General features: G+C 41.8%; 2 protein-coding genes across 6 annotated transcripts; both read left to right on the forward strand.

The window, feature by feature from the left end:
* The first annotated feature begins 69,560 nt into the window (after positions 1–69,560).
* On the forward strand, positions 69,561–111,771 carry uhrf1 (ubiquitin-like with PHD and ring finger domains 1). Of its 2 annotated transcripts, none has more exons than XM_039767101.1 (17): positions 69,561–69,693; positions 76,304–76,465; positions 79,862–80,125; positions 84,673–84,833; positions 86,272–86,487; positions 91,833–91,942; positions 93,400–93,586; positions 93,989–94,112; positions 97,593–97,700; positions 97,785–97,889; positions 98,221–98,327; positions 101,392–101,554; positions 101,696–101,833; positions 104,092–104,212; positions 104,338–104,492; positions 109,924–110,022; positions 111,468–111,771. In XM_039767101.1, exons 2-17 carry the CDS (start codon positions 76,313–76,315, stop codon positions 111,615–111,617), a joined length of 2,361 nt encoding a protein of 786 aa, XP_039623035.1. In that variant the 5' UTR covers positions 69,561–69,693; positions 76,304–76,312; the 3' UTR covers positions 111,618–111,771. The 2 variants fall into 2 exon arrangements, with proteins under 2 accessions (XP_039623035.1, XP_039623036.1); XM_039767102.1 differs by having other exon boundaries at positions 104,341–104,492.
* Positions 111,772–141,215: 29,444 nt separating this feature from the next.
* Positions 141,216–467,056, forward strand: kdm4b (lysine (K)-specific demethylase 4B). Of its 4 annotated transcripts, none has more exons than XM_039767103.1 (23): positions 141,216–141,383; positions 209,082–209,239; positions 209,462–209,637; positions 226,706–226,820; positions 236,938–237,131; positions 275,749–275,798; positions 308,593–308,696; positions 341,788–341,925; positions 389,361–389,557; positions 400,185–400,315; positions 400,909–401,357; positions 404,537–404,651; positions 414,362–414,543; positions 417,578–417,634; positions 418,351–418,558; positions 418,652–418,728; positions 424,505–424,560; positions 427,059–427,167; positions 443,034–443,219; positions 447,705–447,872; positions 457,001–457,120; positions 460,948–461,040; positions 466,694–467,056. In XM_039767103.1, the coding sequence occupies exons 2-23, from the start codon at positions 209,099–209,101 to the stop codon at positions 466,898–466,900; spliced, it is 3,273 nt and encodes a 1,090-aa protein (XP_039623037.1). In that variant the 5' UTR covers positions 141,216–141,383; positions 209,082–209,098; the 3' UTR covers positions 466,901–467,056. The 4 variants fall into 4 exon arrangements, with proteins under 4 accessions (XP_039623037.1, XP_039623038.1, XP_039623039.1 ...); XM_039767104.1 differs by having other exon boundaries at positions 418,354–418,558; XM_039767105.1 differs by lacking the exon at positions 417,578–417,634.
* The last annotated feature ends 69,502 nt before the right edge of the window (positions 467,057–536,558 follow it).

A 536,558-nucleotide genomic window follows, 5' to 3' on the forward strand; every position in this document is an offset into this window, starting at 1 on the left:
ATTTATGCACCTGCCTGATTTTGTTTGAACAATTATTGCACACTTTCTGTAAATCCAATAAACTTCATTTCACTTCTCAAATATCACTGTGTGTGTCTCCTATATGATATATTTAACTGACATTTTTTATCGTAACAACCAACGATTTATACAGGAAAATAATGACTATGAACAAGGTTGCATATAATTTTTAATGTAGGTAGATCATTTTGACCAGGTCATTTTAAAAGTAGCTCGCAAGCAGTAAGGGGTCCCCAGGTGTACATTCAGTGTTGAGAACGTTATGGCAGGTGTGACTAGGCTCCAAAAAGCTGGATGTATGAATGGGCATTGCTCTGGTTTAACAGAAATATTGTGTAAATGGGTTTGTGAACTGGTGGTGGTCGGATACAGGAACACAGAATTCAATGGATGTTCTTCTGAGTGGGCTTTCTTTATGGCAGGAGTGCTGTCTCTGTCAAAAGTACCAAACCTCCAATTTCTATCCTTCCTTTTTCTTTCTCCATATTAGAACATTAGAACACTCTAGATGAGAACAGGCCATTCAGCCCAACAAAGCTCGCCAGTCCTATTCACTTATTTCTTCCAAAAAAACATCAAGTTGAGTTTTGAAAGTCCCTAACGTCTTACTGTCTACCACACTACTTGGTCGCTTATTCCAAGTGTCTATTGTGTCTTCTGCTGATACCAGCATAGGTGAGACATCCCCACCCACAATTACAGCAGCCCAGGTGAGCAGAGAGCTGAAAAGACTTTGTGCCAGCAAAGCAGTGGGTCCAGATGGTGTATCGCCACGATTGCTGAAGGCCTGTGCGTTGGAACTGGGGAGTCCTCTACAGCGCATCTTCAACCTGAGCCTGGAACAGGGGAGAGTCCCGAGGCTTTGGAAAACATCTTGTATCACTCCTGTCCCAAAGGTATCACGTCCTAGTGAGCTGAATGACTTCCGGCCTGTTGCTCTGACGTCACATCTGATGAAGACCATGGAGCGGCTGCTGCTTCACCACCTGAGGCCACAGGTCCGTCACGCCCTCGACCCTCTGCAGTTCGCATACCAGGAGAAGGTGGGAGCGGAGGATGCCATCATCTATATGCTTCATCGATCCCTCTCCCACCTGGACAGAGGCAGTGGTGCTGTAAGAATTATGTTTTGGACTTCTCTAGCGCCTTCAACACCATCCAACCTCTGCTCCTTAGGGATAAGCTGACTGAGATGGGAGTAGATTCACACCTTGTGGCATGGATTGTGGACTATCTTACAGACAGACCTCAATATGTGCGTCTTGGGAACTGCAGGTCTGACATTGTGTGCAGCAATACAGGGCACCGAGGGACTGGACTTTCTCCGGTCCTGTTCAATCTATATACATCAGACTTCCAATATGACTCGGAGTCCTGCCACGTGCAAAAGTTCGCTGATGACACTGCTATTGTGGGCTGCATCAGAAGTGGGCAGGAGGAGGAGTATAGAAAGTTAATCAAAGACTTTGTTAAATGGTGCAACTCAAACCACTTACACCTTAACACCAGCAAGACCAAGGAGCTGGTGGTGGATTTTAGGAGGCCCAGGCCCCTCATGGACCCGTGATCATCAGAGGTGACTGTGCAGAGGGTGCAGACCTTTAAATATCTGGGAGTGCAGCTGGATGACAAATTGGACTGGACTGCCAATACTGATGCTCTATGTAAGAAAGCTCAGAGCAGACTATACTTTCTGAGAAGGTTGGCATCCTTCAACATCTGCAGTAAGATGCTGCAGATGTTCTACCAGACGGTTGTGGCGAGTGCCCTCTTCTACGCGGTGGTGTGCTGGGGTGGCAGCATAAAGATGAAAGACGCCTCACGCCTGGACAAACTTGTTAAGAAGGCAGGCTCCATTGTAGGATTAAAGTTGGACAGTTTAACATCTGTGGCAGAGCGACGGGCATTAAACAAACTCCTGTCAATCATGAAGAATCCACTGCATCCACTGAACAGGATCATCTCCAGGCAGAGGAGCAGCTTCAGTGACAGACTTTTGTCACCGTCCTGCTCCACTGACAGACTGAGGAGATCGTTCCTACCCCACACTATGCGACTCTTCAATTCCACCCGGGGGAGTAAATGCTAACATTAATTTTATTTTTATTTTTTTCATTTTTATTACTATTTAATTTAATATTGTTTCTTTGTATCAGTATACTGCTGCTGGATTATGTGAATTTCCCCTTGGGATTAATAAAGTATCTATCTATCTATCTATCTATCTATCTATCTATCTATCTATCTATCTATCTATCTATCTATGTATCTATCTATCTATCTATCTATCTATCTATCTATCTATCTATCTATCTATCTATCTATCTATCTATCTATCTATCTATCTATTGTTCTTTGTGTAAAGAAAAACTTCCTAATGTTTGTGCGAAATTTACCCTTAACAAGTTTCCAACTGATGCATCTCGATCCACTGGACTAATTCCCTTCGAAATTTCAAACACTTTCAGGTCTCCTCTTAATCTTCTTTAAAGGCTCAGCTCTTTTAATCTTTCCTCTTAACTCAACCCCTGTAGTTCCTGAATCAGCCTAGTCGCTCTTCTCTGGACCTCCTCCTATGCTGTTATGTCCTTTTTGTAGCCTGGAGACCCAAACTGCACCCAGGACTCCAGATGAGGCCTCATCAGTGTGTTATAAAGCCTGTGCAGAACCTCCTGTGACTTGTACTCCACACATCAAGGCGCTATATAACCTGACATTCTGTTAGCCTTCTTATTGGCTTCTGAACACTGTCTGGCAGCCGATAGCTTAGAGTCCACTATGACTCCTAAATTCTTCTCATAAGGAGTACTCTTGATTTTCCGACCTCCCATTGTGTATTCAAAAACCAATATAACCAATCACTATACACGATAAACGACTTTGTGGAATTAAAAGTAGCTATAAACTTAGGACACAGAGTGTTTGGAACTTTTAAGGAACTTTGAAAAATCTTCGTTCTTCTTCTTCTTTCGGCTGCTCCTGTTAGGGGTCACCACAGCGGATCATCTTTTTTCATATCTTTCTGTCCTCGTCATCTTGTTCTGTTACACCCATCACCTGCATGTCCTCTCTCACCACATCCATAAACCTTCTCTTAAGCCTTCCTCTTCTCCTCTTGATTCACAGCTCTTTCCCTAGCATCCTTCTCCCAATATACCCCTCATCTCTCCTCCTCACATGTCCAAACCAATGCAATCTCTCCTCTCTGACTTTGCCTCCCAACCGTTAAACCTGAGCTGACCCTCTAATGTTATCATTTCTAATCCTGTCCATCCTCATCACACCCAATGCAAATCTTAGCATCTTTAACTCTGCCACCTCCAGCTCTGTCTCCTGTGCCACCGTCTCCAGCCGACATAACACAGCTGGTCTCACTACCGTCCTGTAGACCTTCCCTTTCACTCTTGCTGATACCCATCTGTCACAAATCACTCCTGACGCTCTTCTCCACCCACTCCACCCTGCCTGCACTTTCTTCTTCACGTCTCTTCCAATCTCCCCATTACTCTGTACTGTTGATCCCAAGTATTTAAGCTCATCCACCTTCACCAACTCTACTCCTGTCATCCTCACCATTCCACTGACCTCCATCTCATTCACACACATGTATTCTGTCTTGGTGGTCCTACTGACCTTCATTCCTCTCCTCTCTAGAGCAGATCTCCACCTCTCCAGGGTCTCCTCAACCTGCTCCCTACTCTCGTTACAGATCACAATGTCATCAGCAAACATCACAGTCCATGTGGACTCCTGTCTAATCACGTCTGTCCATCACCATTATAAATAAGAAAGGGCTCAGAGCCGATCCCTGATGTAATCCCACCTCCGTCACTCCTACCGCAGACCTCACCACAGTCACACTTCCCTCATACATATCCTGTACCACTTGTACGTACTTCTCTGCCACTCCCGACTTCCTCATACAATACCACAACTCCTTTCGAGGCACCCTGTCATTTGCTTTTTCCAGGTCCACAAAGACTCAATGCAACTCCTTCTGGCCTTCTTGAAAAATCTTCGTTATACATGTTTAATTATGCTATCCATCCAGGTTTGCACCAATCCCAGCAAGCATCGTAAGCAAGACAGGAACAGTTCCTGTACGGGGTACCAGTCATCGCAGTTCATACACGAGGGTCAATTTAGTATAAAAAGACCTCACATCCTACATGACTTTGAAAGGAAACTGAAGCACGCCAAGTAAACCCACCAGAAAAACATGCAAACTCAAGGCATTGAACACCCGGGACCTCCTTGCTGTGACGCAGCAGCGCAAAGCCCACGCCACTGTGCCCCCACATGTTTAATACCTCCTTTAATGCTTTTCATCATGAAAATGATATCAAGTATTTATCTTAGCATTCTAAATGTTCAGAGAGCAGGAATATCATGAAGTGAATGGATTCTGTGTGGCGATTGCTGGAAGTCAGTTTAAGAAGCACATACCGATTAACAACTGGGTCGGGGAACACTTAATAAGAATCATTTAATGTGCTACATTATTTATGTCGGGTTTGAGAAAATCTAGCAAATTAAACATTGATTTTAAGATTAAGTTTACAATGTTCTGCTTTAATTACTGCTTTTTTTCTCCCTGCTCGCTTCGCTCGCCAATCCCATCCCCCCCACCGGCCAAAGTCTCTGCCGCTCACGTTGTGAAGAGAGGAGCTGAACGCACCCCAAGGAGATGTGGTCGCTCCTCTGACACCCCCTCTTAAATGGTGATGCAATGGGAAACAAGTAGTTTTTTTTTACCTCCTCTTAGCTCGATCAGCTGCTGGATTGCTGCTGGATTGCTGCTGCTGCCGTGCCGCGTGATCTGCATTTCATGGGCTGTCATATCATCCATGTCCATATACTCAATCTCTTTTCGCTTTTCCCTTTTTTCAATATCAAACTGAATTTTGATTGTGACAACGCAACGTACAGTGGAACCTCGGTTCACGACCATAATTCGTTCCAAAACTCTGGTCGTAAACCGATTTGGTGGTGAACCGAAGTAATTTCCCACCATAGGATTGTATGTAAATACAATTACTCCGCTCCAGACTGTATGAACTGTATGTAAATATATATTTTGTGAAGATTTTTAAGCACAAATATAGTTAACTATACCATAGAATGCACAACGTAATAGTAAACTAAATGTAAAAACATTGAATAACACTGAGAAAACCTTGAACAACAGAGAAAACTAACACTGCAAGAGTTTGCGCTATAGCCTTATGACCTGCTCACTAAAAACACTTTTTTTAATGAGTTTTAAGCACAGGGAAAAAAATGAACATTTGACAAATCCATAATTTAATAAACCACCAAGAAAAGTAACATTGCAATATTGCACGCTACGAACAAATCGCTGTAAACAGAAGTGAAGTGGAGGTTAAAATCCAATAGAATAAAAGCCTTCATTAAATACAACGAGGTTAAAACAATGCAAGGATCTGTCTCTTTAAAAACGAGCCTGGTGCATTCTTTAACTGCCTTATGCGTCCAGCCGTCTCTCTCTCTCTCGCGTGTGTGTCTCTCTCGCGTGTGCATGTGTCTATCTGTGTGTGTGTGTGTGTCTGCCTGTGTCTGTCTGTGTGTGTGTGTCTCTCTCTCTCTCGCTCCCTGCACAGGGAATGCACAGGGAGAGACTGAACACATGCAGAAATCATTGAAGCGCACAAACCGAAAGGGAAACTGGCTTCTCTGTATCCAGATTCTGTGGTCGTGAAGAACTTTTTGGTTGTAAACCGATTTGTACGTGTTCCGAGACGTTCGTGAACCGAGGTTCCACTGTATAACTACACGTAAGTGAATATCATTTGTTTCTCTCTACAAGAAATGTGTCTGACAATAGCATTCACACAAATGAGAAATGATTTCTCTTGCTGGATTTCACTTTCACCAAACAACAAATCTTTTAATTCTCACGGATACGCCTCTTCATTGGGAAGAAACGCTACTTTTCCCTGATGGCAACACGAATTATACGATCTACAAGTCTCCAACTTGTGGTATAAATCCAAACAATATATTCAATCTCTTTCCATTGTTCTGTCATTTCACCGTGTGATATTTTCTGTTTGTTTGTGCTCATGCGATCTTTACTATCATTTTTTTGAGACTTTCAAATTTTCGTACTTTCATTATCTCTAACCTGCTCTGCATGTGTATCGCACAAACGTTTTTGAATTCTTTATGACGTTCTACTTTGTCATCTACTCCTTGTCTTTTATTTCTGGTTAAATCTCTTTGCACAAAGACTCCCCTTGCGGAACGTGAAAGTGTCTCTTTGAGAAAATCACGTCTCGTCTCCTTCCAAACTTCCCAGATTTTTTTTTTTAATGATAGAGAGAAATAAACTACTGTGGTGGGCTGGCGCCCTGCCCGGGGTTTGTTTCCTGCCTTGCGCCCTGTGTTGGCTCCAGTAGACCCCTGTGACCCTGTAGTTAGGATGTAGCGGGTTGGATAATGGATGGATGGAGAAATAAACTACGAGAATAAAGGTAACATGTCGATTTTATTTTCAACATACACTTTTTTCTCTGTGTCCGCATTTTTTTTTTCTTCTCTGTGGTCCTAATACGCTCCCGTAGCCTGGATATCTGCGTTGATTGCTAATTAAATGGAATGGTGATCTTCATCTAAATCAAAACTGTAGGCACAATGTGTATGAGCAAATAACACAAACTGGTGGACTTGTCGTGTTTTTACTGACATTCACTGCAGTGGATGGGAAAAGTACGGGGGCCCTCTGTGTTCATGACGAGCCCCAAAGCTAACTGGGGAAAGCTGAGAGGGTACCGAGCCTCCCAGGAGGAGTGAGTCTTGTTTCCTACAAAAAAAAAAGCTGATCTTTTATTTCTAATTAGCTTATCATTTTTTTTTTAGTTTCAAAATATATTTCTCTGGCCTAGGAATTTCTTGTGAAAGGGTTCAAATAAAGAGAGACACAAGATGGAGGTGTTAAGACAATGGCATTTATTATTCAGAGCACAGCTTTGTCTTTCATTCTCATTCTTAAAACAGTAACAGATTAGCAAAATGCAGCCAATGTTTTTGTTTATCAATGAACTGCATACTGTAAATAAATACATCTTGTAAAATAACTGTAAAATATTTTATAATTCAAAACATTAATACTAGTTATCATGAAATGCTACATCAGCATTTTATTCAGTTTCAATAATGTCATTTTTCATTTACTTCTGCAGGTTTTATTTAAAAACTGCCTTCTTTTTAGGACTTTCTATTGCTAACGGCGGACTGTACGATAACGTGCAGTGAATAAACTTGACTTGAGCATTCCAAGTTTTCCTCCTCTTTCTCTGTACGTTTATCATTCGTTTGTTCAGAGGTTGACGCGCTTGCTTCTTCCTGAGCAGCTCTTCTTTACTCACCCTTAGCTGCCCGCTTCTTCTCTTCTTTCGTTGGCATCTTTTTCACGTTAAAACTGATTATGTAAGTTTATGTGTTGCCATTACTGAGTATGTTTTCTTTAATTTTTCACTTAAGCTGGCACTTAAGTCTTCAATCTGCCTCAAGAATGATTTAAGATATGAAGAGGTAGGGGAAGTGATGGCGAAGGTGGTAGGGATGAGAACGGCACCCGTACCCTGCTGGCCACTGCCGAGAGTTAATTCTACAATAAAATAAAATAAAAAGATGAATAACCTTGGAAGTTAATCATTACTCGGGAAGTGGATAGTAGACATCACGTAGTATATGTGTACTAAATTTCAAGTCAATAGGTCTGTAGTACTAGGTTGTTGTACCGTGTTAGCCATTATGAATGTAGAGAAAAGCCAAGCAAAATGACACCTTTTATTGGCTAACTAAAAAGATTACAGTATGCAAGCTTTCGAGGCAACTCAGGCCCCTTCTTCAGGCAAGATCTTGCCTGAAGAAGGGGCCTGAGTTGCCTCTAAAGCTTGCATACTGTAATCTTTTTAGTAAGTCAATAGGTGAAACGGTTTGTGAGCTACAGGTGATTTCAAATCCTGGACAGACAAACGAACAGTCATGGTAGCTTATTTTATAAGAAGAACAGTAACGGCGCACTGCACGATAAAGTGCATTGAATATACTTGACTTGAGCATTCAGAATTTTCCTCCTCTTTTCTCTGTATGTTTACCATTCGTTTGCTCAGAGGTTGATGTGCTTGCTCCTTCCTGAGCAGCTCATCTTTTCTCCACCCTAGCAGTCCGCTTCTTCTCTTCTTTCGTCAGCATCTTTCTGCGTTAAAACTGATTATATGTCAGTGTTTGTGTTGCAATTGCTTAGTTTGTTTTATTTCATTTTTCATTTAAGCTGGCACTTAAGTCTTCAATCTGCCTCAAGAATTATTTAAGATATGAAGAGGGAGGGGAAGTGACGGCGAAAGTGGTAGGGATGACAACAGCACCCGTACACGTGGGTCGCATGGCCGCCCTGCTGGCTACTGCCGAGAGTTGTTTCTACAATAAAATAAAAATAAAAAGAGGAATAACCTTGGAGGTCAATCATCACCCCAAAAGCGGATAGTAGACGTCACGTAGTATATGTGTACCAAATTTCAGGGCAATCGGTCAAACAGTTTGCGAGCTACAGGTGATTTAAAATCCTGGACAGACAAAGGAACAGCCACGGTAGCGTATCATATATAAAGACTAGCAAAATACCCGCACTTCGCAGCAGAGAAGTAGTGTGTTAAAGAAGTTATGAAAAGAAAAGGAAACATTTTAAAAATAACGTAACATGATTGTCAATGTAATTGTTTTGTGACTGTTATGAGTGTTGCTGTCATCAAGGATTTGATTATCATTATTTCTTTCAATCAGGTTCGTATATAGAGGATGTGTTGTGTTCAAGTTACAGTGGTGTGAAAAACTATTTGCCCCCTTCCTGATTTCTTATTCTTTTGCATGTTTGTCACACGGGTGGCACGGTGGTGCAGTGGTAGCGCTGCTGCCTCGCAGTTAGGAGACCTGGGTTCGCTTCCCAGGTCCTCCCGGCGTGGAGTTTGCATGCGTGGGTTTCCTCCCACAGTCCAAAGACATGCAGGTTAGGTGGATTGGCAATTCTAAATTGGCCCTAGTGTGTGCTTGGTGTGTGGGTGTGTTTGTGTGTGTCCTGAGGTGGGTTGGCACCCTGCCCAGGATTGGTTCCTGTGTTGGCTGGGATTGGCTCCAGCAGACCCCCGTGACCCTGTATTCGGATTCAGCGGGTTAGAAAATGGATGGATGTTTGTCACACAAAATGTTTCTGATCATCAAACACATTTAACCATTAGTCAAATATAACACAAGTAAACACAAAATGCAGTTTTTAAATGATGGTTTTATTATTTAGGGAGAAAAAAAATCCAAACCTACATGGCCCTATGTGAAAAAGTAATTGCCCCCTTGTTAAAAAATCACATACCTGTGGTGTATCACACCTGAGTTCAATTTCCGTAGCCACCCCCAGGCCTGATTACTGCCACACCTGTTTCAATCAAGAAATCACTTAAATAGGAGCTGCCTGACACAGAAAAGTAGACCAAAAGCACCTCAAAAGCTAGACATCATGCCAAGATCCAAAGAAATTCAAGAACAAATGAGAACAGAAGTAACTGAGATCTATCAGTCTGGTAAAGGTTATAAAGCCATTTCTAAAGCTTTGGGACTCCAGTGAACCACAGTGAGAGCCATTATCCACAAATGGCAAAAACATGGAACAGTGGTGAACCTTCCCAGGAGTGGCCGGCCTACCACAATTACCCCAAGAGCGCAGAGACGACTCATCCGAGAGGTCACAAAAGACCCCAGGACAACGTCTAAAGAACTGCAGGCCTCACTTGCCTCAATTAAGGTCAGTGTTCACGACTCCACCATAAGAAAGAGACTGGGCAAAACGGCCTGCATGGCAGATTTCCAAGATGCAAACCACTGTTAAGCAAAAAGAACATTAGGGCTCGTCTCAATTATGCTAAGAAACATCTCAATGATTGCCAAGACTTTTGGGAAAATACCTTGTGGACTGATGAGACAAAAGTTGAACTTTTTGGAAGGCAAATGTCTCGTTACATCTGGCATAAAAGGAACACAGCATTTCAGAAGAAGAACATCATACCAAGAGTAAAATATGGTGGTGGTAGTGTGATGGTCTGGGGTTGTTTTGCTGCTTCAGGACCTGGAAGGCTTGCTGTGATAGATGGAACCATGAATTCTACTGTCTACCAAAAAATCCTGAAGGAGAATGTCCGGCCATCTGTTCGTCAACTCAAGCGATCTTGGGTGCTGCAACAGGACAATGACCCAAAACACACCAGCAAATCCACCTCTGAATGGCTGAAGAAAAACAAAATGAAGACTTTGGAGTGGCCTAGTCAAAGTCCTGACCTGAATCCAATTGAGATGCTATGACCTGCATGACCTTAAAAAGGCAGTTCATGCTAGAAAACCCTCAAATAAAGCTGAATTACAACAATTCTGCAAAGATGAGTGGGCCAAAATTCCTCCAGAGCGCTGCAAAAGACTCATTGCAAGTTATCGCAAACGCTTGATTGCAGTTATTGCTGCTAAGGGTGGCCCAACCAGTTATTAGGTTCGGGGGTCAATTACTTTTTCACACAGGGCCATGTAGGTTTGGATTTTTTCTCCTAAATAATAAAACCATCATTTAAAAACTGCATTTTGTGTTTACTTGTGTTATATTTGACTAATGGTTAAATGTGTTTGATGATCAGAAACATTTTGTGTGACAAACATGCAAAAGAATAAGAAATCAGGAAGGGGGCAAATAGTTTTTCACACCACTGTATATTCCGTGTTTGTCAACCGTTGTAAAGACAACAGGATTCATTCATCGAAGTGTTCACTACCCAAATCGGTACTCGTGAATCTAAGATGTTTAACAGGTATTCCTGGTATTAAGTTGTGGATTTGCCTGTGAAGATTTAGCGGCAGCGTGTCTAGGAACTTAATTTAAACTTAAGCTTTACACCTTGCTTTCCTATTGATATGTCTACAAAGGCTTGTTCATATTCAGAGGGTGGCTCCTGTCTTGGTACATCAATAAGCAGCTCGTCTTCCTCTTTATCTGAGACATCACACACTGCATGCACGGGTTTACCTTTCCCAGTCCTGCAAAGTCAGTTCACGTGAGCCGCTCGGAGTACATGCATCGAAAGTTCTCAGCTGTGCTTGTGCTATCTTGTGCGATCTTGTCCCTGACTATCTCATCTTCGTTTGCATAAGCACAGTCCTTCACCCGCGAATATTTACCTTATATGGGCAGGCTCTCAATTACGTGGGAGGCGTGATGATGCGAGACGCAACTCCGCCTCACACGGCAACTGAGCTGCAGGCTATGGCCGTATATATAGACTTAAGTAGGTTCAAGTTATGACCGTTACGCGTAGAATTTCGAAAATGAAACCTGCCCAACTTTTGTAAGTAAGCTGTAAGGAATGAGCCTGCCAAATTTCAGCCTTCTACCTACACGGGAAGTTGGAGAATTAGTGATGAGTGAGTCAGTCAGTCAGTCAGTCAGTCAGTCAGTCAGTCAGTCAGTCAGTCAGTAAGTCAGTCAGTGAGGGCTTTGCCTTTTATTAGTATAGATAGTTGAGCTTCTCTAGATAACACATTTCAAAATAGATTACTATTTATTTGAAAATGTCTCTTTTAGGCTGGTTTGGTTGCCAATCAATCAACCCATCAAACAATCAGTACTTTATATGCATTGTTGCAGCTTTTCAAAATGTAATGATTTATTGTATATATACAGTGTGGCGTGTGGCTGGGGGTGGTACCCAGCCGGGACGCCTAGGAAGACCAGAGGAGGGCTTACGCCTCCTCCAGACCCCGAGGGGGTGACTGCCCTGGTGGCTTTGGGGACCACGGGAACTGAGCTTGGAAGCTCAGCCCTATAAGGGCCCGTGGTCACCACCAGGGGGCACCCCAATGCCTGAGGAGACCTGGCCCTAAGCACTTTCGTCACACTCGGAGGTGCTGAAGGGAAGAAGACCTGGGACACCCGGGGTGCTTCAGGGTGCGCGGTCGGTACTTCCGCCACACTAGGGGGTGCTGGCAGAAACTAATCGGGAGGCACCTGGAACACATCTGGGTAATGATAAAAGGGGCCGCTTCCCTCCATTCGATGGCTGGAGTCGGGAGAGGAGAAGGACAGAGCTCAGGAGGAGAGGAAAGGAAGCGGCCTGAAGAAAGTGAGGCATTGAATTGAGGCCTGGACTTTGAGGGAGTTGTTTGGGGTTGTGGTGCACTTTTGTAAATAGTAGTATGTACTGTATAATAAACGTGTGTTGGGTGAACCATCGCTGTCTGCCTGTCTGTGTCTGGGCCATCTTCCACAACAATCATGGTCCCCTTATCGCTCTTTAAAAAATTGCTGTCTGCCTCCTGAAAACTGATGACAGGAAAATCAATTGTCCACTGTGTACCTGCATGGCTTTGACATGTCATCGAGTAAAGTTGTGACAAGCGTTTCTTATTCTATTAATCTAAAATGGCCTGGACTGCACTTGTTAAAGTAGTAAATGATTTGCGGGTTAATGTGGACACAGGCCGTCTATCTGTTCTTGTTCTCCTAGACTTGAGTGCTGCGTTTGACATCATAAACCAGCAGTCATCAGTCAGTCATTTTCCAACCCGCTAAATCCTAACTACAGGGTCACGGGGGTCTGCTGGAGCCAAACCCAGCCAGCACAGGGCACAAGGCAGGAACAAAACCCGGGCAGGGCGCCAGCCCACCGCAGGGCACACACACACACCAAGCACACACTAGGGACAATTTAGGATCGCCAATGCACCTAACCTGCATGTCTTTGGACTGTGAGAGGAAACCCACGCAGACACGGGGAGAACATGCAAACTCCACACAGGGAGGAAACAAACCCAAGTTTTCTTACTGCGAGGCAGCAGCGCTATCACTGCGCCACCGTGCCGCCCATAAAATACCATATTCTTATAACTTGCATTTGACAATGGGTGGGCCGGTCAGGCAGCATCGATAACAGGTAAAAAAATTCTTTGTGAGTTGTGGTGATTGTACCTCAGACACCCCTGATATCATATATGGTGGACCACAAGGATCTCTTCTGGGTCTGCTGCTCTTTTCAATCTCCATGATTCCATTAAGCCAGTTTATCTCAAAGCATAGATAAGTTGCCACAGCTACGCAGATGACACACATCTTTACTTATCTATGGCGCCTGATGACCCTGACACTCTTGCCTCTCTTATCCAATCTCTTAGCAGTTTTTCAAATCAGATGAGTACTAACTTTCTCAAGCTGAAGGAGAAAATTGAAATCGTAGTGATTGGCGAACATGGAAAAAGCAAAGGTACTAGAAATAAACTTAGGCTTAAAAGTCAAGATGGAGGTAAAGGATTTAGTGGTAATTATTGATTCTGACCTAAAATTTAAATCACATATAAACCATATCACTTTTTTTTCACTTAAGGAATATACCTTAAGTATAAGTTTAGACCTCTTACAACTTTACAAGACATGAAAAAATGATTTCACGATTTTGTTTTTAGTCAACTTGATTGCCGTAGGGCGGCACGGTGGCGCAGTGGATTGCACTGCTTCCTCGCAGTTAGGAGACCCGGGTTCGCTTCCCAAGTCCTCCCTGCGTGGAGTTTGCATGTTCTTCCCGTGTCTGCGTGGGTTTCCTCCCACAGTCCAAAGACATGCAGGTTAGGTGCATTGACGATTCTAAATTGTGCTTGGTGTGTGTGTGTGTGCGTGTGCCCTGTGGTGGGCTGGCTCCCTGCCCAGGGTTTGTTTCCTGCTTTACGCCCTGTGTTGGCTGGGATTGGCCTCCAGCAGACCCCCGTGACCCTGTAGTTAGGATATAGCGGGTTGGATAATGGATGGATGGATTGATTGCCATAATGCTCTTCTAACAGTACTACCTAAGAAAGACATCAATCAGTTGCAATTAGTGTTGAATGCAGCAGCCAGAATCTTAACTAGAAAAAGAAAATCGGAGCACCTGATGTCAGTCTTAGCGTCATTACATTGGTTACCTGTGGCATTCAGAATTGACTTTAAAACACTATTATTGGTTATAAAGCCTTATATAATCTTTGCCCCATCCTATATTTTGGAATGCCTGTCCCCCAACTCTTTAAGCCGTAACCTTAGGTCTTCGAATGGGGGTCTGTGTATAATTCCAAGAACCAAGTTTAAAAGAAGTGGTGAGGCGGCCTTTTGCTGTTATGCATCTAAAATCTGAAATACTTTACCAACCGAAATTCACCAGGATAAAAAATGCTAGAAACCTTTTATTTTAATTTGTTTTTGTGTTTTTTTTTGTAGCTACATTTTAGTTGTATACCTAATAGACTGTATGGCCATTGTGATGGACAGCCAAAGAATGGAAGAATGGAGAAAGAAAGCTACTTTGGGACACTGCTAACAACAAGATGCTAGATGGCGGCTTCCCAGAAGCATAATGGGTCCACATATTCCTGCAGGGTACCATGGGATCTGGAGTTCGGCTTCACAGCCCTGCTGTGTACCATGGGTGCCACCATGACAAGCTGCAGGGAGACCTGGCAGTTTCTACTTTCTGCATAACAACAACAACATTTATTTCTATAGCACATTTTCATACAAATAATGGAGCTCAAAGTGCTTTACATAATGAAGAAAGAGAAAAAAAAAGACAAAGTAAGAATTAAAATAAGAGAACACATGGAATAAGAGTAAGGTCCGATGGCCAGGGAGGACAGAAAAAAACAAAAAAAAAAACAACAGACGGCTGGAGAAAAAATAAAATCTGCAGGGGTTCCGAGGCCACGAGACCACCCAGCCCCCTCTAGGCATTCTACCTAACATCAATGATCTCAATCAGTCCTCATATTATTCAGGGTTCTCATGGAAGGACTTGATGATGACGGTCATGTGGACTTCTGGCCTTTAATCTATCAATGTAGGGACATCACGGTGCTTTGATTAGGTGGTGGTGGCGCAGGTTGCCACCCCAGAAAACCGAAAAGAGAACAGAAGAGAGAGTAGAGGTTAGTACGGATTTTGGAGCCACCATGAATAATAATGATAATTAACTGAATATGCAGAGTATCGGGATTAAATTAAAATGAGAAAGCCATTTTACAGTAATGTGTTTTAGCAGTTTTTTAAAGTGTTCCACCGTATCAGCCTGGTGAATTGCTATTGGCAGGCTATTCCAGATTTTAGGTGCGTAGCAGCAGAAGGCCGCCAGCCCGCCTCACCACTTCTTTTAAGTTTAGCTCTTGGAATTCTAAGCAGACACTCATTTGAAGATCTGAGGTTACGATTTGGAATATAAGGTGTCAGACATTCCGATATATAAGATGGAGCAGATTATTTAAGGCTTTGTAAACCATAAGCAGGATTTTAAAGTCAATTCTGAATGACACAGGTAACCAGTGTGGTGACATCAAAACTGGAGAGATATGCTCGGATGTTCTTTTCCTAGTTAGGAATATAGCAGCTGCATTCTGCACTCGTTGCAGTCAATTTATAACCCGGTTAGTACTCCAAAGTCTGAAGAAAATACAAGTTCTCATTCTGATCCTGAAGTGCTGGCAAGTCATGGGGAAGGAAGGACAGAAGCACTTCTGGGTCAAGGACTATATAAAGGACTGCTGTAAACCCAGCAAGTGAGCTGGAGATGGGAGGTAGAAGACAGAGCTTCCTGGGAGGTGTGGAGGAGAGAATTAATTGAGTGTGACTATTGTGCTTATTTACTTGCCTGTGTATGGTGGTTATGGTGCTAAGAGGCACTATTTATAGAAAGAAAGGAATTAAAATACTTTTTAATATTTTTTACCTGGTGTCCTGGATGTCTGTCTGTCGGGTTAGAGGAGTGACAGTGCCATCTAGTGTCACACTATAGAATTACCATATTTTTCAGGGAACTATCATTCTCTGCTGTCTTTTTCGGTTCTTCTGTGGTTTGCAATCTGCGCCACCACCACCTGATCAAGGCACTATGCAGCCCCCTGAATGGATGGAATGAAGGTGGGGGTCTCATCTGTCTACAAGACAAACTTCATGGCATCCTCTCATCCTGTAAACAAAGAGGACTGATTTAGGAACATTTACTGTGCATACTCGTGGATAAGTTCTCCCGCGGATAAGTCGGACTTGATTTTACCATATAATGTCTGGTATTTTATAATGTCGGTCGTATAAGTGGAATGTGGAAAACTAACGCTATTGGTACAAGGCATTACGATATGCTAACGCCCACCTGAGAGAGTAACTACGGAGCACACGGCTTTTTTTTCTATGTGGGTGTGGCAATGCGCTGTATCAGCGGGTGCTCCTAACCTCTCTCTCTCTCTCTCTCTCTCTCTCTATTGTGCCTACGTGACCACACAGTGATACCCAAACTATTCCAAAGTGACGTTCGCATTGTTTTGTGTTTTTTGTTTCTCACACACTCATACACCTTTATTGTAAGAGCATCCCTTATCTACGATGGAGCATTTGGTCAGAAGAAAATATGAAGCTGGTTTTAAATTAAATGTCATTGAAGTAGAGAAAGAAATTGGTAACTGCACTGCTGCAGCAAAATTCGATGCGTCTGAGAAACTGAAACGGAGGTAAGAAGATGTAACAAAAAAGTCTAAGTGTCGCATTTTTGAACGACCATACAAGTCGAGGTCTGATTTAATGATCGATTTTTCAGGTTTCAAAACCTGACTTATATGTGAGCATATGCGTTATGATGGGTAGAATGCCTAGTGGGAGCAGGGTGGTCTTTTGGCCTTGGAACCCCTGCAGATTTTGTTTTTTCTCCAGCCATCCTGACCATCTGATGTTATCGGCAGACTCCTGCTGAGAGACTTGCATCATGACACTGTATGTAAGGACGCTACTTTTCTTATTGGTATTTATCCATTTTTAAGACTGTTTGGATTCATTTGTTATTTTTCTTTCTTTGTTTCTTAATCTTGTAAAATAATCAGTCTCGACACACACAAAAAGGATTGGGGCAGCCACCCATATATTATCCCTGGCTACAAAAGGGCATGAAAAGTCACACTGAAATGTATTGTTTGGAGTCCAAGATTGAACTGAGGTGTATTGATGTTGTCCGGTCTTTTAAAGCAGGGAATGGGAAGTGATGTCACCGAGGTCCAGAAACTGGAAGTGAGGCTACTCTTGGGGTCACAAACAGGAGTGACGTTATCTTTGGACCTGCAACCGGAAGTGATGTCATTCTTGAACCCAGAAGTGACACCATTCTTGGGGTCAGAACCAAAAGTGACGTCATCTTTGGACCGGCAACCGGAAGTGACATCATTCTTGAGCCCGGAACTGACATCATTCTTGGGGCCAGAACCAGAAGTAGTCTCGTCAGGGTTGCCTCAGGCAGAATTTCCCATATTTGGTCTGCAGAAAGAATAGAGGAAGGTTTAGTGCACCCCGCCACCTCCTGGCCTGGTGTGGAATTACCTTAATTTGATAAATTCAGCTTCCTCTTATGCACACGTGTGTGACAATCTTTAATATTATTGCCTAATCTGATTTGTTACACTTTTCTTGAGATTCTCTCTTTGACATCTTGTAAAGCACTTTGAGTTACATTATTTGTATGAAAATGTGCTACAGAAATACAGGTGCCGGTCATAAAATTAGAATATCATGACAAAGTTGATTTATTTCAGTAATTCCATTCAAAAAGTGAAACTTGTATATTAGATTCATTCATTACACACAGACTGATGTATTTCAAATGTTTATTTCTTTTAATTTTGATGATTATAACTGACAACTAATGAAAGTCCCAAATTCAGTATCTCAGAAAATTAGAATATTGTGAAAAGGTTCAATATTGAAGACACCTGGTGCCACACTCTAATCAGCTAATTAACTCAAAACACCTGCAAAAGCCTTTAAATGGTCTCTCAGTCGAGTTCTGTAGGCTACACAATCATGGGGAAGACTGCTGACTTGACAGTTGTCCAAAAGACGACCATTGACACCTTGCACAAGGAGGACAAGACACAAAAGGTCATTGCTAAAGAGGCTGGCTGTTCACAGAGCTCTGTGTCCAAGCACATTAATAGAGAGGCGAAGGGAAGGACAAGATGTGGTAGAAAAAAGTGTACAAGCAATAGGGATAACCGCTTGTACCCTGGAGAGGATTGTGAAACAAAACCCATTCAAAACTGTGGGGGAGATTCACAAAGAGTGGACTGCAGCTGGAGTCAGTGCTTCAAGAACCACCAGGCACAGACGTATGCAAGACATGGGTTTCAGCTGTCGCATTCCTTGTGTCAAGCCACTGTTGAGCAAGAGACAGCATCAGCAGCGTCTCGCCTGGGCTAAAGACAAAAAGGACTGGACTGCTGCTGAGTGGTCCAAAGTTATGTTCTCTGATGAAAGTAAATTTTGCATTTCCTTTGGAAATCAAGGTCCCAGAGTCTGGAGGAAGAGAGGAGAGGCACAGAATCCACATTGCTTGAGGTCCAGTGTAAAGTTTCCACAGTCAGTGATGGTTTGGGGTGCCATGTCATCTGCTGGTGTTGGTCCATTGTGTTTTCTGAGGTCCAAGGTCAATGCAGCCGTCTACCAGGAAGTTTTAGAGCACTTCATGCTTCCTGCTGCTGACAAACTTTATGGAGATGCAGATTTCATTTTCCAACAGGACCTGGCACCTGCACAAAGTGCCAAAACTACCAGTACCTGGTTTAAGGACCATGGTATCCCTGTTCTTGATTGGCCAGCAAACTCGCCTGACCTTAACCCCATAGAAAATCTATGGGGTATTGTGAAGAGGAAGATGCAATACGCCAGACCCAACAATTCAGAAGAGCTGAAGGCCACTATCAGAGCAACCTGGGCTCTCATAACACCTGAGCAGTGCCACAGACTGATGGACTCCACGCCACGCCGCATTGCTGCAGTAATCCAGGCCAACTAAATATTGAGTGCTGTACATGCTCATACTTTTCATGTTCATACCTTTCAGTTGACCAACATTTCTAAAAATCCTTTTTTTGCATTGGTCTTAATTGATATTTTAATTCTCTGAGATACTGAATTTGGGACTTTCATTAGTTGTCAGTTATAATCATCAAAATTAAAAGAAATAAACATTTGAAATACATCAGTCTGTGTGCAATGAATGAATCTAATATACAAGTTTCACTTTTTGAATGGAATTACTGAAATAAATCAACTTTGTCATGATATTCTAATTTTACGACCGGCACCTGTAAATATTGTTATTGTTGGACACATTTTTTGGGGGCCCTAGAAAATGGCTGGATTCAAGTGATTTTTCAAACTCACTGCTTTCTTGAATTCGTATCACGTGCGTCTGCAATCATGCAATCAGTCATTCAGCCATTTTGAATGGAGAAGTGTCATCACTCCTTTGTTTGGTGTCATCGTGTGTCCCTCACTGAATGTGGACCACAGAAAGCAAAGGAGAGAGTTGTCTGAGGAGAACAGAGAGAAAATGATAGACAAGCATGTTAAAGGCAAAGGCTAGAAGACCATTACCTCCAAGCAGCTTGATGTTTCTGTGACAACACTTGCAAACTTTATGAATACGTTTGACGATGGCACTGCAGCCAACCTCTGAGGCTGCAAGTGGAAAATCGACCCCAGAATGGGCAGACAGATTGTGAGAATCATGGACAAAAAGCCAAGGACGACTTCCAAAGAGATACATGCAAAACTATGAGGTCGAGGTCCATCAGTGTCTGATCACACCATCTGTCTCATGTTGAGTGACAGTGGCCTCAATGGAAGAAGACCCAGGAGGACTCTACAGTTGAAAGAAAAACATAAAAAACCCAGACTGGTTTTTGCCTTTTTAAAGTCACAATGCTTCTGAGAGAATGTCCTTTGGGCAAGAGAGATAAAACTGGAGCTTTTTGATAAGTCACATCAGCTCGATGTCCACAGACATCAAAATGAAGCCTTCAAAGAAAACAACACCATACTGACTGTGAAACATGTAGGAGACTTGGAGATGTTTGGCCGCTGCTTTACTGCATCTTACATGGGGGGCCTTGAGTATGTGCAGAGAACAATGAAATCTCAAGACTATCAAGACATTCTGGAGTGAAACATACTACCCGATGTCAGAAAGCTCGCTCTCAGTCACAGGTCATGGATCCTCCAACAAGATGATGAGCCAAAACACACACCTAAAATAACCAAGAATGGCTGAGAGCAAAACATTGGAGTATTCTGAAGTGGCCTTCTAGGAGCCCTGATTTGAATACAATTTATTTTTTTATAGCCCAAAATCACACAAGGAGTGCCGCAATGGGCTTTAACAGGCCCTGCCGCTTGACAGCCCCCCAGCTTTGACTCTCTAAGAAGACAAGGAAAAACTCCCAAAAAAAAACCTTGTAGGGAAAAAATGGAAGAAACCTTGGGAGAGGCAGTTCAAAGAGAGACCCCCTTTCCAGGTAGGTTGGACGTGGAGTGGGTGTCAAAAAGAAGGGGGTCAATACAATACAATACAATACACAGGACAGAACACAAGTCATCCTCAATACAATACAGTAGTGCAACAGAAATAGTACAAGTACAGAGTAACAACAGTAGATGATATCCCATAATATTATTTGGATTTGTTCAGAGTCCTGGAGACCTCGGCCATCCAGTTACCTCCCCATATTGGCTATTCCAGAGCTGAGTCACAGATGGGCCTGCCAATCTGATGAAAGGACCCCTCTACCTGATGATTCCTGCGATCCTCCATCAGAGATGACTTTACCTTAGGCAGGCAAAACAACTTGGCAGGTGGGCCGAGACACCAAGTGCCACATTTGAGTACCGAGAAGAGAAACAGAATAGGTGAGGGTTAGAAACAAATTCTAACTGTCATGTTACTTATGTTTTAGTGCTAATGACTAACAACAGGGATGCAGTCTGTACAGTTAATCCGCAGCTCTAGTCAGGGTGTGCTAAACTGAAGTCGTGAGTCTTCAGTCGGGATTTGAAAGCTGAGACCCAAGGGTCATCTCTTATAGAAGCAGGCAGACCAGCCCACAATTTAGGGGGGTCCTGTAACTAAAAGTTCGACCTCCCACTGTTATTTTTTTAATTTTTGGAATTCTAAGCAGACCGACATCTTGAGATCTTATTGTGCGCTCAGGTTTGTAAGTCATGATAAGTTCAGACAAGTAAGCCTGACCTCGGCCATTTAATGCTTTATATGTTAAAAGGAGGATTTTGAAATTTAAACTTAACCGGGAGTCAGTGTAAGGATTTAAGACCTGGAGTGATGTGTTCGTATTTTCTTGTTCTTATAATAATTCTTGCAGCAGCAGCTGAATCCTACCAAACATCTATGGAAAGATCTGAAACATGTTGTCTGGAGAAGACCCCCTTGAAACCTGACACAGCTGGAGCAGTTTGCTCAGGACGAGTGGGCCAAACAACCTGTGGGCAGGTGTAGAAGTCTCATGGAGAGCTCCAGGCATCACTTGTTTGCAGTGATTGCACCTAAGGGTTGTGCCAAAAAAATATTAGGTTAAGGGTCCCATCATTTTTGTCCATGCTATTTAAATTTGTTTTATTATCTGAAATATTCTGTTGATTTAAAACTCTAAAGTCAAGTCTGCTTTTTTGTTAAAAACAGAATAACCAATGATGGGTGCAAATGAAGTTTTGTCAGTTTCAAGTCGTTTCAGAGACAATTAATGTACCAAAAAATTTCTCCACGTCTGCTCACACTCAAGCTACATGAGATCAGTCAGCATCCCATGACTTCCTACCCCTGAATGCAGTCTGCTGGTGTTTCACTAACTTGTACTGGGGGTCTGTTTGCTGTCAGTAGCGGCTATTGGAGGTGAAAAACATTAAAATATACAAAATACACAAGTTGGTGTAACAGTTCTCAAGGTCAAATCAAAACAGTAAACTAATTCATAGTTGAGATTGCACAGAATGCTACTTTGTTTCAAGGTAGATGAGCTTTGCCAATACTTTTCAAAGGGAGAACTTTAAAACTATGTACAGCAAATACAGATAAGTTCAACATTTCTCAACGAAAAATGTACTGTCTTGACAAATTTCTTTGAAGAGTAAGAATCCTACATTTTAACAAAATTGGTCCACAGGGTGGCAGAGTTGTTTTATGCGGACAGACTTGGGCTATTGCAATAGGTGCTTTGCACATTATATGGAAGCACAGCTAAAAATATCATTTTTTTTTGGAGTATTATTTTATAGAGATTTCTTTCATGTAACCCTTTTGGCAGGTCATTCCCAAGTCCATCTGGCTCAATTTCTTTGTATCAGCATACTGCTGCTGGATTATGTGAATTTCCCCTTGGGATTAATAAAGTATCTATCTATCTATCTATCTATCTATCTATCTATCTATCTATCTATCTATCTATAAACTTACCTCAATATTTCGGGCCGAGCCATTTTTATAGCTTGGATCACAATTCTTATGTGGTTGTTGTTGTCAATGCAGATGGGAAACGCATGTACATTTACACTTCTGTTAAATGCGGTGTCACACTCGTGTGCATAGGGGACAACTTAAAGGCTCTAGTGATGGTAATTCCCCTTGACTCCTGGGTTGGTGCTCCATAAGGAGTCAAACCTGCCTCTCAGAAGGTGGGTTTTTAGAGCTTCAGCCATATTGGTTCAAAGTCCCCCATCGTCATGGTTCTCTCCATGCCAATGCGGATGCTCTTTCTCCTTACGGTTAATGCCACGAAACCTAACCGATCTGGGCTGAGGGTGGGATGGTCCCGTCACACACGTGTGCATAGTTGACAGTTTAAAGACTCTAGTAATAAAGAATCTCTGCTGCACCAGAGGTTGGCTCTGTGTTTTAATGCCTTTTCCCTTCCTCCCTTTGCAGAGTGGAAGATTGACGGCTCTGCCTCTGCTGACATCGCTTCCACTGTCCATTTATGTGGACCCACCTCTTCCTGCCAGAAGGATTTAAAACCGGAAGATCCGCCATCTTGAGTCAGTTCTGTTATGAGTTTGACGTTTTCAAAATTGTTGCGTGTTTTATTTTGCTTTCAACCATTCAGTTATACAGGATTACCAGGGTGATACCCCAAATCGTTATCATTGTTGTGGTCTTCTCTCCCTTTGGCAGTGGTCACTCTCCATTTCTGATCATCTTTATTTGTGGTCAAAGTGATCTGATCCCAAATCAAACCCAAGTGCATTTTACACCTACTGTATTTATTAATGAGGTCAAGTGCTATCTGATTGAGATTGGATCACTGAAAACAAAACGTTAATGCCGGGTGTCAATGATGCCTTAAACATCCAAAAATGCACTTTCATATCCTTTGCCCACATAAACATTGCTTGCATATTAAATATTTTAAAAAAAACACCCAGTGGAGGTGAGTCCTTTATTCTGTCTAGCTTGGATGACTCTCTTCTTGCTCATTTCTCTCTTATACTTATAAAACAATACAATTTATTTTTGTATTGCCCAAAATCACACAAGAAGTGCCGCAATGGGCTTTAACAGGCCCTGCCTCTTGACAGCCCCCCCCCCAGCCTTGACCCTCTAAGAAGACAAGAAAAAACTGCCAAAAAACCCTGAAGGGGAAAAGAAAATGGAAGAAACCTCGGGAAATGCAATTCAAAGAGAGACCCCTTTCCAGATAGGTTGGGCGTGCAGTGGGTGTCAAAAAGAGGCGGAGTCAATACAATACAATACAATACACAGAACAGAACACAAGTAATACAATATAATAGTGCAATAGAAATATTACAAGTACAGAGCAGAATTCTACAGTAGATGATATCACATAATAGGATTTGGATTTGTTCAGAGTCCTGGAGACCTCGGCCATCAAGCTGCCTCCCCCTATTGGCTATTCTGCAGTTGAAATAGCGCTGGGCCAGCCAATCCGATGAAAGGACCCCTCTACCCAACAAATCCTGCGATCCTCCATCAGAGATTACTTTACCGCAGGCAGGCAAAACAACTTGGCAGGTGGGCCGTGGCACCAAGTGGCACATTTGAGTACCGAGAAGAGAAACAGAATCCCAATTTTGACAAAAATAGTCAAGCTAGTCAAACAGAGTTCTGCTCCATTGAGTAGGTTGTTGCTTTGCATTATACTCATATTTGCATTGGACACCCAGTTACACTATGGTTAAGATTAGGGCTGTGGGAGGGTTGGATGTATAAACCAAGTGACATAAACATTCAATCCACAACTGGCTGTTCAGTGGAGCTCCTGTGTCACAGAGCTCTGAAGCTGGACCCTTCTCAGGAGACCATCTAACAAGAACAGTTGCTCCCTTAGTATGATACATGGCAGTACTCTCCTGGCATTGCTTCAGTTTGGACACCCACAGGGCTGCATGGGAAATGTAGTTCTGCAAGGCAGTCCTATTGGGTTGCTATGGTGCCACCAGAGGGCGCTCATGAGAGAGGACTCTTTTTATTTTTTGGTGATTTTACCAGACCCACAGTGCTCATTTGATGTGATAATCTCCTAGTCAGTAAGTGACAGTGTTTGGTCAGGGTCACATAGCTAGCAATGTCACAGCAGAGATGTGAGGATCTGTTGATGGAAGCAGAGTTGTGTCTGCTATTACTGACTTTATGGGAAGAAAATGCAAAGATGGAGTGTCAGACCTATTGACCAAAAGCAGCGAAGGATGGACGAGTGTAACATTCTTCTGAGAGGGGGGACCTACATGATGAGCAGTTGCATTTCAATTGTTTTTTCAGGTTTCCTTTGCATTTTGAGGAGCTGCTGCCTAATATCCAGCCCTCTGTGTTACGTTTCATCCTGCATTTCCCCCCCTGGCTGGTGTCCACAGTTGTGTTTCTTACCTGTCTTGTTTAATTTTGTATCATTTATTTTTATTAATGTTTCTTTTGTACATTATACTGTATGCGTGTTGAGAAAGGGGTGTGGCCTAGGTTACAACCCTTGCATTTTGTGGGTGGCAGCCCAAGGGGCGGGGCCAACTGTGAATCACCACCCAAAATGGCCTTTCACCCTATTAAGGTAAGGCCTCCCAGAGTTCTCTGCAGCTTATTTAATGCAGTCACACACACGCGCATGGGAGGCAGCTAAAGGGCTCAAATGAAGGTAATTCCATGCCAGACCAGGGGATGGCAGAGTGCACTGATCCTTTCTCTTTTTCATCGGCAGTCTGACCACAGGAAATTTCACCTGGGTTTAATGACATCAATTCTGATTCCGACTATAGAGGTATATAGGTAGAAGCTGCATTCACTGTGTTGCCCAGTCGACACGATACATCAGCGCGTCTGCCATATTGTGAGTGGCAAAAGTGCCATTTAAACTAATACAGGTAGACATGGAAACCGGGTTTTCTGATGAAAAAACAATAACGTTTAAAACAGCATCGTTTACATACAACATATTTTGGCGAATCATTTAAATGCAATTATTTATATACATTTATACAGTAATAATGATAATTATTGAGATGAAAACTAGACCAATGTCTGAAAGTCAAAATAGTAAGACTGCAACTGGCAGTCTGGTCTTTCTTTTAACAGTGAAATGATACACTCACTGCGGTGCGTTGGCGCCCTGCCTGGAGTTTGTTTCCTGCCTTGTGCCCTGTGTTGGCTGGGATTGGCTCCAGCAGACCCCCGTGACCCTGTAGTTAGGATATAGTGGGTTGGATAATGGATGGATGGATGGATGATACACTCAATGACAAAAATAAACAATTTTATTGTATACAAATTGGCTTAATAATTTCTGAAAACATTTCCCTCATTGGGTAGCGCTGCTGCCTCACAGTTAGACCTGTGGGTTCGCTTCCCGGGTCCTCCCTGCATGGAGTTTGCATGCTCTCCCTGTGTCTATGAGGGTTTCCTCTCACAGTCCAAAGACATGTAGGTTAGGTGCATTGGCGATTCTAAATTGTCCCTAGTGTGTGCTTGGTGTGTGGGTGTGCGCCATGAGGTAGGCCGGCGTCCTGCCCAGGGTTTGTTTCCTGCCTTGTGCCCTGTGTTGGCTGGGATTGGCTCCAGCAGACCCCAGTGACCCTGTAGTTAGAATATAGTGGGTGGGATAATGGATGGACTTCACTCATTCCTCTCTCAGTCTCTCTCTCTCACACACACACACACAATGTGGTTACATACTGTAACAGAATAAGATGCTTGCTCGCACCCTTGTACCCTCAGACACCACGTCAGACACCAGATAAAAGTCCAATAATTATTTATTATAATAATAATTGTGCACAAAGCACGCTCCTCTCCACAATTCTCCAATAACAATGAACAATCCTCCACTCCCAGACGCTTAGCCACCCTGCCTCCCAACTCAGCTCCTCGTCTGGGAGCTCCCACAGTCCTTTTATATTCCCTGACCCGGAGGTGTTCCTTCCCAACAGTCCACAAGTCCTTATTCCTTCCGGGTCAGGGTAAATAATGTTTTTTCTCACCCCGGAAGCCCGTCGCTCTTCCTATGACGAACTTCCGGGTCATAGGGCATGAAGAACTCTTCGGTCCTCCCTGCAGCTCCCTCTCGTGGCCCCCATGGCATCCAGCAGGGCGGTGCATAAAAACTACATGGTCCATAATTCCCTGCTGGTCTTCTGGGGACCTCCATGCTGCAAGGAGGGCTCCACCTGGCGGCTTGGGGTATTGGCGGGTACATGGCCGCCATATCTTACAGTATTCCCCCCCCAGCGATGAATTATAAAGATTCGGAGCGGCCTGCCCCGAGAGGGAAGTCTTCCTCCAAGAGGACATTCCGGTTGAGCCTTGATTAATCTGAATATCTTGGTCCCTGGAGAACCTAGGGGGAATATTATTCCAGTTTGATATCTTGTCCCCCTCTCTCCAAGGACAGTATCGCCAAATGTGGCCCAACCTTCGGCACCCGTAGCACTGCCTCCGTCCTCCCGGTATTCTCCCCCTGCGGGACTGAAAACAATTAGGAAATGTTAGGTCCGCCCCTTGTTTTGCTGGGAGTGAAACCCCTGCCGCCTCTAATGGTGCTTTCTCTCTTTCTTTGTCAGGAGACCCCCGTTTTATTTTCGGGATCTCCTGCTTGATCTGGGGCTTGTCCACAGTCTGAGTCTCTCTACTAGATGAAGAGAGACCCTTTACTGTCTGCACCCCTTTTACTTTATAAATTACCGGTGGCGGCGTCTTTAGGGCTGTCTCGCTCCGGGAGTCAGCACTGTGTAGCTGCCCCGGATCGATTAGCCCTTCCGCTGGCCACTCGGTTATCGTACCGGCCTCTCTTGTAGGGCACGCATCCACTTGGCACCCGCTATGGATTAAACGCGGGCCCGTGTCACTTTGCGTCCCTATTTCATTATATACGGTACCGGCTTTACCTACCTGTACCGCTAAATCAATTAAGACAGGTGGCTCCCGAGACAATCGCCGCAGGTACTCATTTAATTTGTTCATAGGCTTTTCAGCCGCTCCTCTCAAGTCTGCAACGATCGTCTGGATTGTTTGCACCACCTGTAAAAAACTGTGCACGGGCTGAAGCAACTTCTCCAGCTCGTGCACGTCCAAAAATTTATTCAATGCAACCGGAGGCACGCTCAAGCCATCATTAGCCTTACCCTCCGGCTGGGAGCCAATAAACACGGCCGCTCCTGGCACGTGCTTCGACAGGTCCCGCAAGGGAGCCTGGGATTTGGAGTTCTTTTTGGAGGACCGCGGTGCCGCTTTTGGCTGACTGCAATCAGTCTGCATCAATTTGTCGACAGACCGATCAGTCATTTCCCGGACCTCCTTACTTTTTTGTAGGGAGAGCGGTGCTTCGCTCATCTCCCTTTTCCCCTTCGGAAAAACCAAGTCCGTCTTTTCTTGGGTGAAGCCACAAACAGCTGAACATGGAACGTCACCTTCCTGGAATCCTTCGTGGTAGGTCACGTGTCCCTTGCCGGCACCCGTAATGCGGAAGTCCTTCGGGTTGCTCGTTTGCCTGAACGAGCGCGCCATCGCTTTCGGGTTTGTCTTCTGCCTCCCGCAGAGCCTTCGGATGGACATCTGGGAGGTATGTACATGGGACATCATGTGTTAAATTAAAAAGATTATAAAGTACATTCCCAGCACATACCTCGTCGGAGACGTCTTCCTCCGGAAATCTCTCCCGAAACTCGTAGCTGCTCCATGGCTCGTCTTGAGCGTAAGCAATGTCGAACGCTAGACCTCCGCTGTTGCTGGCGCTCTGCTTTGTCTTCTTCTTCCCCATGACGGACTTGATAAAGGTGAGGTTTCTGGCGATTTTTCCTATGTGTGTCGTGACGCTGTCTTCCCGGGGTATTCTGTCCACAATAAAATTTTTTAAATACAGGTCCTCTGCCAAACTGACGGCCAGAGAATCCTGCCGAGCTACGCCAATTGTGATAGAATAAGATGCTTGCTCGCACCCTTGTACCCTCAGACACCACGTCAGACACCAGATAAAAGTCCAATAATTATTTATTATAATAATAATTGTGCACAAAGCACGCTCCTCTCCACAATTCTCCAATAACAATGAACAATCCTCCACTCCCAGACGCTTAGCCACCCTGCCTCCCAACTCAGCTCCTCGTCTGGGAGCTCCCACAGTCCTTTTATATTCCCTGACCCGGAGGTGTTCCTTCCCAACAGTCCACAAGTCCTTATTCCTTCCGGGTCAGGGTAAATAATGTTTTTCTCACCCGAAGCCGTCGCTCTTCCTATGACGAACTTCCGGGTCATAGGGCATGAAGAACTCTTCGGTCCTCCCTGCAGCTCCCTCTCGTGGCCCCCATGGCATCCAGCAGGGCGGTGCATAAAAACTACATGGTCCATAATTCCCTGCTGGTCTTCTGGGGACCTCCATGCTGCAAGGAGGGCTCCACCTGGCGGCTTGGGGGTATTGGCCGGGGTACATGGCCGGCCATATCTTACAATACATATATACAGGATGGGATCTAAAATCCTTGAAACAGAACTATTTCTGTGTGTTGCCACTCTGTAATTTGAGAGTATTCAGTCTGGCAATATGGTGCAGCCTTAGTTTGTGGAAGACAGACACAACTAAAGACATGACCATAAAATGATGGTTGACAATTTCAAACTGTGTTTCCTCAATGTGCTCATTAAGAAAAAACGCATCATCTGAACCAATCTCAGCCCGAACAAACTGATTAATCAAAGATACACTGACAGCTTGCCCTAATGTCGACTGTCGGATAACACGCTCAGCTACTTTGACCACCTTGACTGGACCTTCAGAAGGAATCATCAAACCTCCTTTGTTTTTTAATGTGAGTGAGTGGTAGCTTTGATCATATGATGCCGGTACTGTTGGTCTGTTACCAAACTAGCATGGCACACATCACAGGACAGCTTTCTCAAAATCTGTCGAACAACAAACCCTGAGGCATTTTCCACCAGGCCACCAAAGAGGGTTGGTAAGTAGCTATGGTCACACACATTTGCAGGGATATTTGCAAAAGGGGATGGAAGCTCTTCGTCTTCTGCTGCTGCTGGTATAGAGGACATCTCAACAGCAAGACGGGGAGACAGTCTCATCCTGTGCTGCCACGTTTCCAGATGTGCTTGGAGAGGCACCACACTGAATCATGAGATGACGGAAAATGGCCTGGAACTGACCTGCTGAAGGGTTGCTGTTATTCCAGTCCCCTAAAACACACAGGCAACACTTTTACAGATCTTTACTCTTTTTCAGTTACGTTTCTTGAGAAAAAAAAAAAACTGCACTGCTAGTAACAGTTTGGCTTCATAAATCGTACAAAGTGACAGTTTTACATGTTTGTCTGTCTGTCCCCACAAAGTCGATCAATCACAGCTGTCAGTCTGAGGATATTATAAAGACAATGCAGTTACCATGGTAACACAGCACATGAATGCATGGCTTTGCTAGCTTAGCCTGGCGTAGCTAAAGTTAAGATTATAAAATGGGATTTTCTAATGGCCAGATATAACCAAAACAATTGTTCAGCCTTACCTATGAAATGTAATCCCCCGGGATCTGGTTTGGAGCGTACAGCAGTTTGTAGAATCCCAAGCAGAACATGTGTGAGGCATCTTTATCCATTACTTCACTCCACAGCAATGCCCTTCACAATATGGCGGCGACGTTGACGTACGATGCTGCTGGTCATGCGGCGTCCACCTATATATGTCTATGGTTCCGACCCATATGATGTCACTTCCGGTTCTGGCCCCGATGACATCACTTCCCCTACCTGACTATAAAGCTGCCATGTTTCCCTGTCTTGTTTGTTCTTGTTCTGGACTGAAATCTGTAAACATTGACCCACAACCTTCGCTTTTGGCAGCCAATTTGAAGCATCAACGCCCTAGGGAGTGGAGCGTTTTGGTGAGTTTCCGTGCTATTGCTGTTTCTTCTGTTTTCTGGATTTTTGACCCCATGCTTTGTGTTTCAACTTACGTCTTTGGATTTTGTGTTGGGACTCTGATTATTGATTTTTTGAACCCTTACTCTGTTTTTGGCTGCGCCTCTGGATTTCGGAATAGAATTGTGTTTATTGCCCGTCTCCTGAGGGCAGGTTCCCAACAAAGTGGGTCCTACTGCTAGTCCGGGATCCGGTCCTGCAAGAGACAGAAAGAAAGGGGCAGAACCACTGCCTGGACACCCTTCCCTGGCGTCCCTTCGTGCCACACACTGGCAGCGTTCTCCCCTCCATCCGACACCCTGGCACTTGCCTGTTCGGCACCCTCTCCGCAGGTCCCATGTCCCTCCTCTTGCTGGACTAGATGGAAGCGCCTGCTCTCCGTTCCTCCCCGCAGGCCTCAGGGTTTCCCTCTGCCCCTGCAGAGGGCAGCCAGCACCCGGACGCGTGCACCCAGCACCGCGTCCCAACATATCGGAGGAACCGGCACTCAGTCTGCAATTCCTCCTGTCACTCTGGGACGCCCTGACGGTTTGAGACTCCTTATTACAAAGAAAGAGCCTCTTTCCCGTCTGCGTCCCTACAGAGCGGCGCGAGACCGCGGCCGACTCGGGGCGGAGGGCGCTAGGACCCGGGGCACTCAGCAGCCTGTGTCCAGGCAGCGTCCTCACGGACTCCCCCCTCGCCGGGCACGCAGCCCGTCTCGCCGCACCTGCTGTCAGAGGGCTGCTTACTTGAAACTGATTTTTGGAGTCACAGCCATGTTCAGCAGACCCTCCTTCATGCTGTACGGGGACGATAAAACCTACCTTCCCCGCCGCGCTGCTCTGGCTGGAGAATCCAGCGCCACGCCGTCGGATCGCTAATCGTAGCTCCTCTATGGACGCGACTGCCTTCCTCTCCAGTACCTGCATCTCTGCCCGGAGGGCACGTAGCACCTGAAATAAATGCTGCTCCGTGGGCTGAAGGCACGCCTCCAACTCCGACAGAGCAGCCGGCAACGACAGGAAGTTAACCGACGCGGAGCCTACCTGTCTGTCAGCCTCCAACGCCTGCAACTTCCTGTGGGCCTCCTCCTCTGGCCCAATCGGGTCTCCCCCCTGCCCGTGATGGACATTCCTTGGTCCCGCCCCTCTGCAGTCATCGGCGGGCACACAAGACACACCATCCAATCGCGCGCTTGTCAAGGGGAGGGACTTCTGGTCCACGGCCATCTTGCCTCCCCTTCCGCGGCGGCGACGTGCTTGCCGTCAGCTTTGTTGTTGCCAGCACCTCTCGAGCTGCAGCGTCTCCTCCTCCGCAGCCCTTGCGGCTGCCGCCGTGCTGCCAGAGCCCGCAGACCGGCATGCGCCCGCCACTGACATGGATCCGGGAAGTCCCTGCCTGAAAAAGAAAACACACGCCTGGCCCGAGCCAGCTGCCGATAGGCAGGGAACTCACCTTCCCGGACTTGTCCAACCGAGGAAACCTCCTCGCCGTGGCCTCTCTGGACGCCATGCCGTCCCAGGCACCTCCAGCAACAGCGCACTCGTGGGAGCCCGCTGCATGCCGCCCGCCCGCAGCAGGGGAAAATGGCCCTCCTGTGGACCCCTGGGGTTTCTTTACGTGGGTGGGGTCCCCTGCTGCGCTGGGCCGTCCACAACAAAATTTCTTGATTCAGGTCCCCGCCTTGGAACAGGCGGAGCATCCTGTCGGCTACGCCAGATGTGGACGCGGCCTGGACACAGACAGGCGGACATGTTGTTTGTCACCACCACACGTTTATTATCTACAATACTATTTACAAATATGGTCACTCACACCCAGTCCAATAGTGCACAAACCCCAACACACAGTCCTGGCCACAAACACCTCCCTTTTATAACAGCCCCGGATGAGCTCCAGGTGTTCCGAACACTCCCCCGTTGGCCACGCCCCTGCGTGGCGGAAGTGCCGGCTGTTCTCCTGGCAGCTCACCGGGTGTCCTCCTAAATCTTCCCCCCAAGGCATTGGGGCACCTCTTGGCGGTGACCACGGGCCCCTGCAGGGTGGGGCTTCCATGCCCTCAACCCGTGACCCCCAAAGCAACCAGGAAGGCGGCCCCCATGTGATCCAGGGTGGGCGCAGACCTACATCCGGTCCCTCATGGCGTCCCGGCCGGGTCGTGGCCCCTGGCATCCCTGACACCGTGTTCTTATTTGTGCTCGTGTTCATGCTTGCGCACGTGACCGTGCCTGGGTACCTGTCTATGTGCCAACAGCCTACGGGCCTTTTGAGTGTGAAGTAACTCATAAAGTAAAAGATTTAAGTGTTGAACCGTATGTTTAAGGCATGCAGAAGAAATAATTAAGAACCTTTAAGTGTAGAAAGAAATAAAGAGCGTGTAAGTATAGAAATAACCAAAGCTTCTCAAGAAAAGCTAAGTTTATAAAAGATTTTTTTTGCCTTTATTCTACGTGTGTAACTATTTTTCTTTTCATTCTTGTGTGGATTATTTGCTTTTAACTTTCACTAAATATTTTAAAACAAACTTGTGAGATTTCTTTGACACGCGTCTTACCTGTTACTGACTTCACCTTATACATCGGCAGCTACAGCAACACAGTACTGAAGTATCGGTTAATGCCCGAGTCACCTCACGTATAGATCACTGTAATGCTATTCTATTTGGCATCCCACAAAAACGTATCCATAAACACAACTTCTTCAAAATTCTGCTGCCAGGATAATAACCTGCTGTTGTAAATCCACTGAACATATCACACCGATTCTCTCTCAACTTCACTGGCTCCCTGTTCACTACCGAATACAATACTAAATACCGCTCTTAATATTTAAAGCTCTCCACAACCTCACTGATCTCCTCCAGACTGACACTCCTCTCGCTCACCACACGTCAGACTCAGTGCTATGGGAGCTCGAACGTCTCTCATTGTGCTCCTCAACTTGGGAATTCTCTTCCCTCTCATATCCATTAGCTCGATTCAAAAACACATTTAAAAACTGCCCTCAAAACTTATCTTTTCAAACTAGCATACCAATTGTGAATTTTGTACTGTTACTGCCAGTTATATTTGTTTGTTTGCTAATTATTGCTTTTTGATTTATCATTCTCTTGTTTTAATTTTACTAATGTTGTTTAATTTTATTGTAAGGTGACCTTGAGTGCTAAGATTATAAAACGGGATTTTCTAATGGCCAAATATAACCAAAACAATTGTTCAGTCTTACCTATGAAATGTAATCCCCCAGGTTCTGGTTTGGAGCGTACAGCAGTTTGTACAATACCAAGCAGCACATTATTCATTACTTCACTCCACAGCAGTGCCACTCGCAATATGGCGGCGACGTTGACATACGATACTGCTGGTCATGCAGTGTCTAGTAATTCTGTCTATGCTATGAACTACCAGGCTTAAGTGTGTTGTGCTACAGTAATAATTATCCGTGTGAAACATGGTGAGATCTCAGAGTTGTAGTTATATGGATTAAGCGAAGGTTCTTTGCATCAATTATTTTTAGTACATGAGTAACTTGAGGAATCGTTAAAAGAATTTTCTTGGATTATTTCCGAATTGTGCATCCAGAGCCTCAAGTAGTCCTGAGTAGGCCAAAGCCTCCCAGTTGCCTAGGGTCAGGCCGGCCTGGAGTGAGACCTATACTGGGACAGGCCAGTGAGTGATTCTGGCTTGTTGATGTCATCAAACTCAATTGTGATGAAGACCATATTCCACCATTGAAAAACAGTAAGTAATAAGATGTGTTGCCATTCAGCAATGCCATCACTTCAAGATCAGCAGTAGACCCCTGCTTGTAAATGCACCACTTGCTCGATTTCTCTCTTACACTTACAAGTCTCCACTTTCTAGATTGTTCTTAAACTCCACCACCCAACATTGTGCTCCTGTCTCTTCTTTTGATTTTAGCTGTGAAATTTGTGTCTCACTCTAGGACAGAGGTGTCCAACTCTGGTCCTGGAGGGCCGCAGTGGGTGCAGGTTTTCTTTCTAACTCTTTTCCTAATCAGTGACCAGTTTTCACTGCTAATTAACTTCTTTTCCCTTCATTTTAATCGCCCTGATTTTAAGGATGCAGTCCTCTGAATATATTCCTTTCTTCATTAAATGACAGCCAAACAGAAATGAGATGTGAAACGAGCCAACAGATGACCAGCTAAACTGGGATTTCAAACTCCAGCCAATTTCACTCCAACCAATCTCTTAATGAGAAGCCGATTCTTGCTGTTAATTAAACCCGTTATTTAATTCCATGGTTTGTTGCTGCTCTTATTCTTCCACAACAGACATTTCCATAACTGTTGATTTTTCTGTTTTTTTCTAAGAACGCCATCAAAATGTTTTGGTGACCTGAGAGATCAACCTTACCGAGACCTTCACCTTTATTTTCAGACTAGCAAAATACCCGCGCTTCGCAGCAGAGAAGTAGTGTGTTAAAGAAGCAATGAAAAAGAAAAGGAAACATTTATATATATATTATATATATATATATTTACACACACACACAAACATATATATATATACATATCTATACATATACACATATATACATACACACACATATATACACACAAATACACATATATATATACATACACACACACATATATAAACATATATATACATATACATACATATCTACATATATACACACACAGCTATTTCAGATCAGTGCAACGCTGTTTGTTAAAACGTTGACTCCGCTCTTACATGCAATAACAAATAAAATCATTCAGTTGTCTTTGCTCTTATGTCATTTTAGAGCTGGACGCCTGGCATCTTTTTTTGGCCACAAGTTCATTTCTGTTTGGTGTGAGGTTCTGTGTTGTGGAGATTCTCAGGATGGATTGCAGGTGCTCATCAGTGAGGCGACTCCTGTGTGCTGTTTTGTTAGTCTTTATCACTGAGAAGAGCTTCTCACACAGATATGTGCTACCAAACATGCACAAGGTTCGAGCCGCATGTAGACGGACTTTTTTTGTTCTTCAAAGTCACCAAAGCGCCGTGCAAACTCAGTGCGCTCAGTTTATCAGCAAAGTGCGTATTTGGGAACACCGTAGTGACGACTTGGTTTAACATTACTTGGCAACAGGGAAAGTGGGGCAAGGTGCACTGGTGCATTTGTGTCTCCCATAAAAGCAGCTTCACTTGAAATCACTTTGTGATTGTGCACGGGTTAAAACGTCCGCTGAAGTGTCAGATTCTTATTTAATTATTCTGCTTTCTGTATCTTCTGCATTGCATTCAGGTTACCCTGATGTTTTGTCTCATAGTGCCGTCTTAGATTAAATTCTGTAATTACAGCCACATTAGCTCCACAAATGAGACACACGGGTTCAGTAAACATATACTCAGCCTCCCATCGGTTTTAAAGGCTCTATTTTCAGAATCAACTTTTCTCTTCAGCATCGTGTGAGCTAGCTTCGCAATAACTTGCAGCATCATAAGCTAGACTTGATTAACGCGTAAGTGTTGAAAGGCAGCTGAAGCGCTGCATTATGGGATCTGTAGTTTATTGTGTTACCAGCGCTTCATATACCGGGCCATTAATAACAATAATACAGTATATAAAATGATCTCGCGGGCGGATATAATTACGCCGGGCCGGATGTGGCCGCGGCCCTTGAGTTTGACACATATGGACTAAATAGAACTTGAAAAGATATATTTTTTAAATGTGATCGCGCAATTCAGATAGAGTTGACGCGCTACAGCCTGCATGCCTCAATAAGTCATCCTCTCCTCGCTCTTACTTTTTTACCGTTCATCTAATGAATACACTGAGTATGGCTTTACCAAAACAATCATTGATGGCGAATAAAGTATCCATTATTCGAGTATGTAGATCGGTATATATATATACATATATATATATACCCGTGTATTGCAGCGGAGAAGTAGTGTGTTAAAAAAGCTAGAAAAAGAAAAGGGAACATTTTAAAAATAACGTAACATGACTGTCAATATACAGTATTTGTTTTGTGAGTGTTACTGAGTGTTGCTGTCATCAAGGATTTGATTATCATTATTTCTTTCAATCAGGTTCGTATTTGTAGGATGTGTTGTGTTCAAGTTACATTCCGTGTTTGTCAATCGTTGTAAAGATGACAGGTTTCATTCATCGATTCATTTCTTACTGCATCAATAAACAGCTCGTCTTCTTCTTTATCTGAGACCTGACACACTGCATGCACGGGTTTTTACACTGTCTTCCTTTAGCGGGACATTGACTTTTTCCACCGTGTGCTTTGTTTCCGCAGTAGCTGGATTTATGAATATGCTTATCAGGCGCTTCATATTTTTGCTGCCTTTTCAATTGTGTAATTCGGTTTTGTTCAGCTCTTTGGAACTGTTGCTTTTATCTGTGCACTGCGTCAGTTCACGTGAGCCACTCTTTGTACTTGCATCGAAGGTTCCCAGCTGTGCTGGTGCCATCTCGTGCTATGTCCATGGCTGTATTTAATGTTACCTTAGTCCTGGCACTTAAAACTTTCTCTCGCAGTTTCGCTGAGTTTGTGTCAAACACCACCCTGACCATCTCATCTTCCTCTCCATAAACACAGTCCTTCACCCGTGAATATTTAGTGGGAGTTTGCTATTGGATTGCCGCTGACGGACGGCCTTATATGGGCAGGCACTAAATTACAAACGCCAGCGGCAGCCTGTCTATGAACTTAATTTAAAGTGTAGGTTTACATCGTGCTTTGTTTCTGAAGTAGCAGAACTCATGAATATGGTTGTATATGTCACTCGCCGCTTCTTATTGTTTAGCTGCCTTCTCAATTATATAATGCATGTTTTCTTGCGCTTTTTGAGGTCTTCCTGGTTTTCTATGTACTACGTGATTACGTGGGAGGCGTGATGATGTCACACGAAACTCCGCCCCCACGGCGTTGAAGCTCATCTCCAATACAGTAAATGGAGAAAACTGCTTCAAGTTATGACCATTACGCATAGAATTTCGATATAAAACCTGCCCAACTTTTGTAAGGAAGCTGTAAGGAATGAACCTGCCAAATTTCAGCCTTCCACCCACACGGGAAGTTGGAGAATTAGTGATGAGTGAGTGAGTGAGTGAGTGAGTGAGTCAGTGAGTGAGTGAGTCAGTGAGTGAGTGAGTGAGTGAGGGCTTTGCCTTTTATTAGTATAGATATTGTGTGATGGGCACAGGTGAGCTGGTCAAGTGGCAGATTGTTTTGTGTCTCATTAGTGTTTGGCTGCTAATTAAAGAAAAGGAGACAACTAAGGGGCCTGAGTCAGTTGGCAGAAGAAGATAATTAGCAGCAAAAACTTCTCACTAATGAAAAGATGGGTGGAATGAAAACCTGCAGCCACTGCGGCCCTCCAGGACCGGAGTTCGTCACCCCTGCTCTAGAAGGTTCATCTGGTTTTAAAGATAAAAGTAATTCTGGGATCGAAAGTGGTCTTAAAAATCCAAATGCCAACACTGCCACCTTATGACTGCCTGGAGACATTGCAAGTCTAAGATGGTTGAGTCTGTCACAGTGGGTACTCAACTCTGGTCCTGGAGGTCCGCAGTGGCTGCAACCAGTCTCATAATTTGAATCCTGGCCTAGCAGGTAATGAAACTTGTTTGTGCTAGTTAGTGCTTTTATTCTGGCAAGAAAAATCTTTACTACATTGCAGATTTTTGTTTTCTGAGAACATTTCCATATGTGTTGTGGTCCGTAACAAATTTATACCTCTTGGTCCTTCCCTTCTCTTTCTTGTTGTATTAACATGGACTCTTCATGACGCAGGTACTCAGGTGTAAATGGAGCTGCTGGTTCCTTTGTCATTTGCACATCCTTATTAACTCCTGGTTGGTTAAGTCCATCCATCCATCTATCCATTTTCCAACCCACTATATCCTACAACAGGGACACGGGGGTCAGCTGGAGCCAATCCCAGCCAGCACAGGGTGCAAGGCAGGAACAAACCCCGGGCAAGGTGCCAGCCCACCGCAGCCCCCTAGTAATTAATTATTATAATTATTATAAATGGGCTCTAATTAAAAATGTAGTTAAAGGTTGGTTTTTTTCATGTCAAAGTTATTTCTTCACAAACATGGTACATATGTGTTTGCCATGCAAAATTGTGTTCTAAAATTAAGCGTTTTCTTTTTTTTTTATATATATTTTTATTTTTTATTAATTTTATTACAATCCATACAAAGCAATCAAGTTTTTACAAAAAGAAGAATTGAGTTAAGAACAGATTGATCCCCACCCCTGAGAGAGAGAGCAAGCCAAACGGCGTAAAATTTAAGGCTTGTAAACATACCTAAATTAATAAATTCTCTGTGCTTTATAAACTTATTTTAAAATATTACTGATTAGATCCTGCTAAGTTTTGAGAAAAGTCTGTACGGATCCTCTAACTGAGTATTTGATTTTTTCCAATTTCAAATAATATAAAATTAAGCGTTTTCTATTCATTTAAAACAATATTTTGCCCGCACTGGCGCTTTGCAATGGAGGTCATGGTGGAAATATGTAAAAAAAATGACCAGAAATGTCCACTTTCCAATTCAAAACAGTTGTTGAGTATTGATCTGTGTGTTGTGATTACAAGAAGATTCTAAAATAGTTTAAACACCTCATTGTATAACAAAAAAGCGCCAGAATGATGAGCATCAGCCATTTTAGAAGAAGACCAGCTATGACACATCAACCTTCCCCCACCACACCCTGGGGGCGGATTTTAAATGTAAGCATATCTAAATATATATCACGGATTTCTGCGGACAATGGGTCTTTTAATTTAAAGTACATGCTTCTTCAGTTTGTTTGCCCAGTTGATTTCATACAAGGGACGCTATTGGCAGATGGCTGAGAAGCTACCCAATCAGAGCACGTATTACATATTAAGTAAAACTCCTCAATGATATACGATGTGCTTCCCCGAGCGGATTGTTTGCTTTTCTCGGTCTTTCTCTGACATTCTCTGCGCCTGACGGAGGGGGTGTGAGCAGAGGGGCTGTTTGTTTAGAAGATACGGAGGCTCCTCTAAAAAATGCTGAAAGACTTACCTTCACATTGCTTCCTTCTTTGCGGCTGCTTTATCGCGGTGCTCATACTTAAAAGCCCAACAGCACGTTTTGATTTTTTGATTGTTTGCTTTTCTTAGCGAGCGCTCTCTCTGACATTCTCTGCTCCTGACGGCGCTCCTTTGAAGAGGAAGATATGTTTGCATTCTTTTAATTGTGAGAAAGAACTGTCATCTCTGTCTTGTCATGGAGCACAGTTTAAACTTTTGACTAAAGGGTGCTATTTCATGTCTAGAGGGCTCTAATAATGTTAACAGTGTTGGTGAGTTTATAAGGGCTTAAAATATATAAAAATAACCATACAAACATGTGGTTTCTACTTCGCGGATTTTCATCTATCGCGGGGGGTTCTGGAACGCAACCCCCGCGATCGAGGAGGGATTACTGTACTGTTGAATATTTTCTCCTCCAATACGCTAGATGGGTTAGGATTCCCACATAGATGGCCCCAGGGCATCATGCTGGGACCTGTAGTTCTGTGGGGCAGCCCTGTGGGTTTCTGTGGGGACCACCAGGAAGACCTGCCGGGAATCACAATCCCTACTTCACGGGAATTCTCATTGACCTAGAAATACGTCCACCGGGCTATGCCTCAGCACCGGAAGTACTCCCAGGCCCATGATAACAGAGACCGAGAGAGTTTTTAGGAATCAGGAGAAAAGGACAGACAGAGCTCACCTGAGAGGAGAAGACAAAAGAGAAAGAGAAAGATAGAGAGAGCTTTATGCTACTTTTGATGCCTGTTTGTAAGGTATTAATAATAATAACAGGGCAGAGTGGTGGCTCTCTGGCTAAAGGATCTGGACTGGTAACTTGAAGGCTGCCAGTTTGAATCCTGGCAGTAATGGAAAGAATGCTACTCTGTTTGGCCCTTAACCTGAAATTGCTCCAGGGGCAGTGTACAAATAGCTGACCCTGTGCTCTGACCCCAAATAACTTTCTGGAGAGTAAGTTAGGGTATACGAAAAATGACAAATTCCTAATACAAGAAATTATATTTGGCAAACAAAGGATTTAAAATCATAATAAACCTCATAATAAACACCGAACATGGGGGGTCATGAGGTCGCTGGAATGGGGTGTGTGGCGCTCCTAATATCTCTGCAAAAGGACAAAGGTCCAAGTCTTTAGAGTCCTGGTGCTTCTTGTCTTGCTATATGGTTGCGAGACATGGACGCTATCCAGTGACCTGAGATGAAGACTAGACTCCTTCATGTGTGTCTCTTCAGAAAATCCTTGAGGCACATGACCTGCATTGTGAGGGAGCGTCTGTTACGGCACTATGGCCATGTGGCGCGATTACCCAAGAGTGATCCTCATTGTTGAAGAACCAAGTGGCAGGACCAGACCAAGAGGTAACCCACATAACACCTAACTGGACTCCTTCATGTGTGTCTCTTCGGAGAAACCTTGGGTCCCGCTGGTTTGACTTTGTGTTGAGCCACATTACCTGCATTGTGAGGGAGTGTCAGTTATGGCCACAACAGTCTGATAGAACATCTGCAGTATCTTATTGCAGATGTCGAAGGACGCCAACCTTCTAAGGAAGTATAGTTGGCTCTGTCCTCTCTTGCACAGAGCATCAGTATTGGCAGCCCAGTCCAATTTATCATCTAACTGCACTCCCAGGTATTTATAGGTCCTCATTGATCCTCGTTGTTGGGGATCCAAGTGGCTGGACCAGGCCAAGGGGTCGCCAACGTAGCACCTGGCTGCGGCAGAAAGAGGGTCATTTCTGGAGGGTGAGACTGTACCGCTTGTCTGCCTTGTTGATGCCAATTGGAATCCCAAGTTGTTACGTTGTGTAGTGGGTGCAGCAACGCACTGTGCCATTTGCAGGCTTCCCAACTTGACTTGACTTGACTTGATTTACACTGGGACTTGTGTCTGGGGTTTGGGGTGCTCAAATGGCCCCTAGTGGTCACAACATATTACCAGGTTTGTGAAGAAATAACCTCAACATTAAAAATACCTTAAATAAAATATTTAAGGCAAAAAACTGCAGCCGTTGTGGACCTCCAGTACCGTAGTTGAGTACCCCATATACTTTATGTGAATAAAAGGGCTTCCTCAGAACAAGGCAGTCTCGGAGCCCAGATGGCAGTGCAGAAAGATCTTTATTACACATCAGTGTAACAAAGAGACTTGATCATAGTGCAAGTGTAGCAAAGTGTAATATCCATCCATCCATTTTCCAACCCGCTGAATCCAAACACAGGGTCACAGGGGTTTGCTGGAGCCAATCCCAGCCAACATAGGGCAGGGTGCCAACCCACTGCAGGACACACACAAACACCAAGCACACACAAGGGGCAATTTGGAATCGCCAATCCACCTAACCTGCATGTCTTTGGACTGTGGGAGGAAACCGGAGCGCCCGGAAGAAACCCACGCAGACATGGGGAGAACATGCAAACTCCACGCAGGGAGGACCAGGGAAGCAAACCCAGGTCTCCTAACTGCGAGGCAGCAGCGCTACCACTGCGCCACCGTGCCGCCCAAAGTGTAATACGTTACTTATAATTTTGTTTTGTGTTAGTTACGAAATTTCCCAAAATTAATACATTTTTGTAAATAGTTAATAATATACCGATTGTATTATATGTTGTAGTACGGGCGTTAATTAGCGTTACACCTCACACCCTGCATGCACCAAATCTCTTGGCTCTGCCGCCAGATAGCATAGTGGATGCTGTTGGGGTGTTTGGTGTTTTCAGCTCTCCCCAAGCTTTTTCTGATCTTTATTTATTTTGTATCAGTAGTTTTGTTTAAAATAATTTGTAATTGATTTATTATTTAATAGGCACAGGGGAGAAGCTGCTTATGTGATGCCCTGTTCTTTTTTCTTGTTCTGTTTTTGGAAAGGTATGCTAGTCTATTTTTTTTTTTTTGTTAAGAATATATGATTATAAAGTTAGGATGTATTTTATTGTATAAAGCTATGTATATTGTAAATAGTTCTCTCTGGAAAATCTACGTAGTTTTTTGTAAACAGTTTTATATGCAGTGTGTTTATTGTGTCATTAAAGAAAAAGAAGCATGGTGGATGCTGTTGGGGGCACAGGGGAGCCCTGTTCTTTTTTCCCTTTTTGTTTTTGGAAAGGAAAGTAAATATTTCTGTTTCGCCCCTACGTGCCTCTGACTTGACTGTTGTTTATACAACAAAGAGAAAGACAGACTGTAGTCGGCTACACAAACGCCCAAACCAGGAGGTGCAGCGGTTTACATTACCATCTCTTGTCCTCCTTCTAGTTCTTCCCACCGTTACCTAATGTCCATCACTTGACTGAAACAGGCCATCATCACTTCACAGCCTGTGCAGGTGTTCCCATCATTTTACCAATCACTCAATTACACAATTTAGGTCAGGATGACCCATATATTAGAACATTAGAACAACCGAGACGGGAACAGGCCATTCAGCCCAACAAAGCTCGCCAGTCCTCTCCACTTATTTCTTCCAATAAAACATCAAGTTGAGTTTTGAAAGTCCCTAAAGTCTTACTGTCCACCACACTACTTGGTCTCTCATTCCAAGTGTCTATCGTTCTTTGTGTAAAGAAAAACTTCCTAATGTTTGTGCGAAATTTACCCTTAACAAGTTTCCAACTGTGTCCCTGTGTTCTTGATGAACTCATTTTAAAGTCACCGTCTTGATCCACTGGATCCAATTCTCTTTATAATTTTAAACATTTCACTCAGGTCTCCTCTTAATCTTCTTTTCCTTAAACTGTAAAGGCTCAACTCTTTTAATCTTTCCTCACAACTAATCCCCTGTAGCCCTGAATCAGCCTAGACGCTCTTCTCTGGACTTTTTCTTGTGCTGTTATGTCCTTTTTGTAGCCTGGAGACCCAAACTGCACCCAGGACTCCAGATGAGGCCTCACCAGTGTGTTATAAAGCCTGAGCAGAACCTCCTGTGACTTGTACTCCACACATCAAGGCGCTATATAACCTGACATTCTGTTAGCCTTCTTAATGGCTTCTGAACACTGTTGGGAAGTTGATAGCTTAGAGTCCACTAAGACTCCTAAATCTATACTAATAAAAGGCAAAGCCCTCACTGACTGACTGACTGACTCACTGACTCACTAACTCATCACTAATTCTCCAACTTCCCGTGTAGGTAGAAGGCTGAAATTTGGCAGGCTCATTCCTTACAGCTTACTTACAAAAGTTGGGCAGGTTTCATTTTGAAATTCTACGCGTAATGGTCATAACTGGAACCTATTTTTCTCCATATACTGTAATGGACGTTAGCTCGATGGACGTGGGGGGGCGGAGCTGCGTGTGACATCATTCACGTAACCACGTGAACTGACTGTGACCGCAGTACGTGGAAAAGAAGGAAGAGCTCCCAAAGCGCTGAAGAAAAATGCTGAATACTTTATTCACCAGATATAAGTTTAATGAGAAGACACAAGGTATAAACGAGACTTTGGATCACTTTGTTACGGAGTTCTAATTGCTGTAGCGAGAAACGTTTAAGTGCCGGGTCTTAGCTAACATTAAATAAAGCCGTGGACATCGCAACATCACACAAGAGAGCAGCTCACGTAAACTGACTGAACGCAGTACGAGTGATCACTTCCATGCACCAAACCTGTTCAAAAAACGCATTACACAATTGACAAGGTGGGAAAAGAATGTGCTCCGAGCTGAGCTCCACAGCTGATGCGGTCTTGCGGAAGCAACTTCGTCACGCTGCCACCAAATACTCACAGAAAAATCCACAAGTTAATACACACGCTGTCTCTAGAGTTTCTCCACACTCAATGTATTCCTTGCATCCCCGTTACACCCTCTGATCTCCCATTTCAATTCAGATGCCTCCAATTTCCAGTAAGGCTCTGCTTCGCGATGAGAAGTAAGAAGTCTCAGGGACAGACCCTACAAAAGGTTGCCATTGATTTCAGGCAAGATTGCTTTTCTCCTGGACAAAACTATACGTTGCATTCTCAAGAGTGAGCTCGCACAGCTTCGTTATATTACAACTGGAGTGCTGAACTGACAACGTGATATATGAAGAGAACTATAATAATCGTAATAAATGAACAATAAAACAGCGGAGAACCCGTGGATTAAATAAAAAGGCAGCTTCCTTGGCAAAGCAAGGAAAGAGGATTGCCTTATATGTCGTTCGTTTATAAAACAGCGGAGAAGCTGTGTAAAGGCTGCTTCACAAAAAACCAGTGGAGCGCCTTATATGAGCAGGCAGTCAGCTAAAGAAAGGAATCAATAAATATCTAGAATCGTAATAAACAAACAAAAAATAGCGTACAAGCCGCGGATTAAATAAAGGAAATGGGTACCTGAACAGTACAGTAAGTCTCGAATAGCTACACAATAACTATAAGAATCGTAATAAACGAACAATAAAACAGTACCGAACTGCGAAGCAAGGAGAAACAATGGCCTTATATGGCGTTCGTTTATAAAGCAGCGGAGAGGCTGTGTGAAGGCAGCTACACAAAAAAACAGCAGAGCGCCACACTCTGAATGTATTCCTCTCATCACCGTTATACCCTCTGATCTCCCATTTCAATTGAAATGCCTCAAATTTCCAGTAAGGCTCTGCTTCGCACTGACAATTAATAGTCTCAGGGACACACCCTACAAAAGGTTGCCATTGATTTGAGGCAACATTGCTTTCCTCCTGGACAAAACTAGACGTTGCATTCTCAAAAGTACTCTCAGCGTACAGCTTGTTCATATTACAACCGGACTGCTGAACTGACAACGTGGTATACGCGGGGATTTTGCTATATACAGTATATAAATATATATATATAGATATATATGCATGTATGTATGTAAGTGTGTATATATATATATATATGTAGATATGTATATATATATGTGGATATGTATATATATATGTGTGTATATATGTAGATATGTATATTGTAGCATCTGGCTGGGGCTGGAGCCCGGCCGGGACGCCCAGGAGGACCGGAGGAGGGCTTGTACCTCCTCCAGACCGCGAGGGGGCGACCGCCCTGGTTATGTTGGGGGCCACGGGTAAAGGACTTGGAAGCCCAGCCTCGGTGCCTGAACAACCCTGGAGCCCAGCACTTCCGGCACACCAGGAAGTGCTGGGGGGAAGAAGACAGGAAACACCCGGAGGGCTTCCGGGTGCGCAGCCGGCACTTCCAGCACACTGGGGCGTGTCTGCGGAGGAGTGCCGCTAAGCAGCTGGTGCCCATCCGTGTTCCTATTTAAGGGGCCATCTCCCTTCAGTCAGCAGCAGAAGTCGGGTGGAAGAGAGACGGAGCTGGAGAGAGGACTGGAGGCGGCCAGGAGAGGGAAGGCAGTTGGACTGTGTGGACTGTGGACATTGGGGGATCGGTGCTAGAGGCACTGGGGGTGCACGTAGAGAACTTTTTAAATATTGTAGATAAGGGGTGTGTTGGGTGAACATAAGATGTCCGTCTGTCTGTGTCCGGGTTCAAGTTCACAATATACAGTATATATGTAGATCTGTATATATATGTATATATGTGTCTGTGTGTGTATATATATATATATATGTGTGTGTGTGTGTGTATGTATGTACAGTATGTGTATATATATATATGTATGTGTATGTGTAGATATGTTTATATGTATATATGTATATGTATATATGTTTATATGTGTGTCTGTCTGTGTGTGTGTATATATATATATATATATATATATATATGACAGCAACACTCATAACAGTGACAAAACAATTACATTGACAATCATGTTACGTTATTTTTAAAATGTTTCCTTTTCTTTTTCATAACTTCTTTAACACACTACTTCTCCGCTGCGAAGCGCGGATATTTTGCTAGTCCGTTTCATAAAGTGGACTCTCGATCTCTGACCCCCCATTGTGTATTCAAATCTCACATTTTGACTTCCTATGTGTAATACTTTACATTTACTGACATTAAATTTCATCTGCCATAAATCTGCCTAAGCCTGTCTGCTGTCCAAGTCCTTCTGTAATGATATAACGGATACCAAATTATCTGCTAATCCACCTATCTTGGTATCATCTGCAAACTTAACCAGCTTGTTCTTTATATTTCTATCTTAATCATTTATAGACATTAAAAATAGCAGCACTGCCCCCTGCTGTTCACCACTCTTAACATCGGCCAGTTCTGATGAGGTTCCTCACACCATCACTCTCTGCTTCCTGTGTCTGAGCCAATTCTTCACCCATCTAAAAACATCACCCTGAACTGCCACTTCTTTTAGTTTGATGCCCGACCTCTCATGTGGCACCTTATCTAATGTTTTCTGAAAGTCCAGATCGATAATCTCATCTGCTCCACTTTGATCTTATCGTTTGTTTCTTCCTCATAGAATTCCAGCATGTTAGTAAAACACGACCTCCCTCTTCTGAACCCACACTGACTGCTCCTAATAACTCCTGTCCTTGCTATGTGTTGCTCAATCTTATTCTTAATAATTTCTTCCATTAACTTTCCTGTGATTCACATTAAGCTTACTGGCTTATAGTTTCTTGGATCTGCCCGGTCACCCTTTTTATATAATGGGATGATATTTGCTATTTTCCAGTCCTTCAGAATCTCTCCAGTGCGCAGTGACTTCCTAAAAAATATGTGTCAACGGTATATATCTGTACTCACTAGCCTCCTTTAAACTCGAGAGTAAATGTGAGGGGAACACCAGGCTGCTCAAAATGTTACATGATGTACTTGATCAAGCATCTCTCAGATTTTAAACAGTTGCATTTCTGAAACAATGGCCTACTTGTTTTTTATTTTATTTTTTTCACAAAACACACTGTCCTGACTTTTTAATTACGTCATATAGGTGATTGAGCAAGCAAGTGAAAAAGCAAGGCCAGGCTGCTGTATGCAACAGAACGTTTAGCTTTAAAGCCATCTTTACATTATGCCTATCAACAAGAGCTATATTTTTACTTATTACTATGTAAAAGTAATTTTATATGGAATAAAAATACAAAAGTCAAGGAATATTCAGACCCTTAATTCAATACTTTGTTGAAGTTCTTTGGAAAAGAATTTTAGTTTTAAGAGTACTGTATTTGGGGTAAATGTCTACAAGCTTTGCACACCTGGATTTGGGCAGTTTATCCCTTTCTTACTGGCAGATCCTCTCAAGTTGTGTTAGATTGAATAGGAAGTGTGTGTAAACTGTTATCTTCGGGTCCCACCACATGTGTTCTTTTTGGGGTTAGGGTCTGGCCATTGGCTGGACCACTCAAGGATACTCAGAGACTTGTCCCAAAGATAGATAGATAGATAGATAGATAGATAGATAGATAGATAGATAGATAGATAGATAGATAGATAGATAGATAGATAGATAGATAGATAGATAGATAGATAGATAGATAGATAGATAGATAGATAGATAGATAGATAGATAGATAGATAGATAGATACTTTATTAATCCCAAGGGGAAATTCACATAATCCAGCAGCAGTATACTGATACAAAGAAACAATATTAAATTAAATAGTAATAAAAATGAAAAGAATTAAAATAAAATTAATGTTCGCATTTACTCCCCCGGGTGGAATTGAAGAGTCGCATAGTGTGGGGGAGGAACGATCTCCTCAGTCTGTCAGTGGAGCAGGACGGTGACAAAAGTCTGTCACTGAAGCTACTCCTCTGTCTGGAGATGACACTGTTCAGTGGATGCAGTGGATTCTTCATGATTGACAGGAGTTTGCTTAGTGCCCGTCGCTCTGCCACAGATGTCCAACTTTACTCCTACAATACAGCCTGCCTTCTTAACAAGTTTGTCCAGGCGTGAGGCGTCTTTCATCTTTATGTTGCCACCCCAGCACACCACCGCGTAGAAGAGGGCACTCGCCACAACCGTCTGGTAGAACATCTGCAGCATCTTACTGCAGATGTTGAAGGATGCCAACCTTCTCAGAAAGTATAGTCTGCTCTGACCTTTCTTACACAGAGCATCAGTATTGGCAGTTCAGTCCAATTTGTCATCCAGCTGCACTCCCAGATATTTAAAGGTCTGCAACCTCTGCACACAGTCACCTCTGATGATCACGGGGTCCATGAGGGGCCTGGGCCTCCTGAAATCCACCACCAGCTCCTTGGTCTTGCTGGTGTTAAGGTGTAAGTGGTTTGAGTCGCACCATTTAACAAAGTCTTTGATTAACTTTCTGTACTCCTCCTCCTGTCCACTCCTGATGCAGCCCACAATAGCAGTGTCATCAGCGAACTTTTGCACATGGCAGGACTCTGAGTCATATTGGAAGTCTGATGTATATAGATTGAACAGGACCGGAGAAAGTACAGTCCCCTGCGGCGCCCCTGTATTGCTGCACATGATGTCAGACCTGCAGTTCCCAAGACGCACAGTGTTGTCTTGGCTGTATACTTTGGATCATTGTCATGCTGAAAGGTGAACCGTCATCTCAGTCTGAAGTGGTGTGCATCTCCAATGTGCTAATTTATCGTGTACTCATCAAAAGATACGGGGTTCTTCGCTGAATGTCTTAAGAATGCAGTTGTTAATCTCCTGATCAAGACAAATAATCTCAGCTCCTCTGTTCTTAATAACATTTGACCTATTTCTAATCTGTCTTTTTTAAGTAAAAAAAAAAGTAGAAAAGGAAATTATTAAGCAGCTTAATGATTACTTGATTCAACATTCTGTTCTTGACACATTTCAGTCAGGTTTTAGAACAAATCACACCACAGGAACTGTGTTGGTTAAAGTAGTAAATGACTTCCGGATTAATGTGGACAGAGGCCGTCTATATCTGTTCTTGTTCTCTTCACTGAAAAAAGTATAACCTCCATTCAACTTAAAATAATTAAGGTAATTATTCACACTTAAGGGTGGCACAGTGGCGCAGTGGGTAGAGCTGCTGCCTCGCAGTTAGGAGACTACGGGTTCGCTTCCTGAGTCCTCCCTGCGTGGAGCTTGCATGTTCTCCCCGTGTCTGTGTGGGTTACCTCCGGGTGCTCCGGTTTCCTCCCACAGTCCAAAAACTCTATGCGCTAGGACTTGCTCTGTCCATATGCAACTGGTTACTGGATTTCCTCCCCAACCGCCCCCAGTCTGTCAGGATGGGCAAACACACACCCTCCACCCTTACCCTGAGCACTGGTGTGCCGCAAGGGTGTGTACTAAGTCCTCTTCTCTATGCACTCTTCACCCATGACTGTCAACCCATCCACCAATCAAACATTATTGTTAAATCTGCGGATGATACGACTGTCATTGGGCTTGTAGCAGACAACAATGAAGCTGCATATAGGGAAGAGGTTCAGAATCTGACAGCATGGTGCCACACCAACAACCTACTCTTAAATACCAAAAAGACCAAAGAAGTCATTCTGGACTTTAGGACCTCTAAAATGGACAATCATAGTCCGATAACAATCAATGCAGATGCCGTGGAGAGAGTATCCAGCTTTAAGTTTCTAGGAGTCACCATATCTCAGAGGGCCTGTCCTGGGCTGACAACAACTTGGCTAGGATAGGCAAAGCACAACAACGCCTCGATTTTCTCAGGAAGCTAAGGAGAGCTGGCCTCCCCCAGAAGCTGCTGGCTAATTTCTATAGAGGCACTATAGAGAGCATCTTAACTAACTACATGATGGCCTGCAGGTACAACAGCTGCACCCTTGCTGCTAAAGAAGCCCTGCAGCGGGTCGTAAAAACAGCAGAGGCCATTATTGGGACTGAACTCCCATCACTCGATCTCACTGTGTGAGAAGGGCCAAAACAATTCTCGAGGACAAAACTCTTTGTTTGAGCTCCTCCTGTCAGGAAGACACTTTAGGTCAATCCGTGTACGCGCAAACAGACTAAAAAAGAGCTTTTTCCCATCTGCCACAAACTTTCTGAACTCTGAATCTCCTCAGTCTGAGATCATTTTTAATTGAATGTGTTGTCACACACGTGCGCTTAGGAGGCAGTCAACAAGCCCAGAGGTGAGTGATACTGTAACAGATGGGGGGGTTGAATTGTGGTAATGATGCCTCTCTCTCTGCCATTATAGAAATAAAGAAAAAAATTAAACAGACCCATGCAATATCAAACAAGATCACCTGTGAAAATGGCTCCTCTTCAATAACCCTGCCGTCCAGCTCTGATGACGTCATTTCCGGCTCGCATCGACACAGTCATGATGACGTCACTTCCGGCCCATCTCTGATGACATCACTTCCGGTCCAGCTCTGATGACGTCACTTCCATTATACGCGACTTCCTGCCAGATCATTTCCTTCAGCCATTTTCTACAGTTTTCAACTCTCTCTTCTGTTTCTTTCTTTCTTTTCCTGCGCCACCACTACCTACTCAAAGCTTCATGATGCACCAACATTGATGGACTGAAAGCCAGAAGTCTACGTGACCATCATCATCAGGTCCTTCCATGAAAACCCTAAATACAAAGAGGACTGTTTGATTTATGTTAGGTAGATTGCCCAGAGGGGACTGGGCGGTCTCGTGGTCTGGAACCCCTACAGATTTTATTTTTTTTCTGTCCACCCTGGCCATCGGACCTTACTTATTCTATGTTAATTAATGTTGACTTATGTTTATTTTTTATTGTGTCTTCTATTTTTCTATTCATTTTGTAAAGCACTTTGAGTTACATTTTTTTGTATGAATATGTGCTATATAAATAAATGTTGATTGATTGATTGAGTATAAAAACCACTCTGAACAAACCACTATTGTCGATTGTCTTGATTCATAATCAACTTTTTGACCAATTTTGCTACCACGCAATATACGGGGCAATTCCCCAACACTTTATTGTTTTTGTGTGGAAATTATTTCATCACAGTGTGCAATAAGCTATATTGGTAATGTGCAGTATACTAATGTAATACAATATAGAATATGGAATCTGCTATTCATTAACAGGTGCAATAGCAATTCATGCTGCTGTACTTTGAGCAATAATAATTTGCTCTGGTTACTTGATCACTTGACACTGTATACGACATATTTGGAATTACAGTATTTGACTTTTCTTTAAATGCACCTTGGGGATTCACAAAAAGTAATTTCATTGTGTTACACAATGACAATAAAGTGCTTGAACTTGAACTTGACTAATTCTGTGGAACATTTAAAAAAACTGTTAAAAACTAATTTGTTTAATTTGGCTTTTTCATAGCTACTTTCAGTTGTATTTCCTGATAGATTATATGGACATAGAATTATATCCTGCAATGATCTGCAATCTTTACTTCTTCTTCTTTCAACTTCTCCCGCTAGGGGTTGCCACAGTGGACCATCTTTTTCCATATCCACAATCTTTACTAATCTCTACAATTCTCTGCTGTTTTTTTCTGGTTCTTCTGCACCAGTGCCACTTGATCAAGGCACAATGAAGCCTCCTGCATTGATGGTCTCATCTGGCTCCAAAATCCGTACTGACGCCTACTCTCTCTTCTGTTCTTTTTCGGGTTTTCTGTGGTGGCGATCTGCACCATCGCCACCTAATCAAAGCACCGTGATGTCCCTACATTGATGGATTAAATGCAAAAAGTCCATGTGACCGTCATCATCAAGTTCTTCCATGAGGACCCTGAATACCATGAGGACTGATCATTGATGTTAGGTAGAATGCCTAGAGGGGGCTGGGTGGTCTCATGGCCTGGACCCCTGAAGATTTTATTTTTTCTCTCCAGCCGTCTGGAGTCCTCCCTGGCCATCGGACCTTACTTTGATTCTATGCTAATCAGTGTTCTCTTATTTTAATTCCTACTTTGTCCTTTTTTCCTCTTTCTTCATCATGTAAGGAAGGCACTTTGAGCTCCATTATTTGTATGAGAATGTGCTATAGAAATAAATGTTGTTGTTGCTGTCCACAAGACCAGCTTCATCAAATTCTATCATGTGAAGCATGAAAATTAAGAGGATTGATTTATGACCATTTATGTTAGGTAGAATGCCTAGTGGGGTCTGGGTGGTCTTTATAGCCTTGGTACCCCTGCAGATTTTGTTTTTTCTTCAGACTAACTAGAGTTTTTTTTTTCCTGTCCTTCTAGCCATCTGTCCTTACCTCTTGCCTTTTTTTACTTATTCTTGTTATTGCCTAAGCTTATTTGTTTTTCATTTCATATAACTTTCTTTTTGTCGTCTTGTAAAGCACTTTGAGCTACATGGTTGTATGAAAATGTCGTTTATAGAAATAAATGTCTTTGTTGCCTTGCAGACCCTCTGTGTTTTTGCCAATTTATTCTGGGATTCGTCAGCGGTGTGTTCTGCTCCTACTCTGTTCAATGCTTGTATGGACTGGGTGTTGGGGGGTCCAGCGGCTGTGGGGCATCTGTTGGTGAAGAGAGATTCACAGATCTTGACTTTGCTGATGATGCTGTGATCTTCGCAGAGTCAATGGAGGCTCTGATTGGGGAGCTCGAGAGACTGAGTAAGGAGTCTGAGCATCTGGGCTTGCGAGTGTCCTGATAAAAACCAAAGATCCAGGCCTTTAATGACCTCTTGGACACGGCCATCAGCAGTGTGTCTGTCTGCGGAGAGTGTGTTGATCTTGTTGAGAGGTTTACTTACCCCAGCTGTGACATTCATGTCTCTGGTGACTATTCCTATGAAGTCAGTAGACGGATTGGGAGAGCATGGAGTCGCAGGAAAGGAGTATGTGTCACTCCCGATATCTCTGCAAAAAGACGAAGGTCCAAGTCTTTAGAGTCCTGGTGTTTCCTGTCTTACTATATGGTTGTGAGACATGGACGCTACCCAGTGACTTGAGACGAAGACAGGACTCCTTTAGGACTGTGTCTCTCCGGTTTGACTTTATGTTGCTCATGAAGTCCCGAATGAGTCACATTGTCATTGTCACACGGAGTGGTGGCTCTGAGGCTAGGGATCTGCGCTGGCCATCGGAGGGTTGCTGGTTCAAATCCCTTAAATGCCAAAAGGGACTCTGCTCTGTTGGGCCCTTGAGCAAGACCCTTAACCTGCAATTGCTGAGCCCTTTGAGTAGTGGGAAAAGCGCTATATAAATGCAAAGAATTATTATTATTACATTACCTGCATTGTGTGGTAGTGTCAGTTATGGCACTACAGCCATGTGGCGCGATTACCTGAGGGTGATCCAGCTCGTAGGATCCTTATTGTTGGGGACCAGAGTGGCTGGACCAGGCCAAGAGGTCACCCACGTAACACCTGGCTGCGGCAGATAGTGGGTCATTTCCGGAGGATGGGACTGGACCGCGTGTCTGCCTAGGGGGTTGCTAGTCGAGATCCTTAGTTGTTTCGTTGTGTAGTGGGTGCGGCAATGCATTGTACCAGTGCATGATCCCTGACTTGCTTGGTCTTTACCAGACATAGTGCTTGGAGTTCTGCCCAAAAAGTTCAATTTTTGTTTCACTAATCCAGGGTCCTTTAAATGTTGTTTGGCAAACTTCAAGCGGGATGTCATATGCCTTTTACTCAGGTGGACCTTCCATCTTGCCACTCTACCATAAACGGCTCATTGATGGTGTGCTGCTGAGATGGCTGCCCTTCTGACAGTTTCACCCACTTTGACAAAGGGCCTTATGAAGCTCTGTCAGAGTGACCATTGAGTGCATAGTAATCTCCATGATCAAGGCCCTTTTATTCTTCCCAAAGGCTGGAAGAGGACTAGGAGATGAAACATTGTCAAAACCAGAAACAAGTCAAAGATTAAACCTACTGCACAAAAGTCTGTTCACTAATAAGAACAGAAAGTCAGTGAGAAGCCAGAAAATCCGAAAGAGTGAGACATTCATACTACGTTCATTTGAGACTTTTATCACCCATACAAACAAATGGTCACCCTGGGATTTAAGGGGTTGTGCTGATGATGTCAGAGATAATGTCGTCTGAAACCATGTTTCATGGCAACCGGGAGCAATGTGCTGGTAACTGGAATCATAACATGGTGGTGTCAACTAGCAAAAGAAAACAACATGGTGGTACAGTGAAATAAATAATCACTACAATCAGAAAACATTCTAAAAATTGCAAAAGTAACTGAGCAGAATTGTTCCAAAATTAAAGCAACCCATATTCCCATGTATACTTTTGCTTGGAAATTTTTATTCTAAGAGAAATGAACTATTAAAGTGAATATCTCTTAAACATTTTCTTGCCCAGGCGGCCAACTCTAGAAGGAGTCCTAGTGGTTCCAAACTTCTTCCGTTCCACAATTTCTGTGACCCCTGTGACCCTAAGAATACTCAGCACTTTACAAATGGTTTGATCCCCTTGCCCTGGTCTATGTCGCATCACATTTTCACTATGGAGGTCTACAGAAAGTTCCTTGGACTTCATGCTTTGTTTTTATCCTGACATGCTGTGTGAATTAAGGGACCTTCTATACGCAAGTAAATGTGTTTCCTTCTAAATGATGGTCAATCAATTCAGTTTAAGAACATAAAAAAATAAGACATTTAACAAACAAGAGGAGGCCATTTAGTTCATCAAGCCCAATTGTTTAGCTGATAGCTTGGCTTGTTTCAACATCTCATCCAGATTCTTCTTAAAGGCTGTTGAGATGTCTTCTTCTGTAGTTTGTTTCAGAGTCCCACTACTCTTTATGTAAATAAGTGCCTCCTGGCTTCAGTCCTTTAATTTCCACTACTGTTCTCAAGTGTTTTTGCTCCTACTCAGTTCAATGCATACCTGGACAGGGTGTTGGGCAAGGTCGTGGAGTTCAGTAGCTATGGGGCATCTGTTGGTGAAGAGAGATTCACTGATCTTGACTTTGCTGACGATGTTGTGATCTTCGCAGAGTCAATGGAGGCTCAGATCGGAGCGCACGAGAGACTGAGAGAGGAGTCTGAGGGTCTGGGCTTGTGAGTGCCCTGATGAAAACCAACAGCCAGGCCTTTAATGAGCTCTTGGGCATGGCCATCAGCAGTGTGTCTGTCTGCAGAGGGAGTGTCGACCTTATCGAGAGGTTTACTTACCTCAGCAGTGACATTCACATCTCTGGTGACGCTTTCTATGAAGTCAGTAGGCGGATTGGAAGAGCATGGGGGGTCATAAGGTTGCTGTAAAGGGGTGTGTGGCGCTCCTGATATCTCAGCAAAAGGACGAAGGTCCAAGTCTTTAGAGTCCTGGTGCTTCCTGTTTGTGGGACATGGACACTATCCAGTGACCTGAGATAAGGACTGGACTCCTTTGGTACTGTGTCTCTCCGGAAAATCCTTGGGTTCCGTTGGTTTGACTTTGTGTTGCTCACTGAGTCCCAAATGAGGCACATTACCTGCATTGTGAGGAAGTATCAGTGGGGTGACCTAGCTTGCAGGATCCTCATTGTTGAGGACCCGAGTGGCTGGACCAGGCCAAGGAGATGCCCCCGTAACACCTGGCTGCGACAGATAGAGGGTCATTTCTGAAGGGTGGGACTGGGCCACGTGTCTGCCTAGGGGTTGCCAATCAGGATCCCAAGCTATTTCATCGTGTGATGGGTGCAGCAACACGCTGTACCAGTGCAGCCTCCCCAATCTGACCTAACCTGACCTGACTTGACTGTTCACAAGTACGTGATTCACCTTTAATTTGAAAGAATGTTGCTGGATATTCTTTATCAACACCTTTGAGGATTTTGAAGACCTAATCTTAGGTCCTCATGCAGTCTCCTCTGCTTGAGACTAAACAGGTTTAATTCTCACAGTCTGTCACAGCAGGACATGTCCTCAAGGACTGAGATGCACTTGGTTGCTCTCCTCTGCACAGCTTCAAGTGCTGCTATGTCTTTCTTGCAACTTGGTTACCAGAACTTTTCACAATAATCCAGATGTGGTCTTACTAATGCATTATATAATCTGACATCCCTTGACTTAAATTCGGCAGTCTTTATGAAATAACCTAACATTTTATTTGCCATTTTAGTCACTTCTACACGTTGCTCAGAAGATGAAAATGTTGTGTCAACATAAACCCCTAAATCCTTTTCAGAGGTTGCTTCCATTATGACAGTGTCCCCAAATCTTGTATTTATAATTGATGTTCCTTTTGCCCACGTGGCACACTGTACTTTTCTGGTTTGCCACAGGTGGACTCCAATCAAGTTCTAGAAACATCTTAAGGAGCAGGAAAACAAACAGGATGACAATGAGCACATGAACACAATCTTGAGGGTCACAGCAATGGGTCTGGATACTTTTTATAAATGAGAGATTTCAGCTTTTGACTTTTAACCCTTAAACCGCTGCAACCAGCTATAGTTGTTTCCCAGTGCCATTTGCCAGCACGCAGGAGATGAGTATATTCAGAGACGTACATTCATTGAACGCCGCAACACGGCTATTGTTGGTTCCCAGTGCAATTTTCCAACACCTCAGAGCTGATCAGTCCGTGCCATATATTTGTTGAGCAGCCAGCTCATGACCACTGGCGCCTCCCTAGCTAATTAGCATCCCTGTCCCTGGGATTCAGCCGCTGCACTAAACAAGCCTGCAAGTGTCAACGGTGGCCTCTGCGTGCAGCCATTTCAAGAGCAGTTGGCTTGGTGTTTTACTGAATTTCATCAATGGTGTCAGTTACACCTTGTACATATTGTTCCAGTAGTTTATTTAATAGTTTTTACAATTCATTGGCAGTGTGTACAATGATCAGTGTTGCAGTAATTGTGATGCTCTTTGCATGAAAAAAAATGTGTTCCATTAAAATTTGCACTTTTTCTTGGTGAATTGAGACGTTTACTTAAAAAGTGCAGCAATTAAAAGTATTTGGCGTCCAGGGATGCATTAACCCCCAAGTATGTGGCAGTTTAAGGGTTAATACATATGCAAACTCTTCTGTAAAGGATTGATTGACCGAAATGTCAAATTTATCACTTTAAAATGAAATCTACAACACGAATGTGAAAGGGGAGTGAATACTTTCTGAATAATCCACTGCTCAGAGCTAACCCATAGGAAAAGGTTGATCTTTGATGGCTCACACGACTTAAAAGAGATTCGCATTTATGTTTCATTTCAGAATCAACGTTGTCACAGATGTTTCTCTTACAACTCCTTAAGACAATAATAAAAAAAAAAAACGAGACATGAGATGTAACTGAGGTTAAAGGAGTCAAAATCGAGAATTGGGTTTGAAAAGCATATTAAATGTTGTGAGATATCTTTGAAGACTTCACATGTTTTCTTACTTTTGAACTGACACCTTTATCTAAGGTGGGGATCCCCAACTCCAGTCCTGGAGGGCCCGGGTGGCTGTAGGTTTTCATTCTAAACCTTTTCTTAATTAGTAACCTGTTTTTGCTCCTAATTAGCTTCTTTTAAATTCACTTTAATTGACTTGCTCTTGAAGACTCAGACCCCTTAATTGTTTCTTTTTCCTTAAATAGCAGCCAAACAATAATCTATACTAATAAAAGGCAAAGCCCTGACTGACTGACTGACTCACTCGCTCATCACTAATTCTCCAACTTCCCGTGTAGGTAGAAGGCTGAAATTTGGCAGGCTCATTCCTTACAGCTTACTTACAAAAGTTAAGAAGGTTTCATTTCGAAATTCTACTCGTAATTGAATCCTACTTATGTACATATATACGTCCATAGCCTGCAGCTCGGTCGCCGTGTGAGGCGGCGTTGCGTCCCCCATCCCCACGCCTCCCATGTAATTGACTGCCTGTCCATATAAGGCCGTCTGTCGCTCCGGTCTCTTAAACCATGAAATTCAAACCGATTACGACAGCAGCAATCCAAGCTGTGAGAAAACAGTAAAAAGGAGTCGTGTCAGACGTCATGGTACATTTTCTGATGCAGCTAGACGGAAACAACTTTGTGACGCTGCCGCTAAATACTCGCAGGCAAATCCACAAGTTCATAGAGACGCTGTCGCTAAATACTCGCAGGCAAATCCACAACTTAATAGAGACGCATGCCGCTAAATACTCGCAGGCAATTCCACAAGTTCATAGACATGCTGCAGCTAAATATTCGCAGGCAAATCCACATGTTAATACTGGGAATGCCTGTTAAACATCTTAGATTCACGAGTAGCGATTTGGGTAGTGAACACTTCAATGAATGAAACCTGTTATCTTTACAACAGTTGACAAACACAGAGTGTAACTTGAACGCAACACGTCCTCCAAATACAAACCTGATTGAAAGAAATAATGATAATCAAATCCTTGATGACAGCAACACTCATAACAGTGACAAAACAATTACATTGACAATCATGTTACGTTATTTTTAAAATGTTTCCTTTTCTTTTTCATAACTTTTTTAACACACTACTTCTCTGCTGCGAAGTGCGGGTATCTTGCTAGTGAGATATAAATAAATCAAAATGTGAACAGCAAACTGTGTCCATCATACCATATCTAATATATAAAGCAGAGTCGATGCTCTATGTATGTATGTGTCCGCCATACAAAGCTGCCCAGGGCGCCCGATCACCACCAAGCTGGGAATAGGGCTCCTTTGTGACCAGGAGCAGGTCATGGGGTATGTTTGGTTGGGAAAAAAGTCTGTGGTGAAGCGCAGGGCACCTTTTCACCGACACAACATTCGCCACACATCCCCGTCCTCATCATCGACAAGATGGCCACACATTGCAACAGACGTTGTGTGCGTCACTCTTTACCCATGTTTCTTTAAATTGCCAAGAGATGCCGGAAGTGTCCAAGTATGAGAAGGCCAACTGCTTTCTTCAGGTGACGGGGAACTGCCGTATGGATATAAAACGTGAACGACCCAGTGCGCCTGACCGGCTTTCCGTATTTATGGTGCTCTTTGCTCGCTTTCCGACTCACAGTATGATTTCAGTGTTGCTCTTTCAGACTGACTGGTGCTATTTGTTCACTTTCTGATGTATTGTAAATAAGGTAAATTCATCTAACTGTGGTGCTTATTCTGTACGTAATACCATGTAATACATTATAATTGTCCTGCTTTTCGCTAATATACCCATGCTACCGAAAAAAAGATGTAGAATTGGAAGGTCCACCTTACATACCAGAAAAAAAGTCTATTTCAAGGGTGTCTAAAACGCCACCGCAAATAGAATCCAGAGCGGACGAACTTCAAATAAAATGTGAGTGCGTAATTAAACCAATGTGAATGACGAATACACATAGGTGAAAATGGAGAAAAGCTAGATGGAGAACTGCTCTTTCCTTTGTCATCTGCATCTTGTTGCTAATAAGAAGCAGTTAAAACAATGAATACAGATGTTTAATACTAAAATAAGCAATTAAAGATTCAAAATCTTAACAAGTGAGACCACTAAAATGTAGCAGAAAAATGTCATTAAAGCATGGGTGTCGAACTCCAGTCCTGTAGGGCCGCAGTGGCTGCAGGTTTTCCTTCTAACTTTCTTCTTCATTAGTGACTTGTTTTTGCTGCTAATTAACTTCTTTTGCTTTAGTTCTAATTAACTTGACTCAGGCCCCTTAGTCTTCTCTTTTTCCTTAATTAGCAGCCAAACACTAATGAGACACAAAATGAGCCACCACTTGACCAGCTCACCTGTGCCCATAACACAATACCTGAAAATAAAGAAAGGTGAAATTCTCAGTAAGGTTGATCTCTCAGGTCACCAAAACATTGTGACGGTTTTCTTAGAAAAAAACAGAAAAATCAACTGTTTTTAGAAATGTCTGCTGTGGAAGAATGAGAGCAGAAACAGGCCACGGAATTAAATAACGGGTTTAATTAACAGCAAGAATCGTCTTCTCATTAAGAGATTGGTTAGAGTGAAATTGGTTGGAGTTTGAAATCCCAGTTTAGCTGATCATCTGTTGGCTCGTTTGGCTGTCATTTAATGAAGAAAGGAATACATTCAGAGGACAGAATCCTTAAAAACAAGGCTATTAAAATGAAGGGAAAAGAAGTTAATTACCAGTGAAAACTGGTCACTGGTTAGGAAAAGGGTTAGAATGAAAGCCTGCAGCCACTGTGGCCCACCAGGCATGGAATTTGACACCCCTGCAACTAGAGCAATAAGTGTTTCATCAGCAATGAATGATTTCTCATGAAGCAATTGGGTTGGAACAAAAAACCGAAGCCACTGCGGCCCTCCAGGATCACCGACGTTTCTCAGCTCTGATTTAAAGGTTCTGAGTCTTAACTAGCAAATAAATTAAATGAAGTTAATAAGTGGCAAAACTACTCACTACCTGAGAAAATAGTTGGAATGAAAACCTGTAGCCACTGTGGCTCTCCAGGATCAGAGCTGGCCACCCCAGGACTATAGTTTTGGAATCAAAGTAAAGTGTTTTATTGCCAAAACAGCTTTAAATACATTTCACCATATAATACGAAGCACACCATGCAGATACATTCCAAAAAATGTCAAGACACTACTTGGAAAATCTGTGCCCCTTGTGTGACTTCGCTGAGGTCTCTACTGAAACTCAAGAGGAGACCCTTGTGTGAATATCGGGGTATTGTTTTCAGTCAGTCAGTCAATCATTTCCCAACCTTCTAGTCACAGGGGTCAGCCAACACAGGGTGCAAGGCAGGAACAAATCCCAGGCAGGGTGCCAGCCCACCACAGGGCACACACACACACCAAGCACACACTAGGGACAATTTAGGATCACCAATACACCTAACCAGCATGTCTTTGGACTGTGGGAGGAAACCCACGCAGACACGAGGAGAACATGAAAACTCTACACAGGGGGGACCCGGGAAGCGAACCCTGGTCTCCTAACTGCATGGCAGCACCGCTACCACTGTGCCACCATACCGCCCAGGCACTGTTTTCTCAGGAGAAAAATCTGAAAAGCAGGAGACAAAAGAACATGTCTCCATTTTTATTTCTTTCTGTTCTAATTGTTGTCTAAGAGAAACCAAAAAGATATTAAGAAGATCTCCTTTTGTATTTTTTTAAATTTCTATAGGAACCCAATGCAAACTTTCCGGTGTGCGCTCAGGGATTTTGAGGTAACCCACTTTATAGCTGTGCTAGGAGTGCCAGCATAGGGTAAAATAATAGAAATAGTAGTAATATTTTGGTATTATATTATACTGTACGTGTGCCTTTCTAAATGATGTCCTGTCAATTCAATTTGCTGCAGTTTGACTCCAGTCAAGTTCTAGACACGTCTCAAGAAAACCGAAAGCAAACAGGATGCACCTGAGCACAATTTGGAAGGCCACAGCTAACGGTTTGAATACTGAAACATGAAGGAGAGATTTCAGTTTTTGAATTTAAATAAATTTGCCAACCTTTCGGAAAACAGGTTTTCACTTTGTCACTATGGGGTACTGCGTGTAAATCGACAGGCAAAAATGTCAGATTTATTCATTTAAAATTCAATTTACAACACAATATGGAGTGGAGAAAGTGAGGGGGTCTCGATACTTTCTAAAGCAATTGCTTTTGTGGAGCTTTTATCTCTCCTATTACTCTATTCCCTATGAGATCTACATTTGTATTCTATTCTATTCACTTAGAAGCTGCATCTTATCTAAATAATCGTCTGTTTCTATAGTAACTCATCACACAAATGAAATATTAAAAGTTTCAATTATGAAACTTTTTAAAAGAACAATTTTTCGCCACAAGTCAGTGTTTCGTGATAAAATTTGACACCAACAAGAAATGTGCAGCAAAAACTGAAAAATACTTTTTTTCAGAATGCTTATGGTTGGCACTTAGGCAAAAGTTATGTTTTCTTCTTAATATTATTATTCTTTAATTACCATTTAATACAACCCCAATTCCAATGAAGTTGAGATGTTGTGTAAAACGTAAATAAAAACAGAATACAATGATTTGCAAATCCTTTTCAACCTATATTCAATTGAATACACTACGAAGACAAGATATCGAATGTTCAAACTGATAAACTTTATTGTTGTTTTCCAAATCTTCACTCATTTTGAATTTGATGCCTGCAACACGTTCCAAAAAAGCTGGGACAGGGGCAGCAAAAGACTGGGAAAGTTGAGGAATGCTCAAAAAATACCTGTTTTGAACATTTCACAGGTGAACAGGTTAATTGGAAACAGGTGTTTGTCAAGATTGGGTATAAAAGGAGCATCTCCAAAAGGTTCAGTCGTTCACAAACAAGGATGGGGTGAGGTTCACCATTTTGTGAACAACTGCGTGGTCAAATAGTCCAGCAGTTTAAGAACGTTTCTCAACATACAATTGCAAGGAATCTAGGGATTTCATCATCTACTGTCCATAATATCATCGAAAGATTCAGAGAATCTGGAGAAATCTCTGCACGTAAGCGGCAAGGCCGAATACCAACACTGGATGCCCGTGACCTTCGATCCCTCAGGCAGCACTGCATTAAAAACCGACATCATTCTGTAAAGGATATTACCACGTGGGCTCAGGAATACTTCTGAAAACCATTGTCAGTTGACACAGTTCGTCGCTACATCTACAAGTGCAAGTTAAAACTCTACCATGCAAAGCGAAAGCCATATATCAACAACACCCAGAAATGCCGCCGGCTTCTCCGGGCCCAAACTCATCTGAGATGGACAGAAGCAAAGTGGAAAAGTGTGCTGTGGTCTGACGAGTCCACATTTCAAATTGTTTTTGGAAATCATGGACGGCGTGTCCTCTGTGCCAAAGAGGAAAAGGACCATACGGATTGTTATTAGCGCAAAGTTCAAAAGCCAGCATCTGTGATGGTATGGGGGTGTGTTAGTGCCCTTGGCATGGGTAACTTGCACATCTGTCAAGGCACCATTAATGTTGAAAGGTACATAGAGGTTTTGGAGCAACATATGCTGCCATCCAAGCGATATCTTTTTCAGGGACATCTCTGCTTATTTCAGCAGGACAATGCGAAGCCACATTCTGTATGTGTTACAACAGCGTGGCTTCGTAGTAAAAGAGTGTGGGTACTAGACTGGCCTGCCTGCAGTCCTGACCTGTCTCCCATTGAAAATGTGTGGCACATTATAACAACAACAACAACAACATTTATTTCTATAGCACATTTTCATACAAACAGTAGCTCAAAGTGCTTTACATATTAAAGAATAGAAAAATGAAAGACACAATTATAAAACAAAATAAATCAACATTAACATCGAATAAGAGTAAGGTTCAATGGCCAGGGGGGACAGAAAAACAAAAACTCCAGACGGCTGGAGAAAAAATAAAAAATAAAAAATAAAATAAAATTATGAAGCACAAAATACGACAACGGAGACCCCGGACTGTTGAGCAACTGAAGTTGTACATCAAGCAAGAATGGGAAAAAATTCCACATACACAGCTTCAAAAATTAGTGTCCTCAGTTCCCAAACGCTTATTGAGTGTTGTTAAAAGGAAAGGTGATAGAACAGAATTTTAGGTATGTTTACAAGCCTTAAATTTTATGCCGTTTGGCTTGCTCTCTCTCTCAGGGGTGTGGATCGATCTGTTCTTTAACTCAATTTTTCTTTTTGTAAAAACTGGATTGCTTTGCATGGATTGCAATAAAATTAATAAAATAAAAAAAGGAAAGGTAATATAACACAGTGGTAAACATGCCCCTGTCCCAGCTTTTTTGGAACGTGTTGCAGGCATCAAATTCAAAATGAGTGAAGATTTGCAAAACAACAATAAAGTTTATCAGTTTGAACATTCGATATCATGTCTTTGTAGTGTATTCAATTGAATATAGGTTGAAAAGGATTTGCAAATCATTGTATTCTGTTTTTATTTACGTTTTACACAAGATCTCAACTTCATTGGAATTGGGGTTGTGCAGAAAAGAATTAAAAAAAGCAAAGGCAAGATTCCTAAGAAAAATGGCCTTGGCCTTTGTTTGCAGTACCTACTGTACACATCAGCCTGTGTATTTTAATAGGAATTCTCTTTCATCTTAAATATCAATGAGATTTATATAACGGTGACAGTAATTCTCTGGGAAACTAAAGAGTGCTACATCCTCAAGGACATATGTGCATCAACATGTCAGAGCATTACTTTATTGATTTATGTTTCATTAATTTTCAAGCAGCAGGTCACATTGCAGAGCTACATTTCGATTAATGGCTGAGGTGAGTTCTCCACGGCTTCCACAGGTTTATTTCTCCTCCAGTCCAATGGCCCATTAATGTACTATTTAGACAGTCATTTACTAACCCATTTTGTCCTGAACAGGGTCACGGAGTTCAGCTGGAGCCTATCCTAGCATAGAGTGCAAGGCAGGCGCAAACCCTGGACAGGGTGTCAGTCCATCACAGGGCAAAAATACACACACACCCGAACCACACTTCTTCTTCTACTGGCTGCTCCCATCAGGGGTCGCCAAAGCAGATCATCTGTTTCCATATCTTCCTGTCATCTCTATCATGCTCTGTTACACCCACCATCTGCATGTCCTCTCTCACCATATCCATAAACCTTCTCTTAGGCCTTCTTCTTTTCCTCTTCCCTGGCAGCTCTGTCCTTAGCATCCTTCTCCCAATAAACCCCTCATCTCTCCTCTGCACATGTCCAAACCAACACAATCTTGCCTCTCTGACTTTGTCTCCAAATCGTCAAACCTGAGCTGACCCTCTAATGTCCTCATTTTTAATCCTGTCCATCCTTGTCACACCCAATGCAAATCTTAGCATCTTTAATTCTGCCACCTCCAGCTCTGTCTCCTGTGCCACCGTCTCCAGCCGACATAACATAGCTGGTCTCACTATCGTCCTGTAGACCTTCCCTTTCACTCTTGCTGATACCCGTCTGTCACAAATCACTCCTGACACTCTTCTCCACCCACTCCACCCTGCCTGCACTCTCTTTTTCACTTCTCTTCCACAATCCCCATTACTCTGTACTGCTGATCCCAAGTATTTAAACTCATCCACCTTCGACAACTCTACTCCCTGCATCCTCACCATTCCACTGACCTCCCTCTCATTCACACACATGTATTCTGTCGTGGTGGTCCAACTGACCTTCATTCCTCTCCTCTTTACAGCATATCTCCACCTCTCCAGGGTTTCCTCAACCTGCTTCCTACTATCGCTACAGATCACAATGTCATCAGCAAACATCACAGTCCATGGGGGACTCCTGTCTAATCTCATCTGTCAACCTGTCCATCACCATTGCAAATAAGAAAGGGCTCAGAGCCGATCCCTGATGTAATCCAACCTCTGTCACTCCTACCACAGACCTCACCACTGTCACACTTCCCTCGTACATATCCTGTACAACTCTTACATACTTCTCTGCCACTCCCGACTTCCTCATATAATACCACAATTTCTCTCGAGGCACCCTGTCATATGCTTTCTCCAGGTCCACAAAGACACAATGCAACTCTTTCTGGCCTTCTCTAAACTTCTCCATCAACACCTTCAGAGCAAACCTCACATCTGTGGTGCTCTTTTCTGGCATGAAACCACACTGCTGCTCACTAACCATCACCTCCTTTCTTAACTGAGCTTCCACTACTCTTTCCCATAACTTCATGCGGTGGCTCATCAATTTTATCCTCCCTATAGTAACTGCAGTCCTGCACATCCCCCTCATTCTTAAATATCAGCACCAGTACACTTCTTCTCCACTCCTCAGGCATCCTCTCTCTTTCCAAGATTCCATTAAACAATCTGGTTAAAAACTCCACTGCCATCTCTCCTAAACACCTCCATGCTTCCACAGGTATGTCATCTGGACCAACGGCCTTTCCATTCTTCATTCTCTTCATAGCTATGCTTACTTTCTCCTTGCTAATCCGTTGAACTCCCTGATTCACTCTCTCCACATCAGACAACCTACTCTTTCTCTCTCATTCTCTTCATTCATCAGCCTAAAGTAAAAATGAAAACTAAAACTAAAAAATGATTGGCTGAATTTCATAAGGTATCATTGCTGACAAATTGCTGTCAAATAGAATTTACATATTTTTTTATCATTTCTTGATGTATCATTTGGTTTTACTATATAATTTTTACTATTATTGATTTACCACGTATCTATTACCTTTGTCTAATATTTGCTTTATAAATCACATTATTGTAAATCTTGCCGCAAAAAGTGATTTAAAATATATAATTTATTGAATGATTGCTGATATTTTTAAATATTTTCAAGTTAACTCTGTTTCCTTTGTTTGTGTGAGTTTTTCCAGTTACCCCGAGTTTCCCCCTGCATCTCAAATACTTGTGTGTTTGGTTATGTGGTGGTTCTGAAACTGGCACTGTGTAGGTGTGGTGTGTGTGTGCGCAACTATATGTGTGTGACTGTGCCAGCATATGTGGGCTCCATCATGGACTGGCACTCCATCCAGGGTTGGTTCTAGCCTGGCAGCATTTTGGAGACGCTGGAGCCTACCTTGGCAAGCAATGGGTGCAGGGCATGGCACAATCCTTGGATTTTGCTAGGTGGCGATACTGAAACTGCCACTGTGCGGGTGTAGTGTGTGTGTGCGTAACTATATGTGTGTGACTTTACCTGCATACGTGGGTTCCATCATGGACTGGCATTCCATCCAAGGTTGGTTTCCAGCCTGGCAAGGTTTTGGAGACGCCAACGCAAGGCAGGAACAATTCTTGGACACATCATTGCGGGGTGAACACACACACACACAGTCCCACAGTCTTGTGTGTCTATCAATCTATCTATCTTTTGTTAGGTGGCGATACTGAAACTGCCACTGTGTGGGTGTAGTGTGTGTGTGCGCAACTGGATATGTATGACTTGGCCTGCATACGTGGGCTCCATAATGGACTGGCACTCCATCCAGGGTTGGTTCCATCCTTACAGTGTTGTGGAGAGGCTGGAGCCCTTCCCAGCAAGCAATGGGCACAAGGCAGGAACAAAACTCTGGACAGGATTCCAGTTCATTGCGGGGTGAACACACACACACTGTCCCAAAGACATGTTTGTTTTGTTTACATGGTGGTACTGAAACTGGCATTGAGTGGTTGTGGTGTGTGCATACGTGACTGTGCCAGCATATGTGGGATTCACCATGGAATGCCACTCCTTCCAGTGTTGGTTTCAGTCTTGCACTGGATGCTCCACCGTCCAGCCAATGATTGCTGGGATAGGCTCCAGCTACCCCAACCTTGGACAAGCTGACTCAGAAGATAGATGGATGGGTTGAGAGTTTATGTATTTTATAGGCATGGTAACAATGCTTCTGTATTTCTTCAGTGTAATTTAAAGGCCAGGTTACTCAAAATGTATTGCACTGTAAGTCTATGGTTGTATATAAATCTGCAACCTTTTGCTTTTATGTTTGCTTTCCCATAAAAAAACACCATGCCGACTCAGGGCCATCTTACCAACATCATAGGCCCCCAGGTAAAGTAGTGTGCTGATAGCAAAACAGAAACATACATAGGCATCAGAAACATTGTGGGCCCCCATGTTCCTGGAGCCCCTGGCCACTGCCCATTGTGCCCATTCATTAAAATGGACATGTGCCAGCTGGAATTTCAGATATGTTATAGTTTACAACAATATTAGCAGGTTTAGAAGATGGAATCATGGTGGAGTGGTGGCTCTGAGGCTAGGGATCTGCACTGGCAATCGGAAGGTTGCCGGTTTGAGTCCCGTAAATGCCAAAAAGGGACTCCGCTCTGTTGGGCCCTTGAGCAAGACCCTTAACCTGCAATTGCTGAGTGCTTTGAGTAGTGAGAAAAGCACCACCTAAATGCAAAGAATTATTATTATAATATATTTAACATGTTCAAACACTGGCAACTGTCCTAGATAAAGCGAGTCACCCAGAATCATATGATACATGTTTTAATCTATTAATATACCTCCTAATGCTAAAATGCATACAATTGATTTTTTTAAACTGATCCATGATGTGGTTCAAAGTAAAAGTATAAATCTAAAGCAGATTGTTTTCTTGAACTTTTGACTGTTAAATTTTTAGTTCTGCACATATCTTCATGTGCTCATTCCTCACCTTTCATGGCAGAATTCCACCCTAAGATTTTTCATGCATTCTTTTAAACCTGATGCATGATGTGATTTCCAATAAAATAATACATTGAAAAGCTGGCTGCTGATCTTTTTCATTTAAAATTTATAAAAAAAAAAATACACACATATTGAAATATCCAGCCATCCATTTGTAATTTGATTTTCCAGAGAAGTGTCGTGGAGACACTGGAGCCTATCCCAGCAAGCAATGGGTGCAGGGCAAGAACAGTCCCTGGACAGGATGCCACTTCATTGCAGGGTGAACACATGCACACAAACATTTTGGCCAATTTAGCATTGCCAGTCCACCTAACTTGCATGTCTTTGGACTGGTGGAGGAAACCGGAGTAAAATCACATGAATAGGAAGAGAACATGAAAAGCGCTGCTCTCCTTACTGCAAGGCACCCTTGCTTTCTAAATTGAGGAACCAATCCTGGATGGGGCCCACACAATCACATACATACACTGGTCCAGTCTGCAGTCATCACTCATCCTGACCCTTGACACTTTAGAGACATGGTGTGCACTGTTAAAGGTAATTATTATTCACTATATGTGAACATATAATAACAATAGTCAGTTTTTGTGTTTTGGCTTATTTTCTTGTATCTGTGCAACAATGCCTTATGTTTTCTACATTCCTGTTGCAAACAATAATAAAGTCTAACCAAAAAACATAACCAACCCCACATAAATAGGCGGGGCCTTGAAAACTCTAAAGAAACAATTTGATCTGTTGCAAAACGTGAACCAAGTATGCGGTGGAATGAGCGCCACTACCCACTGCGCCACCGCGCTTCCCTGTGTTGTTTACCTTTTTGTTATTATAGCGCATTTCGTGTCAAAACAGATTCCTGTATCTTTTACAAACGGCATTCAAGCGATCGGGTACTTTTCTCAACATTTTGTGTCTTCATTCCAAGAACCTGCACTGTGCTAACGCACTTTGCTAGTTTACCATTTCCAATCCTTTACAGTAAGCTAGGGTAACATGGGATGTTACATGTTTTGCAATAGGGGTGAATAAGTTCTAATAAGGAGATACACTAGTTTTGGTAGCAATTGTGAATACTTTTAGCTTTTCCGGAATTTGAATTGTATATTCGTACTACTGTATGAATTTTTACACTCATGGTAACAGCGTATTTTTAACAAAAAGTCCTTCCTCACCTCCCCTGTCTCCCTCTTCTTTTTACAAGATTCCGCGAGACCGCCCGGCCTGAGCGCGAACCCAAAGTTTCGCGCGCTGGACAACCACCGCCCTCTCGACAATAATGACAGGCATTTCAGCCTATCATCTAACGACATTCCACGATGCCCGACCAATTGTATTTGGAGGATCTGGCGGGAGGGCTAAAACATCTTATTGAAGTGAGCAACGCCTTTTTTTATTTTCCAGTGAAGCGGCCGTGCAGTTTAAAGGAGTGGATTAAAGGCGGCTGAAATTGGCCTTTTTCTTTTGATTTTTGCATCACAGCTTGAACGTATCTCGAATTAACTCAAGGTAAGAAGAGGTATTGGTGTAGTGTATCTTTGTGCTTGTGTGTGAGAGCCAACAAGTTGTTTGGCGTGCGGTTTTCGCGCGCACGGGAACTTTTAAAGGCGTCTGAGAGTTCACAGTAAATGGATATGTTTGCAAATCGGCCAGTGTGAACATTTTACTCTCCTGTTTCCTTTATTATCTCGCTCAGTGCCACACGCTATATAGTTTAATTTCTTTGTCAGCCAGAACTCGCAACAATGGATTAGGCAAAGTGTCAGTAGTAATTCCGCATGAGCAAGAGCCGCATGCTGAGCAATAGAAAACATGGGCTGTTTTGGCGCTTTCATTGTTATGGTTAAATCTCGTCTTTTTATGGTGTGTAGCACCGTTTGTAGAACCGTAACAAACCGTTTTTAAAGACACTGTTTTCGCTTATCATTTTATAATGTATGTTTAATTGTTGCTTTTGTTGCAAATTGTCGAAGCAACTCGGGGCACCTTCAGGCAGTTTGTAATCAAAGTGAGGGGCCTGAGTTGCCTCGAAAGTTTGCATATTGTAATCTTTTTAGTTAGCCAATGAAAGGGGTTATTTTTGCTTGATTACTCCTTGCATCCATAATGTGCAACACGGTACAGCACCCTACTATTGTAAATTGTCTAAATTTTAAATTGGCCTGCTCCATACAAATCACCTATCTACACCGCCATCCGCTTTGCACGCGCAGGCATTGATTTATTTTTTCCAGATATTAAAAATTAAAATTCAACAAAAATATACAGCGCTGCCAGCAAACTGTACTCACTGGTTACAGTGTATTGAAGTCCTAAAATGGTAGCGCGTGAGTCATTCTTGGTAATCTGCTTGTTTTAGATGGGCCAACACAAAGGTGCAACTTCCAGTTCTAGCCAGCGATTCAGAAAAAGGGGAGAACCCCTAATAAGATCCTTACAATTTTTTTTTTTCGTTTACTAGTTTGTTTTGCGAGCCCTGAAGATGAAGTCTAAAGAAACACCTGGTGTGCCGTGGTAGGAAGCGTGGGTGTGAAATATAATGCTTTTGTATCTCTCCAAGTTTGGAGGGCTGAGTAATTTATAGACTTGCTTGGAAGTACTTTTAAAACTTTCGATTCAAGAATTGTTGATTTAGAGAAATGATAGGGGGCCTCAAGTACTTAATCAGATACCAAATCCATTGATATTTTTCTGCATGGCACATTGTTAAAATGTTTGGAGGGAACTAGTCAGAAATGTATTAATGAATCCTAAGGAAATTGCAGGGTTACGGCAAATTGATAAAAAAAAAAAAAAAATGCACATACATACAAGAATATTAATCTTAAATATTCTAACAAACAAAAAATAAACACAACACAAATTATCTGAGTAAATTAACAAAGTTTAGTTATTTATGATTAGAATTGCACATGTTTGTAATTTTACAGTACAGGATGTCAGTCATTGGCACACAGCTTCATTGTCTGTGAAAATGTCTGCTAGACCAGCTCGGTACCATTCAGCAAATGAGAAACAATGCAACCTCAACCGAGGGGAGACTCATTATAGAGCCTGATGGCCGAGGGTAAAAACGACATCATATGGAGTTCCTTGTGTCAATGCAGTCTTCTCGGTCAGTTACTAAATGTGCTCTTCAGTTTAGCCAAAATGTCCTACAGAGGGTGAGAGTCATTGTCCAGGAGAGTAAGCAGCTTCCTAAGTGATTGTCTTTTCTTCCGTTTCCTTTGGTAAGTGCAGCCTGATTCCCAAGATTGAGCTGTCCTTTTTGATTGGTTTGTTTAGCTTGTTGCCATCATCTGTGCTAATACAATTTTCCAACCACACTATTACATAGAAAATTGCACATGCAGCTACAGACTTGTAGAATACATGTAAGACAGGCCTGCACGCACCAAACGACCTCAATCTACACAGGAAATTTAAGCGAGTTCAACCCTTTTATACAGTCTTTTGCTGGTACTTCACTCAAGCCTGCCATTCAGAATCACCCCCCGAGTTATTTATTTCCTCACCATCTTCACCATCAGTGGGAACCTTTAGCCTCCTGAAGGTCTACAATTGCCTCCTTTGTGCTAATGATTTTGAGCTGCAAGTGGCTGAGTTTGCACATTCAAAAACGTTTTTCACTAGTGCCCTGTGTTCATTCTGTGATCTGTATCTGTAAATTACATACAATACTGAAATATGCCATCTGTAGAAGAGTCTTAAGTGTGCATAGTAAGCAGGAAGGGAGCCAGTACAGTTGTTTTTGAAACTTCTGTGCCTACTCATGACCATGTCTGATGCACAGCTTAGAACTTTTTGCCCCTAAGGGGGAATTTGGCTTTTTACAGAAGCTCTTTAAAAAATTAAGAAGATAATAAACACACTATACAGTCTGAATACATATCAGAATGACTAATAAGGCAGAAAAGGAAAGAAAAATGTCTGACTTTGCAGTCACAGTCCAACATTGTACAGACGTATTATTGTAGGTATCGAGGAGCCCCAGTAGCATTTCTTGACACACTCTTTTAGAATATTTTGTTTGTTCAAAGTCCTCAATGCTAGTGTGTCAAAGAGAGGGTGTGAAGCATTTTTCATATATGACAATGTTTTGTTTTAATTTTCTCCTTTGCTACTGCCTCCAGCAGGTCCAGAATGCGTCCCATAACTGAGACTCCTTTTTTTAAATAGCTTATTGATTCAGTATACCTCTCTTGAACTGATGTAACTAGCTCAGCACATGGTAGAAAATCAGTTCTTACACTGCACAATCTGTGGTCTACCAGTGAAGTGTCCATCATTCAGGACCTGGTGGTGGTATCAGCCCTTATTAACAAGAGCTTCTTCCCCAGCAATTTGGGATGTTTGGTGTTAAATGCACTAGAAAAGTCAAAACAAGATCCTTGCCCTGTTTTGCTTGGTGGCAGTAGGTTCTTTGCAGATTAGACCGTGTTGTCCTTCCTTTGTGATAGGCAAACTGCAGAGGGTCAAGTGCTGTTTTGACAAGGCTACAATGTGCTACAAATGCTGCATATTTTACTTTTGCTTGGTAGATCAAACTTGTCAGTTGTATTATACATTTTGAAGACTAGAACATAGATTATTCTCATTTTTCGTGTGGGCACAGATGGCATTCCTTTTATATCAGTGTTTCTCAACCTCAGTCCTGGGGGCACACTGTGGCTAAAGGTTTTTGTTCCATCCAGCTTCTGTGTGTATATATATATATACATACATACACACTGTATTAAAATGTACCAATCAGTTACAGTGGAATAATGTGTTTTTTTTTCTTTTTAACAATATTTTCATCTTGATTTTCATTCTTTTTTGAAGGTGCTCTAATTGTTTAATTAATCCATTATTTACTAATTAGTGGGTCTGATGCTAAAGTAGTTGCCGCCTTTCATGATTCCGTGTTTGCCAGTGTCTCTCGTCTGCTCACTTTTAATTGTCATTAATAAGATGATGCAATGAATGGGAGAAAGGGCAAAATATAATGAAATCAACAAAAGAGAGTTAAACATTTAAATCTATAGCAAAAGCAGAAATATTTCTAAATGTCTTACAAATTTAAAAATCATGCTGCTGTGCTTTTCTGAATGTAGAATTAAAGGAAAATACCATCTAATTAAATGAGATCAGTGTTATCAGGTGTTGTCACTGATTAGAAATCTGGTTGGAACAAAAACCTGCAGCCACAGTGTGCCCCCAGGACTGAGGTTGAGAGACACTGCTTTATAGTTATGCTGAAGTCTGTCTTCTTACAAGGCCTTTGTGTTTATCAATAGATTAGATAAACTTTATTAATCCCATGGGGAAATACAGCTGCATCATAATACTGTAATACCTTAAACTTCATTGATGAATGCTGCATTCTGTTATTACACCTTGGAAAACTGTTGAATTGAGTGTATCTGCAGTGTATATGCGAGTGTAAAGAATGTTTTAAGAGCCGGCCCTATCTTTTCATAAGGACTTTGCTGTTATGTTCTTGCAGTCTTCTTGCAGATATTTAAATCGAAATCAACAAATACAGGGGGTCCTCGGGTTACGACACAGTTCTGTTCCTACAACAGTGATGTAACCCGAATTTTGGTGTAAGTCGAAACACAGTCTAGCCTAAGTCGCTTACCTATCTTAAAACATTTGTAAAATCATAAACTAGAACATAAAACCACAAAATCTAAGCCTGAGAAAAAAGGACATAAATATACTGTACTGTACACTGTACTGTAGTAACAGAAAAAATGAGTAAAAAAAATCCTTACCTTTTATTCCTTCTCGTGTCTCAATTTTTTAAAGGTTTTTATGGGAGTGAGTGTTGTAACCTGAGGACCCATGGTTACAGGTGCATCATTTACAGGATTTTCAAAATAAATCCTAATAAAAATTAAATTACAGGAAGTAAGCAGCAAAATCTATTTAAGCAAACTTCCAGACTCTCTCCTATACAAGTAAAATTTATTTACTTTGTATAACTATTGACCTGGAGGGCTGCTATGGTTGCATGTTTTTCTTCCAGCCCAGTTGCTTAATCGGAGATTAATTTTTGTCAATAACAGATCGTGTTTTTTTTTAATAATAAATGTCATGGTTTGTTTCAGCTCTACAATATCAGTACGTTCTTGTATCGCAGAATTCTTTCATTCCCAAGGATATCACCACAAAGATTTGAAGTCTAAAATGGATTATTAATTCTCAGGCCTTCACTTTTTTTCACTTTAGTTTCCTTCCAAACATTTTATTAAACCAGCTACTTCATGATCAGTACTACACACAGGTAATAATAGAAACGAGCTGGATGGAAAAGTGATGGATCCTTTGTCATTTGCATCATATTACTAGTAAGGAGTAATTAAAAATGGTAAATGCAGCTGTTTGACTAAAAAAGGGCAGTTATGGGTGGGGCACCTTAACAAGCGAGACAGCTAAAATGAAGCAGAAAAAGTTGCTTGCGCAGTAAGTGCTTCATCAGCTATAATTGACTTCTCATTAAGAAACTGAGTTGAAACTAAAAGCTTCAGCTACTGCGGCTATCCTGGATTATCATTGCACACCCCTACATATGGAAAAAGGGTTTAAAAAAGGGAAAAACAACTTGCAGCTAACAGCAATGTCTGTCAGTTAAAATACATATACATTTATAAAATAAAACTGAGTTAAAACTACATAGTTAAACTAAACTGTCAATGCAAACAAAGTAAATGCAAGTTTTAACAGTGAAATGTGGGAGGTGATCTTAGAAAGAACTTGTCCCCAGGGGATTTTTTTTTTAATAAAGTAATTTCAATGAATACATAATGTCAAACAACAAAGTGTTCTCAAATATACACCAGAATGAGTAAAAAAGAGAGAATTTCTGACTTGGCAGTTGCAATGAGACATTATTCAAGGGTATTGCCGTTGGTGTAAAGGAGCTCTAGTAGCATTTCTTTTTACACTTCTGCAGAATATTTGGGTAGCTGAAAGTACTCTGTGTTAGATATAGCCGTAGACTAACTACAGCAAAACCGCGATCACCCTACTGTTGTAACTATGTGTGTGGAACAGAATAATAACTGATGAGAGGGTATAGATCAGCAAGATAGGCTGGAGCACGCCCTTGGATGGCTTTGAACACAAATAATAAGCTTAAAATCCCTGCGTATGTCACAAAAAGCAAAAAACGAGGAGAGGACAGGAGTGAAATGTGGCTCTGGTAGCAGCAGTTTGAATTAGTTGTAGTCTGGACAGAGGTGAGTACAGGTACATTGAGGAAATTGCAGCAGTTTAAATGGGATGAAACAAAAGCATGAATAAGCTTTTGCAGATCATTAAAACAGAGAAAGGGTTTAACTTTAGTAATGACCCAAAGTTTAAAAATGGTACTTTTGACCACGTTTGAATTCTGAGTCAGAGATAATACCAAAGTTTCTAAAGTAAGACCGGATGAGTAGAGTTAGTGGACCAAGATTACTGTTGATGCAGTTAATGGTGCATGAAAGGTCTCAGAATGTTCACTCTTTTTGATTTGTTTGGTTGAAGAAAATTTAATGCCTCCCAGCATTTGATATCCTAGATCTTTTTTTTTCTTCCTGTTTTCATTTACATGTTTAGTTCTAGGCCACAAACTAATCTTTATTTTTGTTTTTTACCATAAAGAACTTAGTACAAGATAGGTTCGAGATCAAGTCGTCCTGTCCAGCTGTGGGTACCAAGTAGGATGCAACATTGAATGGAAAGTGAATCCCAATGCTGGAACATGCAGTTTTTACCTGGGTACTTCAGCACTCCAGGGCTGGTTCAGTTTGAGGAGAAATTAGCCTAGAAACTGTTGTTGAGATGTGCGAGTGAAGCATGTGAACATTTTACGGTTAAGTACTGGATGACTCTTTTCCTTAATCCCTTATATTCCACCAGCAGGTTACTTCATGTAAGAATTCTGTTTTTAACTATACTTCTGATAGGTTTTATGATGATACATTTTATTTATATAGCACCTTTCTCCTGGTCATAGTATGCACATTACATGTTGAATGCCACACAAGCACAGATGATTCAGCCATATATAGATAGGAATGGATAGTAGGAGTTTAAAAATTTTTAAATATTAAAGTAAAATACTCATTTTTAATTTTCTTTTGTGAAGGCTGTAAAAATGTGGATCCAGGTGCGCACCATGGATGGAAAAGAGACCCACCGAATTGATTCCTTGTCCAAGCTGACCAAGGTGGATGACTTAAGAGTTAAGATAATGGAAGCCTTTAATGTGGAGCCAGAAAGGCAGAGACTATTCTACAGGGGAAAGCAGGTGAGAAATAGGTTTTATTACAACTATTACCTGACTTGTATTCAGGTGGAGAGTGACAATTCTTTTGTTAGGGGCTGGTTTGTTGAGGGATAAAGGACTTTGGTCTGGGAACAATACTTCATGTTTTATGAGGTACTGTACTTGGAAGCTTTTGACGCTGGTGGGGATTCCCAGAGGTCTGTTGGCACCTAGCCAGTTAACACCTCTGTAATTTCAGTATTATTGTATTAGCATTGTCAAAGTAAAATTCAATTAATTTGCAAGAGGAGAGACATTCATTGATCAATACAGATGCAATCAAAATGGGCATTTTTTTCCTTTAATCAAAATTATAGTTTACAAGTACTGTTTTTTGCTTATTATTTTACTAACCAGGTAAATGTTCTACTTCATGCCACTAACAATGAAAAAAAATAATTTTTTGTTAATTTTAATTTGTATTTTAAATATGCTAGATTTTAGTGTCAAGTAAAGATTTAGGAAACCTGTTTAAAATGAAATTTGTCCCTCTGTCCCAATTGTCTGTAATACGTATGCCAATTTTTCCTGGGTTGTAAAATTTTCACTATCGTATTACTTTGGCTAAGAACTGGCACTATGGGTAAGTGGGTGCCTCTTTCTAAAATCCTTTTTCAAAGGTAAAGACCCGTTTAAAATTCTGACAGTTTCAGTCACTTGTCTTGTCAACTTTGTAAGGAAATCTTAGTTCTATTTCTGGCTGCTTTGAAGTCTAAAGTATCTGGTTGCTTAATTTACATTTTTGAGGATGACACTTTCAATAGATTTTTTTTTTTTAAACCGGTAAAATACTATTGTTCTCATGCTTCTCTAATCCTAATAGTTCAGTTTACTGATTTCTTTTGCCTCGTACAGCAAGGCTGCATACTAGAATGAATGTCTTACAATATAAAAGGCTTTAATAGTTTTTTCCCCCTCACATTTTGAAGTAGTGTCTTTAAAAAATGTCAACCTAATACTTTTTTTTTTTTTTAAATATATAAATAGCAGCAATTTCTTTTAATAATGGATTAAATTGGTATATAGACAATACTTTTCTAATCTGATTAAATTATGCATCTTCAATATGTTTGGGCTTGTGTAATTAAAAACTATGTCCTGGTTCTTCCTACCACATTGTTTCAAGATAATAGTATGAAAGCTTTTGCCAAATACTAATGGAATGCCATTTCATTGTGGTGCTGTATTCTGGCTTTTTGTTTTACATACAATGGCTTGCAAAAGTATTCGGCCCCCTTGAACTTTTCCACATTTTGTCACATTACAGCCACAAACATGAATCAATTTTATTGGAATTCCACGTGAAAGACCAATACACAGTGGTGTACACGTGAGAAGTGGAACGAAAATCATACATGATTCTAAACATTTTTTACAAATAAATAACTGAAAAGTGGGGTGTGTGTAATTATTCAGCCCCCTGAGCCAATATTTTGTAGAACCACCTTTTGCTGCAATTACAGCTGCCAGTCTTTTAGGGTATGTCTCTACCAGCTTTGCACATCTAGAGACTGAAATCCTTGCCCATTCTTCTTTGCAAAACAACTCCAGCTCCGTCAGGTTAAGATGGACAGCGTTTGTGAACAGCATTTTTCAGATCTTGCTTCAGATTCTCGATTGGATTTAGATCTGGACTTTGACTGGGCCATTCTAACACATGGATATGTTTTGTTTTAAACCATTCCATTGTTGCCCTTGCTTTATGTTTAGGGTCGTTGTCCTGCTGGAAGGCAAACCTCCGCCCCAGTCTCAAGTCTTTTGCAGACTCCAAGAGGTTTTCTTCCAAGATTGCCCTGTATTTAGCTCCATCCATCAACTCAGACCAGCTTCCCTGTCCCTGCTGAAGAGAAGCACCCCCAGAGCATGATGCTGCCACCACCATGTTTGACAGTGGGGATGTTGTGTTCAGAGTGATGTGCAGTGTGTGTTTTCCGCCACACATAGCGTTTTGCATTTTGGCCCAAAAGTTCCATTTTGGTCTCATATGACCAGAGCACCTTCTTCCACGTTTACTGTGTCCCCCACATGGCTTGTGGCAAACTGCAAATGGGACTTCTTATGGTTTTCTGTTAACAATGGCTTTCTTCTTGCCACTGTTCCATAAAGGCCAACTTTGTGCAGTGCACAACTAATAGTTGTCCTATGGACAGATTCCCCCACCTGAGCTGTAGATCTCTGCAGCTCGTCCAGAGTCACCATGGGCCTCTTGGCTGCATTTCTGATCAGCGCTCTCCTTGTTCGGCCTGTGAGTTTAGGTGGACGGCCTTGTCTTGGTAGGTTTACAGTTTTGCCATACTCCTTACATTTCTGAATGATCGCTTGAACAGTGCTCCGTGGGATGTTCAAGGCTTTGGAAATCTTTTTGTAGCCTAAGCCTGCTTTAAATTTCTCAATAACTTTATCCTTGACCTGTCTGGTGTGTCCTTTGGACTTCATGGTGTTGTTGCTCCCAATATTCTCTTAGACAACCTCTTAGGCCATCACAGAGCAGCTGTATTTGTACTGACATTAGATTACACACAGGTGCACTCTATTTGGTCATTAGCACTCATCAGGCAATGTCTATGGGCAACTGACTGCCCTCGGACCAAAGTGGGCTGAATAATTACGCACACCCCACTTTGCAGTTATTTATTTGTAAAAAATGTTTGGAATCATGTATGATTTTCGTTCCACTTCTCAAGTGTACACCACTTTGTATTGGTCTTTCACGTGGAATTGCAATGAAATTATTCATGTTTGTGGCTGTAATGTGGCAAAATGTGGAAAAGTTCAAGGGGGCCGAATACTTTTGCCAGCCACTGTATTTGCTACTGTTCTGATTAAGGAACCCTTTGTCAGAGTTTTGTTTTCTATATAATGTGTTTGCAGATAAAGGCTTCTATGTTGTATGCCTGGAACTGGTCATATAACTACAAAGTTGCAATCTTTGTCCGGGGTCCTAGTAACTTGATAAAAGATAACAAAGTTATGATCACTTTGTTATAGCATAGCTAACAAAGAGGCAAAGCAGAGGAGAATAAAAAATGGATCTTGTCAGTAGCACCTCATTATGGATTATGAAATGTTTCTGTCAGCCACCATGTTTTTGCACACTAGATAAGTCCTTTAATTGTATTATGTTCTATATTCACTCTGACAAATTGAACAGTAGGAACTCTTCATGTTTGGTGTGGTGTTTTTTTTTTTTTTTTTTTTTTCCCTTTCTCATCCCTGTAACTGTTGTTCATTCTAAATTGCCATGAGCGTTAGGTTAACTGGCCATTCTGAATTAGTTTCTATTACCATGATTGACTCTGGTCATCTGTATTACTGGGTGAAACAGGTTTGAGAATATTTATAAAACTAAAAAGTGACCTGTTCTCTGCTCTTTATTAGATGGAAGATGGACATACCATTTTTGATTACAATGTGGGACTGAATGACATTGTGCAGCTTCTGGTGCGACAGAATGCACCTGTTTGCCCATCTACACAGAAAGAAAAGGAAGGAGAGCTGTCTGATTCAGACTCTGGCTGTGGATCAGCCCAGAGTGAGTCTGATAAGAACTCCAACAATGGCGAGGCTGGCATGGAAGCAGAGGGACAGGCTGGTTCCTCTGTGCAAGCTGACCTTTTTGATCCAGGATTTGGCTTCTACAAAGTAATCAATTTTATTTTCATTTTTTCCCCATTTCAGTTATTTGTCACTCTTTTTCTGGAAATGTACATGCTTGTATAGAGTTTAGTATCAAGTGCTTTGGTCTGAGTCATATTTGCACAATTTCATTTTGTCTAAAAACTTGCATGCTAGGTTTTTACTTGGTTTGTTTGAACTGTAGCAACATTTTAACTGAGTGGAAGTGAAGCCATGTAATTTTTAATACAACACGTTTATTTTTAATATACTGTATGTGAGTGAGCAAATAAATGAATGGTTCAGTATTACTTGCTACATATACAAGGAGTCTGTTCGGTAAAGAGTTTCATTTGCCATCTGTACTGTTACCAGAATGATAACTAACATTTAGCCAGACGCATTTGAAGTTGTGCTTCCGATACACGGTAGAGCAGACAATTTTTCCCAAGTTTTATTCATCTAGGCTTACAAATTGCAAAAACGTCTTCTCTAGATTTTTCTTACTCTGCTGTGCTTGATTAATTAGATCAGTATTAATTGCCAAAGCTGCTTTTGGCTTCAACTTAATTTAGACACATCTTGTCTTATACCAACTACAGTATGGAGGCAGCAAGTTCACAGATTAGACATTTTGAACTGATTATTGAGCAAACAATAGACACTGTATGGCAACAAAACTCATTTTAAAGTAAAATATGTTGGTACAGAGTGTTTACTATTCTGGTGAAATATTTAAAAACTTTTAGGAGACTATTTTTTTCTATCATTTTCTACTTGTTGCCATCAAGTTATTTTCCCCCACATAGTAGCAAATGGAGGATAATTTAGTTTTCTTAAGTCTGGCAGTGGCACACTACAAGATGGCGTGGAATGCATTTCGAAATAAACAACTGTTGCAGTTATCCTTGTTTTGAGATTATCTTATAACGTGATCAGGAATTGCAGGGGCTGTCAATCTTCCTCACAACTGCTCAGTAGTTTTAGACTTTGAAAGTACTACAAACTTGTCACCGTTTGAAGGACAATTGACATGTTGCCTTATTGCACTGGTGGTTATACGAATGTTTTAATGGTATGGAGAGTTTAGCTGCAGTCTTCTTTTTCCATTCTGTTGCTCATATGCAGGCAATTTCTAGAATCTTTGGGCCTACTCTAGAAGGTACTGTAATTATGAGGTCACGGTAGGTTTTTTCCTGCCCTTATGCCCCAGATCCATAACATTCCTATAAATAAACAGGCACTTGGCATAGCCATTTGCTGCTTACATTTTTTTTCAGTTCACAGTAAAATCCATTCATTATGTACGATGCAGTTGAGACAACAGACCAGACATACCTTTTCTTCTATTTGTATGGCCTAAAAACCTCTGCTTTCCTTGTGGCTGCATTATGTGTGGTACTTCCTGTTGAGTGCTCGTTAGGTGTCAACTTTCATATACATAGGAGCCCACTTCTACAATCTTAAGATTGTTGTTTTAGTGAATCACAAACCACTATGATTGAGTCACTTGATGTGACACTACACAACTATGTGATTATGTGAATGAAGTCTATGACTGAAATTTGGTGGAAAAGTCTGTGGGCTGATGATTGTGCAAGATTTTCTGACTGAAACATTAGCTTCTCAGTTAGTCCTTTTGTGGATATAAAAATGTTAGTTTAGTATTTTACATGAATTTTAATGATTGCATGTCACAATGGCCTGATGTACTCTTTTATGGAACACTGCTGCACCCCCTTACACTCAACTCCATTCATTTAATGCTTGTCATTTACCCTAAGATTCATTTATCATGAGATGAAAATGAGTGTATGTTGCCATTTAAAAATGAATCCCATTTAAGCCTGCTAAATTTAAATGTTTTATTTGTGAACTAACATGAATGTTTTTGTGTTTTTAAATGTTCAAATTTGTTTTATTAAATAGTACATTTGTCTATGACCATATATTACTTGTTTGGCACTATAGACCATTAAGAGGCTGTGTAAATACTCAAAAGTACTAAGGAGACAGTTTAGACAATAACTGCAACACTGTTACTGGTCTCTGATTGCCAAATGTTCTCACAATGATATACTTTTGAGCCAGAATTTTGGTCATGTGAGAATTTTTCTATTTTCTTTTGGGGTAACCAGATTTGACAGTACATATATGAATGTGCAGTAGCATCTATAAGGCAAGTGTGATCAAACTGCTCACAGGTAATCTGAATACCAAAAAACAGTGCTATCTACCCCTGCCTTTAACTTTTGCAACACATTACCAATGATTTGGATGTGCTGATGATTATTCTCAGTAAATAGCTGATTTTGGGTGGACTTTAAGTGAGGCAAAAGAACCTGCTTACGTTTTATACACAAGTTGAATAAGTTTCTGGTTTACCACCATTTCCAGCATATCTTCATAGCATGCTAAGGGCTACTGTTTCTGAGGTAGAGAGATTCAAAGTGTTGTAGAAAGCAGCAGTCATTTTATATGGTCTTTTATAAATGAGTCATGCTTTTGGATTAGTGTATGTTATGGTGGTCTCTGTCTCAGACAAGAAATAGTGGGGGTCCTGCGCTATGTTTTAAAATCATTGTTGCTTTTTTTTTTTTTACTTTTACAAACTAATGTAAAGCTATTAAGATTTTTTTCAAACTTGTCACATCCAGGTTATTTTTATTTATTTTTCTGTAAATGCTACTGTTTGGGTCAATTAAGACTTGAACTATCAGTTTTCATATTGTTACATAGTCGCAAACCAATGTGTAACATTAATATCAAATATTTACCTGATCAAAAATTTTATATATTTATTTATTTTTGGGTGTGTATACTGAAGTGGGCACAGGACTGGCTCCCTGTCCAGGACGGCTTTGTATACTCGGTATGTCCGTAGCTTGGACTGAGCAGATTTCACAATGTTGTGAACAATAGCTTAGTTTGTTGAGTTTGATACTCGCAGAATATGAAGTCTTCCTTGTGTTCTGACTTTTAACTGAGTGGTTATCTAGAGTGGTTTAATATGAATATACACAGGAGCCCACCCTTAAAGTCTTAAGATTGTTGTTCTGGTGAATCACAAATCCCTATCAGCGAGTCACTGGAGATGTAACACTACATGACTGTGTAATTATGTCAATGAAGGCTATGGCTGAAAGTTGATGCAGAAGTCTTGTGATTTGAATATGTAAACTGTTCTGACAAACATTAGCTTGTCAATTAGAATATTTTTAAATCCACACAAGCCTAGGTTGTGATGTTTAATTGTCAAAATAAATGGCCTAACTTACTTATTTACACTGCACATCCACCCCTACACCCTCAACCCCACCAATTTAGAGCTTATTTTATGCTTGTGGGTGGCACTGTGGTGCAGTGGTAGCGCTGCTGCCTCGCAGTAAGGAGACCTGGGTTCGCTTCCCGGGTACTCCCTGCGTGGAGTTTGCATGTTCTCCCCGTGTCGTCTTGGGTTTCCTCACACAGTCCAAGGACATGCAGGTTATGTGCATTGGCAATCCTAAATTGTCCCTAGTGTGTGGCCTGCCCGAGATTTGTTCCTGCTTTAGGTCCTGTGTTGGCTGGGATTGGCTCCAGCGGACCCCCGTGACCCTGTAGTTAGGATATAGCGGGTTGGATAATGACTGACTGACTTTATGCTTGTAATTTAACCTGAATTTAACTGCGAGATGGAAATTAGAGTACCTGTTGCCATTTAAAAATGGATCACATTTAACCTGCTATATTACATTTTTGAGGTACAAATTTCAGAATTAGATTTCTGATGCTCTCATTCTTACCATGGTTGAATATCCGTAGTGTTGGCAACATGAGACAGACTATTCATTATTTGGAGAAATACTACAAAATCAGTCTATCATACACAGTTCAGGTTGGAAATAAATTGCATGTATTGGAACCTCTTTGCATTTTCAATACCTAGTCCTTCCTTATCAGATGTTGAAAGTCTGTAGACTAACTAGCCATGGCTTATGTGGCAGTCCATTGTAAATACTTATAATGACTAAATTATTGGTGCCATAATTTTATTCCAAACTGTGCCTTGGTAAGCAATGATAAATAGAACTATTAACATTCAGGTTGGTTATCAGTGCCAGTCTCAGTCATACCCAAAAATCTAAGTGAAAATTTTACCTTAATCCTTTTGCTTATTATTTGACTGAAGTTCATTTGTCAGTAGCAAATCTGCAAATACTGTTTTCAAAATCATGTGTGTGTTGCTGTCTGTTTTTAGAATCTTTTTATATTCCACATTTAAAAATGGTCTCTGAGTATTAAGTTTAAGGAGTTCTTTTGTGTATCTGTCAAATTGAAACAGAAGGGCCAAAAACGTGCTGGTTCCCTCAAGTTTTTGTTAACCTGAAAATGTTTCAGAAAACATGCAACTGACAGCAAGTGTGTGATTTTGTTTGAGTCACTATATAAATATTGTTTCTGAATTGCATGTAGGATTTAGGTAACTTTTTAGATATGCAATAGCTATTTAATTGAATGTTTTATTCAATGATGTCTGTCTATTGGAAAAAAAAAAATAATGACTAAAGGTGTTTTTTGCTGTGATTTGCTAGATTAACGAGTTTGTGGATGCACGAGACTTGAACATGGGAGCCTGGTTTGAAGCTCAGATTGTTAATGTGACTAAAGAAACAAAAGGCACTTTGCATCAGGATGGCGGACTGTCTGGCCAGAAAGACGAAAGCTCTATAGTGTACCATGTCAAATATGAAGAGTAAGTTCCTGCTCTTGGCATGTGGATATTTAGATTTTTATATGTGTAATACAGAGATGTAGATATTAAAAATTGACATCTCTGTAATCCCCCATAGTATGCTAAACTCTGCATGAGTTAAATTTCTAATTGTTTTTATCTGATAAGCCAACCAAAGGATACATTTAAGAGTTAAACTTTAAAGGAATACTCAATCCAATATTTTTTTTATTATTTAATACATGCACCATGCACTTTGTAGTGGTGACTGAGAAATTTTTAATCTCATGTTTTTGGTGCAGAATGGATAGAAAGTTGTTTGATGTAACAGAAGTCAATAGTGAGCAGTGCTGTACAACAGTAAGCAATGTGAATAAGGAGAAACCCCTGTTACTCATGTCGCATAATCCACTTGTCTGTTATCCAATTGCTTGTTCAACATGTGAAAAATTAATGCTTTTTGCTAAAATATTGTGAAACACGAAACTAAAGTCTAACGAGTAACTTTCTTTCATATATTGGTCAAGAGTTCTGTGTTCAATTCAAAAAGTCACTTCATTGAATCTTTAGGTTTCCTGCTTATGTGCATGCTGATAATTTTGAAATGGCTATTTAACAATATTTAAAACCTACAGATTATGCAACTTGAGTAATGTGAGGTTTATTTCCCTTGCGTACAAAGACCGTTTCATAGTGTTTGTCCACCATTGACTTCCATTATGTCAAAGTATTTTTTTTTCTTTCCATTCTGAATGAAAGTAGAAGATTAAACAGGTTTTTTTTTTTGTTTTTTTTTTCCCTCCAGCCCCCACTTCAAAGTACATTGGTTATGTAGCATAAAAATATTTTTGGGTGGAGTTCTTTAGTGCCTTTTAAGCAGTGTATAGCTTTTTGAATTTGCTGAAATTACTATTATAGTGTGATTGGCAAAGACTATTTAGCTTTATGCATGAATTAAATGACCACATAATTTACATATTTTGAACACTGAAAAATCTTTGCTGGTAAGACATACATTTTATAGCTCAGGGGACTGCTTTCTTTACTGATAACAGTTAAAATTCATCAGCAGTTGCTGGTTTTGTTAAATTCAACTGATCATTGCGAATCTGTAGATTGACTGTTTGCCAAGTCTTGTCTTGATAGTCAAGATTTGCCTTGGCAAATGAATACCTTGTTCTCATGGGAACTATGCAGCTGGTATAAATAATTATGCATATAAATGTGCTAATTGTTTAAAATTAAGGATTTGTATGTCTGAATTGGCATAGAGAAAGCAGTGTTCTCAGACAACTACTTTTGCACAGCCCTAGTGTCTAACAAGTAGCTGGTTGTGCTCAAAACTTGGATAAAGTCTTTTAAGGTGCCTGAAGTTAAAAATCCTACCTTTTTCAAATTGTAGGCTACAACTGCTTCTTTGCTATTCTATTTAATTTAAAATTTTGTTTCATGTATGCAGCTATCCTGAAAATGGAGTGGTCCAAATGAAGGGCAAAGATGTCCGTCCACGTGCTAGAACTGTATTACAGTGGCATCAGTTAGAGGTGGGAATGGTGGTGATGGTTAACTATAACCCTGATGAACCAAAAGAGAGGGGCTATTGGTATGATGCAGAAATCCAGAAAAAGCGAGAGACTCGTACTATCCGGGAAATATATGCCAAGATATTACTGGGGTAAGTTTTCTTATTCTGCAAAAATGTTTTTGAAACCATTTAAGTATATTAAATTCCCAAAGATGACAGATTTATTTTTCTTAAGAGTAAAGGGTATAGTATTCAACATTTCATACGGTTTTAAATGTTAAATGACAATGTTACTCAAAATAATTGCGCTCCTTAAGTGCAATACTTCTCTTAAAGCACACGTTTTTGCTAAATAATTGTTGAACAGCCCATCTCCACTAGCTGTTAATGCCTACAATATTATACCATTCCTGAAAAAAGTGTCTAGGGTTCATCAGTTTAGAGGCTATTGTTAAAGTTTATCAGAGTAGAACATTTCTATTTAATTCCATGGGGAAATTCAAATGCGTACAGCAGAAGAAACAAACAAAAAAAAAACAGATACAAACTCACAGGACAGATAATAGAGCCAATCAATTGATAAATAAGTTCAAATAAACTTAACGGGTCCTTCAGGTGGAAGCATTGCATTTCCTGATAGCAGTGGGCAGAGAGACCCCCAGAGGTTAGTGGTGCGTTATATTGGGGGGGGAGGGTGGAGGGGTTGGAGTATCTTGATATTTTCTAGGACTTTGACGATAACGACAATTCCAAGATAATGTAATGTATTATTTGAAATTATATTGAATTATATTTTTGTCATCTATAGCTTTACTTATCAGGTCTTTTTGTAATTTTAAACGTCATAATAAATAAGATCAATAAGAGCAATTTAACCTAAACTGCATTTTATAGTTACCCCAACTTACTCACCAATTGCAATATGAAGCCTATGCCCAAAACAAGGTAGCCTCTTCCAGTTATTAATCCGTAGTGCACTGACAACGTTAGCCCTGCTGTCTGTCATGCAAACTATGTGGTCTTTTCGCAGTGACCATGATGCCAGCGCATCTTTCAGACCTTGTGCAATGATGTCGCCTTTGTGATCTTGTGGGAAGTAGGATGTTTGCACACGGAAGCTTTGTAGTTGCCAGTTTTCGTCAATGAAATGCACCATCAGGGAAAGATATGGCTCGGATGTTCGACTTGACCATAAATCCGTTGTTGTGGCAAAATGTGTAACCTTTTGCAGATTATGCGTCAGAGTTTGGCAACACGAATCGTATAACTTGGGCAGAGCTGTGTGACTGAAATATTTTCGGCCAGGCAGTGTGTACCTTGGGTCTAAAGTATTCAAAAGTTTAAAACCATCTCACTCAACCACTTGAATTGGCACCATATCTTTTGCAATGTAATTGGTGACGGCGTTTATGTCATGCCATCTGTTGCTTTTCTTGTCATAAGGCACTTTTTTGCAGATTGAGTCTGCTAAAGTTGGCCGAGTGTGTTTTTGTGCTTGTACCTTGGTTACTTTAGACTTATGCTGGCTAGTTGACTCCTTAAGCTTTTCGTATTCTGTGCGGTGGTTAGTTTGCAAATGGTGAAACAAGTTAGTTGTCGAGCTGTCTTTAACGGCAACCGATTTACCACATAGTTGGCAGATTGCCGTCTTTTGAGCAACATCCGTCTTTTCAAAACCAAATCACTGCCATGCAAGTGAGAATGAACCACGTCTGGCAATTAACTCTGACGACGTAGATGGCGAGGCTGTTTTATCATCTGGCGCTGTTTGCTCACTCATTTTGAGGCAGGGAGCAATGCTGACTTGCGGCTTGCTGGACGTGCACGGCTACGCAACTCGCTTTGTGCACGCGCAGTGGTCTATACTGTTGCATTAGTGAATGAACTCTGTTTCTTTTTTTTGCAAAGCGCGTGTTATACTCTAATCTCGCACATCATTAAAACAGCAATTAAGATATAATCGTAGACAATGTATATCACACACACCTACCCAGTGGCACATCTTAACACACTGTGGAGGAATTAGGCTGTGGCTACAAGTGCTCTAGGGGATGGAGGATTTTTTTAATAATGGCATCCCCATTTTGCCACTATCCTGTTTTTTCCACAACAGCTTTGTGTGTCCATGGTTCACCTTATGATGGAGCAGGCTTTCCTGATAAGTTTGTTTGGCTTTGTGCTCCACTTGCTTCCCCAGAGGACTGCAGCATAGGACACCACACTTGAACATTTCCAGCAGCTTGATACACACATACGACTGTAGTCCCTCAGCAAGTTTAGTTTGTTGTGGTCCTCCCATGTCGAGTGCGACCTTGTCAGACCAGTTCTGTTGGTGGTTCATGTGAACCACCGGGTACTTCTAGTTCTGTACCACTTCTGAATCTTCCCCCTGAATGGTTTCTGGTCTCAGAGGCTTCTTGGCACACCTGATGTTAACCACTAGTTCTTTTGTCTTGCTAATGTTGAGTTGCACTTTATTGCCCCTGTACCACAAGCAAACGTCCTCCAACTTTCCTATACTCATCCTGCACTCTACTCCTCCATTATTAATGCTGTCTGTGAAGTCACAAGTGCTTGTATTATTTTGGAAGTCTGTTGTGTAGAGGGGTGAACAGGATAGGAGACATGACAGTACCCTGAGGTGCTCCAGTATTACACACAACTATTTCTGACACGCAGTCCCACAGCCTCACAAACTGCTGCCTATTAATCAGGTAGTCCATGATCCAGGAGTTTGTGGAAGCATCAAGATACTAAGCCTTTTTGCTCCAATTTATACAGATGGAGAAATGAACATTCCAGAATTATTGTTTGTGGTTCTTCCACGTGTTATTGATTGCATGTTTTGAGTACTTGTCCTGCTGGACTGGATGCATTCTGCGCTCTCTACTATGATTTTCTGTAAAATTTACTTTGTTCTCTTCACCAGGCCTTGAAGCAGAAATATGGTTTGCAAAATGCCATCTTACAGTAGTTGTAATAAACTGTGGTGATTATGGTTCTAGTGCAAGTTTCACTTCAAAAGCAGAAAGATCAGAATTGGTAAAATCATGGCAACATGGTCTCAGTATCTACCTTTACAGGATTCTTAAGTCTTCCTGTTTGGCACTGTTCTCAGCTTCAGTGCTTAAACACTTTTTTCTCTTCTCCCCCACCCCCCATTACTTTTGTTCTATTTCTATATGTATATTTGTACATGTGCATGTACAGTGCATCCGGAAAGTATTCACAGCGCCTCACTTTTTCCACATTTTATGTTACAGCCTTATTCCAAAATAGATTAAATTCATTTTTTTCCTCAGAATTCTACACACAACACATAATGACAACGTGAAAAAAGTTTACTTGAGGTTTTTGCAAATTTATTAAAAATAAAAAAACTGAGAAATCCCATGTCCATAAGTATTCACAGCCTTTGCTCAATACTTTGTCGATGCACCTTTGGCAGCAATTCCAGCCTCAAGTCTTTTTGAATATGATGCCACAAGCTTGGCACACCTATCCTTGGCCAGTTTCGCCCATTCCTCTTTACAGCACCCCTCGAGCTCCATCAGGTTGGATGGGAAGCGTCGGTGCACAGCCATTTTAAGATCTCTCCAGAGATGTTCAATCGGATTCAAGTCTGGGCTGTGGCTTTGCCACTTAAGGACATTCACAGAGTTGTCCTGAAGCCATTCCTTTGATATCTTGGCTGTGTGCTTAGGGTCGTTGTCCTGCTGAAAGATGAACCGTCGCCCTAGTCTGAGGTCAAGAGCGCTCTGGAGCAGGTTTTTATCCAGGATGTCTCTGTACATTGCTGCAGTCATCTTTCCCTTTATCCTGACTAGTCTCCCAGTTCCTGCCACTGAAAAACATCCCCACAGCATGATGCTGCCACCACCATGCTTCACTGTAGGGATGGTATTGACCTGGTGATGAGCGTTGTCCGGTTTCCTCCAAACGTGACACGTGGCATTCACACCAAAGACTTCAATCTTTGTCACATCAGACCAGAGAAATTTGTTTCTCATGCTCTGAGAGCCCTTCATGTGCCTTTTGGCAAACTCCAGGCGGGCTCCCATGTGCCTTTTTACTAAGGAGTGGCTTCTGTCTGGCCACTCTACCATAGAGGCCTGATTTGGTGGATTGCTGCAGAGATGGTTGTCCTTCTGGAAGGTTCTCCTCTCTCTGCAGAGGACCTCTGGAACTCTGACAGAGTGACCATCTGGTTCTTGGTCACCTCCCTGACTAAGACCCTGCTCCCCCGATCGCTCAGTTTAGATCTCCAGCCAGCTCTAGGAAGAGTCCTGGTGGTTTTGAACTTCTTCCACTTATGGATGATGGAGGTCACTGTGCTCATTGGGACCTTCAAAGCAGCAGAACTTTTTCTGTAACCTCCCCCAGATTTGTGCCTCGAGACAATCCTGTCTCGGAGGTCTACAAACAATTTATTTGACTTCATGCTTGGTTTGGGCTCTGACATGAACTGTCAACTGTGGGACCTTCTATAGACAGGTGTGTGCCTTTCCAAATCATGTCCAATCACCTGAATTTAACACAGGTGGACTCCAATGAAGCTGCAGAAACATCTCAAGGATGATCAGGGGAAATGGGATGCACCTGAGCTCAATTTTGAGCTTCATGGCAAAGGCTGTGAATACTTATTTACATATGCTTTCTCAATTTTTTTATTTTTAATAAATTAGCAAAAATCTCACTCTTTTCACATTGTCATTATGGGGTGTTTTGTGTGTAGAATTCTGAGGAAAAAAATGAGTTTAATCCATTTTGGAATAAGGCTGTAACATAACAATGTGGAAAAAGTGATGTGCTGTGAATACTTTCCGGATGCACTGTATGTATATTATGTATGCATACATATAAATAACCTTCTTCTTTCGGCTGCTCCAGTTAAGAGTTGCCACAGTGGAACATCTTTTTCCATATCTTTCTGTCCTCTGCATCTTGTTCAGTTACACCCATCACTTGCATGTCCTCTCTCACCACATCCATAAACCACCTCTTAGGCCTTCCTGTTTTCCTCTTACCTGGCAGCTCTATCCTTAACATCATTGTCCTTCTGCTAATTTTCTCCTTCCTGTTCTTCAGCCAACAGTAGCCCAATTTCCACTAGCATCCTGGTGGCGGTCGTTGTTAGCCTGGAGCTTGACCGATCCAGTATGGAAATTTGTATTATTGTCTGCATATTGATTTGGCAAAATTTTACACTGAATACCCTTCCTCATGTAACCCTAACTATTCGTCCGGGCTTGGGACTGGCACTAAAACACTGGTTTGTGCATCCCCTGTGGCCTGGGTTATACATGGATAAATGTATTAAAACTAATTCTTACAAAAGTCTTGAGTTCGTATTGCAAAATTGCTTAGCAAACTGATTCTAGAATTTGGGCAAAATCTGGTTGTATGATGAGATTGAAGAGTTGTACGAAGCTCAACTTAGTCATAGTCTTAATGAATGCTAACAATGCTTTTAAAAACATGCTGTTTATTTTCAGGGATGCTGGTGACTCATTAAATGATTGTAAAATAATTTTTGTCAATGAGATCTATAAGATTGAAGAACCAGGAAGTGGCACTCCCCCCTGTTCAGAGAGTCCCATGAAAAGTATGTGAGACATTATACTTTTTTTGTAATTTTAACAGAAGTTTTCTTTTTGTCTTAAACTTTAAAAGACAGAAGCTCATAGATTAAATTGATTTGAGCTATACTGTATATTAGTGTGTATTCTAACTACTGTTGTAAATCAAGAATCACTGTTTTAATATGACACTAGGCCTGTAATTCAGTATTCTTACAGTTGACTGTACAAGATATGGGTGGTGCACACAGTATGTGGTGGGATAAACCCAGTGCATTTATACAATGGATTAGAACAGCGTTTCTCAACCTTTTACGTGTTTGCGACCCGAGTTTTCATAACAGTTTTAATCCGCCCTCCCCCGACGTTTTTTTGAAAGGAGCCCACTAATACCAATTTGTTATTTTTTAATTAATGATATATCAGATGCTTATTTTTATTATACCTACTTAACTTTTATCGACATTTATCTAACTATATTTTTTTCTAGTATCAGAATGTAGTTGAAGTTCATTTGTTTTGGTTTCAATAAATGTATTTTTCATTTTTGAATCTTGGTTTTCTTATCTCATTCTTCTTCTTTTCATCTTCGTGCCCCCCTTTTTGTTACTTTGCGCCCCACAGTTTGAGAACCACTGGATTAGAAGTTGTGCTCACTTACATCGCCTAAAAATATGCTGGTTTTCCTTAAACATAAGTTATATTTTGACTTGTACAACTCAAAGAGAAGTATTGAAATCTAGTTTTTTCCCCACTGAAATTGTTTTCATGGGTCATCATGATGATAGTATAATTACATTCAGAGGGACTTGCAGGGGAAAAATAAAGATGCAATCGAACAAAAATCCATTGAAACACACATTGAAGGAACCTAGTGAGCACATGATTAAATAGCTTTGTCCCATAAGCATTGACTTAAATTTAATTTATTACCAATGTTTGGACTTTTGGTTCTGTTGCATAGTGCATGTTGCTTGTAGACGAAGCCCTCTATATATTGGTATTCTGTATTTTGGCAATCTTAAATGTTGCTTAAGGCCAAGGATCTCTAATATTATGTGATTAAGGGGTAGCTAACGTGGCTCATTGCTTTCTGCACTGTTGCTAATAGACTGAAACAATCTCAAGGTGATCCTTGTTTCAAAGGATGTGCAGGAAACTTAAAAATAAGAAGCTACTAGTTAATAATTGGGTCTTGGAAAGTTTTTTGTTGATTTTGTACTTTGCTGCATTAATCAATTTAGTGAATTATACTGTATTAAACTGAACTAGTATTTATAATTTACTAACAAAAATGGCATTATTTTTTCAGCAACAAATCACTTTAGTAGTTCTAAGCGACAATGTTCACAATCATAATTTAAAAGATTTTGGCTACCAAAGCTTGCTAGTTGGTATCCTTGTGCACCACTTTAGAGTGTTTATATAAAAAGGTGCCAGGAAAAATTATTTAATACAATTTTTAATTTTTTCTGTTTCATAGGGACAAATGGCCCAGAGTGTAAACTCTGCAAGGACGATCCTCAGAAAAATTGCCGTATGTGTAATTGCCATGTGTGTGGAATAAAGCAAGACCCTGATAAGCAGTTGCTATGCGATGAGTGTGATATGGCCTTTCACATGTATTGTCTCAATCCTCCACTACTTAGCATCCCGGAAGATGAGGACTGGTGAGAAATTTGGACCCAGGGTGTGTTTTGGGGTGGGGACAAAGCAAGGTGGCCATATACCCCACAAGATACCCAGTAGTTAGAATGTTTGTCTTTAAAACAAAACAATTATCAGAATTTTTAGTATTAACGTTACTTATTTCTTTAAATTGGCTTTCTCAGAAAGCTTTGTTTTTAGAACTTTCATTTTAGCACAATATTTTTAATCATTAATATTACATTTTTATTAAATGTAATGAGGGGATGTTTGAAGAAAGCAGCCTGTATGTAAATGCCTAATTTTAAAATAAAAAATAGGCTTCCTTAATTAACAATTTCCCAATCAAATTAAGTCACTTTTCAAATACATCATCCATTTGCTGTTCTAATGTGTTCACTATGTTTTTGTTCTATGTAATGTAGGTATTGTCCAGGCTGTCGCAATGATACAAGTGAAGTGGTGCTTGCAGGAGAGAAGCTAAAAGAAAGCAAGAAGAAAGCTAAGATGGCATCTGCAACCTCTTCAAGCCAAAGAGACTGGGGCAAGGTATGAATCTGTTTTTGCAGGTGGGTCTTGGGCTTTGGAAAGTTCAACTTCACATCAATTCTTCCAATGCAGACAACCACTTAAAACCCCCACATTTTTCTTTTGAATGGAGTTTCAACTAAGTTTTAATGACATCAGTTTTATTGTCAATGAAGCCAACTATATTTGACATAGATATGTAGCATTGCTTTATATACAATTTTACCATTTTTAAACATTTTGTGCTTTCATGTGCATGTATTTGTGAATTTTAGCTAGCTGAGAGCAGTACTTTGCAAATAATCCTTTACGGTTAAAAAGCTAGATTGGTTGCTCACGTTTAGTGAATTGGTAGAAACTGATGCTTGCAATACCTTACATTTTTAGTATGCGTTCCAGGAATGCCATCCTAGGGAGCCTTGCTGCTGTTAGAGGGAAGCAATAATTGGAATGCTTCTTCAGTAGAGATTGTGTCTCACATTGTCCTTTTAGTTCCAGACTAGATTTAACAATGTGGATTTTGTTAACTTCCCTTTAACAGATGTTTTTCGGTTTACAACCAACAAAATCGGGCTTATGAAGTTCAGCTGGAATTCGGTTGTAACTTGCTTTGGCTGTGTTTTAAACTTATTGGAATGCTTGATGGAGGTTAGGTAGATCTCTCCTTTCCACTGCTTTAATCTTTTTAACTGTGCCACAACCTTAAAATCACTAGTTGATAGGTCTTTAACCATTTTCTCAGTGGTGAAGTGCTATTGTCACAAACTTGAACTGACAATGCCCAAAGCTCCTTTGTGACAGAGGGGTGTGATTTATTTCATCCCCATGCCCCACATAAATAGAGGAGTAGGTTTTTACTGAGTTATGGGGGTCTTTCAGTGTATTTATGGAGACTATGATCATCATAGACTAACTTAGCACCAGTAACGGCACACTGAACGATAGCGTGCAGTGAATACACTCGACTTGAGCATTCCTAGTTTTCATCCTCTTTCTCTGTACGTTTAGCATTTGTTTGCTCAGAGGTTGATGTGCTTGCTGCTTCCTGAGCAGCTCTTCTTTTCTCCATCTTCACTTGTCATCTTTGTCGGCATCTTTTCACATTAAAACCGATTGTCAAGGTTTGTGTTGTAAATACTTAGTATGTTTTCCTTAATTTTTCACTTAAGCTGGCACTTAAGTCTTCAATCTTCCTCAAGAATGATTTAAGATATGAAGAGGTGTAGGGGAAGTGGCAGTGAAGGTGGCAGGAATGACAACGGCGGCCATACACATGGGCCGCACGGCCACCCTACTGCCAAGAGTTGTTTCTACAATAAAATTTAAAATATAAAAAGAGGAATAACCTTGTAGGTCAATCATAACCCTGAAAGCGGATAGTAGATGTCACATAGTACATGTGTACCAAATTTCAGGTCAATCGTTCAAACGGTTTGCGAGCTACAGGTGATTTCAAATCCTGGACAGACAAATGAACAGCCATGGTAGCGTATTATGTAAGAAGATGTGGAAGTATTACATTTTATTCAGGCATTTCCTTTCTAATAACTAAAAAATACTACTTAAAATATTTCCCAAAATAAATTTGAATGTTCGTCTCAAAAGTTAATGAATAGGACAGCATTTCAGGTTTACATTTAGGATTATTATAAAACAAATCTCAACTGTCAAAAGCCTAATAGTGTTATGTCCACATCCGTATATGGAGTAGGCGTACAGTAAGTTTTAAGCAACTATTAAAGAAATATTAGACTAATAGTCAAATTGGTTTAAATTTAAAATGTCACAAATTCCAGATGCTTTAATTTTTCAAATCTTTCGTTCCTTTTCTATATTTGTCCTACATTTCAAGGCTACCTTTGTGAAATCAAACTTGTCGGTTTAAGTTTTATTATTTCAGATCTTCTTTAAAAACCGTCTTTATTTTCAAGCTACCTCACATAAGTGAATTAATGAAGAAGTAGTCATTGTATTGGACTGACTCTTTTAGTTATCCTAATAAACATTATTTTATTTTCAAAAAATCCACTAAACAAATTTTGTGTTCACTTGGGCTTTATTCCTGAAAACACATTAATCCTGTCTCTTGGCGATTTGATTCTGTTAACACACTGCATTATTGTATGAAGGAGAAGATTTGCTTTGTAGTTCAGAATGTCAACCTTGTCTGTCCATTATGGAAGTTTTGGAACACTAACAAAATACATTTTATTTTGGAAGCATGTGTAAGCACTTTGAGCTACATTTTTTTGTATGAAAATGTGCTATATAAATAAATGTTGTTGTTGTAGTCAGTTGTACACAAGGTTGGATCATGTTTTGGGCCTGGGGTACACCCAGACCTCTAGTGACACTGAGCTGGATATGCCATGTTCATCACAATCCAAAGATAAAGGGATGGAAGGTTCACATTTATTGTGGCTGTGCATGATCATGTGTTTAAAAGGCTACTCATCTTGTTCATCTGACAATTGATAGGCCATAACATCTTGCTATTGAAGCATGAGTGAATTGTGTATTTCATGACCAAGTTTATAAAGGCTTAAAAGAGGTACATGAAACTTTTTTTTTTAAATGAAAGTGCAGTGGGATTTTTCTGCATCAAGTTCAAACATTGGATTTTTAACTAATAGGCATGATATCCGCTGTCCTACACAAAAACCCCCATAACTTATTAAAAACTACTTTTCTCCCTCTCTGCCCACTGTATGTCTAAATTCAAAAACAATTTAAATGCTTTGGCTATCCATTAACTATACAACATACTGCTAGAAACGATCTTGTGCTAAGGCCATCAATTTGAATGGTACACACACATCAGACCGCTATGATACATGCAGACAGAGGACAATGATGAGTGTGCCTGTAGCAGAACTGCAATCTTTTCACAGGTTTCTTATGTTGCAGAAATAGTTATTTGTGTTGAAATTCCAAGGTGTCATGTTTGAGTTTATGCTCCCATTAGGTGATTGAGAGCAGGACATAATTAGAGGTTAACAAGTCATTACCTGGAATTGTATTATAAAGAAATTGTAGTGAATTATGTTGCTTATTGTGAATTTTTATAATATTGAATTCTGCATTATGAGGGTGTCGCCCTAGTACTCAATTATGGTACTGGAGGTCTGCATTGGCTGCAGTATTTCACTTTACAGAGTTTCTTAATTGGAGCCCATTTGTTTGTTAAATAAAAGGAAATAAACATTTGAAATACATCAGTCTGTGTGTAATAAATGAATCTAATATACAAGTTTCACTTTTTGAATGGAATTACTGAAATAAATCCATTTCGTCATGATATTCTAATTTTATGACCGGCACCTGTATTTATGAAGCTGGCTGAAATGAAAACCTGCAGCAGCTGCAACCCTCGAGGACCATAATTGAGTTACCCTAGCCTTTAGAATAATGAGAATACATATTGTGATATTTGCTATTTACTGTAATCCATTAAGCCAATTTTATGTGTAAATTCCTTTTTTTTTTTTTTTCCCCCCCTAGGGAATGGCATGTGTTGGTCGCACAAAGCAGTGCACAATTGTTCCTTCAAACCACTATGGTCGTATTCCAGGAATACCTGTGGGTACATTATGGAAATTTAGGGTGCAGGTGAAACGTTTTCCTTTTAAGATTGTACTGTTTTTTTTAATATGCTGATTGCTTGAATAACCTTGTATTTTTCAAACTGAAAAGGTCAGCGAATCTGGGGTGCACAGGCCTCATGTGGCTGGAATTCATGGTCGAAGCAACGATGGAGCTTATTCCTTAGTGCTGGCTGGTGGTTATGAAGATGATGTGGTGAGAAGTCGATTTTGTTTTTCTCAAAGTTTAAGGGATCCATAAAAATCAAGCATTTTAATCCATTTACATTCTAAAAGGAGTTAATGTTGAATGATATTTGTTGCATTAGTATTGTAATTTTATTGGCTGTTGGTTAAGACATTCTATGGAAAATTACATAGGAAGAAGTAATAAAATGTGAAACAGAGTGTAATAGCAGTTAGGAGATGTAAACCCAACAGAAGAGGAACCTTTCCCATTATGGGATATCTTCTGAAACTAAAGGTGTGCGAGTATTGAACTCAACGTTCAGGTGAATGTTTCACATGGGTGCTTGCTTGTTTTATAGGACAATGGCAATGAATTCACCTACACTGGATCTGGTGGTCGAGATCTGTCTGGGAACAAGCGTACAGCTGAACAATCCTGCGATCAGAAACTCTCTAACATGAACAGGTTAGGAATGTGCTTAAAATATCCTCTCTTCTGGTTATTGGGGCATGGACACTATGCTTCCCTAGGCAACAGATCATGAGCATAAAATATATGCCCATAGTAAGCATGTTTTCTGGTTTAAATGCACTGCAGTGCTGTAATGATTTTTGCAATACCGAGATATTCTGGTGTATAATGACACTAAGCAGAGCTGGATTTTTTTTTTTTTCCCCTTTTGTTTTCACTGGTGAGCTTGATTTTTCTTAATGTGTTGTAGATTGGTTATAATTCACTTCCATAACAGGATTAATATATTTTTTAGAATTGATCAAATGTCAAAACCAAAGAATTGATTAAGGTTTTTTTTTTTAAAATTAGGGTTAGGGGGTTGTATGTAAGAGTTTGCCACTTTTGACCACAAACAGAACGGGTTATTTCTCATATCTTCTTCCAAATGTATTTGTCAGTTTGCCTATGGAATACTTTTTAGACTGCAGCTGACCAAGCACAGTTAGAATTTAGACTTCAATCTAAATGCTGTCCGTCTGTCTGTCTACCATAGCTTTTCTTTGTTTCACCATTGTTTTGAGTTTGTTGTATTTAGTTTTTTACTGATATGTTATTGTGTAGTGTATGTGTCAAGCTTAAGTAGAAGTGCACTTAAGTAGTAATTGAACTGCTGCTAATGGAGTGGTCATGCATCCTCTCAGGGTGATGCATAGGGACAGTATTTTACACCCCCAACCCCCCTTCACACACACACACGTCTGACATGAGTGGTTGAGTCTACTCTAGGTCAATTTGGTGTCCTACCGGATAGCTTAAGTTGGTAAAATTCTCATTACTGCTCTTTGTCATCAGGTCAGTTTTTTCCTCCATTAACTGGGACAGTGGTTTGATATCAAGCTTTTTTTGATGGCGGTATTTGTATCGTTTTAGGCTTCATTTTGGACTTTTTTTTTTTTTTAATGCATTGGTAAGGTAATTGCTAGCTGTTCCTGGAAATGTGTTGATTTTAAAAATCATTCAGACTACATTTTTTCACCAGCAGTATGCTGTTTTGTATTTTGCCCAGAGGCCAACTTTATTCCTCCCTCAAGTGTAAATATTTTGACTGCAGACATTGCAAAAATGAGTATATTTCAGAAGGAAGATAAATGCTTTAGGATTTCTTTTTTAATTTTTCCCTCCCTTTATTCAAACCGCTTAGTTTTATGCTTTTTTTTTTTTTTTTATAGCACTAAGTTCTTATGGGCAGTGTCCTCCTTCCCACTCTGTGCTTCAATCTTTTTACTGTGGCTTTCTTTACATTTTCAAAGGTCCCTGATGTGTAGCCTCCCCTCAGCTTCAATTCACTTGAAAACCTGTATTTTTTTTTTTAAATATCTAAGGTGAATGAAAGCTGTTCGGTAATGACACTTGTTACCAAGTCAGTTATACTGAACAAGGTGCCAAAGTGCATTTATCAATATGTAGTGAATAGAATTTGAGTGGTCAGCCTTTGTCAATGCAAAGTACCCTTGGAGGTGCTAGCTTATACTTAAAAGTCCAAAGACCTTATCTGTTGACTAATGCCTGTAAATGGTGTTTGATGCGAGTTTAGAGTGCTACTGCAGCAGGCTGTTTTCAGAGAGAGGCTTGTGTCTCTTCTTGGGATAATACTTTCTATTCATCCATTTGTCCCTGCTGTTCAAAGCTAGATAAAGCTGTAACTGCAATTTACTTTGTATAGGTGGCTGTCATGTATAGTAACAAAACGATTAAAAATTTTGTCTAGTATTTTTACCCACACATGGATATCAGAAATAACTAGACTGCCATGACGATCAAGAATTTAAATGAATAAAAAATATGTAAATAGCAATACTTACATGCCCAACCAGACTAAACATATCTTAAACACTAAAATGCCACAGAGTTGATATATTCTTCTACAAATGTTTACATGAGCCTTCAATGTTATGTACTTTTACTTACTTTTAGTACATGTGGTGAATGATGTAGTGCCGACTGCCTGAATGGATGAATGCAAAGAATGTTTGATATAAGACAATTCAAGAATAAGCGTTTTTTTCCCCAACCCCCCGAGATTTATTCAATTATTGGATACCTGGTTTTTCTGTTCTGATTGTATATCTATTTTTGCAGAGGAGGATGTTCATTCCCATGAGCTTAGGTTTCCTTGTTAGTGGTTATCTTATGAATGGTGATGTGTTGACCAATTAAAACCTTTTTCTCCAGTTTAATGTGGTTATTATGCTTTTCTATCTATCGATCGTCAGGTGGGCACAGACTGTTACAACTCACAAAAGCACAACAGAGGGCACAATGACACTAACAAAAAACAATAAAAAACAAAAAGTGAGAATATGGCTAGTAAGTGTGTGTTTGCTGATGTCCACATTTCAGGGGCTGCAGGTCTTTACTTTAGCCAAATGTTTAATTAAAACCCATTTATTTACCACTAAAGCAGTGTGTAATTTTTGAACTTCATTATAATTAACATTTGTTACAATTTAGAACCCATCATTGTCCCTTTTATTTTTTTTTTTTATTATTATAAGCTTTAAACGATTGCATTGAGGTTTTCATTGTTTAATAACTGATGGCTGCTTAAAAACCTTTAGCTGGCGTGCTTCCATTTAAACCTGAGTAGATGCATCATGAAGTGTCTGTGCTAATAAACTGTTTTGAAATGAGAGGAGGGAAGAACCAAGATGTATAAATCTGTACCTGACCACAAAACAAAAATGGATGATGTTCTCAGAAAATGAAAAAATCTACAATGTGTTAAAGATTTGTCTTGGAAGAATAAAAACACTAAAGCCATATAATTAAAATACCAAGTTTCACATTCTGCTAGGCCTGTCTTCTAATTATGGACCTGGTTGGAATGAAAACTTGTAGCCACTGCAGACCTCCATGAATGGAGTTGAATACCTCTACTCTGTTGTGAATGAATATTCAGGATTAATCCAATTGTTCATTTCTCAAATACATAGTCAAGTTTAGTTTATATACTTGACAAGAGGATAGGAGAAGTATTGTATTTATGTCTCTGTTTTTTATCTCTTTTGCTGGACAGAGCTTTGGCCTTGAATTGTAATGCTCCATTGAATGACAAGGATGGGGCTGAAGCGAAGGACTGGAAAGCAGGAAAACCAGTCAGAGTGATTAGAAGCTCCAAAGGGCGCAAGCATAGCAAGTATTGCCCAGAAGATGGAAATAGATATGATGGCATCTACAAGGTGATCTATGCATTCACCCTTTTAGGCTGTCAGCCTGATTGTATGCTAACCTATCCTGTAAAAATCACAATAATGAGGCAGATTGGTAAGAAGAAATTATAAATGCCTTTTCACACTACAATGTGCATGTTTCTTTGGCAGGTGGTCAAATATTGGCCTGAGAAAGGAAAGTCTGGTTTTCTAGTGTGGAGATATTTATTAAAGAGGAATGATGAAGAAGCTGCACCTTGGACAAAGGACGGGAAGGAGAGGATCAAGAAACTGGGTCTGACTATGCAGGTAATTAGTTTGTTTCTGTAATACTTTTTAAAGTATGTCCTTGTTAGTACTTACATTTTATATGCTACTTCTAAATTGAGTTGTCTATTTCTACAATGTGACTGCTTATAAGTGATATGATGTATAGATGACAACTGAAATCAGTGGTGGAATCTGAAGCTTTGTCTTTATAATTGAACTGTAACTGAAAGGGAGGAGGAGTACACTAAGTAGCACGCTTGGTGCTATAGTGGCAGATTGGGTCAAAAGCCTTTTTTATTTTGGACGTTCTTCACCTGTGGGCACTCACATTTTATTTGGTTACAGTTTGATGTTTAGTAGATCAATAAGAGTTAAAAAAAAAAAAAAAAAATGTTTCCATAAGCATCTAGTGCTTCTACTTTGCTTTACCTGAATAAGGTGGTGGTGCACACAATTATTTTTATTTGAAAAATTAGACATCACCTGTTAGCAGATATTTTCAAGACAATGTAAGCATGCCATGAAGACAATGGCAAAGTAAGAAAATGAAGGGCATGGTTATTGAAAACCACCTATCTGACAATTCTAAATTTACAAAGCAAAAAAAAATTTAAATTATTTTTGCTTCTGTACTGTTTTGGCTAAATTTACTACAAGTCACATTTTCAGTTCTGGCTTCAGTTTCCACAAACAGATGCATTAATTTGTGTTGGCATACTTGCACATGACAGACAAATTCTATCTTGCTTTAATGTTTGTCTAATTATTGTCAAATTTTATCATGTACTGTAACATTACTTTGTCAGCACTACGCCTCAAGAATGTTTGCTTGCATGACACTAATTAGTCTCCACAGTTTTGATCTGTGTGTTATGCTAATGTAGGTGGTCAGTGCTTAAACATTAGGAGCTTGGGTTTAAATGTTGGGAACATGTATTTTTCTGCTTGGTACTGCAATCTCCATCATCCCTCCTACCCTCTGGTCTTGGCTATTTGCTGTGCACTTTCTCTTGCTCTCTCAATTGCTTCCTTTGCAGTATGGTAGACCTGAAGTCATAGATAAGTAGCTTGACTCTGCTTGCTTCTGTTTAATATTAGCCATTTCTTTTCAACAAGTGTGTGTATAATGTATATTATGTATGTTATGTACTTCAATATATATGAACTTCAATCCAGTAGAGAAGACCTGTTTAACAACACAGAGTGAAACAGTTCATGGTTCATATGGCTGTGCTTACTTCCAACATAGCAACTGGCAAGAAATAGCTGGGCATCTTACATATTGATAGCTTCTTTGCTGAGGGATTGTACATTCTCTAAGATGGAAGTGCTAAAACAACATTAAAAGCAGTGCTACCACTTCAGTAAGTAAGGGAAAAATCTATTTGAGAACGAGTCCTTCAGTTTTAAATACATTTTAAAAATTCACATTTTCTTTTTGGGAAAACTAAAACAGTGAACAATATACTGCGAAGAACACGAACGGCCTAATAACATGCCTTTTAAAATGAATAACACCTTTAAAGCCTAAAATGGTTAAAGCCGATATAGACGACTGTTATAAATGATAAGCATTGCAGAATGCACTCAACATAGTGTAGCCTGGGCTTTTTTTTTTTTTTTTTTAAATCTTAATTGAATGTCCTGTCTGCACAGACCAGTATCTCTGTCTCACTAAAGTGTGCTTTTGTTTTTTTTTTTTTTCCTTTCTCTCCCTGCCTTTGTTGTTATAATTGGTGCCACTCCCAGTGGGGGAAACACCTACTGGATTAATTCTGTCTGTGTATGTCATCAGAGCATGCAAAATGGAGGAAGACTAGAAAGTAAGGGTACAAAAACCCATTTTACCGGGGTCTGTATGTGCGAGTTACAAACACACTATGATTAGGGGTATGGGTAGAAGACGGTGGGATTAGAGGAAATTTTTCTATATTTTTTATATTTTATATGTATCTATACATAATTATATATGTATTTTATTGATTAATTTAATTATCCAGTTTTGAACGTGAAATTGGTTAAATATTTAAACGTGTTTTTTTTTTTTTTACACTCGCATCCTTAGAAGCAATATCCAGTTATGTAGCTTCTACACCACATCAAGTATCATGAATGCCCCTGTTAACTAGTATTTTGCTTTAATTTTACGTACCCTAAAAGTAACACTTGACATGGTTTAACCTAGTTAAACAATTATCTGGCCATATTGCAACCTATGGAAGGTCAAGTGACTGTAGTGTGTACTTATAGCAGGTTGGTTATTTAGTGTTGTGTTTTTTTTTTTTTATATCATTTAGTATCCAGAGGGTTACTTGGAAGCTGTTGCTGCAAAAGAGAAGGAAAAATTAAAGGACGAAGAGGATGAAGATGTGGAATCCACACCAAGCAAGGGCAAGAGAAAGAGGAAATCGGAGACCAGTAATTTTTTTTTTCTGTATCTAACAATTGAAAAATTATTTTAAAAATATCAAGTAACTGAATTGTCATTGGAGAGTAATAATCTGAATAATCTATTTTTTTTCCCCCTCGCCCAATACTATTAGCAGACAGGGTATCTCCATCTCCAAGCAAGAAAACTCCAAAGAAGGTAAAAGTTGAAGCTTATAAGCTGACAAAGGAACAAAAAGAGATGATTAAAGAGGATGAGTTGAACAAAAAGCTCTGGAACGAAGCATTGGAGGCCCTTAAAGAAGGACCGGTAGGTTGAAGTGTTGGATTTGTTTTTTTTAGTATTGGATTATGTCCATGCCCTTAAATACAACCAGGAATTTAAAGTGAATGCAGATGAAAAAGTTGGCACCTCAAAACTAGTTGGCAGCTTTTGAAAAGTCAGCTCTCATTCTAGTGTTTGCTGTTTTATAATCGGACTATTCATTGTGAAAGATCCTCAATTGCCAGGAAATCTGTCCTATTACATTTTTCTTCTATTCTAGCTGTTGTTTTAATTTGCTGGCACTATCCCTATGAAGACCACTGGCTGCCCTGTTTTAAAACCTAACAAAAGCTGCATTTCACTGTATTTGTAAGAGACTTCAAATCTATTTTAGTGGCCCTTGCATTTTAAACACTGACCAACTTGTAAATGTTACTGGATAGTGAGTAGCTCATTAATGGGGGAAAAAAAGAGTGCAATTAATTTATGTTGGTCTGTACTCTGTTTCTTTGCAAACTGGTCTTAGTGAAAAGAAAAGATGTCTAGTGGTGAATTTCAGATGTGCACAACCATAGTGTCATTTGAAAATATTTTTTTTTCCATCACCAGTGTATATTTACCAGTTAAACTACACTTTTGCAAAGAAATCATGTACTCAAACATAAGTAAATTAAATATTGGCGGCTGTTCTAATGATGCAGGTCTGCACTAATGCAGCATAGAAAGGCAGCACTCAGAAATTAGACTATTTTTCAGAAATGCAAGAACAGGTAGACGGCACAGTTTGACAAAGTTCAATCACAGGTTTAATTGTCAGAGTTTAGAGCATATATTTAAAACCAATGAGCATAGGAAATGTATTGCATAGGAAAAGATTGGTTTGTTCATCCAGTTAGTATCTACTTGGCTGCAAAGGAATTTGGAAACCTTAAATTTTAAAGTATGCGTTATCATCTTGGAGTAGTTATATTAGAGTTTAATGATTGCAAAGCAGTACAAATATGTGATTATCTGTTCGCAAAAAGAGTTTTCTCAATGTTATGCACAGCAATATTGGTGATCAAGATAATACAGAATTCTCCCCACTTATGTGATTTGATTGATGTGCATTCTGGGACTAAGTTTACTGATACAAAGGTTTGAGCATGTCACGTTTGTTTTATATTCATCCAATAATCAGTTTTTCTGTAACACTGAATCTTACTCAAATTGTCAATACGTTTACATGTGCTTTAATAACTGTTATTCCCAGAAGTCCAGTTTCTAAAATGCCATGTAAACAGTTATTCCTGTTAGAGAAAGTGTTATTGGTCTCTGAGGACCCTAGTTAACATGAGTAACCCAGTTATTTGGCCACATAAAACCTTAACCAGATTATAGTTCAGGATTTTGTAATGTGTGCGTGTCCATTGCATTGCGGTTAGTCCAAGCATGTCTTTGCTTTGTAAATGCTTCAGGCAGCTGCGGGTGGAAGAGGGTGGAAACTTCCACAAAATTTCCTGAGGCAACTGCATTATTTCTTCTCCTGGTTGAACTGTTTCAGTATTTCTGAAACTGCTACATTTATGTTGATGGGTTGAACATAGCACATTATGATAATGCTTTAAAAGTAACATGCGACTGATTATTAAAACAAGTAACCTGACTAAACACAATACTTGCCGAGGTAAAAATATGTGGCGGTGATAATTTTTGTCAGTTTTCATCCTGCATTTTGCTATACATATGTTGAAAAAGTGTGATTGGGTGATGTAGTGGCAGGCATTCATACTGTGAATATTGGTGGCTCCAAGTAGCAAATGTTTAAAGAGGGATGAATGTAATTAATTAATTTAGCAATTAATTTAATTTAGTAATTAAATACAATTACATTAAATTAAAATTAAGAAACCTGGTTTCTGCCTTAACCTGGGTTATTCACCTTATGCTTGTTTTGTGTGTGCATGTAAATGAACTCATAGATAATAGAATATAATTGTTGGTAGACTACGATTTTAAATATGTACTTTTTGAAAATACTTTACAATGTTCTAAATGTAGGCTAAATAGGCTTGATCAGTAGCTTCTGGGTGAGAGTCAATATCAATAAAATAACTGAAATAAGTTCTTCATCTAGCTATTAGTCCAAGCCTAGTAATTCATTACAATTACATACTGTGAATAATTAAGAACTTGGGGAACAAAACTGATTGTATAATGGGAATACCAAAGGTGACAATTGGTCTAAAGTTTTTGGGCTAGGATAAACTAATCCTAGTTTAGTCTGTACGCTATACTGCTACGTGACTCTTAATTCCATCCTGTCCTTGGTATTTGAAGCACTGTCAGTCTGATGTAAGTGTGCCAATACACTGTGGAAACTGCCTAACATTTGAAGTCCTTGTTGCATGCCCAATCTTTTGCACACACCAACTGCAGTTCCCTTTCTAAACCATCCTTTGCTTGTATCACCAAGGGGAAGTGCACCTTTCCAATGTGATTAATTAGTTCAGCACCATTTAGCTGAAGGTTGATGATGTCTGTTCTTTACAATAATCTGCAGATAATTGTTCAGTTAGTCAATTTGTTTTTTTTAAATGCTTATGTATTTGCTTTCCTCTTCCATTAATTTTCAAAGTAACCCTTTTTTTTTGGGTCACTTTCATGATTAACTTCCCTCAAGCAGAGGGAGGAGGTGTTGCTGTATGAGCTGCTTGCTCAATCACCCTTTCCATGGTATTAAATTGGGTATCCAAGCGGCTGTCAGACGAGTAAAAGATGAAAATATTCAAACTGTACTAGTTGGTGTAACCAGTGTCAAGGCGAAATTTAAACCCCAAACTAATTCGTTGCTTGTTGAACAGAATACTTTAATATTGAGTTTGAAGTTCACCAATACTTTTTCAATTGGAAATTTTAAAAGTTTAAAACTTTCTCAAACATATCATGTATAAAAATCTTAACGAAAATTGAGCTGCCTCAACAAACATCTTTTGGGGAAAAAAAAAAAAATTATGCCAAGTGTCAAGCAAGTAGGTTCATGGGGGTCCAGAGTAGTTTAATGCTGACATACAGACATGGCTGACATGACAATAAGTGTGTCTTGCATTATATGTGAACACATCTAAAAAGAGTGTGCTGTAAGATGTTTGTTATTGAACAGTGTTTACTGGATTTCTTTCTCCAAAATTATTTTAGTCTCTAAATGCTCCTCTTGTAATATTTGGGAGTGTCTTCGTTGAATGTGAATAATTAAAAAAATATATATTTATTTTAATACTTGGTAATTCCCATAATAGGCTAGATAAATAAAATGGAAGCAATGTAAATAAAGTGAAACTGTTGTAACTTAAATACAAGATGGGAGCAGGGAGCCCACAACAGGTTACTAGGCCTTCTGTAGACACTCGAGGCAGTGCAGACCTTCACACTGGGGTAATTTGCAGTCCTACACTCACTTGCGTGCCTTTCACATTGTGTTTTTTTTTTTTTGTTTAAATAACTGCTAATGGAATAGTAAGGCTGCCATTCTAGAAAATTATACAAATATGACTGTATAATCGGAGATTCTTTTTAAAAAGTATAAATTACACAGCTGCACTCATGTCAATGGTTTTAAAAAAAAAAAAATTCCACTATATAAAGTAACCAAATCCAATACAAGCCACACCATTGTCACAAGTAACATAATGTGCTTGAAATAGTAGAGTTTATTAATAATGCTCGATTGTGATCATAAACCAGTTGGAAGTGGCTCACCCCTTCCCCTCATGATCTTATTTTCATTTTTCCTTTGCTTTATAAAACTTACATGCTATTGCTAACAAACTTAACAAATTGATCTGCCTCTTGCCAGGGCACTTGGTGTAGTGACTGATTTGGTGGCTTAATAGGGGAGGCCTCTTTTGGGTTTCCTCTCATCTTTAGCCATAATTTTACCTTTTTGAAGAGTGCTCTCGAGATTGGCACCAACTCCTTGCATCTCTAACTTGGGTTAAGTGGATTAGAAAAAAACAATTGATGACGACAAACACTTAATTTTGTATTTTTTTAAATCACAGTGGTCATGTTTGCATTTGAAATCATCTTTAGTGCTTTATGGGTTTTCTTTGGTTCGGCGTTTTTTTGGAGTTTGTTAGCTATTAAATTCTTTAAACCTAAATCCAAATCATATGTGATGTCATCTGTTAAATTCTGCTCTATGCTTGTAAATTTTTTATTTTTATACTGTATTTAGGATTTGTTCTGTTTTGTGTATTGTATGCACTCCCCTCCTTCTTTGACGCCCACTGCACGCCCAACCTACCTGGAAAGGGGTCTCTCTTTGAACTGCCTTTCCCAAGGCTTCCATTTTTTCCCTACAACTGGTTTTTTGGAAGTTTTTCCTTGTCTTCTTAGAGTCAAGGCTGGAGGGCTGTCAAGAGGCAGGACATGTTAAAGCCTATTGTGGCACTACTTGTCATTTTGGGCTATACAAAAATAAATTGTATTGTATTTAAACCTGGAGTGACACTATAAATGGCTCATGTACAGCATTGTTTTGAAAACGTAAGTGCCACCTTCTTTTTTTTTTTTCAACTTGGTTACTAGTTCTTAAAGTGTTTGTGGTAAAATTTCTAAGCCACGGGAGATTGGAAATTTTAGTTTTGGTTTTGTATAAATGTGAATTTCCCCTTGGGATTAATAAAGTATCTATCTCTATCTAGGGCTGTTTGTTTTAAGGTGGTTGAAGTTTATTGTGGTGAAAGGTTGCTGTGATCATTTCCTACAAGTCTTTAATTCTGAGGACTTTGGCCTTGTCAGTTTAAAATTTGTTATAGTAGAATCTCTGCCTAGGGCATGCCATGCTGTCTTTCACCCACAAACTGGAGTCTTGTGAAATTAATATTTTAACTTTGAATTATTATTTTTTGTATTTTTGGTAAATTGTATTTGTGGGCTGTTAGGGAATGATTGCTGTTTTGCTTGTATTGTTCTGAATTTATGTATCTGCTTCACTTCAATAAATTTTGTGCTAGTGGAGCTGTCAGTGTCAAGAAACTGGTGACGGCACAACTAATTGTTGTGATGGTGGTTTTCTGCTTTGTAGGATTGTTTTTACTGTCATTACTGAGACTGAATTTTATAGTTAAGCTTATTAATAGGATCATTAAAGATTTAAGTTCCTTTTCTTGAGTCAAACCAGATGTATGTTTTTCTCTCTGTGAAGAATCTTGTATATAGTGGTGTTCTGAGGGTGTCTTATGTTGCTTGATGTTCTTTCTATCTTTGAGCTATTATAATGCTTACATTCCATGTAGGGGATCAATAAAGATTAATGTAGTGTAACATACATAACAAATAGCATTGAATAAATTTGGTTAATGATTGTGGCACAGTTGGGATTTCTCTGGTGTACAATAACTTTTTTTTTTTTTTTAAACCATGAAGAGAATACTAAATTTAAATTTGGTGGTTTATTTTTATAATGTTTTCCCTTTTTTGTTTTAATTTTCAGAAATTTCTTAATAAAGTTGAAGAGATATTCCTGTGCATTTGCTGTCAAGAGGTTGTCTTCCAGCCAGTTACAACAGAATGTCAGCATAACGTCTGCAAGGTGAGAACAATACTTTGGGTTTTTGTAATAGTTAAGTTTTGCATCAGCCATATTGGTGGGCAGTGCATATTCTGTGCAAATTGTGTAGTTTCCCCTCCCCCACCCTCTTATATAATGGGGGCATCGGTTCAAAGGTAATGTCTTGACTGATGGATTTAAAAAAAAAAAAAAAAAGCCTGTGGGGAAAGTTGCTGAGTGAGAGTAATAAATGGGATTATTAGGTGGTTCTGTTTTCTCACAACATGAAACAGTTGGTACTTTAAAAGAGGAACTCTCATAACATACGTTTGTGGTGTAGATTTATTATTGATCAAGTGGGATTGCCCTGGAAAGTTTTTTTTTGAGGCGAGTGATTTTAGTTGTCCTGATGTGCAAAACTGCCTTCACCACAATGCGTCAGGTACAATGAAGGTTTTCTAGAGGAATTTGATTGGTAGTAAGGTGGCCATTAAAGTTTGATGTGGACAAGTGTGTTGTTTCTTTAATTATAACAAATTGAGGAATCGCATACAATGGGCAGGGTAGACAAACTGATTAAAGTTCTGCTTTGCAATATTTTTTTTTTTTTAAATTGTATTACCCAGATATATTGTTTTATATGATGGTTGTAGTGGCTAACAAAAATCCATGGGGAAACTGCCATGACAGCTTTTGTTTGTAGGTTGTTAACTAATGTGCTAAAAACAGAGGACCTGAAGCAACCTCCATGTATACAGTAATCTGATAAGGAAGCAAAAAAAAAAAAAAACCTGATGTTTTGCAAAGAGCAAACTGAATGTTGAAAGATGGACGAGTACGTTCATGAGGTAGCATTTGTTGCAGCAAAGGGTTTGGGCCAAAGTCTCCAACTAGAAATGGATTTATTAAAGGTATACTAGTGTGATAGGATAGTTCATGTAGTGACTAAGCCCAACCTTTGTAATTTGAGAGGAGATCCCAATGCGTATGAACTACATACATTTACATCTTGTCAGTGGAGTTTTCTTAAAGTATAAATGGTTTTTACTGCTTGAGTATCCAGATTACTTTTAAGAAAGCAATTTTGGACTTTTTTTTTTTATATAAATCTCAGAAACACAGAAGTTTGGTTACAAATCAAGTCATTGTTAACTTGAATTCCCAGTGCTTAATTCTGTTAGAATATCTTCTTAATTAAGCAAGATGTTAAGGGGTAAATCAAGCTTGGTTTGTCCAATGTTAAATTAGCTCAGACACCATAGCACTTTTTTAAATGATGGACTGCTCAAAACTGTAACTTGTTCAAGCTTCAATCTGGACTTTCTGCAGCAGTCTTGAATCTGTGTGAGCAGATGGACTATAGGCTGCTGTCAGACATACTGTAAAAAGTATTAAGTAATGTTAAACTGCTTTTTTTAATGTTGCATTGTTTTGAATATGAATTTTCATATAAGTCTTATGGATTCTTACCTACTCTTCTTTAACAGGAATGCCTACAGCGCTCCTTCAGGGCTGACGTGTTCACTTGTCCAGCTTGCCGATACGATTTGGGAAAAGCTTACACTATGGTGGTCAACAAGAAGCTTCAAAGTATACTCACCCTATTTTTTCCAGGGTATAGCAGTGGTCGATGTTAACTATCAGTCTATAAGGAGTTTGGAATAAGTGGAATAAAAAAAATGGTTTTAATGAACTATGCGCTTATCAAAAACAGTCCCTCTCATGAATATATAGCCAGATATTTTGTCACTTGAAACTGATCAAGTCTTCACTTTTTTTCTATCTCTCCCTCCCCTTGGAATATTCAGCAATTCAACTCATGTAAATATTTAGTTTTTTTTTTTTTTCATGTGTTCCATGTAGTCCCTTACAGTTTATACATTTAGAAAGTAAACCGCCATTATACTTAGTGTCACATAGAAGCATTGATTTGTGTTTGTAATTTGAAATGTTTAATCATATTGTTAGTTATTCATTCCTGCAATTTAATATTACATTTCTTTAAGTTGACATGGTGTGGTACATCATCCCATTTCGTTTTTCAGTTTGAAATGCCTTGTGTGTTATGCAAAGTTCTTATGGATGACTACCTCACCCATCTTTGAAACCCATCTCCCCCAGGGACAATTTTCAGTTTGTGTCATAGTTAGAAAAAGTAGTTTTAAAAAGTAAACTAAGTTAAATGCATTCCTTTTTTTTCAGATTAATCTGTTTCTAACTGTTTAACTATAAAATTTTTGATCTGTTTGCTTAGCTTTTTCTCTTTGGCAGCATTTATTCATCTGAGAACATCTACCAAAGGTAGTAGCAAAAGATATCTCAGTACAACTTCATTAAGCCCAGTGGCGTCAAACTGGAATTTGTATATTTTATATTTGCCTTTTGTATATTCCCATAGGTTTTATGCAGATTTTATTCAAAGTTTAGTTTTATTTTAATGTAAACATTTCAGGGATATGCATCTTTCTATTAGTGACTGGTAAAATCAGAAAGGTGCATCTTTCTGTTAGTGATTGATGGAAATGGTATACTTGTTTCCCCTTTCTGATTATACTTCAGATTGGCTATTTTCACTTGTTAGTTATTAATTGTGTTTATTTATCACTAAATGGATTCAGGTTAGTATTTTTAAATCTTTGAATAAAGATTTCTTTTTGATAAACCTGCAGTTTGATCCCTATCCCTTCATCTTTTTAGATGATAAGTTAAAGTTTGTGTTTAGTTTTATTTTTTTTTCCGGGATTGTATTGATTTTATTAAAATCAAACACTTATATTCAAAAATCAATTTTTAAAAATACAAGATTCAAAACAAATCAACCCCCTCCCCTGAGAGAGAGCTAAACCAGCAGAGAAACTTAAAGCTAGTAATAGTAAGTAAATGGATGAATTAATAAGTGAATAAAGATAAATGGAGAAATCCTCAGTGCTTTAAAAGCTTATTCTAAAATCGCATTGATCAGATTCTGCCAGGTTCTGAAAGTTCTGCACAGATCCTCTAAGTGAGAATTTGACTTTTTTCAGTTTCAAATAATATAAAACATCAGTTACCCATTGACTTGGAATAGGAGAGTTGGGATTCTTCCACTTGAGCAAGATAAGTCTACGTGTCATTAGTGTAGTAAAGGCTATTACAGTTTGTTTGTCCTTCTCCACTTTAAGCCAATCTGGGAGTCCATCACACACAGCTGTTAGTGGGTTAGGAGGGACTGTGGCACCCAGGCTGTCTGAAAGACATTTTAAAGATTTTAGTCCAGCATGATGTTAATTTGGTACAGGTCCAGAACATGTGGCCCAGTGACGTTGGAGCTTGATTGCAACGTTCGTAGGTTGGATCTTGCCCTGGAAACGTTTTGGACAATTTTAAGCAAGACACATGTACTTGATATATAACTTTGAGTTGAAGAATTATATGCTTTGTGCATATGGAGCTCGACTGAATTATTTGCATTGCTACTTTCCACTTTTCTGAAATATTGAGTGAGAGATCCTTTTCCCATTGTCCTCTTGGATCTTTGAAAGGGAGGGACTGTAAAATAGTTTGATATATTACAGAAATGCTGTCTGGGTCTTCAAGACTGATCAATATTTTTTCTGGCATAGAGGGATGTGGAAGGTTAGGAAAATTAGGCAGGTTCTGTTTAACAAAGTTTCTAATTTGAAGGTAGTGAAAGAAATGTGTTGCTGGAAAGTTTGAATGTGGAATGTAATTTATCGTAGGATGCAGAGACGCCTGTACAGATCCAAGTGATTTAATCCCAAGTGTATTTGTGTGTGTGTGTGTTTCTATACATGTACAATGTTTTTATATACACACTTTATTTTACAGTATTTGTTGTTGTGATTGGTTATTCAGTAACCTTACAATGTGTGGAATTCTCATTCTACTGATGCGAGTGCCAATGAACCTCCTTTAACGTTTGCCTGAAGGAAGGAGTGACGAAAGCAGCTTTCCAGATGGCAGAGGTCTTTAATGAGCCGGCTTGCCTTTCTGAAGCAGTGAGTGCTGGATTTGTCCTGAACAGAAGGCGGCTGGGTGCCAGTCATATTCTGTGCTGCTTTCACCACCCTCTCGAAGGCTATTTTATGTTCTTGAGTCAAGCTGGTGCTGTATTAGGATGCATTGTAACTAGTGATGATAGACCCTGCTGTGCCACCCATAGACCTTAATGAGAGCAGATGGAGAAACTGGATGTCTTTTGGACATGTGAGGAAGCAGAGGGATTGGTGAGCGAAAATGTGTAGTAACAGTGTTAGTAACTCCAAAAAATGTTAAGCTGCTCAACTGCTTTCTCAACTGCATCCCCTATAATGTAAACAGCAGTTTAATCTGCCATTGGCTACTTGAGGTTTACGACGAACGCCTTTGTTTTGCTGACATTAAAGGTCAGATAAGTGTCCTTCAGAGCATTAGGTTTGGGCTTTAGACCTGGTTGCTGTTGGTGTGGAGCTTCACAATTCTGAATGTTTCCCTATACGGACCTCGCGGTTCAGAAACCGTTTCGTCCCAAGAACTCTAAACGCACTGTGTCAGTCCAAGTGCTCCTTGTAGAACTGTTAGTACTTATAAGTACAATCACCTCACTGTAAACTTGCACTACAGTTATAATATTGCACAGCCTTAGCCACTTTATAAAGAGCGTATTTAAATATGATGACAATATTTTTAAGATGAAATGCAGCAAAATGTTTATTATACAGATAAAACTAACTTCATTTAAATCTGTGTTGTAAATAATTAAAGGACACGGTGTCACTACGCTAGTAAGGATCTGGCGCTCTGTTCACGGATTGTTCCTGCCTTGCGCTGTATTCTTGCTTGTGCTGCCGCGACCCTGGATGGACAGATGGATAGAATAATTAAAGTACTATGAATATATTTCAATGTTCCTTAAAAGTTTTGAAGAATCGGCGTTCTAAGCTTACAGATGGCTTAATGTCTATTACAGAACTGATTGTGTGCCAAATGGTTACTTGGAGAAAGAAAAGGAAGTACAGGAATTTTTGAGGTTAATACGTTTGAAAGAGACAGTACTGCTGCAATAAATTATTTCATCGAAGGTCACGCAAAATCATTGCGCCACTGTGTTCCCATGTTTAATAACATGCTTTAACTCCTGTTGTCATGAAAATTTATATAAAGTATACATCTCAGTATTTTAATAATTCAGAGAGCTGCAATATCACGAATGTAATGGATTCTGTGTCCTGTCAGAAAAAGAGAAAGCCGGTTTAAGAAGCACGTAGTGATTCACACACACAGCACATAGAACATCAAATACAAAACAAAGCGTTTTAACATGCTGCTTTAGTTACGATGCGATTTGAGAAACTAGTACATTAAACAATTTTAAAATGAAGTTTATTATGTTCTACTTTAATGACAAAATAAACTGTGATTAAAGTGGAAATTTCGAGATTAAAGTTGACATTTTGTGCCTTTCCCACCCCCCCTTCCTCTGTAACCTAATAAGCTTTCATATGACACTCAGACGGTGGGCAATGACTCACCTTTTTCACAGCGACTTTGATATCTGACAACTTTTTTTTTTTTATTTCGGGCACTGTGCAACTTTGTGAACTTGGTTTTCGATTTTCTGACACTGTTACTCGATCAACTTCCTTTTGTTTATATCACTGTTTAAACCAACAAATAGTACGTTTTCTTTGCCTCCACTTGGCATTCGCTGAACTTCTATTCCCCCATGCTTTTGCCAATGTCTTTTCACAAAACGCTGAGCTTAAGGGCTATTTATATTGATTTGCATATTCAAAGACGTGTAATTCTGGGAGGAGATTGGGCAGGACAGCAGGCGCGTTTACATGTGTTACTTTTCAAGCTGACCGGCATTTATGTAGTGGAAGAACATGGAAGTTGGCGTACGCACAAATTTATGCATCTGATTTTTTTTGTGCGTAAGCACATTTCTGCTTTTGACCATACACCATGTTATAGTGTGAGTTCTACACACAGTGTTATACATAAATCCCCATGGAGAGAAATTTGTGCACAAAGGACAAGGCCAAAAATCAGTATTGGATGGCTATGACTGCATGGGCTCAGGAAGTCGTCTGTGAACACAGTTGGCCGTGCCATCCACAAATGCAGGTTAAAGCCCTGTCATGCAAAGAAGCAGCTGTACGTGAACATGATCCAGAAATGCTGGTGTCTCCCCTGGGCCTTAGCTCATTCAAAATGGATTGAGGCAAAGTGGAAAATTGTTCTGTGGTCAGACTGATCGAAATTTAAAATTCTTTTTGGAGAACATGGACACCATGTAAAGAGGAGAGGGATCATCAGGCTTATCAGTGTATCTCTGCTAGTATTGGGGTACATTTAGTGCTGATGGAATTGGCAGCTTGCACATCAGGAAAGGCACCCTCAGTGCTGAAAAGTGTAGGCAAGTTTCAGAGCAACATCTGCTCACAGCCAGATGCCTTTCAGGGAAGGCCTTGCATATTTCAGCAAGACAATGTTAAACTGCTGTTCTGTCCTTACAATGGCTTCCTACGCTGGGCATACATGTCACGTGACCATGGAGCGGCTGCTGCTTCCCCACCTCAGGCCACAGGTCCGTCATGCCCTTGACCCTCTGCAGTTCACATACCAGGAGAAGGTGGGAGTGGAGGATGCCATCATCTACATGCTACACCGATCCCTCTCCCACTTGGACAGAGGCAGTGGTGCTGTAAGAATTATGTTTCTGGACTTCTCTAGTGCCCTCAACACCATCCAACCTCTGCTCCATAGGGACAAGCTGACAGAGATGGGAGTAAATTCATACCTGGTGGCATCAGTGGATCGTGGACTATCTTGGACAAACCTCAGTATGTGCGTCTTGGAAACTGCAGGTCTGACATTGTGGTCAGCAACACCTGAGCGCCGCAGGGGACTGGACTTTCTCCGGTCCTGTTCAGCCAACATACATCAGACTTACAGTACAACTCGGAGTCCTGCCACATGCAAAAGTTCGCTGATGACACTGCTATCGTGGGCTGCATCAGGAGTGGGCAGGAGGAGAAGTATAGGAACCTAGTCAAGGACTTTGTTAAATGGTGTGACTCAAACCACTTACACCTGAACACCAGCAAAACCAAGGAACTGGTGGTGGACTTTAGGAGGCCCAGGCCCCTCATGGACCCTGTGATCATCAGAGGTGACTCTGCAGTTGGTGCAGACCTATAAATACCTGGGAGTGCAGCTGGATGATAAATTGGACTGGACTGCCAATACTGATGCTCTGTGTAAGAGAGGACAGAGCTGACTATACTTCATTAGAAGGCTGGTGTCCTTCAACATCTGCAATGAGATGCAGATGTTCTATATAAGATGGTTGTGGCGAGTGCCCTCTATGCAGTGGTGTGCAGGGGATGCAGCATGAAGATGGACGCCTCACTCCTGGACAAACTGGTGAGGAAGGCAGACTCTATTGTAGGCACGGAGCTGGACAGTTTGACACCCGTGGCAGAGCGATGGGCGCTGAAAAGGCTCGTCAATCATGGAGAATCCACTGCATCCAATAAACAGGATCATCTCCAGACAGAGGAACAGCTTCAGCGACAGACTGCTGTCACTGACAAACTGAGGAGACCCCACACTATGACTCTTCAATTCCACACAAGGGGGGTAAACGTTAACATTATTCAAAGTTATTTTCTGTTATCCCTGCATTGTTATCACTCTAATTTTTTTTTTTTTTAAATCAGTATGCTGCTTCGGGAGTATGTGAATTTCCTGTATGGGAATAATAAAGTATCGATCTAGCTCTAGAGTAGTCAAGTCTGAGCCTAAGCCATGGCGAGTGAGTGAGACACTGACAAGCTGTTAAACCAAATATAGACAAGTCTTTATTTAAAAAAAAAAAAAAAAGTGCTATGAAAATATCATCGGTTGAACAAATAAAGTGCAAGCTGTGCAAAGTTCATTAAACAAAGTATATTTATGCAGCTGAACGCAAACAAACAAAAACGCTGCCACTCTGGGCCCATTCTCCTTTCTCTCCTTAGCCAGGGAGACGCACAGAGTCCACTCCTATACCCTGATGCTTTGCCAATTCACCATAGTTTCAGACCTCATCAGGGTCGAGAGAGAGGCGGGAGCCTGCGCCGATGCAGCCCGTGGCCGCACACGATGAACCACATCAGGATCCCAGATTAGGACCCAAGCGCAACCATGCAACGGGCGACACCTCAGCCCCACACTAGTTTAAATTTTTTTTTTTTTTCTTTCTCCAGTCGCTCGAATAGATAGGATAGGAATTGCACAAAACACAGCAAGACCAAATCAAATAAAAAAATGTGGCTCACCACGTTTTATTCCCCCAACTCTTGCAACAATTTTGGGGTATAAACTACGAGAATTGCGTCTCTCCTAACGCTCCTCCCAGCCAATCCGGATAGTTGCGACGGACTCTCGCCAATACAACATGCGCATTCTCTCTCCAGTTTACTACCTGCTGCTCCACCCCCCTACTGACGTCAGTCTTACTCCACCACCAATCCTGACAGACGCCTCGCCTGATTTCCACCAATCGCCACGCACGCCTCTTAATGTAAGTTACGTGTAGCGACCCGGAAGCAAGTTTACAAAGCCAAGACGGCCATTGCAGCTGTCGATTACCCACCGTTATGTAGTACCTATGCGTTCACTCTGTCAGGACCCCTTTCGTCCTTCTACCGTAAACGACACACTTTTTTTTTTTTTACTTTTAAGTGCAGCCAGTTACAGTAGTGTCTGGACGCATTGCACGCTTACGTCGAATCGAGTCGTGTTGCGCGCCACGAACCTCCCGTCTCGCTGACAACGCGTAGCTCCATCCCGCAGCCCCTTACCGTTTCACCTGCCGCTACCAGATCTTCGACACCTAACATACTCGAGGTAAGTGCCACCGTGTAACTCTTTAACCTGCTATTCAGTTTGTTCTATAAATGGCTACACCCACGTAGCCATTCTCACTCGCACGAATACTCGAGCAAATGCCTTCACTTCTGCATCTCTTACAACAGCAGGGCTTCGTAATACAGCCGTGGCCTACACTTTTGAGAATGACACAAATATTAATTTTCGCTAAGTTTGCTGCTTCAGTGTTTTTAGATATTTTTCTCAGTTATTTCTATGGTGTAAATGAAGTAGAATTACAAGCATTTCAGAAGTTTCAAAGGCTTTGATTGACAGTGACATGAAGTTTGGGCACAGAGTCCATATTTACAGTGTTGGCCCTTATTTCTTTTTCAAGACCTCAGCAATTTGCCCTGGCAGGCTGTCTGGCAATCAACTTCTGGGCCAAATCCTGACTGATGGCAGCCCATTCTTGCATCATCAATGCTTGGAGTTTGTCAGAATTGGTGGGTTTTTGTTTGTCCACTCGCCTCTTGAGGACTGACCACAAATTCTCAATAGGAGTTTCCTGAGCTATGGACCCCAAATTTCAGTGTTTTGTTCCCCCAGCCACTTAGTTGTCACTTTTGCCTTATGGCCCAGTGCTCCATCATGCAGGATTGTTCATTGTTGGTCACCAAGCTGCTCTTGGATGGCTGGGAGGAGTTGCTCTCGTTGGATGTTTTGGTCCCATTCTTTATTCATGGCCCGGGATCAGGGCAGCACCAGGGCAGAGCTTTCTCAGGAATGGCAGCAGGCAGGTGTGAGTGAGGCGAAGGCTTTTGGAAAATGGCCTGGTGAGTGTCAAGAAGGGCAACAAAGAAGCCAAGAAAAACATCAGGAACAGACTGATATTCTGCAAAAAAGTACTGGGATTGGACTACTGGGGGAAAAGTCATTTTCTTGGATGAATCCCCTTGGTGAAAGAAAAGGAGAGCACAGCCATCAGTCCGGTGTCATGCCAACAGTAGAGCATTCTGAGACCACTCATGTGTGGGCTTACTCCCAATTTGGCCTTAGAACACAGCCACGAATAAAGAATGGGAAATTTGGGGTCCATGGCCAGGAAACTCCCCAGACCTTAAATCCCATTGAGAACTTGTGGTCAATTATCAAGAGGCAAAACCCTACCAATTCTGACAAACTCCAAGCATTGATTCTGCAAGAATGGGCAGCTGCCATCAGTCAGGATTTGGCCCAGAAGTTGATTGCCAGCCTGCCAGGGCGAATTGCAAAGGTCTTGAAAAAGAAAGAAGGGCCAACACTGTAAACATTCACTCTGTGCATAAACTTCATGTCATTGTCCATAAAAGCCTTAGACACTTCTGAACTGCTTGTAATTCTACTTCAGTACACCACAGAAATGTCTGACAAAAAGATCTAAAAACACTGAAGTGGCAAACTTTGTGAAAACCAACACTTGGGTCATTCTCAGAACTTTTGCCCACGACTGTAGAAGAGTCCGGGTGCTGAACTGGCTTGCCTGCAGTCCTGAACTCTCACCAATTGAAAACATTTTGGCGCATCATGAAACGAAAAACATGACAAATGACTGTCAAGCAGCTAAAATGCATATGTCTCAGTAAATCCCATTCATTAGATATGAGTGTGCCAACTTTGCCAAGCCTTTTGGCCCAGGTACCCACATTGGGATGGTCAAAACTTACCTGAAATTTAACAAAGGGTTCTATCATTTTACCAAAGTGTGACAGTTGGGGTGACCCAATGGTTTTTAACCCTTTACAGTGCCTTTTAAACATCCCAGTAAATCCCAGTTGTTAGATATAGGAGTGTGCCAACTTTGCCAAGCCTTTTGACCCAGGTACCCACATTAGCCTGGTCAAAACTTTCTTGAAATTTAACAAAGGCTTCTATCATTTTACAAAAGTGTGACAATTGGGGTGACCCAACGCTATTTAACCCTTTACAGTGCATTTTAAACATCCCAGTAAATCCCATTCATTCGATATAGGAGTGTGCGAACTTTGCCAGTCCTTTTGACCCAGGTACCCATATTGGGATGGTCAAAGCTGATCTGAAATTTAACAAAGGCTTCTATCATTTTACAAAAGTTTGACAATTGGGGTGACCCAACGCGTTTTACCCCTTTACAGTGCCTTTTAAACATCCCAGTAAATTCCATTCATTAGATATGAGTGTGCCAACTTTGCCAGTCCTTTTGACCCAGGTACCCATATTGGGATGGTCAAAGCTGATCTGAAATTTAACAAAGGCTTCTATCATTTTACCAAAGTGTGACAATTGGGGTGACCCAACGCTTTTTAACCCTTTACAGTGCACTTTAAACATCCCAGTAAGTCCCACTCATTAGATGTAGGAATATGCCAACTTTGCCAGTCCTTTTGACCCAGGTACCCAACTACAGCTTGACCAAGGTTTGCACAAAGTGTCTGAATTAGCTGGCTGGAACTGAACATGGAGCAGCGAATACTCTTAAGCAGCCAACTTCAGAATGAATCCTATATCGGACAACAAGAGCCCAGCGACTGCTCTCCTCGGGTCTCAGAAGTTTAGGCTCCGCTCTTAAAAGAAGAGGGGATGCTGCACAGTTCTGAACACGGCCCTGGTCCTAATTTTGTGAGACGTGTTGCTGCCATTAAATTCAAAATGACCTCCTCCTTTTTGTAAAATGGTACATTATCTCACTTTTAACATTTGGTATGTTTTCTATGTTCTATTGGGAATAAAATATTGGTTGATAAGATCTGCAAATCATTTCTTTCCATTGTTATTTACGTCTTGCGCGGTGTCCCAACTTTTTTGGAATTGGGGTTGCACATCGAGTTGCCAGTTTCTTCGGTCCAACCATCTTGTAGCACATTGTGCCTCGTTAGGCCTGCAGAATCATCTGATTTCACCCGGGCAGTTGTGGGTCGCATGGTCCCATTCCAAACTTGTTTGTGTCAAAGCTGCTCGATCGGGTGGAGCTCTGGGGGGCTCTGCAGGCTGCTGAAGCAATTCTAGCACGACGATGTAGTGGTGACATGTGCATCGACATGAAGGCAGGGTCCATCTGAGTGGCGTTTGTAGGCAGAGTGGGATGAACTGGGGTTAGTTAACGATGTTCAGATGTGCCTGGGCTTTCACATGTTCTTCATTGCAAATTATGGACCCTAATGTGTGGCTTGGAAACATTCCCCCTGCCACCACAGGAGGGGGCTGTAGTGTCACCGCCAAACAGGATGGCTCCACGTGCTTGTGTGAAAAGAATTATAACAATAATAATACATTTTATTTATTTGTAGACGCCTTTCTAAACACTCAAGGACACCGAACAATCGACAAAACACAGATTATAAACAAAAGTGAAATACAGAAGTTAAAATCAAACAGAGCAATTGTAATCAAAGAGAAAAAGCTGTCTTAAACAAAAGAGTTTTAAGTTTAGATTTGAAAAGTGAGAATGAATCGGTACTTCTAAGCTCAGATGGTAGTGAGTTTGAGAGCTGAGGAGCAGAGCAACTGAATGGTGGTAAGACGGGCGAAGGGGACAGTCAAGTGGATGGAGGAAGAGGATCTAAGGGATCTACGGGAGGGAATGGTGACATGGAGGAGGTCAGACAAATATGGGGGGGCGAGGCTGTGGAGAGCCTTAAAAGTCAGTAGGAGAATTTTGAATTGAATTCGGAACTGAACTGGAAGCCAGTGAAGCTGCTGCAGGACGGGAGTGATATGGTGAGTAGAGGGGGTTCTGGTGATGATGTGGGCAGTTGAAGCTTATAAAGAGATTTGCGAGAAAGACCAAAGAAAAGGGAATTGCAATAATCCAGACGAGAAGTGACAAGGCTATGAACGAGGATAGCAGTGGTGTGGGTCAAATACAATTAACGTGACACAAGCCGGGAGATGTTATTGATGTGGGACTGAAAGGATGGAGTACTGTCAAGGATGACACCTGTGGGGAAGGGAAGACAGAGGAATTATCAATAACAAAGGAGAAATGATCAGTTTTGTATAATGCTGATTTTGTACCAATGAGGAGAACCTTAGTTTTATCACTAGTTATTTAATTTAAGAAAATTTGAAGAAAACCAGGATTTCATTTCTGCTATGCAGTCAGTAAGTGAGGAGGGTGGAAAGGAAGAAGTTGGTTTGTTAGTGAGGAAGAGTTGGGAGTCATCAGCATAACAGTGGAAGCTAATGTTATATTTATGAAAGATATTACCGAGGGAAGGAGGTAAATAATGAAGAGGAGGGGTCCCAGGACAGAGCCCACCTGAAGTGACAGCGGTGAGTTGGGATGTGAAAGTTTTAAGATGAGCAAACTGAGTGCGGCCTGAGAGGTAAGATCTGAACCAGTCTAGTGGAGTGTGGGTAACGGCAATCGAAGATAATCTACTGAGAAGAGTCATGTGACAAAGGCTGCACTCTGATCATGGAGGATGAGCATAGGAATTCAACTGGAGTCGGCTGCCATAAGGAGGTCATTAGTCACTTTTATAAGTGCCGTTTCTGTACTGTGGAGGGGACGAAAACCAGACTGGAACTGTACATACAGATTATTTTGAGATAAATGAGAGTGAAGCTGAATAGCCACTGTTTTATCAAGAATTTTGGAAATGAAGGGTAGATCAGAAATAGGACTGAAAATGACTGAAATTAGTCGGATCGGCAGCAGGTGTTTTCAGTATTGGGGTTATTGGAGCAGTTTTAAAAGATGAAGGAACAGCACCAGTAGTGAGAGAAGAGTGGATTATAGCAGAGATAAGGGGGACCAGAGAGGGGAGACAGGCTTTGAGCAGAACTGTAGGGAGGGGGCCCAGTTGACAGGTGGATGGCTTAGACTTACAGACAAGATCTGAGATTTCTGAGAAGGTAGGAGGTTGAAAAGAGGAAAATGAGTGAGTTGGTGGGTGAAAGTCAAACGAAGTACTGGAGGAATCCATAGAGAGAGACTGGTGAATCTTCTGGATTTTTTCATTAAAAAAAGGACATAAGGGAATTGCAAAAATCAGTTGAGTAAAAAAGAGAAGGTAAAGAATCCGGGAGTTGTGTGATGTCATTAAGCAGTGAAAACAATGACTTGGTGTTGCCTTCATTGGAAAAAATAATAAGAGTATAATAGTTAGATTTAGTTTGGGCAATACAGTCCTTGTAATAAAGTACATCTCTTTGTGAACAAAGAGTCCAGTTTTTTTTATATAACCGCTCAAGTTGCCGGACTTTGGCTTTCAAAAGCCGTAGTTCAGGCGTGAACCAGGGAGCAGAAAAGGAGAAATAACCAGATCTAGTTTTTAATGGAGTGTGTGAACTTGAACCCGGACACAGACAGACGGACATCGTTAGTTAACCCAACACACGTGTTTATTTACAATATTTACAGTTTGTGCACTCCCCAGTGCCTCTTGCACCGTTTCCCCAATGTCCAGGCCTCTTAGTCCTTTGTGCCTTTCTCTCTCCTGGCCGCCTCCAGTCCTCTCTCCAGCTCCGTCTCTCTTCCACCCGACTTCCGCTACTGCCTGAAGGGAGGCGGCCCCTTAAATAGGAACCCGGATTAGGCTCCACCTGCTTCCCGGCACTCCTCCGCAGACACGCCCCTGTGTGGCGGAAGTGCCGGCTGCGCACCCGGAAGCCCTCCGGGTGTCCGTCTTCCCCAGCACTTCCGCCACACCAGGAAGTGCTGGGGGGAAGACGACAGGGTTGTTCAGGCACCGGGGCGCCACCTGGTGGTGGCCACGTGTCCCTACAGGGCTGGGCTTCCAAAGCCCCCAACGTAACCAGGGCGGTTGCCCTCTCGCGGTTTGGAGGAGGTATAAGCCCTCCTCCGGTCCTCCTGGGCGTCCCGGCCGTGCCACAAGTGACAGAGTTAACAATACCATTAAGTCCAATGTTACAGTGTGAGACCAGTTCTTCAGGAGTGGATAAATTATCAGTGTCCAAAAGGGACTCAATACTAGAGGAAAGAGAGTCTAAGTTAATATCTCTCTTATTATAAAAAAATATCCTGGAGAGACAAGTAGGGTGACGAGACGTTAGGATCATGGAAGACACTTAAAAGACCCCTGAGACTAGAGAGATTGGCCACAGAGCGTATGGCGGGGACCTTAAACATGAGACTTTGTGCCAAGAGACCCAGGACTATCTCACGATGACGTACAACATGAGATTCTTAAAGACACACCCTAACCCTAACCCTAACCCTAACTTCTTACAACCAAATAAGAGCAAAGGGCAGCCAGCAAGCACACTCAGTCATTGTTTGGCTTTGAGCACACACAGATCCAGGGCTCTCGGTGCATATAAAAGGTATAAGGACAATATGTTATAAATGAAACGTAGACAACGTAGCGAAGAAGAAAGCAGCGCAGAGAAAACAGACTCAAAAGTGTTGGAGAGAAAAAAAGAAAAAGGTGTAAATTATGAAAGTAATGATAAGTAATTATCAGCCCAGAAGAAGTGGAATTGAAAACAAAAGCAGGTCCAATCCTGCCATTACCGCTATACACATGCAGAGCAGGTTAGAGATTATGAGAGCAGTGGAATTCGAAAGGCTCAAAAAAAAAAAACGGCGCGATACACATGAGAATATAAGAAGTAGGAAAATTAGAAAGTAAAAAAACAAGAAAGTAAAAATCGCAGGAGTGTAAACAAACTGAAATTATTACTCGAAAAAGGGAAAGTAATCACCACGGACCAGGTGTCATTGAAACAAAAGCAGGATAAAGCGAGGCCAGAAATAAAAGACAAACAGTAGAAAACAAAGTAAAACGTCATAAAGAGGTTAAAAAACAAGGGGGGCCAAACACATGCAGAGCAGGTTAGAGAAAATGAAAACTGGAATTCAAAAGACTCAAAAAAAAAACGTAGACGTGAAACACATGCAGAGCAAGATACAGAATATGAAAGCAGCAAACAACGACAGTGTCGAAACGAAGAAAGTAAAGATCGCATTAGCGCAAAGAAAGGGAAATTATTACTCGGAGAAATAATGAAAAGGCGAAGAGAGATTGAATATATGGACACAGGCGAGATGTCAGAAGTATGTCAATATTGTAAGGCTTTGAAGTTTTAAGTCAAGATAATTTCAAAAACGGAGTTTACCTCGCATGCATTTATTGGTTACTTTGCAAATAAAAAAAAAGATTAACTTGTAGCTGTCCTGCTAAGATTCACACGGTCAAGATGGCGGTGATTTATTTATTTTTATAGAGGATCCCAGGGATGTTCCCAGCCTTGGCTCGACCCGCACACACTCACAAACAGAGACAGAACAAAGCACACTGGGAACTAACAACAATTAAAGAATATAAGGAAATGAAATAATATAAATGAAAACAGTAATACCACCCCAGTACCCCTACGGCGATATTACATTAAACACAACTCCACACCGCAAAGTCCATGGAAAGCCACACTGGACGTAATGAGAGATGGCGAGAGTAAGTCCAGAGATGTCTATGTTGAAAGGGAATGAAACACAATCTTACCAGTAGACACTGTAAGGGTGAAGACGGACGGATGGATGGTTCAGGAACGCTCCTTTACTTACGGGAAAGCCAAGGATCCACAATCAGACCTCAACACACAGGTAGACAGAAGACGATCCGAACCCCAACAACGAATACAATCCAGGACACGGCGACTAAATATGACTTAATTAACAGAAGGCAGTCCGACAGGTAAATGAAATACAAAATACAACAACAAAAAACACTTGTCCTTTCCCTTGGCCACCTGCCCTCCTTTTAAACTCCTTTGACCCCAACAGCCCCTGCAGGGACTGCTGGGAGTTGCAGTTCTAACGAACAGTAGCAACTGCTGATGCTGAAGATCATGTTGTCTGTGCTGAAATTCCAAACAGAGAAACCCATCCTGAATTATGGCACAAAGTCATTAAACACACGTCTCACAGACCTCATTAAAAAGATTCCAACGATTGTTTTTACAGAAGTTCTGAAATACAGTGGAACCTCGGTTTGTGAGCATAATTCGTTCCGGAAACGCGCTCGCAGTCCAAAGCGCCCGTATGTCAAAGTGAATCTCCCCATAAGAAATAATGGAAACTTGGATGATTCGTTCCACAACCCAAAACTATTCATGATTAATGATTAATACAAAATATAAAGTAAAAATACATAAAACAAATGAACCAGCACTTTACATTTGAAAAGAATCATGGCTGGTGTGAGTGAGTTTCTAAAGTCTTGTGGGATTCTTCCACCCAACGGGACACCATGCAGAAGAACGTCCCAAAGCAATCGCAGTCTCCCAGCGCTGTAGCAGTTCACTGTAAAAAGCGAATCCAGAAAGATCGCGGACATGCTGTGAGCGCCTGCCTGCCGTCAGTGGGTGATGCAAGGAACACGAAACATTCTAAATGCGCAGGGCACAGTACTACTTGGCCACGACCCTGTCTGGCTGCTGTGTCTGTGTATAGGACAGGGGTGGGCAAAGTCATTCCTGGGGGGCCGCAGTGGCTGCAGGTTTTTGTTCCAATCCAATTGCTTAATAAGAAGCACGTATTGCTCTAGAAACACTTCTGCTTCATTTTAGTTCTCTCCCTCATTAAGGCACTCAAGGCAGGATGTAAAGTCTCTAGTAATAGGGACATTGATATTATCCATATGTATATTGAAATCCCCAGAAGTATTATGTTTGATGAAACAGTAGATAAGTGTGTAAGGAAAACAGCAAAGTCGTTCAGAAAGTCATTATTTGGTTTAGGGGGCCGGTAAACAGTTGCAATAATAGGAGGACTAGATCCACTTAATTGACACACAAGAGATTCCAAAGAACTGAAGGCAGGAACAGACAACGGCAGGACTTTCCACTTCTCACGATACATTAACGCGAGACCTCCACCACAGCCAGAGCCCACGGGGGAGTGGATTCGTTAAGTTGCGAAAAGTCGTGAGGTTGTTGCCATGTCTCGGTCAGACAGAAAAAGTCAAACTTGCGATCAGTGAGGAGATTGTGGATGAGAGGCCCCTTGATCATAAGTGAGTGAGACCGAAGTTGACAACGGCGTTAGCGCATTTAGCAGCGGTTTTAGCTGACCGGGCTAGGCTGGCTAACACACTGTGGTCAGCGACTCTGCCTAAATTACGTGGAGGACATCGAGAACTGGACCAGATGGAGTTTTATTATTTTCGAACTGTCAGCTTGGATACTCCGGTGGGACCCACGGTGGATGTATCTCTGACAGGGGAGGAATTTGATGTCTAGGTGGAGATATAGGCCAGTCAGCGGAGGCTCGGACAGGTGGAAGCGGAGTCGGAGGAGCTCGGCAGCCGAGTACTGAGACAGGCCTGTCGCAGGTAGGATAGCGAGGGACAGGAGGGAACAAACAAACACAAACCAAATAAATATCCTACCGGTCCACAGGTTAAGCGAAGACACAGACAACTCGGAATATCCGGAGAACAAAGCCAGGTAAGTCTCAAGGCAGGGACAGGCCGAGAAATAGTCCATACACAGCCAAATCAGCAGTCGAGCTCTAAAGAAATCAGTCTAGCTTTAAATGATTGAAAAATAAAACTCAACGGATAAATCTGCCCAAAATGAAAACAGCCGTTTAGTCCATTAGATTGTAAGTTAATCGTAAAAAAGTTATAAAATAACTGGAGAGCAGCTGCGATCAGTTACGCCCGCGTTCGCTCAACTGGAACTTGGAATTTCAATGACCAGTCAACTTTATTCTACTCCTTGTTGGCACCTGACAAGCACAAAGTCCGGTAAGTGGCGCATTTTGAGATGAAGTTCTGCACACACGCCCGTGTGATTTGGCCAAGTTGTCCGTCCGCTTATGTGCTGTGACTCTTCTCTTTTTGTCACCAGGATTGCCGTATCACTGAAAATGTATTCATTCTTTTTTTTAGGTGCTTTTCATGCCACTCGGGGCAAATCCTTAAAACAATTGGATGTGAAAAGCCCCCGACATCGGCCGTTTGTGAGACACCAGAACCAACTCGCTCAGCACGGAGTGTCTTGCCATATTCAAAGTCAACAGCGTTGCTTGTTTAGCCCAACTGAGTGGACTGGGGGGTCTTCATGTGTAAAACATAAGCAAGTTCTGACGCAAATGTCTGGATTTAAAACACTGGAAACTGGCTTAACGTTATGCTGTTTCTAATAATCCGTAAGCTCTAAGCAGCCATTTGCGGCGTTTGGCATTTAAATCACAGCTGGTGGCAGGACATTGAAATGCACAGAAAATAATAATAATTATTATTATTAATAGGGCGGCACGGTGGCGCAGTGGGTAACGCTGCTGCCTCGCAGTAAGGACACCCGTCTGGGTTCACTTCCTGGGTCCTCCCTGCGTGGAGTTTGCATGTTCTGCCCGTGTCTGCTTGGGTTTCCTCCCACAAGCCAAAGACATGCAGGTTAGGTGGACTTTCGGTTCTAAATTGTCCCTGGTGTGTGTGTGTGTGTGTGCCCTGTGGTGGGCTGGCGCCCTGCCCAGGGGTTTGTTTCCTGCTTGCGTCCTGTGTTGGCTGGGATTGGTTCCAGCAGACCCCCTTGACCCTGTAGTTAGGATATAGCGGATTGTATAATGGATGGATTATTATTAATAACTAGCCGTTCCCCGCATCTCCGCCTGTGTATTAGTGAAACAGGACAGTGAGGAGGGCCCTGCTTTTGACGTCACGGTTCCCCCTCCCCTCGGCCCGCAGCCTCGGTCTTGGATTAGCGCGAATAAATCGGTGCTGCCAGCGAACTATGATTCTTAGAACCATGAGAAAAGTCGCAAAATCAACCAGAATGTTCGAGCAAATTCTAGAAATTCTAAAAAGAACGATCTCAATCCATGAAGTAGTTCTCTCGTTCGCTAGCTAAGGAAATGTAAGATACGCCCCGAGGCTGGCGCGTGAGTGAGGAGGGCTCCGCCCCTTCTCCCCGAGGCCCGCCCCTTGTCTCTCAGATTCGTGCAAATAAATCGATACCACAAGCGAACTGTGATACTTAACATGATGAGAGAAGTTGCAAAACCAACCGGAATGTTCAAGCAATTTATAGAAAAAAAAAGCTTAAATCCGTTAAGTAGTTCTCTCGTGAAAAGCAGACAGACATTGGGTTGTATATATTGTGGAAGCTGGCCTGGACACAGACAGGTGGATGCGTTCATGTCACCCACAACACGTTTAATCACCATACTATTATATTATATACAAAGTGCCACACAAACCCCAAAATAACGCCCCCAAAGTCCAGGCCTCACAACTAAATGCCTTCTTCAGGCCGCCTCTTTGTTTCTCCCCGAGCTCCGTCCTTCTCCACTCCCGACTCAAGCCACTGAATGAAGGAAGGCGGCCCCTTTTATAATCAGCCGGATGTGCTCCAGGTGCTTCCCAGTGCTCCCCAGTGCTGCGGAAGTGCCGGCTGCATCCCGGAAGCACTCAGGGTGTCCCTGCTCCTCTTTCCCCCCAGCACTTCCGGGTGTGGCGGAAGTGCCGAGGTCCAGGGCTCCAAAGGATTGGGGTGTCCCCTGGCGGTGACCACAGGGCCCTACAGGGTTGAGTTTCAAAGCTCTGTACCCGTGACTCCCAAAGGCACCAGGGCGGTCGCCCTCACATGGTCTGGGGGAGGCATAAGCCCTCCTCCGGTCCTCCTGGGCGTCCTGGCCGAGTCGCCCCCATGCTGTCTACGACAATATATACACACTAGCCGTTCTCCGTGGCTCCTCCGGTGAAGTAGTGAAACAGGATAAACTTTAAAACTCATTAAAAGGGACCGCTAGCTAAGTGGTGGCACAAAGTAGACCGGCTCCCCACTCCTGACGTCACGCTTCCCCCTAATCTCGGATTAGTGCGAATATATCAGTCTTGCAAGCGAATTATGATTCTTAGCCAAATGAGAGAAGTCGCAAAATCAACCGGAACGTTCGAGGAAATTCTAGAAAAAAAACCCGATCTAAATCCGTTAAGTCGTTCGGCCCTGCTTTTGACGTCACGCTTCCCCCTAATCTCGGATTAGTGCGAATATATCAGTCTTGCAAGCGAATTATGATTTTTAGCCAAATGAGAAAAGTCGCAAAATCAACCAGAATGTTCGAGCAAATTCTAGAAATTCTAAAAAGAACGATCTCAATCCATGAAGTCGTTCTCTCGTTCGCTAGCTAAGCAGATGTAAGAAACACCCCGAGGCTGGCGTGTGAGTGAGGATGGCTTCAGTAAATCCAGCTTTATTCAACTCAAGTGTATTCATTGAAGCGGGGGGCTACCACCCCACTATACACCCAGTGACATCAGTTCTCCTGCCTCGGCTCCCTTCTTCAGTTCAGGCACAGGTAGTCCTCCTCGTCAGGTCGGTCCCATGGCTGGGATTGGGTCATCCTGGAGGAAAGGGGACAGGAAAGAAAAAGCCGGCCCAATTAAAGTTACTCCCTGGGTCGACCCTAGCGTATTGGGTGGGTGGGGCGTTCCTAGTACCCACATGCTGGTGTCTCTCTTGGTCCTCCTAACATGCTGGCCTACTTGCTGGGTAAGAATTCTTGTTCCCATCCGGTCTGAGGGTCTGTCCTTCCACTTTCTTTTATCATGGCTTCCCATCTGTGCTGGGAAAACCCATGCATCTTCTGCGGCACTCGCACCGGATGAAAATGAATTTCCTTATGATCAAGGTGAGTGAGTCAAGATTAAAAGGTAATTTGCAGTGAGCGCAGATGTTCCTAATGTAATTGGCACAAACGGCTGCACGTGTGAATCTGCCTCCATAATACGGCCATCAGCCACAGCCTTAAAAGCACTGAGAGATAACGTGAATGATCGCGTGACAATGGCACCTGTCCATGAGTGGGATACATCAGGCAGCAAGTGAACAGTCCATTTCTTAAAGGAGAGGTGCTGGAAGCAGGAAAAACAGACAAGCAAAAGGATCTGAGCGACTTTGACTTGTGATGGCGAGACAACCTCCAAATTCCACTGATCTGTTTGAGCATCTGTGGGATCTCCTGGAAAAAGCAAGTCCAATCCATGGAAGGCTCATCTCACAGCTTACAGAATTTAAAGCACGGCCTGCTAACGTCTTGTTGCCGACACCACAGGACACCTTCAGAGGCCTTGTGGAGTCCGTGTCTTGAGGGGCCAGCGCACTTTTGGTGGCATGAGGGGGGACCTACATGGTATTAGACAGGGGGTTCTAATTGTGTGGCTGATCAGTATACATACAGTATGTACAGTGGGTATAGAAGAGAACCCCCTTCGTAATATTCACTTTTTTTTTGCTTTACTGCCTTAAATGTAAACACACAAACCTAATTTTTTCCAGCTTTACTTACTCAATGCCACCTCTAACATCCGAGTGAATAGGGTTAGGGTTAGAGCTATAGTTCAGAAGAATTTTAAAAAATCAAAAACAAGAAATCCTGAGATTAATAAAGGATCCCTCACCCCCTAAACTCAATCAGGTGTCAGTGCCCACCATTCCCATTGTGGTTACTGGTTTCCTCCCACCTGTGCTCAGTTGTAATGAGTGTGATTAGTGAAGCTGTTCCTGGTCCATTCATTCCCTTGCTTGGCAGTGCAACTGACAGCAAACAACTGACTAGGGGTGGCTGGCCACTTTCAAAAGATCTCAGGGATAGAGCTGTGGACGGACATAAGGCAGGAGATGGAGACAAAAACATCTCAAAGGCTTTATCAATCCCAAGGAGCTCAGTAAAGAAGTGTCTGGTACGACTGGGACCCTCCCTGGATCCTCCAAACTGGATGGAGGAAACTGGTAAGAGAGGCTACCAAGAGGCCAATGGCCACTTTGAAGGAGTTCCTGGATTTGGTGGCAAAGACTGGTCATTGTGTGCATGTGGATGTGACAATTTGACAAGCGCTCCACAATGGTGGCTTGTTCGGGAAGGGTCACAAGGAAAAAGCCACTTTTCAAGAAAGGCCACATTAAGGTTTGTTTGAGCTTTGCCAGAACGCACCTTGAAGAGTATGATGCCAAGTAGAAAAAGGTCTTCTGGTCAGATGAGACCAAAATCAAACTACATGGCCTCAATACCAAACGGTAAACCATCCACAACACACCATAACTACAGTAAAATAAAATCAAATTCTGGAGGAAAACCTGCTACCCTCTGCCAGAAAGTTGAAGATGGGCAGAATTTTCACCTTTCAACACGACAACAACCCGAAGCACACAGCAAAACTGACCACCCAGTGGCTGAAGGAGAAAAAAGTGAATGTCCTGGTGTGGCCAGTCAGAGCCCAGACCTAAATCCCATTAAAAATCTGTGGAAAGATCTAAAGATAGCAGACCACCGACACTTACCATCCAATTTGACTGAACTTGAACAGTTAAACTGTAAAGAAGAGTCGGGGGCAAATATCTAGATGTGCAAAGCTGATAGAGAAGAATCACAACAGACTCAAGGCTGTCATTAAAGCAAAAGGTGGCTCAACAAAATGACATTGAGATTGGGGGGGTGATCCTTTATTAATCTCATACCGGATTGGTCGAGCCCCGGGTTAACAACAACCGCTACCTGTACTGTTAGCCAACAGGGTGCTGGCGGAAATTGGGCTACTGTGGCCGAAGGAGAAGAAGAGGGTGGGGGGAGAGGAGGAAGGTAAAGAGAGTGGAACTGACGGTAGGAACTTAAAATGTTGGCAGTATGACTGGTAAGGGAAGAGAGTTAGCAGATACGATGGAGAGAAGGAAGGTTGATATATTGAGCGTGCAAAAGACTAAATGGAAGGGGAGTAAGGCCAGGTGGATTGAAAGTGGATTCAAATTGTTCTATCATGGTGTGGATGGGAGGAGAAATGGAGTAGGAGTTATTCTGAAGGAACAGCATGCAGGGCCGGATTTAGACTTGATAAGGCCCTAAGCTATTTTGAGACTTTGGGCCCTTTATAAGTCCAGATATTCTATGTAAGTGCCAAATATGATTTGTTTTGGGGGCCCCAAGCTATAGCTTGTGTAGCTTATACGTAAATCCTGCACTGACAGCATGTCAAGAGTGTTCTGGAGGTGAAAAGAGTGTCAGACAGAGTGAGATTACTGTATGAAGGTGGAAACTGGAGGTGTGATGATGAATGTTGTTAGTGCATATGCCTCGCAAGTTGGGTGTGCGATGGATGAGAAAGAAGATTTTTGGAGTGAGTTGGATGAAGTGATGAACAGCATAACCAAGGGACAGAAAGTGGCGAATGGAGCGGATTTCAATGGACATGTAGGTGAAGAGAACAGAGAAGACGAGGAGGTGATGGGTAGGTATGGTGTCAAGGAGAGGAATGAAGAAGGTCAGAGGATAGTGGATTTTGCGAAAAGGACGGACATGGCTGTGGTGAATACACTGTGTGCACAATTATTAGGCAAGTGAGTATTTTGACCATATCATCATTTTTAATGCGTATATTCCAACTCCAAGCTGTATTAACTTGAATGCTTATTGGATTTAAGCACGTCAGGTGATGTGTATTTGTGTAATGAGGGAGGGTGTGGCCTAAGGAGATCAACACCCTATATCAAGGTGTGCAGAATTATTAGGCAGCTAGTTTTCCTCGGACAAAATGGGCCAAAAAAGAGATTTAACTGACTCTGAAAAGTCAAAATTGTAAAACGTCTTTCAGAGGGATGCAGCACTTTTGGAATTGCTAAGATATTGGTGTGTGATCACAGAACCATCAAACATTTTGTTGCAAATAGTCAACAGGGTCGCAAGAAACGTGTTGAGAACAAAAGACGCAAATTAGCTGCCAAAGATTTGAGAAGAATCAAACGTGAAGCTACCAGGAACCCATTATCCTCCAGTACTTTCATATTCCAGAGCTGCAACCTACCTGGAGTGCCCAGAAGTACAAGGTGTTCAGTGCTCAAAGACATGGCCAAGGTAAGGAGGGCTGAAACCCAACCACCACTGAACAAGAAACATAAGTTGAAACGTCAAAACTGGGCCAAGAAATATCTGAAGACAGATTTTTTCAAAGGTTTTATGGACCGATGAGATGAGAGTGACTCTTGATGGACCAGATGGATGGACCTGTGGATCAGTAATGGGCACAGAGCTCCACTCCAACGTGGAGGTGGGGTACTGGTATGAGCTGGTATTTTTAAAGATGAGCTAGTTGGACCTTTTGCATTGAAGATGAACTCAAAATCAACTCCCAAACCTACTGCCAGTTTTTCGAAGACACTTTCTTCAAACAGTGATACAGGAAAAGACCATGATTTTTATGCAGGCCAATGCTCCATCACTTGCATCGAAGTTCTCCACTGCGTGGCCAGCCAGTAAAGGCCTTAAAGATGAAGGAATAATGACATGGCCCCCTCCTCATCTGACCTAAACCCTATCGAGAACTTGTGGGCACTTCTTAAACGCTAGATTTACGGGGGAGAAAAACAATCCACCTCTCTGAAGAGTGTCTGGGAGGCTGTAGTCACTGCTCCACAAAAGCTGATCGTCAACAGATCAAGAAACTGACAGACTCCATGAATGGAAAGGCTTATGACTGTTATTGGAAAGAAGGGTGGCTATATTGGTCATTGATTGATTGATTGATTTTTTTGAAATGTCAGAGATGTTTATTTGTAAATTTTGAGGTGTTTGTTTATTATTCTCACTATAACAGATGAAAATAAACAAGTGAGATGGGAAAATTTTCATTTTTCCTTTAGTTGCATAATAAATCTGCACACTAATAGTTGCCTAATAATTGTGCACATATGTATTCCCTGATGATGTTCACACTCACATTTCCGTTGTGAAACATTCAGGTTTCAGGTTTATTAACATTTTGGATTGACTGATAGCACTGTGTTTGTTCCATATTAAAATTAATCCTCAAAAATACAACTTGCCTAATAATTCTGCACTCCCTGTACGTATTTTAAGAAGAGGGTGGAACATAGGGTGACGTACAAGAGTGGAGGAAGATGCACACAGGTAGATTACATCCTATGTAGAAAAGTTGATCTGAAGGAGATTGAAGACTGCAAAGTGATGGCAGGGGAAGTGTAGTTAAGTAGCATAGGATGGTGGTCTGTAGGATGACGTTGGAGATCAACAAGAGGAAGAGAGGGAGGGCAGAGCCAAGGATCAAATGGTGGAAGTTGAAAAAGGAAGACTGCAAGGTTGAGTTTAGGGAGGAGGTGAGACAGGCACTGGGTGGCAGTGAAGAGTCACCAGACAGCTGGGAAACTACAGCAGATGTAGTAAGGGTGACAGCAAGAAGGGTGCTTGGCGTGACATCTGGACAGAGGAAGGAGGAAAAGGAAACCTGGTGGTGGAATGAGGAAATACAGGAGAGTATACAGAGGAAGAGGATGTCAAAGAAGAAGTGGGATAGTCAGAGAGATAAAGAAAGTAGACAAGAGTACAAGGAGATAAAGCGCAAGGTGAAGAGAGAGGTGGCGAAGGCTAAAGAAAAGACGTATGATGAGTTGTATGAGAGGACGGACACTAAAGAGGGAGAAAAGGACCGGTGGGCTACAGAGAGGGACCGAGCTGGGAAAGATGTGCAGCAGGTTAGGGTGATAAAGGATAAAGATGGAAATGTACTCACAAGTGGGGAGAGTGTGTTGAGCAGATGGAAAGAGTACTTTGAGAGGCTGATGAATGAAGAGAAAGAGAGAGAAGAGGTTGGACGATGTGGAGATAGTGAATCAGAAAGTGCAACGGATTAGCAAGGAGGAAGTAAGGACAGTTATGAAGAGGATGAAAAATGAAAAGGCCGTTGGTCCAGATGACATACCTGTGGAAGCATGGAGGTGTTTAGGAGAGATGGCAGTGGAGATTTTAACCAGATTGTTTAATGGAATCATGGAAAGTGAGAGGATGTCTGAGGAGTGGAGAAGAAGTGTACTGGTGCTGATATTTTAGAATAAGGGAGATGTGCAGGACTGTGGTAACTACAGGGGAATAAAACTGATGAGCCACAGCATGAAGTTATGGGAAAGAGTAGTGGAAGCTCTGTTGAGAAGTGAGGTGATGATTAGTGAGCAGCTGTGTGGTTTCATGCTAAGAAAGAGCACCACAGATGTAATGTTTGCTCTGAGGATGTTGATGGAAGTTTAGAGAAGGCCAGAAGGAGCTGCATTGCATCTTTGTGGACCTGGAGAAAGTAAATGACAGGGTGACTGAGAGGAGCTGTGGTATTGTATGAGGAAGTCGGGAGTGGCAGAGAAGTACATAAGAGTTGTACAGGATATGTACGAGGGAAGTGTGACAGTGGTGAGGTCTGCGGTGGGAGTGACGGAGGTGGGATTACATCAGGGATCGGCTCTGAGCCCTTTCTTATTTGCAATGGTGATGGACAGGTTGACATTAGACAGGAGTCCCCATAGACTGTGATGTTTGATGATGACATTGTGATCTGTAGCGATAGTAGTGAGGCGGTTGAGGAGACACTTGAGAGGTGGAGATATGCTCTAGAGAGAAGAGGAATTAAGGTCAGTAGGACCACCAAGACAGAATACATGTGTGTGAATGAGAGGGAGGTCAGTGGAATGGGGAGGATGAGGGGAGTAGAGTTGGTGAAGATAGATGAGTTTAAATACTTGGGATCAACAGTACAGAGTAATGTGGATTGTGTAAGAGAAGTGAAGAAGAGAGTACAGGCAGGATGGAGTCGGTGGAGAAGAGTGTCAGGAGTGATTGGTGACAGACGAATATCAGCAAGAGTGACAGGGAAGGTCTACAGGACGGTAGTGAGACCAGCTATGCTATATGGGCTGGAGACGGTGGCACAGGAAACAGAGCTGAAGGTGGCAGAGTTTAAGATGCTAAGATTTGCATTGGGGGTGACGAGGATGGACAGGATTAGAAATGAGGACATTAGAGGGTCAGCTCAGGTGGGACGGTTGGGAGACAAAGTCAGAGAGGTGAGATTGCGTTGGTTTGGACATGTGCAGAGGAGAGATGCTGAGTATATTGGGAGAAGGGTGCTAAGGATAGAGCTGCCAAGGAAGAGAAGAAGAGGAAGGCCTAAGAGAAGGTTTATGGATGTGGTGAGAGAGGACATGCAGGTGATGGATGTGACAGAACAAGATGACGAGAACAGAAAGATATGGAAGAAGATGGTCCGCTGTGGTAACCCCTAACGGGAGCAGCCAGAAGAGGAAGAAGAAGTAGGTCTTGTTTTTGATGTTTTATAATTTTTCTGAATGGTAGCTGTGATATCTTTCACTTGGGTGTTAGAGGTTGCATTGAGTAAGTAAAGCTGGGAAGAAATATTTGAGTGTGTTTTCAGTTAAGGATGTAAAGCAAAAATATTTCGAAGGGGGGGATTCTTTTCTATACCCACTGTATATCCATCAATCTGTTATCCAACCTGTTACATCCTAAGTACATCTTAACCTGTGATCCTAACTACAGGGTCACGGGGGTCTGCTGGAGCCAGTCCCAGCCAACACAGGGCGCAAGGCAGGAAATAAACCCTGGGCAGGGCGCCAGCCCACCACAGGGCACACACACACACACCAAGCACACACTAGGGACAATTTAGGATCGGCAATGCACCTAACCTGCATGTCTTTGGACTGTGGGAGGAAACCCATGCGGACACAGTGAGAACATGGACTTGGGAAGCGATCCTGGGTCTCCCACTGTATATTCAGTATCAAAATCCACACCATTGGAACAATCTCTGTCAAAACATGCACACCTCCCTCACTAGATCAGCAGAAGAGTGCAGACTATGTCCCAACCCAAAGTTTGGACTCTGGGGGTATATTTGCTGCTTTTTCTTCTTTAACTACAGTTTAAACAAAGCGCCACCTGGTGGCTCAGAGCAAAACCAGGCCAGAGCATCTCCAAAATGGCAGGTGTTGTGGGGTGTCTTTAGTATACCGTGGTTAATATCTATCAGAAGTAGTCCAAGGAAGGACAACTGATGAACTGGGGACAGGGTCATGAGTGCCCGAGGCTCATTGATGTGCATGGGTTGTGAAGGCTGGTCCATCTGGTCTGAGCTCACAGAAGATCCAGGGCAGAATAAACTGCTGAAACACTTCATTCTGACCATGAGAGAAATTAGTCAGAACACACAGGGGATTACAGCTTGCTGTGTCACCGCAGGGCGGTCACGGTGGCCATGCTGACCCCAGTCCGCCTATAATGGATATGTGAGCATCTGAACTGGACCACAGAGCAATTGAAGAAAGTGGCCAGGTCTGATGATTTTACGTCTTCTTTTAGCATGGAAAGCCAGGTGCGCATGTGTCATTTACCTGAGGAGGAGATGGCAGCAGGATGCACTATGGGAAGACAGCAAGACAGCCGAGGCAGTGTGATGCTCTGGGGATTGTTCGGCTGAGAAAACGTAGGTCCTGGCGTTCATGTGGATGTTACTTTGACACGGACCACCTGCTTAGTAAAGATGGTTGCAGACCACATTTACCCCTTCATTAAAAGGCCATTTCCTAACGGCAGTGGCCCCTTTCAGAAGGATACTGTGCCCTGCCACACTCAACAAATAGTTCAGGAATGGTTTGAGGAACATGGCAAAGAGTTCAAGGTGTCAACTTGGCCTCCAAATTCCACAGATCTCTTATCTGTTTGAGCATCAGTGGGATCTCCTGGAAAGACAAGTCCACTCCATGGTAGCTCCACCTTTACAGCTTACAGAATTTAAAGCATGGGCTGCTAATGCCTTGTGGCCGACACCACGGGACACCTTCAGAGGTCTTGTGGAGTCCATGTCTTGAGGGTTCAGAGCTGTTTAGGTGGCATGAGGGGGTCCTACATGGTATTAGGCAGGGGTTTCTAATGTTGTGGCTGATCAGTATAAATATGTATATTCAGTATCAAAAGCCACACCTTAAGAACAATCTCTGCCAAAATGTGCACACCTCCCTCACTAGATCAGCGGAGGAGCCCAGACTATGTCCCGACCCAAAGTTTTGACCCTGGGGGTGTTTGCGTCTTCTTTTATTATTATTATTTTTTAAGTACAGTTTTAAACAACAGTGCCATCTGGTGGCTCAGAGCAGAAAAACACCTGCACAAACTAAAACCAGACAAATGGACCAGAGCTATAAAATGACTTACCTGTACAACGGCAGCTGATGCTCCTAGTGCATGATGAGGGGAAAAAAAAATTGAATTAAATAAATTAGTGAGAAAATGACAGAATGATACTGATTGTGACACTAATTGGAACAAAAACCTGCAGCCCTATGGAGGTCCCCAAAACTAAGTTTGAAGACCACTAAAACGCGTCAAGGAAACGCCCCCTGGAGGGGATGGGAAGGATTATTCATGATGGCATCCATTCTTTGGTCTGTTCTAGCTCCTGCTTCCACCTTATTGTCAAAGTGGTCCTCATTTATCATTCCGTGGATGTGCATTAAGTGTGTCATATAGTCTGTCAAGCTCATTTTGGGGTCACAGTGGACCAAAGCTTGCCTTGGCATCACTAGGCTGCAAGGCAGAAAGCAATTCCGAATGCCATTACAGGGCAAACTCTCTCACACACCTCCTCGAGGATGAGGGAGGCTAAAACAAAGTACTTAGAGATGATACGATCATAAAGACTTGAACCCTTGATAGTGGATTTGGAGATACTAACCACCGTTCACGGTGTGGTGCATCCTTGTCTTTAACGTGTAGCGTATGCAACGGCTTCACAAAAATAAAGGAAAGCGGTTCAGGTATTAAAAAATGCCGATCGCAGCGGTGGGTTGACGGCCACGGCACATCCCCGTTTTTATAGCTGATATGATCTGATTAATCGTAACGGATCGTTTTGGACCATAATTTTCCCGATCTGATTTGACACTTTACTTTCTCCTTTTGCATTCGTCTTTTTTTCCCTCTTTTTTTCTGCCCACCGCGCTGCCTCCCCCTCCCCAGTTTTAAATGAAGCACCCTGAAGACTTCACAAGCTGGGACTCCCGCAGAATGACCATTGCTTCTCTGGGATGCTGTGCTCAACAGCACGTAGTCACTTCCTCTCTACCGAACCTGGCGGAGGCGTGGCCTTGTAGGGCCGGCCGTTGATTGGCGAGACGGACGGTTCACTTTACTTTGTTGCTTTTCTTGTTCGGTGTCTTTTAAAAATGCGGCCGCTGGAAGGTTAACGTACGTTTGATCTCTTTGATGTATAATTGACATATATTGGTTCTGATGACCAACAGCGCAATTTCCTTTGTCACATGCAGTTTTATCGATTAATAATTAAAAATTGCTTTTGAAAAGCCACCATTTTGGCTCTGGAGCGGTGCGGATGTAATGTAGCGGCGAGATCCGGAATGGCGTCCAAATCCCATTTATCCAACAAGGCCCCGCCCCATCCGTCTGTCAATAGTAGCCATTCTTGCTTATCCAATTGCACAGCGCTCTGTCTCGTCAAAAGGTTTGTTGCCGACCAAGGTAGTGGATAAAGTGACGGGAGATTATCCAATGGTTTTAAGTGGTTACTGCTTTGGGGCGGGAGGCAGAAAGACGTCTATCCAATCAGAAAAGAGAGAGTCGAGTAGGCGTGAGGCCGTCTTTCCTGTGTTTTATTCGCAGATAATCGCTCTGCTGGATTGTAAAAGGTTTTGGGGGCAAAAAAATAGCAATCGAATAAAAGAGAAGAGACGACGGAAAAAAAACACGACATAAGAAAAACACAAGAGAGGCAAGTGCTGCATGTGTTTTATTATCCTTTAAAACGCGATCGTCAATGTGCATGCTCTTTTAAGAGCTCGATTGTAGCAAATAGCATTGTTCGCGTTGGCTCCCCTATAGGTTCTGACTTTTTTTTTTTAATCGAAAAGCATGGGGGGTATAAAGCTACTAGCGACACATGACAAAAATAATCCGTTCAAACTTGTCCGGCAAACCGCCAGATGAGTATTGAACTGGTGTGGTGTAGTAGATGTCTAGCTTCACTCGATTAAATCGAGGTAAAGGGAAAAAAAATAATAAAAATTGGCAGTTGCACTGGGGTCAGGAGAGGAGGAGGAGAAAAACGAGGAAGGACGGGATAGGACAGCTGACAGGAGCAAACTAATTCGACGGGCCGGCTTGTAAAGAGCAGCTCGCGACTTGGGGACTCTGATGAGTTCCGTGAAGGCGGTCAGCTCCCTCTTTCTGTCTGTGTTATGTGTGTTTGTGGCCATCGGCGTTTTTAATGACCATTGTTCGTTGGATGTTTTTAATTTTTCTTTTCTGCTCGCCTCCATTTGACTGTTTTGGTGGCCTACTCGTTATCTGCCGTGGGTGGCATTTGATGTGTTGTGTCAGCTCCCTGCTACAACCCGCCCGGCCGGGCGCTATCTCACTTTCGCTTGTGACTCTCGACGGGCGCTCCGGCGGAGCAGCTAGCGCGAGCTCATTTGCATATCCGTGTGTGTGTGTGTGGGGAGGGGGAAGGGGGCTTCTTCTGGGATTTGGGGGTGTGAGTTGAGTCAGCCGCCCCCGAAGCGCAGGGGGCTCGTTCTCTGGTGACAGTTCAACTCCGGCTCGCGAGTGACTACGGCTTCTGCAGGTACGGCTTTTCGATTTGTGTGGCGGTCCTTTGCGTTTTGATTGATTTGTTTACGCTGGCGCGTTTCTTTCTTTCTTTCTTTCCATTTAATTTGATGCTTTGTTTTTTTTGTTCATGTGTATTTTTTGCCTTGAATTTATCTTCATGTATTTCCGTTATTTCCCATTATGTTTCCTAATTTAATTATGCATTTTTATGTATTGTAATACGATGTCTGAATATTCATAATCTTCTTTGACTGCATGCTGGGTATTTTTTTTCCCATTGTCTTATTTTTTTGTCGTTTCTTTAAATGTAATTATCGGAGCAGAGATGGCAACAATGATAATATAAGCAGAAATACTCCTCGGCATTTCTAGCCACTGGAGCCACGAGTGATGCCAGTGTCCCCATCCCTTGGTGACACACACTCCACAAATAGCCAAAGGGAATCTCACCCCCAGAATGTCTTAATGTTGGTCTGCTTTTATAAACGCTGGCAAAATTCCCAAGTCTAGATGAAGTGGTATTCAGAATTAGGAACCACGGGAAAGTCAGCCTGCATTTTTCCAGTTTGAGATTTTATGTTAGTCCCAGAAACCTCAATACGATTAGATTAGATCGATTTCATTGTTATAGTCAAGTGTACAGGGTGCAGTGAAACTCTTACTTGGCCGTGTCCTTAGAATAACTGCGTAAGACCCCCGAACCCTCATCAATTTCAAGTTTTGCGTTTATAGTTAAGTGTACAGCGTGCAGTGAAACTCTTACTTGGACGTGTCCTCAGAATAACTTGTGAAAGCCCAGAATCCTCAAATAATTCAAGATTTGCGTTTATAGTCAAGTGTACAGGGTGCAGTGAAACTCTAACTTGGATGAATAGCCACGTTCACGTGATCTCAGAGTTTTCGGATCTCCATCTTGTGACGCTTCACCTTCCCCACTTTACTGAGTTCACACGAGTCTCTGGTCAGAGTTTTGGGAGCCACATGAGGTCTCTTTTTATGTGTTACTTGGTCTTCAGAAGATCAATTAAAGAAAAACTCTGTTAATTTTGTGGAATTTTAAAGCAAACTAAGTTTATTAAAGGTGTGTTTTGTCACTCCGAATCCAATCTGACCACAATAATGCCATTTCTCGTTAACCTTGTTCTGTTTTTAATTTTATACAATTGACTAAGGCGAAAATATCAAGGTTATGTTCCAGATTGGGGAATTCGGGCTTTGTTTCTTCCAAATTGTTTTGACTTGGAGCTCCAAATTTGTAAGGCGTTGATGTGAAATTCCCAACTAGGAAATTCAAATTTACTGTCTTTCCGCTAGCACTTGAACACCGGTTAATTCAAGAGCATTATAAAGAAACACACAGCAAAAGAACAGAAATAACGGTTACTTGACTTGATGTTGATCTCTCACAGACTCCTTCAGAGGAAATGTCACTTGGATTTGGGAGCTATGGGGAATATCATGTTAATACCCTGAGTAGTTCCCAGAAACCTCACCTTGTCCAAGTTGTGGTCTTTCTGACCGCTTTCACACATGCAAGCTGAAGCTGAGGACGCGGTTATTAGACTTGGGAATACCTGAAGAGTCGGCTTCCATTTTCCCTGTTCAAGACCCCAGAATCCTCAACAAATTCAAGTTTTATGTTTATAGTCGAGTATACGGGCTGGGGGTGAAATTCTTACTTGGACGTATCCTCAGAATAACTACATGAGACCCCAGAATCCTCAGCAAGTTCAAGTTTTGTGTTTATAGTCGAGTGTACACGGTGCAGTGAATTCTTCCTTGGGTGAATAGCCGCGTTCACGTGCTCTCGGAGTTTTCAGAACTTCATCTTCTGACATTTCGCCTTCACACGAGTTTCTGGTCAGAGTTTTGGGAGCGACGTGAGGTCTCTGTGTGTTGTCTTCAGAAAATCAATTCAAGACCAATTGTGTAAATTTGGTGGAATTTAATGGCAAACGTAAATTTTACTAAAGGTGTGTTTTGCGTCACTCCGAATGCAGTCAGACCTCAAAAATGCTATTTCTGGCTGACTTTGTTATAATTGTTTTTATTTTGTACGGTTGGCTAAGGTGAAAGGTCAAGGTTATATCACAAATTGGACAACTCAAGCTTTGTTTTTTCTGATTTGTTCGACTCAGACTTGCAGATTTGTAGGGAGTTCATCTGAGAACAGATCCTAGTTAGCACTAAACTTGTACAAAATGATTACTATCATTTGTGATTGAATCGTTCTGCATCTTCTTACTGACTTTTCTTGCTTCCGCCTTCTGACAAAAGTGCGTTTTCCCATGGCAAAATACAACGAAGTTGTTGTACCAGGCTTGTATGCTTACCTGCCACCCTTGTAAGTACACATCCTTAAGTTGGCATTGAGAGTACCGTCAATGTTCGGGTTGGCATTGAGAGTACTGTTAATGTTCGGAAGCACTTCCCTTTGTGAGCAATTTTTACGTTAATGAAAGCTACCAGAACCCCACATCGCTCAAGACTTACCGTCGAGCTCCTTTCATCCCTCATAAAAGTTGCAGCTGCACAAGATTTCAAGCCTGATATTGACGAACTGGTTACTAACAAGAGATGCCAAGTGTCGGGACAAAAGAAATAGATCTCACACCGTAAGACTCCTATATAAGGACTAGCTAAGAGGCTAAAACTCTTAATTGTACGCTGTTGTGCGGAGATTGTATGGAAATAAATTGCTTTTCTTTACACTTTAAGTGTTACATTTTTTAAAGTTTTCAGTATTGGAAAGAAAGCTACAGTAACTTTGTTTAATAGCATAATAGTATTTGTTACAGTGTGGCCCGCTGACGCACTTATGGCAGTCGCAGCGGCCCACCAATGGTAGTGAGTTTGACATGCCTGATGTAGAACACTGTATATGTGAACAAGCAAATCTTACTATATTACTGGGATTCAATATCCTAAAGATTTGATTGGTGACATTTGTGGAAATGTCTACTGATTCATTACTTCTGTAGTTTACGAAACAGGATTGTGAACTGTTTTATTTCAGATTTCCAAGTATGGCCTCAAAGTATTCCCGCAGTTGACAATTTTTTTGCAGCCAATTAATGTCAAGAACACTAGAATACCAATGAGGTGTCCTATAGACATTTGTGCCGGCTCCAAACGTCCCACTCAGCTCTCCGGCACAGAACACACATTCAGTCCATCGAGCCCATTTGTTTCAATAGACTCTCGTTGCTGACTCTATTGAGGAGGTTGTCGCTTTAGATAGATAGATAGATACTTTATATTATACATCAGTTATAACACCTGCCTACATGATGTTTAAGATTAGGGTTGATGAAGGGTTCTCTGACTTAAGTCAAGTAAATCAAGTGACAAAAAAAAAAAAAACAGCAATCCAGTTGGCGGTCACACACAGCTATGGAGATCTGCAGCTGGACCCATTCCGTTTGTTTAGCTAATAGCTAAGCTGCCCCAGTATCTCATCTAGATCCCTCTTTAAGGTTGTCAAGGTCTCCACAACTCCTTACATAAAGAAGTGCTTCCTGGCTTCAGTTTTCAGTGCGCTTCCCCTTAGGGCTCAGAACGCGTACGCGCCCGCATCATGGCTGCCACGCGTTCCCAGCATTCATTTCACGCATCCTCTGAGCAGGTCCTCAGAAATTAATGCGACGCGTGCGCGAGTTGCAGTACCAGCAAAAAGTCGGGGGGGCGCAGTGTGCTAAAAGTCGGAGTGCGACATCAGCGTCTCTGTTTACTATCTACATGTGACAGCAAGCCTCTATGGAGATCCTTCGGGGATCGATGTGCACTTTGCTGTTTGATGAATGGCTCAAATACAGCGCTATACATTATGTTGCCGATGTGAAGTTGCAAAAAAAAAATAGACGGCACAAAAGATGGTATGTGAGACTTTTAAAATGTATCGTGTCATTTATATATGTCTTTTTTACTTTTTAATTTTTGCAACTTAACAACAGCAACATAATGTATAGCGTTATATTTGAGCCACTGAGAAAAAATAAAGGACACGGTGAAAACGTACTTTGTGATTAAAGTGGAAATTTCGCTTTAATCTCGAAATGTCCACTTTAACCTCGTACTTTACTTTATCATTAAAGCAGACAGTTGCAAACGTCATCCCAGTTTTTAATCGCTACGAGCTTCTTGGACCTGACAGCAGGTAAAGTAAAACAATAAAAAATAGACGGCACAAAAGATGGTATGTGAGACTTTTAAAATGTATCGTATCATTACGATTGGGAATATGCGACGCTTGAATATAAAAGCACCACGAATGCATCTGTATGTCGGCATTTTGCTTCAGCAGCGGAAAGCAGCAATAGATCGCCAAACAGAACAAATTAAATGTCTGATATTCCAACTCTCTGCACATTTAGAATCTTTAGATTTATACTTGATATCACTTTCATGATGAAATGCATTAAAATGTGTATGTTACATTTTACATATAATTTCGTTTAAATAATGAATACTGTTAATAATTACACACATGGGGGTGTCACGGTGGCGGAGCGATAGCACTGCTGTCTCGCAGGGAGTTATGTTGCTGGTATTCCACACTGTGCTCCGGTTTCCTTCCAAAGATATGCAGATTTGAGGATTTGGTGCCGCTAAAATGACGCGAGTGTATGTGTGTGCTTGTATTCACCTTGTGATGAGCTGAGGCCTCGTCCAGGGACTGTTTCTCACTCGTGCCCAATGCTTCCTGGAATGGACACATACATCCCTGGATTTATGGATTTAATCAATAAACATCCTTTTCAGAGATATTGCGGTAAGGTGTTATCGGAATTTAATAGTTGTTCTAGGCAATTCACAACACAGAGAAGCCAAACATGTTCTCACCGCGATAATATCTCGCACTGCCACCTGGTGGATTCCTCCAGATTTACGAAAGCACGTGCGCAAGTATAAACACTACAACGCTTACGAAGCAGGAGCGTCCGCTGCAGCATGCGTCGCGTCTCGTTGCGTGAAGTATAAATGAGCCCTTAGTTTCCACTAATGTCCTCGAGTACGTGATTCACCTTTGAGCTGGAAGGATTCTGCTGAATCTACTTTATCAATTCATCTGAGGATTTTAAATACCTGGATGAAGGCCCCACACGGTTTCCTTTGCATGAGACAAAACAAGTTTAGTTCTCCAAGTCGGTCACAGTAGAACACGTTCTCAAGCCTTGAGATGCACTAGTTTGCCCTCCTCTGCACGGCTTCAAGTGCTGTTATGTCTTTCTTCTACCGTGGTGACCAGAACTGCAGATGTGGTCTCAGCAGTGCGCATGTAGTTTGAGCGTAGCGTTCCTTGACTTGTATTCAACAGTTTCTTTCATGTAAACTATTGTTGCATTTGCCTTTTTAATCGCTTCTGTGCATTGTTTATTCAATGAAAATTTTGCATCAACATAAACCCCCAAATCCTTTTCAAAGGTTGATTCCTATAGCTCCATGTCTCCCATCTTGTATTTATAATTGATTCTCTTGTTGCCCACATGTACCACTTTGCACTTTTCTACATTAGACTCCATTTTCCAGGTGTTTTCCCAGTTCTTCAGCTTGTCTAGGTCTTTCTGGATTCATTTTCCTGTCTCCTCAGTGTCTGCCATCCCTCCAGTTGTGGTGTTATTGGTAAATTTGACAAGTTTACTATCTACAGCAGAATCGGTGTCATTAATATAAATCAGTAAAAGCAATGGGCCAAGGAGAGACCCCCTGAGGGACTCCACTGATGACTGCAGTCTCTTTTTAACTGTACCCTTTGTCTGCTGCCATTTAACTAACTAAAGATCCAGTTTTGTAGGTTACCTCTGATGCCTACAGCTTCTAGTTACATTTCCTCAGCCGCTTTGTTGCTTTAAAACTCGTGCGTTCCTCTCAATAAGTGTTCCACCTGATTGTAAGTTTGTTTTTTCGTATACGCTGTTGCTCTTTTCTGTGTGTAAGTGCAAGCTGTCTAGTGTGGAGGACTTTTCCTCCTCCTTCTCCTGTTTCTGATGATGTGCACATGCCCAGTGTAGGGGAACAGCTTCGACATTTGCGTTTTCGGTTGTTTAATGTGGGTGGAGCTAACTTTCATAAATAGTGTGAAAATTCTTGCTATGAAGTAATGTTGTTTCCAAAACACTTTGTAAATGAAAATGTAGTGGTGTGGACATAGCCTAAATGAAGCAGACTTCAGTCTGAAGAACATCTGAGGTTCTGTGGAAAAAGCCCTGTTTTATTTGACATCGATTATTTAAAGGAAATAGGAAAAACACAACGAATTGTCGCTGCCTCAAATGTGACCCAATGTCCCGTTGATGAATTACAATTGCTTCCTGATGCTGGGCACTTTTTATATTGTCTTGAGGGGTGGAAGTGGGTTTTAATGTGGTACAAATGAGGCGTCCATCTCCACTGTCACGGGCGTCGTCTTCTGATCTGAGAGGTGGAAGTGGAAATCATTATCACTGTGTCACACACTCTCCTCTTCCCTGCTCCACCTTTAAATTGGTTGCAGGAAAAAGAATTGATATATCTTGTGTGTGTGTGTGTGTGTGTGTGAGACAAAGGACAAAAAAATAATGGGACCATAGCATGGCTGAAAGGAAATTACTGCTGAAGGTTGTTAAAAAAATAGGATGGGTTGAGGTCATCTGGGAAGTTTTGTAGTTTACATCAGATTTAGCAAGTCACTAGTTGGTATTCTGTCTATAATAATAATAATTATTTACATTTATGTAGCGCTTTACTCAATACGTAAAATGCTTCAGTAAGTGGGGAGCCACTTCAGCCACCTCTGATATGTAGCACCCACCTGGGTGATGCGCTGCCAGTTATTTTTGTGCCAGTACTCTCACCACACATCAGCTGTTAGGTGGTGAAGGGGTGAGAGAGAGCCAATCGGAGACAAGAGATAATTAGAGGGGCAGATTGACCAAGCCATGGAGGGCAATTTAGCTTGGACATCTGGATACGCCCAACTCTTTACAACAGATACACAGAGATCTTTCATGACCATGGAGAATCAGGACCTCGATTTTACGGACGGTGCCATTTTTACAGCACAGTGTTCCCATCGTTGCATGGGGTCATTGTGATCCACTTTCAGACCACAGGGTAAGTGCACCCAACACCTATTCCAGCCACAACCCAAGCTTTTCCAAGATGGTCTCCCATCCAAGTACTGGCCGTGTCTGAACACTCTTAGCTTCAGGTGGATGACCTCTTCTGCTTGCGGTTTGGCTGGGAGTTACCTGGGAATGTGAAAACTTTGGTGTTGGGAGAGGCCTAAGAATTTGATTAAAACTAAAAATGCTTATTGAGTGCGTATCATATTTGATATCAGTTGCAGTACTGTTTCATTATATATCTACAGTGTATTCAAAAAGTCTTTAGACCCCTTGAATTTTTTCATATTTTTGTTTTCCAGCCTTGTGCTGAAATCATTTAAGTTCATTTTTTCCCTCAATAAGTAACACTCAAGACCTCAGGATGACAACATGACAGCAGGAGTTTGGGACGTTTTGCAAATTTATTAAACAACTGAAATATCCCATTGACACAAGTATTCAGATCCTTTACTTGGTACTTTGTGAAAGCCCCTTTGTCATCATTTCCAGCTTTTAGTCACCTTGGGTTTGATGCAACAAGCTGCACACACCTGGATTTGGGGAGTTTCTGCCACTGTTCTCTACAGATCCCCTCAAGATCTGTCAGGTTGGACGAAGACTGTTGGTGGGCAGCTATTTCTGGGTCTCTCCAGACATGTTTGATTGGGTTAAAATCTGGGATCTAGATAGGCAACTTGAGAACATAATCAGAGTTGCCCCTATGGCACTCTTTTGTTTGTCTTTGCTTTGTTCTTGGGGTCATTGTCCTGTTGGAAGTTGAACCTTCAGTCATTTCTGAGGCTCAGGGCACTCTGGAGTTGGTTTTCCTTAAGGATATCTCTGTTCTTTGCTCCTATCTAGTCTTCAAGTCCCTGATGTTGCCACCACCATGCTTCACCATTTAAATAGCGTTGCACAGATGATGAGCAGTGCATGAATTCCTCCAGACATGATGTTAATGTTGGTTTAATAAGACCACAGAATTTTGTTTTTCACAGTCTGAGAGTCTTGTAGGTGCCTTTTTGCAAACTCCATGTGTCTTTTACTGAGCAGACTTCAGTCCGGCCAATCCTTATATATAATTTGATACTATCCGTATGTATGGTGTTCACGTCAATATCTCAACTCAATACAAGTTAGAACCATGCAATGGGACTCTGCCTCTGTAGTTAAAACATAACGTGGCAAACGCAGACGCAGTATTGCACGACTGGCTAAGGATGTTCGAATGCTTCAGTGACGCCGCTGGACGGCCGAGTATAGTAAGTCGGTGTTGGTTCGAGCAGACAACAGTAAGTTCGGTTGTTTTTTGGAATGTCGGTTTGGTGGGGCGTACTTTCCAGGACTAACATCGTCAACTGACTTAAACCCTTCGACAGCTCCGGATCCGTAAGTAATTTAGAACGTATCGCCATTTGCTTGGTACATAGAAATCTATCTTTGGGCAGTTTGGTTTTGGCATCCGTCCTTCTGACATCTATTGGCAAACTGAGTAATGACGGCTCGGTATTAACAAACGGTTATTGTTTAAATTTTAGCCGATCTCAGATCTAAAATGACCACGGCAACACAATTATTACTCTGACTCTGATTAGAATTGTAAAATACGGTTTGTTTTGAAAGTTTGTTTACCGGAAAAAATCAAATAAGGTGCGCCGACGAGCTGAGTTCACGTCTCGCAGCCTCGTTTAAACAGGAAGCTCCTCATTACATCGGCTGAGAAGGTTCTTTTTAAGCACAAATCAGTGCCATGATAACAAAATAATTTCAAAAACAAATAATTCTTTGCAGAGAAAGTATAGATTTCACAAACGTAGAATTTGTAGCCCGATTTGATCGGGCTCCAAGTCGCTAGTCTATCATAAAGCACAGAGTATTTGGGTGTTGCCATGATGGTTGTCCTTCTGGAAGTTTCTTCCACCTCATACAGTGGTTCTCTGGATCTCAGCCAGATTGACCAAATGCTTCTTGTTCACCTCTCTTATAAAAGATCCCCCCATGATTGCTCAGTTTTCATTGGGTGGCTAGCTCTGAAAAGAGTTGTGCTTGTTTAAAAAATAAATGTTTTGCAGGTGGGTGTTTATAGCAAACTTGCAAGTGCCACCCGTCCGATTCATGATTTTCATTCACTTCTCTTATTTTAATTTGATTCTGATATACTTTACTAGCCATCTGCCGCAGCTTCGCCCACGTATTAGTGAAACGGGACAGTGAGGATGCCTCGCCCAGCTCTCTACTCCTGACGTCATTCTTCTCCCTCCTCTTGGCCTGCACTCTCTGTCTCGGATTAGCACGAATATATCACTCCTGCAAGCGAATTCTTAGCACGATGAGAGAAGTCGCCAAATCAACAGGAATGTTCAAGCAAATTATAGAAAAAAAAACCCGATCTAAATCTGTTAAGTAGTTCTCTCGTGAAAAGCAGACAGACATGTGTCTAAAAAACTATAAGAAATTTCGCGCTTGGACCACGAAATGTTTAAAACCATTTTTTAGGGAGCACCTATGGGCCAAGGGTAACTACATTCCAAATTTCAAGTCCCAAGTCCTCATGGCTCAGGAGATTTCATGATAAGTGAGTGAGTCAGAGGTATTTGGCTTTATATATATATATATATATATATAGATATATAGATATAGATATAGATATAGATATAGATAGATATAGATATATATAGATTAATACCCAAAGTGGAAATTGTCTTTTTCACATGACCTTTGGGGGTCAGAATACAGGATCAGCCACTGTACAGCGGTTTTCAGAGCCCCAAAGAGTAGGATCCCTTCTGGAACTTTTAGAACACTCTAGATGAGAACGGGCCATTCAGCCCAACAACTCGCCAGTCCTATCCACTTATTTCTTCCAAAAAAACATCAAGTCGAGTTTTGAAAGTCCCTAACGTCTTACTGTCCACCACACTACTTGGTCGCTTATTCCAAGTGTCTGTCCTTCTTTGTGTAAAAAAAAAAGCTTCCTAATGTTTCTGCGAAATTTACCCTTAACAAGTTTCCAACTGTGTCCCCATGTTCTTGATGAACTCATTTTAAAATACAAGTCTCGATCCACTGGACTAATTCCCTTCATAATTTTAAACACCTCAATCATGTCACCTCTTAATCTTCTTTTGCTTAAACTGTAAAGGCTCAGCTCTTTTAATCTTTCCTCCTAACTCATCCCCTGTAGCCCTAAATCAGCCTAGTCGCTCTTCTCTGGACCTTCTCTTGTGCTGTTATGTCCTTTTTGTAGCCTGGAGACCAAAACTGCACACAGGACTCCAGATGAGGCCTCATCAGTGTGTTATAAAGGTTGAGCAGAACCTCCTGTGACTTGTACTCCACACATCAAGGCACTATATAACCTGACATTCTGTTAGTCTTCTTAATGGCTTCTGAACACTGTCTGGAAGTTGATAGCTTAGAGTCCATTATGACTCCTAAATCCTTCTCATAAGGTGAACTCTCGATTTTCTGACCACCCATTATGTATTCAAACCTAATATTTTTACTTCCTATGTGTAATTCTTTACGTTTACTGACATTAAATTTCATCGTCCACAAATCTGCCCAAGCCTGTATGCTATCCAAGTCCTTCTGTGATGATATAACGAATTCCAAATTATCTGCTAATCCACCTATCTTGGTATCATCTGCAAACTTAACCAGCTTGTTATTTATATTCCTATCTAGATCATTTATAAATATTAAAAATAGCAATGGCCCCAGCACTGACCCCTGCTGGTCACCACTCTTAACATCGGCCAGTTCTGATGAGGTTCCTCACACTATCACCCTCTGCTTTCTGTGTCTGAGCCAATTCTGCACCCATCTATGGCACACCCTGAACTCCCACTTCTTTTAACTTAATGCCCACCCTCTCATGTGGCACCTTATCAAATGCTTTCTGAAAGTCCAGATAAATATCATCTGCTCCACTTTGATCGTATCCTTTTGTTGCCTCCTCATAGAATTCCAACATGTTAGTAAAACACGACCTCCCTCTTCTGACCCCATGCTGACTGTTCAGAATAACTCCTCTCCTTGCCATGTGTTGCTCAATCTTATCCTTAACAATTCTTTCCATTAATTTTCCTGTGATGCATGTTAAGCTTACTGGCCTATAGTTACTTGGATCTGCCCTGTCACCCTTTTTATGTAATGGGATGATATTTGCCATTTTCCACTCCTTTGGAATCTCTCCGGTACGCATTGACTTCCTTAAAATCTAAGGGGATTTGAACCAGCAACCTTCCAGATACCACTGCCGATCCTTAGCCTCAGAGCCACCACTCCGTCATAAAACAACCATTCGTGTAAGAGTCCTTTGAGTTTGATCTGTTTCGTTATCACTGAGCGAGAACTTTGTCACTGTGGATTCTCTTGTTCATCGTATAAATCCGAGGGACGTTCAAAACGTTTCCGCACTTTTATTTTAACTCAATTTATTAAGAATTTCAAAAGTAAATTTCATCCCTTTTCTACATAGCCACCAATGTTTGAGATGGAATTTTCCCAGCATCGTACCAACTTTTCAATGCCCAATTACCACTCCCACCGCTTCACCGTTTCCAATGAAAACATAAAAGTGCTGAAACTTTTTGAACATCCCTTGTACAATAGAGTAAAAACCTCATTTATATTATACTGTATTCATTGTTTGTTTTGCACAATTTGCTATTGGAATTGTTTTAAACAGAATATAGACAAAGGGGTGTACTTTGGAAACACGAAGCTGTGCTGGAAGGTCGTCACACAGTTGAGACTAAACCCTGCTTAGTATTACGCAGAGAATACTGCGTGGGGACTTGATCCAGGTATTTAGAATCCTCGAAGGCATTGATAAACTAGATCAAGCAACATTCCTTCAGCTTAACTGGTGAATCACATACTCGAGGACATCAGTGGAAATGAAGAGGAAGTGCATTTCAAACTGAAGTGAGGAAACACTTTTTAACGTGGAGTTGTGAGTCTCTGGAACAACCTGCCGAGACATGGGAGTGGAAGCAGAAACCTCAACAACCTTTGAGAAAAATCTGGATGAGATGTTGGGCCAGCTTAGGTCTTAGCTAAACAAACAAGACTTGATGGACTGAATGGTCCCCTCTTAATTGTCAGATTTCTTTATGATGCACAAGTGGTGGCTCTGAGGCTAGGGACCTGCACTGGCAATCGGAAGGTTGCCGGTTCAAATCCCTTAAATGCCAATAGGGACTCTGCTCTGTTGGGCCCCTTGAGCAAGGCCCTTAACCTGCAATTGCTGAGCGCTTTGAGTAGTGAGAAAAGCGCTAGATAAATGCAAAGAATTATTATTAAAGGCATTTGTGGGATGTGAAAACCCACAAAAGGCAACATGGGGTTACGAGAAAAACAAATTTAAGAACCACTGCATTTGAGTGACTTGTAAAAGTGGTCTGCGTAATCGAGTGAACATCAGCCTGGGAGACTTTTACAGGATAAAGGTCCAATATCGACCACCGCCAGTGAAGAGCTTGGAGCAAACGGAACACGACACTTGATCCTTTTATCTTTGCCCCTCTAAACCAAAACAGATGGCCATTTCACATGGAGGCTAAAGATAAGGCACATTTTCTTTAAATGAACAATGGTGCTTTTTTATTTATTTATTTTTTTTGCCTTTTATATTTTTTCATGATTTAAAAATAATTCAAACCAGTATTTCCACAGAAGGATCCAGGCATTCTAGAAATGCTGTACATCTGCAACATTGCCTTCATTTGAATACTCTCTATTTGAATGTATTGCCTGCATTTTCATTCCGTCTACAGGATATTTGTATTATGGTACAATATGTAAATATTTAATTCTATTGTTGTTTAAGATGGGGACCCTCATGTGCTTTCTGTTGGATGCCTGGAGTCGTTTGGTGTGCTTTATTTGCTTAAGTGTGACCAGGCTAGCTGAACAAGGTTCCATTGTATCCATTGGGCTGTTTGAAGTCAGCTTTCTGCAGTGGGTGGGGTGACTTTGTTTTTTTTTTTTTTTCTTATTTTTAATGATGGGGGTGTTGCATAGTGGTGAGTTTTAAACCTCTCGGGTCATTTGAAATTGAGCAGGAGATACGGTCTTGTGAAGAGTTCCCCCTGGCCTCATGGCCCATCAGGCAAACAGCATTATTTTACTGCACTTTAGCCTTTTGGTTTCACACTGCACAATTAGCCTGTTAATTCATAAAAAAACAAAAATAGATAGATAGATATATACTTTATTAATGATCATAAATTGGACCAGAGCATTAAAAAAAACACATTATGAATTATTTTTATTGGAATATACCACAATAATGTCCTGCTTTATAGTTCATGTGCAAAACTAATAAGTAAAAAGACTCGATAAGATGAGCGGATTGGATGACTGGGATAGGATCAAGAATATACTCGCATTTAAGTTCTCCCGCGGATAAGTCGGAGCGTGAATTTACCGAATAATTTCTGGTATTTTATAATGTCGGTCGTATAAGTTGAAGGCGGAAAACTCATGCCATTGGTTCAAGAGATTACGATATGCTAAAGCCCACCTAAGAGAATAACCACGGAGCACACAGCCTTTTTTTGTCTATGTATTGTGCCTACATGACCACACGGTAATACCCAAACTATTCCAAAGAGACGTTTGCACTGTTTTTAGTATCTCACACCCTCATCATACACCTTTATCGTAAGAGCATCCCTTATCTATAACGAATGAGCGTTCGATCAGAAGAAAATATGAAGCTGGATTTAAATTTAAAAGTTGTTGAAATGGCGAAAGTGGTTTACTTGTTGAGAGGCTTACTTACCTTGGCAGTGACATTCATGTCTCTGGTGACTCTTCCTATGAACTCAGTAGACTGATTTGGAGAGCATGGTGGGTTCATGAGGTCGCTGGAAAGAGGTGTGTGGCGCTCCCGATATCTCTGCAGAAGGACGAAGGTCCAAGTCTTTAGAGTCCTTGTGCGTCCTGTTTGCGAGACATGGACGCTATCCAGTGACCTAAGACGAAGACTGGACTCTTTTGGTATTGTGTCTCTCCAGAGAATCCTTGGGTACCATTGGGTTGACTTTGTGTTGTTCATGGAATCCTGAATGAGGCACATGACCTGCATTGTGAGGGAGCGTCAGTTACGACACTACGGCCATATGCCGTGTTTCCCCCAAGGTGATCCAACTTGTAGGATCCTCATTGTTGGGGACCAGAGTAGCTGGACTAGAACAAGGGGACACCCACATAACACACTTGGCTGCGACAGATAGAGGGTCATTTCCGGAGGGTGGGACTGGACCGTGTGTGTGCCTGGGGGGTTGCCAACCGGGATCCCGAACTCTTTCGTCGTGTGGTGGGTGCGGCATCACACTGTACCAGTGCAGGCTCCCCAACTTGACTTGATGTGGCGAAAGAAATTGGTAATTGCGCTGCAGCAAAAAAAATTCGATGTGTCTGAGATACTGGTGCGGTACTGGGGGAAGCAAGAAAATGGTTAAAAAAAAAAAAAAGTGTTGCATTTTTGAACGGGCGTATAAGTTGGGGTCTGATTTTTATGATCAATTTTTTGGGTTTCAAGACCTGACTTATACACAAGTATATACAGTAGATGGACAAGGTAAATCTCCTGGACAGTCCTCACACACTTCTCTGGTCCTTCTTTCTCTCTCTGCTCCTCCACCTCTTGATGTGGCCCTCTATCATAAGCCTTCTCCAAATCAAAGACCACCGTATGCAGAGCTTTCTGTTTTTCTCAATGCTTCCCTATGAGTTATCACAATGCAAAGGCTGCATCAGCTGTTCTTCTTTCTGGCATAAAACCAAACTGCCTCTCCGCTCTGGTGGTCTCTTCCTTAAGCGTTCTCTGTATAACCCTTTCCCAAATTCTCTTAGTGTGTAACATCAGCTTCTTCATTTGATCCCCCAACACATCTACACCCTCTTCTCTCGTCTCCTAAACACATCCACACTTCTTTTGGTATTTTATGCAGTTCTATTTCCTGACAGTACATTGGGTAAATAATGTATAAAAAAATACAGTCATATGAAAAAGTTTGGGAACCCCTCTTAATTCTTTGGATTTTTGTTTCATTGGCTGAGCTTTCAAAGTAGCAACTTCCTTTTAATAGATGACATGCCTTATGGAGACAGTAGTATTTCAGCAGTGACATTAACTTTATTGAATTAACAGAAAATATGCAATATGCATCATAGCAATCACAAGGTGCATAAATTTGGGCACCCCAACAGAGATGTTACATCAATGCTTAGTTGAGCCTCCTTTTGCTCCTTTGAGCCCCTAGACGCCTCCTATAGCCTTTGATGAGTGTCTGAATTCTGAATGGGTGTATTTCTGACCATTCTTCATACAAAATCTCTCCAGTTCAGCTTAATTTGATGGCTGCCGAGCATGGACAGCCTCCTTCAAATCATCCCATAGATTTTCGATGATATTCAAGTCAGGGGACTGTGACGGCCATTCCAGAAAGTTGTACTTCTCCCTCAGCATGAATGCCTTTGTAGATTTCCGACTGTGTTTTGTGGTCATTGTCTTGTTGGAATATCCAACCCCTGCGTAACTTCAAGTTTGTGACTGATGCTTGAACATTATCCTGAAGAATTTGTTGATATTGGGTTGATTTCATCCGACCCTCGACTTTAACAAGGGTCGCAGTCCCTGAACTGGCCACACAGCCCCACAGCATAATGGAACCTCCACCAAATTTGACAGGAGGTATCAGGTGTTTTTCTTGGAATGCGGTGTTGTTCTTCCGCCATGCAAAGCGCTTTTTTGTTATGACCAAATAACTCAATTTTTGTCTCATCAGTCCAAAGCACTTTGTTCCAAAATGAATCTGGCTTGTCTAAATGAGCATTTGATACAACAGGGGCTTCTTTCTCATCACCCTTCCATACTGATGTTCTTTGTGCAAATTGTGCTGAATTGTAGAACGATGTACAGATACACACCATCTGCAGTGAGATGTTCTTGCAGGTCTTTGGAGGTGATCTGTGGGTTGTCTGTAACCATTGTCACAATCCTGCGCATATGATACTTCTGTATTTTTCTTGGCCTGCCAGACCTGAGTTGATTTAACAGCAACTGTGCCTGTGGCCTTCCATTTCCTGATTCCATTCCTGACAGTTGAAACTGACAGTTTAAACCTCTGAGATCGCTTTTTGTAGCCTTCTCCTAAACCAGGAGACTCAACAATCTTTGTTTTCAGATCTTTGGAGAGTTGCTTTGAGGATCCCATGTTGTCTGTCACTCTTCAGAGGAGAGTCAATGGGAGGCACAACTTGCGATTGACCACCTTAAATACCTTTTACCACTCGTGATTGGACACTCCTGTCTATGAAGTTCAAGGCTTATCGAGCTCATCCAACCAATTTGGTGTTGCAGGTAATCAGGACTGAGCAGTGACAGGCATTCAAATCAGCACAATGACAAGGGGACCCAGATTTTTGCACAGCCAGTTTTTCACATTTGATTTAACTAAATACTGCGTCTCTAAAAATCTTTGTTCGGAAAACACCGCAGGACTCAGATGTTCCTAGGAAATGAAAGACATACCACTGTTATCTCTACTGTTGAAAGGAGAGTCAATTATTATGCAGGCTGAGAGGGGTTCCCAAACTTTTCCTATGACTGTATAATTTTTGGTTTGAGTATTTCTTTAAGACAAAATGAAACCTGTTTGATTTAGTGGGGCAAGTCACGGAGTAGTTTGACGGAATATGTCAGACTAGACCACTGAAAGTCGTGAGAGTGCACCATGACCCACTGCAACTTGCTAAGATTATGTGAATGAAGTCCACGACTATAAATTGCTGTAAAAGTCATGTAATGTGACGGGGCCTTTAGTTGTCTTCTTAAATTCAGGAGAGAATTCCTCAACAAAAATGAACAGTAATATTAAATTAGCTCTGTTGATATCAAGGGGTAGAAGGTTTAGACTGTGGTAGTCTGACCCCATCTTGCCTTATAGACCTTTACTTTGTTTTCTGCTGTAATGTGACCCCAATTTTTGGAATTTTTTTATGCTCTTGGAAGACTTCATCCTAATTTTCATTATGGTCTGTACAAGCCTGTGGTTGTACTCCATTTAAAATCTAATCCTTAAGATCTGCCACTTCCACCCTGCCTGAATGTCAAGATGTCGTTTGACTGAGAGCTTTATAAAAAGCAGTAGTTGGTGAAGTAAAGCTTGGCTTCTGTCGTGTGGTGCGACTGGACAGCAAACCTAACATACGGAGATTTAGGCACCAGTGTCCTGGCGGGTGTTAGTTATGTGCTGCCTTTTTGGCAGATTGTGTATCACATGACCACGAAATGCCATCTGTCACGATGGTGGCACCAGTTGTAGCTCTGTTCCCTTTTTGTTTTTCCTCGAAGTGCAGCATTTTTATGGCTGTGTATGGAGGTCGTCTTGATGTTTATTTGTATTTGTTTCCTGAAAGGCACACCTGACTGCTAAACCCGCGGTGAGCTGACATTCCTGTGCCTCCCAGTTTGTTAGAAGTTCACTTCATACTGTGTGGACCTTATGGTCCATCTTGAGTATTTACGTGCATTGAGACATGTCCTCTGATTCATCAACTTTAAGGGAATTTATTAGTGTAGGTTATGCAAAAGGAAATACTGGCACTTGTGATAAATATGTACCGTAGGATCCAATACATTTTATTTTTGCATAGCCCAAAATCACACAAGAAGTGCTGCAATGGGCTTTCTCAGCGTCCCCCCACTCAAAACCCACATGGACTGTCTAAGAGGACGAGGAAAAGCTCATTTTTTGGTATGAAAATGTGCTATATAAATAAATGTTGTTGTTGTTTAGTCCTGTATTGACAATTTATTTTTGTCTTTAATTTCTTTTAATAAAGGATTTGGTCTGTTTTCTGTTATAGGCGTGTGTGTTTTCACCTTACAAGTCCCTGCACCCCCTTTTCCTATAGAAACTGTGACATTTACATTTACATCTATTTGTTTAGCAGTTGCTTTTATCCAAATTGACTCACAAAAAGGGCAGCATAATCAAGTAAGCATCAGTCTAGGGGGCTGAGTTGGGACCAAGTGTTACAGTACCAGGGTACAGAATTAATGATTACAGGTTAAGAGCTCAGAATGAAATACACTATCTCACAAAAGTGAGTACACCCCTCACATTTTTGTAAATATTTTATTATATCTTTTCATGGGACAACACTGAAGATATGACACGTTGATACAATGTAAAGTAGTCCGTGTACAGCTTGTATAACAGTGTAAATTTGCTGTCCCCTCAAAATAACTCCGCACACAGCCGTTGATGTCTAAACTGCTGGCAACAAAAGTGAGTCCACCCCTAAGTGAAAAATGTCCAAATTGTGCCCAATTAGCCATTTTCCCTCCCCGGTGTCATGTGACTCGTTAGTGTTACAAAGTCGCAGGTGTGTTAAATTTGGTATTCTCACGCTCACACTCTCTCATACTGGTCACTGGAAGTTCAACATGGCACCTCATGGCAAAGAACTCTCTGTGAGGATCTGAAAAAAAGAATTGTTGCTCGACATTAAGATGGCATAGGCTATAAGAAGATTGCCAAAACCTTGAAACTGAGCTGCAGCACGGTGGCCAAGACCATACAGCGGTTTAACAGGACAGGTTCCACTCAGAACAGGCCTCGCCATGGTCGACCATAGAAGTTGAGTGCACGTGCTCAGTGTCACATCCAGAGGTTGTCTTTTGAAAATAGACGTATGAGTGCTGCCAGCATTGCTGGTGGGGGGGTCAGCCTGTCAGTGCTCAGACCATTTTGGTCTGCATGGCTGTCGCCCCAGAAGGAAGCCCCTTCTAAAGATGATGCACAAGAAAGCCCGCAAACAGTTTGTTGAAAACAAGCAGACTAAGGACATGGATTACTGGAACCATGCCCTGTGGTCTGATGAGACCAAATGGTTCAGATGATGTCAAGCATATGTGGTGGAAACCAGGTGAAGAGTACAAAGACACGTGTATTTTGCCTACAGTCAAGCTTGGTGGTGGGAGTGTCATGGTTTGGGGCTGCATGAGTGCTGCCGGCACTGGGGAGCTACATTTCATTGTAGCTGTGACATACAGTAACATGATAGCGACCCCAAACACACCTCCAAGACGACCACTGAGGGTAAAGGTGCTGGACTGGCCAAGCATGTCTCCAGACCTAAACCCTATTGAGCATCTGTGGGGCATCCTCAAACGGAAGGTGGAGGAGCGCACGGTCTCTAACATCCACCAGCTCTGTGATGTCGTCATGGAAGAGTGGAAGAGGATTCCAGTGGCAACCTGTGAAGTTCTAGTGAACTCCTTGCCCAAGAGACTTAAGGCAGTGCTGGAAAATAATGGTGGCCACACAAAATATTCACACTTTGGACACAATTTGGACATTTTTCACTTAGGGGTGTACTCACTTTTGTTGCCAGCGGTTTAGACATTAATGGCTGCGTGTTGAGTTATTTTTTAGGGGACAGTGTTATACAAGCTGTACACGGACTGCTTTACATTGTATCAACGTGTCATGTCTTCAGTGTTGTCCCATGAAAAAATATTATAAAATATTTACACAAATGTGAGGGGTGTACTCACTTTTGTGAGATACTGTACATGTGAGTTACAACTCCTAGGTTACAAAACTTAATAGCTAATATCACATAGACAGAAATTCACCAAACAAGAGAGTCTTCAAGCACTTCTTAAACACATTGAGGATATCAGCAGTTTGAATGGAGGTGGGCAGATCGACCCACCAGCTTGGAGCTACATATGAAGAGAGTCTGGACTGAGATTTGATACCTCGCATAGGTGGAATCACCAGACTCCTCTCAACAGCAGACCACAGTGTTTGAGAAGGAGTGTAGGACCACAGTAGTGTCTAGGTGCTGACCCATTGACTACTCTGTAGGCAGCCATCAAGGATTTGAACTTAATATGTGTCATGACAGGGAGTCAGTCAGTGTAGTGATTTGAAGAGAGTAGTGATACGTGCTTGCCTCTGCTGTTTGAACACCCCTGTTTGAATGCCACAGCATTGTGAATCATCCACAGTGGCTTGGTGACACGTGCCAGTATTCCTGCAGTAGTCCAGACGCGTCAAGACCAAAGCCTGGACCAGGCCTTTGCTTGTTTCTAATAAAAATAGAATTTGCACGCTAGCAGAATTTGCTTGTGGTGCGTAGTCCTTGTGATTGCCCTTTTTCCATATTTCACATTTCTAACTAGATGTGTTTGGTAGAAAATGGCCCCTATTGTGGTGTAATTTCTGTGGGCTGGCGATGCCCAACTAAGTCATGGGGCCAACTCAACAGGGAGATCCCAGGTTCTAATGGACGTTTTAAAGAGTGCAAGCCTTTTTCCTTGAATCCAAAATTGCATTAAATTTTAAAAACGGAAATGTAGGGTTGCGAAAGGGTATCTATCTCCTTTCCTCTCGTTTTTTTTTTTTTTTCCATGTTTTATACAATTAATGGCCTTAGACCTTTAGAGTAGTTCCTTTTATACTTTGAGTCATGACCCAAAATGCATTGAGGGTTGCCACTTTTGGGTCATGCAAAGTTGTGAGTTCATTGGTGTATTATAATAGAATGGGTCGTGTATATTTTGTGACGTGTGTCACAGTGGGTCGCCGTGGATTGTTTAAGCAATCATCATTATTCCACTCTGGTGATCAGTGGTAACTCTCCAAGGGGGCCATGTCCCCCTTCCCTTGCTCTGATGATATACGGTGATTCTCCCTGGGGGAACACACTGTGAACCTCCCCTAATGATCATCATTGTGTCTTGGAGACACTAAGAATGGCAATTTATGACAATGGCCCTTACAAGTGGGGCTTTTTATATCTAGAGAGATAGAAGTAGGACCTCATTCTGTTTAATTATGAATGTCAAATGACTGTCACCTTTGTGTCATTTGTGTAAATGACACAATTTGAGCTACCAAAGAACAGACGTTTAAATATGTAGGCAAAGACTAACTTTTGAGGTTTTTCTTCAGTTAAACTAGGGGGCTTTGCCCTGTGCTTGCTTCGCTTGCCAGCCACCCTGCCTGTGCTACATGCCAGCAACTCGCGTATGTGGATTTCACTTTCACCAAACAGCAAATCTTTTAATTCTCGTGGATAGGCCTCTTTATTGGGAAGAAACACTACTTTTCCCTGATGGTAACACGAATTATACGATCTTCAAGTCTAACACTTAAAGTTTAAAGCCTAACAATATCTACATACTTCTATCATATCATCCATGTCCATATATTCGATCTCTTTTTACTTTTACCTTTTCATCAATATTGCATTCATCTTTGATTCCGTGTTTGGAATTGCATCGTGACAACACAACGTCTAACTGCCTGTGAGTGAATATCGTTTCTTTCTCTATATATTAACTGTGTCTGACAATAGCATTCACACAAATGAGAGATGATTGAACCACGTACGTGGTTGTAAATGTTTTAGATGTGGGCAGGACTTCTCTTTGCATAAAGTCGTCTCGTGGGGCTTGACATTTTCTCTCATGGCATTTCACTTTCACCAAACAAGCAATGTTTTAATTCTCGTGGATAGGCCTTTTCATTGGGAAGAAACACTACTTTTTCCTGAAGGCAACACGAATTAGTCGATCTACAAGTCTCCGACTTAAAGTTTAAATCCAAACAATATATTCGATCTCTTTTCTGATATTTTACTGACTAATAATTTCCATTTGTTTGTGCTAATGCGATCTTTCCTATCCTTTTTTTTGAGACTTTTGAATTTTTGTACTTCCATTATCTCTAACCTGCTCTGCATGTGTATCGCGCCAACATTTTTGAATTGTTTACGATGTTCTACTTTGTCATCTACTCTTTGTCTTTTATTTCCGGCCCTGGGCCTGGTTAAATCTCTTGGCACAAAGTCTCGTCTCGCGGGAAGTGAAAGTGTCTCTCTGAGAAAGTCACATCTCGTCTCTCTTCCCAAGATTTTTTTATTATAATAGAGAGATATTGAGAGAAAATGGTTCATTTGGACTTTGGAAATGTATTGTTACAGCATAACAATTAATATTAAAATACTGAAAGGATATTATGTGATGTCATCCATTGTTAAATTCTGCTACGTACTTCTAAAATTTTTATTTTTATACTGTATCGAGGATTACTTGTGTTATGTTCTGTTCTGTGTATTGTATTGTATTGTCCCTTTTTCTTTTTGACACCCACTGCACGCCCAACCTACCTGGAAAGGGGTCTCTCTTTGAACTGCCTTTCCTGAGGTTTCTTCCATTTTTCCCAACGAGGGTTTTTTTGGGAGTTGTTCCTTGTCTTCTTAGAGAGTCAAGGCTGGAGGCCATTCAAAAGGCAGGGCCTGTTAAAGCCCATTGCAGCACTCCTTGTGTGATTTTGGGCTACACAGAAATAAATTGTATTGTATTATATAAATTTGTGCAGAAATCTTTTTGTCATGCAGAAAATTGGGATGACTTTCAAGGGGATTCAGTACTTTTGCACTTCCCTGTATGTACGTTTTCATAAACAAGCACTTGAATGCCATTTTGCAAGTATCTTAAAAACAATAAGCAGTTCCATGCTTCACCAGGTGGGGGTGCCATCATTAATGCAGCAATCAGGAGGCTTTTAGACCAGAGGACCATTGATGTCACTTCTGCTTTTGCATCATCCAGAAGCCTCCCCTTCCTGCCCACCAACGTAAAAGGAGCCAAGCCACTGGAAGTTCCTGTTCATTCTGGTCCTGAAGACCGTCCTGAACACTAGGACCCCTCATCTTTGTTTTCTAAAGCTGTGGCTGTGATTTTTTTGCATCCTCTTGTTTTATTTTAGGCTGCTTTTTTTTCATCCGACCTACATTAAACTCCTCAACTCTTTGTCATCTTGAACCCGTGTCTTTATCTTACCACGTGTAATTACGAAGTCATCCAAACCTTTACCTTCAAAATGATTTTTCATGCCAGTCCTTGAAACAATTTCTTTTTACCTTTAGACACAGAGGAAACTTACATTTTGTACACTGGATGGAGGTTTTTGTGCTGCAGTTCACACATCTTCTGCCTTCTGTTGCAGTTGCACCACTAAAGTTTAGCCTGTTTTACTTATTTATTTTATTTGCTGTTGTTGCTTTATTCTTCTACTAGCAGGAATGTATAATGCATTTCCCAAATGAAAGAAGCACAACACAGAAATAGAACAAACATTTTTCTGATTTACATTTTATTGTAATAGGTAATACAAGTGGTTATTCACCGAAAGAAGTCATTTGAAAACAGGAATTGTACTTCCTGATGTTGTTCAAGATTTGCTTGGAAATCGGTGTTGATCCTGACATCAAAGAGTGTAGAGGTTCAGGTGGATGAAGTAGAGATGGCAGTTTCACCTTCCCATTTGAGCAACACAATCCCGGTGATTCTCCTTTCCATTTTACACCTCCGCAGTTAACACAGATATGATCCATTTGGCCAATAACAGCAATAGGATGTTCATGATATGCAACCTGTTGGTTATATGCGAAAGCCATAGACCTCCTCCTGGTCACAAAGGAGCTCCATGCCCAGTTTGGTGCCGATCGGATGCCCGTTGCAGATTTGTATGACGGACGGACAGACAAACAACTACATCAACTACAACCTCTCTTCCCTTTCTTCAGATGTTTCATCCCGTCTTGCATCAGCAGGCCTTCTCCTGTTGGTTTCTCTTTCTTGAGATGATTCGTTCGGTCTTGCATCAGCAGCCCTTCCCCTGTTGACAGTACGGGGACGTGTGCGGAACTGTCGGTGAAAAGGTGGGTGCCTTGTGCTTCACCCCGAACATTTTTCCCGACCAAACATACCCCATGACCTCCTCCTGGTCACAAAGAAGCCCCATGCCCAGTTTGGTGGCGATCGGGTGCCCGGTGCAGATTTGTATGGCAGACAAACAAACATACATCGACTTTATATATTAGATTTGGAATACCGGGTACATTTATACATAATTTTTTATATCTTTTTTCAGGGCTTGTTTATGGGGGTGGACACAATGCATTTTCCTGGCAGCCCTGGACAAGGCTCACCAGTGCTTGTCACACACACCACACGTGCACCTAAACCAGTATTTCCGGTCCAGTGTTGGGGTGCAGGTGGCCGTCGGTGGGTTGTGAGCTCACGAGGCTTGTTCACGGAATTACCCGTCCTCACAAAGGGATTGACAGAGCTGTTTGAGCTTTTTCCATCCCATTTCTAATCACACTGGCATCACCAAGGGCTTGCTTAAGTTTCTCCCAACTCCTCGAACCTCTAAAGCCGCTCTTCGATTTTTATTTGCAGATTGTAATTACGCTCATTTCTGCATTTGTAGTGTTTGAAAATGAGATAAGAAATATTGTGTGGCATTGCCAATCCCTTTGATATTTGTCAGGGATTGTACCGTGAACAAGTCAGGAGCTGGAGCGGCTGTTTATTTATTTATTTATTTATTTATCGCTAATGTTCCCTTGACCCAGCAAAGTGAACTGTGTGATATTGTGACATTTGCATTTGAAGGTTTGCTAAGAAATATTGCCAGTACTTTAAGTTAAAATTGAAAGAGCTCTGCTCAGAAAACTAACGTAGAGATGACATGCATCAGATGGTGTCCGGGTATGTTAATCAACCCCATGACACTTGTAACAGTAAATCTGTGTGACTCTTCCAAGTTTCACTATATGCAGTAATTTCAAATCAAGTGTAGTGTTGAGTCCTTCGAAAACGCATCGTTCTCAGCAGTCAAAACTGTGATAGGAACCAGACTGAAGGTCTTCATATTCTGTATCATTTGCATTCTGTCACATTTTTAAGACATCCTTAACCTCATGTGTTATTTTTTGGAAGAAGAGGAAGACATTTCCCTATTACAAATCTCACGTCTTATTGTGCGTCAACTAAACTATCCTCCCGCGCTGTCACAGAAGCTTGTGCTTAACAGGTGTCGAAGGACGAGCATTCATTCACATGGCATTTATTTCTACACACAGCTGTGACACGTAGTATGAATGACCAATCATAGACAACTGTAGATCAGTGAAACCTCCACTATCTAATAGTAAGAAGCTTTTTCACTTTATGTGGCTCGATGCAGGAGGATCTTTGATTAAACCAGATTTACTCAGTTGTGACACACTGCCCACCTCAGCATGTTTGTGCAAATCTCATTGGGACATTAAAACAATGTAGATGAGAGCAGACCTTTCAGCCCAACAAAGCCTGCCAGTCTTATCCACTTAACTCCTTCAAAATAACATAACTCAAATTTGGAAGGTCTCTAAAGTTCTACAGTCTACCACACTACTTGGTCATTTATTTCATGTCTCTGTGGTTCTTTGTTTAAAGAAAAACTTCCTAATGTTTGTGAGAAATTTTCCCATCACAAGTTTACGACGGTGTCCCCGTGTTCTTGATGAACTCATTTTAAAGTCACCGTCTCAATCCACTGGACTAATTCCCTTTATAATTTTAAACACTTCAGTCCAGTCAGGTCTCCTCATAATCTCCTTTAAAGGCTCAGCTCTTTTAATCTTTCCTTATAACTCATCCCCCATAGCCCTGAATCAGCCTAGTCGCTCTTCTCTGGACCTTTTCTAGTGCTGTTGTGTCCTTTTTGTACCTTGGAGACCCAAACTGCACACAGGACTCCAGATGAGACCTCACCAGTGTCTTATAAATGATGAACAGAACCTCCTGTGACTTGTACTCCATGCATCAAGGTGCTATATAACCTGACATTCTGTTAGCCTTCTTAATGGCTACTAAACGCTGTCTGACAATTGATAGCATTGAGTCCACTGCGACTCCTAAATCCTTCTTATAAGGCGTGCTCTCGATTTTCTGATCTCCCATTGTGTATTCAAACCTCACATTTTTACTTCCTATTTGTAATTCTTTTCATTTACTGACATTAAATTTCATCTGCCACAAATCTGCCCAAGCCTGTCTGCTATCCAGTCCCTTTGTAATAGTTCAGTGGCTTCTTTATTATCTGCCAGTCCACCCAGTTTGGTATCATCTGCACACTTAATTTAGATATATACTGTATATGGTGGGGTTTCATGCTGGCTTTTCTTGACAGGTTTGAGGAACATTGTGATGGGAAGTTGCTGCTGTTGTTGTTTCTTCATGGTGGCAAGGAGGGTTTTATATGTCTGAATGGCAGCATCGATGCCATTATTAACTTTGAGAGCCCCAACCATATAGGAATCCCATGCTTCGGTTGATTGCCAGATCCTTAGAAGGTGCAGGGTGTTTGGATGGCATCTTAGGGCTTTAAGAAGAACAAAACGAAAAACACAAAAACACTCGGCGAAACACTCGAAATAGCTTGGAGAAATGAATAATGCTCTTGGATTGGCTACTTTCAAACCTCCTGCCTCTGAGTATAGTGGTTCAGTATTTCACCATCCCAAGCCACGTTTTCCTCTACGGTTGCTTTGTGTTCACTAAACATTTTATATAGTGTTATATACTTTATATGGAAATTTAGCTGAATTTACATTGATATTTATGTTACAAAATCAGTAAAATTATATTGTTAATAATTTAGCGTTAAAACGCATGAAAAATTATATATTGCTATGAAAAAAGCCTTAAAACATTGCAGAGGATATTTGTGGTTTCTGCGAACAGTTATTAGTTGGGTTCTAAGAAAAAATCGACGAATGACTGGTGAACTGGGCCCTTCGTCGCACAGCATTATGATTTTTTATAAGGGAAACAAAATTACAAAAGAAAACCCTTGGACATTAATTCGATAGGAACGGCTTACTCAGAATCACTGTCCGAATTGTAATTATGTGGTGGTGTAGGAGCATTTCTGCTTCTGTCCGTTCACAGTCCATCTCGTTTTCACGACGCTATCGTTTCCTCTCACGATGTCTTCTCAACCTTTCTCCAATCTCGCAGGTTGCTTTGTGGCAATCCAAAGAGTAAGGCAATATACACAGAGCAATGGTTATAATAGGGGGACACATAGGTATCCAGACTCTTTAAAGCATAAATAGGGATCACTTCACTGACATGTGAGCAAGCCACGGTACAAATGTGAGACGCGCAGCACTCGCTGGCTACAGCGTAACAAATAATAATTTCCGGAACGTGCTGTTACGTTGTCATTCATTTTACCAACTGTCTTTCTTTCATTCATAAGTTACATAGGCCACGTACCTTTCATCTTCGGCAATCTCATTCTCTAACCAGGCCTCAGGAGCTAACCAGCGTAACACTGTCCACCACCCCTTTTGTTATTCCGGCACATTGTTGACATCCGTGAGTAACAACAACGTACTAAACTGGAAGGTGGTCTACGATGCGTGGAATTCGCGGACAAACAAAGATCAAGATCTAAATGAAGATCTCTTTAGTTAATTTAAAGCACAACAATTTGTTTAGTTTGAATGTCTGTGTTTTGAGGTGTGACTGGCGTACTACAGTCTTCAGTATTATAAGCCTGGAGGAGATTCTTAATTTAATACCTATGTTTTAGCTGTCTCTCTACTGCCATCTAGTGCTTCTTCTAATTCACTCGTGGACAAACAAAGATCAAGATCCAAATGAAGATTATATATAGAGAGAGAGATTGTATGTATGTATATATAGATACTGTATAGATATAGAGATATATTTGTATTTTTAACGGAAGAGAGCAGACAGTATGGAAACGTAAGACTTGTTTGAAAGAGGATACCTTTAGGTATGTAAAAATACCATGATTGCAACTGCAACTGTGAACTGCCACAAACAACTTTGAAATATGCCATTGTCCTGCCGACAGGTCACCTTGTGCATAAGTTCCTGTGGTGTCTGTATGGTTCAGCAGACCCAAATTTCATAATAATCTTTGAACCCTGGCTTTGGGGTCAAAAACATCTGGTGTTATTATTTTGCTTGAAAACCCTTCAGCGCATAGCTTCTGAAACAGTATTTAGAGATGACATTTCGGGCAGATGTTTCACATGTTTCCACTGGGACCACTTAGGAAGTTCATTTTTTTTTTTTTTTGATGGGGAGTCTCTAAGGTATGCTGAATAATTACTAGGTTGTAAGAGTCTTTGGATGCCAAGGGGCCCGCTCTCTGTTTTTGCCAAGATTTTACTCTTGAGGCCCAACATGTGGCTGCTAATAAACAGAGGTGTTTCAGTGCCCTAGTGGCACCCTGTGAGTGGCAGGAACTTTGTAGTGGCAAACAGGTGTAATTACACGTAAGATTGGTGTCAAAGACCACCCAAAAAGCTTTGGATGTGAACCTTCCACCATTCTTTAATTAAAAAAAAAGAATATTTTACCACACACGTAATTGTGAGCAACTTAGGAAAACAAAGACTAAAAGAAAGAAAAGCTGGTAAATTATTCAGGGCTGGCTCTTTCCTTTTGCCTTGTGTTGCTTATTATGACTGGTTGGAAAAAGGCCATCCAAAGGACAATAGTTGTTTTGTATTTTAGGTAATAGTGGACCTTGAGATGAACGCCTTGAAAGGCAAAACTAACCAGAGTCAAAATGTAAATAATAAGGCAACAGATTCCTAAACCAGACTATAGGATGGGGGCATATAAAGCGTGAAATCGAAATACAGTTGAATGTGGGTTTTGCTTATTATTGACAGACTTGAATGCTGGCTACACCAGGTGGTAATGTTGGGTGAGTCGCAAACAATTAATTCTTTTTGAATGACTCTTTTCAGTGAATCATGGGATTCGGTTTGCAAGTAACAGCAAATGGATTCATTTGAGCTGAATGGGAGCACCAAAGCACGTTCATTTGATTCATGAAGGGAATCTGTAAATCATTACCCAAGAAAGAGTTGCACAATTGTTGTTCACTTATGATTCTCGAAATTATTGTCTTATTTTAATTATGCATTTTCCCTATATTGTCATAGCTCATGCTTTCAAAGAGTTTAATATTATACAATATCAATTACCAGCATTTTTAACATATGATTTAATATAGCGTTTCTCAACCTTTAAGTATTTGCGACCCGAGTTTTCATAACCGTTTTAATCGCTGCCCCCTAACATTTTTTTGGAAATGTTGATGCATATTTTATTATACCTACTCAACTTTTATCGACATTTATCTAACTCTATATTTATTGTTCTAGTATCAGAATGTAGTTTAAGTTAATTTGTTTTGGTTTCAACAGATATTTCTTTCATATTTCTGATTCTTGTTTTCTTTTTTCACATCTTTGCCTTTTGTTACTTGCGTTTCTAGGGGCATGCCCCACAATTTAAGAACCACTGATTTAATAAATATAATTTACATATAGATAGATGGAACTTTATTTATCCCAGAGGGAGGTTTGGCTTTTTACAGAAACTCTTTAAATAAATAAATAAATACATAAATAAGTAGTTAATTAAATAAATAAATATTCACACACACTTTGGGCTGAACACACACCAGAATGACTAAAAAGGAAGAAAATTAAAAGAAAGAAAACATCTGACTTTGCTGTCACACTTCTAGTGAGGTGCTAGCCGTATTGCTGTTGGTATAAAGGAGGCCCAGTCACATTTCTTGACCCACTTCTGCTGAATGACTCGTTGGTTGAAAGTTCTCAGTTTTGGTGTGTCAGAGAGAGGATGTGCAGCATCATTCATAATTGCGCTGTTTTGTTTCATTTCTCTCCTTTGCTATGTCCACAGTGTTTCCGATAACTGAGCTTACCCTTTTAATTAGCTTGTTGATTTGGTGGGCCTCTCTTGAAGTTATGTCATTGGCTCAGTTTGCCAAAAGTCCTAGTATCCGTCACAGAGTTGTAGGAAAGACTAGGAGGCTTCTCTCGCCAACCTCCCCCAGCCTGTGCTACGTGCCAGCCACTTTGCGTCTCTGCCGCTCACGTATGTGGATTTCACTTTCACCAAACAACAAATCTTTTCATTCTCGCAGATACACCTCTTCATTGCGAAGAAACACTACTTTTCCCTAATGGCAACACGAATTAGACGATCTACAAGTCTCCGACTTCAAGTTTAAATCCAAACAATACGTTCAATCTCTTTTCACTGTTCCGTTATTTCACCGAGTAATAATTTCTATTTGTTTGTGCTAATGCGATCTTTCCTATCCTTTTTTTTGAGACTTTCAAATTTTCGTACTTCCATTATATCTAACCTGCTCTCCATGTGTATCACGGTAACATTTTTGAATTCTTTACGACATTCTACTTTGTCATCTACTCTTTGTCTTATTTCTGGCCCCGGGCGTGGTTAAATCTCTTGGCACAAAGTCTCGTCTCATGGGATATGAAAGAATCTCTCTGAAAAAGTCATATTTCGTTCCAGGCTAAAAAGCCTTGTCTCGTCCCAAGATTTTTTTATATAATAGAGAGATATCATTACACACATTAAAGGAATGCAGAAAACAAACCTACTCTGCCCATTCTTTTTTAGTTCCCTATATGTTACGAGATCAGTCCAACCTGTCATTAATGTGGATCCCAAACCCCCTGCAATGTACTTGTTGAAGTGCATCATTTCTACATTCATTCCTTGACTAGTAACCGGACATAGACACTATTTGGGGCAATGAAAGTCTATGAGAAGTTCTTTGGTTTTTGTGATGTTAAGTTGCAGATGATTCTTTCTGCGCCAAAAAACAAAATTCTCCCCCTGTCTCCTCTCCTCAGTCTCATCCCCCTTATCAATACACCCCATAAGTGCAGAGTCATCTGACAATTTCTGCAAGTGACATGACCTTCTGTTATATTTCTAGTCTGAGTTGTACAAAGTGAAGAGAAAATGAGACAGGCCTGTTCCTTGTGGTGCTCCAGTGTTGCTCACACAGTCCTTGAATCTCACAAACTGTGGTCCCTGACAGCAGGTCCATCATCCAGGACACCACAGGCTCATCCACCTGCATATCTCTGAGGTTACCCTTTGACAGGGAAGGCTGGATAGTATGGAAGGCACTGGAGAATTAAAAAAAAAAAACAACAAAAAAACAGAATCCTCAGAATGCTGCCAGCCTTGTGGAGCAGATAGATCATTGAATCCTCCACTCCAGTCTCCAGTGGGTTCAGGTGGTCTACCACAAGAAAACTCAGAGGTGTTTATGATATGAAATGCAAGTGCCACAGGTCTCTGTAGCTGTTAGGTGGAGAGACATCTTCCTTCTTTGGTACAGGAACAATGCAGGATGTTTTCCACAGTAGTGTCACTTTCTGGAGCCTTGGAAACAGACTGAACAGGTGACATAGGACACCACAAAGTTGACCAGCCCAGGACTTAAGAACTTAATGACAGATTCCATCTGGTCCCACAGCTTTTCCTGTGTATAGCTTCCTCAGTTGTCTCCTAACTTGGTTTTCAGTTATGGAGAGTCTATACTGATGGCCAGAGATGGACATGTCACTGGGCAATCCAGTTGATGTGGCAGGGTTACGGGGATGGGGTCTCATCATTAGAAGAAGGTTGGCAGTTAGAGTCTATTAAAAACATTGGTTCAGGACGGATTGCTTGAATCCAGTAATTATACCCAGTCCAATCCAGACGTCCTTCATGTTATTCCAAGTGAGTTTGTCATCTATTTTAGTGTTGTAAGCTTTCTTTCCTTCCCTCAGCTTTTTCTTTAGCGCTCACTGTGTGTCCTTCAGAGCTTTTTTCTCATTCAGGAGACGTTTTTAGCTCCTTAGCAATCCAGGGCTTTTTATTTGGAAAACACCACACACTGTCTTTATGGTTACACAGAAGGTAATATAGTACAGTGATGCAGTGGCTGAGCCCCTCAAAATCATACCATTTCAATCCACTTCCTCATTATCCTGGTGGTAACATCTTACCCCATTCTTGTTCAAGTTCAAGTTCAAAGTTTATTGTCATGTGCACAGTAAGGAAACACGTTTCCCTGTACAATGAAATTCTTTCTTTGCTGTCCACAGCAAATGACAAAACCAACGTAAACATAAATAATAAGTAACAGAGGCAGCATAAAGTATGAAAACAGAATCGAAGTATAAAGTGTAATTGTGCAGGTAGGTGTGTGTGTGATGGACAATACAGTTTTGTGAGGTCGATAGAATGAGGAGGCCCACGGTTATAAACTCCTGTCAGTTATTTAGGAGTCTAATGGCCTTGGAGAAGAAAGAGGTCTTCAGCCTGGAAGTCCTGCATTTCATACGTCTGTACCTCCAGTCTGGGGGTAGAAGTGTGAACAGTTCGTGTTGGGGGTGAGTCGAGGCAGTTCTCCTTCAGATCCTGCGGTTGTAGATGCTCTACAGAGAGGGCAGTGGGGTCCTGGTGACCTTCTCAGCAGTCTTTACCACTCTCTGCACGCGTTTGTGGTCCATAGCAGTAGTGTTGCCGTACCACACGGTGATGCAGCTGGTCAAGATGCTCTCAACAATGCAGCTGTAAAAGTTGCCGAGGATCTTAGTCGACATACCAAACTTCCTCAGCCTCCTCAGAAAGTACAGCCACTGTTGAGCCCTCTTGACCAGCTGTGTGGTGTTAAGTGTCCAAGTGAGGTCCTCACTGATTTAGACGCCCAGGTATTTAATGTTGCTTACCTTCTTCACTTCAAGCCCTTGGATGAACAGTGGCTGGTGAGGTCTCGTCTCCTTCCTCATGTCCACTATCATCTCCCGTCTTGTCTGTGTTGAGGGTGAGGTTGTTGTCCTCACACCATGACGCCAAGCTGTCCACCTCCCTCCTGTAGGCCGCCTCATCCCCTCCAGTGTTGCGTCCAATCACTGCGGTCTCATCTGCGAACTGTAGGATGATGTTATTTTTGTGGGGGGCGACACAGTCCTGGGTGAACAGGGTGTAGAGGATGGGGCTGAGGACGCATCCCTGTGGAGTGCCTGTGTTTGTGATAATGGTGGCTGAAATTGTAGCAGGTTTTGGTCAGGTGTGCCCATAGGAGCCAGTAGTTTAAACTTAAAGGCCTGTTTAACATCTGAATAGAGCAGGTCGAGTGGAACATGACACAAACTGAAGGAAGTTTGTCATAGTACCTTCCACATTTACATGGTTGAAGTCGCCACATATTATGACTGCAGGGTTGGAATAAGTCATCATTAAAGTGTTGGTGACATAATGAATCATCCGTTGCTGATTCACGATTTGCTGAGGGCAGAATATAAACATTAGTAAGGATGATGTAATTTATCAACCTGGGCAAATAACATGAGCAAATTCTGACATCCAGAATTTCAGAGTCTCAATTACAAACTGTAGTTTTAACTTTCTTCTTCTTCCTTTGTTTCATCTTCATTGTGGGATCAATGTGCTTGATCAACCTTCTCCAAACAGCTCAGTCCTGCTGCTCCTTGCCATTCAAGCCCTTTTCCTTCAAATTTTCTTTTATTTTACCCATTAAAGTTTTAACTTTTACACCAATCTTCCTTCAAATGGGTAGCCAGTCCTCCTCCTTCCTCTTTTTTCCCACCCTGCTCTGGGTCTCCATTTGCCCAAGTAAGATGAAATCCATTGGGTTTATCAGATTTAAGCCAGCTTTTCATAAAACACAAAATGCCACAGTACTTGTATGCTCCATGACCAAATGTAAGAGCGGACAGTTCAACCCTCTTATTTGGCAGTGATTGAGAGTTGCCCATTACAATGCATGGTAGACCCCTTGTAAAACCTTTTTGCCTTGCTTTTATTCTCAGGCCAGCATGTCGCCCACTCTATCTTTGCACAAATGGTACAGTGAAACTGAGATGCTTAGGCACTCACGATCACAATACAAGTAGCTAATGTCAAGTCATGTCAAGTTGGGGAGCATACACTGGGTACACCACCACATGACGAAACAGCTTGGGATCCTGGTTGGCAGCCCCCCAGGCAGACATGCGGTCCAGTCTCACCCAACAATGGGGATCCTACGAGCTGGATCACCTTTGGGGAAAAGTGCCACATGGCCGTAGTGCCGTAACTGACGCTCCCTTACAATGAAGGTAATGTGCTTCATTCGGGACTCCATGAGCAACACAAAGTCAAACCAACAGTACCCAAGGATTTTCCAGAGAGACACAGTACCAAAGGAGCTAATTACGGAAGTATTTAATACGTCCTGCTTTCATTTTCTCAGTGTCTCTTACATTTCCAGGTGTTGCAGACATAAGGCACCCCACTCCGTGTTAGTGTTGTGGACAGAAAGTATTTTTCCCTGGGGAAGAATCATCATGAAAGGTCAGAAGGAACTGATCTTGTGCACCACCCCATTTGCAATAAATGTGTTTTTTTTTTTTCAACAAAATATAGCTGTGAGCAGAACACTCTAATTTCTAAGAGAGTACTTGAAAATCTTGTCACTTCTTCTGCTAGGAAAGAACTCATTTCGTCCAGATGACTATACAGAAGGTGGCAAGCTCTGGTGAGGGCACACGGTTAATGCATTTTACATGCCCATGCGCATCTGGGTTAAGGTGAATAACCCGATTAGGGCAGAAACCTGGTTTCTTAATAATCCGCGTTTACAGGCACAAGTATATCTTCTGAAGTTCTCCTTTTTGAAAATGCTCTAATGTCATTGAACTATGCAAAAAATAATGCAAATGTTGTGTAAAAGAAGCCCGGGCACAGACAGACACTGAGACAGCCAGATCTCCAAAAAGCACACTTTTATTCTTCAGCACACAATTACTCAGTCCTTTACTTTCCTTTTACCTCATCCACTCCTCTCTTGCAAACTCCATCCTCTTCCACCCGACTCTGGCTCCCCGAATGGATTGAGGCGGCCCCTTTTATAATGCACCCGGATGTGCTCCAGGTGCTCCCTGATGACCTTCTTACAGCACTTCCTGGTGTGGCAGAAGTGCTGCAGTCCAAGTCTCCATAGTCCTTCAGGCGGCCCCTGCCGGTGGTCACGGATCCCCACAGGGTTCATCCTTTCAATTCCATGGCTTCCACATCATCTAGGATGGTCTCCCTCTTGCAACCTGGGGAAGGAATTGCCCCTCTCCCGGCCCCCTGATCAAACTGATGCTTTATCTATAGGTTTTATAGGTTTCTGTTATTATATTGCACACAGCTCCCACTTTTCAGCTTGGCTGTGCGGTTGAGCCCCACATTAGCATACTGATACATGTGCTTCTTCTTGTCTTACACCCAGTGATGCTGGAATAAGAATAACATAGGAATTTTTACTCCAGTAAGATGATAAATAGATAGATACTTTATTAATCCCAAGGGGAAATCCACATCCTCCAGCAGCAGCATACTGATAAAGAACAATATTAAATTAAAGAGTGATAACAATGCAGGTATAACAGACAATAACTTTGTGTAATGTTAACGCTACTTCCGGTGGAATTGAAGAGTCGCATAGTGTGGGGTCTCCTCAGTCTGTCAGTGCAGCAGGACGGTGACAGCAGTCTGTCGCTGAAGCTGCTCCTCTGTCTGGAGATGATCCTGTTCAGTGGATGCAGTGGATTCTCCATGATTGACAGGAGTCTGCTCAGCGCCCGTCGCTCTGCCACGGATGTCAAACTGTCCAGCTTCATTCCTACAATAGAGCCTGCCTTCCTTACCAGTTGTCTAGGCGTGAGGCGTCCCTCTTCGTTATGCTGCCTCCCCAGCACACCACCGTGTAGAAGAGAGCGCTCGCCACAACTGTCTGATGGAACATCTGCAACATCTTATTACAGATGTTGAAGGACGCCAGCCTTCTAATGAAGTATAGTCGGCTCTGTCCTCTCTTACACAGAGCATCATCATTGGCAGTCCAGTCCAGTTTATCATCCAGCTGCACTCCCAGGTATTTCTAGGTCTGTACCCTCTGCACACAGTCACCTCTGATGATCACGGGGTCCATGAGGGGCCTGGTCCTCCTAAAACCCACCACCAGCTCCTTGGTTTTGCAGGTGTTCAGGTGTAGGTGGTTTGAGTCGCACCATTTAACAAAGTCCTTGATTAGCTTCCTATACTCGTCCTCCTGCCCACTCCTGAGCAGCCCACGATAGCAGTGTCGTCAGTGAACTTTTGCACGTGGCAGGATTCTGAGTTGTATTGAAAATAATATAAGTATTGCATTTGGTTACTTGTGACTTCATAAACTAACCTTACTATGTAACGCATATCACTTTTACGTGTTACCCTGCTGCTCTCGAGATTGTTTTCCTAAACTTAGCCCTATACATTCAGCTCATCAACACTAATTTAGCAAATTTTCTGAAACATTAAGACAGATTATTGCAGCCAAGAGGAGGAATAAAGTGATCACCCGAAACACTTGCATTTAAAATTGTATTTTGTGGACTTTTCTTCCCGTGGTTGCTGAAGGTGGGTGCAAACAAAATACACTCGCAGGCTGACAGAGTGGACATGGGCAGACTGCAAAACCCTTACCAGTAACGTGGTTAAGGGTTTAAACGGCACATACCGTTTATTCTCGCATTTAAGTTCTCCCATGTATAAATTGAGGCTTGATTTTATTCTATAATTTCCGGGATTATATAATGTCGGTCATTTAATTCGAATGCGGGAAACTCACGGTATTGGTCCAAGAGATTATGATATGCTAATGCCCACCTTAGAGAGTAACCATAGATCACACAGCCTTTATTTTTCAATGTATTGTGCCTACGTGACCAGACGGTAATACCTGAAATATTCCGAAGCGACGATTGCATTGTTTTATGTTTGTTGTATCTCACACCCTCATACACCTTTATCATAAGAGCATCCCTTATCTATAATGGAGCATTCGATAAAAGAAAATGTGAAGCTGGCTTTAAATTAAAAGTCGATGAAGTGGTGAAAGAAATTGTTAACTGTGCTGCTGCAACAAAATTTGATGTGTCTGAGAAACTGGTATGAGATTTGAGGAAGCAAGAAGATGGAAAAAAAAAAGTAAAGGTCGCATTTTTGAACGGGCGTATAAGTCGGGATCTGATTTTTTTTTTTTATGATTGATTTTTCGGGTTTCAAGACCCAAATTATACACGAGTATATACGGTAATCAGATTATGAAATGGTAATCCGGTTTCTCAGAGGCCAATAAACTGATTTTTCTAATTGGAATAAGAGTATACAAGGTATGTTAGAAATCATTGTGGATATTCAGGTTATTATAGCACACTAAGTAATGTGCTTCAGTTTCATTTTGGCCGGGAATGTATCAGGTGAATTAAATTTTCAACAACAACAACAACAACAACATTTATTTATATAGCACATTTTCATACAAACAGTAGCTCAAAGTGCTTTACATATTAAAGAATAGAAAAATGAAAGACATAATTATAAAAAATAAATCAACATTAACATCGAATAAGAGTAAGGTTCAATGGCCAGGGGACAGAAAACAAAAACTCCAGACGGCTGGAGAAAAATAAAATCTGTAGGGATTCCAGACCATGATACCGCCCAGTCCCCTCTGGGCATTCTACCTAACATAAATGAAACAGTCATTTTCGCCATGTGATGTTATGTATTCACTTTCTAGTGGCCTACTTTGTCATCTCTGTTTATCTCTACAGTTGTTAAGTCTCCAAATATCTGTTAGCCATGCTGACTTTGAAGTGTGTTTAATTTAACAGTATCAAAGTTCTTGTGTCTGCATTGTGCACAATGTCTGATCATATTGAGAAGAAGGTCATCCGTGCACATTACTCTTGTGGTACAGATTCGCAGGTTTAACCATTGGTTGCACAAAGCATTTGTTTCTTGCTGAATGTGTACGTGGTTTGATATACCTGACTGCAAGTCAACTGCTGTCCAATCATGAGAGAGACTGAATGAGGTACAAGGATTGATCTGATTGGCTGGTACTTGCACAAGACATTCTGTGTGAATTCTTCTGCATGTGTGAATTTATTTTTATTCTCTGGTTGCCAAATGACTGGCAGAAATGTTTTTTTTTTCCCATAATACACTATATTTTCCTTAGTTTAATCAATCTCTTGTCAGATCACATTCATAACTCATTTGAGCCAGATCCAGATTTCGCTTGGGATAATAATAATCACTACTTTCCTAAATGAACGGACAGTGGGAGAAATCTCTGCGAGGTTTTTAAAATACCACTCCAGATAAACTAGATGTGAAAACACTTTTATGTAGTGAGGTCTTTTGGAAATCACAGGAACACAATACAATACAGCTTTGTCTTCACGTAATGTTCATAAGGAACATGTCAAGGTGCTCCATTGGAATGCATACATTGGAAAACTGTAAATGATTGTAAATCTACCTTCTGGATTTTAATCGCCTTATTCTATGGTCCTGTTACTTTGTGTTTACCAAGGCTTATGTTTATTTACCAGGTTTCATTCTCTTAATCTACACCTAGACACCCCAAGGCTTTGACTCTTCGTGTTGCTCACTTTCCTTTATTAACACATCGGTAGTCATAAACCATAAAAACTGATGCAAGATTCCCATAACCCCCCCATCCATCCCCACCAGCAGTTGACGAGCCCCTAATTACGCTCAAGAAACATCTAAACAGACATGTTTTTACCTGAATGGTTTGTAACACAATCACCAAGATAATGGAAATCCCTCAAGAGTGAGCAGTTATCAGACAAACGGGTATCTCCTTACAAATTGATTTCTCCAAGGAGCCAATTATTCACATTAAAGCCTATCCCTTGTGACACAGCGGTAGGGAGCCCTTCTGTCTTTCCATTAGAGGGCATTGTTGAGTTCATGTTACACCAGACTTGCAAGAACAGAAAGAGAACACTGGGGGTGGGTGGCTTGGCCGGTGGTTCTAAATTTATGAAATGGGAACTCTCGGTCCCTTTCACCGCCCATGCGTTTGAATGTGCAGCATAAACCAATGAGAATGTCAATGAAATATAAACAGAATTGAAAATATCCACCCATCCAAACTTAGAGCTGAACAATTTTCGGAAAATGATCAGGTGCATCACATACTACTGATCATCCAAACACCTTCTTTGGAGTCCACTTGTGGTTAACTCAATTGATTGGACTGATTAGGAAAGGTGCACGTCTGTCTATAGAAGGTCCTACAGTTGAGCAAAAAATAAGGTTGAAAGAATTACCTGCAAAGCTGTAGAGCTGCAACTAATGATTATTTTGGTAGTCGACTAATCATTCAATTTATTTTTCAATTAATCAAGATTATTTCATGCTTGACTATTTTGATGCCTGTGACCTGTGGTTGCACATCCTGTTCTGGGCTCCAATGCATGTCTTACCTCATCAGCTCACGTCTGTCAACCTGTGAATGTCACCCTGATGTCTCTGCATTAACACGATTACAATTAATAATAATCAAATTAAAATAACAACCAGTAAAACATATGAATTTGAAAATAATCAGATGTTTTTGTATTAGTGTGACCATCACAATAAAAAAGAAATACATTAAACAATACAAACTAAAGTGCACATAGTCTTTAAACAAAAAAAAAGTGCATTTAACTTAACTAAAAATACATTGTTAAAACTGAAACATTTTTCATATTTTAGTAATTAAGAACAAAATGTAGACATAAACTATATAATGTGTGAAGCCTGAAGTGCAAAGATCAAATGAACACTTTCACAAAAGGTTCAAGGACGATACAATAGCTTTCGTGGTGCAGCGGTAGGAATTGCTGACTTATAATCAAGAGTGCTCAGGTTCGATTCTGCCTGCTTCGTATAGTTACCGTTTTGAGTAGTTAGTTGCTCTTATTGTTAATATTACACAATAAACACATTCATTTGATTTGCGTCTATAACAGCCACTTGTAAAAGTTACCATTTTTTTTCTCACTTTTACTCTCTATAACCAGGTTTCCATCCAAGGAGTTTTTACAAATAAATGTTTAGCGCTTCAAATTTTAGCTGATGGAAATGCTAATTATCGATAAAATGGTTGTACATGTCGACATAATATTTTTCCGTTTAACTTTAGCGCATAAATTCCATATCAATACACAGATGTCGCAAAAACTACATTGGAAACACTTTTTGTCGGAAAAAAAGGGCTTTAACGCAAATAAATGTGTCACATGATACATTTTCATCACGTGCAATCAAAACGAGAATAGCGGAGCGGTTCGCATGGTCTGTTGAAGAGACTCATTATTTCTCGTGATGAGCCAATGCAGTAGCGGATAGGCTGGGTCTCCTGCTACTAAAAGGGGTACCTGAACTCCCTCCACATCAACTGTAGCCTGGGGGTGTCTCTCAGGATCTATACTAATAAAAGGCAAAGCCCTCACTGACTGACTCACTGACTGACTGACTCATCACTAATTCTCCAACTTCCCGTGTAGGTAGAAGGCTGAAATTTGGCAGGCTCATTCCTTACAGCTTCCTTACAAAAGTTGGGCAGGTTTCATTTCGAAATTCTACGCATAATGGTCATAACTAGAAGCTATTTTTCTCGATTTACTGTAATGGAGTTGAGCTCGAAAGCCGTGGGGGGTGGAGTTTCGTGTGACATCATCACGCCTCTCACGTAATCACGCATTACGTAGAAAACCAGGAAGAGCTCCAAAAAGCACTTAAGAAAACATGCATTATATAATTAAGAAGGCAGCGAAACAATTAGAAGCGAGCAAGTGACATATAAAATCATATTCAGCGGCTCACGTGAACTGACGCAGTGCGCAGACAAAGAGCAACAGTTCCAAAGAGTGCTGAACAAAAACTGAATTAGACTGCTACGCTCAAATAGACAAACCACACGCCGTGGCGCAATAGTAGATCCTTCGCCTGTAGCACCGACGTCCGAGGTTCGATTCCCGAGAGGGGATGCACTGAGTATGTACGCGTGCTTCTCGATTCATTTTAGCCTCACAGCAAACAGAAACAAACTTGTGGCCAAAAAAAGATGCCAGGCGTCCAGCTCTGATAAAATGACATAAGAGCAAAGACAACTGAATGATTTGATTTGTTATTGCTGAAAAGAACACATTTTATTTATATTTCCAGGTTTTGTTATGCAGCATGTTCATATTTGAATTTGTATAATTTTGACAGGATATATTTTTATGGAGAGCAAAATCTTTTGGGATATTTAAAATTTAAGTTTATTTTTATATAAAATTACATAAGAGTAAAGAAATTTGAATGTTTGTTCTTTTAACGTTTACTTTATTTCTAACTTGTATAATTTGGACAGGATATATTTTTATGGAGAGCAAAATAATTTAAGTTATTTAAGGTTTGAGTTGATTTATTCCGGAATAATATTCTGTCGACTAAATAAAAATTCCTTCTATTTAAAATTTAAATATAACTTGAACAGATACGATAGTTCATAATATCCACGCAGACTTGCACGTAAGAGCGGGAGTCATCCGTTTTAACAAGCAGCGTCTTGCACTGATATGAAATAGCCTGCCCATTTAATAATTTAGGAATGGATAAATAAATGAAGATTTTGTACAAATAATGTTTTTCATTTTTCTTCCTTCATGGATTCTGGCACCCCCAGCAACAGTTGCTCGTACCCCAAAGACTGTATATATGTGTATGTATATATACGTGTGTGTGTGTGTGTGTGTATATATGTAGATACAGTGGTGTGAAAAACTATTTGCCCCCTTCCTGATTTCTTATTCTTTTGCATGTTTGTCACACAAAATGTTTCTGATCATCAAACACATTTAACCATTAGTCAAATATAACACAAGTAAACACAAAATGCAGTTTTTAAATGATGGTTTTTATTATTTAGGGAGAAAAAATCCCAAACCTACATGGCCCTGTGTGAAAAGTAATTGCCCCCTGAACCTAATAACTGGTTGGGCCACCCTTAGCAGCAATAACTGCAATCAAGCTGCTTATGATAACTTGCAATGAGTCTTTTACACGCTCTGGAGGAATTTTGGCCCACTCATCTTTGCAGAATTGTTGTAATTCAGCTTTATTTGAGGGTTTTCTAGCATGAACCGCCTTTTTAAGGTCATGCCATAGCATCTCAATTGGATTCAGGTCAGGACTTTGACTAGGCCACTCCAAAGTCTTCATTTTGTTTTTCTTCAGCCATTCAGAGGTGGATTTGCTGGTGTGTTTTGGGTCATTGTCCTGTTGCAGCACCCAAGATCGCTTCAGCTTGAGTTGACGAACAGATGGCCGGACATTCTCCTTCAGGATTTTTGGTAGACAGTAGAATTCATGGTTCCATCTATCACAGCAAGCCTTCCAGGTCCTGAAGCAGCAAAACAACCCCAGACCATCACACTACCACCACCATATTTTACTGTTGGTATGATGTTCTTTTCTGAAATGCTGTGTTCCTTTTATGCCAGATGTAACGGACATTTGCCTTCCAAAAGTTCAACTTTTGTCTCATCAGTCCACAAGGTATTTTCCCAAAAGTCTTGGCAATCATTGAGATGTTTCTTAGCAAAATTGAGACGAGCCCTAATGTTCTTTTGCTTAACAGTGGTTTGCGCCTTGGAAATCTGCCATGCAGGCCGCTTTTGCCCAGTCTCTTTCTTATGGTGGAGTCGTGAACACTGACCTTAATTGAGGCAAGTGAGGCCTGCAGTTCTTAGACGTTGTCCTGGGGTCTTTGTGACCTCTCGGATGAGTCGCCTCTGCGCCTTGGGGTAATTTTGGTCGGCCGCCACACCTGGGAAGGTTCACCACTGTTCCATGTTTTTGCCATTTGTGGATAATGGCTCTCACTGTGGTTCGCTGGAGTCCCAAAGCTTTAGAAATGGCTTTATAACCTTTACCAGACTGATAGATCTCAATTACTTCTGTTCTCATTTGTTCCTGAATTTCTTTGGATCTTGGCATGATGTCTAGCTTTTGAGGTGCTTTTGGTCTACTTCTCTGTGTCAGGCAGCTCCTATTTAAGTGATTTCTTGATTGAAACAGGTGTGGCAGTAATCAGGCCTGGGGTGGCTACGAAATTGAACTCAGGTGTGATACACCACAGTTAGGTGATTTTTAACAAGGGGCAATTACTTTTTCACACAGGGCCATGTAGGTTTGGATTTTTTTCTCCCTAAATAATAAAAACCATCATTTAAAAACTGCATTTTGTGTTTACTTGTGTTATATTTGACTAATGGTTAAATGTGTTTGATGATCAGAAACATTTTGTGTGACAAACATGCAAAAGAATAAGAAATCAGGAAGGGGGCAAATAGTTTTTCACACCACTGTATGTATGTATATATATATGTTTATATATGTATGTGTGTATATGTATATGTATATGTATATATATATATATATATGTGTATGTATGTATATGTGTGTGTGTTTGTGTGTGTATATATATATATGTGTGTATATATGTATATGTATGTGTGTGTGTGTGTGTATATATATGTGTGTGTGTGTGTGTGTGTGTGTGTGTGTGTGTATATTTGAGTTTGGTATTTTTCCACTCAGCCGTTTTAGCTCTAGACAATCCTCAAGAAACTTCGACGCACACATCATCGAGATTGATGTTTTCGGTATCAGGGGATCCTAAAATGTTGAGATCGTCGAAAACCAGAGAACGAAATTTTTGATGAATCTAATGCTTTTGTTCCTCCCCCATAGACAATAGGTTATGGCATAGGTTATAAAGCATCCTACCCTGCCGGCCCATAAATATACATCTCCGTGGGCGCAGCGCCTTTATCACATGCCGCAGGAAGCCGATGAAGCAATTGACAATGATTGCACGTGCAGGTGCGACTCGCCCCAGTTACCTCATCAACTCCCCGCGGTCGTGCAGTCGCGCCCACGAAGACGGACACAGCTAAGTGGATTTAAAAACTGGCCATATTATTTATTTATTTATTTATTTATTTTTTTTTTTTGAAGCTGCAGTCCCGTTATACCACAAATAGCATTATAAATGCAAGTTGCAGTTGTATTATTTATGTAGGCTATATAGCTTAGCTTGAAGCAAGGTCCATATTAATGCATTTTGCAATATGATGGTTCAGTTGGTAAAGATGTCATCACCAAGTTGCACTTGTTTTATTTTATTTTTTTTTTTTATTTGGTGAATACTGTGAAATGTACCTGGGCTTGAAGTAATAGTATTATTACTGGAAGTTGCACAATTATTTATTTTATTGTTCTTATTTATCCATCCATCCACTATCCAACCCACTATATTCTAATTACAAGAGCCCGGAGCCCGGCCTCCAGACCGCGAGGGGGCGTCCATCGTGGTTATGTTGGGGGCCTCGGGTAAAGGGCTTGGAAGCCAGCCCTGTAGGGACCCATGGCCACTGCCAGGCGGCGCCCCGGTGCTGGAATATCCTGTGGTACCGGCCGGGACGCCCAGGAGGACCGGAGGAGGACTTGTGCCTCCTCCAGACCGCGAGGGGGCGTCCGCCCTGGTTATGTTGGGGGCCTCGGGTGAAGGGCTTGTAAGCCCAGCCCTGTGGGACCTGTGGCCGCCAGGCGGCGCCCCAGTGCCTAAATATCCCGGGAGCCCAGCACTTCCGCCACACCAGGAAGTGCTGGGGGGAAGACGACAGGGGACACCCAGATGGCTTCCGGGTGCGCAGCCGGCACTTCCGCCACACTGGGGTGTGGCTATAAACGAATGCCGGGAAGCAGCTGGAGCCCATCCGGTTCCCATTTAAGGGGCCGCCTCCAGTCATTGGTGGATGTTGGGTGGAAGTGGACAGAGCTGGAGAGAGGACGGGTGTCAGCCAGGAAGGCATAAGGACTGTGAGGCCTCGACATTGGGGGAATCAGTGCAAGAGGCACAGGGGAGTGCACGTTAAATTGTAAATATATTGTAAATAAAGAGTGTGTGGTGAGAAACAACGATGTCCGTCTGCCTGTGTCTGGGTTCAAGTCCACAAAGGTCACGGGGGTCTGCTGGAGCTAATCCCAGCCAACACAGGGCGCAAGGCAGGAAACAAACCTCAGGCAGGGCCACCGCAGGGCACATACCAAGCACATGCACTAGGGAAAATTTAGGATCGCCAATGCACCTGACCTGCATGTCTTTGGACTGTGGGAGGAAACTGGAGCACCCGGAGGAGACCCATGCAGACACAGGGAGAACATGCAAACTCCACGCAGGGAGGACCCGGAAAGCGAACTCAGGTCTTCTTACTGGGCGGCAGCAACGCTACCACTGCGCCACCGTGCCGCCCCTGTTGTTATTTTTTAGTTTAAATATACAGTAATGCAGTTTAATGATGATAAAGTTGTTTAAAAAGTCACTTTAACATGTCAGTAGACAGAGATTGTTAACATTAACAGAAAGCGTAATTGGTTTACAAAAAATATTTACTATTTATTCCTTTTCTAAGACATATTCAGTGCAATACAACTTTCGACAAGCACCTCTGGGTATTTCACTAAGTCTAAACGCCTCTTTGGATGGTTGAAAATATGTCGTCAAAATTATAGTTTAAGTTTTTTGCAAAATTTGTTCAATTAAAAGGTTCTATATTTTGACTACAACTGTCATGCAGTGGGATTCCTTCTCTTCATTAGTGCCACCCCCTTGAAAACTATCACTTTATGGGGCCATGCCAACCTGTATTAATACTTGTGTGCACATTAAAATGTTTTTTTTGTACAATTCTCATGACAGTGGAACAGGTTATTCTTAGCCAGTCTACTGTAGTAATTGCAGTGGAAAATGTGGTTAACATCCACTCATGCTTGGGGGAAAAAAATACTGTTGAATACCGTGAAGCCGGTATATTTTTGAAAAATACTGTGATACAGAATTTTGGTCATATGCCCAGCACTACAATAGATACGGTAAACCCTCGCTATCTTCTGATTGTATTCCCACAAAGTTTGCTTATCCGCAATTTTAAAGTATAACCCGTTTTGCAACACCCGCTAGCTATTCGTGTTTATTCGCTGAAAATGTCTTTGCTGCAGCCCACTTGATGGAAGAGGATGGGCATCAGAGGCTTGTATTAGCAGCAGGAAGATGATTCTGAGAGACGAGTGACACATAAGATTGAGCAATAACAGATTTGTGATGCCCTTAGAGGTCTGGAGCTGCACGATCAATACACTGATTGTATAAGCCTTCGTTTACCCAGTGTTGAAAGGCGTGGGTAAGCCATTGAATTCCATTCGTGGTGGGGTTGGGGCTTGCAGTTGATCCCCACAAATAAGGACTTCCCAGTGTAGGTTGTAATCTTACACTGATTAAGTCCCTGACTTTTGTACACACTAGTGCTGGGAGGTATACTGGTTCATACCGAAAACCATTTTTTATATTTGTTATGGTATCGATTTTTCTTTTACCGCAACACCGGTTTAAATAGCCTAAACAATGTTCAGGAACGTTGCGCAGCGGGAAACTGTTTAAGGGGGGACCTTTTTCACTGCTACACTACTAAACAGGCATGCAACAGAATACATGCGTTAGTGGAGGTATTGAGCGGTGAAAATGGACAGAGAACGCTACAAAACTGAGGCTGTAGCAGACGATAAAGTTGAACATGATGACACAGAAGAGCTTTTGCCGAAAAAAGGAGCCCTGTCTGTTGTCTGGAGATACTTTGGTTTTAAAAGGCCGGATGTTGATCAAACAATTATTTACTGCAAATGCTATCGAGCTAAAGCTGTTGCCGGAGGAAGCAACACGAACAATTTGCTGCACCACCTTAGCCGCAAACATGCTTTGCAGTACCATGAATGTATGGAACTAAGATTGACCCCCTCCACGTCCTCTGGTAAAACTGAAACGGTGACAGGACACTCGAGTCAGACGTCACTTGTAGACGCGTTTGCTGGAGGTACTGCCTACGAAATTAAAAGCAAGCGGTTGATCGAGATAACCAACGGCATTACAATCTGACAGAGATTGTTAACATTAACAGAAAGTGGAGTTGGTTTACAAAAAATCTTCGTTATTTATTCCTTTTCTAAGACATATTCAGTGCAATACGACTTTCGACAAGCATCTCTGGATATTTTACTAAATGCCTCTTTGGATGGTTGAAAATATGTTGTCAAAATTATAGTTTAAGTTGTTTGCAGAATTTGTTCAATAAAAAGGTGCTACATTTTGACTGCAACTTTCATGCAGTGTGATTCCTTCTCTTCATTAGTGCCACCCCCTTGAAAAGGATCACTTTATGGGGCCATGCAAACCTTTATTAATACTTGTGTGTACATTAAAATGTTTTTTTGTACAATGTACAACTCTCATGACAGTGCAAAAGGTTATTCTTAGCCAGTCTACTGCAGTAATTACAGCGGAAAATGTGGTTAACATCCACTCATGTATGGAGAAAAAAATACCTTTGAATACCGTGAAACCGGTATCATTTGGAAAAATACCGTGATATAGAATTTTGGTCATACCGCCCAGCACTAGTACACATCATCTGTCGCTACTACTGATTGGCTTGTTTAGTGAGGTCCTTGGATTCCCCGGTGGAATGCCTAGAACATGATCGAACTTGACTATAGGGGAAGTTAAAGTCGTAACAAAGTTTCTTTAGGTGAAATCTTGGGAGGATCAGTATTGACCTTTGGGTGGCTGGCGGCATCGTCCCACAAGATAGCGTTGTGCTGGAACCTAACCCCATTTTTCACATACAATCAATGCTTCACTATTTTCGTTTTCTGTATCCAAGGGATTTTCAGGAATGTAACTTGCACTGTGGATAATGAGAATTGACTATTTCACTATAGTGCTATTATTAACTGAAGTTATTAGTTGCAATTATATTATCAAAGGCAAAAATCAACAATACTTGTACAACCGTACTATTCAGTGTCAGACAGTGAGGTATGGGTCAAAGACCAGGGGTCCTCCAGTAGAACAATGACCCAAAACACACGTCTAAAAAGACTAAATGAACTGTTAAAAAAGAGAAAATGCACAGGCCAGCAGTGAGGCCTGATCTCCGTCTGCCTCAAAACCTTTGGAAAGAACCGAAATCCACTGTTGGGACAAGGAATCCTGCAGACTTTCAAGAGTGAGAAGAAGCTGAGAAACAACCAACAGAAAGGTGCAAGAATCTTCTAGGGGGCAATAAGAAATGTTTGGAGGCTGTTGTCATTGCCAAGGTTTGCCGAGCGAAGTATTTGGGAAGAGAGCCTTTAGATAGATAGATACTTTATTAATCCCAAGGGGAAATTCACATAATCCAGCAGCAGTATACTGACACAAAAAACAATATTAAATTAAAGAGTAATAAAAATGCATGTAAAAGCAGACAATAACTTTGAGTAATGTTAGCATTTACTCCCCCGGGTGGAATTGAAGAGTCGCATAGTGTGGGGGAGGAACGATCTCCTCAGTCTGTCAGAGGAGCAGGACGGTGACAAAAGTCTGTCACTGAAGCTGCTCCTCTGTCTGGAGATGATCCTGTTCAGTGGATGCAGTGGATTCTTCATGATTGACAGGAGTTTGCTAAACGCCCGTCACTCTGCCACAGATGTTAAACTGTCCAACTTTAATCCTACAATAGAGCCTGCCTTCTTAACAAGTTTGTCCAGGCGTGAGGCGTCTTTCATCTTTATGCTGCCTCCCCAGCACACCACCGCGTAGAAGAGGGCACTCGCCACAACCGTCTGGTAGAACATCTGCAGCATCTTATTGCAGATGTTGAAGGACGCCAGCCTTCTAATAAAGTGTAATCTGCTCTGACCTTTCTTACACAGAGCATCAGTATTGGCAGTCCAGTCCAGTTTATCATCCAGCTGCACTCCCAGGTATTTATAGGTCTGTACCCTCTGCACACACAGTCACCTCTGATGATCACGGGGTCCATGAGGGGTCTGGGTCTCCTAAAATCCACCACCAACTCCTTGGTCCTGCTGGTGTTCAGGTGTAGGTGGTTTAGTCGCACCATTTAACAAAGTCTTTGATTAGCTTCCTGTACTCCTCCTCCTGCCCACACCTGATGCAGCCTACAATAAAGAATACGTTTGGTATTAATAATTATTTAAAATTTCCTTTCGTTGGATGTGTCCTAAATGCGGAAAGCATGTTTTATTAAATTGATCCTTTTGCTGCTTCCAAAATGGACCTTTTTGCAAAATTTTACAGATTTTTTTCAGTATCTATTAGCCCCATAGTAAACAACAAAAACAAATAAAGGATTTTTTAAATTTATAAAAAACACTTCACTTTAGAACACTATTTTATGTTTCAAATTATAAAAACAAAAACAAAAAAAACATCATTTATTACTGTGCAGGTCAGTTTTTCATTTCCTTCTGCATGTTGAACAGGGGTCTTTTTTGTTGTATAAATTTAAAAGTATTACGATGATAAAAAAAAGTTGTCTCATTTCAAATAATTTCTGAAGATATCGGACACGATGTTCATTAAATGCCAGAACGTTTGAATGGTCAGGATTTAATCCTCAATGTCTTGCATTTGCTTTCGGGCACCTGATACGGATGCCTCCTAGATGCCTCTTTGTGGGGGTTTTATGGGCATGACCAGTTGGGAAGAGATCCAAGGAAAGACCCAGAGCTCGCAGGGAGGATTATATCTCCCAGATGGCCTGGGAACACCTTCGGATCCCACAGTATGAGTTGGCAGGTGTGACTGGGGATAAAGACGTACGGGGCTCAGTGCTCCAAGACTATTTCCCCCACAACCCGACTTTGGATATATAGTGGAAAATCAATGAATGAATGGCTAGTATTTGCTGTGGCGGAGGACGTTAAAGGGGTCACCTGTATACTCATTCCCCCACTCATTGTTAAAGTACTGGTCACCCTTTAATGCTCGGCCACATGTAATTTTGACAACAGTCACAAAGCTACAAGAGCAGGTTGTCACAACTGAAGGTAAAGAGAAGGCTGCCGTGCTGTCTCTCTCAGTCTGACAACAGTCTTTGCTGTTTCTCAAATTCTTTCAAAATGGCTTGCTGGTCAAGTTTGGTCCCAATAACCTCCAAGCAAAGGTGCTTTAAAACATCCACTTTTCAGACTGGGGAAGTGGCAACATTTTAGAACCAAACTATGCCTATCTACAACATGTCAGTGAGAGCATAATGTTAAGGCAAATTCCTCCTGTTTTATTTACCAAGAAGAGTGTTTGTTTATTTATTATTTTATTTATTTATTCTCCCCTTCCAAATAAGATACACACACCCTCCCACCACCATGTTTTCCTGTGAGACTTCTCTTCTATTGGCAGCTGAGGGCTCCAATGATACAGGAAGGCTGTGCTTGCTTCTTTTGTGCATGAGAGAGAGAGAGAGAGAGAGCGAGAGCGAGCGAGCAGCCCAATGGCAGCACTGGCCTCTGTCATGCATAGCACCGCCCACCCCTCACTTCTCTTGCTCAGTTGCCTGCTTCCTTTTTTGTAGGTCAGTGTGTCAGAGCTGCTGAATGCTGAGAGGAACATAACAGCTAACAGGCACCACAGGAGAATGGCAGGAATGTGCCAGTACAGGCGGCGCGGCCTTCTGCACGCCTCCATCATGCCTTTGTTCCAGTGTATTCACCTTTCACTTCAGGCCATATTTGCATAATTGTAGAAGATGAGCTTGTCCATTTGTTTGTTCTATTTTCCCTTAACTATTTTTTTTTTTTTACATAAGATTTGTTTTTTGTTCGGTCTGCCTGGCTAATTACTTCAGTAGTTATAGTGCCTGCCATAATGTTTGGGACAAAGACTTTCAACCTGATATTTCTAGATTCTGCCTATTATTCAAAATTGAATTTAATAGATCTGGGAAATGTTAGCTCTCAGAGACATATGGTGCCCTCCATATTGTTGGGTACAATGGATAAACTGCTCCACAGTTCAAAATTACAAATCAAGCAATTCAGACCAATGATTGAAGTGCACATGGCAGACTTTAATTGAAGGGAATTTGTAAACATTTCGGTCTCACCTTGTACAAATGACAACACTTTTTTTCTACACGGCCCACCGTAATTCTTGCGAATTCTTGCAATGGCAGGTCTGTTAACGCCATCGCATTTAGTTCTTTGTCGCATATCCCTTGCACACAGTGACAACTTGAAGTCTGTGGTTCATAGAAATCACCAGGCACTGAGGATCTTCTGTGGTGATGTTCTGCCAAGCCTCTAATGCAGTCATCTTCAGCTACTGCTTGTTTCAGGAGGCTTTGTCCCCTTACGCTTTCTCTTCAGAATTTGAGAAGTGAAGCAAAATGACACTTTTTATAAAGGCCTGCTCAATTGGATTTAGATTGGGTGACTGGGCTGGCCATTCAAGAATTTTCCGTTTGTTTTAGCTTTGACAAACTCCTGTGCTGCCACAGCAGTATGTTTGAGATCATTACCTTGTTGTAGAATGATGAAGCACCGTTTAGTGAGTTTGGAGGCATCTACTAGGACTCGGCGATCAGATGTTTCTGCACACACTTTGTGCCATCAGCAGTTCCGTCATCAGTGAAGAGAAGTGTGCCAGGACCTGTGACAACCATACATGCCCAAGCCATAACACCTTCACTTGCCATGTTGAACAGATGAGGTGGTCTGCTTTGGATCTTGGGCAGTTCCTTTTGGTCTCCACACTTTGCTCTTGTCATCACTCTAAGTTTCATCTTTATCTCATCTGTCCACAAGACTTTTCCCAGAATTCTGCAGGCTCTTTGAAGTCCTTTATCACAAACTGTAATCGGGCCATTCTGTTTTTGTGGCTAACTAGTGGTCTCTATCTTGCAGTGTGGCCTCCTCTGTGTTTCTGTTCATGAAGTCTTCTGCCGATAGTCGTCTCTGACACGTTAACATCTGCCTCCTGTAGTCTGTTTCTGATCTGGCAGGCAAGTGTTTGGGGGCTTTTTCTTGACCATGGTGAGGATTCTTCTGTAATCAGCACTGCTGGTCTGTCTTGGCCTGCCAGTCCCTATGTGATTCCTGAGCCCACCAATGTGTTCATTTTTCTTCATGATATTCCAGACAGTTGATTTTGGTCATCCTAAGGTTTTACCGATATCTCCAATGATTTTATTCGTTTCTCAGCCTCATAATGGCTTCTTTGACTTTCACTTACACAGCTCCCATCCTCATGCTGAACAGTGGCAGCTATAGACTCCAAACGGTAGGCCAAGGTATCTTATGAAGCCATGAAGACTACATGAGAAATTACAAGCACCAGTGATGCCAGTTGTCCCACAAACACGAGGGTGACTTTGTAGAAAAAGTGTTGTCATTTTTACATGCTGTGAATGAAATGTCTGCAAATCCCCTTAAATGAAAGTCTGCAATGTCCACATTAATCCTGTTTGAAAGTTGTGATCTTAAACTGTGGAGGAGAAGGGTAAATCAAACAAAAATGTGTCTTTGGTCTCTAACATTATAGAGGGCACTGTTTGTGTACTGTTTTTTGCATAGACGTAACTTTTCCCAAATTTATTAACTTCAGTTCATTATGGGCCTATTCTGAAAACATCGGGCTGCAGCCCTGAACCAGCTCTGATGATGTGATTTTTGCCAGGTGAGCTAAAAGAAGGACTTGATAATAGTTGAAAAGGTTTATTGCTAAACACTTACAGCTAAATCCATCAACTACATTTCAATAATAATGAGGCAAGAGATGGATAGATAGCTACTTTATTAATCCCAACGGGAAATTCACATACTCCAGTAGCAGCATACTGATAAAGAACAATATTAAATTAAAGAGTGATAACAATGCAGGTATAACAGACAATAACTTTGTATAATGTTAACGTGGAACTGAAGAGTCGCATAGTGTGGGGTCTCCTCAGTCTGTCAGTGGAGCAGGATGGTGACCGCAGTCTGTCGCTGAAGCTGCTCCTCTGACTGGAGATGATCTTGATATTTTACGCTTCGGAGGAGAGGGGGGGCATTTTAGTGCATAACACCGGTGTAAGCGCACACTCGACTACTGTTTCCTTACCTCAAAGTGACAAGTAGTCTCTTCGGGGGGCTAACACCAAGTCGCATATTGGTTGATTGGCGTGCAATGTGGCATTGCACTAGCTGCAGCAGACAATCAAAAGTGGAAACCGACAGTAATTAAAAAACTTGCGCGGAAATTTTCGCATTTCTTCATAAAGCACAAAAAAACTTCCTTTAACCCGACGTTGTGCAGTCAGAGGATGAACCCAGTAGCGGCGGCGATTTTTTCTCTCCCTACGCCAGATACGAGTATTTTTAAAACAAGAAGATTAATATCTAACATAGCAAAATGGTCCATATTGAAAGGAGGCACCTCAAATAAAACGACAAGGGCTTTCATATCCAGTTCCCGACACTGCCTCCACAGGTTAACACACAAACTACAATTTGGGCTGCAGGCTGGCGTTAGACAGAGACAAACGAACGCCGGTGTAGAAGTCAATCGATCGCCACCACAAAATGCAACATAAACGTCTAGGACGTTCAGAGCAAGTTCGTTTAATCCAAAAACTTAACGCCCGTGTGAACAAGGCCTTAGAGTTTTTCTTCAAAATAATGATTAAAAGACAAACTTATTTCAACTTTTTATCTCTTTATCAGATTTTCATTTGGTCAAACGATTCCATGCATCAAGTTGATTGTCTCTTTAAACAGCATGGATGACTCCAGGAGCTGATGTCATGACCTTTTAGCAGCTTCTGAGTTGCTAATGGTCCTAATTAGTAGTTAATTGGGCTGACTTGTAGAGTCAGTGCCACCTTGTAGCAATGGTGAAAGCAAAAGAACTGAGTCAAGACCTTAGGACAGGGGTCCCCAACTCCGGTCCTTGAGGGCCCCAGTGGCTGCAGGTTTTCATTCTAACCCTTTTTCTTAATTAGTGACCTGTTTGTGCTGCTAATTAACTTGTTTTGAATCAATTTCAGATGAATTTTTTTTTAAAGATTTTTCCCCCATAATTTCTTCATTGTTTCTCTGAGTTGCTTCATTTCTTTCCTTAAACAGAAATGAAATGTGAAGTGAGTGAGCTTTTTTTAATTAGTGACCTGTTTTTGCTGCTAATAACTTCTTTTGAATTCATTTTAATCACCTTGCTCTCGAAGAATTAGACCCCTTAATTGTTTCTTTTTCTTTAGTTGCCAAACAATAATGAGATACAAAATGAGCCAAAACATGACCAACAAAGTGTGTCCATGATACAATATCTGAAAATAAAGAAAGATGAAGGTCTCAAGGATGTTGTTCTGCTCAGGTCCCCAAAACATTTTAACAGTGCTCTTAGAAAAAAGAAAATCAACAATTTCGGAAATGTATGCCTTTGAATAATGAGAGCAGCAACAAGCCATGGAATTAAAGGAACGGGTTTAATTAACGACAAGAATCCGCACCTAAGTAAGCAATTGGTTGGCGTGAAATTGGTTGGTGTTTGAGGCCCTGACTTAGTTGGCCTTCTGTTAGCTCACTCACTTCACATTTCATTTCTGTTTAAGGAAAGAAATGAAGCAATTCAGAGGAACAATGCAGAAATTCAGGGGAAAAAATCTTAAAAAAACAAGTCAATTGAAATTGATTCCAAACAAGTTAATTAGCAGTGCACTAATTAAGAAAAGGGTTAGAATAAAAACCTGCAGCCACTGGGGCCCTCCAGGACTGGAGTTGGGGACCCCTGCCTTAGGAGGAAAATTGTGGATCTTCACAAGTTGGGTTCCCCCTTAGGAGCCATCTCTAAAACATTCACGGCACCACGAGCAGCTGAGCAACCAATTGTACAGAAATATGAAAATAGTCTTAGGGCCATACAGACCATCTTTAGTTCAGGAAGGAGAAGCAAACAGCCTCCTGACGTTTTTTCCTAAAGGATCAACACGACCCCCAGATCACAATTTAAGGAAATGAAGTGAAGCAGTTGGAAGCATCAGGAACAAAGTGTCATCATCCATCATTAAGGGAACACTTCTTCCCCATGGACTGAAAAGCTGTTAGCCACAGAAGAAGCCTTTACTCCAAAATCGGTTTGAAAGCTACACTGCAGTTTGTTGTTGCCCACCAGAAAAAAAGATATCACCTTTTTTAGGAATGTTCTCTGATCAAACAAAACACATTTTGAATTGTACGACCATAATGATCAATGATATAAATGAAGGCTCTTGATCCAAAGAACAGCTGCGAAGCACAGGGGAGGCAGCATCAGGTTATGGGGGTAAAGGGATTCTGGTGCATTTGTTGAAGTAGATGGCATCATGAAGAAGAAGAAGAAGAAGCATCTTTTGGAAATTCTGAAGCAACACCTCAACACATCACTCTGAAGTCTGGCTGCAAGTGGGTCTTCCAACGGGACAGTGATACTCCGAATGTGGTAGGAAAATGGCAGGCAGATGACAATTTGACATTATTGGGGCAGCAGTCACAAAGCCCCGACCTGAATGCCATGGAAATATCTGTGGATTACTGCATGTGTGAATACCTCACAATCATACGACTAGATCAGGGGTCCTCAATCCCAGTCCTGGAGAGCCGCAGTGGCTGCAGGTTTTTGTTCTGACCTGGTTGCTTAATTAGAAAGCAATTCTTGCCAATAAAGCACTAACAAGCTGTGAAATTAAATTAACTCTGCTATGTCAGGTCATTCTCATATCCTAGATTTTCTTTCCCTTTCTATCATGCAAATGATTTGAAGGCTAAAATGGACGAGTAATTCTCAGTCCTTCACTTTTTTCTCTTCATTTTTCTTCCAAGTATTTAATTAAACCCAATAGTGCAGATAAACACACACAGGTGTAAATGTAAATAAGCTAAATGGAGAAATGCTGCTCTCTCTTGTCATTTGCATGTTATTGATAATAAGGAGCAATTAAAATAGCTGTTTAAGACAAAATTAAGCAATAAGGGCTCAAAATCACTAAAGTGAAGCAGAAGTGTTACTTTAGCAATAAGTGCTTTTTATTAAGCAACTGGGTTGGAGCAAAAACCTGCAGCCACTGCGGCTCTCCAGGACCGTGATTGAGGACCCCTGGACTAGATGATTTGACATGTGGATTTTGTGGCAAGTGTAATATGAAATGTTTTCAGGGATGTTCTTGGATTGTTTGCTGTATGCTACTATTGATTGCTGCTCTATCACAGACATTATGTTCATTCTGCATGAAAACAATTTAAACATTTTTTTCTTGGCCATCACAACATGGGGTAAGTCGCATATAGAAATGATGTTGTGTATAGTATTCCATTAAGTTTTCAAGTCTGTTTGACTGTTGGGTTTATTACCAGCCGCTGGCACTTTACCAGCAGTAAGTGGTCCCCCATTGCACCCTAAGACCCCAGGAGAAGGCAAATTTAGAAAATTGTACAATAACATGATTGCATAAAATTTGTCAGTGGGGATATCACCTTTCTTTCTTTTTTTTTTTTCTCTCGTCATTTTCTGGTACTTGATGTTGTTTGCCAGTGGCCTTCTGCCAACAATTACCACTTAGTCTCGTGGCGCCAAATCCCGAATGTATCTACGTTCAGAAAAGGCCGTGGCCTACTGAAACTTAAACTCGGGAAACCCTTGTAGACCCTGACATGCTGTGTCATGTTATATCCTTACCACGGAAATTTGGAGATGGTTGGGAGAAGACGTGCAATGCAGGAAATGCCTTTTGTCATTTTTGAGAAGGTGTAATCAGGTTTATCAGGAATGCTGGAGTTTATGATGCTCAGATGTGTGTTGGTATATTAATTTATTTGTTGAATTTATTAAAAGCAAATAACATTCCATACGAGCAAGTCAAATCAACCGCCACCTATGAGAAAGAGAGCTAGCCCAACAGAGTAAAACTTGAATAGGAGGAAAAATAAATAAATAAATAAATAAGGGAGGAGAATCCACTTCCTCAGATTAAATGCATATTCTAAAATATTATTGATTCGATCCTCCCAGGTTTTAAAACAGTTTTGCACAGATCCTCGAAGTGAGAATTTTGTTGGTATATTTAGAGCAGGGTGGAAAGAAGTGGGTACACCGATGTGTAGTTTGATTAAAGATGTTCTGTCAAGGGAAGAGAAAGATGGTGTAGTTTTGTATTCTTTTAAAAATAATTTTGCACTAATTGCAAATGTATTTAAAGTTTAATGTAATTCACTATTATATAGCCATCCATCTATGTGAAATCTACTCAATCCAGTTCAGAGTCACAGAGGCTGAAGCCTACTCCATCAACATCGAGCACAATGCAGGAGCCAACCTTGACCCACGCCTGGAGCCTTTCCTGGGTGCAATCAATGCAAGGCTGGGCCATCGAAATGTAAAATGTGTGGTGTTATTCAGGCTGAGAAAAATCCCCTGCAAATACTGCAATCATTTTAGTCTGCTTCCCACTTGGAAGTGATTTTTTTTTCTTTATAAATATATTATAAGTCAATGTGTGTGTGTATGTATGTTCCAGCATCACTTCCGAACAGCTGGAGGGATTTTCATCACACTTGGTACACATGTTTCTCTTTGATCGACTTAAAATACTGGAGGGTGAAATCAACTCTAACCCAGCCCCTTCTGGGTAGGGTGCGGGGCGATTTTGCGGTCTTGTATGCCTGTTATCATCCAGTTGACACTCAGAACGACCACCAAAGGGTGAACTGCAGGTGACTGAGTTGGCCGGTTCCAAGCGTCAAATGGATGATAACATACATACAAGACTGCAAGACAAGGACATTAGTGAGTCTTCATTGTTTGTTAATTTATTTTTAAAGTTGTATTTTTTTTATTATATTTTCCTTAAACAATTAAAAAAAAAAACAACTTTATTTTCCTCCCAGGCAATGCTGGGTATTTCAACTAATAACATATAAATATATACTTATAGTAATTTAATTACAAAATATCTTGACTTGAATCAGTTTTGAGTTTATTTTAAACACTTGCTATGTTACCCAAGACCTTATTTATAAAGCTTCTTGGTGCCCGTGCTCCTGCCAGCAGAGAGTTGCAGTAGTCGAGACATGACAAGGCCAAAGCACACACCAGTGGCCTCATGTATAAAACTTATGTAGGCACAAAAAGAGACTTGAAATGTGCAAATGCAACTTCCCATGCAAACTTCAGGATTTGTTAAAGAAAATTTGACAGGCGAACGTGCTTTTGTTTACGGCAACTCAGACCTATTCATCTGCAGCATTTTGGAGAAACTGGGAACACACAACACCTTTGATCACGAAGGGAAATGTAGCCAAACCAGCTAACCAACGACTCGCACGCATAATTCATATGACAAAGCCATTATTTTTAGATCACATTAGCTGAACTTTATTAATCCCAAGGGGAAATTCACATAATCCAGCAGCAGTATACTGATACAAAGTAACAATATTAAATTAAATAGTAATAAAAATGAAAAAAATTAAAATAAAATTAATGCTAGCATTTACTCCCCTGGATGGAATTGAAGAGTCGCATAGTGTGGGGGAGGAACGATCTCCTCAGTCTGTCAGTGGAGCAGGACGGTGACAAAAGTCTGTCACTAAAGCTACTCCTCTGCCTGGAGATGATCCTGTTCAGTGGATGCAGTGGATTCTTCATGATTGACAGGAGTTTGCTTAATGCCCGTCGCTCTGCCACAGATGTTAAACTGTCCAACTTTAATCCTACAATACAGCCTGCCTTCTTAACAAGTTTGTCCAGGCGTGAGGCGTCTTTCATCTTTATGCTGCCACCACAGCACACCACCGCGTAGAAGAGGGCACTCGCCACAACCGTCTGGTAGAACATCTGCAGCATCTTACTGCAGATGTTGAAGGATGCCAACCTTCTCAGAAAGTATAGTCTTCTCTGACCTTTCTTACATAGAGCATCAGTATCATGTAAAAGCCTCTACAGCAGCTGTCCTTTTGTCTCACTTCCTAGTCTCCCGGGATGTTAAAGTTTCTCCAAGAATTGTTTGTAAGTAGGGCGTGACGTGCAAGTAGTCTCACAGCACTTCAAAGTGTCTCCCCGAGATGATTACGTCTCGACCCAAAATTTTTTTTATATAATAGATATATATAATAAAAAGGCATCTCCAATTACAGTTGTCATTCGCAGGTCAAAAGTTGAGAGTGTAGATGTGTTTTTTCGTCCTTCCGTTACACACGCACTCTGCTGGTGACTAGCAGTCTACTTTTCCTCCAGAGATCACTCCCTTTAATTAATTAATTAATTAATTATTATTATTATTATTATTTTTTTTTTTTTCCCTTTGGAGGTCATGGCGTTTACAGCTGCAGTAACATGGTGCTTTTCAATATATTTGCGCTTGTTGCTGACATCTGTACTTAGGCCACCAAAAAAGGATCTGTACTTGCCTCTAATTTCGAGACGTGGACTGCATCTCGCACTACTGGATGTGTCACGTGGCTGCACTACAAGCCACTGCTGCACCATGACTGCAAATGTATAAGGTTGATTAGCATGGTCCGTATATGGTTGTTTCAGGGTTGAACCGGGCAGTTTGGAGGTGTGTCCACAAACTCAAATTTACAAGATGATTGTGATTTATAAAGGATAAATTGCAGATAAATGTAGTTACACATTTGGCATGTGCATTTTCCTGTTTTTTTTCCTTCTCACTCAAAATCACAAAGTTTTATACAGGAGGCCCTGGTGTTGCCAGGTGAGAATGTGGAGAGGTAAAAAGTATGGAGTTTGCTTGTTCTCTTCATGTCCATGTGGGTTTCCTCTGCGTCCTCTAGTTTTCTCCCACAGTCCAAAGACATGCAGGTTTGGTGGATTGGTGCTACTTAATTGGCTCCTGATGTAAGTGTAAGTGTGTGTGTGTGTGTTCACACTGTGATGGACTTGCACCATCTCCAGGCATCGTTCCTCCCTTGTACCTGATGCTTGCTGGTGTAGGCTACAGCTTCCCTGTTACCCTGCTCAGGATAAGCAGACTTGGGAAATGAATGGATCAGTATTCCTTAACGTTGCTGCATTTAATTTTGTTATATCCTGAGACAGCTTCATGCCATGACAGTAATTGTGAGGGAAATGTTTGTTTAAAAGAAAAGTGAAACGTAATGCATGGGAATCAAGCACAGTTTTTCTTGGTTAAAGACAAGTTTGCTAAGTGTCTAAGCACCATCATAATGTGTGTGGTGCTGTTTCTCTATTGATAGGCTTCACTGACTTATTTCATACTATTCACTATTTTACACCTGTAGATCTCTTTATCGGCTTTACCCACAGGTATGATTTCCAAAATTTTCTGCAAATTTAGAGTGGGAGAAAACGATTGTGTTTAGATTGATTATGAAAGGAAATCCCAATTCATTATAAGATTTGAGTTGGCTGTGGGGTTACAAACACTCACTCCTACCCAGAGCCTTACATCATAATAATCAAGTTATAATTACATATAAATGCAATCATTGGCTTTTATGGTGGTCCTTACATGCTTTATTGAGCACCAGTTGCCACTGCCTCATCACACTGGCACTGACTTTGTAAGCTGAGTTCTTCTGCTTCCCTTGGTTTTCTTCTATGTGCCTCACGTGCTTGTGATACTTTGAACTTGTAGATCTCATAATTAGCTTAAAAGCAAGTGTGAAGTAGGAAAAATAACTTATGTTGAGATTAAATATGATTGGTAATTCAAATTCATTATGAGGTTTGTATGAGTTGTGAGGTTGCAACCACTCATGCCGACCCAAAGCCTTTAATCATAGTAATCGTGTATTTTTCTTTCTATATACAAGTTTCATTAGTTCTTTTGAACTTGTTGTTAATTATATTAATTTGTCAATTTTTAAATTATGGCGAGAGACACCAGATTAAGGTTTACGTTCTAGGTCCTCCCTACGTGGAGTTTGCATGTTCACCCCATTATGATAGATAGATACTTTATTAATCCCAAGGTGAAATTCACAGTGTGGGTTTCCTCCTGTTTCCTCCCACAGTTTAAAGACAATGCAAGTTAGGTGAATTGGTGATGTTAAATTGCCCAAGTATGTTCTTGGGATCTGTGTGTGTGTGTGTGTTCGCCCTGCAACGGTCTACCTCCCCAGGGTTTGTTCTCTGCCTTGGGTCCTGTGCTAGCTGAGATAGCCTCCAGCAGTCCCCCGTGACTGTTCAGGACTGAGCAGGTTAGAGAAAGTCTGACTGGCAGACTGACGGCAGATTAAGTGATTGTCCTCAGATGCTGTCATTGGGTTTTATGCTGCTTCAGTCCATAGAGACTGAATTAAACACCAGTTGTCACTGTCTAGTCACAGTGGTATTGACTTGGTGTTGAGTTGTTGATATATACTATATATATATATGTGTATGTATGTATGTATGTATGTGTATATATATATATATATATATATATATATGTATAAGCTGTGAGAAAACACTAAAAAGGAGACGTGTCAGATGTCGTGGTACATTTTCTGATGCAGCTAGACGAAAACAACTTCGTGACGCTGCTGCCAAATACACAAAACAGTTACTTTGACAATCATGTTACATTATTTTTAAAATTTTTCATTTTCTTTTTCATAACTTCTTTAACACACGACATCGCTGCGAAGCGCGGGTATTTTGCTATATATATATATATCACAGCGACACTCATAACAGTGACAAAACAATTACATTGACAATCATGTTACGTTATTTTCAAAATGTTTCCTTTTGTTTCTCTTTCCTTCTTTAACACACTACTTCTACGCTGTCAAGCGCGGGTATTTTGCTATATATATATATATATATATATATATATATATATATATATATATATATATATATATATATATATATATATAGAGAGAGAGAGGTTCCTTTTTCCCACATATAGAACTTTGCACTTTTATAGAGATATATATATACTAGCAAAATACCAAGGCCGAGCGAGAAGTAGTGTGTTAAAGAAGCAATGAAAAGAAAAGGAAACATTTTGAAAATAACGTAACATGATTGTCAATGTAATTGTTTTGTCACTGTTGTGAGTGATGAGTGTTGTTGTCATATATATATATATATATATATTTACACACACACACATAAACATATATATATATATACATATCTGTACATATACACATATATACATACATATATATATCTACATATATACACATACATATACACACACGCATAAATACATACACACACACATATATAAACATATATATACATATACATACATATCTACATATATACACACACAGCTATTTCAGATCAGTGCAATACGCTGCTTGTTAAAACGGATAACTCCGCTCTTACGCAAGTCTGCGTGGATATTATGAACTATCGATTTGTTCAAGTTCTATTTAAATTTTAAATAGAAGGAATTTTTATTTAGTCGACAGAAATATCTTTGGTAGGAATGGTAAAAACAGACAGGAATATTATTCGTGAATAAATCAACTCAAACCTTAAACAACTTATAATATTTTGCTCTCCATAAAAATATATCCTGTCTAAATTATACAAGTTAGAAATAAAGTAAACGTTAAAAGAACAAACATTCAAATTTCTTTACTCTTATGTAATTTTATATAAAAAATAAACTTAGATTTTAAATATCCCAAAAGATTTTGCTCTCCATAAAAATATATCCTGTCAAAATTATACAAATTCAAATATGAACATGCTGCATAACAAAACCTGGAAATATAAATAAAATGTGTTCCTTTCAGCAATAACAAATCAAATCATTCAGTTGTCTTTGCTCATATGTCATTTTAGAGCTGGACGCCTGGCATCTTTTTTGGCAACAGGTTCGTTTCTGTTTGTGTGAGGTTCTGTGTTGTGGAGATTCTCAGGATGGATTGCAGGTGCTCATCAGTGAGGCGACTCCTGTGTGCTGTTTTGTTAGTCTTTATCACTGAGAAGAGCTTCTCACACAGATATGTGCTACCAAACATGCACAAGGTTCGAGCCGCATGTAGACGGACTTTTTGTTCTTCAAAGTCACCAAAGCGCCGTGCAAACTCAGTGCGTGCGCCAGTTTATCAGCAAAGTGCGATTTGGGAACACCGTAGTGACGACTTGGTTTAACATTACTTGGCAACAGGGAAAGTGGGGCAAGGTGAACTGGTGCATTTGTGTCTCCCATAAAAGCAGCTTCACTTGAAATCACTTTGTGATTGTGCACGGGTAAAACGTCCGCTGAAGTGTCAGATTCTTATTTAATTATTCTGCTTTCTGTATCTTCTGCATTGCATTCAGGTTACCCTGATGTTTTGTCTCATAGTGCCGTCTTAGATTAAATTCTGTAATTACAGCCACATTAGCTCCACAAATGAGACACACGGGTTCAGTAAACATATACTCAGCCTCCCATCGGTTTTAAAGGCTCTATTTTCAGAATGAACTTTTCTCTCCAGCATTGTGTGAGCTAGCTTCGCAATAACTTGCAGCATCATAAGGTAGACTTGATTAACGTGGTGTTCAGCAAGGCAGCTGAAGCGCTGCATTATGGGATCTGTAGTTTATTGTGTTACCAGCGCTTCATATACCCGGGACATTAATAACAATAATACAGTATATAAAATGATCTCGGGCGGATATAATTACGCCGGGCGGATGTGGCCCGTGGCCCTTGAGTTTGACACATATGGACTAAATAGAACTTGAAAAGATATATTTTTTCAAATGTGATCGCGCAATTCAGATAGAGTTGACGCGACTACAGCCTGCATGCCTCAATAAGTCATCCTCCCTCGCTCTTACTTTTTACCGCTCATCTAATGAATACACTGAGTATGGCTTTACCAAAACAATCATTGATGGCGAATAAATTATCCATTATTCGAGTATGTAGATCGGAATATATATATACATATATATATACCCGCGTATCGCAGCGGAGAAGTAGTGTGTTAAAAAGCTAGACAAAGAAAAGGGAACATTTTAAAAATAACGTAACATGACTGTCAATATACAGTATTTGTTTTGTGAGTGTTACTGAGTGTTGCTGTCATCAAGGATTTGATTATCATTATTTCTTTCAATCAGGTTCGTATTTGTAGGATGTGTTGTGTTCAAGTTACATTCCGTGTTTGTCAATCGCTGTAAAGATGACAGGTTTCATTCATCGATTCGTTTCTTACTGCATCAATAAACAGCTCGTCTTCTTCTTTATCTGAGACCTGACACACTGCATGCACGGGTTTTTTACACTGTCTTCCTTTAGCGGGACATTGACTTTTTCCACCGTGTGCTTTGTTTCCGCAGTAGCTGGATTTATGAATATGCTTATCAGGCGCTTCATATTTTTGCTGCCTTTTCAATTGTGTAATTCGGTTTTGTTCAGCTCTTTGGAACTGTTGCTTTTATCTGTGCACTGCGCCAGTTCACGTGAGCCACTCGGTGTACATGCATCGAAGGTTCCCAGCTGTGCTGGTGCCATCTCGTGCTATGTCCATGGCTGTATTTAATGTTACCTTAGTCCTGGCACTTAAAACTTTCTCTCGCAGTTTCGCTGAGTTTGTGTCAAACACCACCCTGACCATCTCATCTTCCTCTCCATAAGCACAGTCCTTCACCCGTGAATATTTAGTGGCAGTTTGCTATTGGATTGCCGCTGACGGACGGCCTTATATGGGCAGGCACTAAATTACAAACGCCAGCGTCAGCCTGTCTATGAACTTAATTTAAAGTGTAGGTTTACATCGTGCTTTGTTTCCGAAGTAGCAGAACTCATGAATATGGTTGTATATGTCACTCGCTCGCTTCTTATTGTTTCGCTGCCTTCTCAATTATATAATGCATGTTTTCTTGAGCGCTTTTTTGAGGTCTTCCTGGTTTTCTATGTACTGCGTGATTACATGGGAGGCGTGATGATGTCACACGAAACTCCCCCACGGCGTTGAAGCTCATCTCCATTACAGTAAATGGAGAAAACAGCTTCCAGTTATGACCATTACGCGTAGAATTTCGATATAAAACCTGCCCAACTTTTGTAAGGAAGCTGTAAGGAATGAACCTGCCAAATTTCAGCCTTCCACCCACACGGGAAGTTGGAGAATTAGTGATGAGTGAGTGAGTGAGTGAGTGAGTGAGTGAGTGAGTGAGGGCTTTGCCTTTTATTAGTATAGATATAGATAGATATAGAGATATATAAAGATATATATAGATATAGAGATATGACAACAACACTCATATCAATGACAAAACAATTACATTAACAATCATGTTATGTTCTTTTTAAAATTTTTCCTTTTCTTTTTCATACCTTCTTTAACACACTACTTCTCCGCTGCGAAGCGCGGGTATTCTGCTAGTGTGTATATATATAGAGAGAGAGAGAGAGAGATATGTTCCTTTTTCCCACATATAGAACTTTGCACTTTTCTACATTAGACTCCATTATGCAACTTTCTGTCTGCTTATCTTTCTTGCTAGCTAGCTTGCCATCTCTCTATTATATAGTGCCTTTCATATACCTCTAGATCAGGGGTGCCCAATGCGTCGATCGCGATCGACTGGTAGATTGCAAAGGTAGTGCAGGTAGATTGCGTTGCATTCATAAAATTTTTTTTTAAACGTTAGTCTATCATATATCGTCTCTATGACATTTGCCACTTGATTGACATAGAGGGCGGCCAGTCTTGAGATCTGTCTTCTCACACACTGGTCATCCCGCACTCACGCTCAAACACGCAAGCTACTGCAAAGCTCCGGCTGAGATCTAGTTAGCCTTCCAATTAATATCGACTAAAGAAGGGATTTAAAAAAAATTGTTTGGGGAGGGTATGAGCTGGACGTGGAATTGGAAGAGGATTTTTTTTCTCACAATGTCACAATCATAGTGGGTTTGTCTGATCTGCCAATCTATCATTTTATTCCAAAGAAGGAAAATGTGGAAAGTCACTTTCGAACTGTTCATAAAAACTGCGAAACTGGCGTCCTTCCAAAAAGCGATCTGAGAAAGAGAAAGGAGAGGGAACTAAAATCGCAGTTAATCTTACAGCTGTCATTTTTCACTCACTGAATTCTAAAGCTCCTTGACTGCATTATTCGGCTCTACTTATTTATGCAAGTCAGCCTTTTTCCACATGACGATTATTAAATCCAAATACTGTAGTGAGTATAAATGTATTGAATTGTTATTGTGCCATAAAGGTTATTCAGTTATACAAGGTATGACAACGTACATTTTATGTATAAAGTATACTCAGTATATCATTTTTAATGTAGGTAGATCATTTCGACGTGGTCATTTTAAAAGTAGCTCACAAGCCGAAAAAGTGTCGCACCCCTGCTCAAGATAGATAGCCTATCATATCTTCTTATATAAAAAGGTACTGTGGCTGTTCGTTTGTCTGTCCAGGATTTTAAATCACCTGTAGCTCGCAAACCGTTTGACCTATTGACCTGAAATTTGGTACACATATACTACGTTACGTCTACTGTCCACATTCGGGGTGATGATTAACCTCCAAGGTTATTCCACTTTTTATTTTTATTTTAGTTTATTGTAGAATCAACTCTCGGCAGCATGTAACAGGACGGCCGTTTGGCACATGTGTACGGGCACCGTTCTCATCCCTACCACCTTCGCCATCACTTCTCTTACCTCTTCATATCTTAAATCATTCTTGAGGCAGATTGAACAGTTAAATGCCAGCTTAAGTGAAACATACAAAGTGATTGCAACACAAACACGGACTTAATCAGTTTTAACGTGAAAAGGTGCTGATGAAAAGAAGAGAAGTAGCGGGACGCTAGGGTGGAGAAAAGAAGAGCTGCTCAGGAAGGAGCAAGCGCATCAACCTCTGAGCAAACGAAGGCTAAACGTACAGAGAAAGAGAATGAAAACTAGGAATGGTCAAGTCAAGTGTATTAACTGCACGATATGGTGCCGTACACTGTTACTGGTAAATTATAATGTACCGTTCATATCTATTTTTAGCACCTCTTTTCTGTATGTATCTACTGGGGTCTTCTAACCTACAAAAGCTGTTTGAGCTGGACTTGAGAGTTCTCCCTCATTCTGCCTGTTTAATGCAAGTAGAAATTTTGTTGTATGTTACCAACTGGCACATCAGATATCTGTAAAAGCAGGAAAGCAAACCATGGCTTGACTGTGCTGCTACTTTATGGCCTTACTGGATATTTCAAGTTTGATCTTAAGCCTTTTTCTTGACTAACAAACTATTTTTTTGCTTTGTTCTTTAGGCCCATCCATTGCAGCCATGGCCTCGGATAACCCTAGCGCACAAAATCCTAGCTGCAAGATTCTAACCTTCCGGCCAACAATGGAAGAGTTTAAAGACTTCAAGAAGTATATGGCCTACATAGAGTCACAAGGTGCACATCGAGCTGGCCTGGCTAAGGTAGGGAAGCTTGTCTCCATTCATATTTTTTTTCCGAAGCGGAATGTTCTTGCTTGAATCTTGGCTCCTCACCCTGTTTTCCTCATTCTTTTTTTTTTCTCCTTATCTTGTATTTTTCAGCTTTTCTTTGCTTTCCTCCACTCTGTTTCTGTCTTATTGTTTTCTCACAGAACTTCCTTACACGTTTTTACATTTTTTTTTTCTCTTCTCTCATACCTGCAGGTAATTCCACCACCAGAGTGGAAGCCACGCAAGACATACGACTCGATAGATGAGATGGTAATTCCTGCTCCTATCACACAGGTTGTCACTGGGCAGTCTGGCCTGTTCACACAATACAACATTCAGAGGAAGCCCATGACGGTGGGCGAGTACCGTAAACTTGCCAACAGCGAAAAGTGAGTTTGCAAGGAATTTATTTTGCTAGGAGTATTAACAGAAAACTGTAGCTTTTTGCTGGCAGGCTTGTCATTTGCAAAACTTGCATTTGTTGAGTTTGAAAAAATTGGACAGTATGGAAAATACTAATAAAAAAGGATGATTGTTAAATTTACTTAGACTTGTATTCAACCAAAAACAGTATAAATACAAGGTGCGCCATGTCTGTCATGGTCGGCTAGATTGTTTTTGGAGATCAGTTGAATTTAAAAGTTTCCATCGGGTGAGTTCTTTAAAACTCACTTTATAAACCTGCACAGATTTTAAACTAACAAACTGTACATTTGACATATCGTTTAAGATGTCTACTTTGTGCAGGGTAAAAGTAATTTTTCCACCATTGTTCACAGACCTCGGAGTATTTCACTTTTTATTGACCATATCACAGTTCCAATGGGTCACAAGTTGACATATACAGTACTTTGTTAACTGTGCCTTTAAACAGCTTGGAATATTCCAGAAAATGATATCAAGTCTTCAAGTATCGTATACACTCACGTATAAGTCGATTCTTGAAACACGAAAAATGGATCTTAAAATTAGACCCCGACTTATACGGCCGTTCAAAAATACAAATGTTTTTTTCCCGTTTTCTTGCTTCCTCCAATCTCACACCAGTTTATCAGACTCATCAAATTTTGTCGCAGCAGTGCAGTTACCAATTTCTTTTGCCGCTTCAAAGATGTTTAATTTAAAACCAGCTTCATATTTTCTTCTGATCGAACGCTCCATCGTAGATAAGGGATGCTCTTATGATTAAGGTGTATGAGGGTGACCGATACAAAAAACACAAAACAATGCAAACGTCACTTCGGAATAGTTTAGGTATTACCATGTGGTCACGTAGGCACAATACATAGAAACAAAAAAGGCGGTGTGTGCTCCATGGTTACGCTCTCAGGTGGGCGTTAGCATATCATAATTTCTTGGACCAATAGTGTGAGATTTCCCACATTCAACTTATACAACCGACATTATAAAATAACAGAAATTATTTGGTAAAATCAAGCCCCGACTTCTCCGCGGGAGAACTTAAACGCGAGTATATACAGTATATACAGTAATTAGATAATTAGCTTCTGATAGCCAATTAGCCCATGTGGGTGTATGTCAAGGCCGACCATCAAACTCATTGCTTCTTTGCTTGACATGATGGGAAATTTTAAAAGAAATCAACCAAGACCTCAGAAAAATAAATGGCGGACCTAAACAAATCTGTTTCATCTTTGGGAACAATATTCAAACACCTGAAGGTTCCACACACGTTTCTCTGTTCAAACAATAATACGCAAACATAAAAGCCATGGGACCACACAGCCTTTATGCCACTCGTGAATGAGATGCATTCTGTCTCCTAGAGAAGAACGTACTTAGAGGTATAAATAATAAATTTTGTCACAAATAAATAAAGTCAGTGAAGATTACAGTCAATGTAACACTCATGAGTTCCTCATGGGTCGTGTATAGGTGTGTGACTATGTGTGGTTGATGCAGGTGTTTGGTCAGTGGTGGCTTCTGTTATATGAAGGGGCAGTGATTGCTTTGGGGTAAAAGATGTTCTTCAGCCTGATATTGTAGGCCTGCATGGCTCTTTAGCGCTTGCCAAAGGGCAGAGGAGTAAAAATGCTATGGCCTCAGATCTTTACAAATGTTCTTACTTTTCTGCTGTGGCAGGTAGTGAAGATATCTTCCAGTGAATGGTAGCTGAGTGCCATTAATTTTCTGAGCCATTTTGATGATATGCTGGAGGGTCTTCCTTTTCTCAGAGGTGCAGCCAGAATACCCCACTGTAATGCTGACTCTGTACGCCAGCAGAAGTTAACCAGTAGCTGTTGTTGGGAGTTTTACTTTCAGAAAGTGAAGCCTCTGAAGTCCTTTCTTGGCCAATGCTGTCATGTTTGTTGTCCATGACAGGTCCTGTCTGATGTGGACTCCCAAGAATCTGAAACTCTAGACTGTCTCCACCCTGTTGCCGTTAATGCTTATTGGATGGTGACCACTGTAGTTCAGTCTCCTGAAGTCCAGAATCGGTTCCTTTGTTTTCTTGGAATTGAGTGCAAGGTTGTTGTTCTGGCTCTAGATTCTCGACTTTGTCATTATTGCAGATTAGGCCTATCACTGTGGTGTCATCTGCAAATTTTATTATGATGTTAGTATCATGGGTAGGTTTGCAGTCGTTTGTGAAGACGGGTTAAAGGAGAGGGATCAGTACCTAGCCGTGCGGTACCCCAGTGTTCAGTGTTACTGATAAAGGTAAGTGCTTACCCATGCACACACTTCAACAAGTGTTTGATTCACTGAGAAGGCTTGTCCAGCACAGCACGAAAAGTCTTAAGACCAGGCAACAGTGGAAGTTTGATTTACTTGTGGTGTGCCAGAAACATCAGCATACGATAGGGAGTGGCCTCTAGAGCCAACAGAGAGAAGGATGCCAGACACAAACAGAGGATGTGGACAAGTGGGTGAAGAATCTGTCTGACAGACAACTCGCCCAAGCAGTGAAAAACATCCTAGCTAAAGGGTTAAACTTTGCTGTCAGACCGAAACAAATCCCGCTAGTGGAATTGATGACAGCCACAGAGTCGGCAATCGGCAACAACAACATTGCAGATGTGGAAGTGGAGCAACTACAGATAAAAGTTTCGGCAAGTCTCAGCAATGCTAAGCCCCCTGCATCCAATATCCGTACTGAGGAGAGGTAGGCTCTCATGGCACTCTGTAAGGACGACGACAACATCATCATCCTTCCGGCAGAGAAGGGGAGGTGCACAGTGTTGCTAAACCAGACAGATTATCATGAGAAAATTTCGTCTCTGCTTAGTGACAAAAACACTTATGAACCCCTAAAATGAGATGCAGGTAGTGGTTACGGGAAAAACGTGATAGATTGTCTCAAGCAGTTAGTGCATGACAATGCTATTGACCGGACCTCATCCCACAGATTATACCCAGGGGAAGCTACACCAAGTCTGTATGGTTTACCGAAGATACATAAACAGGATGCACTATTAAGACCCATTATCTGCATGATCAATTCGGCTACATATAACATCTCAAAATTCCTGGCCGCTGTCCTCAACCTGTTGGTAGGCAGCTCAAAACACCAATATTCAGAACACTTTGAATTTTGTGGAGAAGGTGGGAGATGTCATTATGGAGGCAGATGAAACTATGGTCTTGTATGATTTCACATCTCTATTCACTTGCGCTCCAGTTACGGAAGCAGTGGAGGTGGTCCGTAAGAGATTATAGGATGACACCACACTCAGTAAAAGGACCACTCTCAGCACCGACCAAGTGTGTCTACTCTTGGAATTGTGTCTTCAATCCACATATTTCATATACAAAGGCCAGTACTGTAGGCAGAAACATGGGTGCGCCATGGGTTCCCCAGTTTCACCTATTGTGGCCAATCTGTATATGGAAGAAGTGGAAAAGGGGGCACTATTATCCTGTCTTGGAACACCACCGAACCATTGGTTCAGGTATGTGGACGACACCTGGGTGAAAATCAAATCTCAGAAGGTACCACAATTCACTGACCACATCAACTCAGTGGACAAACACATCCAGTTCACCAGGGAGGACATGAAACCTGACAGACTAGCTGTAGCTGTCTTAGATTGTGATATTGCCATCAGCAATGGGGGACATTTGAAAGTTGATGTGTATCGTAAACCAACGCATACGGATTAGTATTTAAGGTTTGACTCTCACCATCCGCTAGAGCACAAAATAAGTGTCATCAGGACTCAACAACACAGAGCAAGCACCATACCCACAGACACAGCGGCCAGGGAAGCAGAAGAACATCATATCAAAAAGACCCTGAGTTATATGTGGTTATCCCAGCTGAACTTTTGTCAAAGCCAAGGAAGACACCTTTAAAGAATGGTCTAAGCAATCCAGGAGAGAGGAAGGACAACCGCTGCCTAAGCGAAAACTTTTGGTGATCCCTTATGTGTTAGGAGTATCGGAACAGCTGAGATGCATTTTTTTAAAACACCAGGTCTCAGTGGCTTTCAAACCCCAAAACACACTACGGCAAAAATTGGTCCACCCCAAGGATCGGGTGCCTCGGCGCAGGTGGAGTAATATAGTTTATGCAGTTAAGTGCCAAGACGATTGCAGTGAATTATATATCAGGGAACCCAAACAACCACTGGCGAAGCGGATGGCACAACACAGAAGAGCTCCCTCGTCAGGCTAGGACTCCGCAGTCTATTTACATCTATAGGATAGTGGTCACTCTTTCAGTGATGAAGATGTGCCCATTCCGGACAAGGAGGAACGCTGGTTTGAGTGAGGAGTCAAGGCAGCCATTTACGTAAAAAAGGAACGTCCATCTCTGAACCAAGGAGGGGGCCTAAGGGTACATCTTTCACCATCTTACAATGCAGTGATTGCAGCCATTCCCCAACTCTGTGTGAATGGTACTCATGGCCATCGATCAATGGACAATTTGCATATCATTGATCATACGGCCCATTGTTAGTCAATGGTGCTAGTTGCAGTCATTATTCAAAGGTACTGTTTATGGTTGGAGAAACTTGCAGTCAACTGAGACTGAGGAAGTCACTTGGATGAGTAATGTAACGTATCTCCCGCGGGAAAAAATCTATGTCCAGATGAACAGAATCAACCTTCTAGAATCTGTGGTCTGTTAGTGAGAAAGTCTAAAATCTATTAACACAGGAGTGAGCAAGGAGGCCTACGAACCTGCCCCAGTTACACCAGTTCTGGGTGGAGGAATGGGACAAAATTTTAGCAACTTAAGAAGCTTCTGGAAGGCGACCCAAAACATCTGGCACAAGTTGAACAGTTTAAAGGCAATGCTACCAAATATGAACAAAGTGTTTGTAAACTTGTGACCCACCAGAATTCTAATCTGGTCAATAAAAAGTGAAATACTCGGAGGTCTGTGAACATTGCTGGAAAAAACGAGAAGACATCTTCATCGATTTTCCAAATTTATAGTTTGTTAGTATGAAATGTGTGGAAGGCTTACCAGGTGAATTTTAAAGAATTCACCCTTATTTTATGTAAACTTCTGACTTCAACTGTATTCGTTTATTCTGAAATTGATGGCTACAACATGTTTCAAATATGTTGGGATGGGCATAGTTTGGACTAACAACAATGTGATGAGCTAATGTGAGGCAAACCTATCAAAGCTGTGTTTGCCAACCTTTGTTGTCTCATGACCCAGTTTTTGATATGCCAGGGGGTGGAGTCACTCCACGAATTTAGTATGATTGTCAAAATGGGGTAAGGAAGTCTTCCTCTGGGAATTTAGCATGACTGTCAAAGCAGAATGGGGAGGTTCCGCGCATTACATGAATTGAGCGCGATCGTCAATGCTTTTCCACCTTGGTGATTCGAGCATGATCGTCAGAGCGGAGGTTGGGGGTGGTTGTCCAGGATTGGCCGAGATCCACCTGCTGCTGCTACAACTTGAGTGCATTCATTGGAGTGTTGATGGGGTTTTAGCTGGGGTTGGCCGTGGCCAGCATAGTCACTCACAGTTTTGGAAACGCTGTGATAAAGTATACATGGAGCCTCCAGAAAAGGCCTAGTCCTTCAAGAGCAAGGATGGGTCGAGGCTCTCCAAATTACCAAAAGATGAATTGCCGTTTAATCCAGCATTTGATAAGTCAGTAATACTGTATATTAGGCATTTCATCTCTTGCAGTGTACAGTGTAATTAAAGGATCCAAGGAATATTGTCAAATCTTGGTGCATAAAGAGCAACGTCAAAAGCCACGTCTGAATATGTGTAATCGCTGATCCCTTGGACGTTACTGTCTTAAATGGATATCATGACATGGGCTCAAGGGTACAATACAGTACAATACAGTTTATTTTTGTATAGCCCAAAATCACACAGGAAGTGCCGCAATGGGCTTTAACAGGCCCTGCCTCTTGACAGCCCCCCAGCCTTGACTCTCTAAGAAGATGAAGAAAAACTCCCAAAAAAAACCTTGTAGGGAAAAAATGGAAGAAATCTTAGGAAAGGCAGTTCAAAGAGAGACCCCTTTAAAGGTAGGTTGGGCGTGCAGCGGGTGTCAAAAGAAGGGGGTCAATACAATACACAGAACAGAACAAATCCTCAATACAGTATAAAAATAAAAATTTTGGAAGTACGGAGCAGAATTTAACAGTAGATAATATCACATAATAAGATTTCGATATTTTTAAAGTCCAGGAGACCTCATCCATCAAGCTGCCTCCCCCTATTGGCCATTCCATGGCTGAAACGGTGCTGGGTCACCAAATCCGATGAAAGGACTCCTCTTTCCCATGATTCCTGCGATCCTCAATCAGGGATGACTTTACCATAGGCAGGCAAAACAACTTGGCAGGTGAGCCGTGGCACCAAGTGCCACATTTGATTACCGAGTACCTCAGAAAGCTTTTGTTAGTCCGCACCATTTGCCACAAAGCAGAAACCACACATCAACACCATGTCAGGAAGCAATTCTGACTTCCAACCGACCCTGGGTTTGGTCTCAGCTGAGATGGAAAGTTGCACAGTGGAGTTGTATTTTGTGGTCATTTGCCTTTCAGGTCATTTTTGGACAAAGCAGAATGGAATAGGGCCAGCTGTGCTGTTATCAGCATCAGTTCCACAAGCCAGTGTCTGTCATTGTATGGTGGTGTGTCATGGATCCCGTTCTGTCTATCGGGCAATTAAATGAATCAGGCAGTAGAAAGCTTGTCCTTTGAGCTTTTAAGTCTTTTCATGAAAAGGGGACAACAGATTAACATGAGTAGTTCTCAGTGAACAAAAGGTGTAGCCCTTATTTGTACGCTCGGCTTTCTCATAACAGATTTACATATGTCAGTTATCTCTCTATTATAAAAAAAAAATCTTGGAAGGGAAATGAGACGTGATTTTCTTGCAGAGACACTTACAGAGACAGTCCCGCAAGATGAATTGATGCCCAGGGTCGGAAATAAAGGACAAAGAGTAAATGACAAAGTAGAACGTCGTAAAGAATTAAAAAATGTTAGCACTGTACACATGCGCAGCAGGTTAGAGATAATGGAAGTGCGAAAATTCAAAAGTCTCAAAAAAAGGATTAGCGCAAACAAACGGAAATTATTACTCGGTGAAATAACGGAAGAGCGAAAAGAGATCGAATACATTGTTCAGTTTTAAACTTTAAGTCGGAGCCTTGTAGATCATCTAATTTGTGTTGCCATTGGTAAAAAAAAAAAAGTGATCCCAAAGAAGAGGCATATCCGCTAGAATTAAAAGATTCCAAAAACATTGGCATAGTATTTAGTCCCGTGAGACGGAGACTTTTACCATGAGATTCTTTCAAGTCACGCCCTACTTAGAACTATTTTCAAACAAGACCACGGCCATCTAACCTCAGTCGTGTGAATGCTTTTGTCAGACACACGTCCTGCGCTTTCAGCTCTTATAAATTGTATCACGACAATAATTTTAATCGTTTTTGATGACACATCAACGACTAAGTGAAGAAGAAAGAGCAGGGACAAACATTCGAAAAAGTCGTTTTATTTATTGGAGAGAAAGAAACCATATTCACTCATGGGCAGTTATACTTGTACATTGCGTTGTCACTGTGTAAGTCCAAACACAGAATCAAATTTCAATGCGATTTTGAGGAAACGTTTATTCCAAATATTGTTTTTACTAAAGTTTTAAAGTAAAAGTGAAAATAAAGCATATGTAATAATTCCCATGAAAATAATCTCTTAAAATTGTATATCCGGTTAACCAAATCTGGGAGTGGGCGAGAGAAGCGAGCAGGGTGCAGTATCGCCTAGTAATGTAAAAGAATACATTGTATTGGCTACAAATGTAAGGCGACTTAGTAATACTTCATTGATTTGTCAAACCACAAAATCACACACTGTACACTTGATCTCCTTAATTCTAATTCTAAATCCATTCCTCATACAGGGTCCTTGAACCTTTGCAGCACCTCACTCAGACAAACGCAACTTATCGGTCTTTTACCTGTCAGCCTTGAATTCTGTATATGAAATTTATTGCCTGCTTGCATCTCAAAGCTGTACGTGCTGTGACCTTGGCCTTCAACTCACAACTGCGGCTAATCCTAAGAAAAACGTTTTCTGAAGAAAGGCACTTTTCTCAGACTTTTAGTCATGGAACTCTTTGGCTCCCACAGTTGGTGCCCATGAAATCTGTCCGGTCACCATTTAATGCAAAAAGAGGTGTACACATTTTTCCAGTGATGTCCATGCATTTTTCAGCTGGGCAAGTGGCAAATTACATTCTTCCCGGATTACAAGTGCATGGCTAGGTATGCTGGGTACTCGTTTGGCGTGCCTGCAGTCCTGACTTATGTGGTGGATCATAAAAAGTAAAAATATAGCAATAATGGCCTCATACAATCGAAGACTTGAACAATGGATCGAGTGTAGCTCGACAGTTTTCAGGTTCCCCAAAAAGTTAATTTCCTGATGGTACGTGGTTTTCATGTTCTCTTTGGTGGTATCTAGTGCTTTGTGAGCTCTGGAATGCATTAAGTGAGAAGAAGTAGTATGTGTCTGGCTAAGCGCATCCTGCATTCTGTAACAATGTCTTCCAGTGACTCTCCGCTTCGGCACCTCATGATTTGTAAATGTTTTCGTTGGAGGCACTGCTGGTGAAAGACATTGAGCTTGTGAGCAATCCAGGTTGAGTTCCTCCAGGTTTAACAGGCATAGATGGCAGTTGGGATGACAATCATGGGGTGCAGTTAAAATTATTTATGCTGTACTAACAGACGAGGATGACCCGACGTGGTGTAAACACCTGAACACGCTAGTTGCTTTACTGATCTGACATTTCATGTCCCTTCCCATGTCGCCGTTATTTGATATGACACTGCCAAGGTTTGTGAATTTGTCAGCCTCATCCATTACATGCTGCCCGGCGGTTATTTGCACCCTGGATTTACAGTTATCCCACATGACCTTAGACATGTCTGAGCTTATGATTAAGCTGGCTCACCCTGGTTCACGTTCAAGGTTCTTGGTTACAGCCAGTAGCACAGGTTTAGTTACGGCCATGGCCAAAAGTTTTGAGAATGACTCAAGTATTGGTTTTCACAAAGTTTGCTGCTTCAGTGTTGTTAGATCTTTTTGTCAGAGGTTTCTATGGTATACTGAAGTAGAATTACAAGCATTTCATAAGTTTCAAAGGCTTTTATTGACAATTACGTTAAGTTTATGCTCAGAGTCCATATTTGCAGTGTTGGCCCTTCTTTCTTTTTCAAGACCCCTGCAATTCACCTTGGCAGGCTGTCTGTCCATCAACTTATGGGCCAAATCCTGACTGATGGCATCCCATTCTTGGAGAATCAATGCTTGGAGTTTGACAGAATTTGTGGGTTTTTCTTTGTCCACTCACCTCTTGAGGATTGACCATAAGTTTTCTATGGGAGTTTCCTGGCCATGGACCCCAAATTTCAATGTTTTGTTCCCCAAGCCACTTAGCTCTCCCTTTTACCTTATGGCCCGGTGCTCCATCATGCTGGAAAAGGCATTGTTGGTCACCATACTGTTCTTGGATGGCCAGGAGAAGTTGCTCTCGGAGGATATTTTGGTACCATTCTTTATTCATGGCTTGAGATTGTGGCACCACCTTTGCAGAGCTTGCTCAGGAATAGCAGCAGGTAGGTGTGAACAAAACATTGAAATCTGGGGTCCATGGCCAGGAAACAATCTTAGCAGTGAGGCCCATCTGTCCCTTTTCCCAGCCACACTTGCCATCTCATGCTGTGGGATCCCAAGTTGTACCCAGGCCATCTAGGAGATGTAATTCTCCCAGGGCACCCTGGGTCTTCCTCCGGGGTCTCCTCTCAACTTGTTGTGCCCGTAAAACCTCCACAGAGAGGCGTCTGCAGGCATCTTTATTAGATAACCGAGCCATTTCAGTTGGCACCTCTCCATGTGGGGGGTCAGCAGCTCTACTCTCAGCCTGTCCCTGATGTCTGTGCTGTGGAGAGCCAGTCAACCATTTTGACTGCTTGGACCAACAATCCCATTTTTTTGATCATTACCTAAATCTCATGACCATAGGTGATGGTGGGGATGTAGATTGCCTTCTGATTTAGCTCCTTCTTCCCCACTACAGATTGGTACATCCATCCATCATCCAACCCATTATATCCTAACTACAGGGTCACGGGGGGTCTGCTGGAGCCAATCCCAGCCAACACAGGGTGCAAGGCAGGAAACAAACCCTAGGCAGTGTGCCAGCCCACCGCGGGGCACACACACCAAACGCACACTAAGGACAATTTAGAATTGCCAATGCACCTAACCTGCATGTCTTTGGACTATGGGAGGAAACCGGAGTACCCGGAGGAAACCCACGCAGACACAGGGAGAACATGCAAACTCCACGCAGGGAGGACCCAGGAAGCGAACCCGGGTCTCCTAACTGCGAGGCAGCAGCACTACCCACTGCACCACCATGCCTCCCCAGATTGGTACAGTGTCCTCATAACTGCATTCACTGCCCTTACCATCCCTTTTCCATTCACTCGTGAACAAGATCTCGAGGTACGTAAACTCCTCCACTTGAGGCAGTGACTCACCTCCCATTCAGAGAAGATAGTCCACCTTTTCCCTACTGATGACCATAGCCTTAGATTTGGAGATGCTCATCCTCATCCCTTCTGCTTCACACTCGCAAATCATCCCAATATATTCTGGAAGTTCACAGCCCGATAAAGCCAACCAGGATCGTGTCATCTGTAAAAAGCAGTGACGCACTTTTAAGGCCACTAAACCAGACCCCTCCTCTTACTAGTTGCATCTTGTTATTTAAGATCCAATTTTTGCAGGTTATTTCTGATACCAACTACTTTGTACTTACAGAATTGGTCTTTGGTGTGGAACTAAGCAATCAAACCCTTTTTGAAAGTAGGGCATTGCAGCACGCCAACCACCATGACACAAGTCATGGCACAATAAAAAGATTTATTACACAAATGCCTTACAAAAAAGGCTTTCACAATCACAAATGCCACAATTCATCTCTTCTTATCTCTCCTTCCACTCCTCCAAGCGAGCTTTGTCCTTCTATCCGACTGTAACTCGCCTGGATGAGGTCGAGTGACACCTTTTATGCTGGACCCGGGAGTACTTCTAGTGCTAGGGCATAGCCTGATGGACATATTTCCAGGTCAGACTGACGTCCCACAAAGTAAAGGTGATGGATCTCTGCGGCACCCACAGAGCCCAACAAGGCTGCCCAATGAGACTACAGATCCCAGCATGTCTTGCAGGTGTATGCACAGGTAGTGTTGCCCAGGATGGCTGCCACCTAGCGTGTCAGAGGAGCATGTATTCTTGTCTGGTTGTCTCCCCCTGTCCTTCCACCTCACTGACCTCCCAACCAGTTATTGTTCCGTGGTCCAATTTTGCCCAGGGATGCCCGTGTAACCATCTGCCACACTGGCATCTTCTGCCTGTCTCCTGAATGAAGAGGGACAATCTTTTCCCTGTTTCTTATACCTCTTGTGACAAAAAGGCGTTTTATGAGCGTTGACCCGACACAGACAGACACGGGAGGCACACTTATAAAACAAATAATCATTTATTTTCTTTGTCTGTGGTCTACGTCTTCCCCTTACCCACAGACAGAACACAGTCCCCGCAAGCACAACTCCACACAATACTTTTATATTTCTCTTATTCTTCCTTCACTCCTCCTCCTCAAGCTTCGTCTTCCTCCTTCTGACTCCAGAGTAGTGGCTGCTGGCTCCTTTTATAAGGCACCCGGAAGTGCTCCAGCTGCTTGATGACTTCCTTTTTGGCAGCACTTCCGGGTATGGCGGAAGGACTGCCCATAAGGGCTCAGCAGCTCCAGCTGCAGCACCCCCTGGCAGTGCCTGCAGATCCCAATAGGGCTGCTCCAATCTCCAACTCCCATGAAGCCCTGTGGGAGTTCGAGGGACTGCTCCAACCCAGGGGGGTTGCCATCTAGCGTTCCGGGGGAGGTAACATACTGGCCACGCTTGCTCCCCTGGCCCTCCCAGCGTGGAGGCGTCCCGGCCACATGTTACACTCTGAAGGTTCTAGCTTCCCGTTAAGGTAAGGAACCGTGCCCCATTCTAACTGGGATGCCTGTCCATGATTGCCATTCATCACAAAAGTTTCTGTAAGTTCTGTTGATGGCTTTGTTTTTGTCAGTTACAGCAGGTGCCTGTTAAAAAAAAAAAATAAAATATCTAAAAGATTGGTTAGAGAAGATCTTCCTCTCATAAACTTGTGCCGGCTATTATTAAGTGTTTTATTTTTATGTAGGTACTTTCCTATTTTGTTTCTTGTTATAGTTTAAATAATTTTGCATGGTAAGTAAGACTTTACGGTCTGTAATTACCAGGATTCATTTTGTCTCCCTTCTTGAATACTCAATCGCAACTTTATATTTATTGCAAAAGAGCAAATTAAACACATTTAAAGCGTATTGTATCGCTTCAAATACAAATTTTCGTTTCTGGCTAACCAGATTATTATTTTTTATTTTGTACTCTTAGTAGAGGGGATAAGTTTGGCGTTATATCACAATTCAGGTAGCACCATGTTAACCAGACTCTTTGACTGGGAGATCCCAAGATTGAAGGGCATTCATGTGAATTTCCTGACTGGAAAATTCTGGATTCTCATCTGTCTGACAGAATGTGAGCGCAGCCCGATTATTTGTGTGCATGTGAGAGGGGTTTTGAGATGCTGTTGTGAACAAGGAGTCCGAAGCACTAAAGAGTTCTAAAGCATGTAGTTCCATACACTTCTAATAATGCCGCTTAGAGGGGGATAGCACTGTCAAACCCTGGCTAATACATGGAGATTCACTCGAAAGAGGCCCTGAATATTCTGTTATAACTCCTCTTAGGATGAATCAATCTGAACCAAAAAAATAAGTTTTATACCTTGACGTATGTATAATCAATTGCATTACATTTGATGCTGGAAGTGGTTTCCATTTTCTACCAGACACATTTTGATGCGGCACTCCATGTTCCTGAGTGTATCTGCAAGCATCTCGGGTGGGGAATAACAGCAATTTCACGTTGGATGTTTTCCTTCAAATCTTCCACAGTGCGAGGCTTGTTCCGATAGACTTTTCTCCTTTGAGCAGACCCCAAAGGAGGAAGTCTGTTGGTGTCGGATCCGGTGACCGTGGTGGCCAAAGCCCCTTTGAAATTACCCGGTTTGCCAAAGAAGGACTCCATTTCTGCCAAGCTCCTTCTTCGATTGATGTGTGACACGTTGCTCCATCTTGTTGGAAGTAACCTTCCGTTAACTCACGATCATCCAGTTGATTCTGACATCGCTTAAACGAATTAGTGACCCAATAGGTGTGCATAATGAAGACTTGCCGCTCAATACAGTACACCACCATCCTGATGACTGAGTGAAGGGGTTCGGGCGGGCAGTAGGCACACAGAAGTTGCAAACGGAGGTTAAATGTCGTGACGGCTGTTCGGTGACTACCTCATCGCTCCGATGCAGGGGCAACCCTGCTTGTTTTAAACTCCATATACTGAGGAGCCCATTGCTTTGTCCTAGCGAGAGTTATTACAGAATATTCAGGTATTCCAATGACAATAAAGCTTTATGGAGGAAATGGCAAAATGGAATTGCCTGTAACAGTCATCCCAATACAGAGTCCAAATAAGGAGGTTCAAAATACGCAAAGGACACAAGCACAACAAAACAGCAATGACTCCCCGACTCCAGAGCCCATTCACATTGACCCACCAAATTATAGGGTGGAGGGCAGTGCCCGGTGGTGATTGGCAGTTGACCCCGCCTGTAAGGGGGACCCACCCACAAAACACATGGAACATAACAAAAGCAGCTTATGTACATAGACAAAACAACAAATTAAGAACGGTGCAGGTAATCAACATAAGTAAAATAACCAAGGATGAACAAAATAGACTTTAAATGTGGATTTGAACCACAGCCAGGGGAGTAATGTGGCTGAGACATGACAGACTCACTGGCTCCCTGTCCAATGTTGAGCTTTTGCTGCAAGTGATTCCAGTCTCCCGTGACTCTGACTAGGATGAAACAGGTTTGAGAAAGTTGTCAACTGTCTTATATCCATGGACACTTTATTGACATTTTTTTTAATTGATTTAAATTCAAGTACCGACATTCCAAAATCTCCGCATTGAAGACCGTTGGATCTGCAGGTTGTTGTTGCCTGAACTTGCAGTGCTCAGTCAGCATTAGCCAGCCTACAAAGAAATGAAAAATGTTAGTTGTAAAAATGAAGAGAGATCATACCACGGAAACCTTGACATTGCTAGAAGAGGTCACTGGCACACGTTGGAGATGCTCCAAATGAAGTGCTTTCAGGCACTTTGGGAAAGCTCTCCTTGCTTTATCGTTGGCAGAAGGAAGCTGTCTGACAGACTTGCCTCCAGCAACCAACAAAAGAGCAGAAGATCAGACCTCCGCTGGCATAGGCGTAAATGCAGAATGATCACCACATGTCTGCCCAAAAAGACCGTTCAAACAGAAACACCCACAGAGTTGTAGGGTTGCCAAATGAAAAAATACTTGAATTCGCCAAATTGAAGCTGAAGCCAAGTGATTATACTTCAAATTTTGGAGGAGTTTGCCCGCATCCTCCTGGACTGGCAGCAATGGAAGGCAGAATTTTTGGAGAAGCACAGCATCGATCAGGCAGCTGTACATCCTATGGCCTTGCCCTGCATGTGCCAGAGCGATGGTTGATTATATTATTAATAGTTAGACAGTACTTTGTTTGTCTGAAGGGGAAATTTAACATTTACAGAAGCTCAAGAAATAAAGAGAACACGGCACTTCTGTAAAAGGCTGCTGCTGGCATACAAGTCAAGTGGCTTTATTGTCATACCATCCTAATACCACATTGCTGCATACAATGGCACGAAATAACAGGACTACAGTGCAACATATGCATAAACTCCGGACGAGTGCAAGACAAGTAAAGAACTATGCTATACTATAATAACCCACTTTTGAGTAAAAGGCATTTAAAGAACTGCAGACTCTTTGGTCTGATGAGACAAAAAGTGAACACTTTGGGCAGAACTCCATACACTGTGTCAGGTGAAAACCGGGCACTGCTCATCACCTGCCTAGTACCATCCCTATGGAGAAACATGCTGGTGGCAACATCATGTCAGGGAGACTGGTCAGACTTAAGGGAAGGATGAATGCAGCCAAATACAGAGAGGTCCTTGAAGAAATCCTGCTCCAGAATGCCTGCCACCACAGACTGGGCTGACAGTTCATCTTTCAGTATAACAATGACCTGAAGTGTACAGCCAAAACAATGCTGGAGTGTCCATGGGACAAATCTCTGAGTGTCCTTTAGTGGCCCAGACTTCAAGACTTCATGACAACTGTGGGGAGACCTGATGATGGCAGTTCACAGAGACTTAACATCCAATCTAATGGTACTGCCCAAATCTAGGTGTGCAATGCTTGTAGAGACTTACCCAAGAAGATTCAAAGCTGAAATTGCTGCCATAGGGGCTTCTACAAAGTATGGGATTAAGGGTTTTTCGTACTTTTATAATTGAGAGATTTCTGTTGTTGATTTATAATAAATTTGTAAAACTTTTTCATAATGGGCCATTGCATGTTGATTGATGGACAAAAATGACAAATCTCTATATATAATCTTCATTTGGATCTTGATCTTTGTTTGTCCGCGAATGAATTAGAAGAAGAAGCACTAGATGGCAGTAGAGAGACAGCTAAAACACAGGCATTGCATTAAGAATCTCCTCCAGGCTTATACTACTGAAGACTGTAGTACGCCAGTCACACCTCAAAACACAGACATTCAAACTAAACAAATTGTTGTACTTTAAATTAACTAAAGAGATCTTCATTTAGATCTTGATCTTTGTCTGCGAATTCCACGCATGCGTAGACCACCTTCCAGTTTAGTACGTTGTTGTTATTCACGGATGTCAACAATGTGCCGGAATAACAAAAGGGGTGGTGGACAGTGTTACGCTGGTTAGCTCCAGAGGCCTGGTTAGAGAATGAGATTGCTGAAGATAAAAGGTACGTGCCTACGTAACATATGAATGAAAGAAAGACAGTTGGTAAAATGAATGACAACGTAACGGCACGTTCCGGAAATTACTATTGTTACGTTGTAGCCGGCGAGTGCTGCGCGTCTCACAGTTGTACCGTGGCTTGCTCACATCTCAGTGAAGTGATCCCTATTTATGCTTTAAAGAGTCTGGATACCTATGTGTCCCCCTTTTATAACCATTGATCCGTGTATATTACCTTACACTTTGGATTGCCACAAAACAACCTGTGAGATTGGAGAAAGGTTGAGAAAACATCATGAGAGGAAACGACAGTGTTGTGAAAACGAGATGGACTGTGAACGGACAGAAGCAGAAATGCTCCTACACCACCACATAATTACTATTCGGACAGTGATTCCGAGTAGGCCATTCCTATTGAATCAATGTCCAAGAGTTTTCTTTTGTAATTTTGTTTCCCTTATAAAAAATCATAATGTTGTACGACGAAGGGTCCAGTTTACGACTGGCAGCCGCGTTTAAACAGGGAGCCCGTCACAGACAACTTTAACACGTGCAACATAGTTGGGCGCACATGGCTAGTTTAAAATAAAGTGTAGGGGTCTGAATACTTTTTGCCGCCGCCTTTTGACAGCAATAAATGTTCTCCCCGTGTGTGTGTGGATGTTCTTCATAAAACCTCAAAGATGTTCAGTTTTGGGTAATAATTGACCCAAACCAGGAGCTGCGTGAGTGTGTCCTGGTCGGTTTTGTCAGATTCCTGATGCTACCTTGAAAAGGCTCTTATGGAGAGTTCATATAATGGATGGCTGGATTCTGCGAGTTTAAGGATCTGTTCCTGAAATGGGAAAGTTATTAAGAATAACTCTTTAATTTTGGGATCCATTCCACTTTCCATACATTTTCCATACATTTCTACTTGATTTTAAGTTTTGATGACTTCCTTCTTTCCTTTCTTGTCTTTTAGGTACTGTACTCCTCGGCACCAAGACTTTGATGACCTGGAGCGCAAATACTGGAAGAACTTGACTTTTGTTTCGCCGATTTATGGGGCGGATATCAGCGGATCTCTCTATGACAAAGTGAGTGTGGTTTTGGATTTTAAACCTTTATCATGACATAGCAATGGAGTACTTAACCATCTTTCTACTTTTTCTATTCATCTTGGAGATAACATGTTGTTTCATGCATCCTGGGATTTATCCCATGTTCAATCTCTATCTGTTTGGAGCTGGTACATTGTTCTTGTGTCTGCATTAATTTTTAGTAGTTACCCCAATTTACTCCCGCATTCCAGAGTCAAGCATGTTGGGTTAAGTGTCAGCTTTATTTTTTGTTTTTATTTCCAGCTCTTTTGGGGGGGAATTCCCAGGTGTTTCTTAGCCAGCTCAGAATTGTTATCCTTCTAGCGTGTCCTTCAACTCTGGGATGTTGGTGGGTTTTCTCACATGAACTGCTCGCTTCAGGTCCTTCCACAACATTTCTATTGGATTAAGGTCAGGACTTTGACTTGGCCATTCCAAAACTTTCACTTTATTCTTCTTTAACCATTCTTTGGTAGAACGACTTGTGTGCTTAGGGTCGTTGTCTTGCTGCATGACCCACCTTCTCTTGAGATTCAGTTCATGGACAGATGACCTGACATTTTCCTTTAAAATTCTCTGATATAATTCAGAATTCATTGTTCCATCAATGAAGGCAAGCCATCCTGGGCCAGATGCAGCAAAACAGGCCCAAACCATGATACCACCACCACCATGTTTCACAGATGGGATAAGGTTCTTATGCTGGAATGCAGTGTTTTCCTTTCTCCAAACATAACGCTTTTCATTTAAACCATAAAGTTCTATTTTGGTCTCATCCGTCCACAAAACATTCTTCCAGTAGCCTTATGGTTTGTCCACGTGATCTTTAGCAAACTGCAGACGAGCAGCAGTGTTTTTATTTGGAGAGCAGTGGCTTTCTCCTTGCAGCCCTGCCATGCACACCATTTTTGTTCAGTGTCCTCCTGTTGGTGGACACATGAACATTTGCCAATGTGAGAGAGGCCTTCAGTGGCTTAGAAGTTCCCCTGGGGTCCTTTGTGACCTCGCCGACTATTACACGCCTTGCTCTTGGAGTGATCTTTGTTGGTCGACCACTCCTGGGGAGGGTAGCAATGGTCTTGAATTTCCTCCATTTGTACCCAATCTGTCTGACTGTGGATTGGTGGAGTCCAAACTCCTTAGAGATGGTTTTGTAATCTTTCACTGTCAAACCAATAAAGCTACAGTGCCCTCTACAATTATTGGCAACCCTGATTAAGATGTGTTCTTAGGCATCAACAGCTCTTTTTGTGAGGTCCTCAGAATCTCCTTTGTTTGTACCATGTGAAGAGCAGACTTTGATAGATCCTGTTTTTAAAATAACACAGGGTGCCCACTCACACCTGATTGGCATCCCATTGACTGAAAACACCGGACTCGAATTTCACCTTTAAACTAACTGCTAATCTTAGAGGTTCACATACTTTTGCCACTCACAAATATGTAATATTCGATCATTTTCCTCAATCAGTAAATGTCCAAGTATAATATTTTTGTCACATCTGTTTAACTGGTTTCTCTTTATCTACTTTTAGGACTTGAGTGAAAATCTGGTGATGTTTTAGGTCATATTTATGCAGAAATATAGAAAATTCTAAAGGGTTCACAAACTTTCAAGTACAACTGTAAAAGGTCTGTTGCTGGGTGCTGTGGCTGCCAGTTCACCAGGAGTGCATCGCAATCTTCTTTGTACCTCTTGCCATTTTAAGTGGCGGTCCTCCAGGCGAACATTGCCACATCAGCCACACGAGTCTTTTCAGCACTGCGATCAGCTGGGGACTGATCGGCTGATGCTGGTAGCTCACATTCATTTTTGATAATTTGTATCAACCTCGGAGTCAGGCAAGTCATAGTCCAATTAAGTGATAATATGCAAAACATTGTCCACAAAGTTTTTTATGTTTATGCCCTTTTTGCTGTAGTTTGCTCCTTGCTACTCATGTGAGCACAGGGAAACACTGTCAAACCAATAAAGCTACAGTGCCCTCTACAATTATTGGCAACCCTGATTAAGATGTGTTCTTAGGCTTCTAATAATTTTTTTTCCCCCATAAAATATAGTCTCACAACACAAAAAAGTGAAAAATCCAACCTTTAATTGAAGTACATTTATTCATTGGGGAAAAAAAATCCCATATTATGAAATAATGTGAGCCACAATTATTAGCACCCCTGCTGCTAATATTTTGTATAACCCCCTTTTGCCAACAAGACAGCACTTAATCTTCTCCTATAACATTTCACAACGTTAGAGAATACAGAGACAGGGATTTTTGACCATTCCTCTTTGCACAAACTTTCTATGTCGTCCAGAGTCCTGGGTCCTCTCTTAGGCAGTCTCCTCTTCAGCTCACCCCACAGGTTTTCAATGGGATTGAGGTCTGGGGACTGAGATGGTCATGAGAGGAGCTTGATTTTGTGTCTGCTGAGCTATTTTGGTGTAGGTTTTGCCATATGTTTAAGGTCATTATCCTGCTGGAAGACCCAATGATGACACATCTTCAGCCTTCTGGCAGAGGCCACCAGATTTTGATTTAAAATGCCCTGGTATTTCAAAGAGTTCATGATGCCATGCACCCTAACAAGGTTCCTAGGGCCTCTGGAAGAGAAACAGCCCCATAGCATCACAGATACTCCACCATACTTTACAGTGGGCATGAAATGCTTTTCTGCATACTCATTCTTGGATTCACGCCAGACCTACTTAGTATACTTGTTGCCAAAATTTTCAATTTTAGTCTCATTTGACCAAAGCTCACGGTCCCAGTTGAAGCCCTCCAGTACTGCTTGGCAAACTCCAAATGTTTACGTTTGTGATTGTAGGTAAGAAAAGGCTTTAGCCATGCATGTCACCCAAACAGCTTGTTGGCATGAAGATAGCGTCTTATGGTTGTCTTGGAGACTTTGCGACCCCCCAACCCAAGATACCACTCTTTGGTGCAGTTCTCTAACAGTGAGCTTTGATGAATGTTTGACTTCTCTTACCATCCTCCTAATTGTGCGTGGTGGTCCTTGTTGGGTCCAGCCTTGTTTGTCACTGTTCTCGTTGTTTTACACTTCTTTATTATTCCTCTGACTGTCGGTCGGTACAGGCAGGTTTAGGTGAGAAGCCATTACCTGACTTATGAAGGTTGACACACATCTGCCTTACTTGAACGGCATGTTCTCCTGTCTTTCCCATGTTGAAGAGTGGCTAAGAGCAATAGGACTCTGTGTCATGCCATATTTATACCCCAGGGGCATAGGAAGTCATTAATTACTAATTAAAAGTTCCTATTTACTCTGATCAACTTTATAAACTAAACTAGAAATTACAAAAATGCTTCAATTACATTTATTTTATAGGAATTATTAGGGGTGTCAATAATTGTGGATTTCATGTAAAAAAAATGTATTTCTTAATGTGGGAGTTTTTCCCCAATGAATAAATATTCTTTAATTAAAGGTTGGATTTTTCTCTTTTTTTGTATTGTGAGCCTATATTTTTTTGGGGAAAAAAAATTTATTAGAAGCCTAAGAACACATCATAACCAGGGTTGCCAATAATTGTGGAGGGCGCTGTAACTTTCCTTCTAGCAAAGCGAGTCCAAATTAAAAGATAAAGGCAGGTTTTGTCACTGTTTACAGTTGATTTCCACCATCAACCCTCCTTTTGCCAAAAGTCGTCATCTACCATGAAAGAGTTATGGATGATTGCATTTTTAATGAATTTTTTTTTTCTATTTGCATTTGCCATCCCAACCTTTTCTGATTTGGGCTTGTATATGACCGGTAAATCATAAGAAAAAATAAAATGCAAACTTTAAAATTGGCTCTGCGGACCAGTACAGTGCCCACAGAAAAGCTGCCACCATTCCAATCTGCTTGTTGATTTCACTTTTCCTTCTTGTACTCATTAATAAGCTCCTAAGATTCCTGAACTCCTTGACTATGGGTGGTTGTTCCCCTTCACCTGTAGAGACCAATCCACTCTTCTCTGTGAGAGAACCATGACCACAGAGTTGATGGTCCTCATCCTTAACACTTCACACTCAGCAGCGAATCACTTGAGACAGATAAGGCAAAGCAAACATCATCATCTCCATTAAAGCATAACTTTGATATTTTTCAAGTCAAAGTTATTTCTTCACAGACATACTATATATGCTTTGCCAGGAAAAATTGTGTTCTAGAGGTAATCACTCTCTATAATTTAAAAAAAAAAAAATATATAATATATATATATATACAGTATATATGTGTATATACTGTGTGTGTGTGTGTATATATATATATATATATATATATATATATATAAAGAAGTGTGGGTAAGCTGTTGAACCCCATTTGCTTGCCATTTTTCTCCACAAATAAGGGACTCCCAGTAAGTGTGGGTCAGAAGTTCGCACTGTTTAAGTCCATGCCCTTTGTACACAACAATTACATGCTTTAGTGAAGTCCTCAGATCAGCCCAGCTACAGTCACTTGCGGCCTCTGGTGGAGCACCTAGAAGACCATCGAACTTGACTATAGAGGAATTAAATGGCATAACAAGGTTTACATTTGTGACCCTGCACATGTATGATTACTGGGGCGAGAGAGGGGTCTGCTGCGTTGGTCCAACCCTGTCTTCCCCTGCTTGTTCTCCCCTCGAACCTACGTTGTCCTGGAAATTAACTATTTTTTTCTAATTTGGTCAGTATTAGCAGTTTCTGTGTACCCTGGGTTTTTCAGGAATGTAACCCCCATGGATACAAAGTATTTTGCACTTTCTCTACTGTAGATCTGTGTATGTTTTCTGAGTTAGTCTTTGGACAAGAGCACTATATTAGAATAAGCTGTAATTGAATGGACTGGTGCCCTGTGCAGGGATTGTTCCTGCTGTGAAAGACTCCAATTTCCCCACCTTCCCATAAAAGTGGGTTTAGAACGGACTGGTGGAGCATCAAATATTGTGGCACTGGAGTCCGTTTTCTTTACAATTATCTTTATCAACAGAAAAAAGGAAGGAATGTTACATGACTGGTAAAAGCTGCATTCTTTGTGGCTATATTGCCATCTAGTGGCCATAAATGGTTTATTAAATAAGAATTGTGTTTTTTTTTTTTTTTTTGGTTGAGCCTGTAGTAAGACATCATAGATAGATAATTAATAAAGTATCTATCTATCTATCTATCTATCTATCTATCTATCTATCTATCTATCTATCTATCTATCTATTAGTAATTTAAAAACAATTCAGGTCACATCACTGCCACCCCTAGCCAGCCTGGGGCCCCGAGATAGATTCTTCTTGGAGGGCAACCCATAGATTTGGATTTCAGTGGTATTTAATGGAAATGATAAACCAATTGATTTGTTTCCTTTAAAAATGAAGACCTAATTAGTAGTAGTAATATAAATAATATTATGAAGACCTAATTAGTAGTAGTAATACTATTTATTATTATTATTATTAAAGCCTAATTAGTAGTAGTAATTTTATTTTTATTATGAAGACCTAGTTGGTAGTAGTAATATTATTATTATTATTATTATTATTATTATGAATGCCTAATTAGTAGTAGTGATTTTTTTATTAAGAAGGCATTACTTTATTCTCTCTCTCTCTGTGTATGTGTATATATATATATATATATATAATCCAACATCTGCATGTTCGTCTGACCGCTTTTCACGGTAGAAATACTTAACAGATTTAGATCGGGTTTTTTTTTTCTAGAATTTGCTTGAACATTTCGGTTGATTTCGCGATTTCCCTCATTTCGCTGAGAATCATAGTTCGCTTGCAGGACTGATATGTTCAGACAGACAGAGGCTGCAGGCCGAGAGGTGGGGGAAGCGTAACATCGGGAGTGGGGACACTGGCAGGGCCCTCCTCACTGTCCTGTTTCACTAATACGCAGGTGGAGCTGGCTTGTTATTAATAGTAATAATAATGGTCCAGCTGTTACTCCTTCTTTTATTGATATAAGCAAAAGTATCACTTGTAATGTGGTACATCAGGTTCCATTTCTGGCTTTCAGTATTTCAACTGGTGATTCACTATTTAGTTGAATGAATTCTGCTGGATCCACTTTATCGAAGCCCTTGAGAATTCTGAAGTCTTGGATTAGGTCCCCATGCAGCCAACGCTGGTCCATACTAAACAAGTTTAATTGTCTCCGCCTGTCACACTAAGACATGTCCTCAAGTCCCATGATGCACCAGGTTGCTTTTCTCTGCACAACTTCAAGTGCTGCTGTGTCTTTATTGTAGCGTGGTGACCAGAACTGCACACAATACTCGAGATGTGGCCTTACTAGTTAATGCCATAGTATGACTGTAATGTCCCTTGATTTATATGCAGCAGCTTTTATAACATAACTTAACATTTTATTTGTCTTTTTAACCACCTCTGCACATTGTTTAGCTTGTGCAAATTATGTATCAACATAAATCCTTAAATCCTTTTTAGGGATTGCATTCTGTAAGACTGCAGTTCTTATTTTGCCCACATCTAACACTTTCTCCACATGACACTTCAGGACTGCGTAAACACTTGAAAATGAAGAATGTCAAGTCTTTTTGAATTATTTTTCCCACCTCCTCACTATCTGCTATACCTTCCCCCCACCCCAACTTCAGCATCATCTACTAATGTTGTAAATTTTGTGACTTTACCAGAGTGTATGTGATTTTGTATACATTTGAAAAAGTAATGAGCCAAGGACAGACCCCTAAAGGCCATGCCACACTACAGGAAGTTTCCAGCATTTTTTTTAGTCACAGACTTCATTTACAATGGGAAGATAAAGTTTGTGAAAAATGTTGTGTTTACAGTGGATTCAGAAAGCATAAAGACCCCTTCACTTTCTGCATGATTTATTGTGTTGTAGATTTAATTTCAAGTGGATAAATTTGCCATTTTGCCCATTAGTCTACATTCAGTAACCAATAATGACAAAGTGATGACGTTTTCAGAAAGGTTTACCAATTTATTAAAAATCAGAAGCTGAAATCTCCCATTCATGAAACCACCCAGACCCTTCGTTCAGTGCTTTGTAGAAGCCCCTTTGTCAGCAACTTCAGTTTTATGTCTTCAAGGTTAAGTCTCTAAAAGGTTTGCACACCTGGATTTGGGCAGTTTATCCCATTTTTTTTTTTCCCTTCCAGATCCTCTCCAGCTTCATGAATTTAGACAGAAAGAATCTTTAAACAGCCATCCTCAGGTAACCCCATAGATGTTCTATGAGGTAAAGTTTGGGCTTTGGCTCGGCCACTCAAGGACACTTGAGATTTGTCCCGAAGCCACTCCATTTTTGTCTTGGCTGTATTCTTCAGGTCATTCATCGTTCTGAAAGATGAACCATCGCCCCAGTCCGAGTTTGTGTGCACTCTGAAGCAGGTTTTCTTCAAGGACCTCTCTGTATGTAGATGCATTCACCTTCTTCTCATTTGTGACCAGTCTTCCTGTCCCTTGTGTCGAGAAGCACCTTCATAACATGATGCTGCCACCACCACGCTTCACTGTAGTGATGGTATTAGGCAGGTGACAAGCAGTGCCTAGTCTTCGCCAGACATGCTGCTTGGAGTTCTGGTCATAGAGTTCAGTTATTGCCTCATCACATCAGAGAATCTTTCTGCTCCTGTTTTTACTGTCATTTCAACTGCCATTTGCTTTTTACTTTAAGAGTGTCTTCCATCTAGCCCCTCTGTCATAAACACATGATTGATGGAATGCTGCTGAGATACTCGCCCCATCTCATCAAAGCAGTTCTGAAGCTCAGTTAGGGTGACCGTTGGGTTCTTGGACAACTCCCAGACCAAAAGCCTTATTGCATGCTTACCCAGTTTGTTAGGATAGCCAACGCCAATGAAGAGTCCTGATGGTTCCAGACTTCTTCCACCTTACAACTACTGTGTCCTTCTGACAAGTTCTGCCATATCAGTAGGGGGAACTTGTGAAACTTTGTTAGAGTGACCATTGGGTTCTTGGACACCTCCCTGAATGACGTCTTTTCCTTTTGGCCAGACGGAGTCCAAACGTCTTCCATGTCACGATTCTTGAGACCAGTGTGCTACTGGGAAGCAGTCAAAGCTTTAGAAATGGTTTGATCCCCTCACCCAATTTGATCATAGAGGTCTTGGACTTCATGTTTTGGTGTTTGTCCTGACATGCGGCGTGAATTGCGTGACCTTCTCTACACAGGAACACGTCTAAACGATGCCCAATCAATTCAGTTTGCCACAGGTGAACTCCAGTCAAGTTCTAAAAACATCTCCAGGACAATTGGAGCAAACAGGAGGCACCCAGACACAATTTGGAAGGCCATGGGAAAGGGTCTGAATACTTCTAGGAACAAGAGTAATCCTTTCTGAAAACAAGTTTTCACTTTGTCATGGGTGTACATACAGTGCTATGGAAAAAGTAATTGCCCCCTTCCTGATTTCTTTGTCACACTTTAATGTTTCAGATCATCAAACAAATTTAAATATTAGACAACTATAACCCAAGTAAACGCAAAATGTACTTTTTAAGTGATGATTTTATTTATTAAGGAAAAAAACTATCCAAGCCTACATGGCCCTATGTGAAAAAGTAGTTGCCCCCTAAACCTAATAACTGGCTGTGCCACCCTTAGCAGCAAAAAAGGCGTTTGCGATAACTGGCAGTCTTTCACATCGCTGTGCAGGAATTTTGGCCAATTCTTCTTTGCAAAATTGTTGTAATTCAGCCACATTGGAGGGTTTCCGAGCATGAACCCCTTTTTTAAGGTCATGCCACAGCATCTCAATTGGGTTCAAGTCTGGACTTTGCCTAGTCCACTCCAAACCCTTCATTTTGTTTTTTAAGCCATCCAGATGTGGACTTGCTGGTGTGTTTGGATCATTTTCCTGCTGCAGAACCCAAGTGCACTTCAGCTTGAGGTCACGAACTGATGTCTGGACATTCTTCTTCAGGATGTTTTGGTAGAGAGCAGAATTCATGGTTCCATCAATCACAGCGAGTTGTCCATGTCCTGAAGCAGCAAAGCAGTCCCAGACCATCACACTACCACCACCATGTTTGACTGTTGATATGATGTTGTTTTTCTGAAATGCTGCGTTACTTTTATGTCCCAGAAGTCTTGGGGATCATCAAGTTGTTTTTTGGCAAAAGTGAGACGAGCCTTTATGTTCTTTTTTTGTCAGCAGTAGTTTTCACCTTGGAACTTGGAACATGCATGCCAGTCTCTTTTTTATGGTTGAGTCATGAACACTGACCTTAACTCAGGCAAGTGACGCCTGCAGTTCTTTAGATGTTGTTCTCGGTTCTTTTGTGACCCCTTGAAGTCGTCGCTGCACTCTTGGGGTAATTTTTGTAGGCCGGCCACTCCTGGGAAGGTTCACCACTGTTCCATGTTTTCTCCATTTGTGGATAATGGCTCTCATTGTGACTTGCTGGGAGTCCGAAAACTTTAGAAATGGCTTTGTAACCTTTTCCAGACTGATAGATGTCAATTACTTTGTTTCTCATCTTTTCCTGAATTTCTTTAGATCGCAGCATGATGGATGTCTTCCTTTTTGGGATCTTTTGGCCTTCTTCACTTTGTCTGACAGGTTCTGTTTAAGGTCTGGCAGTAATCAGGCCTGGGTGTGGATAGTGAGATTGAACTCAGCTTTCCAAAAAATGTGATTAACCGCAGTCACTTCATGATTTAACAAAGTGGGGGCAATTACTTTTTCACATAGGGCCATGTAGGTTTGGATAGTTTTTTTTTCCTTAATAAATAAAATCATCACTTAAAACTGTATTTTGTTTTTACTTGGGTTATCTTTGTCTAATATTTAAATTTGTTTGATGATCTGAAACATTTAAGTGTGACAAACATGCAAAAGTAAGAAATCAGGAAGGGGGCAAATACTTTATCATAGCACTGTAGATGGGCCAGTTGATGGGCAAATGTATCAATTTAATATTAAATCTACAACACAGTGAAGTGTGTATAAAGTGAAGGGGTCTACATATTTTCTTAGTCCACTGTATAAGTGTCTCAACAGTGATTAAATATAAATGTAAAATAAGCAGTGGTCTCCTGGAACGGATGAAAGTTCTCATCATTTACTTCTACCATCTCTAAGGTAATAAAGAACCGTCGTCTTTGTGTTGTAGGGAATTGATGAGTGGAATATTGGCAATCTGGATACTCTGTTGGACATGGTGGAGCAGGAGTGTGGCATCGTCATTGAAGGAGTCAACACCCCATATTTGTATTTTGGAATGTGGAAGACGACATTTGCCTGGCACACAGAGGACATGGACTTGTACAGCATTAACTACCTGCACTTCGGAGAGCCCAAGTCCTGGTGAGTTGCTGTTTTTGCGGTTCTACTGAGATGCCATTTACAGATCACAACAAGCAGGTGATGCCAGGTGGCAATTTCTGATTGAAAATTGTGATTTTTTGAATATTGTTTTCTCAAGGTAATGGAGGTGTAATTATGTTTGACATAGCAGTGTGATGATGACAGGACTGTTGATACTTATAGAGATGAATGCATTTTTATTTTTTATTTTTGCCGCTGCATTGTGTTTAAACTAAGGACAATTTAAGGTAAACGTGTTAGGGTTTCTTAGTGAATGTAGATTGGTCCTGTAAAAGTGTGTGTGACTGTGGCCTGCAATAGATGGACGTCATGTTCAGGCCCAGTTCCTGCCGGTGCCCAGTGCTGCCAGAGTTGCAACTATCTATCCATAACACTATGCAGATTAGAAAATGGATATACTGTATATCATATATACACGGTGCCCTCCATAATGTTTGGGACAAAGACACTTTTCTCATTGATTTACCCCTTTGCTCCTCAGTTCAGAATTACAAATCAATCGATTCAGACACAATGATTAAACTGCACATTGCAGGCTTTCGTTTAAGGGGATTTGTGTACATTTTGGTCACACAGCATTTTTCTACACAGTCCCACCCATTTCAGGACACCATGTTTGGACACAGCAATGGCAGGTCTGTTAAAGCCGTTGTCATATTTAGAATTTTGTTGTATATCCCTCACATGCAATGACTTCTTGAAATCTGCGTTTCACAGACATCACCAGGTGCTGAGGGACTTCTCTGGTGATGTTCTGCTGAGCCTCTCATACAGCCATCTTCAGCTCCAGCTTGTTTTGAGGGGCTTGTCCCCTTAAGTTTTCTCTTCAGCATATGGAAGGCCTGCTCAGTTGGGCTGAAATTAGGTGACTGGCTTGGCCATTCGAGAATTTTCAATTTTTTATTTAAAAAACTTCTGTGTTGCATCAGCAGTATGTTTGGCTCATCGTCTTGTTATAGGATGAAATACCGTCCAATGAGTTTGGAGGCATCTTTTGGAACATGAGCAGATTAGATGTTTCCGTACACCTCAGAATTCATTGTGCCGTCAGCAGTTGCATCATCAATGAGGAGAAGTGTGCCAGGACCTGTGGCAGCCATGCATGCCCAAGACATAACACCCCCAGCATGTTTAACAGATGAGGTGGTCTGCTTTGGATCTTGGGCAATTCCTTGTGGTCTCCACAGTTTTCTCTCACCATTACTCTGATGAGGTTCATGTTTGTCACGTATGTCCACAAGACCTTTTCCTAGAATTCTGCAGGCTCTTTGAAGTCCTTTGTCACAAACTGTCATCTGGCCATCCTGTTTTTGTGGTCTCCAAAGACATAACACCCCCAGCATGTTTAACAGATGAGGTGGTCTGCTTTGGATCTCGGGCAGTTCCTTGTGGTCTCCACAGTTTTCTCTCACCATTACTCTGATGAGGTTCATGTTTGTCATGTATGTCCACAAGACCTTTTCCTAGAATTCTGCAGGCTCTTTGAAGTCCTTTGTCACAAACTGTCATCTGGCCATCCTGTTTTTGTGGTCTCCATCTTGCAGTGTGTCCTCCTCTGTGTTTCTGTTCATGAAGTCTTCTGCTGATAGTCGTCTCTGACACATCGGCCCCCTGAAGACTGGTTCTGATCTGTCAGACAGGCTTTTGGGGTTTTTTCTTTACTAAAGTGAGGATTCTTCTGTCATCAGCAGGAGATCTTCCTTGGCCTACCATTCCCTTTGTGATTACTGAGCCCACCAGTGTGTTCTTGCTCCTTAATGATATTCCAGACAATTGATTTCGGTCATCCAATGGTTTTATTCTTGTTCTTCAGCCTCATGATAGCTTCTTTGTTCTCATGTTGAACGATGACCACTAAAGACTCCAAAGTGTAGAAGCAGGCTGAGGTATCTTATGAAGCCATAAAATCCACCTGAGGAATCACAAACACAATTGTCTCAAACATTATGCTGCCCTGAAATGGTGGACCGTGTAATAAAAGTGTTGTCATTAGTGCATGGTGTGACCAAAATGTGTGCAAAGACCCTTAAATGACAATCTGCTTTGTGCATTTCAATATCATTTGAATTGTTGACTAGATGGGTCACATAAACATGGTTCCCATGTTAGGTGGCAGCTTTCATAATTCTGTGGTGTCCTCTCTGGTCAGTGACACAGCTTCAATATGTAATTGCATCTTGACTGGGTTGATGAATCTGCCTGTCACCTGTGGTGGTGGTGGTGGTGGTGTTGTTGTCTAAGGCCGGAGTTATACTTCACGCGACGTGACGCATGCTGCAGCGGACGCTCCTGCTACGCAAGCGTTGTAGTGTTTATACTTGCGCGCGTACTTTACGTAAATCTGGAGGAATCCACCAGGTGGCAGCGCGAGATATTATCACGGTGAGAACAGGTTCGGCTTCCCTGTGTTGTGAATTGCCTGGAGCACTCATTAAATTCTGATGACACCTTACAGCAATATGTTTATTGATTAAATCCATCAATCCAGGGATATGTCCATTCCAGCAAGCATTGGGCACGAGTGAGCAACAATCCCTGGACGAGGCCTCAGCTCATCGCAAGGTGAATACAAGCACTCGCATACACTAGCGGCACCAAATCTGCATATCTTTGGAAGGAAACCGGAGCACAGTGTGGAATACAAGCAGGAAATACCAGCAACATAACTCCCTGCGAGACAGCAGTGCTATCGCTCCGCCACCGTGACACCCCCATGTGTGTAATTATTAACAGCATTCATTATTTAAACGAAATTATATGTAAAATGTAACGTACACACTTTAATGCATTTCATCTTGTGAAAAAAGTGATACCAAGTACAAATCTAAAGATTCTAAATGTGCAGAGAGTTGGAATATCATACATTTAATTTGTTCTGTGTGGTGATCTTTTGCTGCTTGCCGCTGCTGTCAGGTCCAAGAAGCTCGTAGCGATTAAAAACTGGGATGACGTTTACGACCGTCTGCATTAATGATAAAGTAAACTACGAGGTTAAAGTGGACATTTCGAGATTAAAGCCGAAATTTCCACTTTAATCACAAAATACACGTTTTCACCATGTCCTTTATTTTTTTCTCAGTGGCTCAAATACAGCGCTATACATTATGTTGCTGTTAAGTTGCAAAAAAAAAAAAAAAGACGGCGCAAAAGATGACATGTGAGACTTTTAAAATGTATCGTGTCATTACGATCGGGAATATGCGATGCTTGAATATAAAAGCACCACGAATGCATCTGTATGTCGGCATTTTACTTCACCACATCGAAGCATTCATCCCGTAAGATCTGCATAGAGGCTTTCTGTCACATGTAGATAGTAAACTGAGAGACTGACGTCACGTTCCGACTTTTAGCACACTGCGCCCACCGACTTTTTGCTGGTACTGCAACTCGCGCACACGTCGCGCTAATTTCTGAGGACCTGCTCAGAGGATGTGTGAAATGAATGCTGGGAACACGTGGCAGCCATGATGCGGGCGCGTACGCGTTCTGAGCGTGAAGTAGAAATGAGCCCTTATAATTAAATGACACAAATTTCACATCAGCAGCTGTACCCAAGCTTTTTGTTTTGTTTTTCCTGGTGGGTTGTCCGTTTTCTGCATAGTTCATCCATACTCAAAAGTAATGAGAGCTCTCTGGACAATTTAAATGCAATTAAAAATTTTGGTGAGAAGTTTAAATTTCGCTGGGCAAAGCAAAGTGGGAAGTTCAAAATGTAGACTTGCTTTGGTTCCAGTTTTTTTTTTTTGTGCCCACAAGGGGGAGCCATGATCTTAACATTTAGGTCTCAATCAAGTTATATCATAGCAATAATTAAAATATCTCCTGAAAATTGCCAGAAAATATAATTCATGTAGGCAGAGAGTGCCACTGGCGCAGATTTTTTCTTTTTGGTAATTTGTTTCTATTGCCAGGTCCTCATGCCTGTAGCCCACATTTTCATCCATTGCTTCCTAACTTAATGTGCCATTTATCGCCCTGCAAACCATTAAAGCCAATATGGTGAGCTTTCCGCGTTATAGGGTGATGTTTTATGGTGAACAAAGATCAAGATGGTCATCAAATAAATTAGTATGGAAGACCATTGACAAAACAGTCAAATTATGAAGGGGAAGTGGTGGGAATGTGGAGACTGAGGTGTGAGACTCAAGGCTCCTACACAAGTACTGCAGGGGTCAACTGAGTTATTAGTTAAAAAATAGTTCCTCTAATAGTTAGGGTCCTGCATGTTTATACAGGGTGGCCCATATTTATATTTATGACATTTCACAGGCTGTAGCATTTAAACTGCTGCACAAAAAGTATCGAAAATGGCATCTCTATGGTGTACCAGTGCGACAGCGGTTGAACGAAACATTCCCGCAACGCTGGATCGGCTAATGCAGGCCCGCGGAATGGCCGGCTTGGTCTCCCAATTTGACCCCATCAGACTTTTTCCTGTGGGTTTACCTAAAAGACAAAGTGTATCGACATAACTTCCACAATGTGGCTGAGGTACATGAAGTTATCACAGAAGATTTTCAGAGGATACCAGTACAGATATGCCAAGCCGAAGCCACTTGTGTCAATGTTGCCCTTTGTCTTCAGGCGTGTATTGGGATGGCACATTGGTGGACCACGCCATGGAGAACAGGGTATGAAAAAACATTGAAGGTTCTTAATGTTCATGTTCCATTATGTTACTTGATAATAACATTGGTAGTTTCCTGACAATAATACCTTTTCAATCAGATACTTAAATATGGGCCGCCCTGTAGATGCACTTGCAGAACCCTTTGGAATTTCCTCTACTTGAGTATTGATTACTAACAAAATGTGGTCTGGTCATCATGAAAGTCGCAATTCTAGACAAACACAGTCCTGACTGAGCTAGTAACACACACCATGAAGACAGTCATGTCTTTATCGAGTACATTGAATCATCGTTCACAGTGCCAGGCTGAAAGAAGTCAATAGCCCCTTCATTTTAAAAAACTTGTAGATCCTCTTTTAGCAGCAGCAGCCTCCTCCAAATGTTTCCTGAAGCCTCTTAGAACAGGGGTCTTCAACACGTCACTCGTGAGCTAACGGTAGCTCGCAAACCCATTTCCAAGTAGCTTGCCAAAGGGTTAATGAATCCTACATAAATTTGAAAACTTGATTAGTCAAAATAGGGGTGGGTGATCTTTCCAAAAAAAATCATATCACGATCCTTCTAACACAAAATCACGATCCACAATCTGAATTACAATCTCTCTTTTCAGTGTGGCATACAGTGGGTACGGAAAGTATTCAGACCCCCTTCAATTTTTCACTCTTTGTTATATTGCAGCCATTTGCTAAAATCATTTCAATTATTTTTTCCCTCATTAATGTACACACAGCACCCCATATTGACAGACAAAAAAAAGAATTTTTGAAATTGTTGCAGATTTATTAAAACAGACAAACTGAAATATCACCTGGTCCTAAGTATTCAGACCCTTTGCTCAGTATTTAGTAGAAGCCCCCTTTTGAGCTCATACAGCCAGGAGTCTTCTTGGGAAAGATGCAACAAGTTTTTCACACCTGGATTTGGGGATCCTCTGCCATTCCTCCTTGCAGATCCTCTCCAGTTCTGTCAGGTTGGATGGTAAACGTTGGTGGACAGCCATTTTTAGGTCTCTCCAGAGATGCTCAATTGGGTTTAAGTCAGGGCTCTGGCTGGGCCATTCAAGAACAGTCACAGAGTTGTTGTGAAGCCACTCCTTCGTTATTTTAGCTGTGTGCTTAGGGTCATTGTCTTGTTGGAAGGTAAACCTTCGGCCCAGTCTGAGGTCCTTAGCACTCTGGAGAAGGTTTTTGTTCAGGATATCCCTGTACTTGGCCCCATTCATCTTTCTCTCGATTGCAACCAGTCGTCCTGTCCCTGCAGCTGAAAAACACCCCCACAGCATGATGCTGCCACCGCCATGCTTCACTGTGGGGACTGTATTGTGTGACGCTATAGCCTCACCGTAATGCTGATACCTGGTGGATTAAATGGATATGGGGCAGGACTATCAAAGTTTTAAGTGTGAACAATATATCAGCAAGTTTACCACGGGGGAAAGATTTTTTTTTCCTTTTTATTTAGGATTTTTGGGCTTACCCTCCGGTTGTTTAGTTTATTTTCTAGATGTTTTACCATTTGGTTCTATTGCGCGTGTTGCGTGTAATCGATCTTTTTTTTTCCCCGTTTAACAAGGGCACAGACGCTAAATGCAGTCACAGGTGCCTGGGAAGATCAAACGACAGCTATAGGGGGAGTCCAAGTTGCGTTAGTAGTGTGCGTGTATCGTAATGTTCAAGTTTGTTTATTAGTAATCTCGAGGTTAGGTATAAATGTGGTGTGTTGTTGTTTATTGTTTTATGTAGATGTGGTTGTTGTTGGCTATTTTTGATTTGTACTAGCAGTGTACGATTTCCCCCCGTCAGGACTTAAATGGTTCCTTCCTATGATTAGGTAAGCTGATCCTGGCAATGGAAAAGGCTTTAAATACTGTGGCGGCAAGAAGGGAGAAAAAAAGTAAAGGGAGAAGAAGTAGGTAGTGCGAGGGACGCCAGCCTAAGAGGTGCCTAGTGGCTGAGCTGTTGGTTGCTGTAAAGGACCAAAAAGAAACGACTCCTGAGATTTTTTTTGGAGGAGTTGTACTGGTGACCTGGACTGAAACAGAGTCTAGTTTTTGGTATTATTTTAAGGCTGCCCTGGACTTTTCATGAACGAGAATTGATGATATTAGGGTAAGAGCCTTGGTGTTTCCCAATTTCTATTTTTTGTTTTTTTTTTCTTTCTTTATAATTTGATTGTGTCTTATCACTGGATTATTTATACAATTTTTGTTCATTTTTTTTTTTTGTTCTTTTTTCTTTCAACAACTTTATTTTTATTCCATCGTGGTATAAATAAATTACCTGCTGTTTTGAACATCTGCCTCTCTTGAGCCTCTCTTGTTACTCCCTCAGTCCTGTTCGGTCCCAAACTACTAGCAGGCCATCTGCTTTAGTAGACGGCTTGTGACATATTGGACAAGTGATGAGCAGTGCCTGGTTGTCTCCACACATACCGCTTAGAAGTAAGGCCAAAAAGTTCTATCTTGGTCTCTTTAGACCAGAGAATCTTATTTCTCACCATCTCAGAGTCCTTCAGGTGTCTTTAAGCAAACTCCTTGCGGGCTGTCATGTGTCTTGCCTCTCCTCAGTGTGTGGAGACAACGTTTGGTCAGACTGACAGACATTGGATTTTATATATTATATATTAGTAAACCTTCAACATAATGTGCAGTTAAAATCTCAAAAGCATTCTCAGCATTTCTGGAGCTTAGGAGAGCCAGATAACTAGAAGAATCTTCACCAAGCAGCTCTGAAAATATCTGCTTCATTTGGGTCTCCATACCTCTGTGAGTCTGACATGAATGTCATGAAGTCAAAGTTCAGAACAAGACTGACGGACGAACATTTAAATGACTCCATAAGAGTGAACCTCAGTGGCTCCACTCCACCAGACACCTCAGTGCCAGTCACCTGACTAACTAAACATCACACATCACACATGTAACTGGACCTGTGAATAAAGTGACACGGTGACATGTGACAAAACGACAAATGAAGAAGTCATATCTGTGGATTTGGAATTGCATTGTTTTGTTTTGACAGCATTCATGTTTTAATTCAATAATGTGAGATACAAGAGAAAAACCATACAGACGTACAAAATGGACTTCTAGGTGAACTCAATGTTTTTTGTGATGTTTTAATGCAAAATGTGAGTTGTGGACACCAACATTTTGTAAATGTTCATGCAAAACAAGCTTACTCAGTTTGTTTGGGTTGAAATAAGCGATGAGAATAAACGATAGAAAACATGATCAGCTCTCGGCCATTTTCATTTTGTAAAAGTAGCTCTCAGAGGAAAAAAGGTTGGAGACCCCTGGATAAGATGATTTGCACAATGTTGAGGATGAATTTTAGACAGTTCCTCACTACAAATCTGTTTCACGTCATCAGTATTTCTGCTCTTCAGGTCATGCCACAGCATCTCAGTTGGGTTAAGGTAAGGACACTGATATTAGAATATTTTAGAAATTTAGAATGCTTTGGATGACAACAGGCCATTCAATCCAACAAAGACCACCAGTCCAACCCATTGAGTTCTTCATGAATGAATCACATTGTCGAGTTTTAAAGGTCTCTACAGTCGTCCTGTCTACCCCATTACTTGGTCTCTTATGTGTCTGGGGTTCTCTGTGTAAAGAACAACTTCCTAATGTTTGTGTGAAATTTACCCTTAACAAGTTTCCAACTGTGTCCCCGTATTCTTCATGAACTTATTTTAAAGTCTCCGTCTCGATCCACTGGACTAATTCCCTTCATCATTTTAAACACTTCAGTCAGGTCTCCTCTTAATCTTCTTTAAAGGCTCAGCTCTTTGAATCTTTCATCATCCCCTGTAGCCCTGAATCAGCCTAGTCGCTCTTCTATGGACCTTCTCTTATGCTGTTATGTCCTTTTTGTAGCCTGGAGACCACAACTGCACCCAGGACTCCAGATGAGGCCTCACCAGTGTGTTATAAAGCTTGAGCAGAACCTCCTGTGACTTGTACTCCACACCTCAAGGCGCTATATAACCTGACATTCTGTTAGCCTTCTTAATGGCTTCTCAACACTGTCTGGAAGCCAATAGCTTAGAGTCTACTATGACTCCTAAGTCCTTTTCAGAAGAGAGGGAGAGAGACGGGTTACATGCACACACTGGTACAACGCATTGTCGCACTCTCCCCACAACAAACCAACTCAGGATCCAGATTAGGACCTGAGTGCTTCCATGCAATGGGTGACACTAGTTCAGATGGAGTGGAACCAGTGTGAGATTTATTTATGGTGGTTGGAGTGCCACTTCTGCCATCAACCCCCAAGATTTTCCCTGCAGGTTGGAGGGCCTAAATGCAAGGCTGGATGCAAATTAAAGTCATACCCAGGACGGAGCAATTACAGGTTAAGGACCTTGCTCGAGGGCCCAATAAGGTGGACACTCAATTTTCAGACCTCACATTATTATTTCCTATTTGTAATACTTTACATTTACTGACATTAAATTTTATTGTCCACAAATCTGTCCATGCCTGTCTGTCCTCCAAGCCCCTCTGAGATGTTTCGATGGATTTTCAATTATCTGCCAGTCCACCTAGCTTGGTATCATCTGCAAACTTAACCAACTTGTTATTCATTTTAGTTCCAGCGTTACAGCACCCTGAGCTGCAAAATGGCACTCGAGGTGATGTTTTGTAGTTTTACTGATGCTGATGCTAAGGCTTCACCACAAAGATAATAGTAATGTTCAAAGTAGTAGAGGAAGAAGAAGAAGGTAGGGTATTGTGCTAAACTGTACGTAACTGTTGCCACTTTGCAACAACATCAAGAATAATACTGAGATGGAAAGACATTCACACCAAATGAGAGTAACAGGCACATTTATTTAACAATGAATGATCCACAGCCGTATGTCCGGAAAAATCATCTTCTTGCTGTTATGGCCACTCATGAAATAACAACAATATTAATTCCAGGGGGAACATCCTGCAGAAACATACAAATCAAGAATACAGACTCGCAGGATAAATATTACAGCCAATCAATCAATCTATGAATAAAAATCAATTTAACAAGTATATCAAGTGGAAGCATTGAATGGCCTAATAGCACTGGGTAGAAAAGACCCCCAGATTTTCTTCTTAGCACACTGTGGTGGAGTGAGCCTGTAGCTAAAAGTGCTCTAAGAAAGTGCCTCCTGGGGGAGATTTTCCATGATGGCATCCAATTTTCCCACCATCCTGTTTTGCCACAACAGCTTTCGGTGTATCCAGAGTTTCACGTCTGATGGCGCAGGCTTTCCTGAGAAGTTTATTCAGCATTGTGCTTCTTTTGTGCTCCAGTTGCTTACCCCAGAACACCACACTGGTAGAACATTTCCAGCAACTTGCTGCACACATACGAAGACCTGAGTCTCTTCAGCAAGTCCAGTTTGCTCTGGTCCTTCTTGCCAGTGTCCTAGTATTGTCAGACCAATTCAGTTTGTTGTTCATGTGAACCCCTAGGTACTTGTAGTTCTGCACCACTTCCATGTCCTCCCTCTGAATGGTGAGTGGTCTTGGAGGCTTCTTGGTATACCTGAAGTTCGTCACTAGTTTTTTTTTTGTCTTGCTGATATTGTGTTGCAGGTTATTGTCCTGCTTTTCCACAACATCTTCCAGTGCATCCAGGATTTTCCCTGCAGTATGATGGAGCAGGCCTTCCTGATAAGTTTGTTCAGGCCTTGTGAGCTCCGGTTGTTTCCCCAGGTTAAAACACCACTGCAGTGTAGGACACCACACTGGTAGAACATTTCCAGCAGATAGCTACACACATCAAAAAAAAAAGTCTCCTTAGCAGGTCCATTCTGCTCTGGCCCTTCTTGCCCAGCGCCATTGTGGTATCAGACCAGCCCAGTTTTGTTATTTATGTGAACCCCCAGGTACTTGTAGTTTGTCACCACTTCCATGTCCTCCCTGAGATGGTGACTGGTCTCAGAGACTCCTTGGCACGTCGAAAGTCCATCACCAATCCATTTGTCTTGCTGAAGTTGAGTTGCAAGTTGTTGTCCCTGCACCACAAGACAAAGTCCTCTACAGCCTTCCTGTACTGTGACTCATCTCTGTTATTAATGCAGTCTATGATGGATGAGTCATCTGGAAAATTCCTGTAGTTGGCTTGTATTGTGTTAGACATCTGCTGTGTAGAAGACTGAACGGGATGGGAGGCAGGGCAGTTCCCTGAGGTACTCTAGTATCACACACCACCATTTCTGATGCACAGTCTCTCAGCTTCACAAACTGCGCTCTGCTGGTCAGGTAGTCAATGATCCAGGAGATTGTGGGGGCATCAGGATTCAAAGCCCTAAGCTTTTTCTCCAGTCAGTGAGGCAGAATGGTGTTAAAAGCACTGGAACAAATCAGGAATGGTATACTCAGATATGGGGATGGATATTTGAGGAGGAAACCAAAAAACAATGATTATATTTTTATATTATGCACACAAGACTCATCAACAACTAATCAAATCAGTAATATATTGTACAATGATTATAAAAGTAAAGTTGAATAAATCGGACTCAGCAGCTGCATGAATAAAAGGTGACGTAACACTTCTGGTTAGCGGAAATAGCCCAAAAGTGTTGTACCTAATACTTCTATACAAAATTTGGTTGACCTAAGTGAAAGCGTACTCAAGTTATTGTGTTTACACACATTGGGACATACAGTGATCCCTCGCTATATCGCACTTCGACTTTCGTGGCTTCACTCCATCGTTGATTTTAAATGTAAGCATATCTAAATATATATCACGGATTTTTCGCTGGTTCGCGGATTTCTGCGGACAATGGGTCTTTTTTTTATGATACATGCTTCTTCAGTTTGTTTGCCCACTTGATATAATACAAGGGATGCTATTGGCGGATGGCTGAGAAACTACCCAATCAGAGCACTTATTACGTATTAAATAAAACTCCTCAATGGTATACGATGTGCTTCCCGAGCAGTGCTTCGCACACTTCAAAGCTCTAACAGCCCGTATTGATTTTTGATTGTTTGCTTTTCTCTGTCTCACTCACTCTCTCTGACATTCTCTGCTCCTGACGGATGGGGTGTGAGCAGAGGGGCTGTTTGCACAGAGGCTGTTTGCTTAGAAGATACGGACGCTCCTCTAAAAATGCTGAAAGAATACCTTCACATTGATCCATTCATTGCTGCCGCTTTATCGTGGTGCTTGCATACTTAAAAGAGCAACAGCCCTATTGATTTTTGATTGTTTGCTTTTCTCTCGTGCTCTCTCTCTGACATTCTCTGCTCCTGACGGCGCTCCTTTTGAAGAGGAAGATATGTTTGCATTCTTTTAATTGTGAGAAAGAACTGTCATCTCTGTCTTGTCATGGAGCACAGTTTAAACCTTTGACTAAAGGGTGTTATTTCATGTCTTTCGGGCTCTAATAATGTTAAAAAAACGTATTTAGAAGGTCGTAAACAGGTTTTCTATGCTCTAACTGCGAAAATATTAGATTTATAAATAAAGAATCCTACTTCGTGGGAATTCATTTATCTGTCTGGAGCGGACTAACCGCAATAAAAGGGTTTACTGTATAACTGTGCGGAGAATATTTATAAACAGTGTGGGAGAGTTTCTAAGGGCTTAAAATATATAAAAATAACCATACAAACGTATGGTTTCTACTTTGCGGATTTTCACCTATCGCGGGGGGTTCTGGAACGCAACACCCGCGATCGAGGAGGGATCACTGTAATTCCAAAAATGGTGTTTTCAGACTCGGGGAGGTCTAACACATCGAGATTCATCAAAATCTCGACATTGAATCTTTGGACAACTACAATATTTTCCCTATACTTCATATATAAGGAAGTAAAAATCAAAAAACTTGATCCTGAATGTTGTGCCTCCTTTGTCCAAGTGAGAGTATGTTCAGTGGAGTGTGGCGATGAGACCATCTTCCACACTAGGTGTTCTGAAACCAGGGGTCTGAGCTTTTTTAGGACCAACCCCTCCAAGGTGTTCATGGTGTATGAAGTAAGGACAACTGGTTTGAAGTCCTTGGCTTCACTGAAATGCTGTGTCTTTGGCGCTGGTTCCACACAGGATGTTTTGTACATCTGGGGAACCTTCTACAAATTCAGGGAAAGGGTGATTAGGAATTACACTAACAACTTCAGGAAAACCAGCAATTTGCATGATTGCAGCTTGCTTTAACATGACCTCACGTGGAGTGGTGGGGAAATGTATAAATCTGTGTATTATCTCACACATTCTCAGTGCATTGAAAGTTTGGTACAAAATTTAATAAACAGTTGGTTGTGACATAACAACAATTTATTTCTTGTATAGTCCTAAATGAAAAAAGGAGTGTCTTGGTGGGCTTTTACAAGTCTTTTGATAGCCCTCCAGCCTTGACTCCCTAAGAAGACATACACAAATCATCACTTATTGGAAACCGGGATTTTCCCCATGGCAAAAAATGTAACGTTACCAACACTTGTTTTCAGCTGACATCACATGGATGGAGCGATCAAGTGATGTACAAGATCTGTTATGAATATCATCCCATCTCTATCTTATATATCTTTTTACAAATTCATTGCAGTCCAGTATTTACAAAAAATTCTGCCTTTCCCAGAAAGTACGTGTCATCCTCTGGCAGCCCCTTGAGAGTTAGCCCAGCTCAGGAGGTCTCTTAAATCCTGGTGAAGTTAGGAGTAATTTCTTAAATTAGGAAAACTGATAAAGTGCTGTTACTCCTATTCCTAAGAGTAGGACCAGATTTGTATCACCCTGTGAATTTTGAGCCAGTTAAGGATGAGATGCTTGATAAATACGGACACAGACCATCTTTTATTAGTAGCCAAAGCATAAATCCAGGGAATTCTGAAGATTTCCCTTATTCTTTCGTTTATTTTTTACCTAAGCTAATATGAATTAGCGAGCAGTTTTTTCAAGTAATACTTACCCTAACATCTAACCCACCTCCATGCACCCAAACCCTAAATTTTAACCCTTGCCACACCCCGAGCAAAAATATCCCCTAGGCCCTAAGGTCATTCAGGACCGCAAACCCAAAATTAAAGCCCCAACACTAAGAACTCCCAAAGAATTCAACCTAATACCCCTTGCAGTAACAATAACCCCAATGCTGCTAACCACTAGCACAATTAGAACGGGTCCCCTGTGTTTCCCCAGTTCAAAATAGACACAAACCCTATAGGCACATAAACACATTTTTAAATAATATAGACTGACATCTAAGCCCCCCAACCCCATTACAATAATAGGAAACTCCAACTTGGCCAAAATTCTGTCTTTCTCTCCAAAAGGTATCCAAATAGATGGCTACTCAAGCACCAGATTCCTTAATGTCAACTCAATATAGAAAAATCAAAACTGAATAAAGAGACATAGGTAGTAATAATAATAATAATAATAAAGACAATTCTTTACATTAGTATAACACTTTTCTCACTTCTCAAAGTGCTTTAGTGAGTGGGGAGCCATGTAACACTACCACTAATGTGTAGCACTCACCTGGATGATGCGATGGCAACCATTTTTGCAGCAGTACACTCACCACGCATGAGCTGTCAGGTGGCGAAGGAATGAGAGAGAGAGCCAAATAGAGACGGAATGATTAGGCCGTGGTGGTCAGTTTAGGCTGGATATTGAGATACACCCTACTCTTTACGAATGATGATTAGCAATCTGTAATGACCAAAGAGAGTCAGGACCTTGATTTTACATCTCATCTAAAGGACGGCATCATTTTTACATTACAGTGTCCCTGTCACTGCAGTGGCGCATTGGGATCCACATTAAGACTACAGACTATAAGCACCCTCTGCTCTCCTCACCAACACCTCTTCCATCAGCAACCCAAGCTTTTCCTAGATGGTTTCCCATCCTGATACTGGTGGGGCCTGAACATGCTTAGCTGCAGATGGATGACCTCTTCTGAAGTGCAGTTGGTATGGTTGATGGTAACAGTCTTATCATTTCAGATAAACAGAACATTACTAAGGAAACAATAGTCAAACTAATTCCAAAATTGTACAGGACAGTGCAAAACTACCTTCCCCAATTGTACAATTTGAGTCCCAGTGTTAAACTTTTCTAACAATTTGAACCGGGCAGAAGAAACCTGTTTAAGAGAACTCGATAGCTTCATCCAAACCAACTTTTCCTGTATCCCACCAATCCCGCAAACAGACTTCCACACAGAAAGGGACAAGATACAGCAGAAGAAACTCTCGGTCACTGGCCCAGATTTCTAAACCTCCACTAATTCAATAGGCAGAGAAAAAAAAAAAAACTAGCAGAAAAGACCTAACTTCCCCATTAAAAGAAATTAATAAAAAATATTATTGAAACAGGCTGAAAATGTAAAGGCTCCTCAGTACAAAAAGAAAAATAAGGCCACAAAAAATAGTAGCAATGGTCTGTGCATCTCTCTAGGCATCCATGGAGCTTAAACTTTAGTGATGTGGACAGAGCCCATGGGAACCCTGTCATTCCCTAAACTTAACCTGTACCCATCCCCATACCCTTAAAAAGTCTCATCCACTGGACTAAATTCCTAAACTAACCACCACAATACAAAAACTTGTGCATTTGTCTGTCCATCTGTCTGTGTGCCACAGTTTCTCGAGGACGGTCGAGAGCTAAAACGGCTGGATGGAAAAATACCAAACTCAAAAATTAAGCTTATTATGAGATGACGATGGGCTGATTAGTTTTTGAGCGAAATTGTGCAATAGAAAGAGGCACTCCAGAGGAACTTTTAAATACCGTAATTCTGCAATGAAATATCGATTCTTCTCATCAACTGATATCGTAATGACCCATTTTATGATCAGAAAGGTCAGCATCAGGGTGCTAAATAATTACTGAAGTGTTATAGAATAGTTTGGGTAACTTGGTTCTTAGGGCGCAAATCCCAATTTTTTTTTTGTCTTCTTAGAGAGTCAAGGCTTGGGGGGGGCTGTTAGTTAAGTAGTCCCCGTTAAAGCTCATTAAGGTGCACTTTTGTTTTTATTTTGGGCAGCACAAGAAATACATTTTTATTGTTGGTTTTTCCACTGATTAAAACCCTACATGTCACTTTTGGAGCAGATGTGCTAATCTCAAATTCAAAAGCGAAGCGCCCACAATCGCCTTCTACACAACATCTTTGTTTTTTTTCCTGGAGTCCACTCTCTCGAGTTTCCGTCATGGACATCTGCTTGTGTTCTGTTCCTATGACAGATGTGTTATCTAATGCCCGTCTGCCTGTAGCTGGAGATCAGTGCTGCTTTCCTCGTTTTTCAATTTTTTTAATTTTTTTTTTTTGACCAATGAACATGTAACAGCTGTTTATTAATCCATTTTTTCATGCATCATCTACAGCAGTCAAGTGTAAATCAATAATGGTCTTGGCGTTTGGACAGCTATTTGTAAAAATGACCACAGAGCTCCCTTTTCTCTTACAGTCCTGCTGCTGTGAAAGGTTGTATGGGTGCACTTTATGATTCTGGGCAGCAGATGGCACTGTGGATCAAGGAGTTTTTAGAAATTAAAAAAAGTCAGGAGAAAAAAAAAAACCTTTGACATTGTATAAATTGCCACTGCTGGACTTCAGTTTGAATGAAGGTTTTAAATTACTGACTGTCTGTTTGGACAGCTAACAGCAGATAATTACCTATATCACACGTCGCTGATGTGTGTGCCTTTGTATGCTGTCCACAGAATTAATAGCAGCTCAGGCATGTGATATATAGAGATGGGGGGAAAAAAAGCTTTAATGCAGTATGCAACAGTTAAACACACACACACACACACATACTGAGGCCAGAAGATTTCACCACCAGTCATCAGGACAGGAGCAGCCAGCACTTCGACCACTCTGGGCTCTCCGTAATCCAATGCTGTTTGTTAGTTTAAAAAAAAAAAAATACAGTTTTGTGATCAAGATAGGACCCACTAGGGGGCACTATTGAGCTATCCATAAAACCAAAAAAGATCTCCATGGAGGCAAATGACCTAAAAAATGAAAAAGGAGACCCATATATAATAGAAGAAGGCTTTAATTAAAAAAAAATGTAATATTTATTACAGCAAGAACACAAAAAACAAAAGGAAAGGGAACGTGACAAAACCTGATGCCCCATTGAGTCTCCCTGCCCCGACTACCACATTAGGTGGCATGTCTGCCCTTGCACGGATACAAAAGCTGTCTAAATGTCTTCCACTCAAGCAACACTCCTTCCGCATGCCCACTCTTCCTCCTGCCAGTTGAAACCTTGGTGGTGTGTTATGTCTGTAAGGGTTTTAAAGCCCTGGCCAGCAGCAACTTCTAGGTTCAATTTGGGAATTGGTTCCATTTGTTTCCTGTGTCTTATGCTTGTGGGGATGAGATTCAGCCTCTCTGTGACCCTGCTCGGGATAAAGTGGGATCAGGCCATGGGTGGGTCGGGAGGTCTGTGCACAAAGAAGCCCTGAGCTGTATGTCTAGAGCACCCTCTAGTGGGTTTCCGTCATGGGCATCTGCTTATCACCACTGTAGAGAAGCATAGTTGAAACCAATGGCTCAGTGGACCTTTACTTTCTTTCTGTCTTTCAATAAGTTTTTTGTTAAATTATATTTGATTGTACATGTTGATTGATTACTTAACAAGAAAGAAAGAGAAAGAAAATGGTAGAGCACCGAGTCAAGGGTAATTAACTATGCTTCTCTACAGTGGTAAGCACTCAAGGCCACTAGAGTATCTTTCTTTCTTTCTTTCTTTCTTTCTTTCTTTCTTTCTTTCTTTCTTTCTTTCTTTCTTTCTTTCTTTCTTGTTGCTGAGCCAATAGTGTGCTCCTCTCCTTCTACTGACCAATCAGGCGTCTTCTTTTCAAGGCAAGTCCCTCTTTCAGTCTTTCTATGGACCGATCCCCCCAGTTCAGCCTTGCTACGCTTGCTCCTCCTCACTTGAGCAGGTCCCAGATAAGTCTTAAAATGTCACAGATAATTTGCTTGGGTAGCCGCCCTCTTGGTTGCGCATCCTCACTTGAGCCTCTGCATTCAGAGTTCAGAGTATAGCCACCTTGGCCACAATGTGAGCTAATAATGAACTCTAGTGACCATTCGGGTGTCAAACTTCTTTTTGAGCCTCTCTACACTCACTCCTTCCCACCTGAACTGATCCCAGATAGGTCTTAAAATTTCACAGCCGTTTCATTTTTGTATGGGTGATTCAACTCTTGGTTTTGTGCCCTCATTTGGAACTGCTGTAGGTACCTTTAGCAATTGGAACCCATCTGCTGAGATAGTTGTTCTGTAATCCAAAGGTCCCCAAATTCAAGTGCTGAGGATTCTCAGGGAAGACCAGCAGTATGGCATCACCCTGAAGCAAGTTTCTGAGCAGAGACCCATGTAACTTTCTCATGCATTTTCAAATCACAGGAGGAGCTGCCATAAGAGCTGCATCGAGTATCTCACTGAGAATTACAACTGTGCCCTGACGGGCTGCTAGTTGGCCTGGACTGACTCTTACTGTGTGTGTTGGTTTTTGTTTGAAAGTCTTCGTTGCAAATGCTTTTTAGTCTTGAAAATGCCTTCCTACCTATTTGGATATCCACATTCAAAAAAACAAAACAAAAACAAAACATAATTAATGGACCAGCTAGAAAACTTCTCTGTGGGTCAGATGGAAAAGTAGGAAAAACAAAGTGAGAGAGCACTCATTAGTGCATCTTACCATTATATTTTTCATGTAAGTCTCTACCAGTTTTTACAAAGGTACTGATCACTTAAGACATTTTCATCCTTGAGGGAATTGATGGATGTTGTGTGAGACTCCTAATGATGAGCCAGTGTTTTCTGTCGAATGCGGTCTTACAGTGTGTGATGTGTGCATCTCCGTCCAGCTCCTCGTGTATCTTCTGGACCCCGCAACATTAAAACTGATAGGAGGACAGTGAATTAAACCTGACTTAGCCAGGCCAGGGTGAAGAGTCATGATACAGAAAACAACAGGAGTTACTAGAGGAGGAGGAGACAAGGAGAAGAGTATCTATCTATCTATCTATCTATCTATCTATCTATCTATCTATCTATCTATCTATCTATCTATCTATCTATCTATCTATCTATCTATCTATCATGTAGCACCTTTCATATCATCCATCTATCTATCTATCTATCTATCTATCTATCTATCTATCTATCTATCTAATAGTGCCTTTCCTATCTGTTTGTCTGTCTGTCTATCTATAGGGTGGTCCAGATCTCATTATGCAATTTTCATTACACTATAACTTATTAAGTTTATTGCATAGAAAATCACCCGCAAACTCCCGGACCATTGAGATGTGTGCGAACTGACGATATGAAGAATCGTAAATCAAAGTCATCCAGACGATCTGGATCTGCATAAATAGATCTGGACCACCCTGTATTAGGTAAATGTAAAGCTGCCATCCCATTTTGTGTATTAATTGATTACTTAATTGATAATGTGGCTTTCTAAGTGATCCTTTTTTCTTTCTTTCATGGATTTGTACATTTTTATTATGTTATATATTTTCGTCTTGTCACGTCTTTACTTCTTCCTCTCTTAAATCCCCAGCTGCCAGTTTGCCTTGAGGTCTTTGCTTCCCTTTTTCTGTTCTTTATTCATCTTTCTTTTTTTTTTTTCTTTTTGCTTTCTTTGACAGAGCCATATTTAGTCATAATTTGACATATCTTTATCTGCCTGCTTAATGGAATCACCACCACATGCAGGGAAATTGCTTGAAACGTTGGATAATCATTTTTACTTTGTTCCCAAAAATATATTTTGAACAGCATTTTAATACACGGCCGATTAGTCTCAACTCTGCAGAGTTTTGCTCATTAAAAGCTGAGAAATATTTTAGGCGACTGATTGACGCCGGGCTGTGCGGAATGAAGATGGAGTGGCTCAGTGGGACGGGTCACTTGTACTTCTGCTGGACATTTTCAGGCCAGTGTAACCAGTGGCATCCTGCTGGTCAATAAGAGTTCCTGGAGATAAACACAAGTCATTCACAGAGGAAGAAGGGCACTAGATTTATTCGCTTCTGCTTTAAAAAAAAAAATGCAGAATTTAAAAATAACACTAATTTAAACTGTAAGCATTAAAATGTGTGAGCACATTTCAGATAGAGCGAAATTAGAAGAATTTATATTAGAAGGAGAAGTCGGTCAAACACCTAGAGATGGGGGGAATGAGAGTACTGCTGTTTTAAACCAGGAAATAATACCATGTCCCGTTATCCGCTCTGCACTCTGTCACCTCAGGCAGGAGGAACGTTGGGGTCTCCCAACCCCTCTGCATCACCCCTGCCTAACCGCAGAATGCACCAATGCAAGTAAGGTATGGAATTGTATCATATTTATAGTAATAAATGAAGATGTCAAAAATGAAGCAAGCGGGAGGTTTCTCACCACAGTTGTACTTCTTGTCTCTCCGCATACAGGAGAACTGAAACTGGGATTTCTGTGTACATGTTGAGTTGGAAGGGACCACCATTGTTGACGTAAATGTTGATCATTTTTACTGATCACTCAGCTTTACTCAATTTCTAGTCAGAGGGGCCGTCAAGCTTGATGACTGCAGTTGCAGTCATCTAAGGATGTCAGACTAAATAGATAGATAGACAGGCAGCTAGATGTGAAAGGCACTATATAATAGCTGGATAGATAGATGTGAAAGGCACTATATAATAGATAGATAGATGTGAAAGGTACTATATAATAGATAGATAGAGGTGAAAGGCACTAGATAGATAGAGGTGAAAGGCACTATATAGTGGAGACATTGTTTAGATAGATAAATAGACGTGAAAGGCACTATATAATAGAGATAGATAGTTATAGTTTTAGTGGAAATTGCTGAGGATGTGAGATTACACGACTCTGTGACGTCTCTCCAGTGCAGTTTCTCCCATTGTGTGAATGGCAGTAATATGTTGCCTGGCAGAGCTGGTGCTATATGAATGCCTTCCAGGTATACTGAGTTCAGCCACAGTCTCTCAGCTATTTACTTTTTTCTTTTTTCCATATTATTTATTTATTTATTTATTTTATTTTTACCGTTTTGAATTGAAGATCTGCCTCTTCCCCTCATTTATTGGTTGAGAGTCTTGTCTTCAGTTCTAAAACTCAATGCCATGGGACTTGAATGTACAGTATTATCCTGTTAATGATGTGCACTGATTTTTCTGGAAGTATCTATCCGTTTTCCACCTAAATAAAAAGTGTCTATTCATCTGTCTGTCTGTTTCTGCCATGTCCCTGTCTTTCCAACAGATGGTTCATCACAAACATTTATAGTAATAGATTGCATTGCATCCATCCATCCATTATCCAACCCGCTATATCCTAACTACAGGGTCACGGGGGTCTGCTGGAGCCAATCCCAGCCAACACAGGGCGCAAGGCAGGAAACAAACCCCGAGCAGGGCGCCAGCCCACCGCAGATTGCATTGCATTTACCACTTTAATAGAATGATCATTTGGTTACATTCCGTTTTGGCATGATTAGTGCATGGTCTTGAATCGAAATGCAACACACTTGCAGCAGCCATTGCAGCAAAATGCAATACATCTGTTTGACATAGGGACATGAAGTAAAATGCAATTTAATAGAAGCCAGCAGCCATACCACCTGCATTTTAGAAGAGGTCATCCACTTGATGCTCGGGACCGGCCAGTTCTTGCATGGGAGACCATCAAGGGAAATACTTGGGTTGCTGCTGAAAGAGGTGTTGGTGAGGCCAGCAAGGGGGTGCTTGGTCTGAATGTAGGTCCCAATGCCCAAGTGATGGGGGCACTGTGCTGTAAAAAGGAAGCCTTTTGTCTAAATAGATGTAAAACTGATGTCCTGACACTCTGTGCTCATTAAAGATCCCTGGGCATTCTTGGTAAAGAGTATGGGGGTATCCTGATGTCCTGGCTAAACTGCCCCCCATGGCCCTAATTGTCCCCCGTCTTTAACTTGCTGTCGCTCACCACTTTACTGGCTAACAGCTAATGTGTGGTCAGCATACTGGCACTAAAATGGCTGCTGTCGTCTCATCCAGGTGGATGCTACACATTGGTGGGGGTTGACGTGTCTCTCCACTCACTTGAAGCCCTTTGAGTAGTGAAAACAGTGTTTCAGAAATGTAAAGAAGAATTATTACTAATCCGCTTTTGTTTTGCATTTTAAACGTGCCATGTGTGCTGTAGTGAAAAGCAATCGAATGTTTGGTTGATATGTTTTTAAATATGACAGGATGGAAATTAAATACACCGCGTATGTATTTACAGTACTGTATTTGCAGTGCACCGTAGTTAACTTGTTGGATTGCATTTCGTTTTGCCACAAATAATCTTAACATAATTATATGATATTTTAGCTTGTGGATTTTGGTGTCCTTCTCAAAAATATACACTCATGCTAAACCTCCAATTACAATGAAACGGGCATTGTCTAAAATAAAACAGCAGCATCGTATGCACATAAGCAAGTTGCTGTCATTTAACAGAACACACACCGGAGCTGACAGACTGTTCTAAAAATGCAGCACTCGATACGACAGAAATGATGAAGAATTGACAGGTAATCAGGCGGGCGCCATTCTGTTTTACCTCCCGTCTAGAGAACAGTGAATGAGCTTCAGAGACGAGACAACTCTTAATTATGTTTTATCTTCATATCAACCGCGCCAAAGCTGCAGAAATTCCGTAATCAATCTACAAATCACGCTTTATTTCATATAGCACCTTTGACAGCTTCATAAATAAAACAAGAATCCAGCCGAGCGAGTCACTAAATTCGGAGGCATATGGCTTTGTTGTTAGTTCTGCCGAGTCATTATTTGCGTGCCCTTGAATACTTTAGATTTCTTACAGTTTGTTTCACCATATGTTGTGGATTCATTTTTTTTTTTTTTAATACGTCTCTTTCAGGCAGTAAGTAATCAGGTGTGACCAAATGTTGGCAGTTTGAAGTAAGACTGCAATTGGGAGATGAAAGATTATTTTGGATTAGATAACGTTGATGAAGAGCCACCTGCACACAGGTCCCTGTTTAATATCCCACGTATTTCAGTGTTTCGTTCCTGTGGATCCCGCTGCACCTGCTTCTCCTTCTCCTCTCATTCTTCAATATGACTGCACTTCCTGAGCAAACACACACTTTACTGGTTTACATGACATTTTTCCAGGCCGGTGATTAGTGCCATCCCAAAGTGCTTGGCAGCACAAGCTCGCTCTGCAAGGCCGTGATTTTGAACTGAATTGCACCTTGTGTCGTCGGATGAAGATAGATAGATAGTGTGGGGTCTCCTCAGTCTGTCAGTGGAGCAGGATGGTGACAGCAGTCTGTCGCTGAAGCTGCTCCTCTGTCTGGAGATGATCCTGTTCAGTGGATGCAGTGGATTCTCCATGATTGACAGGAGTCTGCTTAGTGCCCGTCGCTCTGCCACAGATGTCAAACTGTCCAGCTCCGTGCCTACAATAGAGCCTGCCTTCCTCACCAGTTTGTCCAGGTGTGAGACGTCCCTCTTCTTTATGCTGCCTCCCCAGCACACCACCGTGTAGAAGAGGGCGCTCGCCACAACCGTCTGATAGAACATCTGCAGCATCTCATTGCAGATGTTGAAGGACGCCAGCCTTCTAAGGAAGTATAGTCAGCTCTGTCCTCTCTTACACAGAGCATCAGTATTGGCAGTCCAGTCCAGTTTATCATCCAGCTGCACTCCCAGGTATTTATAGGTCTGCACCCTCTGCACAGTCACCTCTGATGATCACGGGATCCATGAGAGGCCTCACCACCAGCTCCTTGGTTTTGCTGTTAAACATTAATGACTTTATTGAATGTACAGTCATGTGAAAAAGTAAGTACACCCCGTACAGTGTGTTTTGCTTTTGTTTTTTTGTTAACATTTACACTACCGTTTAGAAGTTTTAGATCATCTCAGTTTGTCCAGTTTGTCTTCACATTTAATCTGTTGAAATGCAATGAATGACCTAAATTAGTGAAAAAGGTAAGCAGTAATCTGCCGGAGGTTTAAATTTAAAGTTTAGGGCAGCAAAAACTGAACAAAATTTAATTTTAATATATTACAATGAACAATGAATAGGTTCCAACCTACAGATCTGCTGCACAAATTGAAGTAAATGAAGCCTTGCATGAAGCAAACAATTTGCACAGGTGTCCCAACTTGTGTTGATTACTTAAAACCCTCCATCAGTCTTAAAGCAGACTGTGTTACTACACCCTCCGAAGTACTACTTGGACAATATTCAAGTGAAAATGACAAGAAAACTGTAATTAACAAATGAAATAGGTAATAAAAATAATTATATAGCATCTTGTCACACATTTCTGTGAAATCCAAGGTGCTTTTCGCAGATTATCCAACAAAAACAATAAAGATATAGTTACTTGGATATTATCATTAATTAATTGTATTAAAATTTGTAATAAATGTAAGTATACTAAATAGAAAATCAACCTGGGCATTGTTAAACAAAATTGAAACGCTAATGTGCTAAGCAAACCTTCTCTCTTATTAGGAACAGGTTTATATTGTTTTCTAATTAAAAGTATTATACAGAAAGATGGCAACAGAGCATCCAGATCTAATTTACATGTGTATATATAAATATATATTTACAGGCAGCCCCTGGGTTACATACGAGATAGGGACTGTAGGTTTGTACTTAAGTTGAATTTGTTGAATTAAGTCGGAACAGGTACATTATTTTAATAAATGCTGTTGTTGGCCGACTGTAATCAAGTGCTCTGCCAATGAATGATGGAGTTTCACGTCTCTCTGACCGTTTTATTATTTATACTTTATTTTCAATGGTGATGGTTTTTCTCTTCTTTACTGTATCACCAGCACTTCCATCAGATTTGTGTTTCAGAGACATTCTTGAAGGGTGAAGACAAAAGGTTGAGATGAGCTCTTCTGCACAGCACTGTCCACGCTATCACAGCAGGAAGGCACCCGTCGTCAATACGTCTGATGTACTGAGGAGAGACAACTTCCTGCTATGTACGTAACAGTACAAGCAGGCTTGCTATTGCGAATGAATGGGGGCAGTTTTGTAGTTTTCACATTTCTTCATGGTGGGGACTGGGAGTGTACGCCACCCTTGAACAGTCAGTCAGTCATTTTCTAACCCGCTTATTGCTGAATAGGGTTGCGGTGGTCTATAGGCGCCTATCGCAGCTAGCGCAGGGTGCAAGGGAGGAGCAAACCTAGGACAGGGCACCAGTCCATTGCAGGGCAAACTCAATCACACACAAGCACACACACGCACATACACCAAGCACACACACCAGGGCCAGTTTAGAATTGATAATCCACCTAACCTACATGTCTTTGGACCGTTGGAGGAAACCAGAGCACCTGGAGGAAAAGGTGCATATCTTTGGAAAAGAATTACATTTGTGATGAGTGCTTCATGTTGCCAGCTTATTAGCCGTCACACTGATGATGTCATTTGGTATGACTTCCTGGAGATGTCACCTGGTAACCCGTTTATGTATCTTCAACCTCAAGATAGCGGCGCTCATAATGAAAACCAGACAGCACTATGGGAGACGTATTTTAACTTTCAACAGCCTTAACAATGCATCTGGTTAATATATATATATATATATATATATATATATATATATATATATAAAACAACCTTGACCTTTTGATACCAAAACAAAGTCTCAATTATTTTTAGAGGCTAAGGAAAAACTGGAAAAAAGTGGGAATGCACATTAAGCATATGAGCGTAATGATTTTGATGAAGTACATAATAAACAAGAATAGTTGAGTCAGATATTTGAAATATTAAAATGTGTGCCTAAGTTTAAATGTCTGAAGTCTATGTAATCTCCACTGTAGTAGAACTTTTGTCATTTGTCATCCTGTGATAAAGATCCATAGAGAGCTAGATCAAATATCAAAAAGAACATCACATTCATAATCACTGACCTTGAAATAGTCTATAACAATACCCCACATGCTTATAGTTGAAATTTGTTATTTTTTAACCTTCTCAGAGTTTCTGTTGGAGGGCTAGGACCACCAGTAAAGACTCAAATGTCATGACTACGATTGTATTTACAATCACCATCCTCAAAACAGCATAAAAAGACACTCCACAGACCTATATCACCGATCCCCATTTTTCAAAGAGTAATTTTGACCCCCTCTCAACCCCATATCCCATTAGGAAGTGAACCCCAGTGGTTGGTTCATGTGGCATGCACAACATCAAGTTCTTCTGATTAGTTTTGCTAACAACACTTACTGGTTTATTATTTATCTCATGGGTGTAATGTTGTGCACAAAATTGGCCCAAAAATCAGGGTTTTTCAGGTCTGCAGTCCATTAATACACTGGGGACTCTAAAAAGCTTGATGTCTTGTATAATTAGACATCAAGATGTGTTAGACGGTACATCATATGTGAAGGTTTTCTCATAATGGTGGGTCAAGAGGTTCCCGGACAACAAAAAATCTGAAGTGATTATTCTGATGATCACAATGCCCTCCATGTTCTAGTCATTCTGGCCCCCTTAGCATCCCCTGTCGCTAACTGGCTATCTCTGTCACCCCCTAACCGCCTAATAGCTAATGTGTGGTGAGCATACTGGTGCAAAATGGCTGCCGTCCCATCATCCAGGTTGGTTCTGCACATTAGTTGTGGTTGAAGTGGCTCCCCAGTCACTATGTAAAGTGCTTTGAGTAGTAAGGGAAGCACAATATAAATGTAAAGAATTGTTAAAAAATGCCAGATCATGACAATTACGACTGCTGTCGCTCCAGTCTTCACGTCATCTTTACCTCCCTCCACATTCTCCATTATTAATCCTGCACCCTCATCACGCTGCCTTTTTCTCTCTCCCTCCTCCTGTATTCTCCCCCCTCCATATTTTCTCACTCTTTATTTACTCCAATACTTCTCTCTGTTGCACCCCTTCCCCACATTCACCTTCATTTCCCCTCTCGCCCTTATCCCTTTGTCACGCTCCATCCCCCTTTGTCCTGTGTTCACCTCTCTCCATCCTCATTTCCCCGGACCTGTATTCAGATCTTCTTCTTTTTCCTCTTCAGCTTTTCCTACTTTTATGCAGGGTCGATGTTTTGCAGGTTTATTTGCAGTTTGGTGTCTAACTTTATTACCCATGACCCTTTACTTCCCTATTCAGTTGCTCTTTGCATCTACTGCCACCATACTAGCCAGCACCATCACCCCCACCACCCCTCCCAACTTAGTTCCCTCGGTCCCTTTACTCCCCTCGCGTCTCTTTCTCTGGGCTGTTACCGCTCTTCATCAGTCACCGCGCAGCATTTCAAAGCTCATTAGAAGGAACAGTGCAGCCTGTGTTCTTCGTTTCATCATTTTGGCTGTTTCATTAGGCAAACTGGAACTAATCCATAAATCACAGTGCAAATCGCAGTGCACTCGCAGGGAAATGCGGAAAAGGATAAATAACTACAAATTAAAATACGTTGTCCTTTGCAAAACAAACCACAAAGCAAAATCGATTTCGCAAACATTTCAAGGCGGCTCGTCAGCATCAGTAATGGACGCGCAGGCGCCCAGATCTATGCAGATTAACAGCAGGCGTGAAGAAAGTGTGTAATTTACGTCTGAAGGAGATCCTTGTCGTGCTTTATGGACTTCTTTTCTTTTTTTTTTCTTCAGTCTGCTGTGTTTATGGTGGTCTATACGGAGAGCATTGGTGGGTATATCCCTCAAGAGCCCTTCCTTTTATATTGCTGATTTTGTTTGCCTTGAGTAGTCCACTGTAGTGTTAGAGAGGCAGCACCAATAAATATTCAAATAATAGTAGTGCTAAATAATGGATAGTATTCAAGGGAACATGATATAATTTTAACACAAAAAAGGAATAAGAACAATTAATTTCTTTATTAAATTACATTAAAAGTGCATTCACAAACAGGCATCCATTATAGTGCCTTCCAAAAGTCTCAGACCCTTTCCCTTTTTCACGTCTTATGTTGTAGCCTTCTGCCAAAATCATTTCAGTTCAGTTTTTTTCCCTTGTCAGGCTACATTCAATACATTCGAATGACAAAGCGAAAACAGAACTTTAGGGAATTGTTACAAATTTATTCAAAATGATTAATCTATTGACACAAGTATTGAGACTTTTTGCTTTGCTCATGTGCATCCTATTCCATTGATCATCACCGAGATGTTTCTGCACCTCGTCTGGAGTCCAGCTTTGGTCAATTCAGCTGACTGGACTGCTTATCAAAGGTTCACGCCTGGCTCGAAGATCCCAGAGTTCAGCAAAAACCAAACTATGTGGTTGAAGGAATTGACTGCAGTATTCCGAGATGGGAATTTAGGCAAATTTAGTGAAAAATAAGAATACTGAAATCTCCTGTTAACACAATTCAGACCCTTTGCTTGACACACCTCATTTGGAGTACATCTTTGTTCAGTTCATTTGACTGCACTGATTATTAGAAGGCACACTAATATCTAGATGGTCCCACAGTTGAGCAGATACCAGGCCATGAGGTTAAAGAAATTGCCTACATGGCTTAGAGACAGGATTGTATCAAGGCAAAGATCTGGGGAAGCCTACAAAAAATGTCTGTGGCATTGAATGATCACTAGAGAACAGTGGCTTCCATAATTCCTAAGTGAAAGATGTTTGGAATAGTCATGACTGTTCCAAGAGTAGGCCACCCAGCCAAACTGAGCCATCTGTGAAGAAGGGCCATGGTAAGAGAGAGGTGACCAGGAACCTAATAATCACTCTGGCTGAGCGCCAAAGAACCTGTGTGGAGAAAGTTCTTGAAGGACAACCACTACAACACTCCACTAATCTGAGCTCTATGAAAGAGTGACCAGGTGACTTGTAAAAGCCCTCCTGAAGTTTGTGAAAGATACCTAAAGGACTCTCGGACTGTAACAACCAAGATTGGACTGTTTGGCCTGAATTCTAACCATCACATCTGAAGGAAACCTCATCAGATGTGCAACACCTTTGCAACGGCAAAGCCTTGGGGTGGCATCATCAGACTCTGGGGTTGGTACTGGGAGACTAGACATGGTTGATAGAAACTAGAATGAGCAAAACAGAGAGACATACTTAATCAAAACCTACTCAAAGTACTCTGGACCACAGGCTGGGCTGAAGATTCACCTTCCAACAGGACAAAAGCAAAGATAACATAGGAATTTTTGGTGTCTACGTAGATTATTATTTTCATAATTGTGAATTGTCATTTAAGATTTATTGACTTAAAGAAAGGAACAGCTTTCTATCAATAACTTTTTTAAACACCTGAACGTTTTAGGAATGCTATTACTGATAAGAACTTTTTATTAAACAGTTCTTTGGGGAATGTAGTTTGTGGTAGGGGGATTCGAAGCATTCACCAGTCTTCCATGGGACCGGTTTTACAAAGGTGCTTTTCTATAAGTCTGTGAGCCATCTCACCCTAGGAAGGAACAAGTAAACCTTTGAAACTGGCCAGCTAGATTCAGATGAAAGGGAAGTCAGGCTGGAGATGGAATGGGGTCTTGCTAAAGCAAAAACTTGCATGGCGTAAGGAGTCTACATATCGTATTGGACTGAGTTTTGCCTGATTAGAAATGGTTTATGAATCAGGAGAACACTCTGTACCATGACGGCTCATTGGTCCCTTGACATGTGACAGGAAACCAAAGAGTTGGTACAAGTTTAGTCTCTGTGTCTTTACCTCTCTCTCTGCCAATTTTGCATCCACGCAGGAGAAGACCAAGTCTGTCTCAGCTGCAATATGAATGCCCGGCCCTATGTAGACAATAAGCTGGTTTAGAAGTAGTCTCATTGGGCCAGGTTTGATTCTCAAATTAGAATACATGTCGGGGGACAACCTGTTAAAAATGTGTAGTGAATAGCTGTGAAATCCTGCACTGGAAAGGGTCCTTCCACAGGGCTTCTTCCCAAAACGCTCAAACCTGATTTCTCCAGTCCGTGCATTTTAGACCACTGTTGGGGTTTCAGGGAGAGAGCAAAAAAACTGAACAAAAGAATTAAAGCAAAGAGAAACTAAAAAGCTAGAATTACCATCGCCAACTCAGGAGGTCATGGGCACAAGGTTAACTGAAGCTAAATAATTAATGTACATGTTGTACACAGCGATAGTGGACACACACACACGCACGCACGCATACACACTTAGACCTTTACAGCTACTGGGCTCCATACGTTTGAGAAGTTTGAGAACTATTATATCACTATATGACATAACAACAGCAAGTCAAATTAAGATAAGCATTGTGGTTTACGGACATACAAGATGTTAACACGCTGTGGCTATTTTGTCTTTGAATTTCCATTTAGATAGATAGATAGATAGATAGATAGATAGATAGATAGATACTTTATTAATCCCAAGGGGAAATTCACATACTCCAGCAGCAGCATACTAATAAGGAACAATATTAAATTAAAGAGTGCTAACAGACATATAACATATAACAGACAGATGATAATTTTGTATAATATTAACGTTTACCCCCCCGGGTGGAACTGAAGAGTCGCATAGTGTGAGGGAGGAACGATCTCCTCAGTCTGTCAGTGGAGCTGGACGGTGACAGCAGTCTGTCGCTGAAGCTGCTCCTCTGTCTGGAGATGATCCTGTTCAGTGGATGCAGTGCATTTTTCATTATTGACAGGAGCCTGCTCAGCGCCCGTCGCTCTGCCACGGATGTAAAACTGTCCAGCTCCGTGCCTACAATAGAGCCTGCCTTCCTCACCAGTTTGTCCAGGCGTGAGGCATCCCTCTTCTTTATGCTGCCTCCCCAGCACACCACCGAGTAGAAGAGAGCGCTCGCCACAACTGTCTGATAGAACATCTACAGCATCTTAGTGCAGATATTGAAGGACGCCAGCCTTCTAAGGAAGTATAGTCAGCTCTGTCCTCTCATACACAGAGCATCAGTATTGGCATTCCAGTCCAGTTTATCATCCAGCTGCACTCCCAGGTATTTATAGGTCTGCACCCTCTGCACAGTCACCTCTGATGATCACGGGGTCCATGAGGGGCCTGGGCCTCCTAAAATCCACCACCAGCTCCTTGGTTTTGCTGGTGTTCAGTTGTAGGTGGTTTGAGTCGCACCATTTAACAAAGTCCTTGATTAGGTTCCTATACTCCTCCTCCTGCCCACTCCTGATGCAGCTCACGATAGCAGTGTCGTCTGCAAATGTTTGCATATGGCAGGACTCCGAGTTGTATCGGAAGTCCGATGTATATAGGCTGAGTTTGCAGTTCATATGTTCGTGAATATGGCTGCAAATTCTTTCAATGCTTACTTTGACTCCTACACTATTATCATAACGCAGAAGAACAGAGAGCAGACACAGCACCTGCAGGAACATATCATTCCCGTTTACCATTCCTCCATGCCAATGGATAATTTGATGATACATAGAGGTTTTTTCCTTGCATCAGGTTATATTTATTTTTAAAACATGCAATGTGCTCTCTTCACATGACACATATTTATATGTCTTAATGTGTTTTTTTTAGGAGACTTCACAATTGTAGACAGTTTATCATAAACAGAATGTATGCACAAACTGAGTGGCACTCGCACTAAAGAGACCTTCTCCCAAGTGAGTTAGCGGGCTTCTGACTTCTAAACTGCAAGTGGTAGGTTAAGACTAGTGGGTGACTTCCAAACCACAAACACCTCACTTTTCCAGAATCCTTGGTTTGGATCCTAGCTCAGTCACCATTGTGTGGAGAGTGAATGTTCTCTCCAATTCTGTGTGTTCCTTTCTACAGGTTTTCTGCCATTCATGTTGTACCTCCAAAGCTGAGAGTCAGGTAAAGTGGAGCTCAAATTTGGATCGGCTTGTTTGAGTGTTAAAAGTTTGCCCTATGGTGGTCTTGTGCCCTGTCTAGTGTGGTGCTAGGATAGGCACCAAACCAGATACACAGGCAAGAAAATGGATGGAGAGTTGGTTCTTCAAGTTGATTTTGCCACCATGGTGTCCTCACTTCATGATAGGCGATCACGTGGGACAATCTCTATCTTTCTTCCACCCCACATTTCCTGCCACTTTCAGCCATTCATTGCTCACAGTAGCTGCGGTCAGACTTATTAATAAGATTTTCTTGGACACATGACAGCAGGCATAGGCCATTCTTTTAAAGTGCATCTCACTTCCATCTGCCATGTAATCATTTTGAGCAGCGACCGTGTAAAGTTAATCATAGAAAACTCCTTCAAAGGTTTTGTTGTCCGTAGCAGGATCCATGAAAGAAGTCACTCCTCCCGCTGTGCACGCCTTAATCTGAAGTCCATCAGCTTGATTAGAAAGAGAGGCAGGTGTTTCTGGAAGAAATTCCAGTTGTGAAAAGCTAAATTGTGCAGAGATGTCTGGAGGTGGACGTGTAGGCCGAGATACTGCAGCGCTGCTCACCTCTGGGCCTTGATGTCTATGCCATTCAAAATCAGCTTTTTAAACTTGAGAGCTAAATATTTTCTTCCAAAAAACACAGTTTTCTGAAAAGCACACAAAGCAATGGTTTCACACAGAGATCAACATAAAGTGTCTGTTGCTGCCGGGCTGTCTTCACGTGGCGGGGACAACACCGGGAGTCACAGTGCATTGCAATCTGGTTTGTACCTGTTATAATTGTAAGCGGCAGTCCTCCCAGGTGAATGTTGGCGTAGGCACGTCAGCTACAGGAACCTATTCAGCACCACGATCAGCTGATGCCGGTACCTCACGTTCGTTTTCAATCACTTGTATCAAAATCGGTGTCGGGCAAGTCATAGTCCAATTCAGAGATAATAGGCAAAACGTCATCCACTGAGTGTTTTTCTTTGCACATTCGCTTTGATCTTGCGGCAAATGTCAATGCCACTTTTGCCATCATTTGCTTTTTGCTACTCATGTGCGCTCAGGAAATCTCGGTCACACCAACAAAGCTAACTTTCCTCCTAGCAAAGAGATTCCAACTGAAACATAACGGTGGGTTTTGTCATCGTTTAAAGGAGGGCTGTGGAGTCGGTAGATAAATCCTTCAACTCTGACTCCTTAGTTTCTGGTATTTACGACTCCGACTCTCCGACTCCTCTGTATTTAATATGCTAATGTATTTTCCATGTTGAGTAAAGGAAGGCAACATACACATCATTTAACCACAGAACTACTGGCTAGGAAGCTGACTCTCTATCTTTCGTATTGGCCATTTTAAATAAAAGACAAGAACCCCTGAGCACACATCAGGCCGTAGCACACACCTCCACCTGCATCATTACACTTGCTTACACTCAAATGAACTTGTTAAACACATTATATCTGAAATTAAAATGAAAACACTTTTTGTAATGTACCATAATCCAGATTACAATATGTGAATGTCAGGTTGTATAATAGCTCAGCTGAACGTCACACTAGTAGTAACACGACTATGCAGTGGGCTTTATTCTTACATCAGATAAGTACTTAATTATGACTATCCATCTATCCATTCATTATCCAACCCGCTATATCCTAACACAGGGTCACGGGGGGTTCTGCTGGAGCCAATCCCAGCCAACACAGGGCACAGGGCAGGAAACAAACCCCGGGCAGGGTGCCAGCCCACCGCAGTTAATTATGACTATTGTTTGTGAAATGGGACATTTGAGCTTGCTGTATTTTTTTTTCATTGCAATTTAAAGTTATTAGGAGTCGGAGTCGGTACATTTTTGCCGTCTCCAACTCCTTGACTCCGACTCGACAGCCCTGGTTTAAAGTTGATTATCACCGTCAACCCCTCCTTCTGAACAAATGTCGTCATCCGCCCTGAAATAGTTAAATGGGTATGGCTTAGATGAAATGTTACATTTACTTTTTTTTTTTTTTTTTTACTGTCTGCTGGTGCAAACCTTGATGAAAGTATGAGGGCTTTAACTGTGTGCTTGGATGAGATGACAGAGAAGATGGCTTGCTGCCCTGACGTATAATAATTAAGGTGCACATGACCTTTTCTTTGACGTTTGTTGAAGTCCTCTCTGTGAATCCAGAATGTAGAACTAATTGCATAAATCTATTTGATTTGTTAAAAACAGTAATCAATATGCACTGTTAAATGATTTTGCAGCAGTCGGCACTTCTGACCACAATCCAGCAGAGGCGTCGACGGTGGTGCCCGAGTTATTTCTTTTCTGTCACATTTGACACAGCAGCAGTACACTGGATGGTCCTAATGACAGCTGCCATATTATTTGAAACTGTAATACACTGCATCCACCAAAGGCCGGCACTGCTGCTGGATGAAAGCATCGGACAACTGGTGCTGGATTTAATATGGAGGTGAGATAAATGGATCATGGGGGCACACGAGGGCTGCGACATACAGACCTGGACAAATGTCCGGGTCTGTATGTACAGAAAAAGAAGAACCCACAATTGTCTTTGAAATCACTTGAAAGTATGGGCGGCACGGTGGCGCAGTGGTAGCGCTGCTGCCTCACAGTTAGGAGACGCGGGTTCGCTTCCTGGATCCTCCCTGCGTGGAGTTTGCATGTTCTCCCCGTGTCTGAGTGGGTTTCCTCCCATAGTCCAAAGACATGCAGATTAGGTGGATTGGCGATTCTAAATTGGCCCTAGTGTGTGCTTGGTGTGTGGGTGTGTTTGTGTGCGTCCTGTGGTGGGTTGGCACCCTGCCCGGGATTGGTTCCTGCCTTGTGCCCTGTGTTGGCTGGGATTGGCTCCAGCAGACCCCAGTGACCCTGTGTTCGGATTCAGCGGGTTGGAAAATGGATGGATGGATCACTTGAAAGTGACACAAGTAAATGGCACCCATCCATTATTTAACACAAATCAGACTTTGCTTTAGAGTTTGGATTCAGCAGAATATTTCAGATAATAACACAAATGGAAATGGGATGGGCAAAAATGATAGGACCCTAAACCTAATATTTAGTGACATTACCTTTAGAGTTTGCAGTCCCTGCACTCAAGTGATTCCTGAAGCTCTCCATGAGACTTCTGCAAGTCATTTGGCCCAGTCGTCCTGAGGAAACTGCTCCAGTTGGGTCAGGTTTGAAGGGGGTCTTCCCCAGCCTGCATGTTTCAGTTCTTTCCATAGATGTTCAATGGACTTCAAATCAGGTCTCCTAGAAGGCCACTTCAGAATAGTCCAATGTTTTGTTCTCAGCCATTCTTGGGTGCTTTTCGCTGTGTGTTTTGGCTCCTTATCCTGTTGGAGAGTCCGTGACATGCGACTGAGACCGAGCTTTCTGACACTGGGTAGGACGTTTCACTCCAGAATGTCTTGATAGTCTTCAGATTTCATTTTTCTCTGCACAGACTCAAGGTCCCCCATGCCTGACATAGCAGAGCAGCCCCAAAACATCACTGAGCCTCCTCCATGTTTCACAGTAGCTCTGTTGTTCCTTTCTTTGCAAGCTTCATTTTGTTTACATGTGTGGACACAGAGCTGATGTAACTTGTCAAAAAGCTCCAGCATTCTCTCAACTGTCCAAAGGACATTGTCCCAGTGGCATTTTAGTAAGTTTTAGTCTGGCTTTTTGACATTTTTCTTTACTGGGTCTTCTTCCATTGAGTCCGCTGTCACTCAAAAAGTGACACCTGGTGCGATCAGACACTGGTGAACTTTGACTTTGGAGTTCAGTTCATCTCTTTAGAAGTTGTCCTTAGCTTTGTGTCCTTCTTCCCATTCTGGAGTTTCCTCTTGTGGCCACGTCCAGGGCAGGTTGGCTGCAGTCTCATGGAACTTCCACTTCTTCATAATATTTGCAACTGTTGTCACATGAACGTTGAGCTGCTTGGAGATGGTGGTCTTCTAGCCTCTGCCTTTTAATGTGCGTGTCTTCTCATTTTCTTTCTGATCTCCTCAGGAAGTTCTCTCATTTGCTTTCTCTAGTCCCTGTTCAGTGTGGGACACACGATGACACTAAACAGCAGAGTGACTTTTCTCCATTTAAATCGGTTGAATGACTGATCATACGATTGGAGACATGAGTGAGTTAGACGAATTCAAGAAAAAAGCTGGTTTGAAAAATCTCTTGAATCCAGTTATTTAGGATCTTTTCTAGGGGTCTCAAACAAATGTGTCCAGGGAATTTTAGAAGATTTTTGTAGAATAAGCAACACTTGACCACTTGTCACACTTGCTTTGCTTTACTCAATGACACATCAGAAGGCATGCAGGTGCACAGGGGGGCAATTGGTGTTTCAGGGGATACACAGCACTTTTTTCAATGAGTTGTAAGGAGACCAACTAATGTTTCCATGTCTGTAGTGTGTCTGGTCTGGCAGGGTTAGGATAGCAGACACAATAGGACTGGAATTCTGTGAGGTGTCTGAAAAAAGAAGACTTGCATAATAGAATAAACTGAGCATTCGTTTTTTTCAAGGTAGGGTATTGACAAATGTCAGCATCAAGAAGTGAAGGCTAAAATTGTTTTGAAATGTCGACAGAAATTGTCTGCAGTCGGTTTTTTGGTTTTATTTCCCAAAAGGAAAGGCAGCAAATACCACAAAATATAAAAACATACATAGAAACTCTTGGAATAGAAGGCACATTAGTGATGTTCTTTGAGATATGGCAGGTGATGCCTGTGAGGTAGGGAATAAATAACAAGTGAAGATTACTTGAATGAATGTAAGGTTAGAACCAGGGCTGGAAAAAATGGAGGGCACCTTATGAAACGGAGGGCAAGGGAGGTCTGGAACAGATGGCACTCATGGATTATTTCTAGATGGCTATTTAAAAAATGAGTGCTCAAAAAGTTTAGTTGGCTATTCTCAGTAAAAATTGGCCATGAGTGACTGCAGCTTTGTACGAGGTGGAGGCCGCATGAGGATTGTCAGCATCTGGGATAGAGGTGCCACTCAGAAACCAGTCAATGTTTGAAATGAAGGAGATGCAAGGTCTGGTCTTGGGCAGAATTGGCAGCACATGACGTTAGGTGGATCAAATAGGCTTTGGGGGAAGCTGGTTAACATAAAGGTTAACATAAAGTGTTTCCAGAGCAGGGGTCACCAACTCCAGTCCTGGAGGAGCACTGTAGCTGCAGGTTTTCATTCTAACCCCCTTTTTTTTTTAATGAGTGCCCTATTTATCTTGCTAATTAACTTCTTGTGAATTCATTTTAATTGAATTGCTTTTTTAAGATTTGTTCCTCTGATTTCTTTCCTTAAATGGCACCCAAACAGAAATGAAATGTGAAGTAAGCCAAAAGAAGAGCAACTAAGTCAGGGCCTCAAACTCCAACCAATTTCACTCCAACCAGCTGCTTAATGAGGCGCCGAGTCTTGTTGTTAATTAAACCCGTTCTTTACATTTCTGATTTTTGTTGATTTTCTCTTTTCTAAGAGCGGCACTGTTAAAATGTTTTGTGGACCTGAGCAGATCAACATTCCTGAGACCTTCATCTTTCCTTATTTTCAGATATTGCACAATTGACACCAGTTGTTTTGGCTCAATTTGTATCTCATTGTTGTCTGGCTGCTAATTAAGGGGAAAAAAAACAATTAAAGGGTCTGAGTCTTTAAGAGCAAGTCAATTAAAATGAGTTCAAAAGAGGTTAATTAGAATCAGAAACAGGCCACTCATTAAGAAAAGGGTTAGAATGAAAACCTGCAGCCACGGTGGTCCTCCAGGTCCAGAGTTGGTGACCCCTGTGCTAGAGAACACATCAGAGCAGGGGGTCCTTAACTCTATTCCTGGAGGGCCCCAGCGGCCGCTTTTCCTAATTAGTGCACAGTTTCTGCTGCTAATTAAGTTATTTTGAATTCATTTTAATTGACTTGTTTTTTATGATTTGTTCCCCTGAATTTGTTAATTGCTCCTCTGAATTACTTAGTTTCTTTCCTTAAATGGCACCCAAACAGAAATGAAAAGTTAAGTGAGGGAGAACAGAAGACCGACTAAGTCAGGGCCTCAAATTCCAACCAATTTCACACCAACCAGTTGCTCAATTAGGCTCTGATTCTTGTTGTTAATTAAATGCATTCTTTAATTCCAACAATCCTTGTTGCTGCTCTCATTGTGCAATAGCAGACATTTCTGAAATTGTTGATTTTCTCTTTTCTAAGAGCAGCACTGTTAAAATGTTTTGGGGACCTGAGCAGATCAGCATTCCTGAGACCTTCACCTTTCTTTATTTTCAGATATTGTATGATGGACACCAGTTGTTTTGGCTCATTTTGTATCTCATTATTGTTTGGCTGCTAATTAAGGACAAAGAAACACTTAATGGGTCTGAGTCTTCAAGAGCAAGTCAAAGAAAATGAATTCAAAAGAAGTTAATTAGGAACAACAACAGGTCACTAATTAAGAACAGGGTTAGAATGAAAACCTGCAGCCATTGTGCCCTCCAGGACTGGAGTTGGATACCCCTGCATCAGAGGGAAAGATCTTCTAAAGCCAATGTGACATTAGAATGACTGGCTGATTCCGACTTTTGAGGTTATATCAATGAAGTCTATAACTGGAAGTCGCTGGAAATGTGATATGGCCTTAAGGAATGTTGGGGAAATGTAACTGGTTAAATCAGATTGCAGAGAAGAAGTAGATGGAAGATGGAAGTGGATTAGGAGGGGTAGTCTAGACAAATGGATAGACAGCCAGACCAAGTGGGGAAGACGGATCAAATCAAGATTAATGGATATGCATGTGTTACCTGTTGGTTAGTATTTTACTCTGAGGTATATCTCCAGCTAACAGAGGTGACAAGGTCAGATGTGATGTCACTAGGAGGTGGTGGGCTGATGTGTTACTACCGAGTCCCAGATGTGTATACCCACTGAACTGGAGTATGCTGCTTAGGCAGGTTTCGCCTTACTAATGGTACTGATGACTGTGTGTGGGACTAAACCTGGCAGAGCTAATCTTGGGGTTTGTGGGTACTTATGTTCAGCTCAGTGTTGCCCCTCAGTGGAGGTGTGCAATGCAAAGAGCTTGTAGGTTGTGGTCTATCATTGTGCGTGCTTCTCTTTGGATTAACGGGAATGTGTTTTGTTTTCCAGGTACACTGTGCCACCCGAACATGGCAAGAGGCTGGAGCGCTTGGCCAAAGGTAAATGACTTGATTTCTTCTTTTCTCCCCCACCACCTTTTCAGTTATTGCTTCTAATAAGATTACAATCTGGCTAATTCCTCATCTCGACATTCTCTAAAGCGCTTATCAGCGGCAGCTTGAGAGCAGAGGCCTCAAATTAATAGCCGCCGCGCACCTCATCCTACCCTAATAAGAAGTTTGTGGAGCGCTGAAAGCTAAACACATCCGTCTCTTTATTTATCTGCCTCACAGGCACGCTGGCTTCGCTGCTGATTAGAAAAGATGGGCTGGGAGCTGGGGGGCCTGGCAGCTTTTCTGCTGTTGCACCCCCTGCAGTCTCGCTCATTGAGTTTTGTGTGCTCCCATGGCAGGGTGGCTAGTAGTTCGAGCTCCTTCCTTCACGCCCCCATGGGCATGGGTTTTGGAGGGCATGGCACTGTTTTAGTAGCAGTCAGAGTTCAGACACCTACATTGCAATTGTCAGATTTATAAGAGTGGGGTTGGTGGACTCACAACTTATATAAAAGAGACCATCAGCACAGCCACAGTTTTTAAATTTAAAGCAAGGGCCAGCAGTGTCATACTGGAGAAGGCGCCATTGTGACCAAAGTTTAGAAAAGATAATCAACTGCTTTAACTCTTTGAGGGCTGAATATTTTTTCCTAAACATGTAATTTTCTGAAAAGCACCCAAAGCAAGGGTCTCACAAATACATCAACTTAAAATATCAGTTGCTGGGTGCTGTGGTCCGCCAGTTTACAGTCTCTTGTGGCTCGAGACGCTCACAGACGGTATGACGGCTGGCAGGAATGCGTGGCGGTCAAAGTGCAGCGCAATCCGGTTTGTACCTCGTGTCATTACGAGTGTCGGTCTTCATTAACACCAACGTGTTTGGCACCACGATTAGCTGGAGATCAATCAGCAGTACCTCACATTTGTTTTCGATCTCGATCTCCAGATCACTTGCGTTCGAATCGGAGTCCAATTTGGCGATAATATACAAAATGTCATCCACGGAGTACTTTGCTTTGTGCATTGGCTTCAGTCTCTCACCTGATGTCGATGCCATTTTTGTCGTTGTTTGCTCTTCACTACTCCCACTAGTGCATGGGAATCTCGGTCAAACCAACAAAGCTAACTTTGCTTTTAGCAAAGACAGTCGAATTTAAACGTAACGGCGTTTTTTGTCACCGTTTACAGTTGCAGACTGCTCTTAACCCCTCCTGCTGACAAAAGTCAACATCCGCCCTGAAAGAGTTAAAAGGAGGGTCTGTGGCTACTCACTTGGTTTACATGCATGCACACCTTTATCACCCTGGCTTGTAGTGCTGGGCGGTATGACCAAAATTCTATATCACGATATTTTTCAAAATTATACCAGTTTCACGGTATTCAACGGTATTTTTTTCTCCATGCATGAGTGGATGTTAACCACATTTTCCACTGCAATTACTGCAGTAGACTGGCTAAGAATAACTTGTTCCACTGTCATGAGAATTGTACATTGTACAAAAAAAACATTTTAATGTGCACACAAGTATTAATACAGGTTGGCATGCCCCCATAAAGTGATAGTTTTCAAGGGGGTGGCACTAATGAAGAGAAGGAATCCCATTGCATGACAATTGCAGTCAAAATAAAGAACCTTTTTATTGAACAAATTTTGCAAACAACTTAAACTCAAATTTTGACAACATATTTTTAACCATCCAAAGAGGCGTTTAGACTTAGTAAAATATCCAGAGGTGCTTGTCAAAAGTTGTATTGCACTGAACATGTCTTAGAGGAGGAATAAATAGTAAATATTTTTTTAAACCCACTGCACTTTCTATTAATGTTAACAATTTCTGTCCACTGACACGTTAAAGTGACTTTTTAAAAAACATTTCCATCATTAAACTGCGTAATATTTGAACTAATAAATAATAACAATAAAATAAACAATAGTGTAACTTCCATTGATAATACTATTACTTCGAGGCTTCAAGCCCAGGTGCATTACACAGTATCCACCAAATAAAAATAAAATAAAACAAGTGCAACTTGGTGATGACATCTTTACCAACTGAACCATCGTTTAGGCAAATTGCATTAATATGGACCTTGCTTCAAGCTAAGCTATATAGCCTACATAAATAATACAACTGCAACTTGCATTTATAATGCTATTTGTGGTACAGCCCTACGGAATCATATTACAGCCACAGTGAAGAAAAAAAAATCCGGACACAGGGAAGGAAAAAAAAACTGCATGTCGAGGATAAAGTCGACATGTTGACTTTATTCTCGACATTTCCACTTTAATCTCGGCGCTTATGTCGAGATTAAAGTCGACATTTCCACTTTATTCTTGCCATTTATGTCGAGATTAAAGTCAACATTTCCATTTTGTTCTCAGTTTATTTTGTTATTATATTCGAATCTCATAAACCACAGTTCATCCTAAAATCAATGTTTAATTTACTAGATTTTCTCAAACCCCGTCATAAGTTAATGTAGCACATTAAATGCTTTGTGTTAAGTGTTCCCCGACCCAGTTGGTAATCACCACGCGCTTCTTAAACTGACTTCCTCTACACTAAGAGGAGGCGCAGGCAGCAGCCGCCGCACAGAATACATTCACTTCATGATATTCCTGCTCTCTGAACATTTAGAATGCTAAGATAAATACTTGATATCATTTTCACGATGAAATGCATTAAAGCAGGTATTAAACATGCGCGGTAGTGCTGCTCCCTCGCAGTAAGGGGTCTCCAGGTGTACGTTCAGTGTAGAGAACTTTATGGCAGGTGTGACGAAGCTCCAAAAAACTGGATGTATGAATGGGTATCGCACAGGTTTAACTGAAATATTGTGTAAATGTTGGGTTTGTGATCTGGTGGTTGGAGAGACGAACACAGAATTCAATGGATGTTCATCAGGGCGGCCTTTCTTTATTGCATGCATTGTGCTGTCTCTATTTAACTTACCACACCCCCAGTTCCTATCCTTCCTTTTCTTTCTCCACATAACCAAATCACCACACAATAAACATCTTTGTGAAATTAAAACTAGTTATAAACTTAGACCACGGAGTGTTCAGAACTTAAAAAAAAAAAAACTCTTTGTTATACGTGTTTAATTATGCCATCCATTCAGGGTTGCACCCATCCCGGCAAGCATTGCGTGCGAGGCAGGAGCAAATCCTGAACGAGTCGCCAGCACATCGCAGGGTGAATACGAGCAACACATAAACTAGCAGGGTCAGTATAGCATAACAAAACCCCACATCCTACATGACTTTGAAAGGAAACTGAAGCACGCTTTGTAAACCCACCAAAAAAACATGCAAATTCAAGGCAGGGAACACCCAGGACCTCTTTGCTGCGAGGCAGCACGTGCAACCTCCATGCCACCGTGCCCTCACATGATTAATACATTCTTTAATTTATTTGATCATGAAAATTATATCAAGTATTTATCTTAGCGTTCTAAATGTTACATGAAATTAATGTATTCTGTGTTCTGCCTGCGCCTCCTCTTAGTGCAAGAGGAAGTCAGTTTAAGAAGCTTGTACTGATGAACATGGCTTTGGAAACACGTAACACAAAGCATTTAATGTGCTACATAACTTATGACGGGATTTGAGAAAATCTAGTAAATTAAATATTTATTTTAAGATGAAGTTTAGTTTACGATGTTCTACTTCAATAACGAATTACGAGAATAAAGTCAACAGGTTGACTTTAATCTTGACATAAGCGTCAAGATTAAAGTGGAAATGTTGAGAATAAAGTCAAAATGTCGTCACACTATTACACAGTACCCAGGTACATTACACAGTAATGAAAAAAATAAAACAAGTACAACTTGGCTTGCAGTATTCACACATTTGAACATAATGGTCCACATCCGACCTTTTAAATCCAAAGTATCTCCAGACAACAGACGTGACTTCTTTTTCCAGCAAAAGTTCTTCTGTGTCATCATGTTCAGCTTTATCGTCTGCTACAGCTTCAGTTTCGGAATGGTCTCTGTTCATACCTCCACTACCGCATGTACTCCACTGCATGCCTGTTTAGCGGTGTAGCAATGAAAAGGAGCCCCCGCACAACACCTCCACTAACGCATGTACTCCGTTGTATGGGTTTAGCGGTGTAGCAGTGAAAAAGATCCCCCTTAAACGGTTTCCTGCTGCACCACGTTCCGAACGTTTTTTAGGCAGTTTAAACCGGTGTTGCGGTATAAGAAAAATCCATATCATAACAAAATAAAAAACGGTTTTCGGTATGAACCGGTATACCACCCAGCACTACTGGCATGTAACACGTGGCATTTTATGCTGCTACCCAATCAGTGCATGCATTTTATGACACATGATGGCTTACGACATTTTAATTTTATTGGTTAGCAAAGACTTTTTTTTGTCTCTGCAAAGCTGATGTCGCATTACACAGTTTCTATTCGTGATGGGATGACAGACTTGACGACTGCAGTTGCTGATCTTCTTGCCTTGAGGTTGTTAGATATAGTGACTATAAACCATGGGGCATGACAGATTAGATGACCCCATGATGACATTCCAGCACAGTTTCACATTTGCAAAATTATCGCAAGCTCACCACAATCTGATGCTCCACGGATGCTTCTTCTGTGTGTGACCTGCTTTCCTTATCCCTCATAGCTGCATCAAAAGCCTGGTACTTTTGGGTGAGCACTGATTGGTTGTCAGCTCTCACATGCACACTGAGCCCTGCCTGCCCCTGAGTCGCTGGGGATTGCAGGCAACACGACCGCAATACACACCGCAAAAGCTTCTGAGTCCCCATGGTTATGTAGATAAAAGTCTGAACCTGAATATCACCGGAAACATTGTGTTATGTGACAAGGTCTTAAGGGAGATGAGCATGGTGGATAGTAAAGGTAACTATGAGAAGGGGAATGAGATAAGTGTGGTAAGAGGAATATGTTGTACCAAAGACAATAAGGGTATGAGGAGGGTAAAAATAAAACAGATTAGTGAGGGATTTGCAAATTAGTGTTGGATCGGAACTAAAATTTTGACTTTGTTATCGGTACCCGCTTTCAGATCTCAGTACAGTACTGAAACGATTCCGAAACAAATAATGTTTAACTCCAAAATCCCCCGTCTTAGTACAGCCTCCCTTGATGTGTCACATGATTACGAGCCATCACACCACATTATGCACCACTTCTCTCTTTATAGCCATATAGTCTCAAATCACTTCGAAGCAATAATTGGAAATTTGTTTCGTCCGCCCTTGAAGTCTGATCACATCAAAGCAATACGATGGTGGGGTCTCCAGTGATGCCCCAATTGTGTTGAAGCAGGAAGGACTTGTGGTCCCCGCAAAAGACTAATTGCATCAAAACAATAAGAAGGGTGGGTACCTCTGTGAAGTACCATTCACATTGAAGCAATAAAAATGGGGGGTCTTTTAACTTTTTCCCCCCCCCCAATGCTTGAAAGAATTAAGTATTCATTTTAAACATTGGTTAAAGATAATATAGAGTTGACTCTGTAGATTTGGGTTTCTGTCGTTCACGAGTTCGTTGTGAGCAATTAAATGGGAATATTTTTGGAGCTTGCTGAAAGATTGCAGAAGCTCACAGATGACACATAAGCCAACATTACAGAAAAGGATTTGTATTACATAAAATCATATAATATATAAACATTAGTGTTGTGTAATATTTGTTGGTGTAAGTGCATACTGTTTCGTTCATATTAAATGTTATGTTTGGTTAAAAAAAAAAAAAAACTGTTGGATCTACACCAGCTACCTCTCATCTTCACTGCATTCTCTTATATGCTCTCTCTCTCTCTCTCTCTCTCTCTCTCACGTACATGCTGTCTCTCTCTTCTAGCACTTTCTCATTCATTGTCTCTCTCTCTCTGTTGCACATTTTCTCTCTTTCCCATCCTCACTCTCACTTGCTTATTCTGTCTCTCTTGTGTGTTCTCGCTTTCTCTTCCTCTCTCTGCCTCTCACATGCATTCTGTCTCTCTTACATGTTATCCCTCTCTCTTGCTTTCTCTCTCTCTCTCTCTCTCTCATTGGCCTCTACCGGAAACCCACGCAGTGCTCTTGCCACCCTCCTTGGCTCTCACCTTTCTCAAGCTTGCGCCCACTCGCTCACTTCTCGATTTCCTTTCTCCCGATTTCTTTTATTTATTTATTACTTACCTCTTTCCTTTTTATTCACACTTCCAACACCTGCTGACGCTGTGTGGCAATCAACTCATTAAGGCAAGTATACATAGGTGTTGCCACTAGTTAACCAGCAGGGCAAGTTTAAAAAAGATCAATTAATAAATTAAACCATGTCCCACTGTGACACCATAGTTAGAGGAGGCCCAAATATTATTTGTAAATTTTTTTTAGTCGTTGGAGACTGACCATATTTTGTTTAAAAGATAGGTATTTATTTTTGGTTTGTATTAGATTTTCCCATGATACCATCTTTTTTTTTTTTAAGTGCGCACCATCATTTCGTTATATGGTTTCTGTGATTTGGTGACCCATCGCTCGGGGGCATGACCTTGGAAGATGCACGTGATGATGTCATATAAATGATGGTATATTAAATTCTACACATCAGTTTGCACGCTGTCCAAGATTGTGGATCCTCTCTCAAAAGCTTCTAGTGGGTCTTTTGCCAAGTTCTTTTAGTTATTAACTTCTGGCTGGGGCTGTTTTTGACATGGAATTTTGGCTTGTTTGAAAGTTTGCTTGATTCCTTGGTTTTGACTACTATTCATCACCTGGTCTGATTACTTGATTACTGTCTCTGGAGCAAAGGGTCAGGATTATTCCAGCTAACATTCTGAAATCTGCTTAATCTAATCCAGGGTCATTATAGACCAAAGTCTATTCCAGCAGAATTAGGGTTAATTTCCCCTTGGGATTAATAAAGTATCCTATCCTATCTATCTATCTATCTATCTATCTATCTATCTATCTATCTATCTATCTATCTATCTATCTATCTATCTATCTATCTATCATCAGGTGTAAAACAGGAACCATTACACAGCCCATTTCCACACACGAGGCCAGTAAACCCAACACAAATGTCTTTGGCATGTGGCAGGAAAATTAAGAGTACATGGAGAAAAGCTCCCAAAATTGAAGGCCAGACATACAAATTCCATACACTTTAGATACTGACCCAGAATCCTAATGAAGATAAAACGTTGAGTTAGTAGTATGACAAAAAATGATAGCAGCAATTTGCTCACAGCACCACGCTGTCTGGGTTCTTCCCAAGAAAGTCATTAGCTGGGACGGATCTAAAGGAGTTTGGTGAACAGGCATGGGGCGTAGGCTGAAGACTTAATCAAAACCTGTACCCAAGGGTTGTGGGAGCTCTTGTGGGGGGTCTAACAACCTGAATCAAGGGATCCGGGCTCAGTGGATAAACCCCGTGTCCTACGTAGAGTGAATTATGTCATAATGAAGTGTCATTTTTTTAAGATGAATGTGCCACCTTACAGAGGCTGTAGGCTCATGTTGCCTCTTCATGGCTCCGATTTTGACACCACTAGCATTTCCTTTGATGAACGGCCCCCTTTGTTAATTTAAGCTTTTGGAGCATTCTGTGAGGGCTAATGCTGTCGCTACCAGGCGCAGTTGTAATTCCAAGGAATTAATTATTCAGCAGTTGTATTTTTCTTCTGACAGAGTTCACCGTTTACCTTTCTTCATTCTTGTATTGACTTTTTTTGTGTTCTCCCCACTGCCATTCTGTTTAAATATCTGTGGTTTTTTTTTTTTTTTAACCCAGCTTAATTATTCCACAGAGCCTTAAACAAATGTATTTCCAGTGTGATTTAGCATCTGATGAGTGTCGTCTGCAGGCGGCCGTTTTGAGTCTCTAGCACAGCGGTCGCTCATGAGACGCCGCTTTCTCTAATGTGTTCATTTCAGTTTATAAATAAATCGGTCAATCAATGCTCTGCTTGGCACAAAAATCAGCTCACTGGAGACTAAAGAAGGTAAATATTAGGTGTCACAAATAAAAAATTATCACGTTAAAAGCCTTTATGTGCCGCCGTTTTATGAAACATCTCCGTGTAAACAGGAAACGATGAATCAATCAAGTGTTTCACTAAAATTGTTTTAATTTACAGCTGCCAGCAGTGGAGTGCCGGCTGGCTCAGGAGAGCCTTGGGTTTTTCAAAAGAATCTCACATTTTGTAATGCTTTGAACTTACAAGAAAAGAGTTAGAAGAGATTTGATAAAATAAAATAAAATAAAAGTAGTGTCAAAATATCACAAAATAATCTGAGCACTAGGGAGGGGGTCAAGTATAATCAAATTATTTGATTAAATTCATTTAAAATGTACCTCTTTGAGTAACCAAGGAGTAAAAGAAAGGAAAATAAATTGCAGATAAGGGTCCTAGCAAAAGTCATCAGCGTTTTAGGAGCATTTCACTTTAAATGAGCTTCTGAAAAAAGTCCTCGATAAAAATTTAGAACGTCTAGCTAGATTAAAATTTACCTCTTTTAGTCATTGAGGAATTAGATAGATAGATAGATAGATACTTTATTAATTCACATTTTATTGAAGAGAAAGAAAGTATATATGAGGGTACTAGCAAAAAACATCTGTGGTTTGGAGGCATTTTACTTTAAAAGAGTTTCTAAGAAATCCCTGATTAACATTTAGAGCCTCTTAAAATATTTTACCTCTGTACCTCTGTAATAAATCAAGGAATAATAGACGACAAAGAAAGTGTATATGAGGGCACTAGCAAAACACATCTGTAGTTTGGGAATATTTCACTTTAAAAAAGTTAAAATAATACTTAATTAAAAAGTTAAAATAATACTTAATTATTATTTGGAGTCCCTAAAAAATCCTCAATTTAAATTTAACTTCTTGTGTAATCAGAGAATAATGGAAGATGAAGAAAGTATATATATGGATCCTAGCAAAACACATCTGTGGTTACGGAGTATTTCACTTTAAAAAAAGTTTTTTAAAAATTCCTCGATTAAAATTTAAAGTTGCTTAAAAATCCTTTGTTAAAATTTAGTCTCTAAAAAAACATCCTTGATTAAAATTTACCTCTTCATGTAATCATAGAATAATGGAAAACAAAGAGTATAGAAGTATCCTAGGAAAAACAAAAAATCTGTGGTGTTGGAGCATTTCACTTTAAAAGAGTTTTATAAAAAAATAAACCCCTCGATTAACATATCCTGCCTCTCAGAAAAACTCTCAGTTAAAATTTAGAGTCTCTAAAAAATATCCCTCGGTTAAAATTTACTTCTCTGGGTAATCAGAGAATAAAAGATTACAAATAAAGCATATAAGTGTCTTCTCGTTGAACCCGTCAGACAGACGTCCCAGACACATGTATAAAAATACCAAGAAGATTTTATTAATTCTTCCAGTAAAGTGCCCAAAACACCGCACTTTCTACAATTCTCAACAATCACAATAACACAATAAACTCCGATCCTCCAGCAGCTCCATCAAACTTTCACCCAACTCTGGCTCAACCTGCTGGATTTCCCACAATCGTTTTTAAAGTCCATGACCCGGAATTATTCCTTCTTCAGATGTCCCGGAAGTACTGCGTGTTTCTGTTCTCGAGACTTCCGGGTTAGCGTCACGGTAATATTCCTCGGGTTCTTGGTGAGCTCCCCCTGGCGGCACCCACGGCACCCAACAGGGCTGAAGAGATGGACTCCATGTCCCAAACTGCCCTATGAGAATCCGAGGAACCATTTCCATCCAGGGGAGCTGCCGTCTAGCGTCCTGGGGGATGTAGTGCCCTGAAAAAGTGGGTTTCTTCCGTTGAGGGATGTCCTGGCCAGACTGAAACGCTGGCCGTCCATCACGCCAAGCAAAACACATCTGCAGTTCAGGAGAATTTCCAAAAATCCTCGATTAAAATTTAGAACTTCTCAAAAAAAAAAAATCCTTGATTAACATTTAGAATCGCCAAAAAATATTCCTTGATTAAAATTTACCTCTTTGAATAATTGGGGAATAATGGAAGATAAAGAAAACATAGATAAATAGATAGATATATGAGGGTTCTAGTAAAACATACCAATGGTTTGGGAGTATTTCACTTTAAACGAGTTTTTTAAAAATTAAAATGTAGCTCCATGAGTATTTGGGGAATATTGGAAGACAAACAAACACATATAAGTGTCTCAGCAAAAACATCTATAGTTTGGGAAAATTTCATTTTAAAAGTGTTTTTTTTTTAAATCTTCGTTTAAAATTTAGAGTCTCCTAAAATATCCTAAATTAAAATTTAAATTCTTTAAAAATATCCTTGATTAATATTTACCTCTTTGAGCAATCTGGAAAAAATAGAAGAAAAAGAAAGCATTAATGAGGGACCCAGTAAAACAAATCTGTGGTTTGGGAATATTTCACTTAAAAGAATTTTTTTTTTTTTTTTACAAAATCCTCGATTAACATTTAAGTCTCTAAAAAGAAGAATTCCTTGATTGAAATTTACCTCCTTGAGCAATTGGGGATTAATGGAAGATAAATAAAGCATTTATATGGGTCGTAGCAAAAAATGTATGCGATTTGGGAGAAGTTCACTTTTAAAGAGTTTTTAAAAGAACTCCTCGATTAAAATTTAGAGCCTCTACAAAAAATCTTTGATTAAAATTTGGTGTCTCAACAAAAAATCCTTGATTAAAATTTACCTCTGTGAGTAATCTGAGAATAATAAAAGACAGCGAAAGCATTTGTGAGGGTCCTAGCAAAAAAACTCTGTGGTTTGAGGGCATTTTGCTCTAAAAGAGTTTCTGAAAAATGCCCGATTAACATTTACAGCCTCTAAAAAAGTTCGTTGATTAAAATGTACCTCCTTATATAATCACAGACTAATGGAAGATGAACAAAAGCATATGTGAGGGTGACAGCAAAACACAACTGTAGTTTGGGAATATTTTACTTTAAAAGAGTTTTTAAAAACCTTCCTAATAAAATCCTTGATTAAAATTTGTAGCTTCTCAAAAAATCCTTGATTAAAATTTAGCTCCTTGAGCAATTGGAGAATACAGGAAGGCAAACAAAACGAATATGCGTTACTGAATGTCTTTAAGAAGCAATTGAAGACCCATCTCTTCTGTGAATATCTGTCTAATTGATTGAAGAGAAAAAAACATATAACCTATGCTCGGTGATCTTTTTATATTGTTGGTTAATTTGTTTTAAGTTTAATGGCTTTATTGATTATTATCTGTGATTGTAAATTATTAGTTATTACATCTTTTCACTTGTGGCAATCAACTTTTTGTTACTTGTCATATTACACTTGCTGAACAAACAGGCCCTAACCTAATTTTACTCGATTATATTTACCTCTTTTGTACATTGCTATGGATCAGGGGTCCTCAGTCACGGTCCTGGAGGGCCGCACTGGCTGCAGGTTTTTGCTCCAACCCAGTTGCTTAATACAGTACGAAGCACTTATTGCTCAAGTAATACTTCTGCTTCACTTTAATTGTCTCGCTCGTTAAGATTTTGAACCCTTATTGCTTATTTTAGTCGTAAACAGCTGTATTCCTGTTTTTTAATGGCTCCTAATTAGCAATAACATGCAAATGACAAAAGAGACCAGCATTTCTCCATTAAGCTTGTTACCATTTACACCTTTGTGTATTTATCGTGCACTATTGGGTTTAATTAAACACTTTTAAGGAAAGTGAAGAGAAAAAAGTGAAGGACTGAGAATTACTCATCCATTTTAGCCTTCAAATCATTTGGATGATATCCTTAGAAAGGGGAAGAAAATCTAGGATATGAGAATAACCTGACATAGCAGAGTTAAAGCAACTAACAAGCCATGAAATTAAATTATTGGCAAGAATTGCTTTCTAATTAAGCAACCGGGTTGGAACAAAAACCTGCAGCCACTGCGGCCCTCCAGGACTGTGATTGAGGACCCCTGCTATGGATAAATGTCTGCCAAGCAAATAAATATAAATGTACGAGGGTCCCAGTACAAAGTGCCAGTGGACTGGGAGAATTTCATTTTAAAAGAAAATGAAATCCTTTGTCGACACTGTAACATTAAATATGCGTACAACAGAGTTGTAATCACATTTTATCAATCAATCAATCAACATTTATTTCTATAGCACATTTTCATACAAAAAAATGTAGCTCAAAGTGCTTTACAAAATGAAGAATAGAAAAATAGAAGACACAATAAAAAATAAACATAAGTCAATACATGTTTACAATACATGTTCACGTTACTTCTAATGCAGGATATTTTTAATTTGCCTTAATTTGTAAAACAACGTTTAAAATGTTTTTATATTTGTTAAGGGTATGCAAAGATGCCTGAAGATTATTAAGTACAGCACAACCAGGAGATGGTTAAAGTAACAAAAGCTGAGGTCAGGCCATGCAAGGGTCAGAATGCCAAACAATCGAGAAACCAGAAATCCCATAATGCCCTGTGGTAGAAATCGACATCTTAATTAAAGAAAGGACTGTATCCCCTAACAAGACAAGTCTGATAAAACATTTTAGTCAGTAATCATGCAGGAGAAATGTGTGTCCGTCTGTGTCATTTATTTCACCTGCAGCACCAAGCTGAGGAGGGAGTTTCTCTTACAGCAGTCTGTTAGAGCGTGATGAGAATGGTCACAGAAGAAAAGGATACAGGCTCATCTCCTAACCTGTTGAATTTACATACAGTGTCAATCAATGCATACATTTTACTCTGGTTGGTTCACTGGTTTACACCAAAATGTCTTGTTTAAAATAAAAGTATTTTATTATTTTCTGGTTCTTTGTATACCCTTTGGTTTGAGTTACCACCCTTGTAACAACTGTCCATTCTGGTGGTTCACAGGACATCTGACGATTTCTTAGTTATCGTTCAGTTCACTTTGGGTACTCCATCTTTGTCTTTGTTGTTCACTTGACCTTTATCTGATTTCCTGATACACCTGAACAGGTTTCTGACATTTATTAACCCTTTATGCTATGTCTTTTTAAATGAAGGCTATATTTTAATATGGAAAGCATATCAAAACACTTCATCCTAAATGACAATTTGGCCCCTAAGTCTAATGTTTCTTCCACAGCCCACATCTTTTTCATTGACCACATCAATTACGAGTACGTACTGTCAGGTTACTATTTTACTGCTGTATCTCTGATTCCGACATGTGCCATTGTTATGAGGTAGTCAGTGTGTCATTCGTTTCATATGGGAGAGCTCGTAGTGCTTCGTCTCAGCAGTGTATGCGACTTGTCATCTCAAATATGTGGTAAGAAGAGCCAAAAAGCATAGAATGGCACAGAATATCAATGAATTGAATGTAATTCCTAAAATTCCAAGTCCTCACTTTTTATTTTTGTTAGATTCAGATATTTGTTCCACATTTTGGCTTTGATGGAAGAGAAGTGTGCATTTTTGGAAATGACCCTTCTATGTCCTTTGCATTTTTTTTAAATTAAAAGATACATTTCGTTTTTTTCAAGCCAAAGTTACTTCCTCACAACCATATCATATATTTATTTGCATCCTGTAATTACATTCTAAAATGAAGCATTTTTAAGCAGGCATTTTACCTTGTCGGTTTGTGCAGTTTGCAATGGGGATTTAGTGTACGCAGGTCCATAGGTAGAGAAATCCTTAAAACTTGCCAGATACGTCCATTTTTCAAACCTAAAACATTACTGAACATTATCATGACAATAAAAATATTTAAAGTCATGGTTTACTGTATTTTTAAATCTTAATTAGCTGAAACTTGCATTAAAATAGATGTTTCTGCTGCCTGAGTGAAATTATTTGAAACCATGTTAACGTGACAATTTAAAATTTTAAATTCATGATATAATTGTTAATTCTTGATTAACTGAACCCTAGCGTGGAAAGATATTCCTGGTCTAGATATTCAAAAAAATGAAGACATGTCCATAAACTGGCCAAGAATCCCACACATTCTAGTGACTCTTCCAGTACCATCGTGACTTGAGCAGAGCACAACGGCATTAAAATGTCCCATCAGACGTGGGCTTGTTTATACTCTGCAGCTGCCTGCCACATCATTTAATAAATGTGCTCTTGAATACAAACTGCATTTCTATTGATTGCATAAAACCATCTTTCACAAAAAATGCTTACAAAACCAATAACAGCCTGCCTTTGCTTGCTTTATTAGAGCCCTCTCGTCAGACAAATAAATGAAGATGATCTAATATCACCCAGTGCCGTATTGATATTGACAAAAAAAGGTATTTAATGGGCCTGTCTCTCTTTATATGTCATTGTAATATACATTTTACAAATCTTTAATTACTGCAAAGAAACAAAGTCATCCCTTTTCACCCTTGCCCATCAGAGCGGCCCGTCTGTCTGGGTGTCAGAATGTGACAGCCTAATCAATAGAGTTGATGGAGGTGGTGGCTTAGCTAAAGGTGCACATGGGCACATCTGCCAGTGTTCTGTGTGCAGTTTAGGACCTAGTGGTCTTGTGCATGTTCTGAACCTCTGAACTGTGTTCCTCTAGGACAGGGGTCTCCAAACTACGGCCCGTGGGCCAAATGCGGCCCGCCATTGTCATCAATCCGGCCCGCAACAGCTAATGACCAGTGTCATCAATCCAGCCTGAGACAGCTAATGGCTTATTGTTGTTATTGTTGCTGTGATAAGTTGGATAAAAAACACAGAATGATAATAGCTTGGTTTTATTTACTTGTTAGGTAAAGCTTAATGACAAGTATAATACGCAGAAAACTTTACTTAAGCATAATAACTAACAAATAATTCAAACCAACGAGGTTATTCACGAATGTTTAATTGTTACTGCGCTTTCGAAAGTACTACTAGCGCCATCTGTTAGCAATAGAGGGTACTACCACTACCTATTTCCACTTTTGACCACCAGATTTCGTCAAGTGTCACGGTCGTAACAATACACAATAGTAATTGAACTAGCAAATTTAGCAAGCGTATGCTCGCTCAGGGCATGTACTCGGCGACTAGTCTACAAATCATAGATAATGGCAGGAAAATTTAAACGGTTTTGGCCCTTGGAACTTATTGGAGTAATCAGTATGGCCCTAAGGCTGGAAAGTTTGGAGACCCCTGCTCTAGGACAACAGCAATGGGTGCCACACATGCTTGATTACTACTTTGGGACATCAGTGGTGTCACCAGCTGTTGTGGTTCTTCTGATATATGTTTCTGAAAAACACCCATGCCCACACTTCATACAAGTCTTGCTGTGCTAAGGCTTGACACCACAGGCAGCTCCAACGTAACTTGAAAAAGAAAAGGCTTTCATTCTGTACTGGCCCTAGAATGGGGCTTAGGCCTTGGCCTGCTGCAATGCTGTGGATCTAAGACATGGCATACGGGCTTGACTTCAACCCTGGCAGCACCACTCTAAATGAAAGGACAGGCTTTTGGCCTGCATGGGGCCAGGAATGGGTCTAAGATGTGACATACAGGATTGACTTCAACACTGGCAGCACCACTCTAAACCAAAGGGCAGGCTTTTGGCATACACTGGCCCAAAATGGCCGACTGGATTGTCTTAACCCCAGCCAGCCTTGCTGTAACTCAAATGGCAGCCTTCCGGCCTACACTGGCCCAGAAATTGAGCTAAGGCGTTTTAGAATTGAGCAACTTGTCAACAGTATGGATGAGAAGTAACCATAAAAACTTATAATAAGGACATTAGGAATGTGACAAACGAGAGGAGACCATTCAGTCCATCGAGCTAGTTTGTTAAGCTGATAGCTAAGATGCCCCAATATTTCATCCAGATCTTTCTTAAAGGTTTTCTAGGTGTCCTCATCACCTCCATATCTCAGTAGTTTGTTCCAGGTTCCCACAACTCTTTGCGTTTATATATATATATATATATAGATATATATATATATATAAAAAAAAGAAAAGTTCTTCCTGGCTTCAGTCTTAAATGCATTTCCCCCAAACTTCCCTTAAGCTGAAAGAATTCTGCTGGTTCCACTTTATCAATCCCTTTGAGCATTTTAAAGACCTGGATTAGGTCTCCATGTAGTCTCTCCTCTACTCGAGACTAAACAGGTTTAATTCTCAGAGACAATATGTTGTGTCCTAAAGTCCCATGATGCACTTGGTTGCTCACCTCTGCACAGCTTCAAGTGCTACTATGTCTTTCTTGTAGCGTGGTGACCAGATCTGTACACAGTTCTCCAGATGTGGTCTCAATAGTGCATTATGTAGTCCAAGTATAATGTCCCTCAGTTTATTTTCATCAGTTCTTCTGATATAACCTAACATTTTATTTTCCTGTTTAATCGTCTCTGCACATTGACTAGACGATGAAAACAGTGCATCAACATCAACCCCTAAATCCTTTTCACAGACTGCTTCCAGTAGGACCATCGGCCTGTTTACAGGCGCTTTAATAACCCGATTTTTCAGAGAAACCTGATTTCTAAAATGTCACGTAAGCCCTTACAGGTTGTTGACCTCGGAGAAACCTGATTAACAGAAGGAGATTTCTCCACAAGTAACCTGATTATGTGTGTACATGTAAATGCACTGAGTGTCTGCCATCTTGCATTTATAATGGATGTTCCTGTTCCCCACGTGATTCTTTTCACTTTTCTACATTATTAAATGATTCCAAAGGACAACAACAATATGAAAATGTTAAGAATTTATCTAAAGAGAAAAACATAACAAAAGAGGCAAGGCAGGAAGGAAGAGCAAAAAAAAAAAAAAACCCGAAACAAAACAAATCCATTGCACTCCAATGGTAAGGAAAGTAAGGGGTCAAAACTAGAAAAAAAATCCAAGGACCCTTGAAGCGCAAATCAGAAACAGGAAACAAAGATGAAAACTCAGTGCCAGAACTTCAGTATAGTGGTGGAGGTAGTTACAGTATTTTGTAAAATATAAACACATTGTGGCAGGGTGCTGTGATGACGGGTATCATGATAAAATTTTGGGGTGCCAACTGGGTCGTTCTGTTTAATCCAACAGCCATCCAGCAGGTCGCTTTTGTTCTTATGGTTAGGCAGTTGGAAATGCAGGACAAAGTGCCCTCACTGTGGGGTCTTCTCAGTGCTGCGGGGAGAAAAGGAGATGAAAATGTTAGTGACAGCACCCCCTGTCATCCCAGAGTGTTATTGCATAACTTAATTAAGCCTGTGAGGAGAGAGTCTCTGATGTGTGCGTCACAGCGTCTTTAGAATGATGGGAAATGAGTGACGTCTGCATACCCAATGGACAGATTAACTCCAGATGAGGCATCCTTAAGCTTTATAAAGTACTGATGAGGCCTCATCTGTAGTCCTGTGTGCAGTTTTGGTCTCCAGGCTACAAAAAGGACATAGCAGCTCTAGAAAAGGTCCAGAGAAGAGCAACCAGGCTGATTCAGGGCTACAGGGGATGAGTTATGTGAAAAGATTGAAAGAGTTGAGCCTTTACAGGAGATTAAGAGGAGACCTGACTGAAGTGTTTAAAATGATGAAGGGAATTAGTGCAGTGGATCGAGACGGTGACTTTAAAATGAGTTTGTCAGGAACACACTTGTGAAGGGTAAATTTCACTCAATTATTTGTAAGTTTTTCTTCACACAGGGAACCACAGACACGTGGAATAGGTGACAAAGTAGTGTGGTAGACAGGAGGACTTTAGGGACCTTCAAAACTTGACTTGATGTTATTTTGGAAGAATTATGTGGATAGGACAGGCAGGCTTTATTGGGATGAATGGTCTGTTCTAATCTGAATTGTTCTAACGTTGTAATTAAACTGTTCAAGTTCCCAGTACATGCATTTAACTTGAAAATAAAAAAAAAAAACTCTGCCAAGTCAAATTTAAATTTACCACCCATTTGTTTGCAGCACAGTCGTTTGGTGTGCAGAAGGAAATGTGAATGCGCCACTAGGACATGTTTAACAGCTGGCTGAGCGTGTTTTCATGACATCTTCAAATATATTTAATCCTTTGTTTTGCTTTCCTTCTGCTCTTTTTGACTCACAGTCCCTTGTGTTCAGCATTTTCCGTGCATGTGTTGTTATCTTTCATAAAAGGGGCGCAGATGTGTAGAAAACTGTCAGCTTTTTGGTTTGTATTAGAAAGCCAGATGTTGTCTTAATAACTTTTTTTCTGCCACAGCTATTTTTTGCCTTTTTGTGTCTGTTCCGAAGTTTTCTTTTTGTCTTTTAAGGACCCTTTTGATTCTTTTTAGGTATCTAATACATCCTTGTGTCCTGCAGTGACATGTTAGTCGAGCACACAAGTAAGAGTTCCACAGTGTCTGATAATAGTACTACTGTGGGTTATATAAACTAAAGATAATCGTAATATCCTATGGAATTACCAATTGGCAGGATGATGCAAAGATTTATTCTTGTTCATAATGTAACCAGAGAACAGGCGACGTGTTCAGTGCTGGTCAGAATTTCACTGTGCTGTGTACACATCTGTTTTGTCTTCGGAGTGACACAGAGAGACCTCACTCTCCTCTTATAAAATCCCAGTTTAATCTTTACCCATTCATGTGTTAGTCAGGTGTCAGGCTGCGATTACACTTATCATTATCCTCCTTGGTCTTAATCCCGTGTGTAACTTGGGCATGAAATTCTATGCAAGTACAGTTAATCCCAAGCCAGGCTAGAGGTGCCGTGTAATCATATGCTTTATAGTGTTAAGACCTCGAGGCAGCTAAGGCCCCAGTAATACAAAAACATTTCATTATATCTTGCCCGAAGAAGGGGCCTGAGTTGCCTCGAAAGCATGCATATTGTCATCTGTTCAGTTACCCAATAAAAGGTGTCATTTTCCTCGACTTCTCATTCCATCTGTAGTGGCTAACACGGTACAACACCCTACTACTGCTAAGCCCAAGTAACTCTTGAAACTGTATTCTGCTGTCATGTAGTAGATGAAATAACGTCATGCTGAACAACAAAGAATATTTCTAAACTTTCTGCCGCTTTATGGTAACTTGTCAATATGTGTGTGTGGAGAGGAGCCTCCAACAAAAAGCTGTGAAGGACGTTTAAAAACGAACTTAAACTGAGCCATTGCTTGAACTGAGTGATAATGATGATGTGAAAAAGTGGAAAATTCTTGAATGACCAGCTCAGTCAACCTATTTCAATCCAATTGAGTAGGTCTTCCATATTCTGATGAGAACACTTATGGGGACAAGCCCACCGAAACAAGCAGAAGCTGAAGATGGCTGCATTAGTGGCTTGGCAGAGCATCACCAGAGAAGACCTTCAGCACCTGCTGATGCAGACTTCAAGCAGTCATTGCATGCCGGGATATGGAACAAATATGACTGTTTTAATAGACCTGCCATTGCTGTGTCCCATACATGATGGTGCCCTGAAATGGGTGGACTGCGTAGAAAAAGTGTTGTGTGACCGAAATGTCTGCAAATCCTCTTAAATGAAGGTCTGCAACATGTGCTTTGATCACAATGTCTGAATTGTCTGATTTGTAATCTTAAACTGTCAAACAGGGGGGCAAATCAAGGGAAATGTGTCTTTTGTCTTAGACATTATGGGGGGCACTGTATATGCCATGTCTCAGAAGCAGAATCTGCTTTCGATGGCACAATCTATAAGGCATAGCTACACAGCGTAGGATTGACACAGAAGTTTAAATCAGCCTCAACAATTTAACATCCTATTCACTTTCTTGATTGCTTCTGTCTACTGTCTGATAGTCCATTATGACTTTCAGTCATTCTCATAAGATGTACTTCCACTTTGAGACCCCCATTGTGTATTCAGATCTTAACATTCAGGTTGCCAGTGGTCTCCATGTGTTATGGCAGTGGGGCTTTAGAATATGTTGAATTCAAGTTTGCTTTGTTGGGTTTGAATTGATCTCAGTAATATGAAAATTACAATCACAAAGGATTTCTTGCTTTTGGTGGACTTTGTACTTGTTGACTTCCAGAGTGTTTCAACCTTTTTGCCCAAAGGTGAAAAAAAATCATATATAATTTGAAAAAGCCTGATAACTTCAAATTTATTGGATTTGGAGCGCAGGTTTGCACGCGCTGTGTGATTTGATTGGTCTTGTAGCTGCCACTTGCATCCATTAGCTGTTGTAAAGTGAGAGCGCATATTGAACTGAGGCAATCGAGGGGCATTTTGTAACCATGTACCCGATTTAAAGAGCCGTTTAATTATTGCAATTAGCCGAGCGGCTGCTTCGGTTTTCCTGCCACAAGCTCACTTGAGAAAGCACAATGGAGAAATTCATCCTGTGAGCCGTACGTGTGTTAAAGGATGAGCAGAGACCAGGGAGAAGGAGGCAGTGTGTGCGATTATCGTCTGTGTCATAATGACCTTGTGGTGCCATAGAATGGGCGAGATTCCTCCAAATGGAGGTTTTTAACTGCAGCGAGATAACACTGAGCTTTAATTTCTAGATGAGTCATCTAATGGCTTGCGACAAGAGGTCTCTTCAGATGGAGCAGCACAGACGTCCTCGATGCCTTTAAGTGACTCTACAGAGGGGACGGCCGAGTCTCACTATTCAGCCAGATCGAGCTTTTTGAGCAGACTGGCTTTTAAGGGGGACAGGGAGGTCCATTAGGGATGCATGCAATGGCTGCACTTGGCCATTTTATGGAGGGAATATTTAATTTTTTAAACACATTTATGTCTGTACTTGAAACAATTACAGAATTTTAACTACATTAGAGCTTGTCGGTGTTAATAAGGTGTGATGATTTCAGTCCAATTCACTTTATTACTTTTTTGTTGCACATTTCCTTTTACAACCCCTAAGTGGGGGTTCCAAGTTTAGAAAAACAATAAAATATAAACTGGTATGCAGTGAAACATGGCACAGTACAAAACAATAGATAGATAGACATTAAAGGCATTAGATAGATAGATAAATTGATAGATAGATAGAAATGAATGTCACTATATTATAGATAGATACTATATAATAAATTGAAAGGCATTATATAATAGAAAAATAAATATCTATCTATCTGTCTGTCTGTCTGTCTATTTATTATATAATGTCTTTCATATATATATATATATATATATATATCTGATAGGTTGATGTGAAAGGCACTATATAGTAAGTAGATAGATACTAAAGGCACTATATGGTTCAAAGATAGATATTAAGGGCATTATATAATAGATAGATTGATATGAAAGGCACTTTATAGTAGACAGATAGATATTGAAGGCACTATATAACAGATAGATAGGTGGACATGAAAGCCACTATAGTAGATAGATGGCTAGATATGAAACCCACTGTATAAAAGATATATAGATAGATATTATAGGCAGTATAAAGTAGATAGATAAATAGATGGGTAAGAAAGGCACTATATAGTAGATAGATAGATAGATATTGGCACTGTATAAGAGATGGATTTGAAAGTCAAAATAATAGCTGAATATTTTAGGCATTATATGTATAGTATGTTAAAGGCATAGGGATAGATAGAAATTAAAGACAGTCTATGGTTAAAAGATGGATATGAAAGGCACTATATACTAGATAGATATGATAGGTGCTGTTGATAGAGAGATGGATGTGAAAGGCACTATATAGAAGATACATAGAAATTAAATACACTCTATGATTAAAAGATAGATATTAAAGGCACTGTATGATAGTTAGGTGGATATGAAAGACACTATAATCGATAAATAGATATGAAAGACACTATATAATTAAGAGATAGATAGATATTGAAGGCATTATATGATTGATGCATGCATTTGAAAGTCCCTATGTAGTAGGTAGATATTATAGGCACTATATAGTGGATAGATAGATATTAAAGGCCCTTTATAAAAAGACAGACAGATATTAAGAACAAAAGATGGCCTTGCCCAGTGTTGGTATGGTCATCCTAAATGAATGAGCTGTGTGAATGTTTTTTTGCTCCTATTTAGAGTCTGTGGCATCATCACCCTGTTTGCAGTTTGTTTGGGCTTTAGTGTGACAAGAAAGGAGTGGAGAGGGACATCAAATGTGGATTAAGTTAATTTTATTCTGTCTGCACGATGAGCTTGTCTGACTGGACAGACTGCCAGCAGTAGGAGTTTTCTAAATTGGATCTTTGAATCCTCTTAATTAAAAATCCTTGGGAAACCTCTCCCATGTGGTATAAAGCGTCTTGAGACGTGAGGTGAGTCCATAAAAGTAATTTCTTAAGCATTCAACAAAAATGCCTCCTAGCTGGCTCCATGATGAGGCGTCCCCATATATTCTCAGGGCTCATTAGGCACTAAGCTGTACTTGAATCTTGTGAGGGTCCTTGATTGACGCCCCAGTGTCTCCCGAGGACTCCTGACTGGGCCCTCAACTTCTCTGCAGACTAATGAAGTCTCTCCATTTTCTTTTACTTGCTCTTCTCCTGCCTTTCTTCATTTCTTATCCGCCTGTTACATTTCCTGGAGGACTTATTAATAATGAAAGCTTGGGCAGGTGGACCTAAAACCTAATGAGCCCAATCATAGCAGTGGAACAGGGGATGTGGCAGAAACGAAGGTCAGCAAGTATGCCTGGGTCAAAAGCTGTAAGAGCTGGAGCCTACCAAACATGAGTCAAAATGTCTGGCCAAAGTTCAGTACCCAAGGATGAGGTTAGGAACGGCAAGTGACAGGAGGAAAAGAAGAAACAAGTTCTGAAGTCAGGGTAGCTCTGCTCACTGCTAATGGTGCAGGTCTGGTCACGTGTTTTGTGTGTGTATGTAGCTTAGCACACGCAAGTACTCTGTACACATGACAGTATGTCCAGAACCACAGAATATGTTAATGGACCTAACACTCTCTATACCTAATGCTTTGACAAAATATTCACATACTGTACATATTTAAACTGCATGTACCATATGTGGAAATACAGTCAGTCAAGAGTTGTGTGTTAATGGATACCAGGTACAGTATAAACTGTGAAGTATAATGTGTATAAATAGTCTGTGCCCTTAAGTAAATGAATTGGTAATAATACTAAAAGAAAAATTCATATACTGTTTTGGAAGATCAGCCTCGACACAGACAGGCAGACACCAATGTCCCTGCAGCACACACCCTCAAGTCTGGGCTTCTGCTGAGTCCTCTCAACACCGCATCCACTCCTATCCCCCGAGCTTCGTCCTCTTCCACCTGACTCCAGCTGATGAATGGAGCAGCCCCTTTTATGTGCTCCCGGACGTGCTCCAGGTGCCCCCTGATGAGCTTCCTGCGGCACTTCCTGGTGTGGCGGAAGTGCCCCATAAGCACCCGGAAGCACTCCGGGTGTCCCTGGTAATAATAACCAGTGCTTCAGAGTCTTCAGGGCACCCCCTGGTGGTGGCCACGGGCCCCTATAGGGATGAGCTTCCATGCTTAATTCCCGTGGCCCCCTCACAAACAAGGGCGGCTGCACTCTCATGGTCCGGGGGAGGGATAGTCCCTCTCCCAGTCCTTCTCGGCGTCCCGGCTGGGCACAGCTGCCCGCCACACTGTACATGCCTAAATACATATACTATTTATACTCAAAGTAGGCACATAAAGGATGTATAGCAGTCTTAACTTGAGATACATATATTTTTTATTGTAATATGTAAACCTTCAAAAGCATGAGAAAGCTGTTCTATAAATAAAATGTATTATTATTAAAAGTATTTATTGGATATTTGCACAGATTCATATATTCATAGACATTTGATGCATAAATCAATTTGTGTAATATACTGTAATATACCGTATATATTAGACAAGGTGTCGTGTGTTCTGTCTGTTTGCGACCATCTCTTAATTGAACACATTGAAGGAGCTTGGGAACACACGTGCACCCCTGTGTTCATGTTCAAAAAGTGAAAAGTGGCACAGACTATGGGATGGTTTGAAATAGATAGATGGATATGAAAGGTGCTATATTAGATCAATAGACAGATAGAAAGGACACTATATTAGTTAGATACATAGATAGATAGATGGATGGATAGACATTATATTGGAGGGCACTATAGTGGATGGCTGGATGGGAAAGGCATTAGATAGATAGACATACAGAAAGGAAACACACTGTATTAGATATAGGTGAAGCCATAAGTTTGGATATAAATTTTCACACTCAAAATTCCCCATCATCACACACATCATGTTGCCAAACAGTTGAAGTGTTAAAAGTCGGTGAGTTTTTCTCAAAAATAATGATTAAGAGATGGTCCGTGGGTCGCATGATATACCTGTATTCATCGTCGATCCAATGATCAAAAACCCCATACTCATTTCATCCGGGGGGTCCGCCAACTTCAACTGTCGAACTCCATTTAGCAAGGGGAACACTACCCCCCTGTTCTAACATTCACACTCGATTTACCACTTCTTGTTCTGACATATGTATTTGCTTTACCAAATGGTACAATGCCCCTGTTCCAACATTCGTGCTCAGTTTACCCAGTGGAGTACTACCCCCTGTTCTAACATGTGTTCCGATTGTCATGCTCATTTTACCAAGGGCAACACTACCTCCCGTTTTGACATTTGCCTTCTTCGTTTAACCTAGGGGAATGTGTTCCCACATTTGCACTATATTTACTAAGGGGGATACTACATCCTGTTCCGATATTTATGCTCCATTTAGCACGGGGAACACTACCCCCTGTTCTATTTACCAAGGTGTGAAATTTTTGATATTCGTGCTTGTTTAATCAAGAGGGGCGCCCCCTTGTGGGTCACAAATAAAATTGGGTTGCAACACCATAAAGTTTGAGTAACCCAACCTTTGATGAATCAAAGGAGGCCCAAGGAAGGAAAATATGTCAGCTAGGCACACACACTGGCTAAAACTTGAAGACATGACAGTTTTACTGTTCTGCTTGTGGGAGTTGTTCGATGTCTGTCCTCGTAGATCTTTGTCACATCCATCATGTCTTTTAAGGCATCCTTTTCTGATTAGGGTTAGGGTTGCATTTTTGAACTTGCACTGCATTGTTATCACTCTTTAATTTAATATTGTTTTTATCAGTATGCTGCTGCTGGAGTATGTGAATTTCCCCTTGGGATTAATAAAGTATCTATCTATCTATCTATCTATCTATCTATCTATCTATCTATCTATCTATCTATCTATCTATCTATCTATCTATCTATCTATCTATCTATCTATCTATGGCTTTTTTATGCATCCTTTAATCTTTCCTTTATTCAGAATCACTTTGGGGTCTCCTGTGTCACTCGTAGCATTTTACCCGCTACGTACAGGCTGCCATTGTCAAAGGCGGATCCCGAGGGTAGAGCCGGCTGCAATTACTGTTTGTCTGAGCTCAATAATCCACGGTCTTGTAGAAATCCTTGTCGTTTTGAAATGGTGACGATCTTAGTGTAAAGCCAATCAGTGCTTTGGAGGGCCAATTCAAACACTTTCTTTTTCCCTTCTTCTTCTTATTCTTCTTTTCTTGTTGTTTAATCCCTCTCTGTACTTGCCTTAGTTCATCTCCAGTAGAGATGGCATCCTTGAAATATTCAGGCTCCTTTGGAAACGCTTGGGCCAGCGCAGCATCTTGAAGTGTGTGATTTGTTAGGCTTCTCCCTAGCCAGCCCCAAGCTTGCATTAGGCATTCCCTTTGAAAAGGTTTGAAGAGTCCGGGCTGTTTAAATAATAGATGGTGCCAAGGCTTTGAGTGCTAAATTAAACCTTCAAACCCTTGTGCGATGAATTAGAGCAGTTTATATCAGGTAAACTGCAACCGGCGGGATTTCTTCATCTGGAGCAGTAAGCGCTTGCCTGCCTGCCTGCCTCTCTGTGTGTGTGTGTGTGTGTGTGTGTATACATGTGAGCATATTTCATTTTTAAGTCTCTTAAGATTGGAGTGGAGGACGTCTGTCCTTACTTATCCTATCCTTTTGTTATATTGCCCTAACACTGTTACAATCAGAAGTTTTCATTCATTTTTTATGATGTTTACGACGGTTGCGGTTCGAGGGGATAGACAAGTCCAAAGAAAAGTTGAGGTGCCAATAATAGAAGAAAAAAAATCATTCCTATCAAAATAAACAGGCACTCGATGGCAAAAGCATACAGTATAGAAAATAGTGATCGCCATTGATGGCTCTTTGCTGTGGCTCATGTACAGAGCTCCATCCTGCAGTAGGTTCAGTAGACTGAGACTCCACATTCTGGGAATGGACTTCTTTAGTTCCTTCAGACCATAATGTCATTGTCGGCAGCATCTTACAGGAAGGAGGTTGTAGTCATTCACCCTCAAGGGGTAGCTTCTTGGAGGGAAGAGACAAGTCTGTCAGCAACAATGCTCCCTCTCATCCCAGAGTGTTATTGCATACCTGAGTTGAGCCGATAAGGTGATCCACAGGCACACATGCACGACAGTCTCCTAAGGGGGTTTCAGAATTCAAAGATTCAGTTTATTTGTTCAGTGATGATTTGAAGAAGTTCAACGTTTTTAGGATTAAGCCACAACGACATTTTTATTTTTCTATGGACGTCGGTATTTAAGAGCAAATGTATCGGGTGTTTCCATGCCAATCCTGCCTAGAATTCTCCAGGTATGACATCACCATAGCAACTTTGTAGAGGCAGGTACATTTCTCGAGTATACAAGAACATAAGGAATTTAAGAAACAAAAAGGAAGCCATTCAGTCCATCAGGCTTGTTAGTTTAACTAATAGCTCCACCGTCCCAACATCTCTTCCAGATCCTTCTTAACGGCTATAAAGGCTTTTCTACTTCAACTCCATGCCCTTGGTAGTTTGTCCCACAGATCTTAAAGTAAAAAAAAAAGTGTTTTCTGGCTTGAGTTCTTCTTCATCTCCAGTAGGTGTCCTCGATCAGTCAATTCACTGTTTAGTTAAAGAATGCTGCTGGATCTACTTGATGGATGCGTTTAAGCATTTTGAAGATCTGGATTAGGTCCTATCAAAATCAAATTCAGGGAGCCATTTCAGAATGGGGAGAATAACGCATTGACACACGTGTGGAATACTATGAAGGAGATGACGAAATTACAGCTGTTGATGACACTTCTTCAATGCACAGTAGTGTGTGATTAGTGGGCATTTCTCATGTTAGATGTGCAAGTTACTAATAAACGGACCTATGGAGTCAGACTGTCTTCTGCTCTTTACTGGTTTTCTTATCAATACTTGTACACAGAGTAAGAGCAGGATTCAAGAGGCCTTAATTAAAATGCTGTCCAAATGTTCAATTGTCAAATATTGATAATGATATTTAACTGTAAAATTCAACTCTGACAGTCCCGACACAGTCTCCTTTATTAGGGCCCCCACACACTCTCCTCTGCTGAAGACTAAACAGGTTTAATTCTCTGAGTCTGTCACAGTACCATAGGACATGTCCTTAAGTCCCAGGATGCACCTGGTTGCACTCGTTTGCACATCTCCGAGTTCTGCTTTGGTGACGAGAACTGCACACAGTACTCCAGATGTGGTCTCACTAGTGCATTATGTAGTTTGAGCATAAAGTCCCTTGATTTAAATGCAGCAGTTTTTATGATGTAACCTAACATATTATTTGCATTGTTAATCCCTTCTGGACATTGCTTAGGTGGTGAAAACATTGTGTCAACGTAAACTCTTCAGTCCTTATCAGAGGTTGCTTCCTGTAGGTCAATGTTGCCCATCTTGTATTTCTAACTGATGTTCCTTTTGCCCATGTGTAGCGCTTTCAGTTTTTCTCCGTTAAACTAAATTTTTCTAGTGTTAGCCCAGAATCACTCAAATCAAATTACTGTATATCTTCCAATAATAGCCCCGGTGTTTATTCAAAAAATTATTCGGACGGCCCGGCTTTTAAAAGAGACTGGCGGTTGTTGGAGACCGGCTATTATTCGCCTCGCAGATGGAATGGTGATGGGTAAACAGGGTTCATTTGGCAGTAAAATACGGTATGGTACCGTATTTACAGTCACAAAATGTAGGCAACAACACTGAATGAACATTTCAGGATTTAATGAAATTATCAGTACAGCAGTACGGTCTTATTAAAGCAGTATGCAGTACGGTACTACCGTAAGCATAAAAAACAGGTACGGTAGACGTCAACTTTCTTGCTAGTGTTGCCACCAGCACTGGCCTGCACCAGTCCGCATTTTGCACAATATCGCTCATCATCCCGACAAGTCCCCTGCAGAAAATAAGGAAATGCAATAAGCTCCAAACTCACGCATATACGTATACATTACGACATGAGACTGAATAAGATACAATAAAGTACAGTACTTAACCATCTACTCGTCGTCTGAATAGGTAATAATTGCTTTGTTATTTGCGATTTCTTCATCTTCCTCTTCTTGTGATGGCAATACAGGTACTCCCATTGCTTGTTGTCACGCAGTAATCAGTTTTATCAGGATTAACGTGTCGAAGATGGCATTTTCATGTTCTTCCCGCCACCTCTGCCCTCCCTGTGGGGTTATGATTGACGTGGAGACGAAAGGGCAAAATGTACACAAAGAAATTTCTTTTTAACTTTCTCGCTTCCTCAATAGCATCCGACGACAAAACATTTTTGACACGAAAAGGTACTTACCGTATGATTCACTGCAGGAGGGCGGTAGCCCAGGTGGTACGAAAAAGACGGTGGGTCATTGGAGATCGGCGTTTACTACAGATCGGCGCTTAAAGGAGACCGGCTACTATTAGAGACCGGCATCTATTTATTGCGACATCTCTTCAAACCCGGCATTTCTTGGAAACAGGCGTCAATAAGAAGCCGGCCACTACTAGAAGATGTACGGTATTAATACATCAGAACCAATGTATATCAGAAATAATAATAAACCCAGGAAAGCCCCTCTGGAACGCTACCAATGACCCAAATTCTTTTCTTACTCTTTGTCTCCTTCCAGTTAACTGAGTTGAGCTCCAGTTTTGTAAAGTTACCTATGATGTCTACATCTGGTTTTAGTACCAAAAATGCCCACTAGAGGGGGAAGTCCCATTAAAATTAAAAGCCCGGCTAATAACATCAAGAATCTTTATAAAATAAAAGGTTTATTGATTTGAAAATGCTCTACATTAACATGAAGTTCTGTGGAGCACAAAATGGCAAAAAGGAGTTTCAAGAAAAGGTGGACAAAGTCCCAATACAGTAAGTAATCCAAGGCAAAATCAAAAATCCAGAAGACATAATTCTCAAAATATGAAATAGACTCTCACCAACTCTGTAGTTCATTCAGAGGAACCGTGGGAAATCCTCTCCTTTATAGGGCTTAGGGGCATTCCCCGGTGGTGGTGGTGGTGGGCAGCAGGTGGTCCCACCTCTTGGGGAAGGACCCACAAAACCAGAGGCACATAACAAAGAGTATGTATACAGAATCTAAGTAAATAACAGTGTTAACCTAGACAAAACAAGAATCTGAACCCCAACTCGGGGTGGAATACTGGCGGAGACATAACAGCTTAACCACTGAGCCACCGTACTGCCCCAGTTCAGATTTTTTATAATTCACTTTCAGTTCTCTTGTATGCAACTCCAAAGGCGTAATCCATACATTAGCATTAACTGGCCCTTTGGATGCCTTGCCGTATTTTCCTTGGGCACTATGAATATTACATTCCCACGCCTTGTATAGTGCCTCTGCGTTTCTGTGCCTTCATCGTATTATGCATGCATTGTTGCACCCTTGTGTAATGCTTTTCTATATACGGTATTAAACCCTCTGTATAAGTTATTCTTCATGCACTATTAAACCTTTCCGTAATGCTTCTAAACGCAGTATATGAATTTTTTCTTGTTGCATTATTTAAACATCTTTGGAATGGTTTCTGCATTCAATATTAAACCCCCGTATATGAATTATTTCTTATGCATTATTAAATCTTTGTAACCCATTCTACATACAATATTAAACCTAGGATATCAATTATTTGTGAGAATTATTGAACCTTTGTAACACATTCTATACACAACAGTAAGCTGTCAATATGAGGACGCCATGCCACCTTGAGTGCAGGTTTTGCAAAATCGAATATTAGCTCCTCTTTATCAGGGTTGTGCTTGTGTTTCTGTTGGCGTCATACACTGCTTTACACATATAAATCTTTGAAGAATGGGGTGATATTAAACCTGCTTGATTTTTATATGATTTGGCAATTGTTTTCTCAATGAACAATGGGACATGACATTACATTCTCAAATCTGTTTTATGTGGTTGAGACTCGCAGAATGCTGCTGGAGCCAATTCTAGCAGCATAAGGTGCAAGGCAGGAAACACGAGTGTGACGCAAAAGAGGCTAAATAAGTGGGAGCAGGTAAACAATGCAAATAAAAATCCTACTCGCTCTTTCTAGTCAGGATTGTACCTTAAGACCCCCCCACATGAGGTGCCTGCTGCACTCCCACACCATTGCTCCACACATTCCTGCAGATGGTTCGATAGATGGATAGATACTTCAAATGAATGAAGGCCCTTTCTTTCTTTCTTTCTTTCTTTCTTTCTTTCTTTCTTTCTTTCTTTCTTTCTTTCTTTCTTTCTCTCTCTCTCTCCCTCCACAGGGAGAAATTTGTGGGAAATGTTAAGCTTTTGACAGAAGCTCTTTGAATAAATAAATACATAAATAAATAGACAGATAAATAATACATATCCTGATTTGGCAGTCCTAGTCCCAGTTAGGTTCTATACAGGGGTATTGCTGTTGGTATAAAGGAGCCCCAGTCACATTTCTTGATAAACTGCAGTGCATATGTGTCTGCTAGATGCCATTAGGTATGGGATTTGTAAAAGCAGTGTTACTGAGTGTGATGCACCATGTGTTGGAATGATAAATGCAATTCATATATCTCTGTTATATATCTTTTGGTATGTATATAGTATCTGTGAAGATTCTCAGTCATCCAGGTAAAATGATCTGGTAGTTGAGTCATGGCAACTGGACTTCGTTCATATGTATTCACAGCTTTTGCTCAATACTTTGTCGATGCACCTTTGGCAGCAATTACAGCCACAAGTCTTTTTGAATATGATGCCACAAGCTTGGCACACCTATCCTTGGCCAGTTTGGCCCATTCCTCTTTGCAGCACCTCTCAAGCTCCATCATGTTGGAAGGGAAGTGTCGGTGCACAGCCATTTTAAGATCTCTCCAGAGATGTTCAATCGGATTCAAGTCTGGGCTCTGGCTGGGCCACTCAAGGACATTGACAGAGTTGTCCTGAAGCCACTCCTTTGATATCTTGGCTGTGTGCTTAGGGTCGTTGTCCTGCTGAAAGATGAACCGTCGCCCCAGTCTGAGGTCAAGAGCGCTCTGGAGCAGGTTTTCATCCAGGATGTCTCTGTAAGTTGCTGCAGTCATCTTTCCCTTTATCCTGACTAGTTTCCCAGTTCCATCCCCACAGGATGATGCTGCCACCACCATGCTTCACTGTATGGATGGTATTGGCCTGGTGATGAGCGGTGCCTGGTTTCCTCCAAACGTGGCGCCTGGCATTCACACCAAAGAGTTCAATCTTTGTCTCATCAGACCAGAGAATTTTGTTTCTCATGGTCTGCAAGTCCTTCAGGTGCCTTTTGGCAAACTCCAGGTGGGCTGCCATGTGCCTTTTACTAAGGAGTGGCTTCCATCTGGCCACTCTACCATACAGGCCTGATTGGTGGATTGCTGCAGAGACGGTTGTCCTTCTGGAAGGTTCTCCTCTCTTCACAGAGGACCTCTGGAGCTCTGACAGAGTGACCATCGGGTTCTTGGTCACCTCCTGACTAAGGCCCTTCTCCCCGATCGCTCAGTTTAGATGGCGGCCAGCTCTAGGAAGAGTCCTGGTGGTTTCGAACTTCTTCCACTTACGGATGATGGAGGCCACTGTGCTCATTGGGACCTTCAAAGCAGCAGAAATTTTTCTGTAACCTTCCCCAGATTTGTGCCTCGAGACAATCCTGTCTCTGAGATCTACAGACAATTCCTTTGACTTCATGCTTGGTTTGTGCTCTGACATGAACTGTCAACTGTGGGACCTTCTATAGACAGGTGTGTGCCTTTCCAAATCATGTCTAATTAACTGAATTTACCGCAGGTGGACTCCAATGAAGCTGCAGAAACATCTCAAGGATGATCAGGGGAAACAGGATGCACCTGAGCTCAGTTTGGATCTTCATGGCAAAGGCTGTGAATACTTATGTACATGTGCTTTCTCAATTTTTTTATTTTTAATAAATTTGCAAAAATCTCAAGTTTAATTGTTTTTACATTGTCATTATGGGATGTTGTGTGTAGAATTCTGAGGAAAAAAATGAATTTAATCCATTTTGGAATAAAGCTGTGACATAACAAAAAGTGGAAAAAGTGATGCGCTGTGAATACCTTCCAGATGCACTGTATGTCTCTTGTATACCATTTACTATGGTATTCATAAAAATGGGGCTAATGTTTGTGATGCGCCACCTGTTGGAATGACAAATGCCAGAGACAAATGTCTCTGCTATATGCCATTTGGTTATGGGATTTGTAAAAGCAGTGTTAATGTTTGTAATGCGCCATCTGTTGGAATAACAAATGCAATGCATTTTATTACAACACATTTTTTTATTGTGCCATCTGTTGGAATGATGGAGACATAGCAAACAGACAGACACACAGATACACACAGACACTTATCTTGTTATTAAGGTGGATAAATTTGTGTTTTCTGACTTGCCCACACTGTTATAATTAACTTAAGACAGAATTCTGTTATCTTGTAAGCCATGTTCCTTTTTTATTTTTTTAATCTCTCTTCCCATGAACTGACTAACAAGTTATCTGAAAGCATTTTAAAGTTACCATCTGTTGTCATCTTTTACATGGTTATGTAATTCTGAATAATCTTTTTTTCCTCTTTGTTTTGCACTCTCCAGGTTTTTTCCCCGGCAGTTCTCAAGGCTGTGATGCTTTTCTAAGGCATAAAATGACCCTGATTTCACCCTCCATTCTGAAGAAATACAGCATCCCCTTCGACAGGGTAAGTTTTTTTTTTTTTTGTTTTGTTTTTCTTTCCTCTGTGTGTGAAACTGAAATTGAGTGTCGCCCACATCCCACCCTGCTGTTCGTGACTGAAATGCATTTGAGCCGACTAAGCATCCATTGTGAAGTTAAGTAACCAAGTATATCCTGCGTGTAATGAACCTTAGACAGGACGATCTAAATGGACGCGACGAGTACTTTAACCCCAAGGGCAGAACGGCATCCCTGCAGACGGAAACACCTCTTGGTATTCACTAAGTGGTGACCACAAGGAAAATAAGATGACTTTGAAATCCTGGCTGTTTTTGCGATGTACTTGGTTTTAATGTATTGAACCACAGGTAATACTCAATTTTTCAAATGTACTTATTGGGAGTGCAAAGAAACCCTTGTAACCAGTTGGGGGTGCCATCGAGCCCCAAACCTCAGACCCAATAATGCTCCAACCCAGTCACAGGCTCAAATAATGGATTTTCGATCCTCCTAGCACCACATTATACAATAAAACACAGCAAATTAACATACAAAAAAACATCCTTCTGCCTTCAGTTACGTGTCGCCCAGTGTCCCCTGACTTCTCGAGTTAAGGCAGCAGGCTTCTTTTACGCTGGACCCGGAAAGCCTGTGGATAACTCGAATGACTTGTGGGGAGCAATTCCAGATTGTTTGGGAACCAGGGGCACAGCCTTCCCCCGTCAGTGCCCCCTTACAGCACCCAGGGACCCTGAGAGGGTTGCAGTTCCGGACTCCAGTTCCCATAAGGTACTACTGCCACCTAATGTATGTAGGATGGAACTACTGGCCTCTGGCTTCTGCTCATCCATCCCCTGGCACCTTTTATTTTGGTAGGAGGTCATGCCATCGTTCAGCCAGGATGCCTTTCTGTTGTCCATGGGATTCATAGCATCTAAATTTTATAATGTGCAGATCTGTTGTATGTGCTTTAAAACAACTTGTTGATAAATTCCTAGAATTCTTTAAAGTACACTTGAACACAGAAGTGGACATTAGCACAATGAGGTGATCTCTGTCAGCCTAATAATCTTTGGCCATGTCCACACTATTACATTTCAAAAATGATCTCCATCCACACTAGCGATTTTCATATTGTTTGCGAAAGCATGCCCACCCAAATTGAAATGACTGAAAACTTGAAACGGTAGGCATGGGACGTAACCTACAAAGCTGGACCTCAAGTTACATGAGACAAAGGGTACTGACAAAAGGAGACTGGAGCGAGGTCATCAGTGGAGTACCTCAGGGTACTGTTATTTTTTCTGATTTATATTAATGACGTTGATTTTTTTTTATATACTGTAGTTAATGAACTTTTGAAATTTGCAAATGATACTAAAGTTGGTGAAACAGCATAGCAGATGCTGAGAAGGCAGCAAAAAACAATTCAAAAAGACGTTGACAAGCTTCCAATCTCGGTGCAGTTTAACATTGAAAAGTACAAAGTTCTACTTAGACTTAGACTTGGTTCCTGCCATGCTGTTGAGCACATCGGGCACCGAGGTCCCTCCACTGCTGTCGGTCCCCTGCAAGTGCTTCAGCTTCTTCCCAAGGCATGTTGACTAGTTTGAGGTCATTAATGAAAGTTCGCTGCCAGGTATTGCAAGGTCATCGCCTTGCCCGTTTAGCCCCTTGGGGGAGCCTGGTGCATGTCTATTCGGGGTATACGAAGAATATGACTGGATAATCAGAGTCAACATTATGTGACTGTGACCTGGAGACTAGTTGATTCACCCCGCTGTAGACCTTCCTCACTAGTCACCCAATCGGTGAATCAAATGTTGAGGATCCAATCACAGGGAGCAATGCTGGCCGACATCATCCAAGTCTCATTTGTGTAGATTGTTGTCGGGACAATGATGGAGGTGTACAATTGTAGCTTCATCTTGAGGGAGATCGAGGTTGATGTCCAGATAGATTGGAGGTGACAGAACATGGCAAAGGCCTTTCCAATATGGTGGAAAATGTTGGTATTCTTGACAATGCTCACCCATGTGGATTGCAGATGGCTTTCAGGACGCATCCGATTGTAGCTTTCTCTTGAGGTAGATCGAGGCTAATGTTCAGATGGATTAGAGATGGCAGAACATTGCCCAGGCTACATGTTTGTTGACCTTGTGGCACTGACAGTGATACTCCCCTGGGCACCTGGGTCCCCGATCTTCATGAGCTTTAACATCTCTGCACTAATTTGCTAACCAATCCTATTTGCTTCACAGCAGAGCTTTGTAGTGGCGTCCTAGAGTCAGGCGTCATGCGAATTCTGAACAGAAGATGAGCGATACTGTCATACAGGAAGCAGCCGCTGCAAGGGATTTAGGGGTTAATGTTGACACATTTTCATCATCTGAGCAATGTGTAGAAACAATTAAAAAGGCAAATAAAATAGTAGGCTATTGTATAAAAACTGTTCAATATAAGTCAAGGGACTTTATGCTCAAGCTGTATAATGCACTAGTAAGACCACATCTGGAGTCCTGTGTGGAGTTCTGGTCCCCCCGGTACTAGAAAGACACAGCAGTACTTGAAGGTGCGCAGAGAATAGCAACTAAGTGCATCATGGGACTTAAGGACATGTCATACTGGCTCTGTGAATTAAACCTGTTTAGTCAGAGCAGAGGAGACTGCGTTGGAACCTTATCCAGATCTTCAAAAGGCTGAAAGCCATTATTAAAATCGATAGAGCAGAATTCTGTCAACTTAACTGTGAATCACATACTCGAGGACACCAGTGGAAATTAAGTGCAGTGCATTTAGGACTGAAGCCAAGGAAGGACTTCTTTACTCAACGAATTGTGGGAATCCGAAACATGGAGTTGAAGCGGAAACCTGGAGAAACTTTAAGAAGGATCTGGATGGGTTATTAGAACAGCTTAGTTATTAGCTAAACTAACTGGGCTTGCCGGACTGCATGATCTCCTCTTGTTTCCAGTTGTTCTTATATAGACTTCATATCTGCTCTTTACTTTGGTTATTTTCAAAACATACATTTCTCCTTTTTATTTTCATTTTTCATGTTCATGGTGTAGTGGTGGCACTGCTGCCTCGCTGTAAGGAGGCCAAGTTTCACATTCTTGATGCTCCCTGCATGGAGGTTTGCATGTTCTCCCCATGTCGGTGTAGGTTTCCTCCCGCAGACCAAAGACATGCAGGGTAGGTCGATTCAGGTTGCTAATTTGGCCTCGGTGAGTGTTTGTGTGTAAGTGTGTTCACCCTGTTAGTGGACTGGCATCCAGTCCAGGGGTTGTTCCTGCCTTGCATCTGATGCTTACTGGGATAGTCTCTCATCTCCCTGCAGTCCTGTTCAGGATGAGCGGGTTGGAAAAACGGCTGCTTGGATTGCACATTTGACACATTTGCTAGAATATTTAAGATGATTTTTGAAGAATATGTTTTGGCTTAACTTAAGGGGGTCCCTAGACTCCTGCTCGAGAAGGCTCCTGACTCTATAAATTCGTAATTTTCTCAGTGGTGGCGAGATGCCAAGATCCATAACAAGAAACTGGGCTCCTGTTATTAATTCCCTGGGACTGCAGGTGCTGTTGGGCTTTCACTAAATGTCTTATTGTAATTAAAATATTATATTAACTTGTCCAGGGAACATTCATCCAAAAAATCCACAGGAACTTCCAGATGGTTAATTGCAAATTTAATGCAGGTAGCGGTGGTCTTTTTAGTTATTTTACATTTTTAGAGCGAAGGTTTTCTGTTGACTTCCCATTTGTGTGGTTCACTAGTGACGTCCTTACTTATATTAAAATCATTCCTAACAATGAGCTGATTTATAAACTGAGGAGGCAGGTGATGCTGTCACCATATTGGCAGACAGCAATCAGATTGTCCCATCACACTCGAGTCCTCTGTACTTGTGCCTCTTGTGCTTATTAAACATAGGACGCAGGGGAACGCATTTCCACCTCACAGCACCCAGTTACTGGTTTGGTACCACCCAGCCGTGCCTGATTTATCAGTCTGAGACGTCCTTTAATTCAATATACTTTTGCGCACGCTTTACTAGATAAGATGGCAACCAGGCAGTTCTCTTGTTAGCAATCAGTCTCTGGTATTTGTAGTTGTCCGTGATCCACAATCCTAAATCAGCCTGAGAGAAGTTTGCGTGATGTGCGGTTAACAGGCACCTCTTCTTCATGAAAAGGGTCATGGGAATGAATCTGGAACTGCCAAGTCACATAATTGAAGAAGCAGAAACAACTTTCAGAAGGTACATGGCCAGGGATATCGGGACCACTTGGCTATTAGCTAACCCACCACAGTGATCTCCTCTCATTTGCCAGATGTTCTGTGTTGTTAGGGCTGGTTTCCGTCCTTGCATCTTTATCTGCTGGGTTATGTTCTCTCACCCACCCTGACCAGAGCAAAACAGGTTTACAAATTGGAATTAAGTTCAAGTATTTCCATACTGATTTGAATTTAATAATCTGTGCCGCCGTCTTAACCGACTTGTTTTTGAACCCCACTGTGCAAATAAAAATTAAAGGAAAAGAGAATCGCTCACTGATTCTAGTGTGGCCAGTGGATTCAAAAAAGCATTTCACTCTCCTTCACCTTCTGCAGTCTTTATTGTGTTATAATTTTAATTTGAAATGGATGCATTTGCTATTTTTAAGGAGGTCTGAAGACCCTCTGCCACTTGTACCTGCAGTTCAGCCGCGTTTCCTTACTGTTTAACTCTTTGCAGTTTTTGAGATTCAGACCCAACTGGGTCTCGACCCAATGGCGTGTAATTACTGAGATGGAAAGATCTCAGCTGAGCGGCACCTTAAAATAAAAAGCGCCAGCCTGTAATAATTACTTATGTACCGATTTCTATGTTAAAATGCTGAAGGGGTCGTGGAGTTTTGGGGAGAACGATGGATGGCGGAGGGGGTGTCATGGTGGCGAGCAGCTTTTGTGTTAAACGTAGAGTGTGGAATTAAAAGATTTCCATTCTTCTAGCTGGAGAGTAATTGTCAGGCAATTCAGGCGGCTGCATTTCCAGCTTCACAGTGCAACTCCCTGCAGACAAAAGAAGGCAATAACTGGCTTTGCCCAACACCACCGGGCTCCATTTAGGCAGCGGCGAGCATGCAGGCTCAGGTTATTAGTGTGCTGTCACTTTGACAAAGCAGTTGGAATAAACTTGAACAACAGGGGGGTTAAAAAAAAAAATAAAAAGAATTATCTGCATAAGAATGAAGGCGATTCACAGACTAAATCACGGGGGCCGTCTAAAGTTACCCATCTTGTGGAAGGTTTGGTCATAAAACTGCTTCGTTTTGAACAGAAGAAATTTTACAAAGACGTAGAAACCATTCAGCTACTTCGAGCTCCTAACGGCAGGCTGCCACACAATATCATCTCCATGTTTTTTAAAGGTCAGGAGGACACCTGCTTCAGCTCCACGACTCGATAGTTTAATCCATTTACAACAACAACAACATTTATTTCTATTTCATACAAATGATGGAGCTCAAAGTGCTTTACATAATGAAGAAAAAGAAAAAAGACAAAATAAATAAGAATTAAAATTAGGGAACACTAATTAACATAGAATAAAACTAAGGTCTGATGGCCAGGGAGGACAGAAAAAACAAAAGTACAAAAACTCCAGGTGAGTGGAGAAAAAAAAAAATCTGCAGGGGTTCTGAGGCCACGAGACCACCCAGCCCCCTCTAGGCATTCAACCTAACATAAATGACCTCAATCAGTCCTCATGGTATTCAGGGTTTACATGGAAGAACTTGATGATGACAATCATGTGGACTTCTGGCGTTTAATCCATCAATGTAGGGACATCACGGTGCCCTGATCAGGTGGTGGTGGCGCAGATCGCCACCACAGAAAACCGGAAAAGAAAGAACAGAAGAGAAAGTAGGGGATAGTACAGATTACAGGGCCACCGGGAATGGTAATGATAATTCAATGCGTATACAGAGTATCGGGATTAAACTAAAATGAAGCTATGAGAAAAGCCATATTAAAGTAATGAGTTTTTAGCAGTTTTTTTTTTTTAAGTGCTCCACTGTAACAGCAGAAGGCCGCCTGCCTCACCACTTCTTTTAAGTTTAGCTCTTGGAATTCTATGCAGACCCTCATTTGAAGATCTAAGGTTACGATTTGGAGTGTAAGGTGAGAGGCATTCTGAGATATAAGATGGAGCAGATTATTGAAGGCTTTGTAAACCATCAGCAATATTTTAAAGTCCATTCTGAATGACACAGGTAACCAGTGTAGTGACATCAAAACTGGAGCGAATTTCTTTTTCTAGTTAAGATCCCAGCAGCTGCATTCTGCACTCGTTGGAGTTGATTGATGTCTTTTTTGGGTGGTTTACTTTAGTTTATTTTCGTATAGAGATCATCGCCAAGGGCTGAAATGAAGTAAAATACAACTTCAGGCTTCATAAATTACGGATTATGAAAAGTACCTGTGACCACTAGATGGCATTGCAGCCCCGCAAACACAACCTCGCAGACATAGCCCCGGGTTCAAAATACAAATATTTATTGAACAGACTACCTTTGACAGGTTTCTCTCTCTTAACACAGCACAACATTTTCGAATAAACAATGTACAGTAGCAATTAAAAGGGCAAGTAAAATGTTAGGTTATATCATAAAAAGTGTTGTATTTAGATAGATAGATACTTTATTAATCCCAAGGGGAAATTCACAAAATTCCAGCAGCAGCATACTGATAATAACAATATTAAATTAAAGAGTGATAACAATGCAGGTATAACCGATAATAACTTTGTATAATGTTAACGTTTACCCCCCGGGTGTAATTGAAGAGTCGCATAGTGTGGGGGGTCTCCTCAGTCTGTCAGTGGAGCAGGACGGTGACAGCAGTCTGTCTCTGAAGCTGCTCCTCTGTCTGGAGATTATCCTGTTCAGTGGATTCTCCATGATTGACAGGAGTCTGCTCAGCGCCCGTCGCTCTGCCACGGATGTCAAACTGTCCAGCTCAGTGCCTACAATAGAGCCTTAATTTGGGGGAGGTAATGCGCTAGTAAGACTATATAATATATATATTATCTGAAGTCCTGTATGCAGTTCTGGTCACCACAGTACAAGAAAGACATAACAGCACTTGAAGCTGTGCAGAAGAGAGCAACCTAGTGCATCATGGGACTTAAGGACATGTCCTAGTGTGACAGGTTCAGACAATTAAACCTGTTCAGTCTGAGCAAAGGAGACTATGTAGGGACCTAATCGAGGTCATTAAAATCCTGAAAGGCATTGATAAAGGAGATCCAGCAACGTACTCGGAAGACATCAGTGGACATTAAGGGACTGAAGCCAGAAAGCACTTTTTTATGAAAAGAGGTGAGGGACTCTGAAACAAACTACTGAGACATGGAGTTGAAGCAGAAACCTTGAGAACGTTTAAAAAGTGTCAGGGTGAGATGTTGGGACAGCTTAGCTAAACAGATAGGCTTGATGGGCTGAAGGGTCTCCTCTCATTTGTTAAATTTCTTAGCTTCTTTTGTGTAATTCCTTCTCTTCTCTCTGTTCTTTCCTCAACTCCTTTTCAGCAAGTGTTTTCCACCTCCTCTCTTGACACGAACTGAGCAAGGCAGAGCTGCTTCACTTATACGAGACCCAAAAGAACTTCCTGTACCAGGGTATTGTCCACAGGAAGTACCCCTGGGTCAGGCAGAATCCTCACAAAAGTATGGCGCATAAGTCTCTACAGCACCAACTGTGTGGGACTACAGTTCCCAGCATGCCTGGTGGGTGTCCATACAGGTACCATAGTCCAGGATTGCTGCTGTCTAGGGTCTTGGAGTAGCGAATAGTTCACATAAGTTATCTCCCCCAGTTGTTCCAGAATGCTGCCTTCCTGGCTGGGTAAAGATCCTTAACTGAGAACTTCTGGAATGCCCACAGCCGTGCTGCAGTGTTGACACCTTCTGTCAGCCTCCTGGTTGAAGGATGGAATGCCTTGACTTACTTCTTGACCAATTACTGACTTGATCTCCCTGCCATTTCTGGCTGTCCTGTACAAACCTTAATAAAAGTGTTGCTGTGTCTCTCTCATTTCAAAAGATGATGCATCACAAATATTTGTTGGAACAAAATGCATTGCATTTGTCATTCCAGCAGATGGCGCATCACAAACATTAACACTCGTTTACAAATTCCATACCCAATGACTTGTGACAGACACACGTGTATTGCATTTGTCATTCCAACAGGTGACTCTTCCCAAACATTAACACTGCTTTTATAAATCCCTTCCCTAATGATGTATGCCAGAGACATATGCATTGCTTGGCACACTGTAAACATTGACACTGAAGTCTACATTGATTACTTACAAGTCAACCTCTCTTAGATGCTAGTGAATGGACATAAAATACAGAGTAGTTAAAAATACACAGTAAACAAGGCAGGTGCAAACAGGATGTGAAAGGATCCTAACAGTACACTGATGAGCCAAGACATTAGACGCTTTCCCACTGCAGGAACTTTGTTTTCTGGAACCAATGAGTTTCTCTATGATGCAGGCCCTGGGCCACTTGTGGTTTCTAGCCATTTTCACCTTTCACCTTTATGCAAAATACATGCTGTGCAAAGATGAATGATGTGGTGCAAAGGGAGGTGCATTCGGGAGTTCATGGGTGACCCCTCCCTTAGTAGTGTATGGTGCAGTACATGAGGGACACCAGGGAGGCGGCAACATGCATCCTGATCGAGCGTTCATGGGGTGGGGGACCAACTGCACCTTATTGCTTTGAACTGATCACAAATTATCAGGGGAGATTATTGCTTCAATGCGGCGCATGACGCAGCACAGCAGGGAGACGGCTATGAAGAGTGATGAGGTGCCAAGTGTGGCGTGTTTGGAAGTTCACGGGGAAGATTATTGCACTGGTGCTGTGTGTAGAGCAACGCACCAGGGAGACGGCTATGAGGAGAGATGTGTTGCAAAGTGCTGCACATTAACTAATTCACGGGGAGACCAACCAATCACAACGTCATGGGGAAAATATTGTTTTGATGCTGCGCGCCAGGGAGACGGCTATGAAGGGTGATGCGTTGCCAAGCGCTGTGTGTTAACGAGTTCACGGGGAGAATATTGTTTCGATGTGGTGCATGGTGCGGCACACCTGAAAGGTGGCTATGATGAGTGACGCGGTGCAAAGTGCGGCTCTCCATCTTCACTGATAGCTCTCCAAAGTCAAAAACTTAACAGATTCGAATGATGGCACCAGTACTTTTGGTCAACCAGTGCCCCATGCCCCACCCACATATGTTGCTGGTTGAAATTAAAGTAGCTACTCTCTGGAGTAGGAGCTAAAAAAAAGTACCAGAAACTTCCAACCAGGAACTATGAATGACCCGAGTTCCTTAGTTTTAAAAAAGTTCCAGTGGTGAGTAAGCCTGACATGCTGTGTGCCAGCATGGACAAGATGTCTGGCACCAGGATGCTTGTAGCAGATCCTCATAACTCCTGTAAATTGACAGCTGGAGCCATCATGCTTTGGACTTTTCTGTCCAGCATATCCCACAGTTTGAGATATGGGGGATAAATAAATAAATATAATAAAAGCAAACCACCACCATAAACACACATACGAACTTCTACAGCTATAACTACCTTCTAGCTGCTGTCAATAGCAGGCTTGTAGGCGGCAGTGAGATGAGGTCAGACCAGCTCGGATGGTGCCATAGGTTTATATTTATTTAAAATCATTAATAACGACAGTTTATATTTCAGTGTGCATTCATTTCATGTTATTTGGGCTTCAATGAAATAAATCCATGAAGAAATAATCAAATATGTGCATAAAGAAATAAGCAAGAAGGAGCAGATTTCACAAAATGTTTAATTATTTATGTTCACATGTTACTGTGTTTTTATTTATTTATTGCCGCTTTTCACAATACATTTATTTATTTGTTTAGTTTTGTCCATAATATTTCTTGGAGCACAATAAACAGGATTCCTACCATCTCAGTAAATGATAGTGTCTGATCTCTCTGCGGACTGATCCTGTCTGATCCCGTCAGTGTCATGCGGTCTAATCCAGTCTGATCCCATGGCCATTGTTAACACCGCACTCTAAGGGCAGGTGGCGTACACAACATGCAGCTTCCCTTCCCGGGACTAAGACCTTGATGGGTTCTTGAAAAAGACCCCCACCTTTTACAATTTGGATGAATTCTTCCCTGCCGCAACTATGTGAAACTGAAGTTTTTGCCATTTTCGTACCTCTAGGTGGGGGCAGACATAGGCAATTTGTGTGCAGAAATTTAAAAAGCAACTCTTGGTTCTGCCTGGAGGAAATCAGTCAAAGCGCAAGAGATGAGAAGAACTCAAAGGTCATGAACAGGATGAGAAGAAAGCCAAGTAGAAATGCCAAAGCCCAACACACGAACCAGACACTTTGCCAAAAAGCACATGGTGCTGATTCAAAGTGAGCGTCTTTAACAAAGTGAGGATCAGGAGATGAAACGTTAACTGGCAACGAACCAAAGTCAAAACCAAAAGTCAAGCCGATCTGTCATCAAATTTTAATTGTTAACCAAGATTGGAGGTTCTTGATAAGAAGAGCAAAGTTCTGAAGCCAGGAATCCACCAAAAGACTCACCTGCTGACACAGAGATTTATCCTCAAACTTGGATGAGAAATGGCCACTGGTGCTGACCTTTTAACCTGTTGTCTTGTGTGACCACTGGTGGGCGTACCAGCACCCCAAACCGCAGACACAGTAACTACACAAGGACATTCCCAGGTTGTAATAATTCTAGGAAACGGTACCTTGTTGTACACAATTTAGTCCTTTTCTTTTCTCTTCTCCTCTCCTTCAGTCTTCCCAGTTGAGTGTTATCCAGCTCCTCTCTTGACTCAGACTCCCTTAACCGAGTAAAGGGCTGTCTTTTAACTCTGGACCCCGGGGTACTTCCAGCGCTTAATCTACTGCCTCCAGGAAGGGTTTGGCAGATTTACAGTGTTCCTTTTATTTTTACTATCTACACCCAGGTTCTCTCCCAGGTTCAACTCCCATGCTGCCATACAGGCGTCCATAATGGATGTCGCCAGTTGTGATGCTAACACACAGGGGACCCTCTGCTCATAGTAGGTAGTCACCCAATGTGGTGTCCATCCTGGCTGTCGCTCAGCAGCTGTTAAGACGCCAGCCCCACCATAGCCGCTGTAATGTTTTTCTACATCCTGGAACACAAAGGAGATATCGTCATTCCCTCAGTAACAATGCCTCTTGGCCAGGCAAGAGAGTGGGGTCCACAACAGCTGGGATGCCAGTCCGTCCCTCAGACTTCATGAAGTCAGATGCCATAACCCAAAGGAAACAGGGAGTCTCATCTTCATGGTAGGAATTAGACCAGTTAGATTCGTAACCTTGGAAAAAAATCCCAAAATGCATTTAAGAATGTACCTTTTAATACACAGACACTCATAATATATTTTAAACGACCCAATTCATGACATTGTCACGCCATAAAGTTAATAAATTCCAAAGTTTTCAAGACATCTCATGCACAACAGTGTGATTTCTAGAATCCTTATGTTCGACAACCTCTAAACAGATGTATGCTTTAATAAAGTCAGTTGAGGGGAACCCACGAATGATGAATAAAAATTGTGTCAGCACTCTTTGCACCCTCGTAACCAAGTTACCGAAGCTACTCTATAACATTTCAATAAGTATTTACCGCTCTGATGCTGATCGTTCTAATCATAAAATAGGTCATTACGATAGCGATTGATGAGACAAATTAATAATTCATTGCAGAATTGCGGTATTTAAGTGTTCCTCTAGAGTGCTGCCTCTTTCTCTTGCAAAATTTGGCTCAAAATGTAATCATCGTCATCTCATAACAGGCTTAAGTTTTGAGTTTGATTGTTTTCGTGTCCAGTTGTTTTATCTTTAGGCCGTCCTCAAGAAACTGTGACACACAGACAGACACACACCTATCATCGAAAAATCAGTGTTTTTTTTATCAGGGGACCGTAAAACATCGAGATCTGTTGTAAACCGGTAATCGAAATTTTTGACAAATCTAAAGCTTTTGCTCCTCCCCCATACACGATCGGTAATGGTGCAGGAGGGTGCAAAGCAAAAATTGCTGACTACAACACACACTAAAGTCCCCACTTCCTAAAGAGGTTTTTTTGGATAACTAAATGGCGCCAACAAAGGTTCTGTTTCTGAATCTAAAAATCTGAAAGCCATGAGTCATGTGATATTATGTCTTTCATAGCATCTGCCGCTATTATTACACTACTATTGCGCACATAACTGGGTTAAGGTGATTAACCCGATTAAAGGCAGATCCCTGACTTCTTCATTAATCTGCATTTGCTCACTTTCTGCAATTCCCCTTAGCCAAAACGCTCTGTTGTCATGCTGGGTCATCTTAACATATGGGCATACTGGGCACTGGCTTCCAGGATGTTTCTGATGCCTATGTATGTTTCTATTTTGCTGCTAGTAGTGCACTACTTTACCCTGGGGGCCTATGGTGCTGATAAGACAGCCCTGAATCGTCATAAAACTGCACAAAAAAAGAGTTCAACCTCATCATTGGCCACCATGAATCAGGTAATAAGCATAACGCCTGTGATAATAATCTTATGTTTTATAAACCTGTTTAGTCAAACTAACTCTTTATGTTACTGGATTGCATGCAGCAAATCTCTTTTGTGTTTGGCTGTGCAATTAAGACCTTTAAAAGACCGCCATATTGGTATGTGTGCTTCTTGAATTACTCCCAGTGCTACCATAATAATAATAATACGGGTGTTTTTACTTTGATAAGATATGCATTTGGTTGCTCGTTACTTTACAAACTAATCAGTCTGCGTGCGTAATGTGTGTCACTTTTACCGTGTCACCTTACTGCTCTTGAGACCGTGTTATCGAGTTTAGCACCTTACGTTCAGCTCCTCAACACAAATTTAGAAATTTCTGAAATATTGAGACTGGTTATTTCAGCCAGGAGCAGGAATTAAGCGATCGCCCGGACATTTACCACCTGATATTTATTCTGTGAACACGCTTCTCCCCATGGCTGCAGATAGCGCATGCGAAGCGAATACACGCGCAGGCTTTTAGAGTGCAGATGCCACTATTCCCCATCATTCTCCAGAGTTGCATACTTTATCTTCTGTGACGCTGTCTTTGTCCAATGAGCAGGGTGTCTCCGCTTGCCTTCTTGAACCCTTTCCGGGGCTTGTAAAGTGTAATGTGAATGTTCCAGGGGGTGCGTGGATGGCAGAGCTCATCAGCGTACCTGTGTGACAGTTTACAGTCGATCACCTATCCAGCACCGACTGTCTTCAAGTCAGGTATGCTGGCTACAACAGTACAGTTTGCATCTATGAGCACCTGGGTGTTGATACGGCAATAATACTTGGCAATTGACGTATTCATACTCATCCACACATGGGACTGTAATCTTTATGTGTGAGCTGATTTTGCATGAATACAGCTTGCTTTACCATGACCTCACATGGAGCAGTGGGCCAAATGTATAATCTGAGTATTGCCTCTTGTGTTGTAAGGGCATTCAGAGTTTGGTGCATGGTTGTAACATACCCAAGTTATCACTATTGCAGAGCAAGATTTTCCCAATGGCCAAAAAAGTGTAACGTTACCAATACCTTAACTTCGGCCGGCAGCACATGGCTTCTCAGTATAGTTGGAACGATCACATGATGTACAAGTTTTGTTAAAAATATTTTTCAAAACAATATCTTTTTATGAACTAAGTACTGTCCGGTGTGTCCAAAACATTCTGCCTTTCCCAGGATGAGCATGGCAATTGCCATCTTCTGGCAACAACTTGCGAGTTCGGAGAGCTCAGAAGCTTTCCTATTTACCTTGACTATCATTGTCCCACACCAAAGATTTATTATGAAAGTAGAAGCTGTAGGCATCAGAGGTAACCTACAAAACTGGGCCTCTGCTTGGTTAACTGGCAGGAGACCAAGGGTACAGATAAGAAGAGAATGGACGGAGGTCACCTGTGGTGTTTCTCAGGGGCCTGACCTTGGGCTGTTACCTTATCTGATTTACATTAATGAAATTGATTCTGGTGTAATTAATAAACTTGTGAAATTCAGAGATGTCACTAAAATTGGAAGGATGGCAAACATTGAGGAGGCAGCAAAAATGAATTCAGAATTGCCTGAATAAACTTTGGAACTGGACGATTTCCTGCACAATGCAGTTTAAATTAGAAAAGTCCTACAGGTGGACAAAAGGTACATCTAAATACAAGATGGGAGACACTGAGCTACACGAAGCAACCTATGAAAAGGATTGAGGGGTTTTATGTTGACACAACATTTTCATCAATTGAGCAATGCACAGAAGCGATTTAGAAAGGCAAATAAAATGTTAGGTTATATCATAAAATTGTTGAATGTTATTCAAAAGACGTTATGCTCAGACTATAGAATGCACTAGTAAGACCACGTCAGGGGTCCTGTGTGCAGTTCTGGTCATGACGGTACAAGAAAGACATAACAGCACTTGAAGCCGTGCAGGGGAGAGCAGCCAAGTGCATCGTGGGACTTAAGGATATGTCTTAGTGTGACAGACGAGATTTAAACCTGTTCAGTCTGAGCAGAGGAGAGCACCCAAGTGCATCATGGGACTTAAGGACATGTCCTCCTGTGACACACTCAGAGAATTAAACCTGTTCATTCTAAGCTGAGGGGACCACGGGCTTAATTTTGAGTCACATACTCGAGGACATCAGTGGAAATTAAGAGGAAGAGCATTTAAAACTGAATCCAGGAAGCACTTCTTTTACGCAAAGAACAAACTACCGAGACATGGAGTTAAATCAGAAACTTTGTGAACCTTTAAGAAGAATTTGGCTGAGTTGCTGGGACAGCTTAACTGTTAGCCAAACAAGTGTGCTTGATGGACTGAATGGTCTCCTCTCGTTGTTCAATTTTCCTACGTATGTCTTTTATGTAAGCCAAGTCATTTTCTGACCCACTTAATCCAGACCAGGGTCACTGTTGGGGGATAGCTAGAGCCAGTCCCAGCCAGAATAGGGCACAAGGCAGGAACAAACCCAGGACTGGGTGCAAATCCATCTTGAGGGCGAACTTCCACACCAAAACCACATTAGGGCCGATTTAGCATTGCTAATTCACCTAACCTGTGTTAGGACAATGGGATGGGACAGAGCACCCGGCGGAAACCCACACAAATACTGCGAGAACAGGCAAACCCCATGCAGGGAAGACCTGGGACACGGACGCTGGTCTTGAGGAAACCACTCCTAACTATGGATTAAAAACACTATTTTTCAAAAGTAGGATCAAATTTTCAACCATTTTCCGACTCTCATGATACCTGATAAATCCAGGCACAGATCGAACTTTCATTTTTTTTTTAAGCCTTTTACCTTTTTTCCAGATTTGTGAGCAGGCAGGATCACAATATAGTGAAAAGAATCTGAAGAGGAGATGCCACGAGGACACCACAGACACCTAACCCATAAAATCCCCATCATTCAGTACTTCTCCCCAGCTCACCTTTAACTGTTGTCTTTGCATAGGCTGGATGCCTCCTTCTGTGTGAATCTGCATTTCCGACTTGAATCTGGCAGGCTAAACGCCGTCTTATTTTCGGTTCAGTTAGATACAAAGTGACATCGACTCCATCAGATGCGCATATTGTGTTAAGGTCACAACCTGCAAAACTCGGTGCCGGCGTGGATGCCACAACAGTGTATTGTTTCATCTTTCCTTTCCAGAATGCTTATTTAAAAATCAATGAGCCCTTCTGTCTCGCCAGATGGGTGCTTTCAAGCACCTGAACAAATTTTTTGCACTCATGAAATTTTGATGACTTTGCAGTTTGACCCGAAGAAAAGAAAAAAGAAAAAAAAAAAAAGGCGAGATTTCCCCTGTCAGGCCTTTAAAGCTCTACAATGCATTTGTGTGAATGGTAACCCTTTCACGCCCAGCATGAAGCTGGACTTTTCACAGCAGGTTTTTCAATCCTCATTTCTTGTTTTTTTCCCCCATTATTTTTAGAAGGAGGTGTAGGGATGTATGGAGGCCATTCCTTATTAAATCAAAGCCACTTAAAAAGTTAAGGAGTTTTAAAGGGTTACAGAATGTGAGGTGGTTTGGGATGATGAGGTGGAGAAGTGGGGGGAGAATGTAAAAAAAAAACATATATATATACAGGTGCCGGTCATAAAATTAGAATATCATGACAAAGTTGATTTATTTCAGTAATTCCATTCAAAAAATGAAACTTGTATATTAGATTCATTAATTACACACAGACTGATGTATTTCAAATGTTTATTTCTTTTAAATTTGATGATTATAACTGACAACTAATGAAAGTCCCAAATTCAGTATCTCAGAAAATTAGAATATCAATTAAGACCAATGCAAAAAAAGAATTTTTAGAAATGTTGGCCAACTGAAAGGTATGAACATGAAAAGTATGAGCATGTACAGCACTCAATATTTAGTTGGGGCTCCTTTGGCCTGGATTACTGCAGCAATGCGGTGTGGCATGGAGTCGATCAGTCTGTGGCACTGCTCAGGTGTTATGAGAGCCCATGTGGCCTTCAGCTCTTCTGAATTGTTGGGTCTGGCGTATTGCATCTTCCTCTTCACAATAGCCCATAGATTTTCTATGGGGTTAAGGTCAGGCGAGTTTGCTGGCCAATCAAGAACAGGGATACCATGGTCCTTAAACCAGGTACTGGTAGTTTTGGCACTGTGTGCAGGTGCCAGGTCCTGTTGGAAAATGAAATCTGCATCTCCATAAAGTTCGTCAGCAGCAGGAAGCATGAAGTGCTCTAAAACTTCCTGGTAGATGGCTATGTTGACCTTGGATCTCAGAAAACACAATGGACCAACACCAGCAGATGACATGGCACCCCAAACCATCACTGACTGTGGAAACTTTACAGTGGACCTCAAGCAACGTGGATTCTGTGCCTCTCCTCTCTTCCTCCAGACTTTGGGACCTTGATTTCCAAAGGACATGCAAAATTTACTTTCATCGGAGAACATAACTTTGGACCACACAGCAGCAGTCCAGGCGAGACACTTCTGACGTGGTCTCTTGTTCAAGAGGGGCTTGACACAAGGAATGCGACGGCTGAAACCCATGTCTTGCATACATCTGTGCCTGGTGGTTCTTGAAGCACGGACTCCAGCTGCAGTCCACTCTTTGTGGATCTCCCCCACAGTTTTCAATGGGTTTTGTTTCACAATCATCTCCAGGGTACAAGCGGTTATCCCCATTGCTCGTACACTTTTTTCTACAAGTCAGCAGTCTTCCTCATGATTGTGTAGCCTACAGAACTCGACTGAGAGACCATTTAAAGGCTTTTGCAGGTGTTTTGAGTTAATTAGCTGATTAGAGTGTGGCACCAGGTGTCTTCAATATTCAACCTTCTCACAATATTCTAATTTTCCGAGATACTAAATTTGGGACTTTCATTAGTTATCAGTTATAATCATCAAAATTAAAAGAAATAAACATTTGAAATACATCAGTCTGTGTGTAATGAATGAATCTAATATACAAGTTTCACTTTTTGAATGGAATTACTGAAATAAATCAACTTTGTTATGATATTCTAATTTTATGACCGGCACCTGTATATGTATTTTATATATATATATATATATATATATATATATATATATATATATATATATATATATATATATATATATATATATATATAGGGTCTGCAGTGGGTTGGCACCCTGCCCGGGATTGGCTCCTGCCTTTTGCCCTGTGTTGGCTGGGATTGGCTCTAGCAGACCCCCGTGACCCTGTGTTCGGATTCAGCGGGTTGGAAAATGGATGGATGGATGGATATATATATATATATATATATATATAGGGTGGTCTAGATCTAATTATGCCATTTTTATCACGCTATAACTTATTAACTTTATTACATAGAAAATCACCTGAAAAATCCCGGACCATCAAGAAGTGTGCGAACTGACGACATGAAGAATCGCCTTCGCACCGAACTGGAATCGTCCCCACATAAATCAAAGTCATCCAGATGATCTGGATCTGCATAATTAAATGTGGACCACCCTTTATGTGTGTGTGTATGTATATGTATATGTATATGTATATGTATATGTATATGTATATGTATATGTATATGTATATGTATATGACAGGGATTGAGCTGCATGGTGGAAACGTGAAAGAGTGCTCTGATTGTTGCCGGCAGTGTCAGTCATCCGAGGGGGGCCGCGGTAGTAGAAGTTGAGCCTCAGATGGCTTCATTGTGCAGATACAAACACGCTGTTTGGAGAAATTCGTCCCAGCTCCCTGCATTGTTGCTTTGGAGCTTCTAAGTAAAGAGCTTCTGTTCTCCCTCATATAAAGTGAGTTGTGATGGTCAAGAAGAAGAAGGGTCAATAAACAAAAATAGTTTTGGGGTGCCAATTTGGCTCTCCCCTTTTAGTAACTTTTCTTTTAAATAACAATAATACACAGTGGTGTGAAAAATATACCAAACCACGTAGCAAAGTGTTCTTGATCGTCAGGCTTCTGCCACTGATGCACGTTCTCATAAGGAGTTCCTCTCTCCAGATCATCTCCTTGGTCAAAGATGCCTCCATTCAGGTGACCATCCTTTTTAAGGCCCCGGGCAAGAGGCGGACTCTGTTGCCCTTACTGGACATTTTCTCCAGGCTGTGAAGAAAAAAATGACAAGACTATAAGTGACATCACCCCCTAACAGCCCTGGCTGGTACTACATACCTGGGAAGAGCTTGCATGGTGATCCTCAGACTTGCATGCATTACTTTGTTTTGTTTTATTTGGAAACACCACCTTGAAATGCAGCATGGTCCTGATGCATTAAATTGCACTGTGGAGTGTTGTGTGCCACAAGTCCACCAGATTAGAAATGAGGTGGATAACCAATCCCTTCAACATACTGTACCATCCCACCGCTTTTCTACCACACTTGACTATGCATTATGAAAGAACAATCCAGCAGTCTCTGACTCCCTGGTTCACTCAAGCATGTTATGGACTAGGAGTCCAAAGCACTACTAGAGGGGGATATCTCTGTCAATCCCCAGCAACAGTAATAAGGGCAAGCATCAAATATTTCTAAAATAAAAGACTTATTCTTCACAGTGAGTATCCCATAATCACTCTGAAGCTCTGTGGAGCACAAAGGCAAAATGGAATTGCCAAAAACATGAAGGCAATCCAAATGAAACAAGATTCTAAAGGCCAAGCTCTCAATTTACCAGAAAATCTTATGTCCCTGCCCTCAGCTATGGTCTTGCGCTTTTGGGTAGTGACTGAAACATCTAGATCATGGATACAAGAGGAAGAAATGAGCTTCCTTCATAAGATGTCTGGTCTCAGCCTTCGAGAGAGGGAGAGGGTGAGGAGCACAGACATTTGATAGGAGCGGTTAAGTTGATTGGATCAATAGAGCCACTGCTCCTCCTCACTAAAATGAGCCAGTTGAAGTGGTCCAGGAATCTAATTGGGATGCCTCGTGGACACTTCCCTGAGGAGCTGTTAGGAATGTGTCTAACTGGAAAGTGGCATCGGGGCCGACCCAGTTCATACTGAACAGATTGTATGTCTCATCTGACCTTGGAACGCCATGGTATCCCCCCTGGAGGAGTTGGTGGAGGTGTGGGGAAAAGGGACATCTGGGCATCTTTGCTTAGACTGATCCCCCCATTGCCTGGAATTGGATAAGCAGCAGGAAATAGATGGATGGATGGAATAGTAACAAAAGTGTCATAATAATGAATAGTACATGGCAAGTAATAGGAGGGTAAATCAAAAAGTAATGTCTTTTTGAAAACTACATGATAACTACAATGGATAGAAGCTGACACAGTATAACACATTTTGCAGTGGCTTATGGGTAGTTTGAATATGTACAGCACAAGGCTCTGCCATTAGTCTAGTTGAAGCCAAGGTTAAATGAACATGGACGCTCTGCTGCGGGATTGCACCATGTTGAACAATGTGCTGTAGTGAGATTTCTTTGAGCAGAGGTAGTGCAACCAGCTGAAATTCACTGAATGATGTTGGGTCAGTATGGAAGTGAAAACCACATGACTCAATGAAATATTTATGAATGGGTAGAAAGGTGTAAAGCAGGAAAAACAAATGTAACCAACAGAGATGGTTAACCATCAACATTGGGCACAAAAGCCCACACTGACATGATGAACGCCTTCATCATAGAAGACCGACGGATTGTGTTGTTCACTGTTGCTGCACATTTGGATATCAGCTATAGATATGCACCATGACTTGGGGTACCATGAAGTTTGCTCGAGATGGGTACACAAGCAGCTTACGGATTTACACAAGCAACAGTGCATTGCGCCCCAATTCCTGAAACGTTATGAAGAAGGTCCAACTGTTTCAGTCTTGGATTGTCACCGGAGATGAGACATGGGTCCACCATTGTGAGTCAGAAATTAAGAAACAAAACATGCAGTGGAATCCTCCATCTTCTCTATTAAAAGAAGAATTTAAACAACAGCTCTACTCCAAGAAAATCATAAGGACCTTCTTTTGGGACATGAAAAGTCACATACTCTGCTGTACTTAGAGAGAAACTGAAACCTGCAATTCGTAGCAGTCACAAACAGTCTTGCTGCTCCATGAAACCGCATGAATCCCATGTAGAGGCAGCAACAGTGGAGGTAATGCAACAGCTGAACGTCTTGAATGTCTCCCACATCCAGCTTTGATCTGGCACCATGTGACCATCACATCTTCGGACCACTTAAATAGGCTCTATGTGGTCACGGGTTCACCTCTGATGATGAGGTTAAAGAGGTGGTGCAAACCTGGACCTGAAAATCTTCTTCTCTGAAGGAATGTGGAAGTTAGTGGTACGACAGGAGAAGTGCATTGATTTGCCAGGAGACCATGTGGAGAAGTGAGAGAACTGTTTTTCTCATCTGCTCTCAGTTGCCGCCATTAAGGGGCGAGTTGCCTTTACTTTTTAGTTCTCTCTCAACATCTAAAAACTAGAAAGTAGACTTAAGCCAGAAAATAAACCCTGGGATGAACCCCCACACATGGTTAGAATGTGTGTACGCCTCTTACACTCCACCTGGGTCTAAATCTGAGAAGCCGCATTGCTGCCCACTACGCCCTGGTGCCAGTGTATATTCACTTTCACAGTGAGGACCTTTGTAATTTGGCTTACAAAGCAAACACACATGCAGTCCAGGAAATGCTGTGGATTCGTTCATGAGAAGTGTCTGTATCATTATTTTTTGTTCTTAAGTAAAACAAATTTCAAGCATTTTTGAGCTTAACTCCATCTGACAGTCCAAGGAGCCTGAAAATCCCACAGAGCCTATAAACAGAAGTTGGTACTCCTCCAAGTCAAGTAGACGTGGCCTTACATGCTTACCAAATGTTTGCTGGGGAGGACTTCTGGGACCAAACCCTGCACACAGTAGTACCTCAGATGAGATTCTAGATCAAACCTGCAATGTGTTTGAATGACGAGCGTCTCTGGCTTACATGGCCATCCTTGAATGGTTCATATTAAAGAGTTGGAATTAGTGGCCAAAATGAGTAAAGTTAAGGCCATCTACTCTGCACGTCCAATGACCTCACAACCTTCACAGTGAGAAGTTGATTGACGGAGTATATTGTGAAAGTAAGTAGACCAGAGGGGAAGCGTTCAACACAGAGCTGTAGGGGTCAGTTAACTCAGTATATGTCTGATTTTGACTATAAAGCCATGAAATGCTTGTGGGGGGGCCAACTTATCTCCTCTAAGCAGTCATGTGCCTGTAGACGGTTTCCAGCTGGCATGAATGGGTAAGTATATCCTATCCAAGTAATAAGGTTGCCCAGGATCAGTCTTAATATGCCAATACAGTACAAGGATCTAGCATCAGATGCTGTAAGTGGTGGTGCCCAGCCTCATCTTGCTTATTTTACACCACTTCTGGTCTCTTAAAGTAATGTGTGGATCATCTTTTCAATTTAGTTGGATGAGGGCATCGCCTTCTGGCCACCTAGGAAATTATGAGTGTGGGTCTGAACATGAGTGTGCTTTATGAGGAATGGGTGCCTCCTTGCCCGAGGTTGGTTCCCACCTGGCATCTAGTTTTCCAGGTACAGTAAAATATTGCAATCTGTGGATTCTGTTCCCCTAGTTTTGCTTATCCGCTGTTATAAAAGTGTGACCCTTTCCTTGACACCTGCGGTTTACTTTCGCCAGTTCGCAGCCATGTCTAGGAAAAAAATCTAATTCCAACAGGCCTGTTGCGCAGCAGTGAAACATGAGTTTGTGCCGTAACAGGATTGTAATGCTCTTAGATGTTTGCGACTGCACACCTGCTCCACTGAATGGATCAGTGTGTGTCTACCCAGTGCCAAGAAGTGTGGGTAACCTATTGAGCCCCGTTCTTGATGAAGACTGCAGCTTGTAATTTTTCCCCATGAATGAGGAATTCTTGAGTCTCAAACTCACACTGATTAAATCCCTGCCCTTTTTGTCCACACCAGCCATTGCTACTATCGATTGGATGGCTTAGTGAGGTCCTTGAATCGGACCCTGCTGTGGTTGCTCGGAGCTTCTGGCTGGGTGCCTAGAAGACGATCGAACTTGACTACAGAGGGAGTAAAAGTATTAACAAGGTTTCCATAGGTGAACCAGCGGAAGGATTTTTTCCGAGCTGGCATCCTCCCAGAACCTAACCCGATTTTTTTCCCATGGGATCAAATGCTACAGTATCTTAGCAATTTCCATTTCTGCTGAGTTTTTCAGGAGCGTAATCCTCACGGAAAACGAGAATTGACTATATACCTTGTATACTGGCTCTCCACAACCTTGAACTGGATAACGAGATTAAGGAAAAGGATTTTGATCTTCGTTGTTTTTTGGTTAACAACTTTCTATTTTTTTTTTTTTGGCTGACTTACGGGTTTGTTGTTTGACTTGAATTTTTGAATTCCCCCTTTTTGATAGGATGAAAGGTCAGTTTGATTGATTTGGCTTTGACCCTTGACCATATTTTTCATCTCTCCATGGTACCATCTATCTTATGGTATCTGAATAGTTAATGAAGTTCCTACGACAAATTCTTTTCTTTCTGTCTGTAATTGGAAAATTTGAAAAGCAGCTAATTTTATTTACATTGAGGACCGCTGAAGGGGGGTGTGGGGGGGTGTATTGAAATTAAAAAGAGACACACAAACAGTTGATGAGAGACTTTTAAATAATTTAAAGCCTCTACTTCTGAAATGTGCTATCGATTTCATTCCGTCCACTCCCAGCAACATTTCTTTGCTTCACTGCAGTCAGGGAGCGTTTTAAGGCCACTTGCTGTTTCTTCCCCCAAAGAATTGTTGGTACTTTAACATGGCGTGTCTTTCTTAGGGAGGGGAGTGATACTGTGGACCAGAGTGACAGTCGTGGCTTAGTGGGAAATGTAACAGAATGCAGTGTCAGGCTACGTCTAGACCATCAATTATGTTGTCTGTTAGGCTGTCTTAATCTTCTCTATTTATTTATTTGGTTTGTACAATGCTATATACTGTATACCCTGCCGTTCGTTCTTATATTCTGTAAGTGCCTGGAGCATAGGAAAGGCACTGTATAAATAAAATGTATTATTATTACGTTGCTCTTTTAATGGGGGTGGCTTTTATTCCAGCTAGCCCTTAACTGTTCAGTTTCCATTCTGAAATGTGCAACTAGCTTAGTCCAGTTCAGTGTTGCAGTGAGGCCTGTTCCCAGCAGCATTCAGGGCATGAGAGCAACCAGCCTGGGACAGCATGCCAGTCCATCACAGCGCCCACTTATACTCACTGAAGCATCCTGCCAGAACCTAACCTCATATTTCCCACAGGATCAATGCTTAAGTATCTGCAATTTCCATTTCTGTGGGGTTTTACTGGAGTTATTTCAGGGGCCCAATTGGAATTGCTTGTTTGCCTGCCAAGGAATGGAATGCAGGTTTTTAAAAAAAATGACTACCAAAGCAGGCCTGGACTCTGTAAACAGGCCTCACTCTAGGTAGGTCAGCCCCAACACAAATGGCAGGCTACTGGACTGCATAGACACAAATAGGAGATGAGGAAACCCAATAAACCTCAAATCCAAGACAGCCTGGATCTGAATCCCATCGAGATGCTGTGAGAGGGAGGATTTATGTCCATAAGACAATCGTCAAACATCACACAGCTAAAGGAGTTCTGCATGAAAGAATAGAGAGAACTTTTTTTTTTTTTTTAACCAATTAGCCCGCAATCTAAGAGTTATCTTTACTCTTAGCATGTGTGGCAGTAGGGGGCGCTAGTGCTCCCTTGAAACCTCAGGGACAACTCCAGACACCAGGTAAAAGTCCAAGACTCTTTTATTCTTTTACAAGCCTGTACACCAAGCACCTCTCACACTACACTATTCATCAACCAATACAGTACTCTAATCACTCCTCCTCGCCCAGACACTTTGCTCCTCTCCCTCCCAGCACAGCTCAGTGTCTGGACTGAGCCATAGTCCTTTTATAGCCCCTGACCCGGAGGTGTTCCTGTCCCATCAGTCCACAGTTCCTTATTCCTTCTGGGTCAGGGCAATCAGTCCTTTACTTCAACCCGGGAGCACGTCGTTCCTTCCCGTCACGTGACCGTGACGTACTCCCGGGTCATAAGGCATAAAAGAGCCCATAAGCCCCCCCACAGCGACTCCTGGTGGCCCCCAAGGTATCCAGCAGGGCTGTGTATAAATACTACAAAGTCCATGAGGCCCTGCTGGACCTCGGGGCACTATCCTGCTGTCGGGAGAGCACCTCCTGGAGACCTGGGGGTGAGGACTGGCATGAGAAGCCGGCAGTCCTCCACACATGTCATTTAAAGCACACATTTTAAAGTTGTCCAAATCATGTTTCTTTCATCTTAAAAATGTTTTGAAATTAAGGCGCTTTCTAAATAAACAGGATTCTTAGAAATTAATTCATGCCTTTATTTCTAGTAGGATTGACTGCTGCAATGCGGTGTTCACTGGATGTTCAAACTGTTCTTTATACAGCCTCCAGTTAATCCAAAATGCTGCTGCAAGAATTATTACAAGAACAAGAAAATACAAACACATAACTCCAGTTCTCAAATCTTACACTGGCTCCTGGTTGTTTAGGGCAGATTTCAAAATCTTCCTTTTAACATATAAAGCCTTAAGTGGCAGAGGCCCAGCTTACTTATCTGAACTTATCATGACTTACAAACCAGAAGAACACATTAAGATCTCAAGATGCTGGTCTGCTTATGATTTCAAGAATTAATAAAATTACAGTGGGAGGTCGAGCTTTTAGTTACAGGACCTCCCTAAACTGCGGACTGGTCTGCCCTCTACTATAAGAGATGCATCTTCGGTCTCAGCTTTTAAATCCCAACTGAAGACTCACGACTTCAGTTTAGCACACCCTGACTAGAGCTGCTGATTAACTGTACAGACTGCATCTCTCTTGTTAGTCATTAGCACTAAAACAAGTAATTTGACAGTTGTAATTTGTTACTAACCCTCACCTATTACTCAAATGTGCCACTTGGTGCCACGGCCCACCTGTCAAGTTGTTTTGCCTGCCTAAGGTAAAGTCATCCCTGATGGAGGATCACATGAATCGTAGTGTAGTGGGGTCCTTTCATCGGATTGGCTTGCCCAGCACTGTTTTTAGCTTTGGAACGGCCAAATGGGGGAGGCAGCTTGATGGCCGAGGTCTCCAGGACTCTAAACAAATCCAAATCATATTATGGGATATTATCTACTTTTAAATTCTGCTCCGTACTTGTCATTTTTATTTTTTATACTGTATTGAGGATTTGTTTTGTTCTGTGTATTGTATTATATTATCCCCCTTCTTTTTGACACCCATTGCACGCCCAACCTATCTGGAAAGGGGTCTCTTTTTAAACTGCCTTTCCCAAGGTTTCTTCCAATTTTTTTGGGGAGTATTTCCTTGTCTTCTTAGAGAGTCAAGGCTGGGGGGCTGTCAAAAGGCAGGGCCTGTTAGAGCCCATTGCGTCACTGCTTGTGTGATTTTGGGCTATACAAAAATAAATTGTATTGTATTGATATAAGAGGCTGCTAGATGGCTCTAATTGCTCTCTCAAGTAGGCCTTTCCTAGAACTAAAGGTGGGCTTACTTTTTCCACAGATAGAAATAGCGTATCTGTTCATATTAACATTGATCAAATTCAAATTTACTTTTTTTTTTTTTTTCTCAATTATATCACCTTTACCTAAAGAGACTGTTTAAATGAAGACCAACTCTTAATATGTCCAATATATGTTAAAAAAGGGGTACTTTTCTCTCACATGACTGTATTTAAATATTTTTTTGATCTTCTGATAATAAATGCCTGCTTGGTTGGATTTAGGTTTGCACGGCCCATACAGTCGCCAGCCGGAGAGTGTTGAATTAATGGTCAGCCTCAGCCCCGAACAAGGAGCTGGGATGTGCGATAATCGAAATGCAATTTCTAAGCCGCCTTACTACAAGTCGCTCTTCCCGTGTTACACTTTTGACTTCCATTAAATTCTTTTTAGCTTGTTTGTCGTGAAATGACTGAGGACCTGCACTCCTCCATTTTGCCATTTGTCTGACTTGATTTATTTCTTTTGACTGGTCACCAGCTCGAACAGCCTCCATTAGATTAAGTCTTGATGCGCGCTGGCTGACTGACCCTGACGGCCCTTAATAAAGACAACAAAGCCCGGCTTTGGCGGTGTGTGTTTGCTGTGCGGATGGCGGCAGGTACTGAATGCAGCCTTTTCTGCCAGTGGGCACCGAGTTGCTTATTTCAAGGAGACCAGATTTGCCACTTGCTGCCTCATTCCTGGCGTGTTTTTTTGCCTTATTTTTGTTAGTTTAGCATTTTAATGTGGCTGGCGCTAGATTGATTTGAGTTGTTACGCGCCAAAGGACAGCTCCACATAGAAAAGCAGAAGCCCGAAGCAATTTTTACGCTATGGAAAATAACATAATCTCATCCAAAATGAAGTGCATTTTACAGGCAGAAATTTGTATCTGATGTGAGCCGTGTCCTGGAGAAATAACTTCTTTAGAAACTGTTAATTGAAGAGATTTCTGGAAGCTATTTATTTTCCTCACTCTCGGCCACCCACCCAAAAAAAAAAAAAACGTCAGAAATGGCCGAGTGAAATTTTCAAAGAATGTGGTGATTTTAGAAAAACAATGGAGCTCTTTATATGGGGAGGTCGGAGGGGGTTGTTGAATTCTCCAGTAAAAGTTAATTGGCTTTCATTTCACAAATGTGAAGCTCATCAGAACACATTGTATCCATAGAGTTCCTGGCTGCTGCCGCAATTGCTGTTTGGTTCATGCAGCTATTTACGGGAATGAAACACATTTCAGAAGCTGTTGACTGAATGACATATCACATTAAAGGCCTCGGCACACCTTGGGGTTGTTACATTATGTGGTCACCACCTCCTCCATGCCCCTCTTTCCACATTAAGATAACTGCAGCGTTTCTGATAGCTCCATTTCATGGCTTAAATTCATGTATTCTGTTATTGGGGTGGGTGGGTGAGGGAGTGCAGACTCCAGTTAGTGTTGGAACAGAGGAAGGGGATTGTCAGGTAGGGTCCTTTTATAACGTCAAGATGTCCTACCTGAGTGTTAGAGTGGCTGAATAAAAGAGTGCAGAGTCAGCGTTTGAGAAGAGGAAATGGTTTGAGTTATGTAGGGTCCTTTCGTAACATCGAGATGTCCTAACGGAATATTGGAGTGGATTGATGAAGGAGTGCAGAGTCAGCGTTGGCGAGGTACATTAAGTGGTCACCACCTCCTCCGTGCCCCTCTTTCCACATTAAGATAACTGCAGCGTTTCTGATATCTCCATTTCATGGCTTAAATTCATGTATTCTGTTATTGGGGTGGGTGGGTGAGGGAGTGCAGACTCCAGTTAGTGTTGGCACAGAGGAAGTGGATTGTCAGGTAGGGTCCTTTTATAACGTCAAGATGTCCTACCTGAATGTTGGAGTGGCTGAATAAGAGAGTGCAGAGTCAGCGTTCGAGAAGAGGAAATGGTTTGAGTTATGTAGGGTCCTTTTGTAACATCGAGATGTCCTAACTGAATATCGGAGTGGATGGATGAAGGAGTGCAGAGTCAGCGTTGGTGAGGTACATTAAATGGTCACTACCTTCTCCGTGCCCCTCTTTCCACATTAAGATAACTGCAGCATTTCTGATAGCTCCATTTCATGGCTTAAATTTGTGTATTCTGTTACTTTGAGGGAGTGCAGACTACAGTTAGTGTTGGCACAGAGGAAGTGGATTGTCATGTAGGGTCGGACCTTTTATAAAGTCAAGATGTCCTACCTGAATGTTGGAGAGGCTGAATAAGGGAGTGCAGAGTCAGTTAGCATTCGAGAAGAGGAAATGGTTTGAGTTATGTAGGGTCCTTTCGTAACATCGAGATGTCCTAACTAAATATCAGAGTGGATGGATGAAGGAGTGCAGAGTCGACATTGGCATGGAGAAAGTGGGTTTGCTGTGTGTGGTCCTTTTATAACATCAAGATGTCCTACCTGAATATTGGGGTGGGTGAATGAGCGAGGTTAGCATTTGAGAGGAGTAAGTGGTTTGTTTTGTGGGGTCCATTTATAATATTAAGATGCCTTTCCCAAATGGTAGGCTGTGTTTCATGTCAGAGTGGTTGGATGAGGAAATGCAATGTTAGTTAGCATTGGAACAGAGGAAATGGTTTGGTATGTAGGGTCCTATTTTAAGATCAAGATGTCTTACCTGAATGGCAGGGTGGATGGACGAGGAAGTGCAGTTAGTTTAGTTAGTTAGTTAGTTAGTGTTGGAATAGAGGAAATGGTTTCATATAACAACATCAAGATGGGGATTAAGAAAATCTAGTAAATTAAACATTGATTTTAAATTGACGTTTACGACTTTCTACTTTAATGACAAAATAAAGTCAACATGTCGACTTTAATCTCAACGTAAATGCAGAGAGTAAAGTGGAAATGTGGAGAATAAGGTCAGCATGTCAACTTTTATTCTCGACATACACTTTTTTTTTTTTCTTCATTGTGTCTGGATTTTTTTTTCTCCTCCATGGCCCTAATACGCTTCCATACTTAGGTGGGCTTTAGCGTGTCATAATCTCTTGGACCAGTAGCGTAAGTTTTCCGCATTCGACTTATACGACCAACATTATAAAATACCGGAAATTATACGGTAAAATCAAGCCTCGACTTATCCACGAGAGAACTTAAACACGAGTATATACGGTAATCAACATGTCCTACCAGAATGGCAGGATTGATTTAGTGACAGGCTACCTGAATGGCATTGTGGGTGGATGAGAGAGTAGAGTTAATTGATGTTGGATCGGAGCAAGTGGTTTCATATATATGTCTCTTTTATAATATCCAAATTTCCAACCTGAATGACTGGCGTCCTCAGTGGAGTGGTGGGTGGATGAGGGATTGCAGAGTTATTGTTGGATCAGAAAAAAAGGTTTGGTATGTAGAGCCCTTTTTTTTTTAATCAAGATGTCCTACCTGAACGGTATACTTCCTGAATGGTGGACTGGGTGGCAGAAGCAGTGCAGAGTTAGTTAGCGTTGGAACAGAGGAAGTGGTTTGATATGTGGGGGCCCTTATTTAATATCAAGAATTCCTAGCCAAATGGCAGGCTTTTTTTAGGGGCAGGTGGATAAATAAGGTACTGCAGAGTTAGCTGGTGGAAGTTCTTTTCAATGCCAGGCCCTTTATTAAGGAAGAGATGACCTACCCAAATGGCAGGCTGTCTTTAGTGGTGGGCTACCTGAATGGCAAGGTGTTTGGATAAGGGAGTCAGAGTTACTAGGTGTTGAAGCTGAGGTAGTGGTTTGGTGTGTAGGGTGCTTTTATAATATTAAGATGACCTACCTGAAGGGATCCCGAGTTGGATTTGTCATGGGTGGTGCGGCAATGCGCTGTATCAGCGCATGCTCCTAACCTCCTCCTCCTCCTCTTCCTCCTACCTGAATAGCCAGCTACCCTAACATGCGGTTTAATGATGTTAGAGTGTTTTGACAAAGAAGAACCCCAGAAGATTACTTTTGCATGTAAAGGCGGATTTTTAAGAAAGCACGTGTCTGCCTTAGCCGGGTTACTTACTCATATGTCACTTATACGGTTATATATGTGCATGTAAACGTACCGAGTGTCACCTTGTATAACGCAATTCATATTCCCAAGATCTGCATATCCAAATCAATAACATTCTCTATATCTAATTCACAGTGTATTCAGTAGTACCACAGTAAGACTTCAGGGTTCAGCCAATGGGATGCCTCTGATTTCCACGGGGTATTTTGTATACTGACCACGAGCCTATTAATAAAGATGTGCTGAGCGGCCTACCAGCCCCAGACCCAGGCAGAACTAATGATATTTGAAGAAAAATGAGTAAATCAAAACACTGGAGTCTCAAAACATTTCATTATGGTAATGCTACAGTAGTTTTTCCCAGAATTGTAACAAATTGGCCAGGCACAGAGCAATCTCTGAAAAACGGTTTATTTGAATGGATTTTGGCTTCAGCAGCAAGGTAGGCAGGTTTAAAAAACATTTTTTTTTTTTTTTATGAGGACGGATACTCAACTTCTGCTTTTGCAGAGAAAAGCCAAATAATTATTTCTCTGTGCCAGTGAATGAAACATACGGACGTGGACAAATTTGTTGGCACCTCTACATGGAAAAATAAAGAACTTAATTAAAAGATTCTTTCTGAAGTGACTTGAAACTGACAAAAGCCATTGGCACTCATCATTGTTTACTCCGTATTTAACAAAAATCAGACCTGGTTTTAGAGTTTGGATTTAGCAGAATATTTCACATGATAACACAAATGAGAATGGCATGGACGACAATGATGGCACCTTTAACCTATTCTGTTGCACAACCTTTAGAGTTTGCAAATACTGCACACAAGCGATTCCTGGAGGTCTCCATTCAACGTCTGCACCTGTCCACAGGTCGTGTGGCTCACTTGTCCTGAGTAAACTGCTCCAGCTTGGTCAGGAGTGAATGGGGCCTACTCCAGACTGCATGATTCAGTTGCTTCCAAAGATGTTTGATGAGATTCAAATCAGGGCTCACAGAAGGCCACCTCAGAATAGTCCAGTGTTTTGTTCTCAGCCATTCTTGGTTGCTTCTTGCTATGTGTTTTGGCTCCTTATTCTGTTGGAGGATCTATGAGCTGCGACTAAAACAGAGCTTTCTGACATTGGGCAGTACGTTTCACTCCAAAATGTATTGATAGTGTTGAGATTTCATTGTTCCCTACACAGACTCAAGGCCCTCCATGCCATATGCAACAAATCAGCCCCAAAACATCACTGAGGCTCCTCCTTGTTTCACAGCAAGGCTGGTGTTTTTTTCTCTGAAATCTTCATTTTGTTGTCTGTGGACAACACAGAGCTGATGTGACTTACCAGAAAGCTCGAATGTTGTCTCATCTGTCCAAAGGACATTCTCCCAGAAGCACTGTGGCTTGTCATTATGCATTTTAGTAAATTCCAGTCTGGCTTACAGCATTTATGTGGAGTCCTCCTGGGTCTTCTTCCAATGAGCCGATTGTCACTCAAAGAATGGTGGCTTATGTGCTCAGACACTGATGGACTTTGACCTTGGAGTTCAGCTTGTGTCCCTTTGGAAGTTCTCCTTGGTTCTTTGTCTGACATTCTCACTGTCCTGCCCATTTCAGAGTTTCCTATTCTGGCCACGCCCAGGAAGGTTGACTACAGTCACATGAACCTTAAACTTCTTCATAATATTTGCAGCTGTCATTACAGGAACATCAAGCTGCTTGGAGACGATGGTCTTGTAACCTTTGCCTTTAACATGCTTGTCTGTCATTTTTTTTCTGATCTCCTCAGACAACTCTCACCTTTGCTTTCTGTGGTCCTCGTTCATTGTAGGACACATGATAATAACAAAAAGCAGAGTAATGACTTTCTACATTTAAACCGGCTGAATGACTCGATTGGAGACATGTGTGATACGAATTTAAGAAAACAGCGAGTTTGAAAAATCTCTTGGATCCAATTATTTAGGATTTTTTCAAGAGGTCCCAAGAAATGGATCCAGGCCATTTTAAAATCTTTTTGTAACAATTGATCTCTTGTCACACTTGCTTTGCTTTACTCAGTGACGCATCAAAGTCGTGCAGGTATATAAGGAACAATTGCTTTCCATTTCATTACTTTTCAGGAAGCATATGGAAATAATCTATAAAGGGAACAACAAATTTGTCTACGTCTGTATTCATGAAAGGTGGCATGTTACTCTGCAGAATCTTCTGTTACATTTAAGTTTATTTATTGATGCACCACTTGAAGTGGTGCGTACTTCGTAATATAAATTAAGGAACGTTATGCTCAGACTATATAACCCACTAATGAGAAAACATCTGAAGGAATTTGTGTAGTTTTGATCAGCACACTACAAAAAAGACTTAGCAGCAACTGAAGCTGTGCAAAGGCCATTAACCAGGTGTAATCCGAGGACTTAAGGATATGTCCCACTGTGAAAGTCTTGGAGAATTAAACCATCCAGGTCTTCAAAATCCTGAAAGGCATTGATAAAGTATATGCAGCAGAATTCTTTCCGCTTAAAGGTGAATCGTGTACTTGAGAACACCAGTGCACATTAAGAGGAAGGGCATTTAGGACTGAAGCCAGGAAGCATTTCTTTATGCAGTGAGCTATGGGTATTGGGAACAAACTCCTGAGACATGGAGTTGAAGCAGAAACCTTGGCACCCTTTAAGAAGTAATCTGGATGAGATATTGGGACAAACAAGCAACAAACGGACTGAATGGCCTCCTGTCATTTGTCATTTTTTTTATGTTCTTATGAGTAAATGCTCCAAAAAATGTCTGTTTTGTTGGCATTTCTTCTCATTTGTTTTATAATTGGCATGCAAAAGCGAAATGGGACATCTTCATTCAAACACATTTATGAATAGTAAACTGTTACGTTTGAATCAATTAGTATTGATTAAATTTGTGTTTGCTTTTTAACCTTTTAGATCACACAGGAGGCAGGAGAGTTCATGATCACCTTTCCATACGGGTACCATGCAGGCTTCAACCATGGTTTCAATTGCGCCGAGTCCACTAACTTTGCCACACTTCGCTGGATTGACTATGGCAAGATGGCAACACAGGTGAGTCAAGACATTTATTATTCAAAAAAACTTGTTTTGTAAATTGTAGTACTATCTCGCCTGAAGAAGGGGCCTGAGTTGCCTCGAAAGCTTTGATAGATAGATAGATAGATACATACTTTATTGTAATGTTTTTAGTTAGCCAATAAAAGGTGTCATTTTTCTTGACTTCTCACTACGTTTTGTAAATTGTAAATCTATTTTTAGGATTTTTTTGTCATGCGGCACCCTTCAAGTTTAATGAAATTATCAGATCTTGGTTGTCCTATCCCATGTCTTATCTTCATCAGTAGACTCCAGCTGCAGACGAGACACTCTGAATCCTCATGCTTATTCAAAATTCTGAGGCCCGTAAGATGACGTCTCTGTCATCCATCAGTTTTCTCTTGTACAATTCAAAAGCTACAAATGTGTTTTAAAAGTAACACTTAAAAGCAAGACTTACAATGTCTGTTCTATAGGTAAATTAACATTTTATTTGCTGTTGTATTATTACCTGCAATAAGAAATTGTCCAACTTCAATTAGGTTAGATTAGATTAATAATCCCATAGGGAAATTCAAAAATAAATATAGGTAAAAAACTAAAGGTAGATTTTTGTGTCGAGAATAGTATCGGATACTAATGGTGATTGAAAGTCTATGTGAGGACAACTTTGACATAAACCGGAAAAAGGTTTCCATCCTCCCAGACTGAATGCTTGTGCTTGTTTAATAAGTGTCTCTTTGTTGGGCTTCATGGTGTCTGAGGTGCGCAGATTTGTCCAGAAGCTAAAAACTGTCCTTGCTGCCGTTGGATCCTTCTCGTCATCATGGTTGCCCTTTCTAAATGTCTGACATTCTCTTTAAAGGTTATTTTTTCTTTTCTCAACTTCAATATCTGAGATTTAGTAGAAGTGACGCGTCTCACAGAGGCAAAAACAAAAGCTGGTGAATCAATTCATTGATTGTCTCAATCGTTCAATACCTCTCAGCCTGTGGATTGACGTGGCTAAATCTCTGCTGGACTCGGCTTCTTCTGCCAGTGTTCTGAATAATGGTTTATTATGCTAGACTTGTGTGTGTGTGCGTCTTTTCTGTCAATGCGTGAATGTATTTTAAAAACTTGTAATGGCTCACAATGTTAGTAACTGCCAAAACATTGATTCTCTGGAGACATCTTTACCTTGTTGAAGAAGTTATCCCTTATTAAAGAAACTTTAAATACTTTCATGGTCATTGTGCATGGTAGGAATCCTGAAAAAATCTAGTGTAAGTCAGTTGAAGGTACCCACCAGTATAGCGCTCTGGGAGTGTCGTGTATGTGCTAAACGTTTACTATATTGCCTAAAATATTTTGGCCACCTGAACATCATGACCATCCATATGAGCTTTTTGGACATCTCATTCCAAAACCTATGGGCATTAAAATAGAGATGGCTGCCCAACTACAGTCCCACTCTTCTTTACTCAAGATTTTTGTGTTTGTGGAAATTTGTGCCCATTCAGTTAAAAGAGCATTGGTGAGGTCAGGTGCTGACTTTGGATGAGAAGTCATGGCATGTAATCGGCATTCTAATTCATCCCAAAAGTGTTCCTCAGAGTTGAGGTTGGAGCTCTGTGCAACTTTCGGGAATATGGGATGAAAATCAGAATACTATTAGGAGACCCATGAAGACACTAAGAAGATTGTGAAAACCACATCCAGACAACAACCAGGCATGAATCTGAACACAGAGCACCGTCTTAACAGTATAGATTCAGAAAGTATTCAGACCCCATCATTTCCAAAGTCTTCATTCTGGTGAAGATTTAATTTTAATGGAATACATTTCACATTTTGTCCATCCCTAGCCTCAGAGCCACCATTTCACCCATCTGATTTCCAATACATTTGCAGATCTCGCTATTATATAAAAAAATCCTGGGATGAGACGAGACTTTTTCAGAGAGATACTTTCAAGAACTGTGAGACAAGACTTTGTGGGAAGAGATTTAACCATGCCCAGGGCCGGAAATAAAAGACAAAGAGCAGATGACAAAGTAGAACGTCGTAAAGAATTCAAAAACGTGGGCACGGTACACATGTAGAGCAGGTTAGAGATAATTCAAAAGTCTCAAAAAAAGGATAGTAAAGACAACAGAAATTATTACTCGGTGAAATAACGGAACAGCGAAGAGAGATTGGATATATTGACCGGATTTAAACTGTAAGTCAGAAACTTGTAGATCGTCTAATTTGTTTTGCCATCAGGTAATAGTAGTGTTTCTTCCCAATGAAGAGGCGTATTCATGAGAATTAAAAGATTTGTTGCTGGGTGAAAGTGAAATCCACATACGCAAGCGGCAGAGACGCAAAGTGGCTGGTGCGTATTGCAGGCCAGGGCATATTGCAAAGCCCCCTAGTCTTTCTGAAAAAATAGGTTTTTACTTTGTCAGTATGGGTTAGTGAGTGTAGTGAGTGATTAATGGTCAAAAAAAGCAAATCTATCCATTTCAAAATAAAACTATAATCAATAAAGTGTGTAGAAAGTGAAGGGTTCTGAATAGTTTCTGAATCAACTGCAGGTACAGACAAATGATCAGGGAGGAGAATTGAGCTCAAAGTGCTGATTCTGTGAATGGCTGCACTAATGACTGCGCCACCTTGCCACTTTCAATATAATAGTTGCCCACATTCCAAGTGTTTATCTTGCGACTGGAGGTTTTTCTTACATTTTACTAAAGAGAAGATCTCTTAGCTGGAAATTAATTTTAAAAAGACTTTTTTCTCTAATTAATGTCTGGCCATCTCTGGCTTTATTAGTGTCTTTTTCTTTTTGTAACCTTTCATTTTTAGAGCAAATCAGAGCCCCCATTGATAATGACCTGGATTAAGCAGGGCTTGAGAATCTTATGTTCTTTATCATTATGTTCTTTCTGTCATTTCAGTAGCGGGTAGCCAAACCTTAGCTTAGTCACCTTTGAAGTGCTTGTCTAAACTCTTGAGGGACAATTCTTGTCCACTTTCAGCCAATCCGGCCAAGTGGTCTCTTAACAGAGGAAGCAAATCGAGCTGCTGATAGGAAGACGCAGCTCTCTCGGGGTCACTCTGGTAGCAGTTCAGCCTCTCTTAATTGTGGGAAATAATGAGCTCTTCCTTTCACAGACAATATCAGAAATAGTGCTCTTGAGCAGAGTGCTCTCCGCCTAATGGGGGGAAAATGACCTGCCGAGCTGAAAAAAGCAACACTCACTGCAAGCACCATCATTAGTAGCTATAAGCTCGCTACTCGTATACATTCTTATTTGAATAAATTAGAATGGTGTGTGGGGGTAACAGGGGTGGGGGGTATTTTCAGGCCCGTTTATTAAATGAGATTTGAATGTTCTGTGCCTAACAAGCAGGAAAAGGGAAAGAAAATAAACTGAAAAGCGACAGAAAGTTACTCCATCATTCAGCCCCAGAGGGCAACACTGGAAATCCTTCAGTAGCGAAAAAAAAATTGACTTCTCATCTAGCGGGGTCTTTGGCTCTCAACCTAAAAGTCAAGAAGAGCAGGGGATGCTGTAATTATATTATAAACATTTGTATGAGAACAAGTATTACACAATGTGTTAGATTTGAATACATAATGAGAGGTTTGAGACTTGGCAGTATACTTTAAGGAAAGGATCGACAAGCAGACAGTGGCCAATGGTGGCAAACAGGCAGGCCGTTAGGTGCTATTAGGTTATATAGCACCATCAATTGTGTGGAGCACAAGTCAGGGGAGGTTATATGTAAGCTACGGACGTGGACAAAATTGTTGGCACTCCTCCACGAAAGCAGAAGTATCCACAATTATCCCTCAAATGACTTGAAACTGATAAAAGTCACCGACACCCATCATTGTTTATTCTATAACTAACAAAAATCAGACTTTGCTTTAGAGTTTGGATTCAATTGGATATTTTAAATAACTAAGGGGATTGCCCCCTGTTCACTTTGCAGCAGGGGTGATAACACAAATTAAAATGGCATGGACTCAAATGATGGGACCCTTCACATGACATTTTGTTGCACAACCTTTAGAGTCCGTCACTGCACACAAGTAATTCCTGGAGCTCTCCATGAGACTTCTGCACCTGTCCACACTCGTCCTGTGCCAACTGCTCCGGCTGGGTCAGGTTTGAAGGGGGTCTTCTCCAGACTGCATGTTTCAGTTCCTTCCATTGGTGTTTGATGGGATTCAAATTGGGGCTCCTAGAAGGCCACTTCAGAATAGTCCACTGTTTTGTTCTTTGCCATTCTTGGGTGCTTTCAGTTGTGTGTTGGAGGATCCTTAACCTGTGACTAAGACAGAACTTTCTGACACTGAGCAGGATGTTTTGCTCCAGAATGTCTTCATTGTCTTGAGTGTTGGTTGTCCCTGCACAAACTCAAGGCCCGTCATGCCAGATGCAAGAAAGCATCCCCAAATACAAAACCAAGCCTCCTCCAAGTTTCGTTCTTTTCTTTGAAAGCTTCATTTCTTACTCTGTGGGCATAGAGCTGATGTGACTTGTCATAAACGGTCCAGTGTGCTCTCATCTGTCCAGATGATGTTCTCTCAGAATCATTTTGCCTTCTCAATAAGCATTTGAGCAAATTCCAGTCTGGCTTTTTGATGTGGTTTCCTCCTGGGTTTTCTTTCATTAAGCCCGCTGTCACTCATAAAGTGAAGGATGGTGCAATCAGACACTAGTGACACTTGACCATTGAGTTCAGCTCGTATCTGTTTGAAAGTTGGCTTTTTATCTGCCATTCTCACTCTCCTTCTGCTCATTCTTGGGCCAATTTTCCTCTTTCGGCTGCCTACAGGGATGTGGGCTACAGTCCCATGGACCTTAAACTTCATAATATTTGCAGCTGTCGTCAAAGGAACATCTGCTGCCTGGAGATGGTCTTCTAGCCTTAATGTCATTTTTTCTGATCTCTAGTTCGTGTTCAGGGTGGCATACATGATGACACCATACAGCAGAGTCACACATTTTCTCCATTTAAATTGGCTGAATGGCTGATTGCACAATTGGAGAAGTGTGATATGAATTGAAGAAAACGGCAAGTTTGTAAACTCTATCTATCTATCTATCTATCTATCTATCTATCTATCTATCTATCTATCTATCTATCTATCTATCTATCTATCTATCTATCTATCTATCTATCTATCTATCTATCTATCTATCTATCTATCTATCTATCTATCTATCTATCTATCTATCTATTCAATTATGACAAATGGTAGTTTTCTGTTTTTCCGTGTTGTCAAGTAACCCAAGCCACTAAAAGTTTTTATTAGCTCTTCGGTGAGCTCCTTCTGTGACGTAGTTGAGTAAACGTGTGTGCTGGAGTAGGGGAATGGCAGCCATACCTTCTGTACTTCAGAAGAGCTCATCCACCTGCAGCTAAGCATGCTCAGGACCATCCACTGCTTGGTATGGAGGCCATCTATAGAAAGGTGGGTTGCTGTTGGAAGAGGTGGTGTTGAGTCCAGCAGGGGGCGCCTACTCTGTGGTCTATGTGTGTGTGTGGATCCCAATGCCCCAGTATAGTGACAGGGACACTGTGCTGTAAAAATGGTGATGTCCTTTGGATGAGGCATAAAACTGAAGCCCTGACTCTCTTGTGGGCATCCTTTGTAAAGAGTAGGGTGCATCCCAATGTCCTGGCTAAAAAATTGCCCACCACAGCCTCATCGTTCTGACCCCTAATCGATCCTTGTCTCCAGTTGGCTGTGTCTCTCATCCCTTCATCACCTAATTGCTGTGTACTGCCATAAAATAGCTGCTGTCACATCATCCAGGTGGGTGCTACATATTGGTAGCGGTCTTTGAGTAGCGTAGCGAGAAATACGCTCTATACATGTAATGAATTATTATTATTATTTTTCTGCCTTTCCATACAGCCATTGCTCCCAATATGTTATTCCAATGCAATCATAAACTTTTTCCTGCCAAGTTGTTGAATAACTCAAGCCACTAGAATGATGTCTAAATGGCAAGTTACATGAACCGTGTCTTTGGAGGAAGAACTTAAAAGGTATCATAATTTATTGCTTAGCATAAATAAGTTTTTATAAAAACTAATAGAATTCCAAAAACAGATTTTACATGACCTCTTCGGTGCCAGTCTTGGTTTTTTATAGTACAGCCTTCCCCAGTGGGCACAAACCCTTCACAAAAAAGTCTGCATTTACACTGAGGCCAATGAATGTCATCATCCAAAATCGAGTTCTCAGGAGAGGCCACTGACGGTGGGAGACGAGATCCGCTAGCAGCTTTAAACAGTTAAGCGCGACCGACGTCTCGTTTCGTTAGGAGAGTTTCACATCTTTAGGTATTGGTGACAAAACCAAAGGATGATCGTTCAGTCAGCAGGCAGCCAGTGTGAAAAGAAACCCATGCTCAGAAGAGCCTTTCAGACCTGGGGGCCGACGTTGGCACTAATAGAATTTTGCTTTCCATCCTTTGAACAATAAAAATAAAGAGACTTGCAAAACAAGCACAGTCCATTAGTGCTTTTATTTCAGGTCCTGCACTATAAAGATCAGCCGGCGGTCTGCAGCATACTTCCTGACAAGAGGGCAGCTGTGGGGGGCTACTTGAAATGCTTATTGCTCCATTTTATCAATTTTTTTTTTAAAATTTTGGGATACCCTCTAGTACAGGCTGGCTGGGATGTTTGTCTCAATTATCGCTTTAAAAGGAATATGGGCCATCTGTCCATTTAAAATTGATTAAATCTGAGGTAAGCTGGCTTGAAAATGGGTCAATGGATGAATGTACTGTATGTTTAAAGAAGAATCCATCAAATGAAATTTTTGCTAAGAGTATCAAAGGGTACCCAGCTGGTAAAATACCACATACACTTCAGCAGCTAAGCATGTTCGCCCCCAGCCAGTACTTGGACGGGAGACCATCTAAGGAAAACTTGGGTTGCTGCTGGAAGAGACGTTGGTGAGGCCAGCAGGGGGCGCTTACTCTGTGGTCTGTGTATGGATCCCAATACCCCAGTACAGTGACTGGGACACTGTGCTGTAAATATGGCACCATCCTCCAGCTGAGATGTAAACCCGAGATCCTGACTCTCTGTGGTCATTAAGGATCCCTGGGCATCCTTCAGAAAGAGTAGGATGTATCCTGATGTCCTGGATAAATTGCCCACCACATCTTTGCCCATTCCAGCCCCCTAATCATCCCTTGTCTCTAGCTGGCTATCCCTTCACCACCTAATAGCTCATGAGTGGTGAGTGTACTGACGCAGAATTGGCTGCCATCACAAATCCAGGTGATTGCTACACATTAGTGTTGGTTTTAAGTGTCTCCCCACTCACTAAAGCGCTTTGAATTATGAGAAAAATGTTATAAAAAATTGTGACAATTGTGCCTTACACCCCAAAACACAAGGCTGAGTCTCAGTACTTTAGCGAAACCAACTTTATTCAGCTTGTAACAGGAACAGCACGGTTATTTGTCGTAGCGGGATCAACCGCTGTCCTATACACAGACACAGCAGTCAGGCAGGGTCAAGTAATGCTATTCCTTGCATCACCCATCAACGACATAACGTGACCGCAATCTTTTTGGATTTCTTTTCACGTCGATCTGCCGCAGAGGTGGGAGCCCGCAGTTGCCATCTTGCATAGATGCGGCGATCGCACTATGGGATGCTCTTTGGCATGTTGTCCAGTTGGAGGGAGCCCAAAAAGAGTTTAGAAAAATTACAAAATGTAAGGAATTATTATTATTATGCATTCAGGACAGAAAGCAAGCCTTGCTGGCACCACGAGAGGTTCTGCATATGCCAGTGTGGACATACCGGAACCACTGATGGATGGCACCTCCTGGAAATACAGCGTCTTTACAAAGGCTTCAGGTCCCTTTCCAGTTTTTTCCCTTTTCTAATGTAAAATTGATTAAACAGCCATGTCTCCTGCTAGAGCTGACCACCCAACTAAACTGAGCAATCATAGGAGAAGGGCCTTAGTTAAGAGTGGTGAGCAAGAATGGAAGAAGGGCCTTAGTAAGAGTGGTGAGCAAGAACCCAATGGTCACTGAGCTCCAGAGAACCTGTGTAGAAATGGGAAAAGTTTCCAGAAGGACATTCATCACTGCAGCACTCCACGGAACTTGGCTTTCTGGACAGAGTGGGCAGTTGACGTGTCAAGTCCTGCTTGGAGTTTTCAAAAAGTTACCAAACGGACTCTGAGACTGTGAGAAACGGTTTGATGAAAGCAGGATTGGAGTGTTTGGCCTCAGTTCTTAACATCATGTTGGGAAGAAACCAGGTATACTGCTCATCACCCGTGCAATAGCATTCAAATTGTGAAGCATGGTGATGGCTTCATTATGCTGTGGGGTTGTTTTTCAGTGTCAGGGACTGGAAGAGTAGACCGGGTTGAGGCGAAGCTGAACGAAGCAAAGCCAAGGCATATCTTTAATGAAAAACTGCTGAAAAAGAAGATGACATTGTATTTATATAGCTCTTTTCGAGACACTCAAAGTACTTTACTTAAAGAAGAGTGAACCACTTCAAGCATCACCAATGTGCAACATCCACCTAGATGATACAGTAGCGCACATTAGTAATTAGGTGGTGAAGAGGTGAAGGAGATGGTTAGCCAAGAAAATAAGATAAGGAACAGAGGATGATTAGGGAGCTAGAATGACCAGGCTATGATAGGCAGTTTAGCCAGGAAATCAGGATACACCCTATTCTTCATGAAAGATATCCAGGGATCTTTAATGACCACAGAGAGTCTGGACCCTCGGTTTTATATCTCATCAGAAGAACAGTGCCACAGCACTCTGGACCTCCGACTGTGCTGAAGGTTCACCTTCCAGGCAGAACAAAGCAAAGACAACACGGCCAGACTGGATCCCAAAGAAACATCTATAGGGGACCTGACAGTAGCAGGCACGCCTCAAGTCTCCATCCAACCTGTGCTTGAGAGAATCTGCAGAGAAGAATGGCAGATAATCCTCAAATTTAGGTGTTGCATCTCAAGAAGACTCCAGGCTGGAATTACTGCCAACACTAAGTGCTGAGTAAAGAGTCTGAATACTTAAGTCAGTGGGATATTTCAAATTTTTGTTTGTCTGTGTGTGCGTGTGTGTGTGTATATATATATATATATATATATATATATATATATATATATATACATATACATATATATATACATATATATATATATATATATATATATATATATATATATAGTACAGGCCAAAAGTTTGGACACACCTCCTCATTCAATGTGTTTTCTTTTTTATTTTCATGACCATTTCCAGCACTCCATCACTCTCCTTCTTGGTCAAATAGCCCTTACACAGACAGCCTGGAGGTGTGTTTGGGGTCATTGTCCTGCTGAAAAATAAATGATCGTCCAACTAACCGGACTTCTGCACAACACAACTGCTGGTCCCAACCCCATTGATAAAGCAAGAAATTCCACTAAATAACCCTGATAAGTCACACCTGTGAAGTGAAAACCATTTCAGGTGACTACTATCTGTTGAAGCTCATCGAGAGAATGCCAAGAGTGTGCAAAGCAGCAATCAGAGCAAAGGGTGGCTATTTTGAAAAAACTAGAATATAAAACATGATTTCAGTTATTTCACCTTTTTTTGTTAAGTACATAACTCCACATGTGTTCATTCATAGTTTTGATGCCTTCAGTGAGAATCTACCAAAGTAAATGGTCATGAAAATAAAGAAAACGCATTGAATGAGGAGGTGTGCCCAAACTTTTGGCCTGTACTAGTGTTGCCTGATGAGAAAAATAATATTTTAAATGATTTTAGCGCAAGTCTGCAACAGAATGAAATGTGTAAAACGTGAATACTTTCGGAAGGCACTGTATGTGGCATCCTGTTAATTTTAGCATGCACTGCTCTGACAGGACACTAGGCAGCAGTGGTTATAGATACTGTATGCCTCAGGGGGCACTTGGTCCCAAGTTTAAATTTACAGGAGCCTGATGACACTTTGTTGTAGTTATAGTGCTCTTCATAATGTTTAGGACAAAGACCCTCTTTTCTATGATTGAACTCTCTGCTCCACAGGTCAAAATTACAAATCAAACAATTCAGATGTCATTAAAGTGCACATTGCAGACATTCGTTGAAGGGGATTTGCAGACATTTCAGTCACATGACACTTTTTCTACACGACCCCCCCCCATTTTGGGACACCATAATGTTTAGACACTTGGCATCACAGGTGTTTGTGATTGCTCAGGTGGGTTTCATTGCTTCATAAGATACCTCAGCTTGCTTCTACCCTTTGGAGTTTGTAGCTGCCATTGTTCAACATGAGGGCAAGAGCTTTGCCAGTGAAAGTCAAAGAAGCCATTATGAGGCTGAGAAGAATAAAACCATTGGAGACATTGGTGAAACCTTAGGATGACCAAAATCAACTGTCTGGAATATCATGAAGAAGAAAGAACACATTGGTGATCTCAGTAATCACAAAGTGACTGGTAGGCCAAGGAAACCTCCATTGCTGAGGACAAAAGAATCCTCACTGTGGTCAAGAAAAAGCCCCCAGCACCTGTCTGACAGATCAGGAACAGTCTTCAGGAGGCCGATGTGGACTTGTCAGAGACGACCATCAGCAGAAGACTTCATGAAGAGAAAGATGGAGACCACAAAAACAGGATGGCAAGATTACACTTTGTGAAAAGGACTTCAAAGGGCCTGCAGAATTTTGGGAAAAGGTCTTGTGGACAGATGAGACAAAGATGAACTTCATTAGAGTGATGGCGAGAGCAAAGTGTGGAGACCACAATCAACTGCCTGAGATCCAAAGCAGACCACCTCATCTGTTAAACATGGCGGTGCTGGGGTGTTGTGGCTTGGGCATGTATGGCTGCCACAGGTCCTGGCACACTTCTCTTCACTGATGATGGAACTACTGACGTCAGTGACACAATGAATTGTGAGATTATGTAGAAACGTCTGATCAAGTTTCAGTAAATCCTCCAAACGCAGTGGATGGCGCTCCATCCTATAACAAGATAATGAGCCAAACAAACTGCTGAGGAAACACAAGATTTTATCAAAGCTGAAAAACTGAAAATTCCTGAATGGCAGAGCCAGTCACGCAATTTAAATACAATTGAGTAGTCATTACATATGCTGAAGAGAAAACTCAAGTGGGCAAGCCACCCAAAACAAACAGGAGCTGAAGATGGCTGCATTAGAGGCTTAGCAGAGCATCACCAGATAGACCCTCAGCACCTGCTGATGTCTGTGAATCGCAGACTTCAAGCAGTCATTGCATGCTGGGATATGTGACAAAGAGCTAAATATGAAGGCTTTAATAGACCTGCCATTATGGGGTCCTGAAATGTGGGGACAGTGTAGAAAAAGTGTTATGTCACGTCAATGTGTGAAAACCTCCTTAAATGAAAGTCTGCAATGTGCACCTTAATCACTTCTGAACAGTTTGATTTATATTTTTAAATTCTGGAACAGAGGTAAATCCAGCAAAAATGTGTCTTTGTCCCAAACATTTTGAAGGGCACTGTACCTTGAAGATTCAGCCCTTTAAAGAGTAACTGAAATCTCGGTTGGTGTTGCAGGTCTAGAAGGAGCCACTAGAGGTAGTTTTAGCTGTCTGTCTCTGGGACAATATCAGGGCTGTTTTGACCCCGAGTGTAAAATCACCTTAAGAGGTGCTGTGTGGTTGGTAAGACTCAAATGGTGGGAAGATCTCATGCTGAAGCCAAGAGGGAGAGACCACAAGTGAAAAAAGGGCAGCTTAGTAGGATGGTGAAAAAATGGCACACCTAAAGCTTTGATTTTTAATATCCGATCACCAACTGACCATTTCAAAACACGAAGCAGCACGTTTATTAGCAACATGAAAAATATTAACAACCCTATGGAAAAAAGAAGCCAAACATTTTGCCAGCAATTAAAGTGAAGCTGTATTGAACATTAAAAGCAATTTTGGGCTCAGCCATGTGTTCACAAACAAGTGACACTGGCGGAGAGGCTTTTAGATGAAGTTGCTTTACTTACATTGTTAAGCAGCCTTGCGTGAAATTACAGAACAAGGAGGGCTGGGAGCTTCTAGCCAATCCATTGGCTCACAACGAGAGCGCCGCTTCATTTCTCCGGCCCTGTCTGTCTCGTGTGAGATTTGGAGGGGTGGGGGAGGACAACCCCCCCCGCTCCCCCACCCCGAAATATGAAGTGGACAACTTCAATACTCGGTGTTGATCTTAATGCCCTAAGAAAGCTGCACGCTCGCAAGTGTGTGAAAGAGAGAAAAGCTGGAGCCGCAGCTAATTATACGCTTGGATTGAGTTGTCTCTTTTAGAAGAGCCTCCCGTAGCAGCCGATTCCTGTCTGAAGTGCGTTTTCTAATTACAGAATACCAATGGCGCAGCTCACAGCTTTTAAGTGGCCACTAATTCTTGTAACTCCCAGTTTCTTATGGCCCAGGCACAGCCTCTCCCTTCTTGTCACTGTCTCAAAACTTATTGACTCTTCAGGGACATGGCAGTTAGGTCTTAAAAGCTTTCCGTTTATTCCAGCTTTCTCTCATTCAGTTCATTTATGCTAAAGGCTGGAATCAAAGCAGTAAAGTCTGTACTGCTAGTGATGAACAAACTAGCAGTAAAAATTGAAAAGGATCGGGAAATAATAAAAATACATTTTATTTATATAGCGCCTTTCCCCTGCTCAAGACACTATAAAAGTCATAGTCTTCTAAATAAGCCAAAACCAAACCCTGGAGTTAAAAAGTATCTATTGTAAACCTCTAACTGTGAATCAAAAATCAGAGTCAGGAGAATGTACCAATAATTTGTTGACCAGAGAACCAAGAAGGTAAAGAACTGTGAAATACTAAAATGTTAGGAGTTATCCACAACCTCGGATAAACCAGAGCATTAGTGACAACCTCTTGTTCCATCACTCAAGTGTTTGTAGTTATTAGCCATCTCAGATGAAAGAAAACAGCGCAATGGTGTTGACTTCTTATTCCTTAACTGCAATTTTCTCGTAGGAGTTTTCTGCAAACTCAGATAAAGACAGCACATCATTGATGACCATTTAACCCATCCGTCAAGTGTTAAGGGTTACCAGGAGACTCGGATAAAAAGACCTCATTAGTGATAGCCTCATATGTCTGAGGCTAATACAGGCGTATTCTTGATGACCTCTTGTCTCATCACTGAAGTCTTGGGAGTTATCCACAATCTTGGGTCAAGACAGAGCATTAGTAATAACCTGTTATCCCATCACTCAAATGTTAGGAGTTATCCTGAATCTTGGATGAAGACAGTGCATTAGTGATGACCTCTTACCCTGTCATTCAAGTATTTGGAGTAATCCACAATCTCGGATATAACCAGCACATTAGGAACAACCTCATCTGCCGTCACTTTTGTACACCGAGGAATTGATGAATTTGTTTTTCTTGTGGGCACCACTATTTGACAGTTGTTTGGCAGGACAGTCAGAAATTCTTAACATATGACATTTTCTATCAGTTTGTCTATCTGTCTGTCTGTCTGTCTCTGTCGAGTTGCTTTACATAGAAACCACCACCAATGTGTAGCACTCACCTGAATAATGCGATGGCAGTCATTATTGTGCCAGTACGCTCACCACACATTAGTTATTAGGTGGTTAAGGGGTGAGAGATAGCCAGTTAGAGATAGGGGATGATTAGGGAGCCAGAATGGGCAAAGTTGTGGTGGGCAGTTTAGCCTGGACATCAGGATACTCTCTACTCTTTATGAAGAATGCCCAGGGATCTTTAATGACCACAGAGAGGCAGGATCACAGGCTTGTGTTTCATTTGAAGGACAGTGCCATATTTATAGTACAGTGTGCCCATCACTACACTGGGGCATTGGGATCCACACACACAAAAGGGTAATCTCTCTCTCTGCTGGCCTCACCAATGCCTCATTCCAGCAGCACCCATAGCTTTTTCTAGATGGTCTCCCATCCAAGTACTGGCCAGGCCCGAACATGCTGACCTGTTCTGAAGTGTAGGTGGTATGATTGCTCATTCATATGTGTATATATATATTGCTGAAATTAATTAAAGGGACACTTTTTAATTTGAGTAACGCATCAAGTCAGTGAAACTTCTGGACTATTTATCTGGCCAGTTAAGTGGCAGAGGGGCTTGTTCATCAGTTTCAGCTGGTTTGGTGAACTAGAGGAGCAACAATGAGATGACCCCCAAAACAGGAAAGAATGGTTTAACTGGTGGAGGGAGGCCACTGATATTTTTCCCTCCTCACCTGTTTTTTCACTTGTTTTGCATTTGAGTGCTGTCATTGCATGAGGCGATACCTGGACCTTACAGAGGTTGCACAGGTAGTCCAACTTCTCCAGGATGGCACTTCAATACGTACCATTGTCATATGGCTCGCTGTGTCTCCCAGCACAGTCTCAAGGGCATGGAGGAGATTTCAGGAGACAGACAGTTACTGTAGGAGAGCTGGAGAGCCCCTCGTAGAAGGTCCTTAACCCATCAGCAGAACCCACCAGTATCTGCTCTTTTAGGCAAGGAGGATGAGGATGAGCACTGCCAGAGCCTACAAAATGACCCCCAGTAGGCAAGCCACTGGTGTGAATGTCTCTGACCAAACAATCAGAAACAGACTTCATGAGGATGGCCTGAGGGCCCTATGTCCTCTAGTGAGCTTGATTGGCATTTGCCATAGAATACCAGAATTGGCAGGTCCACCACTGGCGCCCTGTGCTTTTCACAGATGAGAGCAGGTTCACCCTGACCACATGTGACAGACTTAAAAAGGTATGGAGAAGCCGTGGAGAACATTATGCTGCCTGTAACATTGTTCAGCCTGACCGGTTTGGTGGGGGGTCAGTGATGGTCTGGGGATGCATATCCTTGCAGGGACGCACAGACCTCTACTAGCTAGACAACAGCACCGCAGGAGTGCCATCGGGATGAAATCCTTGGACCCATTGTCAGACCCTATGCTGGTGCAGTGGCTCCTGGGTTCCTCCTGGTGCACGACAAGTGGTGAGAGTATGCAGGCAGTTCCTGGAGGATGAAGGAATTTATACCAGACTGTCCAGGAGCTCAGTGATCCCCAGGACACCATCCTTCACCTCATTAGGAGCATGCCCCCCCAATACGTTGACAGACACACTTACAATTTCATTTCCATCATACAATGTGCCATCCTTTCATTCCTAACTCATTACCCAGACCATATCAGTAGAGATATCCAGCGGGATTCTTTTTCCCATTCAGATCTGATGTGTTTTCAAAGTGTTCCTTTAATTTTTTTAAGCTGTATATATCGATGGCGTAAAAATTCACTCTGTGACCCTTGTTTGATAGGTAACTAAAGCTATAATAAATAAATGAATAGTACAATTGTTTGGGGCATGTACTTTAATATTAGTTAATTATTATTTTGAATGTTTTTTTTTTTCTTTTTGAGTATTATCTCCTGCAGGTCAACACACGCACACTTACTTTGTTACAAATATCCCCGTATCTCTTAAGTTTAACTTTCAATGTAATTCATTAGTTCAGCTTGAAGAGCTGCTCATAGTTGTGTGGTCAGCCAATGTCTTTTCATAAGCTGATCACTGATGTTTTTGCGCCAAACACTGGTATTAATCAAATCACCAGGAGCTTTTATGGATGGCCTTCAGGGAGGATTGTCTGACACATTAGAGGACTGTTAGCCTCTGACCAGTGAGCGGGGCTGCACGCTGCACCCTGCCAGATGTGTGATACACTTGAGCCTTTCTGAACAAGAAAGGGGGGGAAAAAAAAAAAAAAGATCAATATCAACTCTAAAACAACAAGGCACCCTGCCATGTCACATCTGACAAGGCAAGGGAAAATGGAGCTGTGAAAAGCTCTCGGGCTGCAGGGGGTGTTGGCACCTTTCAACTGTGCAGCCGGCTGTCTGTAAACACTGTGCTCTGCGAGAGCCATGAATCAGGGGTGCAGCCAAGCAAATAGAAAGCTGGGAAGAGAGAGGGAGAGGGGTGGAGGCGAGGGGGCAGAGGAGCCAGGAGAAGGAAGGAAAGGTGGGCAAACATCTGAAAAGACAGACAAGTGTACAGGGCACAGCTCAACCTTGTTAGACACACACACTCACACACACAATTAATCTTTTATAGTGCCTTTTCTATGGGACAGGAGCAAACATAAAGAAATAAAGACTACCTGTTTTGTATAGAACCTTTTCGGACTACAAAAAGGCTGTCAAAAAGATTCAGCTTCCTAGCCATAAGTCAGGGTCAGTCTGCCTGCAACCTCCATCCAATAAGTTGCTTTTGCCAACATGGTTCTTCTTTTCAGAAAGGCGATGATTTTGTGGATGGTGAACCAGAAGGGGGCGAAGTCAGGTGCTGTGTGGGGGGAGAGAAGGAGATGACACTGTTAGTGATAGCACCTCCTCTTGTCCCATTGCCTCATTATTACTTCAACAGAGCCTGTGAGAAAATCCGCTGATATGCATGTATGACAATATGCACACACATATATAACATACAACTTAATGCTGTTTGCTTTGATTTAAAACTGCTAGGGGTGGTGCTTATCAGTAAAACTGAATTTGCTGGTGACCTCTTTCACCAAATCTTTCCTCAAAAAATTTGCCCTGTGGCTGGTTTAGACTTTTTCCCCCAGCTCCCCATGATGCTTTGTGAGGCCAGCATAACATCACCGAGCTGTAGTAGCCAATGTTGGATAGAGGTGTCAGTACCTGATCTATGCTACCCACCTTGTGTATGTTCATAACTTTCATGCATGCATACTGTAAGTATTCTCCATCGCACACTTTATAGGATTGCCTAGAGTGCTTTGCATAAGTGTGAAAAATTTTAAGGTTTTAACAAACATGAGTAATCTCATTTTCCGATCAGTACTCCAACTGAATTTACACCCCACATTTGCATTATTTTCATTGGAGAAGTACATTAGCTGACCATAATTAGAATTTAAGAAAATAATTTGTTGTCCTGCATCTTCATAGCTTCATTGACCGTTATAGCTTCACTGCTAGATTAAGCATATTATTGTCCTCTGTATGTAACGCAGATCAGGTATTGACAGGGACACCCCCCTGAGTATATAACGCTGATCCCTCGCTTTACAGGCTGTTTGGGTATTAGTCACAATGATAGGATCTCGGGAGACACAGAGAGAGATAAAGGATCAGGAGGAAGGCACAGTGATGTAGTGTGTAGCAATGCTGCCTGAGCAATGCTCAGGTCACATTTTTGTCGACAATAATCAGTCCAGCATAGTTGGCAGACGTTTTCCTAGCCCTCATGGCCACTTAAAAGACCCAATGCACCATTATAAGATGCTGAAACCTTAGCCAGTTTGCTGAAATTCTACAACATTTCCACATTTTCACACAACTCGAGGCAAAGCAAATTCAGTGGGGTTCACTCATCACTAATCATTATTGACGGCACAGATTACCACTTTTAGTTTATCATTTCTGGGTCCCAGGCTATGCATTCTGAGAGTTTTCAGGTAAGTATGACAGAAGTCTTCAGGTGAGGGGGCACGCTGGCGCACGCAAGTTGCTGCCGCTCCTCCCTGTTAACAACACTTTTCGCAAAATTTGATTTAATTCTACACTTTCTCACGCTTGTTTTATTTCTTTCATTGTACGTATAGTTCGTGGATTCAGCCGACTTGAATTGCATGGATTTGGCTTAATATTTACAGATTTTATGGACTCTACTTTGACTGGGAACAGCTGAGTCTGTGGATCGCGGGACAAGACCTACGAACATTCTTTGTACCTGGCGATCTAGGACCTCGGGATGATCTGTCTCCGTGATCATATTCGCTATGCTGATCTGCTCCCAATTCATTTTACAGTACTCTACGACTGGGATCTGATCTGACGCTCATACTAACCTGGCTTATGGCTCCGAGACGATCACGCATGAAATTAACAAGCGTTACTGTTTGTGGCTGTGTATTGGAACCTCCAAATCCTGCTACCTCCTCCTGCTATGCTTTCTGCTGCTTTGCTATCGCCGTTCACCTCATCTACGCTACCACACCGCCTGTCCTAATGGTTCCGCTATGCTGTGCTGCTTCTCCACTGCTTTTCAGATAAGTATTGCCAAGTATCATGCTAAAATACTCTCATGACAAACTCCTTCTTATTAAACAGTTTGTCCAGAGCAAATGGTCTGACTGGAACATCCTAAAAGACGCCGGTATTTTGCAGCGCCCGAAATATATACATGCGGTCAGGTCGCCGCCACTGCTGGGTTGCGAATGAAAAGACAACCGGCAGCATTTGCTCAGGAATAAGCCTTCCTTCTCATGGCCCTGGAAATACAAGTGTCAGTGTGCCAAATTTACATTGTGTGGAAATAAACCCTGATCACAGCTCTGTGCAAAAAGAAGCCTCATTAACTAATATTGCACTGTTTAACTCGAGATCTCTTAATGGCAAAGCATTGGTGCTGTCAGAACTCATCACTGACACCAAACTTGATATACTGTGTTTAACGGAGACCTGGCAAAAACCAAACGAACTGACGTCTCTCACTCCACCTGGTTTCACTTTCCATACAGAACCTCGCAGCTCTAGACAAGGAGGTGGGCTAACGGTAATTATCAGAGCAGACTTAAATATCAAACGAATCCCAATTGACTGTCCACTGTCTTTTGAGTGCCTGGCTCTTAAACTAATAACGGAAACAGGTCCTGTCTCACTCATTGTTCTTTATCGTCCCCCAAAATACAATGCATCCTTCTTATCTGATCTGATTGAACTTTTAACCCACCTAAGCTCTTACTCTCAGAGAATTATCCTTCTTGGTGATTTCAACATCCATATTGACACTACTACATCTAAACTGAGAAATGAATTCCTATCCTTACTGGACTGTTTTGACTTGACACAACATGTTGATTTTCCCACCCACTCTGGTGGTCATATATTGGATCTGATCTGCACTTCTGGACTATCTGTTGGGTCTCTCTGACCATAAAGCAGTATTTTTCACTGCCTCACTGCCTTTACCTCCTCTTACCTGTAAACGACAAATTTCTTACAGAAACCTTAAAAATATCTGTCCCTCTATCCTTTCTGGATCCATTTCTGATCTTTTACTGTCTGCACCTATTCCGTCAACACTAGATAGTCTTGTTGACCACTATAACTCAGCCCTTCATTCAGCATTAGATAAAACAGCTCCTTTAAAACATAAGGAGGTTTCCTTTAAACGTTCAGCTCCTTGGTATAACTCAGAATTGCGATCTATGAAAGCAGCTGGCCACGCCTTGAGAGAATGTCACGTAAGACTGGCCTCACCGTGCACATCCAGGCTTTCTCTGACCACCAAAGAGCTTGCAGAGAGAAGCACTAACTGCTGCTAAGAACACCCATTATAGCAGAATAATAGAAAGTGGCCACAAAAACCCAAGGGTTTTGTTTTCTGTAGTTAATAAACTACTCGAACCTGCATCTGGCCCAACTACCTCTTCTACTGAAGTCTGTGAGGATTTCCTCCACTTTTTCCGTAACAAAATTAAAGATCTAAATAATTCAACTAACATAAATACATCATCTGTTTATATCTCTCCCTGTTTTCCCACTCCATCCAGCTCCTTCTCTAAGTTCTCACCAGTCACATCTGCGTTTGTTAATAACCTGCTTTGTAAGATGAGGCCGACTACTTGTGTACTGGACCCCATCCCCAGCACACTACTTAAATCCTGCCTTCATGCCATAATCCCGACTGTTACAACAATAATAAACTCATCCCTTGACACTGGCTCTGTGCGCTCACTTTTAAAATCGCTTCTGTAACCCCAATGTTAAAAAGTCTGGTCTTGATGCTGACAATCTTAACAATTTCCGCCTATTTCCCACTTACCTTTCCTGTCAAAAGCTCTTGAGCGTGTTGTAGCTTCCCAGCTCACCAATTACTTAACGTCTAATAATTTGATGGAACCCTTTCAGTCTGGTTTCAGGGTGCAGCACAGCTGTGAAACTGCTCTGCTACGGGTAACCAATGATTTGCTTATGGCAGCAGACTCTGGACAAACCAGCATATTAATTCTATTAGACCTCAGTGCAGCATTTGAAACTGTCAGACATGACATTCTACTGTCAGAATGGAGAACATGCTGGGTATCTCTGGCACTGCCCTCCAGTGGTTCAAGTCCTATCTGACTGATAGGCAAGAGTTTGTTAGTCTTGGCAACAGCAGATCCAGCTGCGCCAGTCACACAAGGAGTTCCTCAGGGCTCTGTCCTGGCCCTCTTCTCTTCTGTATTTATATGCTTCCCTTGGCCATATTATTCGTAGCTATGGACTGGGCTATCATTTTATGCAGATGATACTCAACTCTACTTCAATGTTAAAAGTGGAACTTCATCAGAGCTTTCTCAGCTCACAACCTGCCTTAGTGAAATTAAAACCTGGATGGAGCAGAACTCTTTAAAATTAAACTGCAACAAAACTGAACTCCTGCAAATTGGGACTAAAATGCAACTTAATAAAATGAGCTCCTTCCCAGTCCATCTTGGTGGTGATCTCATCAGACCTGCCTCTACTGCAAAGAATCTTGGTGTCATTTTTGATTCCTCCCTTTCTTACTCCACATAAATCACATTAAGAAACTTTCTTACTTTCACCTCCATAACATATCCCGTGTTCGCTCCTTCCTCTCCTTTTCTAATGCTGAGAAACTTGTCCATGCTTTTATCACATCCCATAGATTATTGTAACTCGCTGCTGGCAGGAGCCCCTTCTAATCTTATATCACAGCTCCAGCTTATTCAAAACTCAGCTGCAAGAGTCCTGACTCGAACCAGCAGCAGCGAGCACATCACACCCATCCTGCTCCGTCTTCACTGGCTCCCTGTGTCTTACAGAATCGAATATAAAATCCTACTAATAACCTACAAAGCCTTAAATAACCTCGCGCCAAACTACATCAGTGTCCTTCTCCATCACTATGTTCCTGCCCGCCCACTAAGGTCCTCCGATTCTGGCAATCTTGTTGTGCCCCACACTAATCTACACTCCACGGGTGACAGGGCCTTCAGCTGTATAGCGCCCAGACTCTGGAATGACCTACGAAATTAATCAGGTCAGCTGACTCCATGAATTCTTTTAAAAAAACAACTCAAAACTCATCTGTTCAGGCAGGCGTTTAGCTCTACTTGACTTCATTCCCCTTCTCTCAGTTTACCTCTCTGTCAAGATGCTCTTGTAATCTGTGTGTGTGCTGGACCATCAATTCTATTGTCTGTTAGGCTTTCTCTGAATTTACTGTCTTAATCTTCTTTATTTATTTATTTGGTTTGTACAATGCTATACGCTGTATACCCTGCCGTTCTTTCTTATATTCTGCAAGTGCCTTGAGCATGGGAAAGGCGCTATATAAATAAAATGTATTATTATTATTATTAAGTTTTGAGGTAAGGCAGTTCTACTACTTAAAAGAGAGGTGACATGATAATGATGATGTTACATTTTATTTATTTAGCACCTTCCCCATGTTCAAAGCACTTAAGTGTTGCATCTTCCTTGTTCATTAGCAGATTTGTATTTAAACACTAGATGAAGTACCTGGCGTTGCCCCGGTATATTTTTTGTAATGAGTTAATGTGAGAATGCAAATATTTATGCATTTTTTAAATGTTAACCTTTTTGTCATTGCTGGCTGAGATAGAAGTTGTTGTGTTGAGCCAAGGAAAGGCAAAAGGATCAGGACATTAATAAACCAAAAACATGGTCAGAAAAGGAGCAAGGTTGAAACACGTTACCAAATAAAAGCTACGCAAAATACCACGAGCATTAAGTTAAGAAGCGACAGGAAACATTGACCACTCCTCCATGCACAATTCTTTCTGCTGTGTGATGTTTTGAGGGGTGCCTTGTGTACAGAAATTGCCACTTCATCTCAGTGGGATTCAGACCTGGGCTTGGACTTGGCCACTCCAGAACTCTCCATTTTCTTTGCTTTCAGCCATTCCTTGGTGTATTTTTTGCTATGGTTAGTGTCATTGTCATTTTGCATGGTCCACTTTCAGTTGAGCTTCAATCTTCTGAAAAGAGGATCAGACATTTTTCTCAAGCACCATCTGGTACAATGAAGAATTGTTAGTGGATTCTGTGATGGTGAACTGCCCATGTAGTGATGCAACAAAGCAGGCCCAAATGAGAATATTCCCACCAAAGTTTCTAGGCAAATGCTGCCTTGGCTTTGACAAAACATGTCCTCTGGTACTCTGGCCAAAGAACTCTTGTCTTTGACTTGTCTGTCCAGAGCATATTGTCCCAGAAGTCCTGGTCTTTGTCTAGGTCTTGATGGACAAACTTTAGCCTTGCCCTGTTTTTCTTTCTGGTTTCCTCCTCACATACCTTCCACGTAGATCTCATTTTTTGCAGTCTCTTTCTAATGGTAGACACATACACTTGGACATCACCAATGGCAAGAGCTACCTGGAGGCCCCATGGTAAAATTCTGGGTTTCATCAAGACTACTTTCAGAATCTAGCGTTCAATGGCTAGGGTGGCCTGGATTAGACAAGTTGGCAGTAGTTTGAAATCTTTTCCATTTGTAGATAATTCTCCAGACATTGTTATGCTTGATTTCTTATTTCCTATAGATCTTTTTAATCCAAGACTTCCTAGGAAAAAAGGGCCTGCTCTTCCCTTTCTTATATAGCCCCTCTGTGTTCTAAGATCAGTTTAGCCTGTCATTGATATAGACCTCCAAGTACTTCCCATGTCCACATCCAATCCCTGAATAGTGACTGGGCATAGAGGCTCTTTGGTGTGGCAAAAGTAAATAAGCAGTTGCTTGGTTTTGCAGACCATTCTCAAAAGTTTTCCACATGACTCCTCTCCTCTGTCCCATCTCCCTTTTCAATACACCCCATAAGTACGGAATCATCTGAGAATTTCTACAGGTGACCTGACCCGCTTTTAATATCTGTGGTCTAAGGTGTTTTGAGTAAAGCAGGTTTGTTCCTTGTGGTGCTCCAGTGTTGCTCACACAGTCCTTACAAATGGTGGTCTGCCTCACAGATAGTCCATTATCAGGACACCACATGCTCATCCACCTGCATATCTCTCAGTTTACCTGTTAACAGGGATGGCTGGATGGTATTGAAAGCACTGGAGAAATCAAAAAACAGAATCTTCACAGTGTTGCCAGCTTTTTCCAGGTGAGACTAAGCCTTGAGGAGCAGGTGGATCATTGCATCCTCCAACTCCAGTCTTTGTCCAATAGGCAGGCTACAGAGGGTCAGGTTGTCTGCCAGATAAAGACTCATTTAGGACCAGCCTCTTAAACGTCTTCATGATGTGAGACACTGGTCTGTAGTCATCAGGTGAAGAGGTGCCTTCCTTCTTTGGAACAGGAATGTATTTCACGTGAAGAAATTAGCCAGTATAGTCATTTCAGTGTATTTTATTCAATGGCATTCATGGGATTGTGGTCCGGCCGGGACACCCAGGAGGACCGGAGGAGGGCTTGTGCCTCCTCCAGACCGCGAGGGGGCGTCCGTCCTGGTTATGTTGGGGGGCCTTGGGGACAGGGCTTGGAAGCCCAGCCCTGTAGGGACCCGTGGCCACCGGCAGGCGGTGCCCCGGTGCCGGAATATCCCTGAAGCCCAGCACTTCCGCCACACCAGGAAGTGCTGGGGGGAAGACGACAGGGGACACCCGGACAGCTTCCGGGTGCGCAGCCGGCACTTCCGCCACACTGGTGTGTGGCTACGACTGATTGCCGGGAAGCAGCTGGAGCCCATCCGGGTTCCTATTTAGGGGGCCACCTCCCTCCAGTCATTGACAAGAGTCGGGTGGAAGAGTGGCAATGTCTGGAGAAGGGAGGAGGCGGTAAGAAGAAAAGAGAGAGAGGGAAAAAAGAAGAAGAGAAGGCATTGGAGTGGCCTGGACTGTGGGTTATTGGGGATTAGTGAACGGAACTGTAAATAAGAAAATGGAAAATAAACGTGTGTTTGTGGGTGACATGAATGTGTCTGCCTGTCTGTGTCCGGGGCAAGGTTCACAGGATGTACAAAGCACTTTGCATAGCAGTCATCTGTCCATCTTCTAACCCATTTATGCCATTCTGGTTGGCATATTACACAGTGGTCAGTCTGTCTAGATTAAAGTTGAAGATGTTCTATCATTAACTTATCCAAACAACGTGCAGCATGTTGGTTTCTTTATACAGCACCTTTCAGTTTGAATGCATTGCTGTGCAGAGTCACTTGCGTGACAGGCTGTGGTGTATTTTAAAAATAGCGAGGCTGCTGTAGCCGGTGGCTTGACCAAGGCGACACACGCTAAAGAGTTTGAATCTGATTGTGGACACGGATGGGTAATGAGGAGCACATGGACACTTGCAAATAGCCAGAGGGCCCAGAGTCCAGCAGGCTCCATGTCGAGTGCCAGTTTCTCGTCTAATTCGACTTGATGGAAGCCAGCTCGCAGCCCTTGGGAGTCAGTTGAACAGGTGCTTTAAAGAAAAGCTCAGCGAGTTGAAACAAATTGGATGACTTTTTTTTTATTTCCCTCTACTTTGTGCACTTTGGAAAGAAAAATGAGATTTGTATTCATCAGGAACAATGAGATAAGTCCGAGAGGCTGCGTTCCACACCATGCCAGGTGGGCTGGCTGTCCGTCCAAGAGCACAACGTGCTCGGATTTACGTCTTGTGAGGCCACAGCTTGTGTGTTCCTGAATGGAGCCCCAGAGGTTTAAAAGTTGTGTTGCTAATATGTAAAAATAATGTCTTCAAATCCTGAACACCATTTCCCAGAGTGCCAGCACTGTTTTTTTTTTTTCATCCAGTAGATGGAAGGACTATTTAAATGATCTTTTATTCTTCTATTACGAAACATTTGGATTATTTCTGGTCAATCACTCAAGTCTCGTAACTTGAATCCTTTGCTAATGCACTTTTCCCAGTGTTCCTGTGGACAGAACCAGTTTGAAATGTTTTGATTGCTTCCAGAAATTCCATATCATCTTTTGTGTCGAAGCTGACATGTTAGATGTGCACTAAAGAAGCGGGAGCTCTGGGTGTGGTGTGTAGATGGGTGCAGAATTGGCTCAGACACTGGAGGCAGAGGGTGTTGGTGCAAGGAACCTTATCAGAACTGGGCGATGTAAAGAGTGATGTCCAGTCCAGCAGGGGGCAGTGCTGGGGATGCTGCTGTTTTTAATGTAGATAAATGATTTAGATAGGAATGCAAATAACAAGCTAGTTAAGTCTGCAGATGATACCAAGATAGGTGGATTGGCAGGTACTCTGGAATCCATTGGATCATCACAGTGAGACTTGGACAACATCCAGGTTTGGGCAGATTTGTGGACCATAAAATTTAATGTCAGTTAATATAAAGTATCACACGTAGGAAGTAAAAATGTGAGGTCTGAATACACAATTGGAGGTCTGAAAATCGAAAGTACCCCTTATGAGAAGGATTTAGGAGTCATAGTGGATTCGATGCTATCAACTGCCAGACCGTGTTCAGAAGCCTTGAAGAAGGCTAACATTATTTAAGAGCATGAACTCAACAGTCCAAAGTAAAAGAGAGTGCAGGTAGGGTGGACTGTGTGAAGAAGATTGGCAGGAGAAATTTGTGATAGAAGAGCTGCAAGAGTGAAAGGGAAGGTCTGTAAAATGATGGTGAGACCAGCTGTGTCGTATGGCTTGGAGATGGTGGCAATGACGAAAAGACAGGAATCAGTGCTGGAAGTGGTGGAGTTGAAGATACTACGATTTTCACTCAGAGTAAGGAGGGTAGACAGGATTAGGAGTGATGTAAAAACAGGGATAAGTGGAGATGGATGATCCAATGTGGTGACCCCTAAATGGGAGCAGCTGAGAGAAGAAGAACCTAAGGTGACTCTTTGTAATAAAGACCATAATAGAAGAGCCCGAATCTGATACTCCAGTCCTCTTATGTTACATTACCTTAAATATCTGTGACCTCGGGTAACAAGACAGATCACAAAAACAGGCAGCTGAGTCAGTTGCAAATGTATCCACGTGTTGTAGGTAACTGGTGCAGCGAAACATCCATTTATTGAAACGGGCTGAACGGTGCAGTGGTAAGTCTGTCTGTTTCGATTGCGTTGTTCATTTACAAACCTCTGTTCATCCCTCTTTCTTTGTACGTCTTCTTGCCTTCCTTTGTTGGCTATGCCAGCCCTGTTGTTGATGGCGGACTATGTGACACACGGACGTATACCTCACAGTTTACTATCTTACGCTGGCAACTTGCCTTTATTCATAGGACCTTCCTGCCCTGTCGTGGATGCCGGAAGACATCACACTTGGGCAAGGGTACAAACATCAACTGGCCAGACAGACGGATATCTTATTGCTTTATATATAGAGAGAGTGAGAGATGCCCAAAATAGCAGAGTACAATGAATGTTGGTAAAAATAGTACAACCTGATAATAGAAGTTAAGTTTGCATCCAGTATGCCTACTATCAGGTGGCTCTGCCTTTGCATATTGAATTGGTTTCTGGTCCAGTGCTGTCTTTGACTGGAGTGGCAGGAACAGACGGAATGGACTGTCTGAATATGGCTGCTGAGAGAGAGACACGGTCTTCTCCAGATTGCAAATGGCAGAGAGAGCTAAAAAACACAAGCACTTTAAGCATGGGAAATACAGTATATACAGTAAAAAACAAATATTATTTTTAAGCCTCCACTTATTTGGAGTCTGTAGCCGCTGACACACCTCCTGGGCGCCTTCTAGACAAGTATGGGGATGCAGCATTCACCGGTGAAACAGCTGAGGCCCAACACATGGTCCAGTTCAGCTGCTTTATTCCTCTCCAATTTCAAACAAACAAAAGAGAAAAGGCACACTGGTATAAAACGCAGTGCCCACTCCACTCGCCATCACAGATGGTACTCTTCTTATCAGTGATCACATTCGTAAAACTCTGGTCGATGGGGGTTGGATTTTAATGGCTTACTTTTAGAAGGTTGCATCTTTCTTTTTAAGCATCCAATTTGAACTCATCCATAAATGACTTTATAATATACAATTGTCATAATGCTAGATATTACAACTACGCAGCAAAGTGGCACAACAGCCAAACAACATTAATGTACTATTTTTTCCTGTTTTTTTTTTTTCTCTCTCTTCTGCATATTTTCATTTGTAGGCATATTTTAATTTCCAATACAATGACCCAAAATGTTTTAACCGCTGAAACAAACCATATATGCCAGTCTGTTGGTATTGCCAGGATGCCCTGCAGATGGCAGCATTACACATCATACTATAGTTTGCAGGTTATATTTATCAGACGAATGTAAAGTGGATGCCGCTCAAGGGCAGAGTTTTTTTTTATAAAGACATTGAAACTGTTCAAGTGAGCTTAATGTCTTGGTGTTAATTAGAACATATGACAACCAAGAGGACACCATTCAGTCCATCAAGTGTATTTGGTTAGCTAATATAATGATCCTGTGAACATATGCCAGTCAAGTTACTCCAATGTCTCACTTATATGGCATTTGGTCTAAGATTCTCCAGCAGGGCTAATACTTGTGATTCACCATGTATTGGAACGCAAAATCTAATACATTTTTTACTACGTATATACAGTAACAAATGATATTCCCACAGATGGTGCAATGTAACTGCCGGATGAACAGAAATCTGCTTTTATACATACACATGTACATTACTGTAACTAGCTATGGTACATGTCTAAGGTGGGTTGAAATCGAAGTAATCAACATAGACGTCAGCCTTTATGTTTGCAGTGTACTGTTTATTGGAATGCATTATGTAATGCATGTAGTAATAAAATGCATCGCATCTGTTGCTGCATCACAAACATTTGTAGTAATAAAACGCGGTACTACAAATGTTTGTGATTCGTCATCTGTTGAATTGACAAATGTAATGCATATGTCTCTGTTATATGCCATTTACTAATGGGATTCCTAAAAGCAGTGTTAATGTTTGTGATGTGCCATCTTCTGGAATGATAAAGATACAAATACTCAGACGCTCAAATTTTTATTATATACAGTCATATGAAAAAGTTTGGGAACCCCTTCCTTTTAATATATGACATGCCTTATAGAAACAGCAGTATTTCAGCAGTGACATTAAGTTTATTGGATTAACAGAAAATATGCAATATGCATCATAACAAAATTAGAATTAGGTGCATAAATTTAGGCACCCCAACAGAGATATGACATCAATACTTAGTTGAGCCTCTTTTTCCTAATATAACAGCCTGTAGACGCTGTCCTCCTATAGCCTGTGGTGAGTGTCTGGATTGTGGATGGAGGTATTTCTGACCATTTTTCATACAAAATCTCTCCAGTTCAGTTCAATTTGATGGTTGCTGAGCATGGACAGCCTGCTTCAAATCATCCCACAGATTTTCGATGATATTCAAGTCAGGGGAGTGTGACGGCTATTCCAGAACATTGTACTTCTCCCTTTGCATGAATGCCTTTGTAGATTTCCAACTGTGTTTTGTGGTCATTGTCTTGTTGGAATATCCAACACCTGCGTAACTTCAACTTTGTGACTGATGCTTGAACATTATCCTGACGAATTTCTTGATATTGGGTTGAGTTCATCCGACCCTCGACTTTAACAAGGGCCCCAGTCCTTGAACTCGCCACACAACCCCACAGCATAATGGAACCTCCACCAAATTTGACAGGAGGTAGCAGGTGTTTTTCCATTTTTGTCTCATCAGTCCAAAGCACTTTGTTCCAAAATGACTCTGGCTTGTCTAAATGAGCATTGGCATACAACAAGCGACTCTGTTTGTGCTGTGAGTGCAGAAAGGGCTTCTTTCTCATCGCCCTGCCATACTGATGTTCTTTGTGCAAATTGCGCTGAATTGTAGAACGATGTACAGATACACCATCTGTAGCGAGATGTTCCTTCAGGTCTTTGGAGGTGATCTGTGGGTTGTCTGTAACCATTCTCACAATCCTGCGCATATGCCGCTCCTGTATTTTTCTTGGCCTGCCAGACCTGCTGGCTTTAACAGCAACTGTGCCTTACAGTTGAAACTGACAGTTTAAACCTCTGAGATCACTTTTTGTAGCCTTCCCCTAAACCATGAGACTCCACAATCTTTGTTTTCAGATCTCTGGAGAGTTGCTTTGAGGATCCCATGCTGTCTGTCACTCTTCAGAGGAGAGTCAAAGGGAAGGAAGCACAACTTGCAATTAACCACCTTAAATACCTCGTCTCATGATTGAACACACCTGTCTATGAACTTCAAGGCTTAACAAGCTCATCCAACCAATTTCCAATTTGGTGTTGCCAGTAATCAGCATTGAGCAGTGATAGGCATTCAAATCAGCACAATTACAAGGGGACCCACATTTTTGCACAGCCAGTTTTTCACATTTGATTTAATTTCATACAACTGAATACTGTGTCACTAAAAATCTTTGTTTGGAAAACACCGCAGTACTCGGATGTTCCTAGGAAATGAAAGACATACCACTGTTATCTTTTTTGTTGAAAGGAGAGGAAATTATTATGCAGGCTGAGAGGGTTTCACAAACTTTTTCATATGACTGTATGTGAAATAAATGTGCCATTGCTGGTCAACAGTCTACATTCTGTAACCCATAATGACAAAGGAAAAACATGTCTTCAGAAAAGTTTGCAAATTCATTAAAAATCAAAAACTGAAATCTCTCATTCCTAGAGGTTTTCTGACCCTGAAGCCAGTGCTTTGTAGAAGCCCCTTTGCCAGTGAGTCTAGCTTCAAGTCTTCTTGATGAGTCCCCACAACCTTTTTCTCACCTGGATTTGGGCACTTTAACTGATTCCTCCTGGCAGATCCTCTCAAGCTCCGCCAGACTGGATGAGAAGCATCTGTAAACTACCATTTTCAGGTCTCCCCACACGTGTTCTTTAAGGTTTGGGTCTGAGGTTTGGTTGGACCTCCCAAGGGCATTCATAGACTTGTCCTGAAGTCACTCCAGCATTGTCCTGGCTGTATACTTCGGGGCATTGTCATGCTGAAAGGTGAATTCTGTCATCCCAGTTTGAGGTGGTCGTGCACTCTGGAGCAGGTTTTCTTCAAGGACCCCTCTGTGTTTGGCTGCATTCATCCTTCCCTCAATTCTGACTGGTGTCCCTGTCCTTGCACCCCCATAGAATGATGCTGCCAACACCACGCTTCACCACAGAAGTAGTATTAGGCAGGTGGTGAGCAGTGCCTCGTCTTCACAAGCCATAGTGTTTAGCGTTCTGTTCAAAGTATTTGGTTTTTGTCTCATCAGATCAGAGAATCTTTTTTCCCCTTATGCCTCAGAGTCCTTTAAACACTGGCAAACTCCAAGCAGTGGTGAGCTCCTCAACCTTAAATGCTTGATCAATGGAACACTGCTGAGGTGGTTTTCCTTCCAACAGCCTCTCCAATCTTAGAAGCAAACTTCTGCAGCTCTGTTAGAGTGACCAATGGGGTCTTGGTCTACCAAGGCCCTTCTTGCTCAGTTACTTAATTTGGCTGGATGGCTAACTCTAAGAAGTGCACTGGTGGTTCCAAACGTCTTCCATTTCACAATTCCTGAGGCTCCTGGGATGCTTGGAGTGTTCCCAGGAGCTTTACAAATGGTTTTATCCTTTTGTCTTGACTTATTCTTCACTACAGCTTGATGTTGGAGGTCTGCAGAGAGTTCCTTGGACTTCAGGGTTTGGTTTTTGTCCTGATGTACAGTGCAAATCATGAGACCTTCTATACACTTTCTAAGTGATGTCCAGTCAATTCAGTTTGCCACAGATGGACTCTAATCAAGATCGAGAAACACCTCAGGGGGAATTAACACTTTGAGGGCTGGATATTTTTAGTTTTTTTTTAAAAGCACACCTAGCAATGGTTTCACACATAAATCAACATAAAACAGTGGATGCCAGTTTGCCGTCTCTTGTGGTGGTCTTCATGTGGCGGGGCATGGGTTGCAGTGCAATACGGTCTGTTTGTAGCTCTTGTCGTTGTAAGTGGCGGTCCTCCCTGGCAAACATAGCTGTAGGCACATCAGCTTCACAAACCTGTTCAGTACCACGATCAGCTGGGGGCCGATCAGCTGATGCCAGTACCTTAAATTCGCTTTCGATCACCGGTATCAACCTCAGAGTCTGACAAGTCCAGTTCAGCGATAAAATGCAAATCGTTGTCCGTGGAGTATTTTGCTTTACACATTCACTTTGATCTCTCGCCAGATGTCGATGCCATTTTTGCCGTTGTTTGCTCCTCGCTACTCACGCAAGGGAACTGGAGGCACCTGAGCACCATATGGAGGGTCACAGCAAAGGGTCTGAATACTTCTATGAAGGAGACATTTTAGTTTTTGGTTTTTAATACATTTGTAAACCTTTCTGAAAACATGTCACTTGGTCATTGTGGGATATTGAGTGTAGATTGATGGGCCAGAATGTCAAATGTATCCATTTGAAGTGAAATCTAACAACACAGTAAAGTGTGCAGAAAGTGCAGGGGTCTGCAAGGGTCTGAGGAATTTCGGAATCCACTGTATGTCATGTCTGTAACCCTCAATTGCTCAGTTATTGTCTCCATCCTCTCAGCACATAAACAACACTGAAAGTGTGTTCTTTGGAGTTCATGGAAGGTCGTAGGACGGACTTAATCACTTATCGTCGACTATTTTCTCATGCTGTCACTTCAGGTACACTAAAGCTTTCTTACCTGAAGCTCGGAAGACTGGATTTTTCAAAAGAGGGAAAAGATAAGCATGTAGTGAGGCTTTGACTTGCTAACGGTGTTTATTCGTTTATTTAATTATTTATTTGGGGGGTGTTAATTAATTTTGAATGGCAGCGCCTTTAAACACTGCTGTTAATTGCCTGCCATAAATTCAGGAACTCGAACGCACCATGTGTTTTGCAGAATGATGAAGGCCGGGAGGAGGTAATTATTTTGTTTATAGGAATGCTCCGACTTTTCTCCTGATCTCCTAATGGACGAGCTCATTATGGAAGCCCCACCACTAAGTCAATAATGACAACTCGAGTGGAGTGTCTCGGCGTTCTCCGGCGAGCTCCCAGGCAGCGGCGCAGCAGGCCGGGATTTACATTAAGTTGTTAGTTACAAAAGGACACAGATGTTGTTTTGATAGCTTCTCGTCTTTGTTTTTTTTTTCCTGTTTGGTTTCGTTTTTCTTCATTAATTTCTTTTATCGCACTGTCTGTTATTAACAATGTGAGGCAGCTTTGATGCAACAAGTCTTTTAAATCTGTGGACACTAGTACAATGTCCAGTGGAGACGGTGGGCTGACCAACCAGTGGGAGCAGGACTTTTGTGTTTACATTTGTGCATGTGTGTTTTCTCGTGGCTGTGGTTGGGTGTGATGCTCGCTCAAATTTAGAGCATCAGGGTACTTTGGGCAAAAATGGGACATCCAGCCCAAGAAAGCTCATCAGTCCTCTTCACCCATCTTTTCCACAGTTACATCAAGCCGAGTTTTGAAGATCTCTAAAGTTCTACTACTGTGGCCAACATTATTGCCATCTTTGTTCCTTGCAAAGCCAGTGGTCAGAGCTCTTTTCTGGTTTTGTCAGTCATCAGGACATGTTCCCAGAATGTTTATGGTCTGTTTAGCCAAAGATCATTTGTGCCTTTTTATGATAAGCCTTTCAACAGTTGGCTTCTCCTGAGCCTTCAGCTAACATAGGCCTTCTTGGTTTGGTGGTACAGGTTCAACCTCACACTCTGCTTCCCTCCAGGTCAGCATTAACACATTAACTGCAGAATATGAGTTAACTCATAGAAGGTGATCAGACATGCACTAATTTGTTGGTACCCCTTCATGAAAATAGGAGAATCCACAATTGTCTCTGAAATAACTTCATCGACACCCATTATTGTTTATTCAATATTTAACAAAAATCAGATTTTGTTTTAGGGTTTCGATTCAATAGAATTCCAGATAATAACACAACAATGAAAACGGCATGGGGACAAATGATGGGACCTTTATCCTAATATTTTGTTACATTACCTTTAGAGTTTGCAATCACTGCAGATAAGCAATTCCTGAAGCTGCCCATGAGACGTCTGCACCGTTTCACAGGTCGTGTGGCTCACTCGTCCTGAGCAAAGTGCTCCAGCTGGGTCAGGTATAAAGGGGTCTTCTCCAGGCTGCATGTTTTATAGATGTTCGAAGGGATTCAAATCCGGTATCCTAAAAGGCCACTTACTTCAGAATAGTTCAATGTTTTGTTCTCAGCCATTCTTGATGCTTTTAGTTGCTTGTTTTGGCTCCTTATCCTGTTGGAGGTACCCATGACCTGTGACTGAGACTGAGCTTTCTGACATCGGGCAGTGCATTTCGCTCCCGAATGTCTTGATAGTCTTGAGATTTCATTGTTCCCTGCACAGATTCAAAGCAACACCAAAACATCACCAGGCCTCCTCCATGTTTCAGTAGGTCTAATGTTCTTTTCTTTGAATGCTTCATTTTATCATCTGTGGAAATGGAGTTGATGTGACTTGCCCAAAAAGCTCCAGTTTGGTCTCATCCGTTCATTCTCGCAGAAGCGTTGTCAGTATACATTGTAGTCTGACTTTTTTATGTGGAGTCATCCTGGGTCTTCTTCCATGGTGTGATCCGACACTGATAGACTTTGACTTTGGAGTTCAGCTTGTATCTCCTTGGAAGCTGACCGTGGCTTTTTGTCTGCCATTCTCATTATTTGTCTGCCCATTCTGCGTCCAGGGAGGTGAATCTTAAACTTCTTCATAATATCTGCAACTTTTGTCACAGGAACATCAAGCTGCTTGGAGATGGTGCCCTTCTAGCCCTTGTCTTCCACATGCTTGTCTCTCATTTTCTTTCTGATCTCCTCACACAACTCTCTTCCTTTGCTTTCTCTGGTCCTTGTTCATTGTGGGACACGCGATGACACCAAACAGCCGAGTAAGGACTTTTCTCCATTAAAATCGGCTGAATGACTGATTGCACGATTGTAGACACGTGTGTGATACAAATTCAAGAAAACGGCAAGTTTGAAAAATCTCTCTAATCCAGTTATTTAGAATCTTCCCTAAGGTCCTTCCAACAAATGTGTCCAGTCCATTTTAGAAGATCTCTGTAGATTAAGCAACACTTGATATCTTGTCACACTTGCTTTGCTTTACTCGAGGCATACAGGGGACAATTGCTTTTCATTTAACACTTTTCAGGAGGCATACAGCCCTTTTTTTAATGAGCTGTATGGTGACTAACAAATGTGTCCTCGTCTGAGGACGCCACCTACGAGTTATCCCGTTAACCATCTCTGGGGCTCTGGTACGAACTATTAGTGTATTTGTGGATGACAGATGCAAACTAAGGATAGTGTGTGTCAGAAATAAGAATTAAAAATGAGTGTGGAGTTACAGAACAAAATATTTCACTTTCATTTAGTTTATTGCTATTAGCCATATTTTGGTTAACATTTCTTTTGCATTAAAGCAATTTGCATATGTAGAACCACAACCATCTGAATGTCTCTAACGATTATCGTGTCACCAGTATGAATTTTTAAAACCAGGATCAAAGTTCGAATTGTGCCAGATCTGCCTTGTTAGACTTGACTGAGTTATGGTGCGGATGTTTCATGTAATAATAATAATAATAATTAATTTTATTTATAAGGCACTGTGCATTTGTTGGAAATCTCAAAGTGCTACATAAAAAAAAAATCACAAAGATGAAACAAGATAAAAACAGAGATAAAACAACAATAATTAGTGCCATTCTTGTTAATATGCTTTCCTAAGTAGAAAAGTCTTTAGCTGTTTTTTAAAACAGCCCACAATCTGCTGTGTTCTCAGATTCTCTGGAAGGGCATTCCAGAGCCGTGGAGCAGCGACTGCAAAGGCTCGGTCACCCATTGTATGAAGTTTGGTCATAGGGGAGGGGCAAAGGCGGTGGGTATTTGCAAGACGAAGGTTTCTTGTAGTGGACTGTAATATAAGGAGTTCTTTAAGGTATTGTGGAGCAATTCCATGGATACACTGGTGAGTGAGCAAACAAAGTTTGTATTCAATACAGGGGTGCATAGGGAGCCAATGAAGTGACCGAAGGATTGGTGAAATATGTTCATACTAACTATGAAGTAACACAAATAGATTTTTTTTGTGAAAATACATTTTTTGTTGTAAAGATTTACTTAATAACAAAATTCACTTAATTAGTATAATCAAATTACATCCACGTCAGGTACAAATTTGCGTGGTTTCACTGCGGCAATCAACATTTTAACCCTTAAACTGCTACATACTTGGGGTTTAAAGCACTCCTGGATGCCAAATACTTTTTTAATGCACTTTTTAAGTATACATCACAATTCACAAAGAAAAAGTGACATTTTAATGGAACACTTTTTTTCATGCAAAGAGCATCACAGTTATTGCAACACTGATCATTTTACACACTGTCAATGAACTGTAAATGACATTTAAAAAAAATGCTGGAACAATACGTACAAGGTGCGAATGACACCATTGATGAAATTCAGTAAATTACCAGGCCAACTGCGCTTGAACTGTCTGCACGCAAACACACAGAGGTATACGCTGATGCTGGCAAGCTAGTCTAGTGCAGCGGCTGAATCCCGGGGACTGCAGGGGCCGGCAGTGGTCATGAGTTGGCTGCTCGACGAATATACGGCACTGACTGATCAGCTCCGATGTGCTGGCAAATTGCACTGGGAACCAACTTTAGCCGGTTACGCCGTTCAACAAATTTACGTTGCTGAATTTATTCATCTCCGGTGTGCTGGCAAAATTGCATTGGGAACTGACTATAGCTGGTTATGGCGGTTTAATGGTTAAGCAGTTTGCATGTTTGGTGTGGTCTTTTTTTTTTTTGACAGTTTGCACCAATCTTCTAAGACTTCTTTGATTAATTTTTTTACCCTTCCCATCACGTTCTGGAATATTCTTGTTCCTCGGATGGCATACGTTTTAAAGGATGGAAAGGAAGTTTCGTGTTTTTTTTTCCATTCAACATTATTTCTTTGGAAACATGCCATGTATGTATTTGCCAAGCAAAATTATGTTCTAAAGTTAATCACTTTCTAAAAATTAAAAATATATATACAGTATATTGTGCCCACACTGGCACTTTATTCTGTAGTCTATGGGGCACGGAGGAAAAGCTTAAAAACTTAGCACATACGTCCATTTTTTTTTTTTTTTAAGCCAAGACAGTTGTCAAGAGATCTGAATCTGCAGTCCCGCCTTCTCCTCTTGGAAGAGGACACCTCACATCTGCAAGTCATTACACAGAAAAGCCATTTAGAGCTGATAGCGTCTCACTAATGCGATTAAGTGAGGCCGTTCGTCCACTGCCATCCTGCTGATCTATAATAGGATTTGGGTTCTAGGATGCATGAGATCCCATTACCAGAATAAGATAGTTGTTGCCCTATCCAGCCCCTTTGCTTAAGCCTGCCAGAATGGCCGTGATTGCGTGTGCTCTCATGAGCAGATGGGATTTGTTTTTGTTTTTTTTTTTGCTGTGTTTTTGCAGTAGCTCCTAAAATAACACACTTTGATGTTGTTGAGTGCATAAGGCTGGCTCAGTTCTACCAAGGACATTTCTTGATTATGGTTATATCTGTTAGGGCCTGATTTGTTGTAGTAGTGACCCTATTCTCTATACAGCCCTGAGCAGAATGCTCCAAATCTCATCTGTAATCCTTGTACCTTTATTATTTACAGCCTGGTCACGGTAACGGTTGACTGCTATTGGAATTCAATACTGTGCCCCCTTTTTAAACCTCTGTAACCCCAGGCAGGAGAGGAAGCTGCAAAATGTACTCATAAATGAACTTACGTTGTGCCCAGAATATAAGCAAAATATAATGAGTGTAGCAATAATACCAATACAACCTGGATAATAATCAAGTTCACCTTACTTGCTTGGGCTACCTGGTGGCTCCCTGTCTTAGTATGTTGAGTGGTCTCTGGTCCAATGTGGAATAGCAGAGACACCGCATGACCACTCAATGAATGTGATGTCAGCCTTAATACAGCAGCAGAGAAACACAGTGGGCTTCTGCAAACATCGATTTATCCAGTCCTTACCACACCTCTTGGATGAGTAGGGGGGTCTGTTCATGGTTTTTCATCTCAGACACCAGCCTCCATTTCTTCCCTGGCCTTTCATCTCGGACGTCTGGATTTACCCTGTGTGTCTTCCTTGAATTGTAAAAGGTGCTAATGCTTCTAGAACTTGTCTTCCTTCCAGAAGACTGATGCAAATTCGATAGTCCACATCAGCCCCCCCAAAAAATTCTCATCTGATCTAGTAGTAGGTATTGATATTAGTAGGGTGATAATTGGGCCCAAGCAACAACTGGCCAGGTTAAACATTTCAAAATTAAATATTGTTTGATTTTAATTTCAAAAATGAACCTATATTCTAGATATTATCCTCCATTTCAGTGACGAATAGGGCTTGCTCCATGAAATCTGAAAACGATGCTTTCTACTTGGCAGAGGACATTGAAAAATATAAGTTTTAAGGTTCGACAGAGATTCCTTTTTCTAAAGGACCCCAAAAGTTTAACATCAGTTTAGCCAAGAGCACATTGTGATTTTCTTAAAGTCACTGTGACTTATTGCTTCATTTTACTCCACTCTTTCTTATAACAGGTTATGCTGGCAGTTTGCTGATCTGAACATCCCAGGCTACTCTCTCCCTGACAACACCTACCAGCCCGTCCAAGTTAAATAATCCTCTCCTACCCCACCCACAGCATCTCGTGGGTCTTCTTTTAGAGTAATTTACTTAGTACATCAACCTATTGGGGTGCTTGACATTCTGTAAACATGCTCAGACCAACTTCAACTGGCCCCTCTCAATCTGGAGAAGCAGCAGTTATGTTGTCTCTTTAACTTAACGGCGTTTTTTAACCTTTTTGGTGTCATGCCCCCACTTTTTACCATAGCAGCATCTTTCACCTTTGCCCTGACAAATCAGTTATGATTGTCAGGTGTGTGGGAGCTGGAGTTGTGTTCCTCCTTGGACAATCAAGCAAGATTTTCAGAGTAGGGGTTGGAGGTCATGTACCTCTTTATAAAATGCGCACGATCGATAGAATGTAATTGAATGAGATCGTCACAGCTGCAACTCGCAGCCCAGTGGTGGTAACCCGAAATCCAAAATGTGGGTCATGACCTAGTTGATGAGAAATGGTGCTCTAAGGTGCTCATGTATTTCCAATGTCTTCACCCTGTCAAGGGTAGTGAGCCTAGTAAACATACACAAAGACTTAATTTTGTCCCCTTGTTTTCAAGACCTTATTTTTCTAGTCACTACCCAGAACTTGTGACCATAGGTGTGAGGACAGGGATGTAGACTGACCCCAAAAGTCAACTGCTTCATCACTATCCTGGTCCAATGTAATGTCAGTTAAACCGTTGTCCTCACAGCAACTCATTGGTCACTCATAACTATCACCTCTAACCTCTTTTGTAAACAAGAATCCAAGGTACTTGTATGTGTCCACTTGAGGCAGGTGCTTACCCTTTTCTGTCTTCAAAAATTTGTGACCACTGGTGAGTTTGGGGATGTAAACTGACTTGTAAATTTGTCTGCAGACTTGGCTCTTGTTTCCCCACCGTGATCCAATACAGCACAACTAAAATTGCTCCCAATTCTTTGCTCATTCTATCACCTCTAGCTTCACTCATGAACGTGACCTTAAGGTTCTTGAATGTGTCCACTTGGGGTAGATTCTTACCCTTTACCTGCAGTCACTCTTTTTTCCTTAAGAGTTGAGAGACATTAATCCTAATAGAGGCCAAGGTGATAGCACAATATGGAGCCAGCTGGAAGTGACTTGTGAGGTATGTCCAAAACCCATCAGCACCTACAGTAGCACACTGGCTCTGAGGGCAGCCTCAACCATTTGACTGATAAAGGATTGATGATGACGACGAATCCCAGCCATATCACCACTCTGCTACAAACGACTGTAATCTGATGAGCCCAAGAAGACATCATCATCTGCAGATAGCACTGATAAACCTGAAGGCTGTGAAACTGGATACCCTCCAAACCTCGGCTGCGCCTTGATATCCTGTCCATGAATATCAAAAACAGGGGAGGAGACAAGACGCACCACTGGTATGGTTGGGAGGAACAGCCTGCCTGATCAGAATCTGCACTGAAAATTAGTCTTGGGATTCTTGCCTAGTCCTGGACTGTTCATAACAAACACTATTTTTGAACATAAGATTACTTACGGAAAGTATTCCCAGCACATCACTTTTTCCACATTTTGTTATGTTACAGCCTTATTCCAAAATGGATTAAATTCATTTTATTTCCTCAGAATTCTACACACAACACCCCATAATGACAATGTGAAAAAAGTTTACTTGAGGTTTTTGCAAATTTATTAAAAATAAAAAAACTGAGAAATCACATGTACATAAGTATTCACAGCCTTTGCTCAATACTTTGTCGATGCACCTTTGGCAGCAATTCCAGCCTCAAGTCTTTTTGAATATGATGCCACAAGCTTGGCACACCTATCCTTGGCCAGTTTCGCCCATTCCTCTTTGCAGCACCCCTCGAGCTCCATCAGGTTGGATGGGAAGCGTCGGTGCACAGCCATTTTAAGATCTCTCCAGAGATGTTCAATCGGATTCAAGTCTGGGCTGTGGCTTTGCCACTTAAGGACATTCACAGAGTTGTCCTGAAGCCATTCCTTTGATATCTTGGCTGTGTGCTTAGGGTCGTTGTTCTGCTGAAAGATGAACCGTCACCCCAGTCTGAGGTCAAGAGCGCTCTGGAGCAGGTTTTCATCCAGGATGTCTCTGTGCATTGCTGCAGTCATCTTTCCCTTTATCCTGACTAGTCTCCCAGTTCCTGCCGCTGAAAAACATCCCCACAGCATGATGCTACCACCATGCTTCACTGTAGGGATGGTATTGGCCTGGTGATGAGCGGTGCCTGGTTTCCTCCAAACGTGACGCCTGGCATTCACACCAAAGAGTTCAATCTTTGTCTCATCAGACCAGAGAATTTTGTTTCTCATGGTCTGAGAGTCCTTCAGGTGCCTTTTGGCAAACTCCAGGCAGGCTTCCATGTGCCTTTTACTAAGGAGTGGCTTCCATCTGGCCACTCTACCATACAGGACTGATTGGTGGATTGCTGCAGAGATGGTTGTCCTTCTGGAAGGTTCTCCTCTCTCCACAGAGGACCTTTGGAGCTCTGACAGAGTGACCATCAGGTTCTTGGTTACCTCCCAGACTAAGGCCCTTCTCCCCCCGATCGCTCAGTTTAGCTGGCCGGCCAGCTCTAGGAAGAGTCCTGGTGGTTTCGAACTTCTTCCACTTACGGATGATGGAGGCCACTGTGCTCATTGGGACCTTCAAAGCAGCAGAAATGCTTCTGTAACCTTCCCCAGATTTGTGCCTCGAGACAATCCTGTCTTGGAGGTCTACAGACAATTCCTTTGACTTCATGTTTGGTTTGTGCTCTGACATGAACTGTCAACTGTGGGACCTTCTATAGACAGGTGTGTGCCTTTCCAAATCATGTCTAATTAACTGAATTTACCGCAGGTGGACTCCAATGAAGATGCAGAAACATCTCAAGGATGATCAGGGGAGATAGGATGCACCTGAGCTCAATTTGGAGCTTCACGGCAAAGGCTGTGAATACTTATGTACATGTGCTTTCTCAAATTTTTTATTTTTAATAAATTTGCAAAAATCTCAAGTAAACTTTTTTGACTTTGTCATTATGGGGTGTTGTGTGTAGAATTCTGAGGAAAAAAATGAATTGAATCCATTTTGGAATAAGGCTGTAACATAACAAAATGTGGAAAAAGTGATGTGCTGTGAATACTTTCCGGATGCACTGTAAATGCACAAAGAACCTTGGGCTAGATGACAGTGATCATACTCTGTCCTCTGGGCTCAGGTTGTGTGTTCTGGACCCTCAGTTAAAACAGAGTAGCTGTGCTGTCAGGTGTGTTGGCTCGTTTAGTAGGAATGACTGCTGGACAAAGATCTGGAAGACCTAAACCAGAAGAAACAGAGCAGGGAATGACTAGCCGATGCCTCGGTCTGAGATGAGTTCAACGTGCATGCATCTTGGAGAGGTCAGGAACAGCGGGTACTAATGGGGAAGGAAGGGAAGAACAAATGGGACTGAAGCCACGAAGCTCTTCTTTACTCAGAATTGTGAGAAGCTGGAACAATCTACGAAATCATGGAGCTGTAGCAGAAACCTTGAGAACCTTTAAGAAGGATCTGAATGAGCTTAATGGATTTAGTGTTTTGGAACCTGTACATTAATTTTCATTCATTTTTTGTGTTAATAGTTTTTTTTTTTTTTTAAGTATTTATTTTTCTTTTTATTAGTATGACATTATCTAAATTCCATTTTGGATTGGTTTTAAGAAACTAGAGGTCCATTATCGGCCATTTTTGTATACATTTATTACTTTTTCCACTTATTTTTGTTGTTATTACAGTGACATTCTCTCAGCTATGTTCTGGAATGGGTTTTAGATCCTGTAGCTTCGTTTTTGGTCATTTTTGTATTAATTGCTTTGTTCATCTATTTTTACCTATACTACTACGATAATGTCATTTTGATTCTATTTTTGGAATCTGTTTTAGAACAGGCAGGTTAATTTTCCTTCATTTTTTGGCATTAATCAGTTGCCTTTTTCACATATTTATTTTTATCAATTTTACAATAATGTCATTTTGACTCGATTTTGGAATGAGTTTTAGAACCAGCAGGTTAAAACTTTTCTTCATTTTTGTACTAGTAAATTGCATTTTCAAGTATTTACCATTGTTGTGATTATGATGACATTGTTGCAACTCAGTTTTGGAATGTGTTTTAGAACCTATACATTAATTTTCTTTAAGTATGTTTTTTGTTTTTATCCTGATGCTGTTATCTCAGTTATTTTTGGATTTGGTTTTGGAAACTGGAGGTTCATTATTGGTGATTTGTGTATTAATTGTTTTTTTCACATTATTTTTTATTGTTAATATGATGGCATTATCTTAACTATGTTTTGGGTGTGGCTTTGGAACCTGCAGATCCATTTTTGGTTATTTATTGTGTTAATGAATTGCTTTTTTGCTTTGCGTCCTCCCCCATCGTAGAGGTGCAAAATATCGATCTCTGGTTTTTTGACAGATCTTGACATTTATACTTCATGCGATGTGACACATACTGCAGCGGACACTCCTGCTACGCAAGTGTTTTGCTGTTTATACTTGCGTGCATACTTTACAGGACTCTGGAGGAATCCACCAGGTGACAGTGCGAGATGTCATCACGGTGAGAACAGGTTCGGCTTCGCTGTGTTATGAATTTCCTGGAACGCCCATTAAATTCCAATGACACCTTACCGCAATATCTCTGAAAAGGATGTTTAATGATGACATCCATCAATCCAGGGATGTGTCCATTCCAGCAAGCATTGGGCACAAGGCAGAAACAATCACTGGGTAGGCATCAGCTCATCGCAAGGTGAATACAAGCCCTCACTCACGTACACACACTGGCATTTTAGTGTCACCAAATATGCATATCTTTGGAAGGAAATGGGATCACACTGAGGAAACCCAGCAGGAAAACATGCAAACTCCAAGCAGGGAACACCAGCAATGTGACTCCCTGCTAGACAGCAGTGCCACCGTGTCACCCCATGTGTGAAATTAGTCACAGTATTCATTACTTAAACAAAATTAACGATTTATCTGTAAAATGTCACATACATACTTTAATGCATTTCATCATGAAATTAATATCAAGTATAAATCTAAATGTGCAGAGAGCTGGAATATCATACATTTAATGTGTTCTGTGTGCCGATCTATTGCTGTTTGCCGCTGCTGTCAGGTCCGTCGGAAGCCCTAGAAAAAAAAGACGGCACAGAAGACGGTATGTGAGACTTTTAAAATGTATCGTGTCATTACGATTGGGAATATGCGACGCTCGAATATAAAAGCACTGCGAATGCATTTGTATGTCAGCATTTTGCTTCACCACATCAAACCATTCATTAAAGATCGGAGCACGTACATCAGTCTCGTAGGATCCGCAAAGCGGCTTTCTGTCACATGTAGATAGTAAACAGAGACTCTGACGTCACATTACAACTTTTAGCACACTGTGCCCCAACCCGACTTTTTGCTGGTACTGCAACTCCCGCACGCATCGTGTTAATTTCTGAGGACCTGCTCAGAGGAAGCATCAAATGAACGCTGGGAACACACGGCAGCCATGATGCAGGTGCGTACACATTCTGAGCGTGAAGTATACACAAGTCCTTAGAGCCCCCTGATACCGAAAATATTGATATCTTGATGATGGGTGTGTGTGTGTGTCACAGTATCTTGAGGACAGGCTAGAGCTAAAATGGCTGAATGGAAAAATACCAAACTCAATTTTGGAATGGAAACTATATATTCATTTTTATTCGTTTTTGTAATTATTATTCATTTTTAAAGTATGTATTTTTATTATGATGATATTATCTCAGTTCCATTTTGGAACCTGGAGATTCATTTTTGGTCATTTTGTTTTAATTCATTTTTATTTATTTTTTTTTCCAATTTATATTTGTACTGTTTTTGCGATAATGTCATTTTGACTCCATTTTGCAAAAGCTTTCAGAGCACACAGATTCATTTTCCTTCATTTGCGTATTAACACTAGAATTACCAGAGCCTACAAAAAAACTTGTAGATCCGTCCTACCTTAAATCGCTTTGCACCTCTCCATCAGCATCTTAATTGTCCTGTAAGTGTGTTGATAAGCAGGAAACAGCAAGCAGCCTGCTATCACATACCCCACCGGCGCACAGTTTTCTCAGCTCAAGTCTGTTTACCTGCGTGTCAGTTGCTTGGAGTTGTATAGAGTGAGAAGTCAAGGAAAATGACACCTTTTATAAATACTATATCGTTATTTGGAACACATGCATTTCATGTGTGTTCCCTGTCTACAACGATCTATGCAAACACATCGTTAAAACAGAAACGTTTTTCATGTTTTAGTAATAATTGACAAAATGTAGACATGAAGTGTATAATGTGTTAAGCCTGATTTCCAAAGATCAAATAAACACTTTCACAAAAGGTTCAAGGACGATGCAACAGCTTCCATGGCGTAGTGGTAAGATTTGCCGACATGGAATCAAGGGTCCCCAGTTCGATCCTGACTGTCTCCTGTATTTGCTGTTTTCAGTAGTGAACTGCTCTTATTGTTAATATTGTACAGTACACACATACATTTGGTTTGCGTCTGTAACAGACCGTGTACATTTATAGTACCGTACTTGTATTCTCTCAGTCACGATCACCATACATACACCACCCTAGGGATCTGACGCTTTTAGTTTTTATTTGAAACTGGGAATAACTTTAGATGTGAGTGGTGTTTTGAGGCAATGGAACTGGACATTCTCTGATCTGGAGGGATAAAAGCTGACACACAAACGCTGTTGAATCTGCCTTCTTCGTATCGCACCGTCACTTTATTTTTTTTTTTTTATTCAGTTTTATTCCCGAGTGTTCCTGCTCACACTGAATTAGTATGCGCGTTCTAATCCATGATATCTATGTTCTAGACTTTTTTTTTAAACCTGTAGATTCATTTTTTTCTCATTTTTGGGTTAATGTCTTGCATTTTTCAACTATTTTTATCGTTATTACAATAACATAATTTTGAGTCCATTATTGGAATGGGTTTTAGAACCTGCAGGTTAATTTTCCTTAACTTCTGTATTAATTAATTCTGCAATTTCTATATTAATTAAATTCTTCTTCCCCCCCAGTATTGACTTTTATTGTTATTGTATTGTTATTATTTCCAACTCCGTTTTGGAATGTGTTTTGTATTTTAATTTTTGTTCAATTTTTGTAATAATAATTCTTTTTTTAAAGCCTGTATTTTTATTTTTTGTATGAAGGCATCATCTCAATTCCATTATTTAAGTGGGTTTTGGAACCATTTTTGGTCATTTTTGTAATAATTGATTTATTTTTTTCCCCAACAATTTTTTTTTATTGTCATTATGATAATGTTATTTTATTTCTGTTTTGTTTTTTTTAATTTTCCATCACTTTTGTGTTAATCAGTTATTTATTTTTTGTCATCGATCTGATAACATCATCTCGACTCCATTTCACAATGAGTTTTGGAACCAGTAGATTAGTTTTCCAAAATTTTGGTATTAAGTAATTACTGTCTACTGTCAAAAATCTTTATAGTAATTATCTCGACTCCATTTTGGAATAGGTTTTGATTGCAAGTGCTACCATTTTGCACTCTTTTTGCTTTGCTGCAGCCATGTTGTTTATAACAGTAGAAATTGTTGCTGATTGTCGTAACTTGTAACATTATTAAGACAACGTTATTGAAATTGGCAATGTGGTAAAAAACAAACAAAGAAAAAGAAACGCTAGTTTAGCTTTGGCAAAATTCTAACTAACATGTGGTTTCTTTTTCTAATGACTTGTTTTGGGACTTTTAGTTTTGGTTTCGACTCTGTGTTCTGCTTTTCTGACCTCAGATTTTTAGATTTTGCTTTGGACTTTGTCACTGGTATTCTGATTTTTGGTTTGTGACCTTTTGCTTGCCCCCTGACCAGGTGTTTACTTTCACCCAGAAAATCCAGTAAATTCATTTCTTAAGTCTTTTTTTTATGTTTTTGTGGGCGCTATACTAAGATTTACATCGATGGACAAGATTAGAAATGAGGACATTAGAGGGTCCGCTCAGGCTGGGAGACAAAGTCAGAGAGGCGAGATTGCGTTGGTTTGGAGATGTGCAGAGGAGAGATGGTGGGTATAATGAGAGAATGGTGCTAAGGATAGAACTGCCAGGGAAGAGGAGAAGAGGAAAGGCCTAAGAGAAGGTTTATGGATGTGGTGAGAGAAATCATAAAGGTGATGAGTGTAACAGAACAAGATACAGAGGACAGGAAGATATGGAAGAAGATGATCTGCTGTGGCAACCCCTAACGGGAGCAGAAGAAAGAAGAAGAAGATTGGAATGCTATTGTGGTTGCAGGTTTTGTAACCATTTTCTTCATTAGTGAAAGATTTTAACTGCTGATTAACTCCTTTGTCTTAATTTTAGTTGACTTTCTATTTAAGACTCAAATTATTTTTTTTCTTAATTAGCAACCAAACAACAATGAGAAACAAAATGAGCCAAGAGCTGACCAGCGGCCATCATACAATATCTGAAAATAAAGAAAGGTGAAGGGTTCATTAGTGCTGATCTACTCGGGTGCACAAAACATTTTGACGGTGCTAATAGAAAAACGAAAACAGTCTGTCCTGGAAATGTCTCCTGTGAAGAATGAGCGCACCAGTGACAATCTGTGGAATTTAATAACAGGTATAATTAAAACAAGAGTCGGCTTCTAATTAACAAACTTGTTGGAGTGAAATTGGCTGGCATTTGAGTCCCTGACTTAGCTGGTCATCTGTTGGTTCATCAACTTCAAATCGCATTTCTGTTTGGGTGCCATTTAAGGGAAAAAATTAAGCAATTCAGAGGACTGAGTCTTAAAAAACAAGCTAACTAAAATGAAGGGAAAAGGAGTTAATTATCAGCAAAAACCGGTCAATAATTAAGAAAAGGGTTAGAATGAAAACATGTATGCACCATAGCGCGTAGTGTGCAGTTGGAGACCCCTGTTTTAGAGTGTCACACAAATCTTGTTAGGTAAAGATATTTCTTGAATAACTTGGCCAATTTAATTATATCACCTGGCCATTCCCCCCACCCATCCTGTGATTTCAAATTTATTTTTCCCCTTTCAGTTGTGATGCTGGTCTTTGATCTTTCAGCGTAATGATCTGCGATCTTCACCGACTGTGATTCTGTCTATTCCACCACCAAGATCTAAACAGTCGTGGCACAGACAAATATGAAAGGTGTTCAACAGGGGCCGCCAAACAATGTGAAAGCATTCCTGTTACCTTTGTGCACTTTGCTCGAGGTGTCCCGCCGTGGTTCTCGCTAACAATCCGGAAAGGCAGGCGGCCACCGGAGTGTCGACTCGGCCCTGTTCTCTCTTCCCCCGCTACTCCTCCACATCTGAAGAGTGTGCACGGTAATTGAACACGAGGCTTTCTGTGCCATTTAGGAAATAAAGTAGATGGAATGCAAACAGCAGGGTAGACTCCATTTTATTCTCCTCTTAAGCAACTTTTGTATTCTTTGTTAATACATTGTACACAGAACTTTTCAAGCTTTATTTTTTTTGTACATTCAAGTCTAAAAATGTGAATACTGCTATACTCCACCATTACTGCTCCATCACCCTGCACCATTATTAAACTAACTAGTGTGCCTCGTTCCAAAATGTCCCCTTCTGAGCACTGCAGTCAAGTGACCCTTCATCCTCTTTTTCTCTCTCTCTCTCTGTCTCTCTTCTTTCTTCTCAGTGCACCTGCCGAAACGACATGGTGAAAATCTCCATGGATGTGTTTGTCCGCTTTCTGCAACCCGAGCGATATGAGCAGTGGAAACAAGGCAAAGACGTGACTGTGCTCGACCACCTGAAGCCCACCTGTCTGACCAGCAAAGAACTGGAGGAGTGGCGGGAAAGGCGGGCTCAGATCAAAGCCAAGATGCTGCGCCGGTGAGTATGGAGGGCGTGTGGATAGCTGATGGTGCCACCTTTTTGAGCACTGTCAGCTTAATGATAAATACTAATACATTTCATTTATATAGTGCCTTTCCATGATTGAAGCACTTAGTGGATTAGGTTAGTGGATGCTGTTTTGCTTGGGGTTTCCATTTGCCTTTTTATTTTCTTTGGTTCCTTTTAACACCCAAATGAAAAGTTTAATTATTTTCAACCAAAACAAGCGTCTTTATTTTAATATCTGTGCCTTGGGCATGGGGACAGTAGACTTTACAGTTTTAGTAGGGTGGTAAATTAAAAAGAACGCACTTAAGGGACTGTGTGCTTCATGGTGGAGACAGCAGGTACAGGGATGGTGTGCAGTATTTACACGTATACTCCTTCAAATTTTACAGTTTCTTATTGGGGTTGATGATGTTTGTTTGTGTGAGTTCAGGACAAATAAAGTTATTTGTCTGTCTGTCTTTTATATTGAGCCTTATCTATGTATCTAAAAGTGCCTTACACATCTGTCTGTCTGTCTGTCTGTCTATCTATCTATCTATCTATCTATCTATCTATCTATCTATCTATCGGTGCCTTTCATATACAGGGTGCTCCAGATCTAATTATGCAACTCTTGATGCAATGCAGGAAAACAATACAATTTCGGATGATTGGCGCTACCAGTCCAGTCAAAATTTCGTTGATTTGGGAGATCATGTTCCTATGCACTGCAGGCGGTCCATATTCCTCCAACATCCTGCGTTGAACGTTGTTATAGCGTAATCCATCCATCCATTTTCCAACCCGCTGAATCCGAACACTGGGTCAGGGGGGTCTGCTGGAGCCAATCCCAGCCAACACAGGGCACAAGGCAGGAACCAATCCTGGGCAGGGTGCCAACCCACCGCAGGACACACACAAACACACACACACACCAAGCACACACTAGGGCCAATTTAGAATCGCCAATGCACCTAAGCTGCAGGTCTTTGGACTGTGGGAGGAAACCCACGCAGACACGGGGAGAACATGCAGACTCCATGTGGGGAGGACCCGGGAAGCAAACCTGGGTCTCCTAACTACGAGGCAGCAGCGCTACCACTGTGCCACCGTGTCGCCCATGTTCTAGCGTAATGAAAATTGCATAATTAGATCTGGACCACCCTATACAATACAATACAATCTATCTATCTATTATATAGTGCCTATCATATCTATCTGTCTGTCTGTGTATCTATCATATAGTACCTTTCCTATGTATCTGTGTATGATATAGTGACTTTCATATCCATCTGTCTGTCTGCACATCTGTCTAGACTTGAAGCAGTACTTGCAGCTAAAGGGGCTTCTTTAAATTAAAGAATTAAAGGACTGACTACTTCTTTGAAAAAGATATTTCAGTTTTTGATTTTAATAAATTTGCTAACACTTCTTAAGACACACTTTTCACTTTGTCATTTTGGCTTACTGAGTTTAGATGTTTTTTTCCAAGAATTAAGAGGATAGAACTGGCAAGCTTTGTTGGCCTGAATGGCCTCTTCTCATCCAGATTGCTCTAATGTTCTAGATTGGTTGGCAAAAAATGGCAAATGTATTCATTTAAAATGAAATCTACAACACAACATAAAGTGTGCTGAAAGTGAAGGGTTCTGGGTACTGTCTACATCCGCTGTAGATGAAGATCAGACCATGTTTTAAGGGAAATTGGTACTTATACTCACTGAGCAAATTCTTAGGGCCACTCTGCTAATACTGGTTATGGCCTCCTTTTGCTGCCCAATTCTTTCTGACTTGGATTCCATGAGATGTTGGAATATTGGAAGCACTCTTTGGAGATTCTGGTCAGTGTTGACATGGTTGCCCCTTGCAGTTACTGCAGATTTTCAGCTGTGAATCTCCCTTTCCACCACACCCCAAATATGTTTTGTTGGATTCTGGTCTGGTGACTAGGATGGCCACTGAAGAAACCTGTACTCACAGTCATAACACCTGTCTGCTTTGTGACATGGTGCGTTATCATACTGGAAGTCATCATTACGAGATGGGTAAATTGTGGCCATGAAGGTCTTCAGGTGCCCAGTTGTCGTGAGCCTGTGCCCACGGTTTGTGGCTTTCAGCAGTGGAACATGACGTGGTCTTCTGTCTACCAAGTCAGATTCCTCTATGTTAAGTACTAACAAATAAAAGTGATTCTGATTCTGATTTGGTAGCCCATCTGCTCCAAGGTTTGACATGTTGTGCTTTCCGGCTAACAGAATTTCAGGTTATATAGCGCCTTGATGTGTGGAGTACAAGTCACAGGAGGTTCTACTCAACCTTTATAACACACTGGTGAGGCCTCATCTGGAGTCCTGTGTGCAGTTTGGGTCTCCAGACTACAAAAAGGACATAACAGCACTAGAAAAGGTTCAGAGAAGAGTGACAAGGCTGATTCAGGGCTACAGGAGTTATGAGGAAAGATTAAAAAAGCTGAGCCTTTACAGTTAAAGCAAAAGAAGACACAGTTGGAAACTTGTGAAGGGTAAATTTCACACAAACATTAGGAAGTTTTCCTTTACACAAAGAACGATAGACACTTGGAATAAGCGACCAAGTAGTGTGGTGGACAGTAAGACATTAGGGACTTTCTAAACTGTTTTTTTTTTTGGATGAAATAAGTGAATAGGACTGGCGAACTTTGGTGGGCTGAATGGCCTGTTCTCATCCAGAGTGTTCTAATGTCGTAAAATACCCACTAATCGTAATGATAAAAATAGCAGTCACAGTGATTCTGAGTCTGATTTTTGTTTTAAACAAGGTTTAACATGGTGTGCATTCTGAGGTGCGTTTTTTTTTTTTTGCTCAACATAGTTGTGTAGAGTGGTGATCTGACTTACTGTCAGCTTGAACCAGTCTGGCCATTCTCCTCAGACCGCTCTCTTCAACAACACGCATCTGTGCGCAGAACTGCTACTCACTGGATGTTTTTTGATTTTCACACCTTTCTGAGCAAACTCTGGAGACTGCTGTGTGTGAAAATCCCCTGCATGTCAACAATTACAGAAATGCTGAAACCAGCCCAATCATGCCAGGATCGAGGTCGCTAACATCACATTATACCCCATTCTGGTGTTTGATGTGAACATGAACTGAAGCTCCTCACCTGTACCTGCAGGATTTTATGTGTTGTGCTGCTGCCACATGATTGGCTGATTAGATAATTGCATGGAGAAGCAGGTGTGCCTAAGAATTTGCTTAGTGAAGTGTTAATGGTGTAAATGCAGTTTTTTTTTCCACATACTTTTTTGTGCCACTGTGCCTGCTTCTCTCACTTTAAATTAAAAGCCCAGGGGGTTCTTAATGTTGTGGATGTGGAAAATGTTTTAACAGATGAAATGGCTGCTTAGATATCAACAGAGATTTAAAAAAAAAAAAAAACGTGGATTCAGCTTGTGGACATCCTGTGATGGACTGGTCTTTAAAGGTGGCAAAAAGAAAAAAAATATTTAGGGGCCGCGTAAATGTCGAAATTAGTCGTAGCTTGGGAAAATAAGATAGTGGATTCAAAAACTTTTTATGAACCCCCATCTACTTAATGGAGCCTATTTTATTCTATTTATTTGCATACATGAGAATATTGTGTTCACTCAGCAAACCTTTTTTTCTTTTTTTTCTTTTTTTTACTTCTCTCTTGTAAATCTTCAGTAAGTGAGCCAGTGGCTTGAAAAATTAGTAATTTCCATGAGTTATTTTGCAGTAAAGGAAATGTGATAAATGGTGAAGCGGTAGGCTGAGGCAAAGCGCAAAGGCAGCGTACCGCGTCAGTTTCCCTAATGAGTGGCTGACTGGCCAAAGCCAAAGCTAATTGGTCAACAGCCTACAAGCCCAATAAGCCCCCAAACCATCAATCCCAATATTACCCCACCAAATTGATTTCAGTTTTATACTGAAAAAGGAAAATCACAGAGTTCCTCCTCATAATGTTTCCTTTTTTTTTTTTTTATTATACTTTATGGCCAAAAGTTTGTGGACATCTGAGCATCACAACTCTAAGAGCTTGTTGGACATCTCTCAAGCCCCAAATCACACAAGGAGTCCCTCAATAGGTTTTCTTCAGCAGGTCCTGTTTTTGACAGCCCAACAGCTGTGACTGTCTATGAAGACAATAAGAAACTCGCTAAAGGGGGGCAGAAAGTGGAAGAATTCTTAGGCAGTTCAATTCAGAGAGAGAGAGACCCTTGCAGGAAGGTTGGGCATGCAATGAATGTTAAAAAAAAAAAATGGGGTAAATATGACACAAAAAACAGAACACAAGTAATCCTCTTCACAGAGCTCTATGGCCAAACTGTCATGGCCACCTCAGAAATTCAGTCCAACTGTACAGACTTCTTTGTTCTTGCACAGCTTGTCACCGAGTGATGGCCGTGAGCACCACGACAGCTGTCAAGGCAAAATGCAAGATAAGGTGATACCACTCCCTAAATACAGAGCTGTCACATATAAGGACACAAGTTTATTCACATACATCAAAAACAAAGTAGGAACTAAGAAACATAAATGACAAACAACAACATCTGTCCATTAACTGTTTTTGTAGAACCACTGCCAGATTGTTGAAAAGCAGTCAGATATAAGTCAGGCACAGTCAGAGTCCAGGAGACCTCGACCGACAAGCCGTCTCCCCCTTTTGGCCATTCTGCAGCTGAGTCAGTGCTGGGCTGACCAATTAGATGAAAGGATCCCTCTACCCCATGACTCCAGTGGTCCTTTATCTGAGGTGACCTTTCCATAGGCAGGCACACATCTTGGCTGTAGAGCAGTGGCACCAAGTGTCACATGAGGGTACCAAGAAGACAAACCAAATAGGGCAGGGTTAGTAACAGTTCATAAATATCATATTACTTATATTTTAATACTAATGCCTAATAACAGTGATGCAGTTTGCACAGCTTATCAGCAGCTCTAGTCAAGGTGTGCTAAACTGAAGTCGTGAGTCGTCTCCCTGATTTAAAAGCTAATACTGAAGGGGCACCTTTTATAGTAGCAGGCAGACTATTCCACAGCTTTGTGGCCCTGTAACTAAAAGCGCAACCTCCCACTGTTGTTTTATTAAACATTGGAATCATAAGCAGCCTGAAATCTTGAGATCTTAAATATGCGCCCTGTGATTTGTAAGTAATAATAACCTCAAGTTAGTAAGCAGGGCCTTGGCCATTTAAGGGTTTATTTTTTTAAAAGGTTGAAATCTGTCCTAAAGTTAACTGAGAGCCAGTGTAAGGATGTGAGAACTGGAGTTATGTATTTGTACTTTCAGACTTACTGACTTCCTTCCTGATGGACTTACCATATATACTGTATTTACTTGTGTACCACTCGCCCTCGTCTAAGACACGCACCCTAATTTTTACAAAGAAAATCGCGAAAATCATTTTGCACCGTGTATGACATACGTTGTGATTGTATAGGAAGCGTTTAGAGAGAGAGAGAGCGTGAGCAAGAAAGAGCGCAAGATAGCGTGAGTGAGACAGAGCGCAAGCAAGCAAGAGAGACAGAGAGTGAGAGAGCAGGAGTGCGCAAGCAAGTGGAGATAGAGAGCGAGAGCGCAAGCGAGAGAGAGAGTGCGAGTGTGCAAGTAAGAGAGAGCGAGCCTAAGCAGGAGAAGTAAACATTACAGAATTACATTTCCTCGTGTATGACGCGCACCTGATTTTCTAATGCTAATTTTCAGGAAAAAATGTGCGCGCGGTACACGCGTAAATATGGTACTTAATCGATCATAAAATCAGACCACAACTTAGGGCCAATTTCAAGGGCTGTTCAAAAATGCGACACTTAATTTTATTTATTTATTTGTTTGTTTGTTTGTTTTGCATCTTTTTGCTTCCTCCAATCTCACATCAGTTTCTCAGACACATCGAATTTTGTTGCAGCAACGCAGTTACTGATTTCTTTCGCCACTTCAACGACTTTTAATTTAAAACCAGCTTCATATTTTCTTCTGATCAAACACTCTCATCGTAGATAAGGGATGCTCTTACGATAAAGGTGTATGAGGGTGTGAGATACAAAAAACACAAAACGGTACAAATGTCGCTTCGGGAATAGTTTGGGTATTACCTTGTGGTCACGTAGCCACAATACATAGAAAAATAAAAAGGCTGTGTGCTCCTTGGTTACTCTCTCAGGTGGGTGTTAGCATATCATAATCTTTTGGACCAATAACGTGAGTTTTCCACATTCGACCGACATTATAAAATACCGGAAATTATATGGTAATATCCAGCCCCAACTTATCCGCAGGAGAACTTAAAACGTGAGTATACACGGTACTTACTGATGAATGGACAGACTGAGTTACTGATGGAATTACTTACTGACTTCCTTCCTTCCTAACAGACTTACCAATTGACTGACTTATAGACTTACTTACTTACTGACAAACTTTATGACTTAATTTCTTTCTTTATCTGTCTCCAGGGTAAAATGTGGCTTTTTACAGAAGTTCAATAAATAAATACCCACTAAATATAACAATTAAAATAGCAGTCCTATTGAGGCATTATGCAGACACATTGCTGATGGTATGAAGGAACCCCAGTTGCATTTCTAGACAGACTTATCTGACGGTCCTCCAGTGTTGGTGTGTCAGGAAGAGGATGTGTACCGTTGTTCATAATGGCACTCCGTTTTGTCTTCATTCTCACTTACAGTACTTACCTCCAGGGTGTCCAGCATGTCTCCCATAAGTACGCTCTGCCTTTTTAATTAACGTGATGATTCGGTGGGCCTCTCTTGAAGTGATGTTACCGGCTCTAGCATAAGCAAAAAGCAAGACAGTATTATAAGATGGAAATGTCAGCAGTGTTACACAATAAAAAATTGAAAATAGAATGTAATGTATATTGTACATGAAAGAATAATATTTCATAAGCAGGTTATTGAATAAGAAGCCCACAGTCACGTATTGAATATTGATTGAACTTCACTGCTGCCTACACTGAGTGCCCCCATAGCGGCTAATGCATTTGACTTTGTCAATTCAGTCACCACTACTGACTCACTGTGTGTGACCCACGCAAGGCACTTAACCTGGAAATGTTTAATCAGCGTTACACACCAAGGATTTGTAAATCACATTGAATAAAAAGCCACTTATACAAATAAATAGGTTTATGTAGGGTCACCATTGCGCTAATCAACATGCAACACGTCGCCGCTCTCCAAATGCAAGAAAAAGAACGGGCACTTGAGAGTTTTGTTCATGTTGATCCTTGTTGGTACGTCACAAAAGTCTTGGACACTTTTGAAAGAATGTCATTTTCATTTACTGCAGTCATTCAGAAATAACACAGTGAATATTTTGCCAATCAGCACACCTTCTAGAAAGTGCAGTAAACAGAATAAAAACCATCAATGAACTCGGTGCCCACCCTTTGCCTTCCTTCACTCTCCTGTCATGCAGTTTCTGAAATTGAACTGCAGATGCTGGCCTTCTTCCTATCAACCCCAGTCTGGCTCCATGATGTGGAGATCAGGGCTCTATGTCAGCCATACCATCTGTCCCAGGATTTCCATCTTCTTCTTTTTATGATACTAGTCTAATGTTTGGGGTCATTGTAGTGCTAAAGAATGAAGTTGGGGCTGATCAGACACCTCCCTGATGGAATTGCATGATGGGTAAGAATCTGCCTGATTTTTCTCAGCAATGAAGTGGCTGTTAATTTTGATCAAATTGCCACATCTGTTTGCCCCAAACCTGCAGAGGACCTTGACCGTGTTTCACTATTCCCTGCAGATATCCATCCCTTTGGTGGACAAATTGCCCTCTGCTGAAACCAACAATTTCAAAGTTTGACTCATCAGTCCAGAACACCTGCTGCCATATTTCTTGCACCCCAACCCCAGTCCTTGTGTTTTGATGTGTGGTTGACACCATTAGGCATTATTTACCCTCACAACTCTACCATGAAGACCACTAAGACTTCACCAGAGTGTACAGTACAGCTGGAGTGAAACATTCCCAACAAATGTGTCCAGTCCATTCTGAAAGATTTTTGTAGAATAAGCAACACTTAATGTCTTGTCACACTTGCTTTGCTTTACTCAGTAACACGGGTGCACAGGGGACAATTCCTTTTCATTTCATCAGTTTACTTAACTTACTGAAGAATGAACAGACTTACTTACTGACGGACCTACTGACTTACTTAATGTCAAACAGCTAGTTTGAAAAATCACTGAAGGTGATTAGGTTCTTTTCTAGCTGTCCCAACAAAGTTGTCCAAGCCATTTTAAAAGATCTTTTTAGGATAAGCAGTTCTCTCGTCACATTTACTTTGCTTTACTTGACGACATATCGAGAGCACGCAGGTCTACGGGGGACAGTTGCTTTTCATTTACAGACTTACTGATGAATAGACAGACAGTTACGGGTGGACAGACTTGACTTACTGACAAACTTAACGACTTGCTTAATGACAGATGGACAGACTTACTGACTTAACGACTTGCTTAATGACAGATGGACAGACTTACTGACGGACTTACTTACTGAAGCAGAAATACTTTGAAAAAATACTTGAATGCAATTATTTAGGATCTTTTCTAAGGGTCCCAACAAATATGTCTAGGCCATTCTAAAATATTTTTGTAGAATAAGCAATACTTGATGTCTTGTCACACTTGCTTTGCTTTACTTAGTGACACATCAAAACCATGCAGGCGCACAGGGAACAATTCCTTTTCATTTCATCAGTTTACTTATTTACTGAAGAATGGACAGGCTTACTTAGTGACAGACCTACTGACTTACTTGCTTACTGACAGATGAACTTACTGACTTACTTAATGACAAACAGCTAGTTTGAAAAATCACTGGAGGTGATTAGGTTCTTTTCTAGGTGTCCCAACAAACTTGTCCAGGCCATTTTAAAAGATCTTTGTAGAATAAGCAATTCTCTTGTCATCTTTACTTTGCTTTACTTGACGACATATCGAGAGCATGCAGGTCTACAGGGGACAGTTGCTTTTCATTTACAACAACAACACTATTTATTTCTATAGCACATTTTCATACAAATGATGGAGCTTAAAGTGCTTTACAGGATAAAGAAAGAGAAAAAAGACAAAATATAAAAATAAAATTAGGTAATACTAATTAACATAGAATAAAAGTAAGGTCCAATGGCCAGGGATGACAGAAAAAAAAATGGCTGGAGAAAAAAAACAAAATCTGCAGGGGTTCTGAGGCCACGAGACCACCCAGCCCCCCTCTTGACATTCTACCTAACATAAATGACCTCAATCAGTCCTCATGGTATTCAGGGTTTACATGGAAGAATTTGATGATGATGGTCATGTAGACCTCTGGCCTTTAATCCATCAATGTAAGGACAGCACGGTGCCCTGATAAGGTGGTGTTGGCGCACGTCACCACCACCGAAAACCAGAAAAAGAACAACAGATAGAGTAGAGGTTAGTACGGATTTTGAAGCCACCATGAATGATAATGATGATTAAATGCTGCATATACAGAGTATCAGGGTTACAGTAACATGAAGCTATGAGAAAGCCATGTTAAAATAACGGGTGTTTAGTAGTTTTTTTAAAGTGCCCCTTGCCTTACAAATTTCTATTTGTAAACTCGGATTCCAGATTTTATGTGCATAACAGCAGAAGGCCGCCCGCCCGCCTCACCACTTCTTTTAAGTTTAGCTCTTGTAATTCTAAGCAGACACTCATTTGAAGATCTAAGGTTACGATTTGGAGTGTAAGGTGAGAGGCATTTCAAGATATAGGATGGAGCAGATTATTTCACTTACTTTACTGATGAACAGACAGACTGACTTACTGACAAATTTAACGACTTGCTTAATGATGGACAGACTTCCTGACAGTCTAACAGACTTACTGAAGCAGAACTACTTTGAAAAATCAATCAAATACAATTATTTAGGATCTTTTCTAAGGGTCCCAACAAACTTGTCTAGGCCATTTTAGATCTTTATGGAATATGCAACACCAGCCCTCGTCACACCAGGGGACAATTACTTTTCAGATGGCTTCCAGCTTTAAAGGAGCTGACAAATTTGTCCATGTCATAGAGAAATATGAACTATCTAAAGCATAGATTCTTAAACTAGGGAGTCACGACTGACTTATGCATTGCGGACAGTTCATGCTCCACTTCGACCTGGGTGTAACTTCCGACAGAGATTCTGCAAGGGGGGGGAAAGGGATGAATGTCGACAGCGGTTATATGTGAGAGGGCTTGACTGTCGGTCATGATTCTCCCAAGGAAGAGGGATAACCGTCAGTGGCAATTCTGGTCCTGAAGACACAAAGAAAACAAAATTGAGTCATAAAAATAAGTTTAAGAACCACTGATTGAAAGTACCAAGGACTTTCTCCCAGTACTGTACATGTGTTTAGTCGATGTGTCTGTCCAGAGTGACTAGCCAGTCCCTATTGTGTGATGGCAAATGTTTGTGTTTCCACTGATGGCACATTTGCCGATTAAGTGGCTCAGTTGTGGTCACTTCAATGATGGAGACTGAAATTGTGTGCGTGTGGCTTACAGTGTGTGCCATCTGTGGTGTACATTTCAGATCTTTTTACATACTTGTGATATCCATCTTCTCTTTTCTTTCCTTTCCAGAGCAAATCGTAAAAGAAATCGCGCCCGCAAGCAGAAAGCAGAGGCGGCCAAAGCCGCTGCTGAAGAGGGAGCAACAGGGGAGACGGATGCTAAAGCGGAAGAGAAGAACAAAGGTGCTGAAAGCCAAGAAGGTAAGATTTCTTGACTCATTGTGATGTTTCAGTTTTTTATGTTTAATAAATTGGCAGAAATTCCTGAAATCCTTTTTTCGCCATTATGAAATGTTGAGTGTTGTTTGATATTGGAAAAAATGAAATTAAATAATTTTAGCCGTAAGGCTGCCACATAACAACATGATTATAAAGTCAATGGGGTCTGAATACTTTGAGAGGGTACGGTAGATCACGCCCTCACCATGAAACGTTAGGAACAACCTGACTGGTGCTTGTTCCATCTGTTACATTACTAGGAGGGGAGGAATTGGGAGGTTGAGATTGCAGGATGTAATTTGACATTTGGGCACATGAGCAAGGCCTTCATCCTGAACATTGCTCCAGGCGTGTTGTACAATGGCTGACTTACACCTGGACTGCCAAAGGTCATGTGAAAAGGCAATTTCTACTTGTGGATTGACAAAGTATATTAAGTCAAAATGAGGATGAGGATGATCATGGATTGTGTTACTTGTTAACCTGCCTTTTTATTCAGCAATAGCAAAGTACACATGAAGGTGACATGGTCCTCTTCTAAGCTTTTATAACTGTTTTCTCTTCACTGTCTTTAGATCTGAAACCTGATGTGGCCTACGGTAAGCCAGAGGAAGAAAAAAAGAAAAAAAAGAAAAAGAAAAACGTCCAACCGCAAGAAACACCAGTGGGCACCGATATCACCGCAGCAGCAGAAAGCCACAAGACTGACCCAGCTTCTCAGGAAACTGCAGAATCCGTCAACGTCGCCACGTCCACCAAGACAGAGTTCTACCAGGACGAGGAAGAAGGAGATGACTCATCTGAATTCAAACCCCGTCCTATCATCCCCATGTTGTATGTGGTGCCAAACAACAAGAAGGTGATCTTCGACAAAGCAAAAATGTCCTGCCAGGAGGCATTTGAGCGGTTTGCCAAGCGGAAAGCGTCACAAGCAGAACTTGTCACATTCAAAGAGCCAGGAAAAGCCACCGCAAAGGAGGAAGAAGAGATTAGTGACACAGAGCCGCTTGGGGAAGAAATGCAGGTGAGCATGTTGATACTTTTAAGAAGATACTCGATCAGGTACTGTTGGCATCTGGGAATTCGGGGAGGCAAAAGTGAGGCTCACACCTTACAGATGTAAGGGGGGACTTTTACCACAATGAAGTTTGCATTAGTGTTTTATTTAAATCATACAGTGGACTACAAAACGTATATGTGGCCTGATGAACGGAAGATCAGAATGAAGATCAAATCTTGACATACTCTATCCATCTATCTGTCCATCTATCTGTCCATCTATCTGTCCATCTATCCATCTATCTATCTATCTATCTGTGGAGTACATGTACAATGAGGTTATGCTTAACCTTTATAATGCACTGGTGAGGCCTCATCTTGAGTACTGTGTGCAGTTTTGGTCTCCAGGCTACAAAAAGGACATAGCAGCACTAGAGAAGGTCCAGAGAAGAGCGACTAGGCTGATTCCAGGTCTGCAGGGGTTGAATTATGAGGAAAGATTAAAAGAGCTGAGCCTTTACAGTTTAAGCAAAAGAAGATTAAGAGGTGACATGATTGAAGTGTTTAAAATTCTGAAGGGAATTAGTCCAGTGGATCGAGACTTGTATTTTAAAATGAGCTCATCAAGAACACGGGGACACAGTTGGAAACTTGTTAAGGGTAAATTTTGCACAAACATTAGGAAGTTTTTCTTTACACAAAGAACGATAGACACTTGGAATAAGCTACCAAGTAGTGTGGTAGACAGTAAGACATTAGGGACTTTCAAAACTCGAGTGATGTTTTCTTGAAGGAAACAAGTGAATAGGACTGGCGAGCTTTGTTGGGCTGAATGGCCTATTCTCGTCCAGAGTGTTCTAATGTTCTAATCTATCTATCTATCTATCTATCTATCTATCTATCTATCTATCTATCTATCTATCTAGCTATCTAGCTATCTAGCACATCATGCCTTTCATATCTCTGTCTCTCTACCTGTCTGTCTGTCTCTCTAATTTTCTCATGACTGTAAGACTGTCCTATTCCAGATGCCTTTCAGAAATCTTTTTCAAAGGTCCAGACTTGATGGATACAGTGATAATAATTTGTTTTCAATCATTTGTTTTCCTAAATAATTTGCATGGTTGGTTTTGCTGAAACTCTTTGTGCCGATGTAATGCTCTGCATCCTGCATTTCGACAAATAGCAGACTACTGTAATTATCTTTCTACAATTATAACCCAAAGTTTCTTTGCTGACAAAGTGCGAAGTCGCAGTAAATTTGTAAAAGTAGACTTTAAGGCCGGAGGTTGCATGACTTGTCTTTCACTAAATCCACAGGAAAAGCGATCCTTTGAAAAGTAAATGCTGGTTCCAATTCAAAAATATCACTGAAACGTTAATGTTAAATTGCTCGTAAAACTCACTCACAGCCATCACATCAACGCCACTTTGTCTGCATGCTGCTCTGACAGCCGTGGGCTGTCATTTGTCATTTGTTGAAGCTTGCTCTGGAAAATGTGTGAAGTCACCCCTTTTGAGACTGTTAAAAACAAAAATAAACTATCAGCCTTGAATGCTTTAATAGAGGAAACATTTTGGTTGCTCTCTCTGCCTCTACTGCATGGTTCAGTGTGCTCAAATGATGCATAATGGCTGTCATTTTAAGTGAAGGTGTCCTGAGTGCACTTTCTTGTTTCACTTTACTCTCCTAAAAATGGAGAATTGTTTCTGAAACATCCATAAACCACTACTGTATTTGACCTCTAAAACGTCAGCAGGCATTATTACCATGTGATCTGAGGTGGAGCGGAGGAGGATCTTGGGTAAGGATGGGATTGGCTTAATTTACATGTGCCAGTCAACTCAGATTTGTGGAAGTGAGAGACGACTTCAGAAAAACCTTAGACAAGATGAGATGGACATTTATTTAGGAATCATCTTGTGTCCCGGTAGTGCAGCATCTTAATTAAATGTGGCCAAATTAAAATGTTGAAAAATCTGCCTGACTGGCCCTTTAAACTGCATTGGTTTCACCCAATTGTGGTCAGAATTTTCAAGAATTGCACCTCTGTATAATTTAATTATGATGTTTAATGGAGACAGCAACCCACCCGGTGGTGAATACAATGGACTGCGCTCAAGAAAACATGGACCAAACAAGTAGAGGAAGATCTGAAGATCTGACGACTCAACTTGAACCAGGTCAGCACCATTGCCATTGACCATAAAACATGGAAAAGCATCATGAAGCGAGTCCAAAATCCGGCAGCACCCACAGCAGTGTAGTGCTTGCATGGCCACCTGCCTCCTCTAGCTGCCAACTAGGGATCATAGAGAGAGAAAGAATGACCAGTGTGGCTCAGCAGCACTAAAGGCCGGGTGGACACTGTGGCATTCAATCTTTTCATCCAAGAGCCCCACATACTGGGTGACCGGCCGGAATATTTTATGTGAACTTGTTAGTCAAGGCCATTCATTATCCTCCCCTTTCTCGAGTTACGTCCACACTACTACATTTTCATTTAAAAGCAAACAATAATGATCTCCATCCACACTAGTGTTCTCACATTATTCACAAGAATATCTCCATCCACACTAAAACAACTGAAAACGCATATGATACAGATGTTCACCTACAATGGGCATCCACTTGTCGGTGGAAAAATTCATAGCACATAATCTGCATAAATGTTAGAATTTTTTTCCTAATGCAAAGAACCGTAGACACATGGAGTAAATGACCCAACACAGAATAGGACTTTAGGGAGCTTCAGAATTTCAGGTGATGTTATTTTCGGCAACCTTGGTGAATAGGATGGATGAACTTGTTGGGCTTAATGGCCTATTCTTGTCACAATTGTTCCAGCGTTCTATTGCAGTGTTTCTCAACAATTTTGGTAGCATGACTCACTTTTTCACATAGTGTATTTTACAGCCCTGAGGAAGAGGGGGGAGTCCTGTCAGGCAAACTGAGCATCATCATCAGCGTGCCCCCAGGGTGGATCCAGCAGGATTGTTAGAGTAATAGGAGTATCAAGGACGATAGTCAGAGCAGTGGCCTGCCACGACCCACAAACAATATAAAGAATAGGAACTCTGTGGCCCACCAGCGGTAGCCGTCGACCCAAAAGTGGGTCACGAGCCAGTAGTTGTGAAGCACTGTTGTAATGTATTGATTTATTGACTAATATGTTTAAATGTATGCCTTTATCTACCTTGCAGTCCTCTCCCCCCTACACAAAAATGAAGGTGAAGAAAAGCCGTCGCCATCCATTCAGTAAGCCACCCATGCGCTCACCGCTGTCAGTGGTCAAACAGGAGACCTCAAGTGACGAGGGTAAGCCTTTCACATCTATCTATCTATCTATCTATCTATCTATCTATCTATCTATCTATCTATCTATCTGTTGTACAGTGCCTTTCACATCTATCATTTATATAGTGCCTTGTCTGTCTGTCTGTCCCTATCTATTATATAGTCTGTCTGTCTGTCTATCTAATCCTGCCCACTACGCTATCTATCTAATCCTGCCAACTACACTATTTAGCTATCTAATCCTGCCAACTGTGCTATCTATCTATTGTATAGTGCCTTATCTATCTATCTGTCTATCTATCTAATCCTGCCAACTACTCAATCTAATCTTGACAACTACGCTATCTGTTTATCTAATCCTGCCATCTACGCTATCTATCTAATTGTGAATTGTGCCAACTACGCTCTATATCTAATTCTGCCAACTAATAATATCTATCTATCTAATCCTGCCAGCTACACTATCTGTCTTTCTGATCTTACTAATCAATGAATCTATCTGTCTATCAACTAGCTATTTAATCCTGCCAACTACGCTATCTATCTATCTATCTATCTATCTATCTATCTATCTATCTATCTATCTATCTATCTATCTATCTATCTATCTGTCATACATTGCCTTTCACATCTATCATTTATATAGTGCTTTTTCTGTCTGTTCGTCTGTCATGTCACATGGCACACTTGAGTTCTCTAGCACAATTCATCTCAGATCCTTGGTGGCATGGCACTGTCAATGGTTGAAACAGCAATGTGCATGTTTTAAAGCTCAAAATGTGGAAAAATATTAAGAGTAAGTCTAAATTTGATGCTTATTACATCTTTGTATGTTATATTGCTCAGTAGAATAACATAACATAAAAGTATTTACTTCTTTCAACGTTTTGGCATTTTATTCTTATACAGCATTGAAACCCAGTGGATTTATTTTGGCTTTTGTGATGATTAATAGAAAAAGGATTTGAATTGAAAAAAGTGAAAACAGATTTCTGCAAAGTGATGTAAATTATTTACAAATATAAAACTCCAAATTACTGATCATTTGAGCATTCACCCTGTTTAATATGACACCCTGTAATCCTCACTGGTGCAGCCTGTTGGTTTTTGAAGTCCCAGAATTAGTTCAGTGGTGGTCTCCAGTCTCGGGTTTCAGTTGGTTGTAATCTTAGCACGCCTGCATGTAGACGACACAACTAGTGTTGACTCAGTATGGTGGCTTAACCTGCACAATGAAGACTGACGAACACTCCACACAACTCTATGAAAAGCACAAGTCTGTGGATGGAAACAAAAAAAGTCATTGAATATCCAAAATGAAGAAATGTAAAGAGTATGACACGGTAAGTCTGTTAGAACAGGCCGTTTACAAAAACTTAAGAAGAAGAGTGAGGGAGGTCATCAAGAGACCTCTTGAGAATGATGAAGGAGCCACAAGCTACAGGGGCAGACATTGGACGGACTGTGCAGACAACAAATGTGCCCGGGTGCTTAACCTGTTGTAACTTTATGGCAGAGTGACAAAGAGAAAAAAGACAATTTGTGGCTGGACTTCATAACGGCTGTTCACTCACCATCTCCATGACACCTGACAGAGGGCAGAGCAGTTTTACAAAAAAGGCAGGAGAAAAATGGAAAAGCTGAGCGAGACCTGTGCAGACAGATTCAAGGCTCTCATGACCACCATTTAATTACTATTCTCATCCTTCTTGATCTTACTGCGGCCTTTGATTATATTTGTCACACCACTCTTCTCAACAGATTATCTTCGATTGGCGTAACCCACACTCCATTAGACCGGTTCAGATCTTGTCTCTTAGGTCGCACTCAGTTCATTCAGCTTAAAACTTTGACATCCCAACCCTCTTCTGTTACTTCTGGTGTGCCCCAGCGCTCTGTCCTGAGACCCCTCCTCTTCATTATTTACCTCCTTCCTCTCAGAAATATCTTTCGTAAATATAACATTAACTTCCACTGTTACGCTGATAACTCCCAGCTCTACCTCACAAGCAAATCGATTTTTTCCTTTCCACCCTCCTCACTTATTGACTGCATAGCAGAAGTTAAATCCTGATTTTCTTAAATAGTGACAAAACTGAGGTTCTCCTCATTGGTACAAAATCAACATTATCCAAAACTGATCATTTCTCATTTGTTATTGATAATTCCTCTGTCTCCCCTTCCCCACAGGTGTCATCCTTGACAGTGCTCCATCCTTTCAGTCCCACATCAATAACATCTCCCGGCTTGTGTCACGTTAATTGTATTTGACCCACACCACTGCTATCCTCGTTCATAGCCTTGTCACTTCTCATCTGGATTATTGCAATTCCCTTTTCTTTGGTCTTTCTCGCAAATCTCTTTATAAGCTTCAACTGGTCCAGAATTCAGCTGCCCACATCATTACTAGAACCCCCTCTATTCACCATATCACTCCCATCTTGCAGCAGGTTTCACTGGCTTCCAGTTAAGTTCTGCATTGACTTCAAAAGTCTCCTGTTGACATTTAAGGCTCTCCACAACTTTGCTCCTCCATATCTTGTCTGACCTCCTCCATGTTGCCATTACCTCCCACACCCTTAGATCCTCTTCCTCCATCCACTTGACTGCCCCCTTTTGCCCGTCTTACCACCACGGGGTGCACAGCATTCAGTTACTCTGCTCCCCAGCTCTTGAACTCACTACCATTTGAGCTTAGAAATATTGATTCATTTTCACTTTTCAGATCTAAACTTAAAACTCATCTGTTTAGGACGGCTTTCTCTCTTGGATTGTAATTGCTCTGTCTGATTTGTATTTTTGTATTTTTAGTTTTGTTTATAATGTGTGTTTTATCTATTGTTCAGTGTCCTTGACTGTTTAGAAAGGTGCTTACGAATAAATAAAATGTATTATTATTTACCAAATGCTGACTTTAAGGGGTGAGTACTATTTTGTGTGCAATATTAAAAATTAATTTAGACCACTTTGCAGAGACCTGTTTTTGAATATTACATTAAGGGGTCTTTTTCTGTTGATCAAAAAGCCAAATGAAATCCACTTGGGGTTCAGTGTTGTATAAGAATAAAATGTGAAAACTGCCAAAGGGGTTAAATACTTATTATAGGCACTGTAACACTCTCAAACCCCTTTAATTCATTTTAAGATCATATGGGGGGATCCCAGCACTGAGTAGAAAGCAAAAAAAATACCCCCTCGACAGTTTGCCAGACCATCAGACAACCAAACTTGCACTTGCACTTGCAGTGTGCTAATCTGCCATCACCGTTTGTAGTAACTTATTGACAACATCTCTGTATTATTAAAAAAAAAAAACTTTGGGCGAGACAAGACTTTTTTTCCTGCGACGAGACGTGATCTTTTGAAGAGAGACAGAGAGACACTGTTTTACGGTACCGCAAGATGGTCAAGTCACGTCATACTTACAACCTTTGGAAGCAAGTCTCGTGATACGGTGACTTTTGTAAGTCACGCACTACATACAACCATTTTCAAACAAGACCACGGTCATCTAATTTGTTGGAATGCTTTTTGGCAGACACACTTCCTGTGCTCTCCTCTCTTAAAAATTTTATACGTTCTAGATGACACGTCAAAGACTAAGCGAAGAAGAAAGAGCAGCACGTCGAAAAGAGACTCAAAAGCATTGGAGAGAAAAGAATGCTAAAAAGAAAGCATGAAAGAACACAAATAGTCTACGTGCAAATTCGACATTAGACTTTGTGCCAAGAGATTTAACCATGCCCGGGGCCGGAAAAAGACAAAGTAGAACATCGTAAAGAATTAAAAAATGTTGGCACGTTACATATGCAGAGCAGGTTAGAGATGATGGAAATAGGAAAATTCGAAAGTCTCAAAAAAAATGATAGTAAAGATTGCTTTAGCACAAACAAACGGAAAATATTACTCGAAAAGAGATTGAATAGTGTTTGAGGATGTCTGGGGGAGAAGAGAGACAAGGCAGTGAGACAAAAGGACAGCTGCTGTACAGGCTTTTAAATACAATACAATACAATACAGTTTATTTTTGTATAGCCCAAAATCACACAGGAAGTGCCGCAATGGGCTTTAACAGGCCCTGCCTTTTGACAGCCCCCCAGCCTTGACTCTCTGAGAAGACAAGGAAAAACTCCAAAATAAAACCTTGTAGGGAAAAATGGAAGAAACCTCGGGAAAGGCAGTTCAAAGAGAGACCCCTTTCCAGGTAGGTTGGGTGTGCAGTGGGTGTCAAAAGTAGGGGGTCAATACAATACAATATACAGAACAGGAATGTTCGAAGCACCGCGTGAGATGCAGATCACACGGCATGGCAGCAGCAGCAAGCCAGCAGCTGATCGAGCAAAGAGGAAGTGAAAAAACAACTGTATTTGTGTCCCATTGTATCACCGTTTAAGAGGGGGATTCAGACGAGCGATCGCGTCTCCATGGGGTGTGTTTAGCCCCCCTCTTCACAATGGCGCGTATCGCTGGTTTGTCGAGGGAAATACCCTAGTAACATAATATTAATATCTTAAATAAAACAGGACAGCGTATGTGACATTATTAATAATGTAATGACCAGATTCTTCTAAGATTAGTAATACCTGGAGGGTCAAGCTGACATGTCTTTGTCTCTTATGCGTATAGTTTTTCTCAATTTTGAATTTGTTTTCTTGACTTACTTCTCTGTCATAACACCACCATTTAGATTGGTAAAACCTCTAATAAAATATTCAGCCGTAATGTAAGCGACAAGAACAAACAGACATATCCATCTAATAGAAGACTTCTTCCATATAATAACGTCAATGAAACAGCAGAATGCAGTCAGGGTCTCTGGGTTTGTATCAAGTGCCCACAGAAAATCAAGATCTTGAAAAAGTAAATTTGGAAATGAAAATTCATAACATTCAGAATCCCTTCTTCTTGCAAGAAGCAGATGGGAAAAAAAAACTTGGAGTGGTGTTGCCATATTTGACTTCACATGGAAAGAAAAAAGGTGTCAAGAGTGTCACCTACTCCTGTGATTCCTTAGTTCTCTCAAGTAGTGTTTGCTTTAATAACCCGATTATTCACAGAAACCTGATTTCCAAAATGCCGTATAAACTCTTATTCTAATTAGAGAAATTGGATTATTGGCCCCTTAGATTTTTCGGCAAATGATCCAGTTATGTGGCCATGTAAACCCTTAACCAACCGGGTTACTGTTAAGGATTTTGTTTTCTATGCACGTCTGTTGCACGCTATCAGCCTACACATGTATTTGCTTTGTGTGTGCTTTCAGTAGCCACGGATAGAAGCATCCACAAAATAAATTTCCAGTGGCAAATGTTCAGGCAATTACATTATTCCTTCTCCTGGCTGAAATAATCTGTCTCAGTATTACAGAAATTGCTGACTTTCTGTTGACAAGCTGATCTTGTTACCTCCTTATCACCTCACCAGTTGACATTAGAACAATCTAGACAAGAACAGGCCATTCAGTCCAACAAAGCTCGCCGGTCCTATCCACCTAATTCTTGATTGACCACCAATAAGCACTTTGATTTTGCAAATGTGTCAATTTGTGCACTCGCCCAACCTCCATTCAGCCAGCCGAAGCCATCAACCTGCCAGCTCAAGTTTTTATCTAGTAATGAGTTGTAAGGAATTATATAGGTAATGATATAGCGTGACCTGAAATGCATACATTTCATGCGCGTTCCGTGCCTACTGTGATCTTTGTAAATGTAGGATGACATAAGAAATGTGATACAGCTAAAACAGAAAATGTTTTCATATGTTATAGTAATAATAACATAATGTTGACGTGAAGTGTAGAATGTCTTTACATCACTCAAAACGACATTGTGAAAATTAGCATATAGAAAATACCATTTTTAGGTGGAGTATTTCTTTCAGCCTCAAAGAATCCATTTAAATTAGATTAAGTAAAGTTTTATTAATTCCATGGGGGAATTGAAATGCATACAGTAGCAGCAACGGACACTACCAGTCACTCATTTTTTCACTTTTTCTTCAAATTTAATCAGTAAGGTAAGCAGTAAACTGCTAGAGGTTACTCCCTGCTAGATGTTTGTAAAAACAGAAAAAAGAAAATTTCAGAATATTTCAAATGGGCCTTACTAATAGGTTACAACCTACAGATGTTCTGCAGCAATTCAAGTTAATGAAGCCTTGCAAGTTGAAGCAAACAATTTGCACAGGTGTCCCAACTAGTGCTGATTACTTAAAAAAGTCTGTCTGTCTGAAAGCAGAATTGGAGCAGACTGTGTTACTACACCCACTGAAGTACTGCTTGGACAATATTCTAGTAATAATGGAAAAAAATGACAATTAACAAATGAAATGAGACAGAGTATTATTACCTTTACAAGTGTAGGCATTTCATTTAGAGAAATAGCAAGAAAAACTCAAAAGTGCCAATGCGTCCAGTGGTGTCCTACACAATCCAAAGGCAACTGGAAACTGGGAGAAACTCTAATAGGAAGAGATCTGGCAGAGCCAGAGTCACAAGCCAATCAGAAGACAAGATTTTGAGGGTCACCAGCTTGCCTAATCACTGGCACCTCACAGCACAGCAGCTTCAAGCACAGCTTAAGAACGCACAAAGCAAAAGAGGCACAAAGTCAAGTCAATTTATTTATAAAGCACTTTTAAAGCAACAGGAGTTGACCAAAGTGCTGTACAGTTTTCATTAATAAACAAAATACATAGACACGATAAATACATCAAAACAGATTAAATAAATAGTATAAGTAATAGTATAAATAAAACAAAGTTTAAAATGCTGACGCAAAAAGAAATGCTTTCGGGCGAGATTTAAAAGTAACCAGTTTGGTGCTGGTCTAATATTAACAGGTAGGGGCAGCTACTACAAAAGCACAGACCACTGTAAGCTTCAGATTTCAGTGAAGGAGAATAAGGGTGTAAGAGATCAGCAAGACAAAAGGGGGCTTTAAGTAAATGATGTGCATGCCAGAGTAAACCATTAGAATGTCACTTCATTTAAACGAATGAGTGTGTGTGTTTACATGTCCGCACATAACTGGGTTCTGGTGAATAACCCGATTAAAGGTTTCCTAGTAATCAGCATTTATATGAGCAAGTAATCTTCTGGAGTTCTCCTTTGCCGAAACACTCCTACGACATCATTAAACTACATAAAAAGAGTTAAACATCATCATTGCCCACCATGAATTTAAAAATAAGCATGAGGCCGGTGATTATTTTTATTGTCTTTTTTTTTAAATAGTGAAATTAACACTTAATATGGAAAGTATTAGAATCGTCCAAAAATTTGATTTCGAGATTTTGATGATTCTCGGCGTTTCAGACCTCCCTGACTCTGAAAATACCATTTTTGGAATTATGTCTGTCTGTCTGTATGTAAAGACGATAACTTGAGTAGGCTTTCACTTAGGTCAACCAAATTTTGCATACAGTACATTAGGTACAAAACAGATTCCTATTGACTTTTGAGCTATTTCGGCTAACCGGAAGTGGTACCTTTTTATTCATACAGCTGCAGAGTCTGATTTATTCAATTTTATTTTTATAATAATTGTTCAGTATGTTATTAATTTGATTTGTTGTTGATGGTTTTTTAATGTACATAGTATAAAAATATTATTATTGTCTTGTGGTTTACTCCTCAAATATCCATCCCCATAGTTGAGTATACGAGACGGGTGACCACTCCCGATTTTTTTTTTCTCTAATCATAATAAGGATTTGCACAGAATTTTAAAAACCAGGTTTCTGTAAACAACCAGGTTTTTGAGTCGCATGTAAAGCTACTAAATGAATGAATGATTCCCAACTCCTGAGCCTTCTCAGCCAGCTGAAGTAGCCTAAAGGAAGGATTCAGGAGTGGGAATGTCAGGGTGGCTCTGCCTTCTGTGGCTGTACTCACAAATAACAAGGAACATAATTACATTTAAAGGGAGAGTACACAGTAACAGCAACACATAGGAAACCAACGGAAATAACATAGGCATGATAACTCAAAATGAGCAAAAACATCAATAAAACCAGATCAATAAAGCAGATACATAACAAAGTGCATTGACTCAATATATCACTGTAAGCGCAGTGCATATGTTGAGTTTTCCGCACTCTGGCATATGTCATGTTTTTGTATACAATAGACTAAACATGTTTTAGGTGGTCCCTTTCTTTAACCAAGTTACTGGGTTAAAAGATTTGTATTCATTCCTATAGTTGTCCTTGGATGGCCTCTGCATGTTGAATTAAACGTCTCTGAATTGACCCACTCCCACACTGTGCTGATGCTCGAGTGTCACCATCGTCAAGTAACAAGTTAATGTATTTGCTTGTCTGATCGCAGCTTTGTAGGCCTGGACCCTGGAGAGGTGAGCTGCAATCTCACGGAGGAGGTCTCAGGACCTGGAGACAGGCTGTCAGTGTGGCCAGCATGGATCTCTCTGTGGTTTTACTCAGGCAGACACTTATTGATTTAGAGATCATGACTCCCAATTACCTGCCTTCAGAGTTGCTTTCAGCCTGCCTTCAGGATCTGTCAGAGCTGTCTACTCCTCACCGCCGCTCCCAGCTGGGTAGACCCCTAATCGTTTTAGCTTGTTTTAACTCCTTTATTGCACTCATGTGAAGTGTGGAGTTTTCAAGAAGAGGAGGTCACTTTGGAGGTTTGTCTCCCAACACCTCTGCCCTCCTAAAGTGATGTACGACACTTGGTAGCTGGAGCTGTATTTTTCCCTGTATTTTGTCCTTCTTGTGATCCTCTTGTGAAATTTCCAAAAAACCTGACAGCTGAGTGAGTCACAGTAGACTGCTCCAATCCAAGGCTGGAACCAGGATGTGTTGGTGTGGAAATGTCTACTTCATTAAAGTTAGTAAGGCTGCACTCATGATGGTTTCTTCTGCTTTTAGAACAAGTACCTTCAGAACTCACTGGCTTCAAGATGGTAACATACTGATGCATAATCTTGAATTACGCCAGGTGTGTCCAACTCTGGTCCTGGTGGGCCACAGTGGCTGCAGGTTTTCATTCTAACCATCTTCTTGATTAGTGAGCCATTTTTGCTTCTGATTAACTTGTTTTGCCTTTGCTTTAACTGACATGATTCAGACCCCTTAGTTGGTTATTTTTCCTTAATGAGCAGCCAAACAATAATGAGACCCAAAACAAGCCGCCACATGACCAGCTAAAATAAAGAAAGGTGAAGGTCTCAAGTCAGGTTGGTCTGCTCAGGTCACCAAAACATCTTGACGGTGGTCTTAGAGAAAACAGAAAATCAACAGTCTGCTGTGGCAGAATGAGAGCAGCAACACGTTCTGATATTCAATAACGGTTTTAATTAACAGCAAGATATGGCTTCTCATTAAGGAACTGGTTGGAGTGAAATTAGCTGGAGTTTGAAATCTCAGTTTAGCTGGTCATCTGTTGGCTCGTTTCACATCTCATTTCTGTTTGGCTGGCATTTAATGAAGAAATAAATCAATTCAGAGGACTAAATGCTTTAAAACATAGCAATTACAATGAATGAAAAAGGAGTTAATTAGCAGTGAAAACTACTCACTGATCGGGAAAAGTGTTAGAATGAAAAGGTGCAGCCACTGTGGCCCATCAGGACCGGAGTAGGACACCCCTGACTTACCCTAAGTAGGCCAACGACCGATGAGACTGAAAACTGAATCCTGTTTTTACTGTCACACCATCACCACCTTCTCAGCCATCTCATTTTTTTTTCCCTCTCTTTCTTCCCCAGAGTGGTTTTCTTCTTATGCTGGCGATGAAGATCTCAGTGACCCTCAGGCAGTGAAGACAGTACTCTCCCACCTTTGGCAGAACAAGTCTCACAACTTCCTAGCAGAGCGGCGATTCAACGCAGCTGTGGCCCTGATTGAGCCTTACTGTGCCATCTGCACGCTTTTTTACCCATACGTGCAGGTAGGGACAAAGATGGAGTGTCTGGACTTGGTTTGAGCAAAAAGCACAAAGCAGTGGCCTAAAGAACGAGATGGGAATTCATGGGAACAGAATGTGGCACTAAACGTAGTGGACACCACTCACTTTGCCACGGAGAAAATCAGCTAGTGGTTGAGTAGTGAAAGTGTAAGGATTTCAACATATGGGCAACTTTACAGTCATGTGAAAAGGAAAGTACACCCTCTTACAGTATTTATGGTTTTACGTATCAGGGCATAATAAAAAAAAAACAAAAAAACACGTAGGCCTTACCAGGTTCAAAAATGATTTAAATCTAACCTCCGGTATAAAAATGTTACACACAACATATTCCACTGTGTCATGATTTATTTAACAAAAATGAAGCCAAAATGGAGAAGCCATATGTGAAAATTAAGTACACCCCATGATTCAATAGCTTGTAGAAAACCACCATAATTTGAAGTCATGGCTGTCTGTCTAACTTTGTCAGTCTTTACCACATTGCTTCAGTTCTTTTGCGGGCATTCATTTATGCACAACTCTCTTGTTCCGCCACAGCATTTCAATCACATTGGGTCTGGGCTTTGACTGGGCCATTGCCTTCATCAATTCATTTCTTTTTCAGCCACTCTGTTGTAGATTTGCTGGTGTACTTGGGATTGTTGGCCTGCTACATAATTCAATTTCGGCCAAGCTTTAGCTCTCGCACAGATGGCCTCACATTTGACTCTAAAATCCTTTGGTGTACCGAGGAGTTTATGGTCAGCTCAATGACCACAAGGTGCCTGGGTCCTGTGGCTACAAAATAAGCCCAAATCATCAGCCCTTCACCACTGTGCTTGACAGTTGGCATGAGGTGTTTGTGTTGATACGCTGTGTTTGGATTTCACCAAACGTGGTGCTGTGAATTGCGTCCAGACATCTCTGTCTGATGTTGTCTGTCCAAAAGGATATTGTTCCAGAAATCACGTAGTTTGTTACAATGCAACTTTGCAAACCTAAGCCGTGCTGCCATATTCTTTTTACTGAGAAGAGGCTGTCCTGGCGACCTTTTCAAACAAGCCATACTTGTTCAGTCTTTTTCTAATTGTGTACTGTCATGAATTTTAACAATTTAACATGCTAACTGAGGCCTGTGGAGTCTGAGATGGAGCTCTTGGGTTTTTTCCAATTTCTCTGAGCATTGCATGGTCAGACCTTGGAGTGAATTTGATGGGATGTCCACTTCTGGGAAGACTGGCATCTGTCTTGAATATTTTCCACTTTTAATAATTGTAGAATGTTGGACTTCAAATTGTTTGGAAATGGCCTTATAACCCTTACCAGTGTGACAGAACCACTTGGGGGCATGCCAGCCACCTGACCCGACACAGAAAGACACAAGGGGCACAGTTATAAAAACACAAGTTATTTTTATTTCTTCCCCCGTTTCCCACAGGCACAATACAGTCCCACAAGCACAGTACCACACAATACTTTCTCTTTGTCTTTTCCTCCTCCCGACTCTGGCTCCCCTAATGGAGTGAGGTGGCCTCTTTTATACTACACCTGGAAGTGCTCCAGGTGCTCCTCGATCAACTTCCAGCAGCACCTCTGAATGTGGCGGAAGTGCCACATGCCATGTCTCAGGAGCTGTTCAGGCACCCACTGTTGGTGGCCACGAACCCCAGCAGGGTGGAGCTTCTAAGCTCCGGTGCCGTGGCCCCGATGTACTGCTGGTGATATGTCCTCTTCCCTGGTGCTCTCTTTAAAAGTGCATCCCGACCGGGCAAGGTCCCCAGCCGTCTATCACACTAGACAGATGGGCAGATCTCTGAGATCATTGCTGACGTCTTTCATCCTTGGCATTGTGTTAACACCCACCTCAATGCTCCAAACCAGCAAACTGGAAAAACTTGAGCTTTTCTTGAGGCAGTCACACTTGCTTGTGATCAGTTCATCAAGTGCATTTGATTAACAGCCTTACCCTCTTAATTCCTTTGAAAGCAGTAAGGGTGGACTTAATTTTTCACACACCGCTTCTGCATCTTGGCTTAGTTTTTTGTTAAATAAATGATGACACTGTGTAATATGTCATGCATTGTTCACCTGAAGTTGTATTTGCCTAATTTTAAGACCCGCTAAGGACCAGACCATTTTTTATTATGTCTGATATGTAAAACCTTACAAAGAGGGTGTACTTTCTTTTTCACATAGGGGAGCTTCAGCAGAAAAAAATGGAAATTACAAGATACTGAGATTTCCGTACCACAACACTGGGGATCAGGAAAATAATAAATGTGAGGAAGAGGGATAGATAGATACTGACTCACTCACTCACTCACTCACTTACTTACTTACATACTTTATTAATCCCAAAGGGAAATTCAAAAATTTGGATGAAGCATGAAGTGTATAAGACAAGACCCTCAAAGATGAAATTTGTAGGGTTCCATTTACACTCACCTAAAAGATTATTAGGAACACCATACTAATACGGTGTTTGACCCCCTTTCGCCTTCAGAACTGCCTTAATTCTACGTGGCATTGATTCAACAAGGTGCTGAAAGCATTCTTTAGAAATGTTGGCCCATATTGATAGGATAGCATCTTGCAGTTGATGGAGATTTGTGGGATGCACATCCAGGGCACGAAGCTCCCGTTCCACCACATCCCAAAGATGCTCTATTGGGTTGAGATCTGGTGACTGTGGGGGCCATTTTAGTACAGTGAACACATTGTCATATTCAATAAACCAATTTGAAATGATTCGAGCTTTGTGACATGGTGCATTATCCTGCTGGAAGTAGCCATCAGAGGATGGGTACATGGTGGTCATGAAGGGATGGACATGGTTAGAAACAATGCTCAGGTAGCCCGTGGCATTTAAACGATGCCCAATTGGCACTAAGGGGCCTAAAGTGTGCCAAGAAAACATCCCCCACACCATTACACTACCACCACCAGCCTGCACAGTGGTAACAAGGCATGATGGATCCATGTTCTCATTCTGTTTACGCCACATTCTGACTCTACCATTTGAATGTCTCAACAGAAATCGAGACTCATCAGACCAGGCAACGTTTTTCCAGTCTTCAACTGTCCAATTTTGGTGAGCTCATGCAAATTATAGCCTCTTTTTCATATTTGTAGTGGAGATGAGTGGTACCCGGTGGGGTCTTCTGCTGTTGCAGCCCATCCGCCTCAAGGTTGTGCGTGTTGTGGCTTCACAAATGCTTTGCTGCATACCTCGGTTGTAACGAGTGGTTAGTTCAGTCAAAGTTGCTCTTCTATCATCTTGAATCAGTCGGCCCATTCTCCTCTGACCTCTAGCATCAACAAGGCATTTTCGCCCACAGGACTGCTGCATACTGGATGTTTTTCCCTTTTCACACCATTCTTTGTAAACCCTAGAAATGGTTGTGCGTGAAAATCCCAGTAACTGAGCAGATTGTGAAATACTCAGACCGGCCCGTCTGGCACCAACAACCATGCCACGCTCAAAATTGCTTAAATCACCTTTCCTTGCCATTCTGACATTCAGTTTGGAGTTCAGGAGATTGTCTTGACCAGGACCACACCCCTAAATGCATTGAAGCAACTGCCATGTGATTGGTTGATTAGATAATTGCATTAATGAGAAATTGAACAGGTGTTCCTAATAATCCTTTAGTTGAGTGTAGAAAGTGTGAGTTCTTTGAGGGGGTAGAGTGCTCAATAATCTCAAATAGATATTTTGTTTTGTCTTGGGAGATGTGTGGGGCTGAATGTGAGTGTCCCAAAGGAGCTGGGTTATATTTCCTCCTTTTTTTTTTTTCTTTAAAAAAGCAGCCAGACAAGGACCTCTCCTTGTCTGTGGACACTTTGACCATCCCAGCATCCAAGTGTGGCTCCAGAACCAAGCCACTGATCCCGGAAATGTGCTTCACATCAGGGTTAGAAAACACAGAGCCCCTACCATCTAACTCCTACCTCGGGGAAGACGGAACCAGCGTCCTCATCTGCTGTTCCAAATGTTGTCTGCAGGTTCATGCCAGTGAGTAGTGATTCTGGGACCCCGTTGGGGGCAGGGGCAGAGGTGCCTCTGAGAGGCTCGCTGATCCAGTCATTCTTCATTGTGCTTTTACAGGTTGTTATGGAATCAGACCCGACCTCGTCAAGGAAGGCTGGACCTGCTCTCGGTGCACGGCCAATGCCTGGACTGTGGTGAGTCTTCGGCTTTGCCGATCTTGGTGAAATAAAGATGTTTATTCTTGACTCGAGCTTCAGGAAGCTTTTTTCCCCCCAAACACAACATCAATGTATTTTTTTTAAAATTTTATATACTTTCTTAATCTCCAAGGGGAGAATGTCTTTTCACATGATATTTGGGGGTCAGAGTGCAGGATAAGTCATTGTACAGCGCCCCTGGAGCAATTTTCAGTTTAAGGGCCCAAGTAGGAGTAGGATCCCTTCTGGCGGGGTTAATGGGATTTGAACCAGGAACCTTCTCGATGCTAGTCCAGACCATTAGCCACAGAAGTCACCATTATGCCCAGTTGCAGTGGGAGTAACTGTGGACCAAGCTACCCTAATTTTTTATATCAGGGGTTTCCAACCTGTGGTGTCTACACCCCCAGGAGGTCAGTCAGTCATTATCCAACGTGCTATATCCTAACACAGGGTCACAGTACTCTGCTGGAGCCAATCCCAGGCAACGCAGGGCACAAGGCAGTAACAACTCCCGGGCAGGGCACACACCAAGCAAACACTAGGGACAATTTAGGATCACCAATGCATCTAACCTGCATGTCTTTGGACTATGGGAGGAAACCCACGCAGGCACAGGGAGAACATGCAAACTCCACGCAGGGAGGATCCGGAAAGCGAACCCAAGTCTCCTTATTGTGAGGCAGCAGCGCTACCGTACCCCACCCCAGAAGATGTGAGATGGCATTTCAAGGGACAACAAGAGGAAGGCTGCATCGTGATTCACCAAACTTGAGTGAAGTGTGTTGTCCGACTTTATCATGGTTCAATCGGTGTCTTGCTGTGTGCCATCATTTGTAGGTCATTTATTAGTTAGTGCACCTGTTCTATGATATGAAAAGTAATCAAGTATCTCACACACACAATTGTCACTTGTGAATGAGCCTCAGAAAAGCGTGCTCTCTGGAGCGTTTGTAATTTAGAATAACTTTTTCAAAGCGAATGGAATTTAGACCTTGCAGTGACCCATAGAACAGGGCTGAGGTCCAGTGTCGATTTCTGTGAAATATCACTGATTCTCAGGTTTGATTAACATTTTTGCCAAAGGGGGACTGAATTGGATGCAACACCTGCTGCTAACACTTAGCCCATCTCTCCTGCCGGCGGTCCTGGCAGTAGTGCAGCCAATTTAACTGTGCGGCACATCTGTTTTTGAACCACAGTTGCAGCTGTTATCGGGAAAGACAAAGTTTGCCAATTGTGTTTCATTTCTTAGTGGTGCGCTGGCACCCATTGCTACACAGGGTGAGGTTTCCAATACCCCAAATCCCTTGATCCTATGTTATTTCCTCGCTGCTCTCGATGAGGTCACAGGAACCCCCAGATCATCAATCGAGTATCTAAGCCTCACAGGTGACACATTTATAATATTAACTGAGATTTATACAGGTAAGTTACTCATTTTATATTTAAATTTTATGCACTCATTTAAAAGCTTGTTTTTTTTTTTTAGTTCAATTTGTTGTCCCGCAGCACTGCATGTAGTTCAAAAATTAGAAATTTGACTTCTTCATCTTCCATTTGTGATGGTACTTTCGTAGGGAGTGCGAACACATTTTCTGGGGGGTGCACTGCTTTGTAGCATCTTTTAAAATGAACCTTCGTAAAGAGTTGTATAATACATCCTTTATTTAATTGCATAAGGAGAGTGGCTTTCAACAGAAAAGGAGAGCCTTGAAGAGCGTGTGAGAGAGAGTCTGGTTATGCATGCTCTTATTTGTATGTTCTTTATATTCCTTTTATTATTGAAAAAGCACAGGATAGCAAAAACTCAAATCAGGCAAATGAAAGTGACATAACAAGCACAGTACTGTTGTACACTCCAAAGACAATACGTGAAACTCGTCACTCAGCCTTCACTTGACAAAGAAAGCTTCACAACTACAGAGACCCTTTATTGGATAAAGCAGAGGCCCAGTTTATTTACTTTAACAATTTCTTTAATGAGTCCTTGTCAAGCTCTGAAAAACAGATTCTTGTAAAAACAGGTTTTTTTTTTCATTTTCTGATAGTATAAAACATCAGGGTAGATTAGGATCTTTCAGATGAGCAAAATACAAATGGCAAGAAATGGAGAAAACGAAGGGTTGGGTGGAAACAGGCGAACCTCATTTAACTGAAAATGTAGAAAAGGTGGTTTTCACAAAATAAGTCAGCAGTTCACACCGTAGCAATACGACTCTCTGGACGCATGTCTGCCGACTAACGTATTGTGATGGTGGTGGCTCTTTTAAGATGGCTTCTTACAGGAAGAGGCCGGTTTTAGGTCGCTGGAACTGCCCGTGGTGCTGCTACTCATCCTCACACTGTCCATCACCCATTCTGGAGAGGCATTAGGTGGCAGTGCCAACCTTCAACCCAGAGTGGAATTTACCATCACACGAGCCCTGGGATTGTCTCCCAAATGCACGTGTGTGTGACAATAGTCAATGCCAGAAATAATAGTACCCCTCAAGAACAAGAGCAAAGACATTAATATCTTCTTATATAACAGTAGAATTACCAAAGCCTACGAAAAAACTCTGAGCTGGGAAAACTTTGTAGGGCGGTGGAGGGATGTGATAGCAGACAGCTTTCTGCTTATCGACACATTTAAATGGCAAAAGACGCTGGCGGAGAGGTATGAAGGGATTTAAGGTGGGACAGATTTACGGGTTTTTCGTAGGCTTTGGTAATTCTAGTGATAATACGCTACCGTGACTGTCCGTTTGTCTGTCCAGGATTTTAAATCACCTGTAGCTCGCAAACTGTTCGACCAATTGACTTGAAATTTGGTACACATATACTACGTGACCTCTACTACCCGCTGTCAGGTTGATGATTTTATTGTAGAATCAACACTTGGCATCAGGGTGTTACGGGTGCCGTTTTCGTCCCTACCACCTTCTCCGTCACTTCTCCTACCTCTTCATATCTTAAATCATTCATGAAGCAGAATTTAACACTTAAGTGCCAGCTAAAGTGAAAAATTAAGAAAAACGTACTAAGTAATTGCAACACAAACACTGACTTAATTCATTTTAATGCGAAAAGATGCCGATGGAAGAAGAGAAGAAGCAGGCCGCTAGAGTGGAGAAAAGTAGAGCTGCTCACGAAGCAGAAAGCGCATCTGCCTCTGAGCAAACGAATGCTAGATGTACAGAGGAAGAGGATGAAAACTGTGTCAAGTGTATTTGTGCAGTGCGCCGTTACTGGTAATGTAGATAATACATGTGATGATACTAATTCTCCTCAAATGTTTGAAAGCAATTGCTAATGTTGTAGCAGAAACACGCTACTCAAAGAAGGCACACAGGAAGACAGCAGAATCAAACTTATTGCGTGATGCATACATGGGCTCAAATCAAGAGAAAAGAACACCCAAGGATGGGCATACCATGTTCTTATCACAGAACCCATTACTCATCCTCATCTGACTCTCAATCATCTTGTACTTTTGGACCTGCTCATTACGCCCCCTTGGCAGGCCTTCACCATTACCTAATGCCCATCACCTTAGTCTATGTCCATCATCTGACTGAAACTTTCCAACATTACTCCTTACCCTGTGCAGGTGTCTTGTGACCTGTTTATCGATCGATTCTCACCAGCAAGCCTGAATCAGGTGGACCCAATCAAATAAATGGTTTCTTGTTGTACAAACATCCCACAAGGCTGGAGATCTAAGCAGCTGCATCTTCAAGACAATAGCTCTGTTTCTTATGAACCACACTTTCCTTGGCTTGTCATCACCGGTCCAGGGAGGCAGAGGCCTAGCCGCTGGTTAAGGCCTCAGTAACTGCATTTCCTAAAACAATGGCCTGTTTAGCCTTCCCAAAGTACACAGTGTCCTTGACTAAAGTTTTTAAGCTTAGCAGCAAGATATTGGTGGTTTGTAGCTGCAAAGAGGAAAATAAAATATTCAGATGAGGGCTTTTAAAGTTTAACCCTTACTATACTAGCGTGCATTAGTATATAATACTTATTTTCATACTAAGGCGTTTTAAACCCCCTTCCCTGTTTGCGTCGCTTGCCAGCCCCCCCATGCCTGCTTTCCGCGCCAGCCACTTCACATCTCTGCCGCCCGCGTTGTGAAGACGGAGGCTGAACGCACCCCAAGGAGACGCAGTCGCTCCTCCTAAACCCCCTCTTAAACGGTGATACAATGGGAAACAAATAGAGGTGTGTTTTTTTTTTTACCTCCTCTTTGCCATGCTATGTGTCTGCATCTCGTGCGGCACTTCGAACATTTAAAACCCTGTATAGCAGCTGTCCTACTCTTTGTCTTTTATTTCCGGTGCTGGGCCTGGTTAAATCTTTTGACACAAACTCTCATCTCACGGGACATTAGTTCTTGATATATTTTAGTTTAGAATTTAAAAATGGAATAAGAATCTGAAAATCTAACATCGCATTTAAGTTCGATAAATTCTGAAAAGAATGATACCAAACATATATATGTAGGTTTTATAATAAGCCAGATTTAAAGCATGACAAAAAACGTGACGTTTCAGAAAGTCGTTGCACTTTTAGGCTTAGGATTTTATATATAGAGAGTAGATATGCTTATAATTCGCTTTGAATATATACAAATCATCAACTTTAAGAATATTCTTTTTTACACTAATAGTTTCATTCTGTCCAAAACATACCAAATTATTGCCCCCTTGAAGAATACTAGATATAAAACCAACGGAATGTGCATCGTTGGGCAAAAAATATTACTGATGATATTTCTCTTGCCGTCTGGGAATTTTATTGATTTCTTTGGCAGTGTTTCTTAGACTATTTGTTGCAGATGTTGAGTTGCTAGTTACTGTTGTACAGGGTGGGCCAGATCTAATTATGCAGATCCAGATCGTCTGGATGACTTTGATTTATGCGGGGACGATTCCAGTTCGGTATGAAGACGATTCTTCATGTCATCAGTTTGCACACTTCTCGATGGTCTGGGATTTTTCGGGTGATTTTCTATGTAATAAACTTAATAAGTTATAGCGTGATGAAAATTGCATAATTAGATCTGGACCACCCTATATTTAATGATAATAGGTCGTGGATGGTTTTGAAAGTGGGTCATTGTGTATCGCCGCAGGTTGATTAAGCAATCTGACATTTCTCTAGCGATTACCCTCGATTTCCTCTCTCTGTGACAATTGTCCATGATTCTTCAAATGAGAAGATCCCCCTAAGGGTGTGACGATCACCCAAAATTTCACCAAGGGCAAAGATTCCCCAGGTCTGGCAGTCGTCCACAATTCTGCAAGGAGAAGCTGTGTTAATCAGCCGTTTTTCATCCAAGGATGGGGAGCCCCACAGAAAATGTGTTGTCATTTCTACATAGTGGCACTGAAATGTCTGCAAATCCCCTTAAATGAAAGTACAATGTGTGCTTTGATGATGTCTGATTTGTAATTTTAACTGTGGAGCAGAGTGGAAAATCGAGGAGAGAGAAAAAAAAAAAGATGTCTGTGCCACACATTATGGAGAGCACAGTAGTTATTGTTGTACCGTGACCACTTATGGCCACTGAGTTTGAAGGTCTTTAGCCGAGGTGGAAGGTAAGGTATGGCCTCAGCCGTACCTTTCAAATTAAATATGAGATGCTTGCCTTTCTGCCTGAGAACAGCAGCCTGTCTAGCCATAACTGTTTTATATGGCACCTTTAATGATGAATGCCCTCTCCCAAAGATGTGTCTTGAGGTAATGCACTCCTTCGTCTATTTCTATTCACTCTGTGGTTTTCCTTTTCCAGGACTGCTGCCTGTGTAACCTGAGAGGTGGAGCGCTGCAGATTACAACCGACAAAAGGTACCAATCAGTTTAGAAAATGAAATAATAATGACACGCCAAGAAAGTTAACTTGAGCCGCCTACCTGTGACACAAATCACGAACACAAAGACTCCATTTCAATTACCCCCACTGATCATCTGGACACTTTCTTCTTTCTGCAGTCCTTTTCTTTTTCTTGCTGGACATTTTCTTTTTACTGTGTTGCTCTCGATGTGGCATTGTACACTTGGCAGCATCCGGTGGAAGAGAATGGTCCACCTTGAAAAGCAGCAGGGCGCTGTCTTGGTACTTTAAATATAGCTGGTATTGTTTGACGTTTCATAATTCATTTTTTATGACTTTCCCTTCAGGTTTTTTTTTCTGCCCAGCGTGAGTTTAAAACTGTGGGGAATCTGACTGAATGTTAGATTTAGATTTCAAAACGTATTTAATAATTTTGTTAATAAATATTTTGTACCATTTTTGTTTTGCACGGGCCCTGCCGTTTTGTAAGTTATTGTTCTTTTGTCTTTGAAACCACCGAATAACCGCAGCACGTGACGGATAAAAGGTTACAATTTTCATCCAGTCTCTGTCTGAGATTATGGGTATGTGAAGAAAGATCCAAAAATTCCCAGAAATGCTAAAATAAAAAAAGTCATTATAAAATGTAATTCCCTTTCAGTCACCTGCAAAATAATCTCCTGGAAATGCAATTCTCTTACATTGAAGACTTGAAGAGTCTACAGGAAAGCATCAGGAAAAGACATCCGGAGAAGTGGCGTCAGCCATAACGGGATTTTACCCCACAAACAATGCACCACAATTGTTCTCTCTTCTGACTGACACATGCCACATCGTCAATTAAGAGTTTTTGATTAAAGGCAATGTGGTTGTGACCTAGTGTTTCCCGTAATTTCCATATCTTGCTTCCTTCAATTTCCTCTTAATTTGAAACTGAAGAGAAGAATATTTGTTACCGCGTTAGAAATACAGAAGAAACCACAGGAGGCTATAGACACGGTAACAAAAGAGGAGAGCAAGAATGGGAGAGAAGTACTGGGGCCAGTGTATTGCATATCAACGAGAAGATTTTGTTGTAAGTTTTAGAGTAAAGGTTTAGTTTAACAATTCTGGGAATTTTTCTTCCCCACCCCTCGCACTACCTAAAAGCTTTTCAGCTTAAAATTTGTATCTATTCCCTCTGGTTCCAAATTTATTAGGCCCATTTCTTGGACTGCAGTCTCAGTTTAATGTTTTGGGCTTGGCCGTCTTACCGTTTGAACTTTTGTTCTCGATCTTTTCTTATTCATTTCAACAGCATCTTTTCTCCTGATCCCTTCCTCTTTTTGCTGCTTTTTCCACCTCTTAACAGTACACCTTGGGGACATTAGGACTAGTTTTCCCTCAATCTGTAAATTTATGGGATGCCACTAATAGCTCTCCACCCAAACGTGAGACTGTTTGTCACTCTTCCTTAACATAAGGGAAGATAGTATCCCCCATACGTTTCCCCATTTTCCTAAACTTGATCCACAATCTCCTGAAGGTAGTTTTCCTTGACCTAGTCCCTCTAGCACTAAGTGGAGCCATCAGTCTCCTCATTGACTGCTTCATGTCAGTTCATCATCAAGCCCTCGCCTCACCTGCACTCCCAATCCGAGTTGACACTACACCTGACATCTTGGCCACAACTTTGTGACACAGTGTCACGGTCATTAGGTTTGTGGATACAAATTAAAGAAATTTCTGGGCGGCTGTGTTTAGCAGTTAGGGTTTACGTTTTGTTTCAGTAATTTCTTATGTCAAAAAAGACCCGCAATTCTTGGTTAGCAATGTTGATGGACTCTGTTGTTAACCATCTTGCTTTTAGTTTTCTCAGTGTTTCTTCTCAAAAGTCGCCTCCATTCCTTGTGCATTAGGCACAACAACTGCATTTGTTTTTGTCCAATCAAATCCTTTGAAGAAATAATTATTTAAAGAACTTTACCTTGTTTTTGGGTCAAGAGTTTTTTTTCCCCACAGTGCACCTCTTTCTCTTTGGTGGACAACTGCAATTTAAAAGCCTTTGTCCCATTTTATTTTGAGCCTGTGCAGGTAGTAAGCCTGCCGTTTGAGTTGGAGGCCAGGCTACCAGATATCTTTTGGTGTCAGCCCTGAGTAAAGTGCAGGTATGGCTTTTGTTTGTCGAGGTCTGCACCATTTTTGGGCTTAGTAAATGGCAGTGGGATGTGTTAGAACTGTTCACAGACACTTTTTCCAGCAAAAGCAACATCAGATTGCGGTATGGTCAGGGTCACACAGACAGTTACAGGCAAGAGCTGAACCAGTGATCTTAGGGTTTAAAGCCCAGTTCTTGAATTGTTGTAGCGTAATGCCTGTTGTAACACCTAATAATACCCAGGTGAGTCGTGGCCTCACCCACAATAACAGGAATGGAGGCTTCTCTTCTTACTTTATATGATCCATTCTCCTGTAGTCTCATCTCTAGCTCTGCCCTGCTTTAAACTTTTTTTTATTTATTTAACATTGTCAGGTGGGTACATGTCATATGTGCCATCGCTGTGCCAGAAGCCCGATTTGTGAACATCCTAGAAAGGAACCCGGTGGACATCAGTGGCATCCCAGAGCAGAGGAAGAATCTGGTAAGGACTGGCCATCTCTCTTTTATATAAAAAAAAGTTTGGGGCGATTCGTGACTTTCATAGAGACACACTTGCACGTCCTGCGAGACAAAGAGTAGATGACAAAGCAGAACATCGTGAAGATTTCAAAAACGTTGGTGAGGTACAGATGCAGAGCAGGTTAGAGATAATGAAAGTACGAAAATTCGAAAGTCTCCAAAAATTGATAGTGAAGGTCGCATTAGCGCAAACAAACGAAAATTATTACTAGGTGAGATAACGGAACAGCAAAAAGAGATTGAATATATTGTTCCGATTTAAACTTTAAGTCGGAGACTTGTAGATCATCTAATTCGTGTTGCCATCAGGAACAAGTAGTGTTTCTTCCCAATGAAGAGGCGTATCCGCGAGAAATATAAGATTTTTTGTTTGGTGAAAGTGAAATCCACATACGCTGTCATGTCAGGCTTGGGTCACAGAGCTGCACAGATACACAGGAGATTTGAGAGACAGAAATGTTCTTCAGACACTTCAAACAAACGTAGGTCTCTTTCTAGAGTGAGTTGAGCTCCGTGTGTAGTCAGAGGGGACAGTTTCATCTCTCAATTAACACTAGAATTCTAGTGTTAAAAGAATAGAAAATCTTCCTCTTATACAGGCTTTTAAATGTTCAGATCACACGGCACGGCAGCAGCAGCAAGCCAGCAGCTGATTGAGCAAAGAGGAGGTAAAAAAAAACTATTTGTTTCCCATTGTATCACCGTTTAAGTTTGGGTTTCCGAGGAGTGACCGCATCTCCTTGGGATGCATTCAGCCCCCCTCTTCACAACGTGAGCGGCAGAGACACAGGCGGGCGGGGGTTGGGGTTTTGGTAAGCAAAGTCAGCACGGGGCAAAGCCCCCTAGTTATTTCTTAAGAACGGGAGGTGGGAGGAGCATTTAAAGAAACAAGATATACTTGCTAAACACTAAACCAGGTATCATAATATTAATAAAACTTACATACTGTGACGTGTGTGTCACTGTCTTACACCCCCAAACTTGGAGACTGAGTCACAATCTTTAGAATGATCAGCTTTATTAACAACCTCAAACAGGAGCAGCAGGCATTTTTATTGAGATGGGAGCTACCACTCTATAACACTCAAACACAGCAAGCAAGCAGTGACTTCATTAGTAATTCCTCCTCGACTCCCTTCTTCAGTCCAGGTACTGATAATCCTCCTCCTCGGGTTGATCCCGCGGCTGTGTGTCCGGGATTGGGATTGGATTGTCCTGAAAGAGTGGGGACAAAGAGAAAGTGGGCCAGGTCATTGCCCGATTTAAAATACCCGCCCACCACACGCCCCCCCCTCCAACCCGTATCGCCAATCAGTCTTTGGCCAACGTACGCTTTGTGCAGAGAGCTGTGAGCGAACTTCTTGTTGTGGTGATGAGTGTTCTATGACCAATGAACGTTCTACTGTGTGACGGGGCCATGAACGCGCTGTTGAAGCAGGACGCGTAGAGCCGTGGGGTTGTGTACACGTCACAATACGAATATAAAAAATACTTCAGATAACAATCAAAAAGGAAAATAAACAGCGATTATTTAGATCGCCTATGGATGTTACTTTGCTGAGGTTTTGAACCACGTAATTGAATAGGCATTGCACACACGCATTGCATTTACGCTAAGAACTTTAAATGTGTCTTTAGCAGACCAATACAAATTTGATTACTTTTTCCCATGTAAAATGTAAATCAGTATCTTAGAAGTTCCTTTGTAGGTAGTTTGAACTCTGTAGGTTCATATGAGTTTTGTACACTTTATAAATCAAAAGGGTAAAGAGAGAGAGAGAGAGGTCGGCAGCATGTTCTGATCACGTCGTGTTGCTGCGCCCACCACACAACAAACCATCTGGATTGAGATCCAAGTGCAGCCATGCAATAAATGACACCTCAGCACCACACTGAAGAGTGTTGAGGTTTTTTGACAGTGACGGCAGTGCCAATCCTCTCACCAACCCCCAAGTTTTCCCTACAAGTTAGAGGACCTGCTTGCAGGGCTAGATGCAGATTAACATCATACCCAGAACGGAACAATTGCAGGTTAAGGACCTTGCTCAAACGCCCAACGGAGTAGAGTCGTTTTACAGGATTCGAATTGGCAACCCTCCGATTACCGGTGCAAATCCTTAGCCTCAGAGCTACCACTCAGCCTAAAAGGTAAAGGTACTTTGAAAATAACGCGATAACCGCAACAGAAAGCAGCTGACACAATACAACACCTTTGCGATGGCTTATGGGTACTTTGAACACGAACAGCGCAGTGCTGTCCCATTAGTCTGCTTGAAGCCAAAGTCAAATGAACATGGATGCTCTGCTTCGGAATTGCACTTTCGTTAGACAACACGCCGTAGTGAGATTTCTTTGCGCCGAGTGATTGAAACCTGCTGAAATTCACAGAAAGATGTTGGCTCAGTACAGGAGGGAAAACATTGTGATCCCATGGAAAGTTTATGAATGAGAAGTTTAACTGGCGAAGGTCGATCTGACCAACATTGAGCACGCAAACCCACACTGACTTGGCGAATGCCTTGATCAGAGAAGACAAACGGACTTCATTGTCTACTGCTGCAGCATAAATGATTCATAAGTTTCAAATTGCATGCTATTATGACTAAATGTTTTCACCACTTTGTATACATGGAGGCGCGTCCGTATTAGTGCATTCCATGCGCAGCACGTACCAGCAGCGCACCGGGGCCATACCTCTCTCTCTGATGTCATTTTCACCATTTCAGAGACAAGTATAATAAGGTACAATGTATTTTACTTTTATTTAATGTTTGTAATGTCTTAATGTATTAAACTTTAGCATAGGTATGTGTTGTGACCACTAGGGGGTGCCACTGTGCCTCAAGAACATCTCCACAGCACACAGGTAAAGATATTTATTAGTCAAAGACACCTTAAGAGGCTGTAAAGTCAGTCCAACACCGTACCATATTCATTCTTCTCCGTCTTCTTCCAGTCCTCCTTGCTAAGTGTGGTCCACTGCCTCCCGGCTCAGAGTTGCATATATGAGGCAGAGTGGCTTCTTTTATTTAAGATCAGGGAGTATTTCTGTTGCCACAGAACTGCATGCCTTCTGGGCCACATTGAAGCTGCACAAAGCAGGAAGGTTCTGTTCCCACCATCCCTTGGTGGCACCCAATGACCCCTATGGGGTCACCCTTCCACACTATAATACTCAGGCAACCCTGTGGGTGCCCAAATAGGGAACAAGCTGGAGACGCATCACACTGAAGGATGAATTATTCCCAATACCCAACCTTCCCCAGGCCATCTATTACTTTGTTCATCCTGACTGTTATAGGAATTGAGGATCATCCCAGCCAGGTTGCCCCTTCACTTCTGTGCTCCTTCCATTGCGGCCTCCCATCCAGGTAGGGGGGTCATCTTCAATCCCTGCCCTTCCTGTCTGGCACTTATAGTATGTAATTGAAAAATGACTTATGTATAAGGATCGCTACTATCCACGATTTCGAGCATCCAGAGTAGGTCTTTGAACGTAAAACCAGCGGATACGAGGTGACTGCTGTCATTTCTACGAACCTCTTAGGTGTTCGACTGTACATTTTTTATCGTGACTAAGTCAGTATTGAAAGAAAGAGAGAGAGAGAAAAAGAAAAAAAGTTTTTACACAGTCAGTTTTGCAATGAGATATTGTGTTTGCCAAGCAGAACTTTTTCTTTTCCTGCAGCAAATTAAACTTTTGGTTTGCCGGCCAACTGTCAGTGGTAAATCATCACGTAGGCAATGAAATGGGAATAACATCAACATGGCCGCATGCAAGTTTCCCTCACGAAAGTGACACATTCAGAAACAGAGAATTTGTAACCAGCCACCCGGCAAATGTTTATTAATTAAAGGGCAAGCTCCACTGACTATTCAACATTTACTTTTTTTCCCCTGATGTTTTCTTTCAAAATCCAATATTTCATTAAATGTCTAAGAGACGTAACAATCTTTAACAGCCCTATTTGTCGTGCCCCTCTTCCATCGTTTGGACTTTATTTCTTGCTTTTGCTTTTTTTCTACATTGTACTATGTTTTTTAATGCTTATTGCTTGCTATGAAAATCGATTCAAGACTGTGATCATTATTGAAGGCACCTTCCTATTAGAACATTAGAAAGATTTACACGAGAACAGGCGATTCAGCTCAATAAAGCTTGCCAATTCTATCCATTTAATTCTTCCAAAATAACATCAAGTCAATTGTTTAATGTCCCTAAAGTTTTGCTGTCTAACACATCACTTGGTCACTTATTCCATGTGTCTGTGGTCCTCTGTGTGGAGAAAGACATCCTGATGTTTGTGTGAAATTCATCCTTATCAAGTTTCAGACAGTACAGTTAAGAAGCCTAACAAAACGTCAGGTTATATAGCGCCTTGACATGTGGAGTACAAGTCACAGGAGGTTCTGCTCATGCTTTATAACACCCTGGTGAGGCCTTATCTGGAGTCCCGTGTGCAGTTGTGGTCTCCAGACTACAAAAAGGACATAACAGCACAAGAGAAGGTCCAGAGAAGAGCAACCAGGCTGATTCAGGGCTACAGGGGATGAGTTATGAGGAAAGATTTAAAGAGCTGAGCCTTTTAATCATTTAATGTCAGTAAATGTAAAGAATTACACATAAGAAGTAAAAATGTGAGGACTGAATGCACAATGGTGGTCAGAAAATCGAGAGTCCACCTTATGAGAAGGATTTAGGAGTCATTGTGGACGCTAAGCTGTCGACTTCCAGACAGTGTTCAGAAGCCACCCAGTTTTGGTCTCCAGGCTACAAAAAGGACATAGCAGCACAAGAAAAGGTCCAGAGAAGAGCGACTGGGCTGATTCAGGGCTACAGAGGATGAGTTAGCAGGAAAGATAAAAAGAGCTGAGCATTTACAGTTTAAACAAAAGGAGAATAAGAGGGAATATGAGTGAGGTGTTTAAAATTTTAAAGGGAATCAGTCCAGTGGATTGAAACGGTGACTTTAAAGTAAGTTCATCAAGGACAGGGGAACACAGTTGGAAATTTTTCAAAGGTTAATTTCTCACAAACATTAGAAAGTTTTTTTTTCATATTGAGAACTGTAGTCACGTGAAACAAATGACCAGGTAGTGTGGTAGACAGCAGGACTTTAGGGACCTTCAAAACTCAACTTGGTATTATTTTGGAAGGACTAAGGGAATAGGACTGGTCAGCTTTGTTGGACTAAATGACCTGATCTTATCTTATGTGGTTATGTTTTAATTAACATTGGTTTTACGAGTCCCACACTAAATGGTTTACAGGTGCATCTCAATAAATTAGAATATCATCGAAAAGTTAACTTATTTCAGTAATGCAATTCAGAAAGTGAAACGTGTATATTATATAGATTCATTACACACAGAGTGATATATTTTAAGCATTTATTTCTTTTTATTTTGCTGATTATGGCCTGCAGGTAATGAAAACTCTCAGCAAGTTAGAATATTACATAAGACCAATAAACAAAATTATTTTTAATACAGAAATGTTGGCCTACTGAAAGTCTGTCCATGTACGCACTCAATACTTGGTCGGGGCTCCTTTGGCATGAATGACTGCATCAATGTGGCGTGGCATGGAGGCAATCAGCCTGTGGCCCTGCTGAGATGTTATGGAAGCCCAGGATGCTTTGATAGTGGCCTTCAGCTCGTCTGTATTGTTGGGTCTGGTGTCTCTTATCTTCCTCTTGACAATGCCCCATAGATTCTTTATATGGTTTAGGTCAGGCGAGTTTGCTGGCCAGTCATGCACAGTGATACAGACCATGGCCATTAAATCAGGTATTGGTATTTTTGGCAGTGTGAGCAGGTGCCAAGTCCTGCTGGAAAATGAAATCAGCATCTCCATAAAGCTTGTCAGCAGAGGGAAGCATGAAGTGCTCTCAAATTTCATGTTAGATGTCTGACTGTGCTGACTTTGACTTGATTAAACACAGTGGACTAACACCAACAGATGACATGACATGGCTCCCCAAATCATCACTGACTCTGGAATCCTCACAGGTGGCGCAGTGGTAGTGCTGCTGCTTTGTAGTAAGGAGACTGTGGAAGATTGTGGGTTTTTTTCCCGGTTCCTCCCTGTGTGGATAGCACTTTGAGTACTGAGAAAAGTGCTATATAAATGTAATGAGCTATTAATTATTATTAATTATTAACTTCACACTGGACCTCAATCAACTTGGATTCTGTGCCTCTCCACTCTTCCTCCAGACTCTGAGACCTTTGATTTCCAAATAAAATGCAAAATTGACTTTCATCTGAAAAGAGGACTTTGGACCACAGAGCAACAGTCCAGTCCGTTTTCTCCTTAGCCCAGGTAAGACACTTCTGACGTTGTCTCTGGTTCAGGAGTGGCCTGACACAAGGAATGCTGTGACAGTTGTAGCCCACGTCTTGGATACGTCTGTGTATGGTGGCTCCACTCCACAGTCCACTCCTTGGGAATCTCCCCAAATTCTTCACAATCCTCTCAAGGCTGCGTTTCTCCCTGTTGGTTGTGCACCTTTTTTCAACTTTCCATTGATACGCTCAGATACAGCCAGCTTCTTTGGCAATGGCCTTTTGTGGCTTCCCCTCCTTGTGGAGGGTCTCAGTGACTGTCCTCTGGAAAACCAGCAGTCTTATTGTGTGGCCTACTGAACCAGACTGAGAGACCATTTTAAGGCTCAGGACCCCTTTGCAGGTGTTTTGGGTTAATTAGCTGAGTGGAGTGGGACACCAGGAGTCTACAATATTGAACTTTTTCACAATATTCTAATTTTCTGCGATACTGAATTTTGGATTTTCATTAGTTATAGGCCATACTCAGCAAAATGAAAAGAAATAAACGCTTGAAATATATCACTCTTGTTTGTAATGAATCTATATAATGTATGAGTTTCACGTTTTGAATTGAATTACTGAAATAAAGTAACTTTTTCAATGATATTCTAATTTTTTGAGATGCACCTGTATAAAGGGGACATCTACATTGCAGTTGTCATTCTAACAAATGACGCGTCACAAACAATTGCAGTAATGATAATGCATTTTATTACTAGAAATGTTTGTGATGTACCGTCTGTTGGAATGATCTATGCCATGTATGTTATACTACATGCATTACAAAATACATTCCAGTAGATGGTGCACTGAAAACATTAACAACGATTACACAGATTTCAGTCCATTTTAGATGGGTAGCACAGCTAATTTAAAATTACATGTGCAACACAGTGAAGTCTGAATACGTTCAGAGTCCCCTGTATGTCAGTGTGCCACTCAGTGGACTGGTGGCCCATCTTTTTTTTTTTTTTTGTGTGCTGCCAGAATATGCTTTGATGTCTAAGGAGCTTTGAATTAAAACAAGTGGGCTGGATGGATGGAGGCTCAGTAAAGCCCTTTATGCTCCTGCTCGCTCAGCACATTGTCACCACCTCCCTCTAATTGGGACTGTGAAGACCCTATGCTTCCACAATCCTGCGAGGGAGGTTATAGTTTTATGTGTGTCTCTTGAGCTGCAACTCCAAAGCCCTGTCCTCAGAATCTGTCACCGGGGCCTCATCGGTGGCCATGTGGCATCAATCACTGGCACTGCAGAGACAAGAACCTCATGAATCTGATTAAAATGAAAGCCCCTGCTTCTCTCATATGTGAATGAGTTTTTAATTTATATTCCAGTTTGCAGACGAGATGAATGGGGGAAGGGACAATGTAGCCCCTCCCCCCAGGGCAGCGCTGCAGAATTGAAAGGAGAAGAAAAGGCTATTTGCATGGCATGCTGATTGATGGTATAGCACCAGGCCACAATCGGGTAAATTATTTACGACATGGAAACGTAAAATAATTAGATGCCACATCTCGCACTGGCAAACAAATTACACAGAGCTTCAAGCGGCAGACAAGCAATTTCTTTCTTGCTGATCCCTTGAACCGGCTTCCTGTGTTCTGTTCTGTCTGTGTTGGTTAGCAGAAAGGAAGTGTGTCCTTTCAAGAGCATTTCTCCCCAAAAGACATGAAAAGAAGCCCCTGTTAGACCTCATCCACAACCTTAAACCCCATTCATCATCATCTTTGTTCTTCAGTGGACAGCAAGTCTGTCCAGGTGGCACAGTGGAGGTCACCTTGTTTGGTTTTACTCAATTCTCTGTTTGGAGCCCGGTCACTGTGCCATATCTTTAAAAGAAGAATAAATGAAGCCAGCCCCAGCAACTTATTTGCAGTGTCTTGTGAAAGTATTCGTCCTCCTCGGTGTTTGTCCTGTCGCGTTACAACCAGAAATACAAATGGATTTTTGGGAGGTTAGTAGCATTTGATTGACACAACATGCCTGCCACTTTAAAAGTGCAAAACGTTTTTGATTAATTAAGACAAAAAAAAACGGAACTCCTGAGTGTGCATAGGTATTCACCCAAAAGTCAAGACTTGTTGAATGTCTCTATTAGCTCAGCACATCTCGCCACTGGGATTGTCACCCAATCCTCAAGGCCAGACTGCTCCAACTCCTTCAAGTTTGATGGGTTGTGTTGATGTTCAGCAATCTTTAGGTCATGCCACAGATTGTCCATTGGGTTGAGGTCCGGGCTTCAATGAGGCCATTCCAGGATATTTCAAAGCCACTCCGGTGTTGTTTTAGGAGTCTGTTTAGGATCATCCATTGTCCTGCTGGATGGTGTACCTTTGTCTTATTCTCAGATCTCTAGCAGGTTTTCCCCAAGAATTGCCCTGCATTTACTGTCCTCCATCTTTCCTTCGATGATGACCAGTTCTCGTGTCACCACCAAGAAGATTGACTGCGTGAATGGTGTTCTCAGGGTGATGTGGAAGTGTTGGGTTTGCGCAGCACATAGCATTTCTCATGATGGCTAAAAACCTTGAATCTGTGATCACAGGTGTCTCTTTCTCTCCCTGTGTCACCACTGGCATTTTTCTCCATTATTATTCTTGGCAAAGCTCTGTGTCGGAAGTGGTGAGTGAACAGCCTTTGTCAAGTCCAGCCACAAATTGTTAGCTGGATTGAGATTTGTGGCCATATTTATCAGTCGTCACAGAGTAGGAAAATGGTCGTAACTGGCTCAAAAATCTCAGAGTGACACAAATTTGGTACCACTCTTAGGAGCAAGGAGTAAAAAGCCGAGTGTCCTAGCATCACATGTTTTGGTTGTTTGGTGAAACGTAACATTTGAAATTAGAAATCGACAAATCGTCAAATGTGCCGTAATGTATAATATTCTGCTTTTATAATATTCTACAGCCCACAAAAGAGTTGTTATGTAGTCCTGCAAAACAATCAGTGCTTAATTTGACTGCATTTTAAAGAAAATTCCAAAGCGTTTTGCATGTTTTCATCAAATGCGGTCTTCCTAATTCGTTCTTTGCTTTGAGTGTCAGTGGCTGATCATCGTCCTCGTAACAGCCCTGAATTTGCGTACTGTATGTACTTGCAGATAAGTTCTTCTGTGGATAAGTCGGGACTTGATTTTACCGTTTAATTTCCGGTATTTTATAATGTTGGTCATATAAGTCGAACGTGGAAAAGTCACACTATTGGTCCAAGAGATTACGATATGCTAACGGCCACCTGAGAGAGTAACCACGGAGCACACGGCCTTTGTTTTCCTATATATTGTGCCTACGTGACCACACGGTAATACCCGAACTATTCCGAAGTGACGTTTGCGCTGTTTTGTGTATTTTGTATCTCACACCCTCATACACCTTCATCGGAAGAGCATCCCTTATCTACGACTAGCAAAATACCCGCGCTTCACAGCGGAGAAGTAGTGTGTTAAAGAAGTAATGAAAAAGAAAAGGAAACATTTTAATAATAACGTAACATGACATCATTGTCATGAGTGTTGCTGGCATATACATACATATATATATATATATATCTATATATATATATATATATACACACATATAAACATATATATATATATATATATACACATATATATATATATATATATATATATATATATATATATATATATATATACCAAATGTTGTTTTTTTTAATTTAAAAGGGTTTTAGTGGGCGACAGAATCAAATAATAGACATGGACATGAATATTGTAAACTCAAGCTCTTTTAATTTCTGAAATAAAAATATCATCCCTGGCTAAAATAGGGCTTACTTAAAAATAAAGTGGTATTTTAAGTACTTTAAGTACATTTTCAGAATGGTATTGTCTTTAAATAATAATAACAAAAATTTCAACATAAAGTGCAGTTTTTCTTCTTCAGAAATAACCAGCTTCACCTTTAAACTCTGAGTAACCTTAGCCAAAATTATTTTGTACATTAAGCTAAAACACTGTGATGATTGAACATTTTGTAATTAGATGTAATTAGAATTACTAACGGTCACGGAAGTCCAATGATCCCCAATAAGAGCCACAAAGTCCGCTTTCTGTAATGCATCTAATTTTGCTTGCTTTTCAGTGTCATAAAGCTGTTGAATTTTACTTGAAATAGTCTCTCGGCACAGCAGTTGTAAAGTTGGATCACCTGACGCTAACTGTAGCACATTTTCTAACCCCCTATCTTCCACCACTGTTGGTGGTCTACAGTCCAAAGCAATCCATTTTGCGAGAGAATTTGTAAGTTTGACCGATGTTGACTTACTAATTTTGGTCCTGAAGCCAGTCATTTCATCAGTTTTGGGCTGCCGACACCTTTTGTTGTGTTGTTCTCTCAGGTGGCCGTCAAACTCGTACCACTAGTGCTAACAGCATACACAGTTTCTGTGCTCGCTGTAACATGTTTTGCATTTAGATGGTACCGTAAGGTTGAAGTGCCTCGGTGGTATGCAAACTCCTTTTTGCAAGCTTTTATCAAGGCTTCCGTCGGGTAGTCTTTTGAAATGAAATTTGCCTCCGATCAGTCCTAGCAACGCGCTTTCTTCAGACTCTTCCACTTTTGTAGCTCTGATGTGTGCATCAATGTAATCGGTGTACCAGGAAATCATGCATTGACAGAAGTTCCCCTTTGCTTGGAATGCAAAGTGTGATTAAATACGTTATTTTTTAACGCATTATGGAGCACATGCATCGAAGCTTCTCAGCTGTGCTTGTGCTAAGAAAAGGAAACATTTTAAAAATAACGTAACATGATTGTCAATGTAATAGTTTTCTGACCGTTATGAGTGTTGCTGTCATCAAGGATTTGATTATCCTTATTTCTTTCAATCAGGTTCGTATTTGGAGGATGTGTTGTGTTCAAGTTATATTTCGTGTTTGTCAACCGTTGTAAAGATAACATTCATCGAAGTGTTCACCACCCGAATCGGTACTCGTGAATGTAAGATGTTCAACAGGCATTCCCGGTATTAAGTTTTTTATTAAGAAATTGCCTGCGAATAATTTAGCTGTAGCGTGTGTATGAACTTAATTTAATCTTTTCCAGTCCTGCAAAGTCAGTTGACGTGAGTTGCTAGGAGTACATGCATCGAAGCTTCTCAGCTGTGCTCGTGCGATCTTGTGATGTCAACGGCTTTATTTAATGTTAGCTAAGACCCGGCACTTAAAAGTTTCTTGCTACAGCAATTTTAACTCTGTTAACAAAGTGATCCAAAGTCTCGTTTATACCTCGTGTCTTCTCATTAAACTTGTATCTCGCGAATACCATATTCGTCGTAGGCATGACAAACGGCAGCAGGAGTGTGTCTATAAACTTAATTTAAACTTACGGTTCACACCGTGCTTTGTTTCCGCAGTAGCTGCACTTAAGAATATGCTTGTATGCATCATTCGCTTCATAATCTTTTGCTGCCTTCTCAATTGTGAAATGACGTTTTTTGTTCAGCGCTCTTTGGAGCTCTTCCTTGTTTTCTACGTACTGCGTTCAGAGTCATTTCACGTGATTACGTGGGAGGCGTGATGATGTCACACGCAACTCCGCCCCCACGGCCATTGAGCTGGTCCATTACAGTATATGGAGAAAAATAGGTTCCAGTTATGACCATTACGCGTAGAATTTCGAAATGAAACCTGCCTCCTACCTACACGGGAAGTTGGAGAATTAGTGATGAGTCAATGAGTGAGTCAGTGAGGGCTTTGCCTTTTATTAGTATACAGTAGATAGAGCATTCGATCAGAAGAAAATATGAAGATGGTTTTAAATTAAACGTCATTAAAGTAGCGAAAGAAATTGGTAACTGCGCTCCTGTAACAAAATTCAATGTGTCTGAGAAACTGATTCGAGATTGGAGGAGGCAAGAAGATGTAAAAAAAAAAAAAAATGAAGTGTCACATTTTTGAACGGGCACATAAGTCGGGGTCTGATTTTATGATAAATTTTTCAGGTTTCAAGACCCAACTTATATGTGAGTATATACAGTATCTCGCAGGATCGTAGCGTGTTGAGTTGTGGGACAACCAATCGTTTGAAGAGAAGGGCGGAGGCGGTACTAGTCAGTAACGAGGCTCTCATTAGAGTAACAGTTAGACCCACATTCACACTCACTTGTTGAAATTGGAATACAACTAAGAGCATGCAGTAGGGGCTGCAGTTTTTCAGACTGGTCTTTTTTTCACTGAGGTCAGACAGAATCCGTCAATCGTGTCTCTTTCTGTAGAACAGTTGTCACGGCTGAGGTGTTAGTACACTGTACCAGTACTGTACCATCACAAAAAAGCTCTGCATTGTCTACTCTTTTGCCTTCTATCTCAATATGTGGTAAATCCAGCCCTGTTAATACACAAAAACATAATGGCACTGAAAAGAGTAAGTGGGCCATGCCAGGTCTTGACCACTTTTTTTGTCAGGCGAGAACATTCTAGCCAGCAGCCATACCACTAATGCTTCAAAACAGCTCATCCATTTGAGGCTAAGCACGTTTCCGTCTTCTGCTGAAAGAGGTGTTGGTGAAGCCAACAGGGGGCGCTTAACCCTGTGGTCTTTACATGGATCCCAGTGTAGTGACAGTGATGCTGTGCCCTAAACATGGTGCCGTCCTTCGGGTGAGACATAAAACCGAGGTCCTGACAGTAAAGATCCTTGGGCATCTGTCAAAGAGTTGTCCTGGCTAAATGGCCCATCCTGGTCTTTTAGGGCCTCCTAATCATCCCCTGTCTCTAACTGGCTGCCCCTCTCACTCCTTCACCACCGAGTAGCTAATGTGTGAGGAGCATACTGGCACAATAATGGCTGCCGTCACATCATCCAGCTGCACGTTGGTGGCGGATGAAGTGGCTCCTCTCTATTAACGTAAAGTGCTTTGAGTCGTGAGAGATGCGCTTTTTAAATGTAATGTATTATTATTAAAGCTGCCAACAACAACAAGCGAAGGGTTGTTTGCATATCGTGCAGTGGTTCTCGAACATGGCTTCAGATCTCCCAGACTAATCTAGAATGCCAATGATGAAACTCCTCTTTCTCACTAAGAACATTTTAAATTCTTTCTTTCTAAAACAACAGGCAGCTCTCAGTTACATTGTCAGCAAAATTGTGGACTGGTTTTGATAGAAAGTTCGATGTCGTCTTTTGATTTGATGTGTCGTAAAGTGTCAGCTAAAGTGCACCAATGAAGTACCTTATACAGTCTAAGGGGCTTTTTTCAAGATCTCTCTAATTCTATAAAAGTGTCAGTAAGTGGCATTGTAGCATGTGGGGCAATGCGCCCTCCTGTAAGTGGCATCACATGTTGTGTGAAGTGCACAAATAATGAAGCACCTTATATCATCTGAGTGGCCATATTGGCTCAATACTGTTAAGTGGTCATGTGCACAAACGATGTAAATGTGATTGTAGATCACATTGCAAAACCCGCAATACATCCCAAGAGTCTCCTTTCCCAGAAACCCACATGATTTGTGTTAACAAGTGTAGTGGATGGCAGGCGGGGACTGGTGTCCCTACCAGAATGGGTTCCCTTCCCGTGCCTGGCCGGGAGGTTCAGGTGGCAAATAGACATGAAAAGTGGCAGAAACTTTCCTGCCTAATCAAGAATCTGGGCATAGGATGCCATCTGAAGAGTGGTTATGCTGGTGTCCCGGCAGGATTAGTTAGAAGAACATTACTTGGCCTGAAGGCCAGCTTGAAGGAAGGACAGGGGGAGGCTGAATTGTCCAAGCTACATGCTCTCCTGAACTGCTAGGTGGCTTCAACCCTGAAGTAAGGTACACAAGTGGACACCCGCAGGGCATGCTGGGAGTTGTAGTGCCGTAGAACAGCTCTTTCGGTGTTCCTGGATGCTGCCAGGGGAGTGCTACTAGAAGCTGTGCTACTTGGTTTTTGGGACTTTTGCATGACCCAGAAGTGCTTCTACCGGACCATGTCCTTGCCCCAGAAGCACTCTTGGGTCTTAGATAAAAGGAGCCGCTCTGCCACATCCAGGCGAGTCAGAATCTGGTGGAAGGAGGACAAAGCTCACCTGGAGCTGTGGAGAAGAGCAAACAGAGAAACAAAGAGGAATTGTGTGTGTTGGAAGAAGCCTCGTTAAGGCTGAACCAGGGACTTGTGTTTGTGTGGTGGTGTTTGAGGTTTAGGGTGCTTCAGTGCCCCCTACTGAGCACACAAGAAAGTGTTCCTAATAACTTGGCCACCTTGTGTCTCGTCACGTACAAGAATGCACTCAGATTCTCATTTGCACGTTCAACCAACATACAACAGTCGCCACTCTCCAGTATGCTATGATTAACAAGAGTGTATTAGAAGGCCATGGAAAGAGCCAACTCCAAAGTGAATCCCCCAATCTACGGGGTGGGCCATTTATATGGATACACCTTAATAAAATGGGAATGGTTGGTGATATTAACTTCCTGTTTGTGGCACATTAGTATATGTGAGGGGGAAAACTTTTCAAGATGGGTGGTGACCATGGTGGCCATTTTGAAGTCGGCCATTTTGGTTCCAACTTTTGTTTTTTCAATAGGAAGAGGATCATGTGACACATCAAACTTATTGGGAATTTCACAAGAAAAACAATGGTGTGCTTTGATGTTTGAAGTTTGATGTGTCACATGACCCTCTTCCTATTGAAAAAACAAAAGTTGGATCCAAAATGGCCACCATGGTCACCACCCATCTTGAAAAGTTTTCCCCCTCACATATACTAATGTGCCACAAACAGGAAGTTAATATCACCAACCATTCCCATTTTATTAAGGTGTATCCATATAAATGGCCCACCCTGTACATTAAACTTGGCCGAGTTATTCACAGTATGAGATGCTAGAAGCCTGTTGATTTGTTATTAAATCACCCAACTGTTTTGTCATTCAAGGAAGCAGCTTGTCCGGGCCTTGCTTCTGATGTCATTAGTGGCTGCATGAAGAACTTGTGCCCCCCATTTCCTGGTTCACTTGTATCACAATAGCAGAGACGTAGCCTTCGTGGACTTTTCATGGTCACGCATTATTTTCTGTGTACATCACCAGAATTAGCATTTCTGACAGAAGTCATCACAGCAGGGTTTTTCGGAAGCCGAATGACAATGAGATGAATTTCTAAAGCGGAGATGGAATAAATATGGAGAAGTGCACCTTGGGAAGATGGTGGGAGGGTATACGGGATACAGTGAGACTCCCCTACATCCCCTCAAGTGTTGTTCTCTTTTTTTCTTGGGTGACTGTCCTTTGACACTCCACTGAGGAGGAAAGGGCACAAGGGTCAACACATGCCAGATTCCCTCCCCGCAGCTGCCAAAATGAAGTATTGACAGCTTAATAACACGTTTGTGCCGGGATCGATCTGCAGCACTGACTGTGAAGGGCCGAGCGCAAGGGAGGCGACGTGATTGTTAATTAAAGATTTCTCAAGGCCGCTGTCAGTCTGTTCACTATGCTAACCCCACTGTGTGCTTCTTTCTTTGTTTTTTTTTCTCTCTCCTTGCAGAAGTGCGTCTACTGCCACAAATATACAAAGATGGTGTCCGGTGCTTGCATCCAGTGCTCCTTTGAGCACTGCTCCACCTCTTTCCATGTCACCTGTGCCCACACTGCTGGAGTCCTCATGGAGCCGGATGACTGGCCCTACGTGGTGTCCATTATGTGTCACAAGCACAAGACCTCTTCTCAGAACGTGAGTATAGCCATCCTTACGAGTTTGACTGCCGCAGCAAAAGTGTGACATTTCAATCGCAATGAATTGTACAAGATGTACCTTGATAGAGTCAACAGGGTTTGTCTCAGAGCTGGCATGCACAACGGATTTTTTGTTCCATGTGCCAACTACAACATACCTCAAATGGATTTTTTTTTTTTTTTTAAAGAAAATACATTTTTATACTGAGCCTTGCTCAACAACAAAATACATTTTATTACTATACTAGCTGTCTCCCATGACTCCGCCTGTGTAGTAGTGAAACAGGACAAACTTAAAAATCAATAAAAAAAAAAAAAATTAATAATTTGTATTGAGAAGAATTTATATTGATAGCTTTGGTATCCGAGGGCCTCTTGATATACAATATTTTTGGTTTTGCTATCAGGGGCGAGAATGTAGCTGTGATGTCTTTGCCAAAAATGTAAAAAGTTGGCAAGGTATCTCTGGCCAAGCAGAAGGTAGGTACATTCCTACATCGAACATTGCCACTGTATCTGATCACGTTCCGCTCTGACGGGAGAGCGTCACCCGCATGGGGAGAAGAGCACGAAGCTACGATATTTCTGCCAATGAGCAGCTACCCTCTAAAATGCCCAGAGCTCTAATCTCTCTCTCTCAAAAACGTCAAACGTTACTCCTTAACAATCTCTAGATGATAATGTCTGCTGAACAGACATTATCATCTAGAGATTGTTAAGGAGGTATTGCTAGCTGAGTAGGAGAAAGGTGCAGTCCAACACGTGGCAAGAGGTAGAGCGACTCAAACGGAGGCTGGCAAGCGAGTGAGGAGGGTCCCTCCTCCCCTTCTTCTTGGCCCTCAGCCTCTCTCTCGGAATCGTGCAAATAAATCGGTCCCACAACTTATGGTACTTAGCGCAATGAGAGAAGTCGCAAAATCAACCAGTATGTTCAACCAAATTATAGAAAAAACCTACATAAATATAGACAGACAGATAGACGTTGGATTGTATGTATATAGAGATTACAATAACACCCTGGTTTACATTGGCACTATCTAACAACACCTTTACTATTGCACCTTTATTCCATTTGAGCCCTTGTTCACAAGCCCGTGCATTCTGTGGTTCAAAAGATGTGAGACTTGTACAAGTGGTTCTATAGACAACGTCTTTGCATCCAATGAACAATTACATTCCAAATTTAACATTCCAGGTACATATTTCTTTCACTATCTTCAAATCAGGAACTTTGTTAAACAGAACCTTCCAAATTTTCCTCATCTTGCACCCTCATCCATGCTGGAAAAAATATTGCTCAATCTTAAGGATTTAGACTCCATCTCTACAATATATAAAATCATTTTACAATCCCTCCCTTTCAAAGATCCAAGAGGACACTGGGAAAAAGATATAATATATCAGAAAAGGAGTGGAAAGTATCAATGCAGAGAATTCACTCGAGCTCCATTTGCGCAAAGCATACAATTATACAACTCAAAATTATATATCGAGCACATCTGTCTCGTCTAAAACTCTCCAAAATGTTTCCAGGGCATGATCCAACCTGCGAACGTTGCAACCAAGTCCCAGCCTCACTGGGTCACATGTTCTGGGCCTGCACCAAATTAACATTATTCTGGACAAAAATTTTTACTTACCTTTCAGACATCCTTGGACTCACAATCCCTCCTAACCCATTAACAGCTGTGTCTGGTGTTCTTCCAGAGGGGCTTAAAGTGGAGAAAGACAAACAAATTGTGATTGCATTCACTACACTGTTGGCACGCAGACTCATTCTGATAAACTGGAAGAACCCAAAATCTCCTCTTTTAAGTCAGTGGGAAACCGATGTGTTATACTATTTGAAATTGGAAAAAATCAAATACTCAGTTAGAGGATCCGTACAGACTTTTTTCAAAACTTAGCAGGATCTAATCAGTAACATTTTAAAATAAGATCATGAAGCACAGAGAATTTATTAATTTAGGTATGTTTACAAGCCTTAAATTTCACGCCGTTTGGCTTGCTCTCTGTCTCAGGGGTGGGGATCGATCTGTTCTTAACTCAATTTTTCTTTTTGTAAAAACTTGATTGCTTTGTATGGATTGCAATAAAATTAATAAAAAAAATAAATAATTAAGTGGTTCAAAAGATAATTGTGAGACCTGCACATTTTCAGTCCATCCGAGGCCTTGTCAATAACCAAATTCAGCCCCTTAGACTTGGATTAACTGTGGGGAGAGTCGGTAGCAGTGGGGCAAAATTAATGCAAGCCTTGTTTTGGAGCTGCCCCACTTCTTTAGAACATAAGAACAATCTGGACGAGATCAGGCCATTCAGCCAGACAAAGCTCGCCAGTCCTATCCACTTAATCCCACTTAAACTGAGACATCAAATCAAGTCTCTGTATAGTCTACCACACTACTTGGTCACTTATTCAATGTGTCTGTGGTCCTCTGCATGAAGAAAAAACTTCCTAATGTTTGTGAAAAATTTCCCCTTCACAAGTTTCCAACTGTGTCCCCGTGTTCTTGATGAACTCTTTTTAAAGTCACTGTCTCGGTCCACTGCACTCATTCATTTCATAATTGTAAACACTTCAGTCAGGTCACCTCTTCATCTCCTTTTGCTTAAACTGTGAAGGCTCAGCTCTTTTAATTTTTCCTCATAACTCATCCCCTGTAGCCCTGAATCAGCCTCGTCACTCTTCTCTGGACCTTTTCTTGTGCTGTTATGTCCTTTTGTACTCTGGAAACCAAAACTGCACAGAGGACTCCAGATGAGGCCTCACCAGTGTGTTATAAAGCTTGAGCAGAACCTCCTGCGACTTGTACTCCACACATCAAGGCGCTATATAACCTGACATTCTGTTAGCCTTCTTTATGGCTTTTGAACACTGCCTGGCGTTTGATAGTCCAGTATGATTCCTAAATCCTTCTTATAAGGTGTACTTTAAATTTTCAGTCCTCCCATTGTGCATTCAGACCTCAAATTTTTTCCCCTTTTGTGTAATACTTTACTTTCAATGAGAGTAAATTTCATCTGCCACATATTTGCCCAAGTTTGTCCCTCTGTGATGATTCAACAGATTCTCAATTATCTGCCAATCCACCTATCCTGATATCATCTGCAAACTTAACCAGCTTGTCATTTCTATTCCTGTTCAAATAATTTATATATATTAAAAATACAGTAGCAGCGGCCAGAGAACTGACCCACTGATGGTTGCCACTCTTAACATCACCCAATTCTGAGTTCCTCACGCCATCACCCTCTGCTTCCTGTGTCTGAGTCAATTCTGCACCCATCTACACTCCACACCCTGAACTGCCACTTCTTTTATTTCATGCCCAACCTCTCATGTGGCACCTTATCAAATGCTTTCTGAAAGTCCAGATAAATAATCTCATAAACTCCACTTTGATCGTATCCTTTTGTTGCTCCCTCCAGCTTGTTAGTAAAACACGACCTCCTCATCTGAACCCATGCTGACTGTTCAGTAAAGCCTTGTTCACACGGGCGTTAAAATCGAGCGTTTTTTTTGCGTTCGTAGCGTCCGAGTGTTTTCTACACGTAGGAGTCAATGAGAGTGTTCACACGGGCTTTGGTGACGTGTGTTTGTCCGGCAGCGCGTTTATACGGCATCAAAAAAACGTTGCATGCAGCTTTTCCTTGGCGTTAAAAACCCAACAAACGCAAGGAAACCGCTTCTAGTTTGTTTTCTGCACGTTTATTTTACGCTTCGGAGGACCGGATATATCCCATGATCCTACATGCTATACATAGGGAAATGTAGGAAAAAAGAAAAATAAAATGTCGAAGGAGGTTGATCCAGCCCAGCTCGTGCAGAGGGTGGAGCAGAGACTGCTGATATGGGACATCTCTTTACCAGACTACAGTGATTGTTATAAGAAGGCCAAGGCGTGGGACGTTGTGCAGTCAGAGGATGAACCCAGTAGCGGCGGCGATTTTTTCTCTCCTTACGTCGCCGTATAACGAGTATTTTAAAACAAGAAGATTAATATCTAACATAGCAAAATGGTCCATATTGAAAGGAGGCACCTCAAATAAAACGACAAGGGCTTTCATATCCAGTTCCCGACACTGCCTCCACAGGTTAACACACAAACTACAATTTGGGCTGCAGGCTGGCGTTAGACAGAGACAAACGAACGCTGGTGTAGAAGTCAATCAATCGCCTCCACAAAATGCAACATAAACGTCTAGGACGTTCAGAGCAAGTTCGTTTATCCAAAAACTTAACGCCCGTGTGAACAAGGCCTAAAACTCCTGTTCTTGCCATGTGTTGCTCAACCTTAAGTATTCCTTCCATTAATTTACCTATGATGCACATTAAGCTTACTGGCCTACAGTTACTTGGGTCTGCCTGTTCACCATTTTTCTTATCATGGGATGACATTTGACATTTTCCAATCCTTCAGAATTTATGCAGTGCAGTTTCCGGCCACTAATCTTCTGCTTCCTTCCTCTTTGGTTGCAGTCAAGTCCGATGGTGAAGGAGATCTCCTTGGGGCAGGTTGTCATCGCCAAGAACCGCAATGGTCTCTACTACAAGTGCCGAGTGATTGGGAAAGCAATGCAGACCTTCTACGAGGTCAACTTTGAAGATGGCTCCTACAGTGACAACCTCTATCCTGAGAACGTCATAGTGAGTTGGTCTTTGAGTTGTTTTTCTGCGACACAAATGATATGTTGGCTATTTAAAAAAACATTTTTCTGTATTTTTAAAGTAGAATGAAAAGAAGCAAAACTCTTTCTTTTATATACTGTAGCAAATCAAAAAAATGGCAGATTTTATTGTTAAATGCCTACCAGAGTGACAAAGTTTTATTCTATAAGTAGAGATGTGGATGAAAATATTGGCATACTTTCATTAAAAAAAAACACACCATTTTTTTCTGAACTAAACTAAAATTGACAAAATTATTATGTATCCACAATTCTTTATGCATTTCAATTTACATTTATTTCCTTAACAGATGCTTTTATCCAAAGCGACTTACAAAAAACTTGCCAGTGCTGACAAGATGTTTAAAGAAAACACTCAGCTTCCATCCATTATCCAACCCGCTATGTCCTAACACAGGGTCATGGGGGTCTGCTGGAGCCAATCCCAGCTAACACAGGGCGCAAGGCAGGAACAAATCCCAGGCAGGGCGCTAGCTCACCGCAGACGCTTAACTTTAGAACACAATTTTGCTTGGCAAAATGTACATGCAGTGCCGTCCATAATGTTTGGGATAAAGACACTTTTTTTTCTTTGGTTTCCCCTTCTGCTCCAGAAAGCAAATCAAAGCATTCAGACATTGTGATTAAAGTGCACATGGCCAACTATTATTTAAGGAGATTTGCAGACATTTCGGTAACACCACACTTTTTCTACACTTTTTCTTCTGATCGAACGCTGCATCATAGATAAATTATGCTCTTACGATGAAGGTGTATGAGGTGTCCAACCCGCTATGTCCTAACACAGGGTCATGGGGGTCTGCTGGAGCCAATCCCAGCTAACACAGGGCGCAAGGCAGGAACAAATCCCAGGCAGGGCGCTAGCTCACCGCAGACGCTTAACTTTAGAACACAATTTTGCTTGGCAAAATGTACATGCAGTGCCGTCCATAATGTTTGGGATAAAGACACTTTTTTTTCTTTGGTTTCCCCTTCTGCTCCAGAAAGCAAATCAAAGCATTCAGACATTGTGATTAAAGTGCACATGGCCAACTATTATTTAAGGAGATTTGCAGACATTTCGGTAACACCACACTTTTTCTACACTTTTTCTTCTGATCGAACGCTGCATCGTAGATAAATGATGCTCTTACGATGAAGGTGTATGAGGGTGTTAGATACAAAAAACACAAAACAGTGCAAATGTTGCTTCGGGATAGTTTGGGTATTACTGTGTGGTCACGTGGACACAATAGAGAGAGAGGTTAGGAGCACGCGCTGATACAGCTCATTGCCACACCCACATAGAAAAAAATAAAGGCTGTGTGCACCGTGGTTACTCTCTCAGGTGGACATTAGCATATCATAATCTCTTGGACCAATAGGATGAGTTTTCCGCATTCGACTTATAATAATCTATATATATAATTCACTAAGGCAAGACACCCATGGAAAACACGCCAGAAGGGGCGTGGATTCACTAAGCCGCCGACAAGTGAGACGCCCATGACGCACGCAGGAAGGAGCCACGCCCACCAACTCTAAGACCATTGGATACGACGACAACTCGCAGAGCCACGCCCACCAATTCGGACGCGAAAACACAGAAAGAACGGCGTCATTTATATTCGTCTGTCGTAGAGGCCTCATGTACCTCCGAGCCACCTTAACTGTTCATAGAGGCATGTTTCTCGCGGAGGTGAGTCGCCATATGCAGCGTGTAAAACGGTTTGCGAAGGGTATCCCATGGGATCCTTAAAACAATCCTTTACAACTGAGGTTAAAACACAATGAAGTAAGCAGTCTTTAAAAACCGAGTTTTCGGTTACGACGCACGACCTCGTGCACCATAGCAAACTGTTTTACACGCTACATACAGCAATTTGTATCCGCGACAAACATGCGTCTTATTCACTCACGGACAATTATATGTTGCTCTCTCCAGAGTTCCTTCTTTTCATTCACTTTGTGTCTTTCCAGAAGTGTTTAACCATCAATAAATAATTATGCGGCATTTGTTATGCTGCAGGTTCACTATTGTGTTGTATTTTGCTCTCTCCAGAGTTCCATCTTTTCATTCACGTACTGTTGTATTCTCACACCAACCCGTTTTAGACAACCGTGTCTTTCCATTGAGCATGTGTCTGCCCGACGCAGAGAGGCGTGGGTAAGCCGTTGAACCCCATTCGGGCTGCAAGCCGTGGAATTCCCACTAAGTGCGACTCATACGCTCCCACTGGTTACATCCCTACCCTTTGTACACACCCCCTTCCCAACTCACTACTGCCGTGGTCGGGTGTCTTGGTGGATTATATTTAGAAAAGCAGCCAGAACCGCACAGAGCAATGAAACGTCTACGTGAGTCACAAGTGCATCTGGACTGTGTAAAGACGAGTGAACGAGAAATCAGCAGACTAGCATGACGGAGGGAGCTGAATGGACGTCCTTCTCCTCTCCTCCCATTCCACACTCTGCGACTGAGCGCCATGCACCCCCATCCCTTCGTCTGGCAGGAGAAGGTGCGATGGCGATCTGCCAGTTTTTAGTCACGATTGTGTGTTGGTTCGTTCCGTGCATTGTTACAATGTTGCTTTTCTTGCTGATTTATTACATTACCGATTTTTCAAATGTTAATTTTCTCCCTGTGCTTAAAAATCATTAAAAACGACCTGATTATGCGGCGTATGGTACGCCGCGGGTTGGCTAGTACATTTTATTTATACAAGGCACCTTTCTGAGAACTCAAGGACACATACGACCGACAGACATTATAAAATACCAGAAATTATATGGTAAAATCAAGTCCCGACTTATCCGCGAGTATATACGGTACCTTCTTTCATGGGTTTGGGGGAGTCTGCCATACGTATGCTGTTGGGCATTCTCCGAACGTGTTTTCTTATATTTTTCTTTAAGCATTGGCTTTTTTTCTGGCCACTCTTCCCTAAAGTCCTGCTCTGTGGAGGGTATGCCTTAAAGTGGTCCTATTTCTGTGGTTGATCTTTGCAGCTCCTTCAGTGTTCTCCTTGGTGTCTTTGTTTCATCTCTTATTAATGCCCTCCTTGCCTGTTTTGTGAGTTTTGGTGGGCAGCCTTCACTTATCAGGTTTGTAGTGGTGCCAAATTTTGTTATCATGGATTTAATGGTGCTCAGTTTATAACCCAACACTGATCTCTATTTCTCCACAACTTTGTCTCTGACATGTCTGAAGTGTTCCTTGCTTGTTGACGCTGCAGATTCAGGGCCCTTTCAGAACAGGACATCATGTGACAGATCAGGTGACACTTTGATTGCACACAGATGGACCCTAATCGACTAATTGTGTGACTTTTGAAGTTAATTGGTTGAACCAGGTCTTACCGAAGGGTTTCATGGCAAAGGGGATGAATACAATGCACGCCCAACATTTCAGTTTTTATGTGTTTTTTTTTTATATAAATATATAAGGTATTTATTTTTCATTCTAATGCAACAATTTGGACTATATTGTTAAGTCCATTAAATAAAATCCATCCATCCATTTTTCAACCCGCTGAATCCGAACACTGGGTCGCGGGGGTCTGCTGGAGCCAATCCCAGCCAACACAGGGCACAAGGCAGGAACCAATCCTGGGCAGGGTGCCAACCCACCGCAGGACACACACAAACACACCCACACACCAAGCACACACTAGGGCCAATTTAGAATCGCCAATCCACCTAACATGCATGTCTTTGGACTGTGGGAGGAAACCGAAGTGCCCGGAGGAAACCCACGCAGACACGGGGAGAACATGCAAACTCCACGCAGGGAAGACCCAGGAAGTGAACCTGGGTCTCCTTACTGCAAGGCAGCAGCGCTACCCCTGCGCCACTGTGCCACCCCCATCAAATAAAATCCAAATGAAAATCCATTTTAATTCCAGGTTGTAATGTCACAAAACAGGATAAGCATCAAAAGGGGATGAAGTCACTGAACATCTGTTTGTTTTCGTGTTGCAGATGGGAGAAGGTAGGGTCAGAGAGTGGTCTGGATGCGATGGGCCGTTGATAATTTTCCCTGCCCACTTCATGTTTCTTGAATAACACAGGTTCTGTAAGATGGAAATACATGTGCCAGAGGTCTTTTACCATTCATAGTGGCATATTCTTGTCTCGTTTAGTTGCTGACCCAGACTACACTGTGATGGCTGAGCTCAGAACAGACTCCATGATTGCCGAGCTTCTGTGGCAGATTGAATACTCTCAGCTGTCACGAGAAAGTAGTCCAGTGCTGTGCCTTTTTTTATTATGGAGTCTAGGGCAAAGGGGTCTTCCATGTCAAGTCCTGGGTGACTATAAAGCCCAAAAACGTGAAGGTTTCCAGCCCTGACACCTTATTGTTAAGCATGGAGAGCCCCCCTGAAGTTCACTATCCACAGTTTTGAGTGTGTTTAGCTCCAGATTTGTTCTGACCACACCAAAGGGCCAGCTGCTCGTCCTCCCTTCTGTATGCAGCAGCACAGTTTCACATTTCCAAAGTATCGCAAGCTTTTTCTGACAGTCAATAACATGCTTCCTGACGGAGCCGGCGCCCATGTGAAGGCTTTACAGATACGGGGAATTTAATCGCAATCTTTTGTGTGTTTTTTTTTTTTCCCCATTCTGTCTGTGACATCAGGCAGATGAGCCTCTCTCCTGTTTGTCAGCTCTGAAACTCTTGTGTTCTTTATTCCTCATTGCTGCATTGTACTTCCGGCTGGGCACTCATTCTTCGTCGGCTCTCATACGTACACAAACCCACCCTTTCAATTTAAGACAACATCAGGCTTGCTTTGGTTTGTCAGGGCAGGTTGGACTGACTTTCTGGGGAAGTCAAAATACATGACTAGCAGTAAGTGGAGTGCACCGCAACTTCCACCAACTTATGTAATTGAGCCTGTGACTTAAAATGGCTGGAGATGCCAAGTAATGTGACAGGGTCCTCGATTGCTATTGGCGATCAGGCATCAAATAGTGTAATTTTTTTTTTTTCCTTAAATGCACCAAGTGCCTCTTATCAGTTTAGAGATGTGATCACAAAAGCACAAGAGGTTTCCTCCGAGTCAGCTCTGTTCAACTGACCGGCACCTTAAATTGGGAGCAGAATTATGAATCGGGTCAACTGCAGAGTACTACGCCATTTTAAGAAATGGGGACTGCTGGGTCTCCAAAGGCGCATTTGCCGCTTCTTTAAATGCAGTAAGCCGAGCAGCAGTCTCAGGGTGTGTTTTGGGCATCAAGCAGAATTAAAGCCGACAAACAAATTGGATGAACGCTGTCTTTTAATTATTTACACGTCGCTCCCTGCTGCTCAGGTTTTATAAAGAAGTTGTTAACATGGGGGCCCGTCGAGCATCTGATCGTCACGACAGGGTTGAATTGCTTGCTGCTCAGGTTTGGTGTTAAGTCTGTGAGCAAAATAAAACTCGGAATCAGCATGGGTGGAATGGGCACGTTAAGAAATCTAAGAGTGGTATCAAGACAAGCGGCAGCCTCTGCACACCATGTTGAACAGTCTGCTCTGAAGAAAGAAGCCAATGGTCCTTTGTCTTTTTCATGGTTTAATTGGGGATGAGGACGGTGGGGCATAAAGAGATGTGAGATGTGGGAAAAAAATAAGAGTGACCCACAGGGTGCCATGCAGCGTGGCCAGGCATTACAAGAGATTGAAATGAAGGTCATGATGCTAACGTGGGCATAGACAGCAAGATGCACTTTCTTTCCTGCCTTCAGGGGACAAACGCCAAGTAGACTGTGTGCATGTAATTGAATCAGCCGCTACACTGCTTGCTGAATTCTTGTCACCCTGCACTGAGAGCCCCACAGGTCACATTCAGCTTAAGCAGGTAATAGCCGAGTAAATGAACCGATTTAAACAAGTGCAGTGCAACGGTGTGGTGTGAAGGTGTTGGCGCATTTTAGCAGGAGTCAACAGAAATCTGACGAGGCGAAGAAGTAGGTATCTGAATTGTGTGGCACAACCATGAGCTTAAAAAGCACACCGTGTGACAAACCCCGCCTGAGAAGGGTGACTTGCTACACCTGTCCATCTCACCAGGACGGGACAAAAAAGGCCTGAAGGACAGCCAACCAACCCCCTTCACCATACTTCATTCCTGACCCATCCTACCCCTTGATATAAAAATTGCTTGGTAAAGCGCAACAAAGAAACAACAAAACTGATTGACGTTTGAGCAGTTGTAATAAAAACATGTATGAAAACTAATAAAGAGTGGATTCAGAAATTATTCAGACCCTATCTTCACACTTTCTCTTGTAAGTTTAATTTTAAATGGATACATTTGCCATTTTTGCTCATCAGTCTACACACAATAACCTCTAATGACAAAATTAAAAATAATTTTCCGAAAAGTTTGTAGTACTAGGGTGTTGTACAGTGTTAACCATTGTGGATGTAATGAGAAGGCAAGCAAAATGACACCTTTTATTGGCTAACTGAGAAGATTACAACATGCCAGCTTTTGAGGAAACTCAGGCCCCTTGCAGCTCACCTGAAGAAGGGGTCTGACTTGCCTCGAAAGCTGGCATTTTGTAATCTTTTTAGTGAGCCAATTAAAGGTGTCATTTTGCTTAACTTCTCATTACATCCAAAAGGTTTGTGAATTTATTCAGAATCAAAATCTGAAAATCTCTCATTTTTAGAAGAGGACTCCCTGTGGCTGCAGGTTTTTATTCCAAGCGGCGTATCTTTTTAATTGAACTCCTGGGCTAATTAAGTGATGTGTTATTTCCCAAGTTCTGTGTTTTGGGAACAATATAGAAATTAGAAAATTAAGTTTGGTAAAAAAAATATATATATTAAAATGTACCAAGCAGTTATATGGGAATAATGTATTTTTTCTTTTTGTTTTTAACAATATTTTCATTTTGATTTTCATTCTACTTTTCCAGGTGTTCTAATTGTTTAATTAATCCATTATTTACTAATTAGTGGGTCTGATGCTAAAGTAGATGCAGCCTTTTGATTATTCAGTGTTGTTTGCCAGTGTGTCTGCTCTGCTCATTTTTAATTGTCATTAATTTTTTTTTTTTTTTTACAATTTCTTGTATTAGGAATTTGTTAGTTTTCGCATACCCCTTGGGGTCAGAGTGCAGGGTCAGCCATGGAGCAATTCAAGTTTGAGGGTCTTGCACAAGGGCCTAGCAGATTAGGATCTCTTTTGGCAGTGACGGGGATTCGAACCGGCAACCTTCTGGATATCGACACAGATCCTTAGCCTCAGAGCCACCACTCCGCCCCAAATAATAAGATACAACAAAGGGGGAAAACTGCACAGAGAAAGGGCAAAGTAGAATCAACAAAAGAGAGCTAAGCATTTAAATCTATAGAAAAAGCAGACATATTTTTAACTGTTGTCACACACGTGCACATGGGAAACAGCTGAAGGGCCTAAACACTAGTAATTCTACGCCAGACCAGGGGGTGGCGGAGTGTACTTACTATCCCTCTCAGTCCCTTGCAGGCCTTTCCCAGGAAATCCCGCCTGTTGCCGGCCCCAAGGATGACGTCACTTCCGGGCACAAGGACACCACGCCCAGTTCCTGCACAGATGACGTCATTTCCCTTCCAGGCCTTTAAAACTGCCATCTTGCCTCAGTACAGGCAGTTCTGTTCTGGACTCTGAACTAAGCACTTCGTGCTACTTAAAACTAACTTTTGCAGCCGATTCAATTATATGGGTGGCTGCCCCAAATCTTTATGATGTCTCCGACTCATTCTTCTTACACTGTCTTATAAATGTAAAAATCATGCAGCTATGCTTTTCTGAATGTAGAATAAAAGAAGAAAAAATCCCAGCTAATTAAATGAGCTCAGTGTTATCATGTGTTGTCACTGATTAAGAATCTGGTTGGAATAAAAACCTGCAGCCACAGTGTGCCCCCAGGAACGAGTTTGGAAAACACTATAATTCAGTACTTTGTATATGCCCCTTTTTGAAGGCTCTACAAGCTTTGCACATCTTGAGCATGGGAAGGGTGCAATATAAATAAAATGTATTATTATTATTACCTGGGTTTGGGCAGTTTATCTCATTCGTCCTGGCAGATCCTCTCAAGCTTCGCTAGTTTGGATGGGGAGTGTCTCTGAACTACTATCTTCAGCTCTCCACACATGTTGTGTGAGGTTTAAGTGTGGGCTTTGGATGGGCTACTCCAGAACACTCCCAGACTTGTCCTAAAGCCACTCCAGCATTGTCTTTGCAGTATGCGTCGGGTCATTGTCATGCTGAAAGGTGATCCCCAGTCTGAAGTGTGATGGATCTCAAGAGCAGGTTTTCTTTAAGGACCTTCTCTGTGTTGGGTCTGGTTTCATCCTTCCCTCACTTGTAAATCAGTCTCTGTGTCCTCAGCACCACCATAGCATGAAGTTACCACCACCAAGTGTCACTATAGGGATGGTATTTGGCAGTTGATGAGCAGTGCCTGGTGTTTGCTAGCCATAGTGTTTGGAGAATTTCTTTCCTCAGGCTGTCATATGTCTTTTACTCGACAGTGGCTTCCGTCTAGCTACTCTAGCATAAATGCCCGATTGATGGAGTGCTGCTGAGGTGGCTGTCCTTCTGACAGTTTCTCCCATCTCAGCAGAGGACCTCTGAAGCTCTGTTAGTGACTGTTCTGTTCTTGTTCACCTCCCTGTCTGTCTGTCTATCTATCTATCTATCTATTATATAGTGCCTTTCCTATCTATCTACCTATTATATAGTACCTTTCCTATCTATCTATCTATCTATCTATTATATAGTGCCTTTCCTATCTATCTATCTATCTATCTATCTATCTATCTATCTATCTATCTATCTATCTATCTATCTAAAATACTGAAATGAGTCATTACGGTTGTTTTAGTTGTTGTTTTCTTACCCCTTCTTTTCCTTGCTGCTCTACAGCGCTATTAAAGGAGTAACAGTTGCACCAAGACTGGTATCCATAGCAACACCTAACATTTGTACTCCTGATTTTGTGAAAATCGGTTCAGCCATTTTTTTCTTGATTGGCAATCAAACAGAGAAACAAACAGCTTATGATTTTTATTTATATAAATTTATATTAATATGTTATTTATATATTTTTTTTCTTCCTTTACAGAGCCGGGATTGCCTTCAGTATGGCCCACCAGCAGAGGGTGAGGTTATTCAAGTGAAGTGGACAGATGGCAGTGTCATCAGTGCCAAGTTTCTAACAGCCCACATAAGCAGTATCTACCAGGTGTGACCCCCTTTGCCATGTTGTTTACTGGTTTATTGTTGAGAATGGAAGACTTGTGACTCGTGTGTGTGTGTGTGTGTGTTTGAGTGAATAGTAGGGACAGCCAAGCACACAAGTGGCATTAGTGTCCATGTTCATGAGTCTCCTAGGTGAGTAGTCCTGGTCCCCTTAATGAGTGCGTTGATAAATTGCCTTTGTTCTGGTGAAGGCCTGATGTGCTAAAATTGTACTTGGGAGAGTATGTGGCTGCTCAGTGCATCTTGCAGTTTGCTCTTAAAAGATCAATGCTATAAATAATGGTGGTTTTTGTTTAGTTTTGATGTTAGTGAACTTTTTTTTATTATTTTTGTTCTCTGCTGTTCTTTTTCATTGTATTTTGTGGGCACAGCCATATTGTTTGTGACAGTGACACTCATTGCCAGTCATGTTATGCTGTGTCGTTGTGTGATGTAACTTCATGAACACAATCTTCAAAAACAGATTACGCTTTAAATGACAATTTATAGAAAACGGTCTTACTGTATTTAGGCAGCCAGGACTTTTTCTTTGGCTCCTTATGACTTTGAATTTTGCACCCCGTCCACATTTGCTGTTTTGATGTTTATTGTTTTCCTCGATCTGACAGCCTGGCTGGCACTGCTCTTCAGGCTTAACCCTTTGGTTTGATCTTCATTTTCCAGTCCATTTCCATTGTTTTCTGACCTTTTGAACTTATGTAGCTTTTAACACCTCACTCAAGCACTGTTTGGCTTTTGAGAAGACAGCAGACGACACGCGTGAGAGCTCGACGACAAGAGGGGCTGGTGTACGTACACTACACAAGAAATAAAATAAAATTAGAACTTGAGAACTGGAGACCGTGAGTCAGTGCCAGTCTTCATTGTGGCTACTCTCAAATTGATATCCCAGTTGTACAAACTGTATTCTTAAAATGTCCAACTTTAACTTGGTTTTCCATTTTGTAAAACATACAAAAAAGTTAAACGTATCATTTTTAAACATCACTTTTAAAATCTTACCTAATTTGCATTTCTTTAAATTCATTTAAATCTGTCTAACTTTTGTTTAATGTACTATTTATATTTTTTAACATGGATCTTCAATTTGCCATTAAAAAAAAAACCTTTTTTTAAAAATCCAACCAATTTAATATGCATTGTCTGCAAATTATATTAACAAATGCAGCTTATTTATTGTTCAATTTTAGAAATTTTAATTTAAAATAAATCTTAATATACCATTTTTACAAATCATTTTTTCAAAATATCAAACTTGTATTTAATATATAATTTTTGAGATGTACTGTAAAGTCTAATAATGTATAATATATGCATTTTTTATCCTACTCAGTATACATTTTTACAGATTTTATTTTATAATGTCCAACTTTTTTAACATTTCTTTAAAAAATTAAATAAGGACAGTAAGTTTTTTAATGCACAATTTTTGGAAATTATATTTTTCAAAATCTTTTTAAAAGTACATTAAGAAATTAACTTATTTAATATGTCATTTTTAAAATCATATTTAGTATATAGCTGTTACAAATTAAAAAAAAAAACTTTTATTTAGTGTACAGTTTTTCCAGTTTATATTTTGTTAATATAACTTCACTATATCATTTTTAAAAACCCATCTTATTTAGTATGCCACCCTACAAATTATATTAAGAAATTACATTTTTTGTCTTAATATACTAATTAAAATACTGCATTTTAAGAAAACAGTTTATTGAATAACAATATAGTATTTTTACTTTTTTTAATCTTAGCATACATTTTTTATAAATTAAAAAATATTTAATGTTCAGTTTTTTAAATTTTATACTTTTTTAAAATATAACTTTGTTTTAACTTACTGCTTAAAATGCATCACTTACAAATTATATTAAAGTAATTGGCGATTCAAAATTGGCCCTAGTGTGTGATTGGTGTGTGCTTGGTGTGTTTGTGTGTGTCCTGCGGTGGGTTGGCACCCTGCCCAGGATTGGTTCCTGCCTTGTGCCCTGTGTTGGCTGGGATTGGCTCCAGCAGACCCCCGTGACCCTGTATTCGGATTCAGCGGGTTAGATAATGGATGGATAATTTATTTATTGCACACAAATGTGTATCACTCCAATGTACCATTTTAATTTTTATCAATTGATACCTTTTTTTAACAATCCAACTTACAACGTATATTAAGAAAGTAACTTATTTAATGTGTAGTTCTTAGAAATTACAGTATATTTTAAATGAATACAATCTTAGATATTTATATTTCTAAAGTAACTTTTGATCTTTTTTTTTTTTACATTTTTTTAATCTTAGTATACTTTTTTTAGAAATTGGGGGAAAAAGTTCTTAAGGTGCAATTTTTACAATTTATAATTAAAAAAATAACTTCATTATTATATTTTAACTTATTTTAGAAATCCAGCTAATTAATATGTATCACTTACAACTTATATTAAATGTAATATTAATCAATGTACTTTTAATGTATTCTATGTGTATATCTTTATATACTAAAAATATATTAAAAAGTAAATTATTTTAAATGCTATTTTTTACATTTTTAAAATCTTACTTTGTATACATATTTTACTAATAAAGTTTATTTCATTTACAATTTGTACAGTTTGACATTTTTAAATATAACTTATAACAATATATTATTTTTATGAATAGTAGAAGTGATTTGTAAAAATGTATATACTGTTTTGCAAATGATTTTTAAAATCCAAAAAAGCTATTATAACTTAACAAATTTTGTTGTGAATTGTAACTTACGTAATGTTTAATTTTTAGAAATTATATTTTAAAATAAATCAAAATACACTCAGTTGACAAATATATTTTAAAAAGTAACGTTTTATTTGATATACAGTACATTTTTAGAAATTATTTAAAAAATCCAGCAAATAAAATATTTTTTCAAGTTATATTAACAAGTGCCTTATTTACTGTACAATATTTAGAAATTCTCTTAAATATCTTAATATAAATTTTTACCAGTGATGTTTTAAAGCTAACTGTTAACACTTCATGCTTATATATATTCATGTGTCCCCATTTTCACGGTGGTGCTGTATTTGCCTTTAATTTCGTGTACAGCAGCTGTCACGTGTAGCTCCTAAACTAATCCTTGATGCCATAATTGAATTTGTTTGTTTATCTCATGCAGATTTACTCAGAGAACACAGAAATGTTGTCAAGTCATGTAACGTTATTTTGAAGTAGTTATAATGTATTGGTGTGGACTTTTTGGTCAGTAAACCAGAACTGTCCCATCATCTTCTTGTAATCATTGACGTCATTTTTATTTCCATATTTTTTGGTGTTCCACACATCACATGTTTATGTCTTCCTTATTCATACACTTGTACATCCTCATGCCCACTCAGTCCTATTCTAGGGTGTGCGTGGGCCAATACTGGTAGCATTGGACACAAGGCAGGACCCTGGATGGGTTTGCCAGTCCATTGCAGGGCAGGCAGACTCTCCTAACACCCACTCTGTAGGATGTGCTTCTCTCTACTTTGCTGTGCCCGCTGTGTGTTTGGCATCCCAGTGACGCTCCTCCTGCTGGTTAACACTAAAAGGGTTTTCATTCGGGCTACTCCATAATTCTGGTGCAGTAATGTTTTGGGACAGTTTGATGACAGCACTAAAGAAAGTGAAGGTGTAGAGCTGCTGTTGCGGCATTGTATGCTTGACGGGGTGTGAGAAAGAGAAATGAAAGTGCAAAAGAATTTTAAAAAAAATAATAATAAAATGTAAGTAATAAGTGGAAATAAAGGGCAGTGCCAGGCCTCCTGTACTCATCTGCCTGCTTGGTCATTTTAGGTGGAGTTTGAAGACGGATCCCAGCTGACAGTGAAACGCAGCGAAGTTCACACTCTCGATGAGGAGCTGCCCAAGAAAGTGAAATCACGCCTGGTAGGTAGCACCTCTGTGTGACAGCAAGTGTTATCCCTGGGGAAGGTCATCTGGTCAATAGTGATGTTGCCTTCATGTGCCCCGTGGCCCCCTTACCCTGCAAGTTCAACACATTGTCATCAGTGAGGCTAGGTGTCAACAAGAGACTGGCAGGCCTGCTCAAGCTCACCAAGTCCTCAAGGTGTGAGATGTTAAATTGAAGATAAGTTTAGCCAGTCATCAGAGTGGAGCTGAGATGAAGAACAAGAGCAGACTCCATGGTATCAGAGGCACACACCGATAGTCGACTTAAGCGGGACGACTGGCTTTTTGCATGGCGCACATACAGTCCCCTCCAAAAGTTCTGGAATGACCAGGCCAAATGAATTTGTTTTTGCTGTGCGCTGAAGACATTTGTGACTGAGATCAAAAGATGAAAATGTGAAGAGAGATCAGAGTTTCAGATGGTATTTACATCTCAATATGTTCGCCAAACATAGAAAACAGCACGCTTTGGATCAAACCACCCAGTTGTTCAAGTGACCAAAATATCTTCAAATAAATGAAAGTCAAAAATAACTTCATATTTGGTTGCATATCCTTTGCTCGCAATAAGTGCATGAAGCCTACGGCCCACAGACTAAAGCAGATTTCTTGTTTCCTCATTGGTTATGCCTTTCCAGAGTTTTACCACAGCGTTTTTTAGTGGTCTATTTTGCAGGGTTTTTTCCTTCAGTCTTCTGTTCTGGAGGTAAAGTGCAAGTTCATTTGGGTTAAAATCTGATGAGTGACTTGGCCAGTCCAAGAACTTCCATTTTGTACCCCTGATGAAGCCTTTCTTGAGGTGGCACTGTGTTTTAAATCATTGTCTTGCTGTATAATAAAGTTCCTCCCGATTAGTTTGGATGTATTTCTCCATAAATTGTCACACAATACATTTCTGTAGAGCTCTGAATTCATTCTGCTACTACCATCACGAGTTACATCATCAACAACAATAACTGAGCTTGTTCCAGAAGCGGCCATGGAAGTCGAAGCCATGAGGTAGCCTCCACCATGCTTCACAGATAGGCTTGTTATGTTTAGGATCATGAGGCGTTCCCTTCTTTCTCCACACTTTGGCCTTTCCATCACTTTGGTAGAGGTTAATCTTTGTCTCCTCGGTCCATGCAACTTTGTTCCAGAACTGTTGTGGCCCATCTCTGTACTTTCTGATTTGTACTGCTGAGTGGTTTGTATCTTGCAGTATGGCCTCTGTATTGTTGTCTCCTTCCAACAGTGGACCGTGATATTTCCACCACCTCTGCTCTTTAGAGGTTGTTCATGATGTTATGGACTGTTGTTTTAGGGTTTGTCTTCACTGATCTCACCATTTGTCTGTCATCAGTTGTTGTTGTTTTCCTTGGAGGACCAGCTCAGTGCCTGTTACTCAGTACACCAGTGTTTTTCTTCTTAGTCAGGACCTTCCAAATGGTGGAACTGGCAATGCCCAATGTTTTTGAACTATCTCTGATGTGTTGTCCCCTTTTCTCAACTTTAGAGTGGCACACTTTTCTCCCATAGACCGCTCTCTGGTCTTCATGTTGGTCGGCCCTTCTTAAATACAAATGCAGTCTTCACAGGTGAAAGCAAAAAATTAAACTTAAGAGTAGATAACCAGGACTACTTTGTGATTAAACAATTGATCATATATGACACACTTGGAGTCCAGTACTTTTGCTCACTTGAAAAACTCGGTGGTCTGATGCAAAATGTGCTCTGTTCTATGTTGTTTAACATATCGAGTTGTAAAAACCAGGGCATAAAAGATTTTGATCACGCACACAAATGTCTTCAGGGCAAAGCAGAAACAAATGAATTGACCTTGATGTTCCAGTACTTTTGGGTGGGACTGAAGAAGAAGGGGGGGTTTATTCAGGGGCGAATGGCAGAGTACGTCAGGTCATGAGGGGTTTAACATCAGAAGTACAAGTCCTGAGCCTCCAGTACCCTCAGGTCTTGCATCTTGTAAGTACAATGGATTCTGAAAGTACTCGGACCCTTTCCCTTTGTTTTGACTTTGACTTGACTTTTGACTTTGATGTTGTAACCGTGGGCTAAAATCGTTTCAATTCATTTTTCCCTCAACAAGTAACACTCAAAACCCCAGAATGACAAAGTGAAACAGGATTTCAGAAGTTTTTGCTAAATTATTAAAAATAAAAATAAAAAAAACTAAAATCTCACATGGACACAAATATTTCACCCCTTGCTCAATACTTGTAGCAGCGATTAGAGCCTGGAGTCCTCTTGGGTGTGACGAGACAAGCTTCACGCTCCTATATTTGAGGATTATCTGCCATTCTTTTTTTAAAGATCGTCTCGAGATCTGTCAGGCTGGATGGAGACCATCGGTGTACTGTCATTTTCAGGGTCTCTCCAGAGATGTTTGATTGGATTCACGTTTGGGCTCTGGATGAACAACTCAAGGACAGAGTTCTCCATAAGGTCACTTCCATGTTGTCTTTGCTTTGTCTCGATGGAAGGTGAAGCTTTGACTCAGTCTGAGGTCCTCAGTGGTCTGTAAGGAGATATCTTGTAGTTTGCTTCTTTCAACTTTTCCTCAACCCTGTCTAGTTTCCCAATCACTGATGCTATCCCCAACCCAAGATGATTCAGCACTGGAATGGGTTTGCATTGGTGATGAGCTACACTTGATTTTCACCAGACATGACACTAATATTGGTCTCATTAGATCAGAGCATCTCGTTTCTCATAGTTTAACACTAGAATCCCTGAAGTTTACGATTTTTTTCATTGTACCTGACCTCCTTAAATTTTCCCAATATACGCCAAGAAGCTCTCTGCTCCTTATCACTGTGCTGTTAGCCCGCTTTTGTTTTGCAAATGTGTGGTTTAGCAGAACACAGCCTGCGACACCCACCACTGCCCATTCAGTCAGATGAAGGCATTGCCCTTCTGAAATCCTCACAGCTAAAGTCTCTGTCGAAGTGTTTACCTGGCTGTGTGTTTGTAAGGAATTATATAGGCAATGAAATACCATGATTTGAAATACATACATTTAATTTGTGTTCCATGTCTACAACGATCTTTGTAAAAATAGAATGGCAGAGGAAATGCGAGGCAAGAAATGCTGAACACACGGCTAAAACAGAAAATGTTTTCATACGTTTTAGCAGTAACAACATAATTTTGACATGAAGTGTAGGATGGTGAAGCCCAAATATCCTAGAAAAACTTTCGCAAAAGTTGTAACAAAATGAGTATGCTTTTATTCAAGAATAAAACCAAAGAAAAAGAAATTGCTCAATTGACATGTTGCTATCAGTCGGGATAAAGTAAAAGACGTTTGCAGACGTGTGTTTGTGAATTCATTTTCAGCCAGTTGTCACAGTGGTAACGCTGTTCCCGCACAGGTCTGTGCAGATGGAGTAGTGAATAAGCTACTGTTTAGCAGTTGTAAGGTAACAGGTTCGAATCCCGCGTCGGCTCTGCATTTAGCACTTTCAGTACTGAGCTGCTTATTATTATTAGCATCATATAGCAAAAACATACATTCAATGCGAGTTTGTCGCATCCCGTGTAAATTTATGGTACTTCTAAAGGATGTTACTTTTCCTCGCACATGGACATTTGTATCAACAAGTCATTCGAATGTTTTTTTTTTTTATTCAGTGTTATTCTTGGATTCTTGAATAAAACTGAATTTGAACAATTATTTATTCAGTTTTATTTTCTTGAATAAAACATAATTTGAACGATTTTTTTATTCAATTTTATTCTTGGACTCTTCAATAAAAAAATCAAATGACATGTTGATGTGAATGTCCGTGTGCGAGGAGAAGTAACATCCACCATAGACACTGTGGTGTCTCTTTACTCAACAGCACACCAAGAAGAAATGATTGAGCTGCGTTTCTGTGTCTCCTTTTATTTTTTCAGCCCTAACTTTTACAAGTGCCATAAATTTACACAAGCTGTTACAGACCCAAATAAAATGTATGTTTTTATTATATAACTAGCTGCATGAGCCCGTGCTGTAAAAAGCCCAGAGTCCTAGAAACCGACAGAAAAAAATTTAAATGTAGTGATGTCAGGTAATTGAAAGGAACTACTCTGGGCATCTCTCTCTAGGAGGATTCATTTTGCCGACGTGCTCGCCTCGCTTGTGTATTAGCGGCAAGAGGAAACGTAAAAGGGATACTGTTTTGCCAATGTTAGCGGCTAAGTGGCTTTCTCTTTCTTCTTGCGTTTGCTGACGTGCTGGCTCCGCTTGTGTTATTAGCAGCTAAGCAAGTTTTCTGTTTCCTCGGAGGCAGCCTTTAACCCGACTCTACCTCTCACTTCCGGGCCGGACAGACACACACACTGTGGAAAGCGTACCCCGAGACACAGACAGACCGACACCAGAATGTCCAGAACACACTTCTTTTTATTAATATTCTCAGCATCACAATGTCTTCAAGCACCAACTCTCTTCCTTTGTCTTTTCTTGTTCTCTTCTTCTTTCTCTTTTCTTGACCTCATGTCCTCCTCACAAGCTTTGTCTCCTTCCTCCCAACTCTAGCTCGTCTACTGGAAGGAGGCGCCCCCTTTTATCATGACCCGGATGAGCCCTAGGTGTTCCCCTTGACATCACTTATTGGTGTGGTGGAAGTGTCAGAAAAGCACCTGGAAGCACTCCGGGTATCCTCGGAATTACTTCTGGCAGCACTTCCTGTTGTGGTGGAAGTGCTGCCCTCCAGGCTTCTCTAATTGTCCGGGTGCCCCCTGACGGTGGCCACGTTCTCTCAAAATGAGTATTCCAGCTCTGTCCCTGTGGCCCCCAAATACCCCCGGGCGGCTGCCCTCTCGTGGCCGAGGAGAAGTATTGTCCAACTCGGGGACTATCCAGACATCCCGGCCGGGCAGTGTCCCCGGTCATCTGTGACAACACTTACATAAGATTTTAATGATAACAGCAGTTCACTACTCAAAACAGTAAATGGGATCAAACCCGCCGCAACCCCTTGATTATAAGGCAGGAGTCTAACCTCTGCACTAACTAAACTGATGTGGCTAACTCGCATCGATTGAAAGTTGAGCTATGTGTTTAACATTTCTTGCCTCGTATTTCCTGTCATCCCACATTTACCCAGATCGTTGTAGACACGGAACACACATGAAATGTGTGTATTCCAAATAACAATATATTATTTACCCTCTACAATTCCAGACACCTCACTCCCAAATAAAGAGATTTGAGCTCTGAGAATTTTGTGCCTGGCTTGAATTCGATGACGTCGGTGGTGGCGATGGGATAGCAGGCTGCTTGCTGCCGGTGCCGATCGATACATTTCGAAAACAAAGACACTTCTGAAGAGCTGCAAAGGAATTTAAGGTGGCCTGGCATTACAAGTTTTTTCGTAGGCTTCAAGGATTCTAGTGTTAAGAGTTCTTTAGGTGCCTTTTTCTAGACTCCAGGCGCGCTTCCCTGTGTCCTTTACTGAGGAGGCTTCTGTCTGACCACTCTGTTATAAAATTCAGATCGATGGAGTGTTGTATCTTTGCGCTAAGGTGGATCTATCTATGTATCTGTCTGTGTGTCTGTCTGTTTATATTAATTCCACAGCTGGAAATCACTGGAGAATTCATCAAATGTGACGTGGCTTTCATTTCTTCTTTCATTTTGCAGTCGCTGACGACAGGAGCCCCACAGGAGACCAGTTTCTCCGGCGATGAAGGCAAGGCTCCCAAGCGGCTCCGTGGCACCCATGCAGCCCCTCCAACCTCAATGGAAGACGTCACCCAGAGCGCCGAGTACCTGGCCTTTATGGAGTCCCTGCTTCACTCCCAGTACCAGCAGCAGTCGCTGCCCACCGACAGCCAGAGCATGTTCTGAAGGTCGACTTGTGGGGGTCTGTGTAGCTGAATGAACATTTTATGTCTTTTGTTCGTTTATGGTTCCCCTTTCTCTCTCTCTCTCTCTCTCTCTGTCTTTCTCTCTCTGTTTCTCTGAACAAAATGGACAAGGCACTTCATCAAGAGATCCCCTGACCCCCAATTCCACCCAGTACCCCAACCTAAACAGACGCAGGAGCTCAGGCTCTCCCGATCTTTACCTCTGCACACGAGGCCAGCGGAGGGGCCGGCAACGTTGTGTACAGCTTTAACTGAAGTTCCGACGGTGACGAGGCCTGTGGATGAAACAACAGAACTCTCTCAATATATACAGTATATATATTTATATATATATACATACATACGTATACAGGTATATATAATTCTATATTCCAGTTTACACAAGTCGCATTTCGGGTTGTTTCCAGTACTGTTGCAATATTACCTTTTGTTCTGTGGTAAAGCATAGGAAGCTATTAACTTATTCATTTTTGACTCTTTTTTTTAAATTTTTTATTATTATTTTTTTTTTTTTTTGCTTTTCCTTAGCGCTTTTAAGTTATATTTTGGTTGAATTTATTCCAAAATTGTTTATAGTAAATGTTAATTATATATATTTGAGTGATTTTTTTTTTTTTCTTCCTTTATCCTGGATATTTTGGGGCGGTCGGGGGGTTGTTGAACTGTGGAAATTTTTTTTTGAGTTGGGCGGGAAGTGGGTGGGTGGGTGAATGAGAAACTACAACGTGGCGGCATGGGAAACGGGGTCTCCTCACAGACCAAGAAAATATGGTTATTAATTTTCTACCGATTTTTGAGCCATCTTCATAACAGGTGCTATTCAAAGTTGACTACTGATGCAGCGGAGAAAATCTATATTATACCTTCAAGTCTTATGTAAATACCAAAAGAATAAATATCCTTTGTGAAATTGTTTCAGGAAGTGAACATTTGGGGGGAAAATTGAAAAAAAAAAACATTTTGTAGTGTTCCAAAAAAATTAAAATATATATAAATCTATTACCATTAGCATTACTGTGACTGCTCGGCAGTTAGGTAGCACTGGGAGGTTCTTAGGGTTAGGCAACAAAGAAATGTTGAATTAGCAGGATCTTGTACACCAAACCTTTTAAAAAAAAATAAAATAAAACAAAGTGGAGTTGTGTGTTTTTGTGTGTTTCGGACCCCCGCCAAATGATCAGGCTTTTTGATTGGTTAGCGATGGTTTCAGACTGACCTGTTGGCAGTTGCACCCTGTGCACCAAGAATATGAAATGGCATCACTTTCTCCTTCATTCTCTATGTCTGTCCCACGCTGGCACAGTGGTCCGCACTTCAACTGAGGGCACCTTCGGAGATGGCATTTACTTGTTACAATTTATTCAATCAAGCCAGCGTTTCTTTGGTCGTCCACGTAGTCATTTCGAAAACAGACTAAATCAGAGGCCATCATTGCCACTAGTCTTTGCTTTGGACCGTGTATGTCTATGCCAGCAGAGATAGACTTAACCAAACTTCTCGGTAATCGGCATTACACCCATGACCCATCATTCATCTCGTGGTAAAGTCGGGTGAAGCCAAATAGCCAGCAGAGCATCTGCATTTCTATAACATGGGGCCGCTTGTTCATGTCGATATGAAATGACGCCACTTTGGAGTTAACGAATATAATGGACAACAATAGGCGTCCGAGGATTATTGTGTGAAAACCGACGCAGCCCCGAGGCAGACAGAAATCACCAACCGTGAAGGCAAAAGCAAATCCAGACGGACAGAAATGAAAGGACTTCGAGCAAAATACGTCCTGCAGCAAGAACAGCATCCAAATAGAGTGCTGAGGCCACACAGGAGTCTTTCAAAGCAAAAAAAATGGAAACTTCTAGAATGGCCAAGCCAGTCGCCCGATTTCAATCCAACTGAGCAGGCCTTCCATATGCTGAAGAGAAAACTTAAGGTGATAAACCCCCCCGAAACAATCAGGTGCTTAAAATGGCTGCATGAGAGGCCTGGCAGAGCATCACCAGAGAAGACCCTCAGCACCTGGTGATGTCTGTGGGATATGCGACAAAGAACTGAATATGGCAGCTTTAATGGACCTGCCATTGCTGTGTCCACACATTATTGTGCCTTGAAATGGGGGGCACCGTGTAGAAAAAGAATTCTGTGATCGAAATGTCTAGAGATCCCTTTAAATGAAAGTCTACAATGTACACTTTACGTAAATCAAGGAAACACCCGTCTTCGTCCCAGACATTATCGGGGGCACTGTAGAATTGAAGGAGGGACAACTGTGAGGCACGAATGAGGAGGCAGTGATTTCAGAAGTGGAGGTGACTTTAATCAAATGTGGTGGACAGCTGGGACCCTTACCCGGCCAGGATGCCTCCATAATCAAAGGACAGGGGTGGAGAGGAGAACGCATGCACAGGGCATTGTCACCCAAACAATAGGAAGCTCTATATGGCAGCCCCAAACCCCCTAAGGGTGACAGCAGTTTCCTCAGATTCCCACAGGGCTCCATGGGAGTTGTAGTTTTGGTACAGCCCTGTTGGATTGCCACCAGGGGGTGCTGTTGAGACTGCAGAGCTCTATTTCACTGGGCTTCTACTTCACCCAAATGTGCTTCCGGCCCTTTCTAACGGACCACCGGAACTGCAGGATAAAAAGAAGTCGACTGCCACTACTCCAGGAGCCAGACTTGGAAGGTGGAGGCAGAAGGAGAGACGGAGAGAGACAGAGAACAACGGCTTGGGAAACGTTTCCCACAGAAATAAAAGCCTGTGTGCTGCTGTACTTGTGCCCGGCCTGCCTGTCTGTGTCAGGTTTGGGGAGCTGGTGTGCCCCCTGCAGGCCACACAAAGAGATCACACCTTCTTTAAAAAATTCAACTAGCTGCGCGCCTCTCTCATCTGTGTTTGGGCGGTGAAGGGCACCTTTGGTTTCTCTCCAAATTGACTTCTTGCACATCTGTTGATGAGCCAAAAGCTGAGGTCCCCTCTGTCAAGCCAAGCTCCGTGCCAGTGATAGAGCCCAGTCTGAGGAGGCCTGAGAAGCAGCCATTACTTCGAGGAGGGGTCTTCAGCATCTAACCTCTTGTGCCAGACGAAGCCACGTTTTTCCAAGTGACGTTGCAGAAGACGCAGCAAAGGGCCTAAGTGACAAAAGTGCCACCCACCGTGAAGACATGACCAGGTCACAAAGAGGAAGAGCGCACTCTCGATACATGAAGAATCCTCCACTTGAACCCGGTGCAACACAACAGCAGCAGCTTCACACGACCTCGGACATCGTCTTTAAAGACTTGGCATTGTAAAACTTTTTGTGTGTGCCGAGATAAAGCAGAACTCTAAACGGCAGCCCCTCTGTGTCGGGTGTCCATCTGTGTTGCCCGAGTCACGTCCTGACCTGTGTGTTAATATTTATGCAGTTCTCATATTTCTACAATCCTTGTGTTTGTCAATAAATTGTATGATTCTGTTTCTTAAAGCAAGTGGGCTTCAGTTACCTCGAAATGCAAGTCTAACAGCCAGAGACCCCCTCCTGCGACAGAGCAAGGTAAGGTAAATAAAGTAGGAGCCTTAATGAATTACTGTATTCTTTACCAAAACTGAAAATGAATTAAGCAAGTTAAATCTCTTCAGTCTCCCACAATGCGCTATGGCCAGCGTGGTGTTCACCTCACAAACTTCAGAACAAAGAGGCCACCAAGAGAAGAAGATTCGAGTGCACTGCTGGCCAAGTGTGCTCTGCAACGGACAAGTAAGGCCCCACCTCGGGTACTGTGTTCAGTTTTGGTCTCCACATTACAAAAAAAGACCCTTCATGAAGACCTTGGGTTCCTAAAGGCCTGTGCTGACCAACTCTGTGGTGTCTTCTGTCACCTGTTCAGCTTGTCCGTAAGGCTTCAGGAAGTGTCACTGCTGTGGAAGGCATCCTGCATTGTAAGGTGGCCGCCTCTTCACCAGGTGACTACAGAGCAGTGGCACTGATATCTCAAATCATGAAGACCTTTGAGAGGCTGGTCCTGGACTGTATGAGTCCTCTTGGGGTAGACCACCTTAAACCCACTGCAGTTTGCCTATTGGACAAAGATTGGAGAGGAGAATGCATTATCTCTCTACTCCACAAGGCTTAGTCTCACCTGGACAAAGCTGGCCACACTAAGAATGAGGTGTTTTGATTTCTCCAGCACTTTCAGTTCCATCCAGCCATCTCTTTTAAGGGGTCACATCAGAGATATGCGGGTGGATGAGCCTGTGGTGTCCTGATGATGGGCCATCTGTGAAGCAGACCACCGTTTGTGAGACTCAAGGTCTGTGTGAGCAACACTGGAGCAGCAAAAGGAACAGGCCTGTCTGCTTTAGTCTTCACTCTGCACCTCAGACTAGAAAAATAACAGCAGCTCAAGTCACCTGTGGAAATTCTCAGACGATTCTGCATTTATGAGGGATATTGATAAGCGGGATCAGACGAAGGAGACGAGTCAGGGGGAGAAGTTTGAGAATCATCTGCAACTCAACATCAGGGAAACCAAAGAACTGCTTATTGACGTCTGCTGCGCCAAGGAGCCTCTGTGTCCCATCACTGATCAAGGATTGGATGTAGAGATTGTCCACATTAAAGAAAAGTTGAATTGGTCTTAGAACACAGAAGAGCTACAGAAGAACGGGCAGAGCAGACTGATCTTCCTTAGGAGACTACATTCCTTCAATGTGGGGTGTGACATCTGTCACATTGTGTACAACTGTGTGGTGTGCTGGGCTGGTGACATCACATCAGTTAAATAGATATGAAAGGTGCTATCTATCTATCTATTAATTATATAGTGCCTTTCATATCTATCTATCTATCTATCTATCTATCTATCTAGTGCCTTTCATTATCTATCTACAGTTGTACTTGAAAATTTGTGAACCCTTTAGAATTTTCTGTATTTCTGCATAAATATGACCTCAAACATCATCAGATTTTCATTTAAGTCCTAAAAGTAGATAAAGAGAAACCAGTTAAACAAATGAGACAAAAATATTATACAGTACTTGGTCATTTATTTATTAAAGAAAATGATCGAATATTACATATTTGTGAGTTGCAAAAGTATGTGAACCTCACGGATGATCAGTTAGTTTGAAGGTGAAATTCGAGTCCGGTGTTTTCAGTCAATGGGGTGCCAATCAGGTGTGAGTGGGCACCCTGTGTCATTTAAAGAACAGGATCTATCAAAGTCTGCTCTTCACCACACATGTTTGTGGAAGTGTATCATGGCACAAACAAAGGAGATTACTGAGGACCTCACAAAAAGAGTTGTTGATGCTCATCAGGCTGGAAAAGTTTACCAAACCATCTCTAAAGAGTTTGGACTCCACCAATCCACAGTCAGACAGATTGTGTACAAATGGAGGAAATTCAAGACCATTGTTACCCTCCCCAGGAGTGGTCGACCAACAAAGATCACTCCAAGAGCAAGGCACACATGTAATAGTCGGCGAGGTCACAAAGGACCCCAGGGGAACTTCTAAGCAACTGAAGGCCTCTCTCACACTGGCTGATGTTCATGTTCATGAGTCCACCATCAGGAGAACACTGAACAACAATGGTGTGCACGGCAGGGCTGCAAGGAGAAAGCCACTGCTCTCCAAAAAAAACATTGCTGCTCATCTGCAGTTTGCTAAAGATCACGTGGACAAACCAGAAGGCTATTGGAAAAATGTTCTGTGGACGGATGAGACCAAAATATAACTTTTTGGTTTAAATGAAAAGCGTTATGTTTGGAGAAAGGAAAACACTGCATTCCAGCATAAGAACCTTATCTCATCTGTGAAACATGGTGGTGGTGGTATCATGGTTTGGGCCTGTTTTACTACATCTGGGCCAGGACGGCTTGCCTTCATTGATGGAACAATAAATTCTGAATTATATCAGAGAATTCTAAAGGAAAATGTCAGGACTTCTGTCCATGAACTGAATCTCAAGAGAAGGTGGGTCATGCAGCAAGACAACGACCCTAAGCACACAAGTCGTTCTACCAAAGAATGGTTAAAGAAGAATAAAGTGAATGTTTTCGAATGGCCAAGTCAAAGTCCTGACCTTAATCCAATCGAAAATGTTGTGGAAGGACCTGAAGCGAGCAGTTCATGTGAGGAAACCCACCAACATCCCAGAGTTGAAGCTGTTCTGTACGGAGGAATGGGCTCAAATTCCTCCAAGCCGGTGTGCAGGAATGAGCAAAAGTTACCGGAAACGTTTAGTTGCAGTTATTGGGGGGTCACAGCAGATACTGAAAGCAAAGGTTCACATACTTTTGCCACTCACAGATATGTAATATTCAATCATTTTCCTCAATAAATAAATGACCAAGTATAATATTTTTGTCTCATTTGTTTAACTGGTTTCTGTTTTGTCCACTTGTAGGACTTGAGTGACAATCTGATGATGTTTGAGGTCATATTAGTGCAGAAATACAGAAAATTCTAAAGGGTTGACAAACTTTCAAACACAACTGTCAGTCCAGTTACAGCAGGTTTCCTCCTCACAGTTATAGGGTGTATGCAGCTCGGCAGTTTTAGACAATACTCACTTCCTTATACTTTCTTTGCACGTGCATTGCCTATAAAATATCAAGGGCTAAATAAAGGTTAGTTCAGTACATTACATTAGTTATAAAGAAATTACCTTCTTATAGCTTTAGCATCTAAATTAGATTACATTTGTTCAGTTAGCTTAGCACATTCTTATTTAATACATAAGTGTCACACTTCTTATAGTTCTATTGGCATCATACTTTTATTATTTGGAAAGACTGAAGCACCTTAATTCTAAATATTTCTTCCTCAGTTCCAAACAAGGGAACGAGAGGATTCCATTCCATCTCTAACATACAAGGCCCATTGTCGTCGTTGTACCTTCTCTCTTCAAATGCTTGCCTAGCAGTTCTAAATGCTGAGAGCCCCTGTGTGCTAACTTAGGCCTGGCCTGTACTTGTGAGTGGATTTTTGTACAGAGCACAGTGACATTAAACTTACATTCTGATTACAACATGTTTACATTATTGAATATTTCTTTCTTTTCCATTTACAATATATCTGTGTTTGATTTTACATTCCTGTCTACTGTGTGCTGGTTATTTCATCATGTGGGGAAAGTACAACTTGTGTGGAGTATACGGCTTGTTACTGGATAAAGAAGCCTCAGGTTATCCAAAGACTAGTGTTGGTAGTGTAGTGGCGGGTCTGGGTAACGGGGTCGGCCCAAGAAGAGTGACGGGCAGCGCTATTCTTAACCCTTAAACCACCGGAACTGGCTTCCAATACAACTCGGAGTCCTGCCACGTGCAACAGTTCGCTGACGACACTGAATCAGGAGTGGGCAGGAGGAGGAGTACAGGAAGCTAATCAAGGACTTGTTAAATGGTGCGACTCAAACCAGTTACACCTGAACACCAGCAAAACCAAAGAGCTGGTGGTGGATTTTAGGAGGACCAGGCCCCTCATTGACCCCGTGAACATCAGAGGTGACTGTGCAGAGGGTGCAGACCTAGAAATACCTGGGAGTGCAGCTGGATGATAAATTGGACTGGACTGCCAATACTGATGCTCTGTGTAAGAAAGGTCAGAGTCGACTATACTTCATTAGAAGGCTGGCGTCCTTCAACATCTGCAATAAGATACTACAGATGTTCTACCAACCGGTTGTGGCGAGCGCCCTCTTCTACACGGTGGTGTGCTGGGGAGGCAGCATAAAGAAGAGGGACGCCTCACACCTGGACAAACTGGTGAGGAAGGCAGGCTCTATTGTAGACACAGAGCTGGACAGTTTGACATCCGTGGCAGGCGGCGGGCGCTGAGCAGACTCCTGTCAATCATGGAGAATCCACTGCATCCACTGAACAGGATCATCTCCAGACAGAGGAGCAGCTTCAGGGACTATGTGACTCTTCAATTCTACCCAGGAGGAGTAAACGTTAACACTATACAAAGTTATTGTCTGTTATACCTGCATTGTTATCACTCTTTAATTTAATATTGTTCTTTATCAGTATGCTGCTGCTGGAGTATGTGAATTTCCCCTTGGGATTAATAAATTATCTATCTATCTATCTATCTATTGTGAACCCGGACACAGACAGGCGGACATCTTAATTTCACCCAACACACGTTTATTTGCAATATATTTACAGTAATGAAGTTAGTGCACTTCCCAGTGCCTCCAGCACCGTTCCCCCAAATGTCCAGGCCTCACAGTCTTCGTGCCTCTCTCTTGGCCGCCTCCCGTCCTCTCTCTAGCTCCGTCCTCTTCCACCCGACTTCCACCTTGAATGAAGGGAGACGGCCCCTTTTATATACTCCCGGATGAGCTCCAGGTGTTTCCGACATTCCCCCGTTGGCCATGCCCCAGCGTGGCGGAAGTGCCGGCTGTTCTCCCAGCAGCTCACCGGGTGTCCTCCTAATTCTTCCCCCCAGCACTTCCTGGTGTGGTGGAAATGCTGAGGTAACAGATCCCCAAGGCATTGGGGCGCCTCCTGGCGGTGACCACGGACCCCTACAGAGTGGGGCTTCCATGCCCTCAACCCGTGGCCCCCAAAGCAATCAGGAAGGCGGCCCCCATGTGATCCAGGGTGGGCACAGACCCACATCCGGTCCTTCACGACGTCCCGGCCGTGTCGTTGCCCCTGGCATCCCTGACACTATCTATTATATAGTGCCTTTCATATCTATCTATCTATCTATTATATAGTGCCTTTCATATCTATCTATCTATTATATAGTGCCTTTCATATCTATCTATTATATAGTGCCTTTCATATCTATCTATTATATAGTGCCTATAGTTCCCTGATCCAGTGTCAACAAAACTAGTAAAAAGTGCAATGGATGTTCTTGCAGCGCCTACTCTAACCGTTATCGATAGTTCATTACTGCATGGCACCGTACCTGATGCACTAAAAGTGTCAGTTATTAAACCTTTACTTAAAAAGTCAGACCTAGACCCACACATACTTAATAATTATAGGCCTATTTCAAATGTACCATTTCTCTCTAAAATACTAAAAAAGTAGTCGCCAGTCAGCTTCAGTCACACCTTACAAATCACAATTTATTTGAGATATTCCAGTCTGGTTTCCACACCGGTCATAATACAGAAACGGCACTAACACGGGTTGTAGACGACATTCTGATATCCTCTGATGAAGGAAACTCCACTGTAATTATGTTGCTAGACTTAAGCACAGCATTCTTTGTGAATTGTGACGTTTACTTAAAAAGTGCAGTGAAAAAGTATTTGGCATCCGGGGGGTGCAAAGTGGCAGTTTAAGGGTTAAGACACTTGTGTGGTTTAAAGTGCCCGAGGTTAACCAGCTGCGTGTGCCACTCACTCTTGAGGGTCTCTCTCTGTGTGTGTCTAGCAGACCAACCCGGTGACGAGCCTGATGAGTCCACGTACCCCTAGGAAAGGTCAAGTCGAGGGAACACCTCGCTGATACCACAAGGGTCTTAAGACTGAAGCTGACGACTTTCAAATTACAGGTCAGATCTTTTATTTCGATTTAGAAAGGTGGTGGAGGAGGAGAAACTCCGCATGAACAATGGAGCAGACACTCGAGGTCTCAGGCTGCACCTCACAGAAGCGTCTGCACTGGCACTGTGGGGGTCCGCTCGCGGCTTTATTATTTTCCGCTGTTGTTTTTTTAGTGTCTGTCATTTGTCACATCGCAGCCACACGCAGTTTAACCTCATGGGGCCGGCAATTAGAAAAGAGGAAATATCAGGAGCGAGAGCTTTAGGAGGCGCTCTGAGCGACGTGAGAAGTCATTTGTATTGTTATCTGATGTGGAGATGAGGCAGTTTGGTGCTTTTGTTATGACGGATGTGTTTTATTACATTTTTGGTGTCTTTTCTGGGTAGTAAAATAGAAAAACAAACTCGAATAACGTGAAGGACGTCTGGAGCGGACGGGCAGAATTACTGGACTCGAGTGACCCGGGGCTCAGGTACTAGAAGGGGATGTGGACAAAGCTAGCGATGTGAACCCGTTTTCCCTCCGATCGTCGTCTACTTCCAATGATCAGTTAGTTACACACACACACACACACCACAAGCCACCATCTCTACTACATCATCGACAACTCCTGCAACGTCAACTGGAAATGCCGCTGACACGTCCACCTCTGACCATCCGTGTGGCCTGACAATAACTGAAGACCAAGTGAGGAGACACCTGAGGAAAAGCCACAGGAGCAGATGGAGTCGGTCCTCGAGGTGTTAAGGCCTGTGCTGAGCCACGGTGTGGCGTCCTCTGTCACCTGTTCAGACTGTCACTAAGGGTCCACAAAGTGGAAAACATCCTGCACTGTAAGGTGGGTACCTCTTCACCTGGGGCCTCATGCATAACGCCATGCGTAGAACTCGCACTAAAACATGGAGTAAGCGCAAAAGCAAAATCCAGATGTATAAATCTGTGCATACGCAAACGTCCAAGTTCTTCCGCTGCATAAATCCCGGTCAGCATCGAAAGTACCGCCCATGCACACGTCTGCTGTCCCGCCCCAACTCCTCCCAGAATTACGCCTCTTTGAATATGCAAATGAATATAAATCGCCCTTAAGCTCAGCGTTCTGTGAAAAGGCAATGGCAAAAGCATGGGGCAAATAGAAGAAGTTCAGAGAATACCAAGTGGAGGCAAAGAAAACGTACTATTTGTTGGTATAAACAGTGTTATGAACATACAAAAGGAAGTTGATCGAGTGGCATAGCGTGTTGGAGAAACTCGAAAGCTCACATTCACAAATCGCACAGTGCCGGAAATAAAAAAGAAGTCGCATATCAAAGTTGCCATGAAAAGGCGAGTCGTAGCCTACTGTCTGAGTGTCACATGAAAACTTATTAGGGTACAGAGGAAAAAAAAATAGGCACACAGTGGAGAAAAAAAAGCACAAAATGTCAACTTCAATCTCGACATTTCTACTTTAACTACTACGTCGTTTATTTTGTCATTAAAGTAGAACGTCATAAACTTCATCTTAAAATCGTTTAATTAACCAGTTTCTCAAATCACATCGTAATTAAAGTAGCACGTTAAATGTTTTGATTTGTATTTGATCTTCTACTCGTATGTGTTCTGTGTGCGTGAATCACTACTTGCTTCTTAAACTGGCTCTCTTCCTCCGACAGGACACAGAATCCATGACATTTGTGATATTACAGCTCTCTGAATAATTAAAATACTGAGATGTATACGTGATATCATTTTCATGATGATAGGAGTTAAAGCACATTATTAAACACGTGAACACAGTGGCGCAGTGATTGTGCGTGATCTTTGATGAAATACTTTATTGCAGCAGTCCTGTCTCTTTCAAACGTACTAACCTCTAATTCCTGTCCTTCCTTTTCTTTCTCCAAATACCCAATCGCCACACAATCCGCTCTGTAATAGACGTTAAGCCATCTGTAAGCTTATAACGCCAATTCTTCAAAGCTTTTAAGGAACATTGAAATATCTTTGTATTACATGTTTAATTATTCTGTCCTTCACGCCAGTTCCAGTGAAGCATACAGCGTGAGGCAGGAACAATCCGTGAACGGAGCGCCAGATCCTTGCTAGCGTAGCGACACCGTGTCCTGTAATTATTAACAATATAGATTATTTAAATGAAGTTAAAGTTTTATCTGTATAATTTAATAAACCTATTTTGCTGCATTTCACCTTAAAAATGATATCGTCATCATATGTAAATACGCGCTTTATAAAGTGGCTCAGGTTGTGTAATATTAGATAGATAGATAGATAGATACTTTATTAATCCCAAGGGGAAATTCACATAATCCAGCAGCAGTATACTGATACAAAGAAACAATATTAAATTAAATAGTAATAAAAATGAAAAGAATTAAAATAAAATTAATGTTCGCATTTACTCCCCCGGGTGGAATTGAAGAGTCGCATAGTGTGGGGGAGGAACGATCTCCTCAGTCTGTCAGTGGAGCAGGACGGTGACAAAAGTCTGTCACTGAAGCTACTCCTCTGTCTGGAGATGACACTGTTAAGTGGATGCAGTGGATTCTTCATGATTGTCAGGAGTTTGCTTAGTGCCCGTCGCTCTGCCACAGATGTTAAACTGTCCAACTTTAATCCTACAATAGAGCCTGCCTTCTTAACAAGTTTGTCCAGGCGTGAGGCGTCTTTCATCTTTATGCTGCCACCCCAGCACACCACCGCGTAGAAGAGGGCACTCGCCACAACCGTCTGGTAGAACATCTGCAGCATCTTACTGCAGATGTTGAAGGATGCCAACCTTCTCAGAGAGTATAGTCTGCTCTGACCTTTCTTACATAGAGCATCAGTATTGGCAGTCCAGTCCAATTTATCATCCAGCTGCACTCCCAGATATTTAAAGGTCTGCACCCTCTGCACAGTCACCTCTGATGATCACGGGGTCCATGAGGGGCCTGGGCCTCCTAAAATCCACCACCAGCTCCTTGGTCTTGCTGGTGTTAAGGTGTAAGTGGTTTGAGTCGCACCATTTAACAAAGTCTTTGATTAACTTTCCTGTACTCCTCCTCCTGCCCACTCCTGATGCAGCCCACAATAGCAGTGTCATCAGCGAACTTTTGCACGTGGCAGGACTCCGAGTCATATTGGAAGTCTGATGTATATAGATTGAACAGGACTGGAAAAAGTCCAGTCCCCCACGGCGCTCCTGTGTTGCTGAACACAATGTCAGACCTGCAGTTCCCAAGACGCACATATTGAGGTCTGTCTGTAAGATAGTCAACGATCCATGGCACCAGGTGTGAGTCTACTCCCATCTCAGTCAGCTTGTCTCTAAGGAGCAGAGGTTGGATGGTGTTGAAGGCGCTAGAGAAGTTCAGAAACATAATTCTTACAGCACCACTGCCTCTGTCCAGGTGGGAGAGGGATCAGTGAAGCATATAGATGATGGCATCCTCCGCTCCCACCTTCTCCTGGTATGCGAACTGCAGAGGGTCGAGGGCGTGGCGGACCTGTGGCCTCAGGTGGTGAAGCAGCAGTTGGTATTATAGTTGGTATTATAACTATAGTGCAAGTTTACAGTGAGGTGATTGTACTTATAAGTACTAACAGTTCTACCAGGAGCACTTGATGGACTGATGGAGTGAGTTTAGAGTTCTTGTGATGAAACTGTTTCTGAACCGCGAGGTCCGTACAGGAAAGGCTCTGAAGCGTTTGTCATATGAGAAGCAGTTCAAATAGACTGTGCGCATGGCTGAGGCAGCGTGTGCTTGATGCTGTATCCCGATAATTCTCTTTCTGATCAGCTGCTCCGAGTGATGCAGTGAGAGTGATATGGAAAAAGGTGATCCGCTGTGGCAACCCCTAACGGAAGCAGCTGAAAGAAGAAGAAGGTGCAGTGAGAGTAACAACGCTAAAGCAGTTATGGTATTTAGAATAGTTTGACCATTCTGTGGACCATTATATTGTTACTGGTTAATTAAATCAGATGCATTAAACTAATAAACAATATGCGGTTAATTTCAGTGTATTTATAAAGCTGCGTCAGTAATGTGGATCTGAAAAAGAAAGATCAACCACACAGGAACTGTAGCACTGCTTTGACGCTGGGTGCCGCCAGTCTGCCAAACAGAACGGAGAACTTGCGTACAACAGGGTATGAGCTACCGTGGAAATGTTCGTGGATTTATGCCAAGTTTAGGTTTTATACATCGCAATTTGAACGTGGAAACGGGAATTTGCAACAATTCTGTGCATACGCACCGTTTATACATGAGGCCCCTGATGACCACAGGCCAGTAGCACTGACATCTCAAATCATGAAGACCTTTGTGAGGCTGGTCCAGGACTCTTGTGGTAGACCACCTTAGACCCTCTGCAGTTTGCCTATCAGACAAAGACTGGAGTGGAGGGGGCAACGATCTGTCTGCTCCACACCTAGACAAGTCGGGCCACACTGTGAGGATGACGTGTTTTGGTTTCTCCAGCACTTTCAGTACCATCCATCCATCTCTGTGAAGGGGTCAGCTCAGAGATATGCAGGTGGTGGAGGAGCCTGTGGTGTCCTGATGATGGGCCATCAGTGAGGCAGACCACCATCTGTGAGACTCAAGGACTGTGTGAGCACCAGAAGGGACAGGCCTGTCTGCTTTAGTCTTCACTCTGCACACCTCAGACTAGAAACAGAACAGCAGGTCAGGTCACTTGTAGAAATTCTTAGATGATTCTGCTCTTATGGGGGTGTGACAGATAGGGGGCGCTGTCGTCTCCTTGAACCCTCCGATCAGACGCCAAACACCAGGTAAAAGTCCAATAATTAATTTTATTCGGACTATACAGTGCACAAAGCACCTTCCACTCCACAATACTCATAAAGAACAAACAAATCAATAATCAAATACACAATCTTCCTCTCCAAGACGCGTTGTCACCCTGCCATCCGACTCAGCTCGTCCGTCTGAGATTTCCCAGAGTCCTTTGTAGTCTTTGACCCAGAAGTGCTTCTGAGCTCTCAGTTCATGTGATTATCCAGCACTTCCGGGTCGGGTGAAAACTCTTCTTCTTCTTCATCCCGGAAGTACGTCATTTCCTCTGTCGCTGTGCCTAAGACGTACTTCCAGGTTATAGGGAAAATAGCAGTCCCTGCTCCTCCCTGCAGCGTCCCCTGGAGGTCTCCATGGTATCCAGTAGGGCTGTGATGAAAACTCCACTGTCCATGTTACCCTGCTGGAACTCGGGGCACCTCTATGTTGCAAGAAGGGCTCCACCTGGCGACCTGGGGGGTATTGGCCGGGATGAACGGCCGGCCATATCCCACAGGGGGGTATTGATAAGGGGGATGAGACAGAGGAGAGGAGTCTGGGGGAGAACATTGAGAATTGTCTGCAGCAAAACCAAGGAATTGCTTATTGACTTTCACCACACCAAAGAGCCTCTGTGTCCAGTCACCATTCAAGGAGTGGATGTAGAGGTGGTCCAGTGCCACAAGTACTTGGGGAGGGTGGGGTCCACATTAATGACAAGTTGGACTGGATTTGTAACACAGAGGAACTATAAAGGAAAGCCAGAGCAGACTCTCTTATCTTATGAGACTGCATTCTTTCAATATGAGTAGTGACGTCCTTCATGTCTTCTACAGCCCTGGGATGGCCAGTGTGGTGTGCTGGGCTGGTGACGTCACGCCAAGGGAGGACCACCAAGTCAACAGGCTGATTAAAAGGGCAGGCTCAGCTATATGATGCGCTTTGGACCCCCTTGTGGTTGTACTGAAGGAGAGAATGAAGACAAAACTGAGTGCCGTTATGAACGACGCTGCACATCCTGTCTGTGACACAACAACACTGAGGACTTTCAGACAATTCAACAGAAGTGGGGCAGGAAACACAGTGGGGGTCTCCTTCACACCAACAGTAACACACTTGTATAGCGCCTCACTGGGACTGTTTCTTTTCCTTTTAATTTCCTTGCTTTATAGTCATTCTGGTGTGTCTGTGTGTGTATACAGTGGGATAGAAAAGAATCCCCCCTTTGAAATATTCCCATTTTTTTGGCTTTACAGCTTTAAATGAAAACACACGCAAAAAATATTTCTTCCCAGCTTTACTTACTCAATGCCACCTCTAACATCCAAGTGAAAGATATCACAGCTACCATTCAGAAAAATGATAAAAAATAAAAAACAAGACCTACTGAGATTAATAAAGGATCACCCCCCCATTGTCAATGTCATTTTGTTGACCCCCTTTGTTTTAATGACAGCCTTGAGTCTGTTCATTCTTCTCTATCAGCTTTGCACACCTAGATTGAGCCCACTCAATATTTGACCCCCACTCTTCTTTACAGTTTAACTGTTCAAGTTCAGTCACATTGGATGGTGAGCATTGGTGGTCTGCTATCTTCAGATCTTCAGATTTCCTTAGAAGGCTGGCGTCCTTCAATGTCTGCCATAAGAAGCTGCAGATGTTCTATCAGACGTTTGTGGCGAGCGTCCTCTTCGACATGGTGGTGTGCTGGGGAGGCAGCATAAAGAAGAGGGACGCCTCACGCCTGGACAAACTGGTGAGGAAGGCAGGCTCTATTGTAGGCACGGAGCTGGGCAGTTTGACATCCGTGGCAGAGCGATGGGCACTGAGCAGACTCCTGTCAATCATGGAGAATCCACTGCATCCACTGAACAGGATCATCTCCAGACAGAGGAGCAGCTTCAGCGACAGACTGCTGTCACCATCCTGCTCCACTGACAGACTGAGGAGACCCCACACTATGCGACTCTTCAATTCCACCCGGGGGAGTAAACGTTAACATTATACAAAGTTATTGTCTGTTATACCTGCATTGTTATCACTCTTTAATATTGTTTTTGTATCAGTATTCTGCTGCTGGGGAATTTCCCCTTGGGATTAATAAAGTATCTATCTATCTATCTATCTATCTATCTATTATATAGTGCCTTTCACATCTATCAATCTGTCTATCTATCTAATCCTGCCAACTACGCTATCTATCTCTTTCTTTCTTTCTTTCTTTCCACAGATTTTCACTGTGATTTAGGTCTGGGCTCTGACTGGCCACACCAGGACATTCACTTTTTTCTCCTTCAGCCACCGTGTGGTCAGTTTTGCTGTGTGCTTCGGGTTGTTGGTCGTGTTGAAAGGTGAACATTCTGCCCATCTTCAACTTTCTGGCAGAGGGTAGCAGGTTTTCCTTCAGAATTTGAGGTTATTTTGCCCCCATCCATTTTCCTTCTACCCTAACGAGAGCCCCAGGCCCCCCACAACAGGATGCTGCCCTCCATGCTTTACTGTAGGTATGGTGTGTTGTGGATGGTGAGCTGCATTGGTGTACTGTTTGGTGTTGAGGGTAAATAGTTGGATTTTGGTCTCATCCGACCAGAAGACCTTTTCCACGTGGTATCAGAATCTTGAAGGTGCCAACTTGTGTAAGTGTGCCTCTTGTGTCTGTCTGTGCCGGGTTAAATGCTGGTATAGCACCATCTACTGTCACAACGTCTGCTCTGTGTGGGGCACAAGTTGTTTTTCTCCAACGATGTTCCCAGAACTCCATGTATTTCACTTTTTATTGACCAGATCACAGTTCCAGTGGTCACAAGTTTCCACACACTTTGTTCATATTTGGTTTCATTGCCTTTAAATTGCTTAACTTGAGCCGCACATTTTGGGTTGCCTTCCAGAAGCTTCTCACAGTAAGTTGCTGGACGTTTGTCCCATTCCTGCAGAGAGCACTGGTGTAACTGGGACAGGTTTGTAGGCCTCTTTGCTTGCACACACCTCTTCAGTTCAATGAGATTGAGGTCAGAGCTTCGTGATGGCCACTCCAATACCTTGTCCTTGTTTTCCTTAAGCCATTTATGCCACTGCTTTGGAGATCTGATTGGGGTCCATGTCCATCTGGAAGACCACTTTGTGGGTGAGCTTCAACTTCCTTGCTGAACTCTTGAAATGTTGCTGCAGTGAATCTCCATCCTTCCTTGTGATGCCATCTGTTCTGTGAAGTGCACCAGTCCGTCTCCTGCAGCCCCCCGTAACATGATGCAACCAGAAAGTATTCACAGCGCATCACTTTTTCCACATTTTGTTATGTTACAGCCTTATTCCAGAATTGATTAAATTCATTTTTTTCCTTAGAATTCTACACACAACACCCCATAATGACAACGTAAAAATTTTACTTGAGGTTTTTGCAAATTTATTAAAAATAATCAAACTGAGAAATCCCATGTCCATAAGTATTCACAGCCTTTGCTCAATACTTTGTCGATGCACCTTTGGCATCAATTCCAGCCTCAAGTCTTTTTGAATGTGATGCCACAAGCTTGGCACACCTATCCTTGGCCAGTTTCGCGCATTACTCTTTACAGCACCTCTCAAGCTCCATCAGGTTGGATGGGAAGCGTCGGTGCACAGCCATTTTAAGATCTCTCCAGAGATGTTCAATCGGATTCAAGTCTGGGCCACTCGAGGACATTCACAGAGTTGTCCTGAAGCCACTCCTTTGATATCTTGGCTGTGTGCTTAGGGTCGTTGTCCTGCTGAAAGATGAACCGTCGCCCCAGTCTGAGGTCAAGCAGACTCTGGAGCAGGTTTTCATCCAGGATGTCTTTGTACGTTGCTGCAGTCATCTTTCCCTTTATCCTGACTAGTCTCCCAGTTCCTAATCGCTGAAAAACATCTCCACAGCATGATGCTGCCACCACCATGCTTCACTGTAGGGATGGTATTGGCCTGGTGATGAACGGTGCCTGGTTTCCTCCAAACGTGACGCCTGGCATTCACACCAAAGAGTTCAATCTTTGTCTCATCAGACCAGAGAATTTTGTTTCTCATGGTCTGAGAGTCCTTCAGGTGCCTTTTGGTAAACTCCAGGCAGGCTGCCATGTGCCTTTTACTAAGGAGTGGCTTCCATCTGGCCACTCTACCATACAGGCCTGATTGGTGGATTGCTGCAGAGATGGTTGTCCTTCTGGAAGGTTCTCCTCTCTCCACAGAGGACCTCTGAAGCTCTGACAGAGTGACCATCGGGTTCTTGGTCACCTCCATGACTAAGGCCCTTCTCCCCAAATCGCTCAGTTTAGATGGTGTGGAAGACGAATGTTCTCTTCGTTCCCTTGTACTAATTCATGTCTGAGAAGTGAGCTTTACAAAACCATGTAATAGCATGCTTTGTTTTAGCAAACAGAAAAATGTTTGTGCAAAGGACTCAAGGTCTGAGCATTCCACACATGAGTCTGCCTTATCACGTTTTCCCTTAGCTTACATCTGAACGCCATAACAAAAGGAGCCAAGAAATCAAGTTGCATTAGGGACATTGAAGGGGCTCAAAGTTTGTGTATAATAAATGTGTTGACTGTTATATTTTATAATGATATTAAATTACGCATTCTAGGGTATAAAACTGGACCCCACCCAACAGACGGGGTTCAGAAGAGCCCTGACGCTGTCATGTATATTTGATTGTCTGCTTTTCTGAAACTCTTCTCACCGTGACTCTGAAAATAAAGCTGCTTTATAACCGCACCTGCTGTCGGGTCTGAGATTTCGTCCACAGTTTTGGCACCCAACGTGGGGCAGGAGACGGCAGACGGCTCCTCGTGCAGGATCGTCCAGAGGACCGTGGTGGAGCCGATTCCGGCCGGATCGGGTCCAGCTTCGTAAATGTAGGATTGGCCTGCCTTGGGCGTTTCCTGCGTGGGGAGTCCCTGACCTCCTCCTAGCCATTACGAGGCACGACTTGACGGGCATTTCCATGCAGGTGGATGGAGTCACGGTGAGTAGATCGGGGGATTCCTGTTAGTTTGACTGGTGTGCTGGAAGTAATATGAATATAGAAGGAAAAGGAATAAAAAGCATATGCAAAATAAAGAATAAGAAAGCATACTGTATGGAAAATACATAGGAGTGTTCTAAGGGCTCACGGAAAGTGACTTGGGACCCTACGGAAAACGGCACAGTGTGAATGTTAGCTAGTCACCCCTGTGGAAAGGATTAGAAAAGGCGAGTGGCACGCTCCTATAATAATTTGAGGAACGGGGTGAAAGGGCTATTTAGAGAATGTGTGTCTAAATAAACGGGAGGTCGAGTTTTCATCTGCTGTCTGGTCATACTCTTGTTTCAACGGGTTGCTAAGGTGACGGAGACAATACCCTGGCAGATTGACGCATACAAACCGTCTGATGAAGGGATCGGGTAAAACCTCCATATCCTGGACTCCACGGGGCGTATTGATGTAGGATTCTGCTGATGCAAATAACGGACACGAAGTCACCTGAAGCTGTAATCCGGGAATAGGAGCGGACGGCGGGTGGAACGGGGTTTATCGAGGGCTGAGTCACTTTCTGCTGAGATCCTGCCACTCACTATGGGAAAAACAATCAGTAGCCAGTCAAACAGTCCCCCAAGAGTCCTAAAACCTAACGTTAGAAGGATTATTTTCGGGGGATCGCCAGGCTCCTAGTGCGCTGTCGGGATCGAAAGGCGGGTTCCCTAGAAAGCTCATTGAAAAGACGACAGGATTAAAAAACATGTAGGAGGTGGAATAAGGACAGTGGAGGTAGATGGCCAGTGGAAGGAACTGGAGATATGAATTAGAAAAATACTGTGCAGAAATACACAGGGTTGTTGTAATGGAGGTCCTTATCGGATGGATATTTATGACAGATGGGAATTGGTTATTAAAGACCGTACGTTGGAAGCGGCACAAAAACGGAATGAGCTTTAAGTTGCTGAACTTAAGAATAGAAAGGAAAAGAACAGCTGCTTATAGCTTTACAGAAAGTGTAGGCTGATACGGGACCCCAGTCTGAAGGAAGCAGGAGAAGGAGTGATAAAAAAAAAAACCTTTTATATCCAGTGCTCCCCCACTGCCACATTCACTCATTGCCCCAACGGCTCCTGTGGTTACCGATGCCCCAGTTACTGATGATTTCTTTGATGAACAATATCAATGTGACCCCTCCTCACTTACAGATCCTGATGATGAGACTGACGGCCACTTGTTAGGGGCTATGGGAGGCTTTTCTAACTTACACAAAAAGCCCTCCATTTCACAACGTGCTAGAACCAAAACCCTCAGAGATAAGACCCCTGAAAACCTTACCCGTTTAAGTCCCCTAAACCTTTAGCACCCACATTTTCATGCCCTTTAATTGAGGTTCCTGTCCCCCGACACGATCCCACACTGCCCCCAGGAAACGATAACCCCACTACTGTAATGATACATCGTAACTGGATATTCAAGAGCTGAAAGACGTAGTGTCCGAATTGCCTGATCGTAAGGTAATCGGTGGGTTGAAGTTTGTGGAACAGGTGCAGCAACTAGACAACATATATAACCCAGTGCGGCCGAGTGGACCCAAGTGCTACGCAGAAAGATGGGCACCATTTGGGCTACTGTCAATTATGGGCAGCATAATGGAGTACAGTGGCATTGGAATGAGGCATTGCCTCGTGGACAAAATAATGAGGGTCCTTTCCTTGCCAAATGGGAATCTGTGAAAACTGCAATAGCTGCAAAATATAAAAAGGGCACCGACTGATACCTTTTCAGCTGCCAAACAAAAGAAAGATGAGACAGTAGATGAATGGGCACACCGCATTCAGGACTTGTTGACAAACCATTCTGGCTTAGACAGCCCAGACGACCGTAACAAGGCAGGAGTTCCTCCTTTTCTGTCAGGACTCAGAAGTGATATTCAAAATAAAGTACGCACGTCCTGTATTTGGATGGGAAAGTGCCACTTTTGATGAAGTTAAAAAAAAAAGACACGCGGAGCATGCTGAACGACAGACTAAACAAAAGAGTCAGACACTCAGACCAAGTTAATCGGCACAAATGAATTATTATGCAGGTAGAGCTCAGGCAGGGGGAGAGGACGTGAAAGACGTGGATTTTCCCGAGAACAGGGGGCAAAGCTGGGGGAGAGGTCGTGGATTTTACTTCCTAATCCGAATTCTTCGTCTGCTCAGCCGCCTCTCCCCTCAGATCAAGCACCTACACATCTTGCCTGTTACGATGGGACACTTCTGCAGCAATTGCCCACATCAGCTTCCTCCCCGCCTTCCTTACCTGAACCTGAGGATATTCCTTTCACAGGGACCCCAGCCACTCTTTTCAGTTGCCTTTGCTCACTTGCCATGGGACACAGATCCTTTATTGACTTTGCTGAATGGCACTGAAACTGCTTTTCTAATCTGCCTCGAACGATACACTGACTGTTCTTAGTGCTTCTGGACAACCACATTTTTTACTGGTGTCTAAACCTCTTCGAGTTCAGCTTCATTCCAGTGGTTCCACTTTGATGCACGTTTTTGTTAAATCAGCTCTGCCCTGTTAATCTGTTCAGGAAGGGATGATGACTACGCTCTCCCTCTCTATTTCTCTAACCAAACGAGGGTTTCACTATTCTATTCCTAAATTCCTGTGCCAAACCTCCCCCCACACTAAGCCCTCTTTTGCAGCCTGGACCCTGAACATCTCCTCACACACCATTCTTCTAAAGCCCTACACTCTTATATTCTTTTCCCCACTTGCAAGTCCCCAACACCCTCCACTGCACTGCCCAGTACTTCCCTTCTGAAGTGGACACACCTTGGTTAGAATCTTTTCTCTTCAGGTATAGCCCAGAGACCCTCCATATCCCTTGCATTTTTTTCTCATGCAACACAGCTGCTGCTGTCAGTGCACTTCACATATTCCAAAGCGTTTTCTATTTGGAGGTTCGGTTCCCCATGTTTTTCTTTAGCCAATTATAGCACCGTTCACTGAGTTGAAATTGGGGATTGGGTGGAACAATGTTTCAATAGGACGGACTGGCTACATGTTGCTTCGGTATCTTTGATACCTCAGATCATTTGATAACTAAAGTTTGTGCTTCAAAATGATTTTTAGTACATCATGCATTGTGCCGTCTTTCCCTTTCTGATTTTCATTGCAAACCGCCTTCCACTTGGCTTTCCTCACTTCCCGATGCACTTTGGTCCCAGGGGAAAATGATTATGGAAGGATAGCACACTGTGAGCCACTGGTGATTTACCCAAAATCCTCCTTCCGCCCGCATCGCTCCCAGTATCCTCTGTCTCCAGCAGCAGAGGCTGGCATCTCCGCCGTACATTCCGATCTCGTGAAACGTGGAGCAATCATTCAAATTAAATACTCTCCAGTCAACTCCCCCGTTTTACCTGTTTAAAAGGCTGACGGTTCATGGCGTTTTTGTTTAAGATCTTCGACACGTAAATTCTGCAGTTTTTCCTAGGGCACCTATTGTTACTAATCCTTCCACTATTCTTTCTACGATACCCTCGTCCGCCTGTTATTTCTCTGTTATTGACTTTGCTAATGCTTATTTTGTATTCCTTTGCACCCGACTCTCAATTCTGGTTTGCCTTTACTTTCCAAAACCGCCGTTGGACATGGACCGTTATGCCTCAGGGATATATTGTAGCCCTTGTGTATTGGATAAGCTCTTGCTCAAAATTTAAAAGGCTTTTGGCTGGAAAAAGACAGTGTATTGATACAGTATGTGGAATGTTGTGTAGTACTACGAAGCAGATTGTGCACGGATACTCAGCAATTGTTATTATTTAGCAGAAAATGGCCACAAAGTTTCTAAAACAAAACTGCAGTTAATTCAAACAACTGTGAAATATTCAGGTCATGACATTTCTTGTGAAACGAGAGCTCTCTCTCTCTCTAGCGACCGTATAAACACCATTCAAAATCTTCCTAGACCAAGACATGTTACAAAGCAACAGGTTGTGTCTGTATTAGGCATTATAGGATACTGCCGGCAATGGATTTTAAACTTCAATGAAAGAGCACAGCTTTTGCAAACTTTAGCGGTCACCCCTGATCTCCCCCTTTCTGGTCAGGTGGCATGGAAAGATCAAGCTGGGAAGGCTCTATGTGACTAAAAAAAAAAAAATGCCCTACTGTTTGCATGCGTTGGGACTGTTGACTATCTCGTCCATTCACTCTGTTTGTGGACGAAAAGGGGATATATGAATGCATTTTTACACAACTCCATGGAGAAAAACAAAGGCTTAGCCTATTTTTGAAAAATTGGATCCAGTGGCTGTGGGACTCCAACCTGTCTCAGAGCTGTAGCAGCCACAACAGAGGCCGTGCTAGCCAGTACAGATATAGTGCTCATGAGCCCCCTAGTGGTAAAAGTGCCTCACGCCGTACACTCCATTTTAGTACAGGCTAAAACCTCACATCTCACTACTGCTAGGGAAATACACTACCAAAATATACTCTGTACATTGTCAAACGTTACCATAGAAAGGTGCTCCACCTTAAATCCAGCTACATTGCTTCCAACTGAAAATCAAGGGGACACAACTGTCATGATAAAATAACTAAGGTTATAAAACCTAGACCAGACCTACAGGAAACACCCTTAGGAACAGGAGAGATAATTTTTGTGGATGGATGTTCTTTATGATTGGAAAATGGAACACCTTCAACCAGCTATGCAGTGGTCAAAGGTGACCACCTGCTGGAAGCAAACCGAATTTCTTCAAGTTTAAGCGCAGGCAGCTGAGTTGATAGCTCTCACCCGAGCTTGTCAGTTGTCAGAGGGAAAAATTGTAACTATCTATACTGATTCTAGATATGCTTTTGGAGTCTGCCATGATCATGGGGCATTATGGAAACTCAGGGATTCAAGACCAGTACTGGCAAGCCCATTCAACATAAAAACTAAAAGAATCCCTCTTAGAGGCCATAACAAACCATCAAAGCTAGCGATCATTAAATGTCAAGCTCACACAGGAAAACAGGATCCTGTCAGCAAAGGAAACAAATTAGCTGATCATTTTGCTAAACGGGCTGCGTATAATAACACACCAATCTTTTATTCCAACAGAGAAATGACCAGGACACTGATAATCAAATTATTTCTTTACAGAATGCAGCCACGGACACAGAGAAGAGAAAATGGTCCAAAGAAGGGTCCCTCTCTGATGGAGTCTGGACCCATAAGCAAACTAACAAACCTTTCCTCCCAAAAGCTTCTTTCCCAGGTATGGAAAAAATCGCCCATGGCCTAGACCATGCTGGAAAAGACGCCATGGTTCAAGATGTTGAAAAATATTGGGAAGCTGTAGGTTTCTCTACATATGCAGAGCAGTTCTGCAGGTGCTGTGCATTATGTCAAAAGTTTAATGTAGGAAAGGGCACCCAGGTAAGTCCCGCCATTACACCTAACCTAATGGGTCCATTTGAACACCTTCAAATGGACTTCATTGAATTAACACCATCAAAGGGGTACCGATACTGTTAAGTAATTGTTGATGTGTTCTCCGATGGGTGGAAGCTTTCCCTTCCAAACATGCAGATGCCAAACCTGTGGCAAAAGCTTTGATAAAGGAAATCATTCCTAGATGGGGAATACCACAGAAATTACAAACTGATAATGGCACCCACTAAATTCCATTATAAATGAATTAACCACCTGGCTCCAGATAAATGTGCATCATTATTGCAAATACCACCCCAGAGTGGAGGTATTGTGGAACGATGCAATGGTACCTTGCAATCTAAATTGGCTAAAATCTGTGAGCAAACAAATTTAACTTGGCCTGATGCTCTGCCTCTGGCCTTGATGGGATTAAGGGGAAGAACACATTGGCAGTTAGGGCTGTCGCCATTCGAAATTCTGACCGGATGGACCATGCCAGTCGGCATGGTCATAGGTAATGTTACACTGCATACTGTGGACAATGATCTTCTTTCCAGTCTTACAGGTCTCCGAGCTTCTCTGAAGGAAGTCCACGAGCAGGTGAATCAGGCCTGGAGAACTAGTCCTCCATCAAAGGACTCCCGATTCCATTAGGAACCTGGATTCTGGCTAGAGATACTCGAAGGAAACATTGGCATCACCCTCGTGGAGAGGACCGTTCCAAGTTCTGCTGTAGACACCACATGCTGTTAAAGTTGAGGGACTGCCTGCTTGGATTCACATCTCACATTGCAAAAGATGGCACCCTTGATTGTGGTCCTACTATGTCTTTCCATCCCCTTGTCGACTGCTCTGGTCACCTTGACTTTTCCTTTCGGAATCACCACATCAGTTCAGGTGGATTTCTGTTCTATTATTGACTGTGGGACTGATCGACAAATCCAGTGGAACTGGTCTGACAAATGTGTGTGTAACTGTTACAAACTCTGGATTCAGAAGTAACTGTGACATGTGGGACTGGGTTTTGGCTAATACTGGAACTGATGACTGGGGTTTATCAACCCTATAAGGCCCAGAAGTATGGTCTGAAATATCGTTCTTCTATTATAAAAGGACATGCCCCTCATGAATGTGCCGAATACCATTGTAACCCTTTGATCATTACTCTGAAGAACCCTTCTTTACATGATTCAGGAACCTGTATTTTAGGGGCATGTGTATCTGGAATAGATCCTCTAGGGAGATTTCAAATTAAGGTTGAGAACCCTGTTACTAACACCTCCCATTTCCCCACACACACACCTCTCTCCTACCCCTGGTCCAAACCCGCCCCCTGTCAAGGTCATGAATATTTCCACCTCTTCTTCCACTTTTTCTATTGAAATTGGGTATGGGGATCAGAACCGTTGGCTGCAATGGGTATGATATTCGGCTAGACAAGTGAATCAATCTGATTGCTATGCATGTGCTATAGCTAGGCCACATTTGGCCACTGTCCCTTTTCCTCTTTCTAACATATCTGATCCTACTGGCCTTCCTTGCCTACTTGCCCTTTTTATCTCTTCCTCTATTCCAATCGACTCTAATTACATTACACTTTCCCTTCTTTTCCCCCTACTCTTCCCATGACTCCCCGATGTTCCAGCCTAATGAAGGTATTTATACCTGTTTTTTTAGAAACCTTACTTCCTCTCGTGGCACAAATGTTGGTAATATCCCATCCTCTTTTTGTTTCCAAACTTTTCCGATTAATTCTTCCTCTTTAGCTTCCAAATTATCAATTTTTCTGATTACTCAGAATACTGATATTTGGTGGATGTGCCATAGGTCTAAATTGCTTGACATCCTTCCACCTGACTGGACTGGCACTTCTGCTTTAATACAATTTGTTATGCCTTTCCGACTTTTCCCTTTAACTGCCTTCCATGTGTCGACCATGTTTGGCCGACATCATCAACCCCATTCTGTGGACCCTTCCCAGTTTTCCCTACATGGCCCTGGGGTGTATTTTGATTCCATTCGAGTCCCTCGTGGAGTCCCTGATAAGTTCAAGGCAAGGGACCAAGTTGCTGCCAGATTTGAGTCTATTTTTCCTCAGGTTACTATAAACAAAAATGTAGATTGGATTAATTACCTCTATTATAATCAACAAAGATTCTTAAATTTTACTAAAGAAGCTGTTGAAGGTATCCATGAGCAACTTGATAAAACATCCCTCATGACCTGGCAAAATCGATTGGCTTTAGATATGCTCTTGGCTGAGAAAGGAGGCGTTTGTGCTATGTTTGGTGATGCATGCTGTACCTATATCCCTAATAATACAGCTCCTGATGGATCAATCACCCGTGCTTTAGCTGATTTGACATGAACTAGCTACTAATTCTGGCATTTCTAATCCTTGGGACAAATGGTTTATGTCCACTTTTGGGTCCTGGGGCCAATGGCTTAAATCAGTTTTCATCTCTCTTACGGTTGCTTTAATTGTTCTCCTGCTTGTAGCTTGCTGTATTGTTCCCTTGATAAGATACATTGTATCCAAGTATTTTACTGCCTCGATGGCAAAGGCTTATTTTTTACACAAAGAAAAAATGCTTCAGATCAGCACAGCCACCCCACACTCCTCCGCCCACTCCACTCCATCCTCCTCTCCTACCCTTTCCTACTCATCTCTGCCTGATCAAATATTTTTGTTTGCTAAAAAAGGGGGGAATGTGGAAGACGAATGTTCTCTTCGTTCCCTTGTACTAATTCATGTCTGAGAAGTAAGCTTTACAAAACCATGTAATAGCATGCTTTGTTTTAGCAAACAGAAAAATGTTTGTGCAAAGGACTCAAGGTCTGAGCATTCCACACATGAGTCTGCCTTATCACGTTGTCCCTTAGCTTACATCTGAACGCCATAACAAAAGGAGCCAAGAAATCAAGTTGCATAAGGGCGTTGAAGGGGCTAAAGGTTTGTGTATAATAAATGTGTTGACTGTTACATTTTATAATGATATTAAATTACGCATTCTAGGGGTATAAAACTGGACCCCACCCAACAGACGGGTTCAGAAGAGCCCTGACGCTGTCATGTATATTTGATTGTCTGCTTTTCTGAAACTCTTCTCACCGTGACTCTGAAAAATAAAGCTGCTTGATAACCACACCTGCTGTCAGGTCTGAGTTTTTGTCCACAATGGCTAGCCAGCTCTAGGAAGAGTCCTGGTGGTTTCGAACTTCTTCCACTTACTGATGATGGAGGCCACTGTGCTCATTGGGACCTTCAAAGCAGCAGAAATTTTTCTGTAACCTTCCCCAGATTTGGACCTCAAGACAATCCTGTCTCTGAGATCTACAGACAATTCCTTTGACTTCATGTTTGGTTTGTGCTCTGACATGAACTGTCAACTGTGGGACCTTCTATAGACAGGTGTGTGCCTTTCCAAATCATGTCACATCAACTGAATTGACCACAGGTGGACTCCAATGAAGCTGCAGAAACATCTCAAGGATGATCAGGGGAAACAGGATGCACCTGAGCTCAGTTTGGATCTTCATGGCAAAGGCTGTGAATACTTATGTACACGTGCTTTCTCAATTTTTTATTTTTAATAAATTTGCAAAACCTTAAGTAAACTTTTTCATGTTGTCATTATGGGGTGTTGTGTGTAGAATTCTGAGGAAAAAATGAATTTAATCCATTTTAGAATAAGGCTGTAACATAACAAAATGTGGAAAAAGTGATGCGCTGTGAATACTTTCCAGATGCACTGTATAATGTTCCTTGTATGACCCATCGACGGCAGGCGCTCATAGCATGTCTGCGATCTTTTTGGATGCGCTTACTTGAACTGCTACAGCGCTGGGTGCCTGCGATTGCTTTGAGATGCTCTTCCGCATGTCGTCCCGTTGGGTGGAATCCCACATGAGTTTAGAAACTCACTCACACCAGCCATGATTCTTTTCAAAGGTAAAGTGCAGGTTAATTTGTTTTAGTTATTTTTACTTTATATTTTGTATTAATCATCTTTATATGAATAGTTTTGGGTTGTGGAACGAATCATCTGAGTTTCCATTATTTCTTATGGGGAAATTCACTTTGATATACGAGTGCTTTGGATTGCGAGCACGTTTCGAACAAATTATGCTCAAACCGAGGTTCCACTGTATGTATATATATATATATATATATATATATATATATATATATATATATATATATATATATATATATATATATATATATATAGGCCATTGTTCTTTTCTTTTAAACCGTGAGAAACAATGTGTATGTGGAGAAACTCGCACATCTCCTAAAATAAGAATAAAAATAATACATTTAAAATGACTATCGATCAAATTGTGGTCATCTAAAGTATCAACATCGGCCATGTCCCGCTAGCACTCTGGTGTAACCAATCATGTTCAAAGTTTTCTGATTATGTAATGAATTTCTTTTTTTGAGTAGTGACCTCATCAATGGATTGTATAAATACAATTTCTCTTTGTAGAATGTGGCTAACATGTACTGCACTTGTTACCTCGTTGGAGATTTAGATAAATAATATCGACTGACGATTTCTCCTGCTTGTGTGCCATTCCAGTGGAGGGCGTCTGTATTCAGAATTTTCTTCCACATCATCTATACAGGGAGTTGCTAACTGCGCTCTGTGCCAGCAATCAGTGAATCGGCTCCTTCTTCTTCTTCGTCTTCATCTTTTCCCACTTCTATGTGGGGTTCGATGTCCCAGATGGACCTTCTCCAATCAGCTCAGCCTTGCACCTCTTCTTCACCAGTCAGCCCCTTTACCTTCAGGTCTTCTTTTTCTTTATCCATCCACCTCCACTTTGGCCTCCCTCACTTTCTTTACTCCTGGACTTCCATTCCCATCATTCTTTTGCCCACATCTTCATTGTCTCTCCTCATCACAGGTCCATAGCACTTCAGTCTACTGTCCTGTACTTTCTCAGATGTTTCTCCCACTTTTGTTGTTATTCTGTCATTTTTTTGTAACTTCACATATCCATCTCCATCTTCTCATGTCTGCCACACCCAGCATCTTCTCCTGCCCTCCTTTACTACTCAAGTCTCAGCTCCATACATCATTGCTGGCCCTAAAACACCCGACCTTTAACCTTTACCTTAATTTTTTGATCACACAACACTCCCGATACCTTCTATCAATTGTTCCGTCCACTCTTCCTCTCTGGATTGTCTCTGCATCTAATTCTCCATCTCGGCCCACCACTGATCTCAGATGTTTAAACTCCTCCGCTCTTTTCAACGGCTCTCCCAGCAGCTTAACTTATGAATTCTGATCATCATTAAACCTCACATATCCTGTCTTCTTCTTCCTATTTGTCTTCAGTCCTTTGTCTTCCATTCTTCCACCTTCTTCTCCACTTCCTCTTTTCTGGTGCTACACAATGTCACCAGCACTGGAGGGATTGGTCTTTCATCCCACAAGTCAACACATCCACAACCAGATCAAAGAGGTTTGGACTTGAAGAAGACCTCTGGTGCAGACCACCTTTCTGGGGTCTTGTCTGTTACCCCAACACTGCTTCTAACCCGAGTCCTCACTCCGTCATACGTCTCCTAGATAATCCTCACACACTTCTGTGGTCCTCGTTTCTCTCTCTTGCCCCTTCAGACCTCTTCTCCAAATCCATGACCGACATCTGAAGTTCTGCCAGTTTTTCTCGATGCTCCTCCATGAGTTCTCTCAATGCATAGAGACTGCATCAGCTGTTCCTTCTCCCTGACATGAAACCAAACTGCTCCTCCTCTGTGATGGTCTCTTCCCTAAGCCTTCTCACTGTAACCCTGAATTCAGTGGAGAGCGCCGTACGATTAGCAAGTCTGGCTGGATTGTTTTCTAACACTCCTCCAAGATGCCAGCTCTTTGTCCTGGTGGTCACCTGCAAATGTCACTATAGCTTTTTCATGTCTTCCCTACGGTGATGAGGATCTCTTTTAATGGTGGGTGTAGTTGATACTTTGACACCTGATGCCTCCACCCGCTTTACCGGTTCTTTTGTTGTTGGTTTGGGGTTCGTCCCTCACACCTCCGAGTTGATCTGTTCCTCCTTCTCGTGTGCTCTCTTCATCGTTATATATTTTGTACAGAAGCTCATACTGTAGTACCTTCTGTTGTGTAGAACTTGCTCCTCAGGAGGAACTGGGCTTGTGGGGTCAACATTTTGCTCCCCAAAATACAAGCAGGCATTGGCCTAAAGGTAGGCCTTTAAATCGACACGGGTGCCCCAGCAATTCACTTGAGTAAGACAAGCAGAGGTCTCTAAAAGTCGTGACATCAACTTCTGGAACCTTCCAGACTGGTGAAGCTGACTTTCAGCTTCATGTAAGTAAATGTCCGACCCACCCAAATATCTCATAACATGAATCAAGGCTCTTCTAAATTTCATTTTTGTGATTTTACCACATATGGAGATAAAGTCGAGACCCTCATGGACTTCACATTCACATTAACTTCACATTGACTGCACACTTTTGACCTGGACATATGCTCCATTGTGCTGAGACAGTGTGATGACCAGGGTGGGCAGCAGTTGCCATAACATCCTTTGAACCCGGCGCTTCAGTAGTGATGATTGAGGATGAGCCGGGCAATGAGGGCACAGCACAGCAAGAGGTTGGCATAACAAAGTGCTCAGTGCTGCTTATTCTCCAAAAAATAAAGTGCAGGGCTTCTTAATAAATAAATAAATGATCCATAAATAAAAAACGACATCTTAGCAAAGGTTAGAATTCAATAATTAAATAAATTATTATTTAATAATAAATAATAATTATTTATTATTAATTATAATTATTTTTATTTAATGAATTCAATAATTAAAATAAAGGCTGAAACGAAGGCTAAAAGAGAGTCAGGATCCATTCATTAAAACCACACGTCTCAATGTGTCCTCATGTGCCCGTCACCACTGCCCACCATCACGGTGTGTTCTGTAGCAGCAGTCGCCCTCCGGCCCACCAGCATCCCAACTGGCCTCCCGATTTCCCCTCCAAACACGAGCCCAGCACATCCTTCTCTCTCCTTTGTCTCTCCAGCTCCCCCCTTCTCAGTGCTGAGATGCCCACAGCTGCGGACCCCCTTCTCCAGCTCTCGTCCCAGCCACCTCAGGCAGTACCCGCCGGGGCACTCGGACCTGGACTTTCATCTTCCATATGCCCAGATGGCATCTACCTGATTCCCTAGGAGGACGCCCGCCATCGTCTGTAATACTCCACGGGAGACAACCCACCATTGGAGGTGGAGCGCCGTTGACTCACTCCCTGGTGGGACCTTGGACCACCCTCCCTCCTTCCTTCCTTCCTTCCTTCCTTCCTTCCTTCCTTCCACCATGTTCATTTGCTCCCCCACATTTTTGGCTTTTTAACCCGATCTACTCACCTCAGGCTCCTTCTAATGTCTTGTGGGCGCAGGTGCCCTGATTATGCCCTACGGAGTGTCAATGAGATAACTGGCTGAACTGGTTGCATCTTAATGTGAAGCAGGATTAAAGACCCCCCTGTGGTGCGGACCCCCAGCCCAGAGCCTGAGCGCACTTTTGTGTATTTTATACAATGCACCTTGCCATGGACCCCTTATATGTGCCATCACAGACTACTGATGTCATTCCCTTCATTTGGGGGGATTTAGACCACTGTGGCTCATCTGTGTGTATAATAAACGGGGTCCTCTTCTCAAAATGATCACCATCTTTCTGCTGTTAGCTACTGAATGGAGTAAAAAAAATAAATCGATAAAAGAGTCTATGGTAGGGTACTGCCAAGACGGGGGTACGCTAATGGAGACCACCAGGTGACATAACAATGGTGAGCAATTGTTTGAAGCAGCAGAGTGAAGAAGAAGAAGAAGAGCCACTGGGATGTAATCTGTGACAGAGGGGATACGGTGACCCCTGCTGGTGGATGGTGGTAATGTGTGCAGAAGGGGCTGGCAGAGGGGGGAGTAGAACAGAAGACAACGAGGGTGAAGAACCTTCACCACACACACACACACACACACACACACACACACACTGCCAGCCTGCCACCCCTAAGCTGCTTCCATAAAGACTTCCACCTGGGGGGCCACACGCCGACTAATGATAATGGCCGACTGTTTCTCAAACTCTTTATTAATAATTTCTCCACTTTTTTTTAATTGCTGACCCTATGAGGTTAAACTGCCAGTGGCTGCGATGTGACAAATGATATTTATAAAAAAAAAAATAAAAAAAAGAGAGACGAATGTCATAAAGTTGTTAGAAAATAATTTAACTGCAGAGCTTTTGGGTTTTCTAATAATTTGTGACTTTGAATTTTTATTTCTTGATTTTTTTTTCTTCTTCAAAATAACAGTTCTGTCAGACTGTAGTTCTTCACCTAATGACTTGAGACCACTGGCCGTGAAGACCTGCGAGAGTCCATATTGGCATTTACGGGATTCGAACCGACAACCTTCCGATTGCCAGTGCAGACCCCAAGCCTCAGAGCCACCACAGACAGACCACCTGACCCGCTGCGCTTTGACTGTCACACTGTGAACAAACCCGCATCCGTCGGTTCTACTGGGCTGCGTCTGTTTCTCTTCTGTGTTGTCTGCTGTAAATGAGGACAAAGATGAAGATTTGGGGCGACACCGTGACCCCGTATACATCGTAATGGCAAAAAAAGAACAAAGTTGTTGAGCCAAAGGAACATCTCTGAAGCTGCGAGTCTCAAATTAGACGATCCAAGATGGCGACACTTCCGGTTAAGTACGGGCCAGGCAGGAAGAGGCGGGTCCAGGAGGACGACACACACACCGGAAGTGACATCAGAAGTGGTGAGGCTGTCAGTCATCTGGTCTGCAGAGGGAGGAAGAGAAGCGGTGTTGGAATACAGCGCCACCCGGTGGATCAGTGAGGAATTCCCACCCCCAGAGCCTTAAAGCTGTGACATTGTTTAACCCTTGTTGTGCCTTGGTGGAGCTCTCTATTATTCGACTTTGCCCTTTCGTATTATTAATACGTAGCCTTTGTCAGTAGGCCTCAAATCTTACAGACTTACCACTGTTTATCAAGTATTGTACTTTATAACTTCTCCCCATCTTCACCTAAAACCTTAGGCAATTACACAAGACAAGCAAGAGTTAAGTTACAACTTTAAATAATGTATTATTGATAATAGTCATAAAATAATAACAATAAGCAAAGCACAAGTGAACATTGGCAACCATACCATCTGATAAATGCTGCTGTGTAGTTTCAGGCGGCACACAGACTTGTCTGTTACTTTAAATATCTCTAGTTAAGTTTTGGTCCAAGCGGAGTCAATGGAGGCTCTGATTGGGGTCTCGAGAGACAGAGTGAGGAGTCCGAGTGTCCTGACAGGTCGCATATGCCTGTCTCAATATGGCTGCCAAGTTGTGCTCTTCATTGTGTTGTCCTTTTCAGGTCATGGTGTGTGAGATGCTCCTTTCATGATGGTGTGAGAGAGAAAGAGAGAGGGGGGTAAAGCAAGCAAATATATAGATTCTCTGTCCAGGCCCTACAGCCAATAGGGTGTCATGGTACTTAATGGCTTTAGGCAACTTTAGACCAATAGAGATCCGGTGTGAAACGATGGTCTCACACCTGCCCCAAAAAATGGCATTTGTTAAGCTGATGATTGCCAGCTAGGCAGTTGGCCTCCATGTGAGGGATGATTGAGAGACTTGGCTAGACTGGTGATCGGCCCTTCGCCCGACCCTGTCATAAAATTACAAAGACTCAGTCCTAAAGAAACACTGGGGGGCTTCTTGACCATCAAACCATTGCTGTTATTATCAATGATATCTCTCTATTATATAAGAAAAAAAAAACCTGCGACAAGACGAGACTTTTTTTAAGAGATTCTTTCAAGTCTCACTTGTCGAGACTTTGGCCATGAGATTTTTTCAAGTTCCGCACTCCTCTCAGCCATATTCAATCACACCCGCGGTCCTCTCACCTCTCATTGATGTGAATGCTTTTGTCGGACTCAGTTCCTGTGCTCTCAGCTCTTATAAATTGTTATGTTTTCCTCACTTTAAGTTCCCAATAAAAGAAGACGTATTATGTCCAAATCTTATTGAAGAATTTCATCCTGAAGGGTTACCAACAGAAGAAATGAGTACTCAGGCAATCCTATCACCAAGAAACGATGAAGTCAAATGAATTAACGTGAAAACTGTCGATCGGTTACACGACAAACTGGTTAAATGAGAATCAGTAGACTCTGCTGAGACAGTTGGTGCTGATGGTGTGGAAGATGAAAACATCAACTTACAATATCATGAAGAATATCTACAACCGTTAACACCGTCCGGTCTTCCACCGCATGAATTACTGTTGACAGAAGGATGAATCGTAATGTTATATCGTAATTTATTTCTGAGTGATGGTTTATGCAACAGGACTAGATTAGTTGTATTCAAAATTGGTCGAACAATTCTGACGTAAAATTTGAACAGGCGACAAGAAAGGTAGCGTAGTACATCTTCACTAATGATATTAGACACCAAAGGAGATCTTGATACGCCATTCATATTAAAACATTTACAGTTTCCTGTTAGAATAGCTTTTGCAAAGATAATTAACAAATCACAGGGACAAACATTTGAAAAAGTCTATTTATTAGAGAGAAAGAAACGAAATTCACTCACGGGCAGTTACAGTGCTGTGAAAAACTATTTGCCCCCTTCCTGATTTCTTATTCTTTTGCATGTTTGTCGCACAAAATGTTTCTGATCATCAAACACATTTAACCATTAGTCAAATATAACACAAGTAAACACAAAATGCAGTTTTTAAATGATGGTTTTTATTATTTAGGGAGAAAAAATCCAAACCTACATGGCCCTGTGTGAAAAAGTAATTGCCCCCTTGTTAAAAATCACCTAACTGTGGTGTATCACACCTGAGTTCAATTTCCGTAGCCACCCCCAGGCCTGATTACTGCCACACCTGTTTCAGTCAAGAAATCACTTCAACAGGAGCTGCCTGACACAGAGAAGTAGACCAAAAGCACCTCAAAGCTAGACATCATGCCAAGATCCAAAGAAATTCAGGAACAAATGAGAACAGAAGTCATTGAGATCTATCAGTCTGGTAAAGGTTATAAAGCCATTTCTAAAGCTTTGGGACTCCAGTGAACCACAGTGAGAGCCATTATCCACAAATGGCAAAAACATGGAACAGTGTGAACCTTCCCAGGAGTGGCTGGCCGACCACAATGACCCCAAAAGCGCAGAGACGACTCATCCGAGAGGTCACAAAGACCCCAGGACAACGTCTAAAGAACTGCAGGCCTCACTTGCCTCAATTAAGGTCAGTGTTCACGACTCCACCATAAGAAAGAGACTGGGCAAAAACGGCCTGCATGGCAGATTTCCAAGACGCAAACCACTGTTAAGCAAAAAGAACATTAGGGCTCGTCTCAATTTTGCTAAGAAACATCTCAATAATTGCCAAGACTTTTGGGAAAATACCTTGTGGACTGATGAGACAAAAGTTGAACTTTTTGGAAGGCAAATGTCCCGTTACATCTGGCGTAAAAGGAACACAGCATTTCAGAAAAAGAACATCATACCAACAGTAAAATATGGTGGTGGTAGTGTGATGGTCTGGGATTGTTTTGCTGCTTCAGGACCTGGAAGGCTTGCTGTGATAGATGAAACCATGAATTCTACTGTCTACCAAAAAATCCTGAAGGAGAAAATCCGGCCATCTGTTCGTCAACTCAAGCTGAAGCGATCTTGGGTGCTGCAACAGGACAATGACCCAAAACACAGCAGCAAATCCACCTCTGAATGGCTGAAGAAAAACAAAATGAAGACTTTGGAGTGGCCTAGTCAAAGTCCTGACCTGAATCCAATTGAGATGCTATGACATGACCTTAAAAAGGCGATTCATGCTAGAAAACCCTCAAATAAAGCTGAATTACAACAATTCTGCAAAGATGAGTGAGCCAAAATTCCTCCAGAGCGCTGTAAAAGACTCATTGCAAGTTAGCGCAAACGCTTGATTGCAGTTATTGCTGCTAAGGGTGGCCCAACCAGTTATTAGGTTCAGGGGCAATTACTTTTTCACACAGGGCCATGTAGGTTTGGATTTTTTTTCTCCCTAAATAATAAAAACCATCATTTAAAAACTGCATTTTGTGTTTACTTGTGTTATATTTGACTAATGGTTAAATGTGTTTGATGATCAGAAATATTTTGTGTGACAAACATGCAAAAGAATAAGAAATCAGGAAGGGGCAAATAGTTTTTCACACCACTGTACATGTTACGTTGTCACGATGAAAGTCCAAACACGATATCCAAATTCAATGCGATATTGACGAAAGTTAATTCCAAATGTTGTTTATACTGACGTTTTACAGTAAAAGTGTAAGTTTAGAAAGTATTTGTGTGTTCATTTCAAAGCCAAACAGAACGAAAACGTGTAACACAACGAATACCTCGAAAGCAACATGAAACATAATTTTCTTTCAATTTATCACGTTTTACTATTTTTTAATATAGTTAATTACTCGCTGTAATGTAAAATAATTACGTCTATTATGCACATGGAACAATTCCCATGAAAATAACAATCTGTTTAAATTGTACATCCGCTTCCCCAAACGCGAGTGGCAGAGCCGTGATGTGGCTGGCGTGTAGCGCCCGCCCGGGGGTTGGCGAGCGAAGCGAGGTGCTGCACATTAATGGCGCTGAAGTGGCTCTCCACTCACTATGAGCAGTGGGAAAAGTGATATATAAATGTAAGGAATTATTATTATTTAGAATAAAATACTGTGAGTGCTGTGCAGAGTGGAGGCGGACCCTCCGTGTTTTTGCCAGTTGATTTTGGGGTCCATTAGTGGTGTGTTCTGCTCCTGCTCTGTTCAATGCTTGCATGGACTGGGTGTTGGTCAGGGTCATGGGGTCCAGCGGTTGTGGGGCATCTGTTGGTGAAGAAAGATTCACTGATCTTGACTTTGCTGATGATGCTGTGATGTTCACGGAGTCACTGGAGGCTCTGATTGGGGGTCTCGAGGGTCTGAGTGAGGAGTCTGAGTTTCTGGGCTTGTGAGGGTCCTGATAAAAACCAACAGCCAGGCCTTTAATGACCTCCTGGGCACGGCCATCAGCAGTATGTCTGTCTGCGGAGAGAGTGTCGACCTCATCGAGAGGTTTGCTTAACTCAGCAGTGACATTCATGACTCTGGTGACTCTACTATGAAGTCAGTAGATGGATTGGGAGAGCATGGGGGGGTCATGAGGTCGCTGGAAAGGGGTGTGTGGTGCTCCTGATATCTGCAAAAGGACGAAGGTCCAAGTCTTTAGAGTCCTGGTGCTTCCTGTTTGCGAAACATGGACGCTATCCAGGGACCTGAGATGAAGACTGGACTCCTTCATGTGTGTCTCTACGAAAAAAATCCTTGGGCACCATTGGTTTGACTTTGTGTTGCTCACGGAGTCCCGAATAGAAGCACATTACCTGCATTGTCCATTATGGCACTACAGCCATGTGGCGCGATTCCCTAAGGGCAATCTGGCTCGCAGGATCCACATTGTTGAGAATCTGAAAAGCTGGACTAGGCCAAGAGGAGTCCCATTACCTTCATTGTGAGGGAGCGTCAGTTACAGCACTACTGCCATGTGGCACGATTACCTGAGGATGATCCAGCTCGTAGGATCCTCATTGTTGAAGACCAGGCCAAGGGGACGCCCACGTAACACCTAGCTGTGGCATATAGATGGTTGTTTCCGAAGGGTGGGACTGGACTGCGTGTCTGCCAGGAAGGTTGCCAACTGGGACCCCGAGCTGCTTCATCGTGCAGTGGGTGCTCCCCAACTTGACCTGACCTGACTAAAGAGGTTCTATCTTCAGATTGTCTCCTGGTCATTTGGGTTGTCGTCCCTTTTAAAGGCCCAGGACAAGAATGGACGAGTTTAAGTACGCTCACGTTCTATTTTCTCTGAACTGTGGAGGAAGACCACGACAAGGCTGTTAGCGGCAGCGCCCCCCTCTCAGCTCAAGGTGGCATTACATACTTGACTTGACTTGGGTGGTGATCTAATAAGGGTCCATAGCATGCACATCCATTGTTGAATACCTGTGACAGCACAATGAATATCCACACATGTAAATGGAAACGGGTTAGATGGAGAGCTGCTGGTGCCTTCATCATTGGGCTCTTATTGCTAATCAGCAGCCATTAAAAATCGGGAATGCTGCTCCTTAAGACTAAAATACGGAATAAGAGTTCCCAACTCTTAACAAAACGAGACAACTAAAACTCCTTGCTTGTTCTGGTCTAGCAGGAGGTCTCTTTGCTTGAAGCAGCTGCCCACGCGGAGTGCTACAAAGCAGCCATATTAAGACAAATTTCCATGATAATACGGCCCCTAAAATGGTCCACAAAAGGCTGGCCAAGACCTTTAGCTGCCTGCTTAGAAGAGGCTCACCCCAGTCCTGCTCACTCCAACTACTAAGTGCCACCTTCTGGCCTAGCGAGCCTCGAAAATGGGAAGCTGGCTTAAAAGTTCAACAGTTAAGGGAAATGTCTCAAAACCGAAGGATCTTTAAAAGATACAATACAATACAATACAATACAGTTTATTTCTGTTGCAAACTTCAGGGAGTCGTCGTTCCATTTGGGTTCCACGGGGCTCCAGCCACCTTCCAGCGTCTGGGTGACACTTTGCTCCTCTACCTCCCAGCACAGCTCAGCGTCTGGACTGAGCCTTCATCCATTTATAGCCCCTGACCCGGAGGTGTTCCTGTCCCAGCAGTCCACAGTTCCTTATTCCTTCCGGGTCAGGGCAATCAATCCACCACTTCAACCTGGGAGCACGACATTTCTTCCCGTCATGTGACCGTGACGCACTCCCGGGTCATACGGCACCACAGAGCCCATAAGCCCCCCCACAGCGACTCCTGGTGGTCCCCAAGGTATCCAGCAGGGCTGTGTATAAACACTACAAAGTCCATAAGTCCCTGCTGGACCTCGGGGCACGATCCTGCTGTCGGTAGAGCTCCTCCAGGCGGCCTGGGGGTGAGGACCGGCATGGGAAGCCGGTAGTCCTCCACACTGTACAGCCCGAAATCACACAGGAAGTGACGCAATGGGCTTTAACAGGCCCTGCCTTTTGACAGCCGTACAGCCTTGACTCTCTAAGAAGGCACGAAAAAAACCTTGTAGGGAAAAAAAAAATGGAAGAAACCTCGGGAAAGGCAGTTCAAAGAGAGACCCCCTTTCCAGGTAGGTTGGGGCGTGCAGTGGGTGTCAAAAAGATGGGGGGTCAATACAATACAATACAATACACAGAACTGAACAAAACCTCAATACAGTATAAAAATAAACATTTTTAGAAGTACGGGGCAGAATTTAACAGTAGATGATATCACTTAATAAGATTTGGATATTTTTAGAGTCCTGGAGACCTCATCCATCAAGCTGCCTCCCCCATTTGGCTATTTCATGGCTAAAACTTTGCTCGGCCAGCCAGTCCAATGAAAGGACCCCTCTTTCCCATGATTCCTGCGATCCTCCATCAGGGATGACTTTACCATAGGCGGGCAAACAACTTGGCAGGTGGGCCATGGCACCAAGTGCCACAAGATGTACTTATCAAAATAAATAAAACCAGAAAGCTCAAATGGGCAACAAGGAGCTGCAAAAAAAATGCAACCCAAGATCAAAGAGCAGGAATATCTGTCAAAAATTAAAAGCAGTAAATCCATAGAACAGCAATACTTACAGAGCTCTCCATTACCACTCCAGTACTCGACTGCCGGGTCTCACTGACTGAAAAATAAAGTGCCAGGGGGAGGAGCCAGCAGTTGTGACATCAGGGGGCCTCGCCCACAAAACACAGGGAAGAGAAACCCATTTAAGGGGACAGAAGAAAAATAAGAAATGACACAACAAAAAAGTCTACGATATAATAAAACATCAAGGTGTGTGTGTCCACTCGTTCAGAGCACACTGGTTGGACACTTTGGTGGCTTTGGTGACGGGATGAAAGAGGAAGTGCAGGAGAGAAATCCACCAGGAGGATGAAAGCTGCCCAGCTTCAAAGACGGAGAGTGGAAAACCAGACAGGAGGTGAGCTAGGGGTCTCCTAGATGAAGATAGAGTGTGAGAACCGGGCTTTATGGGAGTGAGCTGGACAGAGGGGGACACACTCACACACACACACACGCATGCATATTCAGAGGAAAGGCCCTGACGGTACACGTAGTGCACGGCCGTCTTAATGTATGGGTACAAAGGGCACTGGCCGAGGGCCACAGGAGTACAGGGCCCACCATGTTTCTGATGCCTGTGTATGTTTCTGGTTTGCTATCAAAACAGGGGCTCCAGTGCGCTATTTTAGGGGGCCTATGATGCTATTAAGATGGCCCTGCGTGACAGGGCAAAATATTTTTAAATTATTATTTTACAGATGCCATGGCTAGTCTATCTATTATATAATGAAATGCTAAGGTCTGTGTGCCCAGTCCTTCAGAGCAATCTGATTGGTCAGTTTGGCTTTGGTGTGATTGGTCAGTTTGGCTTTGATGTGATTGGTCAGTTTGGCTTTGATGTGATTGGTCAGTTTTACTTTTGTATTGGGATGGAAAGAGGAAGTGTGAGTGTAAGATGCATGATGAGAACTAACGGAGTAGGAGGCACACTGAGAGTCACCTTATGAAAGATAAGAGGTGTAAACGCGGACAGGAGGTGAGCAATACAACTCGTAACTCAAGACAGAGTCAGAGAATCAGGCTTTATGGGAATGCGCTTGACAGAGGGAGGGAGCACTGGGGACAAGACATTCACACACACACACACACACACACTTAAGCATGTGCGAATTCAGAAGGAAGGTGCTGACAATAGACATAGAGGGCTAAGTATTTTACCTGTGCCATGGCTAGTCTATCTACTATAGAATGAAACACTAAGGTCTGTGTGCCCAGTCCTCAGAGCAATCTGATTGGTCAGCTTGGCTTTGCTGTGATTGGTCAGTTTGGCTTTGCTGTGATTGGTCAGTTTCACTTTTGTAATGTGAGTGTAAGACAAGGAGTAAAGGTTTTGGAGGCACGCTGAGGGTCACCTTATGAAGACAGGAGATGTAAATGCAGACAGGAGATGACTAATGCGCCTCGAAACAAATGAGAGATTCTGAAAAGCCGGCATTACGGAAAGGTCAGAGGGAGCGGCGGTGATGAGACATTAATAAAGGCATAGGAAAACCCACGGAGAGTCAAATTCAAAGAGGGAAAGTATGAAAACTCGAAAATAAAATGAGTAGCAGGCTTTACTCCGAACACACATGAGAGAGAAGGAGTGCCGGTGAAGACATGTTAGTAAAGCTGAACGAGGTACGCTAAGCGAGTCGCCATCAAAGACAGAAAGTATAAAACTGGATGGGAGAGGAGAAAGGCCCTTTAAAAATAAAGAGAGGGTCTGAAAGCCTGCTTTACGGAAACACACACCTGACAAAGAGAGGGAGCGCCGGTGAAGAGACGTTAGTAACGGAGTAGAAGGCACACTGACGGAGATAAAACCTCAGAAACGAGGCATGATGGGAATGCACTTAAGAAAGGGAACGCCAGTGAAAAGATATAGAGACACACACGAATAAAGAAGAAAAGTGCTGACGGTACACGTAGGACATTAGAAAACAAATATTTTAATTTACTCTGTTAGCTGTCTTTAACAGGTACCACGGATATAATAAAAGATAGAATACAAATAACTCCTACATAACAATAGCTAGGGGCAAATGGAAGGTTTGGGGGCGGAGCCTGTTAGCAGACACCAATAAGAGGAGCTGAGGCATAATAGGCAAAAAGAAGGGTTAGGGGCGGAGCCTAGGAACAGTTCAAATAGGTGGAGCCTTCAAAAGTGAATTCTGGGGCTGGAGCCGCAGCCAGCTGCTGACAGTATTTCAGTGTACGCCTCATTATTCTAATTAATTTGTGTGATTTATTATTATTTATTTTTTTGCCGCATATTCTTTACCTTTTTGGAATCTCACATTTCCTTTCATGTATTTTGTTTTACAGCCCCTCATTCTTCTCGTTCTCAATCTGGCGGACTGGTGATGGCGGGGGGGCTCGGCAACATGTACTTTTTCTAACGGGATAACAATGGCTCAGCTCTAATCCAATTTCTTTTATTTAGCACAATCGGCTTTAATTTGTGCAATTACTGTATAAAGTTTTGCCGGCTGTTAAAATTACCCCATTAATCACATGAACAGTGGCAGCAGTCAGGGCTCACGCATGTAATTAACATTAGCATCAAACGCTGCTCATTATGACAATGAACGCGTGTAAAATACTCATTAATAATCCTGTCATTCAGCCAGGCTCCAGTGAGAATAATGAACACGTTAAGGACGCCTTGTTTATTTCTGCGACTCCACATGTATTTATTTGGGCACCTGGAGACTTGGTGACCCCATATCCTTCATTAGGATGGCTCAGCTTTTAACAGTAAGACCACCAAACACAAACACACGGGTAGAACACATGAAATCCACACAGGAGTTTAGGAGTATTGCTGTTTTCTCTGGATTTTCTGTTTTTCTTGTCACTTCTGTTTCTGGTTGTCTCTTCTGTATTGTGGTTTTGGACTCACTGGCTGTGAGATTGCATTTCAAGCATCTTCTTGTGCCCATTTTTGTTCTTTTGAGCATTTTCACCTTATTCTTCCTATTTTTTTTTCTAATCAATCCTTTATGTATAAAGATTCTTGGTTTTTCTCTTTTGTGTACAAGCCAGGGGTTTATGGTCACCCCCCTCTTGTTTGGGTTATTTTGCAGTATTGTTGGGGCTTTTCTAGTTATTTTGCCAGGTATTCCCCCCTGATTTATTACGCCAAGACCCTGATCTTTTCATCCATTGCATTACCACACCACCCGCCCCATCTCAGAAACCTCAAGACCTGATTGGGCTGGGGGGTGGTGGTGGATAAGTGATGCATGAAAAGATCAGGGGCTTGGCATAATAAATCAGGGGGGGATACCTGGAACTCTACCTAGACAACCAGAAGGGTGGGTGTTTAAAGACCCTGATACTACTAAGTCTTAGAAACACCCCGATATTAGAAGCGTTTTGGACAAGGTTTTAGTTTTTTTTACTTCACATGCATCCTTTGGCCTCAAAACACTTAAATAGACACACAAGGTGAATCAACTGATGCAGGGTGAGCTGCAATATAGAAATGAATGAATGAATAAATAAATAAATCAAATATGTAACCAGGGTAGATTTTGCAGAATGTATTTTGTTAATAAAGTTAATCCTATAACTAAAAGAAAAACAATAAGTGTAGTTGTGAGTAGTAACCCTAAACACAGCAGTGGCATAAAGCCTAGTCTAATACCTGACAGTGCTCCCTCATTGGTCCATCCTCAGACTGTGTCGGGTACATACAGGGACGTGATTGGAGGAAAAAGGGAAGGGTGGAGATACACGGAGTGAAGAGAGGAGACGTGGAGTAGAGCTGAACACGGTAAGAGCAGAAAAAGGATAACTTTAGCAGAGCGCTGATATTAGACACACAGATACAAGAAGACAGTTGTAGCAAAACGCTAAATTGATAGAAGAGGAGTGGCAGAATAACGCTGACGATAATAAAACTATACTATATTGAAATGTAGAAAAACAAATGAGAAAAAGAAACACACAGCAAAACACTGGTGCACAGAGAGAGAGAAAGAGAAAACCGAAGTCGTTAAACGATTTAGGGGGACGAAAGTGAGTGCAAATCCCAAACAGGCACTGCTAGATATTGGAGATGATGATATTAGAACACTCTGGACGAGAACAGGCCATTCAGCCCAAAAAAGCTCGCCAGTCCTATCCACTTATTTCTTCCGAGAAAACATCAAGTCAAGTTTTGAATGACCCTAACGTCTTACTGTCTACCACACTACTTGGTCGCTTATTCCAAGTGTCTGTCGTTCTTTGTGTAAAGAAAAACTTCCTAATCTTTGTGTGACATTTCCCCTTCACAAGTTTCCAACTGTGTCCCCGTGTTCTTGATGATCTCATTTTAAAGTCACCGTCTCGATCCACTGGACTGATTCACTTCATAATGTTAAACACTTCAGTCAGGTCTCCTCTTAATCTTCTTTTTCCTTAAACTGTAAAGGCTCAGCTCTTTTCATCTTTCTTCATAACTCATCCCCTGTAGCCCTGAATCAGCCTCGTCGCTCTTCTCTGGACCTTCTCTTGTGCTGTTATGTCCTTTTTGTAGCCTGGAGACCCAAACTGCACACAGAACTCCAGATGAGGCCTCACCAGTGTGTTATAAAGCTTGAGCAGAACCTCCTGTGACTTGTACTGCACACATCAAGGCGCTATATAACCTGACATTCTGTTAGCCTTTTCAATTAGTGACTTCTGCACACTGTCTGGCAGTTGATAGTGATGAGTTCACAATGACTCCATCACCCGTCACAAAGGGTGTACTTTCAAATTTCAGACCTCCCATTGTGCATTCAAACCTCACATTTTTACTTCTTATGTGTAATTCTTTACATTTACTGACATTAAATGATTAAAAGGCTCAGCTCTTTTAATCCTTTCCTCATAACTCGTCCCCTGTAGCCCTGAATCAGCCTGGTTGCTCTTCTCTTGAACTTTTCTGCTGCTGCTTTGTCCTTTTTGTACCCTGGAGACCCGAACTGCACACAGGACTCCAGATGAGGCCTCACCAGTGTGTTATAAAACCTGAGCAGAACCTCCTGTGACTTGTACTGCACACATCAAGGCGCTATATAACCTGACATTCCTTCTTAATGGCTTCTCAACACTGTCTTGCAGTTCATGGCATACAGTCCACTGCGACTCCTAATTCCTTCTCATTAGGTGTTCTCTCAATTTTCAGACCTCCACATTTTTACTTCTTTTACTGACAATAAATTGTTAATAGGCTAAGCCCTTTTAATTTTTCCTCATAATCCATCCCCTTTAGCCCTGGAATCAGCCAAGTTGCTCTTCTCTGGACCTTCTCTTGTGCTGTTATGTCCTTTTTGTAGCCTGGAGACCCAAACTGCACCCAGGGCTCCAGATGAGGCCTCACCAGTGTGTTATAAAGCCTGAGCAGAACCTCCTGTGACTTGTACTCCACACGTCAAGGCGCTATATAACTTATCCGATAGAAGGTGTTCAGGGGGAAAACATAGTTGGGAGAGGAGGATAGCTGGAGCAGAAGTGGAGTGGAGTGTACGGGGAATAAACAAAGAGAAAGTCGGTAGGACACAAGTGCAACTCGCGGGTGACTTTTTCCGATCCAAGACAAGGGGGTGAGATGAAAGGCCAAAGGAGGCACATGATGAGGAGGAGGAGGAGATTGTCCACCCAAGGTCTGTCTGTCTCTGTGTGTACGAGTGTGTATGTGTTTTTTTTTTTTTTCCCAGTTTTACTTGTTTGACTTTTGTGGCTCGAGGTAAAGCTCAAGTGAAGGGCAGTGCCAGTGCTGTTTTGCTTGTTGGCCACTACAACAATAACAACATCAACACCATTTATTTCCGGAGCACATTTTCATACAAATGCTGGAGCTCAAAGTGCTTTACATGATGAAGAAGGTAAAAAAAAGACAAAATAAATGTGAACATAAAATTAGGGAACACTGCTTAACATAGAATAAAAGTGAGGTCTGATGGTCAGGGAGGACAGAATCCTACACACCTGAGCTACGTTTGGGGCCCCCAATGGGCGACTAATTACTGTGAAGGGTGGCGGTGCTAACTGTGAGCTCACCAGTAGTGAGTATATAGTTTTGTAAATAGCTTATCATTCATAACATGCAATGTTTGGTTGTCTGTTGTTGATTTCAAGTAAAGAGAAAGTTTTCTTTTCTTTAAACTGAGTGTAAGTTGTGATTTTTTATGAGCTAAATGGTTGGAGGTGACCGATATTGGAAATTCAAGTATTGTGTGGCGACACCATGCTAAAGACCGTGGGGCCTTGCACACTGCTTCAGAAGGAAGGGCCATGTTAGGGGGGGCAGAAACCCTGACTACATTTACATTTATTTGCTTAGCCGACACTTTAATCCAAAAGAAGTCAACGTAATGAAGTAAACATCAGGCTGAGGGACTGTTTGGCCACAAGTCTATTATATAGTGCCTTTCATATCTATCTATCTATCTATCTATCTATCTATCTATCTATCTATCTATCTATCTATCTATCTATCTATCTATCTATCTATCTATCTATTTATCTATTATATAGTGCCTTTCATTTCTATCTATCTATCTATCTATCTATCATTCCTATCTATCTATCATATCTATCTATCTATCTATCTATCTATCTATCTATCTATTATATAGTGCCTTTCATATCTATCTATCTATCTATCTATTATATATCTATCTATCTATCTATCTATCTATCTATCTATCTATCTATCTATCTATATAGTGCCTTTCATATCTATCTATCTATCTATCTATCTATCTATCTATCTATCTATCTATCTATCTATCTATCTATTATATAGTGCCTTTCATATCTATCTATCTATCTATCTATCTATCTATCTATCTATCTATCTATCTATCTATCTATTATATAGTGCCTTTCATATCTATCTATCTATCTATCTATCTATCTATCTATCTATCTATCTATCTATCTATCAGTTAAACAGAAACAAGGAGCCATCTAATGCTCCTTAAAGCCACCGAGGAAGACAGAATTGCAAATGGAGTGGAGTTTGAAGTCCATTCCACCAGCTAGGGGCTACATACAGTATAAAAAGTGTCTGGACTGAGATTTAATACCATGCAGAGATGGTGTCACCAGATGGCATTCGTTAGCAGATCTGAATGGTCAAGAAGGAGCAGAGGACCTCACAGATGTCTCCAAATATGTTGGAGCAGACCCACTGACTACTCGGTAGCCAAGCATCAAGTATTTGAACGTAATATGTGATGCTACAGGGAGCTGACGTAGTAATCTGAAGAAGGGAGAGACATGTGCCCGCCTCGGCTGGTTCAACACCAGAGATGCCCTCTTCATTTTGAATCTCATGCAGTGACTTGGTGACCCCTGCTGGTGCTCCATCCATGGGAGATTTGCAGTAGTCCAAAGGTGACATGATCAAGGCCTGAACCAAGAGTTCCAAGACAGAGAGACCATAGCAGCACGGTCCATGAAGGACATCTGGGCATTTATAACCACCACACGATTGCATACCGACTTGGCGGGTGTTAGCAATAATGAGCCAAGGTGAACAGAGATGGAGTGCTGAATTGACAAATGAGCTGGAATAACAAGAATGTCCATCTTTGGCAGGGCAAGCTGGAGATGGTGTTCCTTCAACCTTCATGTAATTTCAGTCAGATAAGCAGAGATTGTGGCTGAGGGATCCTCTGATACATCTGCACATCATTGTCACGGCGCTGATATAAGAAACCATGGGACGTGATGACAGGACCAAATGAGGAGGTCTATACAGAGAGAAGAGGAGAGGATTTAGCACTGCGCAATGGGGGGCACCTGTGCTTCTCTGGTGTACTCTTGACATCTCTCCTCACCAGGATAAATGGTGGGATCTCAAACTACCTGAAGATAGTCTTGGTGATGCCAAAGTCAGAGAGGGGGGTGAGGAGGACCTGGCAGTTGACTGTGTCAAAGGAAGAGGTGTGATCTAGCAGGACCTGCCAGTCCTCACAAATGCCCTAAGATGGAAGCAGGAGAGGTGTGTGACATGAAGTGCACCCCTAGTGGCCACAGTGTTTATATGCAGGCCCACGGGGGTAAAGAGCTGTATAATACACAGTGTGCCACCTAGTGGTCATAGTATTCATTACTCTGTAGGTTCAATTCCATCCAACCATTGGTCACTTCATGGGCCAGCTGTCACATTCTAGAAACATGAAATCCACGTGACAGTGACAGTAAAACATACTGGGATGCTGTTCACTACTTGAAAAGTTGTGTAACACAAAGTGTGCCACCTAGTGGCCTTAGCGTTTGTCATCACCAGTAAATGACAAGAGTGGCCCTAAGAAATGAACTTCTGCCAGTACTTACAAGCTTTAAAATATGGACACTGTGACAGCTCCTTGAGCATGGAAAGGGAAAGGCGCTATATAAGTAAAATGTGTTATTATTATTACTAGACATTAAGCCCGTTACAATAATGGGCGCTAGAACAGTATTGCATAAACATTATTAGGAACAATCTGTATTAAATGGCAAGGGACCTTGACCTCATTCTGTTTGTTGTCTTAATTTTTTTGTTAAAAATATTTTTGCAAGAAGCCTACAGTAAAATAATATTAAAAATAAAATAGAAACGTATATGACAATACAGTAAGTATAATTAATATTGCCTTAGTGTAAAACTTTATAACAGTCTGTAATACACAATATCTGAAGAAGATATTCAGGAAAATGTTTTTGTTTTTTTTTCAATAAAATTTCATTTTAGACAACATTTTTTGTAAACTCTTGTTCAGGACCATCTACAACGTTGACAGCAACATCTGGAAAACTTCTAACTCTTGATAAGTCAACATATAACTGACGTGGCTGAATGCTGGCTCTGGAAAGTAAATGGCAACTTTTTCTACGGTTTGCCCTTCAGATTTATTAATTGTTATGGCAAAGGCTAATGTAACTGGAAATTGTCGCCTTCTTATGGTGAAGGGTAAATTAGTAGATGATGGAGCCAAATCAATACGGCGAATATTGTGACGCTCATTTTCTTTTTCTTCAATCCATCTATTTGCTCGTATGCTTCTTTGTCTTTTCTTGAAGTTTACTTGCTGAGCTGACTGTTCTTCCAGGAGATGTTGCTTATATACGATTTGAGTGTCGGCGTCTTTTGTCCTACTTGACGTGTCCTTTTTCTTTGGGTGGCATGTTGTTAGTAGATAGTTAGTTAGTAAACAGTCACGGGGCGGTATGTGTGGCGTCTCCTCAGCAATGGATTTTATGTGCGCGGCCGCGACTACCCAATCAGCACTCTCCCCAGCAATGCTGTCCTTATATTGCCGCGGCTACGCCATTCACTGTGTGCTCAGCTTCCAGTGTGTGTGCGTCCACGATGCCGGTCGTGCGTGTCGCACCGAGCCTCACGCATGCGCACTTCACCAAAAGACACACACACACAGACACCTGGACGCACACAGGGGTTTTATTAAAGAGGATGAGGACAGATGAGATGTTGGTAAACTCTAGCCTGTCATATTCTTTCAACAACACAGAGTAGAGCCATCTTGGTATTATGGTTCCTCTTGAAGTCTGACTGACTGACTGGTCCCAAACAGTCTGCTATGTGGAAAGAAGATGCTGGGAATTGAGATGGGCAGAATGGTGAGGAGAGAGACTGGTCTGTTACCACTTAAGACTTCTAGAGAAGTGGAGCTATTGTGGCCTGACCAAACAACGCCGAGTGAGATGTTGAGGACGTACGCACCTGTAGAAATGACTGAGGGAGAGACTGTGTGAGGGGACGGGGTCAAGTGGGCAGGTGATGGGGCAACCAGAGAGGAAGATGGAAACATCAGAGTTGGAGAGAAAAGAGAAAGAGGAGGAGATTGGGGTGCGTTCAGGTGGGAACAGAATGGCCGGTACGGGTGATGAGAACTGCCTGCTGATGACGGCCACCGATCTTCTGTCCACTGTAACCCTCAAGCCTGTCTGTTAGAATAGTGTGGACGTTGCTGAGGAAAATTCATAGTAAATAAAGAAGAGTCTTGAAGGTCTGAACGGAGGAGTAATGATTGTTGACATCATTAAAGGGTTGGTGCTTAGTGGGTGGAACGGGAGAAACAGGAGGACAGAGAAGAAGATGGCTGGGTGACATCAAGGCATGGACATGCAGTTCATGGGGCTCAGGAAGGCAAGGAGTTTGGGCAAGAAGGAAAGATCTCACAGTTGGCATCAATGGTCCATAGGAATATGGCATGAAAAGGCAGCGAGAAGACACACTGGGGGGCCATCCTGTCGGGCACCTCATGCTGCCAAGAAGCACCCACTGACAGAAAAAGCGAAATCCTGACAAGAGACGGATAGTTGACACCGCAAGGTCACTGCGTTTCAGAGAGAAAATTAAAATCTGGAGATCTGCCTGCAATTCTAATGAACATTCAGATCAAAATCTGATTTATTTAATAAGGTCTGACGAAGGCCCTCTCTGAAGACGAATGGCGATCGATGAAAGATGCATGAATTGTAATGAGCAGGGGCTCGGCGAGTAATCTGAGATTGTCAACGGCCGGGATGGCTCTCAGAGTTCTCCTGTACGACTAAGAAGACTGGTTAGCACACACGGAGCCACCCGTCATGGTTTGGGGTCACTAGGAGAGGTGCCGGGTGTGGGTGGGGGTGTGAAGGGGGGTGACACCCACATGCCTGCCTATAAAACTTTTGTGCAGTGTTTTGGGATACAAATCACCAACGGGAATCCCCCCCAAAATGGCGTCTGTGCACCATTAACAGTAGGAATTACCACACCGTATTAAATGGCCAGGTGTCCATGTGCTGCATTGTAGGATCAAGTCTCTCTTAAGGGGGGCTCTATTCACACAGGGGCTTGTGGGGGTCTTAATTTGACCTTGGTTACTGCACTGGGTGACACCACTGGTCCTATACATAAGGCAAAGGGGTTAAGACCTCCAAAATACACACAAAAGCAAGATCTTTACTGGCACTCCTCTTATGTTATAGCCTGCTTTGTATTTATTTGTTGTTTCATTGTTATTATTAATTATTATTTTTCATATTTTTAACATTATTTCTATCAATTTTGTTTAGAATTGGTTAATTTTTTATGGGTTCTTTAAGGTTACTTCTGTTCCTGTAACTTGTGGGTGGAGCCCCAGGAGGCGGGGCCACCCTGATGTCACGGCTCATTATTTCCTGTCGGAGTCGCTCGTAAGTATTGTTTTCCGGTGGGTTTCAGTGACAGATATTCCTGCTCTGTTCTTGGCTTTTTGTAATCTTGGATTGCGTTTTGGGGCTTGCTTGTTTGGGGGCTGCCCTTTTGGCAGCTCCTTTTAATTTATTTTCATAAATACGTCTTCCATTTATAAAGATTTGTTGGTTGTGCACAAAGCCAGGGTTTTTCAGTCATCCTCCTCTTTTTGATACATTTTTGGAACTTTCCCTCACATGTTGAACTTTAAAATCAGCGGGCATAACACCTGCACTTCAGAACAGGTAGTCCACCTGCAGCTAAGCGTGTTTGGGCCCCACCAGTACTTGGACAGAAGACCATCTAGGAAAAGCTTGGGTTGTGGCTGGAAGAGGTGTAGGTGAGGCCAGCAGGGAGCGCTTACCCTGTGGTCTGAATTTTGGATCCCAGTGTCCTCAGACTGCAGTGACAGGGACAACGTGCTGTAAAAATGGTGCCGTCCTTTGGATGAAATGTAAACCCGAAGTCCAGACTCTCTGTGGTCAATAAAGATCCCGGGATATCCTTCGTAAAGGGTACGGTGTATCCCAATGTCCTGGCTGAATTCCCCCCCTAATCATCCCCTCTCACTCTCAACCCTTCACCATCTAATAGTTAATGTGTGGTGAGTGCACTGGCACAAAAATGACTGCCATCACGTCATCCAGGTGCATGTTACACATTAGTGGTGGTGGAAGTGGCTCCCCACTCCCTAAAGCGCTTTCAGTGGTGAGACGAGCGCTATATTCATGCAAAGAATTATTATAATTATTATTATTAGTCCATTTGAGTTAATGCCATAATTCAACATAATACCCGGGCCTTGGGTTAGAATGAGTTAGACGTCTGTTTAATGGACGGTGCCCTTTTTAGGCTATGAGTCGCTCTGAGTAGTATGACCTTCTGTAATTCTTGTATTTTGATGTTACCCAGGATCTGTTAGGGCTATTTCTCCATTATTATAATTCCTCTTCTTTTTCTTCTTCTTTAGCCAGCTATCCATTTTTAAAACCAGCACTTAACAGTTTAAGTAAGCTGGGTTGGGGTGGGCCTCTTCTAAGTACCCTGTTGAGGGTCCTGTTTGTGGTATCCAATCACAACAGCTACCGTATATCTCTCGCTAGGCTCCGCCCCAAAACTTTCCTTTCGAATTCAATTTGTCCCTCCCCCCTCCTTTCAGTGTCTGTTATTAGGCTCTGCTTTCGGCCCTTTCTGTTGCCTGACGTATGCCCCCCGGCTCCTCATACCACCGTATTATTCCCTGCCACCCGTAACCTTTGCCTGGCCCCTGGCCCATCCTTTTGGTGCCTTTTTCTAGGCTAGACCCGTTCAGAAGAGGCTCACCCCTCTTACGTTACAGCCTGACTTGTAGTTATTTGTTGTTTAACTGTCATTTTTTAATTTTTGTTTTTCAGATTTTTATGCTGTTTCTGTTGATTTTATTTATAACTGGTTAATTGTGTATTGACTCGAAGTGTACTTCTGTTCCCTGTGGGTGGAGCCCCAGAAGGCGGGGCCACCCTGACATCACCACCCCTAAGCCCTCCCTCTGTAGTTGGAGTAGGAGGTCACTCGTTTATGATGTATTTTTTAGGGACTTCTGGAAAGCACTGGAGTGGGGTTTGAATGGGGCTGTGAAATGTTTTAATGTGTTTTTATGTGTGTTTTATTGCTGACATCTTCCTATCATTATTTTTCATATCTTTCTTATTCCTGTTGATCTTACTTTTTATTCGTTCATTGTCTCTTTACATCTATTTATGTTCCTTATTCTTTATGGTCTGAACCACTGAGGGCGGGACCACCCTGTTAACCCCACTTCTGAGCCCCCCACTGGCTATTTTAGGATGAGCAGAGAAGGCTCAGGAGTAGGAGGTCACTCATTTATGAAACAGTTTTTAGGGACGTCTGGAAAACACCCTGGGGTGGTTGGTGGGGTTGGACTATGATATGTATTAATGTATTTTTATGTGTTTTATTGCTGTTTATGTCATCTTCCTATCATTATTTTTCATATCTTTCTTATTCCTGTTGATCTTACTTTTTATTGGTTCATTGTGTAGTGTCTCTTTACAGTTATTTATGTTCCTTGTTCTTTGTGGGTGGAGCCCCAGAAGGTGGGACCACCCTGATAACACCACTTCTGAGCCCTCCCACTGGCTATTTAAGGGTGAGCAGAGAAGGCTCAGGAGTAGGAGGTCACTCGTTTATGGTGCAGTTTTTAGGGACGTCTGCAAAGCACCCTCGGGTGGTTGAGGCAGGGGGCCATGATATGTATTAATGTGTTTTTATGTTTTTTATTGCTGTGTTTACGTGTTTTCATCTTTGTATCATTATCTTTCATATTTTTATGTTATTTCTATTGATCTTATTTTTATTGGTTCATTGTGTACTGTCTCTTTACAGGTATTTATGTTCCTTATTCCTTGTGGTTAGAACCCCTGGAGCCACCCTGATGTCAACACCCCTGAGCCCTTCCAGGAGATCATTCAGTTTTTGAAGGACTTAATGAGGTTTGCTTGTTTTCTTTGAGTTTCTAATTCTTTTTGTGCCTTATTTTTGCTTCTGTTCCTGCCTTTTATCTTTTGGATTGTGGATTCGGACCCGTCAGTCAGCTCCTTCTGCCTATTTTTACTCTTTTGAGCAAACAAATCAAATGAATCGATCCCCTTAAATGGATTGTTGAAATCCACAAAGTGAATGGCAATGCCCATCGCTATCAGCTGCTCGAGCCGTTCGGTGGTCCGGGAGTGCCAGCTGCGTGTATTTTGCTCCCCAGCACTGCTCACCCACGGCCGAAGTGTATTAAGGAGAGCTGAACTGAAGGTCGACGTGGACCCCTCACATTGCTGAGAGCTTTTGTTCGTCTCTCCAAACTGCAATTAAATGCCTGCCCGCGTCTCATTTGCATACATTACCAGCCAGCCAGCCAGAAGCAATTTTCAGAGGCTTTTAGTGACCCCCTCCTTTGGTTGGCATCGGCTGCCCGTTCTGAAAAATATTAGCTTGTGACGATGGGAGTGCCCATTAATAACATGATGAATAAATTGAGCTCAGGTCCCTGGCATCCCAGGGGGTGGAAGTGTTGAGGTTGTGGCATCAGCTATGCGCTGGTTAACTCGGCCACTGGCTCTGGATGGGCTTCTCTGCCCCCTCATATTTTGGCATGGTGTGAGGGACTGGTCTTATCATGTTTGGGTCTCCAAAGTGCCCCCCACAAAGGCTTTATTACTCATGTCAGCCCAATTGTCAGGGTGGTGACTCTTCATACCACCACTGGCTCTCTAGTCTGCCCCCCGTAAGCCTTTTTTACTCATAGGAGGGCTATTTGTAGGATTGGAGGGGACGTTGGGTCTTGTCACCCTTGGCGCTCTACTGCATGTTTAACTCTTCAATGTGCCCCTAATGGGTGTTTACATTTTTTTTTTGTCATTTCAGTCCCATTGTGATGTTTTTGTGTTGGGGGTCTTCTCACTGTTGGGTCTTTCTGCACTACCCTCAGTCATGGAAGTCTTAAATTGGGTGTAGGAGGGGATGCTGGGTCATATCACCATTTTGATCTCCATTATGCCCCCGTGCAGGTGATACTTGCCGTGTCAGACTCTTAGGACTCTGCACTTCCTAGGGACCCCTTTTGTGGAGGAGGGTGGGTTTCTGGCTGGTGTAAGCATTGAGTTTCCGCAGTGTCCCCTCCTAGAGCTGTTCCCTCATATTTTGGGGTGGGTTAGTGTCATGTTTAGGTCTCTAATGTTACTAGTTATGGCAGCCTTCTTGTACAGTTAGGGGTCTTATCATTCTGGGGTCTCTGCACTGCCCCCTGTAGACATTTTTCTCTCGTAAGTTACTCATATTGTGTTTCTTTAAATATTTGTGCAGTGCTTAGAGCAAGGTACTATGTAAAAGGCATACGATATGATCAGGTGCTGGTTTTAGTATTGGGCGATGTGGTGGGTCTTATCACCTTTTGAGGTCCAAGGTGCCCCCCTGCATGTGTCACTTGCCTTTCAGTCCTTTAGGGCTCTGCACTGCCCCCTGTAGGCATTGCTTCTCTTATGGACCCTATTGTGGAATTTGGTTTCTGGCTTTTATCAGCTTTGAGTGTGTCCACTGCTCCAGGTGTCCAGTTTTGTTCTAGGTGTTCAGGTCTCTATTTGTCGTGTCAGCCCTATTGTTGGGTCTCTGATTGTTCACAGCACCTTTGGCTCTGTAGACTGCCCCCTGCAGGCATTTCTGACTCGTAGGACGGCTATGTGTTGTTTTGGAGGGGGATGTTGGGTCATAATTCCCCTTAGAGCTCATTGGTGCCCCCTGCTGGTGTTGCCTGTATTGTCAGTCCTTGTAGTCTCTGCACTGCCCCCTATAGACATTGTTTCTCGTACGGCCAGCCCACACATTTTCTCTTATAAGCCCTAATGTGAAGCAGGGTGCTGCTGGCTGTTATATGTTTGGAGTCTCCATATTGCCCCCGGCTGGCATTGTTTCCCCCCATTTTGGGGTGGGGGGTCAGCTATTTTCATACTTAGGCCTCCAAAGTGTGCCATCTCTGTGCTGCCCCCTGCAGACATTGTTGTTCATATGACCCCTGCTGTAGATCAGCTGGCTGTTATAAACCCTCCCTGCTGGCACTGTGGTGGTCTTAGTGTCTGCATCTCCGCAGCACCCCCTACAGGTGTTAGTTGTCGTGTCAACTCCATTGGTTCACTCAAAAGAGTGCTCTGTGTGGTATTTGGGGGGAACGCTGGGTCTTATCACCCTCAGACCTCCACTGTTACTGGTGCTACTTGTATTTTCAGCAAACACTTTTCTGTTTTCTGCTCTGCGCCCTTTAAGCTCTCAATCTGCGAACTGCCGCCTGCTGTTGTTTCTCTTTCATATTTCGAGTAGGGGCTTGGTGGTCCGGTATTTTCATGTTTAAATTGTCCCAACAGGCATTATTTCTATGTCAGCCCCATTGGTGGGTGCAGGGGGTTCTTATCAACATTAGGCCTCTGCACTGCCCCCAGGAGGGCATTGTACCTCATTATGATTCTATTGTGGACCAGGGGTGGTGCTGGGGGGCTCAGGGGTTTCTAACTGTTATAAGCTTTGAATCTTCACAGGACACCCTGCTGGTGCTGCTCCCTTTTTTGGATGGGGGGGTGTCTGGTCTTATCATGGTTAATTCTTCCATTTGCCCCTCAATAAGTTTTATTTGTCTTGCCAGCCTTATTGTTTAGTGGTGTGGGGTCTTATCAACTCAGGGTCTCTGCTCTGCCCTTTGCAGCCATTTCTCAGCTCTGGAAGTGCTAATTTGGGTGTAGGGGGGGATGCTGGGTGTTATCGCCCCTGTAAGTCTCTATTACGCCCCTGCAGGTGTCGCTTGCCTTGTCAGTCCCCCCAGCATTGTTTCCTTATTGTAGTGCAGGGCGGGTTTCTGGCTGTCATAAGCTTTGGGTCTTATCCTGTCCCGTAGTGTTTTTGTCTTATCAGCTCTATTGTTGGGTACTGAGGGGTCAACTCCTCTTAGGGTCTCTGCACTGCCCTCTGCAGGCGTTTATCACCAGTCTGCATCCCCCTGTACGTCGCTACTGTGCGGCGGGTTTGCCTGTCGTCCTGTTGTGATGGTGATGAGCTTTTAAAAAAATTCCTCTTCTTTTAATCAAAGCAATTAATCTTTTGAATTTATTCCATTTAATTACATTTCTTTAATTGAATTTCTTCTAAAACTCCTCTTTTGTTGCAGCCACAGAATTTGCATTTTTGGTCCAGCGCGCCACTTTGAACTTCAACTTCAAATAAATCCTCCCCCACACAGTTGGTGGCATCACCATGGTGGGCTACATAAAAGCAGTGCCAGTGTTGCAGTCTCGGCATGTGATGCCCTTGTGCCCTCAGCTGTGGGCATGGACCTCTTCTGGGACGTCTAGTAGCTCATAACCGAGGGGGTCCAGGACAAGTCTGTGCAGACATTTATTCAATACAGAAAACTCAAAGTGTCACTATGCACAAATTAAATCAGGCAATAAATATGTCTTCTTAAAGAGTGGGCCTTTAAAACAGAGTCTTCCAGAAAGCTCTAAAAATAAATAAATACGCGGAAAACGGCAAATAAAATCCATTCCATGATGTAATGCCTTTACTTTACAGAACACCAGAACAAATCCCTTCTGCATAGTCTGTTATGTCTTGGACTGCCACCTCAGTTGGTACACACAGATCCCTCCTGTGAAGACCCTGATCTACCGCTTCAGTTTGTTTAAGCAGGTCCCCCTAATAATCCAGTGGCACCCTGATCTGCCACCTCAGTTGGTATCCACAGATCCCTCCTGCACTGTCTTTGGGACCCTGATTTGCCTGTTGGTACCTGTAAATCCGTCCTGTGCAGTCTTTGGCACCTTTATCTGCCACCTCAGTTTGTTCAAGCGGGTCCCCCTACTTAGCCAGTGGTACCCTGACCTACCACCTCAATCGGTAACCGTAGATCCTACCATCAAAGTCTGTGGTACCCTGATCTGCCACCTCAGTTGGTACTCACAGAGTCTTCCTGTGCAGTCCATGGTACCCAGTTAGTAAATGCAGGTCCCTCCTACTTAGCCAGTGGCACCCTGATCTGCCAACTCAGTTGGTATCCACAGATCCCCCCTGTGCAGTCTGTGGCAGATGACCTGCCACCTCAGGAGGTACTCACAGATTCTTCCTGTGCAGTCCATGGAACCCTGATCTACCATTTCAGTTTGTTCAAGCAAGTTTCCCCTACTTAGCCAGTGGTACCCTGATCTGCCACCTCAGTCGGTGTCTGCAGATCCCCCCTGCGCAGTCCCTGGTACTCTGGTCTATCACCTCAGTTGGTACCCACAGATTCCTCTTGTGTAGTCCTTGACACCCTGATCTACCACCTCAGTTGGTACAAGCAGGTCCCCACTTCTTAGCCAATGGCACCCTGGTCTGTTACCTCAGTTGGTATCTGAAGACCCCTCTTGCACGGTCTTTGGGACCCTGATCTGCCTGTTGGTACCTGTAGATCTGTCCTGTGCAGTCTGGGGCACCCTGATCTGTCACCTCAATCGGTTCCTGTAGGTCCCTTCTGCGCAGTCCTCAGTCTGTCACCTCAGTTGGTATCTGCAGATTTCTCCTTCATAGCCAGTATCACCCTGGTCTGCTACCTCAATTAGTATCTGTAGATCCCTCCTGGGCAGTCCGTGGAATCCTGATCTGCCACCTCCATTGCTATCTGTGGATCCCTTAACAGAGCAGGATTACTGCATCTCTTCCAGGCCTGCCATCTCCATACCCATGTTACAACTTCCACCCTTCTCCACGGCCCTGTACACGTTAATCAGATTTGAAGTTGGCCGCTCTGCAGAGAGACATTGGTCCTGCTCCCTCACAAAGTCCATCAGCAGAGCCGCCCTGCCAGTCTCAGATCAGTTTACACCCAAAGTGATCTCCAATCACCTGCTCTTTCTCAGTCTTTTCTAACCCCCCTGTAGCACTTGACTCCACCAGGGGCCTCATGCATAACGCCATGCGTAGAATTCACACTAAAACATGGCGTACGGACAAAAGTGGAAATGTGCGTACGCACAAAAAAATCCAGATGCATAAATCTGCGTGTACGGCAACTTCCAAGTTCTTCAGCTCCATAAATCCTGGTCAGCGAGAAAAGTAACACACGTGCACGCACCTGCTGCCCCACCCAAACTCCTCCCAGAATTACGCCTTTTTGAATATGCATATTAATATAAATAGCCCTGAAGCTCAACGTTCTGTGAAAAGGCAATGGCAAAAGTACGAGGGGAAATAGAAGAATTTCAAAGAATACCAAGTGGAGGCAAAGGAAAAATGTACTATTTGTTGGTTTAAACAGTGGTATGAACAACAAAAGGAAGTTGATCGAGTGACATAGCGTGTCGGAGAAACTCAAAAGCTCAAGTTCCCAAAGTCGCACAGTGCCCGAAATAAAAAAAAGAAGTTGTTAGATATCAAAGTCGCCATGAAAAAGCGAGTCGTAGCCCACCGTCTGAGTATCATATAAAAGCTTATTAGGGTACAGAGAAAAGAAAAAAAATAGGGACACAGTGGGGAAAAAGCACGAAATGTCAACTTTAATCTCAAAATTTCCACTTTAATCACATAGTTTATTTTGTTATTCAAGTAGAACATCATAAACGTCATCTTTAAATTGTTTAATTTGCTAGTTTCTCAATCCCATCGTAACTAAAGTAGCACATTAAATGCTTTGTTTTGTATTTGATCTTCTATGTGCTCTGTGTGTGTGAATCACTACGCGCTTTCTCTTTCTCCGACAGGACACAAAATCCATTACATTCATGATATTACAGCTCTCTGAATAACTAAAATACTGAGATGTATACGTGATATCATTTTCATGATGACAGGAATTAAAGCCTGTTATTAAACATGGGAACACGGTGGTGCAGTGATAGTGACGAGCTGGCGCCCTGTCCAGTGATTGTTCGTGTCTCATGCACGATGCTTGCTGCCCTGTGCGTGACCTTCGATGAAATACTTTATTGCAGCAGTCCTGTCTCTCTCAAACGTACCAACCCTCAATTCCTGTCCTTCCTTTTCTTTCTCCAAATGCCCCATCGCCACACAATCAGCTCGGTAACCGACGTTAAGCCATCTGTAAACTTAGAATGCCAATTCTTCAAAACTTTTAAGGAACATTGAAATATCTTCGTAGTACATGTTTAATTATTCTATCCATCTATCCTTCCAGTGTTGCCCCAGCAAGAATACAGCGTGAGGCAGGAACAATACCTGAATGGAGCGCCAGCTTGTCGCTAGCACTGCCCTACTGTGTCCTCACGTGTTTAATTATTAACAATATAGATTATTTAAAGTAAGTTAACATTTTATCTGTATAATATAATAAACATATTTTGCTGCATTTCATCTTAAAAATGATATCATCATCATATGTAAATACACGCTTTATAAACTGGCTCAGGTTGTGCGATATTATAACTGTATGGCACGTTTACAGTGAGGTGATTGAACTTATAAGTACCTACAGTTCTACCAGGAGCACTTGATGGACTGCGTTGATAGTTCTTGGGATGAAACTGTTTCTGAACCGCGAGGTCCGTACAGGAAAGGCTCTGAAGCATTTGTTGTATGGGTGAGGTTCAAATAGACAATGCGCATGGCTGAGGCTGCTTGTGCTTGATGCTGTATACCGATAATTCTCTTTCTGATCAGCTGCTATAGAGCTGGGATTCCATACACAAGGACTGACGAGGGGAGCTGTGGTGATTTCGAGTAGAAACTTTACCTACCAGTTCAGGTCGGCTATCAGGTTCACTTGCTGCCGAATAATTCCCAACTCTGGATGGGTGCCATCAGAATGAGATTAGCAATGTTGGTCACTGTACCAGTCTGTGGTTTGAATGTTGTAACTGATTGGTGTAGAGAAGTATTATTTAGTGTAGACTACTAAAGTGATATATCAATTAAATTGAATAAGGGACATACGAAAAAACTATTTAAATTTAGGAAAGACACAGCAGGCAGTGTGTCCCATAGTGGTTAACTTACAGGTTTGCAGATCACAAAGCTGCCCACTCAGATCCTGTGTCCTCTACCCGCCTACCCGCTGCATAACTCAGTATTGTAGAAGTGGAAGCGTCCCTTTATGTAATAACAAGTACTCTGGTGCCAAAAAACTATGTGTGTGGCGCCCCCTAGACAGTGCATGAGTAATGGACGGCTCTCTGGTAAACCTCCTCATCAAACCTATTTGGTCTCCACTTTCAAACGTGCAGGTGAGATGCCCTTCATCCATTTAAACTTATTTTCTGTGTCAATCCAGAAAATTCTACCAACAGCATTAAATAAATAAAAAAAACAAGTCATTTTATATTGTTTAATCTTAAAAATGAAGACTCAACTGTATTGATCTGTAATCCCCAGCTAATCTGCTGAAATATCTGCTGTCACTTCTTCAAATGAACAGACCTGCCTGTTGCTCATAATAATGGCCTGCTGGCAGATTTTACACTTGGCTGATGAGCTCCATGCAGCACACAGAAGTACAAAAGTGTCTGAGGGAACTCTGGAAAAAAATGGAGATTTAACTACAACTCTGGAATTGGCAGGTTCAGCTAAGGAGGATCTTCAGAATTTGAGCATCTGAGCAGTATCAGCAGCCTCATGCCTATAGACAGACAGATAGAGTGAAAGGCACTATATGATAGATAGATAGATAGAGGGAAAGGCACTATATGATAGATAGAGTGAAAGGCACAATATAATAGATAGATAGATAGAAGGCATTATATAAAAACTTATATAGATATCAAAGACACTATATAATAGATCTGAAAGGCACTATACAACACATGAAACTGCCACTTTTAGCTGTGTCTCTTTGTCTGTCCTCCTGTTCTATGCATTCATATTAGTGTCCAGTTTCCATCTTCTCAGTTTTCCACAGTGCCCACCCTGTCTGCTCTCCAGCAGCCCTTGAGCCCACCTTTTATCCATTTACTTCTTCAGTCCTCTCCATGTGTCAAAATTGTAACCTTCAGTATCTTATCAATTGTGCCAGTGCCCACCTTCTATACCCTCAAGTTATACCAATACCCCCCTGCTGGTTCCTCCATTTAGTGCCGCCTTCTGTTCCATATTTTCCTTTAACCCAAATTTTCCCAGTGCCCACCTTATCCCAGGTTCAGTTGTTCCAGGACCTACATTCTCTCTCTTACCAGTTTTCCCAGTGCCTACCTTTGTCCTATGTAGGTGTCCCAGTGCTCACCTTCTAGACAGCCCAATTGCTCCAGTGCCCATTTTCTGCTGTGCCAAGTTGTCCCTTTTCCCAGATTCCTTTCTTTACCAGTTGTTGCAGTACTCACATTCTGGCCGTCCAATTGTCCCAGTAACCTTCTTATGTCCTGTCCAATCATCCCAATGGCCGCATTCTCTCGCCTTACAAGTTGTTCAAGGGCCAATGCCCTCTTTCTGTCATGCCCAGTTGCCTCTATGCCTACTTTCCCTCTTTTACCAGTTTTCCCAAATTCCACCTTCTGCCATGCCTGGTTGTCCCAGTGCCCATTAGTGCTCACATTCTATTCTCTGCCAGTATTTCCCTGTGCACACTTTCATTAAATGCATGCTGCACCAATGTCCACCTTATGTCCAGTCCAGTTTTTCCTATACCGAAATTTTATTACAAGTTTTTCTCTTTGCTCACCTTCAGGAGTTGTCCAATTGTCCCAATATCCACCATCCACTTCTGCTCACCTTATTCCCCCTTTTTTTCTTTAGTGACCCCGTGCCCACCTCACCTGGCTCTGGAGACTGGCATTGTGGTGGAGCGCCCCGAGGCTGGTTGGGCTTTGACACTCGGTGAGTGATGGAGCTCTGGTGGCTTGTGGAGGAGGACACAGCAGTTGTTATGGAGATAAGTGGTAAAAGATGGCGCCTTGAGCTGGGAAGACAGAAGCATTGCACAAGACTGATGGCCTAATTAAGCACTGCAAGGCTGCCACCGTTTGTTTTCTTTTGTTGACAGTGGTGGAGGAAGCCGTACTTCTCTTCATAATTGCAGCTGGGCGCCTGATCTCATTGGTGGATTGGTGGATTTTCCTTTCTTTTTGTTCTTGCACCTGTGCCCTCTGAAACAATTAAAGGCGCTATATAAAATTCAATTAACAGTGCCTCAGAAACACAAATATGAAGACAGTAAATTAAAAGAATAAAATGCTTTGGGCAGTCTGGGCCGCTGCCTGACAGATCTAAGGACCTGGGCTCAAACTTCATACCTGTCTGTGTGGCATCTGCGGGTTCTCCCCGTGTCTTGGAGGGGTTTTCTTCTTGGGTCATCCCCACCAAAAAGATGTGCAGGTTAGTCAGACACTCCATCCATTTTTTGACCCGCTTATGCAGTTCAGAGTATCATATGGCAATCGAGCCTGAATGGAGTGCCCGTCCATCATGGGCACAATCACTCAGGGCATATTTAGAGTCACCAACTAACGTGTACAGCTTTGGGGCGAAGTAACTTTAAACTGGCCACTCATTAGTGAACATGACTGCAACACGCTGACGTCTCATTAAGGACGGGTGACCAACAGGCTCTTTCTCACCTCAGAAGCTTTTTTAAGGAACCAGGGAGTTTTGTAGCATTTCCACCACAGGAATTCGAGCCATTTGTAATTCCTGGTCGGGAGGTCTCAGTACCTTTATTTAGCCAACTGCTCCAGGGTATGCATTTGACTTTCTTCAAAGAACTGCTGTGGGTGAGGCTTGGGCGATGATAGTCCATCAGTGTCTGATTGCACCATCCATCGCTTTTTGAGTAACAGTGGGCTGAATGGAAGAAGACATACTGGAATGTGCTAAAAAGTCCTTTGGACAAATGAGACAACACTGGACCTTTATGAAAGTCACATCAGCTCCATGTCCACAGACAAAAAAAATGAAGTTTTCCAAGAAAAGACCACCACAGACACTGTGAAATATAGAGGAGGCTTGATGATGTCTTGGGGCTGCTTTTCTGCATCTGGCACGGGGGGCCTTGAGTCTGTGTGGGAAGCAATGAAATCTCAAGGCCATCAAGACATTCTGGAGTGAAATGTCCTGCCCAGTGTTAGAAAGTTCTGTCACAGTCACAGGTCATGGACCCTCCAACAGGATAAGGAGTCAAAACACACAGCTGAAAGCACCAAGAATGGCCCAGAACAAAACATTAGACAATTCTGAAGTGACCTTCTAGGAGACCTGCTTTGAATCCCATCAAACATCAATGGAAAGAACTGAAACATACAGTCTGGAGAAGACCCCCTTCACACCTGAGCCCACTGGAGCAGTTTACTCAGGGCGAGTGGGCTGCGCGACCTGTGGACAGGTGCAGACATCTCATGGAGACCTCCAGGAATCGCTTAAGTGCAGTGACTGCAAACTCTAAAGGTAATGTAACTAAATATCAGGTGAAGGGTCTCATCATTTTTGCCCATCCCATTTCCATTTGTGTTATTATCTTAAATATTCTGCTGAATCCAAACTCTTAAGTAAAGTCTGATTCACGTTAAATAATGAATAAACAATGATGGGTGCCGATGACTTTCGTCACTTCCAAGTCATTTCAGAGACAATTGTGGGTTCTTCTTTTTTGTGGAGGGGTACCAACAAATTTGTGCACATCTGTATGCAAGTAGGGCGGCACGGTGGCGCAGTGGTAGCGCTGCTGCCTCGCAGTTAGGAGACCCGGGTTCGCTTCCCGGGTCCTCCCTGCGTGGAGTTTGCATGTTCTCCCGTGTCTGCGTGGGTTTCCTCCGGCGCTCGGTTTCCTCCCACAATCCAAAGACATGCAGGTTAGGTGGATTGGCGATTCTAAATTGGCCCTAGTGTGTGCTTGGTGTGTGGGTGTGTTTGTGTGTGTCCTGCGGTGGGTTGGCACCCTGCCCAGGATTGGTTCCTACCTTGTGCCCTGTGTTGGCTGGGATTGGCTCCAGCAGACCCCGTGACCCTATTCGGATTCAGCGGGTTAGACAATGGATGGATGGATGGATGAATGTATGCAAGTATATTATGAGCACTGTCACAAGCGGACTTGTCGCTCTTCAGAAACCCCCTCTTGAACAGTGTTTCAATGGGAACACAGACTCACTCTAACACCTCTTTGCGGGATCAGCTATAGGCTTGCTGGCTTAATGTGCTCCTCGAACATTTAAAAGACCGAGCCACGGCCGTCCTTTGGTGTCCCTCTCCTGTCTCTCTTCCCCCAGACTCCCTCTGCTCCGGTTGCTGCTTCCAAGCTGCTGTACCCCCGTGACGAAGAAGACTTTGTGTTCTTTTAAGCAGGAGTTGGGGCCGAGGTGTCAAGTTTGACAGCCATTCCTTGTGTGGCCAGATTGCTTGTGACTTGTGTTTGTATCTGTCTGGACAGCAATAAATTTTCTACTTCTTGGGAATCCTTTGGTACTCTGCTGTGCAACTTTGTGACCCGAGCTTGACAATATATGTGATATAAATAGATATGCATACAGATAGACAGGCAAAGGATGATAAAAAAAAACACAAAACATGAAATTACGATAGTCTAGTTCAGTGGTTCTTAAACTTTCGTATTTCGCGCCTCCCCCTTTTCTACCTGGAATAATTCTGCGACCCCTGCATAATATAAAATAGATGAGAATAACCCATGATACAACTAACAAATATATGATATTTTTACTTCCATAAGATTTGCATGTGTTCGGCTAACTTCGATGAAATATTTGCAATTAATTTTTTTAAGTGCTTTAATAACTGGTAAAATGCCTTGTGTGGTTTTTGGTAGTAATTGTAATCCCAAAAACAAAGAATAAATTATTTCTTCTTATTTAATTTTTTTTTATGTAAAGATACAATTAAATATGTTTAAATTTTTAAAAATCTCGTAAACGAGGACACCGATAAAGTCAATCTGCGCGAGACGAACGTATTTTCGTCCGACAAATATTATACCGCTGTTAGTTGTATCATGAAAATAACCCAACACGCAGTAAATTATTGAAATCAATTTGTCAATATTGGCTACGCTGCCAGTGTGGTGCAGTCACGCCACATTATCACCTGATCTACTGTTACCCGAATGTTCGCGACAGACACCGATACGTCTCGAACCTTCTGGACTGAAAATACGCGACTATAAAAGTAGCAGTAGCGGCGCCGCTCGTCATAGAAACAAACTTCAAACAGAAAAGGAGCTCAGAGTGTCGAATCTCGAATATCAAACCAAACCTGGACAGACTGTGTACTTTAAAGCAGGCACATATTAGTCATTAGATCTATGCCTTAGAAATGTTTTATTTTAATTTTAGTTATAATGCATTCGTTGTGATTATAAAGTGTAAAAAATTAATTCTGAAGTCTTGTTCATTTATTCGACACCCCCCTTGTACAGCTTCTGGGGCGCCCCCCACAGTTTGAGAACCGCTGGTTTAGTTGAACATTTTCTCGCCTATAGAACAAGGCACATAACTTATGAATTCTGATTGTGTCATTTATCTGGTCAAGCTGCATAAATTCTTCAGTTACAGTAGTTATTAAGCCTCCAGTGGCATTCATTTACTCACAACTATTTAAACTGCGTTTTCCCCCCATGTGTACATGTCTGTGTAAGGTGCTGCTCTGAATTTCCATCCATCCATCCATTTTCTAACCCGCTGAATCCGAATACAGGGTCATGGGGGTCTGCTGGAGCCAATCCCAGCCAACACAGGGCACAAGGCAGGAACCAATCCTGGGCAGGGTGCCGACCCACCGCAGGACACACACAAACACCAAGCACACACTAGGGCCAATTTTTAGAATCGCCAATCCACCTAACCTGCATGTCTTTGGATTGTGGGAGGAAACCGGAGCGCCCGGAGGAAACCCACGTGGAGAACATGCAAACTCCACGCAGGGAGGACCCGGGAAGCGAACCCGGGTCTCCTAACTGCGAGGCAGCAGCGCTACCACAGCGCCACCGTGCCGCCCTGCTCTGAATATATGTCTGGAATTACAAAGAAACTTACCTTAAAGTTACAGTGACAGCAATAGCTGGAATACATTATTACTTCTAAGTTACAGTCAATGTGATGAGGTGCCACACAAGAGGGTGGGCATTAAACTAAAAGAGTGGCAGTTCAGGATGTGCCATAGATGGGTGCAGAATTGCCTCAGTCACAGGAAGCAGAAGGTGATGGTTAGAGAAACCTTGTGATGTTAAGAATGGTGACCACCAGGGGTCAGAGCTGGGGTCGCTGCTATTAATAATATATAGAAATGATTTAGATAGGAATATAGATAGATAGATAGATAAAATAGATAGATAGATAGATACTTTATTAATCCCAAGGGGAAATTCACATAATCCAGCAGCAGTATACTGATAAAGAACAATATTAAATTAAATAGTAATAAAAATGAAAAAAAATAATGAAAAAAATAAATATAAGAAAGCAGACAATAACTTTGAGTAATGTTAGCATTTACTCCCCCGGGTGGAATTGAAGAGTCACATAGTGTGGGGTCTCCTCAGTCTGTCAGTGCAGCAGGACGGTGACAGCAGTCTGTTGCTGAAGCTACTCCTCTGTCTGGAGATGACACTGTTCAGTGGATGCAGTGGATTCTTCATGATTGACAGGAGTTTGCTTAATGCCCGTCGCTCTGCCACAGATGTTAAACTGTCCAACTTTACTCCTACAATAGAGCCTGCCTTCTTAACAAATTTGTCCAGGCGTGAGGCGTCTTTCATCTTTATGCTGCCACCCCAGCACACCACCACGTAGAAGAGGGCACTCGCCACAACCATCTGGTAGAACATCTGCAGCATCTTACTGCAGATGTTGAAGGATGCCAACCTTCTCAGAAAGTATAGTCGGCTCTGTCCTCTCTTACACAGATCATCAGTATTGGCAGTCCAGTCCAGTTTATCATCCTGCTGCACTCCCAGGTAGGTCTGCACCCTCTGCACAGTCAACTCTGATGATCACGAGGTCCATGAGGGGCCTGGGCCTCCTAAAATCCACCACCAGCTCCTTGGTCCTGCTGGTGTTCAGGTGTAAGTGGTTTGAGTCTCACCATTTAATAAAGTCTTTGATTAGCTAAGTAACAAGCTGGTTAAATTTGCAGATGATACTAAGATAGGTAGATTAGCAGATAATTTGGAATCCGTTATATCATCACAGAAGGACTTGGATAGCAGACAGGCTTGGGCAGATTTGTGGCAGATGAAATTTAATGTCAGTAAACGTAAAGAATTACACATAGGAAGTAAAAATGTGAGGTTTGAATACACAATGGCAGGTCTGAAAAACGAGAGTCCACCTTATGAGAAGCTCTTCTTTTCTCCACCCTAGCTGCCCGCTTCTTCTCTTTTTCCTTTGGCATCTTTTCGTGTTTAAACTGATTAAGTCAGCGTTTTTGTTGCAATTACTTAGTACATTTCTTTCATTTTTCACTTAAGCTGGCACTTAAATCTTCAATCTGCCTCAAGAATGATTTAAGACATGAAGAGGTAGGGGAAGTGACGGTGAAGGTGGTAGGGAATGAGAATGGTGCCCATATGCATGCACCGCATGGCTGCCCTGCTGCCGAGAGTTCATTCTATAATAAAATAAAGTAAGGAGGTCAATCGTCACCCTGAATGCGGGCAGTAGACGTCACGTAGTACATGTGTACCAGATTTCAGGTCAATAGGTCAAAGAGTTTGCGAGCTACAGGTGATTTAAAATCCCGGACAGACAAATGAGCAGCCACGGCAGCGTATTATATAGAAAGATAAGAACAGCAATGGTTTGCTGGTTAAGCCCCCCGACCCCCTTTTTAGGACGGAGTCTTTGTAGTTTTATGGCAGGGGTCTGCAGTGATTCTCTGCAGGTCTCTCAATCAGGCCCCGCATGAAGGCCAACTACCAAGTTGGCAAGTATCAGCTTAACAAATAGTATTTGGGGGGCAGGTGTGAGACCATTGTGTCGCACCAGAATTCTATTGGTCTAAGGTTGCCTGAAGTCATTAAGTACCACAACACCCTATTGGCTGTGGAGTTTGGACAGAGAGTCTATACATTTGCTGGCTTTACCCCTCCTTCTCTCTCTCTCTCTCTCTGTCATACCATTGCCATGAGGAGCACAGCTTGGCAGCCATTTTGAGACAGGCATGTGGCCTGTCCTGAAGAAAGCTGACCAAAGATGATTCCTTCACTGGAGACATTTTTAAGTAACTACAAGTCTGTGTGCCACCTGAAACTTCACAGCAGCATTTATCAGGTTGTATGGTTGCCATTGTTCACTTGTACTTTGCATATTGTTATTATTTATGAATATTATGTTATTTATGAAATTTAGGTTATAGATGTATAAGTAAAGGTGGGGAGAATTTATAAAGTACGATACCTTAGACACAGTGGTAAGTCTGTGAGATCTGAGACATTCTGGTAAAGGCTACACTTTAATAATACAAAAGGGGACTGGAGAGTAATAGAGAGCTCTACTAAGACAAAGCAGGTCCTACAACAGATAGCATACGCCACAGAAAAGACCTCCCTAATCTCCATTGAAGACATCTTTATCAAGCATTGCACCTGTAAAGCCT

This window comes from Polypterus senegalus, chromosome 10 (genome assembly GCF_016835505.1).
Source record: "Polypterus senegalus isolate Bchr_013 chromosome 10, ASM1683550v1, whole genome shotgun sequence".
Taxonomy (NCBI): Eukaryota; Metazoa; Chordata; class Cladistia; order Polypteriformes; family Polypteridae; genus Polypterus; species Polypterus senegalus.

Excerpts from the sequence above, each read along its gene's own strand:
- uhrf1 (XM_039767101.1), top strand. The coding sequence starts at position 76,313 with ATGTGGATCCAGGTGCGCACCATGGATGGAAAAGAGACCCACCGAATT. Across the intron at positions 97,701-97,784 it reads TATGGAAATTTAGGGTGCAG|GTCAGCGAATCTGGGGTGCA; the intron begins GTGAAACGTTTT and ends CAAACTGAAAAG. Across the intron at positions 101,555-101,695 it reads GATATGATGGCATCTACAAG|GTGGTCAAATATTGGCCTGA; the intron begins GTGATCTATGCA and ends TTTCTTTGGCAG.
- kdm4b (XM_039767103.1), top strand. The coding sequence starts at position 209,099 with ATGGCCTCGGATAACCCTAGCGCACAAAATCCTAGCTGCAAGATTCTA. Across the intron at positions 209,638-226,705 it reads AAACTTGCCAACAGCGAAAA|GTACTGTACTCCTCGGCACC; the intron begins GTGAGTTTGCAA and ends CTTGTCTTTTAG. Across the intron at positions 461,041-466,693 it reads AGAAAGTGAAATCACGCCTG|TCGCTGACGACAGGAGCCCC; the intron begins GTAGGTAGCACC and ends TTCATTTTGCAG.